The following is a 518,376-nucleotide window of genomic DNA, read 5'->3' as shown; positions in this document are numbered from 1 at the left end:
AGATCGGATGTAAAGTCAAGTTACAACAGCGTGTAAAGTTTCATGAGTTTTTGTGCATCCTAATGTCCTCAAACATGTGTTCGTACATTTTAAATAAACGCACAAAATCCAAGATAGCTGACTTCTTGTTGTCTGAAAAAATCTCAAAAAATATTTAATATGCTCTTGCAGATGTGAGAAATGAGCTACTCAAATTTCGGGAAGATCGAAGCTACTTTTTCTCAACCCTGCCTGTATTTGGGGGCGCTATGGACCCTGCTGGCGGCGCCCGAGCCAAATCATTAAAGGTCACATATTATGCTCATTTCCAGGTTCATAGATGTATTTTAATGTTGCACTAGAACATGTTTACATGCTGCAATGTTCAAAAAACCCTTTATTCTTCTCATACTGCAGCCTGAGTCTGCCTGCCTCAGAGCCTAATTCAGCCTCTGTCTGAAAACCACTGATTCACAGCCTGTCTCCTCCCACTCTGCTCTGATTGGTCAGCGTTTTCTGTCAATCAAACTTCCTCAACAACAACAGCGTCACCCTCCCCCTCCCTCCCGGAGAAGCTCTCTCTCTCTCTCTCTCTCTCTCTCTCTCTCTCGAGAGAGAGAGAGAGAGAGAGAGAGAGAGAGAGAGAGAGACGAGTGGAGAGAGAGGAGTGGAGAGATAGCAGCTAGAATAGAGCTTATAAACCACTTTAAAGTTTATAAACCAGAAACTTCACCCAGCGCACGTTACCGGAGGAATCTGATCAGAAATCGGCGACACATGATGAACATCTGCGGTCCAGATTCCAGGTTTTCCTGACGGTTTCTCTCAGGTAAATAATACTATTTATAGCTCTGTTAGTTAACTCAGTGTTTACCTCATGCATCAACTCTGTAAACCGTAAACATACACTCTGTTTTACGTCTGTCTTTACAGATCCATCTGTGAGAAATGACCGACAGAATCATCCCAGAGGAGAGCAGATAGCTGAAAGCAGATGGGAGATACAGAGCTAACCCCATTAGCTACATGCTACCGCTATGAGACGGTGTGTAAACACAGCGACCATCAGGGTGGAAAATAGAAGATGTGAAACAGTAGTCAGTTCATTATTTCTGCTAAAAGATAAATGTATGGAAGATCAGAGTAATGGTATATTATTTACAGTAGTAGCTGTCTCTGTGTTACCATGACTACAGACCACCGGAGCTTAGCTTACCATAGTTTACCAGAGCTGAAGACTTTCTCCTGTACCATGTTAACTTAACTAACTAACAGGTGGGATGATTACAAATGCTGTGAATAATTAATATTGTCATCTGTCTACTCAAATACAGTTTGACTGTGAAACAGAAATGTGTTGTGTTGCTTACAAGTCACTATTTACTACCTGTACTCTGCTACATGCATGACATCAAATATATATAATATATAAATATCATCTGTTTAAACAGTGTAATTACATAAAGCCTTTGTGAAAGAACATGTTATATTTAGATGATGGGAGTACATGAAGCCTGTTCTGCTGGTTCTTGCAGACTTTGCTCAAGTTAGGTTGAGGAGGAGAGACAGTGACGCGCTGTGGGGCGGGGTCAGCTACTGAAGGTTCTCTCTGGTTCGACCAGGAAACCCTTACATGGCTTGCATTTCTCTAATGACGTCAGAAGAGAAGGAAAAAAAGCGATTTTTTTTTCTGCACCCATTTCCGGACAAACGGAGGAGGAGAAAAAGAGAGAGGATGGTCTTTTATGATACTATGGTGGCCTGTAGACACACTGGGGACAGATATTGATGTTTAAAAGACATGGAAAAGTGCATTTTGCATAATAGGTGACCTTTAAAGAACTTTGCAATTTTCGCCAGTTCTGATTCATATTCCAATTTTCGTGAGTTTTCGTGCATCCTAGTGCCTCAAAAATGTGATCTCGCAGCGGAAAAATAATAATCCTTAGAAAAACGATAGGTTTCCTTGTGGGCGCCCTTCCTCATTTTCTGCCTTGAGGTAACAAATAAAAAAAGACAGAAATACACTTTTCACCCCTGTAACTCTCATTGTAATGAAACTGACTCAACACTTTTAAGACAACGATATCAGGGACCAATTATTTATTTATATTATAATAAACATATTTATTTCCTAAAATAAAAATCTAAATGTTTGTCTTAAAACCAAGTTGAACAAAGTCGCAGTTTACGGTGCTAGGATTAGGGTACTCGGGGGTTGAACCCTCAAGTGTCGCCGCAGCAGCGGTAGGGGTACTCCAAATCTGAATTTCAATTATAGGGCACCAAAAGGGCTAGAGCCTGCCCTGAATATTTTTAACCCAGAGATACAATATATATTATTCTGAAAAGGGCCATTCTGCATAATGAGCACTTTTACTTTTGGTACGGTGTGGTTTGAAGTATATTTTGATGCCAAATGCGGATTGTAGCAGGACAGGCAGGTAGGTGAAAAACAAGTCTTTATTTCAGAGGAATAACAGGTAAGATGAGATGGAGGCTGGCAGGAGCCTTGGCTGGGGAGTGGGGAATTGTATCCAGGCGGGAAACCCAGGAATGAGAGCTTTGATGTGGGTTTGGTCAACTGACGAGGCGGGTAAAGGCAGACAGGTATTCATGGTAACAAGGAGAGCAGGTCTTTCAAGGAAACAGGTACACAAACAAGCTGATAGACAGATAAGACTAGCAGGCAAGCTAAACTAGTAACAGAGCTGGAAATGTGACACAAACACAAACCGTGTACGGAATTGGCCTACCGGTCCAGCAGGGACTGGCTGTTGGTGCATGACTGCACATTAGTAAGCTACTTTCCTACAAGCCATCTCCACTCTCCATCTTCTCTTCCTGCATGATGGCAGACAGGTGTGATATTTGCAGATGTCAGGCAGGTGTGCAGTGAGAGGGAGACAGAGGGCAAGGGATGAAACTGAAGCAAACACACACCAAGCACACACTCACTCAAACAAAAGCACACTCACACACAAGCATCACCGGCAGGAGTCATAGAAGAGGAGTCATGACGCTTAAAGCCGTGGGCACACTGCCCGCTTCATGCCGTGGGCACACTGCCCGCATGAGGCTGGCGTGACGGCAGCGTCGCGTCGTGGCCGCGTGATGCCCACCTAGGGTGTTCACACTAGATGCGAGTTAGCTGCCTGTCCAGAGCGTGTCTGCTACCTGTCAGCTGTGTTTTTGCTGCAGCTGACAGCCCTTTCTTTCTACATAGAGTTTGCCTTTTAATGGCCATTTAACTTCATGATAAATATAATTTATATTTATTTTAGACAGAGAAAGGTTCAGAAACATGTGGTAATTAGTAAATAATAGTAATAATCCACAATTAAAACTCCTTACTGTATTCATTTATGATGCTTTCCAAGTCACTGCTTGTTTCACAGCACTGACTGCACATATTTCAGAATAAAAGCCTCGTGTTAACAAATGAAGGAATTCTGTGCAAAGAAACCCCGCTTTAGGGCTTTTATTACGAAATGAAAGCAGGAAGTGTTGATTTAAACCCCAAACTTTATCAAAAGCCTCGTGTTAACAAATGAAGGGATTCTGTCTATAGAAAAAACGCCTGAGGGCTTTTATTTTGAAATGAAAGCAGGAAGTGTTGATTTAAAAACAAGTTTAATTAACTTTACTTTTTTTTCATCTCCGTAACATATTCTACAGATAAACCTCGAAACTGTAGTAAAGTCTTGCTGGTATGAAGTTAATATACAGTCACTAGATCCCTTTCACTGTCTGTGACATATTCTACAGATGTCTAGACATGTAAACTGCAGTAAAGTCTTGCTGGTATGATGTTAATATACAGTCACTAGATCCCTTTCACTGTCTGTGACATATTCTACAGATGTCTAGACATGTAAACTGTATTATGTAGCTGATATGATGTCCATATACTGTCAATAGATCACCTTCACTGTCTGTTGCTGCTGGGACACGCAGCTGAGACGCGAGAGGCTCGCGTGTAAAATAGGCGAGCCTTCTATTCTATAAAATAGACGCGCGTCTCATGCGGGCAGTGTGTCCACTCTAACCTGTTAACATGGACGCCGAAATAAAAAACAAGCCGCCACGCGAGACTCACGCGAGCCTCATGCGGGCAGTGTGTCCACCATGTACTTTTGCTTAAGTAAGATTTTGAATTACTTGAAGAGTATTTTACACTGACTGTAGTATTGTAGCCTAGTAGGCTAGCCTATATCCAAAAAATGTTTTGCAGATTATTTTTAAATTTGTTGGAAATTTAACCCGTTACCCAAAGAGCATAGTTTTACTGTGCAAATCCACCAATTGATTTCGTAAAATTGCTAAACAGGGAATTTTTGAAAATCTTTTAAATTTTTTATGAGATAGGCTATTGTATTTTTAAAAAGCGGGCACATGTATTCCATAATTGTCTATAATTACATGTATGTTGATGTTGTTTGATGTTGTTGGTGATGAATGTGCACAGACATACAGATTGATTTGAGAGTTTCAGTGACCTGAGAGTGATTCAGTCTTGTTGACACTTTATTAGCATACCGGTACTCAGATATTTGCATTTGAAGATGTGGTTTGTGTGCTCTCAGGCATATTTTTCTCAGTTTGAGTCTGCATGCAAAGTCAGTTGATGTAGAAGCTAAATGGGATGTTTTTTTTAGAAAGTAATCCATTTTTTGAAAATCACAGCAGCAGTGAAACGTGAGTCTCTTCTGGCTCTGGATGAAGCTGAAACACTGTGTGAACCAACAAAGTAGCAGAGGTTACCAAATGTCTCAATAATAACTGAAGATTTACTTTCCAAAAATACTTATCCTCTATCATCAGTCATTATAAACCAACCAGGGTAAAACTACATTGTTGAACTTTGATACAGCTACACACACGCACACACACACACACACACACACACACAACATAATGATGAATTCAAACCGGGGCTGTCAAAGTTAACGCGATAATAACGTGATAACGCAAATTTGTTTTAACACCATTCAGTTTTTTAATGTATTAAAGCAACTTACAATTTTTAGATTGTAGCAATCTCAGTTTTAAAGTTAGATTGGAGATACTGGCATCATATGAAACTACAAAACCTAAGGAATCCATTGGCACCAACCATGTCATACTAGCTCGTCACGAAGGATGTTAAATAACGCTCAAAATTTACGCTAAATTTTGGCGAGGAAAAATGTACACAGCCATTATCAAAGGGCTCCCCTGACCTCTGACCTCAAGATATGTGAATGAAAATGGGTTCTATGGGTACCCACGAGTCTCCCCTTTACAGACATGCCCACTTCATGATAAGGGTTTATGTGAGGGTTTCTGGACAATATTTGTCATTGCTTAGTGTTAATTAATTTCTAATAATAAATATATACATACATTTTGAACAGATTACAAATGTGTGATTAATCGCGATTGATCATGATTAACTATGGGCGATTAATCGTGATTGAATATTTTAATCGATTGACGGCCCTATTTAAAACTATGCAAGTTTGCACCACTCACATGCATCACCATATTCTGGGTTGAAATTAGCTTGTTGCAAGCCTACACTCAAGGAACAAGCACAAAAACATCCACTAAGAAATCAATCTCCAGAAGAAACAATGCTGTCTCGTGCTGAGAGGACATCCGTGTGCGCTTGTGTGTTCGGGTGTGTGTGCATATATTGGGCCCAGTAAACATCCTGGTCAAACAACAAGGAGTAGGTCATGTCAACGACACATCTGTTGGTTTCATTATAAGGAACAAATATAATACATCAGCACTTTGTGAACATTATTCTTGTTTATGTAATGAGCATCACTGCAAGAGGAACAAATACACATTTCACCCTCAAGAAAACGTTTCCTCCACTCTTATGGATGCATGTTGGTGGACATGTTGTTCAAACCCACAGAACTTTATTTCTAATTTTAGTAAAGATCCAAAATTGTTGAGAAATAGGTCAGCTTGAAACATTGAAAAATGTGTGAATAACGATAAAAACGACGATGGTCCCATTTGCTGCAATGCTTAAGCGTAAAAGTATACTGTCTATGGCAGTGGTTCCCAAAGTGTTTCACGTCAAGGACCCCTAAACTGAAATTAGACCACAAACCCCCATTTGATACGATTTCGTCCCAGGGTCCCCCATCTGATAGGATTTTAGCTTTTAGATGTTTTATTACAGAAAGTGTATGAAGCCCATGACCAAAATAGTCACAAGAGAGATAACATGATAAGATAGAACTTTATCAATCCCGAAGGAAATTCTTTTGACAGAGTAATACATATAAAGTATATAAGAAGCAACAGTGCCTAATAGAATAACAATGGGAGTATGATGCATTTAGTAAAATAAGTAAACTAAAATAGAAAAGTAATATTTTGCATGATATTCTGTCATTGTGTTACTTGTGATGGAAATATACTGAAAATAATAATATTCCCCTTGTTGCTGGGGACCCTCTGGAACCCCCTTAAGGACCCCTCGGGGGACTCTGGACCCCACTTTGAAAACCACTGGTATATGGTACTTTCATAAAGTGTGGAAAAAGGTGTTTTTCTAACTTTATTTCAGGGGAAATTTAAGAGTTGTTACATTTGTTATAGAATTGACTTGTCAGCGTGCCAAAATAAACACAGTTTCAGGAGCAGAACTTGATATATTGACCCTGATAGAGGAATTCATTTCACATCACTTGAGATGCTATCTTAACAGGAGCGATCAAACAGCTCCTATAATCTCTTATTATTCTTGTACATTTGAGCACGTATGACAACATCTGCTCCAGCTGAGAGCGTCGGTAGCGCTGTGAAAGCTTCCCAGAGTGCACAGCATGATGGGAGGTGTGATTTCATAAAAGCAAACATGATTGTGTAAAAAAAACACAGTGCCCGGGGCCCTGAGAAGCACAGCGGTCCACTCATCCACCTTGCCTGATCAAAAGAGAACAAAACACACAGCTCTGTTACAGCCCGGGGCTCTTCTTCTTCTCTTCTCCTGTTTGGACGGCAGGTGTCTCGCTGCGTGCTTCGAGGTATTCGACTCTCACTGCGTGTCCACTGCTGTGCAGAAACCTTCATCCTTCACGTGTGTGTTGTGTGTGTGGGAACACTGAAGAATGTAATAGGAGTAGAAATAGGAGATGGAGGGTCAGATCAAGCTACACTTTTGTTCTTCATGAAAATTCACCCGGAGTCCATGAGCCAGATTGAATCCACAAACAAAGTGTGGAAAAGTCAGTTTCCCAAATGGCTCCCCTTGTTCTTTTCTTTGTGCAAAGTTCTGTAGATGTGACGCTGACACACCCTGAGAAATTTCCCAGCTATGTTTGTCATCTGGCACAACCTGCTGGTTTTCATAGTCTTTACTCCTTGACCTCCTGAACTCAAGTGCAGTCAGATGACATGCTATCACAGACGTCATCAGGCCCTGTGGATCTAGATTTTAGATCAAGATGGCAATAGAAAAAGATCTGTTTAACTTTCTGAAATGTTTCTATCCTGATGGGTGCGGTCTCTTCCAAGTTGACAGTAGAGGATTTATTACACCTACCCGTGTGTATTTATCCAAGTGCTCAAATGATGAATATCCTTAACCAGCCCGTTCTTATTCCCAAGGTGTCAAATACGGACACTTTGTCTGACGCTTAAGGCACCCTTTAGTGCCGGTATGAGACGCATCGGGCGTTCTACTAACTACAATGTAAACCGATCCGCGTCAATATTAAACGCTCAGGAAAAGGGAGCCGGGAGTGTGGTGACGTAGCTTTAAGAGTGAAAAGACACACATTGGGCGTGCGGGAGGGGAGGTGGATGGGTCCAACAAACACAAGGCTTTCATCCAGGAGACCGCTGTTTGTGTCCCATGCGTAACGTTACAATTAGCTGGTCGTTTGTGTCCTGTGTTCACATTTATCTCCCCCTAAAGACCCCCTGTATCCTCCTTAAAAAAAGGCAAAAATTAGTCTATGTGGGTTTCAGAGGGTTAAAAAAAAAAGACACATGCTTCAGTATTTTCACTTTAGTACTTTCTCTTCTTTAGCAATTCATGTGTGCAGATTTAAACTTTTCTTCAAGGCTTCTGCTGCTTTGAGAGTGTGGACATACAGGAATTCGAAACAGAAGCTACCTAATATACACTTTATTAACATGTGGATAGACCTACATGTTTACAGTTTCAGTATGCATTTAGGTTTTTGTTTATATTTCATGCAAATGGTCACAGAATTTTAATATTCAATTTTTATTTCCAAAGAAACACTGCAAATGTTTTCTAGTGTGCTTTATTTATTTGCTTATTTATATTCTACATTTAATTATGTCTCATCGTTACACAAGAAAACTTGAAAAAAAGGTATCATAAATTCAAATAAACAAGTATTCAAAATCACAAAGCTTTTCCATTTCTAATTGGAGCGGCCAACAACTGAGCGACGAACGTTCATCCGACTTCCCATTTCTTAGACAGAACGGGACAATTAATCAGTCGCCGCTGACGTCTTCCCCACTCTGCTGTTGGCTCTCCATCAAGCTCAACTGTGCATTTACACACACGGTATGTGCAGAGCTACGTGTTTGTCTCCCCTGAAAGAAATCCCATCTTGAATTAAAAAGCTTTGCACTTCAAGTACAGTCTGGTGTTGAACCAGCAAATAAATGAACATATGAATCCACTTCAGTCATAAACATGAATCATTCGTAGGTAGTATTCTGTTGTTCCGTTGTGCCTTCATGGAAGGTGAGAGGGCTACTCCAAACTGCCGAAGCGTAGGCGAGCTAGTGGCGTGAACGCAAACAGAAGGCGATCCAGTCTACGGTAGAAATGTACCAGAAATGTGGGCTCGAAACCAGGAAGTATTCAGTCATTGAGATATCCTCACTTTTCAGGGGGAATGAGAGTGTTGTGTTATATGCTGTACAAAATAAATTAATGTGGTGTGACTGTGACTTCAACCAAGTTCTGCATGTATTTTTACCTTATGTTCAAGAAAGAATAACATTTTATAAGACTTGTAAATTAAAAGAAAGAAAGAAAAATCTGTATTCACAAAAATATATTATTTAAATAATAGCAGTCTGTCTATATTTTTGCTTAAAGTTGTTTGATAAATCTTGTAGAAATAGGCCAAAAGGTGCAAAGCATGCAACAAAACATGACAAACTGATCACTGTCAGAGGGAGAATAACAGCGTCTGTCTGATGCCGATTTTCAGTTTTTCCTTTACCTTTTCAGTGGTACATGTGGAAGTTGTAGAAGTGACAAGTAATTCAGGTCTTTAGTCTCTATTATTTTGGACTCACCATTGCGATACGGGTCGTTCTACACACCACCATAGAGCGAGCGAGTCCTCGCTGGGTCAGTCGGAAGTTTCGTGCTCTACATTGACAGTAAGCATGCTAGCAGATGGTTCGTGCCTCCACGACAGCGTTAAAAAGAAAAGTCTGTTTTTCTCCTGGGGGCCTCAGACTATTCAGGTCAGAACTACAAGCTGTGGAGCTAAGCTAACATGAGGATGCGAGCGCAGTTATCCAGTAGCCATACAGGTACAGCAACATTGGTCCAGTGTTGAGCTCCAGGGCCCTAAGTTGTCAAAAAGGCATGCTGATGGCCTCACAGTGTTTCTAGGAGGGAAACAAAAAAGAGGAAGATTTCAGGTTTTAAGTTTGTAAGTAGCCAGATGGTAAAGAAGCAATGCTTTAGATTGAGAAATGAATCACTAACTAACAGGGAAATATGAATCTTACCTGTCTGGCTCTCCGGAGAAGGAGCATGTGTGGAGTGGCACTTGTTTTTCTGCAATGAGAGAGGATGTACTGAATTAGAGCATTGGAGCAAATACCTGTATGAACACTGGTTTGTTTGCCAGTCTATTAAAGTGACAGAAGGCAGAACGTTTTTGGCATAACAAATCCATAATAACCTTTCAGCATATTGTAATTCAAGTGTCATGAGAGATAACTAGACTTCTGCACCTCCTCATGGCTCTGTTTTAAAAAATCTAGCCTGTGACAGGAGACTTTGGCCAATCACAGGTCATTTCAGAGAGAGAGAGAGCGTTCCTATTGGCTGTTCATTCAACGGAGGCAGCTGTAAATCACTCGCGAACTCTGATCAAATGGTCAAACTAGGCAGCGCTGGTCAAATATGAATCAGTATTCTGTTACTGTAATGTCTATTTCTCTCCTCAAATGTTTTCAGAAACATCTTGTAGTTTACTGTTCAGCTGTAAAATTAGAAAGTTTGCTCTGGCTGGTGGGCGGTGCTTGATATTTCCTCAACTGATCTCAATATGGCTGCCAGGTCACAAACTTTCTCACTTTAGAACCTTTCAAGTAAGGGATAATGTACAGCAAGCCGGTCATTGTTGTGAAATAAACCCCGACATTACCTTCTGGCTTAGTCGGTGATGCAGACTCCGGTCTGACAGCCAGGGGTGTCTGAGGGACTCTGTTGCACTCATCCTCCAGCTCTTGCTCTTCACCAGCAGAAGGGTGATGAAGTCTTTGGCCTCGTCGGAGATGTCCGTGAACTCCTCCTCCTCAAAGTTCCACTGGCAGGCCAGGATGTTGTTCAGTGTCTCGTTGTCGTCGTCCCCCAGAAACGGAGACAAGCCACTGAGCCTGGACCAAGAGGAAGCAGAGGTCAGGGATGCTACTGTGTGTCGGTAAAATATTTAGAGATGAATGAGCATCCACAACTCACAGCATGTAAGTGATGACACCGAGGCTCCACATGTCAGTGGGGAATGAAACAAACTCATAGTTGATGACTTCAGGAGCTAAGAATTCAGGCGTTCCAAAGTTGACCCTCAGCTTCTCCCGGGGTTTATACCTGTCAGAGACGCACCAGCAGAAACATAAGAGATACATCTGGGGCTGAGAGAGTCCTGTTATGAAGTTAACAAAGATTTTAACTGTATATAATAGATGATAGATTTTACCTCCTGGCCAGGCCAAAGTCAATGATTTTAATCTTGTTAGTAGCTCTGCTGACACAAAGAATGTTCTCTGGCTGAAAAGGAACAAAAGAAAAGGATTACAATCACAGACAAAGAAACAAATAGGGGAGAGTGGGGCAACTTGTCACACAGGTAATTCAGATTGCTTTATTTTGTCCCTAAGATTTGCATAAAATGGCATGTAAGTCCAATAAAACATCACAACAGTGCATGTGACTCAGCAGAATTTAACAATGGATAAATAAATGTAAAGTGATGGAAGTGATGGAATTGGTTGCAGAATGTCCTTAAAAGCAGCCTTGATGCTTGGGATTTTTCCATTTACAGTTTTTCTCAAACGCTTTGGCTCATTTTTTTTAAACAGTCATGACAGGCTCTAATCTGTAAGTGCAATCGTCAAGACTGTTTGATGGGACATCACAACTCCAAGAAAACTGGTGTATAAATCAATATGACAGTAAAATGATAAAAAAAAGAGAGGGATATTGCTGGCTACTGCTCCTACGTTGAAGTAGGTTTACCTTGAGGTCCAGATGTAGGATGTACATCTTATGCATGTACTGCAGCCCTTCACAGATCTGGCGTATAAACAGCACCGTGTCCAGCTCTGTCAGGTTGTAGTTCTCATCGATGATGCGGTCAAACAGCTCCCCTCCCTCCACACTACGGCACAAAGGAGACAGGAAGACAGGGCTCTTAAAGTTGTCGTATTGACGAATGAGAACAAATACTGTGCACCCAGAGGAATGCAGGTACCCGGACTTACTATTCCATGACCAGGATGATGTCATGGCGCGACTCAAAGGCGGCGTACAGCTGGATGAGGTTGGCGTGGTTGAGCTGGTTCATCACCTGGACCTCATTCCTCACCACATCCTGAGAGAAAGACAGAAACACATACAAGTCAGTTAACACACACACACACACACACAGTGAGGTAGGGGTAAACACACAAAGTGTTAGAAAACCATAGAAGTAGATATAATATGTGTGTGTTTGTGGAGTGATTTTTAGAAGTCCATTAACAACAGAACTGTTAATGAAGTAATAAAGTTCATTATTATGTCCATTATTGTGTGAGCTACTGTTAATTTGATTTCTTGCAGCTGCTTCACCGTAAATACAGAAATGAACCTATTATGAAGTGTAGTTACCACTTAAATTAGACTTGATTCAGGGATTTTTTAGCACCTTTTTAGCAATAATTTATCAACGCATTGTTTCTAAATGTAGCACTTGGAAACAGTTCAGCATGTTTGATGAACTCGATGTACATGCATGATTCTTGCAATTTTTGGGTTGTATCCACATGGTTCAACATATATTCATATAACAGTTCGTACGATATTTTACTAAAAGGTTGTTCCTCCTTTTTTGTTTGTTTTCCTACAATTGTCCAGCAACACGTGGCAATTTCCGTTCATTACATGTACAGTACACAGTCTTTTCAAAATAAACTTCCGTCTTCGCAGGAAACAACTTCGTTTAGGCAAGAAAGCTATTTAGTTAAGTTTAGGAAAAGATCGACTTGGTTAGGATTAGGCAACATAACTACTTAGTAACTTACATGACAAATCAATCAACATTGACTTCTGGTTTCACACGGGGTACTAACAGCAGTCTCCGGGGCGAAAGTCTGGTGTTTTTTGACCCACCCATCCACCATGACCTCCTCCCTACGCGGCGTTTATATTTCTTGATTCACGATTACGTTAATTACACACAAATTGATTTCATGGTATATATACGAATTACAGTGCATCACCTTTCGTAGGCATAGTTACAATCAGTGTATGAGCCCAGCCTGCATGTTGAAGGACCTTATTGTATAAGTCACTTTGGATAGAAAGCATCAGCTAAATAAATGTAATGTAAATATTCAATATTTATGTCAGTATTTTGCACATTCCTACACAAAACTTTGCAGCTCTTTCATTTTAACAGATATATTGTACATATTTTTATAGTATTTTTTCATATTTTGAATGTACATTTTTCTATTCTATATTTATGTTTCTTGACTTTTCAGGTACTTGCTTTTATTTTTATTTATGTTTATTGTTATGCACTAAAACACTAAGGCAGATTTCTTGTATGTGAAAACCTGCTTGGCAATAAATCTGATTCACATACAGATTTTGCAGGGGATGAATTGAAAAAGAAGATGCAGCCACTGGATGTATGAAGATCTGCTGGCATCAGGTACTTGTTGTAGTTTGGGCATCTTTATTTAGGTTGTACTGTGTCACGGACTCTAACCCTTGCACACTATATCATCTGTATGGACTGTATATCACTTGCCTTCACAGTCAGTTTTGTCACAGAGGATCACTGACAGCAACATGAGCCAGCCAAGGATTTGGCTGTGTGTTTGGCCGGCTCTGATCTTTTTGAATATCTCACATGATAATGTAACCACAGAGCTACAGTATGCTCAGGCATCTGACCTCTCTCACATCCCTTTCGGATGACCCAGAACAAGAAAGACACAATAAATGAGGCTGACAAACTGCCACATGCCCACGCCCTCTGTGCTGGTGATCTATTTTTAAAATGTAATTCATTATGGTTCTTAGCAATGATATAAGTAACCATCCATTAGACCGTCTGGGAAAACAGGCATCCGATCATTACTGCACCTTCTCTTTCTGGCTCTTGGCCTTGATGATCTTGGCAGCCAACATCATACCAGACGAGTTCTCCACGCACTTGTGGACTTGTCCAAAACGTCCCCTAATGAACGAAAAGCAAATACATAGATGAGTCAAGCACATACGTGGACAGTAGGGGCAAAGTAGAAGAAGAACCATCCTAGAAATTTATAAATAATTAAAGCTGCGAGCAGCGATGAACGGGCCCTCGCCCCTGCGGAAACGTCTTGGGAACGCGTACGTTGGGGCACGTACATGTCTTCAGGCCAAGACTCTTATAAAACATGTCAAATTTGGGGAAGATGAACCGTGCCCGTGTACGGTACGGAGCGTTCACACTAAAATCAATCGAACTGGATTTTGGGGACAAGTGGACTCGGATCCGGGTCCAGTTCCCTGATGTGAAAGCAGACTTATTTACATATAAAGACTGAAAGTGTTTCTAAAAATGAGCCGCAAATTGAACCAGTCCGACTGTAAACTGATCTCACCAGGAAATGGACACAATAATTAACAATGTGTGTGCGTGTAGGTGTGTACTTAGTGTCTAGGTGTGTGTTGTTGCGTGCCATTTTTGGTATGATGTTCTTCAGAACAGAACTGGTTGAACGATATTTACCAGAAACAAAAAAGACTTTCTGTTGCAGCACGTCATTCATGATTGTCATCACACCTTCACACATTCACTCAGCTGCTAAACTTCACATTAAATGAGGTGTTTTCTGAATGTAGTTTGGTCTGATGCTTCCGTGTTGGCAGTCTGCTGAAACATCGTGGTTAATGTGAGACGAGTCCGACGGCAGCAGTGAGGGTCAGAGCATGCGAACAAACCAATAACATTAACATTCCTGTCCTGATTGGACCAGTCCGACCACATTCCAGAACAGTTAACAATAAACATTCAGACTGACGGAAACCACCTGGACTTGGACCTGGTCCAAGACCTGGTGCTGGACCTGGTCCAAGACCTGGTCCTGGACCTGAGTTTCCTTAAACATGTGATCAGTCTAACATATTAAAATATGACACATTTATGTTGGAAATGTGATGAATGGTGGTAATAATATTTTCAATTGATGATTTACATGTGATCTAATTTATTCTGGGTTTAGACTAGATTTAGTTGCCCCAAATTTCTCAGTTATGATGAGGGTCCAGTCCTGAGGACATGTACATGCAATTCATAGTTTTCAGACACGTGACACGCGCCGCTAACTGGAGGGCAAAACAATGGACCAAGATGTCGGCTCACAGTGAATTATCCGTAGCAGGGAAGCACAAGCCTGTCAACTTTCCATCTGTTCAAAGCCACGAATATTGAGATCATCTATCAACATCAGAAAAACGAAGATACGAGCACAAACTACAGGTTTTGGGGACCTGCGATCCATATACAGCACCCGCCGCAGTATTTATTTCACTAAAAACAGCGAAGTCGCTGCCAGAACTCCACTTTGGAGATGTTTACATGTATCTTGTGGAGACTCCCTCACCTTACACGGTCGCCAGGATGAAAGCCTATAAAAGTACGGACAGTTACATGTATTTTCGATCTGGATGGGTCAATAATGCTGCCGTTTGGGAGGTGAAGGACAAGAAATTCTTCATTGTCAAAGCAAAGGTGAGTTAACTAACGTTAATTTTAGCTAGCTATCTGACGTTGATTCGTGTGTGGTTAGTTTCAGGGTCACTGTAGTCAGCGTTGGTAGGACAGTAGTGACAGGCAGTATTCATTTGGTATGGTTAACACAGTGTCTAATGACATATAAGTCTATTGAAAACTTATTTTTTCGATGTCAGGTAAACCATTCCTACAGATTAAATGAGCCGCCACTGACAGCCTGGGTTGTTGTGGAGGAGGAGGGACTGGTGCGATTTGGCCACTGCACCTGTATGGCAGGTTTAGGAGAGGTGTGTTCACATGTGGGTGCCATACTCTACGCTTTGCTAGCAGCTGTTAACAAACTGAGTGGCACTGCATGAACAGATGAAGCCTGTGCCTGGAATGAGCCTAGTATGGCAGCCGTAAGGACAGTAGGGTATGCACCAGGGAGCCAGATAGCTTTCACAAAGGCCCAGAGAAAGAGATCTGCTGATGGTTGCGGTGACCTTCCCCCTGCCAAGATTCCACCTCCAACCACAGATGAATGCACAGCATTGTACAATATGCTACGTGTATCAGAAGACACTGAAAGGGAACCTGTCAAAAGCTCCATTTTGTCTGTTGTCCCTGGCTATGCAAAGAGGTACATTCCTCGGGCAGTGCAGCTGAACATCCCTGCATCCCTAAACAAGATGTACAAGCCCCAGTACAGGTCACTGTCACACCAAGAACTGCAGGCAAAGAGTGAAGAGATCTTTACAGAGTTGAGCATAACAGAAGAACAGGTCAGTCAGTAAATATGGTTGAAGACGTGCATATCAGGAATATCACAGGGACAAGTAAATAGGATAGCTCAAGTTCAGAAAACATTTTTTTCCACAGAATTCATTAAAGTTGTCTTTTTCACATTTTCCTTCAATAACATTTAATTAATCACTGTTTTGTTTTGTCACATATCACAAACATAAATCAACCTTATTCAATTTTAGTGCCGTGTCATACAAAAGGAGACAAGACTACAATCAAAATGTGCCATGTGGTTTGACCAAAAGGCAGGAAGGGTGACTGCGTCAAACATCCGAGCAGCCTGCCACACGGACCCAGACAAACCAGCTGTCTCCTTGCTGAAGAAGCTGTGCTATCCTGTGGCCTTCAAGGACTCAAACAACAACACACCACATTCTCTCAGGTATTCATATCTACTTTTCACTCAATGAAAGCTTCACACAAAAATGTAATAATCAGAATTCCCAAATATAACAAAACCATAAGAGTGACAGGGAGGGTAAGCATGGCAATGCGCACAAAAGTTTTTGAATACAGCCTTAAAACACTCTTCTTTCACAGCGTTCAGGCTTTTACAAAAACACTTCTTAAATCTACTGTACATGCAGACCACTAGCACAGCAACACGTTTCGAGTTGCACACTTTTCAGGCAGCAATCTTTGGTGCCTGAAAAGGAGTTGCCTCCTGAAAAGAGTGCAGCTCAAAACAAACTGCCATGCAAGTGGTTTGCATGTGAGTTTCAGACAAACAGGCTGTGAAAGGATGAGTGTTTTAAAGCTATATTAAAAACTTTTCTCCCCATTACTTTTGTAATTTACATCCACTTATCATCTTGCTGGTAATATACAAATGATCAAGATAAATAACACATCTGCAAATAAAGATGTTATTTGGACTTCTGAAAGTAATGTTACTGTGATATAAGTGTACATTGTTATGGTAATAATTTCTTACTGTCATTTTATATTTAAGGTGTATATCATTTTTTCTGTTTTTAGGTGGGGCATTGAACACGAGAGAAAAGTAGTTGAGGAGTACACCAAGATGATGGAAAAGTTCCACACCAATCTCACTGTCAAGAAGGCAGGGCTGGTCATCAACCCCCAGTACCCATGGTTAGGGGCATCCCCAGATGGCATACTAACATGTGACTGCCATGAGATGGGTGTGTTGGAGGTAAAGGCACCCAGCAGCCTTCAGAATAGCACTTTGATGGAGAAATGCAAACAGGACAGCATGTTTTGTCTCCAAGAGGTTGAGGGGAAGCTTTCATTGAAGAGGGACCATCAGTACTTTTGTCAGGTGCAGACTCAAATTCACCTGACACAGGCAAGCTACTGCGATTTTGCTGTCTGGGGACCAGGGAAAGAAGGCAAAGGGGAAATCCACATTGAGAGAATACTGCCTGACACTGACTTTTTTGACACCATGTGTGAAAAGGTTCACATTTTTGTACAGAAATGTGTCATTCCAGAGCTAGTAGCAAAAGTGTTTACAGCTCCTGTTCTACCAAGAGTGAGGCGACACACGTCAGCTAAAACCACAATATCACTCTATATTTCAGCTGCGTGGCAGTAATGTTAGCTGACCAGACGGAGGTCTCTCCATGAATCACTGCTGATCCTAGTGTTGGCTTTTCCTGCCTCAGCCTCCCGACCGCGGCCGGAGGGAGACACCGGTACCCGGTGAGAGACGATAACATTGACATGTTCGTAAATTTTTAAAAAACGCAGGAAGTCCAAGATCGCTGACTTCCTGTTTGCCGAAAAAATCTCAAAAATATTTAATCCGGGTATGTGGATGTGAGCAATGACATACTTGAATTTCGTGACGATTGAAGAAACTTTCTCTTAAAAACTGCCTACATTAGGGGGCGCTATCTTGCCCGCTGGCGATACCCGAGCCCAATCACTCCAGAACATTGAATTTCCCACCAGTTCTGACGCATATTCCACTTTTGGTGAGTTTTTGGGGATGGCTAAGGTCCCAAAAAGGCGATCTCCCGGCAGAAAAAGAATAATACTTAGAAAAACAATAGGTTTCCTTGCACTTCGTGCCAGGACACCGTTGGGGTCCTGGCACTTTCGTGCTCAGGCCCTAATTAAAGCTGCGAGCAGCGATGAACGGGCCCTCGCCCCTGCGGGCACGTCTGGGGAACGCGCACGTCGGGGCTCGTACATGTCTTCAGGCCAAGACTCTTATAAAACATGTAAAATTTGGGGAAGATTGGACAATGTATAGTCAATTTACAACAACTTCCTGTTTCCTGTAGGGGGCGCTATGACTATCACGCATAATACCACATATATGTCTTCAGGCCTGGACTATTATCCAGCTTGTGAAGTTTGGAGCAGATTGGACTATGTAAAGTCAATTTACAACAGCTTCCTGTGTCATGGTGAATCATTTAAATTCTCCGCCACGCCACGTCAACACCGTTTCATGAAAACTCACGATTTGAGCAAATTTTCATCACAAAGGTCTTAAGATACTACTGACCAAATTTGAATATGATCGGGATAAATCTCTAGGAGGAGTTCGTAAAAGTATGCATAAAATACATAAATTACATGAAAAACACAAAATTCAAGATGGCCGACTTCCGGGTGGGCGGAGCTAATGAAACCCAATGAGGAATATGTTAGCAATAATGAACAGGATGTGCATACCAAATTTCATGAATATAGGATCAACTTTGACCAAACTAAAGCCTTCCACGCGTTAGGGGGCGCTATAGAGCCGGCTAAACACGCTGAACCCAAAAACTGTACGTTCACGTAAAGTTCACAGGTGTCCATCTTTTTGACAACTTTCATGAGTTTTCGAGTATACCAAGGGCGTCAAAGGCATGTTCAAATGCTAAAAGACATAAGGGGGCGCTAGAGAGCCAACATGCCACGCCCAAGCAAAATTTCACCAATTACTAGTTTGGATGTGCGTGTAAAGTTTCATGAGTTTTTGTTCACCCTAAAGTCCTCAAACATGTGTTCGTAAATTTTAAAAAAACGCAGGAAGTCCACGATGGCTGACTTCCTGCTGGCCGAAAAAATCTCGCAAATATTTATTCCAGGTATGAGGATGTGAGCAATGACATACTTGAATTTCGTGACGATTGAAGAAACTTTCTCTTAAAAACTGCCTACATTCGGGGGCACTATCTCGCCCCCTGGAGACACCCGAGCCCAATCACTCCAGAACATTGAATTTCCCACCAGTTCTGACACATATTCCACTTTTGGTGAGTTTTTGGGGATGGCTAAGGTCTCAAAAAGGCGATCTCCCGGCAGAAAAAGAATAATACTTAGAAAAACAATAGGTTTCCTTGCACTTTCGTGCCAGGACACCGCTGGGGTCCTGGCACTTTCGTGCTCGGGCCCTAATTATAAAACACTTATTCTAGTGCTGAAAGGATTACACGATAATGATGATGCGCAATAATTTAAAGCTTCAGTAGGCCCAATGTTTTTGGCATCATTAGGCAAAAATTCCATAATAACCTTTCAGCATATTGTAATTCAAGTGTTCTGAGAGAAAACTAGACTTCTGCTCCTCCTCACGGCTCTGTTTTCAGGCTTTAAAAAATCTAGCCCGTGACGGGAGACTTTGGCCAATCACAGGTCATTTCAGAGAGAGCGTTCCTATTGGCTGTGCTTCTGGCTGGTGGGCGGTGCTTGGTATTTCCTCAACTGATCTCAACATGGCGGCCTAGTCACAAACGTTCTCATTTTACACCCAAACAGTACACTACATGATGTTTCTGAAAACATTTGAGGTGAGAAATAGGCATTACAGTAACAGAATATTGATTCATATTTGATCAGCGCTGCCTAGTTTGACCGTTTGGTCGGAGTTCGCGAGTGATTGACTCTCAGAGATGGCAGCTGGACGCCAGGCTCCAGTTCGGCTCTGACTGGTTGTTTTCCTCCGGTCTGTGAAATCTTGCAGATGCCATTAGGAGAACCGGAGGACACATGATTTTTTTCAGATTACCTGTCTCATGTACTACTGTCAGGATATAGTGACCGTAATAATTTTTGCTCCATTTCTACCCACTGATGCTTCGAGTAATTTCTCATGGTCATCTTCCAAATAATTTCTGGTTCCAGCACATCAAACAAAGAATTTTCTGCTATTATCTGTTTTATATAATCTTAAATTTAGATTTTAGATTGGTAGTCTGACAAAACACACAATTTTAAGATGTCATTTTTGGCTCGGGGAACTTGTGATGAGCTTCTTTTTTTTGCTATTTTTACCAAACAATAATCAATTAATAAAAAAAAAATAACTCAGATTAAAAACATCTTTTAAATAATTATTAATCATCATAATGGCTCCTTCAGTCATACAGTAATTAGGGCTTTATACTGTGTCATTATGTCAGTAATTTGAGGAATGTGCTTGCGTGCTGACGGGTAATCTCCAGTTCTAGAGGCAGGATTTAGCACCGGCCTATTACATCAGAGAGGCCCGCTATTTCACAAGAGCCCCCCCCACCCCCACCCCCCCACCACCCAAGGCTCTCAATCAAATGCCCTTTAGGGGGGCAATAAAAAGGTCTAGGAAAAAAATGATTAGGCGTCCCCACACAGGCTGAGGGACCGATGTGTTGAATTGTCTGCGTGGTTGTAACCGAGCAAAATGAAAACAAGCTCTTTAGAGGCGGGTATTCGGTGGTACTCACCCTCCCAGGACCTCGTCCCTGTTGATGGTGTAATAGGTGGCTATCGGATGGGGTTTGGGAGTCACGATGCGGTGTTCAAAAGGTGCCAACGGTGGAGGGCTCATGTCTGAAGAAACCATAAAGAAATACAGAATAAAAAGAAGAATTTGCTGTTGCTGAGAACAGAGAGTGTGAAACAGAGACAGAGGAAGAGGCCTCGGTTCCCAGAAACAAAGTGGATCAAAATAGCAGCATGCCAACGTCTCATTATCTGCTCTGCCAGCTGTGCCGACTGACATGTTAGTGACGCTCGAACGGCCATGGTGTTATGACACTGGATCTGCTTCAAAGTCTGAGGAACGATAAGTTAAATGTCACCAACTAAACAACCAAGTTGGGTCTCTCCATGGAGAGCCTGCTGCACATGAATGTGACACGAAGTGGATCCATTTCAAATAGGACCATAGCCAGGATCATCAACCCTACATGCATCTTTAATGGATCAAATTATAAAAAAGTTGATTTGTTTCTCAAGCATTCATGCACTGTAAAAACATAACGTCTCACCAATAACAAATTCCTTCACCGCTGACTCTTCCTCCTTCTCCTCCTCTTCCACCTCTGCCTTTACTTCGTCAGACTTGGAGGCCCGAGGCTCGCTGCCTTCCACCACCTCTCCGTCAGCAGCTTCACTCTCTTCCACTCGGCTCTTCTTGAGGTCGTCCTTCACCAGGTCTTCTTCTGTGACACGACGTTTGCTGCAAGTGGCCACATCGCCGACCTCCTCACAGCTAGACATGATGATGAAAGAAAATACTGAGCACTTTGAACATTTTACTTTATTCAATAAAGTATTGTAACGTGAGGGTTCGTTGTGTGTTGGTGGATCACTCTTTAGGAGAATAAACATGCAGGATGGAGACAGATAACTTTTTAAGCAGCCACTTTACTGTTCTTCCCGCTTCATCTGTTTCACAACAACAACACTTCCTTGTTCCTAACTCACAAGTCGTAGAACTAACCAATCAGAGGCCAGAAGGACCTGTACTAAGGTAAATGTCAGGAAGATACTGCAGATTCAAGATATCATTATAACTATTTCGAAGATGCTGCCGTAAATATTTGAACATGTAAATATGTAAATAATAATCTTGTAAACATAAATATGTAAATAATTAACTGTGTAAACATTGTAACTATATTTTTAGTAACTTAACTCAAATATATGAATTAACTTCTAAACCTTACAGTATTTTATGTTTTATTTTTCTTCTCCTTCCCCAAAACAATTTGCTCTTAACTGACTTGTGTGACTTGCATATACATAAAATAAATATAAGAAATGAAAATAAACACAATATTGACACACAGTTATATAAATGATAGCATCAGAATGAATCGTGATTGGCTGGAAATACCTTTCCTGTGGTAGGAGAGAGGTTGTGCAGATATCTGTGATGGCACTCGGGGCCTTTTCCGACTCTTCTGCCTCGCCTTTACTCTTTTCCGTCCCATCATCCTCCACTTTTACATCCTGTTCTTCTGCCTTTTCCTCCTCTTCCTCTGACTCCTCAAAGACACTCCCCTCCGCTTCCTCTTCTTTCTCCTTTTCTGACTGGGCAGTAGAGGTGTGTGAACCTTCCAGGATCAGCTCCGTCGACTCCTGTCTTTTTCCTCCACTTCCCCGGTCCTCCCCAATCTGACTGTCATCCTCTGCCTGTCCATTGGAAAGCTCAGCGTTCTGCCTGTTGAGCTTTTCCACCTGTTCCTGCAGCACAGGCTCGTTCAGCGAGGAAGTGTCTGACATGGCAACAAACAGAGCAAACAACCATAAGGGATTATCGCCACTCTGTGTGGACGTTTCTATTGCTATTACATAAAAAAAATCAATGTGTTTTGGAAATTGGTGACCCTGGCATGGATACAATTCACTCCTGACATAAACTAGTATATATTCTATGCAATATCTTTTACCCCAGCAGGGGCTGGATGGAAAATGCCAAATTAGGTTTGGAGGAAATTTAGAAACAGTGTCACCATTGCATACTTTGTCCACTAGAGAGCACTTTTCACACTGTAAAATGTCCCACTATTTTGGTTTCAATAAAAAAAAAAAAAACGAATCTAAGGGATATGTACCAAGATCGTTTGTTTAAAGGAACAGTGTGTAACATTTCAGGGATCTATAAGTAGAAATTTAATATAATATTCATAATGTTTTCAATAGTGCATAATCACCTGAAACTAAGAGAGCAAAGAGCCTTTAGCATTTTTGCATTACCTGAAGGCCACCGTAGTTCTCTGACATGCTTGTGAAACTGCGGTATCATGAGCCACAGAGTGCAAAGTGACACCGCCAGCTGCGGTCTGACTTCCGTTACTCCAAAAGTGTCATTATGGTAAGGATGGCCTCTGAGCAAGGCGAACGCTGTGCACAGTCTTGGAAAGGAATGAGCACAGGGGTACTCAGTTGGTTGCAATCTGCAACCACACCACTAGATGCCGCCAAATCCTAAACACTGTCCCTTTAAGTCATGTGTTTTGATTATCTGCTGATATCTCATCCGATTTTTAAACACCCACGTATTGATATTGGTTTGAAAGATCCAGTATTGGTCGGTCTATAGTCCATATCTATTCCAGCAGATTGTCAAAGAACAAAGATAGAGTGCATGTCCCTACATAAACTCAGGTGATTAGAGGTTAAGAGATATTTCCTGTTGGAGCCTACCTGACGTGTCCGTAGGTCTCCTCTTCTTCTGGGCTTTCAAGCCCTTCAGGCTCAGTTTGGCTTTTTCCTTGTCATCCTTTGCCTTGTTGCAGAAAGAAGAAACAAAGATCAAGCATTAGACAATGCATCTATAAAGTGACAGACGTGGACAAAACTTTAACCAGGTTTAACAAATCCAAACTCTGAGCTCTTGTATTCGCAACAATTCATTTTCACATCAATGGGGTCAATGGGGTCAAAAGTAATTCATGAGTCGGCGTATATGTGTTTCCATTTGCGCAATAGTCAGACAGCAAGTGTTTGTTAGTGTTGCTACGGTTGCCCCTGTAACTGAAGTATAATGTTCTGCGGGACGGATGCCTCGTCCAGGAGAAAGACCAAAGGTCACATATCAGCAGACGACATGCTGCACAACACAGGTTTTATTTACACTTATTCCCACATATACTATACAGCAAGAAAAGAACATGATATAAGAGCAGTATCAGTAAAATATATACATTTCAATGCATGACACTTTACAGGATGGCAGAACAGAAGTTCAGGTGATCCCTGCTACCGTTTTTCTGTCATCTAATATGTCTGACAGAGGCTGTCTGGTGTAATAAATCTGTTTGCTTAACAACACACCCATTCCTAAAAACAGCTTCTGAATCAGCAGAATTCAAGCATGTAAGATATCCCATCTCACACACAAACATACACAGATATCCTGCAAGGATAGGGCAGCAGAAACTATGCAACAGTGCTCGGTACATAGTTCATATTGCTCCAAGGATCAAGAATAACAAAGGCGTGGCTTCAGAACAGGCCACACTATTGCTAAATAGGGCCTGTGCAGCCGCAGTCCAACAAGCTGCTGCGCTGATAAAGACATAGTTTGGATAAGATAACCAGTCTGACTCCAGTCAATTACACCTCAGAGGCAAATGAAAATCACCACACAAAGGAAAATTACTTAACATTACATAGGCATGTACAACAGAGCTAATTATAGATGTACAAAGAGGAGCCATATCAGAACAATTAGGAATAAGTAGCAGCATTACATGCAAATTTAAAAAAACTGTTAGGAGCCATTTAAAGGACCAGTGTGTAACATTTAGGCGGATCTATTGGCAGAAATGGAATATAATATATGTTTTCTTTAGTGTGGAATCACCTGAAAATAAGAATCGTTGTGTTTTCATTTCCTTAGAATGAGCCGTTTATATCTAGGAGCGGGTCCTCTTCAAGGAGTCCGCCATGTTTCTACAGTAGCCCAGAACGGACAAACCACAGTGTTAACTTTTCCTGCTTGGCCCGGAGTCGATAACGTTACGTGCTCCAAAGTTAACCCCAGGTACACACACACTCTACGCACTGGCTCTGCTATTCTCCAAATGACTTACGCTACTCTTACTACTCTTCTAACAGCTCTAGATTTGCGTTTTCACGTCGGCCACCGTAGTTCTTCAACACGCTTGGCACACGGTAAAGGTTGCAATCTGCAACCATACCTAGATGCCGCCAGATGTTACACACTGTTACTGTATGTATTTTACCTATACTACAGGTTTTAGAGCCAGCTATTTATAATGTCGCTGCAAAGAGGTCACATCAAAGAGGATTAGCAACCTTTCGGAGAGCGCTGAATGCATCTGGCGCCATGATCACAATGCAATTAGATCCCTCACTATGTTGACATTAGTGACACAGCACAAAGTAATAGAGCCACTATGAGAGCATTGCACCGCACCTTCCACAAAGTACTCAATGTTGGAGAACAGAAAACTAGACGGAAAAACTTTTGATTTTGAGGCCACTTCTTGCAGGAAAACCTTGCTTGTAATAAATCTCTCACCTTCTTGTTAGCCTTCTTTCCCGGCTGTTTAAAGAGCAGCTCCACCAGCCTGGAGCTCTTCACCACCTCCCCAATGAAGCTGATCACCTGCTGGGTGCCCTCCACCAGCCTCTCCACCCCTTCCAGCCTGCGTCCCTGACTCTCCATCCACTCGCCGGCCTTCTCCACGACCCCACGTAGCTCTCTGCACGCCGTGTCCGCCCCAGGCCTGCGTCTGCCCCCGTGGCCCTCTTCTCGCATAGAGGCCAGATCCCGACCCATGCCCCTGACGTCCAGGGACAGGCCATCCAGCCGGGTCAAGACGGTCTGCTGCATGCTGAGCAAGCGCTCCATCTGGGAGCTCAGTGAGTCCATTCTGCTCTCCACGCAGCGCAGAGTGGCGTCATGATTGGGCGAGGAAGGTGATGATGAAGAAGAAGCTTGGGACTTGTCTGATCCATTGAGTGAGAGCTTCCTTCCACCAGGCTTCTGACCATGAAGAGGCTTTGGATCATAGACTTTGGCTAAAGAGTTGACCAGGCTGGAGTTCATGACTGATTTACAGCAGACCTGCTCACAAACAGCAAAAACGTTCTCTCACAAATCTGTTCACTTTCATGCAGGCTCGATGGAAACGGCAACAAAAACCATATTACCAGAGAGGCAGAAGAAAAGAAGTGGAGGGAGAACAGAGATCTCTCCCTCAACGCTGCACCACAGAGTTGAGTTTTAAGAATAGCACATGGCTGTCCTCCAAATTAAAGCGCAGCCCCCCAGTGGACGTCAGGGCCTGTGAGTGGCCAGCGATAAGAGCTGAGGGCTCTGGTGTGCAGTTGGGGATTGATGTGGGTTAGGGGGGAGATGCTGGAGAGGATCGCTATGTGACATTTGAGACACTTCAAAAGCCCTTCAGTCAGGGTGTCAGAATCCCAAGAATCTGGGACTGAAATATGACGCCGTAAAAAGTAAGACAAACAAATAAAATGTACAGCCAATAACAAAGAACATCAAATCTGGAACAATTAAGGACTCGTGCAAAGTTTCAGCAGATGTGGTAGTGTGAGTTTACAGTATATTGTCTAGTAAACAGATCTTATTTTCTATATGGAAGTATATGGTTTTCACATTGTTCCATAATAGGAAGTGGGTTGACAGGTGCATGCGTGTGCAAGGCCTCAAAAACGTTATTAACCACTTGAACCTCTGTTAAAGACTCGAGCATTGTGGGTATTTCTGAACCTCGTCAAATGCCACACAGTTCTCATAACGTTTTTGTTGATGTGTCAGCAGAACATTGCATAACTGCCAATAATTCCCAAGGTCATGACTTGCTCAAAAAAACAACATCAACTACAAAAAAGTTCTTCGCTTAAGATAACTCAAGTCTTGTTTTTAATGTTGGGAAAGTTCATTCGAGTAATTCAACATATAATATCCTCATACAACGGTTTGTTGTTTCTTTTCAAAATAAACTTCCGTCTTCACAGGAAACAACTTGGTAAGGTTTATGCCACAAAACTACTTTGTTAGGTTTTGGAAAAGATGGTGGTTTGGGTTAAAATAATGTCAGAAGTGGCATAACTTAAAGCTGCAGTGGGTAGAAATTGAGCAGATATGATAAAAAAAAGAAGTTATTTTAATAAAACGGTCACTATATCCTGACAGTAGTGCATGAGACAAGTAATCTGAAAAAAATCATGTGCCTCTGTGTCCAAATATGAATCAATATTCTGTTACTGTAATGCCTATTTCTCGCCTGAAATGTTTTCAGAAACCTCTTGTAGTGTACTGTTTAGCTGTGCAATGAGAAAGTTTGTGACCCGGCAGCCATGTTGAGATCTGTTGAGGAAATACCAAGCACCGCCCACCAGCGGGAGCACAGCCAATAGGAACGCTCTCTCTCTCTCTCTGAAATGACCTGTGATTGGCCAAAGTCTCCCGTTACAGGCTAGATATTCTAAAGTCTGAAAATAGAGCCATGAGGAGGTGCAGAAGTCTAGTTTTCTCTCAGAACACTTGAATTACAATATGCTGAAAGGTTATTATGGAATTTTTGCCCAATGATGCCAAAAACATTCTGCCTACTGGATATATACGAATAACAGTGTATAACTTTTCATAGGTACGTCCCTAATAATATACGAGAACAACCGGTAATTCTTCTATGGATACTTATTATAGCACATACACAAATTGAATCTGTATACTTTCTACCAAGTTCCCAAATCACCCCCTTTGTTGAATAGAAAAAGGAATGGTTACATATGAATATTAAATATTGCTGTAAAGAAAATCATGTACATGTATTTTTGTTTTTAAATACTAGTAATTATCCATTTCTTGTTAATATTGTGGCTTATTTAAAATTCTACTAATTGAATCACATCTTTTTTTGTCAATTTTTGTATTACAGAAAACACTCTGTTTCCCTACCAAATGTTGTATTCAAATACAAAAAAAAATTTTTGTGAAAAGAAAAAAGGATAGCTCACTGAATCTAAAACAGAAGGTTTTCCCTTAAGCATTTTGCAAAAGGACATATTTGAGGACATTTGAAAAAAGATTTGTTTCATCTGGTGTCTGCAAAGTTCCCGATATAGACTGACAACTCGTGCAATGTGAGGGCCAAGACAACGGGAGAAAACAGGAAACAGGTGATGCCACTGACACCTAAGAACTGTTGATACAGAGGAGAAGGGGATTGTGGGAGAGGAAACTTAATGCACATGTGTTGCTGCTGAGAATTAAATAGGACAAACTGACACAGATACACACATGGACACGGAAGTTCATGAACAGAGACAAACGATTGACACTTATTGAGACGTGTCTGACTGTACACATTGGTCTCGAACTTTTCCACGTCACAGTGCAGCGATATCTGGAGTGGGCAGGGTTACAAAGCACCAGTGCCTATATACTGGCACCCATCTGTCAGCACCGGAAAAAACTGACCTATAACCTGTCCCTCGCACTGTTCCCAGTACAGACAGCTCGTCAGCTGTCAGGTTTAACACGTATTCCTGCTGCCCATTTACCAGCTAAGGTGAGAATGAAAGAAGACACTGTACAAGTGCAAACAGAGTACATACTGTGGACATACACTGGACGGACAAAGGAGATCACTGATCAGGACGGGCTTTAACACTAATCCAGTTTGTAAACATGAATACAATGTCTTTGTTTGTCGGAGATTGACATATAGCACTGCAACTCCTATGTACTGTAGCTATCCAGGAATTTAAAGGGCCACTTCACCTAAAATTAGACAGAAACAACAGTACAGTACATGTCTTTCCAAATGCGAATGGCCCTAGAACCAGGGTTTGGTTTGTCTGTTCTGGGCTTCTGTAGAAACATGGCAGCTGGACCCGCTCTGTACATAAATATAATGGCTCATTCTAAGGTAACAAAAACACAACTATTCTTATTTTCAAGTGATTCTACACAAAAGAAAACATACTCATTAATATCATATTCCATTTCTGCCAATAGATCCCTCTAAATGCTAAACACTGTATCTTTAAAGCAGCACTGGTTGAGTTTTTGGCCACTTGAGGGTAGTGGAACAAGCAATAAACACAACATATTATCACCTTATAAAGTTGTTATGTCAAACATGTTAACCTACAGTTGCTTATTTATACATCTAGCAGACACGATGCAACATTAGCATTCATTTGGAGTCACATACGTCTAACATTCACTCTACTTTAAGCTCTGTTTTGGTATCATGTAGCTGCTAAATGCTCCGCTATGTTCACCAGCTATAGTCACTAAAAGGCACTAAAATGCTCTGTAGAGCTGATGGGAACTGCAGAGACAGGTGAAAATTGTCTCTATAAGCGTCTCCTTTCACATAGTCATTTGATCCATTGTTAATAAAAAAAATATTGACTATTGCAGCTTTAAACATTGTGTTCCTTTATCCCTGTGGTAAGGGGCTGTGGTATAAAGTCATAATGCACTCATGGGTGCCCCATATAGATAACAATAGACTCAGTGTGGAAAACACCATTCCTATTGTCATATTCTTGGCTTCAAACTCTTCCATTATTTTCTTATATTGGACTCGCCACAACCACAAGATTAGGCATCTGAAAACGTGATAGATGGCTGATAAAACTAAAGACAGATAATTGCCCGACTAAAACAATCCAGCAAAATAGATTCTACAAACGGCGATGAGAATTGATTGGTCTGGGTCTGGTGTTGAGGGCAGTGGGAGGTTTAACTGTGCCCTGTTGGACAATCACTGAAATCCCCAGTCAGTAAATGTGACATGGTAAGACGAGAGCCAGTGTGGTATAGCAGTACAGTTTAGGAATGGGAGTGACGCGGCCTCGCCAGTCTCACCACACATATAAAGTTACTCAGCAGCAAGACACAGACAATACATAACCATTATGTATTGTCTGTGTCTTGCTGCTGAGTAACTTTATATGTGTGGTGAGACACAGACAATACATAATGCTTATTCTAGTTCAACAAACTGTCTGGTAATCCAATAACATTGCAGTGCAATGGCCTGGATGATATGGATGCAACAAGCTTTAGCTCAGAGCCACAATAATAGACTGGGTGACATGCAGAACAAATGTGTGCCTCAGTCTAATGGCTGATGACGTGAGTCCGCATTTAACAATACTGTAGCTTTGCAAGCAAAAGCTGAAATGAAAGCAGAAGTGGGGAAAGTAGCTTAAAATATTTACTCAAGTAAAGTACACATTTTCAAGTACTTGGATTTTACTTGTGTACTTCCATATCTTGAGACTCCTCTACAGTTTGTACTTTTTACTGCACTTATAGGGCTTTTCCATTGGCACTTTTGGCATGAGTGTGATGACATGCCGTGCTGATTTGTGTTTCCATTACCAGTTTTAGCGCGCCAAATAGTGCCAAGCTGTGCCCGAGAGGGACCATCTCCGGTGTCGGGCCGACTCCAAGCGGGTTGCGGTGATGTCTCACAAACTTTGCAGAAAAAGATTGTGCTTCCGTTTTGTCTTTTATAGAAATGAAAGTGTGTTGGCTTCATTTTTATTTTCACTAAATATTTTCAAACTGCAAATTACAGACCAACTCGCGATGGGATCACACCAGCCGCGACGCCAAATCGGGCCAGGGGCGTAAAGTGGGGGGGTCAATGGCCTCTTCCCTACTTCCTCAACTACACACCTGCAAAATTTCATGAATGCATCTTACACAGTTGTGACGCTATCACGTTGACAAAATCTGTCCACAGACAGACAGACATATAAACACCTGTCAAACAGTAGGTGTCTGCAGGACCACATTTTGCCATGATGACTCACACACAGACTCACAAGGTTGAAAACAATATCAGCCACACACTGTTGCAGCTGGTAAATATTAAGATAACATGCAGTCGATTCAAATCTTTAATGATGTACGTTCACTCACAGAGTATAATACCAGTACCAAATTTACCAAATTTGATCTGTATACTAGGACTTAATTCTCATGAGCTGAACCTGCGTCACTAATAGGTGTGCCTTGTAATAGACTAGAAATGTTGGGCTCAGTGGCAGCTCTCTGATCTCTGGTGACATGTTCCAGGGCCCTGATCCAGCTCTGGGGTCCCTGAATCATCCAGGGTTCCCCCCCCCCATGCCACCCTCCAAATGGCATCCCTGCCCACAAAGGATTCACCATACCAACATCATGACTCAACCCACACAGCCTCACTGAGACCAAAAATAATTGCATTCAAATGACGGCAAACAAAGGGTCCTTGACAACTTGTAAAGCCCGAAATTCTCCCAGTTCATCACCACTTGAACGGCCAACAAAGTGCCAAATACTCAGCGGTGATGCACTTTAACATGTAATTGATGACTGGAGAGCAACGCACCGAGTCGAAATATATCATAATGTTTTGGTCTTTATCAGCCGGTGTATTATAATGAGTAATAACAGGTTGCTAAGCAGAAACAATATAATTTATGCAAAACTTATTTACATTTTATAGTAGCTTTTTCAATAGACCTTTTTCACGGCCGATATTTAAACTTGTCATAGTAGGAAAAACACAGGTGAACCGATGGCTTAGTTCCATTAGGTGTCCCGGTAAACCGTTGTAACAGTGAGATAGCATGCACAAAACCAGCACCCTGTGGCTAGCTCAACCTCAATGAAATGCAGTCAATTAATGTCAACAATCGCACCTGTGCTTTTCCTACTCTGACAAGCCAAAATGCCTGCTCTGCTCATACGATGTACAGTACATACTTGTGATGTCTGACCGAATATTCAAACCCAAGACACCATGTTTTTATAGCAGCACTATGAAATGGAAATGTTCAACGTGTTTTACACAATCTAGTTAAGCACATTTCCCCACAATTGACCCTGACACGTTTGGTATTTTTGGAAACCTCTGCATCATGACTAGAATTCAAATCAAGTTATATGGGTTTGAACAATGCTCGAAGTTGCAACATGCGCTGATATTGGTGGAATCACCGGGAGGTTTGGCAGGTTATTTCATATTTCTCTTTTTATGGCGTATAATTCCTCGATGCTTGAGGACGGACGTCTGGCGCGTACAGTGACAATGGAAAGAAGGCGCATTATCTCTGCAGCTCCACCTGCTGCTGTTCTATCTGACAAATATACTCGTGTCACCACTGGCTGATGACAGTCTGTACTTTCACAGTTCAGCTGCGGCGATAACATTCATCAAGCTCTCTCTCTGTCGTGCCACCTAGGACAGACACTTATAAAATTCCTTTCATGGTATAGAGGTGCTGCATGACGTCAGCAAAGTGTGTGTATATGTGTGTGGTTGTGCTGGAGAGGGAGATTATTAGGCCTGTAAAATGTATGTTACATAAGCATCACAAGTATGTGCACAGACACACCAACCAACTTCTCTTGGTTGTCGTGAGTTTGCTGCTCGCTGTCAGCGTTACGTAACATAAAGACAACTGGGCGTGGCGGGACCGGCGCTTGAAAGAAGATTCAGGATAAATGGTGACCTCTGACCTCGTGGAATGACTGTCAATCCCACCGTCCAGAGAACACACACAAACACATACACACAAAAACCAGCAGAGCTTAGTGGAGAATTCGAGCAGAGGATCTTATATCTCCATCGCTCAGTGTTACATCGTCGGCACAAACTGGTGGTGTAAACTTACAGCTTGATAAAAATTAAGTCTAAAAAAAGTCTAAAATTTGACTTTAACGAGGTAAACAAGCCCAAAAAATAATTGATATGAAAACTATTAACATGACTTCAATAATTTGGTGACTAACTCTGCCCTTTCAGCCCGACTTCCCTGGAGGAAAGGAAGAAAAAAGACATTTATGAGAAATTCAAAATTCTTACTGTCTAAAATCATCAATCAAGTTAATAAACCCTACATTACGCAGAGTGAAACTGGTCTTTAATATAAAAATGTAAACATGAATGTATTCTATATAATGGAGTTTATCATTCTGTGCTATTACTTCAAGATATTTAAGAGCGTGAAATTCAGATTAAGAATTAAAAATTTGGATAAATCAAACAAGAATGTTTATTTCTTCCTAAATGTATTACCTTAATGTAATGTCTGTAATCGTTGTTTACTCTGTTTAGAATTGTCTGAATTTGTTTATTTAAACTAAATTGCATAGGATATTTGTCAATATCTGCAACATTATTGCTGCATGATGGGCCTTATAAATGTATTGCACTGTTTGTTCTGCATACAGTAGGATAATAATATATTTGACAACAATAAGTCCAACATGATGTTCCTTGTAATGGTCCATCTAAGTGAAGCTTTTTTATGTTTTGCAAAAATGTCAGCAGCCATGTTAAATGTTTATATGATTATTAATATTGGTGTTTAAGGAGTAAATTAACTAAAACATGCAAGATCATCAGCAGGCTATATGGTGTTGTAATAACAAGAAAGGTGCATTTCTGTCTTGCTACCACAAGATGGCAGAAGAGGGCCACAGACCCAGGACTAACCTGCTGATGACTACCTGGGAATTTGGAAGCAATAGGATGGCATTTTGGTGGAGGGTCACTGCCAGCTGTTCTCTGGTTACCTTGAACCCCGACCGACTAACCCCCTACACACACACACATGCATGTATTCACACGACTTCAACTTGTCAATGTTTGCCATGTAAGATCTACTGCACATGGTGACAGATTATAAACCCCACCAGGTCCAGTCATGACCGCTGCTCTCTCCAAGTAAACAAGCCAGAAAACCTCAAGTATCACACTAATTTGAATGCTGATTTTCAACCATTTCCCATTACTGCTCACCGTTTTTACAGTTTTTCTCGATTGTTTACACACATTTTCTGAAAGCATGCCTCATACTCTCAGAACTCTACACACAAATCAAAAAACACACACACAATGGGCAAAACCCCTCAATTCTCCTGCAAAATGAAACTTTACATTCAAAACAATGTTATTTCTTCTCAAAATGGTATTTTGTTTTCAAATGACACACACAAACCATCATATGAATAGACATTTATAAGAGCCAGTTGAACACTGATGTGCTCAATGTAAAACACTATGATGAATGGAAAACACTTCTTCTCCATTCATCATAATGACTTAGGCCTTTTTTTTGTTCAGTGTTACACTTACTACAGACAGTACATACATAAGTGTGTTGTAAAATATTTTAGAATATTGTTTTTATACTCAGAATACACAAATACACGGTAACAAATATATTTTATTTTCCCCACAAAAACAATGTACACAGTGTACATCCCAACCAACACAAAGTTGCACATACAGTGGTCTACATACAAAACAACAGAAGAATTTACTGTATACAGTTACAGTAAAAAAAAAACGGGAAAAAAAACTATGCTGCATCCTCTCTTCTGTTTCGGTCTGGCCACAGCACCTCATCCACATCACAAGCAATGTTTGCCCTTTTATGCTAAAGCTCTGATTGCTAATTGTAACACTGTGTGACAGGTGTTTGCCCATGTGATGAGTCAGTGTGCATAGTAGGGCAATTGACTTTAGAATTTTGAATGACAGTGTGTTCCTTGTGAAAACGAGATTTTCTTCATGAAAATTGTGCCAAATGCAGAGAATTGTGTGTAGTGTTTTGAAAAAAGTGTGTTTTAGAACTGCAATTTGAGTGTAAAGCAGGAATTGTGCTTGTAGTTTAGCAGAATTGGTTCAGGGGGTTGGTGCATGAGTTACATGTTGTGGTCATTATGTGTCAAGTACCAGTATTTGTGTGTAAACAATTGAGAAAAACTGTAATACTTGACACCATTGTGTTTTTGACTTCCAAATTTGTTTTCTCCTTTAAATCAGGCAGCCACTGCTTGCCATTCATTTCCTTATGAAAATCGACTAGCACAGATATGTAATGTGCAATAATCCATCACAATTAACACTATGTCTGCTTATATTATCATTTAGGAGTGATGCCTCCTATCTCTTAACCCCAGCTACATCCACACATCATCTGGATTCAATTTTTTTTTTAAATGTTCTACACTCAGTTGCCAGTTTATTAGATACACTCATACACACATAATGTTTTTGAGAAGTAGGAGCCACATTGAGGGGGAAAAAATCTGAGATTTCCAGAATGAAGCCACAACTTTACGAGAAAAAAAAGTCATAATATTACGAGAATAATCATAACTTTACGGGGAAAAAAAGTCGTAATATTACCAGAATAAAGTCATAACTTTGCGAGAAAAAAAGAAAATAACTTGTAAAATTACTACTACTATACTACTATACATATATATATACTAATATTCTGACTTTATTCTCATAATATTACGACTTATTTTCTCGTAATATTATGACTTTATTCTCGAAATCTCAGATTTATTTTATTTTCCTCAATGTGGCCCTAATACTCTGTTAGCGTCGTACCATAGACCTACAACAATGATAAATTAAAATTAAAATGTAAACAAAAAAAAAAAAACAGTTATTCATTTCCACAGGGAGCCACTGGAGGGGAGCTAAAGAGCTGCATGCGGCTCCAGAGCCACAGGTTGCAGACCCCTGGTCTATGCACACTGATGTGCTTTGCTCGCTGCTTTGAACCGGTTTACCTCCAATTGGTACGTAAAAACTGGCAACTGTGTGTAACAACCATATCTAAAATCATTTGAATGCTGTTGAAAGAACCTTACCTTAGTGTAACCCTAACCAAATGTATCTACACACCTAACAGTTACCTAAACCACGCTGTTAAGTGATGGGCGTGTCCTCTGCGCACTGCACATGCGCACATCGTGTCGCTACGTCATCCTCTGACAGGTAGCTCTATCTGTCAGAACACCTGTTGCCAACAGTTAGCATTAATCAAGTTTAGCCCTCTTCAAGACAGCAGACAGTGTTTCTCTGACTGTTGGACTCTTCCTGAATGTTTACTCACCAGGGGAAAACTGCTTCACTTCACCAAGCTGAGTGTTTTTTGTAAGTTTAGTGCTGAAATGTTTATTCGACTGAATTTGGCTCAATCTGATGCTGCTAAGCTAACCTAGCATTAGCTAGCTGTAGAGCCTGTCATCACCTTGACAACAGAAACAGTTCATTATTATAGTCCCAATTTGTCTTTGTTTGTATTATTAATATAGTATTATTACATAATTGCTCTTCAGCCTGCTACTATGGCTGCTGCATCTACTTATTTGCATTGGTACAAAATTGTGATTAATTCCATGTAGTGTGCATGAGCTTATTTTTGAACATGTGCATTATAATGCACCGTTCTCTACCTGTCCACCAGACGCCCCTCTGACTTTTTCTCCTGTCCCAGTCAGCTCACTCCCACATCCAGTCACTACCAGTTGCCCTGCAATAACCCCTTTCCCTCCAGTACCTACCAATCACCTGACCTTCCCCACCCACCTGCTCACTTGTTCCCACTTTCCTCATCAGCCCTGAAGATATTTAACCGGCCCATTTCCATTAATTCTCTGCCATATTGTGAAAGTTGTGATGCTTCTGTGCCTTTATATGGTAAATTCTCGAACTCTACCAGTCTGCCTGCTTTGTCTGTATTGGGGTCCTACTGTATCTCTGTTGCCTCGCACCCACCAGCCGTCACAGAATGCATGTTTCCCCTAGTGTTGCTGGAGGTTTTTTATTGGCTCACTGTATCATAACCGGATGTCTAGTAGAGGATACCGCTGCCACTAGTGATATAATACAGTATGACTGTTGCCTATTCACAGAATTTTCCTGTAATACTAGCATCAAGGAAATGTCAGCATGAATTGGCACACATAGAACGCAAATTCACATTTTCAACATTGGGGAAATACTCCAACTCAAAAGCATTGGGTCCAGTGTCTAGGATCTGGCGGTTTCTAGCGGTGAAGTGAGGTGATTGCAACTAACTGAAGCCTCTCCCCGTGTGCCAAGCCTGTTGGAGATCCACGGTGGCCAACGACAAATCGTGAATGGCCCTCTCTGGGGCCATTTGGAGCAGAGCCTGTGTGTAGAGTGGGTGTGTATGTGGGAAATGAGTGGTAAAGCAAGAGACGTTATCGACTCTGGCCCAAGCAGGAAAAGTTAACAGAGTTTGTTTGTCCGTTCTGGACTACTGTTGAAACATGGCGGTGCAACATGGCGAACTCCACGGAGAGGACCCGCTCCCTATGTAGATATAAACAGCTCATTCTAAGGTAACGGAAACACAACAATTCTTATTATCAGGCGAGGCTATCCCAAATACCATTTTTTGGGCTTCGAAGCTTTGGTGATAAATATTCGAAGCTATTCGAAGCTTTGGGACTGTGGCACTACTGTACACACGCGCACCTTCACACATAACAAACAGCGATATCCAACTAATAAGTGATGTTTAATATGAATAATGAATAATTTTGTGGGATTATTGCTTATTTCATGGGCTATTTGGGGATTTATACATTATTATTACATACTTGTATATAAAAAACAAAAAAGGAAACATTTGAATACTGATTTGGAGGTCGATTACCATGGCAACGGTTGAAACTTTGAAGCATTCTGGTCAGCCCATTATCAGGCGATTATACACCAAAGAAAACATACTTATTAATATTATATTCCATTTCTGCCAATAGATCACACTGGTCCTTTAAATTTAACCTAATAGTTCAAACTGTGTGTGTTTGTTTCTACCCGTCAGTGTGCTGCTGACAAGTCTTTGGATTGAGGGAAGAACCTTGGAGACAGTTTAGAGCAGTCCTAACCTCGAGCACAAATAATTTCACTTGATGAACTTGACAGCTCACCTCAGAAAGTAAGACATGGTAAAGGCCAGCAAGCACTTACACTTGTGTGTACTGAGTGTGTGTGTGTGTTTTTGTTTGTGTGTGTATTAGGCCCCATCACTATGTATCAGCACTGTAATGAGTTATGCAAACGGCTGAAAGTGGACACCAGCCGAGAGGCCAGAGGAGTCCAGGCGAAAACAGCACATTCCCCCGGAGTCCTCATACCAGAGCGACACAGAGGAAGAAACATGGAGTCAGGGGAGCCGAGGATTAGAAGTCTAAATAAAATGTAGGTTCTAATTCAACTTATTAAAAAAAAAAACTCATTGCAGACCCCTTTTTCTTCAATTCACACAATGTACAGATAGTCTTTGTGTGTAACTGATCAATGTAATATACAGTTAGGGGTGTAGGAAAATATCGATACACTTGAGTATTACGATATTTTGTTGTGCGATACTGTATCGATTCTCAAAAACACTATAACATTTTTAATTAATAGTCTACATGCAAAGATTCATAGCAGAATCCTAAAATTAGATTTAAAAAATTGCAAAATATCACCTTGCTTACAGTATCACAATATATTGAATCGTAACCCCCGTACCATGATTCTTATTTTATTGCTCGATTCTTGCCAATAGACAGTCCTAGTCATAATACAGAACATGTTTTTGAAGCAGAAATGCTGTAATCTATAGGAAAACTGTCCTATACTCCGGAGTAAGATGTGTCCATTAACATTCTCATCAACATTTTAAAGCCCTGACTTTAAAGTAAAGGCTTTTCTCCCCCAATTTGGATCAAATTCTACCATAGAATAATTTGACAATTCATGCCAGTAGAGTGAGAATGTATTAGTGTTTATGTTGTGTTTTTTTTTAATACTTAAGTCTTAGTTCAGGACATCTAAAGTGGTAATTTCATCATTCACCAGTAGGTAGTGGCTAAATAAATGTTCAAATATTTACATTAACCAGAATGTGAGTTAGTCCTGAGTATAATAAAAGTAAACAGGAAATTCCAGTCTTTCTGTTTTAATAAAAAACTGGAAATTGTGATAGTTCTTCCTTACTTAATGTCCTACACCAAATGAAAGCCTCGAGCTACTGTATTTTTAAAATGTGATGTTTCTGTCAATTGTAAGATCAAAGATAAGACAAATACACACATTCACTATTAAATGACCTTCTTTGTCCTTTTAAATGTTTTAATCCATCACATGAAACTATCCCTGTCTCTGTTCCTCCCTCCCTCCTCTATTTGTTTGTGTGCTAATTTGGTCCGAGCTATGTAAGTGTGAGAATCTGGAATAGGAGAAGCCCTTGTCACATTAGTCATGCTCACGCACATTAACACAAGCTACAATTTACTCTGTATAAGCCTCACATAAAACCATTTGTTTGTGTGCTGTATGTTCCTGGTGTAAGACGTGCATAAAATTGATCTTCTTTTCTTCATTTTGATGATAAAGTTATACGTTTTAAGACAAAACATTTATCACATCAATTATCCACATAACTTTTGACACAAGTGACACAAAACTACAAATACAGAGACTGTATTGTGTGCAAAAATAAAATGTAAATTGGTCAAATCGTCTCTGTTGCATGAATACAGACAATAGAGCATATAAAGAGGAGCTCAGTCTGATGTCAATCTTATGAGCCCACAAAGATTCACAGAAACGTGAGCTTTTCTGCCTGGTTAACATTTTACGGACACTGTCACTTTGTTTTTCGCAGTATGCTGCAGGCTGGCTTTTTGTGTGTAAACCTGGAGTTGAAGAAGAAAATCCTCCCAGTTCAACTGAAGATGCTCCCGCGTGTGTTCAGGTTAGTAAATTAAACCTGGCTATAGAAATCGAGTTTCAGGTAAGGAACGTTAATTAACAATCAGCTGAGGAACAGGGTTGTTTCAGCACCTTGGACAGATCTCACTTAAACGGGATTAATCTGTTCTACACCCAGGTTTCTTCAAAAACTTGACTTTGAATCCCCTCAGATCCGTCTGATCTATTATTTATGACCATTTTATTCACATTAAAACCACTATGACATCTCAACATGTTGACACATTTGGACTAAACTGTCCAGGGTAGTAGAAATGATGAATAGAGTTATAAATCTAGCGGTAATAAGCCCACTGTCAGCGGAGACAAGAAGAATGAGACTAATAAAAATATTGAGCTGACACTGACAGGCTTTAACTGCTCAAAGCATCGCAGCTCTCACGCTTTATGAGGAGTCAATTACATCTGCCTCCTGCTAAATTATGTTGACATAATAAACTGGTTATTACTGAACACGGTATGTGTAGCCTAGAGGGCACAGGCTTGTCTGGATGGAGTGGTGGAGCAGTTAAGTGCTATTGGACAGAATTGAGATGTCACTGCTGGTGACAACAAGTGTGTGACGCATGTAAGGTGACGTTGTGTTTTCCACTGACTGTCCCGTGCTCACACACTGGCTACAGATGGATGCGTCACCTGCCAAAAACTATTGTTGTTGCATTGTTTTGTCAAAGCAACGTGTTCAGTTCACGTCAGCAGTTCAACATAACAGCAAACACGATACAGATGCCAGAGATACCTCAGGTGATTAGTTTTAGTGCCAGTATACAGTAAATTCCTGGAAAACAGCTGTAGTCCGTACACACAGACCGGATTGGTCAGTAATGCTCTACAGGGGAAGATCAGTTCTGAAATATGTTCACATCACCAGAAACACAACTCCTCTTCTCGGAGTGAAAGCAGAAACTAGGCCACCCACAGATAAAGCCGGCATCGCTGAGCTCAGATATTCCAGGGTCTTCTTTCCAAAGTCAAAGATATGATAATCGAGCCACCCACACGTAATCTGTTCCACTAGCCAGAGCTTTGCTATGAAGTATGGAGGTCTAAGTGCAGCAAAAAAAATATATTTTTGCTGTATTATGATTTATAAAGTAGTCAGATAGCGCATATATCTTCCAATGCTTCCAATCCTTTAAATCTGTTAATTTATTATCACTGTAATAGAAATGTTTTTAATTCCGCCCTTTATCTTATTTAAACTCCACAAGAACCGTCTTTGCAGAGAAAAAAATTGACAGTCTGAGCTGACAAGAACCTGTTGATACATTTGTGTCCAGGGTGCTCATGATTTAGATCTGCATCTAAATGCACGTCGTGGTACACAGACACCAGATTTTCTATTCAAATAAGTGCAGTATTTCATGAAAAAATAGTGAAAATGTGCAAAAAAAATGCCCCTAGTTGTAATGTTAAGAACTCCGTTAAATTTGGATCCAGACCAAAACCTCAACTGATCTCATCGGAAGGCGTGTAAATAGCATGACATTACATTGACATTAGCAAGGACAGTTCGCGTGTCACAAGGACGCATTTTAGGCTTTCCGCATGTCATTTGTACGCCATACAATCAAACTAACGAGGTAACGTCCGCAGCTAGGTTCAGGCAACAAAGCCACTTAGTTAGGTTTAGGAAAAACGTCATGGTTGGCCTTAGAATAAGTATGTAAACTAAGTAAAATACGTATGGAAACAATGTAACATTAGTACGGAAAACAGGTCAACTACTAGACATCACTAAAAAACACGTGACAAACATCACTAACGTAGCTTACAAATCAAAACACTGGTCTCCTGGTTAGAAGTCCTGTGTTTTTTGGACCCATCCACCTCCACTCCCACCTGCCATAGTCAGTCTTTCTTGCTTTTTTTTCAATAGCAAGAAAAGCATTCTAATTACACGCTAAATGCCTTGCGCGTTACCATGTCATTCATACGCCTTTTCGGGCGAATGGGCTGAAAACCTAGTCACTCGTTCCTTGTTCTATGGCCTAACTTTCTGCCAAACTACATTGTAATCTGTTAACAGGTTTTGCTATCTAACAGACGAACAAAACCGGAAAACACAACTTCAAATGCAACAAACAACTTTCGTCAAATCTGTCAAAGTGACGAGACGAAAAGAAGCTGTCTAGTTGGCACAACTTTGGCCATTAAAGCAGCATTAGTGCGGGTGATAATGTGAGAACATCCATTACTTCATTTCCGGTTCATGCAGGCCTGCAGTTTATCGGGCTCAGCCTTAATCCCCAACATGACAGCTGAGTACAATAAACAAAGATTTGTTGATTTCTCCATTGTGCTATTCATTCAGATTGAATGAACTTCTGGCATCAAATTCACCTGTTCATATGTAGCTCAGGTGCACAGACCCTCTCTCGCTGTGTTACCTGTATGTCTGCAGATGGTGTGGTCCTTCCCCTCTTCTTGACGGAGAATAATTTCCACAGCCGTCCCCACAGGAAGGTGGCCACCAGACACACACTCCCTAATATCCAAATATCTTTATCCCTTAGGAATTTCTCCATGATAGAAATCTTCCTCTTCCTGTCCCTGCTGTCGGCCTGCACAGGCAGTCTGTCTTATCTCCTCTCTGCCGCCTGTGGCGAAGGACTTTCAGGTGGCGTGCAACAAGTTGTTGACATGGGGCGAGACAGCGGGCGTTGATTATGAAATAGTCGGGCTCCTGTGGCTCTGCATTGAATACAGTCTCTTGCTCACTAGAGACTCGGAAGAGAACAGGGAGTCTGTGCTGTCAAGCCGCCTGCCCACCAAGCCAGCCATTCACCCGTCACACGGCTTCCTCCCTGCCTCCCGCCCCGGGACCTAAAAGGAGAGAACATGCTGTCTCTGAGACGAGAGCGGGACAGCTGGTGTTGGGTTCAGGGTGTCGTTGCTGTACGCAGAATCACATGTTGGTATGTTAGTGAGACCCCTGCGGTATCCTTTAACTTCAGACACAGCACTTCACGCATGCATGCATACTCCTCTAAGTATATCAGTCAGGCAGTCGCTTTGCCTGTTCACAAATGGACACAATTGTGTCGTGTACATGCATCATTGCAGATGCATACAATGGCAAATGTGCAAATAACAAACACCTGCATCTGTGTGGTGCTAAATGTAACCTTTCTGTGGCCACATGTGGCGCAGGGTAAAACAAGAAGTGAAGTAGTTGACTTTTGCCATGTCCACACTGTGTGAGAGAAAGGACGACTTCTAAATGTTATTGTCCATTAATTGTATTCAGTATACAGCTAAATGTTTGGGTGCGTAAAACAATTATTGACACTCTTGCGAAGATAGAGAGGGAGATACAAATAAATAGCAAAATTCTGATATTAAAAATGAAAAAATAAACACAAAAACACTCCTGTTCCTCTTATGTATATTCAGTAAACCCTAGACAGAGATGTACAGATCCACTCCATTTGTGCTGTCAGCAGAGAACTGCAGAGTTTCTTTTTTGGACTTTAAGTGCCTCTGTGTGTGCGACAGCTATCTGTCTGGATGGTGGCTGATGATTTATACTGGGTAGTGGAATGAGACCAGTCAAGGAGTCAAGCAGATCAGATCCCTCCCCATGCCCTGCTCGACTTGTCGGTTAACAGTATGAAGGACTTTTAACCTTCATGCCTTTACAAATTTCTTTAAGAGAAGATGAAATATTTTATGTGTCCTTTGAAATGATTTATGTTGATTAATAACCTCAGGAAATCATATAGAAATATGTGCACTCCTCATTTTGCTTACCTTTAAGGATATAAAAAAAAATTTCACCCAAAAAAATCTTTGATTCAATGTCTATTGGTCATTGGCATTTTGATCTAGAAAACAGCATCATTCTATGAAAACGACAAAGGTTTTTTCAGGCAGACATTTTTAGCAGGTTGTCAGAAAATTTGCTTTAGTTTTAAGATTTTCAAGATTGTGCAACAATCCAAAGTAAGCTTGATTTACTGTAACAAGCAGCAACAGGTGTAGGGCGGGTTACAGAGCATGACCCCTGGGAGGGAAATATTTCCCAGTGGGAATCTGAGGAGAACCTCTGCAAAGAGCAGGGCTGGAGTTTATTAAAGGGCGCGTCCATTATTTATTTATGTTTTTTAGGTTTTTATAGCATTCTGTAGCTTCCCAGTGGTGTTTCTTATGTATTCAAACACTACATTTTTGGTCAAAGTATGTATGTTTTAGTGTCAAAATGCTATTTACCCAAGCCCTTCTAAAAACTTCTTCCCACGTGACCTGATTTTGGTTTTCTACATGATGACACTACTACATATACAGTATATATACATATAGTCAGTGTATTAACATCACATACAGTAACTTAGGTGGTGGTTGGCATGCTCCCAGTCTGGAGAAGCAGACAGGAGTACTGGCTTCCGTAGCTAAGCGATATACTGCTGTGGACGCCACGTTAGTTCGGATCTGAAAGTCACACAATAACACAAACAAACTAACTGATCGATGCAGCGGTAAACCAGCAACTCCCGTGTTCTGTTAGGTAAAATTACTGTTTTTGTGAATGGAGTCTGGTGGCTTTGAAGACAGCCATATAACGACTTTAGTTCCCCGTCGGAAAGGGCTGTTCTATGGCAAGGTAAAGCGGTGAAAATATTCTAAATGATAATGATTTTTTAAGTGTCTAAAATACGTTTTTCTGCTTCTCCCGTCCACAGCCGCTTTACCTCGTCATCAGACAGCCCTTTCTGACGGGGAACTGAAGTCGTTATATCGCTCTCTACAAAGCCACCGTACTACATTCACAAAAGCAGTAATTTTACCTCAGAACGCGGGAGTATACATACAACCCCAATTAAAAAAATCTGAACTAACCCTCTCAGTTATTTGACTCAGCTAGTGTTAGCATTCACATTATTCCTAACCTTACTGATTAGCTTTCTTTGGTAACCTACGTCACTGCTTTTCGCTAATGGGCGTTTCTATTTTAGTGGGGGGGGGGGGGGGGGGGTATTTGAAAAAAACAGAAAAGAATGCAGATGGACCCGCCCTTTAATGAAGCTGGTGGATCTGGTGGCTGACCTGCAGGTTTGTAAAGTGTGGAACAGTTTGTAGTAGTTAAACTAAGAAGGAGGATGGAGAACAGAAAGGCGGGGAGGGAATAGAAGGACAGGTGGTGGGACAAAGGTGCAACTGAGGTCAGAGTTCAGAGAGGAAGGTGAGAGTTATTCGCTGGGCACTACTGTATGATCTTAAATTACATTTGGTGCCTCCCACGTTATTGGAACATTTCCCTCAGCGCTCCCTGGTGGTCACTTCGAAAGCACCACTGATTTATAGTTGGACAAGACAAAAAATAAATAAACCAAATCTCCAACATTATGTAAAAATGCTGACAATGCAAACACTTTTCTCCACTTACAGTCAAGGCTTACAGTAGCTACACTGAGATCAACCAGCTGCTGGACTTTCTAGAGACCATTCATAAAGGCTACAGTAGTGTACAGGCTCTCATGCTGCTTCAGGTTATTTTTAATACTTTTCTGAACTGGACACAAAAAGTTGAAATTATAATAAGACTTGTACAAAAAGCTGGTTTCCAACAATGAGTACAACAAAACGTACCACCTTGTACACTCAGTTTACTTTGCGTTTTAGAAAAAAACACATTTAACTCCATACTGTATATTAAATAACTGTGTACTGTATATTTAACACAAATATATATATTTTTTCATTTACAGATGGACATGTCCAGATTTATGTCTTTCTTAATGTCAATCACACTAAGGTGTTTGAATATAGACTTTCCTCAACTTCAACATTTATTTATATTCATAACAATTAAATAGTATATATTAATAATATTATTATTAATATTCTTAACAATTTAAGATTACCTTCATATAGATCATTTGAGCAGACCTCGCTGGCCACATAGTTGTTCTCAATTCTCATATGAGAGTGCAAGTCCTCTGTATTCATTTTTTTCAAATGAACAAAGCAAACTGGCCCAGGGCCGCCATCTAGTGGCATCTAGATCTGTGTGCATTGACCATTCATGTCAGTCTGTGGTTTACTGTGTGTATGTGTGAGTGTGTGCGTGCGTGTGTGTGTGTGTGTGTGTGTGTGTGTGTGTGTGTGTGTGTGTGTGTGTGTGTGTGTGTGTGTGCGTGTGTGTGTGTGTGTATGTGTGTGTGTGTGTGTGTGTGTGTGTGTGTGTGACAGGCTGTGAGTTGAGGAGGTTCAAACAGACAATAAAAAACATTAAAAGATCTACAGCTCCCTCTAGCGAGCTTGCTGTATTCCACCTGTCAGGGCATGTTGTGCTTGCCAACAGGTGCCGACAACCGGAATAGTGTTTTACGAGCGGTTTATTTCAGTTCCCTTCTTCCCCCTCTCTGCACAGCCTGCTGATTGTGGCTCAGGTTCAACACATTGCAGTATTGCCATCAAGGGGCACAACATTGTTAGAGAGACAGTCATCCTCATGTTATCTCACTCCCATAAATGCCAGCTGTGTGATGGACCAACAAAGTCTAGCCAGTGGTTAACTCAGTTGCTCATTAATTGATTTTTAGTTTGCAATATAAAGAGGGATTAACAAAAGATTTAGAGAACCATATTGGTGTTTTTTGTTTGAGCCTATTTCTTTTTACAAATCTCATACTTTTTAGTACTGTTGAATGTTTTTCATTGCATGCTTTGGAAAGCAGTAATGTATGCTAAAGTTTTATGAAATTGCCTAAACATGCAAAAAGTGTGGTATGTTTTTTTTGACAAATGACCATGTCAACATTTAATCAAGTAGGTCCAATTTAAATATGCCAGCAGGGTGGCAGAGTTCAACTGTGTAACCCAAAATACCTGAGTTAAGTGTATCACTTTGTAAGAATGTATTCTACTAAGTGTCCTTGAGCAAAAAACTAAAGGAGGAAGGTTAAAAGGAAGTACTGGGGAGTCACAGGAAAGGCTTCTGTTTCCAGGAATCACAGATTTATCTGATCAACCCCAGTGCTGGAGTGCGTTAGTTCTATGTGGATGATAAGAGTGAGGAGAATAGAGGCAGCGTATATTACCTGCTGGCTCCCTCCCTCCAGCTCCACGTGTTTGAGCTCCCAGAAGCAGCGCATGGTCTCCACCTTCTCCAGGTGCCGGTAGAAGGCCAGTCGGCCCAGACGAAGGCTGTTGCTGCGGTTGCGGATGGTCTTCAGCCCCTCCATCTTTTCAACGATGGGGGACATGGGGATCGGCGGCGGTACGGCAGATGATGGGAGTTTGCCATTGTTCTTGCCAGAAACAGTCTCATTGCACTGAGTCTTCTTGTCTGACCTGGAATTACAACATGCGGTTTATTAACTTCAATCATTCAAAATATATCATTACATTTACAATGAATCATTCAACACAACAGCTGTGCATTATGGATCAAAATCACAGCTGAAATAATTAGTCAAAGCAGTTAGCTAATCAAGAAAATTAATTTTGACGATGATTCTTTTACATCTTCTATGACACAAAACGTCCAAAAAAAGTTGGTTCCAGCTTCTGAAATGTGAGAATTTGATGCTTTTTCTGGTTTAAATCTTTGTAAATTTAACATTGGGCTTCTGGAAAATTGTGATGGGCTACGACTAAAAAATTGTATTTGGGTCTGTGAAGTCTTTTATCACAATTAGAACTGAAATTGAGTCGGCACTCGTTCTAGTAAAAGTGCTAAACATTACCAGTTTCTAGCCCCTTTTGATTTTCTTTGTCTTATGTGAAAGTGAACTTAATATCTTTGTGTTTTGGACTGTTGATTGGACAAAACAAAGCAATTTAAAGACTTTAAACTTTAGGAAACTGAGATGGGCATTTGTCACTATTTTCTCTCATGTTGTAGACCAAACAACTTAATAGAGAAAATAATGTGCAGAATAATCGATAATTTAAAAACGTTGATAATAAAAGTAATCTTTAGTTACAACCTTGTTCAATTAAGAAATAATCTATAGATAAACAAACCAGAAGGGAATGTCTGTTTTTAGCTCACAGTGAATCAAATACCTAAACAAATCAATGAATTGCATCACATTGATGCAAAAATCCTTTAACTCCAACACTGCCATAAATCAGTCCTACCTAATGCAAACAGTGAAATTAAAGAGATCCCTGCTTTGGTATAAACACTATAACAAAATCTCATGCCTAATCTAATTGCCCAACTCTAATCTGAACTGTTGAAACAGCAGTGCGCGCCATATGCTTTGATGCAGCCCTCCTGTGGACAGCAGTGTTTCTGATCCAAGTGGGATGACTGATGATGTGGTGGAAATAACCACTCTGACGCCTGATGCCGACAGCTGGCTTTCTGCTGCGCTCTACCTGTTGAGCCTCTGGGGGAGTCATGGAAGATCACTGGAGATATTTATACCTCCAGAGTGAAAATATCCTGCCTTTGCTTGACAATTACAAAGGTCAGAGCAGAAGGGCTGTAGTTTGAGCACAGCGCATGAGTCAGACTGTATGTAGCAGCCAGGGCTGTTCTTCAGCATCTCAGGGTAGGATTTCAACTCCAGTGCTAAAACCAAGAGAGTGGCCAAGGATGCACCTGTCACTGTTATTTATGTTGGCCTTTTTATTTACACATTCTATAATTGTTCTTTACTGTTTATTTATTATTCTATGGATAGGAAGGAATGTGTTAGTTGTTGCAGATGCACCAAATGTGCAGATACATGTTGTTAATTAAATGGTGCATGGCACAAGGTAGATGATTATTTGAATTATTGCATTCATGACAAGATATTTATAATAATAGAATTCTAGCATTAAAGTAAAAACATTGAAAAATGTCTGGATAAAGTCTGAAAATGTAGTATAAAGTTGTGGGTCAAAAAAAATTACTCACAGGGCAGATGGTAGCTTTTTAGGCGATTGTTTTTGCAGAACGTTCAACATGAATATTTGTGCAAACTCATTATCACACAATAAATGTACCCTGCAGACCACATTACACATCATAACAAAGCTCTCTCAATAATCACATTCTTCATTTGACATGTGTTGCTGATATTTATAAAGTAAGTGACCAGACTTCACTACATTATAAAGTGAATTACTCTACTTTTCTACTTCACTACATGCATGTGAGGACTGAAGTAGGCTAATTTTACAGATTAAGATTTTCCACTGAACAGAAGATACAGTGAGCCCACAAAATGCTGTTGTTCAGTAAAATGTGAACTGTATTTTTCTAAAATGTTAATTTCTCAGAGACTATGAAAAATACATCCTTGCTGTAGCATGATGCGAATGTATCCAAAATGAATTTTCTCAACCTGCTGTGTAGCATGTAATCTTACCAGCTAATCTGACTGCACAGAAACCCCCAAATGTTCCAGGCACATGTTCACAATGACTATGATATTTAAGTATATTTTTATACTTTATAGTATATTTTTTGTTTTCTAATAATACATTTGAATGTAGACGTTTTATTTGTAGTATTTTTACATGTATTACTGCTTTTACTTAGTAAAGGAGCTGAGTACTTCCTCCACCACTCACTGTGAGAGACAACAGTTGTCTCAACGCGTTCTCAAATCTCGTCACAAACTGCCGCTTCGTCACTCCCCTTGGCGTCACTTTATTTTTGGCATCAAAACCACTATAGTTACCCTTGGCGTCACTTTAGGATTAGGCAACAAAACCAATTAGTTAGGTTCAGGAAAAAAAATTCCTGGTTGGGTTTAAAACTACTATGTTTGTGAAGTGAAAATGAAACCGAACGTTGTGAACACGGGACACGAACAAACATCTGATTGTAAAGTGAAAAACACACCGGACACAAACAGTGGTATCCTGGATGAAAGCTTTGTGTTTGTTGGACCCATCCACCTCCCTTCCAACCCACCCTGTGTCTCTTTTCACTCTTGAAACTACGTGTCCACACTCCCGGCCCATTTTCTCTGAGCGTTTATTGCTGCCGCGGATGGGTTTATATTGTAATTAATGGATTTTACGTCAATATTTGACGTACTAAAGGACTGGTTGTCCACCCTGACCACCACCCAGCCGGTTTCTTGGGGTCTTTCAAGAACTCTCATGCCTGTTTTGACGGTGTCGGCTGGCTCTGGGGAGCCGAGATGCTCCTTGTCAGCTGGGTGACCCTGGGTCACTCACTTTAAAGGGCTTTATTTTGGGATCTCTGTAGTACAGGGCGAGGGTCAAGGGGCACACTATCACCAGAAATGGAAAACGCCCATCAGTGAAAAACCGTTAGGAGGCAGGAGCTGTCACACTGCTGCCAGGCAGACAGGAATTAAAGCTGAATAGATTGCTTTCCATTGTGGTCACTGACTCATTGCAGTTGTCGCTTTAACCACCCCTTACATAAGGGGTATTGTGTATGGCATGTGTTTGTGTCTGTGTTTTATGTGTGCATGCGTTCTAGTAGCAAGTGTGTCACTGTCCAAGCAATGCTGTAGTTTGTGTATGTTTACTTTGCTTGGCGGCCCTTAGTAATCCCCCTCTATAAAACTGCAGGGGGGTTCCTATCTGTCTTCTCCATCATAATCCTTCCATGTAACTGATAGGAAGACCCCGCATGTGTCTCATAACTCTTAAAGTAGCAATGAATCATGGAGACCCCCGAGGATTGTGTGGGTGTATGTTTAGATGAGTAAAGAGCCAGAGAAAGAAAGAAGGGGGGGTTGGCATCGTTCAAATGCCAAATGCGCCAAAAGATCAAAGTGATGAGAGGGGATATCACTGTGAAAACCTGCCCACGGGAATTAAATATCCCAAAATCTATTTATACTGGCTGTCAAAAGGAATTAATAAAACATATGCACGATAAGTGTTGATCACGACAGAAATGTTAATTGGAGGGGGCAGCATCAGGATGTTTTTTAAAAATCATTTCTACATGTTTAGGACTGGGTCCAAATGCTGTACATAGCATAGACTGTATAAGAAGTGTCTATAGTCATCTTCACGTCACCCATTGGTTTGTGGACTGCCGTTTTGAAGCCTTGAGTTTGGCATTTTGTCTGTCGCCATCTTGTTTTTTTGCAACCAGAAGTGACACAAGAGGGTGGAGCTAAGTATAGCCGAACACTGAATAAGACATTTTTAGGCGACTAAAAATGTTACAATTAACTTTAATTTACTGAAAACACACTGTGAAAAGGTTAAAGTTGTAAGACGAAAACAACTAAATTGAAATTATTTAGCTATGTCAAAGTTTGTGAAATACCCGTACTTCCTCGAGTAACGAGACGCAAAACAGTTTCATCTCTGTGCACCGAAGATGAGTTTGTTTTTAAACTAGCTTAGCTCAAAGACTGGAAGCAGGGGGGGGGGAACGGCTAGCCTTGCACTATGATAGCTACCTTAAAACAACTCCTATGCTTACGTATTTACACATTGTATCTTGTGTATCTAACACGTAGAAATAGAAGATGTGGTTTAACAAGCTGTTAGCTTACGCCATTGTGCTATTTATTGATTATCAACAGCATAGACTGTGTTTAAAGATGGACGACAAAACAGCTCCTCAAAAGTGAAGCTAAAACATCTCAGTTGCCCCCTGGTGGCTGGTTGCATTATAGGTTATGAACACCGCCCCCTCCATGTTAGCAGATGGGACAGGTTAATTTTTCTGATAATTTCGGTTTTAATTAGTTATTTGATGCTATAAAAAGGGGCTGAGACGTCATGATTGACAGCTGTGATTGACAGCTGCTCTGAGTAAAGTAGTCACGGAGCCGGAGGCTCAGGAATTGTACGATGTAACTTAAACTTACCATAACTGTCAAGAGTCTGTGTAATAGAACATGTGTTAATTTGATCATAAATGTAGTTATATTGTGGTTAGTTGTTGTGTCTTTCTAGCCATAGTGCTAATGTAGCAGCTAGGTGGCTCACGGTAGCGAGCTGCGACCATGCTCGGCTAGTGATTGGCTCGGGCAGGTGTGTGGGCGGGACCTCAATACCTTGGCTCCAGCCCCCCCATCACTGCTGCGCAGACTCTGGCTCCAAATGGCATCAAAATCTCAAGACAGCAGCTCAAGACCGCTTTGGCTTCACTTTTGTACAGTGGGCGGAAGTGGAGACATGTTGTCCATCTATATATACAGTTTAATGTCAACAGCTGTTCACAGTGAGAGGTTTTCTTTGTACTCTTTCCAGACTTTAAAAAAACAACCCCAGATGACCCTTGTTTGTGTTGGTAGCTATCTTTATAGCTTACAAGGTAAAACACGTAAATAAGAGAGCAATAAATACACTGAAAGGAATTTGTGAGTGACTGTTTGTATGATGGCAAACAAGCATATTTCCCAAAATATCTAAGTGTCTTTACTCTAAAAGTTTAATTTTACAAAGTAGAGTTAGTGACTAGAATATGTTGATGTAATGAAATGTGAAATAATCACAGATTTTGAGGTGGCAGGTCATCTCCACATTTGAAATGCGCTATAAATTATTTATTTTTATCTGGCACTGCTGTGCCATCGGTCCTCTCAGCCTTGATAAGGCCTGGTGTAGAATAACAAGCCAGGCTTGAATATTGCACAATGAGTCAGGCTGAGTTAGTCCTGCCCATGTCAACATTTCATGTAGCTTATTCAGAAATTAGAATCTAGAAATTGTCTCAGCTTCTGCTTTGTGTGTATCCGCTGCTAGGTAAACAGACGTTGCAGTCGCTCTCAGCTAAGATAACATTAAGTGGCGAGGGGGGACGCAGAGTCTGCTGCATGCGTGTTTGCTCGTGTTGTGTTCACGTGTATACAGTATCAATGTATACACTAATGTAAAAGTGTGTAAGTAATCCAAGGCCTAACTCTGCAGGGGTTTGTTTGTTACATGTGAGCACGGTACAGCAACAGCAACAAGACAGATTAGGGGTCTTTTTTAGGTACCAGGCCGGACAGAGGATCTAGTCACAGACAGCCTGAGTGGGAGGGGCGGCCTCGAACGGACAGTCTTCACCCCAGGGTGCTATCTCTCTCTCAGGGGCCTCTGCTGTCCTGGTTTAGCAGTCGCATGGAAACAGCCATCAAAGCCTATAAACCATAGGAATGTGGGGGAGGTGTCTCTGAATGTGTGTGTGTGTGTGTGTGTGTGTGTGTGTGTGTGTGTGTGTGTGTGTGTGTGTGTGTGTGTGTGCGTGTGCGTGTGTGTGTGTGTATGCGTGTGTGTGTGTGCAGAGAAGAGAATAGAATAGTACACAACATTATCAATCAACCAGATTTGTCTTTGGTCTCAGCTAAAATACAATAAACACATAATGTATGGAGTCAAAAGACTTCTAAAGGGGCCTCAAGATCTAGATCTCCAAATTCTCTCTGCTGAACTCTTCAACTACAGCCTTGTGCACCAGAAAAAAAGGATTGTGCAAAGTACTGCACATATTTCCCAGCCCGCACTCCTTCATCAGAGAGGATACTCAAGTGGCCACAGCCGCTTCTCAAATTAATAGGCATCATATTAAACGTGTCGACGCCGACACGATAATATCAAGTGGTCAACAGGGATTATTTTTCCCCGTCTAAACTCGACATTCCCTCCTTTCCAGCCTGCCAGCTCGCTGCAGCTTTCACCGCGGCTGTCGCCAAGTCATGATCAACGTATCACCGCCATAGCCCGATGCAAATAGTTGGACTGAGGAGGTTCTCTTCGGACGGGGCCAAAGCCAAAGAACCCAGGCGACCTTGAAATTCTGCTGTAAGTGCCATATACAATACACTCACCCATAAACAAATAAACACATACACAGATATATGATCACAGCAACTCCAAGAAAATGCACTAACTCTGCATCACACACTGTACCGTATGCACACAAATGTGCCGCTTTTGCACACATGTGCACAAATGTACAGTATGCACAGATATACGCACTCATCTGTGCCCCAACAGACACATTCGGTGCCCACAGCCCCTCCAATCTGTCACACTGACAACAACTCGCCAACCTCGGCAGAAGAGTGTAACTAGAACTTCCACTCAATGTACTTTTCCATTTCGCCAAGAACAAAGCAGAGCCCTTTTTTTAGTCCACAGCAGATTGGGTTGCATTCTGCTTTGCAACAAAATGATGTATGAACCGGCATCGAACCTAAAATAAATTAAATGATTCTCTCGCTTATTTTTTATTGGGAAAAATAGATTCTTGTTTTTGCCCAGTTTGTTGAGCTACTGCACATAAATGTACATAATGACACAACCCTGACAGTGTGATATAGGAGGTCTTTTTTTGAGAAGTTTGAAAATGATAATGCCAAGGCGCGCCTTGGTAGCCGAGTGGTAACAGTGCATGCCACATAACCGCAACGTCCCGGGTTCCATTCAGATCTCGGGACCTTTGATGCATGTTATACTTCTCTCTCCCTCCCATTTCTACGCGGTCCTCTGTTAAATAAATGTGAAAATCTACCCCCGCCTCCCTCCCAAAAAATATCTTCAAAAATGTCAGGTTGTTTTGTTTTTGTCAAATATTAGTTCAGACCAAGCCCAGAGTACATGTGTGCTAAATAGATCAGTTTGCCGGGTAACTTGACAAGTGGCACCTTACACTGTGACGGTAACTGATACCACAGGAAGGGAAGGTGATAGAATTCAAAACATGGTCATCATGCAAGTTTAAGATTGCTTTGCATTTCTGAGGAATAACACGAATAGACAGTGCAGGCAGGTCAAAAGTGTCTCTTTAACTATTCCAATTAGGGACAGTGAAAATATGCCAGAGTTGCAACAAAAGACTCACCCTTGGTAGTTGGGCACATTGGCAATCACCAAAACCTTCTTCTCCTTTCCTCCCATGTCTCTCATGGGTGTGATGGAGTCCGTCACTCCAGGTTTCCCCTCTTCCTCTGCCGGTTTGTGTTTTTATGTCCAGGTGCTAGATGCTCTCTTGCTCCCTACACACACCAGGCAGCTATCGGGAAAATTGATCCAGTGTGACTGACAGACAGACAGATGAGGAGAGACAGCTCAATGGCAAGCTCTGGCTGCTTCTGGCTCTCTGCAGTGGGAGCCACGGACGCCGAGGGATAAGCACCAGAGGGGGCGGGTGAGGAGAAGAGAGGGTGTATGAGAGGGTGGGGGGGGGGGGGTCTGCTCTGGGACGCAGGGACCACTAGCAGGGACAGAGCGGAGGAAGTGTTCCAGGGAATGTGGCTTGTTATAATGGAACGAGTGGCATGCCAGAGTGCCATGTGTCTCTGCAAGAGGAGGGATGAAAGACTGGGAGTGGGAGACAGATACAGCCTGGGGGAGACTAGGGGGGGCTGAAATAAGGAAAGATACAGAGAGGGGTTTTAAAAAAAATACTCTCCTTGTTTGTTGTACTTGAGCTGAGTTTTAAATCATCTTATGAAACTAGAAAACCTAAGGAAGCCATTGGTACCAACAATATCACACTAGCTTGTTGAGTAGGAGGCGAAATAACGCTCCAAACTTACGCTTAATTTCAGCGATGAAAAACTGTGTGCTGACAGCTGTTGTTGCCTGTTGGGCCTGATTTTGCCATGTTATGATTAGAGCATATTTTTCTATGCTAAATGCAGTACCTGTGAGGGGGGGGCATTTGAAAACAGTGGAAACAAGCTTTTAACACAACATTATTGCCAAGTTGATATGGCAATATCATGGAGTAGCTATACCTATGAAAAACAATGCACTGTAATTTGTATACAACCCACAAAATCAATTTGTATGTAATCCACACAATCGTGAACCAGGAAGTAAAAAGAGCGAGAAACGTTGCGGAGGGAGAAGGTCGGGGTGGATGGGTGGGTCAAAAAACACGGGACTTTCAATGAAACAAGATGCTCCAGGCTTTCACAGTGTTGCCTCATAATCATCTGTTGTGTTTATCACCATCATTTGTTGTTCTCCTGACCTTCCCATTAGGGAGCTCAGTTTTAGTCCTGACACTGAATCCTCCCTTACCCCTCTGTCGCCCTCCTGTCCCTCCACCTTCTCTCTCTCTGTGCTAATTGGTCACACCGGTGCCTGTTGCTGTAAGGGTTTAACAGCGCTTTACATCGGTCCAAAAGTGTCGCCCCGGGCCAAATGTGTTGTCTTCCACTTGTGCTATATTTAGCTCACACTCAATTAGATTATCTTGGATTAATAGTAATGTGTGGCAAAGGAAATGAGACAGCACAGGGTATTGTTACACTCTGTGTTATGCCCTGTGTATGTCACAAAAAATGCCAACAAGACGAGCTGCAGCTAAAGGAACACTCAAAGCTGCAGCTTCCATGAACAGCTCCATAACTCACTGAGAGATAAGATAAAGTGTGCCAGACACTGTTGTTCAGACCTAAAAAGCAACATCCTGTATAATGACGGGAACAGCCGAGAAGTCTGCATCTGTAAATAGAATAAAACAAATATAAAGCAAACAAATGATAACACAGTTAAACAAACAGCTGCTGGCTGACCTGACCACCACCACCTGCCTTCACGCCCCATAGTCTAGTTTAAACTGGGCTTTCAAGAACCAGCATGTCTGCTTTTACCACACAGCCAACATTTGTTATTCATTTATACCATGACATACCAAAAGACCATGAACTAAAAAAAATTTAAAAAAACCCTTCAAAAGGCAAATCTCCTTTCAATAAAATTACTCTATTACATTTAAAATTGAGTTTATTAATGTTGATCAAGGTAAATTACATTGACAATTATGTGGTAATATAATTTTTAGAATGAAACAGACCTATCTTTAAGCTGCTCTTATTTCATGTATTTTATCTTTTCAGTTTTGTGCAATGTAAAGAAAATTTGGGATTTTACTTATCCAAAACTTTTTTACACAATTTAAAAAATATTTGAAAAATACTTTTTCTTCAAAACAGAAAGGCATTAAAAACCAACGCTACCACGTCACGAAAAAATAACACTGTTCATAATAAGAAAAATCTCCTAAAACAAACAAATCTTGAGATCACACGTTGTACAACAGAGCCATGTAACACAGTTTCCCAGACAGGAAGTCATGAAGCAGACACACTGGCTGAAATGCGGGCGTACATTCACGTCAATTTTGAGAGCTGCGTTTATTGCGAGGTATTTTCAGCTTAATCTGCTGCGTAAACCGTCTGGTATGGTGGCGGCAGGGTTTTTAAGATGTATCATATCACGATTGCTGCGAGGGTCACTGACATTGCATCAAGTGTATAGGCCTATTTCTCTCAGCCGCTGACTGCTCACACGCGAGCTGCAAAACAAAAGAATCAGACTTTGGAGGCTGACGGCTGACACAGATTTCCAGGTGCCACACTTAATCTAACCTGGAATATCAATCAGGAGGGCAGATTCCTTTGTGATCCCTGAGAAGGTCACAGCTGTGTGGGCACAAAGAGGCCGGCATGCCAGCTGACTACGGCGGTCGGCTACGGCGGTCGGCTGCAGTGGCGTCTTCCCTCGGCCGACAGAATTGAGGGCACCAGTGTTCGTCTTGACCTGAAGCGCATTCGTGGAGGATGGAGATGGTCAATACGGTACACTCACATGACATGATCTCATGTCTAGAAATCTGTAGCACATTTATGGTTCTGCTGCCTGGTTACAGTCAAGTGATGACAGAGTGGTAAATTAATAGACAACAGTTGCTGTGTGAACATTGGTTGCTGAATCAGCATATACTGTTCAAGAAAAGTAGTCTAGGCTAACTGTAAACATGCATCTATGACTTCTTTCCTACTATTCATTCATTGTATGTAATGATGCAAAAAAACAAACTGGAAGAGCGATAGGCTTCTATCCAGTCAGATGTTGTTGTTCGCAAACTACCAAACTCTCAAGCCAATCGGATCGTTATGCGGGATATCAAAACTGCTGTTGTTTAGAATGATGGATGATTCAAGGCTTTTTAAGAATCTGTCTGGTCAATGACATCTGGAAGATAGCTAACTAGTTAACCCTTTGACACGTAAAATAAACCTCCGGGTCTAAGAAGTGAAGCCAATGCTGAAGTGCCTTAAACCTGCATTCTCTCTAATATCCAGCGACTCCTCTGGTTGCAAAAATAAGTCTGATTGTATAGAAGCCTATGAGAAAATGAGCCTACTTCTCACTTGATTTATTATCTCAGTAAACATTATAAACATGAGTTTATGGTCTCAATCGCTAGTTTCAAGTCTTCTTCATTACAGCATGATGTTCATTTAGTAAATTATGGTCCCATTTAGAGTCAAATAGACCATAAAGCAGGGGATGCTTTAGGGCGTAGATACCATGTGACTGACAGGTCGCTACCACGGCTTTGTCCGGTCTGAGAGTTGTCCGTGTTTTCGTCTTACAACTTTATCCCTTTCACAGTGAATTTTCATTTCATGAAAGTTAATTGTAACATTTTGGTCGCCTAAAAATTTCTTGTTCAGCGTTCGGTTGTACTTAGCTCCACCCTCTCGTGTCAATTCTGGTTGCCAAAAACCAAGATGGCGATCACCAAAATGCCGAACTCGAGGCAATGGGTGATGTCATGATGACTACGTCCACTTCTTATATACAGTTTATGGTTTTTAGTTATTACAAAAGTTTTTAAAGTAGTATGGTATAATGTAAATATTGTGTATTAAGTTCATATTGTTCAATTTGTCATTTTATTAGGCTGAGTGTAAGCTGCCCACAGGCCCTCTCTGTGGCCAATTACTTGAATGTGTTAATTGCTTAAAGGGGTTAAGAAATCTTATGGATTACATGTTTTTCGTTGTTACACATCGACCCATTCACCGTGGAAATGTCTAATACAAGAACAAAACACACACTCCACTCAGACTGTGTATTTCTATGCAAGGTAATTGTATTCAACCGCTTAAAGTGCATGGATAAATAATAAATATTTGATTAAAACATTTTTCATTCCATTTTTACTCATTTTAATTTTAATGTATTAATCAAAATTGATATTGAGTCCCATATGTGGCTTGAAAGGTAGAATGATTGCATCTTGCAAGTTCCAACAAACAAAAAGTAATATAATATATGAGGGTGCATATGATCAGGGCGTGATTGGATGCAGACGCTCTGTATTTTTTTCCCGCTTTTTGGACCTTTACCAATGCCTGAGGTTTTCTATATCTGAATCTGCTATTTCAATGTTTACCTGCTTTCACACTGCACAGAGTATGTGTTAAAATTAGATGTAGTTGCTCAAAACTTTACATAGAAATATACAGTATAAATACTGTATGTGAACACTCTTAACTTCCACCTTGTTCGTTTGTTCTGCATTACTGCTTGCTATAGACAACTTGATAACTTTCTAATTGCGGAGGTCAGGAGAATTGGGTTAAATCTTATGAAACCGCTACCTCACCGAATCATAAACACATGCTGCACACATGCATAAGTCTTAACTGTATTCTTAGACCAATTTGTGCTTTGCTGAATGATCCTCTGTGGATACTTCACAACCATAGCACTGACAGCTGAAGGCATAAGTTACCATCTAAGGTGTATATTCTGTAGCAGCAACATCAGATGTAATTCTGCAAATAAGAGCATGTAATTACAAACAAGTTCTTTGACAAGTGTGTAAGTGCTTAGCTAAATAGCCGGAGAAATCTGAGCAAACACAGAAAGAGCTGGTACACAGTGTTCACCTTCTGTTGATTCAAACTGAGCAGCTGAATGGCTCCAGAATCTGTATCAAGTGCATAACACCTTATTTAATTGCAGCTAAGGGGCGCATTTAATAACTCTGGAGTCGTGCATTAAGCTGAGGTCAGTATTGTGAACATGCAGCTAAGGTAGTATCTGGTGATATGCCATGAACTATTCACCATGGCACCGTGTGTTCAGCATATATTCAGTCAGATATAGACACACCCGTACACATTTTGTACATGCAGATACAGACTTGCACTCACTAACCCGCCATGCATGAACATTTTGCCTTCACTGAAGATTTAATTTAAAGCTCCACTAAGTAATATTTTATATTAATCAAATGACTCCATGTAATGTGACTAATTGATGAACCAACAGAGAATTATCACCCGACTCTGCAGCTCTACGGAGCTTATTAGATGGTAGTTTTGGTTTCACTGCACCATTTACCGTTTGGTTCAGTCTCAGCGCTCTTATCAACCCAATTTGCAGCAGGAAGTTGTATTTTTAGCAAACAAAGCTAAGTGGAGAGTGAATATTTGACTTGCATTCATCAGGTGGGCACAACAGAACTCCAAATGAATGATCATTTTGTGTTGTGTTTGCTAAATGTTAGCCATAACAACTTTATAAGGTGATAATATGTCAAGGGTGTGTGTCTATCAGCTTGTTTTGGATTTGTTTAGCCTCATGGTGGCCAAAAATAATTTAAAGGAGTAGATAATTTTGGAAAATGAAAGTACTTGCTTTCTTTAAGAAATAAAAACCCCTACCCTGGCTATGTTCAAAGTTAAAAAAATAAAGCTACCAGCACCTCTAAACCACTAAGATACACTCGTTCATTTGGTTAATCGGTATATAAACAGAAATGTGAAAAACAGTTATTATATTAAGCAAGGTTAAACACGTCCTGACTCTAGCTCCAAAATTAAACCTGCAATAATTAATTTGTTTGGCCACCTGTAGGTTGTAGAAACATCACGTTTGAAGTCGATATGCTAAACTCATTAGCAAGCAGTTACTTATTTACACATCCATCAGTTACGGAACAACATTATCATTCATTTGGAGTCACGTTTCTGACCACATGGTGGATTTATGTCCATTACTCACTTTTTGTTCAGTTCTTGGCTTAGCTCTGTTTTTGGTCTCTACCAGTGGGCAACCGACGGGTCTGTTTGGTTATACTTATCGCCACCCTCTCGTCTCACTTCTGGTTGCAAAAAACTAAGATGGTGACGGCCAAAATGCAGAACTCAAGGCTTCAAGTCTACAAACCAATGGAGGACGTCAAGGTGACTACGTCCACTTCTTATATACAGTCTGTGCATCTCTACCAACTCCTGAGGGAAATGTTTGGCTCTTTAGCTGCCAAATGCTCCACCAGCTAATTGCTAATACCCTTTGTCCACCAAAATTAGCATGTAAATGCAGGTTTTTTTAAACACAGGAAAACCTGCTAATATAGGCGATAGACTTCTTTCCCATTGCCGGTAGACGAGTGGCCTTTTCTGTTTTGTTTTTTTCTGGTGTGTCACTTTCAAGGTCACCAATGGTGTGTCGTTCAGTGCTGAGCAGATCGTGTTAAGGGTTTATTGACTTAAAACAGCTGCCTGCTGCAATGAAAGTAATGCTAGGAGAGCGATGAGAGGGAACCAAAAGCGTAAAGTTGTGGGCCGGACAGCTAAAATAAGGAGCTGAAACTGAAACTCACTAACCGACATGGGGTTCATATCGATGTTCTCATTTCACTTTCAAAAAGAAAGCAAATCGGCGCCTTTCCCAGAAAGTAGAACAACTATTTATATTTAGCTTTAAAAGGCAAAGCAAGGCCACAGTAAAAGTCCAGACCAACTCTGTCACCTCTGGCTTTTTCCAAGAACTCAGACTACCGAAGTGTGCTCAAGGTTGGAATCAAGTTATATCTGATGTCCCATAAATTCATGTTCAGTAAGGTAAGCTGTTAAACCTTGGCTTTACACCAACAGCCAACAAACAACTCATCACATCACATCTGCTCACTCTCTCGCATACAGTTTTTTCTACAACTTATACAGACTTCTGTTTTTCCGGCTCAGGCCTCCTGTGTCATGTCTGCCGCAGTTCAGCGAGCTGGTTTTAAGAGATACAAGCCATTATTGTTTTGTAATTTGTGCCCTTTAAGCCATGGTCCCCCAGAGTTTATAACTGTTAACTGCTGGTCTGGGGCATTAAAGTGTCCTTCATGAGCCTGCTGAAGGACAAAGGTAAAGTAAGTTAAACAATGTGAAACACACACACACACACACACACACACTCCCCTAAGCCCCCGCCTGCTGTCGGCACGCTGCTACGCTTTCATCTCACACTCGTAAATAAATATGAATAACAATGATGAGATTTATGAAAGGTCATATACTCTGCCAACAGGCCCTATCTCCTCTGGCCAAGTGTAACATATTGAACAAGTGTGCCACCATTGACTTCTAGGTCAGTTAAAGGCACCAGTTGTCACTCTCAAACTGAACAAAGAGGTTTGTTTTCCGATTCTGTTTTCGGATTCATTTAATGTTAATTGTGATTGGTTGAAATGCTGATTATCCATTTAAAGGGGCACCCCACTGGTTTAACATGCCAAAGTCAATTTAGTCATGGGGAGTTCTAGGCAGCTTGTAAAAACAGTCATATAATGTCTTCTGTTTCTCTTGAGGAGCGTTAGCCAGTACGAACAGTTTACTTGTCAGGGAGGATCTAATAAAAGACATCCATCGAGTCGCATCATTGGAATGAATGGGATTGTGTGTTTTTGAATGGTTACCCATAAAAGGGACTAAAGGCCGGGTTATGCTTGAAACTAACTAGTGTCGTCTGACCACGTATGAAGGCAGAAGTGTTCATAGTTGTTCCAAATGACTACATTGTGAAGGCGGGGCGAAAAGCCTGCCGTCATAGCGATGGACGAGGCGTGATAATTGTTAAAATGGGGCACCCACTGTTCACTCTGTACTTTTTGAACGCGACAGAAAAACCTAAAAGAGAGCTTGAGAGAGAAGCTCAAAATTTGCAAGATCTCCTTTTAAAGATCGGACCCATGTGAATAGACCTCAAAGTTTATATGGTGGGAAAAGAGTGACTTTATATGGGTTTTAAGCTTACGTTTTTAAGTTAAACATAAAAAAATGTGTCAAAACAATAATTACAGCATACAAGTGGTTCAATTTGTACAAATGGAACGTAAATTCTTCTAAAAACTTGAATTTAACTTGTAACGGAGACGCAAAAGTTTCAGAAGAAACCAAATCTATTTCAGCACTTTTATCTTGAAAAAACATCTAGCAAATTGTAATATGAAGTGATAGAAATCATTCTTGAGCCTGTCTGCATGTCAGACCCCATGTGAGGTCTTAACCCCACAGTTGAAGAACACTATAATGTCTAACTTCTGATGTCTGTGCAACAAGTAACTACAGTATATAACTGAGTTGCCTGAGTAGCTTCCCTGCTACTGCTGCATTAGCTGCACATGTACTTTTTCACGTGAGGTCTGACATTTCCCTCAGCTTCCTCAAGGCTAACCCTGTTTCCATGATCAGTTTCCCCTCACAAGTGACACAGCTGATGACAAACCTACATGACCAGATCGGGGCCATGTTGACAGGACAAAAAGATGCTCCTGCTAATGGAAATGCCAACGTCAATGGCAGGAACAGAACACCTACGAGAGGGAGGGACTGAGGCTGGTATGTGAGTTACCCACCGACCCAACACTCAGAGGGGTGTTACAGGGAGGACAAGCTGGGGAGGATTGTAGTGGAGGTTTATTCTCATGCAGATAAGATTCCTCATACAGTTGTTTACTATAGAGCATAAAGAAAACATTAAAGGACCAGTGTGTAGGATTTAGGGGCATTTATTATATGGAGTAATATAATAATAATATAATATGGAATTAATGGCATGGAATATAGTATTCATAAATATGTTTTCATTAGTGTATAATCACCTGAAACTAAGAATTGTTGTGTTTAGAATGAGCCCTTATTATCTAATATCTTAATATCATACACACTGCTCCTTTAAAAAAAAAAAAAAAACGCAAAAAAAAAACTACTAATATAATTTGTAATATATGAAATCGTAATTTATTAAATGGTAACTAATCTCCAAAACAGTGAATAATGAAAATCGTGTTTCCTTGACTGGAACTGCAATGGATTAATGTGTCTTTTTGACCAGAAAAAAACAATTTTATGTACACTTACCCACTATCTAATTCAAGTAAAAAAAAAAAGGATAACACACTAATTGATTAATGAGTGCAATATTTATATTGACCCACCAATATGTTTCTCTTTAATTGCCATTTTTACCTCTTCACTCAAGCTCCAAACACAGAAGACTCTGAGGACCAAACACTCACATAGACACATCATTCAAACATACTGTAGTAATAACAGCCAGGTAGGGCAAGCTTGTGATAAACATGTTTTCCAAGTTGTTCAATGCTTTCTATGGGAGTGTGGGATGATGCACTGACAGTTTTATAATATTCAGATACATAAAGCCGGAGGGACAACACAACCCTCCGACTCCCTCTAGTGGAAGACAGATGTTAAGTCGTCTCTGTTTGCATGTGCAATGATTGGTCATTCTTCATGCTGATTTTGGGCCCCTGCAGCCACCAAGGACCCCAAAATGAGTCTAAATTCAAACAACATGAACATTGCACTCATTTGTATATAAAAAAAAATTATTCCATTTTAGTATCATCCAGCATTGCATTTTCTTCTTAAGCAATTATTAGGTTTAAGCCTGCTTAGATTATAAATGTGATGTCTCAGAGTTTCTCTGTTCATTTTGTGATTAAGCTTTTTTTTTACTGTTCATGTTCCACTCTCTGTGAGAAAGAAAGTTTACTGAACAGAGCCAATCAAATTCTACTTGGGGCCCAAGTAGGCACATAAATGCACATAAAAAATATAATAATGTCGTTCTTTTTTTAGACAGTGCAGGAGGATGGGGTTGGTTATCGCTCCTCAATACTTTTTGGCATCAAGTCCTTGGTCAGATTCTTAGGCTTGTTTAGACTCCTTATTCTTTGACTAGATATGTCTTAAATTGGGCAACTTCTTTAAATTGATTTAGGCAGAATGACTTATTTAACACTGATGCATTGAGCAATATGGCATGGTTTGTTAAACGGGTAAAATGTGTTTATATTTCCTAAAGGTGCCAAGTATAATATTGGTACATAATACATGAAAGAAAAACCTCTGTATGTGTAAGGAAGAAAGAGCGGAGGAGGGCTTCTATAGTGGGACAGGCTATAAGATGGTGTAATGTAACAGGGAGGGCTGGAGTCCAAGGGTTCCCATGAATCAGAAGTGTTTATTATGTTATAGTGGTTGCCAAGTAAGCCTCTGTGACGGGTGGAGACAAGATATAATCTCTACACAATAAATCACACAGACACGCCTTTCTACAATGTTGCAACTGGTAAATGTTGGGCCAATTTTAACTACTGTATGTACTGCTAAGTAGCTTAATCTAGGCTATAATAATACTTCAGAATTTAGTTGCTGATTATATATTCTATTAATAATCTGAATCTGCAAAATAACTAGTAACTACAGCTAGATACTGTAAATAGTGGAGGAACAAGTATAATAATTCCCTCTGAAATGTAGTGCAGTAGAAGTATGAAGTGTAAATGTACCTCAAAATTGTACTTAAATGCAGTAGTTATACATGTAATGTATAAATGTCAATGTACTTACATTCCACTGCTAGATCTGAGCAGCAGAAGATGTGAAATTTTGTCAAAATATTAATCACAATTGTGTATTTATTACAGTTTTATTATCTTCTGGAGAAAAAAACAAGTTCTCATTAATTTAGTATAACAGGATATTACAGGTGCCATAAAGGACACCAAGTCCATGCCCTAATAATATTCATAATATTCCTGGGTATTTGGGGGGGGTTAATGACATAAGAGGAATTTATATTGCAATATTACACACATATAACACATATTAGATTCTGATATTAAAATAAAATACTTTTTTTTTTTTGGCATTTCCACCAGGCAGTGTAGAGAAGGCTTTGATCAAACATTTAGACTATAATGAAAGGAGATAAGATTTACAGTTACATGAATAAATTAAATGTGAAATTTTGTAATTTCTTAAATACTTTGAAAATTGTACAGAGTTTGGTCTGTGGCTATGCGGGAATGTGTGAGATGGGTGGGGTTCCTCTGGGGGATTTTGGACTCATGGCCCCCTATTTCTAAAATCCTGGTTCCGCCCCTGTCTCTCCATCCATGCACGCTGTCATCGGATAGCAGAAAATATCTCATAAATTTGATATTAAAAATGTGCAAACCTTTTCACAGCACTGTATTTGCTCATTTTGTTTCCCTTCCCCAGTATACCAGTACTATAAAGGCATGTATTGTCACCAGTCGGTGACTTATCGCCCAGTCACGCGTCCCACCCACAGTCTGCCAGTCACAACCTGTTTGTGTTCTCTATAAATGAGCAGCGGTGAACTCCTGCCTTCAACCACTGCCTCTGCACTCTGTGCTTTCTCGATTGTTTGGTGATTTTTTGGGACTTTTGCGGGTCTCCACGTTTTGCTTTCACTCCTCCACACGTGTGGTGCGTGCGAGCACAGCGTGCAGCTTCAGTCGTCGCGAGAGGAACATCAGGTAATGTAACACTAAAGCTTATAAGCCTGAAACACACACACTCACACACACACACACACATACCGCTATCATGTCAGCTAATCCTGATGTCTGACATGTTTTCTGCTGCTCTAATTGCGTATTTAATACCAGCTATAGTGTGCCATTTAAAGATGGACGTGTGCGGTGGGTTTATTTCCGGGTATTTCAACGCAGCATTACAGGCTCCAGTGAAAAGTGTGATACTAGTCAGACATGTGGGAAAATACAACATTTTATACCAGCTTTGTTTATAAATGCATTCAAAACTTTTGAAATTGTCAGAAAGGTTAAAAAAACAAAACAGTTAAATACCTTAATCATCTTTTGAATCTATGCAAACACCACCCAACCCTAACCCTATAGGCTATAAACTCACTACAAATGCTGTGAAAAGTGGTAAAAAGTGGTTAAACCATGGTGATGGGTGTAACATTACAGTGTCTTGGAGCATCCAGGTGACCATATAGGTGCACATGTGCAAATGGATAGTTAAAATGATTTAGGTTGTGGATCAAATTGGGGGGAAAAAAAGCTTTCTGTGACAATTTTACTGAGTAATGTGCATTCCTCTCAGAACAGATTTATTGAAAAACAAAACAATTTCCTTGCAACAAAAGCAATTTTGCCTTTATTTGACAATTTGACAATAAAGATAGACAGAAATCAGGGAGGGTGAGAGCAAAGGAGATGTTTCCTATTAAACTCAATCCCCATTTCTTCTTACCGTGGCGTTAAACTTGTTGATAGATAGATAGATAGATAGATAGATGGATAGATGGATAGATAGAAAGATGTACTTTATTGATCCCAAATTGGGAAATTCTTAAGGTGTGAAATGTAGAGGTCCTCTTTCCTACGATATTTAGGATACAGTTTGTTTCATATTAACACCATCAACAATGAAATTTGGTATGTTAACATTATACTCTGTCTGAAATGTATTTTACAAAATGGAATTATACTGATTTCAATGCCATTTTTCTCATTACAGGAAAACCGCACATCATCAGTCATGGCCGCCATCAGCATCTCGAACACAGCTTTTGCCTTGGAGCTGCTCCGCACTCTGAGCCAAGCGAATCCCACCGGGAACATCTTTGTCTCCCCACTGAGCATCAGCTCGGCCCTGGCTATGGTTTACCTGGGGGCTAAAGGAGAAACTGCTGCTCAGATGGCACAGGTCAGCAGCACACCGTCTCTCGATAACCTGATGTCATACAGTTTATGAAATACAGTCATCCTGGCCCGTTTCCATAAAACGTTTTATGAGTTCTGAAGTTCAGGCTGTTTGCCCAGGTGTGTGTGTGGCCACAGACTGAAAGGTGTGTCTTCAGACAGGCGAAGTCTAATGGCATCTGTACTTTGACCTCAATGTACTCCTCTGAAACAAGTAATGTATTGTTTGCTTAAAAGCAGATGTGAAAACTGGAAGCTCTACACTGAGTTACGGTTTGAGTTCATAAAACCTGTTTGCTTTTTAAAGTACAGTAAATCCTCTGAGCTTTGTTCTTTGTTCTTTGTTCTTCTTTATCTTCTTTAATGACTTCTATGTAAGTGAGATGTGTTAGCTTTTAGCCAAATGGCAATTTTTTATCTGCAGTGAGTCAGCAGGTTGATGATAAATGAACGACTGAATGAAAACACAAAACACAACAGCATGCAGAAATATGGATATGCATTTAATGACCAAAAGTATGAGGGCACATGAACATTACACCCGTATGTGACTGTTTGAAGATGTCATTCCAAAAATAATGGGTGTTAATCTGCTGCTATAACAGCCTCCGCTCTTCTGAGAAGACTTTCCACCTGATTTTGAAACCCTGCTGCGGGGATTTGATCCTATTCAGCCACAGTGAGTTTGGCCACTGATGTCTGGTGGAAAGGCCTGGCTGCCAGTTGGCATTCCAGTTCATCCCAAAGGTGTTGGATGGGGTTGAGGTCAGGGCTCTGTGCAGGCTAGTCAAGTTATCTCACAACAAACTGGGAAAAACATGTCTTTATATTCCAGGCTTTGTGTAGGGAGGCACAAACGGGGAAGAGCCTTCCACATACTGTTGACACTAGTGGGCAACCTCTGGGTCTGAAAAGTGAGGCCAATGTGGAAATGCCTTAAACTTGCATTCTTTCTAACAGCCAGCAGGGGGCGACTCCTCTGGTTGCAAAAAGACGTCTGATTCTATAAAAGTCTATGAGAAAATGACCCTACTTCTCACTTGATTTATTACCTCAGTAAACATTGTAAACATGAGTTTATGGTCTCAATCGCTAGTTTCAAGTCTTCTTCAATACAGCATGATGTTCATTTAGTAAATTATGGTCCCATTTAGAGTCAAATAGACCATAAAGCAAGGTATGCTTTAGGGCGTGGCTACCTTGTGATTGACAGGTTGCTACTATGGCGTTGTCCGGTCTGGCAGTTGTCCGTGTTTTCGTCTTACACCTTAGAACTCAGTTCATGAAAGTTGCAAGATTTTGGTTGCCTAAAAATGTCTTATTCAACGTTCGGTTGTACTTAGCTCCACTCTCTGCTGTCGCTTCTGGTTGCAAAAAAAAAACAAGATGGCAACGGCCAAAATGTCAAACTCGAGGCTTCAAAACGGCAGTCCACAAACCAATGGATGTTGTCACGGTGACTACGTCCAATTCTTATATACAGTCTATAGTTGAAACAAAGCTGGAAGAACACTAAATTATAATAATACTATAGCATTAAGCTTTCCCTTATTTGGAATTAAGGGGCCTTGCTCATACCATAAAAAATAGCCCTAGACCGAAAGTACACAAAAGTATGGGACATGCCTCTCTGAATACTTTTGGCCTTATACAGTAGTGCAATGTGTGTAGAAGGCACATAACTTTAACAACATTAAAACAGCAGACATGACTAAATATTACAATTGCAGGCAACAAAAACGCACATAGAGAATAGAGAAGAAGATCATACAGTGTAGCAGCCACGGAAAGCAACACAGGACTACACATAATGTACATAGACGCTTGTAATATTGCGCATCATATAACCTGCAAATTTAACAATAAGGTGAAGATCATTTTGAAATATTGTGTTGCCACTGTCCAATAACCAGATTCTTTTCCATTTCCAGCAGAAGTCTTTCAAGTTGTTACAGTAGCTCAAGAAAACTGTAATGTCCTGACTTTTCACTCTCTGTAACACACTTTTTTGATCCCAGAATAAAGTCTGTTGTTCCAAACCTTCACACAGGCCCTTTCATTCGGCTCTGGTGAAGGCGTCCATGCAGACTTCCAGACACTGAACGCAGACATCAACTCACCGTCTGCATCGTACATCCTGAAACTAGCCAACCGTCTATACGGAGAAAATTCCGCCAACTTCCTCCCGGTGAGTATCGCAGAAGACACAGATACTTATATTCAATCAATAACTTTATTTGACTGAATTCATGAGATGTTATCTGCTCACTGCAGAAATTCCTCGAAGCCACACAGAAGTACTACCAGGCAGACCTGAAGGCTGTTGATTTTAAAGGGGCTCCAGAGGCATGCAGAGCGGAGATCAACAGCTGGGTAGAGCAGCAGACAGAAAGTGAGTCCACTTAATTGGACACAAAATGATTCCTATATCAACTAATACAGCAATCATTTAATGGTGTACTCTGTGAATCAGTGTTCAACGGTTGCTTTGTCTCTGTATTTCCTTCCAGATAAGATTAAAGATCTCCTGAAACCAGGAACAGTCAGCGCTATGACAAGATTGGCTCTGGTTAATGCCATCTACTTCAAGGGAAACTGGTTGCACCGCTTTGATGTGGCAAACACCAAAGAGATGACCTTTAAAGTCAACCAGGTGAAGTTTAAATACACAAAACAGTTTAACTTAGCCAGATGAGATCCGATCCGATGAGATCTTGATGTTCTGTTTTAATTGTGCGTCAGAATGAGGCCAAGCCGGTCCAGATGATGTACCAGATGAAGAAGCTGCCCTACAACTACGATCCCGAGCTCGGTCTGCAGATCCTGGAACTGCCGTACGTGGATGAGGAGCTCAGCATGTTCATCCTGCTTCCTGAGGAGTCCGCAGACGGCTCTGACCCTCTGCTGAAGGTACACAACAATTTAACAAGCACCTAGAAGCTGCTGCTTACAACATCTTAATATAAATATGATCTAGAGATGCAATACAGTGTGTGTGTGTTTTGTTCCAGCTGGAGAAGGAGCTAACACGGGAGAAGCTGGACGAATGGACCAACAGGGAAAACATGGACGTCCACTCGGAAGTCCTCGTTCACCTGCCCAAGTTCAAGCTGGAGGAAGACTACGAGCTGAACGAGCCTCTGGCCAAACTGGGCATGACAGACGTGTTCTGCGGGGCGAAGGCCGATTTGTCTGGCATGAACGGCGAAGGAGGACTGTTCCTGTCCACGGTTGCCCACAAGGCCTTTGTGGAGGTGAACGAGGAGGGGACGGAGGCGGCCGCAGCCACAGCAGGCATGATAGCATTCTGCATGTTGAGGGAGGAACACTTCACGGCGGACCACCCCTTCCTCTTCTTCATCAGGCACAATAAGACCAAGTCTGTCCTCTTCCTCGGCAGGTTCTCGTCTCCTCAGTAGACAGAACCAGCTGAGGAAGATGTTGGGCCAATTGAAATAAAAAAACATGCAAAATCCTTGAAATTAAGGCTGTATTTTCTATGATGTTTTGCTAATTGAAGAGCTGTCTGCCTTTGAACTGAAATTGTAGCTGTAGATGGAGTTGGAGTGTTTTTGGTTGAATTAATGCGTTATAATACTGGAGTGAACTTAAGTGAAATATAGCAACAGACTTTGGGGTTTTAAAGTGACTACACTGTTAAGATTTTTCATAAGGACTGTTACTTCAGTTGACAGTACTTCTAATGAAGTGGGTTCACCCTGAGGTCTGTGGGTTTTCAAGAGGAACTGAACTCATATTTTAGGATTTTTAAATATAGATAAAGCATAAGAAAAATGAATGGTGATGAATGTAGTAAGTGGTTTATTATGTGTTACTGCTTTGATGATAAATTTGCAAGATGTGTTTTTGCAAATCCTTACAGTTTGTGACTCCTTTTACAATAATTTGTTAAACACTATTGCATAACGCCACGAAGCTGTGAAAAACAGTTTTGAAATGTGAAACCAAATCAATGCAGATAAAGTCAAGATAAAGTTCTTCGACAGCATTCTTACCAAAGCAAATGAAAAGTCAGCAGCATACCAAGCATAAACTGAGGAGGTTCTGTATATCCTGTTAACTCCAAGTGACCCCTGTGTGGGTGTTCCTCTTCTTCTGGTCACTAAGGGGCAGTGATGACTCAGTAATGTGTTTCTGAGACAAACTGTGACACAAAATATACAGTACCTACACTAGTAATACAAATATTGCTCCACCATCCTGATCAGAAGCAAATTAAAAACAATATAAATGTATCAATCCAGTTCTAGCAAGCAGTGTTCTGCTTTATGCATCTGCTCTAGATGTATATAGCATTCAGCATGGACAGTTCAAAAATAGATTCAAAGAATAATCGTGAAAAATATATAAGAATATATATATAAGAAAGATTTCACAAAGTTATATTAAATGGGCTGTGTTTGTGATTTTCTGTTAGAGATAGTTTTATGGATACCTAAGAAACTTTCACATCAATTGAAAAAAAAAAGTCTTGATTTAGGAATATTGTTCTTGATTCATGATAATTCCCTGATAAAAAAATAAGCTTTATACATTGTATGAGCAGATAAAAAAATGTTTAAAACATTTACAATAAATGCAAAAAACACAGAAATTATCATATTCTATGGCAGAAAAAAATAGTGCTATTACCAAACCGGAAAAGGTATTTTTATGCATAAAAGTAAAAGTTACAAATCGTGATAAAATGCTGTGGGGAAATGGTTATTAAGTCAAACTTTACACTTGATGCATTATTTATGTCTTTCCACTTTGAGAATAATTGGAACACTTCATTATGTCTATTTGAGGCATGAAAACGAACCCAGCGAACTTTATTTTGAAGGTTAAGACCGGAAGTGTGTGTCTCTCTACCGGCTCCCCTCTGTCTCTGTGTAGTCTACAGCCAGCAGGTCAGGAACAACCACGGTACACAGTTTAGCTCAGAGTTAACGCTGTTTTACTGCTCTACGCGGCGGAGAGGGACATTGTTACTCACGGTATAGTTGCCACATTCAGGTTTATCTGGGTTAACTCGCTGAGAGGAATGAATGTGACGTATTTCACCTGCTAGCATTGAGAACGAGTGTTGTTAAACTTGTCTGGCTGCTCTGCTCAACTCAACACAGCTCAGTGCAGACTGGTCTCCTCCGATGACAAGCAGGTAACAACACACGAGCTGTGCCTTTGGAAACCCGGAAAGAGCGGTAAGATAACTACGTTAGCTGTAGTAACTTAGACAGTGTTTGTTATTTGAGTGTGACTTGATGTAGTTTGCTGAACTGAGCTGCTTAATGACGTGGCATTTACCTGCAAACAGCTGTGCAGAGCTGCAACACCCACCCACCTGTAGTCACCTGTCAGGCAGCCTTCAGAGTTAACCGCTCCTTTGTTTATTGAAGCCTCACTCTCATATGCAAACACACTCATATCCTGTTTTGTTTGTATCATGCTTATGTCCCTTTAAACCTGCAGTAGGCAGAATGTTTTTGGCATCATTGGGCAAAATGGGACTGAATTAATTAGTTTGCTTGCATGAACATGTTAGTGTTTTTCACAGATGTCAGTGATCTTTTTTTTAATTTAATATATTGCCTTAGACTTGTACACCCTTTTCTTTTTTGCATGCTCTCATGTCACTGTGTCAACATTTGTCAAGCCTTGTGCCTTTTTACTAAGAACAATTTACATAAGAGTGATGGGAAAACAGCACTAAAGTCTTGGTTAGACATGCAACATTTGTTATTATGTGTATGTTGAAAAGCCATTTATAATCCTCAGACTGCAGCTGTATGTTGTGAGTACAGATAATGCTGCATGATCTGCATTACTAACTTTACAGGGACATCCACTGAATATACATTCGGTAAATGCCTTTGTAGGATGAGCATAATAACGATGCATGGGCTATAGTGTTATAATGGCAATGCAGAAAGCTACTCTATCACTTAAAAGCATATAGAATAAGCTAAAAACAAACTCTCATTTTACAGCTTAACAGTACACTACAAGATGTTTCTGAAAACATATTCATATGAATATGTTTTCATATTTGATCAGCGCTGCCTAGTTTGACTGTCTGATCGGAGTTCACGAGTGATTGACAGCTGCTCAGAGACGATAGATTCTCTAAAGCCTGAAAACAGAGCCATGAGGAGGTGCTGAAGTCTAGTTTTCTCTCAGAACACTTGAATTACAATATGCTGAAAGGTTAATATGGAATTTTTGCCCGATGATGCCAAAAACATTCTGCCTACTGCAGCAGGTTTAAGTATCTTTGTGCCTTGCTCTTTCTAGATGAACTGTCAGGCTGATCAGACTGCTCCATTGAGGGTGTTGGTGACAGGAGGGTCCGGCTTGGTGGGCAGAGCCATACAGCATGTGGTCAAAGAGGAGGGGGGAGCCAAGGAGGGGGAAGAATGGATATTCCTCTCCTCCAAAGATGTCGACCTCATGTGAGAGCATGCTTCTGTCTACTGCTAATATGCAAACACAGCATATGTTTGGGCACGAACACATAGAATTTGTCTCTGCACTTTTCTCATTTTGTGTTATTGTGGCCTCTCCTCAGGAACATGGAGGCGACACGGGCAGCGTTTGAAAAACACAGGCCAACCCACGTCATTCACCTGGCTGCTATGGTTGGGGGGCTTTTCAAGAACATGAAATACAACCTGGACTTTTGGGTATGAGGAAGTCACACTTCACACACTGCTAATAAACTATCACATATGTCTGAAAAGGTTGTTGGACATGTGTTGAAAGTAGAATTTGTTGTTATTTATGTAATTTGGTAACACTCATTTTCAGATTTGTTTTTGTTGCTACTGATGTGTCTGTCCCCTCCAGAGATGCAATGTCTACATCAATGATAACGTGCTGCAGGCAGCACATGAAGTTGGAGCGGTCAAGGTTGTTTCCTGCTTGTCCACCTGCATCTTTCCTGATAAGACCACCTACCCTATCGATGAGACCATGGTAAAAAGCCCCTGTGGTCTCCTAGCTCTGTGGTTCCCAACCTTTTTCTTTAAGGGACCCCTTTTCTATCATTGAGTAAACTGACGACCCCTGACCAAGTGCATAACAATAACGGTACAGTACAACTGATAAACTATATAATTGGCCCAAATAGTGAACGTAATTGGAAGTTTGCGTAAAACAAGCGATTAAGATGACTTTTGAGCAGATTATTTCCTGCGAATATTGCATCAGAGATGAGTCTTCCTGTTATTTTTAGGAACTTTTAATACAAATCTCTGTCTGTATTATGTATTTTATATTTATTTTTAACAATCACACATACTTAATAGGCTTCTTCTTTTCTTCTCCCTGACGCTTAGCCATTGTTCTGTTAGCTCTTTGATTGTTTTAACTGCGTGGTTCTCTAAGTTTACATCTTAAATGATAATCCAAACTTTAAGAACAAAAATGTTGTTTAATTTTGTTCCCTGAAATGAATGAAATGCTGAGACATCGGCCAACTGTATAGTTTTTTTAAAAGTTTTCTTACACCTCTTAAAATCGAGAAGGCTTCACGACCCCCCGTGATGCTTTGGCGATCCCTAGTGGGGGTCGGGACCCCCAGGTTGGGAACCAGTGTCCTAGCTGGTATGTATCAGTAAATTTGTAAATGGCAACTAACTTTACTTCTTTTGCTCAAGATCCACAACGGTCCACCTCATGAGTCCAACTTCGGCTATGCCTATGCGAAGAGAATGATTGACGTTCATAACAGGTGGGAACTCAGTCGTTGGTTTTGTGCGGTAGCGTGTTCAGTAAATTCACAATGTTGCATGAATAACAATTGTCTATAAAACTGTGTGTACGTTTCACAGGGCGTTATTCAAGCAGCATGGCCGTTGCTATACAGCTGTGATTCCCACTAATGTGTTTGGTCCACATGACAACTTCAGCATTGAGGACGGTCATGTGCTGCCAGGCCTCATACACAAAGCTTACATTGCTCAAAGTAAGTCACATAATCTAATATTTCCCTGTTGGTAAAACACCTGAACACAGGATTTTGGACAATACCAAATAACCATCAGTTCTGGGGTCTGTGTATCTTTTGGTTATTCAATTTTCCTTTCAGAAATGGGTTTTAAAAAAACAAGTGGTTATTTGACTTTCATTTTAAAATACAGAAATTTGAATTGAAATACAAGGTGAGTTTTTCTTTTTCATGGTTAAAAAGGGATGAGCGAAATTTAAAAAATGGTTTGATTTTAATTTTCTATTTTGTGTAACCAGACAACAGAAACGAAAAAATGCCAGTTTTTTCATTTTCTAAGACCAGATGTGGTCAGAAGGCCAGAGCGCCAAATATAGGATTGCCAGTGTTGCTTTAGATGCAGGCTAAAATGTCTACTATACAATATGATTTTTTTTTATTTATTTTTTTTTATTTGTTTTTTCATTTGTTTTCTGGTGATTTTATTTTTTGTTATATGAAATAGAAAATGAAATCAAGCCATTTTTTTAAAATTTCGCTATCCCCTTTTTGACCATGAAAAAGAAAAACGCCTTGGATTTCAATTTTAATTTTTTTTTTTTGTGATCAATTTTTTATTGGTATTTAAGCAAAATTATATTTTCAACTTTAATTTTTGTATTTTAAAATGAAAATCAAATAACCACTCGTTTTTTTTTTTTGTTTTTTTTATGACCGTTTCTGAAAGGAAAATCAAATGACCAAAAGCTACACAGACCCCTATCGGCACTCATACAATTATTTTGTTTTAGAAAGTTTATGAAGTTGTGTTGTTACCAAGAACTGTGACAGAAAATCAATATTAAAATAAGATTGGTAACAGCGCTGATACCAATCCCATGTACTGGACTATCAGGGTATAGTGGGGGATACATGGAACCATATAAATGATGTACTCATTTATGTGTATGATCAGAGGAGGGGAAGCCGCTGACAGTCTGGGGCTCCGGCACTCCCAGAAGACAGTTCATTTACTCTTTGGACCTGGCTCGTCTCTTCCTGTGGGTCTTGAGAGAGTATCCCGAGGTCGATCCAATCATTCTCTCCGGTGAGTCCTCATACACGGCATATTGATAGTTACTGTTGGTAGTTGTTGTTGATTTTATTTAAATATGCTGAATTATAATTTTATGGGTTATTGTTGTCTGGAGGATTAAGCTAAGACAGATAATATGTGCAAATGTCAGTTGTCACTTGTTGCCATGGTAAATATTCACTCATTCTGCAGCCTGATGGAGACACCAGTGTCAAACAGCCATTTATCTGTTTTTTTCCACACTAACTGGCAACATGATCACTGACAACACAGAGATACCATGTAATACTAACGTTGTTATACTATTGGCTCACAAGCCTTGTTAGAAGTGGGAACCTAATGTCAGATATAAACAGAACATTCATTTTGGACCCATCAAAATGTTTGTAATGATTAATTCGCAATCACAATATTTTTTTAAATAAAAGCCTTGCTCTTATTTAGCACCTTTCTAAAAGCTCTGTTGATATATTACTTTTTTTAATTATTCATCTACATAAAAGTGTTATCAATAAGACCTTTAAATTCACTGTGTTGTGTCCACTGGTTCCAGTTGGAGAGGAGGATGAAGTGTCCATCAAAGAAGCAGCAAAAGCAGTGGTGCAAGGACTGGACTTTAAAGGGGAAGTGGTGGTATCCTTTTAAGCATGTCGAGTTATTCGTTGTCATCACAGCAAATCTTTAGAGGTGTTTACCTCGGAACAGGTTGTTTTACTATATATATATAGTCCATGTTCCAGATTTGAGGCAGTTCGAGGTTTTTTCAGCAAGGTTAACTCGGTAAACCTTTCCTTTTGGATCAGACTCCAGGCAAGCAAATAATGTTTCATGTGTTTGGTGGGCTTGCTGGTGGTTTAGATAAGATTGTTTATTAGCCACTCGACCAAGGCCAGTGGAATTTGTTTTGTGTACAGTATGTCATTCTCTGCAGCACAAATACATAAATGGACAATATCAGACAATCATGGTAATGCATGTCAGTGGTATGTGAGGTGGCACGAGTTCAGAGTCCTGATGGCTGAGGGGGGAAAAATTGCTGTCTGTGAAGCGTTTATTCTTAGTGGACAGTGACCTGTAGCGCGTGGGGAAGGGGAAGGAGCTGGAAGAGGTGATGAGTAGGATGTAATGTGTCGGAGATGGTCTTCTTTGCTCACTTTCTCATTTTACAGCTAAACGGTACACTACAAGATGTTTTTGAAAACATTTGAAGCAAGAAATAGGCATTACAGTAACAGAATATTGATTCATATTTGATCAGCGCTGCCTAGTTTGACCGTTTGATCGGAGATTAGATTAGATTTAGTGACTTTTGGAGCTAGTTAGCAGCTAATGCTGCTAGCTACTTTCATTGGAAAAGAGCCGGCAACACTGGGCTTGTTTTTTCGGTTGGATAAATGTACCTTACTCTTGCTGGTTTCTCCAATGTTACCTACCCGAGCTTCATGCCTTTGTAAATAAAGTGGTTATTCAAAATATTTCTTATCAGTTCTATGTAGTTTCCTTGACCTTTGACCTCTAGTTTGATTCCAGTAAAGCAGACGGCCAGTTCAAAAAGACAGCCAGCAATGCAAAGCTGCACCGCTACCTGCCGGACTTTAAATTCACACCCTTCAAACAAGGTGAGACTGACTTAGTGTGTGTTTGTTTAGATGCCATCAGAGCAGAAATACTAAATAATAAAATACTTGATAATAACAAGTATGTTTTGATTAAATCTGCTGCCTGTCTTCACTGATTCCTCTCGCTCTCACTTTCAGCTTTAAAGGAAACCTGTGATTGGTTTGTTGCCAACTATGACACAGCCCGGAAGTGAAGACTCTGCCAAACAAGTTTGTACAAAGTCTGTCGATCCATGACTCTGTTGGAAGAGAAGGGGAATAGAGAAGGTGGTGGTGGTGAAGGCTGGAAGAAACTGAGGTGGTTCATCTGCAATGGAGGTGACTGTTACTGAATGAAGTCTGTCAGTTTGATTCTGTTACTCAAGTCAAATTCAAGTCTAGAACACCATACTGTATTATGCTGTGAATGTTGACTTGTTTAGGGTTTCAGAAAAACAATCTGTTGTCTACCTGTATGTGTACTTTTTCTCACTATTGTAGCGTTAATCATTTGAATTGTTAATAGACTGCTTCAATCTTGGAATCCGGGTGCTGGTACAATTTAATAATTTCAGTAATTGTCTAGTATAAATCTTTTTCAGCTTTTCACCACTGAATTACCTTAGGTCTTGAAGGGTTTGGGATTTTGAAGTTTAAGTGACCTTGATTGACTTTATTTAATGAACAGAAGGTTATATAGTATGTGCGGTTTAACTGCTGTTTTTTCACACAGTACTTTAGCACTGAGAAAAATAAATGTTTTATACATATAATACGTCTCAAGTGTCTTGCCTGAACCTTTAAGGGCAGAGATTTCTGCTATTTATGAATTTTGTAGGTTTTCACATTTTACAGGAAGATGAAATATAAAACGGTGATTGAATTGGGACTACTACTGCCGCTCTTTTTGAATACACAGAGACGGATTCATAGGTGAAGAAATAATTTATTAACTTAAAAATGGACAGGCAGAATTTACAGTGACATCACAGTAACAGTTAATTTTTGCAGAGAAGGCCCTCTAGCAAAATAGAAAATGCTGTTTGAATACATGTACAGACAGATTCATAGAACAGTTAAAAACATGGTAATAAAATGTATTAAAAACACATGTAGTCTTAAAAAAAAAATGTGTGGTGCTTGCTTATTTAACAACGTAAGAGGTCTGCCCCCCTTCGTGGACTCTGCAGTACTCCTGTCCTGGCACGGCTCTCTTCTTACAGGCCTTCCCTGTTTTGGTGACCCCGTTGCACAGCTGACGGCCTGATAGGGAGCTGCTGGGAGAGAAACAAGAATGTTGTGATCAGTTTATTGTTAAGAACCAGCAGAAAAAGGCCTAATCAAAACATTTAACAACATACTTGGAGTTTTCATGTTTAAAGCACTTAGATGTGATCAGAAAGTTAAAAACCCTGACCTGTTGCTGACTACTGACGGGGTAGGACTCGCACTTCGCGAGTCGTTCGTGAAATCCCGAGAGTCGTTCACTGCATCAAAAACACCTCCCAGGTTCCTCGGGGGGATGTCAGCAACCAGAGCCTATAAAATAAAACCACAAAACATGTGGTGGATCCCATTAATAGTTTGTGAGGTACTGAAAATAGATATTCTTCATATGACATTCACTCAATTTGCTCACCGCTGAAAGAGACGGCTGAGGTCTGAGCCTGGGAGTGGAGTGATTGGGTGTGCCAATAATCGGCATAAACCTGGACTCTGATATTGGCTTCCTGCGAGGGGGAGACACTGCTGATATGCCAAAGTTACCTGTTTACAAAGACATAAGAGAGAGCAAATATGAGTAACTGAATCTACGAAGGTATCTTTAAAGGAACACTTCACCCCCAAATGATCATTTGTGTATCAATTACTCGTCCCATGTTGCCTTGAATTCTTAATGAAAACTTTGTTTTTCTTGCGTGCCTCGATGGTGAACAGAGAATCCAAAACTGAGAAAATACTGTTTACGCTGAAGTTGTTTAAATAGTAAGGTTTTAGTGAGAAAGCAATGCGTTTGGGAAGTGGTGAGCATACAACTGAATAAGTGAGACTTGGGTTATACTGCACGAGTAATGTGAAAGTTTGGGGATTTTTCGTTCACCGTGGAGGCATGCGAGAAAAATAAAGGTTTCTTCACAAATTCAAGGTAACATGGAGAGTAATTGATATACAAATGGTCATTTTGGGGATGAAGTATTCCTTTAAGGGAATTATTTGTTAAATATTTTTTTTTACGGTTAAGGTACAGTATATATTTCAAACCTGATATGAAGCTGTCCTGATTCAACAGGTCATCTTGCTGCGTGAAGTCATCATTTTCATCTCTGAGGACATAAAGAATAAAACAGACTACATAAAAAAATAAAAACTACAGAGAAATAAGAGCACTAATCTCCTGCATTACTGCACAATTAAATGTGTTATGATGCCAATTGTTTAGAGGTTTTAAATCAGGATATGCATCAAACTGCACAATCAGGGGACGCATATACAATAGTTCATTTGAAAGTAGTAAGAATAAAAAAAGGGGGAGGTGTCAGAGCTGAAATAATTATAGGCAATTAAGGGATTAGTCAATCAACATAAATTAATCAGCAACTACTTTGATAAATAACAGATTTTTTTTTAAAGCAAAAATGCCATACAATCAAGTATGTTCTGCTTTTCTCTTTATATCATTGTAAATCGGATTTCTTTTCTACCGTAGGTCCGCCAAAACATTTTGAAGACGTCCCCTTGGATCCTGGGAAATTATACCGAGCATTTTTAACAATTTTCAGACATTTTATATACAAAACAATTAATCAAGAAAATAACTGTCAGGTTTAATCGATATATATAGTATATGGATATATACCCGGCAATATATATATAGTTTGTTACAGCTCTAGTCGTGTATAATGAGCTGTGCAGACTCACTTCTGCGGTGTCGAGGACGGTGGATATGAGTGGCAGGATGAAACTGGCTGCTTCAGTGGCTCCACAATGTCACATGGGGCCAGTGGCAGCGGGGCCGCCGGCTTTCCTCTGATCTGGAGGCACGCCCACAACTGACTCACAACCCAGTGACCTGCAGATATGAAAAAAAAAAACGTTCAACACTGTCACAAATACAGGAGAATATTGGAGACATTGCACAGAATTTGCCATGTAAGCAGCTTTAAGTCTGTACCCAGAGAGAGAAGGAGCAGCAGCAGGCTGAGGCCAGTGAGATCCAGCGCTGGCTGCTGGTTGACCTCGGCCACTGCGTTGAGAGGCACGGTGAGCAGCAGCATGGCTCGAGAGAAACCTGGACAGCGCAGGAACGTCAGCAGGACGGCACACATGACGAAGTAGCCTGTATGTGCAATACACGTCCACATGGCTGTCAGGCTCAGACCTGTAATCACAAGGGAAATCAAAATAAATCAATACAAATCTTAACCATATCCAAGTGGTTTTAGGACATCTCAGACTACAGAGGATATTTGGCTCATTTGATCATCCTAATGGTCGACTGTTGGATCCATTACACTTTCAGTTCTGTTGTGTTTATGTGCAACTAAACAAACACTTTCTATTTAAATACATTTTTAAGAGAGTTGTTGTTTTTTTTGCACAATTTGCAGGAAAAGATGCTTTTAGCGCCAGAGTATTCAATTATCTTGGATCAATACAGTGTTAGTTATTAGACTAAGAGGCAAAAAAAATGCTTTTATGAATAACATTTCTAATTTTTTCTTGAACTGAATCCATGGTCCTAAAATCCTGAGACTCCACTGGCATCTGCTTTTGATATGATTAGGGATGCAATTGACGCTTATTTTCATCATCAGTCAGTCTGCTGATTATGTTCTCGATATCATATATGACAAAGAAAAGCATTACATTGAGATTGAGATGCTGGAACCAGAGAATGGCATTTTTTGCTTTAAAAAAAAAACAAAAACTGGATTGATGATCAAAACAGTTAACGATTTATTTTCTGTTGATCATGATTAAAATGATTTTGTAGCAAAAAAGATGACACACGTGGACAATCTTGGTCGTTGTACTGTGTGTGTGTATGTAACGTCTCACCTGCCCAGCCGAGGTAGCTCTGGATCATGTGAAGCCTCTCCTCGATCCGGCTCTGCATGTTATCCAGGTAGTGCAGCGTGGCTCCCAGGGTGCTGTTCATGCGCTCCAGTTTGGTCATCAGGTCGGTGTAGTACTGCGAGGTCTGGTCCTGGTACTGCAGAAACTCCGACATACTGTGGTCTGAGATCAGGCACAGCGAGAATACATAAAAAAAACAAAACAATGACAGCACTCATTTGACAGACAAGTTTTAAAAAAGATGTGATGAATTTAGATTTGTGATGCTCTCTCTTTTGATTACCAATTTTCTGGTGGATGTCCTGAGCTTGGTGTCGGACATCTGCGAGGTCTTTAACGATCGCCTTGTGGCTGTCCTGCACCTCCGAGCCCTGGATCTGCAGATGTTCACTCACATTCTCTAAAAGGAAGACAGGCAGAGGGGAATAATTATCAATTTCATACATTATTTTTTTCTGCAAATCAGATTACTGCTAATCAAGCTCGCTGTTATATTAGTTGTTTGAGGTTAATGTGTTGCTAATACAACATTCTATATAAGTGCTAATTTACTGTTGGGCTAATTTATGTATTTGACTGGTTTTACTTTGACTCTTGTGGGCTCTATATGTTTGCTATGTTGTACTTTCTGTGGGGATGCTGTTCTTTAACTGGTAATACGTTGTTTCTTCCTGGCACGGGAGACAGTTCAACTAATGTGACAGCTAATCTCCATTTGTGAATCCAGTATTTCTTGTTCATGTTACTGTACAAATTCATTCATTAAGGTTTACAATACCTTTGGTCTAACTCTTGTTTAAGATTAGTAAACCCCATCATTGAATTTGTTGTCCAAAACGGTTGTAGTTTGTAAAGCAGAAGTATTAAGTCCAATAAAAGTTCCTAATTTCTTTCTGAAAATAAATGTTTTATGTTTCTGCAATGAGCGATATTGAGATACTGGCAGAATCTCTGAAAAACTTGTTGAAAGATTTTAATTGAATTTGGGGCTAATCTAACCATGGCACAATTTTTGAACATGTGCTATTTTCTCAAGAATTATTGTATTCACTAAATAAATACTTGTCACATGTATCCTATGATTGTCTACCATTATGCTTATTTTGATGCAAATGAAAATGTATAAAAAAAAGTTGTATCATTTAAAGTAAAAAGGATTGTGCTCTTTGTGTGCTTAAGACTGTAGACACAGAGATGCAAAGCACAAATACAGGCACACGTTTTGGTATGTCGACACTTCAGACAACCACAACTGAAATCACCACTGAACTTCAAAACTATTGTATACAATAGCTAATTCTGTGTAAAAAAAAAAGAAGCTAAATATTTTCAAATTGTGAAAAACATGAAAGCACTCACCCATTCTATTCGTAATGCCCTGAATGAGCTGGGCTACCAGTTGCTGTCCAGAGGCGATGAGGGCTTTTTCCTGGCCCAGTCGCTCCAGGTTGTCCCTCAGTGAACTCTCCATTTGCCCCTGGCCCTCGTATAGTTTGCCCTGTTGGGCTTGCAGAGTGCTGTGACCGTCCAGCAGCTTGTCCAAGGAGGCTGCAGTCAGTTCCTTCAGCTCCAGCTGGCCCTCCTGTTACAAAACACCATGATCAGAGCAAAAATCTACCTGTAGCATACTATGCACATGAAGATGAAAAGACAACAGAAATCTACCTTGAGGTCCTTCATTGCATCTAGCTGGCTCGTGGCCGTGGATATGAGAGCGTTGACGGTGTGCTCTGCTCGGCGACGGAAGAGCTGCTGCCGAGTCGCGTAACAAACTGAGCGCGCCCTGTTGCTCACTATGTGGTAAGCGTTCCATGTGTCTGAATCCATGTCTGCTGTGCAATCTTTTATAGTCTGAAATGTCAAAATTAAATGAAAAAACAGCTCCACAATGACACAATATCTTGATTATAAAATATAAATCATAACTTTATATTTTACCATTTCCTCTGTACATGGGTAGGTCCAGCGCCCCTCAGACTCTGCCTGGCAGTTAAACAGTACGACTCCAAGCTTCGCAAGCTGCTCCTCTGGGAGGCTTTCACAGCTCGCCTTCAGCCGGGCAACCACCTGCAACGGAGCACAGCACTTTATTCAAGTAATTTGTACCAAATGCTACTGTGAACCTGCTGTGGCGAACAAGGATTGTCAATATGTCCAATTTGAAGAAAATGCCCAAAGATGGAAAAAAGCCTTTACATCAGTGTTTCTCAACTTTTCTGGGCTGTAATTGCATTTTTAATCCCAAAACATCTCATGACAGATCTCAAGTTGTCATGTGATTTTGAGACTATCACAATTTTAGCAAAAATCCCAAACATTAGCCGGTTCCAATTTTTTAAACGTGAGGGTATTCTGCTTTTTTTAAATTTATTTATTTTTTTATAAATCATAGTAAAAAAATGTCTATACATTCTTTTTTTTGTTTTGGGACTGTTGGTTATGGAGGACAGAACCTTCCAAAATAAAAAATTAATGAATAAATAAGACATTAAAAGTACCAAAAATAATATTTTTTAAAATAAATGTTGGTCATAAATAATTAATAAAATGTGACAAATTGATATTTCTGTTTTAATTTGCTTCTGTATTTATTTACATTTGTATTAATTCCCCTATCTAACTACTCTTCCATCTAATTTCCTCTTTTATCTATTTTTTCTTAACTTTTAAATGTTTTTATTATTTATTTTAGCAGGTCCCGTTTCCATAGTTGGTCAGTCAAAACAAGCAATCTAAAAGGCATCACCTTAGGCTTTAAGAAATTCTCAAAATTAAATTTAAAAAAAAATATTTGTTATTTGCAGCTTTACATATAATCACACAAATGTCAAAATATATGTAATTCTGATAAGTCTCGATTTGACCCCGTTTGCGTAAATGACTCAAAGTGGATTCTGAGCCACAGACCGAGAAAGTCTGAATCTCCAAGTTTACCTTGTGATGGCAGCTGTCTAACGGGCTGAGCTCCAGCTGCTTCGCCTCGGCCAAAAACCTCTCATCTGCAGTGGTCATCTCAAACTGAGCATCCTTTGCAAGCAGTGCTGGGACTTCTGCTGCTGCTGCTGTTGGTGGAGGAGGCGCTGCTGCTGTTGGAGGTGCCTGCGTCCCCTTCATCCACTCAAACAGCCCGCTGACTGACGGACACTGACAGGCCAGCATGATGATCAGCAGGAAACACAGGTGGTGGATCAGGAGACGGCCCATGTCTGGCAAAGAGCACAATAAGAATGCATAATCACTTCAATCTTTATTAGCAAGATATTTGCAATATTAAATAACAGCAGCAAAAAAGTAAAATCATTCTTGTAGTCCTGTTCATGGATTCAATTGTAGCTCGGTTCAGATATCTTGTACTATTAATTCAGCTTCTTGTAGTCTAAAGCTATACATCAGATTTTCGATTAAGAAGATTTACTCAACAATTACGAGGACCTTTTATGCCTTTTTGCTTGTTCCCTTTCTTTAGTGTGTCATATACTTTTTTGTGCATGTTAGAAGGTCTGCAAAATTACAAAGCTCAAAATCCAGGCCAAAGGGAGTTACTCTCTTCCACAGAAACACTGCTCCTGAACTGCCTGAAACTCCTCGCTTGAAGTCCCGCCTTTTCTTCTGTAACGTGGTGATGTCACCAAGTAACACATTTGCATAATACATAATAGCTGAAAAGAGGTGCTGCGTTTTTTGAAATGTAAACGTGTTCTACTAGAAACCCCAAATACAAGTATGCACCTAAAAATGAGCATGTCCTCTTTAACAAAATATCTGTTGCATCTTATTACACTCTCTTGAGATAAATTCCAGGGCCTGCCATACAGGTCATTGTTCAACTCAGGGACCATTGTAGTATTTGTTGAACTTTGTTCATGTATTTGTTCTACTTAACTGTTTAAATAGGACCATTTCCCAATACAGTTATTTTCGAACTTTAAAAAAAAAAAAAAAAGATTCATTGATCCACACTCTCTACAACATATCTGACACCTACAGTGTGTAACTGATAACTTTTACTTAATTACTTTTATCACTATCTGAAATCTCAATTTCAGGAGACGGTGTGTTCTTGAAATGTTCAGATTTTAAAATGACACTAGATGGCGACAACAACAACAGAGCCAATGTATGTTTGATTGTTTGAAAATGTATATGCATCACTCTGGATCTGGTTTATAAGTATAATGTATATATGGGGTCCTGTAAACCCATGCGGAATGTACATAATTGTACGCATGATCAAATACAAACTTTGGTTCATCATATTGTTTGAATGAAGACACCACACTGAGACTTGCCCAGGCATGTCTGCTCTGCTGCTGCAGCACAAGCGCTCTAAACACAGCACCTGCAGTGTGTGTGTAAACCACTTAAACATCATTTTATTATACTAATTTCTACTTTAATGAGGAAAAGACGCGACATTTTTTTATTTAAATGGGAAACAGATATATTAAAATCTGCCTGTTTTAAGCAAAGGGAACTCATCATGCCTCCTTCAGTGTGCAAAAGAAAATGGGAAACAAGGAAATCCATTTATAACTAATAGAGTTCAGCACATTCAACACACCACAACTTGTTACAATATATATATATAATTAGCAATATATGCGAGTAAAAAAAAGTGAATTACTTTGCCATGCACTGAACGCTGGATTAAGGCCACAATTTTGAATATATATCTCAATCATGTACCTGTTGTTTAGTGTTGCAGGTCCTTGTTGGTACTTGTTGGTACTTGTCTTCCTCTGTCTCCCTCTGTCTCCCTCACACAGCTGATTTGAATGACAACTAATTGTTTTGTCCACAACCTGTCCGCCCTATAGGACCATGAGGACGAGGACACAGCCAATGGAATCACTTGCATGTTTTTAGGGACGTACATGGGGGTGTGTTTGATTTATGTCACGGCGGAAACAGAATGGTGAGAGTGCGGAATCGTGTGAAATGTGTGGCTGTGTGGCCGCCCACCTGGCGCAGCCGCAGAGACGTAGAAAACAAACCCACCGATAGTTCACACTGGAGCTCAGTACTGATGGGAATTCCGGCTCTTTTTAGTGAGCCAGATCATTTGGCTGAGCTCACCAAGAAAAGCCGGCTCTTTCGGCTCCCGAACAACTCTTCGTTTTACCACTTCTGCCTTTTATAATTCAGCCAAATTTAGCGCTGTTTTGACCTTTGATTAGCATGTGTGCACATATATCACTTAAATTATTCAATATAATTATACTAAACCTTATAATTTCCATAATAATTTTACACGCTGCTTCGTTTCCGACTGTCACTCATCTTGTCTGCTATTTGCACATCGCGCTCCTCTCTCTCTTTCTCTCCTCCTATCCCTCCTGTAGACAGTCAACACACTGTGCACCCCCGCCCCTCCCTGCTTGATGGCATGATTCTTGTCTGTCATCACCTGATTGGTCGCACGGACGTCATTAACACAACATTCAGTCAAAGTCAGTGCATGGAGTGCCCGTGGTGCGGAGAAGATCGTCCTGTTATACTGCCTTGAAATAATTAAAGAAAGAAAAAAAAAACGGCTCTCGGACGGGGCCGGCTCTTATGGTACATGTCCACAGGGGCATTTTTTATCGAGAGGGGACGTGACGCTTCCCAGCATTGGACGCTTGTTGGGCTGCCACTAGACACAGGCTGTCCCCACCTGATTGGACGAAGGCTTTCCCTCCGTGGGCTGCTGCTCCCAGCTTTCAAACCGGAAACAACATGGAGGCTCGTTTGGAAACTTTCTTCTCTTATTTCATGAAAATAGTTCACCGAATTGTGTTTCTGAAAACATTTGAGGCGAGAAATAATCCGTGCTGTTGCTGAATCTGTCATTATTTTGGATCGACAACGTTTATTTTAAAAGATTCTCGGGAGTTTCGAGAGGCGGCGAGTCGCGTTGGACGCCCATGATTTGCATAAAGTAGACGAGCCCTCAACTTCATGCAAATGAGGAACGGGAGTCGTGATGCTCCATTTCTCGTATCACGCCGCCACGCTACCAGAATGCATTGCACGGCTGCTTACATAGACAATGAATGGTGAGCGTGGAAAGCACGGAGGCTGTGGACACGTACCATTATCGTTCACTTAAAAGAGCCGGCTCTTAGATCCGGCTCGTTCGCGACCTACACATCACTAGGTCATACTGGAGCTCAGCTGGTGGTGAGAGGTGCAGCTGGTTGTACCGGGTGTTTCCAACTCACACACAGTTTAAATTAAACTACACTTTGATCTTTACTTAACGTCGGACGTCAGCAAATCTGAGAAACAAGCAGGTGAATGAATATCCTCCCACCAGCGTCGCCTGACACATGGTGTTTATGTCACTCCGTGTTACTTTATGGTTGTCCAGTCAACAAGTAACACGTGTTTTGTATTTCTAATCTAATCTAATGCTGGATTATTGTGTCGCTAGTTTAGATGCAGCTGCAGGGCTGGGTTTATGCTATCCTGGTTATTAAAATTACAGGATTTTAACATTATATCAGCACGCATTTCACGTTAAAAGCTAGCACCACTCCGCCCGGCCACCTCAGACATGCTAGCAGCTAACTAGCCACCCAGCCGTGACATTGTATTAACATTTACTAGCATTCGAGCTAGCTAGGCTAACGTTGCTAGGCTACGTTGCTAGGCTACGTTGCTAGGCTAACGTTGCCATAACAATGGAGGACTCCGGCATCAAGAAGCAGAACTGGGACGTGAAGGAGACAGAGTTGTTCCTGGACATCCTCAAGGAGCTGGACATGAAGAAGTGCCTGGACGGGAGGAAAGTGAGGAACAACAAACTGTTTAAAGTGGCCCACAGGAGGATGACAGCGGCTGGGTATCACAGGTCTGTGGACCAGCTAAAGTTCCGCTGGAAACTTCTCAAAAGTGCGTATTACAAGTGCAAGAGAGAGCCCGATGCTCCGGCTCCGACCAAGATACAGGGCTGGTGGCGCTATGAGAAGACGATGGTAGCCATCATGGAGTCCAGACACCCGCTGGTCGGAGCTGGGGTCAACTCTGACAGACATGATGAAGTGACAGAGGACTCGGACGGAGAAGCATCGATGCTGCCCTGGCCTCAGCAGCCCTGCCCGGACAGTTCAGCCCAGACCCTGGGGTTAATTGTAGGGGTGGTACCGTGGATGCGATGTAGTCTTTGTCATTAGATCATAACCGTGATTTATTTCATTTCTCCCATGTGTTGTCTAAATGCATGCATCCATCATGTGAATATGTCTCTGGGTTGTTCTCGGATATATACACTCATTTACACCTAAACTAAAACTAATGCAGTCAAATGCAAAAGTCCTGCAAGAAATCCTACCATCATGACTTTTATCATGTTTTACAGAGGTGTTGATTCACATTTATGGTCATTTTTAAAGGGACTGTTTGTAAGAATCAGAAATGCTTGTTAACAGCGACACCTGTGGCCGTTAAGTCAACGAAAGTCAGCGTCGGGCTCACGCTTGTGCTCGCTCTACATAGACATGAACGAGCATCGCTCAAAACAGTGAGGCGACGCACATCAGCTAAAACCACAATATCACTCTATATTTCAGCTGCTTGGCAGTAATGTTAGCTGACCAGACGAAGGTCTCTCCATGAATCACTGCTGATCCTAGTGTTGGCTTTTCCTGCTTGACCTCCCGACCGCGACCAGGGGGAACAGGGGAGACACTGGCACCCGATCGGAGACGATAACGTTTCTCGCTGCGGAGCCCTGTTACTTCACAAGACACGGAAACGTCTGTTGGTCTGGAGGACCTGCAGCATTTATTTCTGCACAAACGTCCATTCACTAGATATTCTCAGAGCTACTAACTCTTCTGCAGTGTGTAGTGTGCGCGCATGAACGTGAGGTGGAGCAAGCTGAGTGAAGGCAAGCAGGCAGACAGAGGAGCAGAGACTCCGGCCCTGGAGACCAAAGCTACGGTCTCCGACCGCGGCCAACACTGTTTTGCAAGACAGGCTTCACTAGATATAACTTTGTGGTTTTGGTGCTTCCGTGTAGTTTGTGTTGGAGTGTGAGTCTGAACAGCATAGCCACACGCGCATATCGACCCGGGTGATTTATACGTGTAACAAGTTACAAACAGTCCCTTTAATGTTTCTAATATTCTGTCCACCTTATTTATATCAATAAGGATAGACTAAATATTAAACGCTTACAATACAACTTTTGCTCTATCATTTTATTTCAACAGGTAGTCTTATCGACAAACACGTAGAAATTCACAACAATACACAGTATACATTCTACTTTACTTAACAATCAAAATGCTTGAATAAAATATTGTAAAATCTTCCAAAGAAATGAGAGAATTCATAATCTACAGCCTCCAAAAATGACCATAAAGTTGAATCCACACCATTTCAACAAAAACTGATATTGATCAGGTTCATGAAGGTAGGATTTATTGCAGGTCTGTGGTGTTAAACTGCATGAGTTTTACCTCGGACTTACTAAACTGGCAACTGAATGTAGTTAGTCTCAAGAAGGGGTGTGGAAGATAATTGCTTCAGCAACATATAGCCGTACACTACTCTGGTACAAAAGCCTACGTAAGTTTTCTTGACACATCTATACGGCTGTGGCATTTTCAGCGCTATCGTTTCGTCGATCGATTATTTTCTTTTAAGTGGAAAATGGTGAAAAATGAATGTGTGACCTCTTCAACAAGCAACAGTTGAAAACCCAAAGATAATCAATTTACAATCATAAAAACTGAGAAAAGCATCAAATCCTCACATTTGACGAGCTGGAACAAATGTTTGGGATTTTAGTGTAACAAATAACTGACTGTCAAAATAGTTACTGATAAATGTCCTCTCAGTTGACAGATACCGATACTGTGAAGCCTTCTCTTTGTTTACTGTAGATGCATTTCAGATATCCCAGTGCTCCCGACTCGTAGCAGTAACCTGCTTTCTGAAACATCAGGTTACAAGATCAAGAGAGAAATCTGATTTACAGACGGAGGGGAGGGGGGGGGGGGGGTTCAATGTCGATTAATCTGATGATTATTATCTCGATTTATCGTTTTGTCTATAAAATGACACAAAACAGTGAAAAATGTGGGTTGTAATTTTCGTCCTGCCGAGGTGATTTATTCAAATTGCTTTTTTCATTTGACCAACAGTCCAAAACCCAAAGATAACAGTTTACTGTCACAAAGGACGAATCAAAGCATCAACTCCTCGCGGTGAATTTGTTTTTAGCATATTTGCTTGAAAAATATCTAAAATGATTATCAGAATAGTTGCCGTATCATTTTTTCTGTCCATGAACTAATCAATTAATTGACTAATCCTTGCAGCTTTAATTTTCTTGCAGTATTATCATCTATAACAGAATCCTAATGTATGTGTGATATTGTGTGATACCATTGTCAATGTGGGAAACGTGTCATGATGGTGTTGTGCCGTAGGTTGTCCCGTCCTGTGATTCACACCCTTAGTTTTCACGTAATTGTTAAACTACGATGTTGATGTTTCCACTCAAATCTGTTTTTCTTCTTTCCTTAAGATCAAAATGGACCCTGAGATGGACTCGCAGCTGAAGATTGGTTTTATCGGTGCAGGGAACATGGCCTTCGGCATCGCAAAGGGCATCTTGTCTGGTGAGTCATGAGAGTCGTTGAAACGGAGCAAACAGAGAGATGTTCTAAATAAAGGAGTTAACAGTCTCTTGTGTGTTCCCATTAAAGGAAGTGTTCTTCCCGTAAACGTCAAAGTGAGCGCACCATCCTCCAGGAACCTGGGGCGCTTTCAGGTACTTTTATATCACCTTCTTCTTTACTTTTCTGCCAGTTTCTCAGTAGGATGGGTTGGATTGCAGGGCAATGAGCAGTCACAGTCAGGATCATGGTTACTGTTTGTAAGATCAGGTTCCTTGTGAATGGATGGTTGTCCTGCAAACCAATCCATTTTAATGCTGACCTTGTTCCGTTGCAGTGGAGTCCTGCAGGTGTTCTTCTCGAATTAGAAACTTGCATGCATGAATCAATAGAACATAATGTTAAACAAACTCATCCAATAAATTATTGGCGGGATGTCCAAGATAACACAACATTGTGCATAATATATTGGTCAATATAACCAATACATCCCTTCCATTGGCTTTCAGGAGCTCGGGATTGACGTCACCCACTCTAACATTGAGGTGGTCTCTGGGTCAGATGTGGTTTTTGTAGCAGTCAAACCTCACCTGGTTCCACTAGTTCTCAATGAGATCTCAATACACGTCACTGACCGACACATTATCGTGTCTGTTGCAGCAGGAGTAACGCTGGCAACACTGGAAGAGGTGAGAGCCCATGAGTAATGATTTTTTTCAAACTAAATGGTGGTTTTTGTGGTGATCGAAAGAGAAGTAATATTCTTTTTTTTATCTCTCCTTCAATTACAAGCTCCTCCCAGAGAATTCAGTCGCCATCCGGCTGATGCCAAATCTCCCATGTTTGGTTCAGGAAGGGGCTCTCCTGTTTGCACGGGGATCCCATGCGAAACAGGAGGATGGAGCTCTGCTTCGCTCCTTGTTGCACCGCTGTGGTTTGGTGGAGGAGGGACCTGAGGCCTGGATCGACATCCACACTGGACTGAGCGGGAGTGGAGTCGCTTTTGTGAGTGTCCCCGGATTGTATGGTTTGTTTAGAAGGAGGTGTTTGTAACTGCTTGCAGACGGTTGTATTAACACTTCCTCAAAACAAAGAAGTCAATGTTGATTGATAATAAGACTTAAACCAGAAAATAGTGAAACCTGTAATTCTACTAACCTTTTCTTATACTGTAACATGCTGTACCTTCTACAGGTATGAACTGATTTCACTACAACATGAAAATCAACTTGTGAAGACTTGAAACTTCCTCATGTTACATAATCACAATGAATCCTTGATTTGCTTTTGTTGTCATTGTAAATTATTGTTAAAGGTTCTCTATATGATATCCAGAGCATTAATATAGCAGCAAAAAACTATTAGCTATGTAAAGATATAGAGGAGTAATGTCTACCTGAGCAGAGAATGAATGAAGTTGCTTTCCCTCTGTGTGTGTTGTAATCCGAGCTTCTCCGGGCTTTGTTGACATAGCCGGGCCGGCCGCGCAGGCTTTCAGTGCATGTTCATGCATGTGAGCGTGCCCATGGAGCGGTTACAGCTGGTAACGTCATCCCAACCGATGGCGCTGTCGCAGAAACGTAGCACCCCCCCCCCGGGCTAGCTATAAAACTTGATACTAGCCAATCAAAAGGCAAGCTCTTTGCTGTGTCTATTGGTCCACACCAAATCCTCAGTGAAAACTACAAAATATCAGCTCTTTACATGTGCATATTTCTCTCCTGTATGAATGGTATTAACAATGATGGTCCCTGGGATGAATGACCTATCTGAAGTAAGTTTCAAATCTAAGGAAGGTCAGAAAAGCACAGTCAGATGTTACAACCATATATGATACTTAATGTATTGTTTACCTTGCAGTAATACAAAGTCATCAACACGTGTGAGTTTTTTAAAATTGTATGCACTTTGTGCACCTTTTGATTCTGATGCATGTGATCCCTCTCTGCAGGTGTATCTGTTTGCTGAAGCGCTGGCAGATGGAGCTGTTAAAATGGGAATGCCAAGTGCTCTGGCACACAGCATCGCATCTCAAACTGTTCTGGTCAGTTTTACCGTGTGTGTGCTTTTGTTTCACTGTTTTTAAGGGACAGTGTGTAGGATTTGGCGGTATTTAGTTGTTTGGTTGCAGATTACAACCAGTGAGTACACCTCCACTCACTCCTCCCTTTCCAAGATTGCGGTAATGTGAGCCGTCAACTGCAAAACCGTGGTAACGCCGTTCGCTTCGCTCAGAAACCATCCTTACGTTAATAACACTACTTCAGGAGCAACGGAAGTCAGACGGCGGCTGGCCGTACCACGATTTTGCACTCTGCGGCTCACATTACCACAGTTTCACAAGCATGACGGAGAACTACGGTGGCCTTCAGGTTTAGTTCCAGGTGATTCTACACTAATGATAAACATAGTTTGAATATTATTCCATTTCTGTTAATAGATCCCCTGAAATCCTACACACTGTCTCTTTAGTATTTCTAAAAAATACTGTGTTTTATGTTTGCCTGCACAATATTTGAAACCACCATCATTAATTTAGTCTCTCTTCCATCTGTTGCAGGGTGCTGGGAGATTGTTACGCGAGTCCGGGAAGCATCCAGCTCAGCTCCGCTCTGAGGTCTGCACCCCAGGTGGAACAACCATCTACGGGCTTCACACCCTGGAGCAGGGCGGTGTGAGGGCGTCCACCATGAGCGCCGTGGAATCTGCCACCGAGAGAGCCAGGGAGCTCGGCCGAAAGTCAGCAGCGGGATCCAGGAAATGACAGCTGCTTTTTGCCTTTAATAACTACTCAGCAGACTAAACTCAAGCCTTACGACAAACTGACTTTTTGGCTCAACTTCACCATGGAACACAAAGACAAAGCAGGACTTGTCACTTTTTTATTTAATTTTCTCCCTGTTATTCTCCCTTAAACAAGTGCTGTTCATACGAGTTCTTTTTCATGCCTTTGACCCGAGGGATTTGTTGTGAGCAAAAAGGAAATGTTGGCTAAATCTTAACACTGACGAGTAAATTATTTGATCATGACCTTGTGATTTCTGAGAGAATGGCTACTTTTACATGCACACCAATAATCCAGTCTCTAATGCAAGTAAGGTGTAACCTAAATTTGATTACTCCCATAGTTGTGGATATCGTAATCACAATTAGATGCACAGTACCTTTTATTTTAGTCACATTTATTAAGGGCCATGTTAGCCTGTGAGCTTGAATACAAAGGGAAACACTGGTGTCATAGAGTAATGTAAACAGACACTACTCTAGCATTATCAGTCCAAGAAGCAACTTATATAGTAATGCCTTACTAGCCATGATTGGGTTATTATGTGCATGTAACATGGTGGAGTACAGAATGGAAGTAAAATGTGTGGATGTATTTAATTATATAAAAAAATACTATTTAATAATATTTGGCCAAATGAAGCATAAAAGATACATTTTGGATAATTAAAGAATGACTGTGGTTGTGCAGCTGCTGATAGTTTCTGTCCCAGGTGTATTTAACATCTAGTAGCTGGCTTTATGTATAACACAATGTTGAGAAAAATATTCATGATCCATGATGCCAAGTGTGTACGATGGGTTTTCATAAAGTGTCCTGTGAACCAGCATCCTCTGTGCAGTGCCTCATTTTTGTACTACCGGTGTAATGGATGGATGGATGTGCAACCATTATGATAATCGATTAAGTCATTTTCAAGCAAAAAGGAAACAAAACAAATCAATATTTGCTGGCTCTAGCTTCTCAGTGGTATGGATTTTCTGCTTTTCTATGTTTTATTCATATATTTGATATTTTGGGTTTTGGATTGTTGGTCGATTGTTGGCCGCTCACATATGCATATGCGCGCTTGCATATGCTCGCGTGTGGCTATGCTGTTCAGACTCAGACTCCAACACAAACTACACAGAAACACCAAAACCGCAAAGTTATATCTAGTGAAGCCCGTCTTGCAAAACAGTGTTGGCCGCGGTCGTAGTACGTGGGGGAGACCGTAGCTTTGGTCTCCAGGGCCAGAGTCTCTGCTCCTCTGCTCCTCTGCCTGCTTGCCTTCACTCAGCTCGCTCCACCTCACGTGCATGTGCGCACACTACACACTGCAGAAGACTTCGTAGCTCTGAGAATATCTAGTGAATGTACAGTGGACGTTTGTGCAGAAATAAATGCTGCAGCTCCTCCAGATCAACAGAGGTTTCCCGTGTCTTGTGAAGTGACGGGGCTCCGCAGCCAGAAACGTTATCGTCTCCGACTGGGTGCCGGTGTTTCCATCCCACTGCGGTCGGGAGGCTGAAGCAGGAAAAGCCAACAATAGGATCAGCAGTGATTCATGGAGAGACCTTCGTCTGGTCAGCTAACATTACTGCCAAGCAGGTGAAATATAGAGTGATATTGTGCTTTTAGCTGACGTGTGTCACCTCACTGTTTCGAGCGATGCTCGTTCATGTCTATGTAGAGCGAGCAAGCTCGAGCCCGACGCTGACTTTCGTTGACTTAACGGCCACAGGTGGCGCTGTTAACAAGCATTTCAGATTTTTACAAACAGTCCCTCTAAGGAAAAAATCAGAGTACTTCTTTCTTGCCATTGGATAACCAGGTTTAAGATTTTGGAAAATAAGTAAAGTTTTACAACCACACATGACGTGTCATAAACAGTTAAGACTTGTCACACTAGGACAAAGGTTGAAATAAAGAAAGTGATCCTTTAAACTCAATTTAAATCCTATTTTTGCCTAAATTATGTAAAATAATCCACTGTAGTAATGATAATAATTATAGTTAATAATAATCCGAGTGTCAACAATACATGAGATTTAACATCAGGAAACATTAATGATTCATAACTCCCCCCCTCCCCCATCCTCTAAGGTCACACAATCACCGCTTCTTGCTTCCTCCTCTTCCTCCTCCTCCTCCTCCTCCTCCTCTTCCTCTTCCTCCTCCTCCTCCTCCTCTTCTTCACTCTCTGGCTGGAGAAACACGCGTTTTGTCCACCGGCCTGCTCTCACACCGACAAGACAACGAAACAAAGCAGTAAGTATCGTTGACGCTGACTGACAGCGGGGGTTTCAGTCAGGGGAATAACGTTGTGACTCATTTCAGAGCCGTGTTGGTGAATGAATGAATATTCAGCTGTTCACAGGCAGCAGGCAGTCTGCGTGTGTTAGCCGAGGCGAGCTCCCTGCTAGCACACTGCTAACCATGGTGCTAACGCTGCACGCCGGCTTCAGTGGCCGCTGTGCTACATTGACATCATATATAAGAGTCTTACTGACAAACTCATGCTTTAGTGTCACACATTAAAGCATTATTGATGGTTCCCAGCTAAGGACAGTGTAGCACCCGAGCTATCTACCAGATGAGAGCTAATGTTGAGGTTAGCAGGTTAGCAGGGCACACCTTCTGATGCTGACAGCTCTGTTGCTCTGTGGAGGCTTTGATCTGCCTTCATTGTTCAACATCCTGCACGACAGGCTTTTCTTCATGACATGTACACATTACTAAGCTTGAAGTTAAAGTGTTTTCAGGTTTGTAATGTCTTTTAAAGAGGACCTGTTTCCTCAATGAATCTAAGCTGTTATTTTCAGATTTGATGATTTCTTAGTGCTGTTGAGGCTGTGTTTATGGGTATTGTGTTTAAACTCTTAAATACAGTATAGTTAAGGGGTATGTTGGTATGATGGTAAGTTAAGCATTTTCCTTGCTAAGTGTCATTGAGCAAATCACTGTACTTCACTGTTCTCTACTGGTGTACTGCATCTGAGAGGTTATTTGAGGTGACTTCAACCAAATCATGACATCATGGGGATGTGAGCTGATGTGCACAATGAAACAAGTGAACATTTAAAGATCCCATATTATAAAAAAGTGAGATTTTCTTATTTTTTTTTATTATAAGGAGGCTTAAGTCTTATATAAATACTGTGAAAGTATCGAAACACTCAATCCACAGGGAAATACACACATCCCATATTCAGAAACTCTGCATTTGAAACAAGCTGTCAGGATTTCTGCCCATTCGTGATGTCACAAATATACAATATTTAGACCCTTGACACAATTTAAAACAAACAGTCTAAATGTGTCCCAGTTTATTCCTGGTTGCAGTGTATGTGAATGTCATTAGCTGACAGGAAGTACACATGGACCCAAGCTGTTGCCGAGCAACGCAATTCTGTTGCAATTCTGTCAAAATGCGCTAAAACGGAGCGTTTCAGACAGAGGGTAAATACAGGCATATTCAGGCCGACAGTATGAGGAAAATAAAGTTTTTTTTAAAACATTACAGCATGTAAACATGTTCTAGTAGAAACACAAAATAAAAGTATGAACCTGACAATGAGCATAATATGGGACCTTTAAAGGGTGAAGCTCAGGCTAGGAATATTTTTATTTATTTGTTATCATCAACCCCATTTAAAGACCAAAACTAACACTGAATTAACTCTATCTAAAAGTATTGTCTGTGTATCCAAAGCCTGATATATATCGTATCTGTGCCATAGAGCTCCATTGTTGTCCGTAAACTATTAAAAACATCAATGAGCCACATCGTTGCACTGGGCGACATGTTCCTTCAGATTAACACGGGCACTGTAGTTTATTTTGAGTCAATCTCACATACACCGTGCTGCTGCCAGAAATACTCACTAGAGCACCAAGTGATGCTTAAAATAGCCCACTGTTTGAGTGACGTTTGCTAAAAACTACATTGAGCAGCTATTATAGGAAATGTAATATTAAAATGAGAGTATGTATTTGTGAACCCTTTTTTAAGATCTCAGTATGAACAAATAGATTTAGAGCAGAGTGCCACAGATGCTGAAGAGAAGAGAGAAAGTATTAAGAGATGCAACCATCGCATTGTTGGTTTTGGTGTTTTTAAGGGATTTGTTGAGAATAAGAAAAATATGGCAATATCTCCAGCCTTACCCTTTAAATAAATGTCTATGTCATTAGAGCTGCATCTAAGGGGTGCATTCTAAAAGCTAACATTTAAGACGACACAAAAATGATCAAATGTGGCTGAACAATCCAGCACATAGGGCAGTTTTCTAAGTTGTAACATCATCACTAATGTGATTGATTGGATTGAAGGGTTTTGATGTGACTGCTCTTTTTTTGATGAAAGTGAGGAAAATGAACTGTCCCTAGTGCTTTCCATTTAAAGAGAGGGGAAAAGCTTTGGGATGCATCCAAATTGCTGCTTGAAGTTCTTGCTTAATATCAGACTCTTTTGATTTTTACAAATAATAGTGCAATAAGACTAAAGGGGGTAACCTTGTGAAATCTGTAAGACTGCAGAGTTTCATGGTATTTATTTAGAGAAATCTTTTAACACGTAGCTTCTTTCCTCTCATCTTGCATTCAGAATTTGACAAGTGAGTATCCCTGATAACATTGACATTTACATGGTTTTGAGTTTGGTTGTATCCATAGTTAGACCCTTTGTACCAGTTCCATTGTTTCACAAGGTGGTGATTGTTAAATTTCTTTTTCAATGGCTTGCGGTTAACTGGATGAAAAGAACGTGTTGAGCATTTGACTTTGAATACTAGTTTAAGCTCAACACCTTTACCCAGGAAGGTGAGTTAAGAGCTTGAATATGATTTTCTAATAGACATTAAGCAGGAAATGCCTTCCCAAAACCCAAATCCATTTCAGTGGTCTATTAGTGTTCATCAATATTAATATTTCTAACATCTACATGTTTTCATGAAACATTAAGGGAGTGCATTTCCTGTATTGCAACAGAATAATGTAACGTCATAAAAAGGGCATGGCTTGTGCAATGTGTGATTTGTTTGCAGAGCAAAACCTCAATACCTACTGAATTAATTAGTCTGTTTGCATGAACATGTTAGTGTTTTTCACAGATCCATCAATGTCAGTGATGTTTTTTTAATTTTTATTTAATGCCTCGTTAATATATTGCCTTAGACTTGTACACCCTTTTCTTTTTTTGCATGCTCTCATGTCACTGTGTCAACATTTGTCAAGCCTTGTGCCTTTTTACTAAGAACAATTTACATTAGAGTTATGGGAAAACAGCACTAAAGTCTTGGTTAGACATGCAACATTTGTTATTATGTGTATGTTGAAAAGCCATTTATAATCCTCAGACTGCAGCTGTATGTTGTGAGTACAGATAATGCTGCATGATCTGCATTACTAACTTTACAGGGACATCCACTGAATATACATTCAGTAAATGCCTTTGTAGGATGAGCATAATAACGATGCATGGGCTATAGTGTTATAATGGCAATGCAGAAAGCTACTCTATCACTTAAAAGCATATAAAATAAGCTGAAAACAAAGAAATTGCATGATGATAAATTCATTTTCACGTCTGGCTAAATATCGCTTAACACTGCAGTAGGCAGAATGTTTTTGGCATCATTGGGCAAAATTTCCATAATAACTTTTCAGCATTTTGTAATTCAAGTGTTTTGAGAGAAAACTAGACTTCTGCACCTCCTCATGGCTCTGTTCTCAGGCTTTAGGAGGCCTGAAAATGCAAAATGACATGAAATACAAGAGGCGCTTTCTTTTTTACTCCGGCGCTTCATTGACTCACTGAGTTTTGTAGCTGCATTTCAAAGCGCTATGAATCCATCCAATTTGAATGTATGTGTTGTAAATGTCTTGCCTTTTATTTTATTTTGTTTTGGCTTGGCTGAAGCTTATTGCAATCAGGTCAGGGGCGCACCAATCGTTATCAGCTGATATTTGTTCTAAATAGTTTGATTGGTGGTTTCTATGATGGCCGATCAGAAGAGCTCATCGGAAGAGCCAATCAGATGATGCATCGATTCTGAATTGAAACGTTTTCTTTACTCTTTTGTCTTTTTTTTTCTGCCTGCGCTTTAATTTGCTCTGAGAGCAACACAGCTACAGAGCTCGCTGCGGGAAGCTTCGGCGCCCATGTTAAATTAACATAGAACCTATAAACAGACATGCGTAACCAGTAAAAAATGCTCTTGGTGGTTAACAGTTAACCGTTGACATCCCTAGTAGCAGGAAAAACTGCCACTCAGCATTTAGACTCAAAAGCATGAAAGCCAGTGTTAATTTTCCGTTACTTATATTGAGTTTATAACATGCGAGCTTAGCTGGACACTCTCCAAGCTTTGGTAGGACTTATTCAGCGTGTGCTCTGCATGACTCTGGATGATACTGACTCTTGACAAATCACAAGTAGATTCCATTCACTAAACATTTTTAGTTCATCTGCATGGGTTTCTTCTAATTTCCTGCATGCTTCTTGGCTTTCTCTGGGACTGATTTGTAGACTCCGTTTTGTGCATACAGCTCTATAACAAAGAAAATGTAATGTGTATAACAAATGAATCAGTGTTTGACACTGATTCATTTGTTGCACTGAGTCTAATAGATCAGTCCCTTTGTGTCTCTAAACCTTCCTGCGTGTCTCTAACTAATCCAAAAGTCTGTACCTGTTATTCTCTTTTATTTCCGCTGCAACGGATCAAAGATGATGTCTAAGAAGATCCCCCAGTGCTCTGCACTGGATCAGTCGGAGCATGATTCGGTGGACCAGTCTGCGAAGGCAGCACTGGGGTGTAGGAACAAGGCTGAATCGGGTCAAAGAAATGGAGAGACGGCGTCATCGTCCCCAGAGAGCGGCAGCTTGAACGGAGATGGAAAGCGCAGCGGGAAAAGCCGCCGCCGCAAGAAACGTTCATCCAATCCCGAGAGTCGCCCCGAGGGGAAGGTTGAAAGTAAGACCAAGCATGAAGAGAAGCCAGACAAAAGGACCAGCCAGCCACCACCTGACCCCCCTGCTGGGCTGATTGGCCTGCAGTCTGAGTGTGCTAATGTGTGGTTTGAGCGCAGCACCTACGAGCGAGCCGAGAGCCTCTACCAGTGCTGGTTGGCGAGCTCCTCCAATGGGACCACCAAGTCAAACCGGTCACCTCCAGCCCCTGGGAAACACTCAAACTCTCCATCCACTCCATCTTCCTCGGGACTGGTGTGCCACCATGGCGACCAGGTGGCGTGCCGTCATGGTGACCAGGTGGCCTGCCACCATGTCGTCCAGGCCGTGTGGGTGAACAAGACCACCTTTGACCAAGCAGAACGCCGCTATGTTGAAGAATCCGTGCAGCCGCCAATTCCAAACTCTCTGGACCTCCCATCCCCACCAAACCGCTCCATTGCACCTAGAACACCTGATGAAGGGTACCGGTCTCTAACCCCGACACCCGCAACTCCTGTCGTCCAACAAGCAGCTGTCACACCAACCAATCGGCAGTCGATTAACGGACTGCCCCGCATCCCGGTGGAGCTGCTTAGAGACGTGTGGCTGGAGAAGCCGCTGTATGACCGCGCCGAAGCGGCCTTCTACCAGAATCTGTACGGTAACAATTCCTCCAAACGGTCCAGCTGCGCCTCCACTTCCAGAAGTAGCGACCACCCTCAAAGCCTTGTAGAAGAGGAGGAAGAAGAAGAAGATGAGGAAGTGGCGGTGGAGGAAAGACGGGTGGTCCCGCACAGTAAAGCAGAAGTCTTCCACGCTCTGCTCCCTATTCAGGAGGAAGAGGAGCCAGCTGAGGTCCCAGAAAAGGAAGAAGCGACAGGGGCCGGAGTCTGCTACTTCAATCACCCAGACAGCGAGCGGGTGTGGCTGGACAAGTGGCGGTATGATGCTGCAGAGAGCCGTTTCCATGGCTACAATAGGAGTGAAGCTGTGGTGGTGAAGAAGGGTCGGAGGCCAGAAGCACCATCAGTTGCCTCCACCGCCCCACTGGGGGACAAGTATGACCAAACCGGGAGAATGGAGTCGCTCCAGATGTTTCTGTTTTATCTTTCATTGTTTTTCTTTATGTATTCATGGGTTTCCCTTTTTATTTTGTTTTTAATACGTGAACGTTTTTTCTTTTTACATCTCGTTTTTTTCATTAATTTTGGTTCATTCATTCTTTATTCCTTGTGGTCTGTTTGAAACTGTTCTGAATGTTGTTTGTATGAACCGTTGTTGCGTTTTGCCAACTTAACTTCATTTAAAGTTTCTTTTGTATGGTTGTGTTGGGATGGTCTGTTTGTGGGAAGTGTAGATAAAAGAATACAATAAGCCTTTTTTAGTATGAAAAGTTAAATATTTCACAGCTATTAAATCATTGTGAATATTGATCACATATCAGGTGATTTTAAGTATAAATATTATTAAGTAGTAGTAATACTTAATAATTTTTTTCTTTTTCCCTGACCTCCTGTGTCCTGTTCATACATCCCTCTCTTGTCCCTCCTTGCTCTCTCCTCTGTAGCACCATGAGTTCAGTGGACTTTCTGGCCCAGGAGAAGATCTGGTTCGACAAACCTCGCTATGACGAGGCAGAGAGACGCTTCTACGAGCGCCCGAACGGCTCCTCACAACCAACACAGGTACCCACGCTGTCTCAGAGGCTCAGCTTATCTTCTGCTTTAAGTTGTCACTCCTCCCATCTGAAGTAGCAAGATCGCTCCAACCAGTTGACCATCATGTCGACATTATTCATGTTGATTCTTCAAGTTCTTTATTGTGTGAATATCTTCTATCACTTGGTATCAAGGTTATAATAGTTTCAAATTTTGAATTAGTTTTAGTTTTGACTTTTCTATTTCATTGTAGTTTTTCAGAGTTTTAGTTTTATATATTTAGTTTTAGATTGATTTTGTTAGGGCCAGCAATAATATCTCAGAAGTATGTAGCTAGCTATATATATATATATTTATATATATGGTTGCAGAACTGTGTAGGAATCGCCATAATGTTTAATATTCACACTACTTTAGTGAACAAATTCTCCTGGAATGGGAAGTCCGTTCAATTTCTGTGGTTCAATGTCATGAGAGTTGATGGAAATTCATGCTGTCTTCTTTTTTCGGTAGTGATATAGCTAAAATAATTAAACTGAAATGAATTTATATTCATTAATATTTTATTTTTATTCTTTTTTTTAACCAGTCAATATCGTTTTTAAATTTTGTTATTCTTAAAAGATATAGTTTTTATTTAGTTTCAGTACAAAATATTTGTTCACTAATTTTAGTTTTAGTTTTAGTTCACTATAATAACTCTAGTTGGTATCCGGTCAAATATACTGTGGTATTTGATTTTGTGATTTTGGTATTATTTTTTCAAAATAGCTATTATTGTTATTGCTACGCATCTATTTTTAAACACCAAATTTCTGTACATGTCCCAAAATGTTTGTAGGCGCAAAAAGATTTATGTTGAATTTGCCAGATTCGTAGTTGTTTAGACTTTAAATCTTGATGCAGTCTATCCACACTGCACATAGAAAGCCACGTGATAGTTTGATGAGGGAGAGGGCGAATGTACGAGATTTAAACAATAAAGCCACACATTGAGACACATTGCACATTGAATCTTTACAAAGTAAAAGATGAGTCAGCGTTGACTTTCATTCGTTTTCTTTCAGGATGTCGGCGCTAACACCATTCTGCAAGACATTGCTCGGGCCCGGGAGAACATCCAGAAATCTCTAGCAGGAGTGAGTACATGTTTTGTGCTGGACCTGCCTCTTATCTCACAATTCCTACAAGTACTGTACATGTAGCCTGAGCAATCAAGGTCCCACTTGACCTATATAGCGCAGTGCTTCAAAATGTCCAGGATAACAGGACGGGTGTGAAGATGAGGTTTCATGAATGGTTATTACAATCAGATTTGTGTATCTTGTGTTAATTTCTATCACATAGCCGTATGCTAGACACATTGCTGCCCAAGCGTCACACCTCTTATACACATGACTGAGTATCTGTATATTTTAGCTGTGAAAGGATTTAATTTGCCACCACTCCATGTTCACATGTCCAACTTAATTTGGACCTGAACATTACCTTTGGAAACACCTGCTTAGAAAAGAGAAAACGTCCCTGCAGCTGCATAAACGTTTTTCTGCTTGTTACTATTGTATGGCCTGAAAATCAGATCTGATGAAACGTGGTTAAAAAAAATAACTTGAATGAAAGAATCACCTTTCTAATTGAATAGTGTGCTTTGCTAAGATTTTTTTAAGTGAGTTATGTGTTGTCTCCTTAATTGCAGGAACAAAATAGTAACATTTAGGAAGATTATTGTATATTATGCTAATTATGACAATTTCACACAAATGTCTAATAGGATAAAATGATAAAGTGATGACACTTTATAAAGACATGGATGTAAACTGCAACTTGACTGGTTGGTAGAGGCATACAACCGTGAGGTGGTAATTCTAGTTATCTCTAAAATCAATCTCTATGTCCACACTCACAGACTTGGAGGCGTGTTCTTGCAAAGTCCATGAGGGTTTAGGGCTGTCCCACTGTCAAATCACATTTCAACGACATTTCGACTCCTTAATGCACACTTTCCATGAGCTCTTGCCGACTTTGCCTAAGGGAATTACCCACAATTCATAGCTTTGTGATGTTAAACACGAGGCTTCCACGGGAAGCCAGGAGGCGATGGTACATAAAAAAGACACATGAAATCAGGGTAATGAAAGTGTGTATATAACGTAGTTTATTCATCAACCTTTTTTATTTTATTTTGCTTAATGATGCTGTTTTGACAAAAACAAGTAAAATGGATTATTTGAATTACCTCTCGTCTCGTAAGACAAGAAGCTGGAAGACATTCAAATCAAGCAGTAACAAACAGTTGTACATTAGGTGTTTTGGCATCGTCAAGGCAACGTGATATATCGCTGCAAAGTGTTGTCCCATTCCTATTTATACCATTTCAAGCCTTTGCAGCCTCTCTCACTCAACCATTTACGAGGTGATGTCAGTCAAGTCCCTGTTCAGGGCTTAAGGCCTCAGGGGGGACATAGAGGGATTGGCACCTTTATGATTTTGAGCATGTAATTTGTACATGCTTATGATTTGTTTGACATATTTGAGCTTGTTCATTTTAATGATATGTAATTTCGTTGTTGCTGATAGGTCGAAATAATTTGCTTTGCATATAGGTTTAGTTAAAGTTAAGGTAGAAGCTTGGTGGTCAGCTGATGCCATACGAACCTTACTCTGCAGAGACGTGGGTGTTATCTTCCATTACCTCCCAGCTCTACAGAGTGTCTTTGGTTGCTTGTTAGCTTTCTGTTTTCCACTCCTCAGTAGCACTCATTCAGCATGTACTTCATTCAGTTCCCTCCCTTTATTCATGCTTAAAATCCCCTCCTTCCCCCAGCTGAAGACTACACTGTGTAACAGAGGGTCTGGCCAACCTTCCCTCAGCCAACAGTCCCAACTTGTAAGTGCCACCAAGCCTTGTGTGTCCCTGGAAGCACCTCTGCTGCCAATCGCGCTGTCAGTGGACCTCGCTGACATGCACGCTCGCTTTAGCTTTTGGATGATATTTTGTGTGGAGTGTTGAAGAACCCCGTCCAAGTAGCTGCTTATAACTCATATTTCTGTCAGGCTCCATCTACAGGTTGTGTATTTCCGCTGAAATGGACACTTGGCTGTGTGTTGCGTGTTCACATAATGGGGTCTGCTTAATAGCCCTGGGTGTGATGAAAGGACTAATATTCTGGTTTGGTCATCAGATGACGCTCTTACTAAACTGTGTTGATTTCTTTCTCTTTGTGTCTTTACTGTGCAGAGCAGCAGCGGTGCAGCCGATCAAGGAGAAATAATCTCTCGCATCAAGAGCCTGGAGCTGGAGAACAACAGCCTACACAGAGGTGGGTTTGTTTCTTCCATTAAATATGAATGCATTTTGTTTTCTTTAGAGTCACCATTGGTAACCTATCAAATATAGTGCTCACATGACTATTTGTGGATTCCAGCTTTTCCAGTTTTCTCTCAATGTTATGATTAACTGGCGTTTGGACCTTGTGATGGTAATTTGTTCTTATTTTGTGACATTGTGTTTACTCGACAATTGTTTCATTGAATAGGTTAGGAAAAGGAAATATTTGTTGCATAATTATTTGGAGTCCAAATCAACCAAACTTATGTTTTTACAGTTAATTAATGTTAGGACAGGCAATTTATTTTGGAAGCATTATTATGCCTCCGTGCCGGTGACGGCTGTGACCGGAGGCATTAGGTTTTCGGGTTGTCCGTCCATCGGTCCGTACCATTCTCGTTAACGCGATATATCAGGAATGCCTGGAGGGAATTTATATTATTATAACATTTTATAATTATACTATAACATTTTTAAAAACATTTTTATGGCATAATATACTACGACATTTTTTGACATACTATACTATGATTGTTTTTTTTTTGTGTTTTTTTCATGGCATACTTTACTATGGCTTTTTTTCCAGGACGTATTATATTATATTTTTTACGGCACACTATACTATGACACATGATTTTTTTTTTACGACCTTATATATTAAGACTTTTTTATGACATTTTTGTGACAGTTTTCACAGAATACTACTATGACTTTTAGCATGACTTCTCACAACACAACACTATGACTTTTTCTGATATTTTCCGACACACTAATTACTTTTTTATTTGTATTTTTATGGCAAATCATACTATGACTTTTTTATGACATTTTTGTCAGATTATACTATGACTTTTTACAAGATGTTTTTTAATGGCATACTATATTAGAAATTTTTTTATGGCACGCTATACTAAGACTTTTTTATGGTATACTATACTATTTATTTTCCCGATGTTCTATAATTAAAAAGACGCACTATATTCTGACACTTTTTGTTACATATTATACCATGACTTCAAAAATTACTTATGACATATTATGATGTACTATGACATTTTTTCAGACATTTCTATGGAATAATATATTGACATTTAATATGACATACAACATTCTATGATATTGTTTTTGACATTTTTGATCTCATAATATACTAACAAATTTTGAGATTTTCTTTTTATATTTTTATAGCACTATATAGTATGACATTTTTTTATGACACGCTATACTATGATTATATTTTAAAGAAACATTTTATGGCCTACTATACTATGACTTTTTTCATGACATACTAGGCTGCGACCTTTTTTTATTTCATACTATACTATGACTTTTTATGACGTTTTTGCGATATTATACTATGAATTTTATTTTACAACGTACTATATTGACATCTTCATGATAAAATATACTTTTTATAATTTTCTATGACACTTTAATTTTTTTTTTTACATTTTACACATCTTTTTATGACATAATAATGTCCTAGTACAAGGCTAATCAAATAATTAATGGTGTTTCATTGTCTTACCTCTGTTATCCAATGCCGTTGTCTTAGCTTGATTTTCATCTTGAATACATGATCATTTCTATATTGATTTTCCTAAGTGTTCCTTTTTATACACAACACTCTACTACCATGGTGTATTTTTTAAGTAAGACTTATGGAGTCTGCTCCTGTTTCTTAAGTGGTGGATGACTTGAGGGCTGCACTTTCCAAACTGGAATGTCGGGTGTCAGTTCTGGAGAAATCTCCTGCGGTTGTGACCCCTGCTACCACTCCTTCAGTGCCCTACACAAATGTGAGTTTATACAGACTGCTTTTATCAAATCAATCATTCTCGTTTGTTTTATTTGACCTCCAGTACATCACATCAGACCCCTGTGTAAAGCATGTGATTATTTTTACTCTGTTCAGGGTACTACTGTCCAGCAGAAGACCACCGCCCCAGCTAAAGACGAGGAGGAAGAGGATGATGATGATATTGACCTCTTTGGTAGTGATGATGATGATGATGAAGAGGCCGAGAAACTCAAAGAGCAGAGGTTAAAAGAGTACGCAGCAAAGAAAGCCAAGAAGCCCGGCCTCATCGCCAAGTCTTCCATCTTATTGGATGTCAAACCTGTAAGTCTGCGTTCTGACCGGATTTACTCTAAAGTCAATGTCTCCTAAAGCTATAGATGAAACCAAGCAAATTACATTTCAGAATCTGCTTTATTGGGCGAAAAATGTGTGCACATATAGCCAATTTGGCTCAGTTTTAATTTGCTTTTTTTTTTTTTTTAAAGCTTGATACTGACAGTGCGCCCCTTTCACCTTGTGTTGTATGACCTCTCCTGTCTTTTTTTTTTTTAGTGGGACGATGAAACTGACATGGCGAAGCTGGAGGAGTGTGTGCGTTCGGTGCAGGCTGACGGCCTGTTATGGGGGACGTCTAAACTGGTTGCTGTTGGTTATGGCATCAAGAAGCTCCAGATCGCATGTGTGGTGGAGGACGACAAGGTGGGAACAGACCTGTTGGAGGAAGAAATCACCAAGTTTGAAGACTATGTAAGTACTGTGCAATACAGTTATTTGAATGTTTCTGGAAAGGTCACACACACACACACACACACACACACACACAGACCAGTCTCTTGAAGGGAAAATAAAAACATTCAACAGTCATTGTGACCAATGTGGTTGATATTTATTGTCCAATTTGCCAAAATCAGAAGGCTTTAACATTCTTTTTGAATGATTTAACATTCAGTAACTTGACAAACAGTTTTGCAATAGCCTCTAAACACATTAAAGTGTCTCCTTTTTTGCTCTGTTTCAGATCCAGAGTGTGGACGTAGCAGCTTTCAACAAGATCTGATTCCAGTGTCTCTCTTTCTGTCTATCTTCCTGCCTTGTTTCTCTGCTGATTGTGTCAACGGTTAATAATAATAAAAACAAACTCTTGCACTTAAGCTATGGTCTCATGGTTTAGTATTCTTGTCCTAATTTTTAAAGGACCAGTTACACCAAATGACAAACGCTTACTTCTAGTTTTGGTTTAATTTGTCCTGAATTTTAGACGTCTTCTTACACCTCAATACATTGAACTTTAGAAAATTCAGCATCTCTTTACAAATAATATTCTTAATAATAGACTTTTTTCTACTCTTTTTTTCAAAATATACTGACCTTTTTTTAACATACTATACTATGACTTTTTGTAAAGATTTTGACATACTATACTAAGACTTTTTTAATGTTTTCAACATACTATACTATGACTTTTTCGGCATACTTTACTATCGCTTTGTTTTATTTTTTTGACATACTATACTATTATTTTTCTTCAACCTGCTATACTAGGACTTTTTAAAAAAAAAAATTCAACATAATATACTATGACTTTTTTCGACACACTATATGACTTTTTTTTTTAATGTTTTCTGCATACTATGACTGTTATTTTTTCTACATACTATACAATGACTTTTTTCGACATAGTTTCCTATGACTGTTTTATTTTTTCGACATACTATACTATGACATTTTTTTAGACATACTATACTATGACTTTTGGAAATACACAGTATGTATAGTTGACATACTATACTATGGCTTCTTTTTCAACATACTATACTATGACTTAATTTTTTTTTCGACATACTAAACTGACTTTTTTCGACACTATACTATGACTTTTAATAATTTTGACATACTATAATATGGCTTTTTTTTTCAACATACTATAATATGACTTTAATTCATGCATTCATAAACATTTGGGTTAATGTTAGCACTAATCCTGATTTGTAGTAAATGGAATAAAAAGTGATTTTATTTTGTTAGTATGCATGCAAAGTTTGGGACTTCAAGCATATTTTCCGTTTTTATGGTTGATACTTATAACATATTAAAACAATGTCAGGTTAAGAGCGGGAGCTGTTGCCAAAAAATTCATTAATTATTACTTAGTTTAAAGTTACTGATCCTTGTTTTGAAGTCAAGATGGAAATCTTTCTTGGACTTTACATTTAAACGGTCACCGGACGTCACTGCCGACTTCCAAAACAATATTAAACTCATGTCGCGTATTGATGTATTCACTGTGCTGCAAACTGTATGGATTTATGTCTCAGTTTATGTGATGAGTTTATGGCCCAGCTTTCATTTACTCACCTGACTGTCTGCCATCACTGTGTCATGTGGTCTGCCTGCACACAGGTGTGAGGAACGGCAAGCATGAAGGGTCTGAAAGGAGAGAGGGAAAGAGTTTGAGTTTGACTACCTCCTGCTGGTTAACTACTGGATCACAGCAACAAACAATGACATTATTACAGACCACACTATTGACAGTTGTCATAGAAGCTGTTCTGGAGGAAGATGATTACTCAACTCTGGTGATTTTTGAGACTTTAAAGGTTCTATATACAGGATTGAGCATTAAAGGTCACCTATTATGCAAAATGCACTTTTCCATGTCTTTTAAACATCAATATCTGTCCCCAGTGTGTCTACAGGCCACCATAGTATCATAAAAGACCATCCTCTCTCTTTTTCTCCTCCTCCGTTTGTCCGGAAATGGGTGCAGAAAAAAAAATCGCTTTTTTCCTAGTCTTCTGACGTCATTAGGCAGAAATGCAAGCCATATAAGGGTTTCCTGGTCGAACCAGAGAGAACCTTCAGTAGCTGACCCCGCCCCACAGCGCGTCACTGTCTCTCCTCCTCAACCTAACTTGAGCAAAGTCTGCAAGAACCAGCAGAACAGGCTTCATGTACTCCCATCATCTAAATATAACATGTTCTTTCACAAAGGCTTTATGTAATTACACTGTTTAAACAGATGATATTTATATATTATATATATTTGATGTCATGCATGTAGCAGAGTACAGGTAGTAAATAGTGACTTGTAAGCAACAAAACACATTTCTGTTTCACAGTCAAACTTTATTTGAGTTGACAGATGACAATATTAATTATTCACAGCATTTGTAATCATCTCACCTGTTAGTTAGTTATGTGACATGGTACAGGAGAAAGTCTTCAGCTCTGGTAAACTATGGTAAGCTAAGCTCCGGTGGTCTGTAGTCATGGTAACACAGAGACAGCTACTACTGTAAATAATATACCATTACTCTGATCTTCCATACATTTATCTTTTAGCAGAAATAATGAACTGACTACTGTTTCACATCTTCTATTTTCCACCCTGATGGTCGCTGTGTTTACACACCGTGTCATAGCGGTAGCATGTAGCTACATGCTAACGGGTTAGCTTTGTATCTCCCATCTGCTCTCAGCTGTCTGCTCTCCTCTGGGATGATTCTGTCGGTCATTTCTCACAGATGGATCTGTAAAGACAGACGTAAAACAGAGTGTATGTTTACGGTTTACAGAGTTGATGCATGAGGTAAACACTGAGTTAACTAACAGAGCTATAAATAGTATTATTTACCTGAGAGAAACCGTCAGGAAAACCTGGAATCTGGACCGCAGATGTTCATCATGTGTCGCCGATTTCTGATCAGATTCCTCCGGTAACGTGCGCTGGGTGAAGTTTCTGGTTTATAAACTTTAAAGTGGTTTATAAGCTCTATTCTAGCTGCTATCTCTCCACTCCTCTCTCCAGAGCTTCTCCGGGAGGGAGGGGGAGGGTGACGCTGTTGTTGTTGAGGAAGTTTGATTGACAGAAAACGCTGACCAATCAGAGCAGAGTGGGAGGAGACAGGCTGTGAATCAGTGGTTTTCAGACAGAGGCTGAATTAGGCTCTGAGGCAGGCAGACTTAGGCTGCAGTATGAGAAGAATAAAGGGTTTTTTGAACATTGCAGCATGTAAACATGTTCTAGTGCAACATTAAAATACATCTATGAACCTGGAAATGAGCATAATATGTGACCTTTAATATAGCAGCAAACAACTAGGCCTATTTGCAATGTAAAGGTATCGTGGAGCAATACCTGAGCAGAGAAGGAAGTCACACTCTGTGTTGTAACATTTAATCCGAGCTGTCTGCACTTTGTTCAGTAATGGGCCAGCCAGTGTGCGTTTTAGTGCATGTGAGTCTCTCTGTTGTACCCCCCGCTCCATGCAGCCCACTGAATATGTGGTAGTAGTGTTTCCGCTGCTTGCCCTTTAAATTGTGATGCCGTCACAAATTGTTTTTCTCGGCTCGAGGAAAGTTTTACAAATATAAAACCTCTATGGATCAAAATGTCATATTAGTCATTATTGACCCTGTTTGCAGCTTGAGGTGTCCCGTCAACAGTTTTACAGACGTCTCTTTTACAATGGTGGTCTATGGGGCAAATGCATTTTAGGCCGCAGCGGAATTTTTCGCTGCAGTACTGCAAGTAACCACTGGAAAATCGAAGAAAGGCGAATGCCTAGTTCACATTACACATCCTAGTCCTAATTTTCCGCTCCCCAACTTTCCGCTTACTGTATGTGCTGCATATGCAACACGGAGCAAAGTTGTTGTTGCACCTAGAGGAATAAATGGTAAAAAAGACATGTGGAAACTGGTGGAAAGCTATTTTGCACACATGTGCCAACAACGACGTCAGCAATATTTCTCACACATGGCATCATGTCATTTACCTCGTATTTCTTGCGTGTGTTTTCGTGACAAAATGTAGTTTAGAGACCTCATCCATGGTCCTAAACCACGGTGTCGTCTCCATGTTGAGAGCCCTGTGGAGGCAATAGATATGCTCTGAATTCTGCATTGAGCACCTTTAGTGATGGTGCTTTTAAAACAATAATTGACTTTTGAATTAGAATAAATAATGAAACACACTTACTGATTACTTAGTTAACAAATTTCAATCTGGGTCATTAGGTCGCTTTTTTTTTTTTAAAGATGTAATGAATTCAGTTGCCCACTAGATGGAACTGTTTAGCCAAATATGACTGACTAGGCTGGGAAGCAACTATAGAGGAAAGTATCCATATGGTTATAGCAAACAAATATAGACAGCCTACATCTCTCAAACTCTTTATTTACAATAAAGGATGTGTTGTATAATAAATAGAGGGCAGTGTGTAGTGAGTACTGATAGCCACACAAACAGAAAGACTGAACAGCACTTTCTCCACACAATCTCAGGAAAACAAGACTCGGTCAAAACCGAGTATATGGCTGGACCTAATGTGGTCAGTGTGTGAATTTGTGGCTAAATTGTTACACAAATAGTCAGAGGTCATGTCTATGTTTTTATATTACAGTTATTATTCCACTTATATCTTAATGTTTGATTGAAAGACAACTTATAATGAAGCAAATTACATTCAATAATAGTAAATGGTAACATTTACTAGTCAGTATATTATACATTTTATACAAGGTGAAACGGTATTAGCATGACATACAGTATGCAAGGTTGAAAGTATTTCAGTTTTTTATTAAAGCATGTGTATCAAGAGCATTCCTCATAAGTGGTGTGTAACAATATATACATATGTCTCGAAAGTTTATCAGCGAAGAGTCAGTCAGTCATTCTTTTTGCGTTTGTAGGGCTGGCCCTCTGCGGTCCAGCTGAGGAATGTGTCCTCAGACCAGCATTTCACCAGTGTGACCGTATGGAGGTTACATTTAGGACACTGTTTGATGATAAATCTACTATAAATTTGTCTCTTTTGCGATGCATATTCTTAGATACATATTTAGCCTACACATTTCAGTGAGTAATTAACTTTATATAGAGCTTTTTAAAACAGTAGTTACTAGGATTTGTTAATGGTAGGAATTCTTGTAATAATATGAGAAGGCTGTCAGCAAAAATTGGCCAGCATGGTGATACAGTTAGATGCTTTTTTCTGCTCTGAGCGTTTTTGGGCTTGGAGACACGATCTGCAAATGGCTTAAGTTATTCTATAACAGTCCACTTGCCGCGGTTTGAATTAATGGTCAATCATCTTCCTACTTTCCCTTGGGCAGGGTGCCCGTTGTACCCACTGCCATTTACAACAGCCATTGAGCCCCTTGCAGAAGCTGTAAGGACCAGTCCAGATATCACTGGAATCTCTGTTGGTGAAAAAGATCACAAAATAGCCTTATATGCTGACCATGTCTTGCTCTTTACAACTAACCCAAAGATATCTATACCAGCTGTTTTGGATGTAATAAATACATTTAGTGAATTTTCAGGGTATAAAATTATTTTTTTAAGTCTGAAGTCATTAGGCAATCCTTATCACCCCATCGCATCTAACCCATTTAAATGGTCAGCCAAAGGTGTTACTTACCTGGGGATCTCGATCAGGAGTGTTATGGACAATAACGTGATAATCAGAACAAGTCTGCATGTCTGGCAAGCAATAAGAAAGATAGAGGTTCCTCCCTGGCTCTTACAGGGTAACAATGATTTTGCTCCAGCTTGTTCAGATGGAGGATTTAACATCTGGAGACAGAGGGGGATCTTAACTCTGGGGCATTTATTTGATAAAAGGAGTTATGCTTACATTTGAACAAATCCAATAGAAATATGGTCTCTTTAGAAGTAATTTCTTCATATATTTACAAATTCATAGCTTTATTCAGGATCAAACCACTTACTTCTTTGACTGTTGGACTTCGCAGATAGAACGTTTACTCCTCAGCAGAGGCAAGAAATCAGTTTCTTCGTCAGGGGGTATAAAAAAAATAGTATAGTATGTCGAAAAAAGTCATAGTAATCTACGTCAAAAATAGTAATATAAAAGTCCTAGTATGTCGAGTATGTTCTCATTTTACAGCTAAACAGCACAATAGAAGATGTTTCTGACAACATTTGAGGTGAGAAATAGGCATTACAGTACCAGAATATTGATTCATATTTGATCAGCGCTGCCTAGTTTGAGCGGATTTTGTGAGTGATTGAGAGCTGCTTCTGTTGAAGGAACAGCCAATAGGAACGCTCTCTCTCTGAAATGAGCTGTGATTGGCCAAAGTCTTCCATCACAGGCTAGATTTTCTAAAGCCTGAAAACAAAATTTCTTTGCCCTGAGCGGGTGGCAGGCAACCAGTTTAGATGGAAGTTATAGATATTACCTGTAGAAGTGAACTTTTGCTTTAAAATGACAAATGACGATACCCTTTAGTGACAAAACAAGTTGACAGTTTGACCCAATTTTATTAGTTTCCTTTTGAAAACCTACCGTATTTCATTGCAACAACACATTTCAATCTACAGTGTACACTTACAAAGGGTTGTAAATAGGAAGGTCATCTGAAACACGACTTTGTGCATTACAGTTAAAGCAAAATGGTCCAGCGACCAAAGAAATTACCATGAAATTGGTGCTGGGTGGTGAGTGACTAACCGTCTGAAGGAAGAAAGGACTCAATCCCGACGAGTAAAATATTTACATAGACAGCATTTCGATGCTGTGTAATTCTACTGTCAGGAAGACAAAGTTTGAACACAAAGGCAACAAAAAGAAAAATCAACAGGATCTTAAAAAAGTACAGCAATGAATATTTAAAACCATGTCTCATGTTATTAACACTTTAGTCCTCGTTTTCTCGTCTTTACAAAAAATTATTTGACGGCTTTGCTTCTACAGTTAAGACAACAAATCTTTAACTTTGAGTGATCAGGCACAGACATGTCGTGGCCTATATTAAAAATATAAAAGAGAAAACATGTTTGGGATGTTTAGTCACTCATCTCCATGTCTTCCTGATGGTGGTCGTCTCCATTCAGTTTGGACTTTTTGGGGATTTGGCCCTCTGATCTCTCCATCTCCTCCTGGCCTTTGGGGGATGAGGCAGAGTCAGAGTCGCTCTTCCTCTCGTCGTCTTCCTCCTCTCCTTCCTTTTCACTGTCGTAACCTTGCTCCTCTTCATCGTAATCCCGGGTCACCTGTCAAGACAGTTTAAGTTAAGTTTTAAAAAAGAAAGTTAGAAGCTTCAGCAAAAACAAATCACATGAAATGTAGCCAGCTACTGGGATGTTCTAGTCAATACCAGTAATTTCAATAGGAGATTCAACGCTCTAAACGTACCTTAACGTCTCCTTTTTCACTGTCGGACTTGCGATCCCGATCTCGTTCCTTGTCTTTGCTCTTCTTCTTCTTACTGCTGGAGCGTTCTCTTTCATCTCTGCTCCGGTCCCTGACTTCCTTCCTCTCTCTATCCCGGTCCTTCTCGCGCTCCTTGTCCTTCTTTTTCTCTTTCTTGTGACTGAACATGACAAATGTTTCATTTTCAGTTGTTGTACTCCACATTGATATATCTATTACCACTCTATTGATTGTTGTTGACACTATTTAAAAATACATTGAATTAAAAAGTACTAAATGTAACTAAATGACTTGCATGTAAAATGTGTTTGACAACTCACCGTCTGAGCGAGGGAGACATGGACAACCTCTTCTTGGGGGACCGAGTTGCACTGCGGCTTCGCCTGTGCCTCCTGAGACACAATGTATAAATAAATATTAAGACTCCTGTCATTCTTGTTATTTGCTTTTGTGAATGTAGCATCACATCAACTGAAAGAAAGTACACGTGTTGTGATTGGCACGTGTGCCTTCAGTTTACCATAACACCAATCAACACAGTGCTCAGACCACTTACCGATTGATGCTTCGAGACCTCCTGGCACTGCTGTAGCTCTTGGGGGGCGTCTTTGACCTTTTCTTAGCCTTTTCCTCCTTCCTCCTGTCCCTGATCAAGACGAGCAAGGTCAACAACATTAACAAACAGCAGCACATTGCAGGAAACAAAAACTGGATGTACTGGCAGCTCTTGCAAGTGAATGTTTTTGCAAAGTATAAAAATGTGATAGGGTAGCACATCCCACATTTCAAAATCAAGAGGGACAAAATACTAACATTTCACTTGTTTAATTGGCTCACATCACAATAGACATCACGTTTCGGCACAGAGCCTTCTTCAGGGCGTTTTGTTTTTGCAAAGTATTGTGTATTAAACTCTGCAATAGAAATGGTCCACCATTGTGATGTCTTTCTTGGGCTATCTTCAAATGATTCATTTCCCTAAAACCTTATCAAAAGTTAGAAATTCCAGTATCGTGACACTACCGCACATAACATGATGATGCCAAAGACAGAAGCCGTAGCTTTCCACTGCCAAAAGAGTGAATACACCAGCCATTATGGTTTTTATTTTACTTTGATTTAAACAGGATAATGCTAACAAAGGGTTAAGAAAGTGGCAGGTTTAAAAAATAAAATTCATGACTACAACTACAGCTCTACAGCTCAAATTCTGCAGCAGTGGTCAACTCCTGTGGTCGGCAATAAACTTTAAAAAGGCAGCTGTTTTAGTACGGAGGACAACAGTGGAGATGCTGACCTTGATCTACTGCGACGGCTTCTGTCCCGGGAGTGGGTCCTCTTCCTCCGTGGACTCTTGGACCTCCTCCTACTCCTTGAATGGGACCTCCGCCGAGACTTGCTCTTCGATCGTCTGCCAAAATGAAGCAGCGACAGATTTTAAAACATTGCAAATTACTGCCAGAAATTGATTATACTGTTCATGAAGACACCAAAGTTCATTTTGTTCACATCTGATACGGTCCACAGTAGGGCTGCACGGTTTCGAAAAAATATTGACATTGCGATATTTGGGATATTAGAGGGAATGATCAATTTTACATCATTCTTCTCATTTTTATTGAAAAACATCAATAAAATACATGATTATGGTGGGATTTTTGCGGGGATCTGTACCACACAAAGTTTGTAGAATATAATGTGTAGGCCATGACATCTCTGCAGTATGACAATATTTAATTAAAAATTATATTTTAACACATAATTCACCTCATCTTCACACCAAATATTGCAATTTCCTCCTCATCCTGCGATTTGAAAATTGCAGTAGGCCATACTGTGATTGTGATAAAATTGTGATTAATTGTGCAGACCTAGTCCACAGACAGAATTTGTCATGCAGGTGTCTTTACCTGTGTCTTGAGCGAGATCTGGACCGCCTGCGCCGTGACCGCGAACGGGAGCGGGAATGTTTGCGCTTGTCATCTTTCTTATCTGCAAAAAAACAATGACAAAGTTAAAGATCTATCAGGTAGTAAGAGACTTATTTCTCGCAAAGTGGAACAAATATTCCACAGCAAGCACAATGTTGTTTTTATTAAAACAGGACATTAGCTTTTTCACTAATCATATTGTACTATAAAGTACTAAATAAAGCAAGTAGCCTTTTCTCTGCAAAGAGAGGAGGAAGCGGCACACTCACTTCCTGGTTCGATGGCTGCAGAGATGAGAGACTGGGCCTCTCGGACTCTCTTCATGGCCTCTTCAATCTCCTTATTGGAAGCATCATTCTTCATCCCTGGATTCAAGTTCAGTCCGGCCGCTAATGGATTCAGTCTGCAAGTGCCATCAATTATTTAGTTTTTTTCTCCAAAAAATTAATTGAGGCTCACTGTATTGCATACCCGGAATATGAGTGTGTATAGTTTCTTACTTGGGGTCCATGGACTGCATGAGCTTCAGGAAGTCTGCAGAAAGAGCCTGAAAGAAATACGAGAAGGATATTACATTATATTAGAAGGAAGTATTGTTTTAACATACTGCAACTATGAATGTGACTGATCAAGTGCTCACCTGGGGGTTCATGTTAGGGCCCGCTATTCCCATGGCAGCCATTTGTTCCAGGTTGGGACCTCCAAGACCTCCGAATGGCGTCCCTCCCATCTGAAATTACAGACGCAGACACTCTTAGAAGAGCTAAATTAACAAAACGTTTTATTAAGAATCCAGCAGATGCAACACAGCATTATGTCTTGATTATCAGCAGCATGTTCCAATAAACTGAATTATTGTGCCTATTTACATCCGTGTTACTAAATGAAAAACTGTGCTAATACACTAGTTTTGTTTGCTTATACAGGCCAGGTTTTTTTCTATCTATGGTACACGAAGCAAGCTCAACAACAATCATCACTGCCAAATCGGTAGAGAATACTGCAGAGACCCTCCTCACACCATTCATCCTTATTCACTAAAACCCACTCTTCCCAGAACACACTGACTTTTGACTTAAACCTTTTTTTTTTTGTTCATCTGTTCTTCTAAATACGTGGTACCTATTCTGCACAACCACAGTCTCCTGTGTCTTCATTGAATATTGTCAGCTGTGTAATCGTTCCTCCTTATTCTACATCTAGAATCTTAAATCTGATGAAGTCCACACAATAATGGTTATTATTTATATGTTCATAACTTGCTGGTGATATACAGTAACTGTATGCTACACATGCTCAAACACTATCAATTAGTATATTCAATAGGCTCCATTCACACTAGGGCCACCATGTATTTATTGCAATGAGGGGGATTTAATTCAAAGGACTGCAACAGTGAATGATCAACGTTCCCTCGCTGCATGTTATATTTGATTTTTTTTTTTTGCAACAGTACTAACAATTGTGCGGTATTTTTCTTTTACATCTAGTTCACATTTACCCCTTTCAACTCAGTAATTGGTCAAATGCCAATTTGTGAGATTTTCTACCTCTTGAACTTTGGGTGTTGGAAACAGTGCTGCCTGGAGGGTACAATCATATGGCGTGTTTTGGAAAATGGTCAGGAGCTACAGAAGTGTAAAAATGTTACAAATATCACATAGACTGTATATTCGCTTACAATTAGGTTTAGTTTATTAGGGTTACGTTTAAGATGAAAGAAACTCTTCGCAATAGGGAAGAGAAACCCAAAATGATCATGAACACAATGTAAGCTATTAAACCAAACTTAATGTCAAAACTCACTGTTGCCAGAGGATTGGGTGTTGGAAGAAGGCCTCCCCCAGGCATCATTCCTGCTACGGCATTGGCTGGAGCCAGCAGCGACATAGCTTTAGACTCATCAGGAATGACTCCTGGAGAAAAACAACATTTCAGTACATGCTCCGAGCAAACATCGATAAACACTCAGACAAGACTTGCAGACAAGCCACCTCAGTCTAACTACTCTGTAGTGTAAAAAAAATAAAAATAAAAAATGATAAAAAATCCACTTTTTTGTCTTGTCTGTAAATCTTGTTCCCTGATTTTTTTTTTTTTTTGTGTGAAAGTATGATTGTAGGATTAGCAGCTATGAATTTATAAGTCACAATACACACTGTGGTCAACACTGCCAAGATTTTATCACCTGTACTTGTTTTTTAAGTCATGAACCAAACGTAAGCAAGCACAGCCAGTTGTCCCGTGGGATGTGCTCTCAACTTTCATTAGATGTTTTATGTACAAGCGAGTCGTGCCGGCTGCTTCGCTATAAAGCACACAAAAACATTGAGATACAGAAAAGAAAGTTCATGATTTGGGTGGAGACAAGGGTACATTTCAACATCACTTACCATCACCGATACAAAAACAGAAAAGGTTCAGACATATTACCTTTTCTGGGCTTTTGTTGGTGGTTACTTTGTACAATCCCACCACAAAAAAGGAAAAACTTACTTGGCAACCAGATAAAGTATTGCTAACAAGCTACAGTACTGCTAGGTTTTTAGCCAACAGTATGTCACTAAAAACACTAAACAATGGCAAAGATAAACTGCACTAAACAGTTAAGGGCTACTACCAGCAAAATCTGAGATAAAATCATGACAAATGTGCCCAAAGCTGAAGAAACCAAACAGTAAAATCAAAAGGGAAAATCTTATGGAGATGATCATCCATGGTGCAATCTGAAAACAGGCTATTTTTAATCTGACATTTTTACATTTTAAAAAGGGGAGAGAGAGAGAGAGAGAGAGTGAGAGTGAGAGAGAGAGAGAGAGAGGGAGAGAGAGAGACACACACACACACACGCACGCACGCACACAACAGAAAGGACACTTGAGAAACAGGATAAGGCTGCAGAAGACAAAACTGTTGGTGGCATTTTCAGCAGGGCCTGGTATATAGGGCTGGCTGAACCAGGAAAAAGAACTGTAAAACACAACAACAAAAGAAACACCACTGTTAAACGTGAGATTCACTCAACTCTTTCAGAGTCATGTGTGGAGAGGGTCAATAAAAAGCATTTTTTTTTTACTGCAACATCAAGCAGAGGCTTAAAACTACTTTTATCTCGTGTGTGTGTGTGTGTGTGTTAGTGAAAAATTTGGAAATACAGATGCAGTGTAAAAGCATACAAGGCTTTGGCACATGAAGCAAGTAAATGCCAAAGGCAGTTTGTGTGCATATCATGATTAATAACCAAATTATAAAGCTACTCAACTTCCACAACATCTGCTCAAAGTAACTGTGTAGATGATGGCACACATACCTTCAAAATCTATTCTAGCATGCACAGCTGATTAGTTAATCTATCCTGCATGCTTTGTGCTGTTGTAGGGATGTCCCGAACATTTTACCCTGATCTGAGCCATTTAATATCAGCATTCAGCCCATACCAAGTCCTAATCCAGTATTTATATTTTCCTCTGTAATGCACCCTATACTATAAAGTATGTACTATACTATATGAGCCACACCCTAAACACCCACACAGGTAAAGCTTACACTTACTGGCTGATTAGGCCTCTCCTCAGAACTGTGTAAAGACTGTGCTTGATTGACATCTTCCTCACTCTATTGCTAGGATTTGTTGCATCTGTTAGTGCGGGGCAACTTATACCTGGACCTTATCAAACTCCCACAATAGCCCTGCAAAACTTAAGCTTAAAATAGTTCTAATCAGCCAGTAACTGAAAACACTAGTGTGTATGTGCGGGGTCTTTAATGGTTTGCTACGCGTTGCATATAATATCCATGGACAAAGGAGTGGCAGCGTGGATCTGTTGTGGCAGCAAATCAACTACATGTATGCTACGTACACGTGTCAACAACAACGTCAGCAATGTGTCTCGCGTATGGTATCACGTCATGTATTTCTTGCGTGTGTTTTCATGACAAGACGTAGTTCGAAGACCTCATTGGGGATTCCTCCCAGTGAACGATCTTGTAGCGTGTCGCTGGGTCAGTCCTGTAGTGTGACAACCACGACTAAAGACTCCCAATATAAAATATAAACAGAGGATCAGAAATGGTTCAAGCTTGAAGTCAATACCATTTAGTTAAAAAAAATGTCTTGATCTACCTCGATACAGATCCAGCAGATCTGCTCGGGGCATCCCTAGTTTGGTGCATGCCTAAAAATCGACATACATTTTTTTTTGAAAAATATTAAAATTCTTTGAACATGTGAGGAATTGAGATTGCCCTGCACCCTCCCTGCACCCTCCCTGCACCCTCCCCCCACCACCCACTCATTTTGCTTAAGAGTTGTGTGGCTATTTTTTTTTTTTTAAAGAAAAGATGCCTTGAACAGAGAGAAAAAAATAAAGAGTTAATATTTTACTGCAGAACAAGAGAGAGAAGGGGGGTTGCGAGCCTGGTGCCATTATTTTGTTCTAATCTCCTGATGGCAGCAGAGGACCACTTTCAGCCAGCAAGGAAGGGGCTCTCTGCAAATGACTTGTCCACTATGAAAACCACAACACAAATAACAGAGAGAGAAGTTTACAGCTAGATTGTCAGACATGGACACAAATGTACATTTCCCTTTTTACATACCTAGAAATGCCAAGCATTGAAAAGCTTAGCGAAATTTGCTTGGTCACAAAAAACTCACAATGGCTCAGATAGTGTTTGCAATTCTATTAAAACAACCTACACATTTTGATGTATGTTCAGAGATAGCCGTGTGGGTGCGACAAAGACAAAAAAGACACCCACCTTCAGCGAAAGGGACCACGATCAAGGCTCGGTCCACGAAGACGGTGTTCGTCAGGTGTTGGGAAACTCCCACCGACTCAGACTCAAGGAACTTTACAAAACAGACACGTGAAGTCACAGGCAAGGGAGAGTCACTGGAAGAAAATACAGATATGTTGTGCAAAGAATACAAACAAGGAGACCCAACATGCCGTCTTCAAACTGACCTCAATGAGTTTTGTGTCCCCTGGACAACTACATTTTAAAAAGGTATAATATGCAGCATTTTCCTAAAAAACAATGTAAATAAAAGAATAATCCCTCTCAGTCATCATTTATGACCCACTACAATTGTGTGGCAGTGTCTGTATCTACTGAGACCCTGCCATCTGCCTGTATTTCCTCTTTTCTTATTCATTTGCTGTGTTTGGAACGTTTCTCGGCTTCAGCAGAGAGGCCTTTCGGCCCAAGGTGGGTGTGTAACTCCAAGCTAATGATAGCATGCAGGGTGTGCACCCTGTTTTCATTCCCATGCCAACTTTGAATGCTGCGTGTTTACAAAAAGCAATTGATAATGCTACATAATATACCTTTAATAATGGATTATGGGCTGTACAATCTCACCCACCCTGACCTTTACATCCTCTGCTTAGTCCAACAATGTATCTTAGAGATATCTTTTAATAATGTGTTGTAGTTAGCACATCGCTCATCGACTGTGGCCCTGTTCAGACCTGGTATTAACATGCGTCCTGCGTGATCCGATCACAAGTGAACAGCTCAAAGTAAGTCTGTTCACACCTGGCATTAAAATGTGTCTCCACATGCGTCTCCAGTGACCACTTGTGATCTTGGATCTCACTTTCCCGCTCTATATGCAAATAAATACGTAGTAAACACATGGCTATACAGCAGACATCGTGATGTAATATTACAGGAATGTCAGTAGTAATATCCTACATACAGTATTTGCGAATTCGGGTACATTTTATTGACGTCAAAATAAAAGGTTATTATACCGGCGGTCCCCGGGGACCTCCATGCCACCAACACCGCTGCCTTTGCCAGGCAACAGCGGGGTACAGAGCTTCAGAGAGCTGGAGATGAGAGCGAGCGAGCAAGCGGGTGTCAGCTCCGTGGAAAGCACCAGAACAAAAACACCGACACATCTTCGACAGTATGATAATAATGCACTTTTGAGTGCCTAGTCTGATAGTCTGTAGATATGTACCTTATGAATAAGATATATTTTAGTAGAATACAGTTGTACCGACAGGATACAGAAGAAGAGTAGGCGGTACTTCAAGGTGGCCCAGGACACATTCACGTACACACTACTAAAAGAATGTGGCCATACATGGCCCAGACCACCTCTGAGTGTGGTCTGAGCGATCAGATCTCAAGGTGTCTTGAGTGCGTTCACACCTGTACTTAGAGCTGTTCACTTGTGATCGGATCACTCAGGACGCATGTTAATACCAGGTCTGAACAGAGCCAATCTGTTGAGAATCAGAGATCACTGTCAATCACTGACGCTTTGAACCTTTGCTGTTGTTGTTGTTACAGTCCTCGACAAGTCCTACCTGCTGAGAAGCCAGGTGTATTTCGATACAGGAAAATACAAAGCAGAGAACAATTATTTCCTACTATAGTCAATGTTAAATACTGCAGAGTATATATTGCAGTAGCTCATTAGCATCCCAGGTGAGATGTAGGGAACCCAAGGGATTGCCAACAGGAAGTCACTGACGTAACATTATAAAGTTATTTGTTTTTCCACTTCGTATAAATCAACATTTACAACATCAAGATGATGCTGCAGCTGTTACATCTAGGGCTGCAACTGTTTATTTACATCATTGATTAATCTGACAATTACTTTTCCAGTGACTCAATTGTTTTGTCTATAAAATATCAGAAAAGAAAATGCACAAATTATTCAATTTACAGTGATATAAAGTAGAGAAAGAGAAGAATAAGCTTGGACGAGCTAAGGTTTGGCATTTTTCAGGGCTGAAACAATCATTTTTTATAAATCAATTACAATGATTTAAAGGGTTATTTATAAAACTTAAATGCTGTGGCAAAGATATTTTTAGTTACTGAAATGTGAGGATTCACTGTTTTATTTGTGCGTGTTTTTTAATCATTGTAAACTTTGGGGTTTAACGTTAGACCATTTAGACTTGACCAACAATATGGGAACTTATAACGACCTTTTGTCAAACTATTTGTGACATGTGTGGGCTAGACAAGTAATCCCTAAATAATTGACAGATAACTAGACGATAAACATAATCTTTACTTTAAATCCTAGCATTTTGGCTTGATCACCGACTCAAACAGAAGTTAATTTGTTTTTCCACTTTGTATAAATCAACATTTACAACATCAAGATGATGCTGCAGCTGCTACATCTAGGGCTGCAACTGTTTATTGACATCATTGATTAATCTGACAATTACTTTTCCAGTTACTGAATTGTTTTGTCTATAAAATATCAAAGAAAAAAAAAGGCACAAATTATTCAATTTACAGTGATGTAAAGCAGAGAAAGAGAAGAATAAGCTTACTAAGGTTTAGCATTTTTCAGGGCTGAAATCAATCATTTTTATAATCAATTACAATGATTTTAAGGGTTATTTATAAAACAAAAAAAGCTGTTTTCAGTTACTCAAATATGAGGATTCACTGTTTGATTTGTGCGTTGTATTGTAAACTTAAATCCCTCACATAAACCCCCAGCAGGAGCAGTGATCGGTGTGATAGACCCTCATGGTGTGTAGTTAAGAGGAGGGACTGCTGCTGTATCCTCTAAAGGCGCGGGGCTAACGTTAGCATTAGCATTAGCACACCGTGCAGTGAGGCCTATACTCGACACTACAGGCCTCTAGAGAAGCCCAGCGGGGGATAGCAAACACAACTCATAGTTTAGACAATACTCACTCAGGTGGAAACAGTTTGAGCTCCTCTATGTTCCCCAGGAAGCCGAACAGAGTCCGCATCTGCTCGGAGGTGGTGCTCGGGGAGACGTTAGTCACCTGGATGACGTGCGTGCTGGAGCTCATGCTGCTAGAGTGATAATCGAGATAACTATCTAGCTGTATGAGAGTTTAAAAACAAAAACACGACGAGCTGGTTCACGTTTACGAGGAAAACAACAACATCAGGCGGGTGTAAAAGCTAGCATTGTTCCTGTAGACAGAAGGGGGTTATAACGTTTAGCTGCGGTGCAAATCTACCAACGGCCTGCAGCGAGCAGAGCAACAATACCACAGAGAGCAGGGAGGCTGCGTTCACGGGCACGTAAATAAGCTCGTATTTTTTAATTTTTTTCAAGAGTTTTATTTGTCATCTGCACCTAAGTACATTGGAGTTTTGAGCAGTTTACACCAAGTCAGCTTTAAGAAAAGAAAAAAGATAGAAAAGGCATAAGGTAATTACAGTACAAAAGAAGTAACACATTCAACTACAACACAATAAATTATAAAAATGTAAAACGCCCTCAGTGTAGTCAATAAATAAACTAAACTACCCTCTGCATAGGAACGATACCCCCAGAATACAAATATACAGTATATATGCTCCATGACCATGTCAAAAGAACTTGTAACTCTCAAAATATTTAAAAAAATAAATAATTAATATAGTTCAGACAATTACACAGTGGAAGGCTGCATATTGCACAGCATTACAGTCCATTCAGTTCAGGTGTACTGTGTGTCAATAATGGTATGGAGGTGAGGTGTGTGGTATTTGTGTCCCTCTTTAATGTCCTACTTATGAGTGTCACCGTAGGAAACTCGAATTGTCCCATTCAAGTGGGGCAAAATAATGTTTTTGGTAAATATCTTACCAGTGGTGGGAGAAGTAAAAGTAGTAATACCACCTGGATTTTGAGGCTGATACTGATATCAATATTTAGATAGAGTTTAGATAGATAGATAGATAGATAGATAGATAGTAACTTTATTAATCCCGAGGGAAATTCAAGTTTCCAGCATCACAGTTCCATAGTGCAAAAACATGTTTGTAAAAAAGTTAGTAGTGCAAAGTACAAACTACAAAAATTTTTACCAGATATAAAAATACAAGGAGATGAAGAAAACTGTTAAATCTGAATATAGTACAGGGTAACAGCTGTGATACACGACTATTAAAAAGGTGAATATAGTGTAGAAGAGACTTAAAAATGAGTATAGTGCAGGGTAACTCCAGTAGCTTAGTGTATGAAAGTGCACTGTGTGCATTATTATCTGTCCTGCAGACCGCACAAACTGAGTTTTTTCATTCGAATTTATTATATATTTTTTAATCTAAACGCGTGATTTAAACTGTAGAACTTTGAATGAACAATCACGAAAAATAATGTATCAATACATGAAAATAAATTTCTTTCCAAGGTAAGTCTCATTTATCCCACTCTACTTGAAGGCAGCAGGGCTCTGAATACGGCTGTGGGTGTGGCTAAAGTTGTGTCACAGTGTTTAGTTGCTAGGCTGCTAGCTGGTGATCTCTCCACACAGACTTACTGACTCGTTTTTACTCTCTAAATCACAAAGCCATGCAAACACTGTAATAATCCAAGAACGGGAATGTATGCAGAGACACATCGGATGCAGTGGTGATCTTTGAGCTCGGGTTAAACAAACAGCGTCGGAGGTTAACTAACTCAACCACCCACATAGAGGCGCCTCTTGCTAACCTAGCATCCTCGCTACCTCTTGACATGTCAACAGTCTGCCTCAGTGGTTTGTTACTGCAGCTATTTAGACTTTATGGCATTCATATGAACGTTAACGGTGTCGTTACATGTCAGTGTAACGTTATGCAAAACGTGTGGATCCAGTAACATCTCCATGATCCGGTAACACAGGACGAACAAGCTGGCAAAGATGGAGCTGCAGAGATCAACGACATGAGACAGGACATGAGACAGCCTGTCCTTCTTCTGTATATTGTCTCTGCATGGTGAGCTTTATAAGAGATCAGTGTTTATGGTGCATCATTAAGAAACACTGGTATTTTCTACCTTAGAAGTACAACATAGAGGCTAAAGTATAGAATTGGCAAGGCTTAAAAACTATGTACAGTACTACTAAAATAAAATAAAAATAAGCACAAAATGGACATATAGGGACACCCCACCCATTTACTTAATCGAGGAGAGAAAAGAAAAAAGCAGGTGCAGTACTGGGATAGTATAATAGTAGGAAAATGTTAAATTCATGTAAGAAATGAGATGGATTACATAAGATGTGTTTGTTTATAAACTGGGGAAACATTTTTCAGAAACTTGTGTTTGGTGGATTATTTCTCTGTTGTTACAATGCTAATGGTCATTGTATTTTACATCGTTGGAAAGCCTGTTTATTTACCTTCACAATGATGTCCAACTTGTAAGGATCATGCATTTGTGGGATGAGCAGCACAGCTGATTATGTGGGTAGCGCCCAAGAGAAATTTGCCAAAATGCTCTGCCAATGGTAAACAGTGTATTCTCCTGTTGGTGTTGACTCTTGTTTTGAGTTGTTTGGTGGATAGATGATTGAACTCTCTTTCAGTAACAAGGAACAAACAAGACATATTGGCTATTTTACACTTTATTCATTTAATACACCGTCAAGAGCCTCAGTCCATCCACCAAACACCTCAAAACAAGAGTCAACACCAACAGGAGAATACACTGTTTACCATTGGCAGAGCATTTTGGCACATTTTTCTTAGGCGCTACCCACATAATCAGCTGTGCTGCTCATCCCACAAATGCATGATCCTTACAAGTTGGACATCATTGTGAAGGTAAATAAACAGGCTTTCCAACGATGTAAAATACAATGACCATTAGCATTGTAACAACAGAGAGACACAAGTTTCCGAACTTTGTTTCCCCATTTTATTTTCTCTGCATGGTGAGCTTTATAAGAGATCAGTGTTTACTGTGCATCATTAAGACACACTGGTATTGTCAACCTTAGAAGTTGTAATGTAAATTCAATTAATATTCCGAGATGAGTCCTAATGAACGTTGAAATAAGGATCTCGAAGAGATGAAATGTCTTTGTTGTATTTTATTCTTGCAAGAAGAGGCACTGGTTATACAGAGTCACACAAAGTCTGCAGAAGAGTGCACTGCAGGAGATTATTACAATGTGACTATATAGAAATCTACAACAGGGACTGTGAGAAGAGGAGTTGTTTTGCACAGATAAGAAGTTGTTTTACTCAAACAGTGTTCCAGTAAAAGTCAACACTCAGTACTTTCCCACTACATGAGACGAAGAGCACAGACAGTAACTTTCCACTGTTGCATAAAGAGACATCATTACATACAATGTAATTTTCCATTACAAAGTACAACATAGAAGCTAAAGTATAGAACTGGCAAGGCTTAAAAACTATGTACAGTATTACTAAAATAAAATGAAAAAATATAATATATATAATAATAAACTTTATTTATATAGCACTTTTCTAAACAAGGTTACAAAGTGCTTTTCAGAGAGAAAAACCCCCAAAAAACAAAAACAATAAATCAGCAAAGAATAAAATACAATCAACAGAGGGATCATAAAACCAAGAAACATCTGGGGGTAAAATACAATTTAGAAAGCAGAATAAAATGGCCAGAGAGGGATGATAAAAGCCAGCATCATATTTATCACTCAAAAATGCTTTCCTATAAAAGAACGTTTTTAGAAGGGACTTAAAAGATGGTAATGAAGTAGCGAGTCTGATTTCAAAAGGCAGAGTGTTCCAAATAAGCACAAAATGAGCATATAAAGACACCCCACCCATTTACTTAATGGAGGAGAGAAAAGAAAAAAGCAGGTACAGTACTGGAATAGTATAATAGTAGGAAAATGTTAAATTCATGTAAGAAATGAGATGGATTTCAGTTTAACAAAAAGTACGAGAATTGATGAGGAAAAAGATAAGGCCATTGGGAATATCAACATTTTCCTCAGAGATATTATAAGATTACGAAGAAAAACAATATACGACTAAAGTTACAATATATTAACTTATTATGCACCAAAAAATGAACTTCCAAGGCCTCCGCCATTTCTGACAACGTCAACAAACACGTCGTAAACTTGGAGCTTTCAGAAACTTTCCACTTACGAGGGACTCTTCTTGTGAACACGGTAAACACAATCCCATATGAAGGCACCATCAGCCATTTATTTTTCCACACTAACTGACGACCCAGAGATACCACGTGATATCAACGTTGTTTTACTAGTGGCTCACAAGACTTGTAAGAAGTGGGAACCAAACGTCAGCTATCTTCCACAGAGATAAACAAAACACTAATTTTGGACCCACCAAAATTTTAAAAATGTTTATTCACAATCATCATAATCTTTTTCAGGAATGCCATACTTTTATTCAGCACCTTTCTAAAAGCTTTGTGGATGTAATATTGTTAAAAAAAATATTCGTCTACATAAAATTTTTATAAATAAGACCTAAATGTTAAGGTAACATGTCGGAAGTCAGTGCACAAAATTCAAACCTTTTATTAGTGTTTTTGATGGGCAGTGCCATCTCTGTGCATCGAGACTAAAATGAGTATTCTTTCTCTTACAGGAAAATGTTGTCAACTTACCAAAAAATAACTATGAACTGGAAAGTCACAAGATGGTGAATGTATCCCCTTGTACACCCCTATTCTCATGACACCAACCGGGAGATATGGGCATCCTAAGACTGGGAGCCAGAATCATGGGTAGGATCAGTACTTTCAGGTCCTATCAGTTTGTGCTTCTCCTGGCTGCCGCACTCGCTGTTGTAGCTTTTTACTACTTCGGCTCAGAGAGGCAGAACTTCTCCAGCACCACGAAGCGGATCAAGCACACGCAGGCCACCCACAATGCCAACAGAAACGATGCTGACCTAACCGTGGACACCAGTCTCTCACACCCAGCTGGATCTGAAGAGCAAGGAGGGGAAGATCTAGATGTAGGAGGAGGAGAGAGCGAGGGAGTTAGGTCCAGGAAAGGGGACAGTGGTAGCACTGGTGACCAACGCTACCACGCACTCATGATGTTCACCAAGGTGGACAAGAGCCGGAGCCTGCAGGACAAGTTCAGGGTGGCCATGTTGTCGATGGCTAAGCATGGAAACTTCATGGAAGGAGAGGTGTTGGTCCTTCATTTTGTGAGCGACCAAGCCAGCAAAGAACTGGGAGAGAGGATGCTGCAGGAGTTTCTCCTTGATGCAACGTTTAAGTACGAGGTAAGCAGTCTACATAATGTCTTTGCACTGTACCATGGCTCTGTTCTGTATTCATTTCAATATAAGAAGAAGAAATCTCACAATGCTTGACTTAATGATGAGTTTTATTTCCAGTAAAGTTTGCCTTTGATGTGCATTGAAATCGCTTGAGTTTGGTGTTATGCTATTGACATTGTGGATAGTTTTTGACATTATAAGAATGTATTTATTGAGCCTAAGTTAGGGCAGATAAAACAAAGTTAGCATTAAGATCTTTGTAGTAAAACAGTACCAGAGAGGCTTGTATTTTGACGGCACAACTCTGATGAACCAGTCGTAGAGTTTCTTACAGAATGCAAATGTATTAATTTTGTATTAGTTCAACATTCAACACTTCAGAGTCGGATGCAAAAGAGCATTCAAAAGTTAACTTCTGTCCAGGAGAGACATACAACACACCATTTTGACTGAGTGTATGTATATTCAACTTGATTTCCCAACAGATTTCTAACAGGAAGAAATTATAAATCCAATAATATTTTGACAACGTTGGGTGGACTGCTTATTTAAAACAGTTTTTTTTTTTTTTTCATCTTCTTTTGGCCATAAATTCTCATGAGAATTACAAAATCCTGAAGTTTTTATTTGAATTTCAGTGTGGTATTTATGTAGTGTATTTTATTTTTGAGGGATGGACACAACTTTTAATGGGTTGGATATAAATATTGACAGATTTAAAAACAATTAAATTAGCTTGTTGCTTAAAGGAGCAATATGTAGTACTGACATCTAGCATATAAAATGGGTAACAGCAGTCCAAATTCAAAACATTGAAGCCGTGGCCTGTCCGCTCCTCCGGTGTGACTGATAGCAGTTAGCACAAATCTTCGCAATTCGAGGGTTACCTTCTAGACACGACCGCGTTAGCCTCAGCAGTGGTCGGAATCACTTCACCGGCTGTGTGTCTCAAATACTGGCTGCCTTGATAACCCAGCTGCACACGGACCACAGAGAGATGTGCCGAGGCTTTTCAGGTCGGGTAGAATCTAACGTTATCTCTGTTGATCCAGTTCGTTTGCTTGCTTCCATGGCTTTGTTTCATACGCGGCAATGGGATGTCAAAATGGGCAGTGGACGGGATCTCACCATCAAAACAAAAACAGACGTTTCAGACCGGAATGGGCATTGTTGTCAGAGAAGCCAGTATTTCAATTCAGTGTGTTTCCTTAATCTTTGATGACATATCATGATCATCTTATAATTAATACAGTAAATATATATCACATATTGGTCCTTTTAATGTATACGAAACAAATGTGAATATTTCAGTGTTTGAAATCCCTATCAGGGAAGCCCATGGTTGATAAACTTGGAAGTGAAGACTTGAAACAAACTAGTTTGTACAACATCCGGCTACAACTGAAGGCAAAAGTGTTTAACCCTGTTCTGACCGGCCACACTCAAAGACGAGGTGAAAAGCGTGAAGTCGCAGACAGGGATGAGACCCGATAGTCATACAAATAAGGATAGCGGCAGACACTTTTGGACAGTCTCTTCTGGAAGGCATTCATAGGGTTGTACTTGTTACAAAAAGTGACAGAAATAGTTGTGTAAAGAATAAAAGAGCTTGTGAGAGAAGCCCTGACTCTTTTCACACCCTTCACACACCTTTGTAGACTTTATAAAAATTACAAAACTATCATACTAACCCCTTAACCCAGACAAACATTGGCTGTTGGTGCTGTTTGAAGTCGAAACACATGGGGGCAGTGTTGGTCTGCCAAACTAATCCCTCACTAATGGGGATATCCCTTCCTGTCTGTGCTCTCTCTGCCAAAACACAGGATTATGTCCTCTCTCTGTTGCATGCAACGGTCATTATTTCTCCTTTTTTGTATTCTTCACAGAGCACAAGATCATAAAACTTGTTAACAAATTACTTATCCCTGTCCATATCCTCCGCACCAGCTAGGCCTTTTCTCTCAGGAAGTTCTCATCATCTACAACATCTGGTGTTGTTACAGCTCTGTATTAGCTCAGGCTGATCTCATGCTCTGCGGGTTGGTTAGAGGTTCGCTCAGCTTGGCATCTTGGCAGTTTTGAGCCTGTGGGTCAGATTGCTTCCTGCTCATTTCACTCTCTGTATACTCCGACTGAGCTCAAAGTCTTCTACGAGCACCGCTGAAGTGTGTAATGTAAAATACTGGGCAAGATCTGACATTTGATGGTGAAGTGCTGCTACACCAGATATAAAAATCTGTTGTGTTATACCAGGGTGTTAAAGAGGACCAGACAAGTCCTCAAAAATACAGCCCCAACTGGCACGCAGGGATTATCTCCCCACCTCCTCCTTTCATGTACTACTCACCCAATACTAATAATGCTCTGTGTATAACTATTAAAGGAACAGTGTGTCACATTTATGGGGATCTATTGGCAGAAATGGAATATAATATTATTAACTATGTTTTATTTAGTGTGTAATTACCTGATAATAAGAGTTGTTGTGTTTTTGTTAGTGTAGAATGAGCCGTTTATATCCACATAGGGAGGGGGTCCTCTTCACGGAGCCAGGTGCCATGTTTCTACAGTAGCCCAGGACGGACAAACCAAACACTGGCTCTAGATAGGGCCATTCGCGTTTTCATGTTTTCGCGTCGGCCACTGTAGTTGTCCTAAACGCTTATCACACAGGAGAAGCCTCAGTTGGTTGCAATCTGCAACCTCACCTGCACCTTTAAAGTTTGCCAAGATACAAAACACATTTGTTAAACTGGTAGCACAAAGTATTGGCCGTATTAGCAAGATGTTGGGGTTTCATAGAGTAATGCAAAAATATAGAGTTGGGAGGGTCCTTAATTAACGGCATCACCGACAAATATCCAAACATTTTGACAATAAAAAATAATTTTTTTGGTTATATTTACTTAAACCATCAGCCAGAAACCTGTCAGGAAAAGCATGATTTAGAAGCAGAGTTACCGAGGAAATACAGTGTATATATTGTGAGATATTTCAAGTTTACTGACTAACCTTAGCCTATGTGTGCTCTCATCACATTGCAACTCAAGTATACATAGCAGAGCCTGGCTAACACTGGATTTGGATTTTCTTTTTACATTTTGACTGGAACTAGACTGATAAATCTGCAAGGAAAATATGTTGACTGATATTACCATATTGCAGATAAATTATTGATGTATATGTCAGCCGATAAGTAACAAGAAATTGCTGCACAGTAATGCCAAACTAGGCTTGATGTAATTTAGGAAACAGTGTCTCCATTACTTAGTTTGACCACCGGAGAGCACTGACATGTTGATGCATGTTGTTGTGATGTTGATTCATTTGTAAAATGTCACACTCAGTTTGTAGCTTGATCATAATTCTCCCAAATATCGATCAGTGGGGCTGTAATGTTGGGCCATAATAATTTGATAGTGGATCCCTTCAATTTGGTTATTAACGGACATCGCTGGTTTGACTCTGGCCGGCGACTTTTGTCGCATGGCATTTCCCACCTCTCTCTCCCCTGGTTTCCTGTCATCCCTGTACTGTCTACTCTCAAATGAAGGCACCAAATGCCCCAAAAATCCAAATAAAAAATGCATTAGCTTCCGACTTTAGCTGTCTGTACTGCTGTACTGCAGCATATCTTACTTATCAGCTACCATTCGCTGTAATGCCTATGTATGTGTGAGGTCACTATCAATATATCGGTGTCTGTCAGTCAGGCTCTAGTTAGTACATAGTGGCCCAGGGGAAACACGTTTTTATAGCTCTCTTACACAACTTTGTAACTCAAAGTTACATGCTCCATAAATTGTACCAGCAGGCTGTATACTCCCAGTGTTTTTTATCATTTTCATGATATCATTCCAGATCAGTGCTTTTAAACATCTTGGTTTGAGATAATGAATCATGAAATGCTGTTCTGACACAAGCACAGCCACAAGTGCAGCCACTGTCTCCTCTGTCTCTATTGAAGTGCACACAAACAGGCGCTCGCTCACTGAAGTCCTGCCAAAGTTACAGATGCGACGGGGACTCCCCGGGGGCTGACGGAGGCAGTGTATTATGAGCACATTGACATCCTTGTCTGCTCAACTCGAGCCTCATTCCTTTTTAATTATTTATCTAAAAAGGAGCATGACGGTAAGAACAGCGGTTATGCAAGAATTTTAGCCTCCATCCATTCTCAACACTGGTAAATTCAATGACCCACTTGACATTCGCAACAAGCAGCCTACAGAGTCACACTGCCCAGAGGCTGTGCTCATTACAGCTGACCATCATTCACACAACATACTGCAGTCGTGTGCTTCGTTCCCGTTCAGTCATTAGCACGAGAGAACACGGTGTTGTGATAGGATTCCCAGTTTAATATCCTGTTAGGAGGAGATTTGTGTAGGAGGGTACACAATATATCAATCATGTAACTGACAATAGGGAAAATCACAAAAATATTAGCTGGATCTAGTAAATACAAACAAAACAGTCAATTTGTAAAACACAAAGGATCAAGTGGCCTCTGGGTGGTCTTAAGCTTTGATTATGCTTTCTGCAAGGACGGCCACACGGACATGAGCTGAGCTGGAATCGTGACAAGGAAATGATATCTAAACTATATAAAAGGGTTTCAGGCGAACACTTGACGTACAGAACACCGGCCGTGTCTGATGGTGTCACGTCACTTTGGCCGTGCGGACACTCGCAACCCTCTCAGATACGGCAAGCATAAATCAAGCTGTAGGACCCTGAATGTGGACCCAGAACCACACATTTTAAAGAACAAAGTGTTAATATCTTCCCTTCTTTATGGAGATCCTCTGAAATGATTGTCCTCCTAACAGGTACTCTGTGTTCTGACTGTACTTTGTAAATTTGTGTCTTGTTCCTGCACCCTTGATTAGATTAAAAGATGTGTCATTTCTGTGCTCTGACCACACAATGAAGGTTATTGATTGGGAAATTAACGTCTAAATGAAAGGATGCTGTTTTAAAGTTATGTATGTATACAGCTTTTCCTGGTAATATTTCTCATTCTGTATTTAAGTGTATTACAGGCTTAAACGTCTCGATTCCCCTGTCTCATCCTCTGTTCAGTAGAAATTATGGCAAGCAAGCCTGGCATCAAAAGTCAAAAAAGGAATTTTTGCTCAGAACTGACGTCAACTTGCCAACGACTGCCAATCGTGTCCAGTCTCTCAGGTCAACTTTGTGCAGCTAGTTTTGTTTGTGAGCTAATAATATTACTTGGTCAAATACACTGAATGCCAAAAGTATCAGAAGTATAAATAACAGAACAGAAGAGTATTTATTTCATCCCTGAATAAATAATGCTGTTGGGCGCTTGTCAATATTTCCAATAATCTGTGTTCTCAGGTTAGAGGAGGGTTGTGTGGGGCGTGCCTATTGAAAAACAGTATGATCTCTTGCACATTTAAATAGTAAGCAATCGTCTGTAAGCAATTTGAACCTTTTGCATATTGTAAAATCCCTTTCCGTGTTTAAAACAATCAACAGCTGTTTCTCACAGGTTGAGAATTAATTTGTGTTCAACTCCTGGTACAAGGGTGTGTCTCTAACTTGTCCCTCACATCGCCATGGACGCACAGATGGGTGCAAGTGCGCCGCTTTGCGCCACGTGTAAGATAGGGCCCTATGTTAAAAAAATGTCAGTCTATTTTTTAAGAACTTGTTGCATTATTTATTGTGGCCATTTGGGGGAAGTAGTAAACTTGTTTTTTCTCCATGAATTGTTAATAGGAAGCCATACAAAATAGCTTATAAAATATAAAAGAATCCTCCAGAAAATACACTGTGCTATAAAAGATGGAATTAGTCTGTCCTCAACTAATTTTCTATAATCACAGTTATTGTTAGTTATCCTGTTTCACCAAGGTGACATTCATTGCAGACATAATTGTGCATAATCTTTCTCTTAATTTGACTTACTGGTCTTCCTGTGGTTTTGTCTCTTTAACTTGTTGTGATTGACAGTGGGTTTGTCATTATGAAAACACTGAGCATTTGCTTTTGGTTGAAAGTTGTATTCTGCATAGAGAAACATGGAAAACAGAGCAGCAAGAAGTTTAAATGAGACGCCACCTGTAGTGTTAATTCTTGTAGTGTTTCCAAATGCGTACTTTCATATGAAACGGCGAACATAGATTCAGATATTGGCACTGTGATACAGCTTGTATAGCTCATAAGAATCATGGAAATCTAAAAAACAGAAATGAAAATGTGTCCTTTGCAGTCCCAGTGAGTGAGAATTATTTATCGGGATTTTAGTAATATCACTTATTTCTCCCACAGCAGTGATTTATGTGCCATTACATCACATTATACTAGCAGGAGTCCAAGGCGGCACTGATTTCCACAAACGACAGAAGGCGTACCTTAATCTGCCAGGGATCATTAAATGATGTTTGCCCATCGAGGCACATGGGCCTGATTTATAATTCCACAGCCTGGCATATTGTCCAGGTTTTATCTCAGGCCTCTAATGTACCCATTTACTGATGTCAGGCTTGACCAGAAAAGGCCAGATTCTCCTCAGGAAATACTGTTTGTCCCAAACCAACACATTTATTTTTCCTCCTGCCGGAAAGCTTTAATGATAATCAGTACTTACTATATATCCTCTTTCAGTAATCTGTAAAGATATCTACTGTACATGATCAGAGCGGAGACTGCTGCTTCACAGCTGGCATGTCATTTAAAGCTCAGCACTGAGAGGCACGAAACACAAGAAGATGGCGTTTAAAGAAACAGTGTGTAGGATCTGGCGGTATCTAGCGGTGAGCAGATTACAACTTCTCACGTGTGCCAAACGTGTAGGAATGCTACGGTGGCTGAAGCGAAAACAAGAATGGCCCTCTCTAGAGCCAGTTGTTGTAAGAGCAGAGCGCTTAGAGTGAGTGTGTACGTGGGAAGTGAGTGGTGAAGCAAGAGAGAGAGAGAGAGAGTGGCGGCGACAGGAGCGAGTAACGTTATCGACTCCAACCCAAGCAGGGTAAAGTAAAGAGTTTTTGGTTTGTCCGTTCTGGGCTACTGTAGAAACATAGCGGACACCTTGGAGAGGACCCGCTCTCTATGTAGATATAAACGGCTCATTCTAAGATAACGAAAACACAATGACTCTTATTTTCAGGTGATTATACAAGAACATATACTTATTAATATTATATTCCATTTCTGCTAATAGATCCTCCTGATTGTTACACACTGGTCCTTGAATGGTATTTGGGTTCTAGACTGTCTGAATATCATATGAAGCATAATTTGCAGTCAAACCTTTTTAAATGACACAAGGCAGTGTTATATAAAACATTTGTTGTTTACACTTATATCTATTTTTCCAGACATCATGGTCCTCTCCACTAATTGTGGACAGTAAAAGCTTTATTTGAGAGGTTGCACGAAGCAAGTAGTTGTCCGTAGTGCACAGCAAGCGCCAGATTCTTCCGAGTCATTTTCCACGTTTATGGTCAAATCTGCCCACTTTTGATCATTATCTTCCTTTACTCTGTGTACAGCTTGTCATTTTTTATTGGTTTTGATTTATAGGACAAAGGAGTAGGCTACATGGGGTTAACTTCATTGTCAGATATTTCATCTAAGAGAATATTCCCATGGGCTTCAATGTTGGCGTACATCACAACTCGTGAACTCAGAGCTATCAGAAAATGTCCGTATAGGGAAATAGTCTCTTAAAGATCTTTAGTGGTTCCATATACAGTTTATCTCAGCTCTACTGCAGTTGGGAATTTGTTGTACTAACTTGATTCCACTGTGTTGATCTGCTGCCGATCTGCAGGTTTTGTTCCATGACGTGGTGGCTCTCACACAGAAGCTCTTCCCCATCGTGGAGGCCATGCAGAAGCACTTCAGCGCCGGCTCTGGGGCTTATTACAGCGATGCCATCTTCTTCCTGTCTGTTGCCATGCATCACATCATGCCTGACAGTAAGGAAAAGCACATTTTGTCACATTTGTCAGTTAAATTACTACAGATTTAGCTTTAGATTTAGAGCTATGGCTGATCTAAATCACCACTGTAGAGTACAAAGATGACCTCTAATAGGTGTGGGTTACTTGTTGTATATATATATTTTTTTATTATTTTATTTTGAGTTTTTCCAATATGCAAAATAGACATACAAGAAAAAAAGAACGGCAAAAAAAACAAAAAACAAGCCCCCACCCACCAAAAAAAAGGCCAGAATATATTACAGATATTACAATAGTGTTAATTAGTGTACATTTTGCATGCATAAAAAAGATGAGTACGCAATACCCATCGCTAATGCAACCAAATGTCAGAGTATTCAGGACCTGGGGGAAACCAAGACCAGTCACCAAGAGGGACTGACAATAAATGAAGAGAGAAACAGAGTTGACTTGTAATTTTAATCACTGAAGCATTTTGGCTATCCATGTACTGTAGATTATTTGCAGAGGTTTAGAGATATCTGTCTCCAGGATTTCTTTCTAGAAACAATGTCCCATAGATGTCAAGTACATGTACTGGATAGCATTTTGAGTGTTTTTCAACTGTTCATAATTAAAATATGTACAGACATTACTGATGTAAACAAACCTTTAACAGAAAACATATCACTTTATGCGGGAAGGAAATTGTACCAGGATTTCATTTGGGCAAATAAGAAAGATCTGCAGTGTTTCAGTTATTGAATTACTTAACTTACCTATTGGCTAATAAAGGACCTACAGTCCTACACATTACATCTGAAGCTTTGACCGAGATCTAAATGAAGTTAAACAGCTACGTTCTAAAGCACAAATAAATAACCACCAAACAATCAACAGATGATTTACTGTGGAGACAGACGCTCTTAGTTTCATTTTCCTCCTCTGCATTTCATTCATTACATCCAACATGCATTATTAAATACAATGCAGCAGTAAATATCGTCGCAGTGAGACAAAACCTTTTACGTTTATTTTTATTAACTTGTGTTTTTAAATGAACTAATTTGCCTAATCTTCACAGGTCTTTAGACTGCAGTTGAAACGCAGACAACAGTGGGCTAAAGGAACCTTTTAGTTCCTTAAAAAGTAGTTCCAGGGACTAAAAGTCTTTTGGTGGAAACCCTGCAGAAGTAAAGCATATTTTTCCTTAATATAGCTTTAAAATTATTATTCAGCTTCTCTGGCAGACCATATTTGAAATTCACTCAGATGCTCACTTTGCTATCCTGGCACTGCTGGAGCACAGCTGGAAAAGGCAGTTTGGGCCGGTATCTAACAGACACGTGGCATGCTGCAGAGGCCCTGGGGAGTGAGGAAGGACGGATTTGGTCTGTCGCTGCTGCCCACATTAGTGCCCCCTGTGTTGGTGCTGACCGATGGCAGCGATCTCCTCTGTTGTGGTTCACTTCAGTGGATGTGCAGCACGGGGCATCAGTCCACAAATGAGCCAAACCACTGGGCTTTGAATCAATAGTCACCAGAGGCACACGTATGAAACCCGACGTCTCCGTCTTGCAGACAGCAGGGCACCATCCTATTTCAGTTATTAAAACTGCAACTCGGGGTGCACAGCGGATACGATGTCAACACTTTAGATCATCACGTTCTTGTTTATTTTAAGTTTATTTAAAGTTGTGATTTAGGCATAATAATAAAAACATTTGAATAGGGCATGACATATCATTAACAGAGGGTGTAGTGATGTGTTTTTCACTCTAAAGTGAAGAGTTTTTCAGCAGTTACATTAAACTATTCTTATAAACAGGACAGTACTGGAAATCAGCGTGAGCTGGAAGCTCAATTATTTCATTTATTGGTTTTCCACCAAAGAAAGATGCTGCGTGTCCACATTTGAAGGCTTGACAACCCCTATGGTAAAATTCAGGTTTTCTTTAAGGTTTTGTTTTTTTATAGCACATCAAAGTATGCTATTTACATTACTCAGGAAAGCAGAATGTCAATTAAGGAGCAGAAGAGGAAAAATATGAATGTCTCAAGGCTAAACAGGATGATAAATAAAAGATTGTGCTTGGGGGGGGGGAAATGTTTGCGTGTGTGAGTCAGCTGTCGGCTCTGAAAAGTAATTTTTGGTGAAGCACAAAGTTGTTTTGACTGGATTTTAAACATATTGCCAGTGTGGCATCGGCGGGGTTTTGTACGACAAACGTTTGTTTTTCGAGCAGTCTGTTGTATGAGATGGAGTTGTGCGTCTGATGGTGTCTGTTAAATCCCAGCTGCCCCAACTGACAAACTGGCCAAGTATCTATAACTGAACTGGGTGCCGCTCCAATCGGGCTCTTCAGATATCCGAGCAGGAAATGGGATGGGCAGTGTCTAGCTGGAATCAATCTCGAACAGGGGACCAGGCATCTGACTTGGCATATGTAAAAAAAAAAAAATCAAACGCTAAAAGGGTTAGACACATGGGAGGGTGCCGGCTGCTGCCGAAACAGTGTCTCACGTTGTGCGCTTGAAATGCTTATTGATCAGCCACATGTGCCACCCGTCTGCTGTGTGTCCAAGTGGTCGCACATTTCTATTTAAAGAATCCTTTTATCTCTAAAGGGCATAATGTGGCCGTCTTAACAGAGAGAGCGGGGGTACTATTTTCCTGAAAGTCTTTATTCACTGAGCCTCACAGAACATCATTTGCGATTAAAGACAAACGTGATATCCATAAATAAAAATAGCAGATGCAAGTGGGAGGGCTGGAAATTTAACATCCTCTAATGTGCGAAGTGGGAGATGTTGTGATTTCAGTGAGTTTAATTTGGTTGTCAAAAGAGAAAGAAGAAGTATCGGAAATTGTCAGCACTTTAGCACCAGCTATACAGCCTGAAGAGGAAAGTGTTTGCTCAATATAAATGGGAAATAAAATGTTTGGCAGGTCTGTATTTTATTTGTATTGAACATTTGGAGTCTAGACATTTCTCGCACCAAAACAGTCTATTTTGTACTCAACAATATTTTATAGGATAAGCTAAATAGCTGTTTTACAATGTCCAATAGCTGTCAATGAATATCACAATATCTTTGCTAAGGGGTTGTATTTAAATACATATGCAACAAATGACAAATGGCTTTTAAAAGAGGATTCTATTTTCACACCATCTGTCCTTGGAGGATAGGAAATAAAGTGGACACAATGGAAACCTGTTGTAATTAATGATAAGGTTCCTAAGAAACACTGTTTTTGTTGGTGGAGAAGTGTTCCATGTTTTGTTTCCCCTCTAGAGGTCTCAACATGCTGGGACATGATGTCTCTCCTAAAACCTCCGACCTCTGTTTTCCACCTCAGGAAGAAGTGGCACTGCTGATGTGTGAATTGCTTTGCTAAAGTGAGAAAGATGGTACCTGGAAGCGAGGTACTGTAGTGTTGAAACCATTGGTTGTCACACAGGCCTCAATTTACACAGCAGATGGATGTCAAAATGCTGATTTAGGTTCTATCTTTATTTGCCTCTTGGCAGCCATCTGTTTCACCTCCAATCAGTGCCTGATGAAATTCCAAGAAGAAGCACCAAAAAAAAAGACTTGCTTTATGGATAAAACCTTTTTAATAAATTCTATTATTAACACTAAAGTCTAGGTAGATACAGTCTACCTGCTATAATCAGATCTCCCACCCTGTGTCACCAGAGCTGATAACACAGAGCTAACTAGAAGTGCACTCGGAGCTGTGCGCAGACCTCCGCCAAGGCAGGCTTCATGTACGTCGCTGCCCACTTCCCACTTGTTAGCAACCACCTTTTTTTAAGAAACATAAAGGCTTCAAAATTCACAAGTGGGGTGTTGATGTATTTTATATTGTAGAACAATTCTCTTAAGCTTGTTTTAACCACAGACATTATTTCAGGCATCTAACTAAAAACCCATTCAAAAAACCCATTGACTACCAGACGAATGAACCGGAAGTGCTAAAATGCTAATTGCGATTATTTTGACTGGTATTAAAATTGCGATATGATATGCGATATTGGAGGGAATGATAATTTAAAGAAAAAATAAGAATAATTATTCTCATTTTCATTGAAAAACATATTAAAAATGATAATGGTGTTATTTTTGTGGGGCTCTGTACCAAACAAAGATGTTTTCCTAAATCTGTAGAATATGATGTGTAGGCCAGGACAGCTCTGCAGCACGACAATATTTAATTTAAAATGGTATTTTGAAACGTATTTTGCTTGGATTTCAACACAGAGATAAGGAGAGCGACTTCATTCTCTGCTCAGGTTACATTACTCCACTATAACTTTACATTGCAAATCGTTGTTTGCTGCTATATTAATGCTCTGAATGTCGAATTTAGCACCTTAACCATTCGAGATCAATGCCTAATCTCAACCACTCCTACAGAGGTTCATGTAGATGCTGCAATTGCATCAGTTATTTCAGAATTGAGAGTATTTCTTGAATGAAAGAAAAGCAAAGAATGGCACTGCAGGCTTTTCTCAATGGAAAAGATGTTTTTTCTCAACTGGCTTTGGTAAGAGTTTGATTGACAGATGGTTCATCCAATCACCCGCCAAGTATTTTGTAATGTATTGTATTTTTTAAGTGCCTGCCCTTTTTTGCCCCCCCGCTGTACCTGATCTGGGCGCGCTTACCCAGTATGTCTTGTGGAAAGACCCGCCCCTACTCTGCAAACCTAGCTATGATGCTAACTCGAGCTTCGAACTAGACAGGCCCGAGAAGAGAGCGTCTCAACCTCCTAAGTCAAAAGGCAGCCTACCTGTTCTGAACACTAGTATGTTTTTTTTTACAAATTTTGTATGCTATTTCATCATTAAATTAACTTCTGAGAATTTTCGAGGCGAGAAATCAACTGTGTAAATTTCGAATATTGGCAGTTTTACGAAAATTGAAAATTTGCTCCAACGTTTTGGAGTTGAGAAGCTCCCACAATCTGGCACGACAGCGAGCTTACACCTGTGGGGATTATCAGCTAGCCAGTCAGACAGGCACACTAGCAGAACCCGCTGTCTCAAGAGACCGTCTCGTAGACAGGAGGCTTTTATTTCCCTGTTGATGTTTGTAAGATAGATAACAAGGAGACTTTAGCAGGATCTATGTAGACGGAGAACTAACGGGGCACCATCGTGAAACCATGATTTTGGTTTCTGAGTTTTTCCCAAAGGCAAACACCGGACAAGTGATACAGAGCAGATATGTATGCTGTTGCAAGGAAAAAACAAACAAACATGCAATTTCATTTCAGTTTGAGTTTCAATTTATGTGCTTTGATTCAGTTTGTAGTCAGCAAGTATTGCAGAATAGTACCAGCCCTAGTCACAAAACTAACACAACATCAAGTTGACAAGAGTTATGTAAATATGTAATACACAAAAGATACTCTCCCACACTCCGAATGAAAAAATAAAATGATTGGACTGTGCGTCGGACACCCACTTAGAGCTGCAGCAGAACAGTGGTATTATTCAAACTTTTCCTCATGATAGAATGAAGAGGGCCATGCATGATTTAATAAGCAAAATACCCAAAAGCTCCTTCACCACTTGAAAGCCTCTTCCCTTGTTTCTGAGAGATCACATTTCAGGTCGGGGTCATGTAATCTTTGCCACATAAAAAAACATGTTAGCTGACTGGAAACCGTGTACCAGGAGCTCTTCTTTAAAATAACAAGGATCATATTCATCTAGCTTGCTGGAGGGAATGCGCCAAGCATGTGTATGCACACCCAAATGGGAAGTGGGACTTAATTCTGCTTTGGCCAGGCACATCCCCATGTAAGCATCATCAATGGGAATAATACTAATGGTCTTGGGACATATTGTATATGACCGAAGCTGTGTAGCCAGACAGGAGGAACCACCCACCACTACAGTAGGGGGATAATAGTCTGGCTTAAACATCTCCTCTGAAACAAAATGAAGAGATGCTTGCTTCCATCATTATCTTTGAGGCTTTGGAGATACTCAACCATGTTGTCTGTGTTGGCAAAGACGTCATCATCGCCATTTAGCAGCAAGCGAGCGTGCCGACAGTTTATTTCTCTCCATTCGAGGAAGAGTATCTGCTTCAAGGTGAGGTTGTAGAATGAATCTCTGAAGTCCCATTGGAGGATGTCATTTTTTCTCACGTTGCTCCAGTTCGAGGAGTTTGTTCATTCTCTCTCTCTCTCTCCGGGCGAGCATCTGTATTTCCTACGGGGAAGGTCCTTCGAATCAATACACCATTGTGTAACCTCTCTTTAGCCCACGTTTTGCGCAGCACCTCTCGGCGGTCGTAGTTCACAGAGGGCGCTTTTAATAACCAACAGCAGAAAGACGTCCGCAGATTCACTAGCTCCACCACATTTGTCAGGAATTTCCAGCAGCATGTGCGTCATGCGCTGCCTGTTGATGGCGTCACGTTGATACTTGGTAATGATGTGGCTGGAGGATGTGTCTGAGCTGATGAGCCACTTGTCCCGGTTCCGCTTGGTAGTAATGGGCCTGATGAAAATGAGAAGCAGTATCCTGAAGTGTTCCAAGTGTGCGCTGTGACGTGCGCCATGAGTGTGACCAGTCGCAATGCAGATACGGAGCAGGGAGAAACAAATGATGATGCCACAGAATTGTTTGTATTATCTTTGTCTAACACTCCTTCGTCTGTCTCGCATAGTGAGTTGGTGAATGAGCAAAAAGCAGATTCTATACTGGGGGAGCTGTTCCAGTCTGTTCTTCCAGTGGAGGAGGTGAAAAATCGTGCTCACGGTTACTTCATTCAAAACGATGTATTAGTGAGGAAATAGGTGCCACATGATACGGACTCATCAGCCCAGACACGTCCTCCAGCCACATCATTGCCAAGTATCAACGTGACGCCATCAACAGGCAGCGCAGGGCGCACACCGATTCTAACTTCACCGTCAAACAACTCTGAATGGACAGGTCTTTCTTGGAATTTAGATTGACGATGTTTGACACTCTCTTTGGGAGCTCAACCTATTTTTAAAGTCACGGACCTTGGCGAGGTATGCGCTCTCCGAGTGCCATTCTAGTTTAATTTGTTTCCTCTTTATATTCCTAGAAGCATTTTCGAACTGGTGCCTGTGACTACGCGACATTGTTTACTTCAAACAGCAGTAGACAGTTTATTATTGCAGCAGGAAACACAACTTTTGAATACATAACAAGGGTGAAAATGAATTTCAAAGGATCCCGTCCTTTGAAAGAGGCAAGGTGTTTTCCAGCAGATGTTGGTGAAAGCAGCCAACAGTGACCCTTACAAATAGGCCATAAGTGCTCACAACAAGACTGCTATTAGGACTTAATGAGATTGACCCACTTTCCTCCTGAAAAAAATGTGATGTTAGATAACAGTGTGTCTGTTGTTTTGTTGCTGTTGAGGTTTACTTTGATCTGAGCAGAGCCTCAGGCGAGCTCTAAGCCACCTATATAACATTATTCCTGCAATAAATGTACAACTATGACGTAACTGGCCAACATTTGATTTTAACCCCCTTTATTTTTACGTATCCATTTCGTTCGTCTATGTTCTTCAATCTTACAAGACCTAGAATTCAGCAGAGATGTGCCATCATTAAGGATGTCTGAGATTTCTTAATGCTACTGGGAGGAGACGGAGAGTGAATCCAGGTGAAAGTCAGTTTAAACAACCAACTCCTTTGAAAAAAATCTGCTATTTTTCAGTGAAAATCGCCAAAAACAGAAAACAATGAGCCATAACTATATTTTTACCTACGAATAGTCAACTATGACTTCTCACATTTCTATATAAAATAGCTGACTAACTTAAAAATGTATTGATACCAAAGCTGACACCTCTAAAATATTGTTACGTAGTTGCACGAGCGATTGAAATACACATACAAATTGAATTCATGTTTGATTTATGTGTACACTGGCTGCATTGAAGTTGTTATACGTGTGTTGATCTCTGGTAAACTCAACAGTTCAACTTTAAGCTTTAGGTTAAAGAGGTTGAAAATATATAGAAGCTAAAGCCCAACATTACAGATTACAGATCACAGTGTAAAAGTGAGGAGAGAGATAGACATTTTTGTTTAAGAGTAAAATCATTTTTTGTTTAACCAGAAACAACAGCTACATTACTCTCGCCAAATACACCAGACTCCATTGACAAAAACAGTAATTTTCCGTGTCGTAAAACACACTTCATTCAAAGTCGACAGAAACAAAATAAAACTCGCCAAACCCATCTTGGTTAGTCTTTCCACTGTTTCAACAATCACCAACTCTGGTTTGATCAGAATAAACCCTTAATTCCCCGTGTTAGATGGAAAATATTCTGGCTCTACAGCTGTTTTCCCTCTCGCGATATTTTCACACCTAACGCTGAGAGGAAATGAAGGAAGAGAGAGAGATTGTGGGATAAGAAGAAGATGCAAATAAGTGAAATACACATTCCGTCTTTTTCTTTGTCACTCTCTCGTCTCCACAGGCTCATACGCAGCTTTCTATAAACAAGGAAATCTGTCTAGCCTTAAATACTAATACACTAATTGACAGCTACTGCAGTATCTGTCTCGCACAGTTTTCAAGATCATTATTTTCCATTTATGCTTCTGCTTATCATTAAATGTTTTTGTGATGGACATATGCTTTTTTCAAGCAATAGATTTTGTCACTGTGAGCATCATTGCAACTCACAGCACTTTAACCAATAAGCGTACGGGCCATTTTTAGCCTTAAACAAACTTCTTTTTTTTTGTGCCAACAAGTCAGATATCACTCTTGTTATCTGCAGACTATGAAGGCAGACAATTCATAACAGAGGTAGGATTGTCAAAGTTAAATCTGTAGTAGGCGAGTTTGGAGCAAATATGATTAAAGAAAGTTATTTTTATAAAACGGTCGCTATATCCTGACAGTAGTGCATGAAACAGGTAACCTGAAAAAATCATGTGCCTCTGTGTCCTCCGGTGCTCCTAACGGCATCTGCAGGATTTCACAGACCGGAGGAAAACAAGCAGTAAGAGCTGATCTGAGGTCTGCTGTCTATGAGAGCCGGCTGTCAATCACTCGCGAACTCTGACCAAACGGTCAAACTAGGCAGCGCTGATCAAATATGAATCAATATTATGTTACTGTAATGCCTATTTCTTGTTTCAAATGTTTTCAGAATCATCTTGTAGTGTACGGTTTAGCTGTAAAATTAGAAAGTTTGTGACGCCACCGCCATTGTGAAATCTGGTGAAGGAACGCCAAGTTCCGGTCACATGAGCTAGATTTTTAAAGCCTGAAAACAGAGCCATGAGGAGGTGCAGAAGTCTTGTTATCTCTCAGAACACTTGAATTACAATATGCTGAAAGGTTATTATGCAATTTTTGCCCAATGATGCCAAAAATATTCTGCCTACTGCAACTTTAACATGATAATGCGTTAATGCAAATTCGTTTTAACGCCACTAATTTTTTTAACTTGCGATATTTAGGTTGTAGTGAGCTCAGTTTTAAAGCTAGAGTGAAGATACTAGCATCCTATGAAACTAAAAAACCTAAGAAATCAATTGGTAGAAACCATGTCATAATAAGGCTAAATAACGCTCTAAACAGTCATGCCCACTTTATGATAATCACATGCAGTTTGGGGGCAAGTCATAGTCAAGTCAGCACACTGACACACTGACAGCTGTTGTTGCCTGTTGGGCTGCAGTTTGCCATGTTATGATTTGAGCATATTTTTTATGCTAAATGCAGTACCTGTGAGGGTTTCTGGACAATATTTGTCATTGTATCGTGTTGTTAATTGTTTCTAACAATAAATATATACATACATTTGCATAAAGCAAGCATATTTTCCCACTCCCATGTTGATAAGAGTATTAAATACTTGACAAATCTCCCTTTAAGGTGCATTTTGAACAGTTAAAAATGTCCCATTAATTTAATTTAGTTAATCGTGATTAACTATGGACAGTCATGCGATTAATCACTATTAAATATTTTAATCGATTGACAGCCCTAATTATAATTATAACTACTTTAATCACGTCAAAACAAAACATGTTAGTGATGTAGCGAATGAGCATGAGAATTGTTCAAGATGTACTTAATCTCAGACACAGGCAGCTTTGGTTGCAGTGTAAAAATAACGACCACAATGCAGACATGGTTGCCTAAGTCATTGACTAGTTACTGTTCTTATGACAAGAAAATCTATCAGTAGAAGAACTTTTATACACAACATAATTATGCATCTATGGAAGACATGCTGCCCATTCATACTGTTGAGAGTGATGGCTTTAAGGCAGTGGTGAAAACACAAAATTTATGACGTGAGAAAGTGCAGCAAGCAGCACCAGTCTCACCTCGTTATTGAAATCATAATCTGCCGTGATCAAACACTGCCATACTTTCACCTTCACAGGACTTTGTGTTGAGTCATTGATCTAACATCAAACCATTCACATCACAGTGTTGTAACAACTTCAGGCCCTCTTCCTGTTATTCTACCACTAGTTAAGCCACGTACAAACAAACAGCGTTGACCACTCGGAGATTACTCGTCCTAGCCCCTCTCTGTTGCTACAGTACATGAAGGCATTGTGATGGCAGCTTCCTTGTTTGGAGAGCACAGAAAACCGGTCGCTGCCGCACTGCTGAGTCTTCTTTTTCCATCACTTGTTTCAACAGAAACCGTCACCCAAATATCTCTGCAGTACAAACTTGTAGTCCAGCTACGATCTTCCTATAGCTACATGTATACCCTTTATTGTTTTGCATTTCGGTTGGCTTTGTTGAGGCCAAATTTGTGATTTTTTTTGCTTTCCAAAATTAGGTTGTTTTGTCTATGATGTTTGGCCACTTTTGAGCACAGTCCTCTATTGGACTCATTTCTATTTTTACCACAATAGAATAAGATTAGGATGGATAATTTGATGATTAAACTGTCGATTATCATTTTTTTCCCCCCACATTATATATAAAACTTGCATCTTCCACAATAGCTGATTGACAACGTGGTACATTTAAATTACTTTGAAACATCTGGAGTTTTAAGTTGATTAATTTCTTAACAGTCTCTAGAATCTCAGGATCCACTATTTTTTAGCTCGACAAACAAAATTATAGAAGCAAGACGTAATTGCTGTATTGTTTTCTAATCATTGTAAAGCATCATTAATGTACATTACAAAACCGAAGTAGATAAACAGTACAGCATAAAGATGAGATATGGATGAGACGTTAGCATCAAGATTAGTTGAGCAAACCGACAGCTTGTAAGCTGATAATGAAGGTGAAATTCAATTGCTCTGCCTTGTTTACACATAAACTTAACTAGTTAGTAATTACATTTATTTTCCAAGTGTAGCCTCTTTATTTTCCTTCTAATAAATATCTCTTGTTTATATATTGGATGAATGATGCAACGCATTTTCCCCTCTGTATTATAGTACACACTTTTTGCAGCCGGAATTATAAATAGCTTACAAGTCCTCCACTTGCTGGTTGCTGGATCTCAACAAGGCTTTGAAGAACTGAAACAGATCTGAAATCATGTTGAATGGAGCTCTGAAGGCCCCATGATGCAGACAACCCAAGCAGCTCATTATTTTTAAGTACTCTCATCTTTTAAGTCCTTCAGCACCAGTTGTACCAATTCTGCAGTTGTCAAACCAACCTCCTGCCAATGAATGTTTACTGCCCTCAAACTAGAGGCCGTCATCTTTGACAGTTTGTCCTAAGCTGACAAGTGTTTTCATCAGTTCAATAATCATGTTGTGCCCCTGGCACACCATTCCTGAGTATTCCCCATCCTTTCATCACCATGCCTACCAGCAAAACATAGGAAGCTGAAACAATGAACAGATGAGGGCCTGAATATCCTGGATACCATTTCATCCACAAACAACTGTGTTAATCATTTACTGTATGTTCGTCACAACTGACAAACGTGCACTTTTTAATCAAGCGTCATGCTCAACTCTCTAGACATTTCATGTAATTTACTTTGTTTAGATCAATAGTAATATTACAGAAAGCAAAAACACCACCGCAGAGCAACCATTTGATTTTGTTGAGCTTGTCAAGAGTGTAATCTGCTCCTATTACCTCTCACTGTGTATTCCTGGAAGGACCCTTAGAATTGATTAGGCAGGCAGTCTGTCACTTGATGAAAATCAACCTACGTGCACAGTTGACCCAAAAGAATTATCCCATTTCCTGGGATAATTTTAACTAGAATTACCACCTCACGGTTATATGCCTCCACCAACCAGTCAAGTTGCAGCTTACATCCATGTCTCTCCAAAATGTCCTTACTTCATTATTTTATCCTGTTAGACATTTGTGTTGAAATTGTCATAATTAGCATGTGAATTATTGAGTTATGGTCACATTGACCTTTGTCCTTTGACCACTGAAATAATCAGTTCATCCTTGAGTCCAAGTTGACGTTTGTGCCAAAGTTGAAGAAATTCCCTCCAGGCGTTCCTGAGATATGGCATTCACGAGAATGGGATGGACGTGAGGTCAAAGTGACCTTTGACCACCAAAATTGAATCAGTTCATCCTCGAGTCAAATTTAATCAATTCATCCATGTGTCCCCTTTGTCCAAGTGGACCTTTCTGCCAAATTTGAAGAAATTCCCTCAAGGCGTTTCTGAGATATTGCGATCACGAGAATGGGCCCGACGAACAACCCGAAAACATAATGCCTCTGGCCAGAGGCCGTCACCAGCGCAAAGGCATAGAAATAAACTCATTTTGTCATTTATCAAACTTGGTTAAATATAAATGATTCATTATCCACTGACATGGAGCAGACATAGGTCGCTTCTTCTTTGCCAAACAGCAATCAGTTTACACATTTAGAATAATCTTGGAGGATTCTTTCACAGTTTGCCTTACTAATGTGTTGTGCTCTTCTTTCAGGTCTGACGCGCATAGTGCAGCTTGACCTGGACCTGAAATACAGGACCAACATCAGGGACCTTTTCCAGGAATTTGACCAGTTTCCTCCGGGAGCGGTAATAGGCATCGCCAGAGAGATGCAGCCAGTCTACAGGTAGGCAGTGCGGCACAACACATCAGATATTAGTGATGTCAAATTGTCAAGGCCATACAAAAAAAACGATGTGGTAAAAATGTGTTCAACCAGAAGTCTGTAGACACAAGTTCAGTTTTGAATAAATGGATCCCTGGTCTTAGATGGAGAGAAATGAAATAGACAATGTCCCTAAAGTCCAACACTTGGCTGTTATGCATTCATTTAATCAATTTCCACTGCTCATGTCCTAGTGCAGTGGCCAAGCTTCAATGCTTTGTGAGTAGAGACTGGAATGTATCCAAAGCATGGACTATCAAAAACTGTTATGTACCGGAAATTGAATGCTTGGCCAGACCCTTAGTCATGTTTTCTTAATCTTTGGACAGATATTTCCTGATTTAATAAATAAATTAAACAGCCAGATTGAAACATAGACTGATATTTCTTGTTCTGATCTTCCCTATGAGCTGGTCCATGCCTATTATTGCTCAAAATATCATCAAACTGTTTAGCAAAGTATATTTTTCAATGCTGACATGCTATATTTATGCATGGAATTGGTGAGAGCAGTCACATTAGCAATATCCTTTTCATCTCTTTCCCACTAATGGAATAAAAGCCACTTTACTAATCTCACTCACTCTCGCTGACCCCAGATGGATTTTAGTTTCTAAGGGCCTCACTTGCACATTCACAGTTATTTTCTCTCACAGTTTTCTAAGTGAGAAAGAACATCAGAAGTCTCTCATACAGAATTCACAAGAACCTCAGCAGTGTTACCAGTCTGTCATTTCCCAACTGCAGGCAGAAATTAAAAAGATGTCATGCATCATTTAACAGAGACAAAGTGGCCTTTCTAATGATCCATGTCATGATTGTCAGTCCAGGATTTTCATGATAAATCTAATGCAATCTAAAACATTTAAAATATGTTTCAATAATGGTAAATTTTAAAATCAAAACTGGGATACCAATGGGGAAGTAAAATCCGTATATCATGCTTCAGCGTTGTCACACCTGAATCATCTTAATGCGCTTCAATTTCTGCATAATGTTCGACAGAGTATGCTGATGTGTTGCTAATGTGCTGCTTTCACAATGCAACAGCCTGGATTTTGAATGAAGCCTGAAGTTCTGCTGTCTTCTGAAAAATAAAAACATTGACGTTGTTGTCCCCCCCCATTAATTATGAGACAATTGTTTCCATCATTCAAAATCAACCAGCCACAAACTGCTGAAAACCATCCTTTTACCGCTGTGGTCTGTGATGGCAGACATTAAGTCACAGCTGCAAGATAGTGCAACACTGACAGTATGATGTGATGTTTTCATGAATACGCTATTTTAAGTCCTTCATGTCAGATAAATAATTGAGGATTTGGCAGAATGTAAGCAGATAGGCGCCCCTTGTCGGGAAATGTTTTGTTCTCATCCTGTGATTCAGAAATGTCTCCTGTCTCTTTGTTAGTCCTGTCTGGAGTAAATAAACAATCTGCTCATCGCCAGAACCGACAAACACACTGATATGATCCATATAACCTTCTCTAACTGGCTGTATTATTTGCCCTACAAGTCATTGGGAACTTGGCACCTATCAGAATCAGAATCAGAATCAGAATCAGAATCAGAATGGTGTTTATTGCCAGGTGTAAGAGGTATACACTAGGAATTTTCTTTGGCATTTTTGGTGCGAGACAAACAGTACAATATAATAACAAAAGAATGGATAAAAACAAAAGAATAGATAAAAGAATAGATAAAAACGTTAGAATAAAATAATAAAAATGTACAATTTACAAATTACTATCAAGTAAACTTTAAACCCACTCTGACTGTAGGTTACGGCACCCCATGGTGGCACTGCAGAGCTCGGGACTTAACTCCCCCCTCCTCTCATCCTCAGCCCTGCACACCAGCCCCTCAGACCATTGTTTTTATCCTGGATAAACACAGCTCATACCTTAGCAATGTGCACACTGGAGGGATGTGTGGGAAAGAGTCACAACAAGTATTGGAAGTTAGCATCAAAAGCTTAGTTGGATTGAAAGTTTGGCCTATTTTGTTGACTGGGAATTTTAGTTCCTACAGTTGAGATAAACTTGTAATTCTGTTGGCACACTCAAGTGTTTTCTTGTCAGTTGTTGAGTAAGAAGTTTTGGAAATGGGAACACACATCAACTTTTCTTACTATCTGTCCAACTTAACACCTCCTATCCGCCAGTTTTTCTTTCTCATATTGACTTTTGTTCAGAAGCGTGATTTACTGTATGGCTGGTTCAGACTACACAATATCAGCCCGATTATAGCCCGACACGGCCGTCGTAGGGTGTAAGCTCGCGACAATCGATTGTTTTATCTTGTGAGGTGTGTCATGGTAGACGACAACCAATGCCGTGTCTGGGAAGCATCACGACGTCCCGACAGAAAGTCTAGCATGTTTGATTTTTTATTATATTTTTTTTGCCTTACGCGACCTGCTCCGTCATGGCCGTGACTTTGACCAATAGGAGCACAGAGCGATCTGCTGTAACTGCAACTGTAAACAATGGCGAAGCGAAAAAGAGGAACGATGTTGGTGCTGTGAGGTGGAATTGTGAAATGGAGGAAAGATTTGTGGAGCTATGGCAACAACATCCCAGCCTTTTTTGATGTATCCTCAAGAGACTACCACAAAGAAAAACGCTGGTGTGATATAGAGGCACTTTAGCAACCCGGGAAGAGCGACAGTCGCTGATCCAAATTTATGTAGTGGCCAAATGGCGGTACTACAACTTCTGTGTCCATCACGTGATGCCATCGGGCCCAAAAAGACTTCTTCCCCATAGACTTACATTGGAAAAGAGACATCTGTAACTCGGCGGATAATTTTTTTTGAGGTGAATCAACTGCTCAGTATGAACACTTGAAAAGCCCTTATTTAAATCATCAGGTTCTAAAAGTTGTAAAATGCACTAATAGCTGAATCCAGAGTTATTTCCCTTCCTCCGGTCATGTGAATGAGACCCAGACCGGGGCTGGAGCGAGGGCTGGGAGGCGGAGTTAACAAGCCGTGACAACAGCATGACATTGCGACCGCGTAACTGAGCCATGTGACCAATGGATGCGGAAGATCGCCGGAAGATCCGGGTACTTTTCCAGTTGGAAGTCGAGCCATTTTGGCATCATGCACCACTGAGCTTTTACTGAACTTTCATAGGAATGAACGGGGCCCCACCTCCAACGCTGTATCCAGTTCTCTTAATACATCCATGGTAGGCTACTGCCATTAGCATCAAGCTTCTTTCCTGATGACATCACGTACGTCGTTAAAGACGACCAGCGATGGCATGTCATTTCTCTCTCTGTCATGTCTCTCGGCCAAATCACAAAAATAATTTATGACTCTCAATCGCCTAATCTGACAAAGTGAATAACTGACAAAAATACTGTGTAGTCTGAACCAGGCATAAGATAATGAAACCACTCAATAATGAAACCACTCAATAATAACACGCGTTGTGTGTGTGTGTCTGTGTTTTTGTGTGTGCGTGTGCGTGTGCGTGTGCGTGTGTGCGTAAACAAGGGACTCTGACTTTCAAGCTCTTTGTTCTTCAGCATTTTTCCATCCCTCTCCAAGACAGTAAAATAAACATGCCTGCTTCGTTTAGACTACTTCACTGTTTTCCATCCAGCCACAGCATCAAAACAGGACGTGTGTGTGTGTGTGTGTGTGTGTGTGTGTGTGCGCATGAGACAAGGTCAGGTGGGAGGTTTCATTTAGCAGCTGCTTGCTGGGATAAACATACAGCCAGGTGGTTTCCTCCGGGGCTTTAAAAACTGTATGTGAATGAAACAACGAATCAGAACATTGGATTTGAATTAGAAGGCATATTAAGATAATAACTCACAGCATCCTTATATTTCAGTATCTTCTGTGCATGTTAATGTGTGTAAGTTTTCCTAATACAACCTTTTATATAACCCATATTATTATAATCAATATTATATAAAATATTAACCCATTTGCGCAAAAGTCTTGAAATCTGATACAGCCATAATTTTGGAAAAATTAGGAAAAACTCTTTATTAAATGTCTTCCATTGGGTTTTTTACACTGCATGTGTGTATATATATTTGATATACAACTTATTATGAGTTCATAGATACCAAATACTTGATTGTGCTCCTTGTAGTTTCTGAGATGCATTTTCTTATCAGCTTATATTTAGTCTTTGGGCCTATGGGACTACTGTTTTGTTTATGTAGAAATGCCATATAATAAGTAGTAAAAATGTAGGTATTATTATTATTCTAGGATATATCTACCATTTCTAAAAAATAAATTAAAAAAAACATGATCAGGACACGCCTAATAATATATAACTATATTAGAGCGTCTTTTCCCCCTGAACAACATGGTTGTCATGGTGTAAACAGTTGGGAAATAAGTGTCATCAGTGGAAAGTAGTATTTGTGGGAGACAGTAAAGCTTAGTCTGCAATGATACCGCAAATGTTGGTGACTCCAGTTGGCACCAGTTGGCATCTCCAAACAGATCTGTATCTCTGCCCTGCCACTGCCCTGGCTCAATGGGTTACTAACCCTGCTAATGTTGTTCCTGTGGGCCCGGACACACTCATTTAAAAACACATGCCAACATAGCAGGAGATCGTGCCTCTTAGCATGCACAGCCTCACTGGTTGAAATTTAAGGGAGGTTAACAAAACTTTCACACACACTGTCACGACTGGATCGCTGTCTTTGTAGACCAGTATAGGTTTGTATGAACGCGTACAGTGTTCAGAGTTCAGAGTTTTGAAGCACATTCCAGGAACAGCAATTGATTTTTCATCTCTTTTGTTTTTTTTAAATTAAAAGGAAATTTAAAATGTCGACAGCAGTTGGGGATTTACGTCACTGAGACTCTCAAGGATATTGCTTTCCACCCAGTCAGTGGTGGTCTTTTTTTTTTGTTGCTCAAACTGTGCTGGATGGTCATGTCAGGTGCAATTTCCGGATACAAGTCCAAGAGTTCCATGCAAAATAAAATGTTTATTGACTGGGGGGTTGAGCAACATCAACAGTATAACATGCCTTGACTTGTTTTCCTGAAAATTACATTTGAAAAAAGTGGGGGTTATATTATTTTAGACAATTGCATTCGAAGGAAATAGATTCCTTAACAAGTAAAAATGAGTCAAAAGCATCTCCCAACATCTTTACTGCAAAAGCAAACAAAAAAACGAATCATCTGTCAAACCGGTAAAAATTAGAGGTGTAACAGAATTGAATGATGGGAATCTCAAAAAGACAGCCAAAGAAAATATTTTTTTCTGCTTCTAAGTAGGGGTGTCACGAGAACGGATACTTCGGTACCAAGTCGATGCCAAAATTCTGAAAATGTGACGCTACAGTACCACAGGTACTCAAGACTAACAGCGTCACATCATCTCGTGGACGATAGAAAATGTGTTTGGGACGCAGTAAACTAACTACCCTATTTTTTCACTCATAATGCTACATTGTGAACAACAAATCCGTGTTGAAATCGGTAGGACGAGCTCTGTGCTCTCTGGCCCTACCGACTTCAACACGGGAGGTGCCATTGATGTACATTATGATGCGTTCAGGCCATATTCAGTAAAAATGAATTGTATTAGGTGAAGGTACATTCTAACATTATCATGACGTGTTCAAATGTAATCTTGTAAAATGTAGTTTTTAGTGAGAAACTTGAATAAATCCAGTTGTTGTTTTCACAGCAATATAAAATAGATGATAGAGAGGCAATTATGACGTATTTAACTTCCTAACAAAAAACAGTAAAATGCAAATGGTAATAAAGGAGTGTATGTTGAAGTACACAGGATTTAGAGTTTTACTTTTGTTTTTTACTGTGGTATCGAATTGGTATTGAGAATTGTGGAACTACTAAATTTCTGGTATCGTGACATTCCTACTTCTAAGAGCCTTATGGGAGAGAATATGTGGCTGAGAGATGAACTAGACAAATGTGGGATGTACATAATGCTTGAATGGATGTAGTTCATGTTTCAAATTATAATCAGGGTTGTCTTTTATTCCGAGCAATAGGAGAATCTGCTGGAAATGCACTGAAGAAAACTCGGTCTGTGCTGCACCCCAAAACACACCAGTAATGTTACACTGTCAGTATATTAAGTGTTTTCTTTAGAAGATAATATTTAATATAATATTTCAATTTTCACACTTGGTATTAGCGATGCATTGTGTGCAATCCTGTCACCTGAAGTGTTTTCCTGTGTTGAGTGGAGAAGGCTCTCAGCTCCCACACTGTCTGGTGCTAATGGACAGAGCATTATGCAGGAGAATGCACCCTGCCACCGAAAAGTTCATTATTAAAAAATATTGGCCTATGTATTTTCCCTGCAGCTGCATTTGTAATGTAAAAATCCCCAAAAACCCTCTCACATAAGTGTCACAGTCAAAGCCGCTAACACACACAATGAGAGACATTAGCCAGAAGCAAGTCACTCTCTTCATGCTTCGTGTATTGAGTCTCCGTTGTGTGACACATCCCACGTATTCCCATGTTTCACTCTAAAACAGACTCAAATTCAATGTTGACTGTGAAATATTTAGTTTTGCGATGGCTACGTATCTTGTTTTACAGTCAGACGGCTGTGAGCACTCTCACTGTGACATACTTGTTTGTCTTTGTTCTGTAGTAAATATAATGTTCTTGAAAAGCTACCATCATAATCCTCAATGGACAGGAGGCGTTAAAGGCTAGAATAAACCTTGTGTTATGCTACGCAACTTGCGTTTTTTAGGTTGTAGCGGGCTAAGTTTAATAGCTTGAGTGAAGATGCTGGCATCATATGAAACTATAAAACCTAAGGAATCCATTGGTACCAACCATGTCATACTAGTTTGCAAAGGAGGCTAAATAATGCTCCAAACTTACGCTATATTTTGGCGAAGAAAAACTGGCATGACCATTTTCAAAGGGGTCCCCTTGACCTCTGACCTCAAGATATGTGAATGAAAATGGGTTCTATGGGTACCCACGAGTCTCCCCTTTACAGATATGCCCACTTTATGATAATCACATGCAGTTTGGGGCAAGTCATAGTCAAGTCAGCACACTGACACACTGACAGCTGTTGTTGCCTGTTGGGCTGCAGTTTGCCATGTTATGATTTGAGCATATTTTTATGCCAGGGTTTCTGGACAAAATTTGCCCACTCCCATGTTGATAAGAGTATTAAATACTTGACAAATCTCCCTTTAAATTACATTTTGAAAAGATAAAAAATGTGCGTTTAATTTTCAATTAATCACGATTAATTAGATACTATCCTGCGATTAATCACAATTAAATATTTTAATCGACTGACAGCCCTAATTACAGTATAAGGTATTCAATAGATGATTTGTGCTTTTGATGATTCTGTGAACTTGAATTGTAAATCTGCAGCAGCACTGTAGGCTTTCGTGTTTGAAGGGTCCTCTCACATCAATTAGATCAACCAGAGGGTTTTACGCAGCTTTCAGGAGCAGGCTGTTCCTTGTCCTAAACAACATCGAGGACACATTTGGATGGCATAGCAGCTCAGAATGTCCCCATCTCTAATGTTAACGCTTTTTCATTCTTTCACAAGTGAGACTTCACTTGAAAAGTTGACAGTGAAAATTGGAGGCAGAAGACGAGGAGGAGAGGCACTTGGACACTGATCTCAGCTAAGATGACATATCGATGACTAAATCTTTGACTGAGTCTGATTTGAGTGTACTGTCTGGTACAAAGGAACAGAAACAACTTAAGCTATTGAGACAGAACATAGCTGCATTTTGTACTCGTCCTTCAAATCTCACTACTTATCACAGGCTCCAACAAGAGAAACTGCATCAGAAGAAATGATGTGCAGTTTAACAATTGATTTTTTTTAAAGGATTCATACACTGAAGTTATCCTATGTGTTTCATATGAGCATGCAAGTTATTATGTAATGTTGGCCAAAATATTTCCAGGTTTTTTGTGTCTCAAAATGAGGACGAAAAAAAACAAACGAGGTATTTGATATGAGAGACGGAGAGTTGAGCTAGTAATTGTAAACAGGTGTCTTTGTGCATCAAGCCTGCAGTTCTGTAAATAGTTCCTGATGGAAATATTTCATGCATATTTTATAATTTAAAGAAAATGCAAGTTTATCTGATTCCCTGCTGGGTCAAAATGAAAGAAAATGAAAGTTAATTGGAATTAAATAAAGCTGGTTTTAGGTTTTACATTTAAAATTCAGGTGGAACCTTTTCATTATATCTCACTCAGGGGCTGTGGAGAAAATGTCTAGTCCGATATTAGCTCATCTCAGATATGTCAGTATAGTCAGTACAGTCTGTATATATAAGAAAGGCTGATAAGAAACAAGAAAATGCAGAACAGAAATGCCACAGATACGTTTTTAGATCATTTATAAACAGTGTCGCCATTACATAGTTTATTCTAGTTAAATTTATTGAAGAAATAGTGTGAGATTTTGGGAAATACACTTATTGACTTTCTTGCTGAGAGTTAGATGAGAAGGTTGATACCAAACATCTTATGACGCTTTAGCTGTAAAATGAGAAAGTTTGTGACCCGGCAGCCATGTTGAGATCAGTTGAGGAAATACCAAGCACCGCCCACCAGCCGGAGCAAACTTTCTCATTTTACAGCTAAACAGTACACTACAAGATGTTTCTGAAAATATGTGAAGTGAGAAATAGGCATTACAGTAACATAATATTGATTAATATTTGATCAGCGCTGCCGAGTTTGACCGTTTGATCAGTTTGATCTCCGTTAAATGAACAGCCAATAGGAACGCTCTCTCTCAATGAAATGATCTGTGATTGGCCAAAGTCTCCCATCACGGGCTAGATTTTTTAAAGCCTGAAAACAGAGCCATGAGGAGGTGCAGAAGTCTAGTTTTCTCTCAGAGCACTTGAATTACAATATACTGAAAGGTTATTATGGAATTTTTGCCCAATGATGCCAAAAACATTCTGCCTACTGCAGGTTTAATTGCTAACCACAAGAACCTGTTGCATATTCCTCTGTTAACTCCAGCTTTACTGTCCGTCATGTCTCATAACCACTACGCTGTCAGTCAGTTTTATATTATGGCCACCATGACACTTAAAACAAATGCAGTTTGTTCCACTTTATGTCAAAAAAGCAGAATGGAAAAGTCTTTGAATGTGCCCTTACTGACTTACTCACCCTGTAAATGTGTCTCAGGGCACGTAGACCCAGTGTACGTCTTAAAAAAGATAAACGCTCTACAGAGGCCTCAAGTCCCCAGCTACCAAACCAACAGATTGTAAAAAAACTGTGTGGACAAGCTACAGCTGCTGAATATAGGTCAGTAATAATATCAAAGAGTGACTCAGAGAATCTGCTGCTCCCACTAGATTTGATCAAGCTGCACGGAGAGAGAGAGAGGTACCCTCGACAATATGAATCATTACTATTCTACACAATTTTCCCCACGTGCGTTTATCTGCATCAACGGAGCAGGCAGAGCTCAGCTGATTTTATTAACGTAACTTTAATTGTGATTTGGTAATTATTTTTTTTTACAAAACTGACCGTCCTGCACCCGCTTAGTCTGTCCTCTGTCCCCATGAGTTTTAAACCAACACACTTCTCCATTAATATTTAATCTACAGTAGGTTTCCTCAGGCTTGGCCAGCGCTAAGAATAATTTCAATTCTGTAGAGAGTGTGTGCGTGTACACGTCCGTGCAATAAAGAGTACGTTCCATACTCCAAACACTTCACTTCAACAAAAAATAAAACCGTACACCCACAGCACAGAAACAAGTGGTCTCCATAGACTTGATATTAAAACCACAGCAACATGAAAGTGCCGTTGTGAGAAAATGACGGGCTGTAGACGGGACTCTATGTTTCTTCCTGCTTTTCTTATTTGTCCCACTTGGGGTTTGTCTGTACCTCCTGAGAGATAAGATAAATAACTCATACATACTCATACATCAGGGGTTGAATAGGCAAACAAACACTTTAAAGAGGGGAATATTCTCTTTTTCTGGATGCAGAAGAACTCTTCCAGCTTAGGTCAACTGAACCCTCACTTCCCTCTTCTCACAACTCTCCTTCTGACAAGTGCAGCTCCTCTCCCGTAGCTCAGTGCACTTTGAACATCTGGTCCCGCTTTAGAAACCTCTGTTTGAGGCAAACACATCCCATATATTGTAACTACAAATACAGCAGGACTGTTGCTAGAGCATATGTTAGTCAAGTTTGCCAAAAAATAGTGACCCTTTAGTACACTCTGCATTACATAATAAATGAAATGAAATGAGAAAGTGAGATAATATTAATAAATACCTCTAAAGGTCTTACTTGTGTGTACACAAGTAACGTCTGTGCATACAAATGCTTGTTGAATGAAGCTCTGTGTGTCATTTAGCTACTTAAGAGTTGGTGTGTTGGCAGAACAGGGTGCTGAGTTGGCACAAGCCGCTGGCACTCCAACATGCTCTGACACTCCTGGACCAGCTTTCTTCCTGTTTTTGGCCACAGTGCTGTTTGTTCAGCAAATGTGGACTGAAACAGACTTGACTCTCACTTTTTTTAAATGTGCTACATCCCAAACATAAATACAAGTGAGACATTTCACCGTTGGTGTACAAGTTCCAGACTGTGCAGAGGGATGAGTTCAAATTCAGAAAGATCACCAACACAAAAGGTATTTGTCTTTTATTTGGGCAGAGGTGTCACATGGTTCCTGACTTTTCTGCGACCGCATGTTGTTGTCAGTGAGCCCGAGAGAGAAAAATAACGTTGTAGACAATCAGAAGCCGCTTCTCACCAGTGTGATGCGAACATACGAAAATCTGCATGCGAATTATCCGCATTGCCGTGTTCCATTTTCGTCAATGAGGCTCACTGACTTCCCTCCTAAATAGAGCCCATGTCCACTCCACACAACAAAAACCTATTGAGACATAGAATGTGTAAGGTGCTAATGTTAAATTATTGGACCCCAATTTGATGCCAACATTAACTGTTGTGGCTAGCCCCGTTCAGTGACCAACATATAACATTAACAAGTGTATATCAACTACATTACCATCTTTATCGTATCCCAGCTGTTGGGCGATCTCAAGCCATATAACGTTATTATCCTTTATTTGGTTGTTCCAAAGGCACATTGTTCCAAAATAGTCTGAAGAATGTCCCATTGGACCAAAAAAAAAGCCCATTTGTCCTACAGTCCGTTACCCCGAAAGCAAACGCCCATTGTTCCGAAAATACACACTCTGGTCTGGACTGATATTTTTATGACATCAGTTGGAACAAAGGAACATATTTCCGCATGCACAAATCTGATGATCTGATTTGTACCATGAATGCTGTCTCATGACTGACAGCAAGCCATGCCTCTCTTTTGTGGAGCACTTTATTCTTCGACAGATCACTGTCATCGTCATGTAAACCTCTTTCTGTCTTTCTTCAGACACACCTTCTGGCAGTATCGTAAGGAGAACCCTCAGACCAGAGTAGGTGATCCTCCTCCCGAGGGCCTACCAGGCTTCAACAGCGGCGTGATGTTATTGGACCTTGGTGCTATGAGGGACTCGGCTCTCTACAACCAACTGTTGCAGCCTAGCAATGTGGCCAAACTAGCAGACCAGTATCGCTTCAGGGGCCACCTGGGGGACCAGGACTTCTTCACCATGATCGGCATGGAGCACCCTGAACTGTTTTATTCGCTGGCCTGTGGGTGGAACCGACAGCTGTGCACCTGGTGGAGGGACCACGGTTACGGAGACGTGTTTCAGATGTATTATCGCTGCGATGGACTCGTCTATATCTTCCATGGGAACTGTAACTCCCCGATACCAGATGACTGATGTAGGCACTGGACTGATGCTGGAACTGAAAAGGAGTCTATGACATCTAAAATATAGTTTAAGGAAAATATTTTTCCTGCTTTTTGGAAGGGAGGATTGTGTGGCAGTTTGCTTTCTTGACCACCGAACTGCCGGTGTAGTCACAGACTCTGCCCCCTGCTGGCCAAGGGGCTAGTGAAGGGCCCATCCATACAAAGATACGACCAAATGATGTTCATCGGTGTCAAGGAGCTGCAATAGTTGGGGCGTGTCTCTTCAGGTACAGAGATGATGAAATGATAAAATATGATATACGAAGTTAAGTATGAGTAACAGATCTATTAGTTTGAAGACTTAAGAGTAAAAATAAACTGATTTATGTTACAAAATAATCTACCTAGAACATGTTCTTGCCTGTATTTGATTGGCCAATGCAGTGCCTTGCTGAATGATGAAGAAATCATACGATTTTGTAGATGAATGGATTAGTTGATTTAATCGTCAGATCTGTAAAATTGAGTTTCAACACAAAAGCACCACTTTAAATCTTGTGTTTACCAGATATGTGCTCACAAGGTTCTTAGAAATAAGTTATTAAAATCATAAAAAATTAATAATCGACTAAAGAAATCTTAGTCGACTAAGACCAAAATGACGATTAATCGACTAAGAGGGGGCAGCCCTAGATGTCGCACTGCGTTGCGGAGAAAGTTCAACTTTTTTTTGCAGGGGCCCTGTGCATGGCACCCCGCTGCCTCCACGCTGAAATCATTCAAAGTAAATATGGGGGTTAATGTCAGTATCAATGATGCCTAATACGTCATACATTGTCAATGTCAAGGCATTTTTCTTTTCATTTGCTTATACAATAATTGATCTCAATAAATGTTTATATTTGTTTTGAGGAGAATCTAAAAGACCACTATCCATTACATATTGTTGTGTAAGCGACTGTATTTTTGTATAATGCACAAGGAATTCATATTGCTAACAAATGGTTAGATATTATCTGCAATGAATATAGGGTCAGAAAATATGTTAACCCTGCTGTAGGCAGAATGTTTTTGGCATCATTGAACAAAAAATCCATAATAACCTTTCAGCATATTGTAATTCAAGTATTCTGAGAGAAAACTAGACTTCTGCACCTCCTCATGGCTCTGTTTTCAGGCTTCAAAAAAATCTAGCCCATGACGGAAGACTCACAGGTCATTTCAGAGAGAGAGCGTTCCTATTGGCTGTTCATTCAACGGTCAAACCAGGCAGCGCTGATCAAATATGAATCAATATTCTGTTACTGTAATGCCTATTTCTTGCCGCAAATGTTTTCAGAAACATTTTGTAGTGTACTGTTTAGCTGTAAATTGAAAAAGTTTGCTCTGGCTAGTGGGCAACTTTCCTCAACTGATCTCAACATGGCAACACGGGTAACAAACTTTCTCATTTTACAGCTATTAATCAGCGCTGCCTAGTTTGACCGTTTGATCGGAGTTCGTGAGTGATTGACAGCTGCTTAGAGACGGCAGGCTCTGGTGGAGCCGACGGCAGGCTCTCGAGTGGAGGAGGGGTGGGGGGAGATAATGGTTAACAATGGTGGCTGTTGTTTTTGCCCTGCATTTGCAGTTTAGCTGAGGCCAAACACACGCGTTTCAGAAGGAGTGAAGCGGCCGTGCTGACACTGACCCACTTTTGAGTTTTCTTGCTGTGCTCACTGAACTGCCACTCGGATTCCAAGAAATGTCAACACTCAATACTCATCAGCCAGGATATTGTCTGAGGCGATGCACACTTTAACACACACGCACACACACGCATACACACAGCGAGAGTGAGGCAGCTGAATGGCCTGCACCATCAGTGGAGTCTAAGACACTTGAGAATAAACATTATCTCAAATCAATGCGCTTCCCTTGAATTCTCCTTGAAGCTGGTCAATATTTTTCTGACTCTTTCAGAACAACACTCTTTAGTCTCCAAAGCTCTAAAACACATTGAACCGTTGAACCAGAGTAAATAATGAAATATAACCTCCATTCTCAATTGCTAATTGCACTTTACAAAACACACTTTATGATCGCGGGGTTGTGTTGACTAGACGATGTTTAGATTTATTTTACTGCATTGATTATTATTTGTTTGTTTTTTGTTTTAAAGACTATTCCAGTTTTTGTAGTTTTTGATTGATTTCCTACTCTTTATGCAGCAATTTCTTTCCATTTCTTCGAGTGCATTATGAAGAATTGGTAATCCATCACAGTGAGCACTTTATTTGTATTTTTTATGTCAGTATAATTATGTTGTATTACAGTGGGGCATTTCAAAATTATTCATAGTGGTGCATTTGAGAACCCAGAAAGGATAACTGTCTGCTGAAGAACATTGCATCTGTTAACTATGTTTAAAAATTAAATCAAGAAGTAAAGATACAGACATGGACGCTGTGAAAGAGACTAATGAGTTCGATCTTTCCTTTAATTAAAAATTCAGCTGCCAACTCTCAAATCTGCTGTTATGAGCATCTTTTTATGGAGGCTGAGTGAGTTATCCTCGCTCACGACAACTGCATCAACACGGTGATAAAAAAAACAACAACCATGCAATAAATAATTCAATGTGATGGATTACCTATCTTAAATACATTTAAAGGTTTTCTTTCATAGTACAGTTTAAAGAACTGGAAAAACTGGCAAGAGAGAAAGAAAACGTATGTGGGTGTTTCTGCAACTACGGGCATTTTTAAGTCCCAGTAATGAAAATTTAGATTTATGTTAAAATTTGCAGTGCAGTGCTTGATAAATATATACACAGTGTTATTACCCATCTTGACATAACAAATAATTACTAAATAATGTGATTTAATAAAATGTATGAATCATTTTATGGGTCCAAGCACCACTTTTTCCTTCATGTCTCACAACTCCACAACTGTGGTCTCAATGTTGAGATATTTAAATGAGCTAATTCAATTATAATATGACATTATTTTAAAATTATATATAGACACCGATCAGCCATAACATTAGGACAGGATGGGCACCGCAGCACCATACGCAACAAACCGCGAAGCACTGTGTGTTCTGACACCTTTCTATCAGAACCAGCATTAACGTTTTCAGCAATTTGAGGTTCTCAGCAGGAAACCGGTGGTTTGCCTACTCCGGGTAGGGAATGAGTCCTTACCCCAAGTGAAGGAGTTTAAGTATCTCGGGGTCTTGTTCGCGAGTGAGGGGACGATGGAACGTGAGATTGGTCGGAGAATCGGAGCAGCAGTGGCGGTATTGCATTCGCTTTACCGCACCGTTGTGACGAAAAGAGAGCTGAGCCGGAAGGCAAAGCTCTCGATCTACCGTTCAATCTTCGTTCCTACTCTCACCTATGGTCATGAGGGTTGGGTCATGACCGAAAGAACGAGGTCGCGGGTGCAAGCGGCCGAAATGGGTTTCCTCAGGAGGGTGGCTGGCGTCTCCCTTAGAGATAGGGTAAGAAGCTCAGTCATCCGTGAGGGACTCGGAGTAGAGTCCTTGCTCCTTTGCGTCGAAAGGAGCCAGTTGAGGTGGTTCGGGCATCTAGCACGGATGCCTCCTGGGCGCCTCCCTTGGGAGGTGTTCCAGGCACGACCAGCTGGGAGGAGACCACGGGGAAGACCCAGGACTAGATGGAGAGATTATATCTCTACTCTGGCCTGGGAACGCCTCGGGATCCCCCAGTCAGAGCTGGTTAATGTGGCCCGGGAAAGGGAAGTTTGGGGTCCCCTGCTGGAGCTGTTGCCCCCACGACCCGATCCCGGATAAGCGGTTGAAGATGGATGGATGGATGGATTATTTTAAAATTATATATAGACACCGATCAGCCATAACATTAGGACAGGATGGGCACCGCAGCACCATACGCAACAAACCGCGAAGCACTGTGTGTTCTGACACCTTTCTATCAGAACCAGCATTAACGTTTTCAGCAATTTGAGCTACACTAGCTCTTCTAATGGATCGAACAACACGGGCCAGCCTTCGCTCCTCACGTGCATCAATGAGCCTTATTAGGTCTGACCCTGTTGCCGGTTAACCGTTTTTCCTTCCTTGGACCTTTTTTGGTAGGTCCTGACCACTGCAGACCGGGAACATCCCACAAGAGCTGCAGTTCTGGAGATGCTCTGCCCCCGTCGTCTAGCCATCACGGTTTGGCCCTTGTCAAAGTCGCTCACATCCTTATGCTTGCCCATTTTTTCTAAATCCAACACAAAGTTCAAAGTGTTAACTTGCTGTCTAATATATCCCAGCCATTGCCAGGTGCCATTGTAACGAGATAATCAATGTTATTCACTTCACCTGTCAGTGGTCTTAATGTTATGGCTGATCGGTGTATATACGACCTGTCCAGGGCGTACCCCGCATTTCACAACTTTGAAATGTTGTTCTTTTTGTGTGATCAGCTTTTTAAAATAAATTACAATAATGTCACTCTTTTTTTATGGTGTTATTGTTTTATGTAAACTAATATTGCAGACATAAGTTATGCTTTGTTCTTGTTTCAGTTATTGAACAGCTGACATGAGAGACGACCTTGCTGTGTGGGAGGGAGAGCTGGCAACACATCCTCATGAAAAAGGGTATGCTTTTAGTCACTTAAGGGTTATAATGAGGTGGTAAAAATCAATGTATGTTAATGGAGTGTCCTCGCATTTCTCATTATACAAACTCGTGACGTTGTTCTTGTGTTTCTGCTACACGATAGACGTGACCCATTTCTGTCACTCACATTTGCAGACGCAGGCAGCAAACGCTCCATAGACAGAAAAACAACATCAATCAGCCTTGACCCTTGAATGTGCTGACATTAAAATTACCCAATTTACACCTGAAGCTAAAATGAATCTTGTATCAAGATATGCTGGAATATAATTATATTTTCTTTCTCTGCAATGAAATCAGTTTGCTCTTTTGAAAAAATGTGTTGATTTACATGTACAACAGGTACTATAATGTAGACCAGGGGTTCTCAAACACGGGAGAACATTTTCCAAAGACCCCCTCATAATCGTAACACCGATTAAGCATTGTGCATACATTCGTACTCTTAGACGCCATTGGTGGCTATTTTTGGTCTGAGTTATTGTGAAATTTTGCACATGCATAAGCCAAAATGCCAAGACTTATCTGTGTTTGCATGGATATTTAGACATTTTAGCAGCAGCAGCAGCAATGTTTCAACTATTCATCCCATATTGCAAAAACAGACTGCGCCATCAACAACGTAGCGTTTTACATTTTGAAGCCCCAGTGTCTGGCCTCACATTACAGCTTCTACACTGATGAAGTTATACTAGGTTGGGCATAATAACCCTGGGCTATGTAGCCCATCATCAGTGTGCAATGATTTCTAAGAATCCCTCAGCCTGGTTTGTTCATCGACAAACACTTTAAGCACATTTACCTTCAGGGCGAGCAGCAGAAACAGCAGGCTGGTATAGATTTGATACAGCGGCAGCATTGATGTCTTATCCAAGAACCACAAACAGCTCAATGTAGAGCTCAGTGAGACTCGGAGTGTTGACAGTGGAGTGAAGATAAATGCTCTGCAGAATCTATTGCTGCTGTAACAGCTGGTCATAGATGACTCACTAAGTCAGCGCTGCATTCAAAGCCAACAGAAACACCTACAGACATGTACACAGAGAAAACAGCATATGAACTAGTGCAGGCGATTACACTTGTGCGTATGGCAACAAGTCAAAGACGCTGTTTAAACAGGTGACCCACTGACCTGGTTTTAGTCTGCGAACCACTTCAGTTTGTTGCTTTTAACATAGTGGAACTCTTTACTTTTATACTTTGGCACTGCTAGCAGACAGCACCATGGATGTCTAAAGAGAACTGGACACAGTGTTGGAGAGGGGCTCCCATTCATTCCTATGAAAGTTGGTCAGTGGCGCATGAAGCCAAAATGGCTCAACTGCCGAGTGATAAAATTACCCGGATCATCCAGCGATCTTCCACTCTATTGGGCGCAGTAGTGTTTCCTTTGACGCTGCCTCTCAGCCCTCGGTCCAGCTTCGGTCACGAGCTCAGTCACATGAACGACAGCACGAAAATAACTCTGTATTCGGCTAGTCATTTTACAACTTTTAGGACCTAATGATTTAAATAAGGGTTTTTTCAGTGTTCATACTGGGAAGTTGATATACCTCAGAAAAATGATCCGTTGATTTACAGATTCAGACTCATTTTCAAAGCAAAAGGTAGAACAGTATTATTTAACAAAGAATACAATGCAACCAACTTCTCTTCAGGTCGAATGAACAGTTGTTTAACCACCTGCTTCTGTTCTCATTTTCAATATAAACTGATAACGCTGTCCCGACCCACGGCGGCGCCGCGGAAGCGTAGCACCCACCCTCTGGTTCGCACCCAGGTTAACACTGTTAGCTCTGTCAGCACTGTTGCCGTTGTTTGCACTGTTCGTGCTCGATCATAGATATGCTCTAAATTTGGAATTTTAGCACCTTTAAGGTCCCTTAATTCTTTAATTTGACTTGTGTGGTGATGGGGGCCATTTAGAAGAGCTCTGGCACATTGCCATCATCGCTGTACTACTGTATCATACACATTTTTAGGGCTGGTTTAACCTCAAGATTTGAGTCTCTCCAAGTCCATCTTGAAGGCTCTTCTTCTGACACCCACACATCCAGTAAGTATGTCAAACTATGGTGTAAGATTTGTTTTGCCTCTGGTACCATCAGACAGAGCAGCAGACTAATGCATTACAAAAACAGCAATCCAGCTCATGACATATGTTTTTGATTAAAAAAAAAAGATAAGTACAATGCTATCTTAAATATCTGAAATTGATGGCTTATGTTGAAAAATGCTTTGGCGTAACCAAGTTTACAGCGCATACCTTATAACTGCAACGTCCTCGGTTTGATTCTGGCCTTGGGACCTTTGTTGCATGTCATATCTCTCTCTCTCTCTCTCTCTCTCTCCCTCTCTCTCTCTCTCTCTCTCTCTCTCTCTCTCTCTCTCTCTCTCTCTCTCTCTGCTCTCTCTCTCTCTCTCTCTCTCTCTCTCTTTCTCTCTCTCTCTCTCTCTCTCTCTCTCTCTCTCTCTCTCTCTCTCTCTCTCTCTCTCTCTCTCTCTCTCTCCCCAATTTCTACACTGTCATCTGTCAAATAAAGGCAAAAAAAATAATCTTTAAAAAGAGAATGAAAGATGCTTTGGCAGAAAGAGTAAACTAATCGAAATTCCACAGACATTGCCGACAGTCAGCCCAATTTAAACATTCAGACCATATCAAATCAAACATGTATTGCCTTCCCCGGTTCTGACTGAAACACATTGACCTGACATGAGGTCTACATGATCTGTGTGATAATGTATATACATATGTGCCTGTGGTTTATAAATGAATTTGTACCTCTATGTGTGTATGCAGCTGACACAGTACTCCACTGGATAAAATGTAGGCCAGTGTCTTCCTGAGTGCTCTCTCTCTCTCTCTCTCCGTCTCTCTCTATGTCTCTCACCCGCTCCCACCACCACTCACTCCCCCACATAAAGAGCGGTCTGTCCAATAAAAGGCTGAACAATGAGCGGCCTTCATCCATCTGTATACATCTCTCACTTCTCTTTTTTGAGTGCTATGCCCTCTGCTTTCCTCTGTCATACCATATCCAGAAATACATTTGGAATTGAAAATAAGTAAAGAAATATTCTTGGCTGCTTCTTTGCCCAGGGTTAGATTAAAAGATTAATATTCATATCCATTTTAACCTAGCTTTTCTCAAAGACTGGAAGAAAGGGGAAACAGCTAGCCTAGCTGAAAGGTACCTCCCAATAACTACAAAGCTGTCTTATGCACATGATGAAAATAGAAAATTAAACGAACAATTAGTTAGCAACAAAGCTACTGTAGGTCTTTTTAATTACTTTTAGGCAGTAGAGACATGGAAAATGCGGTATTGGCCGATACTGAGTACCGATCCGATACCAGTATGATAAAAAAAAAATAGTTATTATTATTATTATTATAATAACAGCTGTTTACTGCTGACCCTGTATGGATGTGATATGATGTACTTTTGTAGCTTCTAACAGAATCTCCTGCTTCCCTGTTTGTACTTTCAAATATCTGCTTTATTTAACTGTTTCGCATTGAGCTGCATAGTCGTGTTAAGTTGCTGCTGATGAAAACCAACATTTCCTGATTTTGCTGCTTCATGATAAAAGCTTTTAAATAACAATATAACAGGGGACTTTCATTGTGAAGAATATAGGAAATGAAATGTGTTTATCACCGTTTTACAGCCGCTCCTTTGACCACTAGTCACAGCCGTGGTTACACACCTTCAAAGCAGGTAGCTCTGTTGTAATGGAGACGTAAATCCCTGCCGTGCTAAGCTGACGCGAAGAGTCACGTATGGAAAAACCCTACAAGACACAGGAACTTGGTTTGTATCCTGAGGAGTTGTAGTATTTATTTACCGACGACAGCCTAAACTGTACACACACTGCACTGCTACGCTCACAGCTAGTTACAGCTGACTTCATACTCACCGTCACACTGTCCTTAGAGTTATTCCTTAAAGGAGTTCGCTACTTGTATAATACATTTTAGTTTAAAAAACATCTTAAAAATACATGATGCCACGATGCTTTGGCCTGGCGGGGAGTCATCTCAGGCCTGGTGGAAACCCTGGTATCGGATCGGTGCATAGACCCTGCGTACTCAGCGATACCCGAACCCCGAATTTGGGCAATATCGGACACATTTCCGATACTGGTATCTGTATCGGAACAGCTCTATTTGCAACAGTTCAGAAGTCCTGTTGTCTGCAGTTTACAACAACAGCACAACATGACAGTTCTGAGTGCAATACACCATACATATGAATGTTGATTTATAAAAAAGTATATTAAAATGATGTAAAAACTCCTTTAAGCTTGCAAAATTATTTTGGATTCCCAGCATCCATGAATTCCTTTATATCAGCACAATAATAGCTAACCTATAAGCACATACATCACAGTGATGTTTTTTTATTAATTTCAGGTGCTGTATTCAGCCTGATTCCCCAGAGCTGATTACCATTTCTCACAACAACATTGTCATTTGCCAATGCCTACTGTATGACTCACCTTGACAAGGTGAATATGCAAACAAGTGTTTCAATCACTGCCACAAACTCTGCTGAACTCTTATAATTTCCTGACAACTCAATAGTCTGCTAACAATGGCCAATCTCAAGGTGAGCATCAGCAATGAGAAACAATGAATGCTGCTGCTCATACTGTACATAAAAAAAACATACACGTGCCTGTGGATCCTGTGGCCTCGAGGATCCAGAAAGTAAAACTTTCTGTTTCTAAAAAGTGAGGGAAAGAAGTTCTGACTTAACTAGCCTAACCACAAGACATAAACACCTATGAACCCTGCAAAGGGTTAGTATTTCATACTGAAAAGATTGATTTTTGGTTCACTAAAGGCGCTAAATTCCAAATTCAAAGCAATTAGCGATTAGCTAGACAGTGGAGCACAACAGACTCACATGCACCCGCGGCCGGACCGGCTACGTAAAGCACAGAGAAGCTCGGATTACAACACACGCAGAGGGAGAGAGACTTTATTCACTGCTCAGGTAGACATTACTCCTCTATATCTTTACATAGCAAATAGTTGTTTGCTGCTATATTAATGCTATGCATTTCAAATATTGCACCTTTAAACAGAATAAAACCTTCACAGAACAGTACAGATAAAGGACAATTTATTTTATGCAAATGTGCATTTGCCACTTTCATTAGAGTAGATCTTCTTCTCTCTCTATCTTTTTCATCATGCTTCTATCTTGCACCCAAACTTGTACATATGCATAACAAGACACAAATTAAAATGCACTCACACACACCACCACCATCTGTGGTCCTCAGAGATTGCTCTGTTTTCCACAGCTGTAACTTATGAACAAGAGGGAAGATTATGATGACAGCAGAGAGTCCTTTCGTGAATCACCAACAGATGAAACATCAGCCAAAAGGACGTGGCTCGAAATTGGGCCACTGAGAGCAACATCATTTTTCTGTGGCTCATTAGTTTAAGTAAACTGCAGGTCTGGATCCTGTGTGATTTTAAAATAGATCTTATACACACTGATTTGATGCTTTTATCCAAGCTGACATTCACTGACGACAACAACCGAATAACCTGAAATCTGTAGATGAACAATATTACTAACAACTACTTAACTAGAGACCGTCTTGTGATGAGATCACATGGGCCAGGGGCGTAAAGTGGGGAGGGGGAATAGGGATTTTGTTTCCCCCCAGTTTCCAGTCTTTATGCTAAAGCTGAGGACACACCAAACCGACATCAGAGAACTAGCACCGACGAAGGCCACATGTTGTGTCGCCTCACGTCGCCTTTGTCTCGGCCGACAAGTTGCACCCGAACACACCGCAAAGACTATAGCCGACGGCCAGTTAGCATGTACGTTCTGTGCCTGTGTGAGATGAAATAATCCTCCTCACCAACAGGCCGCGCTAGTCTGTATTCGTCATTCAAAAAGGGAAACCGGAAGACCGAGGACGGCGGATATACAAGCCGACCATTTTCACACCACCTTGGCAAGAAAACAATATGTGCATTTCCCAAAATGTCCAACTATTCCTTCAAGAGACGCAAGTGTACAAGCAAATCCTGATAACCAAATAAATATTAAATAAAGAGCAGTCTATAAGTGAAGTTAAGCAGTTGAAAGCTGGCAAAAGCTCTATAGTAGAAATTACGATAATAAGAAGTTAATTGTTAATTTATTATATTGTTTTAGTTTTTTTAATACATTCTTATCTTATATTTCTGTGATTTTCCAGTTTGGGGTGCTTTATTACTCCCATTTGTGATTTATATACATTACATATAGTTTATATATCATATTGGTTTGTTAATCATCTGTAAAGCACTTTGAACAGCACAAAGAGCTCCTAACTAAGGAAATGGAGAACGAAATAGTCTTTAAGCACTTAATGCCAATCTCTCTTCTACATCATGCACTTACAGGGGTGCAAGTACACAGTGTATACACGTACGGTAACAACCTGTACTGTCACGCCAGTAAAAGTACATTATGTAACATGGAGGCTTTCACAGACTATAGTTGAAAGTGTAAATGAGGTTTCCGTATATTGAACACAGTCACTGTGAAATAATGTGTTACCAAAGAGCCTTAAAGGGATTATGTACATACAGTATATTTAAACAGGAAGTACAACGACCCTTGAGACATGTAAGCCCATTTCAATCATATGTGTTCAGGTCTTAATCATGTCAATGACACCAGATAAACTATGTGAGATCAGGATGGTGCAGAAGATGGATTCGGGAGGCGTGTCACAAACCACAGGGAACACGACGACTCACAATGTGCAGACAGTGAGATATATGAACAGACTGTCTCAAGAGCCAAACCTAGACATATTACCGCCATTTATTCACAAGATATGGAATCACAATGCCTTCTGGGAGGATGCAAACTGTGAAAACTGGCCGGGAGGCTGACCCACATAATATGTCTCTATCTAGCAGAAATTAGGTCTCTGTGTCGCCCTACTTCAAAGTCCACGGGGAGAAAAGTCCATGTTAACGTCTAATCTTGTATTCAGCTGCAGAATCCTATTTAAAATGTGAGGCGGCGAACTATTCTTAAGATGGGGTGAGTGTGATTGAACGTGTTCCAAGTGCAGAGGAGTTCAATCATGTTATGTGTCTTATGTGTAATATATAAGTAATTTCTTGTAATGATGATATGATGTGAAATAAGTTAAGACATTAGTTGATTGCACGATTTTGTTGTAAGGTGATGTCTTTATTAAAGTTTATCTGCTTTACTCTCATTGTTTGTTCTCAACATTTTAGACCCAAAAAAAAGAGTAACCTATTCCACTAAATGCACTTTTTGTGTAAACTCAAGCTCTTCAAACTTGTGTCTTGACACCCGAATCAGTAATTCATGAGCACAAATAACAGTAGCAATTTTGTCATTATGGCAACGCTACACATAAAAATGGACGCTGCTCTGACCATCCTGCTATGTTGATTTCGACAACCTTGTTTTAAGAAAAAAAAATTGTATTCACGATGTCATGGCGAAGAACTATACTACCAACAATCAAGTGCAACAGCTACGTCTCCGATTGGTGGAGCTCGCTGCTACCATAGAAATGTTTTGCGCACCCGTGAAAGGCTTGTGAAGGTACGCGCTCGTACGTGCTGCTCCATGGTCTGCTCCCGGATTTCAAAACAGACCAACAAGTCGGCTCGTTTGGAAACTTTCTCTTATATTACGAAAAAAGCTCAAAATGTGTTTCTGAAAACATTTGAGGAGAGAAATAAGCCATGCAGTTACTGAATCTGTCTTCATTTTAGATCAACAATGGTCAGTTTAAAGTTTTTTTAGGGAGTTTCCAGAGGCGGCGAGTCATTTGCAATGGTTTATGGGATGAGTAGTTCCTTCATTCTTAAAATAATTATGTACACAGTCTTGTACCTTTGCCTTTTATTTTTGCTCCGAATCAAATGTTTTATGGTCTCGTCACATATCGTAGTTGGTTGGCTTAGTTCCATGCTTAAAACTCTTTATATAAGGATTTTCTGAACCGTCAATGGAATGAATGAATGGGAAATTCATTTCTGGAACCGGAACTGTTCAAACACTGGAGACACATTAATGCCAGGTGTAAATGTAATCGAGATACAATCTGGATATGAGACGCATTTTAATGCCAGGTGTAAAGGGGGTCTTAGTATCTGTAAGAATCCATATTATTTGATAGATAAATGCTGCTTTAATGATGTTCCTGCTTTAACATCAAACGTTGATTTTTGATGCTGATTTAAACGCATCTATTGGCTGGAGAGTGTTTGATTTAAATATGTTTATGATGTTACACCAGAAACATACGTGGTTATGAACTACTGAGACATCTATTCTCAGCGGAATGTCTAACACCCAATTTCCACCAAAATACCAACAACTTGCTTTGCTCTGCCACATCTGAATGAACCTCTACCTGTGCAACAAAATACCACACAGACAGGCAAAGCCAATTTCTAGGTCAGGAAAATGCCAACCTGTAAGAACTCTGCCCCTTAATGTTCATGAATCATTGTTGCTGCTCAGATTCTCCATAAGCTTCCCCAAACCTTACTGTATATCCATTTGCTACTGTATACAGGAAGAGGTCAGTCCCTTGACGCAAGTGTCTCCGATTGAATTACCTAGTTTATTCTTGGCTTGCCAGTTTTGGCTGCCAGGTTCACACATGCCACTGTGTGTTAATGCATTTCAAAGTACACAGTGGAAGTCATGGAGAATATCAATGGACTGCTTGGGTGCAGAGTGTAAATGTTGGACTGAGATGTGTGGATGTACTTTGACATTTTAGCTTTTAAAAACAACGTTGTGTAATCTTTGATGTCCCTTTAATGTGTTTTACAGGATAACAGATCGTATAATTTGACGTAAATGGTAATAAATCATTCAACACAAAAGGAACCAATGTGTCTCTCTGAGGTTTTGCAGTGATTCATAAGCCGTTGTGCATCAGAGTGCACCATATAAAACACGTCACTGTGACACTTGTGATTTGTGATCATTAAAATTAAAATGTTTGATTTCTTTTCAAAAGCCTTAAAACTTGACCACCACCTAATGACTGCACGTCCTGCAGGCAGTCTGTGTGTCCACGACTCTGTCCTCAACTCTTGGCCCAGATGGCCAGCGTCCACTTTGCCAAAGCAGTGGTGGTGACTCACTGGCTTTTATGACACAGAAGTCAAAACCTTCTGAGCACATGTTCTCAGACTGACATCACTGACAGGGAGGCATCTTAATCGCACACGACGTCAGCAGTGTTAGTGATGGGTTGACAGGGTGGCTTGTGATGATGCTGACTGACTCTGCACTTTCACCAGACGATTAAACAAGCCATAAAAAACTGTTTTGTTTCCATCAAAAAAAATTCTGTACACAGATACACAACACAAGGAGAACCAGTTTAACAAACTGCAAACAAGAATTTTCTGCATAAATACCAGTGTTTGGCACACATAGACTTTACTTGGACGGGCAACCCAGATATATTAACAGCCAAAGAATATTTAGCTACCCATTTTGTATTTTTAATTCAAATTTTGTTATCCGTCCGAGAGAACGACGCCATCCGCGTTTGATTAACTAGTTGACAACCTTTTCGTTCTGCATTCAGCATGTTGAATCGGCGGCGGAGCTCATTGGTGAGAGAAATCACTGTGCCATTGATGATATATCAATGGCATGCTATATCCATTCAGTATTTATTTGTTTGCAATATTTGTATCGTCTACAACTTACAGAACACTTGACTTGTATACAGACATTTATTTTCTTTCTCATTATATTGTTGGTCATTGGCGCTCTTTATATATATTTATATAGTATTTATATATACACTTGTGTACATGACAGTTCTGTCTATTTCTTGCCTTTATTTGTCCAGCTCTGTTGTCCTTGTCCCTAGCCTTTATTGTTTCTATTTCTGTGCAAGTACATTTAGAGAGCTGCACAAAACTGGAGTCAAATTCCTTGTATGTACTGTATGCACTTTGCTAATAAAGCTGATTCTGATTCTGATAATTGATTAGTTGACCTACTTCTTCTACCTTTGTAGAAGTACTTTCAGTAAAGCCTGAGGTCATAGAGGATGTAATCCAGCATAAAATTAATCTCCCTTTGGGTTTACTGGAGATTGATCAAGTAAAATAATCAATTGAGATTACAGCTGTCAAACTGGGCAATCTTCTCCCCCGTAAAGTCAATATCTTTGATTAGAAATACACTACAGGGACTAAAAGCAGGAGTTAAGTGGACTTGTTTGGTCTTGAATAATCTTGACTGACATGTCCTTTAAACTCTAGGAGGGCATCAACGTGTGAATGACCTATATGTTAAATGCCAGTGATATGACACTGACATAACGGTGATTATGTTATCTCTATGATGTTAGTTTCGCTCCTCAATGCTTTAATGTGTCAGTTACCTGACTAGACATAAATGTTGACCACATTTTGTGGTATTTCTTGGTAATATGACATCTGATGCTTAATGGGGACACACGGACCGCTTCTGGCGAGACAGGCAGTTTGTAAGAAGAGATGGCCAACAGGTGTGTGTGTGTGTGAGAGTGAATTTAATACTAAAGGACCGCTGTGCTCACGCAACGTCTTTAGGCTGCTTGTATTGATGTGACTACCCATCTCTCTCGCTCATAACATATATATAATGGTGCCTTTACATGCATGCCTACGCAGTCTGGCACACATAAGCCTCACAAACACACAGTCATTTCACATACGCACATATACCCACATAGCATTTATCTTATATAAGCTGGCTGATAGAAATAGCCCAGAGTGAGAGAGGAAAACCAGAGGAAGAGGTTGTGATAATGAGGCCCTGCTATATCGGCCCATTCTGTAGCCGGTGTGTCAGAACACAAACAGCAGACCACAGAAGTAGGTCAGTGTGCTACAGTACACGCAACAGGCTAGCAGTAGAGAAGCTCCAGTGGTGATTAATAGCTACTCAGGCCATGCCGCTGCATATATTACAAGAGTGCCACACAACAGGATGGATGCAGTTACTGCGTTCACAGTTGGGAGACCTTCTGTGGAAGATTCATCAGAGATCAGCTACTTAATCAATTCAGAAAATGTATTTTCTTCCACATTAGGAATTCTCCACCATGGCCTGCAGGATGGCGTGAACAGATGGAGCCTGTCAGTCAACCAGAGGCTTTGAGTTCAAACGTCATGACAGAGAGCAGCTGCACTCATGAAGGCACTGAACTCCCATCCGTTCATGCAGTGCTGTTCTGTAGTTGACCCGAGACCTCTCACTTCCATGTGGAGAAGGGCAAGCAAAAAGACCACCATGAATCATATAAATAAATATCGAGGGTCTAATATCCAATAAATCCATAAACAAGTGACTAAAACAAAGGACTGTTCGATATCACTGGCCATTTCAATTCACATTTAGGTTTTTTTCCAAGAGATTGCAATGTCCAAGTTTGGTTTAGTTGACATAAGGGGGACATTAATTCACACACATCTACAAATGTCAGTGATGACACATTACGGTCTAAGACTTTTGATTGTAGTACCTGAGGGGAGTAACGGTGCGTGAGTACAGGAGACATGGTGACATCATATTATCAACAAACCATCTTGATAAATACCAAAATTATCATTTGCTCTGTTGATCCAACATATTGATCCAGAGCAGTGGACAACCTCGGGTCTGAAAAGTGAAGCCAATGCTGAAGTGCCTTAAACTGCATTCTATCTAATAGCCAGTAGGGGGCGACTCCTCTGGTTGCAAAAGGAAGTCAGATTGTATAGAAGTCTATGAGAAAATGCTAACATCAGCATTCCAACATACAAATGCATTAGCAAGATACACTAACATCCTAAATGTAAGCATGTAACGTATGCATGGTAACATGCATATGTTACTTCAGCATATTCATCTACAGCTGTTGTTAGCATGATAAAGTGGGAATTATATTATAGCATTACATTTCAGGTCAAAGAACAGCTGAGCCAAGCACATCTGAGACCGATAGTGGAGCCAAGTCAGACAATGTAGAGCTGAGTCTGACATGTCCAAAAATGGCCGTTGTACATTTGATGATTCCCTTTTTCTCATTTTTGTCCACCCAGAAACTTCATTTTCTGGAATGTAATAAGCATCACATCCTCTCGGGGCCGCTAGCATTACATTATAAAGTTTATTCTTGTTTAGACACAGTGACTATCAATCAATCCATAAATCAATTAGTAATTCCTGGACTCGATGCTTGGTATAAACACTCAGCATTGCCATAGCAACAAGCACACTGCAACTTCTCAACAAGCCCAGTTTCTATTGTCATTATAGAGCATCATTATAAGCCACCACCTAATGACTGCATGCCCTGCAGGCAGTCTGTGTGTCCACGACTCTGTCCTCAACTCTTGGCCCAGATGGCCAGCGTCCACACCCTGTGCCTTTGCCAAAGCAGTGGTGGTGACTCACTGGCTTTTAAGACACAGAAGTCAAAACCTTCTGAGCACATGTTCTCAGACTGACATCACTGACAGGGAGGCATCTTAATCGCACACGACGTCAGCAGTGTTAGTGATGGGTTGACAGGGTGGCTCGTGATGATGCTGACTGACTCTGCACTTTCACCAGACGATTAAACGAGCCATAAAAAAATGCATATTGAGAAATACATTTTGTCAACGAAACCCTTCATTACTAGAAGTTTCTATACTGTTTTGTTTCCATCAAAAACAAGGAGAACCAGTTTAACAAACTGCAAACAAGAATTTGCTGCATAAATACCAGTGTTTTGCACACATAGACTTTACTTGAATATTTAGAGACCCATTTTGTATTTTTAATTAAAATTGTGTTATCCGTCCGAGAGAACGACGCCATCCGCGTTTGATTAACTAGTTGACAACCTTTTTCATCTGCATTCAGCATTCAGCATGTTGAAACGGCGGGGGAGCTTGTTGATGAGAGAAATCACTCTGATTGGCTGTTCAGCTTAAGCAAATCAGTGCACAAGAAAAGAAACAGAAGTGAGGAAAGCAAGCCAACGAGTAAAGTCAAGAGGGCACACATAGAAATTTATTTCATGTACGTATCATGACAACGGCTTGTATATCTGCAGTCCTCGGTCTTCCAGTTTCCCTTTTTGAATGACAAATACAGACTACCGCTACCTGCTGGTGTGGAGAGTTATTTCATGTCATAGCGCAGAACGTACGTGCGAACTGGCCGTCGGCTGTAGTCTTTGCTGCGTTTTCAAATGCAAATTGTCGGCCAAAACAAAGGTGACGTGAGGCGACGCATTAATCGGCCTTCATCGCCGCTAGTTCTTCGATGTCGGCTTGGTGTGTCTGGGCCTTTAGTCTATCTACATACTTAACACAACGCTGTCAATCATGGAGACCCAACTCTTCAAATAAGTTATTAGCAAGCATGCAAGGATCATAGCTAGTAAGGATAGCTAACGCTAGAATACACCTGGATTGTCGAGGTTAGCACGCTGTACATAGCTGCAACATATTCATACTCATGTATGAAGAAAGTCAAGTCAAAGTGTTTATTGTCATGAGTTAAAACAAGTTTCCCTGTACAATGAAATGCCTTATGCTCTGAGAGCCTTTATTTATCTAAATTCCCATTCATGAACCATCTTCAGTCGTCCACTGAAGGGAACAGCAGTAGTCGGTAGCAGAAGAATGAAGAATTTCTCATTAACCCTGCTTCAACTTTTCATACAGGCGGTAATTACCTACCTAGAGCAAAAAGTTAGGCCCATAGTAAATTCTCATCACAGCTGAGCTCTGAGGTCAGGGCCATGCACGTGTCTTCAAAGAACAGTACTGGAAATTGTTTTGACACTTGCTGTAAGATGTCAACACATTTAATCATTTTTTCACTTTTTGTACTCAATGGGAAGCCAATGCACCAAGGCTGCAGGGCACTGGACCACGACAGTATACGTATGTTAAAATATTACGGTTTGTAAATGAATATGTTAAGCAGAGTGCTTGCATGCATGCATGCAAGCACAGTGCAAGTATAGTCTTAAGAGGATTTGCTGAGCTTGAGAAGCACTTATGAAAATATCCTACTTCCATGGACCACGGCACACACAATTAATGTGGCAGGGATGCAAAATGTAAAAGATTAGCAGTATTTGGGCAATTTGGTATTTTAAAGCTGAATAGTATATTTTTTGGCCACTTGTGGACTAATGCATCACTAGTTGCAGAACATATTATAGTGTTGTTGTATCGAATTTGTTGGCAAACAATTACGGAGCAACATTAGCATTCATTTGGAGTCACGTTCCTGGCCCCCTGGCCAATGTACAGTCCAATATTCACTCTCCCTCCAGCTGTTTTAATCTTCACTAACTCCTAAGGGAAATATCCAACTCTTTAGCTGCTAAATACTCCACCATGTTCCCCAGGTAGTCACTATCTGTCTGTCTGCTGTTAGTCAGGGACGGGTAGTGTACAATGGGTTTATCAGAGCTTTCTTTTGCTAAAAAACAGCTGCCTGCTGAGGATGGAAATGAGGTTTATGAGAGTGGAGTTTGCAGACCATAAAATCAAAACAAGCTGAAAGATGCTAAAGCGAAGGACACTATACTACAGAGTTATTATTCTCTGTGAGTTCATCAGTATCAGTGTCTCCTTCCACATAACATGTAGCGTTCGCTATTGCTTTCTCTCTCTCTTATGTGACTGGCCCTGTATAACATTACTGATGACTAAGTGCTTGTGTTGTATCCAGTGATCTTAATAATATGCTACTACTGATCAGCAAAGGAAAACTCACTGGCATACAAATGAAAATCTTGCTTTCTCTTGGATTTGCATCACTCAGACAGATACGAGGCATTTAGGTCTGACACATAAAACGGGGGTAGGCAGTATATTTTTGGTGTCATTGGACAAAAATTCCACAAGAACTTTTCAATATATTGTAATTCAAGTGGTCTGAGAGATAACTAGACCTCTGCACCTCTACTCCTCTTGGCTCTGTTTTCTTTTTCTTCTAGGTTTTAGAAAATCTAGCCCCATGACGGGACACTTTGGCCAATCACAGATCATTTCAGAGAGAGGACGTTCCCATTGGCTGTTCTACAAATGCAGTTGCGTGTGCACGTCCCTTCAGATGGTGAAAGACTGATTCAACGGCGGAACATCCTGCAGGAAAAGTTGCTATTCCACCGTTGGCAACAAAACTACCTACACTACAAAGCAAACCAAAAAAAGGCAAGACGGACTTATCAAAAAAGAGTCTGACAAAATAAGCGTTTCGGAGATGGAGAGAAAATGTTGCTAATAGTTAGCTAATAGCCTTCTGCTCACAGTAGGCGTTGTGCCGCAGCGGTGAGCAGAAGGCTATCAGTTAACTATTAGCAACATTTTCTCTCCATCTCTGAACTTCTTTGCCGATATTGCAACTCGCTAGAGCCCAAAATCACAGTATGTAATCTCAAAGGGGCTTTACGGGCCCCAAATGTATTTTATTATTATAAGTCTGCAAAGAAAACAGGACGGTAATTCTCACAGAATTGCCGCTATATAACGGCATCAGGATCACAATCACAATCGGGATGATGTTTGAAATCATGGATGTATAAAGAGAACTGGATACAACGCTGGAGGCGGGGCCCTGTTCATTTCTATGAAAGTTGCTCAGTGGTGCATGAAGCAAAAATGGCTCGACTGCGGAGTGGAAAAGTACCACTCCATTGGGCCCATGGAGCAGGCGCAGTAGCGTCCACTCAGTCACATGGCTTGGTCACAGGGTCACAGCCGTCACGCTGTCGTCACGGCTTGCTAACTCCACCTCCCAGCCCTCGCTCCAGCCTCGGTCTGGGTCTCATTCACATGAAAGGAGGAAGGGAAATAACTCTGGATTTGGCTATTAGTGAGTTTTACAACTTTTAGGACCTAATGATTTAAATAAGGACTATTCAAGTGTTCATACTAAGAATTTGATTCACCTCAAAAAAAATTATCCACTGAGTTACAGAAGTCTCTTTCCCAATGTAAGTCTGTTTTTGGGGCCCAATGGCATCACGTGACGACACAGAAGTTGTAGTACCGCTGTTTGGCCACTACAAAAATTGGCATCAACGACCGACGCTCTTCCTGGGGGCTTGTTTGAAATGAATGACTAGTACTCATACTGGTTACTGTATGAAGTGTGTGCACATAACCCTGCTTGTCTGGTGGGAGGGGCAGACAGGGGAGAGAGGAGAGCTGCAGGATGAGGGCTGCATTTTCAAATTCAGGCGTTTTTTTTGTGCCTTTTCCACAAAACTGCCTACCCTGGGGTAATAAAATATGCTGAAAGGTTATAGTGGATTTTTTGCCAAATAATGTCAAATATAACTGCCTCCCTCAGCTTTAAATGTCTGACAGATAGAAGTCAAACTAGAAATAATTGCCTTTCGCATCTAATCAAGACAATGTGGGAGTTTCATAATCTGACATTCTCCCTCTAAAGTTTTAAACCCTCAAATATGCAATAAATCTTTCAATGTCATTAAATGTGTGTTGTATAAATAGAGTACACAAAAAGTGTGAATAAACAGCCCATCACACCCTTTACACAAATATCTTCATGTTTTTATGCACACATACAAAACAAACATACAGCTGAATGTTGTAACGCGTGCTCTCATGTGGCAGAGGGTTTTCATCAATTGATCTATGCTGCCTCTGATGTGGAAGGTAACACTGGGGTTCCACAGCAATGTAGGTCACGTTACTCATGAGTTTGTTGTTATCTCAAAAGAGCATTTTTCATTTTTAAAACACTTGCCCTTTATGAGGAAAGGACATTTACGAATATCAGAGATGGAACAGAAAGGCCATAAATGACATGAAAGCTGTGAATGACGCAGAGAGAAAAGGAGGATGAAACTAAGAGGAGGGGGATGTATGCAGGTGAGCAGCTGGCTGATTAAAATCTCTCGTGGTCAGGCTGAGGATGAGCAGATACAAACAGAAACATGTCACACACGTCCAAGTGAACACAGCCAGATGTAAAAACTACAGAATAAATTAATTTCTCCTAGCAGGCGGATGGGCGTTTTGTTGACGCGGCGGGTGAAGTGTCGGGCTTCTGCGAGTTTGACCCACATTCAGTGTGTCCAGGTGCTCCTACTGTTCCAATCTCACTCCTAGCTCCTCTCTTTGTGTTTATTTCTTTTATCAGTGTGCTGTGTGAAAAGAGGGATGACTAATGAAAATGATTCCTTTCCCTCAGGTGAAGGTGTTTCGGAAAGCAGCGAGGTGCCGGGCAAAATACTGACACTGCTTTAAATATTCAGCAATTTCATCAATGGAACGCTCTGCTCGGGGAATATTTTGTTCCAAGTCAGAAGAAAAGCTTTGATTAAATTAAACTCAGCAGCGACGGTGGAGCAATGGATCGTTTGTTCAGTTTTGTTCAATTTAAATTCAGCCTTTCTTTCTGCCAGCTTCAATACGAATGAGCAAATTGCAAAGCCCCACATGAACAAGGCTACCTGTTTGAACTCCGGTGCACCCGAAGGGGCTTTATTGTAACTTGCTTTGACACAGGTGACCTTGGTGCATATGAGGAATTCAGACCACATGCTGTTCACATTCTGAGGCAACAGTGTCCTTGTGTGTCTACTGAAAAGCTGCTCAAGTATGCCTCCTGAGCTTTTAGTGTTCTGCTGGCATGTGTGTGTATTGTATTAGTGTGCGCCTCATATCCTTATATGAATGTGACCTGACATGCACGTGGTGTCACACATTTTTATGGGATCTCACGCGAAACACAGACTTGCTTTATACCTGCTGTCACGTTCCAGCTGTCCGTCCATCAACAACTGTTGCTTTCCTCGACATTTATTTAACATTTACCACTAATGTGTGTATCATAATGACTCATGCTGATGGTAATGTAAAATAATACCTAAGGCGAACTGTAGCTGACCAACTGCTGAGCACTGCAGTTACAGTTTTGTTATTTATCAGCTTTGCAAAACAGCACTGTTTGTCTCTGTTAAGACATGCTGTTATGTTACTCTGGTAAATTTAGTCTCTGGACAGCAGAATAGTTGATTCAATCATTTTTACACTGTGCTCTATTTATCTTTATTGTGCTTCTGCCCCCTTGTTGTGATTAGATTACACACTAAACTTGCTTGCTATCGCATCACATACAAGTTCTTCTACAGAAAGTGAAATACAAATGGGGAACAACAAAAAAATATATGAATAAATAATCCTTAATAAGGATGCACCGATACCCGATATGATTCAAACAGCTGGATGGGGTATCGGTGACAATGGGGCTGATCCATTAAATTAAATTCTATGTTGATATACTATATACATTATATACCCAAATTGGACCAATTTGTTGCTACATTAAAAAGTTTACATTTGAATTGTAATTCTTCTTCATTTTGAAGATTTGTTTTACCATGTTGCTGGTGTACGATTTATTATTTTAATAATTGCACTTAGTAAATTTATATCTCTGTATTTATTTGTTACATTTTGTTTTACGAAGTTAGGAAAGCAATATTGAAGTCAAGCCTGATGTTGCGTTACACATAAAAGAATGATCCCAGTCACGTCCACACAGTGAGGCACACATCTTATGAATTAAACACTGCTATCGTATTGGTACTCGGTATCAGCCGATACCCAAAGCCCAGGTATCGCTATTGATATCGGGACTGAAAAAGTTGGATCATTGCATCCCTAATTCTTAAACTCTAATAAAGACCTGGTCACACCAGAATTTGGCACAATGAAATTCATCTGCACATCTCTCTGGTGACATAGGGGCTACTCGGAGGGCTAGTAGGTGAAGTACTTTAGCTAAGTAGCAAACTGCTAACAGGTTAGTCAGCCAGGAACATGCTAAAGCTACTCAGAAAGAAGCTTGGAGAGCAATTGTGATTGTGTTTTCTTGTCTTCTATTTCCATCTGGAATTTTCATTTCAAGTCATTGAAGAGGGGAAAAAAGCTCTATTAGCTAACAAGCTCTCTAACTGTTAGTTTGTCAACAGTCAGTCAGCAAGCTTGTTAGCTTGGCTGCTAACAGGACAATGAGTTCACACAGTTTATTCAGTGCTGACAAAGCCAACAGTGTTTACCTGGGGGAGAACCGGAGAGTGGGTGCTACGCTTCCACAACGGCGCCGTTGGTTGAGATGGCGTTATGAGCTGTAATCGCTGTATGAGAGCAGTGCAGAGCGGCGACCATGAACTATCCAGTGGGGAACGCTCACATGCACAAAGAGGCACGCACGGGTAGCCCGGCGATGTCAACAAAGCATGAAGAGGCTCGGATTACAACACACACAGATGGAGCGCGACTTAATTCTCTGCTCAGGTAGACATTACTCCTCTATATCTTTATATAGACAATAGTTGTTGGCTGCTATATTAATGCTCTGGATATCGTATAGAGCACCTTTAACATTTTACAGTTGGTATATGGTGTTTGGGTGAATCTGTTCATATCAATTCTGTGTATTCTGTAACATTCAGGGTTAATAACTACATGTCTTCATAATGAAGACAGTACCAGCTGTCGGTGGCAGTGAATTAAAAGGTGCGTGGGCGGTGATACTGAAAATATTTTATCGCTCATTCTGTCTTTCTTTGTGTCTCATGCTCCCTTTATGCCTCACTGTCTCCGTGGCTTGTGCTCATATTTAGGCTCGACAAACCAATCATCCATCTGCACACTTTCTCTGTCTATGAGTTTGAATTTGCTCATTTTTGTTAAGTAAGCTTTATGCATGTATGTGTGTTTTTAGGGTGACAAATAAGTTATGTTTTGGGTTTGACATTATCTCAACACACAAATAACCAGTCTCTGTCATTTAAGTCTGCAAGATCTGATATTTTGGTTAGTAAAGTAGACATAGTGATTGGTCACCAGTCTATCACGGCTAACACACAAATAGACAGACATATTCATACTGACACCTATGGGCAATTAAGAGTGACCAATTCATCTGCTGTCTTTGGACTGGAGGAGGAAACCAGAACACCCATGCAGAACATGCAAACTCACATCTAGGCAGGTGGATTTTAAGTCAGGCAACAGTGCAACCCACTGATCCACAATGCTACCCCTCTCACCTCTTTGTACCGAGTTGTTGCATGAAACTTACTTAATAACAGGAACAGATAGTGTATAGCCAAGGGATATCTGCTAATGATCTGACTTTATCAAAGTCCTTGCTGCGTCAAAACATTAAAACCACATCTCACAGGGATAGCAGTACAACCACCCCCATGGCAGTGCCACTTCCTCCGTCTGCCCCAGAGAGGCTGCCAGTTCAGGCCTGGCACGACACCCCAGCCAGCAGCCTGGACCTCCCACTCATCTCTGCTGAGACTTCTGCTGGAGAGACACTGGACACAGAAACTCGGATTTACTATGACTGGTACATATACACACATGTAGAGTGCCAGTGATAGCCGATAGCCGATCCAATCGCAGATAGAGGATCCAATAGACGATCGATGATCCGATAGACGACCCAATAGTAGGGATGTAGCAATCCGATACCTGGGCTTTGGGCTGCTGTCATTAACCTGTATTTTTGTTCATTCATTTCTATGAAGACATCTCAAACATCTTTGTCCAGCACACCCTGTGCATGACTGCAAGTATGCACCTGCCCTCAAATGCACACACAAAGTACACAGCTGCTCCCCAAACCAACAAATGTACCAATGCACACTCCCACATGAATGCAACACACACACTCACACACACACACATTGTCATCCACCACCATGTTTCCTACACACTGAGGCTGGCTGCAGTTAATGGGGTGATGGTATTTGGCTCTTCTTGGAATTGCAAATGGGTGCTGCTGTGCTTCCAGTTAATTGAGTGACGTAACTTTGGTCACGGCTCATTATTTATGGCTATCACTGCAGGGGAAGTTTGATTTATCAATGCCAGTTTGTTTGCAGCTGCTCTCATTCCGCCTCATGCCAGCTCAGTGGTTCGGGCCACGGGCCTTTGTATCTGAAGGGCGGCAGAACATCGTGTTTGTTGTTGTATGTTTTGTCATTTGTCATATGCACTTAGCCTGCCCACAAAGTTCTCTGCTCATCGTGGTCTGGCAAGAAGGCTGAGTGGCCATTTGCTTTGGCCATACATCATTTAAAGGCTGTACTCTGAAAAATGAAAATCATTCCTCTAAAACAAGACAAAAGATTAATCCTCCCTAAAGATGATTGAACAAACATCCCAGTCTCTGAGCTATCACTTTTCTTGCTTTAGATTTTACACCTAGAAATTCATAGAGGCTCTCATATTTCAGATTTTTCCTAAAATATAAATCAGTTTCAGAACGATTAGATGTTGAGGCTGCAAAAAGGAAGTGCTGTTGCAGGGCATTTTATATGCAGCTCGATTAAATGGTTATTCATGAGGTTTGTGAGACAGACAGAGAGAGAAAAAATAAAATGTAGACATGGTTAAAGTGAAAACCATTTAGCTGAAGAAACTGATATCAGTAAAACAAGTCCAACAAGAAGTCATATATCCTCATCACTGTATCTGTAAACTAAGGTCATTTACAACAGACAGACAGACAGATGTCCCATGCACTGACAATATTTCCACATGATGGATTTGAGCCAGACAGATGTACAGCACATAGACATACAGTGTGCTCTGCTGTACATAGTGTTCTGTTCACACGGTGCAGATAATAGGCTACACAGATCCTGTGGGCTGCCTACAGGAGGCACTGCTGTTCTCTGAGGGGAGCGCTGTTACTGCTCATGAAATGGGACACTCCATCAACATGCACACAGCCCAGCTCTTCCAAACAGTAACATGCAGAGCACCATGTAATTGGTGTTTGTTTTATCTGTTGCTTAGTGCTGACAAAGAGGACTACAGCATGTGTTTATTATGTAGACGGGACCCCCCCGACAGCCAGCTTTGCAGGTACAAGCGCAGCACAAAAGTGGTTGAAAGAGATTTTTCATTGTTTTTCATGGCCTGCCACTCCTTCACTACCGTTCGCAATTGCTTCAGATTGATTTTTCACTGTTAGAACAACGAACTCTTCTTATTTTATGTCAGAGATTCACCCTTTGTGCCTTATAACAATGCAATAGTTTTCTGATATAAAAAGATCTTGTGTAAAAATGTCTGTAACTACACTTCAGTCTAAAATAAAAGTGGCAATGATTTTTTTTTTCTTCGCATAGATGGGTTTCAGAGTGACGTCACTGAGAGATAGAAAACAAACCAGAATGACGGAAAATATATATGAAGAGCAAGTTGTTTTTTTACCATAAACTGCACAAATCACAACATAAGTCATGAATCTAAAATGCTCAATATTTCAAGAGAGAAACCTACCTACAACAGTTATGAGTGCATATTTAGCTATGTGCATCTAAAGAACTGGTCAGAGCCCTAGATTGTAATAAGGTGGTAGATAGTTTTTCACTGTCACTGGTGAGACATAATATATATAATAATATATAATTATTATTATAATGATTATAATAATCATAATAATAATAATAATAATAATAATAATAATAAAAAGCATAAACGGACACAGTACATCCTTGATACCAACAATAACCACAGCCATAATTAAATTAAATACAAAGCCGTTTTTCTTTGAATATACACAGCAAGGTGCTCTGCATTGGACACAACACACTAGTCCTCACCTTGAAAACATTTCAGTATGGGGTCCCAGAGCTTATCGAACAAACCTCCTCTATCTTCATTATAAAATCTCAGTTTCTCTATACCCACGAGTCTCCCCTTTACAGACATGCCCACTTTATGACAATCACATGCAGTTTGGGGGCAAGTCATAGTCAAGTCAGCACACTGACACACTGTTTTGTGTTGTTAATTGATTTCCAAAAATAAATATATACCGACATTTGCATAAAGCAAGCATATTTGTCCACTCCCATGTAGTATTAAATACTTGACAAATCTCCCTTTAAGGTACATTTTGAACAGATAAAAAAAGTGTGATTTTTGTGTGTGATTAATCGCCATTAAACATGGACAACCATGCGATTAATCGCAATTCAATATTTTAATGGATTGACAGCCCTAGTTTTAATGTAAGGTAGCTCTCTGCTACCTTACATTCATGAATAAATTGACTACAGCACTTTAGAGTCTGTATACAGTGATCTGTATTTCATACCACATCAGCCCAATAACAGGCTAAATGCATGAATTTGATTTGGTTATCGATTGCCATAAAATATATCCCAGTATTCTTTCTTTTTTATTTCTCAATTGTACTCTGTCTCTTTCCAGCGCGCTTGGTGGATCCTGTTGGGTCTCTAAACTATGGTGTACGGTCATCGACCTGCTCTATATACTGTATAAAGCGTCTTGAGATAACTTCTGTTGTGATTTGACGCTATACAAAAATAAATTGAATTGAATTGAATTGAATTTTCCCTTTCTGCCTCTCTTTTAACAAACATTCCCTACTCTCCTCCGTCATCTAATTATCCGTTTACCTTTGTTTGGCCGTCTGTTCTTTCCTGCTCTGACGCTCTGCTCTATAATGTCATTTCCCTCCTTCTAACACACTGACATACATTTCTGAATTGCTGACCTACATTCACAACTCTGGGCTTCCATCACTCACTATAGCAACCTTCCTCTCTCCTCCTTTTCTTTATCTCTCTTTGTCTCCCTCGCTCATCCTGTTTCCCTTTCACACACTGTTGCTGATATTCAGGCATCCTTTTATTTTCATCTGTAGCTGCCTCATTATTTGTTTTGAGTGTTCTTTGCTATATTTTTTATTTTCCTTTCCTGCCTTTCCTTGCTCACTGCCTGCCACTGTGGCAGGCAAGTTTTTTTTTTGTCTGTCACTTTTGAAATCTACGTGCAAAATGAAGGAATAACATTTTAGATCTGATGTCAATGTTCGATATATTTTACGTAAAAACGTTATATACATGGTAAAGTCCAGTGTTCGAATTACACCCTAGCTTCCGGGGGAGCCCTATGTTGTACACACTACTGTACTGTACTTTGCTATAGTCATCTATAGTGGTTATTTGCATAAAAACACACAAATCAAATGATTATGATTATTTAAATATTTGCTTTGGTTAAAAAATGATTGGCAAGCTGTTAGAAAGTTAAACAGGTCATAATTCCCTCTCTAATATCTATTTTATATTACTGTGAAAACATCTCCTTCAAACAACTGGATTTATTCAAGTTTCTCACCAAAACGTAATGTTACGAGATCATATTTGAACACATCATGATAACGTTGTAATTTACCTTTGCCCAATAATCCTTTTTTTCTGAGCAGAGCTTGAACGCCTCATAATTGTAACTCAATGGCACCTCTGTTAACGTTAGTAGCTTTGTTATTTAGTCAAGCAGGACTGTGCTGTCCACCAGCTTCTAACAGGTAACATTACTAACTCTCCTCCTTTTGTTTGTGGTTCACAGTGTAGCATTATCAGGGAAAATAGGGTGCGCCTCTCAGGTTTAGTAGGAGAAGCGCCATGCTTTTGAGCATTTTTTTTTTCTCAGCCAAACAAACTGAAACATGATACAGCGTGCGTATGCATCATTGTGCATGCGTAACTGTTGGAAAGCATCAATACAGAGAAATCGATAGTCACAGAGGCATGAGATGTCAAGGAATCAGACAACTAGGAACCAACGGGAACCGATTCTCTATTCCCATCCTTGCGTTTTCCATGCCTGCCAAGGTGGCGGGTGGCCGGATGATTTTATCCGCCACTGCCAACAATTTACCCGCATTTGGCGGGTGGCGGATCCTGACCCTGGTACTACATGACTAAAGCGATTTTCTAGTGGTGGAAGAAGAACTCAAGTCCTTTACTTAAATTGCAGTATTAGTCCCACAATGGGACAATTATCATATTGGCCCAAATACACAATTTTTTCCCCTGAAAAACAAGCAGCATAACTTGCTCTTTAATGGTGTTAAATGATAAAAATGACGAGAAAATAAAATGTATCAGCAGATTCAATATGAGAAGCGGGGGCAAGCATCCCTTGCGCTCACTATTGCCATTAATTAAGGATTTTAAGGCAAAATAAGTTTTAACATCCATTAGTGGTGCGGCTTGAAAGGACAGAAATGTCCATCATAACATTACACATAACACTCTCTCTGCCAAATGACGCATGACCATAGAGGGTCCTCCCAATCTCCGTAAATGTCCTGTCATGTCAAAGAACAATATTGTGAAAATCACCAATAGATGAAGCCAGCAATGTCCAGTATTCCATGTCTGAAAAAGAGCTTAAAAAGTGCAATATTTTCTGTCTCGGTATAACTTAACTAACCTAACTCTCACACTGTCTATGACTGGAGCTATCCCTTCACAGTGGTGGATCTGGATTTGTCTCCTGTGTATCCAGACCTTCAGCAACTGGTGTGCAGCGGAAATAGCGTTTCAAAAATAGCATTCATCATCACAGCATGGTGGCTTCACGCTGTCACCTCGCTCCTTCTGAATCTGCAGGAGAGACAATTAATCATATGTTGACGAAGATGGAGATTCCCTGGTATGTATATTGACATACCTCTTTCAGTCTGTTTTGTAATGGCACCAGAGTAAAAGTTTTTCTGTAAGAAATACAAATTTGCATGAATTTTCAGTTGTTCAATGTAAACACATTTCCTCAGACACTTTTAAGAAGTTGGTTTCTGTATTTACATAAGGCCCCAACACAACAAGCATTTATAATGGAGACTCTGGTTTAAATACAAGGGATATAAATGTCTCCCTACCTTCTCTTCAGTGCATGCTGAGTGCACCAGCCTCTCTATAAAAAGTGTTATTGCACACAAAAAAAGAACTGTAGGTAAGTAAAACATTTCCTCGATGGAGTTTTTTCTTTCTCTATAATCTTCCACTCATGCATCATTGTGATATTAAATCACAGGACTGGCAGTCGGCTGTGAACGTGATGCTGCTTAATAAACAAAGAAAATGGACGTGCATCATCACATGTGCTCCACACATGCACTGAACGTGATGAGATACGAGGGGAAAAGATATTTTTGCCACCAGCCCATATTTTTTCAGTTTATTATGATGGTGAAAGAAGTCTTCTGCCTTATGTCTTTCCTTACTCTTTTCTGTACCTATATGCTTCCTTCCTTCAGTGAGTCTGTCTTTTTACCTCCTGCAACCTGTTGCTCTCTTTTCCATAAATCTCTTCATCTCTGTCTTTGTACCTCTTTTTCCTTTCCCTTTGGTTTTCACTTTCATTTTCTTTCTCATCTCTCTATTTCCTTGTCTGGTGTTTTTTTGCTTCCTTCCCATCTCTATATCCTTTTTCCCTGTCTTTGTTTGCTTCCCTTTATCACTGACTCTGGGGACACTGAATGGCTGCTGACTGATGCCTCTCTGTGCAGCAGGTGATCAATCAGCCCTCAACACCGGGGTGCCACAGCAGGCGGCCACGGCACGTGTTTGTAATGCATGCGCTCACAGATGCACAAACTCTGTCTCTGCTGAACTATCAGTGTGTCCTTTACACTGGGCTTTTTGCTGCTTTGCAGCTGGTTGCTGGTTTATTGAGTATTTATCGTATTCATGCAGGGCTTTTTGATTCCGCATTTTCAACTAATCCCTTTCAGAATATGCCATTTTTTTTTTTTTAAATGATGTCAATTTTTCTAAAATTAAAGGTCTTATAGATAATATTTTTATTTAGTAGGGATAGACCGATCCAACTTTTTTAGACCTGATACTGATAGCGATACCTGGGCTTTGGGTATCAGCTGATACCGAGTACCGATCCGATAGCAGTGTTTAATTAATAAGCTGTATGCCTCAATGTGTGGAAGTGACCGGGATCATTCTGTATGTGTAAGACAACATCTTACACATTAAACATTGCTTTCCTAACTTTGTCAAACAAAATGTAACAAATAAATACATAGATATAAATTAACTGAATTGTTATTTATTATTAAAATAATACATTATACACCAACAATTTGGCAAAAACATCTTAAAAATTAACAGGAATTACAATTCATGTGTCAACCTTTTTAATGCTGCAACAAATTGGTTAAATTAAAAATTCCAGTATATAATATATAGTATATAGTATACAAACATTAAATTGGATTGAATAGATCGGCCCCATTGTCACCAATATCCAATCCAGCTATTTAAGTCAGTATCGGCCCGATATCCAATCTGGTATTGGTGCATCCTCATTTATGCAGGTGAATATTTAAAAACAAAGGTATGGCTTTTCCTGAAAAAAATATATTGTGATTGTGAATAAATCATTTAAAAAACTTTGGCGGGTCCAAAATGAATGTTTTGTTTATCTCTGTGGAAGATGTCTGACGTTTGATTCCCACTTCTAACAAGACTTGTGAGCCAATAGTAAAACGACGGTGGTACCACGTGGTATCTCTGGGTCGTCAGTTAGTGTGGAAAAACGGATAAATGCCAATGAGAATGACAGTAAGTGTCTGGCATATACTTGTTGTGAAGTAACAGTTGAAGGAAAATGCGTTACCAATGTAACAGATTCTGATTTTGACTCTATAACCAAAGCCACTAAAGAAGAGCTGTTGAGAGTAATTAATGATTCAGATACTGTTTAATTATTATCATTATTATAATATATTATTATTAACTATTAACTATAATACTGCAATGGTGAAAAAAGAATTTCACTAGCATGAGACACCAATTTTATTCTAAATATGCATCTTCAGCACATCGAGCTGCACACATAAAATCAATTGTGGTACTTTTATGTAAATGTGAAAAAATATTTTTCCCTCTTCTTCAATTTCATATACAATGAAGCCTTGTTTATAAAACCTTGGCAACAGTTTCTGTGCAGCCAGCTGGCCACAGTACTAAAACCTCACATGGGTGATTTTTTTGAGAGCTGTTTTATAAGTTTTATTTCACACAGGCTTCGTGCTCCATAAACCAGCCCACTCTCTCCTGTTAAACGGCACACTGAAAATTGCATGTACCATTTCAGCCAATCACGGAAAACCCGCCAACAATGCATTTTTGTTTGCTGTTTTCTGTCATTATTCTGTTACGGATGCTCTGCCTTCTTCCTCATTAGCCCTTTGGCAGCAGTTCTGCAGTCTGATTGGCCGTTCTTTGCTGCTTGTACTTTTAAATGGGAAATCCACCATTCACAGTGATACTAGCCTATAGTGATATTTACATGTTTACACGGGCCTCAGTTATGTCTTTTCTACATGACCTCCGACAGACTGTGTGACCAATACCAGTATCAGAAATGCTTCAGGTACTGCCTAAAAATTGGGACCGGGTATCAACAAGTACGCATTCTATGCATCAATCCAATACCATAATTTATGAACCCCAAAAAATCAACTTGTTTAACCGGAAATCAATTAAAACAGTAGCCTTCACTGTGCTGTAGCCCTGGATGTATCATGGCTGCCACAAGCAATTACTGTTTTAGAGCAGCGAAGAAGAACTGATTGCAGGTAGTTTATCACCGATGTGAGGATAGCAGACAACAACAGTGTGGTGCTAGTGGAGAGTGTAACGGTAGTCAGAGCGAGGAAAATGTCAACCATTTGGCAATATTTCATAGTGGAAAATCCAACAAGTAAAACGGCGATATGTACAGTAATTAAAGTAATAAGTAAATTAGCACACAGGCTGTCCACTGAGGAGACAGCTAAGAGAATTGTTATTTATTCCCCGCTTCATTTATTTATGTTCTTTGTAACTGACAAACTGAATAATAAAAGAAAGTTCTAGTGTATTCATTCTCTGTATGTATTTGTTCATGTTTTACAAAGAGTTTAACCTGAGCCAGGCCATACAACAAGGATAGTAATCATATCACATCCATACATGGTCAGTAGTCAGGTGGTAGTATTCTGAAAAGCATAGTTCTTACACTGACAGAAGAAACAAAAGCAAGAAGAAATGTGAACATGAAAATAAATAATTGCCTCCCAGGCTTATGGATGTGATGAGTTGCAGGGACATACAGATGTCAACAGATGTTCTGCTATTTGTAGGCTCAGACAGTTCAGATCCAGTATCAACTTCTGAAGTATTACTAATGTTACAGTATATACTCTTGAATATACAGTATGATAGTGTTAACGCTAATAAACTAAACTGGGACAGCGTAGAGCTTTCAGTACAGTTTTTCTTTCTATTCTCTGTCTCTGAGGTGAACAAGAGAAAATAAAGCTTGGCAGTCACTCTGAAATTTGTTGGTATATGCTGTTGAATTTTGCACCACTTTATCACCTGCTCTTGTCCCCTGAGGTGATCTGTTCTCATAGCTGTGAGACAATATTCAGTGTTTCTGCTGTCTGGATGACAGGGCTAAAAATACGCTGGTGCAAACAGGCTGAACTCAAGACTGAAACAGCTGACAAAGTCTTCTGTCCACCATCCTTCACTCAGTTATGACCAGCTTCACGTATACCATGTACAGGAATCTGTCTCGGGTGCTGTGAAATAAGTTTCATAGCACCTGGATGATGATGAAAGATTGTTATGGAATTTCTGCCCAATGATGCCAAAAAAATTCTGCCTACTATTTACGTATTTTTATTCATCTACGCACAATCAATTATGTGTTGTATTATCTTCATGCCCGATATACATTCTTCCTGGAAAACTTACAATTTGGTTATAATCCTGTGAAAGAGCTGCAAAAAGCAATTCTTATTTACAAGTTTTTTGTTTGAGATTTTGCAGGTTTCGAAAATAATGTTAATCATCATGTATCAGTGAGACTTGAAGAGCCACCTCAACTAAGTATCAGCCTTTGATTCATACATTTTCTGTAACACAGGAAGGGAGAGGAGTGCCGTGTTAAAAAAAAATAGCTATTTTCGCTCAGACTGTGACCTGCATCTTGTCAGAAGAAAAAGACAAGAAGACGAGGAAATAGAACAAAGTGGAGAGAGAGAAAGACAGAGAGAGAGAGAGAGAGAGAGAGAGAGAGAGAGAGAGAGAGAGACTGGGAGAAGATACAGTGATCTCAGTTTAAGTGCAGAGTTGTGGAATCCAGAATATCTGCAGGAGTTTTGCCAAAGATTTAATATCAGAAAGAAATACTGAAGGATATACAGTATGATAGTGTTAACGCTGATAAACTAAACTGCTACAGGGTAGAGCTTTAAGTAAAGTTTTTCTTTCTATATATTCTCTATCTCTGAGGTCAACAAGAGAAAATAAAGCAAGCAAAAAAAAAACAAGTGGCCTTGGTCATCTAACCATAGAAAAATGGAGAGAGGTCTTCAGGAATTTGTTTCAATTGGGCAAGTTTTAATTGTTCTTTCATGTCAGCTAGTACTGTCTATGTTTCATGTTTTTCGGAAACAAAGAAAAGCATTCGCATATCATGGGAATATCTGCCGACAGCAAAAACAGCTGATCAGTCAAATGATGAATTAAATGTTCGCTACGTCGGAATTTATTCGGCAAAGGCGTTTCCATAATCCAATTAGCGCAACTGTTTTTTGACAAAGGCAAAAAAACACCTCTAGCGAGCGTACAAATGAGGGAGTTTTATCGAATTTTGCCGATTCCATACAGCTTTTCTAATGCGACACTTGAAAATACAAATTTTACCTGCTAGCAGAGAAAAATAAATGATTGGATCTGACCTGGAAGTGTCATCCTGTCCTCCTGTCCTCCTGTCTGTGTCTGTCTGAAGCTTGTTAGCCCAAATTTGAGAACAGATTCTACACTGAGCACATCACACCATATCAGGACTGTGTGCTCTGTTCTGCACACAAGAATCTTTCCCTGCACTCTTAAATCTTGAGTTTTTGAGTCTGATAAGATCTTGAAAGTCATGTTGACTCCTCCATAAACATATTTGTGTACATCTAGTGAGTGCGTACTGATGACCTATACATCCATGAAGTCCAGACCTCAACGCTGCAGCTCATTACAGCTATTAGAGGCCACTGCTGTCAACTTAAATCCCACTCTGCAATCTGTCTCATCACCTCAACTTGTCCATTAACCCCCATCTCCCTCTTTTTTCTCATGCCGTTTCTCTGTGTACTTTGACAAAAGAAGGATGGACGGTGCACTGGCTGACTGCCTGCTCCACCTGCCACATCAAATAGTCCCCTGCATTCTTACAGTAATATTATTCTTGCATTTTACGTGAGTTCAACAGTTGCATAACTATTTTTCATAACAGCTTCGGCCTTTTGTGCACATTCCTATTCAGCAGGGTTGCCAGGGGGGAGACGTGTTGGGGAGCACCACAGGCATCAAATACAAAATGATAAATAAATAATAACAGCTATTGTCAGATTGTCAGTGCCTGCTTGATTCCTCAAAGTCCTATTTTCTTTTATATTGTTCCCTATTTTTAGAGATGCTTCTCATTGAAAGTGCTGATTATTTGTGCTTTGTTAAATTGATGCGTGACTCAGAAAGCTGTGCAACCCCTAGGAGGATAAGAAGGAATGACTGGTTAAGAACAGTTAAAGGGACTGTATGTACGTTTTTACACGTATAAACGTTTTTAATTGTTTTGTATTGCCAATGTGTGAACAGGTTGTAAACTAACCTAAAAAATTAGACCTTCTGCGACTTTCTGGGTTTCCTCTATCAGCCTGTAGACTGCTTTTAATGTGAAGAATGTGGGAAGTTTTTTTCTGGGAAAATCCAACGGATGTGATGTCATGCATGTTCATGAGTGCCTTTACTCTCCACAGCTCAGCTTCAGGGCTATCAGTGTGCAATGACAGCTGACGTTCGGTTAGAAATGGAGTCCGCTAATGCCAACAAACGACCAGCCCCCACCACAACTGAGATTCCAACACAAACTCCACGGAAGCACAATACAAATACAGAGTTATATCTAGTGAAGTTATATCCTGCAAAACAGGAATGTGACCGACGTCAGGGGGAAAACAGGATGGAGGAAACCTTCGTTTGGTTTTGGGTTTCAAACCGGACGCCGGGCAAAATTCCTATTGGACAGGTTAACCTACATTACTGCCAAGCATGTGAAATATATAGTGATATTGTCGTTTTAGCTGGCGAATGTTGCTGATGTTAATCAATGTGATGCCTGTCAATCACGTTCAGTCTCGTGTGTGTCGCCTCACTGTTTTGACTGATTGCTCGCTCACGTCTCTGTATTGCGAGCACAAGCTTGAGCAACAGGACGATGACTGTCGTCGGCTCAACGACCACAGGTGTCACTGTTAACAAGCAATTTTTGATTCTTACATCTAGCCCCTTTAAGAAAGAAAGAAAAGAGGACAAAAAAGTTATGAATAAAATGACATAAGGGTTATTTAACACACATTGTAACTTGTTTTGTACCTCTCTGTATTATCATCACAAAGCAGGCAAATCACAGGATTGTGTGATAGTACTTATGTGATATTCAAAGCTACTTCTAAAATCACGCAATCCATTTGTGTTAATAACGCGTTGACGCAAATTAATTTTAACGCCACTAATTTCTTTTTTACGCAATCAATATTTAAGAGGTTGTAGCGGGATCAGTTTTAAAGCTGGAATGAAGATACTGAAATCCAACCTAAAGAATCCATTGGTACCAACCATGTCATACTCAATGCATGGCCATTTTCAAAGGGGTCCTTTGACCTCTGACCTCAAGATATGTGAATGAAAATGGGTTCTATGGGTACCCAGGAGTCTCCTCTTTACAGACATGCCCACTTTGTGATCACATGCAGTTTTGGGGCAAGTCATAGTCAAGTCAGCACACTGACACACTGACAGCTGTTGTTGCCTGTTGGGCTGCAGTTTGCCATGTTATGATTTGAGCATATTGTTTTATGCTAAATGCAGTACCTGTGAGGGTTTCTGGACAATATCTGTCATTGTTTTGTGTTAATTGATTTCCAATAATAAATATAAACATATATTTGCATGAAACAATTATATTTGTCGACTCCCATGTTGATAAGAGTATTAAATATTATATATTGATTAATCGACTGATCACTTTAGGTGTGTTGCATGCTTGTGAGCGACACTATAGATTTTTTTCAGTTTGTCATTAAAAAGTGAGTAAAATGTAGCAACCCCACTCTGACAGCAACTACTGTATTCCCCTCATACCTGTTTCTACCTGTCAATCATATTTAATGACATATGAGATTCAGTTACAGTCTTGACTAATAATGCTCATACTCCTACATATTTCAGAGAAGATAAGACATAAGGCACAATAACATGCAGCATGAAGTCACTGGAATAAACTTCAATTTGATTTTCCCCCATGGGTCCATGTATTGATGATGCAAGATTATGGTCATCAACACTGTCCAATGAGACAGTCGCTGGTCAGTCCATATGACCTAATATTTATACTAGGGCTGTCAATTGATTAAAACGGTTAATCGCAATTAACCGCAAATTAATCGCACATTTTTTATCTGTTCAAAATGTACCTTAAAAGGAGATTTGTCAAGTACTTTATACTTTTATCAACATGGGAGTTTGCAAATATGCTTGATTTATGCAAATGTGTGTATATATTTATTATTGGAAATCAATTAACAACACAAAACAATGACAAATTGTCCAGAAACCCTCACAGGTACTGCATTTAGCATAAAAAAATATGCTGAAATTATAACATGACAAACTCAAGCCCAACAGGCAACAACAGCTGTCAGTGTGTCAGTGTGCTGACTTGACTATGACTTGCCCCAAACTGCATGTGATTATCATAAAGTGGGCATGTCTGTAAAGGGGAGACTCGTGGGTACCCATAGAACCCATTTTCATTCACATATCTGAAGGTCAGAGGTCAAGGGACCACTTTATTAAATGGTCATGATGTTTTTTTTATACCTACTATGGTTCTTCATAAAAAGCCGGTCTAGACACGAATCGGACCAGAACTAAAAAGAAACCATTTCTTTGGTCCAGATCAAATGAAACAAACTACAGGTGTGAAAGAGACCTAAATCTTCTGAAAAACATATTCGAGGGTGCCAGAAAAGAGACTTCAGACAATGTGGAACCTCGCATTCGGGAGGAAAACAGTGGGCCAGCTCATATAAATACTGGAGGGAACATTGGATATTCATCCAATTTCTAAGCATGGATGTTCATTATTGACCTTTGGGAAAATTATATGTAAGAAAAGTTTACTAACTTTCAGAGCTGACTTTTCAACTGCACCTCACAGTTTCAGCGAATGCAGCTAGCGGTTGAAAGCTGTAGAGTGGCTCTTTGATCTTGGATTACTGTTAGCTTGGAGAGGACTTATGACCCAAGTCCCATGAGGTGTCCTGTGGGGGGCACTGTGGGAGCATACTGTATGGTGCCAGTCCCTATCTGGCACAGGTTCACATTGCGCTGCACTTTTGTGAGCTCCATAATCCAAAATTGTCTATCAGAGCTCATGTCGGATTTCCAGCCAATATGTTGTGCCAAAGTTGTGTCCTGAGGGATGCGTGATACTTTACACCCTGTGCCTGGGTGTGATCTCATTATGGTCTCATTGGCTGGCTGTTAATATACAGTGATGCCAGGGTGAATATCAGGTCACAGGACTGAGTCAGAGAGGTTTCCTAAAGCCTCTCACTGTGGATGTTAATTGGTGCTCCAGTCAGCCAGGGGCAGCTCTCCGGCTGCACTGTAATTGGGCAAAGTGGCGAGTTGGCCAGACTGGTCACTCTTCTCCCTCTTTTCCTCTGTCTGTCTTTGTCATAATTAACTTGCACTCAGTCAATACTTCACACGGATAATTTGACATGAAAGCAACGGAGACAGAGGAGAGAAGAGAGTGTCAGAGAGAAAGAGACGGAGAAATGGAGAGGGACCTTCAACTCAGCAGGAAGGAAATATGACTGCAGTTTCCAAGGTGATAATGAAGTGCCAATTATGGTATGTCACTGTTCTCCATGTTGCATTAATAAGTAGCCCTTTTTATCTCAGCGGCTCTCATTCTCTGCATCTAGTATTAATTTACTCTGATCTGAACATCTTACAGTATAACGCATGCTGTAATTTATGAGAAGAAATGACGGAGAGTTTCTCAAAGAATGAGAAAAACATTGTCAGTGTAAGGACAGTAAGTCCAAACCTTGAATGTTCACTTGAACAAAAGGTATGTTTGTCTCAATGTGAATGCCGGCTGTGCACGTGTTCACGTGTTCATGTGGATTTTGTGCTTATTCAGTGACAGCTGTGGCTAATTCTGAAGAAAGACTAAACATATTGGACATGTATTGCTGACAAATACAAAAATAGTGTAATTAAATCACCTCACTCCTCTACCCTTCTGACAAGCAGACAAGATATAGGTTATTATACTGCTACTGCTCTTTTTTTAAAGGCTACGAAAGTCAGTTAAAAACTAACCAACTGGCTATCTAGGAAGTATATTCTTCAAAATGTCTTTTTTCAAAATTTAAAAAATAGGAACAACAGGTTAACTGTGGTAAATATTTGAAAGAAGACTCAAATAATCATTCCTGAGGAAAGACAGACATGACTCTATACCAGATGAATTTATTGTAGACATTTCTCAGAATAAAGATTAGGCTACAATAAACAGCTGCCTCAAGACAGTTTAGACTTGACAGACAGCTGATAATACTATACAGGAGACAGATATGTCTTCAGTCCCCGTTGGCTAGAGAAGCGTCAGGATGCCACTCATTGTGAACTTAACTTCAATCCACATGCTGTCACCGGTCACTGAGACTCAAAGGGGAGCGGTGGATGGATCGGTGTTGTGTACAGATCCTGCAACAGGACAAACTAGAACGGTATAGAGGAGAGAGACAGGAGCAAGCACAAATCAGCAACTACACTTTAGAAACAAGCCCAAAAAGCGCAACCCGCGACTACCCATATTTGTAAGCGACTTTTTAGGAAACAAGCCCAAAGTCACTTATAATAAAGCGGACTTGGCAACTCTGCTCAAAGGCTCAAACCAGTGCCCTGCATTACAAAGTGGTGGATATGAGAAAGGTTCAATTTTGTCCTCCTACATCGGGGAATGGAAACTAATGCTACTTGTGTTAACTGACCAACACAGGGACCGTGATCAGCCTGAGGGCGGACACAGGAACACAACGCCAATCAGTCTTGTCAGCTCATGCGGTCATTATTTCAATAAGACATATTACAAAGTAAATATACTGCAAAGCCAGGAGCTAATATGCAAGTTAAAAAACAGCATTAAATGAAATTAAACTATTTTGTTGCACCAGTAAACTGGGAACATCAGAGAATACCTGCCCAATCAAAGCTCAGTGTGTGAATTACATACTCCCAAAAGACAGCCTGCCACTTTTCAACTTGCTTGTGTGAACGAGGCACTACATTAATAGACAGACTGGCTGGAGGAAAGAGTAAGTGGGCGTTCAGGCCAAAATCAAACCTGCGTTAAAGGGAAAATTTGCAGATTTTCAACCTTATCTCCATCTGAGTTAGGGATTTAGTGTGAAAAACAGCTGCAGTTCTTTTGCATATTCTTCATGTTGTTCTTGGTCAATATAGCGCACACTGATTTGAGAGACTGGGCTCTCTGAATAAAATAGTTGATAAATAGTTGGATCTTGCATTTTATGCCTCTCTTTTTTGAGTATTTACTAATAATAAATAATGTTATGAGCAAAATCTATACTACTGTTTGTATTTTAGATCATTTTAGATCACACAAACACACACACACACACACACACACACACACACACACACACACACACACTGACTCTACTAGGTGCATGCACACAAACACACTATCTAGTTGCTAGGACAACCTCTTTCTCCCCACATGCCCTCTGCGCACTTTAATTTTGATTAATCAAATCAGGTTAGAGTATTGCATTTGCCCATGGCTGACTGGGGTCTGGATGGTGAGAGTGAGGTTACTGTAGGTAGATCGAGGACAGAGAAATCAATATGGCAAAAACATTTTGGTGTGAAAGTCAGGTCAACTCAGACACCAATGAAAGAAAATGTAAATGCGTGTGAATGTCAACATTTGAATAAGTCAATACTAGGGATGTTAACAATTAACCGTTTAACCATTAACCGACATTAAGAATTTTAACCGATTAACGCTATCGGTTAAACAGTTAACATAAACATTAAAGATTAAATAAAAAGCTGAGTAAGCTCAGGGGAGCGGCTTGTCACTTAAAGGAGAATAGCTGGTCCACCTTAACAGTCCACCTTAAGAGAGTCCGAGCCAGTGTTGTTGCTAACGTCGGGGATAACCGCCTTCACTGTGATCAGCAGGCGGCTGGCAAGACACGGAAGCAGTAGCATTTATTCACCGACAAATAAACTGCACACACACTGCTGCAGCCATGTTCACAGCTATAATACCACCGATAACCCCACACTCACCGCCGCCACACACACACACACACACACACAGTCTGTCGGAAACTCGCTAACGTAACGCCAGGTTGACAAGAGTACACCGCCTCCACACACTCATGCTCTGTCTCTCCACCAGACACTCCGTACAGTTACACAATGCTCACTGAGTACCCAGGCAGACAAACAGCTGACAACCTTGCAGCTAAATGAAGTGGTGGAGACTTACTGGGACAATACAAGCAGCGTCCAAACATTATGGATTGCAGGTAGCAACCTTCACTTATATACTGAGCTTTTTGTTCGTCAGTGGGTGAAGGTGTCAAGAGGCGGAGAAAAGCAATTGTTGTGCTTAAACTGGAAAATGAAGCATGACTTTGTATACTCCTCTAGTGCCATGTGCGTCTTTATGAACCATTATCTGATACAGCACAATGGAGGATGCTCTGACCACCTGTGTGTTGAATTTGTTTTGAAATACTGAAAAAGTTTCTCAAGGCCAGAGTCTCTGCCATCAGCAAATATTTGTCTGGTGTCTTTTATTTAATGCTTAGCTGTGTGTGTGTGTGTGTGTGTGTGTGTGTGTGTGTATACAGTATATATATATATATATATATCTATAATATATCTATAGATATATATATTAGCGTTGTGACGATTCACTCAGCTCACGATACAATACGATACACGATATTGGGTTCACGATCTCGATACCATACGATATTATAACCCGCTGTTAGCCGCCGAGCCAACGCGCCAACGCTTTGTTAGCCGTCGAGTCAACGCGCCAACGCTCCGTTAGCCGTCGAGTCAACGCGATGATAGGCGCCGAGCCAACGCGCCGTTAGCCGCCGAGCTAACGCGCGGTGCTTGTGTAAACAGCAGCGGTGGATGAGAGACAGCGGACAGAGCAGATTGAAACGTTGCTTTTCTCCATGTTTAACCGTTTCATCGTGTTCATGCATGTTGAACAAGTGTAATAACTTATCTTTGCTTTATACTTGCAAAGTTTTATTGCACTTAGCAACGAGCGTAGCGTGAACTCGTCTCTCCACCGCGGCCTCTCTGATCAGCTGTTCACTGACAGCGCTGTATGTGTGTTGATGTGTGTGGTGCTCCGACACAGAAGCTGTGGCCGTGCGTTACGATTGATTGGTTCAATTTCGGCGAGGGCAGACCAGATTTTACTGCGCATGAGTTGTACCCCGAGAGGCTGCAGCTTCAGCCCCGGAGCACCATATGTACGTAGCACCTATCATGCCCTGATATCGTAATCCAGTTTTTCATCTCGACGATGCATATCGTCACGTTTTTATATTGCGATATTTCGAGGCACGATATTTCGTCAAACCCCTAATATATACACCAGACAAATATTTGCTGATGGCAGAGATTCTGGCCTTGAGAAACTTTTTCAGTATTTCAAAACAAATTCAAGACACATGTAGTCAGAGCATCCTCCGTTGTGCTGTATCAGATAATGGTTCATAAAGACGCACATGGCACTAGAGGAGTATACAAAGTCACGCTTCATTTTCCAGTTTAAGCACAACAATTGCTTTTCTCCGCCTCTCTTTTCCCTTGACACCTTCACCCACTGACGAACAAAAAGCTCAGTATATAAGTGAAGGTTGCTACCTTAAATTCATAATCTTTGTAGATGTCTGTGTTTCTAAACCAGACTGAAATGTTCCAACAGATTAAACTCTTGAACTCGAAAAACATTGAAAAGCAAAAGTGTTCTTGGACCTTGAAAAAGATTCAATTCAATTTCAATTTATTTTTTTATAGCGTCAAATCATAACAGAAGTTATCTCGAGACGCTTTATATATAGAGCAGGTCTTAGACCGTACACCACAGCATAAGATGCTGTCGACACTTCTCGTGAGCTTGAAGCGTGTTTACTGTATGCCCGACATTTATGAGAACTGACGTGAGTTATGCTGCACTGGGTGACTGCAGGTGAGTGATCACAAAGACATTTACGCTCCAAATTTATTTCCAAATTGAGGCAGAAGTGTTCGCTGCACCACTGCACGCATGTCACTGATTTGCAGTCGCATGCATGTAATCGGTCATTCAGTCACCCAGGATGACGTCATCAGTGAATACGTGACCCACATTAATGCAAGTGTCTTGGCTGATACAATTATTTGTGGATGTAACTAGGGCTGAACGATATTCGAGAATTTGCTGCTCTTTTGCTGTTGGACTAAACAAACAATTTGAAGACATCACCATGAGGTCAGGGAACTTTTTCACTATTTTCTTACATTTTATAGACAAAAGAAATGTATCAATCAAATGAGAAAACAATTGACGGATTAATCGATAATTCAAATAATCATTAGTTGCAGCCCAAGATGTAACTTTGGATTGTGAATGAGAACACATAACCTCAGATAGCCCTGATTAGCGCCAGCACTGAGAGCCATGGCTTCTGACAGTCTGTCTTGTTAACTCCTGCTGGATGCTGTTGATCAAAAATGAGTGCTGCTATTTAATGATGAAGGCCCTCATCCTTCTCAAGAGGATGTGTGGCTGCAGCATGTTCAGTGGGGAGGGCGGGAGACTCACCAGAGGCTCCACGATATGATATTATCTCTTAAGTCACGATGCGATCTTATTGCAATTTTGCGATACATTGTGATATATTGTGATTTATTACCTATTTCAACTGCAAATCATGCAGTTTGTCAACATCTGTTTTATCTAATAAGGTACAGTTTTCACTCTGTTCATCTCAGAGTTTGCATTCACATATCTTGAGGTCAGAGGTCAAGGGACCCCTTTGAAAATGGCCATGCCAGATTTTCCTCGCCAAAATTTAGTGCAACTTTGGAGCGTTATTTAGCATGACATGGTTCATGTTTCCAAGGATACCAGTATCTTCACTCTAGCTTTAAGCTACAACCTCTGAAAGACAGAATGGCGGCCGGTTAAGAGGTTAGTAATTTACATAATAAAAGATCGATACTTGACGCCCGGGTATTGATACAATGATGCCACGCAAAAATATTGCGATACTATACTGTATTGATTTCCCCCCCCACCCCTTATGTTCAACAAACAACAAACCGGCATTAACTGCTGAGATAATCAAAACGTTAGTTTAAGATTTGCATTAAAACTATTAACTTTATCATCAGCTTTTATGAAACATGTATGCAAACTGTAATGGAGCAGGTGGATTTACATTAAACTGTGGTAGACAAACTGTGAGCTCCTCCAAACACTTAATTACAGCAGTGATCATTGCTCTGCTTACGATGACGGTTGTTGACGACAGGTATTATAACTGCCATTTTTCATAATGCAGGGACACATTTACAAAATGTGAAAACAGGGTAATAGGTATAAATCTACTAATCTTCTACTCTATTGTGGTTTCCTTGTTGACCCAAGTGCATTCAATGGGAGAAGCTTTTGAGTAAAGAAAGCTGTGTTATTGAAAAATATCCTTTTTTCTTTTTTTTTTTTTTTTACCAGGCAACTGATTCTTAGCTATAGTCTGACCCACCGGATGTATACTATGGGTATAAGCCTCTCATTGGGCACCAATTTCCGTCAGCATTCTCCTCGCCTTCCGCTTATCTATCTATTTTGCAAGGCCACTGTACACAATAAGTGCATGACTTCCAAATCACAATCACACACATGCACACTATTTATCTTGCAGGACATGGATTTACCCAAGCATGATTTCATTAAATGTCATCTTTTTCAAAGTTTACAGCGACACTGTTTGATAGATTTAATTCACAAAGCCTGGTATAACTTTGAACCTTTCTATTGATGAAGCTCGCCAGAGAGGCCAGAGACATCAAACCCTCAGTGTCAGAATCTCAAGCGCTCTCTGCCTTTGCTGTAGGGCTATGATTGATGTACAGGCCCCCGTGCACACACTGCATTTTGAGTCTGTTCCTTGGGGGTTGGAAGGCATTTGCATGGAGGATCACCTTGAGATCAATAGGCTTCAAAAACAACATAAGCTCATGGCTCCACTGGGCCTCCGACTGGCCTTTTTCTCTTGACTAATCAATCGCTATTGGCAAGAGAATAATTGATAAATCCTTTTAAAAGCAGCACAAAGTGCGTCATCACAATAGCAGCGTGTCATTCTTAACTGAATTTAACATAGACATTTCTACATTTCCATTTGGTGCTTTTGACAATATAAGATTACAATATTATTATACCTACAGTATATACAGTATCCTGTGTGGACTCTATTTTTTCCGTCTTTTACATGTTTTTCTGTCCAGCACCTAATACTTATCACCTGGATGTGCATGCTTTTGTAAATACTTTTTAGTGTTCTATACCGTGACATCCTTCAAGAATGAAAACACGTTGCCTAAAGTGTCAATTTCTGCTCAAACAACTTTGAATTCAGAATAAGGTTTAATTGCGTCTCTCGCCCCGATGAATAAATTACAGTTGAGAAAATTAGACTCTAAGGGTTACTGATGATATGCATGTAGGATGAAAAGCTTGGTTCCTTACCTGACCGTACATAAAGGTTATCAAGCACCTCTGATTAGAAGTGATCTGAGGCTCTGAACTGTAATCAGACCTGTAACAGCAGGATTGTGGTTGGTTCACTTGGATAGATTCACAGAAAGGCAACACAACTGTAAAGACATTTAAAGGTTGGAGATGTTCTCTGTAGTCTCTAACTGAGAAATACTGTTGGGCTCGTCGTCACAGTTTGTTGCGTGTGATCGACAATGCCAACAAAGTCTTGTTTTGGCCGACAAGTTGCAACCGAACACACCTCAAAGACTACAGCCGACGGCCAGTTAGCACGGACGTTCTGCGCCTGCTTGAGAGGAAATAACTCTTCACACCAGCAGGTCGCGGTAGTCTGTATTCCTCGTTCAAAAATGGAAACCGGAAGACCGAGGACTGCGGATATACAAGCCGTTGTTATGATACGTACATGAAACAAAACAGCGTTTGTCGACCGTTTTCACACCACTCTCACTCACCACTTAGCTTCATTCCATGTCGCTGTGAAAGTATCCGTGTATTGGAATGATCAGATGAGATGAAAGTAAGAAAAGCCTTCTGTGTTTTTCCTCTTGATTTTACTTGTTAGCTTGCTTTCCTCACGTCCGTTTCTCTTCTTGTGCATGGATTCGTTTAAGCTGAACCGCCAATCAGAGTGATTTCTCTCAATGTAGAATATGTCAAACCTCACTCACTTGAAAGCAGGACGAAGCCAAGAAAGTACAGTTAAAGTAAATGAAGAATCAACAAAAAGGTTGATGAAAAGTACATATGTATAGAGCGAAGGACTACTTTCCCCATCTTTTTAATTTCAGTAATTTACACTGTATGCCCTCGTCTGCTTGCTCTTTTGGCTTTCAATCAAATTATCCCTTTAAACCTGAATATGGCCGCACTACATGCTGATTGCCATTGTTCCTCCGTCTCTCAGCCTTACCCCTAAGCCAGGTGGGAGAACACTTACATAACACGATTCTCACGTGTTTTATTTATCTTTTTTTTTTAAGTTTGATCGAATTTAAATCCAATTTTCTTGATGTTTTGGATCAAATATACATCATTAAGTTTTCAGAAACAAACTGTAACAACTGCTTAATGTGATAACATCAAGCTAAAGGCTTCTCTAAAGCAACAGCAACAGTATGGAGTTAACGTCTTCCAGGGAAACTGTTGGAAGCCATTCATTTCTAGTTAGTCATTAGTTAGTCAGAATCCCTCCAACAGCGTGACATTTTAATCTCCCTTTGCAAAGTCAATGGCAATCTATTGCACAGAAATCGATAGCTAAAGACTGCCGCCCACTGAGTGCATTTCTGCAAAACACAACCGGTAAGTCAGCCGTTTAACCTTGAGGAATGAAGCTGACAAGATATAATTATTTATTGTGCAGTAAATGCCAAACCTGAGATAAATACTGTAAAAGAGCAAATAAATACTTGACTTGTTTTTTCAACAGTTCGTCTATCCGTGCCCAGGTCCACTTGAAAAGGTGGTAGAGTTTACAAAGTACAGTTCATGTGTACTTGGTTTGCATCAGGTGTGATAACTAACTGTACCATGGAACATGGAAGTGGACTGCTATTTAACGCGAGTAACAACAGACGAGTAGAGTTGTTAAACGCCACCCGTCTCTTCCAGAATCTGCATATGCACCCACCATGCGCCGATCTCATCCTCTGAACATGGGTGATGTATGAAGGCAGGCGAGAGGGTCGTTCTTGACATTGTCTCCGAAATATAAACAATAGTAGGCAAAATGCGAAGGTCCACTCCATTGTATGGACTTGGGATCTTGCAATTAGCATGCTTTTTACACTGTAGCGACAACATAAACAAATGAGTACTCAGGTACCGAACAACACTACTAATGTGAAAGCCAGAGAAAGTAGAAAGTACTTTTACTCAAGTACTGTACTTAAGTACAATTTTGACATACTTGTACTTTACCTGAGTAATTTCATTTTATGCTAGTTTATAGTTCTACTCCACTACATTTCAGAGGGAAATATTGTACTTTTACTTCACTATATTTATTTGACAGATACGGTTACGGTTACAAAAAACAGACTGTATGACCGTATGATCAGTTTATAATACAGTTTATTATACACCTTGTTAAAGATTAAACCAGTGGCTGGTCTAGTTTAGCCCTAGTGCCATGTCTCAGATGTCTATGAGTTGTTGATGGGACTTTTCCCCTCTAATTTTTTCAGATAGTCGTATTTAAATAAATGTTTTGAATCCCAAAGAGATTAAATTCTCTTCACCAAAAACCATTAATCATCTCATGACCCCTCAGATTTATTTTGTGATTTATATTGGAGGGGCCCGACCCCTAGGTTGGGAACCAGTGAACTAAACTACTGATATAATATAACATAATATAAAATAATATAATATAATATAATACAATGTAATATATAGGGATGCTAATTTAGAATTTTTTTTTAACCGATAATTGACCCTCGTTAACCGATTATTAACCGTTAACCGACAAGATGAGAGCGTTTCACGCAGCGGTGCTATTTTTAGTGCCTAACAAGCCGCCCAGCTGCAACGAAAAGCCAATGCCCAAACAGGTTAAATCGATCATTTATCACCAGCTGCAGTGTACGCGCAAAACAGACAACTGAGTCCACAGTTCACCCGACCGAGAGAGTTACTGTAGCAGCCATGGCGCTGCGTGGATTGTCCCAGTAAGTGACCACCACATCAATTAGCTGCGACGTTGTCAGCTGTTTGTCTGCCTGGCGTAGCACGGCGTAACTTTAGCGAGTGCAGGTCGAGAGACAGAGCGTGTGTGTTTGTGTGGTGGCGGTGTACTCTTGTCTGCCCGGCATTATGTTAGCGAGTTTCCGACAGACCATGTGTGTGTGGCGACGGTGAGTGTGGGTTTGGCGGTTGTGGTAATGGTATTTTTACTTAAGTATAAGATCTGAGCACTTCTTCCACCACTGGAGAAAGCTTTGCCGCGTGTGAGTGGAAGAGGGTTGGGGGGTCAATTGTACTCAGGCACGTTACGAAGCAATCATACCTAATATGAAAATGCCCTAAGGGTTACACGCCAAATTTAACCTGTTTTTTTTTTGTTGTTGTTTTTTTTTTACAGGTATTATTTGCTTGTTATCTGGTACGGCTGTTCTCCGGCTGTTGTTGTTTTGGCCCATTTGTTCTCATTTATTGCATGTGAGCACACCAGTGTTTAATCAGAAGGCATTAGTCTAAAACCCCAGCGTCAATAAGTGATGGAAGGGGAGCCAGATTGCATTAGAGCGCCGGGATCAATAGTCTCTGGAATACAGCAGAACCCCAGAGGAGGCGAGGCAGCCCCGACTCTCACCACAAATAATGAGAAAGTGACTTACAGGTTTTATGAGTTTTCATCATTTTTTTATGAGTTCTGAGTGACCTCATTCTGAGTGATAGGGACTTAGATCCTGACCCTCTATTTCATTAAGTTGGTTGTGCCTAATAGGACTGCCGTGTATGATGTAGGGAAAGGAGGCGGCTTTGCTCTCCATGGCTCATATATTGAGCCATGCCTCCTCTATCTCTTTTTTCTCTCTCTCTCTCTCTCTCTCTCTCTCTCTCTCTCTCTCTCATCAGATGCACTGGTCCTTCTACAGGTTTACACCCAGCTGACCCTAATTGCTACCTTGACATGATAGTATCAAATGAAGCTCCTAAAGGCCTTTTGGCAATAGACAAAGAACAAACTGACTAATACCCCGAGAGGTGTTTGGCTTAGTACAGGACACATGAAACCCCCAACCGTCCTTACCGTTATGTAAGTGAACTTGTTAAGTTGGTTAAGTTCATGCAAATACATTATGCATGCTCTACAAAGTCCTGAACACAGCCTCATAACAGAGGACTGGCTTTACATAACAGACTCTAATTCTGTCCAAAACTTGTAATGGAGCTGTTTATTTGTGAGCTCCTTGTCTATTCTGTTGATGTTTCATTCATCCGTTTTGTTTTTCTATCCAGTCACACATACTGTAACAAGCATGGTGTTTGTTACAGACCAAGGATTCAATTCCTGTGATAAGGCAACGTGTCCCCCCTGAGTGTCTTTGAGCAAAACATGAAATAGTTGCTACAGGTTTGTTGTTATTTGAGGCTCCTGCATTCAGTCAACTTTGCTTAAATTCTCACATAACACCCAGAGATCAGATAATAAACAGGCCTCAAATAATAGCAGCAAGACAAAAGAATCAATTGTTTAAGAAAATGTCCCAAAACAACATGGTTACGTTTAAGTGACAAAACCATCTAGCGAGCATAGTAACTATTCCTGTCCATCTGGACCACAAGGTCAACAAAATAACTTTAAAATCTTGTTCGCTTCACATTTTCTACAGACAGTTAACACTGGCTTCTTTTAATCACATTGTTGTTTTCATAGCAATGAAAGTGTAGGTCCTAACCAAACTTTAACCGTAGCGGTTTCAAATCAGAAAATGGACACCAAATGGACAGAATTTATTTTGTTTCTTTGTAACGGTTTTGGAAGAAACAGACAAATGATCATAGGGGCTTATATGTGTCATTCTGGATGGCCATTACAAATTATGTAGGACTTCTTACCCTGTAAGAAGTTGTAAAACGCACTTATAGCAGAATTCAGAGTTATTTCCCTTCCTCCGTTCATGTGAATGAGACCCAGACCGTGACGACAGTGTGACCGAGCAGACGCTACCGCGCATGTCCGATGGGCCCAATGGATGCGGAAGATCGCCAGAAGATCTGGGTACTTTTCCAGGCGGAAGTCAAGCCATTTTGGCTTCATGCGCCACTGAGCAACTTTCATAGGAATGAATGGGGGCCCCGCCTCCAACGCAGCTTCTAAACTAAACTCTACTTGACTGGACACCAATTGATTCAGTTCAACTCAATCTCAAGTCAAAAATACACAAAGCAAGCACTAAGTCATGGAGACAATAAATAACTGGCTCTGCTGCTTTCCATGTCTTTCATCTCCACCATGTGCAGAAGTTGAAGCTTGCATGTAGCTCGCCCTGTTCCTCTCCATGTCGAGACAAGGAGAAGCTAACTCTGGCACCAGCCAGCCTCCTAAATGAGACCATTGTATCCCCTCCATCAATGCTGTCTCACAACATCTTCATGTTACACAGCCGTATCATGAACTTTGATCTGGGAAATTACATCTACAACCCCATAAGGACCTGGCTAACCCTCGCACAGAGCAGGCTTTGTGCTCATGTTACTCAAGCCTCCATCTCTGTAACGGCTCAGAGAGACAGGTTTAGGATTATAGCAAGCTAATGGCTGTGTGTGTGTGTGTGTGTGTGTGTGTGTGTGTGTGTGTGTGTGTGTGTGTGTGTGTGTCCTGCAATATGAATTAAGGATGTCACAAGAACTGATACTTCGGTAGCTAACGTTAATGGGGGTTGCATTGAGTTTCATTATGATGATATGATTATTCGTTCAAGCTCTATTCAGTCAGTCAAAATTAGTATTAGACGAAGTTAAATTATAACGTTATCATGATCTGTTCAAATGTAATCTTGTAAAATTTTGTTTTGGACGAGAAACTTGAATAAATCCAGTTGTTTGAAGGATGTTTTCACAGCAATATAAAATAGATATTAGACAGGGAATTAGACAGGTTTAACTTCCTAACATTAGCTCAAAGTGCTTATTGTTTTATTTTTATTTTTGTGCTATGGAATTGGGTATCGAGAATCATGGAATTTCACTGGTATTGGTATCGGCTACTAAATTTCTGGTATGGTTCTGGTATTATGAATTGTAGGGCTGTGTATTGGCAAGAATCTGGCGATACAATACATATCATGATATGGTGGTTGCGATTCAATATATCAATATATACTGTAAGCAGGCCCATATATTGCGATTTCTTTAAATTTTAGGAATTTTAGGAAAACCGTCATAGTATAAAGAACACACCACCATATGCATAAATCATATTGCATTTATCTCAGTCCCTGTAACATCCAACATCATAGCACTACTTTGAGGGGGCACATACACTGAGAGGGATCATCTCTTTGCAAATGAAATAAACTATTGACTCAACTTACAAGGAAATGGGATTCATCATTATAAGAACACAGGAACAATTCTGCAGTTTAAGTACATGTCGTGAATCTGGCATAGATTTTTTGTAGACCTTTCTTAAGAACAAATTTAAGAAAAAACTTATGAAGATATTAGTGAACAAGGCCCACTGTCTTTAGAGAGACACAAAAAAGAGAGAGCAACAAGTGCTGGAAGGTGTTGAACCTGGTTTTGCTGTCCTTTAACAGAAAGGAAAACTGCCTTTTGAACAGAAGCACAGTGAAATACTGACAGCAGAGGACAGGCTGTCACAGCTTTATACAATATATTTTGTACTTGACACACTATCTACCATAGATGGAGATGAATATTTCATAGCAGCTAGTCACTGACACTTAGCATTCAGCTCCTTGCTCAGGTGCAAGGTGTGAGCGGTCTTTTGTCTCAATAGCACCAGTGGACCATGAAAGATGACCTGCTGCACTTGTGCTACCTGCTGATAGAAACGTTATCACGTCATGCAGTGAAATATGCTCATCAGCTTAACGGTCAGTTCACATTGAGACCCGACTGCATATGGCAGAGAAATGGGTGTAAAAGACGCACAAAAATATTTAATTTATGTTTATACTGTACATTACAAATACTGTCAAAATGGTAAGCACCAAGCTGGCTGTCTTTGTAGGGGTAAATCTAATTCTAATTTCCTTCCTAGTAGTGAAATGTGAATGTTAACAGGCCCTCTTTTAAACCTCCAGGGTAGGAATTGTTCTCAAACTCACAATTCAATAAATTGAGATGCTTTGATAGGAAAGTGGGATGATAAAGTTACATAACTCAAGAGATAAAAAAAAGTGAGGCAGAGTCTGGTTGGATTTAAAAAGAGGCAGCAACAATGAAGGCACTATTATTTCTCTGGTGGTAAAATACAAGTATTAGTGGAACTTCAAGGAGACAGATAGATTTCAGAATATACCGCGAAATGAGTTGCTTATATTGCATTAAATTCAACACCACGACAACTGTTGTGTTAGTGTCTCTAAAACATCCTCAGCAAAATTCCAAAGACAACAAGTCTGACTAAAGAAAAGATCCGGTCTATGAGCTTAAACAGGTTTGATTTTAAGCAAATGAAAGTATTCCTGATTGCATTTTCAGATGACTTTGTTAAAATATTTTAACAATAGATGGTGGTAGATTTGTATTCTGGCTGATCCCGGCTTCCAGCCATGATTCCTCTGGATATATGGGTCACAGTATGTACATTTACTGTAGTTATTTTTCATTCAAGCCATGTGACAACTGATGCAAATAGTTTTGGAGAGGCTGGCACCTCCCGTTGTTGGGGTCACCCACCCTGCCATTTACTGGCAGAGGAAACTTGGCTTCAACACCCTGCCTAACAGCAGGGTGAGATCCTGATAACCAGGACAGAAGTGTGTGTGTGTGTGTCTCTCTTTCTGTGTCTCTGTATTTGTTGAAAAGTAGCACTCAGGGATGCATACAGGGAAAAAACATTTGAAATGCATGAATGATGAATATTGATTATAGTTCTTTTGCCCGGCTCAGGTCTGGTCATCTTTAGACTGCGTTGGGGGCTGAGATGTATCACCATTTCTTTGAGCTTTTTTTATCGTGACACATCTCTAACAGTCGTTATCGCTGACTGCTGAAAGCCTGCGTGTTGCAAAGCAAGTTGCGATATGACAACTGGCACCCGTGAGCTGTTTATCAATCTTAGCTGCAGCGTAATCGCGTATTCAACAGGGTTTTAATAATAAGAATATAATAAGTCCATTTTGAGGTTTATTGCTTAATTATTTTGTTATGATACTTTTAAAAACATCATATGAAAATTAGGGCTGGTACGATACGCCTGGATACTATCACGATACTTTGGTGCCGATTCGATATGTATTGCGATTTTTAAGTATTGCGATTCTACAAGACTACAAGTATTGCTAGCTCACCAGTCAGCTCCATTCTCTTTAAACATCCATGGTCAGCTCCATCGGGGCAGTTTGAATGCATTTTACATAAATGTCTGTATATGGGTGCTCTACAGTTGTAGCGTCGGCTGATTTGACCACAGAGATTAGTGGCGGCTGGCTTGACCGCAGGTTACCGCAATACGACAACGTTAGCTGGCTATGACAGCATGTAGCTTTAGCCATGATGTCTAGCTCTGCTTTTCCTGGCAATGTGTGAAACCCAAAGTGTTTCCATACTTTACTGTACAGTATGTGTAGTGTTTACCACGTTGGATTTAAAATGTGTGGGTCAGGTCGTATCCACGTAGACCCTCCGCTGTTTTCTACGTTTTGGCTCACTGCGGTTTGTTTTGGTTGACGGGTACGGGACAGATATGACGTTACTCAGACTACAACAATAAAAGTGGTAACTTCCTTCTATATTTCCGCAAAGACTCAAATGAAGCAAATATATTGATTCTGGCTTTAAAAAAATTTATTTAAAATCGTAAAAATCTTAAAAATAGGTGGATAGGTGAATCGATTTTTTTCCCACCCCTAATGAAAATGTAGTGATTATAAACGTTGATTTAGCCTGTCTTTAAAGCCTTCCAGGGGAGCTACTCTCCCTACCTCTAATTTTAGCCTTAAGTCCTGACCATAAACTGACCTCAACCTTTACTCTTATCCTAAAATAAACCTGTGATTCTAGTCGATGCATGTCCTGAATTGCAAACTAGGAGCCCTGTGGACTAGCCAAAATGAGCTCTCTTGGTAAAAATGTCCCCACTCCAAAGGTCTAAACCTCCAGCTGGTTTTCACAAGGACAGCAAAGCAAGCACACAGACACACACAAATACGGCAGCCATTGAGCACTCAGCGTGGTACAAGCCCATTCCTAATAGGGTCATTCATAATGAAAGGGGCATTAGATGTGCCCGGCTTTCACTCAGTAGATAAAGTATGCAACAACAGCCAGCTAAATTCAATTGGGATTACATAACTCCCAAAATCAACAAGGGTAGTGCCCCCAAGATGTTTTGTTTTTTTGGCCTGTGATCTAACAAGCAAGTTGCCAAAAACCCTTACAAGACATTTTGTCTGGTGGGAGAGTCTTCTCCGGCCCAGCTGCTCTTGTCTGGTAACTCTATCAGAGTTAATACACAGCAGGCCTAATCTCTGAAGGCCCCAGGTTCTGAGGAGCCGTAATCCTCGGACAGCTCATATCACACAGGAGCAGATGCAGCAGGTCCAGGGTCAGCGCTCGGCCCGGGCACCCCCGTCTCATTCATCCTCTCTGTTGACTCTCAGAGCCAAAAATAAAAACGGTCTCTTCTACCAAGAGGAAACTGAGCCTCTTCAAGGCCTTGCTGAAATCCTGTGTTCTTCTAAAAAGAAGTATTACATTGTGTGCATGACATACTATGGTGTATGCACATTACATAAATCATGCAGGTCAATCAGTTGCATCAAAAAGTGCAAAAAGATAGGTGATTCTTGTTCGGTTTGTCACTAGGTTAAATTTTACCAAATCAAAGCCCTAATGACATTTGTTTCCGTTCAAATGAAAAAAAGCCCTCCAGCGGCCATAGTAATTATGACTCATGTGACGTTAAAGAGCCACAAAGTCTTCAGAGGGAGCAGCTCTTGGTGGATGGGTCAACTAATGGTTCTAAATGGTTTTTAGGGGTGTAAGAAAATATCCAAAATATAGAATATCGCGATATTATGTGTTGTGATATTGTATCGATTCTCAAAAACACTGCATCGATTTTTAATTAATAGTTTACATACAAAGATGAACTCAGTCAATACTTTCATTTCATTTGCAAAGAGATGTTCCCTCTCAGTGTATGTGCCCTCCCAAAGTAGTGCTATGATGTTGGATGTTACAGGGACTGTGATAAATGCAAATCCCACTGTTCTGATTGCATAAAAAAGTTCAAAAGGTGCATGGAACAACAACATGTTTTGTCGTTTAATGTGTGGGACTAACTTGTTGGTTAATTCTAAATTAAATTCCCAAATGAGTAAAACTCATAAAAAAATATTCCAAAACAGACTAATTAAGCACCCACTTTTTTTTCTTTTTTTTTTCTTGCTTTTCACTTGACATTTTTAAACCTGTGGACACAATATGTATGCACAATTAAGGAAACTGAGCAAATAAAAAGATAAAAATGTGTGAATATTGTGTGAACACAGTTTTTACAGCAGTTAATGCACACAATACAGTTAACTGTTCCCTCAACAAATATATTTCAACCTCCACAGTCAGTCCCAAGCTCTGTAAGGAGATGATTCATGACTTTAATAAACGTAAATATTCTTTATTTCCCAGAGTAATGATTGGTTGATTGTTCACAATATAAAAAAGCCTCACCAAAGACCACCTGTTTGTGTCACTCAAGGACATTATCATATTTCTCTTTTTACTTCAGTAGCAATTACAGAGCACAGACTACCAGTGTGGTGTGGTGAATTAAAACCCAGACAGAATAATAGATGCTTCCTGCATTGACTGAAGCTTGTGGGTTTATTGCCAAGGTGATGGAGGCGGTGGAGAAGTCGGCTCATTGGTACACCTTCCTCCCCATCTCCTCCTTCCTTTGTACAGCCCTCCTTCCCCTTGCTAATAATGTTGCAGGTTGTTAATCTACATTTTATGATGGATGTATAAGTCACTGTAGCAAGGACAGGTGTATCAGTAGACAGGAGGGAAGCTCATGAATGAACCTGTAGGTGTGTTGAGAGATGATAATGTGAACACCCTGTGTGTTTATTTGAAGGGGAGAGAGACTATGTGTGAGTCTGTGTGAAAACTACTTGTGAGTTTATTTTATGTGACAGTGCAGTGTGTGTGTTTGTGTGTGTGTGTGTGCATGTGTGAGTAGCCTGGAACAGTTATTGCCCCCTTCAAATATTTATGATAGGTTGTTCTCTCATATTTATAGTCTAGAGGCTGAAAGCACAGCAGCCATTTCTCATCAACCCAGTTAACTCTGCCAAGGTGAGAGGAGGGCTTAAAGAGAAAAACAGAAAAAAGGCGAGAGGGAAAAAAAAACTTAACAGGTTAAGAGAATCCAGACAGACTGGAAATAAATACTTTACATTTTTGACTGCCAAAACATCTAAAATAGCTAAATATGTGAAAATAAATATGTAAAACAGAAGAGCTTTTGGAGGATTTCTAAGAAAGTAAACCACTTCTGATCACTCATCTCTTTGCAGTACTGCTCTGGCGCCGGATCTACTCAACAACAAATCTATCAACATGGAAAATCCCCTTAAAGCTGAAGTAGGCGAGATTGGAACAAATATGATTAAAAAAAGTTATTTTTATAAAACGGTCGCTATATCCTGACAGTAGAACATGAAACAGGTAACCTGAAAAAAACCCTGTGCCTCTGTGTCCTCTGGTGTCCTCCGGTGTCCTACGCTGCTCCTAATGGCATCTGCAAGATTTCACATACCGGAGGAAAACAACCAGTCAGAGCTGATCTGAGGTCCGCTGTCCAGCTGCCGTCTATGAGAACCGGCTGTCAATCACTTGCGAACTCCGACCAAACGGTCAAACTAGGCAGCGCTGATCAAATATGAATCAATATGATGTTACGTTAATGCGTATTTCTCGCCTCAAATGTTTTCAGAATCATCTTCTAGTGTACTGTTTAGCTGTAAAATAAGAAAGTTTGTGACGCCGCCGCCATTGTGAAATCTGGTGAAGGAACGCCAAGTTCCGGTCACATGACCAGAGCACAGCCAATAGGAACGCGCTCTCAATTAAATGACCTGTGATTGGTCAAAGTCTCCCGTCACGGGCTAGATTTTCTAAAGCCTGAAAACAGAGCCATGGGGAGGTGCAGAAGTCTAGTTTTCTTTCAGAACACTTGAATTACAATATGCTGAAAGGTTATTATGGAATTTTTGCCCAATGATGCCAAAAATATATACTGCCTTCTGCCACTGTAAGCAACCTTACATTCCATAGTTTCAAATGCCTCACGTTTCAACACTTTCTCAAGAACCAATGGCTGACGACCAACACTGTTCCACATGAGCATATTAGTCCAGTCAGATGGTTCTGCAGCACACAATTTACATCCAATGTCAACGTTCAGTGCCAGTGTGAGATTTAATGTGTCCTTTATGTAGCAGGGCAAAAACTAATGTGTAGAACTGGTGGAGGTGAACGGTCGTACAACGCTTCTGATTTACATTCCAGAGACTTTTATGTCTGTAACTTTAACAAGCTGCCGAGCCTTAACCATACCTTAAACACATCCTAAATATATTTCAATCAGGAGAGACTCGTATGAATTGAATGATGATTTATTACAAAGTGCACGAATTATGAATAGTAACAGTCTTTGGCGATTTAGACCCAATGTGACATAATAAGGGGGAAGTGATGCCGTAGTTGGATTTAGGATTATTCCCCCTGGGTCTAGACACTGGTGATGGTGGTAGTGAAGATTGATGCAGATCCGATGAATGAAGTGGAGCAGGATTGCTCTGATTGGATGAATCTGGAGGTGATGGGGTGGTGGAGGGTCGCATCAGTTTGTGCTGCTACTGACACTGAAACAGCATAGAGGAGAACGGTTTTTAAACTTTTGACAGCAACAATGTGATTGGTTTAGGGAGATATGGCAAGCTCTGATTGGTCACTGAAAGAGAGACGCCCATAATCAGCTGACATAGTAATAGCCCATGAGAGAGTGACCCAGAATGAATGAGAATGAATGAGATTGCACCCCTAGTCTTCCTGACTGAATTTACGCATTAGCTTCATTTCTTGGCTAGGACCAAGAACTTCCTCAAAGCTTGTCATCAACCTTGAAGTTGCCAGGCAACCAGCATAGGATGTTTAGCTATACTTATAGTTATCATACACAGAGACACTGCAGAAATGAATACTTAAAAACATGTTTGTAGTGGATGTTCGTAAAATGCTTTCATTCATCAAAATCCAAGGTTTGCATAATCGTCCAATATCTAAGTTTTGCCTGTAAATATGGTTGAATAGGTATATTAAAATACATTAACACAAGGTAGATCAGCAAATATTTGCAACATTTGAATCAGCTATATTTTTGTTAGGGAAAAAAGAGGCATTGTGCCCAGGACTACAATCTGCATTTGGCAATCAGCAGTGTGATTCTCAGGAATGCTTGGCTGTGGTGTTAGTTACATCATAAAACAAGGAACCCACTGTGGAGGTTTTAACACTCTGATGGACGGGTGCTCGCCATGAGCAATATGCAGCAAGAGGTACAGATGAATCAATCAACACCACATCTGCACTCTAATCTGCACAGGCCCCCTGCACTGGGAAAAGCCCCCATTAGCACTCTTCCCACTGGACACAAGAGTCGTGTAAACACATACACACACACACACTAATGCACACACATAGGCTGCCTTCACATGCACTTAAGTAATAAGTAATATGATCATTTGCTGCTTTTGGCAGTGGCCTAAATCTCTGAAACACCATCTGAATGAGAGACCCGGCCTGGGTCACTTTATCAGGTTGAAGGATTAGGACAACCCAGATAAGAAGATTTCTGATGGAGAAACCTGATTATTCTGAAATGTATAGCTTAATCAGGATTCTTAAAGTACCTTCTTGTACTGAAGCCAAACTCCGACTGTAAGAGAGCAAAATTGCATTGATTATCCTGTTATTAACTGAAGCTTTAACGATTAAATAGATAAAACATTGATTTCAACAGATGCAAAATAAATATCTCTTTTCATAATAAAAATATACAACTGATTACACTTAAAGGAACGGTGTGTAACATTTCAAGGGATCTATTAGCAGAAATGGAATACAATATTGTTTTCATTAGTGTATAATCACCTGAAACTAAGAATCATTGTGTTTCCGTTAGCTTAGAATGAGCCTTTCCTCATGAATGAATGAGCCATCGTAGTTCTCCGACAAGCTTGTGAAACTGCGGTAATGTAACCCATTGAGTGCAAAACCGTGGTACCGCCAGCCGCCGTCTGACTTGCGTTGCTCCTAAAGTAGTGTTATTATGGTAAGGATGGCCTCTGAGCGAGGCGAATGGCATTACCACGGTTTTGCACTCAAGGTTCAAGGTTCTTTATTTGTTATTTGTCAAGGTCTCGGTGGTAGTCAGTGTTACCGGTGTTACACGGTGGTCCAGCATACACCGACGACATTACTTGCCCACCGCCCCCACCGTCGTTTTGCTTTTTTTTATAGAAATAAAACCCATTTAGTTCATTTTGGCGTAACATCGCCATGTTATATAGTCGCACACAAAACATAGTTGGACAACGGACGCTACAAACTGAAAGTGAAAGTGTCTTCTCTGTACGGAGTCTCAGCTCAGAGTTGAAGGAGTCAGATTTCACACACAAGGGACGAGAGAGAGTTGACAATGATGGAGGATTTGGTGTCAAAGTGAACAGCAAAAGCGCCGATTTGGCAATATTTCGGATTTAAAACCAATGCTAATAGGGAACCTTAACGTTAATGAGGTAAATCGCCTTGTGGAGGACGGAACGGTCACAGCCGGTGTGCATGCCGGGTAGAAACCTTCGGCACCGCAGTGAAGGCTCAACCAGAGAGGCCAGACACACAGACATCCAACGTTAAAGTTCAAAGTAAGCGCTCTACAGATATTGAGCGTCATTTTTTCTTGTAAAATGTACGGTGTAATCCGTAACACCGGTGTTGTCACGAGTTTATGAACCGAATCTCCACACTGTGACATCCCTACTCAACAGCTCACATTACCGTAGTCTTGGAAAGGGAGGAGTGAGCGGAGGGGTACTCAGTTGGTTGCAATCTGCGACCTCACCACTAGATGCCACCAAATCCTACACACTGTACCTTTAAATATGACAATACTGGTTTAAAAAAGGTTATAGGAGGGAAAACATACAGTATTACTGAAGTGCATGTAATCTGGGGTTTTAGAGTAATCAGACTATTGCACTGGATGTAAAATATATTATCCAATTCTAGTTCCTTGTACATGGAAATGTAATCTGGTATTGCCTTGGATGCACATTTATTTGATAATGTGGCTGAATTGCAACACATTTTTCCAGTTAACTTTTTTGCATTTGTACCTAGACAGCTGCTGCACAGCTTTGCTAAAATAACATGCAAGTTATTTCCGAATTAAAAACGAGAACAAGAACAAACATCAGCTGGATCTATCCCCCTGACTCTGTCTGTTGGCTCATACTAAAATTGAATCCTCAGTGGACACAGGGAATATCAGTCCACTGATGAAGAAAATCATTTTTTTGTTTATTGTGTTTGAGTTCATTGAGTGTAAAGGTCTGTTTTAATGCCTTAATGCTCCTGTAAACTCCTGAGAACCGCGTGATATTGTTTCTCCTTTCAGATATCCAGGCAGAAGTTCTGAATCTTCCAAGAACCGCCAACCTGCTGAATCCACTCAAGCAATCAGAGCTTCATTTCTGGAAACAAATACTCCCTGATAATTCTTTCAGAAACAGCAGTTGGTACCTTGTGGCTTGTGATCACGTAACCAATTCAGGTCGCTGCCTCACATCAGCTTAACACTGTTAAGCACGAGAGAGCTGGTTTTCATTATTGACTATTGCATTGTTCTGGGCAGGGGGGAGCAACCTTTACTATCAAAAGAGCCATTTTAGGCAAAAAACAAAAAACAAATCTGTCTGGAGCCGCAAAACATTTGATCATTGTGATGAAGGTAACACAGTTTAGAGTCTAAGTATATAGTATATCAGTCTAATGCAGTGAGGGCCAAAGTGCAAATGTACTACAGAGTATTAGGGCCACATTGAGGCACAAAAATTGGATATTTCCAGAATAAAGTCATAACTTTATGAGAAAAAAAGTCGTAATATTACGAGAATAAAGTCATAACTTTACGAGAAAAAAAGTCGTAATATTACGAGAATAAAGTCATAACTTTATGACAAAAAAAGTTGTAATATTACGAGAATAAAGTCCTAACTTTACGAGAAAAAAAGTCGGAATATTACGAGAATAAAGTCATAACTTTACGGGAAAACAAGTTGTAATATTACGAGAATAAAGTCACAACTTTTACGAGAAAAAAAGTCGTAATATAACGAGAATAAAGTCATAACTTTACGAGAAAAAACAAAGTAACACGTAAAATTATTACTTCACAATATTATGAATTTACTCTCATAATATTAAATTTTTTTTTCTCTTAAACCTAGGACTTTATTCTCGTAATATGTCTTTATTCTCGAAATCTCTGTGGCCCTAATACTCCGTCGTACCATAGGCCTACAACAATGATAAATAAAAATGAAAATGTAAACAAAAAAAACAGTTATTCATTTCCATTTTTAAAAATCCACAGGGAGCCACTGGAGAGGAACTAAAGAGCCCCATGTGGCTCCGGAGCTGCAGGTTGCTGACCCCTGGTCCAGGGGAACAGACACAAGCACAAACTAAGGTGGGACTGCATCCATCTTCACTAGCGCTTGCTGAGACCTGAGGGAGGTAGAGCTGTACCTCTCTGTGATGAACCATGAAGATAAATGGAGGGATGGGCCGGGGGGGCCTATACAAAGGCTCCAGACGGCCCCTCTGGATGTTGTTTATATGGGTCAGAAATATTTCTGCCCAGCCATGTACCAGATTTAGCAGATTCCTGCTATTGTTTGCACCAGCACATGGGACGAGAGGCCATCAAATGAGGGTTGTTAGAAAGCGAGGCCCTCTGTGAGGCTTCAGCAAAGTCCTTTGAAAGTCAGAGAAGAGCCCCTCTGTAGGAGGAAATGATGTTGCACTCTATTGTTCAAGGACATGGGGGGTTTACCGCTCCGCAGTAATTGGTTGGACATATTTCTGTAAACTTTCTGCAGGGACCACATTAACACAGGATGACTACCATGTCTAATTATTGTCTCAGCAGCCCATTGTTGGCAAGCTAATGAGTCTGTGTGAACACAAAGCTCAATTATACAGTATACACAATAATAACTGGGGGGGAGTTTGGGTCAGGGTAACAGTTGGCAAGGAAAGGCAACCTCCAGCTTGTCGTAATGAGTTTGCTCAAATCAGTAACGATAACATTTCAGTAGAAACAGGGCTCTAAATTATCAATAGAAATGAGGCCCTAAAAGCAACACTTTCTCACGGATAATTGGAAAGGTCACATAAAACAGCCCTGAAAAACATGCCCGAGAATCTGCTTGACTTTTTATGCAATAATGAGGCACTTGTGGAGCAACACACAAACACATACACAACAAACCCATGCAAAATTCAGCCCTGGCAGTGACCTTTCCTAGTGTTTTTCTCCAACTTCACCCAACAGCCATTTATGTGTAACGTGACATGACTGTGTTCATGATAAAAATGCAAGTGGTGATTAAATTTGGTACACGTTCAAAAATTTGCAGCAAGAATAGCACTGCCTGTACTTATTCATTCCTTCCTGCCATACGTAACGATCCGTCTTCAGAAAGAAAATCATAACATCATCAGGATTTTTGGTTGCAGTTATCCCAAGAAAGTACAACATTTCAGAAGACCTTGATAAAGAATTACTGCATGATAAGGTTGGATTAGTCATACTAAAAAACTCCACTGTTATTATATAAAACCATGTTCTATTTTATCTTTCGGCTAACATGACAGCGATGTCACCACTCCCTTGTCTTTTAATAAAAAATGACTCCCAATGGAGACATTTCAAGGATTTTCCCTCCTGGCAGTCCAGTCCACCATTGTCCGTCAACTCAAAACATCTGGGTTGTAAAAATACTCTTTTTGTGTCAAGGTATTCTTGTTTGGAGTACAAGCTCTGTTCAAGCATGATTATTTGGAGTCACAGCCAAAGCCAACTTACCACTGATACTAGTAAGATTTGCCAAGAATTGAACAATGTATGTTTGTTCCCCTGTGATCTCTCAGTTCCAGCTAATGATAATTGTGGTTTTATAAAAATTTTACATCTTTTTAGCTTCTTACACCATGTAATTACTATTTGTTTCCGGTCTTTGTGCTAAGCTAAGTTTCACTTTTGAAAGTTATTTTATGCCAAAACACAATGTTTTTCCCTAAATTGAACTGTTTTAGTTGCCTAAACCTAAAGAAGTTGTTTTGTTTTTTTCAAAACGTAACGTTTCATTCAGTTTCACAACGTGTTAGAATGCGTTGCTTTTCAGTTTCACTTTTACAACAGTTTAGTAGGCCCTAATGACCCACATCTATGGTGCTTATAGTGACTGATAACAACCATTTAATCGCCCGATAACCAGGGATGCACCGATACCGATACTGGATCACATATCGGGCCGATACTGACTCATATAGCTGGATCAGATTTCGGTGACAATGGGGCCAATCTATTAAATTCAATACTATGGTTATATACTATATACATTATAGACTGGAATTTTAATTGCTGTTTAAGTTTTGACCAATTTGTTGCTGCATTAATCCACTTGAATTGTAATTCCTGTTAATTTTTAAGATTTTTTTTATCAATTTTAATTTGCTGGTGTACGTTTTATTATCTTAATAATACATAACAATTCAGTAAATGTATATTTATGTATTTATTTGTCACATTTTGTTTTACAAAGTTAAGAAAGCAATGTTTAAGTCAAGCCTGATGTTTCCTAACACATAAAAGAATGATCACTTCCACACAGCGAGGTATACGGCTTATTAATTAAACACTTGTACTGTATAGTGTCGGTATCGTTATCGGCCGAAACCCAAAGCCCAGGTATGGCTATCAGTATCGGGTCTGAAAAAGTTGGATCGGTGCATCCCTACTGATAACAGTCGACTCGGGTGCATTCCTAAAAATTCGATGAGGTGCCCCCCCGGTATTCAACATGAAGGAAACTCTTTCATACTTTTCTCAGGTACTTTAACATAAGTTCATAATGGCTACAAGGTCAGAATGATGGTTGAGGGCATCATGACCTATAATCACTAAAACCTGCTCACCCCGATACTTTCTTCAGTAACCAATCATGTTATGTGTGTTTTTATTGAGGCATTTGCCAGGTCAAATCAATATAAGGCCGACTTGTTCTTAGTACTGCGACATCTTTGATGTGGCATCAAATGGATGATCTTGTTTTGTTTATTCACAGCCTGCATCCTCAGCCAGCCCTCTCTTTGCTCCCGGGCACACTCGTCCTACAAAACAAGCTTAGCATCCAACGGGAGGTAGAGGTGAGCTAACTATGTCACAAGTTGCAGGGCTAAATTTAAATGCATCTGACTGGAGGGGTTGATGCTTCCTGGCCGCACCCTGCACGCAATGTCCCTGTGACTCAGATCTCATATATACTGCATGATGTGGCAATGAAGGAAAAAGCCATTAACTCCTAGAGCAGGTTGCCAAAACAAAGCAGTTAAGCTGGAATAAGTCACATCAGAGCGCTGCATTGTGTTCAAAGAGAATAGAGGCTGTTACCTACGTATGCCTGTGGTCAGATGATCGCTGCATCTCCTTAGCGGAGGTCAAAGAAAGTCAACAAAATCAATCAGTACAGAACACGGTCAGACAATAACATCACCTACAGTGACCTAGAAGTTATAAATTACACTTCCTGTGCCAAAGACAGAAATAGTGCCATTTCCTTTATTTACTTTGACTCACCAAGACAGTCTAAAGCCAATGAAATATTAATAGTAGTGATGATGGTGATGCATGGGTCCACCTGCAGGTCGGATGAAGTCGGGTAAGCTTTCTAGAAAATATCACGGGTTGCCTGCAATAGTCCACCTTCCCTTCCCCGCTCTCTGTCACTATCTCTCTCTCTCTCTCAAACACACGTGCCACGGCGCTCAATCCTCGGTCTGCACAAACATGTATTTATGTTGACAAAACTGACGAGCGACGTACATGACACCTGCCTTGGCGGAGGTCTGCGCTCTCCGAGTGCACTTCTAGTTATAATTACACACATATAATAGTTACCATCTACTTTGGGCACGTCTTTCAACTACACTCAAAGCAAACAGGTTGGCTCCATTGCAGTCCCAGTGGTAGCCACCCAGTTTCCACTGCTGGAGGCCTCACTTGTTGCTGCCAGTGTTCACAACACTCTGCTAGTTGATGTGATGCAGCAGAAAGATCATGCTAACAAAGTGGAGGGAAACAAACAACCCAACTGAAATATACGCTCAGCTGCCAGTTTATTAGGTACACAGAGCTAAAACTAATACAGTCTAATACTACAGTCCTGCAATAAATCCAACCAATATGAAGGTTATGATGTTCAATGTTTTCGAGAGATGTTGATTCAACTGTATGGTCATTTTGGAGGCTGCAGTTTATGATGCTGTTGGATTGTATTACAATATACTGACAGGTGTTTCAATTATTTTTTAAGGTTAAAGCTTCTAAGATGTTGATATCTGATACCGTAATTAATCACAAGCATGTGCGTGATGCAGCGCGTAGTCTTCATGTGACACTAAAGTATGAATTTACATATTACAAAACACAGAATTAGACTTTCCCACACTTTTTAGGTACGCAGCTGTAGCCTCGGAGGATGTTTTACCGTACTGACAGTGAACAACTTGACTGCTGATTTACATCTAACTCTCCTGTGAATATCTGTAATCATAAAGCATTCCTAAAAACACACACAGAAACAGTCATTGATAATTATAGTTTAGAAAAACGAAATCAGCCATAAGGTTGCTGGACTAATCTGAAAATTTTGCACAAAATGACAAAATCCATCCTTTCTTAGCGATGTACGTTACTGTGGTTGAGGGGATACTTGCACACAATGCAATGTGAAAGTTATCTTACTACTCAGACAGACAAGCTGCCTGTTTCTGTCTCGCTACCAGTCGTAGGCCTCTCTCTTCACACGTACACCCACACTTTCAGTCTGCACGCGCTCACAATCCTCAAACCACACACGTGGCTTCGGCATCATAAATCTGACACGGCTTTCGCGTTCAAGATTGTGTGAGTGAAATATGTGGGTACAACCAAACTTCTCCTCAGCCGTCATCATTAAAAAGCCACTTGAGGTTAAACAAGGGCATGGTGGGTTATGTACAGTAATTCAGCATGCAAGGATCACAACATTTCAATGCAGTGCATGTCGGTTAATATCCACTTCATCCACACCACATCCAGAAAAAGCATGATACATCTTTTGTCGAAAACAAGAAGATGTACGTTTTAGTCGACATGCAGACCCTACTGTAGTTTGGTAATCTTATTTAAAGCTTTGTAACAGAGGCTGATGGGGCTTAATACCTGCTGTGAGATAGTCTGGACAAATTGCTGTTGGTTTCACAAGGATTCATTATTTCACACTGAAATGTTTGGAACAAAAACTTTGTTTCACAAATTCTTAGTTGGGCATAACTCAAGAGACACAAAGTTTGTTGGTTGATCTCCCAGAGAAAAAAGAGAGCGGCAGATGTGATGCTATCTCAATTCTTGCCTCTCTCATCAGATACCTGAGAGGCTTTTTAACAAATTCCACAATAGTCTTATTGCTGCCAAATTCAATCTTCAGTTAATCTGATCATGAGTACTTAGCTGTAAATTACCGATGGATAAAGGCACCTGCTAAAAGCACCTGTCGAATGCTGTTAAAGTAAACGAAAAGTAATTAATTTAATTACATTTTCACAAATTGTCTGTGCAAAAACCACAGCACATAATTTACCTCTGTTAGTCTACCGCTGAGTAGCAATTAGTGTACTTGTAGATTTCTGTATTTTTTTAGAGTTATACATTTTTACTATTACTGTAAAAAAAACGTTGTCAGTTGTCTGTGAGCATTATAAAATAGACAATTATGGACCCATTTACAGTGAACAGTCAGCAGAAAAGAAAGTCAAGATAATCTCAAATTAACTTGTGCAGTGATTTGTCATTGTAGAAAAAGAACAGGTGTTACTAATACGATTAACGATGGTTTTGTTCTATTTAAGCGTCCCTCTAAACCATAAAAGTGTGACATTGAACCAGCATGCACAATACCAGGACCCTGAAACTGAAGCAGCTAAATGGAATTCAGCCATCCTTAATTTCATTATTTCCGAAAAAAAATCTATTCACCTATGTATTGCGATTTAAAAAAAAAAATTGATTTTTTAATGCCAGAATTAATATATTTGCTTCATTTGAGTCGATGCAGAGGTAAAAGGAAGTTACTGCTTTTATTGTTGTAGTCAGAGTAACGTGACGTCCTATCCGTTCTGTATCTGTCAATCAAATAAAAACGCAGCCGGATGCAGTGAGCTGAAACGACAGAGGGTCTGCGTGGATACGACCTGCACTCTCACATTTTAAATGTGTAATGGCTCACACATTACCAGGAAAAGCAGAGCTAGACATCACAGCTAAAGCTGGATGCTAACTCTGTAATGGACATCTAACGTTATCGTATTGCGGTAACGTGCGGTCAAGCAAGCCACCACTCGCATCTCCGTTGTCAAATCAACCAACGTTACAACTGTAGAGCACCCATATACTGACATTTGTGTTAAATGCATTCAAACGGCCCCGATGGAGCTGACCATGGATGTATAAAAAGAACGGAGCTAACTGGTGAGCTAGCGACGGACTTGGCAAAATTAGCGGAAATATACATGTGTGACTACGTCCAGTTTTCAAAATAAGGTGTTAACAAAAGAAACTGTATACAAAACACATCTATGGAAATAAGATTGATTGGATTATATTCACCAGATGTATAAAACATTACATGTCCCTTGTAAATTAAAAGAAAATACCACATATTTGTGAGGGAAATTTATTAAAAAATAATGCCTGACAAGGTCTGATATATGTGACTTCAGGACATCTCTGACTACATACATGCTGAAAATCAAACATTTTTATTATTTTCCAAAGTAAAAGTCCCTAGAAGTGTATGATTCAACTTTTTCCCATGGTTTAGTGTTAAAAACGTTACCAAAAATAAACGCAATAAATCATAATTTTGAATCGGCACCCAAGTATCGTGATAGTATCGAATCAGGAGAAAGGTGTATCGTCCCAGACCTATTTTTCACACTTGTGCTTTTCCTACTGTGACATGTCAAAATGTCTTGGGTAAAAAAGGCCTATGATCTTTCCCTGTATTGCGTCCTACACTAGTATCCTATTCTAACATGGAAACATAAAGTGCATTGAAGGATGCTGCTCTTAAAATGCTGTCTCATTGTGAGCTCCAGCCTCAAATGATCCATTAATTAATAACTCACTGGTGACCAACAGTAGAGGAATGCAGTTGTGCTGGGACGCTCCCAACTGTCAATATGATTCAGCATCATACTACTAAAGAGCATGATTCTCCGTCAAAACTTCTCTCATTGAGGAATTTTAAAAATGTGTCTTATCTTCCACAGAGAAACACTCCAAGATTTGGTTTAACAGCTAAATCAAATTATGTTAATTTACAATATAAATGTGACACTACCCAAATTAAATTACATTTTCCAGGGATAGTGTATCAATTCAAACTTTGCTCACTCACTCAAGATGGATTAAGTTTATAATTCATCAATAAGTACAGTTGAACTAAAAACGGGAAATGTGAGACGGCTTACAAGCTAAATAATATTTTTGGATGACCTGCCATGTCATATACAGTTATAATAGGACTGAATGTTTTTATCTTTTTATCTTTAACTATAAAACGGTCACAGAAAAAAAAAGAAAAATTGTACAATCATTGTCTACACTCCCACACAATCAGCTGCTATTGTCTTCACCATCCACAACCTCCACAAATCTGACCTGAACCTTTTATAAACATGAGACACGTGGCTCATTAATCAAAATTTAAGTTCGCAGGGATGAAGATGAGGCAGACGACGTAATGGTGTCTGCAGTCAAAGGCCACACGAGGAACTCAATTCATCATTAGTTCGAAAGACCTTGTGGATCCGTTCAGGGGCTCATTATCTCAGCTAGTGTTGCTGGATGTTGCTGTCGTCAAACTGGCAGTGTTATTGATAGTGCAACACTGGAAATGGAGCAGATACTGAATTCATCTGAAGATGCAGCCACAAGCAAAAGTCCCACTATTAATTGTGTGTTTTCTAAACTGCTTCTGCACCTTGGAGCTATCCTATGAATGCTTAGTGGTAAAAAATCTAATCATGCTGTTAACTGGGGCAAGATGCATGAGAATAATAGTCCTTACAAACCAGATGGCTTCAATGTACTGTAGATCCAAATAGATTTATTTTTGCAGTTTGTTTTTATTCTAATAATGTTTTTTGGAGGAATGCATGAGGCAGATTAATACACTGTGTTCCCAGTCTAAATGTTACATCCCCAGAAGGATGTTTACACTGAGCTGTGCTAATAAATGGAGGTTTAGTCCACATCTGAAGTCAGTTCCTAGAAGTTGGATACTGTGAAATTTCAACTGAGTGTGCCATGTTGTGATGGTATGTCTACTGTGGTGAAGAGTGTGTCCCCGGGGCCAATAGATCGGCTCCCAGATGATGTCACCTTTTACTCTGGCAGCGCTTTATCAGTGAGGTCAGACCAGAATATTATGCATGCTATTTTCCATGCCAGCTGTCTTTTTCTCACAGAGACTTTGCAAACACAGTCGTCAGTGGCCTTACTGCAAAAGACTACTCACTACTCTGATGCGTACTGAAGCTAACCATACCCACCATCTCCTCTACATTTTGTAGCTGAATCAAGTATTGGTCCCAAAAGGTGTCTACAATTTAACCCAGAAAGAAATGTCCACTGGGGTTTTTCATTTATATCTTTTTTAATTCTTAGTTTTAGGTTTGTCAAACAGAGTGATATAGGCTGATCTTTTTTTCTTGTGGGTTTTTCATATTGGTTCAATAATGGATCTTCCTAATCTGACTTTATACGATGTTTGAAATGATTGATTCATTGTGCATAATCTTAAAGTGCTCTGGTTAGAGGGCTATATTTGACCTCAGTATTCAGAAAATGTTACACAAAACTTGTGTTTATTTTCAGATGTATATGAAGGTTTGTTTACTGAAACATCATTGGAACACTGTTGGACATATGGTCACTTACTTTTACACACAATCCTCATTTTCATATGTATATAGTTTTATATTTTATTTATTTATGTCATCACTTTTTATCTTAGAACTTATTGTTATTTTTCTATCTTAATAATGTTATTCTATCGTATTATTGTCATTTTATGTTATCTAATGCGACTATTGCTTTTATTGCTCAGCTGACCCTGTTTTAACCTACATATGACAAACAAAACTGAAACTGAACTGAAACATCAGCGTGTGAAACATGTTAGCTTTAGAAATAAAAACTGAGGCCAGAGCTAGGGCTGCACAATTAATCGAACATCAGTCACGATCATGATTTTGGCTTCCCACAATTAAATGAACATGATCGACTGCGATATTGACGTTAAAATGCGTGCTCTGCTCATAGAAAACTCTGCTGCATAAATCAAGCGCTTCCTATACTAATAGCTAGAGATGCACCATCAGTCAGCAGCTGATCAAGGAGGATGTTATGGTGCTTGTTATGGTGCATTCAAGCTCTACTCAGTAAATATGAGTATTAGGCATTGGTAAATTATAATGCTATCATGATGTGTTCAAATGTAATCTTGTAAAATGTAGTTTTTGGTGAGAAACTTGAATAAATCCAGTTGTTTGAAGGAGATGTTTTCACAGCAATATAAAATAAATATTAGAGAGAGAAATATGACCTGTTTAATTTACTAACACTGGCTCTAAGTAGCTTTTAATATATAATTAGAACAACTAATGCCAAGATTTTTTTTTTAATCAAAGCAATATCAATACAATAATTTGTTTCCTAATCATATGAATTGTGTGTTTTTATGCAAATAACCACTATAGATGACAGTAACAAAGTAAAAGGATAACATTTAGAGTTTTTGACGGTTGGAATTTAACACAACATGGAAGTGTAAGCAGCGCTCTGTTTTTTTTTAAATGTGAAATTTGCATACAAATATTTTGTACCTAAAAATAATAATCGTGATCTCAATATTGATTAAAATAATCATGATAATCATAGTAATCATTTTGGCCATAATCATGCAGCCCTAGCCAAAGATGAAAGATTTGTTTTTTTGGAGTGCAACGTACATCCTGGAAAAACAAATAAAACACTACTTTAAAAGCTCTAACTAACTTGAACTCTCTTTCACTTATTTCAATCCTGCCGACTTGGCACCTTTAAGAGAACTTCACTCAACTTCTCTACCACTTCAGGAGTTATCTGCATCTTATGGCAGAACGCCAAATAGCACTTTTATCATTTAGAGTTAAATTTCCTTGCGGCTCAAATGCACGTGAACTACTGGTGTGTGAAATCATCTTCACTCAAAATGACCTTGCAGGCTTCTTGGTGGGCCAAATTGAAACTGCTAGATCCCCTGTATCAGGGCTCCTCTCGCAATCCACTTGACTTATTTCCACCTTAATAAGGCTCGTCCTGCGGTTGTAGCTCTCGTACGAGGGCGGACAGGTAGCCTGGCTCTGACTGATAGAACTTCTCACTCCCTGCAGGGCCATTTCACTTTCATGTTATTATCTCTCTCAAGGGGCCAAGAGATTTTAGAAGTCATAAGAGTTTCAAGAAGTCAAGTGCTATTAATAAGCACATACTCGATCAAGCAGCTGCACGTGTCTGCACATGAGCATATCCACACAAGAAGTCTTGTAAAAGTTATAACCTTTGAAAATAAGTGTTTTGTTACGTATTTCAAGAATCAGTTTGTCTTTGTTCAGTGTTATTTTCATTATCGATTAATCTGGAAATTATTTTCTCAATTATTCAATTAATGCTTGATCTATAAAATGTAATACATATATTGTAATTAATTTCCATGATGCTGCTCAGAGTAATCACAGTGACTGACTCGGAGCTGAATGGCTCCGTTAACGAGGTTCCATTGTTATATTGGTGAGTTCAAGATCTGCTCTGTAAAAACGAGTAATAGGTGATTATAACTTTATTATGATGCGTCCAAATGTAATCTTGTAAAATGTAGTTTTTGGAGATAACCTTGAATAACTACAGTTGTTTGAAGGAGATGTTTTCACAGCAATATAACATAGATATTAGAGAGAGAAATATAACCTATTTAACTTCCTAACATTATCTCTAAACAGCTTGTGATATACAGTATACTGTAATTAGAACTAGTAATGCCAAGTTGTTTTTTTTAATCAAAGCGAATATTTAAATAAAAATACAATCATTTATTTTCTAATCATTTGAATTGTGTGTTTTTTTAATGTAAATAACCACTGTAGATGAGAATAACAAAGTAGAAGGATAACATTTAGAGTTTTTGATGGTTGGGATGAAGCACAACATGGATTTGAAAGCAGCGCTCTATTTTTTTTAAATGTGAAATTGCAATAAAATGATTTTGTCCCTACAATCTATGAATAATCGTGATAAATAATTGTGATCTCAACATTGATCAAAATAATTGTGATTATTATAATTGTGCACAGCGCAGCTGAACTTTTGTCGGCCACCCTGTTCCTATATTTATTCCTTTTGGTCGCTTCGAAAGCGCCACAATGGACGAGGAACAGCTGGTTCATGAAGTTAAAATGAGGAGTTATCTTTAGGGATGCAATCGGAAAATCATCATTAATGCTTTCTAGTCGCCGTTAGCAGCCGGTGGGCATCACAGTCCTGATTGGCTAAAAAACTTAGCTAACTTCTAAAATTAGGCTCTTTTCATTAAAAATGGGTATTGAGCGAAGGTAAATTCTAACGTTATCATGATGTGTTCAAAAGTAATCTTGTAAAATGTATTTTTTGGTCGAGAAACTTGAATAAATACGGTTTGAATGAGATGTTTTCACAGCAGTATAAAATAGATAATCTGAACATCTTATAATACATAATTAAAACTACTGATGCCAAGATTTTTTTTAATCAAAGCAAATATTGACATAAAAAATACAATCATTTACCTCCTAATCATCTGAATTGTTTGTTATTATCCGAAAAAGATAGACGCTATGAGACTGTGAGAGAACAAAGAACTAAATAATTACCTGTTTTCATTCTGTAAATGTCACAGTTAAGGAAGGCCGTGTTAAATTGGGTTAAATTGCCTTTTCTGTATTGCTTTTACATACGTTTACATTTGGGCCACCAAAACTGGACTTCGGTGCCCGTGCTTAAAAGAATTAGCGTCTATCCCTGAAGGGTATTATCTAATATCATAGAAGACCAAGAAGACCAGCATATATTTACATTTAAGATGCTGGAGCCAATTGCTTTTTGGCACTTTTGCAGATTATCAAAATTGCTGTTGATTGATTGATTTCTGCCAATTCACTAATCTATTAATCGACTAATGGTTTCAGCTCTTCAGAGTAAATTTGTTTCCTCTTTGCTTCTTAATGAGCTTAAAAGACTTACTATATTTACAGAAGGGTGTTTGCCCAATTAAAACACACTATAACTGCCTGGGTTTATACAGGAAAACATAAAAGATAGTGGTGGGCACATGCTATGATCGACTGCTCGACTGATTTATGAGCAGCCAAATGAGCAGGATGAAACACACCATGTGGATTATGTCTTTTCCATAAATACTTTTTTTTATGCACACATTATAGATAGTAGAGCAGCAAAAGCATCCGGGCTGCAGATTATTTATATCCGTCTGACCCCAGCCTGATGCTTACAGCGCAGAGCGGCGAGCGGATGATGCTGAGGCTGCTGTCTGTCTGTCTAATCTGCTTCCAGCCTATTTTCTTCACAGCTGTCTCATTTACTCCCACCATATCACGATTGCCATTAGCAGACTACCTGCCACGTGAAAATGCCATCAGCTGCATTGAACGCAACCACACTGTGGCAACGTGCAGCCTCTAAAGGTCTGCTAATACCCTTTCCTGCAGTGATGGAGCGCCATGTCACCATATCCTGTAGGAGGGAGATGGCAGGGTAAAGATTTAATGTCCTACGTCGGGCACTTTATTAGAGGAATGGATCGAGAAAGTGTGCTAAAGTCATCGATGAAGAACATCACATGACACAAGTGAAACAGAAGGATGTTTCACTGTGGGGAAAACTATTCATATCTTGTAACACAGAGTAATTAGAGAATGAAGAACAGTGTTTGCATGGCCCCATTATGCCTTGTGTTCATTAGTGTGATAGTGTATGGCAACAGAGGTTAAGATGATGAATATATTCTACAATGTGTACAATGTCTATATATATTTGTGCATACAGTATGTGTGTGTGAGCATGCAGGGTGACAGTTTGTCCTATTTCATAACTACGGACAAGTCCTTGAACAAGAGCGAGGTCTAAATCTGCCAAAGGCCAAACATTGAGAGGATGGATGTCCCACAGTTAGGAAAACGGCTCTGGCCTCTTCAGTTAAGGTTGTTTTTCTTTTCTTTTCTTTTTTTTATGTGCAAGGTGACCTTGTCTGTTCTGAAATCCTGCAGGAGCTGATCACTGCCACCGGCATCCAGATCGCACCATCCGGTCAATGTGAGCCTATTGAGAGCCGCTGTATTGATCCAGAAAGGAAGCCTTCTTCAATGCAGCTTTCTCCCTCTGTGCAGTAAATTTGAGTTAAAGCTGATGGGTTCCTTTTGTGGATGTCATAAAGTGGACCATCTAAATAAATGAAGCCTATTGTCTGAAAGGTACGAGACAATGCAACAGATTTTAACTGAATCACTCCTGCTTCATGTTTTGTTGAACAACGATTCATGACTTTAAGTAGTTTCTTGCTTTTGTTATCTCATCAGTGCAGTAAAGTATGTCCATTGATCAAAACATGGATTAATGACTTTTTTTTGTTCTTTAACATATAATGAAAGTGTTTTTTTCTTTACTGCATAATATGCTCATTTGTCTCTCTTTTCCTTAGCACCTTGGTGTTTAATAATACAATATAGATATGATATGATGAGAGAATGTTTGAATTAGGGCTTTCAAAGTTAATGCCCTAATAACCATTTAACACAAATTCATTTTAACGCTACTAATTTCTTTAATGCATTGATGCAACTTGCGGTTTTTAGGTTGTATCAGGCTCAGTTTAAAGCTACAGTGAAGATACTGGTATCATATGAAATTAGAAAACCTAAGGAATGATTATTTTGGCGAGGAAAAACTGGCCTAGCCATTTTCAAAAGGGTCCCCTAACCTCTGACCTCAATATATGTGAATAAACATGGGTTCTATGGATACTAACGAGTCTCCCCTTTACAGACATGCCCATTTTATGATAATCACATGCAGTTTGGGCAAGTCATAGTCAAGTCAGTACACTGACACACTGACAGCTGTTGTTGCCTGTTGGGCTTCAGTTTACCATGTCATGATTTGAGCATATTTTTATGCTAAATGCAGTACCTGTGAGGGTTTCTGGACAATATCTGTCATTGTTTTGTGTTATTAATTGATTTCCAATAATAAATATATACATACATTTGCATAAAGCAAGCATATTTACCCACTACCATGTTGATAAGAGTAATAAAATCTTGACAAATCTCCCTTTATGGTACATTTTGAACAGATACAAATGTGTGATTAATTTGCTATTGACTATGGACAATCATGCATTTAATCGTGATTAAATATTTTAATCGAGAGCCCTATAGCGGCAGAAATAACATATTTTGCTTTTAATCAAACAATTCTATTGTCAATAATGTAAAAAAAATCGAGAAAAATGCCCATTACAGTTTCCAATAGCCCAAGGTATGTGACGAGGAAAATATCAAATCCTTATAATTTGAGAAGCAGCAAATGGTGAGAATCTTGCATGAAACATGACACAAATGATTAATCGATCATCATCTGTTCATCATTCTGTTGATAGACTATGATTAAGTGACTAATCATAGTATAGAGACATTACTATAGGTCAGAGCAATGGAGCTTACTACCATATCTGCAGGCCTGTTAGATTTCAAATATATGGCTCTTCCACACCGACCTTTATAACCTGACAAGGAATTATCACTCCCTGGAATCAATGTGACACACTACTTTGCTCGTGGTGGTTGCAGGAGGAAATGATCATCACCAGAAGAGTCCTATTCGGAAATACTTCGAGGGTTTTAAATCCCAAAGGCTATTTCAGTCAGCCAGCTCACGCAAAAAAATAATACAGAATCTGCCCAGGGTTGATATTTGGCATCAAGATATCTCGCTCATCATTTCCCGCTCAGCACAGCAGAGATTGGGGAAGTGACGATAATAAAATCCCCCATACGAAGCTACATTAGATACAGAGCCTGACGCCAGCTGTTATGTGGAATCTACAATGTGAGCCGACGGCACCATCTGCCCCGAGGCCAATCCTAAAGAAAGCACCTCTCACATCTGCAGGGGATATTCTATCTGGTGAATTGAGAAGGATAAAATAAACCCAGCTATCCAAGACATGTCAGCTACGCAGCAGGTAATTACTAACTTATATTAAAATCACAAAATAAAATCACAACTTCAAACAATCTGTTTCATCATATATGTGGCAATAAGCAACAGAAGACCATCAGTATGTATTAAGTTATAAACATGAAGTTGGCAATGAGTGAAGCAGCAGTGTAAAACAAACAGCAGCCCAGCCCAGTTTAGATGCAATTATGACACTGCAAATAGTAAAACATACCACGTAAAGTTGTTTCTTTTGAGTTCCAATGTTTGTCAAATGCTTAGCTGAAGAATGTGTGGAGAAAATGTGAAAAAGACTATCTTAGTCAACAAGTGCATGTTGAGTTTCTTGCGAAGTCAGTAATACTAATCCATAAAGCCAATATACAATATTACCTTCTACTAGAGACCAGAAATGGCCCTGAAACGGCCCTGAAACACCAACACCAAAGACAACAACCTTGATGGAATAGAGAGGTGAAGCCCCTCCCCTTCAGGTGTCCCCCATGGCACCTTATTTCAGAAAGAAAATATGTACGGTAGCCTACAGCGAGAGACAAAACATTTGTCTCGTTTGAATTGTGCAATGAATTATGAACATGATTATTTGTATCTCACTGTTAACTACTGGACATATTTCTTTTCCCAAAATAAACAGTGCGTTTCTTTATCCATACTACCATACTATTTAGTATGCCAGAAAAATATTTAGTATGTTCCAATATGCAAATGCAGAATGCCAAAAATACCAGGCTGTCCCACACATAGACTGTATATATCAAGTGGACGTAGTCACCGTGACATCACCCATTGGTTTGTGGACTGATGTTTTGAAGCCACGAGTTCGGCATTTTGGCCAACGCCATCTTGGTTTTGGGCTGTCGCTCTGTTGTTGCAACCAGAAGTGACATGAGAGGGTGGAGCTAAGTACAACCAAACGCTGAATAAGACATTTCCAGCTGACCAAAAAGGTAATATTTAACTTTCATGAACAGAAAACACACTGTGAAAGTAGTAACCCTAACCCTAACCCCCAGACCTGTCAATCACAAGGTAGCCGTCATCTATTTTTCTCTAAATGGGACTATAATTTACTAAATGAACATCATGCTGTATTGAAGAAGACTTGAAATTTGAAACTTGAGACCCTAAACTCATGTTTACAATGTTTACTGAGGTAATAAATCAAGTGAGAAGTAGGGTCATTTTCTCATAGACTTCTTTACAATCAGAGTCACGTCTTGCTGGCTGTTAGAAGGAAAGCAAGTTTGAGGCACTTCCGCGTTGGCTTCACTTCTCAGACCCGGAGGTGGTTTGCAAGCCAGCATGCTTATCATCGCTATTCTGACCCACAATCCTCTGTGCAGCAGATATATGAGCAAGAGAGTCAAAGTTCAAGGTGCGATGTCATGACAAAGCAGTATGTCCCAATTTTTATGCCTACTGCAAGCAACAGTACGTACTGTACTTTGTAAGGGCAGCATGTACTAAAAGTAACAGTAAAAGTATACGATTTGAAACGTAGCCAAGGTCCCATGGTGGAAAGGGGACGACTTCAGCTCTCTATAAAATAATCAATTCAGCCAATAACAATCATAAACTCACACATACAAATTCTAATTTCACGACAACATAAATTAACATAATGAAGGAATAATCAGGCACCTGCCAGACAACATCAAGAGCTCAGCTATTACAAGAAAGCTATTAATACCAAAGCAAATATTCTGAAGCTACTTCAGCTAGGTTACAGTAGCTAGAGGAGACGGATGACAGATGAAGGGGCTAACTGACAGCTAGCTTAGCTTAGCAGCAGTTAGTACAAAGTAAAGACACTAAACTGTTTTGAAGCAACATTATCTGACTTTCGGACGGTCATGTTCATGAAAAAGAACCGCAGTGAGTGTTAATTACTGTACAGTTTTACAGTAGAGCTAAAAAACAAGTGCATCTAACTCTAACTGTCCACTCAAATACACCGCCTCATTAATGAAGGTGCGTTTGATTTCCATACCAGCAGAGCAGGCTGCGTCATGTGCGTCATGTGCGTCATGTGCGCGTGTACCTGCCAGAATAACGTCAGAGACTTCATTTATACTGCAAGAGATGATGATTTTAAAGTATTTTGACCTGGATCAATAATATAAATCTATTCAGACTACGCTCTTATGAGTTGTTTTGTATAACATTATATTTTTAATCTATAACCGGACAACACAGATGATTTACTTTAAACCAGTGATTCTCAAAGTGGGGTCCGTGGCGCTCTGCCACGGGGTCCGTGAAAAGTTTTTAGATTAATTTATATTATCATGATATACTTTTCTTTTTTCTTTTTTTTACAAAAGGCTTCGTAGTTCAACTAATAATATTTTATTTTTTAAATGTACAATATAATTTACGGAAGCCTGAAAGGCAAACGAGGATTTTTTTTTTTTTCTGTTTATCAATTTTCTAAGTTTGATCTAAATCATTTTCTCTCCTGTGTTTTTGACTTAAGAGCAGGTGGGGAAAAAAATGTTGACAGGAGAATCTTTTTAAGTTCCTTTTTTCTGTCTGTGAAACAGGTAGGGAAAACAAGTTTTAGGCTGATTTTTCTGAGTTACTTTTTTTCTTGTCTGAAAAACAAATTAAAAAAACAAACATTTTTAGGCAGAAGTTACTTTTTTGCCTCTGTGTGGATTTTTTTTTTAGGTCATCACAACATTAACCACGTGTCAAGGCTGATATGAAACATATTTATGAAAAAAAATGTTAGTTCAGAAACAACATATTCAATGTATACCATGGTTTGCAAAAACGTACAATACCAACGACTTTGTTGGTATAATAATATAACAAATATATAACTCTTAGAATCAATAAGACATGTCTAATATATTTCTATTACATTTCTCTTGTATTGTTCTTTCATATAACTAAGACTATAGAAGTGTTAAAAATAGGCCCCGTCAAATTATTCCAAGGGACATTGGGGGTCCCTGGTATATTCTTTATCTTGAAAGGGGAGAACCTCTGCTTTAAACTACATTACACAACCACATGTGTCGACACAGGTAACCCAAGTAAGTAAAGGAGTAACTGTAGAAAATTATACGAGAACGATTTTTTCAATTTAGATTATTAGTGCAGGTCAAAGAGCTTTTCTTGCCTCACCCTGCAGACAGAGAACACCGAGGATGTAGGTGTGACGTGATGCTCAACTCACGTGTGATGTTCATTCTCTGAATGGTGAATGTAGGCCACAGGAGGGAGGGATGGAGGATGGGAACGGTGGGTAAATAGATGGTACGAGGTCGAGGAAGTGGTACTACAAGTACACTTCGATCAGTTTCTATTGTTACTGTCGTCACAAACACAGACGTTCAAATTAGAGAAAGTAATGACATTTTCTCTGTTCCTCTTTCTATTCCATTTGATGTTATGGTGTGTTATTGGTGCACACAAGAAGTAGTCATTAAAGAGGAGATGACAACCCTGAAGGGATTTTCGGTAATGATAAACAAGTGCCACCCACCACAAATGGCAGGCGTAGGTGCATGCATGGTCAACGGGGTAGCAACATTCAAATTAACATTCAAATTTGATCAAAATGTAAATATACATTCTAACCCCCATTATGAGTTCATCTGTAAATTTATATTACAATCATAATACAAAATATACAAATGGACACCAGTGTTTTAAACTTGACAGTGTGTAACATTTAGAGGGATCTATTGGCAGAAATGGAATATAATATTAATAAGAATCGTGTTTTATTTACCTTAAAATGTGCCGTTTGAGAGCGGGTCCTCTTCACGTAGCCAACCGCCATGTTTCTACAGTAGCCCAGAATGGACAAACCACTGTTAACTTTTCCTTTCTGGGCCTGGAGTCGATAACGTTACTCGCTCTGGAGTTACCGGAGTAACAAAATGACTTTTCCATACAGTATACTGCATAACCAAAATACGTTTTGAGGGAAACATATTTTCTCCCAGATTACGGTTGCAGTTTTAAACAGTTTTAAACAGCTTAACCTAACACTTAGTTAGGCTCAGGCAACAAAACTACTTGGTTAGGTTTAGTAAAAAAAACATCATGATTTGGCTTATAATGATGTAACTTTCGTTCACGGTCGCTCGTTGTACTACGTCACTTGCTGTCCATAGACTTACAAAGGTATTTGTGATACGTAAAAGACAAAATAATCTGCGCCAAAATACGTTTCCTTCCAAACATAATTGAGAATGCAGTTTAGTTTAGTTCTTTTTTAGGAGACAGAGCTGCACAAACACACACAGTTTACACACTGATTCTGCTTTTCTCCAAATTATCTACGTTACTCTTACAACAGCTCTAGATAAGGCCATTCGCATTTTCACGTCGACCGCCGTAGCTCTCCTACACGCTCGGCACACGGGAGAGGTTGCAATCTGCAACCTCACCGCTAGATGTCACCAGATGTTACACACTGCACCTTTAATTCTAGCTCACCCTAGTCAGTCCAGTCGGTATTTTAAGTGAAAGAATACATCACCCTTCAAGTTTTGTCAGAATTGAACGCATGTCATGTGGTAGTAAAACATGTTTCCTTAAAGTTTAACCAGTAGATTTTATTTTCAAGGATAATCAGATTTGTATAGGGGGTACACCATAAATCTGGACAGATGCTTTAAAAAGCAAATCGTTACCAAATACATCCATTCTCAACACTGACCTACATTTGCTCTGACTCTTATGACATTCATCAACCTGATTGAAAAATGATGAAATGTCTGGGCCAAAAATATATGTCACTGTTATTATTTATCTTCCTTAATCACCTGTACATCTGTGATGGCAGAGACGCCCACTTGACAACCCTGCTATCCTGTTCTTTGCCGACCCGCGGTAACAACAGGACTATTTGTAATAGTAAAAGGTCTTTCTACACAGAAAAGATTACTACTTGTACACCAAACTCTGCTATTATTTCCAGGTATTTTCAGATCATTGTATTGAGGCTGGGGATGCTGACCTGTAAACCCACGATGATTCAATTGGTCCTCTGTGTGACATTAATTCAATAATATCTAATGTGGGGGCAACGTTTGTTGCCTTCAGCACTCACACCAAGGCCAAACTATCGTCAGAAAATGAGCAGTGTTGTTCGGGCAGCCTGACTTTTATTCAGACGTAGTAGCTGACCCAAGGACGACCTTGACGTCTGTGTTCTGGTTCAAACTGGGGATATGCGGCCACTTCAACAGTCTTATAATGTTTAATCATGTTTAATAGGGACATAGACATAAGACCTAAGTATTTGCTGCTTCAGTCATGAACAGTTGCTTTACTGCTACTGCTACTTCTAAATGTTATTCCCAGTGTTGCCTGGGCAAGTGAAGCAATAATACATTTGTTTTCTCTGACAGCAGCACTTGAATCCAGCTGATTGATTAGTGCGATTTATTTATGTCTACTGTGCAGATGACACTTGATCATAAAAACCGGAGCCCAAAGAATGTGTTATTCTTCTTCATCCATAGAAAAAAAACACCAGACACAGAGGCCACATGTATAGTAGACATTACATGGAGATAGCAGCTTTAAAAAGTTCTGACTCATTTATTGATATTTTATTGTATTAAAAGGTGTTTTATATTATTTTTTATTATATTTTCATTTAGGATTCACATACATTTTTGAAGAGTTTGACTTTTAGAGGCAAACTTTTCTCTTTCTTCTAAAAACAAATGTTGAAGGAGAAGTAGAAGCTCACTTTACAGATTTATAATAATATAATAATTATTATTACTACTTTAAATAGAGATGCGACAATTAATTAATTAGTTGTCACTATTAAATTTATCACCAACTATTTTGATAATCGATTAATCGGTTTGAGTACATTTTAAAGAAAAAAAAAAGTTTAAAAATTCTATGACTCCAGCTTTTTATATGTAAATATTTTCTGGTTTCTTTACTCCTCTATGACCGTAAAGTAAATATCTTTGAGTTGTGGACAAAACAAGACAATTGAGAATGTCATCTTGGGCTTTGGGAAACACTGATCGATTTTTCCCCATTTTCTGACATTTTCTAGACCAAACAACTAATCGATCAATTAAGAAGATAAACAACGTATTAATCGACAATGAAAATAATCCTTAGTTTCAGCAGTAATTATACATAGCATAGGAACAAACCTGTAGGTTCGAACCATTTACTGTCAAAAAAAAAACTAATGATGACCATTATTATATGTAATACACAAAATAATGATATGGTGTTTTCATTTGTCTTTTGAATTGTTTTGGTTACAAAAAAAGCTGCTGTTAAATACAGCAGATATTAGCAATCTGTTAAAGCTGTGTGCCAAAATTTAAACTCAAAAGTCCACTTTTCAGAGTTTTCAACCACTTCGTCATCAGCAAGTGGGGAAAAGGCTGCAAAAAGCTGTTTCATAATTGAAGAGTGGAAGATGCAGTAGTGTCTGAAAACAAACTGTTGAGTTTTTCTTTCATGCCAGGAGTCATTTTAAAGCAGGTAACTCTGTCGCTTGCCAATTTTTGTTTTTATAGACCTTTTCATTGCCATTCTGTTGCTAGGGCAACAGCTTTGGACCAAGTTTACTTCCTGTGAGCTACTGCATTAACAAACATTGCAACAGTAACGCAAAGGGGCCCTTTTAGAAAGTTTGTTGGCAAGTTTGAAAAGGTCTATAAGAAAAAATATTTAAAAATTCTTTTTAAAATGCAATTTAAATGCATTAAAGGCATTAAATTCTCATGGAAAACTCTACCGGCTTAATCTTTAGAAAGTTGTTGAGTTGAGGGTTTTCCTTTTTTCAAGTATTTTTTTGGGGGGGGGGCGGGTATAGAATGAAGAACTGCAGCATTTGGCAGCTGCCTAGAAAAAAAAAGTGTTAACATCTGATTTTGTAGTGTCTCAAAGGACAATTTATATGATATGGTATTTTTAAGGATTCACAGCATTGGATGTTAAGATGGGAAAAAATAGATTTTATGAGTCATCGTCCATGTGCGGAAATTCCACTAAGCGCTGCTGACCCTCTGCAGATGTTTCCTCTCTCTGTTGTTGTTGTTCTCCCTCAGCACCCTGGGGTCGCTCCACTCTATGCTAGTGGCAAGCTAACATATTAGTTATCTTTATAAACAGTATCCCTTAAAAGGAACACAGGTGGTTCTGACTAAGACTGTATTATTTCCCAAATCTGTATTCCACAACATGGCTGGTTACAGGAAGTTACTGTCCCAGCACTGGCTGGTGGTTTCCTAAGATTTAAGAGGCACTTTTACTGTTTTACCATGCAGGAAATGATATTTTAGAAACAGAAATGAGGCAGGCGGCTTACCTGCCAAAGCAAATAAATCAGCTTTGGGCTGGTTACGATCCTGCTCCTGCTGGGTGTAAAGCAGTGGATGGTAGAATCTACTGTAATAGAGCTATTGTGAGACAGGAAACAAACAAAATCAATATTTACAGAACATATAATGTATTGGTTGTTGTCTGCCTTGCATCTGAAGGTCACTTTTGCACCACGGTTTTGCACTCTGCAGCTCACGTTACCGCAGTTTCATAAGCGTGTCGCATGTCGTGTAGTCTACTTTACCTGAAAGCAAAGTAAAAACATGAAAGTGTCTCTCCAGAGCAAGTGTTTGGTTTATCTGTTCTGGGCTACTGTAGAAACATGGCGGAGCAACATGGCAGACTCCGTGAAGAGGACCTGCTCCCTATGTATATATGAACGGCTCGTTCTAAGATAACAAAAACACAACGATTCTTAGTTTCAGGTGATTATACACTAATGAAAATAGTTATGAATATTATATTCCATTCTGTAATAGATGCCCTGAAATGCAACACACTGTTCCTTTAAAAGCCTTTTCAGTGCTGATATTCTTTGTCAATGATGTTAAATGAAACTCATTATTGTGAGAAATGGTTTTAGTCAATTTCCAAATCTGAAGTGTGCAGAAAATACCTGATATGAGCCTCCTTCCTTGTCACCATCCTCCCTCCCCAGGGCAGATCTAGAGGCACCTGTCACATGATGTGTGTGCCTGTGCGCACATGCACAGTACATGAATGTGTGCTTGCATGGGCGTTTGTGTGTGTGTGTGTGTGTGTGTGTGTGTGTGTGTGTGTGTGTGTGTGTGTGGCCGTGTAGAGAGCATGTTGCCCTTTTCCTGCTTTACTTTTCTCTCGTTCTTAAGTATCACGTGTATGGAGCACGCAGAGGGAGGGTGGTCTTGTGACAAACTGGGCTATGGTAACAAGGCTTAGAATTTAAACCCACCAACCCACACCTGTCTCTCTGGAGGTAAATATACACCAGCTTCAGATATTTATAGGACTCATGAATGATTTTCTCCTGCAGCACTCGGTGCACGGGAGCTCGTATGTCTGAAGCTATGGGTACCCCGGCTGCGTTTGACTAACGAGGTGCTCTGATTTCCCTCCAGGAGAGAATTGGGGACACACTAAGTGATTCCACCACTGTTGAATGTCTGCAATTTATAAGTGGGGCCTTAGAAAATCACATTTTCTTGCTCAGATTTCCTCATCTGAATGTGCAAATGTCAATTAGCAAGAACAGAAAGCAGCTTTTTCTGACAGATTATTCTTCATCTTCAAGGATTGTTTTGCAGCATAATCCAAATGGTCTGGTATCAAGTGATAGCACTGTGGGTTCAGAAGTCCAAAATGTACATTTTAACAAACACATAGCAAAAGAAAATGCAAATGCACAATACATTTGGTGCACATCTTTAGATGGTTTGGTATTTTTGGCCTTGGTGTGTGCGTTAGTTGATTTTGCTGTCTTCTAGGAGGTGCTGTCCATGGGCACAGCAGGGTTTCCTCGGACACGTTTTTTGGACGCAGCAGGAAGCGAACAAATCAATAGAAAACTCATCACAAGATATTCTAGGCTGTCCAACACGTGTACCAACACTTTTCTTCCAAACTGAGAAATTCCTGGAAAAGCTCTAAAAGAAACTATAACAAGAATCAGGCCTCACTGATGCTCCCTAAGAATTATGTCCTTGTAACATATAATATATTCTACTGGGCAGTGCTGGCTCTTACTATGAGATGAGATTAGATACAGGATGGAAAAGCATAGCATTTGTGCCAGCAATACTGTTTTCTATTGAAAATCTTCTGGCTCTCTAATAGTTTGTGTTTTGTGCCATAGCAGATACAAACCAGATGCTCAAACAGGCTACAGGGCTCAAGTGTTATTTATTTATTTTTACAGATTTGGGTTAGGGGTGACAATTTTGTAAAAGGAACAGTGTGAAACATTTAGAGGGATCTATTGGCATTAATGGAATATAATATTAAAAAGTACGTTTTCTTGAGTGCATGATCACCTGAAAACAAGAATCGTTGTGTGTTTATATCTACATAGGGAGCGGGTCCTCTTCACAGAGCTGGCCACCGTGTTTCTACAGTAGCTCAGAACAGACAAACCAAACACTGGCTCCAGAGAGGGCCATTCGTTTTTTCACGCAGGCCACCGTAGTTCTTCTACACACTTGGCGCACGGGAGGCGTTTCAGTTGGTTGCAATCTGCAACCTCACCACTAGATGCAGCCAGATCCTACACACTGCACTTTTAATGTTACTAATGTTTAAACAAAAGAGAGTGGTAGAGAAACTACATCCTTTTTGGAAGATTGATTTATTTTAAATTGTGTGAAATGCACTCAAGCTGAAAATCTGAAGATGAGGTGAGACACCTGTCAATGAAACAAACACACCCCCAAACATACCTCTCTTTAAGCCTTAATATTTTCTCGATGAACAAATACATTCAAATACATTTTAGGTGGATGTCCAATCAGTGTTGACGGTAAATGTAGTCAACTGAAGCAATAAATTCTTCAGTGTGTGCTATATTGATCGAGAAAGTTGAGATCTCCTGCTCCGGAGCCGTGCCGGTAGTGCCTACATGTACCAGGATGCATTGCACGTGAGCTTCTGATACCCAGAGTGTCCCCACCGGCCATATCCTCTTGCACGGTTAATGCAGCCTCGGCCTCGGCCTCGGCCTCTCGCTGCTGCATTTCTTCAGCTGTATACTCGTCCACAACATCCTCTGCACGTATATTTTGAGACGCCATTTTCCTTGGAAACGTAGCTAGTTTGCAATACAAGCAAAGAGAACAAGGAAGTTCAGTTTTTGAGCGGCATCTAGAGCACGGCGCCCCCTGGCTGCCCAGAGACGGAGACTATAAATCCAGGCTGAAACAGCCTGTAGTTCTTCTTTGCCTCAAACTACATCACTGTCAAATCAAATGACGGCACTGGATGCAGAAAGAACAACACATTTTGCAGCTGCGAACTCAGCTTTCTCGGTCAATATAGCACGCACTGAGGAATTTATTGCTTCAATGGATCACATTTACCATCAACACTGCTTAAACATCCACATAAAAGTTGGCGATTTTTCCATTTAGATATTTACGTTGTGTGGGAAAACAAAAATTACTGAAATATTTCAAAAGAGAAGTTACTGTAATGTCATCGGAGTATCGGAGGAACTACCGTTTAAGGCACTTCCCCACTGGCCTCAGTTTTTAGCCCTGACGATAGCCGCTATGTTTGCATTAAACAGAAAAAAACTGGGTAGTTCAAGGCTAGTCAAGTTGCCTTATCTTTAAATTATGTTGTAAAATGTGGTAGTGAAAATTGTTAAATGAATGTTACATTTTTGATCTACTACGGATCGAGCACGGTAGGAAACAGTTGATAAAAGTCCAATAATGTATACAAAGGTGTACAAAGTGTGTGCACAAATTAAAAATGTCTTTGTTGTTTTGCTGCTCTTATCTCTGTGCACATACATGTGGATTGAAACATACTGTACTTGAGTGTTCATGTGAAGCAATATTACACGTGACTGTGGTATTTAGCAGAACATGGCCTCAGGCCACATGGTTGCAGCTCCAGATGAAGACACATTGTGCTACTCTCCTTGCTCTCCCAGAGGACAGTTGTGGCAGTTTGCTTTAGAAACATGTTCAGGCAGCCACACTTCCACTCACCCTAACCTGCACCCCGGGGGGCGGAAGTAGCGGAAAGTTTAGAGAAGTGGTTTGTTTACAATTTAAGTTCCAGTTAAACAACTGTGAAACCTGGAAAATGTATGATTTATACCCTTTTGTCACCACATCTCTTTACAACTGTTTTAATATTCATTCTGCTCAGCAAAGATACAAAGAAACCATGAAAACAGAGCATAGAATAATGTGCAAAAAGTACACAGAAATACCATGGTATCGTTCTGGCATTGTGCATGCTGGCTCACTATTGGTGCCTTCAAATGAAACTCGTGAGCTCGTGTTTACAACATGGCAAGTTGTGTACATGATATGCTTGGCGTTCAAGTGAGAACACCGCTGCTAAGCAACAGAAATATTAACGTTACTGTCGGCGTCTAGAAGCCACAGAGGTTAACAATTTAGCAAGCTAGCAAGCGGGTAACATAATGCAGGAAATGCGAAGGCATAATGACAGAAGAAAAAGATGAGGCCGTTGGGAATATAAAAATTTTCCTCAGAAATATCACGAAATTTATTATGCACCGAAAAATTAACTTCCTCCGCCATTTCTGACAACGTCAACAAACACGTCACAAGTCGTGAACTCAGAGCTCTCAGAAACTTTCCACTTACAAGGTCGTGAATACCACAAGAGGGGGGCGTTCATATGGACTCTTCTCATGAACACTGTAAACATGAAGAGAACAGATACATCGTCATCATTAGTAAACCTTTGCTTTTCCTACTATGACAATTCAAATGTCTGCTGTGAAAAAGGCCTATTGTCTGTCTAAAGGCCCAGACACACCAACCTCACATCAAAGAACTAGCGATGATGAAGGTCGACTGTTGCATGGCCTCACGTCGTCTGAGTCTTGGCCGACAAGTTGCACTTGAACACACCGCAAAGTCTATAGCCGACAGCCAGTTAGTACGTACATTCTGCGTCTGCATGAGAGGAAATAACTCTCCACACCAGCAGGCGGCGGTAGTCCGTATTCATCATTCTAAAAGGAAAACCGGAAGGCCGAGGACGGCGGATATAGAAGCCATTTTCACACCACTCCCACTCACCACTTAACTTCATTCCAGATGGCTATGTCGTTGTGAAAATATCCGTGTATTGGAACGATCGGATGAGATGAAGATGAAAAATTAGAAGAGCCTTCTGTGTTTTCCCTCTTGACTTTACTCGTTGGCTTGATTTCTTCACTTCTGTTTCTCTTCTTGTGCCGATTCGTTTAAGCTGAACAGCCAAACAGAGTGATTTCTCTCACTGAGGGGCTCCACCATCGATTCAACATGCTGAATCGGCCCAAAAAACTCCAAAATGGGCAGACTAGAGCCGATGGTGCGGGACACTCCGAAAAAACTTCGCCGACAGACGCTCACTGACGGCCCCAAACTGTCTGACGGCCGACCGACGGCTTGGTGTGTTGGGGCCTTAAAGGCTTGGTTGATTAATGCTCTCCTCTTCATCTACAATGTCCGCTCCAGCCTATGAGCAAGGCATTTCATCCACAGCTAGTGGAGCTGCTTGGTAGATAGAAGGAAGACAAAGTGTTTGTGCTGAGGTAGTTTTAATAGCTTAATGAAAATGAAATGAAATGAAAGTCAGTTCTATTTTAGGAGTCTGGTTTGACATGTATTGATACTGAGTTATTGATATTGACGTGTTTTCAGCAAAGACTGTTTACTTGTGGTTATAATGAGATCAGTGTGATGAGGTCATATGTAATGTGGTAGTGGAAGGTTTAAAGATCAATAAAATCCTGGAAAGACAATAGGTCCTAGTGATCCAACAACAGTTTGAGACATCTGCCGTTGAACCATGACGTCGCTGGTTTGGATCCAAGATCCAGGTTGGCTCCTTTACAACAAAGTGGTTTGATTTACAACAAGACAAAGAGACGATTCTCAATCTTTGTGTTTTGCCGAGTTGTGCACAGTTAGACTTCTGGCAAGCCATAACATTTCCTACAGAGTCTTGGCTATTTTTTCTCTCTTTGTATGTTCCCATTGTTTATCTCTGAGTTTGATTTCATACAGCTGTGTGTTTGGATTTGAGGCCACCAAACTGCTGAACTCAGAGCAGAGAGGTGACCACGCTCATAAAATAGCTGGACACACATAAACACCACCAGGGGACTTAAAGTGCTCAACAGATGTTTTGATGGGAGATCCTGATCTGAGCATAGTTTGTAACACACAGATGCAGATTGTGACCTTTCCTTCTGTACTGGAAGAGAAAATAAAGCTTTGTTGCATCAAAGTAAACTGTAACTGTTTGATCTTTGTGTTAAAGCATCAGTAGGCAACCATCTTTTGGTATCATTGGGAAAAAATTCCATCATAACCTTTCTGCATATTGTAATTCAAGTGTTCTGAGAGAAAACTAGACTTCTACACCTTATCATGGCTCTGTTTTCAGGCTTTAAAAAATCTGTTACAGGAGACGTTGACCAATCACAGGTCATTTCAGAGAGAGAGCGTTCCTATTGGCTGTGCTCCGGCTGGTGGGCGGTGCTTGGTATTTCCTCAAGAGATCTCAACATGGCTGCCGGGTCACAAACTTTCTTATTTTACAGCTAAACTGTACACTACAAGATGTTTCTGAAAACATTTGAGGTGAGAAATAGGCATTACAGTAACAGAATATTGATTCATATTTGATCAGCGCTGACTAGTTTGACCGTTTGGTCAGAGTTCGCGAGCGATTGACTCATGGCTCTCATGGACGGCAGCTGGATGGCAGACTCCAGATCAGCTCTGACTGGTTGTTTTCCTTCCTATGAAATCTTGCAGATGCCGTTAGGAGCACCGGAGGACACATGATTTTTTTTCAGATTACCTGTCTCATGTACATGTAACAATTTAATGCCATGGTTGGCCACATGGGGCACAAATACCAACCACTATACTCTATCAACATACATCTTATAATAAGGAATTTAACTTATCCTTTTTTAATATTTGGCTCCTACAATAACTTTTATAAATAACATATTTGCTCTATTTCTACCCACTGCAGCTTTAAGAAGGACTTGAATCACAGGGGTTTAAGCTAATTCGAAAACCTGAAAACACAAATAAGGAGTAGTTTCATAGTTATTTTCTTTCTCTAGTTCACCCCAACTCTTCTCTTTTCAACATGCCTTAAAAGACTCATTAAATTGGGTCTATAAGTAGTTTTTGCCATAGTCAGATGAGTCCTTTCTTACATCTCAGCTGTCCAACAAACCCATACACTCACCTTTTTTTTGTCTATAAATTTCACAAATCCTCTCCTGTCCTTGTCCTTATTAACTTGTCTCTCATGTTGGTTTTGCTCAGACATTGTGAAAGTCCATGAATTAACTTGCAAATCAAGCAAAGCATAAATTAGGGATAATTTAACCTGATCCGTTAGTCATAAATCGCCTCCTTAAACTTTCTGTTATTTTGTTGGTTTCCTAAGCTGGTTTAATATCTTGAATCAGTTATTTGATTCTCATCTTTATGTATTTTTGTCCAGGTGTCATACAGTCTATGCCTATATCTTTTTGGTATCTGTTTTCATCATATATCCTTTATATTGTATCACTACATTATACAGTATATTGTATCTATCTACACGCTGTAAACTACAAGCACTGCAAAAAAAGCCCTCTGAATAGTTCAGGAGTGCATGTAAATTTTGAAACTTGTATGTCTCTCGGCAAAGCAGAAGCATTCATTCTTTATCTGATCCTACAAATAAATATTGTATTAACCTAGTTCCTCCAAAAAGCAGTTGTACCACCTTTTTGTTCCTGACCTGTTGGCGTTCCACGGGTGAAGTGTGAAGCGAGTTGATTTCAGCAGATTGCATCAGACACAGCCGGTGTGTGAGTTTTGTATGCGCCGTGTGTTGTGTGTGTGGATGGCAGGTACAGCCCCGGTGGGCCCTCCAGGTCTGTTGCTGGAGACTATACAGTATAACAGCATGAGACAGTCTGCTAAACAGACGGGGAATGTTTCAGATTTAATTTGAATCATCAGATTTTAGTGAAATAAATGACTTTACCACACGGGGTGATTTGTCCTACTACCCCACTTCCTTTGTTTGTCTCCATTATAAGGAATCCCATGCACTCCTTACTCCTCACTCTTTCATTTTGTCTCAATAAGAAGTGGGAAAAATCATATTTTTCTGCATCCAGAACAATCATTTCACATGGGTGACCAGATGTCAATTTGGGACAGTGCCGAATTACGAGCACTAGTCCCGAATCCCGAATCCTGTGCTGTTTGTCCCCAAAATTAGACTAAACCTGAGTTTTCATGAGTTATAGCCTAATAAAACATTAGATACTGATTGTTGTGAAACATTATTTCAGATGGGCACTGTTATGTCTGTAGCCTATACATGAATCATGGCTGATATTGTTTTTTTTAGCCGTATGCAGTATAGTGCTGTGAATTGATAAACAACTATGTATAGCGTTGATGCATAGCTATGACATTTTTGAATTAGAACATTTACGGAGGGAAATTCAATAAAAATGGCAGCATGCTAGGACAAAGCCCCAGAACCAAAACATGGTGCTTGAGTCTACACTGTCCCATTCATTTGCTGTTCTATCTGTTTTATGTTTCTGGCAGTGGTAATAGGGGCTGGTGTTGAATTAACAGAAGAACTGTATAGTCGCCATGAGCAATGATTGTCGCAAGGGCTCAAAATACAAAGACAAGAGCACCACTTACACAAAATGAAAGTTAAGATACAAATACAGCTTAGTACCAAAGATAATTTGACCCAAAGACCCATATCTTTTACACATAACAGAATATAAACAAAGATAATAATTGTATTGACACTAGTGCATTTCATTGGTTGTCGTAAGGTTAGATTAGTGCCCTTAGTTGTGTATGTAGGTGTAAACATCTGCTTGTGTCCAGTTGTTTTGTAACATAACATGTGGCAATAAACAGTGTGAGAGGAGGTTTACCAGATTACTGTTGCTGAGGCTACACTGTTAAACTGTCCTTTATCACCTGCCGTGATTGACTCTCACAATTTACTCATGTTGTATTTTTAGCCACAGACGTTCCTGTGATGATACTATGTGACAGTTGTTTTCTTCTCAACACATACAGCACACTAACTCTTTAATCTGTCCTGGAGTTGATGTCTCCGTCCCTTGGGCAACATAACAGAGGAACATCTGCGGACTGTTCATCAAGTCAGTGATCTTTGGCTGTAGATGGACCTCCGTAAAGATATGGGTGATAAAACTCGCCTGGACGTAGATTAACAAAGCCTTGCTACTGTAGTTGCCTGCTCCACACCTACCTGGAATATGAGCTTCTCACTGAACGGCTCAGTGGACAGAGCAGCACAGCAGACATTAGTGTGAGTATCCTTTATAATGTGACGGCCTGGAAAACTCAGGGTCGCAGTAAACAAACTCAACTGTTATGTGTTTTCAAAGGCTGATGAACACAATGCTGCATGCAGCTCCTTCACTTTGAGCAGCAAACACTCATAGAGGACAGCAGCTGTAGTCAGCTCGGTTCAGTTACAATGGAACAGTGACCCACTTTTACATTAAAACATCCAAAGAAACTTCACAACCTCCTCCTGCACTATAATCCACTCCTCCACTGTCCATGCACGTGGTCAGTGTGTTCCAACTATTAATAAATATGCTGTTTATATTTCGGTCCTTCACACAACCCTCTTGAGGTTGCAAGAAAACGTGCATGTTGGCTCAGTACAATGTCTGTATTTTTATTTTTTTCTGCACTTTGTTGTATACTTGTCTCAATGCTAAATGGATTCAAGAAGGACTTTTTGGTCGTTAAAATTTAACAATAATAATAAAAATAATAACCCATAATGGGTTAAATAGTAAATAGTTAGATCTTGGGTATTTATTATTATTATTATTAGTAATCATTTTATTATCTATTTTCTTTTTTTATTATTATTTTATTTATTTGCAATTAATGTTTTCTTTTATATTATGCATTTTTTGTTAATAATTTCCAATGCATTTCTTTAAAACCAATAAAATTCTATCACAAAAAAGTGAGATCGATCAAATGTAAAGATTTAATTTGAATGTAGTGTTTCACATCTACAGTAATTATTATTGTATCAGTTTATTTATTTATTATTAAATTTCCCCACAGTGGGACTAATAAAGGATTATCTTATCTTAACTTATCTTATCTTGTCTTATCTTATCTTATCTTATCTTATCTAATCTAATATGATATATATATTTATTATATACTAATTCACATATATTTATTTTACTTTGTTACCATAAGGAGTTTTATGTAGACTTAATAAAAGTTAATAAAGAATTATTTAGTTGATTTTCTATTTCTATTGTTCTCCAGGCCTTGTGTTTGTGACTATACCCAAGTATGACCACCCAAGCGTGCTCATTACAAACACACACTGGCATCACACTCGGATAGACACACATAACTAATCAATTATTGAAAGGTCTTCACTTCCACAGAGAGATGACACCATCTCCTGCAATTCTCATTATATGGCTCATCTTCACCTGCAAGTGACACCCGTTCTCAGTGAGGCCTGAGGATGAACAGCAGCAAAGCACCATTAAATCCCTCCTCCAATAATTACTGTCTTCTTTAAAAGCCCAATGAAAGACATCTGAGAGGTCTGTGTGGTTTTTATCCGGTGTTACATAATCATAGTTAACAGATCTAGCACTAACTGTAGCACTGTTAACAACTTGTTTTCCTAATTTATGTATCTAATTTGGACAAAAGAGGGATGTTGTTGCTAGGAAACCACGTGGACTATCTCAAAAAGTAAAGAAAGTAAGGATGTGGTGTAAATTTCGTACATTGTTGGAGAAAAGAAGATAGATTTCATTTCAGTACTCAAAATATTGATCAATAATAAATTTAGCTGGAAGCAGGAGTTCAGAGACCCACGAAAATCCCGTCAGAGTCCAGTGCACAGAGGCACAGAGGGCTGGTCTGACTGATTGGACTGTGATTGGAGAAACCATTGTGAAAATATGGGTCACTTCCTGTTTGTGTCTTTGCTGTCAACTTTGTCAAGTTGACAGTTTGGAATTGTTCATTATTCACTCATTGTTGCAAGAAAGCCATTCAACTGTTTGTGACTCAATATGTCACAATTCATCACTCAGTCGGATGAACTAAATTATCATAAATGCTTTGTACACTGATTTAGAGAGCACGGTTTTAAAGGAACAGTGTGTAACATTTTGGAGGGTCTATTAACAGAAATGGAATATAATATTCATAACTATGTTTTCATTAGTGTATAATCACCTGAAAATAAGAATTGTTGTTTTTTTGTTAGCTTAGAATGAGCCCTTCATATCTACACAGGGAGCGGCTCCTCTTCACGAGGTCCGCCATGTTGCTCCACCATGTTTCTACAATAGCCCAGAACAAACAAACCAAACACTGAATCTAGCGAGAACCTTTTGTGTTTTTTACGTTACCTTAAGGTCACCGTAGTTCTCCGACACGCTTGTGAAACTGCAGTAATGTGAGTCGCCCAGTGCAAAACCGTGATACCGCCACCTCGCGTTGCTCCTAAAAGTAGTGTTATTATGGTAAGGATGGCCTCTGGGCGAGGTGAACGGCGTTACCACGGTTTTGCACTCGACGACTCACGTTACCACAGTCTTGGAAAGGGAGGAGTGAGCGGATGGGTACTCAGCTGGTTGCAATCTGCAACCACAGCACTATCTGCAGCTAAATACTGATACCTTTAATTAAAGATTGTTACTGACTGTGTGTGAACCTGTGATCCATAGATTATAAGCCTTTCAGTGTTTTGAGAAAAAAATTTAACAAATACACCATGAACTGTGCGAACATGGAGGGATTTAAAATTTTTTACATCAAGTTCTCAGCCGCCCAAATTAAGTCAACTTCAATCCTCATAATCCTGTTTGTTTGTTTTGCCCAGCTTTGTTCTTGTTTTTAGCTGTATGTCTATTTCTGTGTGTGTACATTGAGAGCATTTTTCTCTTGTATGTGTACACATACTTGGCCAACAAAGTTGATTCCGATACTGTATTGGGGTATAATTTTTAAAAAATTCTATTTATAATGTGCATGTGCTCAGTGAGGACCAATTTACATCCTTTACCTTGAGTGTGAGGAAATTATGGTTGGTCCTCATTTCTCCAAAGGGCTGTTTGAGGGTTAATTTTATGTTTATGGCCCTCAAAAGTATATAAGGTAGAGGTCTTAAAGTGTCAGGATGAACTGATGATCCCACATAGTTCAGTTCAGGTCCTTCAGGCACTGGTACACTCCCTTTATATACAGTCTGTGAGATGAACTGCATCCTCTCTGCTGATAAAAACCATAAGTAAAACCGACACTTACCAGGTACCAGTCATGTAACTTTAAAAGATCTTTATTCCATCCGTTGTTGATAATAAAATACCTGCTATGACATCTCTAAGTGTCCTATTGTGCAAACTGCAGCAAAGTTTCAACAATAAGCAGAGCAGCAGCAATGTTTCTGTCCTGTGTCATCCCATATCCTGACAGGTGTCTGTGTTTACACAGTGAAACTGCCCATCATGTGGGAGCGAGAGCAGGATAGTGACATTTCAGGATGCTACTGAAGTCAGAACCAACTGTTCTCGCCAGTTTAGTAGTTACAAGAACTGCAGGCGTCATCTTCTTTGATGGGTTTCCCAAAAGTAGTGCCTGAGTCATGGCATTTTTTTCAAAAGAAAGAGAAAGGCTTGTCTGGCTCTGGACTAAAAACATGACGTGGCACGCAAGAATCATGACTGCTTCCAACAATCAGATTTTAAGGGTGAGGTGAAAACAATGTTATTATGTTGCAGAGCATTTAATAACATTTCAGCTGTCATGTGCAAATACCTATTCATGTGTGTTATCTCAAATATAAATATATATCTGGTGGTTTAGAGCTGAAGTAGGCGAGACTGGAGCAAATATGATTAAAAAAAGTTATTTCTATGAAACGTTCTCTATATCCTGACAGTAATGCATGAGACAGGTAATCTGAAAGAAATCATGTTCCTCTGTGTCCTTCGGTGTTCCTAATGGCATCTACAATATTTCACAGATCTGAGGAAAACCACCAGGACTGTGGACGGGGACGGCAGAAAAACTTATTTTAGCCACCTAAAAGAAAGGCTCACCTAAAACAAAATCTTGCACTGTATTGCATTGTTCCGGTGCTCCTGTACGTGCCGACCGCCATCTACTGTCAGTAATACACCTACTATGGATATTACCTCATACGACCCCATTTTAAAACACTCAAATTATCCCTTTAAATGTGTTGGAAACAAGTTGGATAATCCCAAGGGCAGCGTAAAAACGGATGTGTTATGTTGAAATTCTGTTCCTGTATTTGTCAAACTGGTGTAACTGTGCATCCTAGAATAGACACAGCCCGGACGACATTACACATGAATTTCCCTTGAAAATTATAGTGTCTTCCAGTAGAAAGCAAGCAGGGACTTGCAAGATGTCACAATCAATTTGGGAAATGACTGGGACAATCACCAGGCTTCTGCAAAGTGAGTATCAGTCATGTGTTTCTGTGTAACTGTGACTGGAGCCACCCTCTCAAAAACCTGTAGTAATGAAATGTGCTGTGAGGCATGTTAACCGTACAGCTTCCACTGTCATTGTGCTGACAGTTTGCTGCGTGTTTGCTCAGCAGCAAACACGCAGCACCCTGCGAGTCCGCTGGCACCGAATCAAGCCGGTCACACTGATTATGGACTCCAAAAGTTTTCTTACAGTCAGCAGAACGTTCTGCATGGTAGCCAGCAGGAGGTGAGTGCAGAAAACTGACACATTTTATTCAGCGCTGCCGGAAATTCTCATTTATATAACACTCACAGCAGCAGCCAGATCATAGTATTAGTATCATTCACTATGCAGACTGCCACCAGAAGCAGTGTGTCGTGGTTGTCTATATTTTCATAGATGATATACAAAAACAGCTAAAAATGCATCAAGCCACACTGTTGCACTCAGTGACTCTCTCATGTTCCTTCGTTACGATGATGGGCACCGTAATGAATCCAGGCGGCAACCTCTGGGTCTGAAAAGTGAAGCCAATGTGGAAGTTTCTTAAACTTGCATTCTTTCTAATAGCCAGCAGGGGGCGACTCCTCTGATTACAAAAAGAAGTCTGATTGTATTGAAGTCTATGAGAAAATGAGCCTACTTCTCACTTGATTTATTACCTCAGTAAACATTGTAAACATGAGTTTATGGTCTCAATCGCCAGTTTCAAGTCTTCTTCAATACAGCATGATGTTCATTTAGTAAATTATGTTCCCATTTAGAGTCAAATAAACCATAAAGTAGGGTAGGCTTTAGGGTGTGGCTACCTTGTGATTGACAGGTTGCTACAACGGCGTTGTCCGGTCTGGGAGTTGTCTGTGTTTTCGTCTTAGAACTTTAACTCTTTCACAGTGTGTTTTCAGTTCATGAAAGTTAATTATAACATTTTGGTCCCCTAAAAATGTCTTATTCACCGTTTGGTTGTACTTAGCTCCACCCTCTCGTGTCACCTCGAGGCTTCAAAACAACAGTCCACAAACCAATAGCTGACGTCACAGTGACTACAGCCGCTTCTTATATACAGTCTATGAATTAATCCCACATACACTGTTCTACTGCTGTAAATAGTAGATGCTATAGTGCACCAGTGCTCCTGCTTGAGTAATGTTTGCTAAAAACTACATTTCCTAGGAGGATTAAAAGGGGCCCGGGGGCTCATTCTTTCCCCAAGGGTCACCTAAGCAGTTTAATCCAGTCATGTTAACAAGAACAACAAGATGTATAGGTGATGGCAACACTGACAGGTATCTGGTGATAGTATCAATTCCAGTCATCTGTATTCACTAAATTCAGTACAGTAGTAGGCATGCATGAGCACAGCAATATCACTTTCACAACACGCCAGCATCTTTCTGTATTTATACAGTGCTGTATGTAAATATATGGACCATAGACTGTATATAAGAAGCGGACATAATTTCACAAGTTCGCCATCTTGTTTTTTTGCCAGGAATGACACGAGAGGATGGAGCTTAGTACAACCAAATGCTGAATAAGACATTTTTAGAAGACCAAAATGTTATAATTAACTTTCATCAACTGAAAACACACTGTGAAAGGGTTCAAATCGTAAAACGAAAACACAGACAACTGCCAGACCGGACAACGCCGTGGTAGCAACCTGTCAATCACGAGGTAGCCACACCCTAAAGCATCCCCTGCTTTATGGTCTATTTGACTCTAAATGGGACCATAATTTACTAAATGAACATCATGCTGTATTGAAGAAGACTTGAAACTAGCGATTGAGACCATAAACTCATGTTTACAATGTTTACTGAGGTAATTAATCATTTTCTCAGAGACTTCTATACAATCAGACTTCTTTTTGCAACCAGAGGAGTCGCCCCCTGCTGGCTATTAGAAAGAATGCAGGTCTAAGGCACTTCTGCATTGGCTTCACTTTTCAGACCCGGAGGTAGCCCACTGATCTGGATATATTGTCTACTGTATTAATGTGTGTTTCTTCTGTGTTCAACACCTCAAAGGGTTTCCCAAAACGATTCCAGGTGCAAAGAATTGTTTTGCGATTTTGATTGGATTGGATTAGACAGAAGAAGAAATGGTACATGTAAATTAGCATTAGCAGGTAGCAACCACTGTCACTGAACAGACGAGAAACAGCGCGCTGATAACAGTATCAGCTGCATTCTTAAAATGTGTTTGTAAAGTGGAATAGAAATGATCTCTTTCCCATGCAGGTGTCAGTCGTCACGTTTCAAAGCATCAGAAAACATCCAGACTGATCCTGAAAATGTGAAGAAACATCAACCATCTTCGTGCACTCTTCAGGTTCAGATCAGGTCCTGAGGGGCTTGACTGCTTCTAACATCTTTAAAGGTTTATTCCTGGTGTTGCGGTTTACACTAAGAGAAGTCAGGACCCCTGTGATTAACTTTGCCTCTTAGTCCTCTACTTAAACCTGGCTGCTGGTAAAAATACCATGTACAAAACTCCACACACGCTACCTAGAGACACACGCTACCGACCACACACACAGAATAAGTGCCTGGAATAAGAGTAGGTTCTGGTAAACTTGTTGGTTACGCGGCCATTAATGACAGCAGCAGAGAGAGGTCTGAATGACGCAGACATTATGTAATCTGCCAGTGGCAAGGGCTGATCAGGCTGATTGGAAGGTTGCCAGTTTGGTGAGGAAGAAACAGTCCTCTCCCAGGAACACACTCGCTGAGGTGACCTTGTGACCCTTTGTGACTGTGAGTGTTAAACACTAGCAAAAGGAAAATAATGCAAGTTGGCTCAAATTTGACATAAAATAGGAGAATACAAGTTACAAGAGGTTAAATTGACCTCATCCTTTCCATGTTAGTTCAACAAAAAAGATGCTGAGTCGGCTGTACTGCCAACAGCATCACAATGACCCAACATCCCGTAACATCAATGGCCCTTTGTGTTGAATTGGATCAAAAAGGAGCGATCCATTACTGTCTCATTTTAAACAAAGCCTCGGGGTTCACGACCGGGTTGTTGTCTTCAGAGGGCGTGCTGATTTAAACACCTCTAGAGGAGTTTTTTCCGGCGCCGCTGAGGACTCAAGCCAGAGCCGGGAGTAGATGGGAGCCAGGATCCTCTGCTTTCTTTCGTCTTGCTCTGGGCTGCATCCTGAGGCCACGAATGGCGGCGGCTAGAAATAGCCCAGACGTGCAGGCCAAGTCTGAGCAGAGCGCTGTTGGTGTCGTCTCCTCCGTCTCCTCCTCCTTCCTCGGCCGTGGCCGCTAATCAGCAGAGACAGAGGAGGATGCAGGACAGGAGCCAGACACAGATCAGGCTTCTCTGGGTGGGGCAGGCGACAGGAGTGTGCATGTGTGGAAGTATGTGGGTGTGCAGCAATGCTTACTTACCTACGCATGTATGTGAGTAACTTTGAACATGTGGGAACATGTCAAGAGGAGACACAGGAGTGGCACAATTTAACTTCTCATCTTGCACACACCTTAACCCAATGGTGCAAAGTAACATTTAAACACTGTAATTACGCACAATTTTGACTTGTACTTGTACTTTTAATGAGTATTTCCATTTTTCGGAGGGAAATATTGTGCTTTTTACTCCAATATACTGTATTTATTATTATTTTACTTGCGGATTAAGATTTTACATTAAAAACATGTAATAATCTTATAAAATGCAATATATGTTTAAGGCGAGACATCCCAGGTAAAAACATAGTTTTACATGCACTGATCAATTTAGAGATTTGGGCTGTTTTGCTTCCATAACATGTCGTCTTTCAGACAAGTGGAAAGAAAACATCCAAAATGCACATTTAGGTGTTTATTTTACTACTTTGTCTGTTTGTGTCTGTAGATTTCTCCTAAATTCCCCCAAAGTTCCCATTAGATAATGCCTCATTTGCATATTTAAACATACAAAAAATAATAGCCTTAATGTAAGTAATCAACAGGGGATGTTTCATGATGATATCTATTAGTTATTTTATTTTACCCTATTCACCTGTAGTGGCTCCACTTAAATATGAATGACCTATGACCTATGGACCCACAGATTAGGAACCACTGCAATAACCTCCTTATATAAAGTAGATAAAACAATTTCCACCTCGACCAGCAACATAAGTAAAATGCTGCGTACACATTGATACATCAGTATAATATTAATAATAATAATAATATACTGTATGTAATCATATGTCAGCCATTTTGCCGTATAGTGAGTACTTTTACTTTTGATACTTCAAGTACAATTAGCTGATAATAGTTCTGAATACTTCTTCCACCACCGCTGTAATTATTGCAGAATTAATTAAATCATCTCAGCACATTGCAGCCGGAATGTACTGACTCGTTCACTCAGCGTCATAACAAACCACAAACATTACTCAACACTTACACATTGTACTTTCCCTCTGATGATCATGAAATTAGAGTACAATTAGACTTGAATGTAATTCCCCACCCATGTAAACACACATGACCATTAGAAAAACAATAGGCCCTTTTCACAGCATGGGAAAACACTAATGTGTAATTAATAACATTCATTATTATGGCCCTGTTCCATTTATGTTGGTCAGGGCCCTGATATGTATACGTGTACGCTGACTCACTGGAATGGCTGTGACACACAAAATAGAACAGCACCATGGTCATCATATAATAAATGTCAAAGTGGCTGCTGTGAAAAGGGCCTGTCACACTGATTTATTCAAGTTAATTTCACTTCCTCTTTTAACACTTGCAGTCAATCGATAAATTATTGAAAATGTTTTAAAAAGCTTATAAAACTTTAAAGTTGTTTAAACTTTTAACACGTCATCTGTCCACAGTCAATTACAGCGCAGAGCTCGACAGCCGAACCTTGTAGTCTGACCTTTTTTCTCCGACCTCCTTTCTCCTCCTAATAATGAAATCTGAAGGTACTGAACATGTGCTCTTCAGCTTTAATTTAAAAGACAAACTATTTTTAGACATTTCCTTTCAACAGACGACTGCACGGTGTATTTTTTACTTGTAGTTTTGCCCAAAGGGAAATACCCTAGCATTATCAGATTGCCATTCTGTGACAGTTCAATCAACACTTCCCGAGATCATCACATGCTTTTGTCTTAGTTCTCTAGTTTCAGGAGAGATTTGTTCATGTTAACACATTTCTATGAAGTAGACCTTGTGATGCAAACAGTTTGACACTTTTATGACTTGCAATTTCCAAACACACATCTCCTTTTGAATCCTTGTTGTAAATGTAAGTATTCATTTGTGATTCTTCTCACTTTTCAAACTCCTGCATTTGACCAGTGAATCATTTTAAAGGATTTCATTACAGACATGAAGCCTAATAACAGATTTGATAACAGAAACATTTTTATGAGATTGCACAAGACTCTTGGGATCCAAGAAAGACCATAACAAGAGTAGGATTTATGCAATTGTTTGTACTTTGTGTTGATAAAAGGATTTAAATATGCATACATTATATGCTAAATATAATGTGCTAATATACATATGTGCTAATTTAACTGATGAGAATCTTAAAGGAACCCTGTTGAGTTTTTGGCCTGTAGTAGTGCTATTGAGCAGTTTTTTATGAGTGAGTCGCCATGCACGTGAACGCAATATAGATTCCCGCCACTGCTCACTATTCCACTGATTTACAGGTGGTGGTAATGCGCCACAAAATGCAGCAATGTGCCAGCAAAGAGAGGGAAGGAGAAGCAAGCTTGTACACATGAATGTAAAGAATGCAGGATTTAAAATACTTAAATATCTTTGCAAATGTTTTATTAGGAAGGAAATCCATGTATTCAACACATTTGTTAAACCTTAAACCTGCAGTAGGAAGATTATTTTTGGCATCATTGGGCAAAAATTCCATATTAACCTTTCAGCATATAGTAATTCAAGTGTTCTGAGAGAAAACTAGACTTCTGCACCTCCTCATGGCTCTGTTTTCAGGCTTTAAAAATCGAGCCCGTGACGGGAGACTTTGGCCAATCACAGGTCATCTCAGAGAGAGAGCGTGTTCCTATTGGCTATTCATTCAACAGAGGCAGCTGTCAATCACTGAACTCCGATCAAACGGTCAAACTAGGCAGCGCTGATCAAATATAAATCAATATTCTGTTACCGTAATGCCTATTTATCACCTCAAATGTTTTCAAAAACATTTTGTAGTGTAGTGCTTAGCTGTAAAATGAGAAAGTTTGCTTAACAATGCCAACATTTTTTATGGCGACTGGGTTGCTGTGGATCAGTCTCGGGCTTTCTCACTTTGTTCATTTCATATCTCAGACAACGCTCTAAAGTTGATGGATTGTGGCATTTCAGCATTGTATTACTAATTACTAGGAGCCTTCAGAGGGTGCGCTGCATCATCTGCACATTTGTTTGTCTGCATGTCAGATATGATAACAGAGCTGGAGTGTATTATTCCATAGCAGCACTCTTTGTAACTCACTGTGGATAAGACTGTCAGCTAAGTGATTAAAAGTAAACAGGGTGAGGCCAGTGTTTGGAGCTCCTCCACTGCTTCCTCACTGGCTGCTCTCCAGGATTCCCGACTCTGTTTTTGCATTTGTTCCAATATTTTCAGAGGTGTTCCTAGTTACAATCCTGAAAAGCAGTTAATTATCTCTCTGGAGCCATTGTCTTATCTTGTTGACTGTACCAAGTCCACGCAGCACAATGTGCGAGTGGAAGTTCGCGTTTTAAATTTCCGAAGAGTATGGCGCCTCCTCCGGCTGACGCTGCTGTCCTGAGTGTGTGTGTGTGAGGTCAGTTGATCCTGTTGGAGGGGAAGGAGGTCGATTCATACACACACACACACACACACACACAGTCCGATGGGGCTTCGTTATCCACACTGTAAGGGCAGCGAGTGTGTGAGAGATGAGGAATGAAGTGAGACAAAGAGTGACGAAGAAAGAGAGAGGTGGTAGACGACAGGGCAGAGGAAGTGAAAAACACACACACACGCACGCACTCAAAACACACACACACACACACACACTCAAAACCTCTGTCCTGTTTCCTGTTTACAGCGATGTGATGGCTATTTTTGTCCACTAGATGCATGAAGTGAGGCCTTCAACTTTAACAATAGAACACGGTCTAAAGTTAAGAGAGCTCCCATTTAGACTGACAACACACCGAGACGGCCAAACACGACAATCATTTCTTATGCATTTTCTAAAGTGAATTAAATAATGATATTATTATTGTCAAGTCATTGCAATTCAGTCATCTCCAACACTGTTTGGTTTTGAATACTTTGTTTTATGATTCCAAAAAACACATTCTCATCCCAACTCATCACATACCGCCCCTTGGCGTCACTTTATTGTTGTAAACATGAACAGCTGATTGCAACGTGATACACAGGACATGACCAGCGGTCTCCTGGATGAAAGCCTTGTTTGTTGTTGGGGCCCATCCACCTCCCCTCCTGCCCGCCTGGTGTGTGTCTTTTTGCTCTCCCTAATACGTCACCACACTCTCGGCACACTTTCCTGGAGCGTTTACTGTTGCCGCAGATGGGTTTACATATTTTTATTTATTTATTTATTTATACATTTTTTTCATCTGGTTTTATTTGGTTTTGTTTTATTAATATTTTATTAATATTTATTTAAATTTTATTTGTTATAACAAAAAAATAAAAAACAACAACAACAACAACTAGAATGGCACTCGGAGGGGGCATACCTCCACTAAGGCGCGTGACTTTAAAAACAGATCACAGCTCACAGCTGGCGGTACCGTGAGGTGGTCGGCTTATTATTAACACGGTGTGTTTCCGGCCTTTGGCCTTGACAACTTAATTTAACGTAAAGTCTTGTCTGCCATTCAACAAATAAGGAGATAAAGTTTGCAATAATACATTTATATTTACTTCTGTTTAAAAGAATAGTTTGACATTTTTTGGAAATACTCTTATTTGCTTTCTTGCCAAGAGTTTGATGAGTAGATGAGCACTCTTATGTCTGTATGGTAAATATGACGCTCTTGCCAGCAGGTAGCTTAGCTTAGCATAAAGACTGGAAGCGGGGGGAAACTGCTAGCCTGGCTCTGTCCGAAGGTCTCTAACGACAACCCCGTCACAATGTCTGCCTCACTATTGCTGCTCAGTCTGCCTCTCCGTCCCTCTCTTCAGCCACATTTCCACTACTCCCCAGGCCCCTTCGTTACCATTTTCCATCCATCCACCAGATATCCTTGGACTTTCCCTCCTCCCCTCATCACCTGACTAACCCACACATCTACACACCTGCTCTCACTTCCCTCATCTGCTCTGCTGTTGCCTGGCCTTCCTCCCCTGCATCTCATTCCCTCGTCAGCCCTTTCTCTATACACCAGCTCACTTCCTCTGTGTGGTTTTCTGTTACCCGCCTGCTTAATTTGGGCTCTTGCCACCTGTAAGGTGTATTTTTACCAATAAATCGCTGAAGCAATCCTGTTGCCTCCTCAACTGTCTGCATTTGGGTCTAATCCCTGTTCCTGTATCCACCCCACCGTGACAACCCCCTCCAGTAAAACCACTTTTTTTTTTTTTTTGTACAAACAGACAAACCGTGTTAATTAGTGAGCTTTAGATGAGCCAAGCTAGCTGTTAATTTCCTCCTGCTTTCAGTCTTTGTGCTCACCTAAACTACCTGTCTTCTGGCAGTAGCTTCATATTTATCATACAGACATGAAAGTGAATAATCCCAAAATATTGAACTATTCCTTCAAACAGATCTGTTAGTTTTTAAGATTTTAGCAGTTCCTTCATGGACATTAGTCTACAGATCAGCAACTAATTACTGCATAATATCAACTCAACAATGTTTACCGTCCTTCTTCTAAAAACTCAAATACATGTGCAGGTACTGACTGTCTTAACACATGGTGCTATTTCCCCTAAAATTAGTACCAAAACACAGTTCTTCCCTGAAATCTCTTAGAATTATTTCTGGAAAATTACAGCATGTATAAAATTAAACATCTTCCAATTTTGTCTTATGTGATGCTAATTCTCTACTGCAACAACTGAGGAAAGTTGTAAAGAGTGGAAAGCCTTCATGCCGGGATCGGCTGAGGTTCATTGTTTTTTTGCGACAGACGTTGAAAACAGAAGAAAAGAAAACGTCCTCTACCTATATTTGGAGGTGGGTCAGAGGTGACGTGGGAGGTTGAAGAGCGCAGGTCACTGAATCAAGGAAAACATTTCAGTAGAGCGGTCTGTTCTGGCCTCTCTGCCATCCGCCATGACGCCTGTTTATCCATCCCACTTCCTGTGTGTGTGTGTGTTCTGGACAGCTTACAGTATGTGTGTCTGTGCATGTCTGACCTTTTTTTTTTTTTTATCAAAATCTTCCCTCCCCCTTCTGCATCTGTTCTGTCTGTTTCAGTCAAACACACACACACACACACACACACACACACACACACACACACACACGCTCACACATCCAGCACACATTCCTGATAAATCGCAGCTTTGTGAACGTGTTAGTTCAGACCCAGGAGGCTGCAGTGTTCGAACATTTCTGTTGTGTAGAGAGAATAACTGAGAGGACAAACAACCACAACCACACACACACACACACACACACACACACACACACTCAGACACAGTTGTACTTTTAAAGACACCTCATATAGACAAGAAAGAAAACCTCCTGCAGTTACTGAATGTGTAGAATACAAAACCAGGTGCAGCACAGTGCAGACATACAGACATTAGTAGTGTTATTTAACCATCTACCTGATTCTACACCAACCTGGTCTCACTGGAAGGCGTATATATAAATTGCGTGTAATGAGGATGCATTTTAGGGCTCTTCGTGTGTCATTTGTACGCCACGCAACAAAACTACGGTAATGTCCGCAGTTAGGTTTAGGCAACAAAGCCACTTAGTTAGGTTTAGAAAAACATCAGGGTTGGGCTTAAAATAAGTACAGAAAATATATACGGAAATAACGTAACAGAAGTACGGAAAACACGTCACAAACTTAACCTACGAGACAAAACACCGGTCTCAAACACCGGTCTCCTGGTTAAAAGTCCTGTGTTTGTTGGACCCATCCACGTCCTCTCCCGACCGCCGTAAGCGGTCTTTCTCGCTTTTTATTCTACGTCACTAGCTCTGACCGTAGCATATGAACGCGGATGCGGTTACATTGCCGTCAGTGAAGACTACATGGCGTGCAAATGACACGCCAAAAGCAAGAATGGCGTTCTTATTGCACACAAAAATGCCTTGCACATTATTGTGGCATTTATACGCTTTCTCATGCGAACTTCTTTACATATATATCTATATTTATTACACGGCTTTGTTGAATACTCAATTCTGATTGGTCAATCACAGCTTTCTACGGTCTGTTATTTCATTATAGCGGACCGTTGCTATGGGCGCAGTTCTGACGTCGGACTCTGGCGGTCGGGGTCCACCCCTCCACTCCAATCATTTTTTGTATTATTCACTATTCTATATACAGTAGATTCATGCAGATGGACACACATACAGTACCTAATATAAACATTTCTTGCTTGTAATCGTTTTGTTTTTTTTACTCTTCTTTGTTACATATTTGTTAAACATATTTTTACTCCGATGATTCTGAATCGGACATAGTACACAGTCTGTTGGAGGCTGTCACCCAATCAGAAATCATATCCATGATGTTTGTAAAATGTGCACAACTCCAACCTAAATTTCTTCTGAGTGACGTATCTTCCAGCTCCATCCAGCTTTTCTCACACACATGGAAAAGTCTGCATCTTTGATATCTCGTAGTAAAAGCTCAAGTTACAGTAATTGTTTGAATTTTGGAAAGTCTGAGGGACTTTTTTTTATCCAGATATTATGCAATATGGAACGTGAAAGTGTAATACCCATTTTCAGGCCAACAAACATGTGGGATACTGGCTTCATTGTCTTTCTTCCAACCTCGGGTGCTCAGTGTTGTTGTGAAAGGGGGATTACACATTTCTATAAACTAACTACAGGATTTATAGAACCTTCTACTGTAGAAGCTCTCTCAACCATAAATCTTAATCTTTTAACTCTCAAAGACAAATAAAAATATGCAGGTTGTACTAAATAATGTTGCCAAATAAAGATGAATCGTTCTATGAACTTGCGCTCTGCTTCACCCTGTTTGCCATGTTAACATTGCAGCAACCTCTTGGGGCGGCTGTTGCGTTGGAGGGTTTCCTATTGACCACAGGCTTCTAGAAGTGTCCTTGAGCAAGACGTTGAACCTCAAATTGTTTCCGATGGTTAATGGCTTTCATGTTAGCTTTGCCACTGTAGGCCTGAACAACACGTTCTCATCCCAACTCCTCACGTACCGCCGCTTTGTCACGCCCCTTGGCATCACGCCCCTTGGCGTCACGCCCCTTGGCGTCACTTTAGGTTTCGGCATCAAAACCACTTAGTTAGGTTTAGGGGAAAAAAACATGGTTGGGCTTAAAGTTACTACGTTTTAAAGTGGAAAGGAAACTGGATGTTGTGAACATGGGACACGAACGAACAGCTGATTGTAACGTGAAGATAAAATGTAAAACACAGGAAAGGAACAGCGACCTCCTGGATGAAAGCCTGGTGTTTGTTGCACTTGCCCTATGTGTGTCTTTTCGCTCTCTAAACTACGTCATCACAGCACTGTTTTTGAGTGTTTTTGTTGCCGCGGATGGGTTTACATTGTAGTTAATGGAAAGCCCGGTGCGTCTCTTACAGGCGCTAAATTCACACCAGGCTCGCCACAATAATGAAGGTTTTCTGCGTGTGAAGACATTCTTTGTAAAGTAGGTCAACCTGACACAGGAGACACAGGATCTATTCACTGATTGGCTGCGGGTCCTCTATGGCCACACTTCGCCGCTAATGGTACATGTCCACAGCCTCCGGCCTTTCCACGCTTCCCATTCATTGTCTATGTAAGCAGCTGTGGAATGCATTCTGGTGCAGAATGCATTTCAATAAAGTTGAGGTCTAGGCTGCTTTATGCAAATCACGGGCGTCCAACGTGACTCGCCGCCTCTTGAAACTGAAAAGCGTTGTCGATCCAAAATAAAGACAGATTCAGCAACTGCATGGCTTATTTCTCACATAAAACGTTTCCGGAAACACATTTCAAAACGCATTTTCGTAATATAAGTGACCACAGATTATGGATGAGTCAATGTGTGTTCGTTAGCCCATATCAAACACTGGCGTTTTTCAGTGAAAGTGGAGACACTTCAGAGAAAACATCAGGAGGAATCACCCTCACACCCACACAATCTTTATTAAACTCCTCCACCCCCACCCCCTCTCTCTTTTCCCACATAGCAGCCAAAAAAAGGCAGAAGCTCAGTGACCGGCTGCTTCAGATACCTTGTGTTGGGTGTCTATTTTTAACCACAGACATGTGTGTTGGGTAGAGCGCTGAGCTCTGGCTTTTGCACACAAATGCTGTAAACCCATGTTTCCCATCCAGCCGCAGAGATAAAGAGAGCGTCTGTTATTGGGGCGGACAGGCAGAACAACAATGAGCCCCGCTGAAGACACTCGGCGCTCACGCACACGCAAAACAAACACCCACATTCTTTCTCTCTCTCTCTCTGTTAACATGTGTGTGTACACGCGTGTGCAGCATTTTCTCTCCCACACACACACACACAAACATAAACAAATGAACACACTTAGCGACGTGCTTCGGTTATTTATATGTTATATATAAGCTGCTGATATCAAGTATTTTTAAATTTGACCACGCAGAAAAATTACTTTGATGATGAATTTTCCAGAGTGCTATTTTTGTCTGGGTGGAAAATCATCTAAATTTAACTTTAAGACAACCTGTTTTAATAATGAATGTTACTGGGTTGGTTCAGCAACACACGCCAACAGTTTAGGATTCCATTATAAAGTACAGACGGGCACATAAGCATGAATAATACATGCGTACATGACACACAGAAAGCATACTCCCACTTGCACACACGCACATGTACTCCGTGTCTTTGTCACTTCTTTCAGTGTTCATTAAAGGTGTGATAAGTGACACCAAGCCAGCGACGGCAGCCAACACCTTCGTTCTCAGGGGACGCCCTCATAACTGAGCTGAATCTCCCATCGAGTTGTTTATGTTGGTGTGTTGCATGCAGCTGTTTTTAATTGTCTTATTGCAACACATGACATAAGAAGGCTTTTCTACATCTCTGACTGTCATTCATCTGGTGGAGACAACAGAATGGGAGGAATTTGGCGAGCGACTATAGCTGTGCGTAACGATGAAGGACATCCCTTGACAACGTAATCAAAGTCACGCCGTGTCTGAGTTTCAGTAGGTTAAATCTCAAGGGAGTCGCCCTGATGGCTTGTGATCTAATGTGTCAACCCGCTACAGATGTTCTCATTTGGAAAAGTCACAACAGCGTATAGCACCACCGTGGTGGAGTTAATAGCTACAGTACAATCTGTTTCCCTTGTTTGATGCACAAAAGCCCTTTTCAGCTAAATGCCAGTGTTGCTAATGGAGACATTCATGCACATCTTCAAATGTCACTTTTAACCTCACGTGCTAGTGCATATTTATTTTTTTTTCCAATTTGCTCGTTATTTATAATTATCAGCCACATCACTTGAAATATAGAGGGAAAAGAAACGACAATAATGACTTCCGACGGAATCCTCTTAGCTCTGCAATGTACAGATTATATAGGCGGAAAATTACATAAACCCATTTCATTCATTGGTTTGGTTTAAAGCTTCGTGTCCACCATCTTTTTAACAAAGACAATGACTGCTAAACTGCAGCGTGCAAACGCATTAGACAGGCTCACGTGTTCCATGTTGAGAGAGTCTCACTTTAACTTTAACTGAAGGGGCACTTCACTTTTCTCCTGGTCTGCTCCACAGGAAGGTCAGAGGTCACATCACAGGTACAGAACAGGGATACATCAAACAGGGATTTGTCAGAAGATTGCAAAACTAAATACAATTTGATATGCTCTCAAACAACTGCAAGTAAATGCAGTATACTCTCAGGTAAGGACAAACATTTTGTGGATTTAAACTGAAAATAAATGGACCAGAAACACGTGCCAGTGATAACCAGTTGCAGACAGTATCGTGGTTACATGGAACCGACACAAGTGCAGACAGGAGCCAACTTCTAATCAAGAAATATTTTATGTTTGTCACTTTATACTCCTAGTGTTTCTGTGCAGATGTTGAACTTTCTAGTGAAAGGTGAGATCACAGTGAGGTTTGTGGATTACCCAAAGAAACCAGTTTCTCGAGGGACAAGCTTTCTGTTGTGTGTTTCAAAGGTTATTCTTCAATGTCTGGAGCACAACAAATGAAATTCTAGTCACCCGCATTGTACTGTGGTGGTGGCAGGAAACTCAGCAGCAGATATTTCAAAACCTCGGCAGATAAAACTGATGGCTAGATACCCCTATGAGTGAGCATCATAAAACACACAAACAAGTATCTTATTGGTTGGAGGTACTCAGAGCTTGTTGGGTCACACATCTCCATGTTAACGAAGCCAATCAGATCATCACAGAGACAGTGACACATTTCACACCAGGTTTTTTATTCTTCACATGTTGAAATCAAGCCCAGTTGCATCACACTTGGCTATAGCTGCTGCACTTTCAAGTTTGGCAATGATGAATTCGTACTGTATGTACTACACAAGCCTTCAGCCATCTCCCTGCTGCAGAGGGTGAAAACATGCAGGAAGTTGCAGCTTAAAGTAAATTAAGAAACCTGACAGTTTCACAAATATATTGCACTTCTTTGGCCAAACCCCAGCAATCTGTATGGATATTTTTTTCACTGTACAATATGAACAATATGTAGAAATACTTTTTTTTCTGTGGCTCCAGTGCTTCATCGTCTCTGCACATTTTGAATGGTTAACATTTACAACCTGTCAGCATTATTTTCATGAACCTTGGGAATAAATGCTTGCACCCATCCGTCATTCAACAACAGTGCAACATAATGAGTGTTCAGTGTTTCTTCCTTACAGTAAACTGTATACTCACTTCATATCTGTAGGGATTTCTGTAACTAAACAGAGAGATGCCGCTGTCTGATGTGATATATCTGATATGTCTCCGACTGTTGCTCTTCATCCCCTCCAGTCTCAACCTCTCTCTCCTCCCTCTCTTTGAACTCCTCTCTCATTTTTCTCTTCTTTCATCTCTCTTTCTCTCAAGCCATTGGAGGAATGCCAAAGTCTTCTGAGAGGCCGGATATGAGCGGCGTTGCATTCCTGTCTGCTCTACAGGTTAGACTGGCAAGTGGAGCCACGTGATTCTTCTTCAGGTGACAGATGGGAACAAAACGCAGAGGAACTCCACCTCTGGACTTCACAACCTCCAACCCCAGCCTCTCCTCAGTACTGGAGGTGTTTCACTTTCTCAGGCTTTCGTATGCACCCTGTGCATATCTGGTCATAGCACAGTTAAGCCATCTGTGCTTTTTTTTTTTGCCAGAAAATCAGTTTTAAACATTGAAGAGAAAAATGGTGTGAGACATGTCCTGTCATGCCTGAAAGGACGGGTCTATTATTATTATTTTTTTTAGGTTTTTGTATCATTCTGTAGCTTCTCAGTGGTGTTCCTTATGTATTCAAATCCAAACATTCAAATTTTGGTCAGAGTATGGATGTTTTAGCGTCAAAATGCTATTTTCCCAAGCCGTTCTAAAAACTTTTTTAATATATATACATCTTTTTTTCCGAATGGAGTCTGGTCTGGTGGCTTTGAAGACAGCGATGTAACTGCTTCAGTTCCCTCCTCAAAGAAGGGCTTTCTGATAGCAAGGAAAAGCGGTGAAAATATTCTAAATGTAGCGTATACTTAAACTGATATTATTTTTTTAGGAGGCTAAAACACATCATTCTGTTCCCTTTCACAGCCGCTTTATCTCGCCGTCAGACAGCCCTTTCCGACGGGGAACTGAAGCCGTTATTTCGCTCTCTTCGAAGTCACCAGACTCCATTCACAAAAACAGTAATTTTACCTCGCAGAACACAGGAGTATACATACAACCCCACTTAAAAAAATTCAGAGACAACCCTTTCAGTTATTTCCAAATTTAACACAGCTAACTTTGACTCAGTACTAGCGTCACATTATTCATAACCAAATCAACAATGTTTCCCTAACCTTAACCAAGTGCTTTGAGTTGCCTAAACATCACCATAAAAACATTAAGCATGCCTTAGTTGCCCCGAGGTAACATTTGAACATTTGCAATACGTTGACACATTTTGCAAAACCCTTCAGCATGGATATTTTGCGTTGGCAGTTAACATTTTGCACATAATGTTCTATATAAACTTTTCCTTATTACACAAAAACAAAAACATTATCTGGGTGGAGTTAAATTTCCTCTGAACGTATAGTATTTACTGCTAAATATTAGTTGCATATGAACACAATTTTTAGGAGACAAGGTTGATACACATTACAAATTGACGTGTTTAAAGTAATAGTTTGGTTTTAGGGGACTTCTGCTTTTGAATTTGTAGGAAACAAAAACCCAAATTGGAGCAGTAGAGTTCTGTGTTTTTACAGTTTCTGTTTTACAGGGGTAATGCAGGTTGTTTATACATTTTGTCTGCGCTAGACTCTTTTGACAAAGCAAACTCCTAAACACACACATGCACACACAGTCACACAAAACTTTGTCCCTTTCACCCTTGGGTTGTGAAGTATGCACACACACACACACACACAGCGCTCGAACACAATCCCATTTAATCACAAGAATCCTGACTGGGTGCATTCCTGTCGCACAGAGTTAGTACGATTTGCTTATTAGAGCAAACAATGGTATCTGTCAATTTCATTTTCATAAGCTGAAAGATTACAGAGCGATGTGCTTATCCTCTGTATCCAGTCCAGTGCACTGCAGTTCCTCTGCTTTCCCACGTCTGACAGGCACCACGTTGTATGCGGGTTCAGCAAACTGATTGTCAGGTGGATTCAAACCTTGCTGAGCAGAGCTGGACATGTTTTATACTGTAAGCCTACAACAGAAACGGTTTTATGCATATTATATAGTGTAAAACCACAGAGGAGGGTTCTTGTTATTGTTTCAAGGTACTTTGCTGATTCTGACGGCATCTCTCAGCTGGCCCTGTGTCACCCTGGTGCCAGTAGTCACACCAAAGGGCACACTCTCATGTATTATGGCTATAGTATTACAGAGAAGACCTACTGACTGCCATTGTGATAAGCTGCTGCACCTGAAAGTCTGCATTGCTGTGTCATTGACTATATGCTGACTCAGAATATAACCAACCCAATGACTACACCTGAGAAATGATTACAGTAATCGCACACAAATGTGCACAAACTGTAATGACATAAGCAGCTGTACATGCACTATTATGTGCTTATAAATACGGACACTGGTATGCTCAAGATATCGTAGTGCACGCAAATGTTCGGTCAATTTCACTCAACTCAATTCAACTTTATTTATATAACACCTTTCAAACAATCATGCAGCCCAATGTGCTTCACAGAGCAAGATTAAAACAGCACAGACAAAAAGCAAAACAAACAAACAAAAAATTGACAACAATAAATAGAATTTTGCAAGACTAAAAATGACGACAATAGACAATAAAATGTAAAAATAAATAAAAGTCACTAGATTAAATAGACACAACCCTTAAGAGCATTAAAACCCTTAAGAAACATACATAACACGCATGTACAAAAGCACACACATCAGTCAGTAACACATCCATTGTTTGCACGTAGAAGTATATTCATGAATATGAATGAATGTAAGCTGGAGAGGGCTGGATTACTGATTCTTTGTTTTTGTGAAAATCCTGCACATGCACCTGCATTGTATGTGATTGCTTTTGTGTGAGTACAAAAGTATGTGCATGCATGTGCAAGAAAATACTTTTGTGAGCTTGTTTGTGCAGCGTGTCAGAGTCTTTATGTGTGTGTGTGTACGTGTGTGCGTGTTGCAGGTGGAGGAAAGAGGGGGCAGCCTGCAGCAGGGGACCGGAGAATTAAATGAAGGAAACGGGAAGGAAATGACGAAGGCTTGCTCTCCGAAACCGCAAAACTGCCACTCTCCCCTTTGTCGTCCTGTATGGAAACTTGGACACATAGCCTGCACACACACATACACACCTACACACAGCCTGTTGTTGTTGTGACTGTGATGAAAACTCTGGTACACAGGATCTGAGACACAGGATGGTAAACAATGAACTTGGAGAATAGAGAGAGAGAATGAGGCATGGGTTCGAGGGTAAGTGAAAGACAAATAAGGAAAGAAAGTGTGAAAGAATGTGGCAGACAAAGACAGGTGAAAAATATTTTTTAAAAAGACAAACCTGACTTGACTGCACAGGAAAGGTTAAACGGCAACTGTTTGATACTTATATAACACAATCTTACTTTGCATTCACAAGAGTTATACTACTTTCTAAGCAGAAACCTCATAACAGCCGATAATAATTTTTCCTTTCATTCAGCACCCATTTTGTCAAAGTCAGCGTCCCATTTTTCAAACGGCTGTCGTCTCTTTTTTTACATTAAGCTCTTGAAGGAGACATTTGTGAGTGGGAGCAGGTAAATCATGCACAAATAAAGTGATTATTGCACATTTGTCGGCTGAGCGGTGGCCGAATAAAGCTTTTACGCGCATTAACTTGAGAGGGAGACAGCATAGGAAGCCAGCACTTCCACACTGATCACTGATAACCCTGCAGGGGCAGCGGCGGGCTGGAGTGGTGACACAAACATCGCTGTCGCAGCCAAAACACCAACGGGCCTGGATCAAACAGGACTGGGAGATGTTTCCTATAATGCCACATCAGCAGCATTAGCAGCTATAAAATGTGAATCACAGAAAAGTTACATTGACTTAAGGATATTTCTCTTTGACCTCAACATTCAGGAGCTCGGGGACAAACATGATTCATCTGCAAAAACAACAAAAGGACCGCCACAGGAAGGTCAAAGGTCACTGCAAGAATGTCACTGGCATGTTCGTTATCACATATTTTCCCAACAATGCGCATAACTCAGTATGTGTGAGCACACACACACACACACACACACACACACACACACACACACACACACACACACACACACGTACACACACACTCTCTCTTGATGTTGTGAGGAAATCTGTGTCTCATCTTTCAGCTCAACAATGTTGTTTTGATTTAGTTTATCTGTTCTGTCAAACAATTGCCTCCAGAATGAGTTTTCATCACTCCTGAAAAACAATGCCCCCCCCCCCTTTGGGTTTACAAGGATTTCACATGTGATACAGAGATGACATCTTGTTTTAGTTTGGGTGTGTGTGCGTCCATTCCTGTGGTTTTCATGTTTCTGTGTTTGTGCACTTGCTTGTCCAGTATGCTCCATGTTTGCTTTCACTTGTCCTTGAGCCAGACTGTGTGTGTGTGTGTGTGTGTATGTATGTTTTAGGACACAATTATGCTTTTATCATCTGGGCGTGACACCAATCAGATACAGAACATTTCATTCTGTGATGTAATTTTGGGCCACGTGGATAATTTAACCAAATAATAACCCAAGGCAGATAAACAAGAGGCAGCTGAAGGCGTTTTGAAAGAGACCGCAGATAAAAACTGACACACTATGAAAGAAATTCCCAATGCAACATAAATCTCCTAATCAGTCGTGTTTTTATGAGGAGACATCTGCTCTCTGCTATACTACAGTAGTTAATACAACACACCCGTTTCATGAAAACTTGCTGGTCTAAGCACACAGTGTAAGGTAGCTCTTTCACAGGAAAAAATCCCCTGCTGAACAGGAAGTGATGTGTTTCATGTTCTTGGCAGAAGCAACGGGGGATAAAATGAAGGAAAACTTTGCAGTTGGCATGACATGCAATAACAACCCTGACTGAACTCAAACGTCAGTAAAGAAGATAATCTATAAAAGTCTATGTTTAGCAGCACTAAACACAAATCAAAGATCACACTCATGTACTGTCACTTTAAGGCTTCAGGTAAACCAAACTAGGCATAGCAACAGCCGAGGGCACTGTGCATTTCCTAGACGGTGTGTGTGGCTCGCGAGACCTGATGCTAATTCCATGGAGACAGCGTTGTAGGGGGGTTGAGATTACAGTCTGGCAGTGGAAGTCCAGCAAGGTTGCTCTGTTGTTTCCTGCAGCTCATGGCCTGTGTCTTAAGAGGCTTTAAGAGGCTTGGGAGAGATGAACTGCCATCTGGCTAAATCCCGAACAGGCAGCCACACATGGTTGGGTACGCCGCTGAAGTGGTGTGATTTAGCACAGGGTTGCTGGTGAATGAAAACATGGCTTCTGTTACCTGAGAAAAGATTGTGAAGGAATGATAGAAAATGATTTAAAGAATGTGAAAAGTTACCTTTTTATCAAAAAAAAAAAAAAATCTGAAATATGTCTAATATGCAAATTAATTATCTCTGTGTTTTTTTTTGTAATAGCTCCTTGTTGTTAGATTTGCATGTACACATTGCAAATTGTGTGTGAAGGGTGGAGCTGCAGAGTTCCAGGCTCGGGTCCACCTCCTCCAAGGGATCCTTTCCTTTCATTAGTTTGAATAAACCACACAAACTGTACAATACAACCTAAACATTTCAATATAACTGTAACTTATAAAGTTAGCTGACGTAACGATAAGCAGCAAATAACTTACCTTACTGTACGAGTTTTCTAACGTTAGCTATCTGCCAAACATAACTAATGTTATGCTGCAATCCTTTGCAAGTCGGAAGTCTGTAATTCCGAGTCGGTATTCCCAACTTCCAAACTAAATGTGTCCCATAGTGCATCTGCTCGGGAAAACATGGACGCCTGCAACAAACTGATGTTTGTGTGGTAAGTGTCTGAGCTTCACAATACAAAGGACCTACAACAATTACCACAGCGCCATTAGAGAAAAGAAACGCATATAAAGTAAACATCTTTAAATTCACTAGCAAGGACCACGACGGCAACGAGGTACGATTTAACAATTTCATTGAAGGAAAACACAGATGATGCTTGTGGTTTGTCCACTTAGTAAGATGCGGTTTGGGGAGCTTCGATTAAGGATCCGCTGGAGCGCCTGGACACGACGGATACCCTCGGGACCCTACGATGAGGAGACCAAGAGATTAGGAGAGAAGAATGGGGTGGGAGGGAGGGAGAGGTGCAGAATGCGACAGTGCAACAAGAGGAGCCGGTTAGGCAGGTATTTATAGGAAATACGGAAAGTGGCGGAAGTTGAGGCGTGGTCTGCTGGTAGCTTGAAGAAAAGAGACGGGAGGAGTATCGCATGCTCGCAAAGACTTCTTTCAAGCACAAATCAACTGAATGGAAATGGAAATAGCAGTTACAACGTTGTTAGAGCACTTTTCACAACACAAACACTGCATAAAACACTACACTGTGTGCACCGCCATGTTGCTGTGACGCCAGCTGGGTTTATGTCGGCGAACTTTCTGACCTGGAATTTCGACCTGAATCACCATTCCATTGTATTTTTTCCGTGTCGAAGGTTGTTTTTCTTTGAGTACAATGGATCACAGCATAAATGTTAGCTGAAATGCTGACAAGCTTTTTGCATTTTTTTCCCTGTCATTGTTATGCTGATGACATTACATTATGTACGTAACTCATAAGGTTATTTGCTGGTTAACGTTACGTTACCTAACTTTATAAGTTACATCAGTTATACAGTTATATCTAAATATTAAGGTTGTATTGTTTACTTTGGTGTTATTGGTGGGGGTAGTTTGGCATGGACGTGGTACAATCAATAGATATATTAAATATACGCACAGTAGGCTACTTCATTTATTAACCATAAACCAATACACTGTGCAATATAATACAGTGGCATGTGAATGTTATTCATGATAAGGAAGTGCGATAAACACATGATTTCCCTCAATGGGTCCTGGCAATGGTGATGGGTTCCAGGGCTGGAGGTGGGCCCCAGTCTGGAGGTCTGCAGCAGGACGCTAGTATTTTTGACTATACTGTAGAAAATATTGGCTTCTTTTACCCAAAAAATCATTGCATATAAACTTAATCCAAGCAGAAATTACATTTGTCACCACAATGTAATTGGTAAAACAAAATGAAGGCTATATAACTGTAAATAGAGACAGGCTTGTCCTTCTTTCGCAAGACGTTTCTGTTGCTGTTATGTTTTGTAAATTGGATTTTTAAAAAAGTCCAATTAGTCTGTATTGAGTATGAATGAATATTAAGCAAGAGCAGTCCACTCGAGATGTTACCATGTTACATCATTTGTTTTATGTACCCCAGCAGTGATTTGTCTTTGCAGCGTGGTTGTGGGTGTTGACAGTTTCACACACCACATCAGTGTCTGACAGTACAGTACGAACCTGCAGGGAGAGAACATGCTGGCACACAGCCTTCACCATACCAGTCTGCTCAGATCTGTCAAAGTAAATCAAACATGCTTCACGAACAGTTTACTTTGTCTTCTGTTGAAAATTACAGCTCTTCCCTGTTTCAAATATGTATACATCTTTTTAAGCTACCGCAACACTGTCAGTCAGTCATGCAGACTATGAGCTAATCACTCCTTTAGTGACTCAAGGAGATATAATATAAATACTTGAGTCTTTATAACCAACATCAGAGACTACGCTACAGTGAAGTAGAGTTTAAACACCGACAGCAAGCTTTTACACTTCTGTGGTTTTCATTTTAGTGTGGAGGAGTGGTTCTTAGAGCAACAAGCGATAAACATTGTCGGGGATTTGCGCAAACAAAAGACTCTGTTTGGTTTCCCTTCCAGAGAAACACATGGTTTTGACTGTCTGCCTGCAGCGGAGACACACGGATACACAGTACTGAATGCTGCTTTGCTTGTTTCATGCAGTTTGTTCAGTTCTGAGAGCTCCTGATCAAGGTGAAGAGGTCAAACCTGGGTATCAATAACCTCTGTCATATGAGTGTGTGATGTCAGACAAGCATTTGGAAAGCAGCCTGAGCAAGGCATGCAGCCCCCAGTAGGGATGCTTTGTTGGTAAAGCACTACACCTAAAATGCATGTTATATATTGTATCCTACATAATCCAAAAACTTTGCCTACTCTCATTGAAATATATGAAGTGGACAAAATAGTAGAGATACGTTTCAACAGCAGCGCAACCTGCAGCCTCCAAAATGACCATTAAGTTGAATCAAAAACAGTTTAAAGCTTCTCTATATGATATCCAGAGCATTAATATAGCAGCAAACAACTATTTGCTATGTAAAGATATAGAGGACTAATGTCTACCTGAGCAGAGAATTAAGTCACTCTCCCACTATTTACTTTAGCTTGGCGTACCTAATAAACCAGCAACTGAGTGAAATGATATAGTGGTTGTAGATATTTATCATAATTGACAACTTCTACCTGACACAGTAAATGGTCCTGAAGTGGTAAACTCCATTATTTTGGTATTTCATTAAAAAAACAACTCTGAATTGTTTTAAAATTATATTTATGCCAAGTTTGAAAGACATACAGACTAGCTGCCAGTCCGAGCTTTTGAGCAGCCATTTGTGTACATAATAAAGGATATTAAATTCCCCCAATTTTCTATACTTAGTGTATCCACTTTACTTCTGAGTCACTCTGGGTCATTACAGAGCTGTATGGGGTCAGCCTTTAACACTGTTTTTTTGTGTATAGAGTTATTTTGTCACATGAAAACCTTATATAAGTATATATATAAAACTCTGTTTGTTTCAAGAGGTGGAAGATTGCATCATTTACTCAAGGCTAAAAAACAATCTCATAAAAACAGTGTTAACGCTAGAAACAAATACATTTTTTTCAGCTCTTGACATGTTGACGCTCTGAGTTTTCACCTAACGTGGACTATTATACCTTATACTGTGTTATGTAAACACAAAAGTATGTTTTTATGAAGAGTAGCAGCAGTAAAATAGCAGGTCATTTCTTTTATGACACCATTATCTTGTCATCCAATCCGCTAGACCAAAGTACTAACATGGGTAAACTGGTAAACTGTTCTTCAAGGCAAAGCAAGGCAAGGCAAGGCAGCTTTATTTGTAAAGCACATTTCAGCAACAGGGCAATTCAAAGTGCTTTACATAAACATTCAAGAACATTGCGACAAAGTGCAAAAGAACATTAAGACATAATTAAAACAGTTATAAAAACATAAAAACATTAAAGATAAGAAAATAAAAACAAGCTAAAAATGAAAGCTAGGATAGAAGCTATAATAGAATATAACACGTAAATGTAAAAGCTCTAGTGCAGTATAATATCATTATTCAAGTGCAAAGTTGACTGCACCCAGCCGACCAGGCCGTCGTCTACATTGATCAGCATTGAGCTCAGCTGTCAGTAGGACACCTAATCATGGATGGCGACTGATGACATGCTGGTAAAATGCTATGAATCGAACGCAGACTTGCACAGCTGACACTTGCACAGCTGACACATGCACAGCTGACACATGCACAGGTGACACATGCACAGCATTGATGTAACCGCAGTGGTTAGGACGTATCTATCAGTGACAAGGTCTGTCCGTCACAGGTCAGGCGACTCGATGGAAAATTGAGATTTGATTAGTCTGATCAATGCCTCTGAGAGCTAGGAGTCTTTCAGTAAATGTGTTCAACACTAGAGGTCCTTCACTGATGTATAAAGTATTGACATTTAAGAATGATCCAAGTCTCAAAACACCAAACACCCTCAGCACAAAGTACAGCATTCACAGCTTGGATAATAAAGGTCATGTGTTGAGATAAGAGACAGTCATAAAACCACAGCTGGCTGCAAAGCACATAAATATAGATACAGTTTTAGTTAAACCTGTACAGTTTTTGGTTAAGGTTTTCTCAGATTGGGGATATATTTTTGCTCCTCTGTTGCCCCAATTCTTCCTGTCAGCAGATAAAAGCACCTTCAAAAACGTGTGCACACACACAGAACCATGTGCATCCTACGGGACATGCCTGAGAACTGAGGTGTTGGACATCGCATCTGTTTCCTGTCTGTATTTGAAACGGGAGAATTACACATGTGAATTTCACCATCATATGTGGACAGATCTGAAAAGTAGGCCACGGTATCTATTGAGTAAAGTTGCTTTTCACTTTGCTCTTGCCACTGAACAATAGAAGCAAAGGAAAGTGAGTGTTTTGGGGGCATGCTGTATCTCAAGTCTCCCCCTACACAAAACACGCTGATGGGTATATCTCGTTATAAAACGCAACACAAAAAAGCCTCACAAATCCCATTTTGGATTCTGCTATCCGCTCAGACAGCGCGTCTGTCCGAGGGTCACCCCGTGATTTTCTCTCTCCCCTCTGTTATTATTCCATTTCCTCCCCGTGAACGGAAAGACCGAAATAACCCTGCCGAAATCTATGGCTCTCTGGGGGCAAAGCTTTTGTGTCGGAGCAAGTGGAAAACAAGAGCAGCGGTGGCTGAATGGGATACCGCGAGATCTAGAGTTTCAAGGCCTCATGGGGCTCGGTCCATAGACACGGACACGGCTCATTACATGAGCAGACTGTATGGAGACCATCCGAGAAGTGTCTTGTGAGACACTCAGCATGTATGATTCACGGGGGGAAATTGTAGGCTGGATTCTCTGAATGATGGCTGAGTGCACAATGATGAAATATTCTGTAAGTACCTGCAACTGTGTATGTGGGGAACTGAGGAAGGAGAGGTTATGATCCAAACTAATGCAGAGTCCCATTAAACCTTTTCTCCCCTGCATCTCTTATGATTCTTGCTTCTTGTCTGATTTTTAGCCACGCTACCTCTGTGGTTCTAAGGATGTTGCTTGGTCCATCAACATCTACTGAATGGATTGGCACAACATTTTGCACAGAGATTCAAGGTCCCCAGAAGATGAATCCTGTTGGTGATCACCTTACATTTCCTCTAGCGCCGCCGTGACGTTGACATTTGTGGTTTTCTGTGAAATATCTCGACAACACATTCTCACTCCAAACTCCTCAAATTCCGCTGTTTGGTCAGTGCTCCTCGGCATTGGAGTTGGTAACCCTCTTGCGTTACTTTTGGACGGAGCAGGGACAGCGTGTCAATATATGGTTGTTACATGCATATAGAGTCCTTTAAAAATAAACTTCAGTGCGGTTAGGACATCGTGGTTGACGTTAACTTCACTGACGTATGACTCAAGTGACTACTGAGTTACTAATGGCTCACGTGACTCAAGGGACTAACACTATGTCACCAGTTACTTTTAGTTTCACACGGGACTCGAACAGCATTCTCGTGGTTGAAAGTCTTGTGTTTTTTTGACCCCTTCCGCCCGCCATGAGCCGACTCTGACACTCTTAATACTACGTCACATGCTCTAACCGCCGAGGGGGGGTTTACATTCGCTTTAGTTGAAAGCCCAGTTTGTCTCTTACAGTTGCTAAAGGGCGCCTCCATGCGTCAATATCCAATGCCGAGGGGCACTTACCAAATGGCGGTATTTAAGTAGTTGGGAGAGGGAACAGGTTGGTCGCGACGACTATTGGATGGATTGCCAGTGAATTTGGTTCAGACATTCATGTCCTCTTTTTTAATAAATTGTAATAACTTTGCTGATCTCCTGACTTTTCATTTAGTGACATCATCAGGTCCAATACTTTTATTTATGACCAAATTCTGCAAATAAAATGAATGAAATCCCCATCAGCCTCAGCTGTTCAGTGCTAAATAGCAAATGCTAGCATACCAACACACTAAACCAACTTTGTTTACTCTTGTTCCTCACTAGGGACATTTTTAAGGACACTTTTTAATTTTTAATTTGTTGGTTATTTTGGCTGTGTTAATGCACACGGCATACATTTTGGGGTATGGTTGTGAGGTTTTTTTTCTTTGAATTTTGGAAATTCAACAACTTTCAATCAGGTTTTCAATCTGGAGCGCTGGCTTCAATATTATACTTTTCATGTTTTCCACCAGATTGAGCCATTTTCCTGATTTTCCTGTGGCGCAAATACATGTTATTTTCCTGGTTTCCTACACACACAAAAAACTCAATGCTGTTGCTAATCATTGACATATCCCAGAATGTTGAAATTTAAAAAAAAAAAAAAAAAAGCATTTAGTATACAGAAAACATTTTTTGTGTTTCTTTCAGAAAAAACAACAGTGGCATTACATAAACAAACTGGTATTTTAAGGGATACAATTCTGAAACTGAACAAATATTTGGTAGTTATGACATCAGGACTGATGTTGGTTAAAAAATTGAAGTGAAAGTGGAAAAAAATTATTAACATGCATTTTTATAGCAGTTTTAGGAAGGGGACATTTTTGTCCTCTCAGGACATCAGAGCAACTTTTTAAAGGGATGCATAAGAGTTAACATGGATGCTCATGTTAGCATTTAGCTGGAAGTACAGCCTCACAGAGCGTCTAGCTTGGCTGTATAGACTCCTCGTCTACAAATCTATTTTTTCCTCCGAGCTGCTAACCCAGCTAGGCAGCCGTCGGTGCATAAAATGACTGACATCTATCTGAATGTTTTACACACAGTCGCTTTTAATGGTTGCACTTTCTCAATAATTCATTAAAGCGTGTCTGTCTTCGCCCATTGATGCATCTGTTCTCCGCTTCAGCTGGAGCGGCACCTTAGAGGATGCTGCACATGAAATGAAGACAGTTGAGCATGAAAATGACTTGTACCACACACACATAATGGACTTGCATGCATAGACACACACACATATATAGAGCTCCCTGAGGACAGCTGTCAGATACGAACTAATGAGAGCTGAGGCTGGCATCATAATGGATATTTTTCTCGCTGTCTGTCTGTCTCTGTCCTTCTCACATTCACAGCATCCTGGTAAAATCGTAAGTGGACTCTGACACTGACATTGTCTGGTACTGTCTGTCTTCCTTTGAAGTATAGGGTCAAAGTAACTCATCCCCTCCAAAAAAAAGGCCAACAAAGTTCAGCACAACTTTGCCGATAAGGTCTGCTGCACCTCTAATTCTAAGTTGTGTGTAAAATAACCCCGTTATGAATGTGTCTGTAGTTGAGGAGCATGTTAATTACACACCTTCATGCTACAAATAGTAGTGTCACTTCCAGCTCCTCCTCACCTGAGACACTGTCAAGCATCTCATTATGATCTGAGGGCATGCTGGGACATGTTTCCACTGGTCCTAGAGATTTGTTTTTTCATGTTTCCACCGTGTAGCGAAGGTCACCGTCCCTCTATGCTCTGATTCAACCCCTCTGACGTCTTAGTGATGCTACTGTAATCAGATCCGGCCACACTAACTAACTAACGGCTCTCCTCATGCATTATAGACAAACAGATTTTATGACGTGGTTAAAAATGAAGCTGTGTGACTGCCTGGCACTGGTGGTGATGATGGTCTGGTACAGCGATGGCCCGCGGCTGCGTTCCACTAGCAGATAATTAGGAAACTCTGCTCTCCTGCTTCTGTGTCAGACCAGACAGCGATCGTCATTTATTCTCTGTTTGACGAGTGCTATTGTACTCAGAGCAATTCTCTCGTGATTTATCTTGATGAAAGGTTTTCATGTGTTCACAGGGCATCACTGCAGAGAGCAGTAAGTGGCAAATACCCAGAGAATACTTCATGTTCATTGAACCGTGCTGTATGCTTATATACGGTAGAAAGTACATTTACTCGAGCACTATACAGTTTTAAGGCACTTTAAGGTGCTTTACTTGAGTATTTTGATTGTATGGAACTTTCTCCTAACCTGACCCGCCAGATGCTTTGTTACACAGAACCAGCCGTCATTGGAAACTGTTTGGAAAAGGATAGGCACTTTCAAAAATTTCTTGGCAGGTGATTGGATGAACCATCTGTCAATCAAACTCATGCCAAAGCCAGTCGGGAGAAGAGCGAAAACATATTTTTCCATCGAGAAAAGCCTTCAGTGCCGTTCTTTGCTCTTCTTTCAAAGAAGAAATACTCTCCAGTTCTGATATAACTGCTATTGCAGCATCTACGCTAACCTCTACAGGAGCCACCATTGTTGTTTAGAACCAACAGCTGCCTCTCTGTGTTGTCTGACACACACACACACACACACACACACCTAATGCTACAAAAGCAACAAAATGACCAGTGTGGCCTTCTACATTGTCGCCGCTGAAGTGTTGCTTCACCGCGTCATTGGAGCGCTGAAAAAAGCACAGCTCAGTGACAAGTGTCAGGCAGATTAAGATTTGGTATATAAAACAAATGATCATTTGAAAATATGATGCCTTTTTACAATTAAACATCTCAACAGTTTATAAAATAGTTAAAGTAGTTTCCACATTGACACATCAGTATTAATAGTTACATAATAGTATATACAGTATAGAGTCATATGACATTCTGAAAGGGGCCATCTTGCATGATGAGAATTTTTAGTTTTGATACTTTAAGTTTTCTGTTATTAGTTTCATGCTTTTACTGATGTAACATCTTGAATGCAGGAGTGCTACTTGGAAAGTAGCAATGCTACTTTTACTTGAGTAAAGAATCTGAATTCTTCGTCCACCACTTGTTAGTAAATAGCTAACAGCAGTAGGGCTGTACAGATTTGTCCATTAATCAGTGAGTTGATTGACAGAAAATTGATCTGCAACTATTTTGACAGTCGATTAATTGTTCAGGACCATTTCAAAGCAAAAATGCCAAACATTTCTAGGTTCTCAGTATTGAAGATTTGCCGCCTTTCTTTGTGATAGAAGATCTTTGGGTTTTGGACTGTTGTTCTCAGGCTTTAGGGAATAATGATGGGCATTTTTCACAATTTTTCATTATTTTGCAGACTTTATAGAGCAGTGGTTCCCAAGGTGGGTTCCCAGGATGCCCAGGGGGGGCCCCGGCAAAAAGTGGAATAACTTATTTTCACAATAAGTCCATCTATAAGTAACACAATAACAGAATCTACTGTATGAGTATTTTGGCCATGGGTTTCATACACTTTCTGTGATAAAACATCTAAAAGCAAAAATCCTGTCAGATGAGGGACCCTGGAACAAAATCATAGTCTAATTTGTGTCAGTTTAAGGGACGTGAAAAAGTTTGGGAACCACTGTTATAGACAATTTATCCTCAAAATACTCAATAAGAAAATAATAATTTGTTGCAGTTTTGTTGTTTTTATTGTTTTTAATATAAAGATTATAAGTTAATTCACATGGTTCATATGTTTTATTACCTATAAACTCTTAAAAGATACACAATATCTTCTTTCATAATGCATAAAAAAAAATGTCTTCTGTCCATTCCCAGATAGCAAATTTTATAACAGCATGAAAGATGGGCAAGTATTAGAAACAACACACTTGGCTTCTGTGATAGCCAGACAATTTTCTTCTTGCATATGCAGCCTCTTTCCCTGTGACTCACAGTACACACTCATGGCAGTAGGTTAAGCAAACACCAGAGTATTTGTTTGAGGTAAAAGCGAATGTGACATATATTAAGAAATCTCTCTTATCAGCCAGGAACTCCGCTCCTCTCTCCCTTGGCAGCTTGAAACGTGCTCTACAACCACTTGTCGTCAACAAACACTTTGAATCGTTTAATTGCGTGAGTGGGCTGGCTGCACCTGTGGCTCACATCCAGGTAATCCTGGAAGATTGCGAGACCGCGATTGCTTTTGCAGAGGTGTGACTCGAGACAGGCTGCACGAAAAAGTAGATCAAGGAGAAATGTTGAACTGTAAATGCATGGAGCAGCTGTAAAAAGCAGGAGTAGTAGACGAATGACCTTTTGCTCTGTCTACCTATATGTTTATGCGGCTTTCCACTAATTGCATTGAGCTGGGCATATGCTGATGATGTCATGCTATATCTTCGCAGTATAAGGTCAAACTTCTGTTAGGCTGCAGGTGGTGTAGACAGGGCATCACACCACAAGAGGAAGAGTGTGGGTTTCTGCGCTCTGTTGCTATTTCAACTCACATGCAGGATTTGACAAGCCACGAATACAGCAACGATTTAGTGTGTGTGTGTGTGTGTGTGTGTGTGTCGTGAAAGCACATCAATTCATAATGAGCTGCTGTGAAGCTTTTTATAGGACTCGCCAACCGCTGGCTGAAACACATTAACCTTCTGTCTCTGGATCTCATTCTAAATCCGTGGTGGGGGTGTTTTTGTTTTCAGTGAATGCCTCAGCGTGGCCAATGGGATTGTGTCAGCTGGTGAAACACTGTCTGTGCAGATAACAATCCCCATATCCACCTCCTCCTCTGGTTTTCTCCCTGCCCATGTCTTATTCAGCCCCGTCAGAGCTGGTGGTGTTAGTGAGAATGTGGCCTGGCTCTGGGGGGGGTGGGAGTATCCCTGCATGCTCGGGTGCGGCCCTGGTGGACGTAACTCTAATGTCTTACGTACATCAATACAACAATATCTGTGGGTTCCAGTTGATACTGTCTGAATGACTGGCAGGAACTGGCAGGCGTGGGCCATGTGTGAAAAGGAAGTGACTGTGATAGGTCTTCCACTTTTAGAGCAGCGAGAGAAGTGGTGTCGATGCTAATAAGTCACATCCCTCGCTGACCACATGACCACATGATCACATGGCTGGCGCGAGAGGTGTGTCTTTGTCACTGTAGGTATCAGATATTAAGCTGGCATTTAATAGAAGGAAGTAACCTAATCTTTTAGGGCTGCAACTAACGAATATTTTCATGGTCGATTACTTTCTTGATTAAGCGATGAGTTGTTTGGTCTATAAAATGTCAGAAAAAGGTGAAAAATGTCGATCAGTGTTTCCCAAAGCCCAAGATGACGTCCTCAAATGTCTTATTTTGTCCACAACTCAAAGAGTTTACTTTTTAAGTTGGATACTGAGTGCTCCAAGACATGTAGTGTCGCATATCTATGATAAAATAAACTCACAGAAATATATGCCTATGAAAGCTTGGGATAGGGACGTAGCAGAAATGGGACAAGCCTTAGACTGGGATGCAATTTGGGTTAATGTTACCGGTGCTTCAAAAAACCCAAATCATCAGTATAAACATTTGAAATTTTGTCATAGAGCATATTTAACACTGAGAATTAGACATCAAATGGGACTGGTACCTGACCCATATTGCCCATTTTGCTCTCAAGGAACAGTTGGCTCTTTTCTACATGTTGTATGTGCAGGAGTTTCCGATTTTTGGGGGATTGGTACCCTTGCAGAACTAACGGGAGTACAACTACCAATGGACCATGCTGCACATCTTCTAAATGATGATTCCTGCATTTCCGTTATGGAAAAAACACGCAAAGTCTGGCTGGCAGGCTTGACTGCAGCTAAGAAGATTGTGGTCCAGCATTGGAAACCTGTATTTGTTGGTGTTACAATAAAGGTTGCAATAAATAATAAGTGATTAAAAAAAATATATTCAGTTTACTGTCATAGAGGAGTAAATAAAAAACTATTAATATTTTATCTTAAAAAATGACTTAATCCGATTAATTATCAAAATAGTTGTTGATTAATGTAATAGTTGACAACTAATCGATTCATATCTGCAGCTCTATAATCTTTTATCAGTGTCCCTTCCATATATATACTGATATTTTAGTGACACTACTCATGCAGTAAGTAGGGCAATATGTGAATGAAATGTACCCGCTGCTTCTGAATGTATGATTCTGTACATACGACATTACAGTATGGATTTACAGCACTTGTTTTTGCCCGAAGGAGGAGAGACGTAACAGCAAATAAAAAAACAAGCCAGTATGTTGTTAAAAGACCTCCGGTTGCTTCAGCCTCGCTGTCATTAAAGGACCCATGTGATGCTCTAACTGCTTGGTCTTGTGGTGACGTCCTTTTGTTTGGCCTGGCTTCCCTGGGGCCAGTCACAATGAATGGGCCTTCAGTACCTTAATTGAATAACTTCTGCAGCCTGTTCCCTGAAAGCAATTTGGCACAAAAGGACACAGATCCAGCCAAGACTATTAAGTAAAATATATGTGTTCAACAACACAGATACTGCAGCCATAACACCTGTAGTCTATCTCTTTCTGTCTCCCAGCTCTGCATCTCTGACCTCAATTTGAGCCTCTCAAGGTAAATCCCCACCCACATATTAAAGAGCACCAGAGGAAAACACGTCCTACTTGTTTTCCAACACAAATCTGCACATACGACTTTATATAATTTTAAATTTTTTATTGATAATTCTATGAGGTTCACATAACAAACCACATTCTCTTTAAAAAATAACATATTTATACTTTAAAACATCTTACTTTACAGTTTAATACATAAAGGTGTTTTTTTTCCTTTTGCACAGCAAAGATATGACATTTATGTTTCAGACAACATACCGACAAAAACAAACATTATGTACATGTAGTCAACATAATACTTGAATGAGTTCCACAACAGTGCAAAATAATGTAAATGAAGAGACAGGCTGTTGACAGGAGAAATAAGGATGCCTGTTTAGACCCACTGAAAGAACCACTTAAAGGAAAAGAACAAAAACATTTTTTGGGATTGTGATGAGCATCTTTCAACAGAAAAATGCCATTTAAGTAAAGTAAACAGCTTGAGGATGCAACAAATCCTCTTAAATAAAAAGAAATGGAATTAGTGCCGTGCGTCCTAAAGGCGCACTGGGATGTTGTTGGTTTCAACCTGTCCATGCACTTGTTTCTCCATTGTTTACACAATCTTAAAAAATATCACTCAGTAGCCTAATTGTGTGTCCATGTGCAGTTAATTGTCCCAGAACCGTCTGTCTTTTTTCTGCATCCACAGAGAGGGAGGAGAGAGAGAGGTTGAGACTGGAGGGGATGAAGAGCAACAGTCAGAGACATATCAGATATATCACATCAGACAGCAGCATCTCTCTGTTTAGTTACAGAGATCCCTACAGATATGAAGTATACAGTATACAGTTTACTGTAAGGCAGAAACACTGAACACTCATTATGTTGCACTGTTGTTGAGTGACGGATGGGTGCAAGCATTTATTCCCAAGGTTCATGAAAATAATGCTGACAGAAAAATGCCTTTTTCAAGGGAGAGAAAAAAAAAAGTAAAGTTAACAAGCTTGAGGATGCAACAAATAAATAAAAGAGATGGAATTAGTGCCGTGGGATGCTGTTGGTTCAACCTGTCCATGCACTTGTTTCTCCATTGTTTACACAAATAATATCACTCAGTAGCCTAATTGTGTGTCCATGTGTGGTAATTGTCCAAGAAACCTTCTGTCTTTTTTTTTGGATCCTCTCAGATAGTCGTGGAGGCTCCAGATTACAACACGGAGGGAATGTTTTTCTTGTGCCTCAACAAAACAGAGGCGCCTAAGAAATACCCTAAAATAACTCAGGCAATTTCCTGCAGCACCTTTACCTCCTGAAAGGCGTGAGTAGGCGCAGGAGGCTCCTGGTTGCTGCTCTCTATGGAGGACTCGCTGCCAGTGCTCTCTCCAGACAGCAGCCTGGTGACTCTCAGGTCAGCTTTCAGCGTCTGCACGTCGTTCCCTATGCTCATCTCTCCCAAATCGTTAATAATCTGACTCAACTCCTGTTTCCCATTGCCCAGGACACACTCATCATCCTCCGTGTCCAGGATGTCCTCACACTCAAAGTGCATCGTCGCTTTCTCCTCCTCCTCCTCTCCCACAGAGTCCTCCGTGATGGAGCCCAGCTTGGGCGCGCTCCGGCTGCGCTCCACCGGGGGTTTGTAGTAACATTGTCCGTTCAGCAGCTTCCTAATGGGGACTAACGGGATGGTCTGCTCGCCTATGAGCTGCTGCTGTTGGTGCCTTGCATCATCCCTCCTTTTCAGTCTTTTAAACTCCGCCAGAGCCGTAGCAGAGGTCTGGTAGAGCAGCAGCGCCATGGCCTTCGCCTTCTCCGGCTTGGACACCAGAACCGCGTGGCAGCGCAGCATCACGGCCTTGTGCTTCATCTCGTGCCGGTACACCCAGGCGAAGATCTTGGGCAACCTCGGGTCCGCCACGCAGTAGGTTATCCGGTGCAGCAGGTACAGGTGTCCCGGCCTCCTCGCCTTGTCGTCAACATGCACCATGCGGATGCCCTGCGAGCTGACGGTGAGACGCATCTTGGTGCCGTTTTTGCCCTGCTCGCTCTTGGTCCAGATCTTGCTCACAGCCACGTCCGTGCAGCCGTCTCCTTTGGACTGGATGGTGGTGGCGTTGCCCAGGTAGAGGACGGTGTAGGTGGGGTCCTCGCTGGTGATCTTCACCTTTTTCCTCTTGGACTTGAACATGCTGCCCACCCGGTTCAGGGCGCTCTCCGGGCAGGACTTGGCGAAGGAGCTGAGAGCCGAGTAGTTGAGGCTCACAGCATAGCCCTTCTGCTTGTTGTTCGACTTATTACTGCTGTCTTCCTCGATCAGATCGAACTTGTTCTTCTTCCAAGGCAGCATTTTATTTTATTATTGCTGTTTTCCAAGTCAACAGCAACAAAGTATTTACTGAGAAAAAGATAACTTTGTATTAAAGCTATCTAAATCCTAGAGGTGTTTTATTTCCCCTGTCAGGTCATTGATGAGCTACTCTAAAGACTTCGTATACTTCGTGTGTTCGTCCTCTAAAGTGCTCTGGTCCATTGTGTGATGTGTCCTGTAGCTCTGGATACAGTCTGATGCTGCTGGTGGAGCTCTGAGCGTTATATGCAGGGAGAAACCATTTGAGTGAGACTGTGGGGGGGTGGGCTGAACCAAATGAGAATATAGGACTGTTTGGTTTGTATTGATCGTGCTCATTGATACGAAACTATCACAGTTGCCCTCTGTTGTATACAGTTAATATTAATCATTAAAAACATGTGTTTTTGCATGCATTATATTTACATTTAGCAGCACAATATTACAGCATTCCTTTATACAAGTGGTAATAAATATCTATCGGCTATTACTAGAGAAAATATGACACATATAACTATATTACTATATTAAAATCCCTCTAAATTTCTATAGGACTATTATAGTAATTGTACAAGAGGTAAAAGCATAAGGAGTTTAGTAAAAAAAAAAAAAAATAAAGAAGAGAGAATCACCACTGGGTGCAAAGTAACTTCTATGTATTATTATTGTCATTTTTATGTCTCATATATTTAACCAGATGAATCCAATTTACATTAAGAATCTCCTTTTCAGGGGCGACCTGGCCAAGACAGGCAGCAGCAGCACAAAAAAACAGTCACAGACAGAAAACACAAAGGGAGACAAACAAAAGAAAAGGGTAAACATTTCCATAAGAAATCTGCTCCTATTGCATAATTAGGCTACCGTATTCCCATGCCACCAAAATCAAGATTTTCTTGAAAATGTGTAAACATTGTCTCTCACATTTTTTTCAAGTTAGGCTTCAGATAAGTAGCTAATTTCCCTTCAATACTGTATATCTACTAAAATGTAACTTGGAATTTGAAGTGTGTTCTCTCCTTCTAAAATGAAACTAACACAATCACCATCAACAATATAACAATAAAAACATAGGCTGTATTGAATAGACTATAATAAAGTAGCCAAATATTTGCTATGTCAGTCAGCTCATCATTTTAGTTTATGTAGACGTAATAAAATCATTCTGCTGTTTAATGCTGCCATCTTTTGGTTCACATCAGAAGTGCGTTTGTTAATCTTGTGTCTGTTCGATGGAAGATGATTTACTTGTTACTTTGTGCAATACTAACTTTTTATTTGCTGCTGTTAAAGTCACATGCATTGAAATTCATGGATTTGGTCAAATTTAAAACCGCAATAATTATGTTCAAAGCAAGACATAATTCACTTCCGGGCAATATTCAAAAAATGTTTTGTGACAGGAAGGGGGGTTATCATTTAAGAGTAAAATTGGATTTTAAAAAGCATTGTGTTCGTACAACAAAGAAGAGTATATGTATTTCAGTCTGTGGGGTGCATTTGTGGAATGGGTTAGGTGATGGGTTGAAGCTGAGCACAAATATAAATCACTTTAAAAAGCTATACAAAAAATATATTTTTGGGAGGTATATGGTTGAGGAAGAGTTGTGATAAGGGTTGCGTTAAAGGTTGGTTTATATCTACTTTTTAACTCTGGATGGATATGTGGGTTGTAAATATAAACTTGGGATGCTGTTCATATATTTAATTTGGGATGTAAATAAATCTGGGATAGTTTATATATTATATTATATTATATTATATTATATTATATTATATTATATTATATTATATTATATTATATTATATTATATTATATTATCATTCTATGATATAAGAGTTATTAGAGGAGAAGTGAGAAAGGGGTAGGGAAATATAAATTGTACTTCTCCCTACTCCTTTTCGGACACCACTACTGTTGTTTTGTTTGTTATTATTTTGTATCTGTTTTTATTTATTTTTATGTTCGAAATAAAGTCTTTCATTCATTCATTCATTTGTGAATTTATATGTATTTTTATTGTTAAACTGATTGAGGTTGGACATGAGGAACGAATATTGGTAGCGTTCTGTTTCCTTCAGGGCACCTTTGATAGCTGGACAATCAAGTGGACTGTACCACTGTACCACAGCTACGTCACTGTAGATGCTTGAAAAATCAGATATTATTACGAGTTTTTAGTGGTTAATTATGTATGTGTAGTAAGGTAATTCGTAATTAATAAAATATATAAATCAATATCTTCGAGTAGTTGAGGTGGATTCGTCCGGAAATGAGGCTTGATTGGTTTCTCCCATTTCCGGTTCTTTCGACAACAACGTAGTGCACATGGGGCAGAGTAGCTGGAGTCGGACAGCGTTTTAACACCCTGCAGATATATTACATTACAGGTTTTGTGTAGTAGTAAAGTAAGTAGTGAGTGTAAAGTATATTATATAATATATTATTATATTATATATATTATATTAGAGGAGCGACAGCATCATCAGTGAGTATGAGTAAGAAGAAATCAGGCACTCTGGGCAGAGCTCTGATCAGAGAGAGACTGCAGGCAGGCCGAGGAAACAAGAGGGGCGACACATGGGTATGTCAACTAGCTTATATTAAACATGTTTAATCAAATCATAGAGGAGAGTTATCCCGCTGGTCATGATGTATTGTGGAGTTCATATTCAGTGTCGGTCCTGTTTGAACTGCCACTCAATACGTGGGTAGTAGTTCTGAAAAGCATGGTTTGTTGCTTTGCGCCAAACTCCCTCAAGAAAATGACATTTTTATCTTTGCTTTGCACAACATCAACCTGAAGTACCTACAATAGTACCTGTTCGTAATAAACAAGCTCCTGTGGTAAATTCGGCATGGCGATAAATTATAAAGGAGCATTGTTTTTTGCTATACAATCTTAAGATCATTAGAACTGGTTCATATGCCCTAACGCAGTGGTTCTCTAAGTGGGGTCCTCTAGGGGTTTCAAGGGGGTCCCCAGTAAAACAGGGAATAATTTATTTTCACTATAAGTCCATCCATAAGTAACACAATGACAAAAATGTCTTACTATTGTGGTCATTGGTTTAATACAGGATCCTTGGCGTGAAAACATTTGAGAACCACTGCCTTAATGTTACTAATATTACCCGCTGTATGTTTTCATGCAAGACCATTATTGGCAAACGAAACTACCACGAGTGTTTCGGCAGAACACTATAGAGTTAAATGATGTCCTCATGCCAGTCATTTTGTAGTACTCACTTTAATTCTAGACTAATGTGTGGTTTGTTATTAATGGAGGCCTTATTTATTATTACTTTTCACATTTGCAGCGCCACACCAGTGAGCTGAATGATGGCTATGACTGGGGACGGCTGAACCTGCAGTCAGTGACAGAACAGAGTTCCATGGATGACTTTCTGGCCACTGCTGAAATGGCAGGAACAGAGTTTGTTGCAGGTACGTAATACCACACTTAAGTCATGTGTAGTTCTTGGGTTGTATGTTGTACCGGGATGTTGTGGCTAAAGATTGTCAATGGCAAGGGGTACTCATAGCCCCAATACGTGCCATTCTCTGACACGGCTGTTGTATGTAAACATCATATCAAACTGAATGCAAAACAAAGTCACTCTGGATGCTTTTTTGGGTTGTACCTGTTGATACTGTGTTTTTATGCAGCTGCAATGTGGCTATCCACACTGTTTCCTAGGTATAAAATGGACTTATTGCTCATGTCCCTAATAGTCTTATCATTTAGCACATGGACTGGTAGGTCACAGTGTGCCTCACCCTCACTGCTTGGAGGATCTTAGAGGATAGATATATTGTGCTATAATACACTTATCCACTGCTCTTCTGTTTATGTTTATTTATTTGTTTCACATATACAAAAAAAACATTAAAACACAATTCATGAAAGGAATGTAAAATATGTGTGAGGGTGTTGTAGAAACCTATGATGGCTTATATAAAAACCACACCCACCCTGTCCTTTGATTCCACTGCTGTCTCTCACTGTTCCTTGCTGTGTTTTCTTAGAGAAACTCAACATCAAGTTTGTGCCAGCGGAAGCCAGAGCAGGCTTAATAACAGCTGAGGAGCGAACCAGGCTGAAGAAGCTGCATGAAGACAACAAGCATTTCCTCAGAATTCCTCGACGGTAAGAAGAACAGATCTAGTTAATTTTATGAAATCCCTCTACTGTATGTTTTTTGCACTTTTAATTTTTGTGACATCTCTTTCCCAATTTGAAGCCCCCACTGGGACGAAGGCACCAGTACAGAAGCGCTTCAGCTAGCAGAGAAAGACAGCTTCTTGGAGTGGAGACGAGTGCTTGCACAGTGTGTAATATTTTGTAAACTCAGTCACCTTTGCTCTTACAAAGATTGTGTTCTTATAAGCAGTAGTGTAGTTGTTGCATGTTTGTTGTCAAAAATGTTGTGTACAAAATTACAGCATTTGTAATATGTGGTTGCATCAGTGTCTGCAATCTAACTGCAAGTGTTTCCTCTAAAGGCTGGAAGAGGAACAGAAGTTAATTCTCACCCCGTTTGAGAGGAACCTGGAGTTCTGGAGACAACTGTGGAGAGTGATCGAGAGGAGGTAAAAAAAAACACACAAAAAAGCTTTATGCAGCTGTCAGCTTATACCTATCTTTAATGAGGAATGTGTTCTCCTTATGTAATACTTAAGACAAAATGTTTTCGTGTTTTCCTGTAGTGACGTCGTCGTTGTAATCGTCGATGCCAGAAATCCTTTGCTGTTCAGATGTCCTGACCTGGTGCGTACATTTGGCAGAGTTGCTTTAGTGGAAAAGTGACGGTGCGTGCACTGTTGAAGGAGTATGTCACTAATCTGTGACAACACTTTCCAATGACAGTTATCCCTGCATTAGGATACACATACCGATTCTAAATGCTGTTTCTGTCATTTTATATAGAGTGGTGCAGGGATAACGTATTTTTGCAGGCCAACCAGGAAGTTAGCATCAGGGAAACCAATGTGATAAAAGTACATTTTGTGCTTAGATTTAAAGAAGCCATTGACTATTAGTTGACTAATCTGTCATTTTGGTCTTAGCCGACTAAGACTTCTTTAGTCAATTAGTTGGTTTTTATGCTTTCTTTCATTATGAATGATTTATTTCTAAGAAACTTGTGAGCACATCTCTGGTAAACACGAGATTTAAAGTGGTGCTTTTGTGTGATTCTTTGTGGAGAAACTCAGTTTCACAGATCTGTCGATTAAATCAACTAATCGATTAGTCATCAAAATTGTATGAGTGTTAGTCGACTAAGAATTTCATTGGTCGAGGACAGCTCTTACAGAAATACAGTCCAAATGTGAACCAAACATTTGTCACTTCTCTGTTGTATGCCGCCAGGAGTTGTACGTAAAGGAAGTGTCGGAGCATAAGGAGAACATGGTGTTGGTGAATAAGGCCGACCTGCTGACCAGGGAGCAGAGGCGAGTCTGGGCCAAATATTTCCAGAAAGAGGGGCTGAGGGCAGTTTTCTGGTCCGCCCTGGCTGAGAACGAGAGACTTGACGCAGAGGAAAAGGTGAGTTTGAGAAGTTGAACATAACCTGTGAATTTGAATGTATGTGCTAACTCATTTATTTACATTTCTTGGGAACAACTAAAGGTGTGGATCTACATTTCCTCATCACTGGGACCTGAATGTTATCAGTTTGTAATGTCAGATTGTTTTGGAGTAATGCTTGTGAACGGGAGTAGATCTCTTTAGCATATTTACACCAGTATCAAAATGCAAAACGTCTCTTCTCGTAGGGCATGGAAGTGGAGGATCCAGAGTGTGTAGAGAGTGACCCAGAAGAGGAAGGACAGCCAGACAATGAAGCCATGATACAAGACGGGGCGGCTGGAGAGGAGGAGGACGAAAAGGAGGACGAAGAGGGACAAGAGAGTGGCACAGACGAAGAGCAGCAGGTAAAGATAAGTGTAGAGGAGGAGGACTGGCACAGCTGCTCAGAAGATGAAGAAGAGAAAGGGACTGATGGCTCATCCAGTAAATCCTCCTTCCACAACTCCAGCCGTCTGCTGCATAAGGAAGAGCTGCTTGAGGTGTTTAAGGCTGCTCACAGCGGGCCCAGGTGTAAAGAAGGAGAACTCACAGTGGGACTGGTGAGTGAAAAGTTAACCCTATACAATCAACTAGAAAATGCATGTTGTGAAGTCACCTTATGAGTCTTCTGATTGACTGTATGAATTCAACAGGTCGGGTATCCTAATGTGGGAAAGAGTTCCACCATCAACACTATTTTTAGGAACAAGAAGGTGTCTGTCTCAGCCACTCCTGGACACACGAAGCACTTTCAGGTACAGGACTGCTCTTTAAACCTCTCAATATGAATTCATTGTATCAACAGAAAGCCTATAGTTTGATTGACTGTGTTGCTTTTTCTTGACATGTATCCCAGACTCTGTATGTGGAGCCAGGCCTCTGCCTCTGTGACTGCCCAGGTCTGGTCATGCCCTCCTTTGTTTCTACCAAAGCTGAGATGATCTGCTCTGGGATCCTGCCCATTGACCATATGAGAGATCACGTACCTGCAGTCTCACATATATCCTTTCTATGCTGTTGGCACCTGCAGAATCCTGCAGCTGATATTTTTTTTGGGAAAGAAGTGTTGATGAACATTAAAGGTGCTATGTGTAGAGTTTATAACCGGCATTTAGAGGAAGTGAAAATAGAATTTGTGTACTTTGTGCATTCAAAGATAGAAGTTGTTCGTCTACTTTCCTGTAACTTCTATGATATTAGATATTATTAAAGAAAATGTGTATATGTATCTTTTTTACGACCATTGCCTCGCTCAGGGGCCATCCTTACCATAATAACGAGCGTTACCACGGTTTTTCACTTTTACAAGTTTTTTTGTCGTAAATGTATGACTTTGAGTTTGAGGTTTTTTTCCTCGTAAAATTGCCACTTTAAATGTTTTTTTCCTCGTAAACGACTACAATTTTACATCTGGAACTAAGACTATATCTACAATCTTAACCTTGAAAATACCATAACGACTTCAAATAACCAAAATGTATTTCTCAATGATATATTGATAAATGGTATTCCTAGAATCTCGAATATGAACATCATGAGAACTTTTTGGATCTCGGTTAAGTCCTTAACAGATTCGTCACATATGTCAGGTGATCCCTCGGCATGTGGCAGAAGGCACCTACGGCATCAACATCATCCGACCACGAGAAGACGAAGACCCCGACAGGATTCCCACCTCTGAGGAGCTGCTGATGGCGTATGGATGTGAGACTACCGGATATATTTATTGTGTTTTTATAGAGAATCAATTAACAATAAGCCCAAAAAAGGTACTTGTCAGCATGTGGCTCTGTATAGAGAGGAGCTATGAGAGTGATTCATCTACCTTTTATATCAAATAATAACATGCTTCTCATAGACTTATGTAGTATTAGCCCACTTCATGTTTTTTTTTTTCTTCAACCAAGTTGCTCTTGAATGTGTTCTTGTTATCTGCTCTGTTTTTAAAGCATTGTGTAAACTCTTTGATAAGAGCAGCATAACGTTTGTAATTGTGTTTCCCTCTATTTCAGACATGAGAGGCTTCATGACGGCGCATGGCCAGCCGGATCAGTCCAGGTCAGCCCGCTACATCCTGAAGGATTTTGTCTCGGTAAGTGCCAGACCTGAGTCAGAACTGAAAAATGACAGTCGCTAGAACATTTTGTTGTTGATTTTGCCTACCTATGTATAATAGGTAAGGTTGAATAGGGCATAAGGGAACCATCCATTGAATACCAAATGTGTAGACAGTCTCTTTAACGTCAGCATGCTGGTTGTTAATTCCTCTAGAGCGTCACCTATAATAATTGTGAATTCATTGCTTTATGTTTAAAAGGACAGCAGGGACCTTTGGCCATATAGCTGCATATTGGAGGAGCTGTTCTATGAAATAGTTTTGTATCATTGACTAAATACGTGCATCCTGAATAGAACATCCTCTCTCTGACACACTCTTCCTAACAATGTTGACTCTTCACAGGGAAAGCTTCTGTACTGCCATCCGCCTCCACATATTGATGCTCAAGACTTCCAGCCGCAGCACAACAAGTTCCTGAATGGAGACTCGGACGGCTGTGACCTCTCCTACACAACAACAAACAAACCCAGGAAAATCAAGAGAATTGAAAATGTGGTTGACAAGAACTTCTTCCATCAGGTACGATAGGTCGACTGTCTTCTTATTCGTAAGAAAAATGCCTTAAAAGGATAGTTTGGGTGTTTTGATGTGGGCTTGTATGAGGTACTTATCCATAGTCAATGTATTATCTACAGTAGATGACGGTCAGCACGCCCCCAGCTTGGAGAAACAGACAGGAGAAATGGCACCGGAGCAAAGCAATACAGGACTGTGGATGAGGCCGGCAGCAAAACATATTCTAGCCACCTAAAAGAAAGGCCCACCATAAAAAATCAACATCAGTTTAGTTGTATGCTATATTTAGAATATTTTCACTGCTTGACCTTGCCGTCAGACAGCCCTTTATGATGGGGAACTGAAGCCGTTGTATCTATCTATGCTTTTCGTCAAAGCAACCAGACTCCATTGGGAAAAAAAACAAAAATGTAATTTTACCTGCAGAACACAATGGTTGCTGGTCTACCGCCGTCTCGATCCGTTAGTTTGTTTGAGCTATTGTGTAACTCCAGTGAACTAACCAAAGTCACACAATAACAGAAACAAACTAACCGATCGAGGCAGCGGTAGACCAGCAACTCCTGTGTTCTGCAAGGTAAAATTACTGTTTTTTTCAATGTGTGGCTTTGGCGAGAGTTCTTATATTGCTTCAGTTCCCCGTTGCAAACATAGACTGTTTAGCTGTCTGACGGCAAGGTAAACCAGTGAAAATATTATAGATATAGCGTACACTTAAACTGATGTTTACTTTTTTAGGTGGGCTTTTCTTTTACGTGGCTAAAATACGTTTTGTTGCCATTCCTGTACACAGCACTACATTGCTTTTTTACTTCCGTCCGGTAACTCCTGTCTGCTTCTCCAAGCTGAGGTTGTGTCGATCGACTATGGATAAGTACCTCATGCAACCCCACCTAAAAACACTGAACTATCCCTTTAATAGCAGTTATTAGTTGTCATAAAATAAAAAACATATGAAAGTAAATGCTTGAGTATTGATGGGATGTCTCTCTTCAGGCGAATGTGCGGGCGCTCTCCAAGGGGGTTCAGTCTGTTATGGGCTACAAGCCAGGCAACGGACCTGTCGGCCCGAAACAACCTGGAACAGAGACGGTGGTGGGAAAACCCTGGAAAAAACACGGCAACGCGAACAAGAAGGAGAAAATACGCCGTATTACCAAGCATCTGGACGCTTGAAGATGATCCGAAATCAAAGCTCTTTAAATTACAGATCATTTCAGCGGGAATGGAAAAACCCTCAACTATAGTTCACACGTGATTCCAAAGGAATTAATGCCTAGCAGCATCTGTAGGTAGATGTGGGCCCTTTAATCTTGTGTGTGCACTTTGAAAGGATATATGATCGTGTCATGTACCGCTCTGGTTAGAAGATTATATTAGTGCAATGCATTCCATCAACTGGATCACCAGTTGTACACCAGATCTCACCATGGTGTTCGGAAACGGACACAACATCCAACGGGTTTGAATTTTGAAGACATTGAACAGGACTTTTTCATTTTGTATTTGAAAGGCGTTTCAAAAGACACATCACAAAGTCTACATTACCCAGATAAATCACTGTGTGTTTGATAATGCTTTTATCCAGATATACAGTTTTGATTAATGTTACTAAGATGGATTATGAAAATAAATTGAATACTTTCATGTTAGTGCATAACTTCTTTACTCCATTATCACAAAGCTATCATTGGTTATTGCTGCCCAGTGCAACGGTGGAAAGGAAAATAATCAAGAATATTTGCAAATGTTTAAAAAATGTAGGGCATATGCATTCATATAGAGGTGCATCTCTTTAAAAGCTTTATTTTCTGCAGTTTATAAGTATAAAAATGTACATTAATCAATATTTTAATGTCAACATTAAACATAAAATGACTTAATGTGAAAAGTGTCACCTGCAATGTTTAGAATGAAGCTACATTCACCAAAACTCAGGAAATCTGAAGATGTGCTGAAGATTGTTGAGAAATATAAGAGTTGTGGTGGCAACCCTAAAACATCTAGATTGTATCTTAATGTTGTTGATTTTTGTTTATAGCTTTCTGTTCAGGGGGAATTTAGCACTCAGACTATTGAAGTTGACAGTGTTGATTTATTATCAGCGATACAAACAATTCCTTGATTCCTCACAGCTTCAAGGCAACAAGAGAAGCCATGACATTTCAATCTACAGCATACTGTGTGTTCCAGTACTCATGCTACCATACCATTTAGTAAGCCAGAACAAATATTTAGTATGTCCCAATACATAGTATTTCAAATGCAGTATGCCGAAAAATAGCAGGATGTCCTACTACAGCCAGCATGCTTTCCTGGCTACTCAGACCCACAATCCTCTGCTCTGTGGTTATGAGCAAGATGGTCAAGATGCAAAAAGCTATGAAGAAGCAGTATGTCCCAGTTGTATGCATACTACATGCAACAGTACGTTTTACGTACTTTAGTACATACTGCAGCTGCAGAAAAGAACTAGGGTCACTTAATGTTAATTAGTCAAGTCCACAATAAATGAGGAGGTCTATAGAGCCCAACTCCCAGGATCAACTGGACTAGTTCTTCTTTAAAAACCTGTGAATAAAGGGTTGCTCCTCCATGCCATGGGTGTAAAAAGTAGAATAGAAACTTCCCTCCATCATCAGGACCACCTCTAGGCCTCATCCTCGGGAGCATTCAGTGTAATGGGATACCTGGGATCCTGAACATTGGATGCAAACGTCTGTCAAAGTCAACTTTTGCACAGATTTAGCTCCAACTAATTGATAAAAAACAACGTTTGCTTTAACTTATTTTCTTTTAAGAATAAATGAACTATTTCAAATGACCCTTCAAAAGTGAGGCTTCAATAGCTAATTTCCCCACAACATCCAGTATTCAGTAGGGCTGTGTATTGGCAAGAATCTGGCAATGTGATACGTATCACGATACAGGGGTTACGGTTCAATATATTGCGATATATTGTATTTTTTAAATCTAATTGTAGGAAAACTCTCATAGTATAAAGAAAATCCGCCATATGTATACAATCTGAGTAAAAAAACAAAACGTTTTATGCAGTCAGAACAGTGGGATCTGCATTTGCATTTATCACAGTTCCTGTAACATCCCTCATCACAGCAATACTTTGAGAGGGCACATACACTGATGGTGCATATCTTTGCAACTGAAATAAGTATTGACTGAGTAAATCGTTCATTGTAAACTATTAAATCAAAATCAATATAGTGTTTTTGAGAATCGATACAGTATCACAAAACATAATATTGCGATATTCGATATTTCCTCACACCCCTAGTAGGTTATCCAGTAAAGTGCATCACAGGTGAGCTCCTCCCTAAAATCCGCAGACTGGCTCCATTGTGCGTCTGACTGCTGCATGGTTGTGCAGGTGCTGCATGGATTCATTTCTTTCTAGCACCACGAAATGTAAACACATTTGCAATTAATAATGGGGGGACATGCATTGACCCTAGAGGGTCAGACAAGAGGAGATCCTGACACTTTTCTCTCCAGTTTGGTTGCATTTTGCGTCGATTCGGTGACTTTCTGTTTCTCTCCGGATGCAGACAAACGTTGCGTCCCCGTCGGTCTCTGCTCTCTGTCTGAGCTGCTTCTACTGCTCTCATGCTTTCTGTAAGTAGCTCAGCATTTTGTTCCAGTAATGAGTTGAAAAGGTTCCAGCATTAATCCCCATGTTAACTCTTTAAAGGCTCGTGTATCAGAGGTGTGGAGGAGATAATCCTGGAGGAACCATCCTGCTCCTCTACAGCCTCCTCGGTGCTCTGTGCAGCACGACTGGAGCCATCCTGTCCAGACAGCTGCACATCCAGGTAACATCCTGTTCATCTGGCTACTTTTTAAAAAACATTTTACATGCAGTAATAACTTCTTTCTGCTCTCTCCTCTGTAGGTTTTGATGGGTGCTTTTGCAGCTGCTGTGGATGCTGTCAGTTTGATTTCTTGCTGCTTCCATGTGCTCCTGTGCTGGAACTCAAAGACAGGTAATGTTCAGAGAAATTATGGAAGCCCTGAAAGGCAAGAGGGATTTTTTTTTTTTCTGGTTTAGAAAAATCACACTAAATTTATTTTGCTACCTGTTTCACAGACAAAAAACTTAGAAAGATTATCCTTGCAAAATAAATGTTTTTAAGTCATAAACACAGGAGAGAAAATAATTCAGATTTAGAAAATGGATCACAAGAAAAAAAAAGAAAATTCTTGCTTGCCTTTCAGGGCTTCCGTAAGAAATGCCATATCTCAATAATAATATTAATGCAAATACTGTTAAAACAAAGTAGAGAAAGGTAGCACAGGTGTTTTTATTATTAGCACCCAACTGGCCAAGCCCTTTAGGCAAAACAGTGAGGAGACTTATCAGAGACGCTCTACAGATAACAGAACACATGAATAGAGGATGTGTTACAACTGTGTCCAGCTGCAACAACCACCGTGTGTGTGTGTGTGTGTGTGTGTGTGTGTGTGTGTGTGTTCTCCCTCAGAAAGGAGGCAGAGGATGATGAGGGGTCGGAGGAGGCAGCACCTCCTTGCAGTGTGTGTACTGATGGTGGTTGCAGGAGGTTTTCTAAAGTCCAGGGTGACCCAGCGCCCAGCAGACAGGCTTCTCAGTAGGAGGAAACTGCTGCATGCCACCCTCCAAGTAAGCACACACACCACCACTGTGGCTAGTTGGAGTCCTTATATGACTTTAGTGTAGTTCCCTGGACAAATACATTTACATTTCATGTGTAGTGACAGATGGAATGTTTTTTTTTTTTTACATCTACACCAGTGGTTCCCAACCTTTTTACTTCAGGAAACGACCCCCGTTAGTGACATATTTTATGAATATTTCATATTATATTCAGTGCAAAACAATAACAGTACAGAACAATTACAATTAACTCAAATAGTGAACGCAATAACTGCAGGATGTTTGCGAAAAAGAAGCGATTTGGATTAAATGTGAGCAGATCATTTGATTTCCTGTGAATATATTGCATTACAGATGAGTTGTGCCTGTTATGTCTTTCTTTTACAATTCTCAATTTTACAATTTTTATTTTTAACAATCATTCATACTTAATAGGCTTCCTTTCAGACAAATTCGTGAACGTCGTGACATCCAGGTTGGGAACCAGTAATTTGCACTTTACTCACACTTATGTGGCGCTCTGTAGTTTTAAATACTTTATTTCACGGCATCTACAATTTCTGTAGTGTGGATGGATGTTCATGTTCTTCAACAACCCTATTTAGACTATATATCCTTACCTCGTATTGTATCTGACATTATAACAACTTTAAACGGTTCTTCTAACAGGACAACACTGAAATCCTTGGTTACACACTGGGCTTGCTGTCCTTTGTCATCGCCTGTACCTCCAGGTTCCCTGCACTCTGCAGAGTAGTAAGTGACAAACAATACATTTAGTGTCGGATCCACTTCTTATTGCTTTCACAAAATTGTTCCCAGTGTTAAATCGCTTTTAAATGAATTTCATTTATTATTTCTCTATAGTACAGAGGCCAGATGTTGACCTGGGCCTACATGTTCTCTGGACTGCTGTGCTCTCTGGCTGGTGTCCTCTATGCTGCTGCCATTCTCCTCTACGACACTCAGCTTGGCTTTCTTTTAAGAGTCATGCCGTGGCTGCTGTCAGCAATATGCTGTGTCACCCTGGACCTTCTTGTATCCTTATATAGCAAAGAGTGACCGCATCTTACTCACTCTGTCAGGCTCACGGCTTCACACCAGAATAACACTCCTGCCAAAGCCTTTAACGGGTGTTTTGAAGTGGGCTTGTATGAGGTACTCATCCATAGTCAGTGTATTACCTACAGTAGATGAAAGTCAGCACACCCCCAGTTTGGAGAAGCAGACAGGAGTCAAAGTAATGTGCTGCTGTGTACGGGGCCAGCAGCAGACTTAAAAGAGAGGCCCTCCAAAAAAAATCAATATCAGTTTAATTGGACAGTATATTTATAATGTTTTCGCCGGTTTACCTTGAAGCCAGAGAACTATATAGTCAATGTTTCCGATGGGGAACTGAAGCCGTTATCTATGCTCTCGCCAAAATAACCAGACTCCATTTAAAAAAACAGTAATTTAGTTAGTTTTTTGTTATTGTGTGACTTTGGTTAGCTCGGATTCACCAAAGTCACACAATAGCACAAACAAACTAACGGATCGAGGCAGCGGTAGACCAGCAACCCCCGTGTTCTGCAAGGTAAAATTACATTTTTTTTTCAATAGGTGGTGAGAGCATAGATGGATACAACAGTTTCAGTTCCCTGTCAGAAAGGGCTGTCTCATGGCAAGGTAAAGCGACGAAAATATTCTAAATGTAGCCTACACTTAAACTGATATTGACTTTTTTTAGTTGGGCCTTTCTTTTAGGCGGCTAAAATATCTTTTGCTGTCGTCCACAGTAGTACATTGCTTTGGTTCCGTGCGGTAACTCCTGTCTGCTTCTCCAAACTTGGAGTGTCATCTACTGGGGATAATTCACTGACTATGGATAAGTACCCCCTACAAACCTCACTTCAAAACACCCAAACAATCCCTTTAACCAGGGCATCGACCACAGAACTGCAGGTGGTTCCTGGTAGTATTGATCACACAATATTGATTCAGCTTTCCCAAGTTCTGAACTCTCTCTGGTAACTTTTTCAGCAACAGCATTAGACACCATGACTGAACAGAGAGCGAAAGAGTAGCACAAACAGAAACCCAAAAGTCATCAATACAAGACAAGAACTTCACAATACTGCCCACAATGTTTGATCTCTGGGAAATAACACACAGTACAATTATATATAAATAGAATTGCTTGAATGCATGTGAATTTTGATGATTTTTCAACCAGGTGTGATTTGTTGACCTTTAATCCAATGTCGTCAGATTCTTGTCATCCATCGGTGGAAGAGAGGAACCACACAGTTGTTTGCCAGTTTTCCTCCAGACACAGAGAGCCTTTTAGGTGAGGATAACGATGTCATGAAGAGACAAAGAAAACAGGTTCATTCATCAGTACGGACAAAAGTAAGTTTTCATACTTCATGTTTTAGGTCTTATTTGTTTTACTAAACCATAAGGATCGAACAGGAATCTTGATCTCAACAAACTTCCTGAGTAAATAAAGTACTAACTAACTAATTGTTTTATATTTTACATTGACAATATTGGAATTATACTTACTGTGCCACTGACTCATTAAATGATCTTGATGTGTCTGCTTAAATGTGCATAAAGTAAACAGAAGACTGCAAGATTTGAGTTGTTTGTTTAAAACGAATGCTAATGATGCCTTTGCTGTCTTGGTTTGAGCATGACTCTATTTCTTCAAAGACAAAAAATGTCCAGAAGATGACTGAGATGGGCCGTTACATGGACATCAGTGTTCAACCTGCTGGAAAAGTGAGCGAAGAATCTGTGGTGGAACACGCTGCGCACTTGCTGCATATTTTCTTCACCTCAATCAATCGGTGGTCATCCTTTCAGTAGAATTTATATGTTTTTGTGTTTTGCAGATATGCCTCAAGGAGGTGACGTTGTCCAAGAAGGAGGTGGAGGAGTGGCCTCTCAACAGAACGGTGCGAGTAATCCGAGTCGACAGTTACTGCTCCTCAGATACATCCTGTGATTCTTCACCAGTCAGCTCCGATCTGGAGGTGGGTTGGAGCCCTGTTGGTGAGCAGTATGATGTTTTCTTTCAAACCTGCCAACCAATCAGATTACTTACACTGATGTAGCAGCAACTATACAATACACAGGTGTCTTCTTAACCCCTCTGATTTAATGTAGCCAGTAATAACCTGGAAGTAATATTTCACCTTTATTTGAATTCAATCAGCAGTGCAGCAGTATTCACTCATCAAATATCTACTTAAGTTTTTTGGTTGTGTCTAGAAGGTAACACAGACAGCTCAGACATTGTGCTTTTTTTAACGTTTCAATTCAAAACTTCGATGCTTCGACGGCAAAAGCTCTGTTCCCAACCATGCTTTGGCCACACTTTTTGCAATAAATGCAATGCATATTGTTGGCTGTTTCAGGTTTACTGGGGACCGGGGAGACAGGTGGTGGAGCAGTTACCTCCGCCAATGATGTCTGGGCCAGGCCTTTCAGGGCCGAGGACAAAAAAACGATCAATAGTTTTCTTCATTTTGAATTACCGATATGATTTATGGTTGTGATATTGCTCCAGGAGGAATAGAGGGTGCGGTTTCACACATACACACATGCCTTTTTTCTTTTTCAGGTGCAGGTGGGGGGGAAAAATAACGTTACACACACATATAATATTAATGATAATAATAATAATACATTTTATTTATATAGCGCTTTTCAAGAAACTCAAAGACACTTTACACAGCTAGAATGATCATAAATAAGAACATCATTACATATAAAGGTGCCGTGCAGGTGCATGGGTGCAACCAATGAAAATGTTTAGTCACTCTCGACAGATTTTTGGTTGCATCTCTGGAGCCCTGTAAAACATGGCATATTCATTTTTATGTAACATATCTGCCGTCATATCAGAGGAAATGTTAATTTATGTCCGATGCCGATGTTTCATTTTCAAGCCTTTATCTGACAATACCGATGATGTGCCGATATCATCGTGCATCCCTAATCCTATCCTGAACCGTTCAAGGTCAATGCCTAACCTTAATCATCGTGGCAAAGTTTCCCAAATTGTGGGTTACCTTCTAGACACAACCCAGTTTTTCCCATTTTTCATTTCCTGTTGTCTTGAAATTGTGTAATATATTTATTCTGCAATCGTTGCCATATTTTCAGGAATAGCTTTGCATTTTTATAGTTACTGAACAAGTTTCAAACAGTGATCTCAGACTCAAGCCCGTTATTAAATACAGCTATGAAGTGTACTTCCCACAGTGTGCCACTAGGTGGCGACAGTGGTTGACATAATGTGCGTTGCACATGGTGCTGTGAAGTGGAAGTATGAATGGGTGTGAACAGGGTGTTCGAAGGCTGTTAACTTCTGTTCTTAATCTGTTTTAATTTATTGACCTTTAATATGAGCTTGTGTAACAGGTTTTCTCGGCTCAGCACAGAAGTTCATGCAGAGGTGAAAGTCAAGACAAGGGTTGAAACACCACTATCTGTTCTTTTATCCATCTACATCAGGGTTGACAAACTCCCTTTAGCTCTTGGGCCACATAACAGCCAAATTTGATATCAAATTGGCCGGAGCACTAAACCATTGCATAATAATCTAACCTATAAATAACACCTCCAAATGTTTCGCTTTCTTTTAGTCTAAAGAAGTACATTCTGAAAACGTTCACAATTAATGAGCAATCCATTTACATAACAGATGTAAACCGCATGAGATGTCTCGCTGATCTCTTAGCTACCACTCAAAACAGACTGCTGTTTCCTCAGACCTGCCAATAATTCATTTATTTTCTCCGTTTTCTGTTGTTCTAGTCTGATAGTGGCGCTGAATATTATATTCCTTGAGCACCTAAAGGTGAACACACAAAGCACACTGGCTTCCCATTTACCTCTGTAAAGAAATAGGAACTGGGCCATTTTTCTTGGAAACTCAACACTCTGGGACTTTTCATTTTTTTGACAAAGACATTTTCCACCAGCAGCTCCTGCATTAACAGTAACCTACGCTTGACAGCAATATGTAAGCAGACAGTAAGCACGTGGGATCTAAAAGTGTCTCCAGCACAGGCCCTGCTACTCTTATTAGGACAGTGGGAACAAATAGGAATAGCAGTACATTTTATTGAAAAAAATGGAATTAATTACTTCTCTGCAAAATTTCACACTTTGCAAAGTCATCCAGTGGGCCCGGATTGTACCCTTTGGCGGGGCCGGTTCTGGCCCTCGGGCCATATGTTTGATACCCCTGATCTACATCAAGTATCTCTGCATATCCATGCCTCCTGTAGGTATTGGCTGTCCCTGTTAGATTAGATTAAATGCTTCACATATTAGAAATTATCATAAAGAGCAAATGAAAATCCAGAGCTCAGAGGAAGTCATAAGAAGAAGTAACCACAGGTCAGGATGTGCTTTTCACATGTGACTCTGAGGGAAGTAAATCAGGCAGTCGTCAGAGGTTCTTGTAAGAAGACAACAGTCATCATCTTGTAGGATTGATGAGTCAAACTCTACAGAGAGACCCGCCTGTGTGTGTGCATGCGGATTTGTGGGTAAAAGTGTATGGAGAGAGAGTTTGTATTTTAAGTAGTGATTTGAAGTGACACGTGGCTTCATTCTGCCGTGTACAACTGTGCCCAGAATTAAATATCGGCTACACAGCAACAAAAACAAAAACAGTCTTGTTTTTTATAAACTCTCCTCTCTTTGAAAAGGCATAGTTTGAGTTTGCAGGGAGAGTGAAATTACAAGCTGTTCCTTTTCAGGCATTCACAGCCACAAGTGAACCTCCCTGCTGTAGAAAGCCAGGCTATGGAGGATGTCATTTAATCAGAGACAAAGGCAAATGGTGCGAGCACAAACAATTGCAGCTCGATACCGTTCACCAAACAGGAAAAAGCAAATGACGTGAATGCCCTTATTGTAAGTAGTGTGTTAGAAGTGAGAGGGCTTTAAAATGTACTGTGTGTACATGTTATATGTGATAAAGCTCAAAAGTAATTTCATCTCTCATTGGTTGGTGGAGGATTGTTTGCCCCAAACACTACAGGATCTTCCAAATATTCTGTGTTTTGGGGGCAGCTCAGATTAGTCAGCGAGTCTTTAAAACAAAATCTGTAAAGTCCTGATAGCTGCTAATGTTTTCTAATCATTTCTGAACAAATTGTTAGTCTGACGTCTTTCTGATCAAAGACAACAGCAGGTAAATTCATAGATCAGTCCCTACCTCTCTTTCCCACTTTCCTAGTTAGAGTTAACAGAAGCTGTTTCAAGCCTGCTCATTGAAAACTGTCACTTTTTATTTGTTTACAACATTTTTCCACTACATTTTAAAGGGGACATATTATGAAAAACTCACTTGTTATGGAGGACAGGACCTCCCAAAATAAAAAATAAATGAATAAATGACTCGATAAATAAATAAATGACTTGATAAATAGATAAATGTCATTAAATCTAGCAAAAATTATATTAAGAATAAAATGAGTCATTAATTAACTGATAAAATGAGACATAAATTGATATTTCTGTTTTAAGTTGCTAATTTATTTATCTTTGAATCAATTCCCATATTTATTAATTTACTCTTCTGTTTAATTGTCCCTTTGATTTATTTATTTATGTATTTATTTTATTAATCTTTAAATAATTTATTTAGAGTGAGAGTAAATAAATACGGGGATTAATACAAAGATAAATAAATAAATAAGTAAGCAAATTAAAACAGAAATATCAATTTCTCACATTTTATCAATTAATCAATGGCTACATTTATTTTAATATTTTTGCTACATTTAATGACTTATTTATTTATTTATCGAGTCATTTATTTATTTATTCATTTATTTTTTATTTTGGCAGGTTCTGTCCTCCATTAAACATGTGATTCAACAAGCCAGTCAGATGTGGCTCCCCTTCTTATGTCCCATGCAGGCTCATTAGAATCTATCGGCTTGAGAACTATCTTTGCAAAGGTGCGCCATGTTTTTCTCGAAAGCCAATCAGAGCAGACTGAGTTTTTTCAGGAGGGGGTCTTAAAGAGACAGGCTCTAAAACTGAGCGTTTCAGACAGAGGGTAAATACAAGTATATTCAGACAGTATGGGTAGTAAAAATGATGTGTTTTTTGATCATTAAAGCATGTCAACATGTTCTAGTAGAAAACCCAAAATACAAGTATGGACCTGAAAATGAGCATGATATGTCCCCTTTGAACGCAGAGGTTACCCAACTGTAAAATGTTTCAGAGTGAGCTGAGGACAGAAAAGAAAAGATCATAGTGCAAGTGGGCTATTTTTAGATTTAAATAAAACATGAATTTAAATTGTGCCTGCTTTTCATGATATCACCATAATTGCTGATCATGATAAAACCACACAACATTTTGGAGCGTGCTGCCTGCAGTCAGAATTCACCGCCGCCAGCAGCTTGAATTGTCTATTGTGCTGTGTGTTTCTTGCACATTTCTGCTTGAGTGCCGGTTCTCCACTGAGGTGGAGGTGAGGGGCGGGGGGGACAGGGGGGACGGGGACTGAGGGGTACCATGAGGGGTGGAATTGTTTGAGATTTGCCTAGTGGCCCAATTGTTCTCCTGTAAAGGATCTTTGATTAAAGACCAGCACTGGGTTGGGCCTGTCTGCTTAGGAAGTAGTGCAGAATGGTTGCCTTGTCTATAGGGGGCCAGTGTTACCCTCTGCTATTTTGGGAGATGTTTATGGTCACTTGTGTGATGCCTGCTGCCCTAGACTTAACTCTGTGTGTGTGCAAGACTAAGCCTTTTGCATTCTTGACATTTAGCTGAGTCTCTTACACAACATGAGAGAAAGAAATAATTTCAGAATCTCTAACATTACAAATAACCCGTGTTAAATGGGATAAGGATCAGGGACTCCGAAAGAGTAATAACAAATATTCCTGTGCTCTTGAAATGATTAGGCAAAACGAAGAAGTGCTAGATGAAAGGTACGGATACAGTTGAGATGGTGTGAGCAATACTATAGACACATAATAACTGAATAGCTACAGGGATGGTTAATAAGCTACTAAGGAATGACCACTCTTTTATAAGGATCATAAAATATGACACCATAATCCTTTGGCTGTAATTCTCTATAATAATATCTCGACCTGTCCATATTTTCCAGTGGGATTTTGAAGCGGCAAATGCCCAGTGGAGTGAACCATCAGCAAAACAACAGAATGAGTTTCCACCTCAAGAGTGGCCAACAAACCCCGAACCCTTTAACATCTGAACCTGTGCCGTGTCGGGATTCCCACAGGGAGAGAGCGCCTCTTCTGCAAGCTTGGCAAAACGACAAACAAATGTCAACCTCAATTAGTAATATGATACACATCTGATGCATTCATTTGAGGGGGAAATAAAAAAGTGTAAACACTGACCTGTTATCTGTGTTGTTTAACTTTACAGTTTAGCTAATGTGTGCGTATCTTTCTCATCACCTCAACAGGCGAGTGTGGGTAAAATGATGGTGAAATTTGTAGGTCTTTGCTTGGTAATGCTGGATGTTGCATTCTAGTTGCATTGAGCAGCTTTGTCTTTAAAGTAATAATCTAAAAACAGTTTTTAAAGGACTAGTTTGTAACATTAGGGGGGTCTATTGGCAGAAATGGAATACAATATTGATAAGTATGTTTTCTTTAGTGTATAATCACCTGAAAATGAGAATTGTTGTGTTTTCGTTACTTCAGAATGAGCCGTTTATATCTACCTAGGGAGCAGGTCCTCTTCACGGAGTCCGCCATGTTTCTACAGTAGTCCAGAATGACTCGGGCTGGAATTACTCGCTCCCGTCGCCTCCGCTCTCCCTCTCTTGCTTCAACACTCACTTCTCGCATACACACACACACACACACACTCTACGCACTGGCTCTGCACCAAATGACCTACAGTACTCTCACAAGAACTGGCTCTAGAGAGGGCCATTCGCAATTTCGCGTGGGCCACCGTAGCAATCTTACACGCTAAGCACGCGGGAGAGGCTTCAGTTGGTTGCAGTCTCAACCTCACCGCCAGATCCTACACACTGTTCCTTTAAATAAACGTCTGTGAAGTCACTATCTATCCCCGAATGAGGTAACACAATGGTGAATATGTACTACTGATAAAAAGCCATTGCATTTGGAGTATTATGAACTCTGTGTCTGTGGCAACATTCCCGACAAAAAATCACAAGCGCCACCAAAGAGAATGAAACGGAGACCTTCGAGATTGTTACTTTAAAAGGGACGTGATGTGAAAAAAACAGTTTTTCAGTGCTTGTGCACATACATTTGGGTGTCTGGAGTGCTTACCAACCCCACAAACTGTGAAATAAGACAACCCAGTCAGTTTTTTGTGGGATGCCAAGATCAGAAGACTTGAGCCAATCAGAGCAGACTGAGCTTTTTCGGGAGGGGGATTTAAAGAGACAGTGTTTCAGACAGATGGTGAATACAGGTATATTCAGACAGACAGTATGAGAAAAATTTCATATGAAAGCATCATGTAAACATGTTCTAGTAGAAGCCCAAAATCCAAGTACGAACCTGAAAATGAGCATGACATGTCTCCTTTAACTTATGGCCATTTGTCAGTGCACAGAGGCAACTACATCTATTGTCTAAACTCTGACTGCATTCATCAAGACCTCTGAGAACTGAGATCTGTTACGACAGTTTACAGAAAAGACCTCCCCTAATAAAACAATATTGCGACCCTGCTGCCTTGCAGGGTTGTTGGGTCATATCCTGTATTTTGCTAGTCGACCTGGGTTATCAGGGCTGGACTGGGAAAAGGCCCGGTGGAGCAGATAAGCACCAGACTAGACGGCCAGGGCTCCTCCGTCCTCTCCATCATCCCTCAGACCACTCTGTCCATCGGCCTGCTCCGGGGCTTTGGACGATGATGCTGGGGGGCATTTTTAACTGAAGGGACTTCCTAAAACCTGATAACAGAACAATACAAAGATTAGGGCAAAGTTATGGGGCACATTTTACTCCTCCCTGTTACATTTCCTCAAGTGACATGTCCGTCCGAGACAAATGACTGGGAAACAACTAATGAACAAAGCAATTGCTGATATCAGCAGTAGAAATTAATGTAACTTGACACCTTGTTTGGCGTGTAAACATGACACGATAGGTCGGGCCGTGAGACAATTCAATAATACTGTTTATTGAATATCCCCATTGTCATGAAATATGATCTTATCATGTTATTGTATCAGTTAATGATTAATGACTAAATTAATGATTTTGAGCAGGGGGTTTTGTTTGGCACATATGATGAATTAGATGTATTGTACACTGGAAACAAATGAACTGCTTTCAACATCTGTTTTTATCATTTGTGTGGTTTTATATAGATTTGTCATGCCATGAAATCCCTATAAATAATGTGATAATGTTTTCAACCATATTGTCCAGCCCTACTGATAGTGGAAGTACTTTTGACATCTTTAATTCAGTCAGTGCTTCATAAATATTTATTTCTGTAACTGTTTTGTCTTTAATACGTTTGGGATGTGATTAATCAAACCACAATGAAAAGCCACGCAGTGCTTCCTGCTGCTTAGGCCAATCTAATGTTGCTGATGGATAGGAATGTATCCCATGTGTATAGCTTAGTAAAGAGGCCTGAAATCTGAGATGCTGAATAAGGTCAATCATTACACACATAGTGGCTGTTTAACTGGAGCTCACATTGCAAACAGTTCTCTTCGACTTAACTGGGGGCATTATTTTGTAATAGATTAATCTATTTGGTTGATGTAACCATCTTGGAAATAGACCTAGACACAAGTTTTTCATCTGTATTTCCTAACAGATACATTAAACTAAAGGAAAAAAATGATGTGTTTGTACTCCGTAAAAACCGTCTGATGTCACGATGAGTGCTGAGCTAGCATTGGGCCTCATCTCTGTGCCTTTTGAGACTGCATGGCCAAAGGAAAACAAACTGTGTGTCCCATATAAAAAGGTGGAATTCTGTTTGCAGAAGTGATGAAGAGCACGGATTAGCACTTCTGAAGCAGTAGTGGGGGAACGAGCCTTTCTGTTTTTCTTGGCCCGTGCGTCAGTGATCGCTCCACTGCAGTGGACATGGAAGACACTGGATGATTTGAGCCTGCGGGACATTTTGTTCACCTTGCAGGGGGGTGGGAGAAGGGAGAGGGGAAACTGTTCAGGAGTAACACAAAACCCTGAAAAGTTGCAGTGAATGAGCAAGGAATAAGAGACTGAATTCTGATTAATGAATACCTAGTTGTTACTGAATAACTCAGAACAAAGGATCATATACTAGTGAGTTGAGAGCTTTGTAAAAGGGGGACTCACTGATTTGACACATACAGATCTGTTTTTCTTGTAGAAACAGTCTGGGGAAAGAGTATAATGTATAATGTCTTCTGTAGCTCTGGAAGAACTTTCTAAAGTGTAAAGAAATGACCCCAGACTTGGGCACAAGACTTTGAATTTATATATATACAGACGTAGGCAAAGTTGTTGGTAACGTTCCGTTAAAGAGAGAAAAACCCACAATGGTCACTGAAATAACTTGAAACTGACAAAAGTAATAATAAATAAAAATTCACTGAAAATTAACTAATGAAAATCAGATATTGTTTTTGAATTATGGTTCAGCAGAATCATTTAAAAAAACAAACTAATGAAACTGGCCTAGACAAAAATGATGGTAACATTAATTTAATATTTTGTTGCACAACCTTTTGAGGCACTCACTGCAATCAAGTGATTTCTGTAACTCTCAATGAGACTTCTGCACCTGTTGACAGGTATGTTGGCCCACTCCTCGTGAGCAAACTGCTCCAGCTGTCTCAGGTTTGAAGGGTGCCTTCTCCAGACTGCATGTTTCAGCTCCTTCCACAGATGTTCAATAGGATTTAGATCCGGGCTCATAGAAGGCCACTTCAGAATAGTCCAATGTTTTGTTCTTAGCCATTCTTGGGTGTTTTTAGCTGTGTTTTGGGTCATTATCCTGTTTGAGGACCCATGACCTGCAACTGAGACCAAGCTTTCTGACACTGGGCAGCACATTTCGCTCCAGAATGCCTTGATGGTCTTGAGATTTCATTGCACCCTGCACAGATTCAAGACAGCCTGTGCCAGATGCAACAAAGCAGCCCCATAACATAACCGAGCCTCCTCCATGTTTCACATTAGGTACAGTGTTCTTTTCTTTGGATGCTTCATTTTTGCGTCTGTGAACATAGAGCTGATGTGACTTGCCAAAAAGCTCCAGTTTTGTCTCATCTGTCCAAAGGACATTCTCCCAGAAGCTTTGTGGCTTGTCAATATGCATTTTGGAAAATTCCAGTCTCGCTTTTTTATGATTTGGTGTCCTCCTGGGTCATCTTCCATTAAGTCCACTTTGGCTCAAACAGTGACGGATGGTGCGATCTGACACTGATGTACCTTGACCTTGGAGTTCACCTCTAATCTCTTTGGAAGTTGTTCTGGGCTCTTTGGTTACCATTCGTATTATCCGTCTCTTCAATATGTCATCAATTTTCCCCTTGCGGCCACGTCCGGGGAGGTTGGCTACAGTCCCATGGACCTTAAACTTCTGAATAATATGTGCAGCTGTAGTCACAGGAACATCAAGCTGCTTGGAGATGGTCTTATAGCCTTTACCTTTAACATGAAGGTCTATAATGTTCTTTCTGATCTCCTGAGACAACTCTCTCCTTAGCTTTCTGTGGTCCATGTTCAGTGTGGTACACACCATGATGCCAAACAGCACAGTGACTACTTTTCACCCTTTAAATAGGCAGACTGACTGATTACAAGTTTGAAGATACCTGTGATGCTAATTACAGGACACACCTTAGTTTAACATGTCCCTATGGTCACATTATTTTACATCTTTTCTAGGGGTACCATCATTTTTGTCCTGGCCAGTTTCATTAGTTTGTTTTTTAAAATGATTCTGTTGAACCACAATTCAAAAACAATATCTGATTTTCATTAGTTCATTTTCAGTAAATTTTTATTTATTATTACTTTTGTCAGTTTCAAGTTATTTCAGTGACCATTGTGGGTTTTTCTCTCTTTAACGGAACGTTACCAACAACTTTGCCTACATCTGTATATACTCCCACTCCCATGTTGAAAAGAGTATTAAAAATCAAATCTCCCTTTAAGGACCATTTTGAACATTTTAAATATATATATGTATATAGCTGATTTGCTCATTGCTTTAATAATATCCAGCCTATATATATATATATATATATATATATATATATATAGTGGAAACTTGAATTTCCCTCGGGATCAATAAAGTTACTATCTATCTATTAGTCCACTCCCATGTTGAAAAGAGTATTAAAAATCAAATCTCCCTTTAGGGTACATTTTGAACATTTTAAATATATATATATACATGAATGTTATTACATAAGTGATTACAGAAAATCTGATTGTGATTTGCTGTAATCAGTGCTGTAATAATCTCCACCCTACTCTATAGTGGTGATGGGCGCGCTCGCTCTCCACCTTGCGTCGTCTCCTCTCGTCACTTCCTGCCGTCAGACAGCCAGTTCAGTCCAGTTCACTACTGCTGTAGTACTCAGTCTATCCCACTGAGCTGTCAACACACACAGAAACCTCTCTCTCTCTCTCTCCACTCTGCCTCCTCTCTGTTCGGACCACATTCTTCTACCAAACTAGGTCCATCTTTCTTTTCAACGACGTGTTCCTCCAGATAACAGCTGCTCTCGTCTCAGCATGCCTCGGAGGTGATCTTCAGCGTGTCCAGGTGGTTCTGGTGAGTGTGTGTTATACTCTCATCGCTGTCAGCAGCACCCATGTGTCAGCTGCTACCTAGCTGGGATGAAGCTAGCTGCTAGCTGATGCCCGTCCGGGAAAACTGCTTTCATGGTTGTGTTTTAACACGCTGTTTCCCTGCAGTAGTTTCTGAAACCGAAAAGTATCTCGCCAGAGGAAGACACATGGACTGTTGTTAAACAGCTAGGCACTAAGTAGCAGGCTAACAATGGAGCTGAGCTAACGTTAGCCACGCTAGCCTAACATCCAGCGACGTCTCTGGTGGTGTCTGTATGTAGCCACGATTCAGTGTCAGTAAAGAGGAGTGTACCTCTAGTGGATGTCTGTCAGGGATGTGGGTAACATTAGGTAGTGAAAGAGAAACATGTTACTATGTAGACTCATGACACTCACACATTTCACAGCTGTGATTAGTAGATTGTTTCTTGGCTCCTTAATTGGCTTAAGACTGAGTTTTCTTCTTCCGTTGGGGGTGGTTGCTTCCAGTTATTGGAGTTACTTTGAATTCAATGTAGTGGTGTCATGTCCTTTCTGTTTCCTATTAAACACAGTCTGTCATTCTGGTAAGTCAAGGGTGTACTGTACACAAGTCAAGCTACTCATCTTATTGGAGTCCCCAATAGCCTGGGAAATCTTTATTATGTTATCTGTATACACCCATTACATTAAAACAGCTGTCAGAACAGTGAATGAGGACATGTCATTATAAAATACCTTATACAAAACAAATGCATTGGTTGAATGTTTTTTCCATATTAAATTACAGTTGATGTTATTAGCATGAATTAACAAAATAGAAACAATCTATTATCCCGACACATTATCCCGAGAAAACTGTATTGTGTTCAACAACCAAAACCCAAAGTGTGTTGATGGCTAGGGCTGATACTGACTTAAATAGCTGGATCGGGTATCGGTGACAATGGGGCCGATCTATTCAATTCAATTCTATGTTTAAACACTATGTACATTATATGCTGGAGTTTTAATTCCTGTTTAAGTCTTGACCAATTTGTTGCTGCATTAGAAAGGTTTACACTTGAATTGTAATTCATGTAAATAGTTCCTGTTAATTTTGAAGCTTTTTTTTTTTAATCAAGTGTACGATTTATTATTTTGATAATAAATAACAATTCATTACATCTTTATCTATGCATTTTTTTGTTACATTTAGTTTTACAAAGTTAGGAAAGCAAAGTTTAAGTCGAGTTTAATTTTGTAACAAATTAACTGTGGATATATCAATTAGCACAAACTTTTATTTATATTTACAAATTGTCTGGATTTAGTAGGATATGTATTTAAAACAAACTAATTGATGAGTCAATATTTAGGAGAGCCACCTTCTGGCTTCAGGCTTGTGTATAGGTGTTAGTTTTGCACATCTGGCCTCGTATACTTTCAGTTTCAAATTGCATGGTGACCATTAGTGAACAGTCATTTTTAAGTCCTGCCACAAATTATGAATTTGATTGAGGTCTGGACTTTGACATTCGTACAACATTTTATTTTCTGATATCCCACAAGCCTTTTAACGGTAGCCGTGAGTTATTTACAACTGTGGCTTTCTCTGCGACCGGTGAAGCACCATTGTTGTATGCACAATGTCTCTGATCCTTCACAGTAGCTCCTTCAGCGGCGCCCCAGGCCTCTATGTGGACTCCCTCACTAGTGGCCTTCTTACACTGACGCTGAATTTTTGAGGGTCTGATAGCTGTGCCATATTCCTTTTTGCCTTTCCATTTTGTTATCATTGGCCTTACTTACCGCCATGCACATTCAGTTTCTTTTTATATTCTTCTGTTAATTGTGGCTTTACAATTACCTTGTCACAGACTTGTTTGAAATATTGCTTTGTCTACATGATGTAGATTTGACCAGATAATTAACTTATCGGCAATCAGGCCTCCCAGACGCAGCCATATTTAATCAAAAATCACTTGTCACACCTTAATTACACACCGATGATGTCCATTCAACTTTATGCAACTTCCATCAAACAGCTGGGATGATTTAATTGGGTTAAGTGTGATGAATTAAGGGAATTAAGGCTTAATACTTGTGTGTTGTTAATTTAGATCCATTTGTGGAGATACATTTTTAGATGGTAAAGAAGTGGCTGTGCTCGCATGCCTTGTGGCTGCATGCTGTCAGTGTGGATATCATTTTTAGACTGCTGGCTGTTATTTATTTGTGCTGTGGCATGGCTGGCATACCCGCCGGACCACAAAAGGTTTCAGTAAACAAAGGATCAGAGGGAGATTGGGCTTTATATAGCCAACACCGATCAATTAGAAAATGTCCTGATCAAGTTCAAGTTTATTTGTGAAGCACAATTTCCAAACGCACAGTGCAGCTCAGGACACATTTAATCATTGTAATCATTGTTTATTCACTTTTCTGTTTATACATTAACAGAGACAGGCTCATGCTGCCACAGTGATGCTGAGGAGGTAATTAGTTTGTGCGCTTTTATTGAGAATGTGACCTTTGAGATGAGAGGAGTGATGTTTTGTTGTGTAGTCTGTTCTGTTGTTCCTACAGTCCATATAAAGAAAAGCTTCACACTCACACACACACTCAAACCCCTGTGCAACCTTTGACCACACAAGTTATGATTCATAGGTGATGCGCATGTTTTTCTATATTAATTTAACCCGTATGTTACCAAATATTTGTATGAGCTGGAGCCACTGCCTGAATAGAATATATCTGCGATGAATTCAATATCTCTGATGAATTCTTGGTCTATTCATAAATTATAGGGGGAAAAAGAGACCCATTTTTTTAACGTGATTTAGCAACATTTGTGATAAACTCAAGCCAAGTATGCACAGCAGTCAGAGAGATGCCCAACTAGTCTTCACATTTCGCAATTTGTGTATAAGCACTGACCATCCATTACATTTCAATTTTGTCTTTCAATTAATTGACTAATCATTGCAGCTCGAATATTTAGTTTGAGTGGCTCCGTCTTAATTAAGGCCGGGTACACACTATACAAGAATCAAGACGATTTTGGGCCTGATTCCCCCCTCCTGTTAGTCGTCAGCAAATTTTGTTTGTTTTTAAGATTATCTTTCCAGATATTTACGATCGGATATCCTGTTGTGTGTGTGGGGAACCCTGAGGACAGCTGATGACGCAGTCACGTGGGAAAGAACGATAGCCAATTGAAAAGGAAGCTGACGGAAGGCCGCTGTTGATGCATGACCTAATGCAAAACGCGAAGCATAAAGTAGTAGTAAAATGGGTCTCCTTGACTTCATCCATCCATTTGTTATGAATTTTCAGTGCAAAGTAGTGCAAAAACTTTCATCGCTAATTCTTCCTGCCCGTTGTCCTTCATGTTTGTTTACACAAAAGTCCCGTTTGATCCCGAGAGATTTTGCGAGATTTCCGTTTTTTTCTTAGTCGGGACTCTTGTTGTTCATGAATGGAATCTGTTAGTTTGTGGTGTGCCGTTTTGGCCAAATCGTTGCTCAACACACACTATAGGAACAAAACTGGTAAATTTAACTTGACATGTTAGATTTGAAAAATCTTTTAATGTGGGTCAGCCTTAAATCAGAATAGAAGTACAATTAAGTCTACCAATAGGAGATTAGCCAAACTGTACAAGGTTGCATAGACATACTGTATTTATGCTTTGGTTTTGTTTTAGGTCTAGTTTAGAAATTAAGGGGCAAGCTTAACTAGCGTAGCTTATGTTACACATCTGGATTCCTGGAATCAAGGAGTTGAACTTGCCCCTTTCACCTTTCTTCCCCTCTGTGAGAGATCCTGAGGTCTTGTCCAAGCTGAAAATTTGGAAGCGGTTTAGTCTCAGTTTAAGAACCGAGGCGCCAATATATTCCACTGACCTTTTGAGCCAGTGCCTCAAGGCTTTTCACAGTTGAGCTTTAAGACAGCACCCTGTGATGGAAGGCCTGCCAGTATTGATTCAGAGTGCAGATGAGAAATAATCCTGACATGGTAAAAGTCCTGTCAGCAGCCCAGCGCTGTTTGGTGTGGGACCCCACAGCAGCGTGATAGAGAAACAGATCTTTCTAGTACCGGTCTAGCGGTTTGCCTCCAACAAGACCAGGATAAACCAGCGGCCTGCATCAGTGGAAGTGAGATGAAACACTTCAAGTGAAAATAGAAACAACTGTGAAATTTAACACAGTAATGTGCAATTAGATGAAAACATCGGGCATTGCAGATGGACCGGGTTCATCGCTGATCGAAATTGCCTTGCAGATTTGAATCATAGTGTAAATCGGGACTATCCAGAAACTCAGGTAGTTCTTTATTTTTTGAATTGAATTGAGGATTTTTTTTACTGAGGGCTTATAAGGCTTTGCATAGCTAGGCCCCTAAAAAGTGAGCTTTTAATCCCTTACAAATCTGCTTGCCGTCCTCAGACAACAACGTCTTCACTGCATCCCTCGGACGCTGGCTGTCGGTTGTCAGGTGCTGTTGGGACAGTATAGAGGACCTCAGGACCATCATTCGTAGTTTTTGTGGTGCGTCCCGCATTCATGGCCCTAGCTCACACTTATCAGCAGCTGTTCAGATGATTTGTGACAGAAATTTCAGGACAGAGTTAGATAAATCCCTCCTTAAAATGCCACTCCTGATGATGATCATAAAGCAGCTCAAGAGATTGGATGATATTAAAGCAGCCATTTTTACACCCCTTTCACACACCTGGTAAAACTGGTAAATCAAAAAGAAATGACAACAACACAGTTGCAGTTGAAACCACTAATCCATCTGGCATTATGACAGCCACACACTTGTTGCATCCTGAGTCCCACAGTGGTTCATTTTGTGGTTGCAAACTGTATGAGATGCTGTGTAGAAAAAGCAACTGCTGAAAATATGACTCTTATGCTCTGTGGACATGTGAAACTCTCATTCATTAAAAAAACACTTAAAAGCACACTTTGCTTTGAAAATAACTTGGAAGACAATTGCTATGCTATTAGCATACTTGCCAACCCTCCCGATTTTCCAGAGAGACTACCGTTTTTGATTGCCCTCTCCTGGTTTCTCATACGTATGATTTTAGTAAACTTCAGCTGATTAACGTCTTATCTCGGTTTGTCCTAATAAAGAGCTGACATTTACAACTTCATTTTGCTCATGAAATAAGGAAACTTTGAATTATTCAATAATCTTTTACATCCATATAGAAATATTATTTTTCGCCAGGCGTCATTATGAACCAATAAGCCCCTAAAAACATGTTCTAATCTCTGGCAGTGTTATCAGCAGGTTTTCATAGACTGTCAAGCAATGCCACCGTTAATCCAAGAGCATGTGGTCTGACTTAAAATTCAGCACACTTTTGATCTGTAGGATTATTGTTTTTTTCCCCAGCTCTTTCCCTCCATTTTTTTCACAGGAGTGGAGCTCACATACAGACTCCTTGTGGATCTCTTTTTGTCCTTGTCCACTCCCCGATCTCATCCATGTTAACTCCCCTTTCCCTTCGGCATCGATCATAGTAGCCAGCAACTCTTCTCACTTGGTTGCGCTCTAAAGTGTGCGTATGCCATCTCAAAACGTACAGAACCTGAGGCTGGTGCTCTGGATTGTTTGTAAAAGGTGTGGATGTGTACCTCATTTATAGGTGAGTTTGCCTAGGGGGATTCATGGTTTGTTAAGCTTGAGCTGTGTTTGAGAAGTAAGAAACTGAACTGGAAGTGGTTGTGTGCTTGTTGCGTTGCTACATCCGCTCTGTACTGTATGCATGAATGTAAAATAAAATTTTATTTACACGCATGTTTTCCCCTTTGACAAGTTGTTAAGAGATTAATTATGTTATCAGTGGTGGTGAGGTCAGCAGAGGAAGGGCAGATAGTCATAGATTTTTTCGTAAGGCCAGTGGTCACAGCGATAAACAGCTTGATTGGCCCATGACGGGTAACAAAGCTGGGCTATAATACCCCATGAGTAGGAGGGGAAGTGATAAAGAAAGCGCATTGAGTGCAGAGCACGATGGCAACAAAACACTTTGCTCCAAATGCTTCCATGAATTATGGACTTGTGTCATTAGGTCATGGCTCATTGTTCACCTTTTCCTTTCTGTCTGTGTGCTGAAGAACAGGACAGAAAGGGAAAGGAAAATATTAGCTATCCTGGAGCTGTTTATTTGTATAGTTTTGCGTTGCTCCTGTTTCGGGTTCTTGTACAATATATGTAAAGTGTCTGCTACAAATGGCTCAACCTCATTCTAAAGTGAACTTTGTACAGCCTAATATTTAGCAAATGATGATATTGAGACACTTTGTTTATCCTCATACCATGCAAGCACGGGACTTATAGCTTGAAGCACGACTGTAAACTTATGCTACTGTAGACATACGGTGATGCATGACAATGAGCTTTTTTAAGACTAAATTAAACTGACTAAAGACATAATGTCACATTTTGAATCATCAGTTGGTGACTAAATGATTTGTCATATGTCATTTTTTTTCAAGGAAAATTTCAAAATATTTACTGTATCCAGCTTCTCAAATGCAGGAAATTGCTTTTCTTTGTCTCATCCTATTACATGAAGTATATTTTGGACATTGGACTGTTGGTCGGACAAAACAAGCAATTTAAAAACGACTACAGCTGCAACAATTAATCGATTAGTTGTCGACTAAATTAATCGGCAAGTATTTTGATAATCGATTTGAGTAATTTATTAAGAAGAAAAAAAGTCAACATTTTCTGACTCCAGCTTCTTGAATGTAAATATTTTCTAATTTCTTTATTCCTCTATGACAGTAAACTGAATATCTTTGCGTTGTGGACAACACAAGACATTTGAGGACCTCATCTTGAGCTTTGGGGAACACTGATCGACATTTTTTACTATTTTCTGACATTTTATAGACCAAACAACTAATCAATTAATCGACAATGACAATAATCAACATTGAAAATAATCGTTAGTTGCAGCCCTAAAAACAGCGCCTTGGGTTTTCGAGGTATTGTGATGGGCATTTTTCAGAATGTTTAACCTTTTTATAGACCAAATGATTTATTGATTGAGAAAAATAATCAGCAGATTAAACGCCAAAGAAAATGTTTACTTGTAGCCCTAGTCCCACAGATGGTCAAACATTGGCAAAGGTCCATTAGCTTAATGAATGTATTGCTGATAGTAGATTGAAAGTAGTTGATGAATTGGAGTCAGACAGCTCACAGTACAGTCAAATAACTTAATAATTAATTGTGTGTTCGAGCTAATCACCTCATAATACATGTGTTATTGGCCTGTGTAAATGCTCTGTAAACCAGATCTGCTTTTGGACTTGAATAGCTGTTCATGTTTCCACCTCTGTTGTGGTTTGATAAACATATACTCAGTGGATGTTTTTCTGGCTCTTACCATTTCTTTCCAGGAACACTGATGATTGTCATGTTTAATCTTGTAGTTTGAAAAAAAAATCAACAGCTGCCTCGCGTGTGTGTGTTTTTTTTTCCCAAGCCCGCGTTGCTTATTAATACAATAGCAGACTAATCAAATGAGAGACAACAATGTGGCTTTAGGCAGGGCTGGAGGAGTCTATAAATATCTCTGAAGTCATGCTGACTCTTAGAGGCCCTATAAGGGTCCTCTATACTCCAGTCAAAACACTAGTTTCCCCTGTCATCCTCATATTTATTATATTAGGGCATTGGGACGGGACAGGAAGCCTCGTGAGTGGATAGTAGTCAGGAGGAATCACCTGACACTTCTTCCATATACTGCAACCATTTCAGCATGAGGTCATGATCATTGGTTCAAGGCATTGCTTCATCATGTTGCCACCTACAGTACCCAGGTTCTTTAGCCACCACGGGAAATAGTTACTGGGGATGAAGCATAAAATGAACACAGGGTCTGTCTGAGCAGGACATGATTAGCAACACCAGAAGTCCACAGGAGCTGGTGGGAACTGGAAGATGTACAAAATCGGAATTTGAGTTGATGGGAAAACCTCCAATGTGGTCTAGTAGTCTGTCCTAAAATCTGCATTAGTGTGGTGGACATGGTCTCGGTATTGGTACTCCTCTGGGGGGTATTTCATGATGCTGACGGTTTATTGTTGGACTTGTTTACTTCAAATTTAACTTCAGGCAGTTCACTCTTCCTTTCTGTACTTTTTAAATATTTCAAAAAGTTGTTACCAGTAGGAGCAACCAAATCAAATGATGGTCAGTTGTTGATCCATAGTTATCAGAGGGTCCTATCCAGTACTTGTTAAGTGCATACGTGATGAGTATATGCTCTTCAGAAATGTACACCAGTGAATACCTTGGCACATGCGTTTACATTACCTAGTAATTCTTCAGCCGCAGCTCAATACACATTAACCATTATTGTTTTTCCCCTTGGGATGATACGTTACTGTTTTGTGAAAGTCTCTCTCCTCAGCTTATCATAGTTCATTTAGTGGAAAGACCTGACATTTTGGAAAGCTGTGTTCGTAATGTGCATTGTGTTTGCGTTCTTTGTTTGTTTCCCCTCCCAGGGTTCCAGGTTGGTGTGGTGAGAGAGCGAGCTAACTGCGGGGAGGAGGACCGCCTGGGGCATCGTGTCCCTGGCTCTCAAGGTAGGAGCACACCAACCAACCAGAAACCTGTTATCTGTTTGATTCTGCTTGCTGAGGAGATACGGGAATGCTCCTCTCTGACTGAATTACACATATTATGAAATGAAATGTACATGTGCAACAGCTTCAATGCGACTAGGGGTGTCATGATTTTGATTCTAAATCAAAAATCGATCGAAATTAGTTTTTCATTTCAACCTTCGAAGTCAAGAGCAGGATCAACGATTCTCCCAGTATTTGTTTATCTCTCGACCTCCGCCTACTTGCGTGCAACCGAAGGAAAAATATCCCCAATACTTTAAAGACCTGCCGCTCAAAGACGACACAGCTTATCTTACCTGCCTGCAGCTGCACTTTGAGACACCGTGGCCATTGCCGGAGTCGAAGATAACGAAGAAACAACAGAACTGGAAAATCCTCCTGCTTCCCTGAAGTCACCGATGGGGCGACATTTTGCCTTCCCCGTGAGTTATGTAAACAACGAACGCATCATTGACAGAAAAACTACAGTTTGTAGGCTTCAGAAGATTTAGAAACTGCAACAACCAAAGAAAACAGCACTCATTGAACTTTTTGCCGGTTTCAGCCGCGGTCGCGCTATCTCCACTTAAAATCGATTTTGTGTCTACATCGATTTGGGGGCTTCATGGTGCATTCAGGTTCAGTTCCCTCCTGCCATCTAGTGGATCTTCTTTTTGTTGTTTGTTCCCAATTGACTGGTGAAATAAGTTATTGTTATTACATATTAAATCAATTATTTAAATTTGATCATATGGCCTTAGTGTGGTTTATTCCCCAAAAAATATCACACTTGATATCATGTAGCCTCCTTTTTTTTGAAAAAGAAGAATTTGAAAGTGTAAATGACAGTTGTCAGGACATAAAACCAATGATCTGTTGATCTTTACGAATCAAGACTCCATAGTCTAACAATGACATGTTTAAATCGAAAATCAAATCAAATCGTGACACCCCAACCTAACAGTTAGTTTATTTATGGGACGAGGGTTTACTCTGAATTATTTTGTTGTCAGTTTGTTCTTTTATTCTTTCTCTTTTTTTTGTATTTCTGTAAATGAATAATACACATTTGTTTTGGGACAGTTCCCTATTCCTGCTCTTGCACAAGTTCACCTAAATTAAAGTATAACTTAACTTGTCTCCAGCCTGAGTTAACATGTAACATATTGGCAGCCAAGCCTTAAACAGGGTTTAACATTTTCAGCCACAAAGTTTCTCTGGCCTCTTGTCTGTTTGGAACCTGTAATTATGGGACCCTGTATGATTTCTGAGGTTACAACCCTCTGTTATCTCAACAGGTGATTCCAACATAACAGATTATGTAATATTATTTGGTGTTTGTAACCACATAAGTTTAATACTTTTAAATCCTTTTTGGGTGCCATTTATCTGTGAGTCACCGTGCCAGGACAGCGTGAGTGCGTGCATGATGCATTGGTGTCGGCATTTCCAGTCATAGCAGCGGTTGGGGAGGGATTGTTCTTGTTGCACTGCACCCACTGCCTAGCGCCGGCCAGGGGGCTGCTATTGTAAAATACTAGGAAGGGCTTGGTCCTAAGCAAAATATCCCGCTGTATGCCAGAGAAAAAGTCCACCCGGGTGCAGCTTGCAGATAAGATCGGAGTGTGGGGGGCAGTGATACAGGATCAGAGTGTGTTGTGGTGGGGGCAGTAGCAGGGTGGCCCTATGGGCACCGTGCCCTGACACATCACGCCAGCGCTCCTCAGAGACAGATGGGGTGGTTCCCTCTCCCTGTTTCTGTCACTTCATGTGGTTTTTGTGGTTTTTTTCCTGTTCGTGCATGTACTGCTTTCATACGAAAGACACCGTCACTGCACAGAGGAAGGCCATTGTTTTTCTCTCCTAAACAGTTGCTTTGAGGAAACTGGTGGTCACTGCCTTGATTTTCTGTCCAGTTTAATTAAGGTCAACTTTGACCCCATATACACTGACGTGTAAAAGGCATAACTTTTTCTATCAGACAGTTTGGATGTAACTAGCAAAAACGAATAGAGAATAGAGAGAATATGCAAGAGGATGTGATGCTTTCTTTACATATTCCATGTTTTTATTCTGATGAATCACAACAGCTGGTAGTTGAATGAAGTTGAATGAATGATCTGAAAGCTTTGCACATTATTTTGTGTCACTAGTAAATTTATTTTGACTATTTTAGATAAGACTTTATACAGAATTTTACAGCAATGTTTAAAAGAGCAAAGTCACTATATAAACTCAATATCGCCCTGGAAAAAATCGAAATAAGATAAATAGTATTCCTGACAATAAACACTGAATTAAGTTTGAAAGGAATGAAGTAGGGATGCACTGATACCGGATGGGATACTGACTCGTATAGCTGGATCGGATATCGGTGACAATGGGGCCGATCTATTAAATTCAGTTCTATGTTTATATACTATATACATTATATGCTGGCATTTTAATTCCTGTTTAAGTTTTGACCAATTTGTTGCTGCATTAAAAAGGTTTACACCTGACTTGTAATTCCTGTTAATTTAATCTGTCAAAAATATATTTTTGCCAAGTTGTAGGTGTACGATTTATTATTTTAATAATAAATTACAATTCAATTACAATCTATGTATTTATTTGTTACGCTTTGTTTTACAAAGTTAAGAAAGCGATGTTTAAGTCAAGCCTGATGTTGCCTTATAAATAACAGAATGATCACAGTCAAAAGTCAAAGCCCAAGTATCACTATCCGTATCGGGACTGAAAAAGTTGGACCGGTGCATTCCTAGAATGAAGAACATTCAAACCGGTCTATCACTGATCCTCTGTTATCCTCCCTCTGCTTATGTGGAGTCACTGCCTGGCAGGTACTGCTGGTTTGGGAGTGGAGTTGACTTTTCCATCCATTATCTTAACCTCTTATCCTATTATTGTACTATTCAGGGTTGCGGCATTCCCAGCTGACATTGGGCGAAAGCTGTACACCCTGGACAGGTCGCCAGACTATCACAGGGCTGACACATAGAGACAGACAACCATTCACACTCACACCCACGGACAATTTTAGTGTCACCAATTAACCTAACCTGCATGTCGAACCGGAGAACCTCGAGAAGTCCCACGCCAACACGGGGAGAACATGCAAACTCTACACAGAAGGGCCCCAAGCCCGAAACCCTCTTGCTGTGAGGCAAGAAGAATTTGCTCAATTTTAAGAAACGTTCAGCTAATTAGGCTAAACAGTTAGGCAACATGCAGTTGGCTTTAGTTTTGGCTTGTTCCTAACAATTTGCTATTAGCCTAACAAATATGTTATGGCTAAAACATAACGGTGGAACAGGACGGGAGACTGCTGACATAACAGTTGAAAATATCACTTTCCTGCAAGTTTATGCTTGTTTAACGGTTGTTTTGATAAGCACTCTTATTAGATTTTAATTACAGAGGTTTTATTGCACTTACAGTAAAGACGCGTGTGCGTGTGCGTGTGCGTGTGTGTGTGGAGGAGCTGAGCTTTGCCCTCAAGCCGTGGGCACACTGCCCGCATGAGGCTCGCCTGACGGCAGCGTTGGTCGTGGCCGCGTGATGCACACCTAAAGCCGTGGGCACACTGCCCGCATGAGGCTCGCCTGACGGCAGCGTCGCGGCTGCGTGATGCACACCTAGGGTGTTCACACTAGACGCGAGTTAGCTGCCCGTCGGAAGCGTGTCTGCTACCTGTCAGCTGTGTTTTTGCTGCTGCTGACAGCCCTTTCTTTCTACATAGAGTTTGCCTTTTAATGGCCATTTAACTTCATGATAAATATAATTTATATTTATTTTAGACAGAGAAAGGTTCAGAAATGTGTGGTAATTAGTAAATAATAGTAATAATCCACAATTAAAACTCCGTACTGTATTCATTTATGATGCTTTCCAAGTCACTGCTTGTTCCACATCACTGTCCGGCACATATTTCAGAATAAAAGCCTTGTGTTAACAAATAAAGGAATTCTGTGCAAAGAAAACCCGCTTTAGGGCTTTTATTTCTAAATGAAAGCAGGAAGTGTTGATTTAAACCCCAAACGTTATCAATTTTTTGAGCCCCCAAAGTGACTGCGTGTTTCCACAGCACTGACTGCTCATATTTCAGAATAAAAGCCTCGTGTTAACAAATGAAGGGATTCTGTCTATAGAAAAAATGCCTGAGGGCTTTTATTTTGAAATGAAAGCAGGAAGTGTTGATTTAAAAACAAGTTTAATTAACTTTACTTTTTTTTCATCTCTGTAACATATTCTACAGATAAACCTCGAAACTGTAGTAAAGTCTTGCTGGTATGAAGTTAATATACAGTCACTAGATCCCTTTCACTGTCTGTGACATATTCTACAGATGTCAGACGCGCGTCTCATGCGGGCAGTGTGTCCACCACTTCAGTCGAACGCAGCAGAGGAGAGACAGACAGAGAGGAGAGGCTGCATGTGCCACCATAAATTACACCGAAAACATATTTTCTGCTATCGTTATTCTATATTTTGCACTTCCTGGTTTCTTAAAGTACTGATAAAATAGCCAACCTTAGAATGACCCTGAATTGGAGCCGGTTCTAACTTATTTAGAAACGGCTCCCAACAGGCCATTTTCACAGCAGACATTTTGACTTATCACAGTAGGAAAAGCACAGGTGTTAGTAATAACACTAACAATGTCCCAGTGAGAGTGACAGTGAGCCAGCATGCATGAGACCAGGACCCTGAGATTAAAGCAGCTAAATGGAATTCAGCCGTCATTAATTTCATTATTTACACCTGTTTTCCTACGGTGACGAGTCAAATGTCTTCCGTGAAAAAGGCCTATTCAGAACCGGGTTCCTGGGGGCATCGTTAGTCAGAACTCTGGGTCATTCGCAGTGGTGCGCCCAAATAGTGTTTCACATTTGCTCACTCTAATTTTCACTGGCGTATGCGACCAAAATGCTTGCACTGTAGAGCCCTGGATAGGATGTCTCTAGTTCCCACAGTGAAATCCACAGTGTACCCGAGTGACTGATTACCAAATCCCGACCTTGAAGCCAGTAGCCCAATTAACCTCTCTTTCATACTACTTGCACAGTTTGACTCCACATACATCCAGCGTCAGTGTTTCTCTCTGTAACTCAATACAATGCATGAACAACAAAATGATAAACTAGCCTGCTGGAGCTGCTTTTAGCGACAGATTATCCGCAGCCCAACTGGTATTTTCAAGGGCCTTCTCATCTTTTGACCTAAATGCCCCTCTCTGTCAATATCAATGCAGAATTCACACACACACACACACACACACACACACACACACACACACACACACACACAAAGTGACCGTGTGCCCTCCTTGGCAGCTGGCTGGTCTTCTGGGGCAACTGAGAGGAGGAAATGGGGTCGAGCCTGATATGATTACTCAGTTGGTCTGTGTGTGGGTGTGTTGACACACGTAAGAGATGGGTATTCTGAGGTTGAGCAGCTGTCTTGGAAGTGCTGTGCATTTGGGCGTGTCCCGTGTGCTCCAATGAACTACTGACCTCCGTTAGCTTTTCCTGCACTTTGTATCCTCAGACGATAATATCTTTCTTCGTCATAGCTCTCTCCCCACAGACAGTTGAAGAGTTCACAGTGGGTTAAATAAGTTTAACCAGAGTTCATGAAAACATTTTGATCCCTGCTCACCCTAAGTCCATGTGCTGCTGAACATTTCTTGTCTATGGTAGAAATTGTCTGTTTGTTATTCACATAAAGACAGGCAAAACTGAAAAAGATTGATATCTCATGCCTTGAGAGCGATTGGTTAGGTGCATCATTCACCTCCAGCTTCTGATTATAGTTATACCTACTGACTAATATCCACTGCACAGACTGTTGAAAGTAGGGGTGGAGGAAATTGATTCATATAAGAATCAAGATTCTTATCTTCCGAGATTCTGAATCTATTCACAACTTCCAAAAATTGATTTATAAAAACTTTTTTTTTCTGCAAACGAACCTAGATATTGCTACTGATGGACAGTAATCCTGCACACCAAGTCAAAGTTGTGTCAAGCATTATTGTGTGATTTGTTGAAAAATCAAACAAAATACCAGTTTTACAGTGTTATTTTGCGTATAACATATATTTTAAATTGGCAAGTTTCTAAGAAAAAAAAAGGCAGCTAGTCTAAGCCTACTAATTTCATTTATGTAACGGGCAGCATTTTTATTTTTTTGTATAACTTGAATTTGTTATTTTTGAACTCACCGAGAATTTAGAAATACTAAAAACTTTTAGTTTAATTTTGCAGGTTCAGCATGAATAAATGTTACCTTTTGCCTTTGTGTGTTTACATCATTTTCCCCCCGCGACAACGTAATTGGGGGTATATAGCGTTCCGCGTGTCCTTCAGTCTGCCCTTCCTTCCCTCTGTCCATGTCACACTTTCGTTTCCGGAGCAGAACTCGGAAACTATTTAACTTAGGAACTTCAAATTTGGTATGATGGTTGACAGTGTGGTCTAGTTGTGCCTTTTGGGGATTAGAAGTCCAGGGTGCCCAAAATTTCTAACATTTTTGGGCACCCTGGACTTGAGCAAAGTGAGCTAATAACAAGCTACATTGTGCTCAATAGACTAATTCCATTACTTCCAAAAGGGCAAAACCTTTGGTTTGGGGTCAAGCAGTGCGCGGGGGTATGTGAGCCATGCTCACTTTTGCTTTGTTACAATCAGTTGATACAAGGTTTTCAAATATAAAAACTCCATAATCTTAACAGAGTCTGGAGGAGATGAAAGCATGGATGACCTTTTCTAAGTCTGCAGATGAAAGGATGATCTTGGTAATCGGTCTTAGTTTGGCAAAGCAGGACTGCACCACGTTAGTCACTTGAGATCACTTTGAACATTGTTAAAAAAGGCACCCAGACTAGAAGAAAGATTGAGTCATTTAGCTGCAGGAAAATGTTTGGACATCCAATTTTTAATCTCAGCGAGGCAGGACATAATACAGGACACATCGGTGGTACCAGGCTTTAAAGGGACATACAGTTGGGCGTCATCCGCATAGTAGTGTAAATCAATGTCATGTCAACGCATGATTTGCCGCAGAGTAAATGTTAACTGACTGCAGTGTAATGGTCTCCGATCCTTTCAGCTCATAAACCTCAATTATGAAGTTATGTGTAGTGTTTGCATAGTTTTGCAACCACAGAAATGTAGAGTTAACTGCATAAAATAAAACCAGTGAGGATCTGGGTTTTTCCCTTGCATCATTATATAACGGAGGAAGATATAAAAAATATGACAAATGTGTTGACAAAACACACAGCATTTTCCACACAGTACTCCTTTGCATCGTATCGCTAGAAAGCATCTTGTGACCCTCTGATGTCGAGCCACTGAAATGTTTTTCCACGCTGTTCACTCTGACATTTGTGTGTTTGCAGTGACTAAGGGAGGGGCTTGGCAAACTGTTCTGCAGCATGGAGAAGGAAGACCTGAAGGTCCTCAACAAAGGGGAAGAGGAGGAGATGGTACGGCTCTTTGTCATTTTACATCAGTGCCAATGTGAGACTTAATGCTTCCCGACTTATCAGTATGCACACCCTTTTCTCCCTCCACCCTTTAGGAGCTGCAGGGCTTCCGTCTGTGTCGTTGGCGGCTGGCCCTGGTGGGCCTCGGGGTGCTGTGTACAGGGGGCTTCCTCCTCCTGCTGCTCTACTGGATGCCAGAGTGGTGTGTCAAATCCACCTGCACCCGTGCCACAGCCCGTAATGCCGAAGTGGTATTGCTGCGCTCCACGGTAGGTAGCAAGTAGAGCTGCAATAATTAATCGATTAGTCGACAGACAGCAACTACTAGGATAATTGTTTAATCGTTTCAGTCCTTTTTAAAGCAAATATTCACTGGTTTCAGCTTCTCAAATTTGAGGATTTGCTGCTTTTCTTTGTCATATATAACAGTAAATTGAATATCTTTAGGTTTTGGACTGTTGGTCGCACTAAACAAGCTAATTGAAGACATTACTGTTGGCTTGAAGAAATTGTAAATGGCACTTTTTTCACAATCTTTAAAGTTTTTATAGACTAAAAAAATAATCGACAGATTAATCAATAATGAAAATGTGTTATTTGCAGCTTATAGCGAGCTAAGCTCTGAGGTTTTACATTTACATTTAAACTGCTGTATTTAGATTTTTTTATTTTAGCCCAGAAAGGTAGTTGGATGGTAAATTAGCAAACACAGGTGACGAATTAAGGAAATTTACCATCCTCTGTGGCTAATATAAAAGATGTTAAACTGTTGTCCGATGTAGGAGCATACTGGATAGTGATTTTTTTAAATTGCACTTATTTTATATAACTTAATTTGCAGGCGTGTTTGGTAATCTAAAGTACAATATCAAGACATCTAACAAGCATAATTACATTTTTATGTTACTTTTATACTCAGTTTGTGGTTTAATAAAAACACTCCCATGGTTCTTCTTCTTCTTTTTTTAATTCTTCAAACCAGTTAACCAACCACAAAAAAGTCTAAATGCTGTCAGGAACAGCTTGACATATAGGTACATGCAGAAGATATAAATATCAAGCTCATGAGCATTTAAAGCTGTGAGTGAATACAACTGTAGCAGCACAGTAAATACATTGAGCCTGACTGATTGCCACAGATAGTCACACCAGCAGGAATGCACAGATAATTTGCCATGTGTCCAACAGTTTTGTCCATGTTTGTCTACATTCATCTCTCTCTGTGTTGGCTTCATGCTTGTGTACATGTGTTTGCATTCTTCCATATCTGCCAAGCACCGAATGCAGTTCAATATTTTACGGTTGATACATACAGTACCATATGCCATATAGCTATCTGGCCACCTCATGTTTTTTAGACAGGTACTAAATACAGCCGAATAAGTGTTTAGGTTAGTTAGTAATGGAGGGAGGTTATGGGGTTAATGAGTGAAGGTCCTTAAAAGTCCAGTACTACAACTTTGTGTGTTGTTTGTTGGACTAGGATGAGTTCCGGCGCTGGTTCCTGGCCAGGGTGCGAGTGATGCTGGCCCCGGGGAGCAACCCCTTCCACAGCCTGGAGACCCAGACCACCTCCCCCTCCTCCCCTTCCTCCCCCTCCTCCCCCTCCTGTCCCTTCTCCTCATCCCCTCTGGCCAACGGACACACCCCCGACCCCTCCGATGGCAGCTCCGCACAGGAGCTCATCAGAAGATATGCCGACTACCAGCCCACACAGGTAGGCACCCGTCACGACAATATACTGTATTTACACACACACACACTGAACGCACCAGCCGGCTGCCAGGTTTTCAGTGGTTTGTTTGCAAAGTTGATAGAACGGTTGGCATGTTTTAATCATGTGTAATTATACTCCATATTTATGTTATCATAGTGATACCACAAATCATTAAACGGATGTTACATAAAACTGAATTGTAAGTAAACTGAAATTTACTGTGTTTCTTGCCTTTAAGTATGTGGACAACAATACAGTAATGCTGATATGTGTCCCTTCCCTCTGCCTCTCCCCTGTTGTATTTCCCTCAGATTCGCTATTTTACCTTACATAGCACAAAGTATTATTGGAACGACGGGCTGCAGAACTTTGAATTTTTAACGTAAGCATTCTTTGATTATCTACAGAAATTTTCTGGGCTATTTTTATACCAGTTTGCAGGCACTTTTACTGCCGAAAACTCCTTCCTTACAGTAAGCTAAATTGGTTAAGGGTTTTATCTGGCAGTGTGTGTACAGTAATACACAGCAGTAATGATAACTAAATCTATACAGCCCTATTTAACTCATAAAGAGCTGTAAAGTCAAATGAGAAAAATAAGCCTTTGCATTTACAACTGTGGTAAATGTTAGACATACGTTGCTACTTATGTGTAATTAGTGTAATAAGTGTTGACTTTGTCCCCTGCTTTGACCAATATTTCACCTCCAGCGGCCTGGATGATCTGCAGGTCAGCTGCTCCACCCTCCACTCGGAGCACAGTGCAGGCCTGACCAGGAACCAGCAGGAGTACAGGTAACATCTCACCTGTCTGAAGGACTTTAGACAGCCAGACAGGAGGAGCATACTCAGGCCTGTTGGCCACAGTAACTGCAGTCTATAAGCTCTCTGCCTCAACAAGAGTAATTCAATCGTCTTTGACTTTGTCATGCTACATGTCAGCGGGGATTCCTTAGAAGTGGCCAGGGGGGAAGTCAGTGCAGACATGTTAAAATGACAATTTATACTGTACAGAGCCCAAATAATTTAAAGGGTAACTTTGGTAGTTTTCAACCTGGACCCTATTTTCCCATGTTTTTGTGTCTAACTGACTAATTGGAACAACAATTTCTGAAAATGGTCCACTATTGAGGGAGAGCGCTGTAGACGGGAGCTGCTCACGGGCTGCATTGTGGTGCTATTGGGGCAAGCTGGCAATGTCATTTACTCCACTAAAAGTGCTTGTTTTTGCCATGACGGGCTCAGATTGTTATTATTATTAGTGTCTGACATTATGGAAAGAGTCTCGCTCAAGGAGAAGCCTCGTTCTGAAATCTGGCGAGGTGACGTGTCGCTGGAAGACAACAGTGGAATAGTGGAATACATCCATGGTGGAAACGCGAGTGCCAGCCAGGCAGAGTTTGTTGTGTTGGAGTACAGAAAGCGTAGCTTAGTGTTATCTAAAAGATTTTCAATGTTATGGCTGAATATTTAGAGGATTTCTGCAATGTGGATGAGGTCTTTTAGTTCAATGGCCGCCCGTATTTATTTAAGCCAGAGTATATTCAGATTTCACAATGAGGGACTTGGACACAATAACAAACAGACCGGATTTAGCGAACGGTAAGGAAAATGTTTTTATCTCTGTAGGGTCCTTTCCATAATGTTGTCAGACACTTATCATAATAATCTGAGCCTGTCAGTGGCAAAACAAGTACTTTTAGTGAGCTAATTTGCTCTCGCAGCTCGTTTCGCGGCTGCCAGTTACAGCGCTCTCCCTCAATACTGGACCAATTTCAGAAATTGTTGTCCCTATCCAGGTTGAAAAATACCCTTTTAAATGAGAGGAAAGAACTAATCAGTGAAATCATCTGTTAATATTGTTTAGAATGAAAACCTGCATACCCGTAACCTTTTAATTGTACATTGTTGTGTATCTCTGCTATATACTGTGTGTTTAGATATGAAGGTCTGGTTCACAACATTTGGCTCATAAATGTCTCTTTCACCTCGTCAGGAGACTGTTCTTCGGAGTGAATGAAATTGCAGTGAAAGTGCCTTCTGTTTTCAAGCTGCTTATCAAAGAGGTAGGGCCCAGTTTGCATTAACACAGGCAGCACTTTCTTTAACTCAGTTTGAATTGTCCTTGAATGAAAGACATCTTGTCAACTTGTGTGCTCATCTATAATACATACTTGTAAATTGATCTTTTCAGTTCCTTCAAAAGCAAAACATGTCAACCCACTTACTAATCTATATAACTAATCTAACTTTGACTCTTTCCCAACTAGTAGTTATAGAGCCCTTTCCTGTTATGTGCGAACTTGTTCAGGAAAATATTTGGGAGATCTACTTACTGTATTTCTACAAGAGGAGTGTATGTACAGTATGTATGAGGTACATTGGTAAATACTACACTAGTGCTTCTTGCAGACTAACACAATGATGTGGGTCACAACTCACAACTCGGGTAGCGTTACCCAACGGGTAGGGATGTCACAATACCAGAAATGTAGTAGTCGATACCAATACCAGTGAAATTCCACTATTATCGATACCAATTTGATACCATGGTAAAAAGCAAAAGCATCCACTCCTTTATTACCGTTTGCATACTGTTTAGGAAGTTAAACAGGTCATTTCAATTCACTCTGCCTCATTAGCACTTTTTATTGAACACTTCGTTTGTGGTATCTCATTCCCTCACACCTCAAACACTCACTGCTAAAGCATGTGAACTTGATCATTTGTATGAAGCAGATTTTTCCCCTCATTGTCCTGGTAATATGTTGGTTATGTCCTCAAGTACAGTAGACATCTGTTTTTAAATTAATTATCGAGGTGTCTTCATACTCTCACCTCTGCATTTGCCACACTAATACCTCTCCCCTGTCTCCTCCTGTAGGTCCTCAACCCTTTCTACATCTTCCAGCTCTTCAGTGTGATCCTGTGGAGTGCCGATGAGTATTACTATTATGCTGTGGCCATTCTCTTCATGTCGATCATATCCATAGCTACCTCTCTGTACACCATCAAAAAGGTGAGCTCCACAAAATGCTGAGACTCTTTCTCAATCCAGAGCCTGGTTTATTTGACCTCATAATTATGTGATGACCTGGTTAAATTGAATTGGAAGATATCCATGTGCTGCTACATGTTCACACACAGGCTTGGAGTTCAGCAGTTATTCCCTTATATTTCACATTCTCTGACTTGTGACTTATGTTTCATATAGTTGTAATTTAGAGAACATGTTTTTGCAGATTTTGTGCTATTTTTGTTATTATTATTTTTTCGCCCCGCCAGTAACAGGGCTTAAGCTGTCTGTTTGTTCATCTATGGGTTTGTCTGTCCCAACACTTTGATCCAGAGCAAGATACTTCGGCAGCTACAGGCCAGATGCGTCCCCTGACTACAAAGTCAAACTCGGACTAGAGCTGCAACGATTAATCAATTATTTGCCAACTATTTTGATAATCGATGAATCGGTTGGAGTAATTTTTAAGAAAAAAAAGTCTAAATTCTCTGATTGCAGCTTCTTGAATGTGAATATTTTCTTTTTTTTTAATCCCTCTATGACCGTAAACTGAATATCTTTGAGTTGTGGACAAAACAAGACATTTGAGGACGTCATCTTGGGCTTTGGGAAACACTGATTGACGTTTTTCACAATTTTCTGACATTTTTTTAGACCAAACAACTAATCGATTAACTAAGAAAATAATCAACAGATTACATCAATGTAAATAATCGTTAGTCGCAGCCCTAACTCTGACGGAAACAACCTCGCAGTCACACACGGTGGTGGTCATGGGAATGGGAAAGTTTCTCATCTTTTTTTTCTTTGTTCTTTTTTTCCAGCAATACGTCATGCTTCACGACATGGTGGCAGCTCACTGTATTGTCCGAGTGTCTGTATGCCGAGCCAACAATGGTTTGTCAATTTTATTTGTTGTCTTATTTTTTTTGTTTTTGCAGATATCCTCTGTAGAGTACACAGCATGTATTATTCTATTCAGTCTCCTGCTTTTCTGAAGAGGGCTTTCCAAACCAAACCTGACAGTAGACATTTTTCTGCTTCTCTGCTTGGCCGGACTCAATTACACAGTCACACTGCTTTGGCTGTCCTCCAGATGGCTGCTAGGGTGGGACAATGCAGACATAGAGAGAGAGAGAGAGTATGTGTGTTTGATAGCGGGCATAGCATATGTATACATTTAAAAGCACTCTTAATAGTTCTGCACATGCTTTTGTATGTCTGATGGGTGATAGTGTGTGCAGAGATGATGCGTGAGCATTGACAGTCATCAGGTGTCAGCTGTAGCCAATTAAAATGATTTCCATGTGTTGGCCAAAAGACAAATGAAACTCCTGCTTAGAATCAGTTAGAAACATTGCTGTGGTTGTTTGTGCACCGCTTATACTTTTGTTTATGCATCCATTTACTGCACTGGCCCCTGCTTGTGATACCTCAGCTTTTTTTCCTGCTGCCGAGAGAGGCGTGAATAATGAGAGATGGGCTGAACAAGACTCGGGCTCTGACACACAAAATATCTCCTTTCTCACCCTCACACCCTCCATCTGCTACTGCTACGGCTCATTTACACACTTTTCACCTTTCTCCACACTCATCATTTTCTATCTTCTATTTTGTCACCCACACTGCTCCACCTGTCTGTATTTAATGCACACATGTACCTTCTCCACTCCTCCATTGCACCCCCCCCTCCTCCTTCCTGGCAGAAATCGAAGAGATTTTGTCTACTGATCTGGTGCCCGGCGATGTGATTGTCATCCCCAGCAATGGGACCATCATGCCATGTGACGCCGTGCTGGTCAGCGGCACCTGCATCGTCAATGAAAGCATGCTCACAGGTTAGAAGCAAAGTCTGAAAATTTAAGTAACTAGAGAGAGAGAGAGAGACTGTTGGAATATTTGTACATAAACTTAACAACCAACCACAGGAGACTGAAGACGGCAAAATGCTTTTCCTGTAAATCTCCCAGCAGCCAGTTTTAATATCAGTCTACCCCCCCCATCAGGTGAGAGCGTTCCTGTGACAAAGACCAACCTCCCAAACCCCTTGCCTGGGGAGAGGGAAGGGGAGGCTGACGATGCCTACAACACAGAGGAGCACAAGAGACACACACTCTTCTGTGGCACCAACGTCATCCAGACCCGCTTCTACACAGGCGACCTGGTCAAGGCTGTGGTGGTCCGCACAGGTAGGTGTGTGTGTCTGGGGATATGCATTTAGAGATGATAAAAAGGACCTGTTATGCTTATTTTCAGGTGCATTCTTTTATTTTGGGTTTCTACTAGAACACGTTTGCGTATTTTAATGTCAACCAAACCAAACTCTTCAGACTCCGCTCCAGCTCCGCTCTAACTAGCTTTGTTTGAGGGCATGTATTATGGGCAGATATTTTGCAAATGTGTTACATGGTGACATCGCCACGTCACAGAAGAAAAGGCGGTACTTCGAGCATGGCGTTTCAGGTAGTTCAGGAGCAGTGTTTCTGTGGGGGAGAGTAACTCTCTTTGGCCTGGAATTTGGCCTTTGTAACGTTGCAGAACCAGCTACAGAAATCACAGGTTCTACTGCTGCTCATTACAAGAGCAATTTCAGAGGTCAGAAATATCCCTTTCATTCAGGAAGAAGCCATATTATTAACGTGCTCTGCAGTTTAATCCTTGTTCATTACAGTTCATTGACCTGAGCCCATGTCTGAAAGGAGTTTAAGATCAATTATCGAAAAACCCTTTCAACCCAAACATCTCCTAACTTCTTTACCCAGGTTTCAGCACAGCCAAAGGCCAGCTGGTGCGCTCCATCCTTTACCCGAAACCCACCGACTTCAAGCTGTACCGTGATGCCTACCTCTTCCTGTTGTGTCTGGTGGCTGTGGCTGGAATTGGCTTTGTCTACTCCATCGTCCTCAGCATCATGAACAAGGTAATAATGGAGGTGACGAGCAGATTAAAGGAAAAATGAGAGCGCACAAACTGCAAGAAAATCAAATCTTATACTGTCCCATGAACAATCACTGGCTCTGTCTTTCTGTTGAGTTACGATCATAAAAAATACACAATCGTATTCGTGAGCGGCACAGTTTTATTTGTTGATAATTGACCATATCACTACAACAGTACGCAAAATATTTTCCTACAACAAACAGCGTGGCAATGCTTTTCTGAATCAGTATGTGATGCAGAACATGAACTGTTTGAGACTTTAGTTTTCCCTTCTCTGTAACGCTTCTTGTGTGATTGTAGGGTTGTTGTAAGATAAGCATCAGACTTGGCGGATCAGTCATTTTGAGTCCTTGCTTTGGATTTGTTGTTAACATGAACAATCCTAGGAGAAACATGCCCCAGCAAGACTTTGCTGTACCACACTGTTCACTTCAAAAGTGGTTCTTGACAGCTTATGCTGGGAAATGTCACATATTTGACTCTCAAACCAGGATTTTAACAGCCCCTTCAACAAATGAGTGAGCCTGAACTGAGAATCCTTACCAAGTTTAAGGAGTGCTGATTTTTTATCAAACATGCAAAAGTATCCTGACTTTCTCCTTTCTGCCTGCCCCAGGTGCCAGCCAAAACCATCATCATCGAGTCCCTGGACATTATCACCATCACTGTGCCACCGGCGCTGCCAGCCGCCATGACAGCTGGCATTGTGTACGCCCAGCGACGCCTCAAACACCTTGGCATTTTCTGCATCAGCCCACAGAGGATTAATATCTGCGGTCAACTCAACCTCGTCTGCTTTGACAAGGCGAGTACTAGTGGTTGTGTTATTGCTGTTTTTGCTCTTCAAGTAGTCAGCTGTAGGAATGTCACTATACCAGAAATTTAGTAGTCGATACTTAACATACACTCCTTTATTACCGTTTGCTTACTGGTTTTTGAAAAAACAAATCTGTGTTGAAATGGGCAGGGCCAGAGCTAGTTAACGTTAGCTGTTAGCAGCCGGTAAGCAGCACAGTCCTGCACGGAGCTAACGGCTAGCATTAAATAGCTCTCGTCCTGCCGATTTCAAAACAGATTTGTTGTTCACAATGTAGCATTATCAGGGACAAAAATAGGGTGTGTCCCCTGGACATGTTGATAGTGAGTTTATTGCATCCCAAACACATTCTCTATAGTCCCTGGGACATCGTTGGTCTCGAACTCAGACGGTACCTACGGTACCTCTGGTACTGAAGAAAAAATGAGTACCGTCACGTTTTCAGAATCTTGAGGTCGACTTGGTACTGAAGTATGGTTCTTGTGACATCCCTAGTCAGCTCTAACCTTGCATATCACTAAAGAAGAGATGTCTATTTTCTGGAGGCCAACAAGAAAGTACATGCCTGAAAACAAAACAAATAATATAGAAATATACCACACAGTGATCTGAACAATAGAAGGACTAGAACATTTTGAGTAACTGAGAAATTGGATTTGATATTTATGTTATCTATTATAATTATCTATTTGATTCCATTCAATCAAACTTTATTTCTAAGATTTTACTTTCTTCCTACTTACAGACTGGAACTCTGACAGAAGATGGATTAGACCTATGGGGAGTCCAGAGGGTTGAGAATGGCAGGTGAGCTTGTCTGTACTTTAATTTATTAAACATAGTGGAACTGTTTCAATACATATTGGCTGCATCCCAAAGAAATCTCAAGTCATTGTGTTTGTTTAGCCATTGCTGAGCTTGTATTGCGTTGCTGATTACCTGGTGGAAATGTACTGGTATTTATCAGATTCCTGTAAAAGCTGAAATCTCACTGATGATGAACTTGGATGATTGGGTTGTGGCTGTGTATCAAACAACTCAAGTGAAATGATTTAGATATCAGAAGAGATCTTCAACCAACCAGTCACTTATGAAATGTGTTATTATGTACAGTAATATGATTATTCGTCACATAGTGCAGGAATATTGAGTAATGATTATTTATTTACCCAAATTTAGAATAGTAGTTATTGATAGTGTGTTTATGATGTTTAGAAAAACTATATGCATCTTTCTGTAGCATGAATCAGTGGTATAAATATACATACATACATACAGTAATTATGCACCATTACTATACCAAGTCCTTGAAATCCATTGCTTTTCCTTCTCATCATGAAATATACTTCTCACATCATAAAGTTTTTCTTACTCCACCATTTATATGTCTGCGCATAACATCTTTCCTCATCCGCCTCCTGTTTCTTCTGCCTCTCCAGTTTCCAGCTGTCAGAGGAAAATGCATACAAGGAAAATCTTGTCAAGTCCCAGTTTGTGGCTTGTATGGCCACCTGCCACTCTCTCACCAAAATAGAGGGCCAGCTGTCTGGAGATCCGCTGGACCTCAAAATGTTTGAGGCTACAGGCTGGGTGAGTTGTTCTGTGACTATCCAAAAGCATAATGTTGGTCAAGACAGCAGCACAGTGGGAATGTGATTAGTCAGACTGCCCTTAAAACGATGTATGGAGACAAATGGTCACTTGGAATCCATTGTATGTGTTTGGTCACCAGTGTGTGACAGAAAGAGAGAGAGAGAGGGAATCTAAAAGATATTATGTCAAATGTCTTTACACATTCTTGATATCTTACTGTTTTTACATCAACGTTTTTGTGAACCTTATTTTCTCTAAACCTTTGTGTGCCCAGATCCTGGAGGAGGCCACTGAGGAGGAAACGGCTCTCCACAACCGTATCATGCCCACTGTGGTTCGACCCCCAAAACAGCTGCTGCCCCCAGAGCCTGCCGTCTTACCAGAGCAGGACATGGTATGAACAGCAATATATACAGATCTATCAATCTAATGATATTAATAAAATATTAGAGCTGGAGTGTGGTTTTGATCATTCAACTTATTATTTGTTCTGACTTTTTTTTTTTATATAGTTTTTAGTATATTGGCTATATATAAAAGCAACATATTCTTGTGCCTCAACGCAACATAAATAGACACTATCGCAAACATATGTGAATGATTGATTTATTTGTTTTGACATTGTGTTTCTCACAGACTCATCCCACTCTGCTCTTTTTTTTATTCTAGGAACTGTATGAGCTCCCGGTAAGTTGCCTGCTTCCTTCCCACCACCCCCACCCGATATCAGATTTCTAATGCACTATTATCGTGGCCAAAAGAATTCACAATAACAACATTATTGCGATAGCTATAGAAAATTAAAATAATAATAATGCTTTCAGTCAAATTCATCTTTAACTTTGTCTCTTGTGCGTTTTGTCTCTTTTTTTGGCAAATTAATTAAACTCAAAATACGAGTGTAGTGCGGTGGAGAGAGAGTGTGTAACCATTACTGTACAAAAGCGGCATTGTAAGAGTCAATGGTTTATTTACACGATATTATCATATGTGTAATACGGTTATCGTCAATACAGGCATATCGTGAAACCCCTACGCCAAATGAATAGTTTAGATTTTAACGAGCAGTAAAATTGAGCATAAATAGTGGCCTTCTACTTACTAATGTTGCCAGTTAATGTAAAAGTCAGTTAAGATTTTAAGGTTTCAGTCTTTGTTGATACATGAGCGTCAAGTTTTCAGAATTATGTGCATCGTTCTATTTTGTGTGTGTATACAATGGAGAAAAACTGTAATACGGGATTTTTTCCCAGGAATGTCGGCACAGACACCCAGTATATAATAGTGCAAATATGTAAATATTGCAGTACTTTAATCAGTGAGCCTTAGGCTCAATCACCATTGTGGTACTTCATTCGACAATCGATGACTTAACAGACAGTTATCTAAATGAGAATTTTCGAGATTGCCACTTGACACACACAACTTGTGTCGTAAATTTGCTTATTATTCAGTATAAAAAAAAAAACATGAAGATCTAATCTGTAATAGGTATCATGATTTTGTCAACCAACATTTATGTTACCCAATATCCTAGTAATAGTAATTTTGTAAGTAGTTATTAGCATTATCCGTGATAGACATTTAATATTTAGTTTTCATCATCTCCTTGTCATAAAGGTAAAGACTGTTATTTGTTTTTGTGTGTGTCTGTGTGGGTGTGGATGTGCAGTCGACGTATGAGATCGGTATCGTCCGCCAGTTTCCCTTTTCCTCAGCGCTCCAGAGGATGTGTGTGGTGGCTCGTCTGCTGGGGGAGAAACGTATGGATGCCTATATGAAGGGGGCGCCAGAGGTGGTGGCCAGTCTCTGCAAGAGAGAGACAGGTGAGGCGTCTAGTTACTGTAGCTGCTATGGTGGTGAACAGTATTATTATTAGGGATGCACGATACATTTGGTGGCCGATATACTATTGCAGATAAGTAAGAAAAATAATTTGTTATTGTTATAATGGAATTTCAGCCGATAATTATGTCCGGCTGCAGACTAGGGAACCACTGAAAGCCCGTCTCGTCTTTACTTGCTGTCTGTCTCTCTCTAATTTTACTCATTTCTTCAATGTCTCTCTGTCTTTGCAGTGCCAGAAGACTTTGGAGAGGTTTTGGAGGGCTACACCAAGCAGGGTTTCAGGGTCATAGCTTTGGCTCATCGTCGACTTGAATCCAGACTCACCTGGCACAAAGTCCAGAACATCAGCAGGTAGCGTTCTGTATATTATTGACATTGTTGCCATTGACCTTCATTTCAAACCTATCCAGAGAACTTCAAGCTAAGGATTGCTACTGCTTTTTTTTAACATGCTACTTCACACTGTCATGCCTGCATTCCTCTAATGTATGACATAAGTACTAATGTGCACGTTTTATTTTCCTTTGAACTAGGGATCACATAGAGGCAAACATGGAGTTCCTGGGTCTGATCATCATGCAGAACAAGCTGAAGGCAGAAACCCCAGCGGTGCTGCAGGACCTTCACCAAGCTAGCATCCGCACAGTCATGGTTACTGGTAAGACCACACACACACACTTACACAGGTTCTAACTAAACCACCTGTGGCATCAATATGATGTGCAAATGAAAACATACAGTGCACATAACACACAATCACACATAACACAATCCTTTCATGTCTCTCTGTCTGTAGTTGCTCATTAAAACTCTTGCACTGATGTAACACAGGCAGCATAATGAGTTTGGTAATCTGTGTATTGGCAATCCCTGTGGTATTTACTCAGCTCTACCTGTAATCTCAACTAATAACGTTTCTAGGCTGCTCAGTGTAACTGGCACAGATGAACTCCAATATCCACCAGATGATTTAAATTTGTTCTTCCTTGCTTAGCTTTGTCCTTATCACCTGTCTTCTGAGGATTGCTTCAGAGGCCTTAAAAGAAAAGACTGAAAACGTCTCCATCGAAGCTGAATCATGATGTCATGATGTACACATACAGTATTAGGCACCATTTTAGAAACTGGGTTCCTCCTCTTGAGGCCCAGACACACCAAACCGACCTCAAAGAACTAGCTGCGACTGTTGCGTCGCCTCCCGTCACCTGTGTCTCGGCCAAAAAGTTGCACTAGAACACACCACAAAGACTACAGTAACTCTCCACACCAGCAGGTGGTGGTAGTCTGTATTCATCATGCAAAAAGGGAAACCGAAGGACCTAGGATGGAAGATATACAAACCGTTATGATACGTGCATGAAACAAAGCGGCGTTTGCTGACGATATTCACACCACTCTCACTCACCACTTGGCTTCATTCCAGATGGATATGTCGTTGTGAAAATATCCGTGTATTGGAACAATCAGATGAGATGAAGATGAAACATGAGAAGAGCCTTCTGTGTTTTTCCTCTCGACCTTACTCGTTGGCTTGCTTTCCTCAGTTCCGTTTCTTGTCTTGTGCACTGATTCGCTTAAGCTGAGTAATTTCTCTCACCAACGGGCTCCGCCGCCGATTCAACTTGCTGAATCGGCCGAAAAACCTCCGACACGGGCCGACTAGAGTCAACGGTGTGGAAACTAGGGCCTCAGACGTTCACCGATGGCCGACCGTCGGCCTAGTGTGTCAGGGCTTTTACTCCAAATGTCCCCAAACTTACTTTATGTATAGGGTTCCAGGACAATAGGTTCCTGTTCCCATTCACCACCCTACCATCAGTCACAGAATGTACTAAACCCACACTGTATAAATATTAATATGGGTTGTCGAGGAATCAATCCGATAAAATCGTAATAATGCATGTGTATTTGTGAGAAAGATAGAGAATGAAGGAAGAACAGAGTACCATAAAACAAAGAACGAATTGTGTCTCAGCTAGACACTGTATTAACAGTATCTGTCCATCTATAATACAAGCTGATCATCATAAAAGAAGTAATGCATTTTCAGTGGAGAAAAAATGCATAATACGACACGCTATGTATTCACATTCCAGGTGACAACATGCTGACAGCCATCTCTGTGGCCCGGGACTGTGGAATGATCCCTCCCCAAGACACAGTCATCATAGCTGATGCCCTCCCTCCCCATGAAGGACAAGCCGCCAAGATCACCTGGAGATACGCCGACAAGCCGAGCAGGACATCTCGCCTGGAGGTGAGGCGATGGGGCTGAGGCTAACACTCACACAAAACACACACACACACAGAGAAAGAGCAAGCGATGAAAAATCTTGCACAATCACACACACACCCACAATGAGAGACTGCACGCGGGCATACACACTCGTGTCTCAACTGTCTCTGAAACCAAAAAAGTGAAATTGTTTAGGTCAGTTGGCTGCTCTTAATGACGAGGTGTCCCACATCACCTCCCATTTCCTCTTACTGTCGATCAAATAAGAGCCAAGCAAAATGTAACATACTTGTAAGTAGCTTAATATAGTATATAAACTTGAGGTTATCTTGTTTACTAAAAAAATATGCAAGCGTTGTCTTTAAAGGTGTGCTGTCTCATCAGTGGCATCTTTACCAAACTAGTTTTAAATCACATCAATCATGAAGTTATGCCAGTGATTTACTGATAAGATGAGTACACAAAAAGGTTTTTTAATACTTGGATGAGAGAAGAAAATTTGAAACGACCTGGTTTAATCTGCGAAGAAATGCTTCGCTGGCTTCCAAATAAATACATTTGTTTACATAATGCAATCCAATACAACAGCTGAATAATAAAATATGACCTTTGCAAAACATAAAATGTATTAATTGTTATCGACACAGTCTGAGAAGTCCCTTATAATGTTTTAGCTCTAATCCATGCTTTCATTACTCCAACAGCAAGTGTACATCGGTCTGGAGGATGTGTGTCACGTAGATGAGCCCAAAACACAAGAGCTGTACCACTTTGCTATGAACGGAAAATCGTTTGCCGTCATCTCCGAGCATTTCCCTGACATGCTTCAAAAGGTATGAGGTCTCTTAAAAGAGACCAAACTTTTCTGTAACTGGAGTAGAAATGTTAAAGTTGCTCCTAATGTTCTTTGGGTGCAGTCATCTCCATGACACCTGATGTTTCTGTTGTTTTGATCACGTGTTCTGTCGTACAGCTGGTGCTGCATGGGACAGTGTTTGCAAGAATGGCCCCGGACCAGAAGACCCAACTCATTGAGGCGCTGCAGGGCGTAGAGTGAGTATTACTGACGAACACATGATGTAGCTATGAAAACTTTGACAGGTCGTCTGAAGTGTATTGAAGTATTACATCCACGATATATGCTTCTTGCCACTGAGAGAGTCTTAAATAATCAGCAGCAGTAGAACCAGCCTGCAGTCAGAACTGTAAAATAATAAATATATATATTATGGTAACATTAAGCACAGAGTGACTGCTCTTCTTTATTTGCTCACAGTTACTTTGTGGGGATGTGCGGAGACGGAGCAAATGATTGTGGGGTATGTACAGCCACTTTAAAAGTAACCATGAATGTGACAATAACAGGTTGACATGGACATTGATTGATTGCAGTCTGTACATACTTTATATTTCTCACTTTCCTCACCCAGGCTCTGAAGAGGGCTCATGGTGGCATCTCTCTGTCAGAGCTCGAGGCCTCGGTAGCTTCTCCCTTCACCTCCAAGACCCCCAACATCTCCTGTGTCCCCAGCCTCATCAGGTTTGTCTTTCCTTCTTCTTATTTGTGTACCGCACTATAAATAAATACAAAAGTGATGAATAAAACCTAAATGGAGCATCTTACCTCCAAAGCACCAGGATGCACAACGTTGTTGTCATTATGTGCTATTTATTAGTGGCGGTAATGAAGCATAAACTATTGCTCGAACTAGTGGTTCATTTTCTAACTCATTTTGTGAAGTTTTGGGTACAATTCTCACACTTTAACACAAGAAACCACCCCATGCAAATTCATCTATCTTGTGTTTTTAAAATAACACAGAAAGATAGTATATATACACCGTATATATATATAGATATACATATATCTATATATATATATCTATATATCAATATCTATATATATATAGATATATATATCAATACATATCAATATATATCAATATCTATATATCTATATATCTATATATATATATATATATATATATAGACATATATATATATATATATATGTCTATATATATATATATATATATATATATATATAGACATATATAGACATATATATATATATATGTACGGTGTATATAAACAGTGTATATATACTATACTATATATATATATATATATAGATATACTATATATATCTATATATATATATATATATCTATATATATATATAGATATATATAGATATATCTATATATATATATACTATCTGTGTTATTTTGTAAACATAAGATAGATGAATTTGCATGGGGTGGTTTCTTGTGTTAAATATATATATATCTCTTTCAGGACCTTGACTTTGCTCGGAGGCCATCCTTACATAAGAACACTACTTTAAGTGCAACAAAATTCAGATGGTGGCTAAATTTGTGACTTTAATCTCAGAATATTCGAATTTTTTTCCAGAAAATTGTGATTTATTTTTTTTTCTCGTTAATTTACCTCAAATGGGTTTAATTTTTACACTTTAATAACACAAGAAAACCACCCCATGCTTTTTAAATTCACCTATCTTAGACAAATTTAATTGAAAAAGGCTTTTTATGTCAATTTGTGTTTTTATAGCTACATGACATGTTACTTGTTGCTTTCACAGGGAGGGGCGTGCTGCTCTCATCACCTCCTTCTGTGTGTTCAAGTTCATGGCCCTCTACAGCATCATCCAGTACATCAGTGTCACCCTCCTCTACTCTGTATGTAATGCTGCTTCCACAATCAGCTGTAGCTAATGAGAAATCCAGTCTCTGATCTGTGCTGTTTTTGTTTCTTAGATCCTCAGTAACCTTGGAGACTTTCAGTTCCTCTTCATCGATATTGCCATCATCCTCCTTATTGTCTTCACCAGTAAGTATAAGAAACAGTGATGTTTTTTTTAAGTTCTTTTTTTGGGCATTTTAGCCTTTATTGACAGGACAGTGGATAGAGTCTTGGAAAGGGGGGGGGAGAGAGAGAGAGTGGACGACATGCGGAAAGGGCCACAGGCTGGATTCGAACCCGGGCCGCCGCAGCTAGGACTCAGCTTTGTTATATGGGCGCCCGCTCTACCAACTGAGCTATCAGGGCGCCTTTTTATCTTTATTTCCCTGCCTCTTCTCACCCACACAATGTCTGCTTTCTGACCATCATCATCATTTCCCTCTGCTCCTCTTCAGTGAGTCTGAACCCAGCGTGGAAAGAACTGGTGTCCCGTCGTCCCCCATCAGGTCTGATCTCAGGGCCTCTGCTGTTCTCTGTGCTGACCCAGATCCTCATCTGCTTGGGCTTCCAGACCATCACATTCCTTTGGGTCCGACAGCAGCCCTGGTACTCAACGTGGACACCAAGTTCAGAGTGAGCAAATTTCGAATGATAATCGACTAATTCCCAGTGATTTTCAAATCGTTTTTTGCTTGGAATGCACATCTCTAATTTTGACCTCAGACTGAAAATGTTATTTGATTGCTCTTGAACCGAACTCTCCTCTCACCCAGTGCCTGCAACCATTCAGCCCATATTAACGTCTCCGACCACAACGACACAGAATGGGACGACCACAACATCAAGAACTACGAGAACACCAGCCTCTTCTATGTCTCCTCCTTCCAGTATCTCGTTGTTGCCATCGTTTTCTCAAAGGGCAAACCTTTCAGGCAGCCGAGCTTCAAGAATTGTAAGAAACTTGCTTCTTAATAAATCTGTCCTAAAATAGTTAAAATGTTACTTTTAGATGTTATAAATTTGTTTGTGTGTTCTCTCTCCAGGGCCTTTTGTGCTGTCTGCCTTGAGTTTGTATTTTTTCCTGGTCTTCATCATGTTCTATCCTGTCAAAGGCATTGACGAATTTCTAGAGGTAAGAAGATGCCAAGTACAAGACACATACCACTTTACTCAGCTCTGGTGTTGACTAGCTTGTTTTATCACGCCGAGCTCTATACTCTTTTAATATTTTGATATGATATAATGTCCGAGTCTGCAGTTTCATTAAGATGTGCCGAACTGAAGTGTTACAGACACATAAAGCCTAAAACCAGGCTGTCTTGTTAATAACCTCTGATGGTCATCATTGGAGTATCTCTTTCTCTCTCCGTACAGATTGTTTGCGTCCCGTTTGAATGGAGGGTAAAACTCTTCCTCATCATCTTAGTCAATGCTGCTGTGTCTGTTGTGGTGGAGGTAAGGCACACACTTCAAACACATGGCAACAGTAGATGTTTTTCTCATGTACAGTCTTTTGTTTTTTCATGCAGTGTGCTCATCTTTGTCTCATTTAGCTGGACAGCAGGATCAATCTTGTGTTGTGAGAAGAGTGTATGTTGTAAAGTGAAAAAAGAGACAAACTATGGTATCTGTAATAGTTAACACTTGACGTTTTTTTGGTGAAATGTTTACATTTGTTAGGCTTTTGAAAATCATCTAAACAGCATATGTTTGTCCGTGTAGTTTTGGATAGACGGATGCTCTGTAAGAAAATAATTGACTGCTTTAATGCTGGCTTGTCACACTCAGTGGAGCAGTATCACTACGCCTCTGCCTTCCTTTTAGATGACTGCCCTTGCATACATGCACTGCTTAGAAGACACCCTAGATGATGCTATTTCCTAAACTTCCAGTGCAAATTCCTTTCACCGTTTTAAATGAATTAAAAAATCAACTAAAAGGATTTTACACATAATCAAAAATGTTCAGTGTTTTGAGACAATAGTATCAATACACTCTCTTCTTACTAATTTGTTTGATTTCATTTTAACCTCACATCTGATGATTAACAACACACAACTTGATGGAAGAAAAAAATTGCCACACATGATTACTTAAAGCTTTGATACATTGTGGCTCTGCAAAACAATTGATGACCACTGTGCAAAATACAATGCAGAAGCTATGATAAATTACATTAGCCTCTCTGTAATTCTTTCCCCTGCCCCACTGCGCTATTCCATAGACCTTCATCCTTGACATCGTCTTATGGAAGCTTGTGTTCAGCCGAGACAAACAGGGCAGCTTTGGCATCACTCCTGCCGCTCCGACACCACAGGTTGGGAAAAACTGACATTTCTTCTTTCGCCCTTTAATTTTCACTCGTTTGGTGTTCCCTCTCTCTGTCCCCACTTCCTTCTCTAATGTTACGGAGCGCACCTTTTTCTATTGTAACTTCTAACCAAGACATGCATGTGCGAGACGTCAGCCTCATTCTGACCTGTCCTCTACGTCTCGTGACGGGCCTTCTGTTCGGGGCTTGATAAGTTGCAGTTTTACATCTCCAAACCATTCTGTTCTCTGGCTCCGTTTTGAGATAAGCTTCATAACTGCTCTTACAGACAAGTATTTTTCTTTACTTTACTTTCTTGCTGAAGCTGAAAGCTATCTTCAAATTTAGAGCTACTTGTATTCACTGTTAAATACATTTAAATTGAGATAAGTAGGTACATGACTGGGAAGTAATTGGTTTATTTTGAAGCTTGATCATCTCCTTTAGAAACCACCATAGAACCGCCTTGCTTTAGTAAGGTAAGCTCTATTTGCTGCGCTCTTAGTTTCCCTATTAGAGCAATTCCTAGATAACTGTCAGTCAACACTGTCAGTTGTTCCTATCAAGTACAGTATATTTAAAATCAAAGCAAGGTTAAAGGAATAGTTCAGGTGTTTTGAAGTCTGGTTGTATGAAGTACTTATCCATAGTCAGTGTATTACCTACAGAAGATGACGGTCGGGACGCCCACAGTTTGGAGAAGCAGACAGGAGTTACCGTACGGAAGCAAAGCAATGTACTGCTGTGGACGGGGGCTGGCGGCAAAATGTATTTTAGCCACCTAAAAGACAGGCCCAACTAAAAAGGTCAATATCAGTTCAAGTGTTTGCTTATTTAGAATATTTTCGCCGGTGTACCTTGACGGGAGACAGCTATACAGTACATTTCCGACAGGAAACTGAAGCCGTTATCTATGCTCTCGCCAAAGCCACCAGACTCCATTGAGAAAAAAACAGTAATTTTACCTCGCAGAAGACGGGAGTTGCGGCCGGTCAGTTTGTTTGTGTTATTGTGTGACTTCGGTTAGTTTTGATTCACCAAAGTCACACAATAACACAAACTAACCGATCGAGGCAGCGGTAGACCAGCAACCCCCGTGTTCTGCGAGGTAAAATTCATGTTTTTTTCAATGGAGAGCATAGATGGATACAACGACTTCAGTTCCCCGTTGGAAAGGGCTGTCTGATGGCAAGGTAAAACGGTGAAAAGATTTTAATTATAGCGTACACGTCAACTGATATTGATTTTTTTAGGTGGACCTTTCTTTTAGGTGGCCAAAAATCTGTTTTGCTGCCAGCCCCGTCCACAGCTGTACATGGCTACGCTTCCTTACAATAACTCCTGTCTGCTTCTCCAAACTAGGGTCTTGCCGACCGTCACCTACTGTAGGTAATACACTGACTATGGATCAGTACCTCATACAACCCCACTTCAAAACACCCAAACTATAACCTTTAAGGAGAAATTTTAACTAATTTATTTTTTTAATCTGTAAAGATCTGCTGTGGAATCCTTTTGTTTGTTTGATCTTTGACTCCATGAGCTTGTTTTTAGGGAGTGGGCTCAGTCTTTAAGCTGTCTACTGCCCACTCCTTCAAAATATTATCATGCTGACTTTTGTTTTGAATGACTTGCATGCATGAACACTTTTTATATTTTGCATGCAACAGTTATATCAGCATGTCAGTAAAAGGGTTTTAGAAAACCTGAACAAAATACGACACCAGTTCATGGAACCTTTCATCCCTCCCTTTCCTCCTTTTCTCTGGTATTTTTATTTTATTTATTTGTTTATTTTTGGGGTTGTGGTATTTTCAGGGGATCATTGATCTTCGAGCGTACAAGTGTCTGTACCGGCTCTGCTGCCCAGGCAAGATGACACCCAAGGCTCGCTACATGCATCTGGCCCAGGAGCTCAGTGTGGACCCCGACTGGCCTCCAAAGCCAACCACCACCACTGAAGCCAAGTCCCGCCCAGAAAATGGCTCCACCTATCAAATCATGATCAACTCCTAGCACCCCCCCACAGCCACTCACAGTACCTAATCTGTCCCTTTCATACAGGGGAGGTGTATGCATACGACGCGTGTTCAGTGAACGCACCTTCAACCTAGTCAAAGAAAATTGTCCCAGGATAATTGCTTGTCGTTACGGTTCACAGAGACTTGCGTCTAATACTGTAGTTTCCAGAGACGTTGCTGCAAAAACCTTAAGATTACACATGAGTACCAAATAACGTTTCATTTCTCTGTGCTCTTGCTCTCTCTGGCTCAACCACTCGCGCTCTCAGGTCTCTCTTGCTTGTCTTTAAATGTCATACAACATCAGGAACATTTAATGTAATTCCCGTTCCTTATTGCAATGTCTGTTCACCAAAGCTGAGCAGCATTCAACCCAGGCTGGGCTGATAAGTCAGGTCGAATATGTACATTGACCCCTCACTTTGTCTGCGTGAAATGGGTGTAAAAGAGAGTCCCACTCAACTTCAGAGCTGTGCTGTCAGGAATGTCATGCAACAGCGTCTTCAGATTCCATCAGCAACCACAGTACTAGATGTCAATTTAACTCGTAAAATAGCCTAATATCATGTCTGAGCCTTTCAGAATGATCACTGAAAAAATAGACTAAGGAGAAGTACAGTATTGGATGCAACCAATGCTAGTGTAGAAGAAGGGTTGTAGTTTGGCCCTCTAAAGTACGACCCACTCTTAAATGGTGAGTAAGAAAAGATAGAGTCTGGAAGAGTTTAGGCAGAGGGTGGAAGAAAGGGTTCAACTCTGTATGATCTGATCATACGGTTTTTAAAAGCAACAGCAAGTCCACTTTATATTTGTCTTCTGAGCAGCCATCACCTCACTTTTAGGACATTCAGCAACTTGTTTCATAGGTTTAACCTGCTGTAGGTGGTGTGGGCTCTGATTGCTACTATGTAGTGGTCTTATACAGCTAATGTACATATATAGAGAGTCATTTTAATGAGCTAGCATCAGCACCTGGCAAGCACTCATTAGAGAGCATAGAATCATAACCAAAAAGCTTTCAAGCTTACCATGGACCCCCAGGGATGACTGAAATTACTCATTTGAGACCAGTATTTAAATAGTCTTTCAAGCACACTGTGAGTTGTCAAAGATTAGGAATCTTGGAGCAGATTCAGTCAACTTCAATAGCACACCTCAGGCAGAAGTTCCTAATCACATTCGCAAGTAAACACAAAAATAAGCTGATTGGCTGTCGAGAGCCAACGATAGAAGTCTGGACAAGTATAGAAAATTAGATGGGACATTTCTAGATTTTAAAGATTCGGAAACTTCACAATAAGTCTGAAAATATTCCCGTTTTGTCAGAGCTGACAGGACACGTAATCAAGTTTTTGTAAATCCCCGGCCACTTTTAATTTAAACCCTCGGAAATTGAGAAAATTACTTGTTGAAGTTATAGTTTTAGGGAAAGTGTGTTTTTCAAATTGCAGGCCTTAATCACAAAATACATTACATTATACATCAGATTGATGATTGACACTACAAAGTGATGGACCTCAGAAAGTAATCCGAGGTTGCATTTCCTTCATAATTTGGCCAAAAGTTTCATCCAAAACATCACGGCTTGTAAAAAGTAAAGGACTTAAAGGAGAACAGTGAGGGAGACAGATGTGCTCATCCTCTCTCAACCACAGGCTGGGACCTGTGGCAGGATCTCCATTGTGTTTGTCAGAGTTTACCTTTACGGTTTTTGATAAAGATATTATGTAGAAAAATAAAAAACTGAAGAAAAAAAACAACAAACGAAAAGACAAGTTTCATCTCAGCTTTTTAGGCATGCTAGTGGATCCATTGGTCTGTCCGTCCACCAACCATTCAACACTTCATAACAGGATACCTCTGAAACTAATGACTGAATTCTCATCAACCTCAGCTATAGTTTGATATTAATCCTAACATAGCATGCTACCATACCACCAGCATGGCAAGTGTTAGCATACCACGCTAACAAGTCTGACAGGGAACAACATGGCCTTTTCCTCTGGCGCTCCCCTTGTGGTAAAGATCTAACAGCAAACGTGTCTCTACTTTTCGTGCATTTAAAGATGTTTTTTAGTGTCTAATGAACTTTACACTCTCGCCAGCGTGGCTATAAACTTTTTAATCTCATGTTTCTGCATCTATGAGCCACGTCCTGTCAGCATCAGACAGGCGACTGAAAACATACCAACACTTGCATGAGGCCATCTCCCTATCCTCATGTTCTGAGGACTTGATGGTTGCAATACTAGAAATATTACTACAAATACAGCATTACTGTAGAATTAAGGAACATTTATATTAAAATCTCTATTTTAAAAAAAAAAAAAAATCTGCACAAGAAACGGCATGAAACTGGCTGGTTATGGTGGACAGTTAATCGCATGCATGAGAACATACAAATCAAAGCATCCTACATTTACAAACTCGTGTCAGATTGGCTCCAGAAAGCTAGCAGTACATTTCTTTTCTTTAAAAACAAAATTTCTTCCTATGGAAGACTGATTAAAAGCGTGATAGTAAATTAAGGCAAGGCGTTGTGCATCTCATCAGCTCGCTGCACATTCAAAACATCCATGCAACAACACATGCTGCATATGATGAATGCTGATTACCATATATACTAAGTATTCATGTATTAAACATAGGCTACCTGCATAGAGAGTTAAGGGCTATGTTTTATGTTCACTGCTCTTTCTTTGACATCGAAAGTGACGCTCCCAAAAAATTTATTCTTTAAGTATCAAACACTCACTCACTCTTTAAAGGTGGCTGTAAAGGTGGCTGTAAAAAAAGTGTTGCTTCTTCCTCAATAACAGCCTGACTGTGTAAATTCAGTTTGTTAAAGAGATAGTTTGGGTATTTTTGAAGTGGGGTGAAAAAAAACTGTAATTTTACCTCACAGAACACGGAGGTTGCTGGTCTACCATTGCCTCGAACGGTTAGTTGTTTTGTGCTATTATCTGACTTTGGTGAATCCGAACTAACCAAAGAACCCCACTTCAAAACACCCGGACTATCCCTTTCAGTTAGATTACAATAATGGCATACTGAGCTAACAGATGGTGAGCAGAGAAGCTGCAGGAATGGATTGAGGAATTTTTATTTGCATTTTGCTACTTTTTCCAGCCATGAAAATTGGTACTATTGGAAATCATTCTAATTAATTGAATTGAATTTGACCACAGCCGCTGGAAGGAGAAGAAAACAAACGTTTTACAGCCACCAGAGATGGTGTTTGATCCTCAAAAGGCAAGTTAAGGATGGACTGTCACTTTCAAGCAAAGATGCCAACACATGCAGCTGGTTCTCAATATCAGCATAACTGTATACTCTGCCTAGCAGCCTGCCTTTCATGAATTGTACGGTTTAATATTAATGATTTCAAATAGTGTGTCCCAAAATATTTTCAGAGTGCTAATAAGTGGTTACAGGACACCATGTTAGAAGAATGTCGAACTAAATGTAATGTTACTCTTCCTCCCTGACAAAATTAAGCACATTTCTTCCTCAAACATCTGGTAACAGCGCTGTCTTATGTGACACATGACATCATATTTAGCTTGTCCATCGATTATTAATGATTTTATTCATATGGAAACAAAATCACAACAGATTTCCTCAATATCAGTAATAACGAGTCTGAAGTTGCGTAGTTCCTAAAAGCCATCGTCTATCGAGATGCTTGTAATATTACATATGAAACTTTGGATCCATACGGTTTCTATGACGAGCTCAAATGTGATATGTGACATTCTTTATTTGATGAGCAAAAGTATTTTGTTATAGTATTTTGTGGGTAAATTGTCAGCGTGAGAAGAAGGATAGATATATATATATATATAGTGCTGTAGATGAATCTGGTGAGAAATGCATAACGTGGCTCAAATGGACTTTCTTGTGCCAATTTGCAGAAAGATTCTGATATGTTGTCAAACACACAGGCCACATGGGTTTCTACAGTTCTGAATACTTTTTCTTTTCATATTCAGGTTTTGTTTTTCTTTAAATACCTACTGAGGCTAAAACTGAATGTTGCGTAAAGAACAAAATGTAATGCAATACTACGGTTATTGATTCTTTTTCCAAAGACTTTTCATCACATCTGTATTGGTTATTTGAAAAAAAAAAAAAAAAAAAAGAATTAATATTAGCCTGTGTTCAGTTTTGTCAAACCTGATTTGTCTCAGCAGAAGTGGACTTTAAAAAGTGATAATAATATTAGAGGTTGGATTCTATCTGTGTGTATATAAGATGTACATTTCTAGTGTGTGCTTAAAAGTCAAAAGATTTAGTTATAAAACAAAATGTATGGTTTTTGGATTATCAAAGGGCTGGTGTATCTTTTTCTACTATTTTGGTACTGTGTTACAATCAGTTGTCTGTCTGTCTACTTTTGATTTGTACTGTCTGTTGGATTTATTTGTACTTTCACTTTTGTTATGGAGTTGCATTAGCTTGGATCTTCCGTATTTGGGCATGAATCCTGGGCATTTATTTCACAATTTTAATCAGTTATTGTGACATATGATTGGGGCACTTGGATCAATATTTGTTCTGTCTGGGGTAAAACACAATGCAGCACATCTACGCAAGAGTTTGGAGAACCAAGTGGAAACATTTGTCTCTGCAGGTTCCTGAAGCATCGACTTCTCAGCTTTTCTTGTTTATCTTTTGTCTCAATGCTTTGTATAATACCAAGGACCCGACACAAGAAGGGAAATCAACTGCTTTATATTTGTCGCCTCCTCTCAGCGAATTCAGAACTCGAGCAACATCTGACAATCTTGTTACTTTTCTGTTCGATCATCCAGTGTACATATTTTACTTACTTTGTCTAGAACTTTTTAAAGATCATTTCAAAATGTAATTGGCAAAGAGAATGTGCGTTGCTGCTTGATATCAGCGGTCTATTGTAGAAGTGACTATGATGATTCAGTCTCAGCTGTGTCATAACTGTGCACCTTGATACAGAAAATTCATCAATTTAATGACGTGCAAAGTGTAAAAACTACTATTGCTCGTCTTCTACGCTACAGTTTTGCCTTTTATCCTGACACAGCTATGTCACAGCAATGGCTTTCATGCTGAAACCTCTATGCTCTTATACAGGTACAACATATACCGACTGTTGACAGTTAGCATTCTTATTCACTTCATGTATTTTAAACAAACCATCGAACGGCATTTAGATTGAGTCAGCCACTGAGTATATGAAGCCTCATGTGGATGTGGTTTCCTCAGGGAAATGTGTCTATTTGTAATGAATAAAGAAAATAATAAAAGTTGATACCCAAACTGAATGAAAATATAATGTTGGTAAAACTTTTTATTACAGTTCAACGTATGTCGGCTCTTTCACTACAGGTTTATCTGGTGTGCTTTTTATTTGCAGCTCCCGCACCTCAGCAAGAGGCTCATCTGGGGTATATGTGTTGTTTTTATTGGCAGAGATGTACATTTTGGACATTTTTTGTACTTTATAATTTATTTTTTATTTATTTTCATTTTCTTTCTTCCTGAGGATTGTATTTCAGATTTATCTTGATTTCATTCTTTTCAATAAATGTTCTCAAAATGGTCTACTGCACGTCTACGAGTGATTTGTGTCCATTTTGCATGAATGGGATCCCTAAAGCTACGGCAAGTATTTTGCTCTATGTAGAGAATGGTTAGCGGGCCTCAAGTTGCCAATGTGTTGCAGCAATTCAAGAAAGTATAGTGTTTATAGTTTACCTGTTAACAAAATTGAACAAAGTGCAGTATCTGGTTAATGTGTGGTAGTTACAAGATATTTACTGACTTTACAAGTTGACTGGGACCTAAACCTAAACAACTGAGCAGCACAAATGGATCGTGGGATACTGAGGGCTGCAAAGGTTACGCAGGGTGTGTCCTCCAAATTCAGGCGATTTAGCAGAGCCTTTGAAATATGACGGGCCTTTCTTGATGCAATCATTCTAGAAATGTAGACGTTTGGAGGATCTAGCCCCTGAACAGGTACATACAGCTTAAGTCTTTTGCAGTACCTCCTCACTGGTGTTGTCACTTACCCTTAAATTAAGAATTTCAATATTTTATTTCCATGGCCTAGGAAAGTTCAATCAATATTTATGAACATAAGCTCCTCTCTCTCAAAGCCAGAAACCAGAGAAGTAAGTCTCTTGTGATGTCATAGGGTATAAAGTGTGGAGCTGCTCCATAGACAATGAATGGGAGATTTTGTGGACCCACAGAATGTTTGTTTTCTTTTTTACACCCAAATGAGCTTTATTCTATTGTAGTGTTTTCAGATGTGAAACTGAAAATGTTCCCATATACTCAGAACATTCCCCTCAGTGTCATCTAGAACATCTTTACCAATTCAGTTTCTATGGAGCGGTTCGACACTACTTGATCTTTACTAATATTGTTTTGGACTGAAAGAGAGACTAGAGAGGAAGTTTGATATCCATGAATCTTAAATTTATGAGACATGCAAAATCTTGCCTATGCAACAAGTATTTACATGGACAGCCTCTAGCTAAAGTCACACGTCTAACTGCAGACATTTCTTGACATATTTTCATTATGTAAATGACAGCTGTCTGTCAGTCCTCAATTTAATCTCAATGCACTTTGTCCTTAACTAGTCTAAACTGCACCTGTTTATTCAAATGCCATCTTTATCAATCATGTTATCAGTATTGCCCAGGTAAATGTCCCAACTAACAGGCAGCTCTCATTTTCACTTTACATGAACATAGCAAGCACTATCTAGTGGCTCAGTGTAATTATTTTATTATCATGTGACATTAGAAATGATCCCACTGGCCCAGTAAGTTATTTAACAAATGCATCCTTAAGGGTCATCACAAATTGTAAAGCTCTGACTCACCACTGTGAGTTGTACTCTCGGGTGGGATGGCCTGCACTGGCAACCCGTAGGCTCTCCCATTGGTAAATCTTTATATATAAGGTGATTCTGGGTCTGCTTCCACAATACTTAAGTGTTTTTATTATGCAAACAAATTGTGGACAGTATTCACTGCGTTCACAGTTCCTCTTTGTGCTCTCTGTCCCAAAAGCTCGGATAAAAATTGGGGAAAGGACTTTTGCATATTCTGCACCCTCAGCCTGGAATTTGCTCCAAAATTACCTAAAAATCAAGGACCTAGCATCATTAAATATTTTTAAATCTAAAATGAAGGCTTTAGAAGCAGACTCTATGGCATGCCAATGTTTTTAGCCCCCTTGTTGTACAGCTGACTCCCAGAAAAGTTCCTTTTTGCCCCCCCCCCCATTTGTCTTCAGATAGTTCTCTTTTAATGCAAATTTTAGTGCTTTTAGTGTTTGTGAATTGTTTTCTTATCTCTATTTGTGTCTGTGTCTGCAACTTTGTGTTCTTGCTGCTGACCGTTTTGGCAAGGTCTCCCTTGGAAAAGAGGTTCTTAATCTCAATGGGACTAACCTGGTTAAATAAAGGTTAAATAAAAATAATAAATAAAATAAAATAACAAAGCCCCTGTATCCTCCTAGTGCAGGGGACGGCAACCTTTACTATCAAAAGAGCCATTTTAGGCAAAAAATAAATAAAAATCTCTGGAGCTGCAAAACATTTGCGGTGAGGTAGGGGCCACATTGAGGGAAAAAAAATCGGAGATTTCGAGAATAAAGTCACAATTTTAAGGGAAAAAAAGTCATAACTTTACAAGAAAAAAGTCGTAATATTACCAGAATAAAGTCTTAACTTTACGAGAAAGAAAGTCGTAATATAATGAGAATAAAGTCATGACTTTACGAGAAAAAAGTCATAACTTTACGAGAAAAAAGTCATAACTTTACGAGAAAAAAAGAAAATAACTTGTAAAATTACTACTACTATACTACTATACATATATACTAATATTATGACTTTATTCTCATAATATTACAACTTTTTTCTCTTAAACTTCTGACTTTATTCTCATAATATTATGACTTTTTTTCCCGTAAAGTTATGACTTTATTCTCTAAATCTCAGATATATTTATTTTCCTCAATGTGGCCCTAATGCTGCGTCGTACCGTCGTACCATAGACCTACAACAATGATAAATAAAAATGAAAATGTAAACAAAAAAACTGTTATTCATTTCTACTAATTTAACAAAATCCACAGGAGCTGAAGAGCCGCATGTTGCTGACCCCTGACCTAGTGTACATATAGGAACTCATTTCACTGACGCGTTTTCTGTCAGTGCTGATTTGAAAGTAGGACCGTTCACCGGAAGTGGACTGTCAGTGCTGTGTCCTTTAGCCATCAAGCTACTCTAACTAGCATAACAGGCAGATGATGTGTACCATATGGAGAGATGACTTGACCTGTGCTTAAAGAGAGATTCAAGAAGACATCAGTGTTGATAACAGCGACCATGCTGCGCGTCGGGAGTAAAGCTGCCTGGTGAGTTCACATTAATGATGAAGACAACAGCAGCTGGCTGTGTTAGCTTTGGCAGAAGGAAAGCACACATAGCTAACAGCTAGCTGGTCATTCTGACAGCTGAGGACAGCAATAGCGGCTATATTGCTAACTAGATGCTAATTTGCTAACTAACGTCTCTCCATCAACTGTAACTGACATTTATCAGTTAGGTTGCTAAGCGAACTGTGCCGTTGCCGTGGATATAGACGTTCCTTTAACGGTAGCCAGGTAACGTAGCCAGGTAACTGTAGTTAGGGAACGTAGCTATAGCTAGCTAACCCGGGTGTGTTGTGATAATGTGATTTTATCCGACACTCTGAAACTAAACCACTTACAGACTAGCGTGATTTGAGTTGACATACCTTTTTATTCCCCATTACTGTTTACTTAGCTAGCCTTATAGTAAAAGGTAAGAGGTAACGTTGTTTGTTATCGTTACCTTATAATGTAACGGTACTTTAATCTTCTCTTGCTCTGCGTGATGCAGCGTTTTGTGATAGTATGACTGACTTATACACTAGCATCATTAACCTAACTATGCACTTTATTACACTTAGCAGATGCTCTCTGTAGAGTATCTCGTACTCCAAAGGCCTTCACCTGATGATGGAGTCACAGTCTGGAAATAAAGACATTTTCGTGTGACTTAAATTATCTTAATCCTTTTACTGTTACAGCTATTGTTACAACAACATCATCAACAACAACAACAACAACAACAACAAGTACTACTGACTACCTGCATCTCTACACAACAATCACAGATATCCGTCTGAGAATAACTAATAATAATTCATGTTGACTCTGAATTGTGGGATTATTTCTTATTTCATGGGCTATTTTGGGATTCATACATTATATTTAGCATTTGAATACTGATTTGGAGGTCGATTACCATGGCAGTGGTCGAAGCTTAGAAGCAATCGGGTCAGCCCTAGTACTACAAGCTATAGATTCCAAAGTGTCACATTTTTATCTTGTAGAATATTATTCTCTTTGATTTTATGTTACTCTTTGACTAGTACCAGTACCAGCATCATCAGGATAGAATTAGGGATGACCAGAAGCTTCCACTGAAATGATATATTCAGGGGTTATGGTGTTTTTAAGCACATGAGGAAGATGAGCTTGTGTAATTTAATGTCCAATTTGTCTGTCTTCTCAGCATGGCCTGCAGGAACCTGGTCTCCACCAACATGGGGGTGAGATTTCGGGTACCGCTGCAGAAGGTGCACCCTCTGTCCCGTGCTATCCACCATCGCTACTCGGGAAACACCAACCCCCAACGACCACCTCATCGCACGGCAGCCCGCTATTTTACCTCCATGTCACGTTTGCCCATGCGGCCTCCCAAGCCTCCCCCAGGGTCAGGGGGCCGTGGCCACCAGCAGCAGCGCAACTTCTGGATAGCTCGCCTCGCTGTCCGTCTGCTGAAGCTCCGATACATTTTGCTGGGGTCGGCAGTGGGAGGAGGGTACACCGCTAAAAAGGTCAGTATTGAGTGTCTCTAACTTAAGGTTTCTGGACTATTCTCTACATTTCTAGCCCATGAACTAGTGTTTAGTTCTTAGTTATTGCATCATCACAGAGTAAGAGAGTTGTAAACCTTCCCCTGGGTGCTTTAAAGAGCAGTCCCTTGACTTTTCTAGCTGTCATGGCACACTGGTGCTTATTGAAAAACTTTACTTCTTGTGAAGATAACATAACTTGTCATTTTATCTCCAGACCTATGACGAGTGGAAGGACATGCTACCTGATTTTAGTGAATACAACTGGGTCATTCCTGATTTTGTCTGGGAACTGAGTGAACAAATAGATTTTGGTAAGTGATTTCATTTTAATGTCATGATTCAAATGAATGTGCTTATACCTGGCCTGGTCTTTCTTGTAAAGGATCCCGGATTTCAGTAAGTCAAACAGGGGCAATTAGGTTATACTTGAAACATGGCTGCACAATTAAGCATCATGAGATGAGACTTTCTGTCTTCTCCACTTGACCTATTATCTCTTGTATCCACAGATAAACTGGCCAAAGCTCTACCAGAGATGGAGGAAATAGCAAAACTACTACCTGACCTTGACAAGATAGGCGAGAACTTCACTTTCCTCAAAAGCCTCCTGTCCTCTGGTGAGTGAACAAAACCTCAACTATGTCTTCATAACGTTACTGCATCAGAGTGTCTAGTCCAGTGTCCAGGTTTCAAATGAGGATAACAGTAATTGTACACAAGCCAACCTACAGTATATTTCACATCTTCATTGGCCCCTGCTTTTATATAATATATCTAACAGTTCAGTTGGGTGCCCTCTACAATATACCATGCTTAAAGTATGGTATTTGCATTCTGCAGTTTCTCCTACCTCAATGTGACCTTAGCAGAACGAGATAACACAGACTTAGAGTAAAGAAAAAATATGAGGAAGTTTGTCTGCTTCGTGCCCTATATTGCAGCCCTCCTGTCTAAAGTTGTGCTTGCTAAAATTATTCTAAAAGAGCCCTTCTTTACTCCAAATAACCTATAACCATTGTGTTTTGGATCAGTGGCTTTGTAGGCAATGCTAAAACACATGTCTTGTACAAGTAATTTATTCAGATAGGACCAGGTGCACATTGCAATCTTACCTTGTGTCATTGAATTCCTCTAATAACCTGTGCGGTCTTCAGTTCAGGTGTTTTGAATTCAACACTTTGAGTCCAAAATGATTTATTCCATCAATTCACAAGGAAAAGGAAGTGATAATGTTTTATGTCATAATGCAACATTGACAAAGAATTTTTATTCTGTCCATAAAATAACTAGTCAGTAAAGGAAATGCCTTTAAATCGAGTAAGCTCTCGATTGGGATCAAGCCCAGTTTGGCGTGTGCTCTTTTAACAGTTTCTCATTAAGTGGCTGCTTCGCTCGAAGCTCCAGCACAGCAGCGGCTTTGTTTTAATACACTTCATCATTTAGCTGTGTCCCTGCTTTGATCACCATCCCTCTGCTTCTGTCTTTTATGATTTTTTTTTTATCTTGTGTTGTTCTTCCTTTCTCCCCCTCCCCAACCCTCCTGTCCCCCTCCACATTTTTCACAGGTGTGAGTTTGGGTAGTGAAGTCAAAGGAGCTTCTGGTCTGCATCTGTTGTTAGGTGTGTAAACCCTGCTCTCAGTAGCGCTGCCCACTCCCCTCTTTTCTCTCTGCCGCTGTCTGACCATCACCTTGCCACAATATTGGTATGGTGGTGGGGTTACTGCTCGCCATGGTTTCGGCTCTAAAGGCGGTAGCAGTGCATCTTCCCAGGACGTTGGCTTCCAGGTTGCAGACCAGTGCTGCTGACAACAATGGCAGTGTTCATGGTTAACACAGGTTCTGTATTCAGTGAAATCTATGACCCGTCACTAGGATGGTGACAAAGTTTCAGAATCAGTAAAAGCTTCATTCTTTAAGTTTCTCTCCTTCTTTCTGAATTAGTTTAAAATCCCTAGAGAACTTGAATGGTTATTATTCCCTAGGTGATATATATATATATATATAAGCACAAGCACAAGCACAAGTGCAGTAAAAGAAAAGCGTTAAATAGTGGCAATAACCTGCCATGAATCTTTGAAGTTTTTCCTTCCTGGTCTGAAAAACCTTTAGTATGTCCCCTCCTTCCCTTTTGACTTTCTTTAACCTGACTGTCCTTGGCTGTACTTTGTTCTACCTGTGTGGTTTTTCGCCTCCTTTGACTTCCACCCTCTCTCTCCCCTGGCCTGTATGGGCTACTTTCCTTAATCGCATTCACTAATCTTTGGGGTGATCTCAGTCTGCTTTTAGTTATTTCCTCTTCAATGTTTGGAAAATGCACACAAAATACATTTTACATAGAACATCCTTCGAAGTTGCGAATGTACACTAAATATTTGCTTTGGAAATTATGCCAAATAGTGGTAAAATAATAGAGGCATAATGATGATAATAATTATCTAAGCCTAAAATGGATTAAGGTCATGTACAGTGGCATACGGGACCACGCCTCTGCGGTGAGTCATAAAATCCTTATAGGCGTGTTCCTGGCTCTTTTCAACTTCACACCCTTTCATATACTTATGTTTTCCATGACAGTTTCAAGTTTTTATATTTATATATTTAGTGTACTCAGATGCTACCTTTTATACTATGCACATCAGATTACATTGTGGTGCCTTTTGTAAACACCTACATCATTTACTGTATATGGCTAAGCAGACTTTGCTTTGTGGATGGCAATAACAGCATGCTAGTTCACAAACTTCACATAGTAAAAATGTAAATTAGGCACTTTAGACAAAGAAAATCTTTGTTCTTTATTGGGGTTTTTTCAGCGTTCAGTGATACAGTAACTGCTTTTCTAGCCACGATGCCCCACCCAAGTCCACCAATTAAAGTTTCGGTAAACGGTGTCCAATCGTGTATCTAAATGGAACCATCTATAACTAGTTTTCTGAACCTTTATTTCATATTTTTAAAATTGCTCGAAGAACTCCAGGCGCACTAAATGTTTTGAAGATCCTTACTTACTCTTACTGGAACTAATTACATAATAACTAGCGATGTATTCTTTAAACAATCTTGTTTTTTTCTGCTGTAGCCTGCACTATTAAAACATTACTACAGTTTATAAAAAACAACACAAACAATACAGAAAAGTCACTGCAAATTAAGTCAATTTGATAAATAATTCAATAATCACAAAAAGTCATGATCCTGATTGGACTGCTTTATTCCTACTGCTTGAAAAAGTTGAGTTTGGCAGTTTTCATTTTTTGGTCAATTGAGATCAATGCAAAATTATTATTATTTTGGCTTGTAAAGTACTATGCGCATGTTATATATGTATATATATCAGTGCAAGATTTTCCAAACATTTGAAATGTAATGGTCTTTATTTCTCTAATCATTCGCATGCTTTAAATGATGGCTATCTGGCATATTTTCACTATTATGGTCACATTATGGTCTCCCCTAAGCTTGTTTATGTTCAGCTCTCAATAGTCAAAGATGCATTTTCACAAGTAACCCTGTTCTGTGTCGTTGTGTCTCCACTGGTAGAAACCTCAGGCGATCCTCCACTAAAAGCCACAGATTCTTCTGCTTCAGCCGCACAAGATGGCGGCGACAAGCAATACAAAAAGGCAAGTTTGTAAAACCTGCTGACACTTCTCAGCTTTGTCCTCTGACCACTTCACTCAGCTCCTCTCTGCAGCTTGGCTACCTCTCACTTCAGTGGCAAGAACTGTAGCGGATTGAATCAAAATCTACTCAAAGAAACGTATACATGAGTTTGTATTGTTCAAGGCATAAAACCATAGCATTTAAGGGCCCTGAGCCACCAAGGAGACATCAAAGACCTCGCACATCGCCTCTTGTCGTCTCACATAAGTTGTTAAAAGTTGCTGTTAAACAAGGTCCTACTGTAATTGTATGAACGTATGCACACTCAAAACACTTTAAATAAAACTGCCCCCTAAATGGCAAATATTTTGTAATACGGGCAAATGTAATCGTTTTGAGTGCATTTTGATTCAATCAGTTCATCTGAATATGAACTGTGAGTTTCACATGCTGGCAGGCTACAGTATATTCAAGATAAGCTTTTGAGGCCATGCGGCAATGTTATGGTAAGAAATGTTTTACCCATTTTATGACAGTAACAGTATGATTTGAAAATGTGTAAGGTTTTACTATTACCATATACGTACATCATTCTGTATGGAGTCATAGGAATGCCATAAAAAATAAATGTGGAAATATCAAGACAATTAATAGAATATTAAATAATGATTATAAGCATATTCATTTATTTTCACATTTATTTGTTCATTAATTTCTGTATATATTTTTATATATGTTTTTATATATATATTGCACATAAATTACTCTTTATTTAAAATAGAGTACATGTGTGCAGGAATTGACTAGAAAAGATGATTGAAAAGAATAGGGAAAAGTAAAGAGATAAAAATAAACAAATTACATAATTAGTTAATCTTCATTGACAGACTCAAAGTCAATTAGCAAAACATGTAACACAAACAACAATACATACATTAAAATAGAAACATTGCCATATAAGTATAAATATTTTTTTGTAAATATACAGAAAAACTAGAGTAATATATATGCAAAAATTAAATAAACATATATATATATAATATATGAAATATTTACATAAATATATTCACTTTTGTGTTTAAATGAACACATAAAAGTGAAAATAAATGAAAATACTTATGATTATTCTTTTATTTATTCCTCTTTATATTTACACATTTGTTTGCTTATTCTTTTACAGATTTATTCATTTTTATGGCACTCCTATAACTCCAAAATTCTGTAGAGTATAAGCTTAGAAGTTAAGCACACTGATATTTATCATTGCTTCAGAAGTGCCTTTCTCATGCTTCTAAACTCTTCCAAATATTTATTAATATTTCTAGCTATATATTATACAGCAGTTCTCTGGCAGAACACTTTATATGCACATTTGTTTTCATTGCTGTTGTCCTCTCTGTTTCTTGCTCATTTTATGTTTTGTTCTTTCCCGCAAAGTGACCCGTTCCAGTGTCCCTCTCTTCTATTTTTTTTGTTTTTATGTGTGTTTTTATCACTGTACAGAGTTTAAACAATGAAAACAAGATGTGAAAGTTTGACAACAAATATAAAGAGCTTCATTTAAAAAAACAAAAAAACAAATAGAAGTTGGCTTTCCTCTCCTATCTCCTGCTTTTACTCTGCAATCATGGTCTCCAACATGAGCACATAAAACACAACACAACTCTTACAAGTTGATGCTTTGCTTCAAATTATATTTAAGAAATGTGACACATTCACAGAACAGAAAGAAGCAACAAAAAAACAGCACAAAGTTAAATGATGATATCATGTTGGGGACCCCTGAACTAAAGCAGATTCCACCAGCTGTAATCTATGCTTTGTGCTTCGCCCCTTATAGAGCTACTGTATATCCCTGTGCTGGCTTCGCTTATTTTAACCATCATCATCTTCAGCATCATCAGACTGATGATGTTCAGAACCGCCTCACATCATTGTGTTGCAGCACATTAAAACATATTTTACCTTCACAGTAGAACCTGAATTTCCACTCTCTTACTGTATTTTACACTACTAACTTTGAGTATAAAAAAATTGTTACAGTGTTGTCTGGTGGACATGCAGTCATCGATCCACAGTGGTGCATGATGGCGGAGAAAGAGAATAGGTTGTTGCCACTTGCTGAGAGGTGCTGGTTGTGGTATTAGTCACCTCGTCTGCCTTCAGTCTGGCAAAGTTTGACATCTCCCGTTTGTGTTTGAGAGAGACCGACTTTTTTGTGTAGCACTGATGATGGTGGCAAGATTAACAAAGACCCTGATTCTGTTAAACTTGAGCCTCGGCTGAATCATCATTCTCCGGCCTGCACAGCACTGAGGCCAGTGACTGAGAAACAGGCCAGGTTTCCTCTGTTGTGATTGGATGCAGCTTTAGCCCGTATGGCTGAGCCCATTGGCTGGTTGATGTCTTTGTTGCTGCTCCTACCTGTCTCTCATTATGACATACCCCAGCAGGGTCTGCTTGGCGAGCTCATTCTTATTCAGCAGCAGATCCAGCGGCACGAGGAGGAGGTCCGGCGGGCCGCGGCAGCCAATAGTGCGCCTCCCCCACTGCCAGAGCCTGCTCCCAGTCCGCCTCCGAACCCCAGCCCCCCTCAAGAGAAACGCAAGGTGAAGGTCCCACCCCACTTAGATCCGCCCTATCCCACCAAAGTCTCCTAAAAGATCACAGCTGCAGAGAAGAAACAGTAATAGAGAGTGTATATATACTGTATATATTTTAGGACAATTTAGTTTCTACCAGCCGCCTTGTCAAATAATAGTCATTTAAGACCAGGCTGAAGTGTTTCACTGCCTTCTTTGCTAAAAAAGTCTGTTGCATATTTGACCACTGCGACGGCGTATTTGGGCCATTGTAGGTTAAAAAAAATTATAATTACGGAGCCGGGGGAGGAGGGTAATATTCTAAGAAAAAACTTTTCGTGATTAAAGTCAGAAATTTACAAGAAAAAAACTTGGATATTCTCTGATATTAATGTGGTAAATTTATAAGAAAAAACTCACAAATTTGCAAGATTTTAAAGTCATAAATTAAATTTTACACCCCTCCCCCGGATGTGTAATTATTTGAACCTACAATGACCCTAATACACCGTCGTAGACTGGTTGGCTGTGCACTTCAACATCACGTCAGCACCACTGGAGGTCAGCAAAAACAAGATTTTCAACTGATTTTAAGTTGCTCTTTAGCTAACTTAGTTTGTCAGAATAGAGCTGGCAATTTGAACATTTAAATAAAACTCTTTCATAAAAGAATTGAAGATCCAAATTGTAGAAGCGGTGCTTTTCTGTTACTCGCTAATGCACAGGGCATGGTAGACACAACAACATGAACAGCTGCAAAATAGTTCTTCAACACAATAATATATTCCAGTGCTGTGGCCATGCAATAAATGCAATCTTTGATATGCTGACCAAATAGACGGCAACATGATAAGATAGAATGCAACTCAGTAAAACCATAAATTAAACAACTCATCCCTGACTAAACATATCTATTGCATTGCCATTGCATTGGATATTTTACAGCCCTCTGCTTCAAAGGGATAGGTTGGGTGTTTTGAAGTGGGGTTGTATGAGGTACTTATCCATATTTGGTATATTACTCACAATAGATGACGGTCGGCACGCCCCCAGTTTCGAGAAACAGACTGGAGCACAAGCACCGGAGCAAAGAAATACAGTTCTGTGGACGGCAGAAAAACTTATTTTAGCCACCTAAAAGAAAGGCTGATGGAAAAAAATGAATATCTGTTTCAGTGTACGCTATATTAATTATATTTTCCGACGGTGAACTGAAAGTGAAATGTATCTATACTGTTTTTGTCATCTGAGCCTGCTGTCTTTGGAGAGATCATAGATAAGTTCCACTCTCAGTTCAGTTCCCTGTTTGAAAGGAGAAGGAAAGGGCTGTCTGACTGCAAGATAAAGCGGTGAAATTATTCTCAATATAGCGCACACTTAAACTGATCAATATTTTTAGGTGAACCTTTCTTTTAGATGGCTAAAATAAGTTTTTCTGCAGTCCATGTCCAAAGTCCTGTATTGCTGTGCTCCAATGCCGGTTCTTCTGTCAGTTTCCCCAAACTGGGGGCGCGCCAACCATCATCTACTGTAAGTAATACACCTACGATTGATAAGTACCTCATATAACCCCACTTCAAAACACCCATACTATCCCTTTAAGACAACCTTTTTAAGCTCATTTTATAATATTTGTAGAGCAGACAAATTGGCCTGTCAGTAGTTTAATCTGTCGCCTGCAATAACCCAGCAGTAGCCTCCATGTTACAGTATCACCCCCATAGTCTGTCAGGCTAAGCTTCGGTTGTGGAGAAGGCATGCATGGACCTTCATAGCCTGGTTCCAGCAGCACAGTGACATAGTTCAGTCTCATTCTCTCATGCAAATGGATGGATAATCATCATCATCAGCAGAGCTCCATTAATGTACGGAAACACTGCATGGAGTGGAGTGGCAACCAGCTGCATGGTGTGAGCTGCACTGTTTGAAGCTACCATGAATGGTCCCAGCTATATAATAATTTGAGAGTTGTTGTCAACAGCAAGGTAGAAAGCCTTAAGCGCATGAGTAGTTCTTTAATGCCTAAATAAGTGTCTTAATTATTGAAATTAAAAACATTTTCATACACTGTTGACGCATATCGCTAGAAGGTAACTTACAGCACACTTCTTGTTGTTTAGTGTAGAAATAGTTTTTGATAAAATAGTTTGGTGTGTCTTGTTAAATTCCCTTTCTTCTGCTGCCAATCCCATTTGTTCACGTATGCTGTGTCTCCTGCTTTCTGTCCTGTCTCTCATCCTGACAAACATGTTCCGAATATAGAAAATCTATAATCAATTGAGGTTTGCCCAATCATGAAAAATCAAGCTGTAATGACTAAATGATTTTTGCGATCAGCTGTGTTTTTCAGGGCTCACTCTGTGATTTGTGCCCGTTTTATGAATTACAGCTTGTTGATTGAAGCTGAGTAACACCAGAATGAGTAGTGTCTGCCTGAAATCTGATTTTTGTTCCTCTCTTTACACATTAACTTGACTCTCAACTCTGGTTCTCTCTGTAATACAGTGTGCACGTAATGAACCTTCGTGGTGCTGGTGGGATTTTCGTGCTTGTGAAGTTGCACAGTGGGAGTAACGGGAAGCCCTTATTCTCAAAACAGAGGAAGCGTTAACCCAGTTTGTTGCTGTTCTTTTTCTATTTTTCTACTTCCACCTCTAGTCATCAGACAAAGAAAAGATAGACCAGCTTCAAGAGGAACTGCTCCGTACGCAGGTACAGTAGATTGTGTGTTGCTTTTGATCAAATCTATCTCTTAGTGGATCAGAGGAATGTGTATCATGCATCTCATCCAAATCTGATTTAAAAACTTTTATTTTCCTAAATTTTTAAAATACTGTATACCTTATTTTGCAGATTTATAAAACTGCCCAAAAAGTACAAATATATCAAATAGGTTAAAGTCTTTGTTAGCCAAAAATGTGGTAGGAGATGATATACAGTACCTCCACCAGGTTTGGGTAAAAACGTTCTTTTAGATGTAAAGTGTTACTGATGCTGGTTGTTGATTGGATTCTACCGTTTAACCCACAGCTAAAATATCAGCGCATGCTGGAGCGAGTGGAGAAGGAGAATAAAGAGTTAAGGAAAGTGGTGCTGCAAAAAGATGATAAGGGGATTCACCAAAGGAAAGTGAAGGTGGGTTGCACATTTAAACATGCTGATACACGCTTACATGTAATTGTAAAAGTTTTCCCCATGAGGCTTACTTTATCAAATATGATCATTCTACAGATACAGGAATATTTTCTTACATTTTGTAATATTGCTGTTTGTCCCCTGTTATATTAGTTTAGTTATTGCTTTATTCCTTTAACTATTCCTTGCTGATTTCATTACTATTGTGTCCTTTCATGTAGAAATCCCTCATTGACTTGTATTCTGAAGTCCTGGACATCTTGTCAGACTATGATGCCAACTACAACACCCAGGACCACCTACCCAGGGTAAGAAGCGGTCAAATGTAGCCCTGCTGTTCATGGGAAATGGATTTCTATCAAAAAGGAGCCAGATGTTTGAAAGATTTCTTTTTTGACCTGTTTTTTTTGTTTTGTTTCTGATACAAATGGGGCAAGAAACATGCTAAAATCAAAAATGTTGTTTCGTCTTTTTTTTTTTTTGTGGTAGAATTGGTATCTTGATTTAAGTAAATCCTCTCAACTCCAAATTTGTAAACATGTATGTTCTATTTCCTTGTTCCTGATCACTTAATAGCCCCCTGTTTCTTTTTCCACTTTGTCCTTACGCCATTGGGTTTGCCTGTCCTCCTATTCTCCTATTCTCCTGTTCTGTCCTCTGTCCGTCTCTCTGTATTGTGTCCAACCCCTCACCCATTTCCTCCTCTTCTGTTTCAGGTGGTTGTGGTCGGGGATCAGAGTGCTGGGAAGACTAGTGTGCTGGAGATGATAGCCCAGGCCAGGATCTTCCCCAGGGGCTCAGGAGAGATGATGACCCGCTCTCCTGTCAAGGTATGTGGGACCACACTGGCTGATGTTTGTTTAATATTTTCTTTTAAAAGGACAGACAAAAGATGTACCCATTTATTCACACTACACACATTGTCAGAATTTGATGTCATGAAATGAAAGCATTGACAGCCATTGTGAGCCAGAATCGACAGTTAAGGAATGAAGGTATTTTGTGAGAGGAAAATATGTAGGAACCCAGTTCTGATGGATTTCTGTCATTTTAACTTCTTTCTGCAGGTAACACTAAGCGAAGGCCCCCACCACGTGGCCATGTTCAAGGACAGTGGCCGAGAGTTTGACCTCACCAAGGAAGACGATGTAAGTCACAAAGTCACACGCTCCATCCACCTAAAATTAATTTAAGCGCTACCTTTATGTTTACCGGTTAACATCATGATATCTGGCGTCTTTTTGTCTGCGCTGCAGCTGGCTGCTCTCAGGCGCGAGATTGAGCTGAGGATGAGGAAGAGTGTGAAGGAGGGACAGACCGTCAGCTGTGAGGTTGGACATACAGTCGTGCTTCCATTCAGATTACTAACACAGCAGCTACTTGCTGATTTACTTCTCTAATGTTTCATAGAATAATCATGTTTATTTTTTGCCTGTCAGACAATATCCTTGAGTGTCAAAGGCCCCGGCATCCAGAGGATGGTGCTTGTTGACTTACCAGGAGTCATCAGCGTGAGTATACATTCTTCAATTTAAAAAGAATGGGAATGTTTTTCTTGTACTTGTTTGAGCTTTGTAATATCAAAGGCAATTGACCACACTTGTCTTCACAAATATAGTAATACAATTATAGTCTTTAAAAGTGTTTTAAATGTGTGTTTCTCTCAGACTGTGACTGCAGGCATGGCAGCAGATACTAAGGAAACCATCTTCAAAATCAGCAAAGCCTACATGCAGAACCCCAATGCAATCATCCTCTGTATTCAGGGTGAGCCATGAGTATACTAGTCACAGTTGCAAAAATCTTATATAAAGGCAGCATTTCTCTTAGTGAGCAGGGAGACGATCTATCAGAGGACTTAAAGACCTCTCCACTTATGTCCCATTGCTGTTTTCTTAAGCAAAACACCAAGTCTGTCATGGTTTTTATACTGCTTATCATCATATCTCCTGTACCCTCCTTGTCTCCCTCCAGATGGCAGTGTGGATGCAGAGAGGAGCATTGTCACAGACTTGGTTAGCCAGATGGACCCCCACGGGAAGAGAACCATCTTTGTCCTGACCAAGGTGGACTTGGCTGAGAAGAACCTGGCCAGCCCTAGCAGAGTAAGATGTCTTAACTGTCCCAAAAATCAAATACAATAAAAAAAAAATTATACTTTATATGTGAAGTATTATACTGACTATTAATGCCTTGTTAGTCAACATGTTCTTAACTCATCATTTGAGTCAATTCTTAAGTGATAAAATCAATCATTATCATCCTTAGATGAAAGGCATTAAGATCGCAGAGATAGTGAGCTAAAGCAGAATTTGATTAACAAAAACGGCTGCATTTGCAGATTTCAAAACCGTTGTAAACCGGTGTATAAAGTGTCAGCCACTGTGAGTGAAGCTATATGCAGCTGCTCCACAAGAGGGAGCTCAGCACTTTTATTCTAACTTAATGGCTCCTCAATGAGCCAGTGTATGGGAAACTTGTTCTACAGAGTGGACTGGCGGGAGAATTTAAGTCCTTTGTTTTACATACAGATTTACTTTTTGCTGGACTGGCAAAGCTAATGTTAAATAAACTCCAGCTTATTCAGAATTCAAAAACCAAAAAGGTTTGAACACATCACTCCTATTTTAACTTTTCTTCTTTTCTAACTCCTTCCTATTGTAAGTCGTTGACATGCTCACTTGCAAACACACGGGACAGATCCCTTAAATCAAGTAAAGATCTCCTCACTATACCTAGAATAAATTCTAAATCAGCTCATTTGTGCCTTCAGTCATTACGGTCCTACTCTCTGTAATTCTCTACCACTTGAACTAAGGTCTGCTACAACAGTGTGTTCTTTTAAAAGCAGACAAAAAACATATCTTATTTCGCAAGCTTTTAGTTAGGTTTAAAGTGTTTGGTTAATGGGTAAAACTTTTATTTTAGAATCAGTATTATTATTATTTAGGGCTGCAACTAACGATTGTTTTCATTGTCGTTTAATCTGTTGATTATTTTCTTGATTAATCGATTAGTTGTTTGGACTATAAAATGTCAGAAAATGGTGAAAATTGTTGATCAGTGTTTCCCAAAGCCCAAGATGACATCCTCAAATGTCTTCTTTTTTTTTCTTAAAAAATTACTCTAACCGATTAATGTAACGTAATAGCTTATAGCTTCTTATCTTGTACGTTTTTGTTATGTATGATTTTTTAATTTTTTTAATTTTTTTAAATTTTTTAATTTTTTAAATTTTTTTTATTTTGAAGCACTTTGACTCCACTCCTGTCGTATGAAATGTGCTATATAAATAAAATTACATGACATTTTCTCTTTCAGATCCAGCAAATAGTGGAAGGAAAGCTGTTTCCCATGAAGGCCCTGGGCTACTTTGCAGTGGTGACAGGAAAAGGTAATCGCTACTACTGAGTAATCCATCAGGCTGTATTTAATTTCACATTATTTCATGAGGACTTTCAGGTCATGATCATGTCTGAATTACACTAACGTGGTTTTATGACACCAATTGCGGTAAACCCTGGGACTAGTTGGAGGTTCTCTGTGGATAAGTTTTTGCCCTGTGTAACCTGAATTATGTAGCACTCATACTGTGATTACATACATTTAGATATTGTTATTCTATATGAAATCTAACATTAACTGAATTGTCATTTACTTTGTTCTGCTGTCTTCTTGTGTGCAGGGAGCAGTGGTGAAAGCATAGACTCCATTAAAGACTACGAGGAAGACTTCTTCCAGAACTCCAGATTACTAAGGTAAGTTGCCTGTGATTGACTACCAAACATTAATGCATCATCAAATTAATTAATTTAAAGCTGATAATGAATCTATGCATGCAACTAGGGACGGCATGCTGAAGGCCCACCAGGTGACCACAAAGAACTTGAGTCTGGCTGTCTCTGACTGCTTCTGGAAGATGGTGAGGGAGTCTGTTGAGCAGCAGGCGGATGTCTTCAAAGGTATGACTAACCTTTATCCCAGGAGGGGGTTGACTGATTTATATGCCTTGTTATTTGTGCCGTTGAGTGAATGTTTATATCCCATACCTTTTATAGCCCAAGGCATGTTTTAATAGTGTGAATGAACATGGTAGGATTTGATCCATTAACTGTACAGGGAACAGGTGCTATTACTCCTCTGCTACTCTCCCACCTCCCTGTATTGGCCTTACCCAGCCCACCCTGCCACACTTTTCTACTCCCTCAGTCCTGCCTTCCAACTGCAATTAGTCTAGACAATCTCAAGCCCATTGCTAACAGCACAGGAGATTTATGGCCGTGAGACTGCAGTTCCCATAGGCCCATTGTGTAGCCTATCGATCCATATCCCATCAAATCGCACACAGCCGGCCTCCATCCTCCATGCTTGGCGCCACCGTGGCCCCACAAACCAGCAATTAGCCTAATCTCCACTGTGGATAGGGAGGTGTGGAAAGGGACAGCGGGCTTGGTGTGTGTGTGTGTGTGTATATGTGTGTGTGTGTGTGTCTCTCTCTGTCTCTGTGTGCATATATGAGAACTAAAACTCTGACTTTTGATAAAGAGTGTGTGATTGGCCCCATCCCCTCGCCTCCCAAAGGACCAGTTAAGAGAGTGAGTGTGCAAAGTCCTCACCCACGTTTATTAAAGGATAGGCACCATTTGCAGTCTGAAAGCTGCCTTTATATCATACCAAGTTAAAACAAAGCAGGCCCTGTCCCTGTATGGTCATTGCCTGTTGACAATGGAGAATTACTGTTTGATGGAACGTAACGTCAAAGGTGAAAAAGCAATAGAAACATGCAGGAGATAAGTTTGGTCCAGGCATGAGAATGAGCAAATATGACTCATATCAAGGTCAATTTATTTAGACATTTTAAGGGACAAAGTTAAGTTTCTATATGATGAAACCATTAATATATAAGTATAATTTGACTTATGTAAAGTTAGAGATTGTTTATTCTTATGTTGAAAAGGTTTGTTTAAATCAAATATTCATTTTCACTGTCCCTCCTCACCACAGCATCTCGCTTCAACTTGGAGACGGAGTGGAAGAACAACTACCCTCGTCTGAGAGAGCTGGACAGGGTGAGAAACACAAACAGCAAGGGCACCTAAATGACACATTTACATTACTCTTTAAAGCTTGGGTAGGTAACATTGGAGAAAACAGCAAGAGTAAGCTACATTTGAAAAGTTATCCAACCGAAAAACCCAGCCCAGCGTTGCCAACTCTTTCCAATGAAAGGAGCTAGAAGCACTAGCTCTAAAAGTCCCTAAATCTAGGGCTTATTATAGTCCTGCGACAGATACACGATTTTTTTCTTTGTTTTGTCAGAGCATTGATTGCTGTCGGAATGTAAAGAGAATTTCAACAAATACAACAAATTAAAATCTAAAATACATTACCCACCCTAGCTTTAATAGAGGCTTGACAAAAAACAAAGTATGGAGAAAAAAAAGTATTATCTCATTAGTGGCCCTGTTTGAGAAAAATAAAGTTTTCCAAAGACAGTGCAGTAACGATACAGATGTTAATTATTATTTTTTTTTGCAGAATGAACTCTTCGAAAAGGCCAAAAATGAAATCTTGGACGAAGTCATTAGTTTGAGTCAAGTAACCCCACAACACTGGTAAGTAAATTATATTTTTTATTTTTCTGCTACAGCCGTGGCCGGAGGCATTATGTTTGTGAGTTGTCCAAATGTCCGTCCGTCCTTACGTACGTACGTCCCATTTTCGTGAACGTGATATGTCAGGAATGCCTGGAGGAACTTGGAATTTGATGGTCAAAGGTCACTGTGACCTCACAAAACACATTTTTGGCCATAAGCTACAATTTCACACAAATGTCTAATAAGATAAAATGATAAAGTGAAGATATTTTTTTTATGGGTTTTTTTGTTTTGATTTTTGGAGTGAAGATAAGATCCAGTTCTCCAACTGCACAGTGCTTCCTCCTGTAGTTGGGTCAGATGTCAGTTCTAGCATTGTAAATACAAGTGCAGTGGCGTGCCCATTCGTAGCACGTGCCCGTTCGGAACAGGCCGAATGCTTGGCTCCAAGGAGCGGTCGAGAACCGCTCGGTGCTCGTTGACTCCAGGGAAGTGAATAAGAGTTTGGTTGTAACGTTAGTATATCCAGCAGCAAAACTGAAATGCACTCAATGAGCCCAAGTCTGCCCGCTGCAGACGACACGCTCGTCTCAGTCTGCTGAGCCCTGAAGCCCCGCTGCTGCACAAAGCGCTGTTTGCTTGTTTATTCAATGTTTGTTAATATTGAACATGTTGCGTGTCCAAATTGCACCAAATTTGACAAAGCACTCCATGGGATCCCCAGCAATACACCCACCAAGTGTGAAGTAAATCAGAAGAGTGGTTCTCGAGATATGCGAAAGACATACAGAAAGACAGCGATTCCTCGCTTTATAGTTGGATAGATAATCATTTTAATATTGTTAGTATTTGTGTTTTGTCCATTCTATTGGTCTTAATGAGATGCCACCTTATGAGGACTAAGCTGTGAAAAGTTGTGTTTGCCTAAAGGCAATTAGATCATGTATTTGCACCGCTCCAACGCTCAACCACACATAGTTGAATGCTATTTTTAGAGCAAACTGCAGGTCTCTCGCTGGGTGCATTTATCTGTGCATGAATGTATAGTTATACCTCACCCCCGATGAGGAAAACCTTGCTAAATGAGATGTATGCATGGTGTTGTGGCCGTCCCCAGTGTGCGTGCCATCAGTTCTCCCAGATCAATACTCTGATGAATGGCCCACGGACGGGAACAGGGGTGGCCCTGTTAGCCAGCCAGCAGCCAGCCAGCACTATTGAAGATAGCGCTTATTGACAGTGAGGAGTGCTCGTCTGAACAAAAGGGGAGCCTAATGAAATATGAGCGTGCGTTTATGATAAATGAGAGAGGCACAACACTGGTCTGGTCTCGGGGGGGACTTGGGTAGGGTTTTGTTCCATTGTCACGCTGCCCTGGAGAGATAGAGCGAGAGTGTGGAGGCTGTTGGCTGCTAACAGGGTCAGACTGGAGCTGTATTGGAATCTACAGTCAAGTGTAGCCATGAACGATCCCTCTTCACTCATTGTTTTCTTACCCCACCGGGTCACTTAACTGAACTGAGCTGGACACCTGGAAGCAACTTTGTTACAAACACTCTTCCTCTAGATCTATCTGAAATCGAAATCTGAAAATAATGATCAGAATCTAAAAAGTTACATGCACCTACAGTATGGTCGAAGCAACTTCAGCATGTTACTAGAAGTCATGACACGGAGAACCAAAATCACCACAGCTAGAGGTGCCAATCAACAGATATCTTCCCCCCCTTCCAGTTACTCAACGCTATAATGACTCATCTTTCACTCTCCCAGGGAGGCCATCTTGCAGAAGAAGATGTGGGAACGTGTTTCCACCCATGTGATTGAGAACATCTACCTGCCTGCTGCCCAAACAATGGACTCGGGTACTTTTAACACCACCGTAGACATCAAGCTCAAGCAGTGGACCGACAAGCAGCTTCCACACAAAGCGCTGGAGGTAACGCACACTGTCTTTATACAGCTGGTCATTATGTAATTCCTTTGTTTAAAGGGGGATGTTGACTATTACATGAAATCAAATCAAACGTTGGTTAAATCAGATCTTATAAGTTGATCTTCTGCAGATATGAGGACATTTCTAAATATAAATTGGTTTATGAGTTTGTTCCTGTCGTTGTTGTATTTCTTTCAGAAATAAATTATGATGTTGCCAAAACTTATTACCAGAGGTGTGGACTGGAGTCGCACAAATTTGATAATTTTAGACTTGACTTGACAAAATCAAAAAATGACTTGCAACTCGACTTGGACTTTAACACCAATGACTCGTAACTTCACTGGGACTTAAGTCTTTTGACTTGAAAATACTTGATACCCTCCCCCAAGCCCAAAAATGAAAAAGTATGTTAATTAAAAAGTGTGTGCATGAAGACGATCAACTGCCCGGTACCGGAGGTAACCTCGACAGCGTCAGAGATGTTGGGTTATTTACTATTTAAGAGGTCCCTTATTGATTTTTTTGGGAAGAAGATTTACTTGTGGGGAAATAACTGAACTGAGCAAACTGAATTTCTATTTTTTGTTGTTTATTGTTGAATCCCCAAAAAGTGTCGTTTTTGTTGAACTCTGGACTCTTTATTTTGGTGAATTTTATTTGGACTTGCAATTGATTATCTTACACTTAATTAAGTCCCCATATCCACTTTGTTTGAACCAATCCGTCAGCATCCTATCAATCTGAGGAGAAAACTGAAGAACTAACTTTACGTTACTGAGCACCAGTAATGTAAAGTTAGTTACACTGTTGTTAAAATGACATTGCATTTGGTGAAGAGTGCATTATGACTTGATTAGGACTCAAAACTCAAAGTTTAGGACTTTGGACTTTTCAGTCTTGACTTGAGTGCAAAGACTTGAGACTTACTTGTGATTCGCAAAACAATGACTTGGTCCCACCTCTGGTTATTACTGAATGATTTGTCATTTTACTGATTCAAATTCTATAATTTAGCTTTGTAATGTACTCACTGTTCTGTACTACATGTATTTGGTTCAACTACTGTGCCACAGACTGCAGAAATGTGAAAAATATTCAATCAGGCAATGGCCTTGTGGTAATACAAGCCTCCTCTTTCCCCACGTTACTTGGCCTCCCATTAGGTTGCCTGGGAGACGCTGCAGGAAGAGTTCGCCCGCTTCATGGCTGAATACAAAGGCAAAGACCAGGACGACATTTTTGACAAGTTGAAGGAGGCCGTGAAGGACGAGAGCATCAAGAGGCACAAGTGGAATGAGAGGGCCATGGACAGCCTGGTAAACACACAGTAAATCCTCTCACCCTGTTGTGCAAGGAGACAGGGAGCATGCACATAGTTGATTTAACACTTCCTGAAGCTGACACAATTTCATGATCATGTGCACTGAATGTAAAGAAACTGGTCTTGCTAACATTGATGCAAATACCCATTGAAACCAACAAGTGGAACATCTGGTACAGGACTTAATATGCATTGCAGTTACTTTGCAGCTCAGCTAAGTTTTTCTCCTTTGTGTGTGTGTGTGTTTCAGAGGGTGATCCAGCACAACGCCCTAGAAGACCGCTCCATCACAGACAAGCCCCAGTGGGACGCAGCCATCATGTTCATGGAGGAAACCCTCCAATCACGCCTCAAAGACAGTATGTTGGCCATGATGGCCTCATACACACCTCATACAGTGTCACTTACCCAGTGCTGGACACCAGTCCCAGTCTTAACCATGCGATAACTTACCTGTCGAGATCATACACTGTATATAAAGATGGACAACATGAAAGCTCCTCAAAAGTGAAGCCAAAATATCTTGATCGCCCCCTGGTAGCTGGCTGCAGTAGAGTATACAACGTAAATCTCGCCCCCTCCATGTCAGCGGATGGGATATAGGCCAAACTATAAAGTCAAAGTACACCTCAAATAAATTTTTCCCCAAAGATGGTTTCAGTCGTTTTAGGTAGTTCATTTCACACTGATGTATGATCAAGTATTCATTTTTTCTGATAAGTTTGGTTTTAATTAGTTATTTGATGCTATAAAAAGAGGGTGAGATGTCATGATTGACATCTTTGATTGACAGCTGCTCTGAGTTAAGTAGTTGCTTGATTGGCTTGGGCGGGTGTGTGGGTGGGACCTCGATAACACAGCTTCAGCCCCCCAATCACTACTGCGCAGACTCTGTCTCCAAATGACGTCAAAATTTCAAGATGGCAGGTCTCATATCCGGGATATTTTGGCTTCACTTTTGTACAGTGGGAGAAAGTGGAGACACATCCTCCATCTATATATACAGTCTATGGTCGAAATGTTTCAAAGCCCTATGTAGATGTATAGATCGGTTGACTAAGTTTGGCTCTAACCCAGTTGCACAGTTACAGTTGTAACAAAGATTGCACATCAGCGAGTAGAATGGTTGGAAGCGGAGGCCATGTTCGGTACCTTCTCCACCTGCCTAGCCCTTTTTGAAAACAATATTTCTTCCCCATTAGGATTCAAGGTTAGTGTGCAAACATAGTCAGGTTAGATCCATTTAAATTACAGAACAAATTCTTAAATTTGCTCTGACACATTTGCCACACTTTGGGGGTAAATCGTTAGACAAGTCACAGACACACATACATTAGGAAGAGTGGTCATGCTTCAGTGCCATCTTGTCTAGTCTGCTCCAGTCTTCCACAGTTTGAGCTCTGTTTCTGTGGCGCCACGAATGCTCATGACTTTTTTCTTCTCTCTTGTAGCTGAGTCAGTAATCAGAGATATGGTGGGTCCAGGCTGGAGGCAGAGGTGGATGAACTGGATGAATCGCACACCAGATCAGGTCAGAGTTCGGGGGGTCTCTGCAAATTCCTGGGTATAACTGTGCTGTTTTTTTAGAGGGACCACACAGATTTTAAAGTGGAAGGATCATAAGGGCGGCACTCATTAAATTGGTATAATACCAGTTGCCCCATTTGTGCCGATCCGATGTACAGTACTTAAATGTACAGAACTTGGTAGAAGCACACAATCCATGAAATAATCAACTACATCTCAACACCCACCATGAGGACAGTGCTCACTTCCTTTTCTTTGACCTTGTAGCACATTCGTAATGAAACAAAAAATGAGCTGGAGCGCTTGCTGAAGCTACACGACGAGCACACAGCCTACCTGGCCAATGACGAGGTCACCACAGTCAGGAAGAATCTGGAGGGACGAGGGGTTGAAGTCGACCCTGTGCTGGTGAGATCAAAACATCTGTGTCTCTGAGCTTTGCTAATTTAAAACACCAGTTTGCTGTTTTTTAGCTGTAGCATGCACACTATGTCTACTATCCATTAACTGCTGAATTACTGATCTCCTTGCGTGGTCAGATCAAGGACACGTGGCATCAGCTGTATCGCCGACACTTCTTGCAGAAGGCGCTGTCTCACTGTAACCTCTGCAAGAGAGGTTTCTACTACTACCAGAGACACTTTGTTGACTCTGAGGTAAGGAGAGAGGATGAGTAATCCTGAGTTGTCTTTCTCTTCCACCTCATTCTCAGCTATATTTAAGGTCACTGTGTGAAAAGCTAAACTGTGTGCCTGCATGTTTGTGTCCAGCTGGAGTGCAATGATGTGGTACTGTTCTGGAGGATCCAGAGGATGCTGGTCATCACCGGCAACACTCTCCGACAGCAGCTCACCAACACTGAGGGTAAGGATCGGGGATACAAAATATAGTATTCAGAATTTAAAGAAATAAAGGGTGAATATGGATTATTTTGGAAATCCCATTTAGATTATATATCAAACACTCAGCCACAGTTTATTTTTACCAAATTCTATTTGTCAGCATTGCTTTGCCTCTCAAGTTTGGATAGATTGTGTAATTCTCATGTAGTTGGGTTTGAGTTTATCTTGTGAGATGTATGATTTTGCTTTTTTTGAAGGAGTACATTGTTGCGACAGTATCACTTTTGGTCATTTAGGACAAAGATTCAACACTGAGTTCAATGGACGTAGCATTTTTTTTCTTTTTTCAAAAGTGATGATCACCATGAGCAACCAGATGAAACCATAAAGTGTGGTTCAAAGTGGTCCAAATATGGTTGGCTGGGGCAGCTGGGCAACCGTTAAGCTGCATTCACATGGAATCAGGCAGATGACAGACGGGCAACACCTTCTGGACGGCACGGGAAAAACAAACAAACGGCGAAACGAAACACACATGACGATATTTTGCTATGGTGATGGAATAAAAATATGTTAAATAAAATCATTCCGTATCAACTATATTATGTAATTATTCTAATAATGCATGTTGCTCTAAAATGCAGCTTTCTCTTTATACTCTATTGCAAACTTACACAACTTTCTCTGGTGCAAGGGAGCTACGTAAGATCCAGTTATAAATTCTGTCACCGTCAACCGTTACTGTTGCCGGTTTTCTCTGCCGGCCTCACCTAATATTACCATCCTGCTCTCACCCACTAACATGATATCGTCTACCGTCTGCCTGATTCCATGTGAATGCAGCATTACTGCTGGCCTGAGCTTTGTGATATAATTTACCCAAGATCCATAACCACTCACTGATAACCGATAATTCAATAATGAAATTGTTCTTACTACCAGTGTTCTCAAAAACACCTATAGTAAGAATAGACAATTCCTTTCACAACCTTTTAATGATGGTAAAAATGTGTTGATCATGTAATTCAACAATGGAGAGAAAAAACGGATGCATTGTTGTTTGATTGAATATTGATTGTTGTACTTTGTGTGTGTTTGTTTCCTCCATTCATCTTCTCAGTGCGCCGATTGGAGAAAAATGTGAAGGAGGTGCTGGATGACTTTGGGGAAGACATGGAGAAGAAGACCCACCTCATCACTGGCCGCCGAGTCCAGCTGGCCGAGGATCTCAGTAAGTCACACGACAGACTTACAGCAGAAACATATTAATAAGTTAAAGAAAAACACAGGCGTACACTTGAAGTCCATGAGTAAGGAGGCAGTTTGTCACTGTCAGCTTGTCCCATTGGTCGCTGTAGGGATCTGAATTACCCAAACTACTAGACCCCAGTGCAGCGCATGCATTTGCTTCCATACCTCAACTTGTGGTTCCTTGAAATCTTGAAGTTGTCAGTAGGTGGCAGTAGTGCTAAAGGAAATGGTATTGATCAGTCTGATATAGCAGTATTCATTCAGCTGACTGATACAGTGCAGTCAAGTTAAAATAACTTGGATGTCAACTGGAAATTTGCCTTTTAAGCTTCTTTTTAAGGCAGATTCATGGTAAAAAATGTTCATATAATAAGCAGTAATGCTGCCACATTGTAAACAGGATTGTGTGCGCTGGTATGCACTTGTCTCGTGAGATGTTGCATTGGTGTAAACATTTGAAACAAAGTTTATTGTTTTACATTTAGGCCTAAACCTACAAAGTTCATCCCCATATGCGCAAGAATGGCGGTCCCCAAGAGACTAAACACTACACATATACTTGACTGTTCATGATGTAATCCCTCATACATGCAAATATGTTTTTACTATATATTTGAAGTTTTTAATTAGTGTGTGAGTGTGTGTGTATCTGATAGGTAGCAGCAGTGTGCTGGCTGTCTGCCAGCCAGTTGTAGCCACCAGCCCAGCTCTCTGTTAACACAACCCTGCTGATTAAACGCAGCACAGTTTGCAGAGTGCCCACATGCCTAAAAGACAAGCCCAGACTTGCTCTCTTTCTCTGTGTCCATCAGACTCTTTTTCTGACACACATACACATGTTGACTATTACTTCTTCAGCGACAATGCATGCATTATAATCCCACCCTCTTTGATTTTGCCAACATGCATCTCTCTGAACGTGGTAAAATGTTTACAGTCACTTTGAATTGGGAAAACTCCATCTAAAATGCTCTATAAGCCTCAGGTGTTTCTGCATACTTGTGAAAAATCTGGTTCCAAAATCAGATATCCACCACTTAGAATGATTGACAACCACTTTCAAAAAGAGCCTGCTGGCCACCTTTATCGGTTGCATCTAAAGTTATGTTAGATATAAATTACAGTGTTAAAGGGATAGTTCTAATTTTTTAAAGTGGGGTTGTATGAGGCACTTATTCAAAGTCAGTGTATTACCTACAGTAGATGACTGTCGGCACGCGCCCCAGTTTGGAGAAACATACCGGAGTACTGCTGTGGACGGGGCCGTCAGCAAAACGTCTTTTAGCCACCTAAAAGAAAGGCCCACCTAAAAAAATCAATATCAGTTTAAGTGTACGCTATATTTAGAATATTTTCAGCGGTTTACCTTGCCGTGAAGCAGCTATACAGTCTATGTTTCCGACAGGAAACTGAAGCAGGGTTATCTATGCTCTCGCAACCAGACTGCATTGAAATAAACATAGTAATTCTTCCTCGCAGAACACAGAAGTTGCTGGTCTACTGCTGCCTCGATCGGTTAGTTTGTTTGTGTTTTTGTGTGACTTTGGTTAGTTTGGATTCACCACAGTCGCACAATAACACAAACAAACTAACTGATCGAGGCAGCGGTAGACCAACAACCCCCGTGTTCTGCGAGGTAAAATTCCAGTTTTTTTTCAATGGAGTCTGGTGGATTTGGCGAGAGCATAGATGGATACAACGGCTTCAGTTTCCTGTCGAAAACAGCTGTCTCACGACAAATTATAGTGGTTAAAATATTCTAAATATAGTGTACACTTAAACTGATATTGATTTTTTTAGGTGGCTAAATATGTTTTGCTGCCGGCCCCGTCCACAGCAGTAAATTGCTTTGCTTCCGTGCGGTAACACTCGTCTGCTTCTCCAAACTAAAGGCGTGCCGACTGTCATCTACTGTAGGTTATACACTGACTATGGATAATTACCTCATAAAACCCCACTTCAAAACACCCAAACTATCCCTTTCAGGCACTAAATAGAAAAGTGGAATCATTTGGGGGTATTTTTTCAGACTTCTTAGGAAAATATTGTTGCACAGTTGTTTAAAGCAAATGAATCATAATTTGGAAAATCCTCATGTTTTCAAAGGTCATGAACCAGACCCAGGCACACAATATTGAAAATGCCTGGCGTGCTCATTTGTTGTGTGTTTGGGTGGGATGAGGCTTCTATGAGTCAGACCACTAGTATGGCTCTGGTCTCAGTTTGTGCCTGGCGTTAATGGTAACCAGAGACGAATGGAGAAGATTTCTTTGTTTTTGGCACCACCAACTACCCCCTCTAGTTGTTGACTATTAGTCATGATTTGGACTGTGCCACCAGTGACATGACCAGACCTGTACGTATTGTCTGGTGTTTCCATGGTTATGTAAATCTATTTATCTCCAGGGGGGTGTTTGAGGCACACTGCTGGTTATCACCCCCTGACTGCAGTTGTTGGGAGTGTGATACATGAGAATTTCTTGCCTAATGTTTCCCCTGCTGGTACAGGATTCATTCAAGTCATAAACCCTCTGAGGAGAAGCTGTTAAAGCAGATGACCAATCTTCTCCTTTCCTCCGACCATGATCTGTGATCTGAAACTTGTGTTTCTTGCCTATGTGTGAATATGCGTTTACTTAATAGATTCAGAATCAGTAAATGATTGGTTAAAAAGCATTTACTGAATGTAGTGTTTGTACAATGACACTGTGCACATGTACTATTTCTGCACTGTTGGTAAGTTTTGAAAGACTTTTCTTGGGGGTGGGCCCTACATAGCCGCTAATTTTTACCTGTCTGCTTGCTGAAGGCTCCTATTAACAGCCAGTACAATGAGGGTTGAGTCGTCTCCTGCTTTGGTCTTATTCAGCAAAACTCTGCTTGCTAAGCAAAGTCTGTATTCACAAAGCAGCACGTGAGGCTTGCTGCCATTTCTGAACTCTCTCTATAACACACACACACACTTAATCATAGTTCCTGTCACCACAAAGGCACACACAGGCAAGCATAACTTACACACACCTACCTCAAAGTACAAGTTGCACACACCACTATTCTCTCATTTACACCAACAAATGATTAAAACCCCTGCAATGCTTGCATGTCTAAATTGTAGGGATTAAAGAACACAATAATGTCTTGGCTACACTAATTCGAGGTCATCAACAATACCTTTCATAAATGTGTCATTTTTTTTAAATATCCTTTGACTCGAAAAAAACATTAGCATTAACAAGTCAGTCAGTTTCAACGGCATCTATGAGACTTTTTTCAGGAAACAAGACAGATTTTCGTCCCCTCACCAATGCAATTTTCTTTGTTTTATAGAGTTTCATAAACTGGTGCAGTGCCCATTCGTGGCGTGACCGTTCGGAACAGGCTGATTGCTTGGCTCCTGGTAGCCTCCCGGTATTGCTGCTTGCAGCATTGTCGGGGGCTCGTGGCCATTTGGAGCACGTGGCCGTTCGTAGTGGGCAGAAGGAAGTGCTGCTTGCTGCGTATTTGAGAACGCTTGTTGACTCCTGAGAAGTGAAGAAGAGTTCGGTTGTAACATTAGTATATACAGCAGTAAAAGTGAACTGCAGCAGTCAATGAGCCGGCGTCTCCCCGCTGCGGACGACACTGCTGGACAGTCTGCAGAGCCCTGAAGCCCCGCTGCTGAACAGAGCGCCGTTTGCTTGTGTATTCAAAGTTTAATAATATTGAACATGTCGGGTGTCCAAATTGCACCGAATTCGACAAAGCACTCCATGGGGTCCCCAGCAATACACTCGCCAAGTGTAGAAGTTGATCTTATGAGTGGTTCTCGAGATCTGCAAAGGACATACGGTAAGACGGACAGAGATTCTTCGCTTTATAGTGACATGAGTGTCTTGAAAGCAGACAGAACAATTCAGATCTGTGCTGTCATGTTAAACAAAAATCACACTTGATTTAGAAAACTCAACAATCAATCTGTATATATTGGAATTTGCTACAGTAATCTTGTCTTATTTACTTATTTTTTTATGATTTGAATGACTGAATGACTTCAGTCAAGACTGACAGTTTTTTTGCACTAACGTTGTTATTTTCAGGGCTTCTCATTGGCTGTTCTCAATCAGTAATAGGCACTTAATTTTGATCTAAAATCAAATTTCACATGACATTTTAAGGACTTAAAAAGTGTTTGAATTAGAGTTTTTGCAGCTTGCAGATACCCTGACCTTATGACTCGTACATCAGCCATATTTCTGATTCTGACTATGTAGTGATGGTATTCAGTTGGCGGTGCTTTGCCCTCTGGCCCTGAGAAATCTCATCCTGCTGCCTACTTCCTGCTGCCAGATATTCTTGGCTTCTATATACAGAATATAATTGAATGTTTGCCTCAGTCAACACCCATCAAACATTAACCCCGTAAGAGAGCTCTACATTTATTTAAACTCTTACACGCGCACACAGTCTCTATTGTTTCCCGTCTTCATATGGACTTCCTGGCTACTGATAGCAGGGGACTCATGTCGTAAAGGCCCATAAATGAATGACGCAAGACTTTTAATGGTTGGTCTATATCTGTGTGTGTTTGGTTTGGTTGACTCAATTATCGCCTTGAGAAAACACACACACACCCCTTCATTGACTTTTTCCCCTCCGTTACTACCAGTGAAAACACGCATGTATCCAAATCCCATCGGAACAGGATACACACCGTATTGTGCATTCAAGTAGACAAACATGCACACACACACACACACACACACACACATTTCACCAAGCATACCTACAGTATACAGTACATACAGGCACAGTCAAACTACATAGAGAGACACATAGAAAAGAGATGTAAAAACACACACATTCCCTCTGCAGTGGAGTCAGGTTTTCACACTTGCATACACGCAGTCCTCTCTCCATTACACGCTGTCAGGAATGCCCAGACCTGCCTGGCCTTGCAAAAATCCTACAAAGCAAGTTGATCCCAAACTTTCCCAAAAGGCATTACATTCCCACTTCCCACCACCGAAGACTCCACTCAGTGATAGATGTGGGAATGCGGTTGGAATCTGTTATGGGATCTAGAGAGTAGAAACACACCTGTGCATGCTGCACACCACACCCTCTCACAGGCTCATGGGGTCCAGCATGGGAACATATAAAGTTTGCTCTACAGTAAATCTGATTCTTTTCAGTCATTTTCACTTTCACACCTGCTAAGTAGTAGTTAGTGTACTGTTTAGCTGTAAAATGAGAAAGTTTGTGACCCGGGATCCATGTTGAGATCAAGTTGAGGAAATGGGAACTCTCTGAAATGACCTGTGATTGGCCAAAGATGTTTTTAAAGCCTGAAAACAGAGCCATGAGGAGGTGCAGAAGTTTAGTTTCCTCTCAGAACTCTTGAATTACAATATGCTGAAAGGTTATTATGGAATTGTTGCCTGCTGAAGCTTTAAGAAAAGATGTAACAAAATGTAGCAGTGCTCAACCTAACACCTCTCCGGGAGCCCTGGTGCTCTAGGGGTTTAAGGCGCTGACCATGAACCACAACGTTCCTGGTTCACATTGGGCTGGGGACATTTGATGCTTGTTATTCCACATGTCTCTCTCCCCTCTTTCCGTCCGTCTCTGCTGTCCACCCTCCGTTAGATGCATGAAAATGCCCCGAAAAGTACTAAAATAAATGTAATTTTGTTGTAACTCATACCTACAATATATTCTGCAAATATGCCTCTCAGCATGCTTATATCCGTAAGCCCTAATTTTATGGTGATGGCAGATTTTTCTTTTCCTTCTACCGAGAAAAATGTGCGTTTCAGAGTTTTAGCTTTGTCAATCTGTCTGGTTGAGTTAGTGGGTGAGAGGAGGATCTGGGTCATTAGCTGTCTGACACTTTGCACAGGCCTCTCTGTGTAATGCAGCATAGACCCGCGTGTGTGGGCGTGGGTATGTGGGTCCATCAGTCTAGACTGAACTGCATTGGCTGATGGGCTGACTCGGTGACACGCCTCAAAGCACAAAGTGAGCGAAGCTTCTGAGGGGCAAAAGTCTTTTGAACAGAAAAAGTTCAGACCAAAAAGTTGCGTCTGCAGAATCTTTTTTCACTTGTGGTGCTCTTAAAATGTCTTTAAAAGTCTTGTTGCAGGAGAAAAATGTGCATCATATCTGTGTGCGTTCTTTATTATCAGGAATCAAAATCCACCCAATTTATAGGACAAATGCATCACCCAGTCATTGTGTTTTACTGAAACACATTTCAGCTGTTGGCAGGCATGGAACCTCTGGATTTTCAGTCGAGGAGTATTTTAACCAACCGGTTAAAACTGTAATTTTAGTGTATTTACGCAAATCGGGGTTTAAGTAGGGGTGGAGGAAAAAATTGTTACGGCATAGTATTGGATATTTTGCTTGGCAATATTGTATCGATACATGTCGTCAAGACGTCAAGTATCAATCTTTTATTATATAAACTATTAACCTCTTAACAATCTGACGCTATTCTGTCTTTCAGAGGTTGTAGAGGGCTCAATCTTAAAGCTAGAGTGAAGAGAACTGGTATCATATGAAACTAGAAAAACCTAAGTGATCGATTGGTACCAACCATGTCAAAGTTAGCTTGTCGGGAAAAACACTAATAACGCTCCAAAGTTACACTACATTTTGGCAAGGGAAAAACTTGCAGGGCCATTTTATTAGGTGTCCCTTGACCTCGCACCGCAAGATATGTGGAAAAAAACCTCTGAGATGAACAGAGTGAAAACTGTATCTTATTAGATAAAACAAATGACGAACTGCATAATTTGCAGTTAATAAGTTGCAATATATCTTATCGCAATACTCAGCATATCGCAATATGTTAAAAATCGCAATAAGATCGTATCGTGACTTAAGTATCGTGACTTAAGTATCTTGACTTAAGTATCGTGACTTAAGTATCTTGACTTAAGTATCGTGACTTAAGTATCTTGACTTAAGTATCTTGACTTAAGTATCGTGACTTAAGCATCTTGACTTAAGTATCGTGACTTAAGCATCTTGACTTAAGCATCTTGACTTAAGTATCGTGACTTAAGTATCGTGACTTAAGTATCTTGACTTAAGTATCGTGACTTAAGTATCTTGACTTAAGTATCTTGACTTAAGTATCTTGACTTAAGTATCGTGACTTAAGTATCGTGACTTAAGTATCTTGACTTAAGTATCGTGACTTAAGTATCTTGACTTAAGTATCGTGACTTAAGTATCGTGTGGCCTCTGGTGATTCCCAGCCCTAGGTTTAAGAAACTTGATATAAGCCACACATGTTGTTTCAAGCCATGCAGTGCTATAGGAAATGTGATTTTGTATACGTTCCTGAAGCAGCCTTACTCGATGCATTATGAAATCATCATTCCTCAGAGCTGTTGCACCCCCCCTCATTCTTCAACCCTTTAAAAGACAGCAGGTCAGATTGCCTCAGGCCCAAACTATGGCCTGACCCCACAGGTCAGCCAGCTAATACCACGGGCTACTTGATCCAGCTAGCTTTCTTTTCCACCTCTCCTCCTCTCTGGATCTCTCGTCACTTTTTTTGCTGCCTCTGTCAAATGCTGTCCAACCGACACTGTCCCTCTCTCCCTTTACTCTCCCTTGACAGAGGGGGAGAGAAAAAAAAGAGTTGAGACCCCACCTTCACCTCTCAACCTCTGCTATAGGAAAAGGAGGGAAGACAGGAGGGAAAAGAGGGACAGATAGGAGGCGGGAGAAAGGATAAACACACTTAACAAAGGCAGAAATGTGCTCCCGGGGGCAGTTTGTTGTTAAGCTGTATTTGCCCCTACTCGCAGGCAGGCTCAGCATCGCTCAGGTTACAAATACAGGTCAGGTGTGTGCCTCGGTGAGTGAGAGCGTGAGAGCGTGAAAGCACCGTTAATGAGTGGTACAATGTACACTGCAAAGAGGTGTGTGTGTGTGTGTTTGTCAGCGTGTGCCAGACCAGCTGTATGGCACAGTGCCGTCTCTGGAGCACAGCCCAGGCCTAATGTTCAAGCAAAGGCCTCTTAGGAGTCCACTGGGATGTCGCTTGGCTGCTTCATTGCCCCTCATAGAAATTGTGTTAAGTGTGTGTGTGTGTGTGTATGTGTTGGGTGTGCTGGAAAACGCGCCGTGCATGGTGCCTGATTTGAGAAAGTGCACTATACGAGAGTGTTTCCAGAATTACGACTCTATAATGTAGTGTTGGATGTCATATTTGATATTGTGAGCTTCCAGATACTTAACAGTCGTGAACATAAATCAAGACTGCACCATTTTGCTGATGTCTTATGGGACATTTATAACATATAGACCCCCTTTTCAACGGAGCTGTTGGTGGGATCCAAGCCTTATGATATTTTTAAACCATTTTTCTATTCCTACGGTATTATTTTTTGAATTTACTCCTTATTACCTTGATTTCTTGTCTTTATTTCCCTGTCTACCAGTGACCTATAGCCTTTCACTTTGCTTACAGTTCTGGCAAATTGCTGTGTAAATAGTTCTTTTCTTTTCCTCCGCTCCACCGCTTCCTCCCGTCACATGAATTGGCCGCCCATGAAGGGGGAAGAAGCGTTTCCCGGCTGTCACTCCCCTCGTGGTGACTTTTTATCCATCATTGTCAGCTTGATGAAGAGCTTGTGTACAGTCAGGGCACTAACACGAGCACCTGCATGCACACACACAGACAGTCACACGCTCACACACGCACTATGGCTCTTATTGACACACTATTACATCAGCTCTTTTCTTTATTGTGAAGTTGACGTCATTTGTTGAGTTTAAAACCTTAGTCATGGGAAAGAGGTTATGTGAGAGACCATGACGGAGTATATACATTATATATGGGTGTGTGTGTGTGTCCACTTACGCTTGTACTGATATGGATGTGTTGTACTTATTCTTATGAGATCATGTTTTTTTTAGGCCGTGCAAATGAGGACAATTTTGCAAAGTGTTGCCAATTTGTCCGTTTCTCAGTTTTTCAAGGGTCATACCATACTTGCCAACCTTGAGACCTTAAAAAAAGGAAGGCTTTCAAAACCAAAGCAGTGGGGTCCCTAGAAATAAATTGAGTTTCAGAGACTTTGTTTCCTGCATTCTGATGACTTTAAAAGAGTGAAAATAATAACAAAATAATAAGTATACTGCAACAACAACTTTTGATTTTACCTTTCACTCCCAGGAAAGAAATGAATAATTCACCCCTCTGGTGTGAACTTGGCATGAGAATCTCTGTCATAAACTAATCATCCGTTTTTATTTATTTTTGCTCCTGCTTCAGTGTTTCTTTGTCTCAATGCTCTCCAGTTCTCTCTCCTTCTCTCACTCACTGAAGGCCCTTTCATTCATAATGCAACAACGGCACCACTGCGCTCTGAAATCCATTATTTCCAATGGCTTGCGCATCGCCACGACAGATTTACGCTGGATTTACGCTGTGTTGCGAGCAATTCTGCCAGGAAACGACAGTTGGTGTAGCTCCATTGTCGTCCGGGTGGAAACAGTAGGGGTTATACACACTGTTCAGTTCCAGAAACGGGCTAAGATAACGAAAAGGAAAAAAAGTGTGAAAGTTTGCCATTGATCGGGAGAAATAAGGGAGAACTGTGACCTCGGGAGGAAACCGGAAGAGGGCAATGAAAAACGGTAGTCTCCCGGGAGAATTGGGAGGGTTGGCAAGTACAGTATGTCTGTTACTTTAGTGTTTAGGATCAAATAAAACCTTGGCAGATTAGTATGTTTTTTTTCTGATTATTCCGTTAGGAACTCTTGCACTAGCCAGAAGCCATTGTATTAATATTCTCGTGATGATGAATCTGGTAACAGTGGAGATTGCTGTCATTACTGGGATCTATATGTTTAAGATCGATAGATCTCGATCTTGAAAGTTAATGAGTCTTGCAATGCATCAAAGAAGAGTTGAACAGAATTTGAAACATGAATAGTGTCATCCATTCGAAGATGTTTGACAGTTGGTATTTTCAGAGTGAGGGTTGAGGATATGTGGTGAGTGAGTAAACGAGTTTACAGTTTTATTTTTATTAGTATGGAAACATCCTGGACAGTACGTTACCTCCATTAAAGCATTCTACAGTGTTGAATGGTGCCGCACTTTGCTAGTCGCTGGCACATTTTTGGACCACCACACAACCTTTTACAATAACTTCACTATCCTCACTTTGTTCATTGGCGCAGATGAATGGGACAATGTGCAGAAAATTATGGATTTCAGCTTTTGTTTTGAGGCTATTTGAGGGTTAAGGAATTAAAGGTGTCAACAGAAGGTGCCCTCAAGAACCGTGATGATGTGTGAAGTGTTTGCGTGTTTGCACATGCAGTCACTTTCTCCTTTTCCTTTCTCCTGTGTGGAAGCAGAGTACAATAAAGCTCTGGTTGTCTGGGCTTGCTCACCGGAATGCCCTCTCAGCCTCACGCTCACTTCGCTTCCTTTCATCTCCTCCCCCTCCTTCCTCCAGAGTGATTAGTGAGGGCTCAAAGAGATGTGCTCCTCTGTAAGGGATGACGTATCGTCCTAAGGTGTTGTGTGCACATGTGCCTGCGTGATCAGTGTTAACCCTAAGAGACCCACCATAGACCTGTTTTTGTTTTTTTAGGGATGGATTGGGGATCATTAGGGGGGATAGCAGGTCAGCAGTAGATGTCGCATAGAAGTGGTGTACATCATCTGAAAGCTGGGAACCTGAAGATTAATTTGAGATGCAGCTCATCACTGTGTGTCAAGTTGTTCTAGTCATAAATCAGAGGGGCTTAGAACATTATGATAGAAGTATATGATAGTCATTTCCATGCTCTATTACGTCTCATAAGTTCTCGTAGTCATTTTGGGTTGATACCATTTGTTACACAGATTTGGTGCTAAATTTAACCATTTTTACCACTTGAGAATTGATAAAAAATTATCAATAATCCCTCCCAAATCCCACATTAAGACACCAAGACCTTGAGGAACACTAGAAAAAGCCATGCTGTGATTTGGTATCAAAAACTTTTGACATTTGGAGATTTCTGCAAGAATTGCATTTTTCGGCGATTGGATGGCGAGCACTTCTGTTCTGGAAACTGCTCAGAAACCTCCTTATTGTCAATCTAGCTAGGAAAGCCATCCATCATCTGAATGCTCTAGGTCTGTAATTTGTGGTTGTAAAGTTTCATGAGGCTGTGATTATCCTAGAGGTCACCACAGGTCATTTTATACAGTGAAGTCAAATTTTAAAAAATGGCCCCACTATATGCAATGGCTACTATGGGGACTAACATCATCACACATGAATATTATTGGGCTCATTGGATCCACAAGAGTCTCAGCTTCATACCCATCATATCCACTTTATGCAATTCCAAGACTGTTTAGGGACCCCAGAATGCAGAAATATTCAAATACACCATTTTACAGTAGGGGAAAATAACACATTTATACTGCATGCAAAAAACGACATAGTTTTTGATTGTGATTATCATAAAGTGGGCATGTCTGTAAAGGGGAGACTCGTGGGTACCCATAGAACCCATTTTCTTTCACATATCTTGGAGTCAGAGGTCAAGGCCCTTTCTGACAAGCATGGCATGGTTGGTACCAATGGATTTCAATTTCATATGATACCAATACCTTCACTCTATAGCTGCTCCAGCCTCTGAAAGACAGTAAAGTAGGTTGGTAGTGTTTGTGTCAGACTGAGACAGCTGTTTGGCTGTATTGACATACAAACTGAGAGTGAATACAGAAATGTGTCTTTTTAACGTTGCTGCCAGATGTTAGTACCTGATCATGTTTGTGTGACTGAAGGTTGACACGCACATATCAGTAAATTTTGAAAAGTTAAGTTTTCACCATCTGCACTACTAACACAATCCTTCATAATCACTGTCCACTGTGGACAATGTGTTTGGAAAAGTCTCCTTTTCAAGGGTCGAAAATGCCACGTTGTTATGGATGGAAAGCCAAAACAGAAAAAAAAAAGAGTCTGTTTCAGATGTATCCACATCATTGTAGACATTTTGCATTTTGGAACGTGGGGGTGGTTTTGTGCAGTGAGATAGATAGTGGGAGTCTGCTCTTTGGCACGTTGGGGGCTACTGCCCTGACATGCACTCTTACTTCAATATGACTTTTTATGAATTTGAATTACTTCCTCTGTTGTTTTGTTTCTCCGTCTACACTTCTATCTGTAGTTGCCACTCTCCACATCGCTCCCTCTAACACACTGTCTTGCTTCTATCTCTCTCATTGCTGTCTTTTTGTCTTGTGCTTTCCTTCTTTTTTTCCCACCTTTCTTGCTCTTTCTGTAACACTCAATCCCACTCTTCTTCCTGCCACAATCTTTTTTTTGTCCCTGAATGAAATAGTTACACAACAGTGTCGCTCTGTAAACTAAGGAGGCTTAGTACTGATACAATATGAGTTTGCTTTTTTCGCACGGAGGAGGTAACCTCAGGCTGCAGAGCTGCTGCCAAATGATCCATTTTCTCCCCGGGAGCATCGAGTACACAAACAGTAGATCCACAGATGTCATAACACTGGCACAGTTAAAGCTGCCCCTCCTGTTTGTTTCTAATCTCATCCTGTTAATGTGGTGTGAAAGTGACTTCCGAAGTGAGCTGACTTTTACTATCACCCTAAAGGCATCCTAAAACATCTGTAAAGGTCTTGAATATTTTTTCCCACAACTTATGACAGCTTTCTTTGTACTGTGTCTCCGACTAAATTAATGAAAAGAACAAGGTTAAAACGGTATGAAAGACATTTTTGTCATCATATCTGGTTTAATACAGTAGGGCTTCTTTGCATATCATAACTGATTTCCTGCTGCCCTTGTTTTGATACTGCTGCTGATACTTTTCCATTTTCTGTCTGTCATACTCTGCTATCAACTGTCAATATTTTTTTAAAACTGCTGTAAAACACAGGAGTGTCTGTTTGTCTTCCTCTTCCTAATTCACCTCACTCCATCAAGGCTTCAACCAGCCACCTGCCCCCAATGACCAAAGTCGTGACCTGCGTCTCTTTCCACTTTCCCATCATCCATCTCTTCCCCCTTATTCCCTCCCCGTCTCTCTCTGTCTCACTTCCTCTCTTCACTCCTGTGCATCCATCCTTCCTCTCATGTCAACAACCAGGAACGTCTTTCTAAGACAGTTTGCACAGACATATTGTACGCAGCTATCAGCATCTAATTGACAGGTTCTTGACAACACAGCTGTTGATTGGTGGTGTTGAAACGGGCCTAGATGAAGCATTAAAGTATCTTTGTATGGTAGTTTAATTTGAAAAAAACATAGAACAGTACTAAAAATGAGGGTGGACTAAGGAAACAAGGAAGAAGAGCTGCGTTTTTTTAGATGACAACCAATCAAGAGGTGATAATGGAAGTGGTGATAAAGAAGTAAAACTATGAAGGAGAATGTGAAGCCATCTTTCATTCTCCTCGGGGAGAAGAGAGAGAGCAAGTGTGGGAAAATAGGAAAGAGAAGGAAGTGTGTGTGCTCCTGTTCACATGTTTCCAGCACAGTATAGCCACCAGGGACCCATTCCCACTGATCCCCCTGTCACTCAAACACATGCAAAGATGTGACAGCAGATGCTGGTTAAGATGAGGTAATAGGAAAACCATATACTTCCTCTCTGTGATAGGTGAGGGGGGAAAAAGCAAACTTTAAGTTGGAATTTTCTCATGTCATGACCAAAGGAGATTGGTCTAACCCTCTTCTAGATTTATTGTTGTCTAGTTAACAGACATACATTTTGGATTTTGTTCTATGGCTGTTGTTCAGATATGACAAACTTTGTTACCAATTAGACTCATCCAAAGAAGTGGAGAACACTATAAAATGTGTTTCCTATATGCTGTTGTGAAGGTAAAGCAGAGTAGAGCTGCAATGATTAATCGATTTGGTGTCAACTATTAAATTAATCGCCAACTATTTTGATAATCAATTAATCGGTTTGAGTAATTTTTTAAGAAAATAAAAGTCAAAACTCTCTGATTCCAACTTCTTAAATGTGAATATTTTCTGGTTTCTTTACTACTCTATGACAGTAAACTGAATACCTTTGAGTTATGGACAAAACAAGACATTTGAGGACGTCATCTTGGGCTGATCGTCATTTTTCCCCATTTTCTGACATTTTCTAGACCAAACCAGTCGATTAATCAGGAAAATAATCGACAGATTAATCAACAATGAGAATAATCGTTAGTTGCAGCCCTAAAGCAGAGCCTCACTGTGGATTGCTTACAGCAAAATCACACTTAACAAGCACCTATCACAATATATTGCCTGTTAATGTACTGTATGTGTGGGTAGGCTTTTTTTGGAGTGTGAATTTTATTTATGCTGGCGCTTTCTGAGGCACCAGCACTACTTTGTCTCGGCCTTTGCGAGTAAAACACCTGCAGTCCAGTGACTCCAGCCTATGGGCCTGAACAGGCCTTTGCTAAAGACTCAAAGGAATTCCAGGTGCGTTTGCTGTCTCTTGGTGTTACGTGGACATGACGGTGTGTGAGGTCCAGAGCAGCTGAAAGCATGTATTTACCTGAGGGCAGCAGGGGGAAGAGGAGACCCGGTCTGTCTTATCTCTCTCTCTGTCATCGTGTTTGATCGGCTGGTCTGGGGTCAGTGCCGTGTCAAGAAGGGACTGAGAGAAGGTGATTAAAAAGGGATCCTTTACATTTAAGCCCAGGTATCAACAGGGCTGGATGTATGCATGCCTTTTTTCAAACTTGTGTGTTTGCTCTGTGTGCTCACTGACTCGGAGTTCAGCATTATTTAACTTGGTCAACACACCTGTGGCCGATTCAGCAGAGGGGGGAGTTTCTCTGAGGGATTCTGACAGGATCTCAGGTTAAACCAGACTTGTCAGCCTCACATCCCCAGGCCCGGGTGGCTACTCAAGATTGATTGCCACTTAGCCTCAGTACGGGGCTCCATTTGACTGTAAAATGTGAGTCTTGGAAAACCTCAGACCCCTGACTTTCTGTGATTTACGTCGTGAGTCATAAGTAGACTTACTGTCTCAGACCAGGGCCAGTTGCATAAAAAATAGATCTAGTCTTTTCCTTAAATATAAATTTAAATTTGATTTGCTCCAGACACTTAAATGTACCTATTGCATAAAACTTCTCTATGACTGACTTAGATAGCCTGTCGCACAATGCATTAAGGGTGAAATAAGACACTTAACAGAAGAGGATAAAATGGCAGATGCAACAGCGACAGCACATCAGGTATGGGAGAAAAAAAATACAACCGTTAAAGATGTTCAGAAACAATTCAAGAATATGGTACTACAATTAAAACAAATTATGGATAAACAGTTGAAATAGTTGGCTAACTGACGTTCTAACAGATTGGCTTAGCCAGGGGGAGAGGTGCTTAACTTCTCTACCTCAAATTAAGTCAGTCTTAATATTTATTCAACACACAGATTTAATCAGACTGGTCTAGTTCAAGACCAAGAAGACTAGTCTTAAACTAAGTTTATGCAACTGGCCCCTGTTTATTTTTAAGAATGAGTATGTAAAGTGATTGTGACTGTTTGGTTGCTATATATGGATGATAAGTTTTAGTTAGTCTGTGTTCATCATCATGTTCAATTACTGTTGTAGCTCTTCCCTCAGTTAAACCCCTCAGGCCTAGAGCTAAACCCACCATCTTCCAAATGTTGTCACCACTATCCTCATCTTTATAACCCCCTGTACTAAAATCTTCTGGCCCAACACAGCCCAACGACGTCATCCCCTGGCTCTTCCAAAGGATTATTCTCTGCATTTTGCTGTTTTTGTTTAGTCTGCCCTCTGGCTGACCTCAAGCTTTGACCTGTTCAGACCGACGTATGTCTCTCCCCAGGTTGGGCTGCTCCCTCCCAGGCATCTGTTTTCCAGATAAGAGCCGCTAGTGCGAGGGCTGATTCATCGCTCTGTCACTGACATGGCGTTTGGGCCGTCGACATCCCCGCTCTCCCTGCGTCCATGTCTCCCATGGACCCAGTTTTTTATAGCATGACAATCCAGATTTAGTGACAAATCAAGCAGCATGCTGAGGGAAAAAAGGCTTTTCTGTTTGTTACATTAAGAGATCGGCTTTCAAAGGAGGAAACGGCCGAGCGTTAAAATGTCCAGTGTCCCTCCACCTACACTGTGACCCTGGCAGTCATGAGATATAAAACGTTTCTTCATGAATGATGACAGGTTAGGACAGGAACCAAACTCGCCGCCCCGCTCTCTCTAGTGACCACGCTGTGAATTGCCGGTGGGAAACTTTAAAAGCGGCGTGCTAAAGTAGCCTCAACCTTGGCACCAAACTTCATCCGCTGAAATCTTTCTGTTGCCACTTTCTTCATACCAGCCACCCTTTCTTTACAGGAGAGTGGCCATCTCCCATAGTAAGAGGATTAGATCTCACAGTAAGTTGCAGCAGGCCTCCCTGTCCTCTCCCTCTCATCTTTTTCTCTCCTCTGTTCTCCCTCTCCTCTGTGTTGGCTACTTGTCCAGCAGGGCCACGCAGTTTCACAGTCTAATTACAGGTCAATTAAAGGCTTTGTGGCTCAGCCCTCCTTCTGCCAGCGCTCCGGCCGTAGCAGGCTTAGGGGACTCGACAGAGTGAGAGTGAATGAGATATCATTTCATGTGGAGATCAGCCGAGAGAAGGCCTTGAAAGAAGGAATTTGTGGGGGGGAAAGGCTCCCCTCTCTTTCTCTCAATGGACGAGAGTCCCTCCATCCTCGCCAACCCGCACAGCACCCAGCATCTTAAAGAAGGGGCCTCTGGGATAGAGGCCAGAGGATTATGGGAATATTCATGACCAGATAAAGGGGTGAGCGGTTGAATGACTGTGTTTTGGGGCTCATCTCTTAGGTAAACAGGAGCCTAAATGGAGTTTTAGATCGCTACTCCCACTGCTCAGTGAGGAACAGGCAATGGTGACTCTGTCCACTGTGTTTTTTTGTTGCATTTCCACAGGACGGAGAATAGAAAGCCTTGTTGTGGCCTTTTCTTCCTCTAGCTGCTGTCTTTTGGTGGCAAACAGATGGTGTGGGGGAAATAAATATCTGTTTCTCACAGTTTTTATCCACAGAATATTGGCTTTTCTGAAAGACGCCATTCACATTGGCCAGTGGCCTCCTGGGCTCCTGAAAGCTGCCGAGGGCTCATTTTAAAGTCATTAAGCATCCCGCTGTAAGGGAATGGCTGATGGGTGTTGCTGTTTTCGTCTAGGTCTAGGTCTTCTCTCCACAGTGTCATGGTGGAACTCTTAATTGCACAGGTAGCCAGGCGCAGGTAAAACTCAAGATAAAATGTTTATTAGGATAGGTGGCTGCTCATTTTCTCAGCATTGTGACACACACAGGGGACGCAGGAGGTTTTGTGGTCCACGTTTTGTGCTTGATAGAACCTGGAAGTTGCTGCACATCTTCTCTGAAACTGATTACACTTACAATAATATTTACCTAACTCTTGACTGTCATGTTGTTTATCCAAAATGTAATTATACTACTGTTATTTTCTGTTCTGTTGGTCTTCTTGTGGGTTCTATAAAAAAACGTAAGAGAAGTCTTAAGAAGAGCTTTGGTGTTTGAAACGATAGTTTTCCCTTTTTTCCCTGCGGAAGTTTTTTCGTGGAGTTTTTTCAATTTGAATTGATGTGGCTACTGAGACTTCAAACAGCCCTGCATTCAAAAATATATTCAAATGAATGAGGAGCCGTGTCTTTTCATGCAGTACTTAAGTCAACCTGAAAGTGGCCCGAGAATAAAGAGTGTCATATTTTGTGAAAAGCCGTCTGAGGCAAATGAGTGACTTTTGATTTTGGGGTGTATAAAAAAAAACGTGTTTTTACTTCACAAGAGCTGCCCAGTACAACAACACTTCCACTGAAGCACTGGATCAATGATGGGTTTCATTTGCTCCAGCAGCATAGACTTTATATAAGAAGTGGACGTAGTCACCATGACGTCACATATTGTTTTGTGGACTGCCGTTTTGAAGCCTTGAGTTCGGCATTTTGGCCGTTGCCATTTTCGGCTTTTGCAACCAAAAGTGACACGAGAGGGTGGAGCTAAGCACAACCGAACGCTGAATAAGATATTTTTAGGTGACCAAAAAGATAATAATTAACTTTCATTAACTGAAAACACACTGTGAAAGGGTTAAAGTACAAACTCCCAGACCGCACAACGCCGTGGTAGCAACCTGTCAATCACAAGGTAGCAACGCCCTAAAACATCTCCTGCTTTATTGCCTATTTGACTCTAAATGGGACCATCATTTACGAAATGAACATCATGCTGTATTGAAGAAGATTTGAAACTAGAGATTGAGACCATAAACTCATGTTTACAATGTTCACTGAGGTAATAAATCAAGTGAGGAGTAGGCTCATTTTCTCATAGACTTCTATACAATCAGACTTCTTTTTGTAACCAGAGGAGTCGCCCCCTGCTGGCTGTTAAAAAGAATATAACTTTAAGGCACTTCCGCATTGGCTTCACTTTTCGGACCCCGGAGTTGCCCTCTGGTCAGCAGCAGCAGGTGTCGAAGAAAACCAGATTGATTTCCAGCCTCCCATTGTAAACTTTCCCAGCCATTCTGGGGATTGAAACATGTCTTTCCTTATCACATGCCCTCTAATTTAAGCGCTGCTGCCCCCAGTGATTTAGCTTGGTGTTTCTGCCCGTCATTTGGCAGGATCCCTAATGTTTGACCACGTTAAGCGGTCTGCATGTTGAAGCGCTGCGGCTCCATAGAGCACCTTATCATCAGCCACATCTAAACCCACTTAGAAGCTTTGAAGCCTTAGCCAGGGGATTTCCCACGTTTTGATGATCTGACAGTCAGTACCCTCCTTTCCCCACACCAACCAAAACTCCACCCCCCCAGTACCTCACATCTCTTTTTCTTCAGGTCGGACAGATGTTGGTAATCCTGCTCTGATTGGCTCGGATTGAGCCGTGTTGTTCTGTGGTCAGGGCACGCCGCCCACGCGGCTGAACTCTGTCAGTTGCCTTTGAGCCGTGCCCCGCGGTGGGCTGCGTGTCGGAATGGCGTACTGCGGGGTTATGTTTCATTCAACCCCACACCTGCTGCAGTGACTTGTCAGCGTGCCCCTCGACAGGCCCCCTTAATGCCTCCATTAGGTGTTGTAATCTCCACCTAACGCCCTGCCATTTTGCCTGAGTGTGTTAACAGAGTATCAAAGGCCGGGGATTTTTTTTTTTTGCCACCTGCCAGCGGTGAGTGTGTAGGAAGGTGAAAAGAGGTGGAGGTGGCATGACTGTACAGCTCTAGCTGGTTTTCAAGACATTAGTGTGGTTTTGTCTGTGTGTCTTTCAGGGCAAAGCTTTTGTGGCTGTCAAGTCTGCCTACCTGTGTGTGGATGTGTGTGGATGTGTGTGTGTGTGTTATCCAGCACTTCTGCTAGTGTTTCAGGACGTGTGTGGGGGTTTGCCTGCATCGCTCCTAACTACCGTGTGCTTTTCATCCGTCAGGAAAAGGATACCTCAGCAGCCGTGCTCCCATCAAAAGGGGGCTGCACACAAGCCCCTGAGTACGATATTTAGTTTCACTCCAAAGCACGCACACAGTTATCACCTTTGTGCCGACCTGAAATGGACACTTAGGACACTGTTGCTCCGAGGTCCAAACCACAATGATTTATCTCCCTGCAAACGGGCACGTCTTTTTAAAGCTGTGTTTTCACTGGGTCTCCTCGTAGGGAAATAATCGACAATAGGTCGCCTATGGATCTCGTGCGGCTGATTGATCAAGATAGAGCAGCGCTAGTTTGTTTTTCAGAGCCGCTGTTTGAGTTTGTGCTTGGGGGAGATCCAGACAGATTAGCGAGGGTGACAGGGAAGCCGGAGAGCCAGCCAGGCCTGGAGGTGCAGCTGGCATCGCGAGCCACGGCTTCCTTTTCTCTGTATTGGCCCACAGACTTCCTTCAGCCACTGTTTAATCAGCGATTAAGACCGCTTTAGATGGCTCGCTCATCTCGTGTGACAGTACACGTCGGGGTGGAAGGATCGCTCGTCTTATGCAGTCTTCGGACAATAGGGAGTGTAATCATGAAAAGAAGAGACTGATTGTTTCTCCAGTAGATTCCCCTCTCTTTCATGTGAAATGTTGTTGTTATGGTATCTCCTTCTGTCCATTAGCAATGTGCCTGTGAGGTACATGCCATGAGAAAGGGGAGGGTGAGAGCTTTGATGTGGTCTGTGCTAACTGGGAAAGGGTACACAAGCCATCATCATCAGATGTGTGACGGAGGTCTGCCTGGAGGTTTGGCTGTCACTGTCAGAGGGGACCATCTGGTGTTTTGGTGAAAAATGTGAGGGAATTTCTACCTGCAGAAGTAAACGGTCGGGATGGGAATATTGTTTCATATTTTCTCTGTTTAAAGAGCAGATTTTATAACCTGCTACCCATCCTGACGTTGCTTCATTTACTACTCATTAGGTTTTAGTGAGTTGCTTTAACAGAAAAGCAGCAAAAACACAACTTCATTCAGATTCTCACTGTTTGAAGGAAAAAAGGTTTGATGCTTAAAACAATCATTGGAAATGTTTAGGGCTTCAACTACCAATTATAGCCATTATCAATGAATTTGCCGATTATATTCCTGATGATTCAATTAATCTTTTGATCCGTATAATGTTAATTTGTAGTAAAAAAAAAAAAAAAAAATGTTTCACTGAGTCCAGTTTCAGCTGTCTTTCATTGTCAGACCAACAGTCCAAAACCCAAAGATATTCAACATACTAGGGCTGTTACCACCAATTATTTTCGTAGTTGATGTATCTGAGCATTATTTTCTCACTTCAACGGTTAATCGTTTAGTCTATTAAACATCAGACAATAGTCAAAAAAAATCCCATTGCAGTTTCCCAGAGTTCAAACTGAGATCTTCAAATATCTTATTTTGTCTGACCAACAGTCCAAAACCAAAAGATATTTGGTTTACAATTATTTTAAACAAAAAGAAGCTGCAAATCCTCACATTTGAGGAGCTCAAACAAGCGAACGTTTGGCTTTTCTATTGGAAAAAAAAGACTAAAACGCATAATCAATTACTACAGTAGTTGCTCATTAATTTTCTGTTGATCAAATAATGGAATTGTTTCAGCTCTACAGTTTACTACAGTAGAAGACAAAGAAAAGCAGCAAATCATGTTTATGAAGCTGAACTAGTGAATTCATAGCATCTTTTTTATTGAAAAGGGACTTAGGCATTTTACAGATTATCTAAATTGTTACCAATTTTCTGTTGATCGACCAATCATTTGACATGTTTCCGTTCTAGAAGTGTTTTTGTTTTGAGGTTTGACTAACCAACCTACTTTGTGTGCTTTTCTGCAGAGAAAGTTCGTGAGATCCAGGAGAAACTTGAAGCCTTCATAGAAGCTCTTCACAAAGAAAAATGAGAGAACCAGGTATTTGTCTCTGTACTGTATAGTAGCACTTACAGTTACCTGAAATGAACAATCGTTAAATTATAGTAAATCTAACTCAGTACTGGTAACCGTGTACTGTATGTAAATTTGATCTGTTGTCCCTTCTGCTCTTTCCTTTACAGAACTATTGAAAGTAAGTTTATGGATCACAACAGAGAAATGCACTGAACAAAGACAACTCAGTCTGTAAATGACCGTCATTACATCCTGACCCTGCCCACACCACTCACCTGATTTTAATACCTACGGCTTGGCTCCCTGCCCCACCTCTGACGCTGATGGAAAGATGGACCTGAGCTGAAGGAAATTGTTTTCAAGCTTGCTCTTTGGTTTTCTTTTTTCTCTCTCTTGCGAACTGTCCTGAATCAAGAGAGGGGCCAAACAGTCGGACACAGTGTTGTCACTCATCTGACATCTCATTTTCAATAAATGAGGATTGTGTACATGTTAATCTCCCCAGTTTTTTTTCCCCACTGATGGAGTCTGTGTACATGTGATTAGGGGAGTGTTCATCTTCACTGATCTCTGTACAAAGAAAAAACACGTTCTTGATGGGTGAAACAGCCTTGAATTTCATACCTTTATCTCACCTGGTGCTCCTAAAATACGCCATGATACCCACCTGGTACACGGGAAATAGCCTCTAATTAGCATTATCAGCTCTTTTTAGTTGCACTTAGGATCCAAAGCACTTAAGTCATCCCTCCAAGCTGCAGCTACACTCTACATTTCTGCTCCATGTACCCCTAAATGAGGCGGTGTTTAGTTCCGGCAGATGTCCACACATTAAATCTATAAGAAGAGAAAGTAGCTGCCTGGTTCAATATTCAGCTTCCCTCCCATCAACGCTGTAACACCACAACAAGTATACGGCCAGCTCTGAGGGTGTTGGAAACAGTAAGATGTATAGATTTATTTCTTATTATTTTGATCTAATGGGGTTTATTTGACCATACTATGTTTATATGTCTGCCAAATACATGTAATGTCCTCGTCATGTCACCTTTTGTTTCTGTCTTCGTCTCTGTGTTTGTGATGTTTGCACTTCCATCATTAACACAGATAATAATACAACTTCCCCCAAAAAGCAAAATAATTGGAATAGGACCTCCTCTTAATAGATTGAAACTGTAGTCAAACATAAATTCAGGATGCTTCTACATCATTAACACTTTATTAAACTAAGTGCTGTGGTTTTTTTAACTGATTATGTGGTGATGTATTTCAACATATTACATACATTTCTAAGGTTTAAGACATCATTACTCAATAGCCACATTGCATCATCAGTTAAAGATGTCATAATAACCATTTGAAAATGCATTATCTGGCATTTGTTAGAGTCCACATCTCCACTTTGGACATGAGCTTTAGTCTTTCCTGCTCTAGTATCCAGTCCATCTTGATCAGCTGGTCCAGTTACACAGGGTGAAGGTGGGTTGTTCTGATGTGTTTCCAATCTGCACCAGGTTTGGTGTCCTTTTGTTTATTTGGCAGCACAGTTATCTCTATGTACATATACACAGCACAGGTGCACTTGTACTTTTCCTCTCTCGTCTGTGTTTGAATGGTCATTATCATCTCATGTCTCTTGCTGCTTCAGGGATGAGATCAAACTCCCAAAAAAAAACAAGGAAAATAGTTATCTGAACAGGAATTATCCTCAAAGTTAAGAAGAAAAACGACGAATATCTAACATGCCGGTGGGTCATTTTAAACTGTGTATGCTTTTGTCAGCTCACTGATTGCTCTACAAGTCACTGTCCAGGGCGGGATGTTTCCACGCTGCTCCCAATCTTGTGCTTCTTCTTCATTCTCATCTTTGACCCCTTCTCTCATATCCACCTCCATCATTTGGACTATTCTATCTCTCACATAGACATCCACTCACTCTTCCTAGCTTGAAAAACTGTCTGATGTTTGACCGAAAAAGGGGTGAGAGACTGTGTTAATATATAGTATATATAATAAGCCGTGCATTCTGTACAGGTAAAGCTAATGGAGAGTCATGGAGCTACTATTATGTACAGCACGTGTATGCAGAGTGAGCAACTTGTGTAACAGCAAATCCGTGAGTTGGTTAGAAAAATGTTTTATGTTGTAGAAAGTAATGTTTGCATGGTGTACCCCATCAGATGTGCTTTATTTATTACATTTGTGTTTAAAAGGAAAAAAAGTTAAAATAAAATTGACAAATAAAAATGACCCTTTTTCATGACGTGTCATCTTGTCCAGTCGGTGTTGAACCTATTTTTCACATTTGTAGTTGCCTGCTGTTGAGTGCATTGTCATCCAGCTTCATATTAGCAGTTGCTTTGAACAATGTCCATTCACCTGAACCTCTAGCCAGCGAGAAACTCAAATAACATGAAGAAAGTTGACATAACTATCTAATCTAATTTCAAAGTCCGTTTAGTAGCTCTTGTGGAGCTTCCGACCATATATGATCTTCATCAGCAGATGAAGTTTGCCCAGTTGTCATGGAAATGTTTTAAAATGTGAGCATGTTAAACTTTATTACAATCATCATACATACAGTACATCAACTTTGACCTCTGCATTTAACCCATCCTAAGCATTGAGTTGGTGTGAAGCGCCCAGGGAACAACTGGAGGTCACCTCGACATGCGGACAGTAGGAGCCGGGGATCGAACCGCCAACCTTTTGGTTAAAGGCTTCTAGTCCGTGTCAGCTTAAAACTTGAGGATCAAAGATCATTCTTGAAAACATGCACTTGAAATCCTTAAAAGGCTCAGAAAAAAATGGAAAATCTATTTCCATGCCAACTGGGCAAACTCCTAAATCTGGTTGTGTGTAGAAGGTAACCCATAGATATGAAACTGTTTTATATCTATGGTAACCCCGAGTTGGTAAACTCTCGCAAAATGTTAAAGTTATGCCTTGACTTCGAATAGTTAAGGGCTGGAAATCTAGCGATAGTCTTTTTTTTGCAAGTTTTCGCAATTTGCTTTAATGCAATTTGCTTTAATGCTTCAATTCTCGCGTGATCACGAGACATCGCGAGAATACAGCTGCAAGGTAAGCAAACTCTCATCTACTGATGGAGATGTTGTATGATAGAAATGACCAAAACAACAACTAAATGCATGTTGTGGTAATATTGTTTTTCCAACTGCTGATTCCAAGGAGAAGAATGAACATTGAAACTCATAGTAAAACCAGACTGTGAGTCCACAGACATGCTGGCAGCTCTGAGAGGCTGAACTCGTACAGTGCTTTGAGCTAAATGCTAACATGTGCAGAATGACAACATTATTCCCTGTCAGCCATCAGCATGTTTAGCAGGTAATGTTTAGCATGTCCATCTTGTGTTAACATGCTAACATTGGCTAATTAGCACTAAACAACACAGCTGAGGCTGATGGGAATGACATTGCAGGTGTTTGGTCATAAACCAAAGTGTTCCACACATTTTAAAATGTGGACCTCATGATGCTGCTAAAGCAGCGGTCTGCAACCTGCGGCTCCCGAGACACATGTGGCTCTTTAGCCGCTCTCCAGTGGCGGCCTGTGGATTTATAAACATGGAAATGAATAACTGTTTTTTGTTTACATTTTCATTTTTGTTTATCATTTTTGTAGGTCTATGGTACGACGGTATGAAGGAGTATTAGGGCCACATTGAGGGAAAAAAAAAAAATCTGAGATTTCGAGAATAAAGTCATAATATTATAAAGTATTAATTTTACGTGTTATTTTCTTTTTTTCTCGTAAAGTTATTACTTTATTCTCGTAATATTACAACTTTATTCTGGAAATCTCAGATTTTTTCCCTCAATGTGACCCTAATACTGCGTAGTACATTTTTCTTTGGCCCGCACTGCATTAGACTTATATACTATATACTTGGACTATAAACGGTGTTACCTTCATCACAATGCTCAAATGTTTTGCAGCTCCAGACAGATTTCTTTTTTTTCTTTGCCTAAAATGTCTCTTTTGACAGTAAAGGTTGCTGACCCCTGTGCTAGAGGAATGTTAAAAGGTAGGGTTGGTAGTGTTGTTCAAATAATTTTTTTTGTTATATTTGTTGAAATTCTCATTACATCCCGACAACAATCAATAAATCAAATACTCTGACCAAAAAAAGTCTATCTGTTGCAGGACCGTAATAAGCCCGTCCAATCATTTTGGCCCGAATGAAATGACTCAACAACTTGCCTGCGTGCACTCTGCCCGTGCACTCATAGTGCGTCACCAGAGTCTTCCACAAGCTGCTAGCTTGACAGCTGTGAGTACTAACAATAGCCAAGCTCGTTGTTTACGTTCATTATATGCTAATAATAATTTTGGTGGAGTGGCTTTGGAGGGAGGCCTGAAGGGACGGACGGTCAGTGCTGCCGTCTTGGCAACTCTCTCACTAGATTTAGCAACGTTTGGAGCTAGTGCTGCCAGCTGTTTCATTGGAAAAGAGTTTGTAACACTGTACTGTACTGTTCGGTCGGATCATTTTTAAAATCTAGTTCTCTTGCTAGTTTCTTAAGATTACCGACCTGGCCTTTAAAGTGTTAGTAAGGTGCTTTGTATTTCCTCAACTGATCTCAACATGACTGCCGGGTCACAAACAGCTAAACAGTACACTACAAGATGTAGTGTAGAAATAGGCATTACAGTAACAGAATATTGATTCATATTTGATCAGCGATGCCTAGTTTGACCGTTTGATCGGAGTTGGCGAGTGATTGACAGCTGCTCAGAGACGGCAGACTCCAGATCGGCTCTGATTGGTTGTTTTCCTCCGGTCTGTGAAATCTTGCAGATGTCATTAGGAGCACCGGAGGACACAGAGGCACATGATTTTTTTTCAGATTACCTGTCTCATGCACTACTGTCAGGATATAGTTTGTTAGTTTGTTTAATCATATTGGCTAAATTTCTATCCACTGCATCTTTAAGTGATCACCAAATCTTGCACAAGTCATCCTCTGGGGACGATCAATGTTTGCGCAAAATGTCACAATCTCGGAACCCCTCGGCTATCGGTCTGACGACGGATACACCTCTGGGGGCAACGGGCAATATTTCTGTGGCCGGTTTACAAGCTAATTCTAAACCAATAGACAGCTAAATCATTATCAGTGGGTTCCCAGATTGCATTTCAGCCAAAGCTTTCCGCCTCTTTTGCTCTCCACACAGACTTTTTGCCTGCGTTCAACCAAAGCCTGCTCGAACGTGATTGGTCAATACTACTCGGACTACAAACGGAAACCAGAACCGCTTCAGATGCCAAAATCTTTACCCTTTGCTTACATGTGAGTGCAGAATCTGTTTATAGCAATTCAAACTTTCCCGGCAGTCCATCCAATAAATGTTTAGTTCAATAGAGTTAAAGGCAGTCACCTTTGATGCATCGTTTCACTCTCATCCTTGAAGAGTTGTGTTGCATGTACGTGTGTTTCCATCACACAGTCTGCTGTTGTCCTACAGCTGGTTGCATGTGGACGCAGTGACCTGTGTGCTGATGTGATGGGGCCTCTGCTCCAGGTCTAAGCAAACCCTCTGAGTATTTAACTCTGCAGGCTGTTATCTCAACCCTGAGTAGGCAGGCTGGAGACACGTTGCAGCCTGAGGCAGCAGCTAGGGAGAGGCAGGCAGGCAGCTGAGGGCCTGACTGATTAATAAGTCGGAGTCCAGAGGTCCTCCACTCCTGGGCATCCTCTCTTCTTTCACAAGAGCCTGGTTGTTACTTCATCTCCACATCGCTCAAAGGGCAGCACAGTGGGGAGGGGCGGATGCAGAGGGGGCAGGCCTCATCCTCCCTGCCGTCACCTGAGGCTTTACACATGGAGATAACTGCCTCACGTCAACTTTCTATTTTCTGTGTGGCTATTATATTCCCCTGTTTTCTCAAAAACAAGGGAAAAGGAGTGAAAAAAAGCCTAATGACTTTGTAGCAGCCGTGAAAAGAAAGGGGGAAAAGTCAACCTCCAGCAGAAGGCCTTTGTGCTATCAGATAGCCACGTTCTGGGAGGAGGGAGGCTGGCCGGGACACACTATACACCATTAGCATCTGCAAAGGCCGTCACGTTGACTAATAGCCAGTGCCACAACGGCACAGTGGTTCAGTTTGTGTTTTCCCTCAATCCCCATTATGTTGGTGACACAAAAGCAGCCGGGCCAGACTTTTCAAATGTGCCACAGCAGCGGACGTGCACAAAGCTTCATTTCTAGTCTTTCTTAAGAAAAAGAAAGGGCCGATCTTGTTGCTTCGTTTTTTTTTTAATCCCCCACCTCATCACACAGACACATTCGGGGTCTTTTGGCAGGGGGTGTGGCGGGTCGGTATATGATGAAAACGTTGAATAAGTCTTAGAAAAGGGCAATAAATTGTGGGGATGGGCGTTTTTTGGCAGTAGCAGCAGTGTTAGCATTTGTTTGCCTTCTTGTTGGCGACACTGGCTTTGTTCTCGTCTTTCTGTCCCCTCTGTTATAGGGTTGTTTGTTGAGGTTGTGGGAGAGGCAGAGATTCTGGCAAGCAGATTAACGTACGTGGACGTAAACTGACGTCGACAAATTGTCTGGTTGGCACTGCACGGCTGCTTGAAAGCATCCTCAGGTGGACATTTACCAAAAGTATACTGGTTTAAGTAGTCCACTTTAGAGATTGTTCAATAAATCATAAATACAACAAGGTCACTTGTTGCTCACTAGAGGTTCAAAGAATATGTACATAAATTTGATCAACTGTCAATTAAACGAGTTACGCTGCTTTCAAGTTTGGTTACATCAGAGATGATGCAACGTTGAGCACCACTTCACCAAAGTCCACAGCAACCTTTCATGTGACTTTCCGGTTGGTAGCAGTCTACGAACAGAGACGGTAAACGACAGTCTCTGTTTACTGAACTGACGAAGAAGGCCAACGCAGCAACAGGGGCTCCGTTTAGTGGCGCACATCCTTACGAAACACAAAATGCCCTTCACCTATGAGATTGTAATAGAGTCGATGACTGAGGTGGCTGAAACGTTATTAAAGGACCATAAAAGGAACATAGAAATTATGTCCGCTATTGGCGATGTGCAACTTGGTGCTATTAATAGCTCTCGGACACTTTCATTTTGTCAAATTAGCTCTCAAGGAAAAAAGGTTGGAGACCCCGTGTGAAATCTTAAGCACTGAACCTTTAATGAAAATTACTTAAACCAATATTCATGTTTCGGGAGCTTTAAAGACTTTTGTTCTGCTTTCCTTTCTAATTATTATTTTGCATGAATGCGCAGTAAACTATTACCTATGTTGTTATTCCATACTGTTGGTGTGTAACGACAATTGAAACTCCATGATGCACATTTGTTATTATTTTGGACAGCAAAAGAAAGGGCACTTAATCCCAGAATGGCCCAGTTTAGGGCGGCAAATAACTAATTTTAATCAGTGATTATTTTCTCGATTAATCAATTCGTTGTTTGATCTATAAAATGTCAGAAAATAGTGAAAATTGTTGATTAGTGTTTTCCAAAGCCAAGTTGACGCCCTGAAATGTCTTGTTTTGTCCACAACTCGAAGATATTCAGTTTACTGTCATAGAGAAGTAAAGAGACCAGAAAATATTCACATTTAAGAAGCTGGAATCAGAGAAATTAGATTTTTTTTTTCTTCCTTAAAAATACGGATGAATCGATGATCAAAATATTTGGCGATTAATTTAATAGTTGACAACTAATCGATTAATCAGTGAGAGTACATGAGAGACTCTGTCTGACACTGTCTGATGTTTGAGGAGACACTAAAACACATAGAAAAGACAGTGATTTGGCCTACGAGAGTCACTTATCAGCACTTCAGTCAACAAGTGCAGATAAATACAGTGGATGTAAATCTAACACTTTGCGCCCCGGGAGACAAACCGCCACTGTTGAGTCACCGCTGATGAATCTTATCAGCGGCTTGTTGGAGCAACAGGCTTCCTTCTCCGTTTCAGCCAACAAAACCTCCTACTGTCCCCGGGGCCCGCTGCTTTCTGCCCTGCAGAGAATAGCGGCACAATTGGCCTTTGTGTTCATTATGTTAGAGGCATCTTCCCATTGCGCTGTGGGGTCCATTCCAATGCTGAATTAGGCCCATGGGGATTTTAGCCAAGTCACGGAGGTCAGTGACCCTTCTTGTCACACCCCCAACACACACACACACATACAGAGAGCCCTGTTCTTATTCTGTGTGAGCTATAAATTATGGCAGCACTCAGCGCTTCAATTTTAGGAACTGAAGGAGGCTCGACCGTGTGAATCCTGTGGTGGTCCTGTATCTATATGTTAGTGTGTGTGTGTGTGTTTCCACAGGGGTGGCCGGGCAGAGGGCCACTGCATGTTCTCACCATTCAAGTCTGACGTCCACCCTGAAAGAATCCATAAAATGACCTCATCGTCGTCTCACGGCACGGGACGTCATAAATGAATCAGCCCATTGTGGTTGGAAACAGCCTCCATTAATAAATCCCTGATGGTGGATCTAGATTTTCCGATTAATCCCACAAGATGCAGGGTGTCCGCTCACAAACAGGGTCGCCGCCCGCCACACAACAGAGAAAAACAAACACAAGAGCTGGACTGACATCACGCCACTGCTTAAAATATCACATTAAAGGTGCTCTATATGATATCCAGAGCATTAATACAGCAGCAAACAACTATTTGTTATGTAAAGATATAAAGGAGTAATGTCTACCTAAGCAGAGAATGAAGTCACTTTCCCTCAGTGTGTGTTGCAATCTGAGCTTCTCTGTGATTTTTTGACATCGCCGGGCCGGCCTTAAGTGCTTTTAGAACATGTTCATGCATGTGTGCGTGCCCCACTGGCTAGCTCATGGCCGCCACTCTACACTGCTCTCATACGGCGGTTACAGCTGATAACATGTTGAGAGCTGTGTGGAGGCAATAGAAATGCTCCCAATCTTGCATTTAGCACCTGCGGGAGTGTGTCGACAGTTTAAAGAACGAAAAGACACACATGGCGGGCAGGAGGGTAATTGGATGGGTCCAACAAACACAAGGCTTTCATCCAGGAGTCCGCTGTTCATGTCCCGTGTGTCATGTTTCACTTTCACGTTACAATCAGCTGTTCGTTCGTGTCCCATCTTCTCAACTTTTAGTTTCATTTTCACTTTACAAACATTGTGATTTTAAGCCCAACTATGATGTTTTTTCCTAAACCTAACTGAGTGGTTTTGTTCCCTAAACCTAACCAAGTGTTTTTGTTTAAATTCACAACATTAAGCACGTGTTTACTGCGACTGTAAAGTGTCGCCGAGGGGCCTGACAAAGCCTCAGTATTTGACGAGTTGGGATGAGAACATGTTGGTTATTGTTGCCGCTCACACCAGATTAGCTAAATTAGCATGCAGAACTAAGCACAAAATGAAAGCAAAGCCAAATAGCTGATTATAATTTGGTTAAACACTTCTATGTCGTCAAAAATACTGCCACCGAAATGTGTCGGTGCTAAAAGAATTGAGCCTGCAGTGTGAACGCTACCACAAAGACTGTGAGGAATTCAGTTTAACCGGCCTCCCCAAAATGACGGGTAAAGTGTGACTTGAGTGATAAAATGCCGAAACAGTGGGTGAAGAAGTGAAAGGGATGTGTGTGTTTGTGTGTGTTACAACAGAGGGGTGGGAACTTTCCTCTGCAGAATGGAGTTATGCAAAGTTGCCATGGAAAAACTGATCGTCGCACAAACTGTTTCTTAATCGAGTGGAGGTCTTAGTGAGTGGGAGGGACTCTGAGTTTTTAGCACAAGAAGCGGCTCTGGGTTTGCATGGACTTAGTGGGATTATGTGAGCATTCATGGCAACCAGCGAGGACAGCAGGTGAGGTCTGGGCTCAGCTGCCTTAGCCTTTAGGTAAACACAGAGGAGGGTTGCCAGATCCCGGCTGCGTTGCCAGGCTGAAATTGTATTTGTCCACACTACTTACGTCAGCCAGGCTCATCTTCCTTCTCCTGCAGAGTGCCGCTGACGGGGGGCTGCACTTGTTGCCGGATGGGGGACGCTGAGGACCGGCTTTCATCGTCTAAGTGCCACAGTGAGGCCGGACCAAAAACGGTCTGGCGACATTACTTGACTGGCCATCAATAGTAACTTAGCAGGCGCTAAAACCAAAAGCAAACACACAGTGAGGCTGAATGTTTGAGGCGAGGCTGTGTGGCGTTAGAAGCATCCAGAGCAGAAATGACAACAGGTCTGGTAAAGTGATCAAGTTGTGAGCTTTTGTCTCTTTTCAGGAAGTCCTGATCTGATTTCCACCGAGCTTATACTTTTAATTAGATTTGCATTTTCTAACATGCCTGTTTTACATGTGTTTTTGGACTTAAACAGTGAAACAGGCTTATCTAAATGAATGGTTCACTGTTTTCCCAGAATACTTGGATTTCAACCTGCCTGACACCACGTCAGATTAAGACGAGGGCATCGCCACGATACATATCCAGTGTTGTCAGGAATTCTTGCTCATTTGCTTCACACACAAAAACTTTTTTCTTTCACATGACCTTTGGTCAAATTAGAGTTGAAAATAAGATGAGAAGAGATTTAGGAAGATGTTGAACTGAATGACGAACAGCTCTGAGAAGTTCGAGAACACAATGCACGTAGAGGTAGATTGTCCTGCTTTTCTGATGTAGAGATGGGAAGTTAAGGTGACCAGATCCCAACAAACCAAATGTGGGACAAAGAATATGTTTGTGTGGGACAATGTGGGACACGTTACCAATGTTGAGAGGTAGTCTAAAACGTTGATATAATGTCCATCTAACTTAAAAAATTAAGTTTCATATTGTATTCCCCCAACCCCCTTGTATAAAATTGAAAAATACAAAACAGAAATTTCGCAAAAAACTCTGAGAATCACCTTCCACCGGCTTCAGTTGTAGTTTCCCAGTCTTTGTTGTAGCTGCGTTTTCTTTTCTTTGTGGTAGTTTCCGTCATATTCTGCCTAAATTTGCATAAAGTACTGTAGGTTGTCCCCGTTGGGCATAGCGTAGCATAGACGGTGACAAGTTAACCTGCACTTGACCTACGTGTGCGCAGTTTGATTGACATCGAACACAGCCCTGTGATGACAGCCTTCGCTGCTTACTTCACAGACGTTGGATAAAAGCCAGATTTTAGAAAAGCGTCTGTCCTGCAGTGGTTTGACTTTTGAAAACTAGAGCCAATGAAAATGTGGGACATCGTCTCAATGTGTAGGACGCAGGACAAGGGATAAAAATGCTGTGCAGTCCCACATAAAGTGGGACACCTGGTTACCCTATGGGAAATGAATGCATAAATGAATGTTGCGACTAAAATGTTTCTCTGTCTCAGTCACAGTTCGACTAACATTGGTCGCGCACTTATGTCAGCTTATTTTTAAAATGTGAGCTTGTAAGCTTTTTTTTTGTTCATGCGTACATATTTTAAAACTGAACTAACTTTAAAAGTGAAATCCATCTCCGTGGCGTCCTATCATGTCATCTTTATGCCCCTCCCCCAATGGAGCCTCTCTGTTTGTTCACCTGCCGGTCAGTCGTGCCCGGCCTGAAAGGCCACCGCTTCGCCCCGCTGACCTCCTGACCCCCAGCAGCCTCCACACGCCTCCTCTCTGGACCAGCAAATATTGAACCAGTCAGTCAGGGTTTCTCTGCTGCCCACTGAGTGTTTGACTGTTGCTGGAGAACAGCTTTACCACCACTGGACAACAGCAACAGCAACAGCAAGTCAGGGCATGCCCCAGTGTGTGTGTACGTGTGTGTGCACACACACACACATGTCTGGGGACTTAAGTGTGGGCTGCACAAACTAGAATTAACTACAAACCTGGATTAAATTAAATTTATTTGATTCTATTATATAAAAATTTTAAACTTAGCATTGGGAGTAAACATTAACTTATATTATATTTATATATAATATAATGTTATCATTTAAACAGTGATCACTGGTTCACCTAAGTATGTGACAGTTTCTAACTCTTCAATTTTAAATCAAAGTTTTAAATTGAATTTAAAATCAAATCATGATATTGCGTTTTAAGACCAGTTTAACAAAACTATGTTTAACCCTTATTTTAGATTAATTCCTTTTAGTACAACCTACTTACCTAGTGTGTAGACGTGCACACACAGTGTACAATAAATGATTAGCTGTGTCCCAAATCCATTTTCGCCTATATACTAATTCAAGCAGGTTTTCAGCAAGTTTTCAGGCAGGCTGTTCTCACACACCGTTCGTAGCTATATCTAGAAAAGGTAATGCACTGTAATTCATATGTATATCCCACGAAATCATTTTATATTTAATCCATGTAATTGTGAACCAGGAAATATAAAGAGCGACAGATGCCGTGTAGGGAGGATTGGTGGGTCAAAAAACACACCAGACTTTCACCCAGGAGACCGGTGTTCGTACTTCGTGTGAAACCAGAAGTCAACGCTGATTTATTAGTCACGTAACTTCCGTTCTTAAGATACGCCACTTCCGGTGTTATTTTAATCCAAACCACAATCTTTTCCTAAACCTAACTAAATAGTTGTGTTGCCTAAACCTAACCTAGTTGTTTCTTATGAAGACGGCAGTTTATTTTGAAAGGACTGTATGCATGTAACGAGGCGGAAATTGGCATGTGTTGCTCAACATTCGTCAAGTGTTGCTGGACATTCGGAGGAAAACGCACGTAAAATGAGAAATAACTTTTGGTAGAATATCATACGAACCATTGTATGAGGATACGTGTTGTTTAAAAAGTCTGCATACATACTAAATCCACTTGATTAGTCACCGTGCTGCTGACGTGTGCTGTTAGTTGTCCCACAATTCAATGCCCAAAGGAAATAGAAGAGCTACTCAAAGCTGCAAAACTTAAAATAAATGTGAATGGTTGTGAGGCTGCTCCAGAAAGATTACTGAAAACAATCAAACAACAACAAAAAACTTTTATTTTGTTTTTGTCAGGTTCATTTTGAAGTGGCATTCTAAAATTGCAGTTTGATTGGCGTTCGTCAGCACGTGTATCACATCTTTTTGTGTTTGGTCAGCACAAAACGATAAAGTACATAGACTTTTTCTGTTTACCATCTGAAAATCATCTGTGATTAGTATACAGCACATATTGAATACTATTACTAGGGTATGTAGTACTGAACTGGGACAGTCATTGTCTCCATTATCAGTTTAATATCTTCAATTTCCATCATGTGCATCAAAGCTGTGCATGTATGTGTGTTTGTGAGATAATTTTTTTATTTTATTATTGCGTCATGCATTAATAATCTGCCAGCCCAAACGGGCTGACAAGACACCATTATTTAGAAAATAGTAGTAGTAATAGTAAAAATTACAAATAATACTAAACAAATAAACCATACTGACGTTTTTTTCCAAGCTTGAGAAACAAAAGTAGCCGACTTATAAGCATTCAAATTAAATAGCCATTCCATTTCGTCATCATCCGAGCACCACAACATTTCGGGATTTTGAACAGACATTTAATTTATAATATAAGTTCGTAACTTCTCCTAACTCGCATACTTCGTACAACTTATTGTCCTGGATGTTTTTAAATCTACCAACTTTAGGGCCAGAGGAAGGCTTCCTGTTCTTAACTGTGCAACTAAAGACCTTTGACTCCTTCATCAGTTTGCTAGAACATAAGATTCAGTGCCACAATTGTGCTTGATTTAAATATATGTTCGTAATTTTGGTTTTAACAATATATCTTTCCACCAATTTTCTTCAAATCTAGTGTTTGAGTGCCTTTGTCTTTGTGTGTTAATGAGTTTCCTTTAGATTGTTTCTCAGAGCTATTGCCGTGTGTGTGTCCTTCCTCTGCATTGTGTTAGTGTGTGTGTGTGTCAGATCCTGGGTGCTCAGGAATGTTTGCTCTGCCAACACTCAGTGACTGTAGTCGTCGTCGTCTCTCCAGCCTCGAGTGAAACAGACACTCTGCAGCCTTTTATCAGACGGACACGGCCCGTCCCTTTAAGAGGAGGAAGGTAAATAATGGCTGGACTTTAATAGGTGGATAATGTGGTCGCAGGGCACAAGACTGACTCTCCCTGAGCAAACAGGACCATGGCAGCCTACACACACACAAACACACACACGCACGGGCCAATAGCTCTCTCAAACAGAAGATAGAAAGAAGAAATGTATAGCCTACGTTTAGCTTTCAGTGCTCTTTGAGGATTTAAGGATCTTAAACACGTGTTCAGTCTTTCAAGAACCACGCATAGTTTAAATGAATCACCTTGTTCTGTACTTTCATGTTGTTTTATTCTTCTTCTTCTTCAGATTTCTGTCCGCATTTTAGCAATGTTTTACCGGGAATTCAGTACAAAGTGTGTTACCTTTATTTACTTCACAACGGCTTCTTATTCTTTTCTATCTGTTCTTCAGTTTCCTCTTGTTTGTGTGTTTCGCCTTCAAGTTTTTTTAGGTTTTTTTTAGATTTCATTTATATGAGATTAGTTAAGATAACTATCAATCCCCAGAGTGGAAATTAGTTTGTTCGCACATTCACAGTGACAAATAACAAAGGAGACACAAGTCAGACAACATATGAAAGACATAGTGCCACAGCAGTAGCCACACTACCAAAGAGACTAACACAAATTGCACGAGGACATCCATGTTTGGCTCAGTAGGCTGGCAACTAAATTAAAATGTATGCAGTGCAATTGATCAATTTCAAAAAGGCCGACCATAAGGGATGCAACTGAAAACCAGCAAAGCAGGAAATAAATATGAAATGAAACCTTAAAAATGAACATTTGTAAAAACATTATGTTGAAAATACATGTCTCAGAAAACAATCGTCACATGTCATAATATAGTATATTTCCATATCTTTTGGTTCATCCTCCTCCTTCATTCTCTTGTAGAGCATGTATGTATTGCATCAGATGTTCACCTGTAGGCCTTCTCTGTGATCATCATCATCATCCTCTCATATCACATCCATAAAGATACAGCAGGTTTATGTTTGCATACATTTAAACACACACGTTCCCTGAAGCCTCCAGAGGCCAATTAAGATAGTCTACGTACCTTGGGGGCATGTGCACCCCCCATCTCCCCCCTGAGTCACCACCATCACCTCCTCTCACACCCCCCATAGACCCTTTGACCCCTGACACACGACCTCTGTGCTGAATGAGTACACACAGGGGCGTCAGAGCGAGACCCCCGGCCATTCCTGCTCTACCACATATACACATATAGTAGCATACACATCCACAAACCCTCTGGCTGTGCACACTGAACAGTAAAAAAAAAAGCTATGGACCACTAGCCATGCACAAGGCGTCTCACTACACACACACACACACACAGCTGGGAGGTGAGGGGTTAGTTGTGGGTCGCAGGTTAATACAGTCCAAATGGGCAGGACAGCTGCAGGATGCAGGGGGAGCTGTAGAGACGAAGAGCAGCTCTGTTTGCATAAAAGTGTCATTATTTTATGGTGGGACCATGGTGTAAAATAAAGTTTTTACACTGAACATTTCTATTAGCCACACAATTTTTTTGTCTGAAATCTATGTAGAACGCTTTAGAATTGTAACACTAGGGCTGTGTATTGGCGAAAATCTGGCGATACGATAAGTATCATGATACATGATACATTTTTAAAAATCTAATTTTAGGAAAACTGTCATAGTATAAAGAACACACCGCAATATGCATAAAACCTGAGTAAAAAAAATAGGATACTTGTTTATGCAATCAGAATAGTAGGATCTGCGTTTGCATTTATCACAGAGGACGCATATCTGTGCAAATCTGTGGAGCTGTTCAACTCCAAAAAGGCAGATAATCACAGGTTCCCGTTAATTTATGATGGACATTTGTGTTGTGATATTTAAACAAACTATCCGTCAACAAGGAAATAAAAGCCACTTGTCTACAAGACCGGTCTCTAGAGAGCTCCAGACAGCTCATAGCGGTCTGTGAGAGTGACGGGCAGGCTGGCAAGGTAGCGACCCCGGCAGGCGCTAGCTATCTGTCCCGACAGTTTGTGGAGCTTCTAAACTCCGACAAAAGTGGAACAAATGTTCGATTCGCCATCTAATATTATAAAACTGCCAATATTCAAAATCTACACAGTTGATGTGTGTGAATCTAGTGATGAAAAAGCTACGAAAAATGTAAAAAAAAAACGCAACGTTTTTGCTGTTGTTGTTGTAACCGTAGCCTGTACCATTCCGAATTGCATTGTGGGATACAGTAGGCGAGGTAGACTGGTCCGATGCATACTGGAGAATTTTTCCAAATCAGTACGACATCCGGGTATTTTTAGCACACTGTAGATTTAGCTTTTGTTCTACATGCAACATTTTAGCCAAATCAGTACGTACTACTAGGATAGTATGCGGTTTCAGATACAGCCTTGGTCCTAGTCTACCTGCACACCTGCCATCAATCAGCTCGTCACCTCTCCCGGCTCTCTGCTCTGCACACACCTGTCAGCAATCTACTCATCAACTCCACACTATTTCAGCCCTGGCTCTCCTCCCCGTCCTCGCCACATCATTTTCTCAGCTACAGCGGTAGCTCATGCCTCAGGCCTCAGTAGTTTCTGTGTTTTCTATGAGTATGTTCCCCGTGTTGTTCTTGGAGCCTGTGATTCCCTGTGTTTTGTCCCAGGATCTTTTGCCTCTCTGCCACTCACCAGTCTGTCTTCCAACATCGCCCCTCAGCCTCAGCCAGATATCACCTTCTCTCCACACAACCTCCGTTCCTGTGGTTTTACAATAAATCCTCTACAACTTCACCAACCTCTTGTCAGTGTCCTGGGTTCACCGTACTATCTGATCATAATATCATCCCTGTTATTAGACTTTCTTCTTGTCTTTATCTGTCTCTATAATATGTCACTGATAAAAACAAAAAAAACATATTCTCTCATTTACCCTTTACAGTATTTAGCCATGCAGACAATTTTGTTTTTATATGCCTACCCACCCTAATACAATGAAGGTGAATGTAATGTAGTTTGTGACACTCACATCATTGAAACAATCCAACGTTTCTTTACAGAATCAGTGTCTCAGTTAATACCACCCCCGCTGTCAACAGTTTTCATTGGAGCTACTTTATTCCAACACGTTCTCATCCCAACTCGTCACATACTGACTCTTTGTCAGACCCCTCAGCGTCACTTTTCGATCGCAGTAAACAGGTGGTTAACGTGAATTAAACAAAAACATTTGCTTAGGTTTAGGCAACAAAACAACTCAGTTAGTTTAAGAAAAAACAACATGGTTGGGCTTAAAACTACCACATTTGTACAGTGAAAATGTGACTTGACAACAGACAACAGTTGATAGTGTGTTCTGTGGATCATTGTAATTTATGTGAACCAACCCTTAATGTTTTGTAGTATGTTCAACTTTGTTTGTTTTGAGCCACCTATACTATATAATTAAGGTGTCATTTATTTGTAAATGCACCTCACAATGAAATATTATTCCTCGTTTGTTTCATCCTCTGTGTTGCATATTACCTTTGTACCAAATCCAACACATTGCTTCCAATTTTTAGAAGGGACAAACTGTGAATAGTTGCGATGTGGTGGTCAGTGTATGAGGACATCAAAGGGATCAGCTCAGTGGTGGCAACACTGGGAGGAGGATAAGACCAGAACCAGCCAACAAAACTAAGCCCCACCTGAAAGGCAGGCAGGCCCAGTAATACGGGATCATCCCTGGTGTAATTCCTCCCTCCTGGCCCCCAACAAAGAGACCTGGGACAAGAGCTGCACATCTGGGGGAGGGCAGGGGGGGTTTCAGGGAAGGTCCGGTGGTCCGACAGTCACTGACCAGGTCGTCATGCCAACAACATACATGCACACACACACACACGTCCGCACACAAACACATGCCTGCAACAGTCCGCAGCCCTCTTGCCCTCTTTCATCCCTTCCATATTCTAATCAGCCGCCTTGGGACTCGCATTGTGTGTGGACGTGTCCAAACATGGCGGGAGATCAGAGGTCAGCTTGGCCGCTGACCTTGGCCCCTAGTGGCCCCTTTGGAGGCCCAGTAAGGGGGGGTGTTGTTGGATGTGGGTGGTGTCAGGACGTGGCTCTGTCCCTCCGTGGCAGGTCCGGTTCCTAATCGGCTCAGAGGCCAGTTGAAGGCCGTAGAGCAGTCGGTATTGTCCAGCGGCGTCTGAAAGGTCCGGCGCTGAAAGGATGGGGCAGGACAGGGTCAGACTGGCCGCAGCGCTCTGCTGCCTTTCAAACGCCATCGATACCCTCCATCACTCTGGCCAGCTCCGCATGGCGAGCACCCAGCCATGGACAACTTCTGATGTGATCTCCAGAAGATGACGTGGCGGCTGGATAGGAGCATCAGCTAATCATTAAGAACTCAAAATACATAAGACCAATTTGATTTTGAACACCGTTACCAATCTCCACATTCTGTGGATTTAAAGGTGCCTTCCTTCACCCTGGAAGTGCTTCCTTCTTTCCTTCCCTTCATTTGTGACCCAAAAAACAATTTGATGCTGCCATTTTGCCAGCTGTCCCAATAATGTCCAAAATGAATCAAACATCTTCAAAAATGTCCTTTAGGAAGCTTTAACTGAGGAAAAACAAGAGTGGCTTAACAGTTTTTTAAAGTACTATTTGATATTTCATATTCAGATACTGTACAAGTAAAGAAAATCAGAGACTGTCAGTAACCCCATGATTGGCTATTGGACTGATGTTTGTCATTTCATTTGTAATTTTAAGTGTATTTTTATGCCAAAGAGAACTTCTGTGTTTCCCTCTCTCATTCACTTTCCTTCTTTTTGTCCTCTGAGTTCTTGTATTTCCTTGCAGTGGTTTAAATCAAGGAAAAGGTTGTGATTAGAGAGCAACTGAGACAGCAGGCTATGATGCAGTGGGCACTTTAGGTGTAATGCATCCAGCAACTGAAGAAGAAAATACGTTAAACTTTTGCCTTAACAAAGGGACCTCATCTTCATCGGTAAAGACAGCTAAGAGTTAAAAGCTAATTTTGGTGGTACAGATTTGGTATTAATTTGCCAATATACAACATAACATTGTCTTTCATAGTTCAAAAGAACCCAAATCCTTTTAAAAATGTCCTTTGAGAAATAAGCTCATTTCTACCCTTAAAGAAATTCGCTTTACATTTCCCCAAAAAGGATTTCAGGTGTATTGCAGGAGTTCAACATGCTCTCCTGGTTAGCCGTCTCTCATCCCACCACACACACACACACACACACACACACACACACACACACACACACATACACGCACACACTCCATGCAGCTTCCACTTGTTGACTCAGTACTCAATTAGTGGCTGATAAAAAGATGTTGCCAGACTCCTTCCCAAGCTGCTAATGTCCTCAGGCGGCCCTTAGAGACTGACCCACACACGTTAATTCTATTACAGCCGTCTGCCAGGCTCGTTTCATCAAGCATCTCTCGCTAACCTACAAGCACTAATCACATTTTCAGCCGAACTAATACTGATCAATGAGGTGGGCAGGGAGATGAAGTGGTGTGGGAGCTGAAGTAACGCAAGCCTCTCTTTAAGACACATTAGTAAGGATAATCATGTTACTGAGGAGCGCTAAACTCTCTGGTGACAAGCTGGGGGTATTTACATTTTGTGATGTTTTGGGCTCCGTATGGGACAAAGGAGCTGATTGAGGGGTATGGGAATGTGGATTTGAATTTTCATTGATAAACTTGATGGATATTGTGTTTTAAAGGAACAATGTGTAACATTTAGGGGGATCTATTGGCAGAAATGGAATATAATATTAATGTTTTCTTTAGTGTATAATCACCTGAAAATAAGAATTGTGTTTCTGTTACCTTAGAATGATCCATTTATATCTATATAAGGAATGTGACGGTGAGGAAATTTTCCCACCGGATAATAAACTTGTGGCAACACCGGTGTTACCGATTACACCGGACATTTTACAAGAAAAGATTATATTCAATATGTGTAGCGCGCACATCGCTTACGTCGGGTGGCTGGCTGTGTGTCTGGCCTCTCCGGTAGAGCTTTTTCTGCGGGGCCGCAGGGATCTGCGCCCACCGGCTGTGACCGCTACGATCTCCTCAGTGCGATTGCCTCATTAACATTATGGTTCCCTTATAGCATTGGGTTTAAATCTGAAATATTGTCAAATAAGCGCGTTTGCTTTTCGCTTTGACACCAAATCCTCTGCCTTCTCTCGGTCTGTCAACTCTCTCTTATCACGTTTGGGAAATGTGACACCTGCCGCTCTGAGCTGAGACTCCGTATGAGGAAGATGCATTCACTTTCAGTTTGTAGCGTCCGTCATCTGACTATCTTTTGATAACATGCTGCTGATACGCCAAAATGAACTAAATGGGTTTTATTTCTGTAAATGACGTAATGTTATCGGTGTGTGCCCGACCACCGTGTAACACCGGTAACACCGACTACCGCGACAAGCCCACTACATAGGAAGCGGGTCCTCTTCACGGAGCCGGCCACCATGTTCTACAGTTGCCCAGAAAGGACAAAGCACTGTGTTATCTTTTCCAGCTTGGGTCGGAGTCGATAACGTTACTCGCTCCAGAGTTAACCCCCGCCGTCGATACACTCAGCCGGCAGGAAACACGACACGGGAAACCTCTGTTCTTGGTCTTGAGGAGCTGCAGCATTTATTTCTGCACAAACTGCAACTTCCAGTGTACATTCACTTGATATTCTCAAAGCTAAACTAACTCTTTCTTCTGCTCCACTAGCTCACTTGTTCGCTCACACCCATTCACTGCTGCTCTCTCTCTCTTGCTTCACCACTCACGCACACTCTACGCACTGACTCTTCTGCTCTCCAAGTGACCTACACTACTCTTACAACAGCTCCAAAAAAGGTCAGTTTTCACGTCGGCCAAGTAGTATAAAACCGTATTTCCCCTTTAATAAATCACCCTCCCTCTCTACTACTGTTCCAAGGTTGTCAAGTCTTTAGAATAAGACGGGAGACACTGCAGTGAGTCCATCTGCACCTAAGTGGGTGTGTTTTTAATGAAGTGGACGACAAGTCCTCTTCGAACCTACACTCACAGGACGTGCGACATCCCAGATTCCTCAGCTCTTGTCGCCTCACAGGCTAATAGGACCTGCCAATGGAGTCGTCTCTTTCTCCTCTCACAGCCAAGAGAAAGGCGAGCAATTAAATCCAATTGCCTGCAGTGCGGCCATGCTGGGACCCGGCCCCAGGAGGCCACGGCGGTCCGGACGTTTAATCATCATGTGACCTAGTTGCTGGTTCTGATGAATGGGCCTGGGGAGAGAAAGCGTTGGCCGGTCATTAATCTACAGTCAGATGGGGACAAGAACACACGGTCGCCGCCAAGTTAATTGGCCACTTATTTTAGCACGAGCGGGAGGCTAAGCGAGATGGAGATGGATGTTTCTCCGTTGATCCATAATTCGGTCCTCCGGGGTACTAATACGAGCAAAACAAACAGAATAGGAAGAGGAGGTGAGGAGGATGATGGAAGTAGAGTGAGGGAGAGGGGGCATGTCTCTGAGGAGGTCTGAGGGCTTTCCACACTTGCACGGGTCATGAAAATACAGTCCAGGGTGGCTTAAAGAGGCCAGATTGACTTGAACTCCAGAGGAAAATTGGCTTCCTGTTTAAATTTGACAGTCCTTTCCTCTCTTTGGCTCTATTTAACTGTCATTTATATGAAATAATTCTTATGTAGGATGGAAAAAGCGTGAGACTCCCTAAAACCTCACTATGTCATGAGGAAAAAATGCTGATTCACTAGAATGTGCTCAGGCTTGTTATCTGCCTTATCTCCTCCACTCCCGTGTGTCCTTTCTGCCTGGCTATCCAATCAGGTCGTAGCGAGGGGTCAGCCGTCCTCCAGGTGGCTGCCCGTCTGATGGATGATGGGAACAGGAGGGGCTGACCCAGTCGTGATAAGGAGCCTATCTTGACAGGGGCTTCCTCTCCGAGCCTGAGCCTCAGTCACACTGTCGACAGAAAGAGATGGATGTGCGGTTCGGTGGACGGATGGATGGATGAGGGGGAGACAGACGTGGGGGATGTCTTATGGAACAAGGCACAACCTGTCCTTGTGTGTTATCAGTTCACCTCCTGACCTCTGCACTTTTTCCTCTCAATTCAGCATGAAATCCAGAGGTGATTGAGGCAGGCTGAGGCCATTTGTAGTCTGGATGTGTATTTTGTTGCGTACTCCAGGGATAGTAATGTGGGTCTGTCGGTTGGTCAGTGCACCACTTTGGTCCAGACTGAAATATCTCAACAACTTTTGGACGGATTGCCATGAAATTTTGCACAAACATTCATGGTTCCCAGGGGATTAATTCGTATGACTCTGAGGATCCCCTGACTTTTCATCTAGTGCCACCAGCAGGTTGACATTTGAATGTAATGTCCTGACAACTGTTGGATGGATTTTCATGAAATTTAGTCCCCCAATAGTAGATAAATACCACCCTCAAGATGAATTTCAATCAATTGTTGATTAGCAGATGCACCTGTATGTTGACATTGTCACCATGCAACACGGTATCACGCCAAAGCGTGTAATGGATCCTCCTGTCTCCAAAGGATAGCCTGTCAGTTAACAAAGGTGCAATAACAGTAGGGTGGGCAACAAACCACTGAGTTAGGTTTAGGAAAAACGTCATGGTTGGCCTTAAAATAAGTACGTAACCTAAGTAAAATACGTACGGAAACAACATAACATAAGTACGGAAAACATGTCACAAACATCACTAAAAAACATGTCACAAACATCCCTAATGTAACTTACAGAACACCGGTCTCCAGGTTGAAAAGTGTGTTTGTTCCATCTACCTCTTTTTCCATTTTTATTCTACGTTACTAACTCTGAAAGTGGCATATTCACACCAATGTTTTTACATTGCAGTCAGTGCAGACTACATGGTGTACAAATGACACGCCAAAACAAGAACGTCGTTCTTATTGCACGCTTTTGCCTTGCGCATTATTGTGTCATTCATGAGCATGCTAGTACAGTATGCTGATGTTAGCATTTTGCCCAAAGCACTGTTGTGCCTAATTACAGCCTCGCAGAGCTGCTAGCTTGGCTACAGACTCTTGTTTATTAGTTCCTGCAAAAGATTGTTGTTTGGTTTGTAGGTGACGTTTTAGAGCTGGCACCTTCCACCAATATTTCACATCTAAATAGAGGCAGAATATCACTGTATAGGAGGTACAGACACCAATTTCTCCACTGGCAAAGACAAATACAGAGATTCTCTGTATTTTGTGGGTATTTTATGCATCAGAGGTTTTCCAGTTCAGAAAGTGACCCAAAGTGAGACACATCTGTTTGCTTCCTCTCATTATACTTTGGTAAGACTGCTGTTAGTGGAGATATTGGTGTCTGTACCTCTTACACAATGTTTTTCTGCCTCTATGATGGTCTTTTTTTCTCCTTCAATTTATTTTATGTAAGAATTGGGACCATGATATGTTATATTTCAACTGTAAAATCCTCTCAGTACATATCATGGTCACAATTCTTACATTAAGTAAATTGATGGGAAAAAAAGACCATCATAGAGGCAGAAAATCACTGTATAAGAGGCGCAGACACCAGTTTCTCCACTGACAGAAGTCTACGGAAGTGTAATGATATGAAGCAAACAGTTGTGTCATTCTTTGGGTCACTTTCTGAACTGGAAAACCTCTCACTTTGATGCATAAGATACCCACACAGCATGCAATATTGTCCTCAGAAATCTCTATACACACTCTCATAAACAGTGTGCTGAGAGCCCAAGGCGAGGGCTGTGATCTGAGACAACAAACAGGTAGAGGGGCCAAGCAACCAGTCTCATCCATCACCCTGAGAGATCACATCAGATCAGAGACCTGACCATACATGCTGACTCACTGGAGGTCCTCAGGGGGATCTGTGTGAATGTGTATCTGCTTTTTCTACATGTAAATGTTTGCACCATGCATTTCCTTTCAGAGTGTGCGTGTGATATGGTTGCATGTGTAATCTTAAGGGGAATCACCATCTGGATTTTCTTAGTGTTAGTGCTGCCTGGGTTGTGTTGCTCTTCACCATCACGCCTTGGTGAATAGGCAGAATTGGACTGAATACCAGGAGTCTGATCAATATGATAAATTGGGGCGTCGCTGCACCGTGCAACCTAATTCCAGCTAATTGGGACTTTTCACACATATATCCAGAGCAGAATGCCCTCCCTAATGAGCGCGGCTGCTTTCACTCTCTGATCTGTGGCCAGCAGCGGGAGCCTGGCCCGGCTGACCTGCCCGGTCCCCGGTGGTCAGCGCTGAGCCGGACGCAGCTCCTGGTTCAGCTCCAGTGAATAGCTGCTCATCCCCTGTTCTCTGCAGGAGACCTCGGCCTTCTGAGGTCCAGGACTGACCCCCCACGGGAGGGAAGCGGGCCAGGGTCAGGACCCAGAGTAAACAACCCTGGACAAGCCTCTGCACCAGCGCGGTGCACTCCGACCGCCAGCCTCTACTGCCCTGACCCCGCTCGGGCCTGGCTTGGCCCCCTGCGGTGAGTCACGGGGTCAGTCTCCTGGAGGGTCATTGTAGCGGGCGCAGACTGACGATAAAAGGGCTCGTGGTCAAGCCAAGGAGCCATGAAAGCGAGGGGATAGCAGCACCCCTGCCGCTGCAGTCTAATTTGGCAGGATGCTGGTACGTCTAGCGACAGACGCCGGACCAACAATGGCTCGGCACTGGTAAACAATAATGTTTGTGCAAGGTCTCTTTCTTGGGGCCAATCTAGTGCTCACACAGCCCATCTGGCATCAATAAGATGTCCTGAGACACCATTCAGCACATCAGTCTTCATTTTACCCAGCTTTTCAGCAAAGGTCCTCTCTGGATGCTCAATACCCAGTGTTGGCTAACACTTATAAAGTGACAGATGCTATACATCTAAAGTTTTGGAGGTGAAGTGAGCGTATGTGAAATCTATCTGTTATTAGATTTCATGCATGGAAGTGTGAAAAGACAAAGATGATGAGACAAGAGTCTTGATTTAGAAGTGACATTTATTGGCTTTAAGGTAAAAGAAACGAGGACAAAGGAGTAAAACATGATAAGGATAACAGCAAATATATTGACACAGAAATGAAGGAATTAAAAAAGCTCAACATCTGTGTTTTGCTCTCACAGTGCTTGTCTTATGGAGAATTTGGCTGGTGATTTGGCCTTTCTTACTCATCATAAGGAGGAATTCATTTACAAACAGCGTTGCCATTACAGTACATAGTTGTTCCACTAGAGAGGACTGACAAGTTTATTTTTCAACTTTAAAATGTCCCACTCAGTACATAGCATGATCACAATTCTTACATAAAATAAGTTGAAGGGAAAAAAGACGGCTGATGTGTCGTTATCGGATCTTTTAAACTCCCAAATATTTTTTTTTTCAGAAAGTTCAATACAGTTGTTACATAAACTATACATGTTCTAAAAAATGTATTACAAAAATTGCAGTAAATATATATATATTTCACAATATAAAAAACTAAATAAATTATACAACAAATAAAATGTAGGGGAAAGGAAAAGAACAAGAAGAAAAGCAATTGTAATAAATTTTAAATGTCTAAAAATAGTTTTTGCCAACTTATAATTTTTTAGTTTTAAGTTTTCAATGGTAGTCAAATATGTTTTAAAATCAGTATCTTTAAAAGTATAAAAGGATGATAGTCTTTAAAGCCATATCATTTTATGGATATAATATTTTGCTAAGATATTAATCCAATAAATGATGTACATTTCATCTTCCAAAAAGCTGGGATCTTTGTTAGTATCATATCTTTTTCATTTTCCCCTTAACAATTACAAAAAGTGAATCTATTGTTTACAGATGCAAAGAACTTGCAAAAGTTCTCAAATATTAATATTGATATTGGCCTCAAAAATCCAGTATTGGTTGGACTTCTTCTCCAGTCCTTGATGTACATGGTAGTTGTGCTTGGTGTGTTTGGTGATGATAAGAAACCGTTAAGTTGCTACCTGGGTCCAGCAATGTAGAGCAACACAACAACTTTATTTATGTCCTCAGTTCACAGTTTTCCCCCAATACACTGAGAAAGTCCCAAAAACCTCTTCATTCAAACTTGATTCAGGCCCATATGACTCATGTCTTTATACGGAGGCGTGTGGGAGGAAGTTTGGAACAAGATGGCCAGTGAGTATTTTGTTCCCAGTACTGGGGCTGGGCCGGCTGGGCCGGGGTGAATAGTCAGGAGGCTAATGAATAAGAGCAAGAGACAGAGAGAGAGCGTGAGAATGGAGGAAGTGAGCACAGCTAGTGGCAGATAGAAGCCAGGACTCTCTCCCTCTCTCTAGCTGTGTCTCTGACCCAAACTGGGACAGGAAGTAGGATTGTTTGTGACCAGCACGTGTGATCCACAGCCCAGCATGCTCTGCTCTCTGGAGGGAGGTCAGGCAGGAAGTGGCCAGACGTGGGCTGTGACCTCTGGGTAATGAGCGAGAATCCTCAGGGGGGGAACTGCTGCCTGCCGCCTCGTTTTCCGCACGCGCGCATGCACACGCGCACACACACTCCATGTGGAGACGGTAGACTCACAGCAGAAACTCTGCAGTATCAGTAGATTCAGTTTGAATCCCGATTACACTATTATATTACACAGGAGGATGTCGGTTATTGAGCCACGCTGTGCAAACTGACATACAGTGAGGGCAGCAGCAGGACCATAAACTACACAGTGTGAATGGACAATGGACAAGAATGTTTTGATGCTTTCAGCTGCTGTGCGAGGCTGCAGTTGCATTCACGGAGAGTTGTGGTGCAGCACCAAACCATATTTAATATGTTATGGGTGAATAATATTACATCATTTTTAAGCTTGCTCACGAGCTGCCAATCATGTGGCGGTCATTGAACACATAAATACAACCGACCACAGAGACGCATGCAACCGTTCTCTAAGCATTGTGTTTGAGTTTTAAAGGAGTTTGTAGATAGTTCACAATGGACAGAAAACATTTTTCCTCATAAGATTTTGATGTGAGTTATTTTCTTATCAAGGGTCTGTTTAGGGATTCTTGTTTTTATTACTGTAGCCAAATTGTGACGTCTTTAAAGTATATTACTCTGACTAAAGCTGCCTTCACATGATAAGAAATGTGCTCTTTGCTCACTGTGAGGTAGGGTGCAGAGCCTCACCGAGGCAAAGCACAGCGCAGGTACTGTATAATATATCATCAGAAAGTGTGCAAAGAACACCATTCACTGTTTCTAGGCAACAACAACAGTTGCAGCTTCGAAAGGTCAGCAGCAACCAAGGTCAAAGTTGAAATAATTCAAATTTTGAGCGCAGCGCTCATTTGCAATTTTGATGGTAGTGCCTTCGCTAGTTGGGTGGCATCGCTCTCCCCAAAAACAGTGGCACAACCAACGCAAAGAGATTTTACCGCTGATCATGTGTGGGCACAGGGTCAAAAGAATACATCTGGCTGGACCAAATCAATAAACAATTAATATTTTATTAATTTTGTTGTTGTTTTTTAAGCGTTAGTGCAGGCCATAACAGAGATTTCTTGAATGTTGACTGTGGCTGTACCCAAAGCAGGTGTTACACACACTGTAGATACCAACATTCATAAAACCTCTGCAGCAGTCTTTCTAGTGAGCTTTCTACTCAAAGTCAAAGGCTGAGAGATGCAGCGCTGCAAACTGAAAGTGCTGCTTCTATCTCAGTCCTGAAGAAAACATAAGGACAACACTCCCCTATGTGTGTGTGTGTGTGTGTGTGCGTGTGTCTGTGTGTGTGTGTGTGTGTGTGTGTGTGTGTGTGTGTTCCTTTCAGTTTGTGCAGTTGAAAACTGGCAAATTGCTCTCTTTGGATGCCTCCCTTGCCCTTTCTCTGGCATACTGCTTGTTAAGCTCTGCCATTGTTCGCACAGTGTGTTCGTCTGTGAGTGTGTGTGTGTGTGTGAGTGTGTGTCTGCATTTCAGTGTGTATTTGCATGTCAGCATGTTAATGTGTGTGCTTCATATGTCATTGTGAGCATGTCAGTGAGTGTCCAGTCTGGGTGTCAGACAGTGGGCTAATCAGGACTAATTCATGGGGTCCGTCCTGTTGGGATGGTGGTGGTGGTGGTGGTGGTGTTGGGGGGTAAGTTGTCAGCGGGGCAGCCAGCCAGGTTCCCAGGACACCCTCTGCAGACCACTTGAGACGAGGAGAAAGAGAAGAGAGGGAGCGAGGGAGGGAGGGAGGAGGAGAGAGGGAAGAAGGGAGAGACGTTCCCAAAACAAAACACAAAAACCTGAGGCCACAAGTCAGTCAGGGAGGCATTCAGATCCCACGCAGGTAGCCGGGCCAGAGAGAAGCTAAATTGTCCTTTGTGACACAAGAGCCATTCAGCGGGAACAGGATGCTGTCTGCGGGATGTCCCAGACCCCTCGGCGCTGCATTGTAGTGTGTGCGTGTGTTTCTGTGCGTGTGCACGCATGTCTGGCCCAGTGTTGACTTTCAGGAAAGATCGACGAGGGAGGACTTGGCTCTCTTCTCTGTCAAGCGTCTGACAGTGAATGAACGCCTCATAGACAAACTCAATTAGCCAGCGTGGAAATTTGAAGGAGGTGTCCCGTGTGACAATGGGACTCCTATTTTGACATATGGCTGTGGTGAATGTATGGCAAACATATCTCTTTGTTGGTTTGAGACAGTGGCAGACAAGTTAGAGGCGGTCTGAGACTGAGAGACAGACAGAGTGATAGTAACAGTGACAGCCAAAGAGACAGATGGGTAATATATGCAACAGTTTCAACTCAGAGTCATGAACTGGGCAGGTTTTCTGTATATGATGTCATCAAACAATAAAGGGTCCGTTCGCCTAAATTACAATATCAATATATACCCATGTAGATAGTGGCGGACTCAGGCTTTCTGTAGGGCAGGGGCGAAAGAATAAAAGGGCACCAGCTGCATGTGGTGGGGCACCAGCGTGCAGAAACCTTTCTAGCATGTATGGCAGCCTATATGGCACTGCATCATGTTTCTTCTCCATTTTAAAGGCACCCATTAGTGCATAGCATCTCCTTTTCTCCACTGGAAGGGCACCCTATAGGGCTCTTTATCGTGTATCCTGTTTTATCAACCATAGGGGCATCCAAGAGGGCACGTCATCACGTTTTCTCCACTGGAGAGGCACCCTAGAGGGCACTTTATCATGTTTAATGTAGCATAGAGGTATCCAAGAGGGCACTTATGCTGCGTTTCTTTCTAACATGGGGGCACCAAGGGGGGCAGTCACCTCCCCAGCCCCCTCCTGAGTCCACCAGTACATGCAGATAGTTTTGGTTAACAGTAATATGACAATATTTTGAGATTTCTGCCATTGTAGAAGAGAATTTAATATTTGGTGCTCAAATCAATTAAAAAAAATAAGAAAACTCAACAGTAATATTTCTTTACAGACAAAATGTTCTGGCTCCTTGTGATAATCCACAGACCAAATACCAAAGGGAGTCTATGTCTTGTTTTGTCCACAACTCAAAGATATTCGGTTTAGTGTCATAGAGGAGTAAAGAAACCAGATGATATTCACATTTAAGAAGCTGGAATCAGAGAAATTTAAATTTTCTACTTATCGATTAATCATTGAAGCTCTAATATAAATGTACATTTACATTGTGGTATTGTAGATTTCACTCAAGTAAGGGATTCTAGTACGTCTTCCCCCACTGTATGACACTTAAACTCTCGCTAAAAGAAATTTAAAGTTGGTTAGCAGCTTCAGCACAGGTTTCCCAGAGTCTCAGAGAGTCCTGAAGTTGAAATAAAATATCCTTCAGCACATCAGTGGTGGGAAACACAGACTAGATTTTTGGTCAAATTCAGTTCAGTATAATGTAAAACTCATGAACTGTCGTAATGAAAGATTATGTAAAGTGTACTAAACCTCTTTATTGAGACAGGAAGGTTAGATTTCTATAGAGAGTAAGTCTTTCCAGCTAAGGTTATCATGCATAATAAGATATATATAGATTAGTATGTAACTATATACACACATATGGTACATGTGCACTATCTGTGTCTCTATCTTGATATTTTCCCATTCAGTTGCACCCATGCATGTGTTCACTGAATGCTTGAACATGTTGCTCCATGTACACATGTTCCCATGCACACATGATAATATACAGTATGTGTATGCGTGGTTACAGCCGGTGATTTCCCGAGGTCATGTTTAACCCTCCGCTGCAGTCAGCTCTGTTTCTCATCTGTTTCTCTGTGACTCCCCTGAAAGCCCTGATGAATAGCGCTGGCAGTTAGCGGTGGCACAGTCTGAGTTATACATAAGACCTTCCTCTCATCCCCAGGCTACACCTTCATAAAACATATTTCACCCCGCACCACCCTTTATATTACAAACACAGAGTTTCCTGGTTCATATTTTAAAGTTTCAGGTGCTGAAAGCGGCTACATGGTGGGAGACGAGCCAGCATGTCCCGCACCAAAGAATGAATTTATGTCGGCTAAAATCAGTACAAGGGGAAACTGATGAAGGGGGAGGCGGTTGTGTGTGCTTGTGTGTTCATCCCCATGACAACAAGGATGAAAACACGCACTTCCTTGCACAGTGAGCCCGTATAAGGGGGCCGCTGGACCGAGGCCCGCTCAACAATACCTTTAATGTCATAGCTCAGTGACTGGTCTTTGTGAGCGGGGCGGCGCGCTGCGACCCGCACAAAAACTCAAAGGCAAAATGGATTAGAATATGAGAGAAAAGATGACTGAATCAAACCCAGTGGATTGGAGGAGATTAGCTGAAGGGATTATGGGAGAAATGACACACTAATTACTTTCTGTTGGGGCAGGGGATGAGTTTTTTATTTGAGGGAGGTGTGCACTTTGCATTTTGTGTATAATTATTTCTTCTCTTTGTTTGAATTTCAATGTACTGTATTAGAGACTGTACAGAAATACCTTTTTAAAAACCTACCAAACAAACTATTACGGATTGAGGAATATATACGAAACAAAATGGGCTTGAATGTTTAGTCGATTAAATGATTAGTCAGCTGACAGCCAACTATTTTAATAATAGTTTATTTTTCAAGAAAAAATGCCAAACCCCCCCCCTACATCCAGCTTGTCATCTGTGATTATTTGCTGCTTTTCTTAGTTTTATATCATTGTAAAATTAATATCTTTTGATTTTAGACTGAAACATCAGCATGAAGATGTCACATTGGGCTTTAGACTAACGCTGGCACTGACAAACACTAACAGGAATATTTTTTGACATTTAAAGAGCAAACAACTAATTGATTCATTGAGAAAATAATCAGATTATTAATCAATTATCATAATCCTTAGTTGCAGAAAAATATCTGCTTAAAAGGTTTTTTAAAAAATCAGGATCATTTTTTTTATTCTCATTGAGAATTTAGCATTGAGCTGTTAAGACTTTGCACAAAGTGTATTTTGAATAATATCCACCGCTTGAAAAGTAACACCCACTCTTACAAAATGATAATTAGCAGAAAACTTAAATAAATATATAAATAAAGTTTGTCATTTATTTAAAGACCCATAAAACATTTTTTATAAATGGCACTGGCTGCTTTGAACCAAGTGATACTTCAGTTTTGGAATCGGCATCTTTGTTTAACCATTTAAAACCCAGAAGCCTCTTAAAACCAAGTCAAACATGGCAAAGCTTTGAATGTGCAGCTGATACTAACTCCTGATCTGTATCTCCTGGAGCACTCCGGTCCTTCCTGTTGTGTTTGTGAGGAATCCAAACTCAAGTCAAACACTTTAGAAGAGAGACAACAGCGAGCCACTCAGACCTGCAGTCTGACTTTGTGACTTCCACTCCTGTTGAGCGAATGCTTCTTCTCTCTTGCTGTTAATTATTTGACCAAACTGGAGTCGAGGAGCTTAGAGGACGTCTTGTCTGGAGTTTGCTCTGCTCTCCAGGTCTCCAATTAGCCTAAAAAGACCCCAGGAAGGATAGCTGAGACAAAAGGAGCGGGATGCCAAAAGAAAAACAAAACACAACAATCAACAAGACCTCCTGGCGTCCTTGTGGGGGGAGGACACACACACACACACACACACACACACACACACACACACCTACACACACACACACCTCCTCCCATCCCTCACAAACGCTGTGGTGTTTTCAGAGCTCAGTCGGTCACTGTGGAAACCTGGAGACACTTTCGTTCATTTCATTCGTTCACTTCCCTTCCTCCCTCCTTGCGTTTTTCCTCTCATTGCACACACACACACACACACACACACACACTGACATCCCCCCCACCCCCCCGGTCCCCACCTCCTCCCGCCCCTCCATTCACGCCCTCCCTTCTTCCAGGGCTAAAACAAAGCACCGGGCTGAAAGGGCTCTGAGGTAGGTAAATGTATTCAGTGACACCGGCCGGATGATTCCCTTCTGCGCCAGCCCTGTAACATTTGTTTCAGGCCTTGTCTGAGGGCAGGGACGGCGTGTTGGGCCTTTTGTCCCACGTGCCCTCTGCACAGCCCCGCAGTTAATGGTGGCCTTGTCCTAGGCTGCTGGACCAGAAACCTGCAAGCCCCACGGGACGGGCAGACACGGTGACACGGGAAGTGGGAGAAACATGGGAAGCTGAGGAGGGATGAGGGGGTTGTTGTTGGTGTTAGTAGGAGTTACCCAGCTGGGAAGCCCACCTCGGAGGTTTCCACGAGTTTATCTCTGGTCTCCAACATGCTCTAAAAAGCAGAGAGGGAGGCGCAAAAGGTTAAAACACTCATGCACGTGAATGTTACATTTACAAATGCACACAATCTGTTTTTCCAGCATCCACTTCATCCACTCTCCTCTCTGTTCTTTTCCTCTCCTCTCCTCTCCTCTCCTCTCCTCTCCTCTCCTCTCCTCTCCTCTCCTCTCCTCTCCTCTCCTCTCTTGGCTGACACAATACCCCCCAAGCCTTCCCTCTTTTTTCTCTCCCCGCTGTGAGTGACAGGCCGTCCAGCCGAGGGGCCAGGTGCTCGTGGAGAGGGTGAACTTGATCACTGGGGGGGTTGGAGGCAGACATCCTGCTGCTATCTGTCTGAAGAGGGGCCCCAGCATTTAGCAGTGAGGGTCCTAGAGCATCTTCACTCCTGTTTTGTGTGTCTCTCTCACTGGGAGAAGAGTGGGCATTGGGGCTGAGAACTATACCACACTTGACTCTGGTAATCTGCTGAGCAGCAGAAGAGCCGGAGCCTCCGTTGATCTAGAGGAGAGCATGAATGTGGTGCTTTTTTATCAAACCTGTATTCAGTGACACCGGTAGGGAACTCCATAGGGTTGTGCCTTTCATTGAGAGCAGTTTGTGCAAAGGAAGTCGTACAGTGTCTAAGTCTAACATTTATAATAACCTTGTTCTTTCATTTTTTCGAATGATATTGTACCAACTCTCTGTGGCTCTTGCTGAAAAACTTTTTTATCTTTATGTAAAAAGAAGTTTTATGCACTTTTATTTCTCTTAACTGTGTCTTTCTTTTTTTTTAAACTGTATTATGTAAAGCACCTTGAGATGCCACTGTGTATGAAATGTGCTATATAAATAAACTTTTATATTATACTTATTATACTTCCATATGACTTTAATTGGGTCTTGAATTCTGTGACCTCTTATCACTTGGAAAACTCTTGGGATAACTATTGATTTGAGTGACTAAGAATAACTTTCACATTTCTACGTGCAACAACAGACCAAAGTCGATTCCTGAACTGAGCTGGGATAAAACCAGTTGCTTGTCTGAAAATGTCTCCCATCATTCTTGTTGAATTTTCGTTTCTATGAATTCACTCCTGCATTGAAATGTCCGTCTGCCGGGAATCCCAGGATTCCCACCAGAGTATTTGTGTATGTGTGTGTATTCATAAGACCCAAAACTCAACTCCACATCGCTCCCTCTCTCTCTCTCTCTCAGCGTTGGGCAACAAAATCAGCTCTTGTATTGGGGGCCACCACTACAAACTGTGTATGAGGGGATTAGGGGCTCCTTGACCGCTCCTTCAAACACACACCCAGCATGGCCGCCTCGATTATGACCATTAGATACCCGGAAAATGAGACGGAGATGAAAGGAGGGAATACCGAGGGCTTTTCCCAGGGACGAATTTGACCACACGTCCAGCAAAAATGAATCTGTAATCCAAAACCCTACAAAGGCCAGAGTGGAAGCGGTCCTAGAGTGTTGTGCTAGCGTGCTGAGAGAGGCTTTATGTTTCTATTGCCTTCATTGAGCCTCGGAGTGCCATAATAATGATTAGAGACTTTAAAGGCTAGATTAAAGTGAGGACAAGGGCAGCTTAGTCTGTGAAGTAATTTAGGGCAGTTGAGCAGGTTTCTTAATGGGAAAATTCCTCTGAACAACAGTGAAAAGGACACAGGACAGGGGTGTCCTCAGATCAAGCTGGCACTTTGATATATAACCATGAAATTTACTCACACATGCACACACACGCCTCACCAGACACACATGCACACTGTGTCTGTCAGGGAGCAGCTCATCTGTGGGCCGTGCGCTCAGTGGAGCTGCAGGCGGTGCAAGGTGATCCCGTATTATCCGGGCGGCCTTTACTCGGCAGGTGAAAGTGCTGTGGGGCAGAGGGGCTTAATGCAGCCGCTGTCTCATTCAGCAGCCGAGGAGGTGCAGGGCGCGGGGAGCAGCTGAGAGGCCGAGAGGCTGAGAAGCCTCGCCGCATCACAAATGACGGACGCCGAAGAGGCCAAGGTGTGTCAACGCTGCAGGCCTGCAGCTCCCTGAAGGATACGATGACGGAGTCACAAGAAGGAAACAATGTTGTCATTGAAAGTTTTGTTACAGCACTGGTTCTATCTTTTTACAGTATGTCAAGTTTAAATGTTCCCCCAGTTATTTTGCAATGCAGAAAGTATTGCAAGTTTTTCTACCTTTCTGTTCACTTAGTTAACTTTGTCCTTTTTTACAGGAACAGTGTGTAACATTTCAGGGGATCTATTAGTAGAAATTGAACATGATACATTTTCATTAGTGTGTAATCACCTGAATCTAAGAATCGTTGTGTTTTCGTTAGCTTAGAATGAAACCTTCATATCTACATAGGGAGCGTGTCCTCTTCACGGAGTCCGCCATGTTTCTACAGTAGCCCAGAACAGACAAAACAAACACTGGCTCTAGAGGAGAGCCTTTCACGTTTTTACGTTACCTGAAGACCTCTGACACGCTCGTGAAACTGCAGTACGTGTAACGAGTGTAAAACCGTGGTACCGCCAGCCGCCAGGATGGTCTCTGAGCGAGGCGAATGGCGTTACCACGGATTTGCACTCGGTGGCTCACGTTACTGGAAAGGGAGGAGTGAGATTGGTACTCAGTTGGTTGCAATTTGCAACCACACTAGATGCAGCCAAATGCTACACACTGTATCTTTAATAGTCAACCAATGTAGCTGATTGTTCTGTTTTACTTGTGACAACACTGACTTCATAGGTAAAGTGAACTTGAACTTGAGTTTTTTATGATTGAATCAGTATTATTATTAAACCTGTTATCAGGTTTTCAAATGTTAACGGTCCTCTTTTTACAGCCAGACTCTTAAGTTCAGTTTTACAATTTCTTTAATTACAGTTTTCGACACAATTTGGTAGCAAAGTGACAGTATTACTATCTATGTGCATTACAATATGCCTCTCAAATCTCATTCACACTTACCCTTACACACAAGCTACCATGCAAAGCACTGGCCTGCATTGATTTGTCAATATGAAAATGTGGTGTTGTGTCTCGCTCAAGGACACATGGACATGTGGAGCCAGAGGTTGAACCACCAACCCTACGATTAGTGGACAACCCACTCTACCAGACACACTCACAGAGAGAGTTGAGTTCCATTGTGTGATCACAAGCTTTGGGCAGTGACCGAAATGAATGATACTGTGGATAAAAACAAATCATGTCATGTCTACCGCCCCCTTAGAGATGTTACAGGCGGACTGACTTAGAGGAGACCCAGATTACATCACCCATCTCCCTATAATCAACGCTCTGTGTTGAGGATGGATGATATCTCTCTCACTTGGCAGAAGTTTTTAAAAGAACTTAAATGAAACACTCCTCTGATTGTGCAACAGCAGTAACTAAATGATGTGTTCCCATGCCAAAAGTGGTTAAGATAAAAATGTATTTAAATAAAAATGTATAATAAAAACAGCACATTCATGAAAAAGTTGCTCAATCAGTAATAAAAGTACTTCTAATAAGTTACATCCCACACTAGTGCGGAACGTCTACATATATATTCAGCATCAGAAAATGAGGTGGATGTTCAGATAATGCAGGGACACCTATGAACATCTTTTTCTTAACCTTCTAGTTACATCAGTATCAGCACTGAACAATAAACTCACACTGAAATACGCCTGGAATGAAAAGCATATTTCACAATGCAATAAAAAAAGAAACTCCTGATGTAAACCGTAAAACTATAACAACCCCGTACACTCAGCACAAATCAAATGCACATTTAACTTGTAGATTTTACCGCCAAATCTATCCCGTCCCACCCACAGCCCAGGATTCCCCTCGAATATCCCCTAATTCCCAACTGGAGCTGATAACAAAGCCGTACGGGATGCCAACAAAGCCCCAGGAGATCCTGAAATATCCCACTACCAGCTCCCTCTCCCCTTAAGGCAGAATAACTCCCTCTCCTGCCAGAATTCCTTGTCTGTTCATCTCAGGCCAGACGATATGTGTTGCAGAGAATGTGAGACTCTGTGCGGATGGGCCCTCAGGGACGTGTGCTCATCACATGCTATAGGTTTGGGATAAAAGCAGACAGGGGAAGGTAACTCAAGCATGGAAAGGAGAGAAGGGACGAGCCATCCAGGGAGTGAGTGTTAGAGCTGGCTTCAGTTCCCTCTGCACGTGGCTCCCAACCCTCCAGGCTCAGGTGTGTTTTTCCTCTCCGCCAGGAATGTTTACTGAGTGCATCAGAGCTGCTTTCACCACGATCTGGGGTCAATTCACTGCCAATTCAGTTAATTCTGGGAGTGGATTTTGGTCAAAGTAAAAGAAAAAGGGAAATATTTTGCCAAGGAAAACATTAGGGCTGCCCCTTCTTAGTCAAGATTTCTTTAGTAGATTAGTCATTTTATATGCTTTTTTAATGCTGAATGACGTATTTCCGAGAAACCTTTGAGCTGATCTCTGGTAAACACGACATTTAAAGTGGTGCTTTTGTGGAGAAACTCAGTTTTACAGATCTGTCAATTAAATCAACAAATCAATTAGTCGACAAAATCCTATGAGTGTTAGTCGACTAAGAATTTCTTTGGTTGAGGACAGTCCTAGAAAATATCAAAATCTGTGAATGTGTTAAATCCCTCCATCTTTTATTTATTATCAGCATTTTTAGAAACAATTCATTCACCAATTAATCCTAAATTAATCACCTCAGCACCCTCAGCATTTGGGGTTTTCCCCCAACTTGAATCTAAATACTTTAAAGAGTCTATTAAAACCTTATTATTATTTTAATGACAAAGTCTCGTGCTAATGTTTGTAATTCTTCAACACACTGCACTATTCAGAATATTTCAGTGTAACATTAGAATATTTCCCCCCATAAATCCTCTCTTTTACATCAAGATATATACTACTGGTTTCTGTTTATTTTCTTTGAAAACTTTTTTTTGGGGTTTAATGTGGTTTCAGATTGAACTGAATGGGTCTTTCTAAATGAGAGCAACACTCATTTAATATACAACAAACACTATATCAGCATTTTTGTGTGAACTGCAGTTTATTTTTGCAAATTGAATTTGATAAATCAAAAGTGAATTCATATTCACCTTTACATACATTATCATTTTTTTGTCTCATGGATGTTGTATTTTCATTATGTTGTTACTCTGTACACACGACATCTATTGCACGTCTGTCTGTCCTGGGAGAGGGATCCCTCCTCTGGTGCTCTTCCTGAGATTTCTTTAATTTTTTTCTCCCTGTTAATAAAGTTTTTTTGGGGGGGGGGGGGAGTTTTTCCTTATCTGATGATTGTCCTACTGTAAAGTACAGAGGGTGTCATATCCTGTACAGATTGTAAAGCCCCCTGAGGCAAATTTGTGATTTGTGATATTGGGCTATGCAAATAAAATTGACTTGACTTACATGTATTAAAAGAAGAATGTGTCATGACAGTGTTTCACCCAATGTTATCAGTATTTACTGCTGTATAAGCGTCTCAAACATGGCATAGGATGAAAATTCCCAGATTCAACAAGTGTTGATTTTGTTTTTACATCACATAGTAGCATAAACACTAAATTAAAGCAACACCAGTTAATATATGTGGAGAACTGTGAAATGTTAACAGATTCGCATTAAAATGATTTAGTTATATAGAGTAAGACTGTAATATACAGTATAAAAGTGATCCTGCCTATAGATCCTGTATAATAGAGAGTACCGTTCTTACCTCCACCACTAGAGGGAGGTGTTGGCTCTGAATGCCTCAGTGAAACTCTGCATGAGGAGCAGGGAGGCAGGAGGCAGGAGGAGCACTGCACGGATCAATGGACGTTTCCTCTCAAACAGAGCAGTGTGGAGCTGTCAGCAGGTTACAACAGCACACAGTAACAGTATGCATGAATGTAAAGAGTAAAACATTAAACAAACATTCATAAAACACGGTCGGTACACACGTTAGTTCAACAGCAATTACTCTAATCACTCACCTGGTGAACCCGGAAGGTGAAGAATCAATTAGCAAACTTTGTTGTTCAAATAAAATCATTTTGTAGCTTGTGAGCTGCTATCTTAGGCTGTGCTCTTGTTATGTGACAGACAGTCAAACAAACTTTAGTTTTTCCAGTAAACAGTAGCCAAACTGCTCTCACCTTTTTTTGTTTTAATATGTTTGCTAAGTCTAAACCCTGTTAGCTATTTGCACTGTTGCTTTGACGGTACAAATATTATGTCCCTTTTGCTCTTCTGTTTCTACCCTGAAACTATCATACAGTGCGAGTGCACCCTCAAAGCTAAATTATGCACCTTTTTGCTGTCAATTCACAGATGTGGACGGTCATCAAAGTGAAGGAGGCATCTACAGCGAGCTGCACTCTTCAGAAGTCCTGTGTTTGCTCCAGGGATTACATTACCACACCAGAGGCCGTCCAGACACACACACACACACACACTACTAGTCTACACATCACCACCCAAGGTAAAGGCTCCTCTGCTGATGGGGTGCAGTGGACAGTTCAGGACAGGTCCAGGGACTTCATGGTGTGCCCCTCTTTTCTGTGGGGTGTGTGTTGACTCAGATGGGACGAGCAAACAGAACTGGGGTGAACCCATGTGGGCGCTCCTTTCTCATGGAGCCCTGGCCCAGTGGATTAGGCTAATGCTGGCCCGAGAGGGGGGGGGGTGGGTTGCGGTGCAGGCCTTCCCTGACAGGAGGTGATGGATTAGGGCTTTGTCAGGGCCCATGTCGGCCTGAGGGACCCAGTGATGAAGGAAGGAGGGGAGATCAGGGCCCAGGGGCAGCCCAATCCCAGGATCAGCAACATGTTGACAAGGGATTATCCCGTTTGGTGTGTTGCTTCGTCTCATAGACGGCCGTGGAGATAGATAGCAAGTGTAAAAGCACTGGATGTGAGGTGTCCAGAGACCTTAAACTGATGGCGTGTGAGGAGGTGGGACTGATGATGTGATTGCACAGGTGGTTGTTATTACAGGTGAAATGATACTTGGACATGATCCCATGATATGTGTGCTATAAAATGCATGATTCTTAAATTCTCAAACATCAAGACAGAAATAAAAAGCAGGTTTCCTTTCAACCCCCTTTCTCCCCTGTGAGATATGAAAATCAGCTGCTATAGTGAGTGGCAGGAATAAAAAACCTCCATCATTTTGGTTTCGCTGGCGCAGGTTTGAGAGCCGCTGATTTAACAACAGTCGTAAATCCCCCCCACGCATGAGCAGAGATTGAGTTACAGTAAGCGCTGGCGATGGCACCCCTCCCTGGAAACAGCGGCGGCGGTGGCATGATATCTCCGCCACATTTGCCTCCTTTTTGTCGAAAATGTGAAAACCAGATTGTGTCTTTTTATGGGCTCCCTTTGAAATCCGGCACACTTGACCCTCCCTCGGCTGTGATTTTACTGCATGCTCTGGTTTATTTCTGGAAACCTCCTACGCTCCTCAGCTTGTTTAAGACGCCTGCCTAAGTGTGCCTTTTGTTTACTTTGCCAGTTGGGACAAACAGTAAAGTTAGGTGATTAAAGCATTTGCATGAGGTCTTGTGCACCCCAAGAGAAACCACAAGGAACATTTGGAGGGAGGCTTGTCAGTCCACATTTGTTGTTTCTGAAGTGTAGTGGGGTCTGGAGGAGAATAAATTGGCAATATCAACCACTGGCACTGTCTCCACATCTGGGCTTTGTCTGAAGTTATTATACGTGAAAATTTAGTTTTGCTTGGTGATGTTATGGTAAACGATACGGATTGAAATGATTTGCTGCGAGAGCTTTCTATCATCTCAATTAGGAACAGGAAATACTTTGAGGAGGTCTTATATTTGTCATTTAACTCGCCACTTATCAGAAGATGGATGTGCCCTGAGGTTACACTTTGTTCATCTGAAACAGAAATGATTAGTTTAACATATTCATATGATGAGGAGGGGAGGAAGTGAGAGGTGATTGTGAGAGATAGTGACTGACATGTGGCAAGGAGGCACCGATCCGTCTCTTGACGAACTTGTCGCCTCACCACGCTCCGTGTGTCAGGGCCTGGCACTCTCCCGATGTCAGGCGTGGGTGGCCTCCTTGACAAGCGTTTGAATGTGTGTGTCACGTCCGTCTGGGCTGAAACCGCTCCTGAACACACACCCACGTAATGACACTGACACGGTGCCATCAGGCCCGCCACCAAGCCCAGAGAGTCCCTGGCAAACGCAACCTTTATCTCCCTCCTCCTTTACGGAGTTCTCGCAACCTCTCAGCCTTTCTGTTGCTTGCTCTTCCTCTCCGCGTCTATCACTCATTGGTTGAGCACAACCGCAGCCATTAACTAGCAATTTGGGCCTGAATGATTATATTTAATGTAATTACGACCATGAAAAACAGAAAGAGGGACTTGGGAGCGGGCCCGGCTGGCTCTTGGACTCGGTTCATCTGAAAAATGAACCCTGTGCTGTAAATTGTAAGTACCTCTGTGGATGTCAGTGCCAGCCAGTCCTACACAGGCGTCACTCATAGACCCCACTCTGTAATTGCCTGCTAGCTGGAGCTGCTGTGTAATTTTTGACGTGGCTCGATGGCGTTGGTGGTGGCGGCACTGACAGAATAAGGGACTGGAGATTTAATGCCCAGTCTCAACTTTCTCCCAACCTTCTGACGCTCTCTTTCTGCTTCATCGGTGAACCTTTTTATTCCTGGCTTCAATTATTTTCTAGGAATCTGCGGGGCTAAACTCAGGCTGCCCGGGTCGCTGGGAGAAGGACATAATCTGGCATGAATTAAACTCTTACTGTCAGTTGTGGAGCTGGATCCAGGCCTGGCAGGTACTCGACACACAAGCTGTTGTTTCTGCTGCAAAAAGCACTACTAGGATCCCATTAATTCAGCGGGAAATGTGGATGTCATTCATATTCACTGAGGAAGGCCGTGTGTCTCCACATAACAGATGTCGGTCCATTTGCTGACATGCTACATATTCATTCCTGTGCATTCCTGCAGGTGTGTTTGTAGGCGGTGGTCTCCTTGTGATGCACCCACTCAGCATAAAGAGTGGGAGGAGGAGGAGTGAGGCTGAGTCTTTAGTGACAATAGCCCCCCGCTAGATGCTCTCCGTGGGTGTTGGACGGGGGGCATTTAAAGGCCATTCAGCCTCTAGCAAGCCCCCCCCACTCCCACATTCTGGGGATGACTACCTGCCCAGGAGCTCTCTTTCTCTCTTTCTGCCCATCTGTCCCCTCCAGAGGCTGCCCTCCTCTTCCCTCCTTCACCACAGTGCTCCTGGAGAGGCTGCAGGCTCCCACACACACACACACACACACACAAACCAATGGGTGATTGCTGACTCAGCTCCGCATCAAGCTGACAGTGCAAACGGAGCGACGCAGGGGGTGAAGAGTGTGTGAGCGTAATGTCTGTGCGTAGGAGGGCGTAGGCTGCTGTTGCATTTGTTGGAGAATGAGTCGGTGTGTGTGTGGGAGTTACTAGGTGGGAGATTGAGCATTCATGAGTGTTGATGGATGGATGGATGTGTGTGTGTGTGGACGGACACATGTGTAGGAGGTAGAGGGTGTGTGTGGGTTTGTATGTAGGAGGTATTCAGGGGGTGGCTGTGGGTGTTTTGCTGTGCAGGTGGGCGGGGGGCAGGACACTAGTGGCACTATTAATGTTTTACTTCTTCGACAGTGGTGGAATGTAACTAAATACATTTACTCAAGTACTGTATTTAAGTACAATTTGGAGGTACTTGTATGTTACTTGAGTATTTCCATTTTATGCTACTTTATACTTCTACTCCACTACATAGAATAAAGTAATTATTGTGCTTTTTACTCCACTACACTACATTTATTTGACAGCTTTAGTTACTTTGCAGGTTTTGATTATTAATACATAAATCAGCTAATAAATGATGATATATTTAGGGCTGTCAAAGTTAACGCGATAACGCGTTAAGGCAAATTCGTTTTAACGCCACTAATTTCTTTAACGTATTAATGCAATCTATCTTTTGGTTGTAGCGGGCTAGAGACATCAAATTAAACTATAAAACCTAAAGAATCCATTGTAACCATGGAAGGAGGTTAAATAACGCTCCAAACTAAGGAAATACTGTCATGGCCATTTTCAAAGGGGTCCCTTGACCTCTGACCTCAAGATATGTGAATGAAAATGTGTTCTATGGGTACCCACGAGTCTCCCCTTTACAGACATGCCCACTTTATGATAATCACATGCAGTTTGGGGCAAGTCATAGTCAAGTCAGCACACTGACACACTGACAGCTGTTGTTGCCTGTTGGGCTGCAGTTTGCCATGTTATGATTTGAGCATATTTTTAATGCTAAATGCAGTACCTAATTGATTTCCAAAAATAAATATATACATACATTTGCATAAAGCAAGCATATTTGCCCACTCCCATGTTGATAACAGTATTAAATACTTGAGAAATCTCCCTTTAAGGTACATTTTGAACAGATAAAGAAATGTGCGATTCATTTGCCATTAATCACGATTAATCATGGACAATCATGCGATTAATCGTGATTAAATATTTTAATCGATTCACAGCCCTAGAAGATATATTATTATGGATTAAGCTACCCAGCAGTATATACTGTATGTAGTAAAGAATAGCTCCTCATTTACCAGCTGCAACGTTGAAGTTATGAACGCATTAATGCATCAATAATTATTATCCAGTAATATAATATATATGATTCTGAAACGGACCATTCTGCATATTGAGTACTTTAACTTTTGGGACTGTAATTTACTTAAGTAACATTTTGAATGCGGGACTTTTACTTGTAACCGAGTATTTCTACACTGTAGTATTGTTAATTTTACTTTCATAAAAGAACAGAATACTTCTTCCACCACTACTCTTCAACTTTATTACAGATTTTTTTGATTTTCTTTAAAAGCCAAAAAGCTGTTACAACTCAGGGTCCACTTCACTTGCTTGTTCTGGACCTTTTAAACGTATTTTGTAGTCCACATCAGCAGATTGATTTCCAATCAGTTGACATGGAAATGTAGAGGCTCAAACTTTCTATAATATTATATAATATACCCCTGTCTTGGGGTCATGGCAAAATGTATGTATGTATGCAAAACCTGCAAGTCAAGGTCAGTTTAATACCTGATAGCTACATTTCTATATTTTGTATTTATGCCAAGTTTTTCATGTAATTGGAATATATATTTAGCTTTGGGATATTTATGCCTAAAATGATGCTTTCATGAAAATTTGATTCCAATATGTGGGTGTGCTTTCTCGACAGCATGCCCTCGTTTCTTGCAGCAAAGCAGCAGTTTAGCCTTATTCCCACAAGCGAGGCCGTAGGAACGGGCACAGTGTGACCTTCATCCCAGCATGCTCAGCCCATTAGTCCAATTTACTCAGCTGTCAAACTCCAAATTCACACTCTCATCCATTCTGAGAGCAGGAGGTTAAAAGAAGAAAGGCGTTCTGCATTCCTTTCACCCTCTTGGTTTTAAACCTCACAGTCTTTGCACAGAAACTTGCTGAATAAACCTTCCTCTCTGTCCAGCAGTGAGAAACCAAACCTCCTCCCCCTCCCCCTCTCCCTCGGTGGGAGGATGACTGTAGATGAGTTAGCTAAACACTTTCTGGCAAGCAGGCACGCCGCCGGCTGCACACACGAGGCCTGCAGGCGTGGGAAAGACCTGACTCTGATAATAAGCAGCATTTGGCCCTCCTAACCTCTGCAGGCTTTGGCTCGGGCTCGTTGTCTCTTTTCTCCCTCACTTGTTTTCTCTCTCGTTCTCTCTGTGAGTGGAAGAGGCGCAGGAGAGGAGGTCAGCCAGGGAGAGGCCCACAGCTGCGGCTGCGAGGTCCCGGTGTGTTTATTTGGGCAAGCCCAACCAAAATAAGCTCCAGCCAGGCATTGCTCCTGAGGACTGGGGCCACCACCGCTGCGGCGCTTTTCATCCTAACAATGGGGAAAGTGCTCTGACCGAGCGAGGAGGGAGCCGCACGGCACAGTTTACCGTGCAACAGCTGCCTCATCTGTGGGGGAGGAAGTGCGCCGCAGATGTGGACAGGATAGATGGTTCATGTTCCCACACCTACTCCTGTTGTACAGTTGTTCACCCGTGCTCAGCGGTCAGTGAATGAGTTCCTTTGTTTAACATGAGAAAGTTTGCCTGCCTAGTGGAAACACCACAGGGTGGAGAGCCACAATAACTACAGTGTTTGATATTTACATGAAATATGTTACATAGGGTACATAGGGTAATGTGAATACATACAGTAGAATCAATTAAAATATTTCACATGATTGGCCATAGTTAATCGCAAATTAATCACACATTTTTTACTTGTTCAAAATGTACCTTAAAGGGAGATTTGTCTTAATTTGTCTTCAGTATTCACAGTAATACGCAAATATGCTTGCTCTATGCAAATGTATATATATATATATTACTGGAAATCAATTAACAACAGAAAACAATGACAAATATTGTCCAGAAACCCTCACAGGTACTGCATTTAGAATAAAAAAATAAGGTGCTCAGATTATAACATGGCAAACTCAAACACAATTTCATTCACATATCTTGAGGTCAGAGGTCAAGGGACATGTTTGAAAATGGCCATGCCAGTTGCCAAAAATATAGCGCAAGTTTGGAGCGTTATTTAGCCTCCTTCCTTACTTTCCTAGTTTCATATGATGCCATGTGTCTTCACTCTAGCTGTATTATCGCATTAACTTTGACAGCCCTAGTTGAAATAATGCAGAATCTAATTTTATCTATCTATAATTTTGAAGACAGCTACATGTGTTGTAAATCTTTAGTTTGGAAAGTTGTTAATATTGGTTGGAGTAATTTTTTCTCTGATTCCAGTTTCTTAAATGTGAATATTTTCTGGTTTCTTTACTCCTCTATGACAGTAAACTGAATATCTTTGAGTTGTGGACAAAACAAGACATTTGAGGACATCATCTTGGCCTTTGGGAAACACTGATCGACTTTTTTCACCATTTTTTGACATTTTATATACAAAACAACTAATCGATTATTAATCGAGAAAATAGTCGACAGATTAATCGACAGTTGAAAATAATCGTAAGTTGTATCCGTAGTGAACGCCAATGGCAATGGTTGATTCATTGATAATGAATAATGTAAAATAAATGAACAGCCCTGTTTTTATTGGGAATCAACAGACTTTTGTCTGTGATCAGAGAATAAAGAGCTCCAAGATAAACAGTCTAATTATAGGTGTTACTCCTCAGCCGGTGTAATATAAGCCAAATTTGGAAGAGCCATAAAATGCATAAGGTCGCAACAATGCCTTTGATTTGCTGTCCTGCCCTGCTATCACTCAGGTGATCTATATTGGGGGACAACAGCTCTTTTATATGCAGAATAACAACATCCCCGTCCTGCTTTACTCATCACACCGCCCTGCGCTGACCCACCCGTTAAAAGGGTCGTCCAGCCTGATGCAAAGGTGCACAGGTGTGCCCCGGGCCTCCCTGGGCCAGATGACTGACAGTTGCCCGCCCACTGCCCCCTCTAGCCGCCAATCAATCCTTTCTGCTCCTGCCGCCTCCTCCCTGCTACAGCTCCGCTCATCTGTTACGGGCTGTAAAGTTGACGGATGATTAGCTGTCTTGCTTATCTTGTTTGCCCCGCCCATCCCACCCACACCGTCCATGCTGTGGAAGTCACCATCTAGTTGTTAATAGTTTGCCCCCGTGTCACACCATTGCCCATGCCCAAGGCCTTACCTTACCTTAACATACCTCCTCCTTTTGACCTCTCCACTACCTCTACAGGACTCAACATTTCAAACTCCTCAGGTCAGTCAGTCAGCACCCTTGGTAAAAGCCCTGACTGTGTTTTCCTGGTGAACCCCCCCCCTCAGTGGGGGAACTGCGTGGGGCCGCAAAGAGGGACACGCGTCAGCTGAGCCGACAGACAAAGCAGGTGCTGTGGCCGGGGCTCGAGGAGGGGCAGCTGTCCTTCAGACCTGCTGCACCCAAACACTGACTACATCCCATATGGCCACTAGATCAGGGCCTGACTGACTGACAGCCAGGCTGGTGATGGTTGGAGTCAACAATACTGACCTTAAATTGACCATAACGTCACTGACAGAACTGCAAAATGATCATTCTGGTGTTTTTTTTAGCTGGTGCTCTTATCTGTCATGTCAATGCTAATTTAAAGGAACAATAGGTATGATTTGTATTGTCTTGTACAGTCTTGGAATTGCATAAATTGGGTATCACTGTAAAACTGAGACTCTTGTGGATTCAATGAGCCCAACTGTATTCATGTGTGACGATGTTAGTAGCCATTTTATTGTAGTGAGACCATTTTTCGAAACCTGACGTCACTGTATAAAATGGCCTCTGGTGACCTCTAGGATAATCATAGCCTCATGAAACTTTACAGCCGCAAACTAGAGACCTAGAGCATTCAGAGGATGGGTGGCTTTCCTAGGTACATTGACAATAGGGGGGTTTCTGAGCTGTTTCCAGAACAGTGGAGTGCTTGCCATCCAATCGTCGAAAAATAAAATTCTTGCAGAAATCTCCAAAAGTTTTTGATACCAAGTCACAGTATGGCTTTTTCTATGGTGTTCCTCAAGGTCTTGGTGTCTCAATGTGGTATTTTGGAGGGATTTTTGATCATTTTTATCAATTTTTGAGTGGTAAAAACAGGGTTATATTTAGCATCAAATCTCTAAAACAAATGGTATCAACCCAAAATTTGCTTATATAATTAATTAATTAATGTTTATTTCTGATTAAGACTAGAACAACTTGAGCTGCATCTCAAATTAATCTTCAGGTTCCCAGCTTTCAGATGATGTACACCACTTCTATGTGACATCTACTGTTGACCTGCTATCTCCCCCTAAAAAAGACAAAAACAAGTCTAGGCAGGTCTCTTAGGGTTGTGACTGTAAGAAGCAACAGATGCCAACATACAGTATCTGCAACATCTGCCAGCTCTCATCTGCCCCCAGTTTGTGCTACCTGCAGGATGCTAGTGGCCAACCACCACTCCCAGAGGGCCCCGATTCTTAACCATTACCCCCCACCTCCTCTGTAATTAAAATGCAAAAATGCAATCTGCCCTATGAGATTCCTTTACATAATTTGCTGTCCTCCCCCTCCCCTAACCCCAGCTCCCCTAAAGCATCACTTTGCGGTCTGACAGCAAGTGGGTGACTTCTGACAGGTCGCATTGATCTCCTAGCTGGGAAAGAAGTCGGCTTAACAATGGAGAACATGTGTCCGTTTTAGGACAAGCCTTAACTTGTCTGACCCCCTCATTCGGGATGCGCCCACAGAAAAGCCATCCCTCGGTTAGAGAAAACTATTTCATCTGCTCAGACAGGAATTTGGTCTCTTGTGAATTTTCTTGGTCTGACTCGTTTGAAGTAATGGAGACATGATTGTATTTTGTTTTTCTTCAAAATAATGAATAGAAACATTCGTCTTTGATTCAGCAATCTGCAATGTTGTATGCATACTCTCCGCTTGGCGGGTCGCGTTGGTAGGTTAAGTTCGGGGCTTTTTTGGGGTTCCTTTAAAGCGGCAGCGGGGAGAAATGTGTTGTCTGTGTGTGATTAGGTAGTTCTGTTCCATTGCCGTTTCTTCCATGTGAACATTAAATAAGAGCCAGCCCACTTCTGAAATGTCTTTGATAGATGATATGAATAGCTAAATTCCTTTATACAGCTTTGAAATGGCTCATTCTGGTCGCATTAATAACAGGGATCATAATGGGGACATGGTTTAGTTTACATTTGGCTGTGGCGTTCACTTCTTTCATAAGAATTGTTGCTGTATTACACATTACATTGATTGTTGGAAAAACCACATAGTGATGTGCACTTAGAGCGGGGCTGTGCGTGCCTGAAACACATTGGCTTCAGCAGCACAGGGTGGAATTGGCCCTATCTGTCCCATGCCTGCATGTGTGTGTGTGTGTGAGAATATGTTGGTTCCCATTGACAAAACTGAACCGGAGGATCTGGCAGGTAGAACATATGCTGCAGCAGCTTGAAGTGTTTTTGTTACTCATGGACGCCTACAGTATCTGTCTTGTTTCATAGAACCGTTGAATCCAACAGACAGGGTGAACTAATGGGAAAATTTAAAGAATGAGCTGCCTACATAGTTTGGCAGTAAACATAAAAATTGAGCCGTCCTGACCAGCTTATCCGGCAGCAGGGTAAGCAAGGTAGCCCAGACGTCCTCCACAGCCACATCCGCCAGCTCCTCCTGGGGGATCACATGACCTTCCTAGGCCAGAATATACATTACATGTGCATACATACATTATGATCGCATGCCTGAACCACGTCAACTAACTCCTTTTGACAAGAACGTGCAGTGACACTACTACTAGTTACTCCTTGAAGTCTGAGTTCGTCACCCTGTCTCTTATACCCTTTTTCCACCAAAATTAGCTTGTATATGCGTTTTTTTAAGCACGGGAACACTTGCTAAAATAGGTGATAGACGACTTTCCTACTGCAAATATGCCGTGCCGTTGCACTGGCCTTTCTGTTTTTGTTTTTTTTCCAGTTGTGTCAGGTTTGACGTCACGGACGCGCCAACCGGCACCCGAAGCAGGGTTTGTAAACAGCGAAAATGTTACTGTTGTTACTTATTGTTTTATATCTGTTACTTATTCTATAATCTCTTTTTCAAAATCTCAATCCTGAGTTGGTGATTGTTGGAACAGTGGATAGACTAACAAAGACGGTTTTGATGAAAAAAAATAAAAAATGTTGTCTGACTGGAGTCTGGTGGCTTTGAGGAGAGCATTTTAATTGTATGTTTTGTTCTTTAATAAATTTATAAAAATTGTCCAAATCTCTGTTGATTTTATTTATTATATATTCACTTCAACAAGCGTCACATAGCATCGCGCTGGAAAAGGGGCAAAAAACATCGAGTGTCATGTTTCTATTACTGCCGATCGGAGCTGGAGCAGATAACAACCTGTGACTACTGCAGAGTTATTTGTCCTGGGAATGAATGCTGATTGAAACCAAGCCAGATGTTAGTGGGTGTTTTTTTTGTCCAGTGGGAAAGAGGCTTTAAGGGTGACCCCAGCCACCTTGCGAAGGACAATCTCATTGTTTCAGTCAGTATTCAAAGCTCACCATTATAGATGAGGGTAAATTAAATCACTCCTAAAAATAAAAAAAAATCTGTTGTTAAACCTGCAGTCCAGTACAACATTTACATTGCTACCGACACTAAATCCATAAAAATGACAATTTCAGATGACATGGTCAGTTTTACTGCCTATGATGTGTCTACACTGCAGGGTGAAAAACTGTCCAACTGTCATGTCTTCACCACCGTGGGAAAGGGAAAGCAGAATTTGCAGAGCCTGAGTAAACACCTCTGGATATTCAGGCTGAACAGCTGGCTACACGTACTGCCCTGTTTCAGTTTCTGAATGGAGCATTTTACCATTGATTGCTTCTCAGCTTTGACGCGACACGTGCGCATGCTCATGACAGCAGGGTTAAACGGGTCACACCTACTCATCAGTGTTGACGTCTGTGAAGTACTTGCTAAAATAGTCACTCATTGCTGCAAGATGAAAGGTGATGAAGTCATCCAAGACGTTCACCGCCAGACTGTTTGTTTCCAGAAACTACAAAAAAATGTGTCACCTATTCAGGACAACAGCCTTATTCTCCAACGCGTGGTTTCTCATATCTAACCTTTGGATGACTTATATCGGATATATCACAATATTTGCCGTGTGCATGCTTGGTGCAACTTATAATAGGCATGTGGCTAATAAAAAACACAGCATAAACCAGTAAGTACCGGTAATAGTAAGTCTTTGAAGTACACGTCTCAAAGTTAGAGGAATGTGACCAGAAAGTCACTATTGAAAAACTGAGCATTGAAAAGAAACCTAATTATATCAAAGAGTAGAAAGTATCACATCCCCTCATTGTTTATGCTTTCATTGTTTTTCCCTGCAGTCCCTGGAAGAAGACTGTATGTTGGAGGAAGAAGACAAGAGACTGATAGAAGAGGAAGATGAAATTGATCAGTTCAACGATGACACCTTTGGAGCTGGAGCCATCGGTGAGTCATGCTTACAATATATATTTGAGATGTATTCGCATTAAATCACTGTATTTCAGTGCATGCACTATTAGTGCTCCTACGCTCATTCATAATTACACAATCCTAATAGAGTTCAGTTAAAGAAGGTGGTCTAACAGAAGTCACCCTTATGAAAATAGATCTTAAACAGATTCTATTTTCAGTCTCAAAAAATTTCAGTCAACATCAATAGACCAGATACTACTAATAATAATCGCCATACAGCAATACAACATGTAGTGTTTTGAGTACGTAGGGGTTTGTTGTTGGGTTTTTTTCTCTGCTCACTATTAGTCCTCCACCCACCAGCATACCTAACATCTGAATGCAACATGTTCACACCTGTTCCTTGGGGATTGTCATGGGGTATTTTAGAAAATGCCGCAAATTAATAACACATTTTGAATCAAAAAATAAGTGCACACGATCCATAATGTCACCAATTGATGGAATGACACAAACTGTAGCAGCTGGGATTTTCCCCTTCAAATTTCAAGTTCAAATTGTGTTTACTTTACTCCCTCATACACTTACTGTGCGTTCCTATACCCATACTACCATACTATTTAGTATGCCAGCAAAAGATTTAGTAAGTCCCAATACATACAATACATAGTATGTCAAATGCAGTATGCCAAAAATACCAGGATGTCCTGCTGCATCCGGTTTGCAGTATGCAAGCCAGCGTACTTTTCTGGCGATTCTGTCCCACAATCTTCTTCTTCTTCTATATGAGCAAGTAGTATGTCCTAATTGTATGCATACTGCATGGAACAGTACGTACTTTATAAGGGCAGCTGCATTATGTAAAAGTATGTATCTTGTCCCTGCCCCCCCAATTTCTTCTTTTGTTTTCCCAAAACATTATTTATTATACAAGTTAATCGTTTATGTACCTCTTTTGATTCTGTTGACGTGAATTCAATTTATTTGAGTAAAACAGCATATTTAAATGAGTTGTGTCCCCCAGGGGCCACTTTGACGAGGGTGTTATGACCTGTTCCAAAGGCCATTGCAAATAAAGGGAGACTCAGGGGTGTAGTGGAGGGTATACGCAGGTATATGGGGTATACCCACCTTTTTTTCCGGCGGTTTACAGTATACCCACCTATCAGCCAAAAAGCCATTGGAATATATATATGAGGGTATTATACCCACTTCCTCCTCGGTAACCTACCCATCAGTACACCCACCTCATCAACGACCACTACACCGCTGGGGAGACTTCCTAACGTGCATGTGAGTTTAGTGTGAGTGGGCTGGAATGTTAATTGCAATCCAAATCTTTATAGATGGGTCACTTGACCTGGAGACATAAAGTTGATTTCAGGTTGATTAAAGGAAATATCCTCAGCAGTGAGTGAGGCGAGGACAAAAACAGCCAGAGTCGGGTATAATAGTAATCTGTTATAACTATTAATGCATTGACTTTCCATTAGGGTAATAAAGCTATGAGGTAAAACAATTAGCAGATAATGCTGTCATAGCCCTTTTAACGTAATAAATCTCCTGTCAATGTAATAAACCTAACATGCAGTGATTGTCGTATATGTTTTTTCCTCTTTATAAGCAGCAGAATTATAAGCATATTTGATTTTATTGCATTAGCAAGATGGTTTATTTGCAGTCAATTTCCAGACTCTTTCATATACTGTATCATCACGCCCTTCCAGTGTGTGTTGTGATATTTGTTAGAATACAACTTACATTAATTAATTACATGTTTAAATCATTAATATGTCATGTGCATATGCATGCGTGCCCATGCCTGCTCTTCATACTTGCAGATCTGTAAACTGGCATTTGTTAACTTGTAAATCAATAGTTCACACAGCACATATTATTTCACATTAATAGCAGATATTCAACTCAAGTTCTGTCGTAGCTGCAGTTATTTAGTAATCCCAATGACGCTAAAGGGAATTAAGTTCCATCTTAACTTAGTAATAATGTCATATGTGTCATTGGCAGCCTTGAGTTTTGTTTTGTTTTGAACTTCTATGATCTCTGGATCTCAGATCTATTTTGACACTGCTCTTTTTGTGGAAATATGCAAAAAAACAATATTTTGAGTCATCTCGTCTTTTAAGAGACCGCAGTTAATTGACGACATCCCTCCTTGCGTCACTCACGACACCACAAGCTGAAGTGTGGTGAGTGTGAGTGTGTGTGAAAATGACAGCAAGTGTTCCAGTGAGGAGTAGGAGGGTGGCGAGAGTGCCTTTCATACTCATGTGAAATGAATTTGTGTCCTGATTAATGCATCGCAGCTCGGCCAATACGCCAAGCAGCATGTGTTGAGAAGCTCAAGCTAACTACAGAAACGATGATATAGCTCTGAAAATGTATGTCTGTTTCTGTGTCTCAAACGATATGCCCTTTTCAGTTTTGAGATGTGATTCTCCCGTTTTGTTTTAGCTGATGTTGTTTAGAGATAGATTTAGTTATTATTTCGATTTTAAGGGTCAATCATTTTGTGTCCAAATTAGCTGTTTCATGTGTATTACTTTACCACTTCCACTCCCCTCTCCCTACTATAGACCCATTTTTGTCTTTTTTAGATGAGACATGGGGTCTTCAGGGGGAGATAGCTGCTCAACAGTAGATGTCACATAGAAGTGGTGTACATCATTTGAAAGCTGGGAACCTGAAGATTAATTTGAGATGTAGCTCAGCACTGTGTGTCAAGATGTTCTAGTCATAAATCAGAAATATACTTTGGTTAAGTTAATGCCTATTCAAATGTTGAAAGTTTAAAGTGTATAAGGGTTTAGAACATTATGATGGACATATATTAAGGCCATCCACATGCTCCATTATGTCTCATAAGTTGTTGTAGCAATTTTTGGGTTGATACCATTTGTTACAGAGATTTGCTGCAAAACTTAACCATTTTTTACCACTCGAGGATTCATAAAAATGATCAAAAATCCCTCCAAAATACCACATTAACACACCAAGGCCTTGAGGAACACCATAGAAAAATCCATGCTGTAATTTAGTATCAAATGACGTGGTTGGTACCAATGGATCTATTTAGTTTCACATGATACCAGTATCTACTCTCTAGCTTTAAAAACCGAGCCTTCTACAGCCTCTGAAGGATACTAATGTCGGCGAGGACGGTTGAGTAATGCACTCTTGTGAAGAAAAGGTGAACACCTTATTAGTTTATCTGCATGTATGTGGATGTCAATCTTATATTATGTAGTTTAACTACATGTTTTTAAACTTACATATGTACATTTTGCAGCTCAGTATTTATTTCAGTGGAGTGAAATAGGTTTCTTGCCTAGATTTATTTTGTTTAAGGGAACATGAATTCATCTTTATTTTCAAGTGAATCCTGAAACATCATTCTTGACCTCTTCAGGGCATCAGGGGCCTCCGTTACATCTGTGACCTCTGATAACAAGGACACATTAACCAGTCATTGTCCAATGTTCGGGGGTCATAATAGTCAAAAATCAATACCTTGTTTTTTGTCTCAATGAGACAGCCACTATCTCCACAAGCAGACGCTTCTAATTAGTCTGGGACTGAGTGGATCATTGGGTCTCAGGAGTGGGAAACATGTTTATAGATGTTTTATGGCCCAGATGAGAATCAATGTATCCCTGCGTACTAATGAATTACTTGTTTGTGCCATTACTTTGTTGGATGCTTGTAGATCCTGTCTGTTGTCTGACAAATGTCCAACACAGAAGTCTAATATTTCAAGCTCACCTGTGAGATATCACTTTGGCATTTGAGGCGCTCATATTTACAAAAGTTTTTTTTTTCTTGGAAAAATCATCTTGGTTCTCAAGGATATTATAGCACAGTGCTTCTTCCCGTGATCCCCCTAGATGTGGACAGATGGCGAGCATCATGCTGCTACTTCCTGCAGTTGCTCAGGGGTGACGAGCTGGCACTCAGCGACATTCTCCAGCTCCTCTCTACCATGGATAAACACGGAGCTGCTCGCTTTCCCTACACAGTAACGTTCACCTGAACTCTCACCTGCTCCGGTTTGTTACCGTCAGGGCTTTGATGTAGGCCGTGTCGGGTCTGCCCCTCCACATCTCCGGCGTGACCCGGAGGGAGCACGCTGAATGGCTTGCCCTGTCTGCGATTCCACTGTGGGGGGAAAAAAACACACACACTCATTACAACAGGCTCTCTTGTTGTTGCTCTGCGTGAAGGCATTCCCACCTGTGACCGGAGCTGTGAGACGGGCGGAGGGATGTGTGAAATATCAGTCTGAGAGGGTCGGAAGCTGGGCAGCAGCAGCAGCTCAGGGAGACAGAGGGAGTGGGCCAGCTGTAGATCTAATATCACCTATGGGCCTGCCGGCTGGGAAGGCTTGCCTAATATGATACACATGTGCTACATCCTGTCTGAGCTGCTGCCTGGCTTTGTGGCGCTGAGTAGAGGGAGGAAGGAGTGTGAGTGTGTGTGTCCATTATGTGCATGTGTGAGGAGGACAGCTGGACAGCACTCTTGCCATGTATTGATCTTCCAGACCTGAGTGTTTACGGTGTCATATTGTTAGCTTTCAGATTACTTTGACAGTTGTGATGAAAGCTTAGCTGCTGTTGTATGAAGACAAAAGTGACACTTTGTGGAGCTTTCTCAGTGGACAACTCTGGGGTCAGTGAGGAAGTGCCTTAAACCTGCATTCTCTCTAACAGCCAGCAGGGTGCGACTCCTCTGGTTGCAAAAAGAAGTCTGATTGTAAAGTCTATGAGGAAATGAGCCTACTTCTCACTTGATTTATTACCTCAGTAAACATTGTAAACATGAGTTTATGGTCTCAATCGCTAGTTTCAAGTCTTCTTCAATACAGCATGATGTTCATTTAGTAAATTATGGTCCCATTTAGATTAAAATAGATAGATATATAGATAGATAAAGATAAAGCGGGGTATGTTTTAGGGCGTGGCTACTTTGAGATTGACAGGTCGCTACCACAGCGTTGTCCGGTCTGGGAGATGTCCGTGTTGTCGTCTTACAACTTTAACCCTTTCACGGTGTGTTTTCAGTTCATGAAAGTGAATTATAACCTTTTTGGCCGCCTAAAAATGTCTTATTCAGCATTCGGTTGTACTTAGCTCCTCCCTCTGGTGTCACTTCTGGTTGCAAAAAAAAACAAGATGACGACAGCTAAAATGCTGAACTCGAGGCTTCAAAACGGCAGTCCACAAACCAATGAGTGACGTCACGGTGACTGTGTCCACTTCTTATATACAGTCTATGAGCTTTCTTCTGCAATTGTGGGATGTAGGGAAACAAAGAATAAGTAGGAATATATGCTTTAATGACTGTTTTAGCTTTAAGGACAGGAGTTGTGTATTTGCGTGGTAACCAACCCATCAGCAAACAGACTCTGTGTACAAGTCGTGTGTGTGTTGGAATGTGTGAGCGAAGCGAGGCCTCGCCATTAACATCCACTTTATCTCTAATTACCTCTCCAGTGGTTACTGATTGACCCTGTTACACCTGCGCGGATATGCCAGAGCTTTTAGCAGCCTCGTCCAGGGAGAACAGCTCTTTTGATTTAAATCCACCATTAGTCTCCAACTTAACCGCCGGGTAAAAAGAGGTTATACTGCAACCCTGGCTTGACATAGGTGAGCTGAGATTATTCCAGAAGTGGAGCGATGTTGAGAGCACGTTAGTGTACCTTAGAGTCTTACTTGATAATACCAGTCTTGACTACCTGGGATTCAATCCACATCCCTCCCCCAGCGAACCAAAATAGCCATGCTTTGATGGCTTAAAATTAATTACCAATTTACAGAGTCCATAACTCTATCTTCAACTCCTGCTTAAGCTGTATGCTGATATCTGGTGCCAATTTAGGTCAATCATCAACCAATTTTAGAGTTAATTGGGAAATGGTGCCTGGCCAATTAGGAAAATGCGGTGCACGAGAGAGAGAGAGAGAGAGAGAGAGAGAGGGGCCAGCTTGGATGATTAAAACCTGAAATAAAATCCTCATAATAAGGAACTTTCACATTCAGCGCTCTTAATTAGTGAGTTCTCCTTTGTCTGAAGTCTTCTAGTTTATACTGTGTCTATACTTAAATTATTAAAAGGATCATGATTCTTTGCTTGGGTAGTGAACTGCACCATTGTGCTCGGGAGACTGATTAACGGAGGCTCAGCGAGGGCTTTTGGGAGCCACATGCCTGGCTTGTGCACAGCGCTGGTCTCCCAGGGAGAGGTTAAGGAGCCTACCTCCCTGGGAGTTGCAGACTTGCTCTCTGCCACCATGTCATCCATCCTGGAGCCTAATCGAGTTATCATATCAACAAATCTCCCATCAGGGGCCTCACAGCTGACACTCTCAGAAAGACACCCACAGGGGGGCAACAAATTTCGAGCAGCAGGGCGTTGCTAAGAGAGGCCGAGGCACCTGTAAAGGTCTTCTCTCCTGCCCACGGAGAGGGCACTCCCGCTGGGCATCACACTGCTCTCTGGCCCCTGGTCAGCGACGGAGCACAAGAGCAGGCAAGCGGGAGCCATAGTTAATGCTGTTCACAATAGATTGAAGACACAATAGAAGCACTATATCACCAAGACTGTCAATGAATTTAAAAGCAACCCACAAACAATTAGCTGAAAGGGCAGCGAGGTTTCATGGCCATAGGACTCGGCTCTGCAGGCCAGCGGAGACAAACTGTCCACCCACGTGCAAATGGCAGCTGGTGATTCTGCCCAGAGAATACGTTCACAGACTTCTGTGGATTACCGCCTGACCTTTAAGTGTGTCCCCAAAAAATAAACCACATGCTGGGCCCTTCCTCCAGTCACGGGATGGTTTATGACTCCTTGAATGTGGGAGATGTCGCCCAATAGTTTGTCTTTGTGGCCATATAGAGTTACGTAGTTTGTTCGTTCAATGGTTTACATTGTTGGCAATATGAACCAGCCAGCTGTTTCCCTTGATGTTTTATGACGTCAATGCCAAATGTTTACTTTGTGTGATGATTCAAAGCAAGTCTATCTGTTTGTGCTGATAATTTCTAACTTTTTGAATATTGGTTTTCTTAACAAACTCCTCCATTATGCTCTCTTTGAGGCTAAAGTGAGTCATCAGCAAATCCTGGATAGCATAATGTCTCTCTTGATTTGATTTTTTGTGAGATCATTTAAAAAAAAGAGCTTTGTTTGCGTCGTCTATGTAGCCCTAAAATCATCCAACATGAAAAACAAATGCCATCTTTGATTTGGGCAAGTGGGTATGAAGTCCATCTGTTCACAATACCCTAACAAGAACAAAACGCCCTTCAGGGCAATCAGAGCTCGCTTGCCTTCCATGACCAGATAACTTGTGAGGCTCTAAACTTCCTTCTGAAGTGTCCCAGTTTGATGGAATTACTTAAAGAGGTTGGCAAGCGATAAACAGCTCGCGACAGATCAAGCTCGTCTTTTACTTTTGGCAACAGATAGTTTGAAACCACATTTCTAAAGATGTGAGCTAGCCCAGGTTTTGTTCATTAGCAGAAGGTTTCAGGGGAAACATATGCAAGGGGAAAAATAAAAGATGACTCAATGGCATCCGGTTTGTGAAATTAAATGTATAAAAAAGTCCTAAAGAGCTGGCAGCTCAAGTCAAGAAGTTCACGTCAAGTGCTCGTGGTGGGGGATAAGCAAAGCATGAACATATTGTGCCTTTAGAGAAATGTTAAGAAAAACCCCGGCCAGATTTAAGTGTAACCTCTTAGTATTCTCTCTATCCAGGCGCATCTATAAATCATTCGTCTGACCACCACTGCTCCCCACCGCTGACCAGCTCGACCCATTGGCCAGGAGCCAGGCCTGTGTCCGGACAAGGCCCTGACCCGTTAACCTTGGCCAGAGCCCCTGGGCCAATGGGGCGAGGCTGTCAGAGCGGCGACCCCGGCAGCCAGGGCTACCTGCTGCTCTGGCATAATGCAATTGGACACAGCCATCAGAATGATGGAGCACAGGGAATTCTCCACGCTGACCACTCCAATGGCTGCTGACCACTGCGGCCAACGCTGGCTTCAGCCCCGCCAGAATGTAAGAAAACGGCCCTTTTGATATTATGTCACAGATGCCTTTTTTGTGTTTTTTGCCTCCCATCTATATTGTGTTTTAGGTGCCTGTAATTTGGGTCCCTTTTCAAGGGGGCAGGGTAAAGAAGGTGCTGTTTTAAAGGGACTTTGTTTTCAAGCCAGCTTTCTGCTTTTCAAAGTAGTGAGAATAGTCTTAATTGAAAAGCCACTCTTAGAGGTTTCAGTAAAGTTCAAGTTATACCTAAACAAGTTTAAGTTTCTGAATATTTTTAATTAGAACTGTGTTTTAATACATGAGCCATTCATTACTCCATTTACGTAAACCTTTCGCGTTTGCTCCAGGTCTTACCAATTCATTTACATTGTCATGTTATATATATATAAGGTAGGCCCAAACTCGGGCTCCTGCCGACATTTCCTCCCTCTGTCTCCACCTCTGTTTTGTTAATGGCAGGAGGTTCACACTGGTAGTATAATTACTAACATTAGACCAAACTAAGAAAGACTCTGCAGGATGCTAACCCCATGAAGCCGTAACTGCTGTTCGACCGTCAAGGGAAAAGGTGGGATAGTGATTCCCTGCCTGCCTGTGTAAACTGAAGGCATGCCAGTGTATTCATACAGGTGCCCCCCCGCCGCCGCCCAACAAACACACACCTGAGGGACCCCCTCCAAATCAACACAATTAGCATCCTCCATGCCCTGCAGAGTTAAACTCTCAGGGCAAACAAATGCACCCGACTGACAGGCAGTTTAGGCAAATGACTTGTTTGGGGAGCGGGCTGAGTCTCTTTGGGCTTACAGAAAGACTGAGTGAATTTCAGCTGGGAGCGTTTGCATTACAGAACAGCGTGAGAAAAGAGAAGCACCTGAATACAGCTCACCTGAATTGACAGGGGATATCTTGTTGAGAGTGGGATTTAGAGTTCCCTACATCATAGGTTTATACACCCCAGTTGGGATGTTAGAAGATGTATGAAGAGAGGCATAATGTGATGGAAATAATAATGCAACAGAAAGGAAATGTCACAAGTTTCAGTGAACTGACTGAAAGCAGCTGCAATAGAATGAGGTGTGTTTTGTGATATGATGTGGTCGTCCCGTAAAGGGATAGATCGATAATAATTGCTATGACTATACATTTAAGTGACCATCATCCATCACATGCATCATTTTTTAAGACTGTTAATCGATTAAAATGTATTCGCGATTAATCCCATGATTGTTCATAGTTAATTCCGATTAATCGCATAGTAATCGCACATTTTTTATCTGCTCAAAATGTACCTTAAAGTAAGATTTGTCAAGTATTTTACAACATGGGAGTGGGCAAATATGTTTTCTTTATGCAATTGTATTTATATAGTATTATTTATTATTAGAAATCAATTAACAACACAAAACAATGACTAATATTGCCTAGAAACCCTCACAGGTGCATTTATCATACAAAATATGCTCAAATCATAACATGGCAAACTCAGCACAGCTGTCAGTGTGTCAGTGTGCTGACTTGACTATGACTTGCCCCAAACTGCATGTAATTATCATAAAGTGGGCATATCTGTAAAGAGGAAACTTGTGGGTACCTATAGAATCCATTTTCATTCACATATCTTGAGGTCAAAGATCAAGGGACCCCTTTGAAAATGGCCATGACAGTTTTTCCTCGCCAAAATTTAGCATAGGTTTGGAATGTTATTTAACCTCCTTCCCGACAGACTAGTATGACATGGTTGGTACCGATGGATTCTTTAGGTTTTCTAGTTTCACATGATGCCAGTATGTTCAAGCTTTAAAACTGAGCCCGCTACAACCTAAAAATTGCAAGTTGCGTTAAAGTGTTGAAGAAAGTAGTGGCATTAAAACAAATTTCCTTGAGTCAAAGTGGTGATATTGGCCTGTATAAATAAAATTGACTTGATTTAAGACCAATTAATAACTTAAACTCATTATGATGCTGTGATAAGCCCTGAGTCACATACTAATATTTTTGTCATTATTTGTTTCAGGCATCTACAAATGGCTCCTATTCAGTGGGTGGGCTTTAGCACGTACAGAAATAGTGAGAACCAAACGTTAAGATGATTATTAAAAAGTACTGGAAGTTCCGGTTGGTATATTTCTGAGATTCAAAATTCTTTTGTCACTATCTGAAGTTTTCCAGTGTAGTAAACCTTAACAGCTGAGTATGTAACCAGGTCAAAAGACAGCTTTTGAAAATACTTGACAAAGGTCCAATTCGGGTGAAGGTTATATCCCCCAGATCTAACAAAAATTTGCAGGTCACCCTGGATATCTTCGGTCCTTAAGCACATCAGAACATGCACAGCAGTTGGGATTTATGTTGGTGATTCTAAGATTAGGAAGACGTTTTCTCAAGCTTGTGGGACAATGAGGTCTTTGATATCAGAAATCCAATTTCATTTTCAATTAAACATGAATGCTTCATCAACTTTTTCTTGCTAATTTCATAAGACAACGGCCATTCGCTTTGTTGTTCCATGCTGAAATCTGCTTTAAGATACAAAGAGTCTTAATTTTATTATTTAATTTTTTAACTTTTTCCTTTTCTTATTTTCTATTTTATGAATAAAGTAATTAGAATAGAATAAAATTAGACATCTTTATTGTCCACAAAACTAAGTAAGTAATAAGTGGGCCAAACCGTTGGGATGAAAGTGCTAAAATATTAACAATCAATACATATCTTAAATAAACATCATAAAGCAGAAGTCATTACTATCGAATAAAATATTTTGTTTTCGGTAAGATGACAGAGGATGGAATAAAAGATCTCTTTTAAGATGTTTCTCGTTGCTGTGGGTATAAATAAATGAATGAGATTCCTCCAGCAGAAAAAAACGTGGTATCCAATAAAGTCCAAAGTTTGACCACACTATGAAATTAGCCATTGTGTTATCTTTCAAAACCCCAGGATTGTCTTCAAAGCATATTCAATATGGGCCAGTAGATCCCATTACTCATCTCCGGGGAAGTTTAGTTTGGGGTCCTGACACTTTGAAAGGGGCCGGAGGCTCGGTACAATGTCCTCTATGTCTTCTGCGATGACCAGGGTCTCCAAGCTGCACAGAGAGAGGAAAAGAGAGAGAGGTGGGCGTAATATTATGTCCTAATAGGCAAAGCTGGACAGACAAACTGATAGCATCTGCCTGCTTTGTCAACGGAGGAGAATTTAAGGGAAGAACTGAGCACCAAACGTTCAGCAGGACCAGATGAGGACAGAGATGGATGGTTGAGAGGCCACAGGCTTCTTCTGGCCAACGGGTCCGGCTTCTTATCTTTGACCCTCACTGTCCAATCGATTGGTTGTGGAGCATTAGTCATCAACTAAACCCAGGTCACAGCTTTCTGGCCCACGGGCAAAGCATTGTCAGCCTTCACACATGTGCCACTGTATGGAGATGGATGAACGTCAAGCAAATATGTTGCCAATGGCAGAGCTACATCAGTGTATCAGATGAGTTAGAAAGGTCATCATGATCTGAAACTGAATTATTGTGCAACTACTGAGGGATGTTTATGTCGCGACTCCAATTGATTTTTTGCCTGCGAAAGTTTCAATCGATATCAGAAATTTTAGTTTTTCTTTCTTTTGGGGACATCTTTGGTTATAAGAAGTTGTTTGGAGTTTGATATTCAGTAGAGGCATTGGCTAAATATAATATTCACTGAGAGCTCACTGTGGCTTTACATTTTTTTATTTGTTACAAACCAACTGCTTTTGTTGCTTGTGTGAATGCAAACATTTTTAAATGAGGGTTTTTCCATCAACGAGGGACTTTCCCATGAGGTGTGTCAAAGCTTTTATAAACTGCATTGGTTGAATCACTATCATATTGATCAGAAAAAAGTTTTTGAAGATCTAAACAAAAAGAAAGGTTTTCCCATTTGGTCATAAGTCCCTTTCAAATCTGTAAATGCTCTGCCAACATTTACATTTTGGCAGGTTTGAAAAATGATTACTTTTCTGTAAAAAACACTCTGGTAATTTGCCAAATTAGGACCAAGCAACATTTACACAGCTCAAGTATAAATAAAAGCAGTCACTTTGCAGTAGTCAGTAAAGGTACCCACAGGATTAAAATGTTATGTGTGACGTTTTTGCATACTGTAGGCAGTAGCAAGGAAATCATTCACAAGAGACAAGGAGGTGACGCATTAAAATATAATTATGTTATAAAACGGCTGATTTGACTTAAAAAAAATATTTTGCAACCTTTATAAAAGTCCGGTTTTCTCCCTCCTTTTTGACAGTCTCTCGCTGTATATTTTATCCAACTTTCTGTATTCCCTTGTCTCACAAGCTTATTAGAAATAACTGTGGCTCTCTACATAATATCCCTGTTAACTAAATGTATGCTGCAAGAGAAATCTGTGTGTAAAAGCCAGATAGACATTTTTAACAAATAGGCTAGATGAAGTCCAATATGTATAAAACATTACTGCTCACCAAGTAAAAGCTTGTTGGAGATGCTGCAAGTAAGATGCAATGTTTAACCTCACACTCAGGTCTGTGCATTATTCAGGTAGATGAATCTAGAGGAAAATAATCTTAAACCGGCTAGTATTTAAGATGTCTGATGGGGGGTTGGGGGAGTAACGTGGCTTTACATGGCTTGAGGGGCTGCAGACAGAAACTTTGGTGCCCTGCGGGGTAGCTATTAGGGCACAAGACGAGGGGAACCAAGAGGATGTCTGCACTCCGGGGATCTAATCCGGTACCATGGGCTCTGCTTTGGTAAAAAAAAAACAGTTCTGCAGTTCCTGAGCTCCCTCGGGTTCTGGCAGGTGCTTTAGTCCACCGACAATTAGCCATCCCCAGGGTCTGGCTACTTTTGTGGCTGAATTAAGCCCATAGGAGCATTAACTCTGGTCACATTAGCTCAAATGGAAAAGTCAGCAGGGGCACCTTTTTCGGCTTGGTTAACTTTATTGTTTCATTTTCTTGTTAGGACGTTAATAATCCTGACTTAGTCCCAAGGATCTTTTCATACAATGTCAACACAAAAAAAGAAGATTGAAAAACTCTGCATGTGCTGACAAACTGCTTAACTGGCATAGTCAGTCAGTAGCGAATTCTGATGCTATAGTGATGTGAGGGGCCACTGTGTTTGACTCTATCCTTCCACACAGTTTACTTTTTCTCATCATTGGCCTCTTCTGTTCTCAGTTCTTTGGTCTGCGAGCATCTGCTCTGAGCTCTTCTTAGTGAAGTCTTTACCGCCTCACCTTTTAATCTTGGGTTTGGAATCAGCCCTCTTCTTATCGGGATGCTTTGAGCTGCTGCATGAGAGTGAAATTAATTATGTGCTAAGCAGAGTGGAATTAATGGCTCGCAATGAAACCTGTGGCCACGGCTGGCTTAGCCCTTCGCCGATCCCCCTGATCCTGCTTGTTACAGGAGCTTGGCCATTGTAGATGGTGAGATGATTGTGTGGTTTCGGCCTCTTGTCTCTGTCTCTTTTGTCTTTCGGGGAGAGCGCTGGGACCTCTCCTTTTGTCTGCCTCCATGTTCCTTTCAGGCAGTATCACAGCTGGCCCCTTTAATTCACTCAGGACATGGGATGACCCTACCCCCCAGGAGGCTACTGTAAACACACACCCACCCACACACCTAAAAGGACTGCTTTCTACGTATTAAACATTTTGACATTCGGAAAAGGAGATCCACAACTACTTGAATATTGACAGGATACTTTGTAGGTCTTGTCTCATGATCACATGCAAAGCTAAACCTTTTAAATGCTTATCATCTCCCTAACAACTGCTGCTGTGTATTGGGCAAGCACCAAAACATGTTGGCTTTCATGTTTATTATATTTTCCTTGCCAGAGCTGGAAGAAGTACTCACGTCTTGTACTTCAGTAACAACAATAAAGCACAAAAGTATTTGCATCAAAATATACTTGAAGTATATTATGCAGAATAATCTATATTATATTATTGTATTATAATTATTGATGCATTAACATGTTCATCACTTTAATGTTGCAGCTGGTAGAGATGGAGCTAATTTGAAATATTTTTGGGATATTTTACATTTGTTTTGGTCTGATAATTTATTAATATTTTTCTGATATTTTACTAATCATTTTTCGGATATTTTACTAATATTTTTGGGATATTTTACTAATATGTTATTACAATACAATTTATTAGTTCATTATATTTTGTATCAATCTGCAAAGTAACTAAAGTTATCAAGTACTAGTGGAGTAAAAAGTACAATATTTCCCTCTGAGTTGTGGAGTAGAAGTAGAAAATAGCAGAAAATGGAAATACTCAAGTAAAATAAAAATACCTCAAAATTGTACTTAAGTACAGTACTTGAGTAAATGTACTTAGTTACTTTCCACCACTGTTCCTTGTACAACCATTATCCAGTTGGCAACCAAAATTTCAACAAAAATGTGTCAGTCGGTTTTACATCAGGTTGTCCCTGGGAATCCCCAGCATGGGTTGTCTAGCCATCTGCCCACTCTTAAGGTGCCGACTCATTGAGCTTCGCAAATAGAACCACTATATGGTCAAACAATTACCTAAACAGCTTGGTAATGGGTTTATGGTGTCTAGAATGACGGCCCGCAAAATAAAACTACAGGATCCCCACAAAAACCTTACATGGCTGTAAATATGTATTAACCAGAAAATGGGCCTTGTGTGGCATCATTTAGAGGAGACAAAGAGCGTCCCTCGGACAAAGAGGCAAGATGCAGTAAGAAAGAGGGGATTCTACATAGCTAATGAGTTGCTCCATAGAGATGTAAAGAGGTGGGTCTTTAGGAAGAGTGGTCGCCCCGCTGGTCGGGCCTGATAGACTGTAAAGTGTGGAGGTCCGGCCACTGTGCCCACTGTCCATTGTGGCCATGCTAATTCACCCCAGTTATGTCACGGAGGTCTTTTATTGTGGCGTGAGGTGGTCATTATTGGAAGTAAAGTCTCCGATAAACCAGAGAGGAGAAAGAGGCTTTGTTGAGTGTTTCGTTCTTCAGGAATCTCAAAGAGAAGCACCCTCGTCCAGCTACAAATAAAAATAAAACTTCTAACGTGAGCAGCCAATTTACCTCAGGGTCCTTCAGCGTCAAGGGCCGCGTCAGACAGTGCCTACTCTACCGCATGAGAAGTGGTCAGCCATTAAGAGGAATTGACAGGGAAGCCCTTGTGTCAAATGAACATCATATAAGGAGACTGACATGAAAACGCACAGACGAGCCTTGTCCTTTTGTAAGTTTCACAAGGTGTTTGAGTTTAGACTAAAATGACTTCTTGGAAATAATGGAGAAAAAAAATTCCACGTGATGCAATTTCTCCACTAGGAAACGCAATGAAAACGCAAGACTAGAGCAACAACTATATACACCAGAAAAATCCTTAAACCATTTGTATCTAAAAAACACCATGTAAAGCATTGTCAGAAATAGCGGCGCTGGTCGGGCTGTATAGCAAACTTTAGGCCGATCCCTTCATTATCACATCTAAATGGCTGAATTAGGGGAATATCAGTGTTTTTGTGTTTGGGAAGATGGGGACTTGGAGATTATACCGCCGATTGAAATGTAAAACAGCCATTGCAATTACCCATAACCTCGGCGCGAACCTTGCCTGAAACAATGCAACTAGTTTCAAAGGCTGAGAGGCAGGCGCATCCCTGAGAGGCACGGCTAGATAACAAGAAGGCATCATTAAAGGTAAAGGAAGGGAAAAAGGAGATTTTTTTTATCTTTCCTTGCAGTGATATGGTCAACAGAGGAGCCCCCTCAGCCAAACACCGTTTTAAATCTTCTTTGAGTGGGTAGTGAAATCATTTAAGATAAAATGTGAGATCAGGTCAGTTTCGTTTCTGTGTTTGTGATTTATTCATTACAATATCAAAGTGTGAAATAAAACTTGTTTGGTAAATAGACCACTGGGATTCAATACGCTGAGGCTGCAAAGTGTCAAAAATGAAAGAACTTAATTCAAAGTGTAATTATCAGGCCAATTATGTGAGGAAAATGAATCAAACTACTCTTATTGTGGACATGTCCCAATTGGTAGAGGTGTCTGGTTTTGGTTTGTGCTGTTTCCAACCCTTTGTCGCTGGATTGGTGGTATCAGTTGTGTGTGGATTACTCCTCCCTGACCTGTCATGTTCTGCCGTTTCAGAGAGCTGTGAAAGGTCTGTTCAGCCTCGGACAGAGCTGGATTTAGCCGATATTTGCATGTTAATGTCCACAATACAATCCAGTACAGAGAACAGATATGGGATCAGAGCAACTGCTACCTTTTTAAAAGGGTCCCTTTTTTCAGGGAGGTCTTTTGACTGTTGGAATTAGCAAAGTGCGCTGTTTCAGTATGTGTGTGTGTGTGTGTGTGTTGGAGGGGTGGGAGGCTGAAACACACACTACTACACACACTTACAACACACCTAATCTCACCCTTCTTGATTCCCCCAGATGGATAGGTTTCTCTCTCTGTTTTGATGTTCGCTGCTGTCCCCCTAATTCCAGCATTTAATCACTCTGTGTGTCAGCACAGAGACCTCAGCTTGCCCTCAACCCACTTGAGAACGACCCCTATCCCTCTTCAGATCTGCTCTGCCTGCAGCCCCAGTGTGAGGGGCAGATGTGGGACATGAGCCAATCTGCTCCCCGAGGTGTTTGCCATCTCCATCCTCTCTGTCAACACTCTGCTTTCTCTGTCACTCTCACAATAAGAGGCAGCGCTCTTTGTGCTAAAATGAGTTTAGATGGACACGGCAAACTCCGTCCAACATGGATTTGAGGGTGGTGGATGTCAAAGGGGGTCGTTTGATGTTTGATCGACTGTTGCCGTTTGTGCTTTAAAGGCCTGACTGTTTGGGCCTTGAGCCGATGTGGCCTAACAAGTATTCTTTAGATTGGTGTTTGCATAGATTTGCATACTGGCCTGAAGCCTTAATGAAGAAGTGGGTTTTGGTGTATTTACGTTTTGGAGTGAATTGTTCAGCCTGTTGACCAATAGATGACAAATGCTGAGCAGCTTATAGAGAGTAGAGGTTGTATAGAGTCCAGGTCGTTTTTTCCCCATGATATATAGTCTTGTTGTGAACAGCCACGTCAACTGAACTCAGGGCCGGATTATGTTCGATCAGCACTAGTGTTTATTGTTGCTTCAAACGGCCACACTCGAAAGCGGAGTGGATAGTCGACCCAACATCAAAAGAAAATTCAGTGATAGTAGATCTAACATGCGCATTGAAATAGGGATCTCACGAGAACCGATACTTCAGTACCAAGTCAATACCAAAATTATGAAATGGGAATGGTACACGTTTTTCTACAATACGACAGGTACCGTTGGTACCGTCAGGGTTCAAGACTTACGGCTAACCGGACGCCATCTCTAACGCTCTCGTCCTGCCGATTTCAACACGGAAGGTGCCAGTGATTTACATTATTATGCGTTCAGGCTCTATTCAGTAAAAATTGATTGGACAAACATGAACGCTAACGTTATCATGATGTGTTCAAATGTAATCTTGTAAAATGTTTTTTTAAGTGGGAAACTTGAAAAAATCCAGTTGTTTGAAGGAGATGTTTAGAGAGGGAATTATGACCTGTTTAACGTCCTAACAAAAACAGTATGCAAACGGTAATAAAAGGAGTGGATGTTCAAGTACATGGGATTTATTGTTTTTTACCATAGTATCGAATTGGTATCGAGAATCATGAAATTTCACTGGCAAAGGTATTGATTACTAAATTTCTGGTATCGTAACATCCTTACATTGAAGGGATATTGATGAACGCTATTTTGTTTTAAAATATGAGTAAATACAGGTTATGTTTGCATGAATATCCATGAATGGAGAAAGTCAGTCCAGATTGTTTTTCTCATAATCATAATTTTTACATTTGAAATCTTACTTTGAGGATTACATTTGAATCATAGAAATAAGTTGCTTTGTAAATATGACCAAAATTAAGCCAAAGAACAGAAAACATGGAGAGCAGCTCAGTTTGTCTTTAGTGGTAGTAGTGTTTCCTCCACTGGTCACGTTGGCTCTCCATTTGATCCAGTGCATCTCAGCTGACTTTGCATTTAAGTGTAAATTGTCACCTGACTTTTGTGCAGAAAGAAGGTTAAATGTCGTGTTGTTTTGACATCATCTTATTAGCTCATTTTCAGCATGAGATGTAAATTTGGGTGAGGTGCGAACAGCCACCCATCTTCCCTTGCTGGGCAGCACAAGGGCCCCATTGAGGTGATCAATGCCTCAGCAGAGAAGATGGGTGCTACTGTTTAGAAAAGGAAGCTGTGACTCAAACCACTGCCTCTAGCCTAAAGGTGTGAAACAAATTAACACCTCTTAAACTCAGTGACACGGTACCTTATGAAATGTATATGGAAACTCCACAATGTAGCAGCAGGAGCATTCATTTGAATCATTCTCCATTCAGCCACCTCACACGGCGAGATGGTGTATCAGAGCTGACCCACGTTTAATGGTAACGTGATGGGCTGAGGTTTGTGTGCGATAACATCTGTGATAATGAGCGTTGAGTTGATGAGCTGAGTCCTGTGACCAGTGTGGTTACTTTATGGTCGTCTCCGGGCCTTGCTCCAGTTTGAGGTTTAGTTCAGCGGTGTCTAAAGGCTATAAGTTCTGGTCATGCGGCCGGATGCTGAGATGACGGTGAAGTAGTAATATCACTGCAGGGCCTTCTCACACAAGAAGTAACTGAAATATTATCGTATCAGCTATTAAGAGGAATATCATAACGCACAGTCATGCCAATAGTTATTTTGCAGAGTCCAGATGTGGGGGACATGGCTGGTGTCATGGCTGATTTCATACAAAGGTCTCAGTCAGTTCTCTTTAATTTTCTATACAATCCAAACAGCAGGGGAAAAAGACATAAAAGTCACAAAGTCACAGTCGCTGGGGATGAACGTAGAAAGATAATTTAAAAGTTTAAACTAATACTATATCTTTTTGACGGACAAAAGCAGCTTGATTTGATAGGAGCAGTGGATGTGTGTTGAAAAACCTCATAATATTGCCATATTTGTGACATTTTTGAATAAGGATTCCTGGTGCAAAGGTGGTTAAATAGGTGGTGTGATAGCAAGAGTGCGCTAGAGCATGTAAGTAAAGCCCCTGTTCACACGTGCACTGCAACTCTGAACTAGCATTACCTGGAGCTGTATGTGAGAACGTAAATGTCTGAATCAGTTGAACCGGACGTTAAACAGACTTTACCCCCCCAGCTCCCCAGTACAAAGTCTGTATAATGTCCAATTTAGCCCATGTCTGAATAGAGCCGGTCATTGTCCGGAGAATTCACAGCGAACGAGCGGGCGTGTTGATGACGTTTCTATCATGCTGCTGGTGCAAAACCGGAAGAAATCAAACATCCGACTGTGAAAAAGAGGGTCCTTTATACAAAGACGCCAACGGAAATGTGTAACTGGAGAGACGACGAGATTCAGGAACTTCTGTCGTCAGAGAGATTCAAGGAATGGTAAGAGACTCAGTTGTTTATGACCAAATTACGAACCGGGTGTGTGACCGCGGCATTTTTGCGTCACGTCCTGCCTCCTGCACGTTCTACTCAGGCGCCACCCTTTGCCGAAACCTCGCCTATTTCCAGTAAGGCTGCATTCACACAAGATTAGGCGTTGCGTCGATTCGCTGCAGGATTATGCCGCGGTGTCGGAGAGTCACGTTAATGGCCCATTAACTGCAACGATTAGCGTCTTCGATCGCCGGTTACGGGATTGGCCATCACAGCGTGATGTCGGCTTCTGTTTCTCCAAAAGTTGATTCTGTTTTTACTTTTCTGCCGTAATCCGCTGCGTTTTATTTTCGGTTTATTCCCTGCGGTATCCACAGAACAGACGCACTACCCCCTTTTAAAACGGGACGACTTGCGTTTTCGCCGGATCCGTTGTGAATGCAGCCTAAGTGAGAATTCATCTGACACGGACAATCTCCTGTTGTGTGCCACATGCGTGAAAGGTCAACTCCGGACAATGTCCGGTTTAAGATTAGTACAGACTGGAGCATTGCTGAATGAAATACAAATCGAGTATTAAGGAAATCCATTTTTCTGGTTCACTGTCTTGCCTCATGCTTGGTCAGGATGTTGCACTGCCTCTTTGCAGCTCTGCCATTTCCACATCTTTAATTATACTGTTTAGCGGCACGCTCCTGTGGCAGGCAGAGGCGTACCACGTGTTGGTAAGGGAGCCAGAGGGAGTTGTGGGTAAATCGAGGCAATGAGGTGCACCTGCACCAATTAAACCTAAATACGGGTCTGCCCCCACACACAATAATATATGCTGCGTTTGAGACATGTTAAGATAGAAATTCCATCCAAGATTTATCTGCATCTGAGATGGTGTTTTATGAGATCACACAAACACATTTCAGCATTGCTGAAGTGTTGTAGTTCAATCTATAATCAATCTAATAATTTAAATGTAAAGTTGCACATAATTTTTTCTTTATTTGATTTGATGAGAGCACTTTCTTGTGTCCTCTCTCTTCACCAGCAGCTGAGAAATCAGAATTTACTGGAGCTGCTATTCATCGTGGTTATGGTTGGTCATAAAGCAGATGATAAGTACACCTTTAAAGTGTGTCCCATCCATACTATTGATGTAATGGTTGTTTAATGTCCGTGTCCACTCCTAGTTTAGTGTGTAAGTGGCTGCTGATTGCCAAACGCAGGGCCAGGTCTCCTCCCAATGGACGTGTCTAGAGGCTGGCGTAACACGAGGCCACGACCTGGCTGCTTATACACCATCCATACCTCCCTCTGCTCCCCTGCTACTCCCTCCCCGTCATCCATTTCTTTGTTCTGTCGTTATTTTATGAAGTAGTGGGATGATGGTCATTTCTGGTGAGAGGTGGCTGGATCAGAAGGGGAGCGGAGTGTGCCGTCCATCAGACGGCTCGGCCCTCGCTGTCTCCTAATGATGATATCACTGGAGCCAGACAGGCAGCACACACACACTCACACACACACACACACACACATCTCGTGTCGCCTCGCCTCAGGCTGCTTGTCTACCAGGCTACACAGGTGACTCACAGTGGCCCTGATGGAGTGTGTCACCGTGGAGTCTGGTGTCTGCATGCGTCTGGGTGTGTGTGGCGTCAGCGTAAAGCCGAATGCATTGGTGAAACGGAGCGTGATTTACCCAGTCACCCCCTGGAGTGCGCCTCTCTTATGAACTCATCTGTGACTCAACTAATAGCTAAACCTGCCACAGATTTAGGCGTGGCCTCGCCGCCCCGCGACCCCACTGCAGGTTTATTGAAGCACGATAGCGTCTGCCTCACTCAGCTGGCATCTAGAGAGGACCTCGTGAACTCATAGTTTTTTGTTGCCTGTAGGAGGCCTCGCTCAGTGAAATCATGCCGTGTGTGAGCATCCTTTGATGGCAATTAAAGCCAACAGGCATAAAGATCACTAATAGTCTGGAGCCCTTAGCACAGGACATTACTAATGAGTGATCAGTCTGTTTTACAGCCATCTGGTGACAAGGCGTTCATGTGACTGGAGCTCTCCGTGAGCGACATGTTTTAAGCGATGGAATGGCAGTGACGTTAGATTTAATTGCGACACACAGAAGCATATTTTTCTTTATGGCTTGATATTAACGCTGTGTGTGTGTGTGAATTAAATGGTCGGTTAGACTTGTGAGGGGTCAAAGTTCTGTCTTATCGTCGAGTGTGGGTGAACCTGCCCGTCTGCTGTTGGATGATGTTTATAGTCCTTATCAGGCTCCACAGCAGCCAAGCACACACACACGCACACACACTCACACACACTCTAAACATACAAGCCGCTGCCCTCTTGATTGCTTTAGTGGCAGAAACTTAGAAACTACACCCCGCATACACACTTCAAATGCATGCACACACAAGCCGCTGCCCTCTTGATTGCTTTAGTGGCAGAAACTAAGAAACTACACCCCGCATACACACTTCAAATGCATGCACACACAAGCCGCTGCCCTCTTGATTGCTTTACTGGCAGAAACTGTGCGCAAACCAAACAAACGTGTGCGCACACACACACACACACGCACAGTTCCTCTGGCCGCTCAGTCTTTTCCCACACTGATAGAGATCTGGAGCATGCCATAAAGCACAGTCTTGGATCACAGGGCACAACAGAGGCCCTCCTCTCCCCTCTCGGCCCACTTAGATCACTCGCAGCTCGCAGCGCTGATAAGATGTCTGCGGTGCCTCCCTTATACCCCTCTCCTCCAGCACCTCCTCCCCTCTCTGCTTCTCCTCAGTGCCGCCTTCTCCGCCACGCCACCCTTCTTAAATTATTAGATATTTCCACTTGCAACGTCTATCATAGCTGTCAGCTCAGCTTTAACTGCACAATAACTATTCCAATGAATACTATGAATCGCAGCTAAATCGGTCTGCTGCCTTGACATTATAGTGGTAACTTCAAACCATATAAAACAGTGCATCACCAGCTATAACTCTCCTGTTTCCTTGACCTCATCTTCACATAACCAGCATGACCTCAGCTCCAAGGAAAAAAAAAAAGTTTCTGCCCACACAGACCTCACCTGCCTCCCCCAAGTAGATTTTTAAGTTGAAATATCTCAGCTATTTCTATGATGTCATGATTTAATGTCCAATTAATGGATAGCAGCGGAAACTGAGATTGTTTAAACACTGTTCTTCAGATTATTTACTGGTGTTTGAGCATGTCCAGCCCTTTGCTGGTTATAAATCTTCTGCCCTCTCGCGACCCTCGCGGCACTATAAAGCCGCACTTCCTCTGGCGGTACGGCTAAGTGAGCTTTAATGGAGCCTGCAGTGCAAGTTTTACCCTTTAAAGATGATTATGTTTTAGTGTTTGTTTAGTAGGCAGGAGACTGTCTAAAAAGGGTCATGTAAATATAGATATTTTATGTTATTCACACCTTCCTTAATTCATTAGCTCAGTGCGGTTGAAGCTTGTGGACAATGATGAAACAAGCTGCTATACTGACAGAGTGCACGTGGTTTCTGTTCTTCTGTGATCGATCCTCCCAGCTTGCCCAATATAGTTCTGAGAAGTAAAGTGTGTAATACTCCTACAGACATATTTCTACTGTTGTTTCTTAGCAGAAATGATAAAGTCTTATTTCCTCAGCCTCCTGTAGATGTGTAACCACACCAGCAGTTTGGATCTTTAAAGCAGCAGTGGGTAGAAATGGATCAAATATTATTAAAAGGTTATTTTTATGAAATGGTCACTATATCCTGACAGTAGTGCATAGAGACAGGTAATCTGAAAATAATCATGTGCCTCTGTGTCCTCCTGTCCTCCTAATGGCTTCTGCAAGATTTCACAGACCGGAGGAAAACAACCAATCAGAGCTGATCTGGACTCTGCCATCCAGCTTCCGTCTATGAGGGCCACAAGTCAATCACTCGCAAACTCTGATCAAACGGTCAAACTAGGCAGCGCTGATCAAATATGAATCAATATTCTGTTACTGTAATGACTATTTCTTGCCTCAAATGTTTTCAGAAACATCTTGTAGTGTACTGTTTAGCTGTAAAATGAGGAAGTTTGTGACCTGGCATCCATGTTGAGAACAGTTGAGGAAATATCATGCACCGCCCACCAGCTGGAGCACAGCCAATAGGAACGCTCAATTGGACTGCTCTCTCTCTCTGAAATGACCTGTGATTGGCCAAAGTCTTTTTTTAAAGCCTGAAAACAGAGCCATGAGGAGGAGCAGAGGTATAGTTTTCTCTCAGAACACTTGATATGCTGAAAGGTTATGACATATTTCTCCAATGATGCCAAAAACATTCTGCCTACTGCAGATTTAATGGGAAAACATGAGTAACCGTGACCCCTACAAGCAGTGTCCATTTTCTTGATTTTCAAAACCACAAACATGTCCCACACAGAGATTGACTAACAGGCATTTTGCTTCATTGCCAGTAAGGCCAGCAGTGGTTGGTATGAGTAGAAGTTGTCATCTCATTCAGCAGTATGTTGGGTGTGTAGAGTCTTATCACTGAGTACATAGAGTCAGTGCGTACTGTTCAGTACGGGAGTGGAGGGAGTAGAAGGAAAACGACTGCGATTATTCACTGGTCATTAAACCTCTAACAATGCAACGCTGCCTCACAACTATAAAAATAAAATACTGGTTTGCAGTGCATTTCTGTCTGCACATACAATTATTTCTCCCAACAGTGCAACCTAAAGTCAGTTTATATCACTAATCGATCCATCAGAGATAACAGATGAACTGCATTGATAGTCTCTTCAAGTAATATATCATGACACATTCATAAAAATGTCAATTTTGCTGCTTTTTATGGCTTACTGATAGTGATTCAGCCCGTACTGCTCCTCTCAAGAAAGCTTTTACATTTGCTGTCCTGAGCACCTGGTGAAGCTCTTTCCCTAGTCAAATCTCCAGGAAGGGACCAGGAGGGATGTGCTTTATGTCTTTACTACAGCAGCAACTGCAGTATGTTTGGCATTCATAGAGGAAATTAATTGTCAAATGGGGAGTTGACAATAAAACATGAAAATAGTGCGGTTTCATTGATATTTAACACTCCATTACTGATGTGGGCACGGCATGCATACTGCAACCTCACCACAGATTATCTCTGAACACATTAAAGGGATAGTTAGGGTGGTTTGAAGTGGTGTTGCATGAGTTACTTATCTATAGTCAGTGTATTACATTCAGTAGAAGACACCCCCAGTTTGGAGAAGCAGACAGAGGTTACCGCATGCAAGCAAAGCAATACAGTGCTGTGGACGGGGCCGTCAGCAAAACATATTTTAGCCACCTAAAAGAAAGTCTCACCTGCGTATGCTATATTTAGAATATTTTCACCGCTTTATCTTGCCGTCAGACAGCCCTTTCCGACGGGGAACTGAACTGAAAGTGAAGCTTATCTATGCTCTCTCCAAAGCCAGCAGACTCCGTCGACAAAAACAGCATAGATACGTTTCAGTTCAGTTCCCTGTTGGAGAATATTTTAAATATAGCGAACACTTAAACAGATATAGATCTTTGACTGGACCGCAGAGGGCCAGCCCTACAAACGCAAAAGTCTGTCAGTGACTGACTGACTGAGTGATGAAGTTACACGATTGGTCAACCGAGTGTTGGAGTTTCCTCATTGGTTGTTGCTCTTTCAAAATGAAAAGCGGGGAACAGTCCATTATGCAAATGAGCCAGTCCAGCGCATCAGGCTCACGAAACTTGGACCAAGCTGTCAAACTAGGCGATCTAGTTCTAAAATAAAACAAGATTCAGCAGTGGCATAGCCTATTTGTCGCTAAAAAAAAATCAGAAGTAGATTTTGGTGGATTGGTTAGACGAAATAAGGTGCTTTACACGATAGGGTACATCACCGCTTGAACGGCCAGTTGAGTGGAGCAGTGTGTCTTTTAGTATCCTCTTTGGACCTGGTGGACATGCACCGCTGGATTTAACATTATAGACTTGACCACAGACTATTTATATAACAATTTATCCACAAATTCACAGACCATACGCGCCCAAGGCATATACTCGGTCTTGTTTTTATATGAGCCTTTCTTTTAGGTGGCTAAAATGTGTTTTTTCTGCTGTCCCCGTCCACAGCACTGTATTGCTTTGCTCCCGTGCTGGTACTCCTGTCTGCTTCACCAAGCTGGGGGCGCGACAACCGTCATCTACTGTAGGTAATATACTGACTATGGATAAGTACCTCATACAACCCCTTCAATACACCCACACTATCCCTTTAACTTCAAAAAAACACAAAGAGACCCATAACTCTGTCCATCTCTATAACCTTGTCTCGCTGTAATGCAAACGTGTAGCTTGAACAAAGAAACAAGAGTAATGGGATGAGACAGCGTGTGTGGGAAAAGACTGCAGAGACGGGCGATCACAGTTAGGAATGAGTGGGTGAAGAAAAGGGTCAAATAAAAAGCAAATGACCACCCCGAGTTGATTGTGATGGAAGTGTATATGTGTGTGTGTGTGTGTGTGTGTGTGTGTGTCCATGATGATGGGGAATCCCAGCGCCAGCCACAGAGCCAGATATGGGAGTGTGGGAATGAGACTGAGGGCTGGCAGGCTAACAAGGTCTAACACAGGAGGGGGAGGCCCAAACCAATATGGCACAGAGACTGCTTATTCAACCAGCAGAGAGAGCCAGGGCTGTGTGTGTGTGTGTGTGTGTGTGTGTGTGTGTGTGTGTGTGTGTGTGTGTGTGTGTGTGTGTGTGTGTGTGTGTGTGTGTGTGTGTGTGTGTGTGTGTGTGTGTGTGTGTGTTGTGTGTGTGTGTGTGGGTGTGTGTGTGTGAAACCCTTGGCCACTTATCCTCCCCGCTGGCTCAGTTAAATTGCACCCATCCTTGGACTTGCAGTGGTATAACGTACACACATTATTCTTCCTCCTGTCTCTCTCTCTTTCTCTCCCAGGGATATTTGTATTTTATTTCTGTGGGGGTATTTGGCGCGGTCTGTGCGTTGATGTGGAGAAGGGAGATTTGGACGAACTGTGGATCTGCTCTTGGCGCCTGGCTCGCACTCAGGATAGCTGTATGTGTGTGTGTGTGTGTGTGTGTGTGTGTATGTGTGTGTGTGTGTGAGTGAGTGGGTGAGTGCTCAGTGATGGTGATTGTGCAGACATAGTGAGGAAAAGGCCTCCATTAACAGGCCTGAATACGTTTACCAATATTTCATCCACTTGATGGTGTGTTTCATTTATTGTGTTCTGGAAAACAGGCTTTAGAGAGTGGGCACATCGTTTGCAGCTTAACAGAAATACAGCTGTCTTTTTGTTCCCGAATAGTTGTGGTGTTACTAATAGGCGGAGCACAAAAAGGCACAAAGAGGAAATATTACGGATATTATAACTGGCTTGTTAGCTGCTGAAAAGGTGTAGCGACCATGTTGGGGTCACCTCAGGCAAGTGGGGACGTGTCCCACATGACTGATATGTAGATCTTAGGGGCCAAAGTGGGAGCTGACCAGAGGTCAACTTTATTTTTGCGACACTCTAGATGTCACTGACAGGAAACAGCAGATCTGCTCGTCTTCCTCCAGCTGGAAGACGGATCAGGAGGGCTGAAGACTGCTTATGTCATCAGTACAGTGTGTCTGAGAGAGAGAGAGCGAGCGTGTGTCTCAGCAGACGTGTTTTATGACATGTGGGTGGGCCGGGTGAAGCACGGCAGGTGTGAGGAGGAGTGTATTTTTAGGCCCTGTTGCGGAGGAGCTCAGGATGATTGACAGACACATCGCTCTGTGAAATCTGCTGACCAGAGAAAGAGACAAAAACACAGACAAACCAAAACAAGGAAAAACAGACTGTGTGTCGATGTAGTGAACAAGTACTGATAAATCTGGATTTCCAGGAAAGGCAGACGGTGTTCACACTGCACGCAATATCAGCTTAAAATACAACTTTCACTTCCTCACCTCATGCACCAAAAACAAGAATAACTGAGAGGAAATATCTTTACAAAGAGAATCTAAATAGATTCAAAAGTAAAACCATGACATGCAAATGACCAGACCTCATAGTGAGAGACCAGAACGTGGCAGATATTTGGTATTTTGGTTATTATACATTGCATCTATCTTACATGCGTAAGAACATTTTTCCATAATAGCCTTCATATCATCTTGAATACATTATATTAACCATTATTTATCAAGGTACAACCACTGAAGATTAAAAGTGTAGGAAATGTAACCAAGAGCAGCAACAAAGTAGGGCTGCATGATATGAGGAAAATATCGTTGAATACCGTATAATACCGATAACGGTATTACTTGCAATAAATAAACAGACATTAAAGTGTGTACTTTCAGTATACTGCTAAAATACATTAAATTGCTTGTTGAATTCAAACAATGACATTCTTTTATTGAACAAATTGTACATTGAACTGAACACAAAATGCACCAATAAAAAAAGAAAGAATGATAGTTGCATTTTAAAGTGCCGTTTTCTACTGACTCTTTCAAATAACTCATAAAATCCCTGAGCATCTTAACTTGGGTATTGAGGAGCTGCAGTGTTTATTCATGGACAAGCTGAAACCTACACTGTAAATATACTACAACGTAACAACTTGACTACTAATTTCTTCTCTGCTCCGATCACCAACACCTGTCTGCTCTGATCACATCCACTGTCACTCTCTCTCTCTCTCTCTCTCTCTCTCTTGCTCAACCACACACTTGCTACGCACACAGTACGCACTGAGCTGTTCCCCAAAGGAGCTACACTACTCTTATAACAACATTCTCAACCCAGTCGTATGTTTTTCTCTAAAAAACGCAATACGCAATTAATGTTCTTTGGCATTTCAATTCGTATGTTGTTTTAGGGTTGACCGCCATTTCATCTATGAAGTAAACAAGCCTGCCTGTTTTTGTGCAAGTAGAGCGCACCACATGAAGACAGACACAGCCAGATCAGAGTGAAGTCTCAGTGTGGAGCAGACGCAGTGAAGCCGGGTTTATACTCGCCGTAGTGTCCCCGGCACGAGAGTGCGTGAGCCAAGAATGACATCATCACGTATTGTGAGTAAAGCGGGAAGGCTCCGTAAGCTGTTGCAGCGCTTGGTCGTGCATTTCAGATTTTTTGTAACTAAGCGCGCGGGGCTTTTCAGATATGACTGCCACAGTAAGATAAGAGCCAATAACTCAAATTAAGGAATAAAATAATGAAACAGAAAGACGGTTGATTCGTTTTTAAAAGCTTTAGAAGCAGGAGATCTTCATATGAGTAAATATTTTGCCAGACAAATCAGATTGCTTACAGGATATTAAACCTTTCAACCTTTGTTTCATTATAATACATTTAATACCTGACTCCTTTCTTTACAGGGATTTTATAATGACAATAAAGTATGTCCATGAATATTAGATATGAGTTTACAGTGAATTACAATTCCTCCCCGGCATTGAGGAGTTTGGTCGATGGCGTTTTGCCACGAACAATGCGTTAAGCATGAACGCCTTTGTGCATGCTCGTAGTGCGCTCGCCATTTGTGGAGGCCTGCGCCACGGTGCCTCACGCGAATATAAGCAAAGCTTAACGTCGCTCGTCTGCACACTTTTCCGAGCGCTGGCCCGATTGGGCAGTATCGCAATCTTTCGCAAGCAAGTGGACATCACGATGACGATGAAAATTGTGCAGCCCCACAACAAAGAGTTACAGACAGAGGACCACACAAAACAATACTAAAGATACAACAGATATAAAGTCTAAATACAGATCAGAAAGGGGAGGGAGGGTCGCAGTAGAATATTTTACTGACAGTATGCAGACCAGCATCTGAAGAAAAGCCTGAAGAAAAGGAATAAGAATGAAGAAGTCATGTCTTCACAGAAGAGTGACCAGACAGGCTGTAAGCTAAGTGTGCAGACACAACATCGGAGTTTTTGGGTCTAATGTGCAAATGTTGTGTTTGCAAAGTGAACTGTCTACTAAGAGGGCCGGCGGACGTGTGCACTTGATGCAGGGGAGATTTATGATTTTATGCTGAACAATTTGTTATTTGTAGCACATTATCTGGCTTGTTGGCAAGCATCAGAGAAACTGAGAGTGTATCCGCGGCTCCGGATCCTCAAAGCAATGAAAGCAGAGAGAGAAGATGTCAGTGTTTGTGTTTGAGAGGAAGAGGCAGAGAGGGGGAGACGGGATACAGAGATAAACATACAGAGAAAGAGCAGCCTCCCTCCTTCTCGGGGCGTCTTGGCTGTTCCTGACGACGAGTTGAGGAGGTTGCCCGTGTGAGTGTGTGTGTGTGTGTTGCGGAGGGCTTGGTGTTGGCATAGAAACTGTCTGCAGGAAGCGGCAGTTCCAGGCGGAGCTCCGCTGGCAGACTCTCTCCGCTCACTTCCTGTGTGCTGTGAGGCAGGCAGGCACGCGCACACACACTCGCATGCACACACACTCGCACAGGGTTGGAGCGGGGCAGGGCGCTCGCCTGGAGAACGGTCCAACGAAACGAGAGAGCGAGGGAGGGTGGGAGGGGAGAGAGGAGGGAGTTCAGCAGAGAGCAGCACTTTCCCACAGTCTGGGGATTTGACACATGGCTCTCACACATTCCTCAGCCCTGCGGCCGACCGAGCATCGGCACTCAGAGAGAGGAGGGAGGGAGAGAGAGAGGGAGAGGGAGAAAGAGAAAGAGAGAGAGAGAGAGAGGGGAAGGTTCCACCCATGGCGCTCGCAAACAATATGGACTTATAGAAGACAGGGAGTGGGTGTCTGTGTTCGCATATGCCCTGCGTGTGTGTGAGTCTTAACATGTGTTTGCCTCATGCACCAGCGTTTAACCCTTTCTTAGCCACACTTGGCTTGTCAGACAGAATCAGTCAGTGACACACAGGTAGAGAGACGAGCCACCAAGCTGAGGACAGGCGTCTGTTTTACCGACCTACACCTGGCCAGCGCACAAACATTAATGACACACTGACACACTGACACAAAGCCCCTGAATCATAACACATTAACACATGTTTATTTCCTCTAATTCCTTAGTCTCATTGTCATCATTAAAGATGGTTTAAACATAATGTAAAACATCAATACATTTCTGTCAAAGTAACTGTATAGCCATTGTATAATTGCCATGAATAGTTTAGAACACACAGCTACTTGTACCACAATTAAGAAGCAAATGTCCACTTCAGATAGAGTTTTTGAGGGTTACCTGCTATTTTGTTCAGTCTAATGCACATAATTCATCGGTCCGTCCGGTGGACCCCCTTATTCTGGAAAAAAAACATGTACGGTAGTCAACGGAGAAAGACAAATATATTTTTGACCCCATTTGAATTGCGCCATGAATCACACATGTTCTGTAGACATGATGTTTGTCAATTTAAATAATGATAATTTTACAAGTCAAGAAAGTCTGTTTGTCGTTGCATCATTTAGTTTTGTGTGAAAACACTCAGTGATTTACATCTCTTGTCTAGCACAATATATGTCACCAACACTAGCTAGCTAGCTAACTTTACTATGTTCCACGTACAGATGAAACGTTACCTTACCTGATGTGTTTTATCCAGCGATTCCTAGTCTTTTTATCAGCCAGGAAGCGAAAGAACGAGCCAGACCGTTACTGGTGTGAGTACATCCCAGTATAAAACACACAGGCATCGTAGCTTCAGCGAGAGAGACGTCACTACGCAACTTTTGGGTGTGTAGTCTTTCTAAAGACATAATTACGTCTGATACTTCAACAGTCTTTCAACAAACTGTGTCTTTCTTGACTCAAACATCATAGGTGTGATTCCTGGTGCAATTCAAACGGGATTCAAAAAATATTTGTCTCTCTGAATTAACTACCATTCATATTTTTTCCGAAACAAGGTCCCATGGTGCTCCACCGGAAGGAGCGGGACTTTGCCTCTCTATATTGTCTAAATTTTACAAATTTGTTTGCCCCCTGTTTCTTTCTTCATCACATATACAGTCATGCCACCGTGGCACCAACACCATCTCGTCCCTTAATTCTTCGCTGTGGCAATCCATTTAGTTCAGTTGATTATGAGCAAGACGGGACTAATCTCCATGAAATGTATAATAACAATCCAGAACGGAAAAAAAATTAGGAATGTGGTCTTGTGGTTCCCTGTCTGTCACTTTCCCTCTCCCTTCTGTCCTACCTTGTCTAGTTCATTCTTTGATGTTGTGGCCATGGGTCCGTCCTGTCGCCCCCCTCCTCCTCCCATCCAGACCCCCAGTGCTTCCTTAAATAAATGTTCTGCTCGGCGGGATTTTAAAAGGAAGCCAAGGTCGCCCTCCTTGACAATTACAACGCAGCCTGGGAAGAGTTGCTCTGCAAAGCTGCCCCGGCTGGCCCCCGCCAACAGACACGCGGACCACCCGTACACGCTCATGATTGAGTGTGCGTGTTAGTGTGTGTGTGCAAGCGCTGGAGTTAAAGACGTGACAAGTAGGAAAAGAAATGGTTGCAAGAGAAACCTGGGGTGGAGGGAGGTGGCATGAGGAGACGACGGGAAGATGAAAGTAGACAGGCCAAATCATTTCTTACTCGAGTGCCCATCCGCTATGGAGGATCCCAAATTGCCAATTAGGATGTCCCCTCTCCTTTCCCCCCCCCTTCCTCTTCTTCCAGCTTTCAAGCGTGAGGTCAAAATTAGAACATCTGAGTCTCTAAATGGCTGTGTTTCTCATTTACGAGAGAATCCAAACACAGCGGGGAGGAAAACGGCTGCGGTCCAGGCGGTGAATGGCAGGTGGGCGTTTGATGCTGGGAAAGCGACAACAAAGCGTTCCCGGAGGGAATCAATAGGGGGACGGACGAGCACTGCTATTCCGCACGACACGCCTGTGACACCTTGACACCGCAACTTCCTGCTAATTAAGAGCCGGCAGTCTCTTCCCTGTCAGCACATCCTCAGCCTGTCTGTGTGTGTGTGTCCGAGGCTAGAGAGGTCAGCTGGACTGATGAGCCGGGTCAGTGGAGATAGGAAGGGATGGGTGGGAATGAACATTTGAGTTTAGGTGTGTGTGTGTGTGTGTGTGTGTGTGTGTGTGTGTGTGTGTGTGTGTGAGAGAGAGAAAACTTGTTTCTGTGTGACGCTGTGGTCTAGGTGTGGTTTAGTAGTTGAGTGCCTCTCATCTTTTGCCAGTTTTTGTGTGTGTTTTTGTCAATGGAGGCATCAGGAGCACAGCTGCCGAACAGCTTAGCGTGCTAATAAAAGAGAATGAATGATATGATGGCGGTGGGCTCTGTTCCATCGTCATTCAGAGGAGCTGCAAGCTGGTTTCAGATCACCTGCACGTTTGCATGTCAGGTATCAAATCATTTTTAATGAGGGCATCACTTTCTGCTGTGACAGACATCAGGTTGCGTCTGACCATCTGTTACGGCATTGTAAACGTTAACCTAAAGTGTATTTCTGTAAATCTACACACCGTGTGTGTACCTATGTTAATCCCCTGTTTGACAGTCAAACATCTGTCCTGACATGACGTGAAGCGTGTGCGTGTTTTTCAATTGCTTTTGAGAGTAATTAACTTTATATGCTACGGGGCAATTTCCACGGCAGACATTAAAGATAAAAACAGAACTGTTAATCTCATCTTTTGTTTGTCACATTAAGTCATTTCATTTCGTGTGCGTGTGAGAGTTAATGTGTGCACAGGAGTGTGTCAGTTAGAGAAAGTGAGTGTTCATGTGTGTATTGATGGGGCCCCACCCAAACGGCGAGTCGGGGCATCACGGTGGCCCCATTGTACCCGAGTGGCGACTGTTTCCCACTGATGTCTGATGTTTTTAGAGGCAGCCGAAGTGCTCTTTTGTTTCCAGATGACTTGCAGGCAAAAAAAAAAGTCTGCCCATGAGCAGATAGCAATGGCGCTGCGAAGGCGAACGCATAACACACACACACACACACATATATGAGTCTTTAGTTTCAGGGACGCGGATGAGGAGGGCTTTGATGTTTCCTCAAGATGTTTTGTTCGGCGTGGCGGACGCCATGCACCACAAAACAGTTCTCCCCCCTGTGTGTGAAGGCAGGGGATTAGCAGTTCCTGGAGTCCTTCTAATGAAGCCTGTTTGATGTGAGGGCCCAATTACCGTACGGGGGCCTAGAGAAAGGGCGGGGTGTGTGTTCGTGTCGGGGGGGTGAGGGTCCATCTACTGCGACAGCTCAGATGACCCCGCCATCCACCCCTCGACTCTCCATTGCCCCATTCCCTTACTTAGCCTCTTTAGCCGGTTTTGTGCTAAAATCTTGACACCTCAAATTCAAAGAATATGATTTGTATCTTCATCTTAACTCTTAAGATGTGTAGTATACAGATTGAATCATAACAAATGTGGAAAGACAAAGGCAGTCCATTTTAAAGTCCATTTAATACATGATGAAGCTGGTGAAGCAGCACATAATCTTGATCTTCTCAGATGGAGGTTGCTTTACCATTTAACAGTTTGTAAAGTTTCATCGTTGATACTGAACACACATTTGTGACTTTAAGGACGCTTTCACAAGCCAACATTTGGTGCGGTTTGTTTGGGCAGTTGTGAACGCAGTAATAGTACTCTGGTGCAAACCAAAACAACCGGACCGAGACTGCTTGCGAGAGGTGGTCTCGGACGTTTCCAAGCGAACCAAAACACAAGGAATTACGGGCTGCCTGCACGGGCATTTGTGGAGATGGACACAGGTAAACGACAGGTTAACATAAATGACATGAACTTCTGCAGTAGTCAGATGTTTGCTTGACATCTGGGATGAAGAGAACATGCAAAATATGCTAAATAAAGTTAAAAAAAATACAGACGTTCGTAAGGCTAGTCGACATAAACTGGGGTAGAAGTGATTCAAAGTAGATCAGTGCTGAGTCAAAGTGAAAACACTTCGACAGAACTATATCAAAGTCTGCGATTCCCTGCATAGAAGTGGCAGCTCTCAAGACAAAAAAGATAAATTTGCTCCTTCGTACACGCCTCTCTGCAACTTAATTTTTTTATTTGGTGCGCTTTAATTTGTGCACTGTGAAACTGAACCAGACTAAATAGAAAACAAACCAAAAGTATCAATTTCACTCTGATTCGGACTAGCAAAATGTGACTATGTCTTGTGAAAGCACCCTAACAGGAAACAAAGTGTAAAGTGATGTTTTTTTGTGACGATATAGGTTTGGACTACATCTGTGGTTGTTTGCATTATAGTGTTTATTACCAGCCAGAGGCCATAGTTTATGCACTCATTGTCCTGATACATCACAGGCTGATTGAGTTCCTTTTCATGTCACTTAGCAGGTGTTCGGAGGTCTTCACAGGTGCATGCAATAATTTTCAAAATAGAAAGACCCGATCAAATGATGACTCACACAGCACAATCAGAACAGATCTGAACACCCTGTTTAGACCCCATCCAAAATGCGGTTGATCCAAATAGACCCTAAGAGAGAACACCAACACAAGCAGCAGCATGATGCGCTATCAATTAACAAGCCGTCGCAGTCAAAAAGAGAGGCAATATAACAATAATGCCCTAAGAACAAATAAATAATATCTTCATAAGCTCCAAACGCTATTTGAAGTCTTATTTTCACCCCCTGCACCCCCTGAGGAGGCTGTTTTTGATGCAGTGCCAATGCTGGTAGGGTGTAGTTCGCCACAGGCAAAGGAGCGTATTAGAATGAAAGAGACGGAGGGCAAAAACAAACTGCTGAAATGTTGCCCCATCATTCAGGTCCATATCTGAACAAGAGCAAATATTTGGCTTGTGGGAAGGGAAGAGGTTGGATATGTTAGCACCGGGAGTCTGGCGGATGTGCCGCGTGTGCAAGCTGATTACGCTGGTTTGAACACATGAGTGAATGTGTGTATGTCGGACTGTGTTTATAGGGACAACTGTGAAGTTTGTATAAGAGGAGTGTGTGGCAGCATGTTAGTACAGACTCGCATGTGAACATAAGGTTGCATGTGTGAGGATGTACAGTTTATTTTCCCATAAATAATGGATTCCTTTCACGTACGACCATTTTGACAGGAGTTTTAAGAATAGCCTCACTCCACTTTGTTGAGTCTTTGCTTAAAGACTATATTTAGTGTGACAAGGAAAAATGCCAGAACATTCTGATTGATCTTAAGACTTCTGAAATCTGGTGTGGACATACTTTCAGTAAGTACTGTGACAGCACAACTTTGAAATTTTTAGATCACATTAAAAATCTCACTTTTATTAATAGTCAAAGTCAGAATTAGATTTATTTACCAAATACGTGTGCACATATAGGGAATTTGACTCTGTTTTTTTGCATTTCTCTCAATGTACTTACATAGAAATAGAAATAACAGATAGGGACAAGGACAACAAAGGTAAAGAATAGACAGGACTGATGTACACAGGTAGTGAAAAAATAGCTGTTGCAAAAATATTATATAAATATAATATAGCACCAATGACCAACAATATAATAAGAAATAAGAAACATTTATATACAAGTCAAGTGTTTTTTAAGTTGTACACAATACAAATAGAGCAAAGAAATAAATACTGAATGGATATACATGGACTGAATGATTATGTACCATTTGTACATGTATACATGTCTATGTACAGCGTGTAGGATTTGTATTGATAGTGACAGATGATATGTATATATTAGAAAAATGTGCATTAAAGGTTGTACTGTAAAATTCTAATCTATAAAAGCAGGAGTGGATATTTAGTGTTAGAGGGTTAAATGTTTTCCATATGGCATTTTTTACACTGTATACATGTGCATATCTTTGATATTGACCTTGTTATGAGTTCATAGATACCAAATACTTGTGCTCCTTAAAGTTTCTGAGATACAGCCATTTTGTTTTATAATACTTTATTAAATCTTTGGGCACATGGCACTACTGTTTTTTCCTAAAATAATGGAGGATATTCACAGTAGTCATGTGCTCAAAGACTAGATATAGTATGATAAGAAAAACGGTTTGACCGATTTTGAAAATTTCTTCAGATGCAGTTGCAGGCACAAATGTGTAAACAGCTCTGGTTAACACAGACGGCACAACAAGGACCTCTTCACTAGAAGTTCACCAGAAAAACAACCACTCCCTCCTGTGAGTGTAGTTTAATACTGAGCATATTTACTTTGATAGACAAACAAGATGTTACTGCATGTTGTATTAAGCTTAATCAATGTCATTATTTCATGTAGAACTATTATCCTTTTGTCTGACTACTGAGTCTTGTACTCTAAATTGGCCTTGCACTGAGAAATAGCTTCTCTCTGTGATTATTGGTTATTATTGTTGTCAAAAATATCGAAGTACAAATCAATTTTGAATATTTGAAACTGTTTCCATCCTCATTTTCCGTAGTATCGATACACGAGTACCAGCTGCGCTTCCTGCTCTCTCTTCTCTCCGACAGCGAGTTAACACACACACAAAGCTATTTATCTTTTAATAAAAATCTAAAATTTGATGCCGTCAATGTTGTATCAATTTTTCCCTTTGGTATTGAAAATGGTATCAAATATCGATATTTTTCAAGGTATTGTATCAAAGTTAGAAATTCCTGTATCGTGACAAAATTATTGGTTATTATAAGTCAATACCATTTCTGTCTGAAAGGAAAGTATGGTACCGAGGAAATCTCAGACCTCATCTGAGCTTCATTATAGTCACTCAAATGTAAGCCAACATTTTACTGCCCAGAAAACGTGTCACCAAACTCTGTGCTCTTGTGCACCTAATCAGTTTCACATGAAGTAAAATCTGTCAGCTCGCACATTTTGTTGATTTACTTTAAAGGACAGATCAAGACAGAACATGTGGTAAACAAGGGACTATCCCGTCAGTCAGAGCTTACTCATCGTCTGGGAACCAGGTTCTCCCACTCAGCTCCAGTCTGTCCTCTTTTCACCGCTATGACATCATCATGATGACTGACTTCATCAGCTCCCTCTGAATGTTGGATGAGCTGATGGCATAAAAACAAGTCACACCTCAAATGTTAAATCTGCGGATCGCTCTGTGTGAATGAGTGACTGAAACACAAGTCCAAATAGCAACATGTTTATCATTACTGCTATTACCACTACTACTAGTGGCGGAAACAACTGAGGACGTTTACTCAGGTACTGAACTTAAGTAGGGTGTTGAGGTACTTGAAATTTTATTATTTCCATTTTCTTTTCTTTCTTATTTTTTTGTAGTTAGAATGCTTACTTAATTTTTTGCATATTAAACAGAGAGAATATAATATACAACACATAAACACACAGGGGGTTGGGTGTGAAATCTTGTATACTTGTCAGACATTTCAGAGTTATATATTTATGAATAATTGGGGTGGGGGAAAAATCAATACAGCATAGTATCACGATATTTTGCGTGACAATATTGTATCGATACACAGACGTCAAGTATCAACCTTTTATAATATAAAAGGAGGAGTGACAATACTGGTATATGGAACTTAAAAACCTAAGGAATCGATTGGCACAACCCTGTCAGGTTAGTTTGTCGGGAAGAATGTTAAATAGTGCTCCAAAGTTACGCAAAATTTTGGCGAGGAAAAACTGTCAAGGCCATTTTCAAAGGGCTCCCTTGACCTCTGACCTGAAGATACATGAAGGAGAACTCTGAGATGAACAGAGTGAAAACTGTGTCTTATCAGATACTTCTACTCTACCACAACAGAGAGAAATGTTGTACTTTATATTCCACTACATGTATCTGACAGCTATAGTTACTGCTTTTCAGATGATAAGCTTATAAAATACAATGTATTGGTATAGATTATACCACATTTTGGATTGTGATCCCTCACAAAAAAAGCAGTGTATAGTTTGGGACCTTTGTAACATTTTAGATGTCTTGGTCACATCATAGTCACATGTTGTGTCTGAAAGCGTATGGAAAACGCCAGCCGTGCTGCTTTGAGATTTCCAGCATTGTAAATCCCTCACAGTAGCTTTACTGCTCGATTTGGCTGTGTCTTTCAACCGGATGTTGTGACGTTCTTGGACGTAAAGGGTGAAGCAAGTTAAATAGTCCATGGGACAGATCATAAAGCTCTGGGTAGCCCTGCACTAAAATGATTAACTTCTCCTCCATTCACATGCAGTGCGTGTTGCTGCTTTCCAAAAGTTGAACTAAAACTGAATTGAAAAATAGGCGCTTGATACCGCGGCGGCGTCGCTCCCGCTTTTGAGAGCTCCTTCCACGTGTCTACATTGCGCGTCTACATTGACAACAATGGATTTGAGGGCTTAAAAAACGCTGTATTTCCACCAAAGAGACATTTCAACTGAAAAAATAGTTCAAGGTTCAAACACATAAAATTGTCCAATATTTTACAAAAAAAAAGCAAAGATCAAAGAAAGCAAAAGAAACTCGCAAAAATGTTTTAGCCATTGGACTACACTAACACTATATAAAACAGTTAAAACTAGCTCGACCAGCTGCAACAGTACAACACTGCTGATGCATTGATGCATCAGTATTAACAATCTAAGCGGTAGAGCAGTAGTTAATGAGTGGGAGAGGTTATATGTGTCCTGAAGAGCAATGAGATATTGTTAACACATATAGATGCTATCTATGTGAAGCATGTTACACACTACTAACCATCAGTTCATGTAGTGGGTGGCCCTAGAGGGGGCAAAGATGGCTGAAAGGAGCCGTCTGTGGGGTGAGTGATTTCATAAACAAAGACAAGAGAGGAAGTAGATGACATACATTCTGTGGCATGGCTGTACTGGGTCAGTGAGGGGTTGTGGTCAAAGAGGATGTGTGTATGTGTGTGTGTGTGTGTGTGTGTGTGTGTGTGTGTGTGTGTGTGTGTGTGTGTATGGGGGGTGGGGGGTGATGCTGCATGCCAACAGGGTCGTGTTTGCATCTCCAGAGAGGCCCAGAGAGGCAAGATCTTATCTGGCGCGTGCCTCAGCCGCTGTTTCCCACAATCTGCATGCTCCACTGCCAGGAGGGGGGTGAGAGGGGAGACTTATGATTGTGTGTGCGTGTGCGTGTGCGTGTGTGTGTGGGTGTGTGGGTGTGTGTGTCATCAGGGGTCCCATCCTGTCAACTTTACGCCGTTTTGACTGCCATGACATAATGTGCCTCAATACAGTGACCCCCCCTCCTCACACACACCCTCTTTCCGCTCTTTTTTTTCTTCTTCTTCAAAGGGTCTGCACATCAACAAGGGCCTCCTTTTCTGTGAATGTCGCATATTTGGCTTTTCATCAGTGCCCCCATTCCTCTTTTTTTTTTCTAAAGACCCCCACCCCTCCCTGTCTTTTCCCTCGCCTATGTTTTTCACTTTGATTGGGGCTTTGCTAAGGATTAAGATCCCCCCCCCAACCCAGTCCCCCACCATTACCACCATAGCATGCTTTTCTTATGCTGTTTGCTATGAATGAGAAGTGGTGAACCATTACAGGACATATTGCAGAGATTAAATGATGACTTTGGCAGCCTTGTTGAATGGATCATCTCTTGTGACAGCTAAACACATACATTTGCACACACTCACTTACCACTCTTTCATACAGGTGCCTTTTACTGTACAATATATACTGAAGCATCAGTATTTCCATTTCCATTAGAGCTGCAACGATTAATTGATTAGTTGTCCACTATTAAATTATTTGCCAACTATTTTGATAATCAACTTGAGTCATTTTTGAAAGAAAAAAAAAGGTAAAAATTCTCTGATTCCAGCTTCTTAAATGTGAATATTTTCTGGTTTCTTTACTCCTCGATGACCGTAAACTGAATATCTTTCAGTTGTGTGGACAAAACAAGACATTTGAGGACGTCATCTTGGGCTTTGGGAAACACTGATCGACATTTTTCACCATTTTCTGACATTTTATAGACCAAACAACTAATTGATTAATCCAGAAAATAACTGATTTATCAACAATGAAAATAATCGTTAGTTGCAGCCCTAATTTTCATCCTATTGTTTATATATGATTCAAAATTCTTTGTTTATTATGATGTATCCTATTTAAAACTGCAAGGGGGCCCATTTCACTAAACTGCAGATACATTCACGAGTCCTGCAGGGCTCGCACATGCTCACGCATGGGTCGCAAGTATGGCATTTGTGCTAATTAGTGAAACGTGTCAAAATGAGCACGAGAGGAAATTATCTCGCGTTGCAAAATCACAGCTTGTATGTTGCAAATTTGGTTACCACTTGTGTTGGCAGCCACAAATGTTAAACCATTGAAACCAAGTGTAGCGACTACTATCAATCAGAAAGCCGCTAAGAGGCTAAAGTAGGCTCTTTGCTGTGACTCGTTCCAAGAAAGAGAGATACGGAGATACGTTTTATGGTGTTTATTAAATGGAAAGAATTACAAACAATAATTGTACTGGATTAACTAAAGCAGATGAAGTGAAGTGATGTGATGTGAAGATCAACAGAAAATGTTCGAGCCTAACTCAGATTCATTGTCTGAATCCCGCCGTCCAAGTGCACAGGTAAATAAAGTGAAAATCACACCCCTGTGCCCATAACCGCAAATGATAAAAAAAAAAACGAACGTGTGCAGCCTAAACAAATAATAATAAACAATACAGGCTAAATGCACAGTTTGGCTCATACACCAATTCTCAAAAGGTTCACCAACCTTTATGGACAGGACGACAAGTTTAGATTTGCTAAACCATCATTATTCACAGATGTGCAGCCTGTTAAGTCGACCACATTGCATTCAAATCAGCAGCTGTCTGTCCATGTTCGTCCACGTATTCCTGGCCGATTTAAGTGTTTGTGTGGGTGCACACGTGGGTTTTGGACGAGCTTCCAGAGGTTAGCTAAAGAAAGCCTGCCAGATTTCAGGGAGTCACACCAGGTCGAACCCAGAGCCCCCTTACATCCACCGCCACCGCTTCAAGGTTAGGAATCTGATGTGTGTGTGTGTCTGTGTGTGTGTGTGTTTGCAGCCGCCCCCACAGCTGGGAAAAGATCGATGCAGCCTCCACCAGCAGGCTCCCGGCCCCCGGCTGCTACTGTCTGAGAATGAGAGGCGGCAGGGTGTGTGTGTGTGTGTTTGTGTTAGGGAGGCAGGACAGATAGAAGGAGGGAGGGAATGAGTGAGTAGCAGAGGGAGGGATGAGGGAACAAAACAAGAGGTGAGGAGGAAGGGAGGGTGGGTGGGGAAAGGAGACGAAATATGCCCAAGCTGGCTGACTCACTCCCTCCTTACCTCCCTCCCTTACTCACAAACACACACATATGTTCTCTCCCCTGAGTACACACACAAGCATGCACAGACACACACACACTCATGAACACACTCCTCCTTTCTCTGCCAAGCGCTCCTGTGCCACTGCTCATCTGCGTGGGGGGCCCTGCAGGCAGTCTGGGCCCTTACGTGCCCTCTCTTTACACACACATAGATGTACACACACACACACACACACACACACATACACACAGAGGAGTTGATGTGTAAGACACGCTCTGATCCTGCATGCTGATGATGAAAGACAGGCAGCCGGGCTCCTGTCTTAGTGCCAGAGGGCAAGGCCTGATAGGAACCTGCTGATTCTTGATCCTCCCCCTCTTCCTCCTCCGTCTTCATCACTATTGGAATAATTTCACTACAGTTTTTATTGTGCTCGCTATTTTCCTTTCTCATCTTAAACAGCATCTACCCAGGTTCCTCTGTTTTCCATTTAACTGGATTTTTGGTAGACACCAGCGATCCGCAGGTCTAAAGTTGACAATCTGAGTAGTTTTCATGGAAATAAGCAGGAAACAGTTGTTTGCTCGTGCAGAGCAGTAGTCCGGTGAACATTCTCTGTATATGTGTGGTTTTGTATTAATGCCCTAGCTCTGCGTGGTGGAGTGCGATGCTTCATGTTTTTATGTGCATTATAGCCCCCAGCCTCACACCTGGCCTGGCAGGAGCTCTGGTCCCACCCCTCCTCCTCCTCTGCTTCCTCCATTAAACCCACCACCTCCAGTTCCACCTCCCCTACACCCAAAAGAGGGAGGGACAGCACAAGACTCCCTCTGCGCTCTCCCATCACTTAAACGGTGCTCTCAGGTCTGAATGAAACCTGTTGCCCACATTCAAGCGCATCAGTTTCGAGAGAGGATGTACCACATGTGGGTGTATGGTGCAGATGGCCCGGGCGATGAAGGCATAAATTAGCCTGTGCAAGGAAGGGAGATTCCCCATTGTTCTGATGGATTGCACACACACATATGCATGCACAAGCCCTCTGAGTCTGGCTCAAGCAGGAAGATCACACACTCTCTGTCACAGCCTCTCAGATCAGGCTGCCCAGAGCTTCCTGTAATCCCTCCTCTGTAACATTAATTATAAACTGGTGCTTTGTGCCCCGCGGACCAACCGTGACTTTCCCAGGACAATTAAAGTTACTCAGTAGAAGAAGGGGGATTGGGTAGAAAAGGAGGGAAAAGGGGATCAGGGAGTGAGTCGGGGGATTTGACTAGAATTGCGTCTGAGGGCGCTGAAATAAGGCAATGGGCGAGATGAGAGTGGGAGTCTGGGGCTGGGCGTACAGGATGTCTAACTTCAGTCGGAGCAAGGATAAGTCATAGGCACTGGAGCTTTTATATTGTTCTGTAAGTGAGGTTTTTAGCATAAGCTTCGGCCCCAGAGTCGAGGGTTGAGCAGGGAAGGGTCTGGGTGGGCAGATGCCTGGCTGGGGCGGTTGCGGATTAGCTGCCATCTCGGGGGAGTAATTGGCCGATGTGTGGGAAACATGACCCTGTTTTACTTCTCCACCCCAGTAATTCATGAATGTAATAAAATGTATGAAGTATCCATTTTTGTTTACCACTTCTCATCTTTTTTTGGCCTTGTGACCTGCAGTTACATTTTTAGCTACCACGCCATGATGGCTGCACATTACAGCACTGTCCCTGGGGGCTTGCAATAATTGCCCTAATGTCTGTCCCACTGGTCACTGACCTTTAACAGGCCACCGAATCACTAAATCCTGTTTGACTGTTTTTTTTACTTCCTGCTAAGCACGATTTGCCCTGCTGAGGACACCTGCCTTCAACAAGTGTGTGGGGGGGGAGAAGCAGAAAATACAGTATGCGGCCAAAGAGAGAAAAGGCTGTTTTTCTGGCTGACCAAACCGTGTCCCTGCCCTGCCCTTTGCCTTCTGCAAAGCCCTGAGTCGACTTCACTTCTACATCTTACTGTGCCAAAGGCAAACCCTTTCAAGTGGCTTCTGATCTGTTTGCAACAAGGGGGTTGATTTCTAGATAAGTGGATGCAGGATAGTTATCAGGCCGGCCAGTGAAGTGGTTCATTTGACAGATGTTGTTATCCCAAATAGATCTGATAGGCTGCTGTTTAATCCTGTTAAGGCACCTTGCTTCGGGACATGCGTCCAGATTCCTCAGTGACGCCCTTTCTCTGAACCCTTGACCCCTCTCGCTGTGGCTAGTGAGTTAAACTACTTTGAGCCATGATGATATGTGGACCTGTCACCTCCTCCCACATGTTCCATTCATATATGCAACTGTTCTGAATTAGTGATTCATATTCAATGGAGGCATTCTGTACCAGTGGTGGAAAAAATAAAAAGGGCACCAGCGCGCAGAAGGTTTTCTAGCTTATAGGGTAGCCTATTTGGCACTGCATCATGTTTTCTCCAATGGAAGGACACCCTAGAGGGCACTTTATCATGTTTTCTCTACCATAGGGGCATTCAAAACGGTGCTTTTGCTGTGGTTTGTTCGAACATGGGGCATATGTTCCCAATGGCTAAAAACAGCTCATATGACTAACTGAAAGAATCTTCATTATTTCAACAAAGTGTTTTAGTATAGGGCGTTCACCAGGGTGTTTTACTTGAGTCTGTTGCCCAGTTGTTTATTCACATTTGGTCTTTTGTTACTTGAGCACCTAATTGTCTGGTGAAGTAGCAACAGCGCGTTCCTCCTAACATTCAGTACCAATGCAGGAAAAACTGACACTCCTATTGTTGGACAGTCGGCACAAAGAAAGGATAAGGTGGTAATGGGCATATAAAGCATTATCTTTTGACAACAGCAGCCCGTGTTTGTATTATACCTTATATTTGCAGTTATGGTTGACATTATTAGAGCTGCAAAGATTAATCAATTAGTTGTCAACTATTAAATTAATCGCCAACTATTTTGATAATCGATAAATCAGTTTGAGTAATTGTTTAAAGAAAAAAAAAGGTAAAAATGATCTGATTCAGCTTCTTAAATGTGAATATTTTCTGGTTTCTTTACTCCTCTATGACAGTAAACTGAATATCTTTGAGTTGTGGACAAAAGAAGGCATTTGAGGACGTCATTTTGGGCTTTGGGAAACACTGATCAACATTTTTCTCCATTTTCTGACATTTTCAAGACCAAACAACTAATTGAGTAATCGAAAAAAATAATCAACAGATTAATCGACAATGAAAATAATCGTTAGTTGCAGCCTTAATTATTTCACCACAATCACAATCTTGATCTAACTTGTTTTTAGTTGCCTAACTTTACCCGTACCTCAACCCTACTTTCGTTGCTATGAAAAATAAATGTGGTACAATGACCTACCATGAACATGTCGGGTTAGTTGGCCTTTAAATTAGAAAGACCTGCTTCAGAACTGAGAGGTTACAGGTTCAGTCCTGAGATGTTCTGGACATTGAAATGACCTTAAATCACTTGTCCATGTGGAAAATCAACATTATAAAATGGAAAGCAAAAATGTGAACGACCAAACAATGAAGTCAGAGGACAATGCAGTAGGTTGAGGAGAGACCAGGAACACACGCTCCTCCTGCGATCCACGCTCAGTGAGCCACAGGCAGTATAGCACAACAACAAATGAGAATATCTTCTTACTTGGCTAAAGAGAGCAAGGACAGGTATCGCCTCTGTCCACGGAAATATTTTAGAATTGTAAACAAGGCCTTGGCATAATATTACCGCTTTCTTGGCTGCTTTTGTTTACATACCCTAGATACTTTGCAGGAGGGAGAGTACGGTGTTTTGTGTTTTTCTTCTTTACATCCAGAGAAAAGGCTTGTGGTCATTGGTGTTCTTGATTTCTTTTCTTTTTTTTTGACCCTTCGGGAGTAAAGCAGCGCATCTGCTCAGTAACAGCTGAGTGTTTATGTTTGCCTTCAAGAACTCTGTGATGCTCTCCATAGGATAATAGTTAAAGGAACAATGCAACACTCTCCTCACCTCCATCTCACGTGAACCAGTAAACCTGCAGAGAGTTAAGGCCCAGACACACAAAACCGACATCAATGAATTAGCGGCAATGCAGGCTGACTGTTGCAGCGCCTCACGTCGCCTGTGTCTTGGCCAAAAAGTTGCAATCGAACACACCGCAAAGACCACAGCCAGCGGCCAACTACCATGTACGCTCTGCGCCCGTGTGAGATGAAATAACTCTCCATATCAGGAGGTCGCGGTAGTCTGTATTTGTCATTCAAAAAGGGAAACCGGAAGACCGAGGACGGCGGTTATACAAGCCGTTGTTATGATTCGTACATGAAATAACGCGACGTCTGGCTACCATTTTCACACCACTCTCACTCACCACTTAGCTTCATTCCAGATGGCCATGTCGTTGTGAAAATATCCGTGTATTGGAATGATCAGATGAGATGAAAATGAAAAATGAGAATATGCCCTCTTGACTTTACTCGTTGGCTTGCTTTCCTCACGCCCGTTTCTCGTGCACTGATTTCTTTAAGCTGAACAGTGAATCAGAGGGATTTCTCACCGACGAGCTCTGCTGCCGATTCAACATGCTGAATCGGCGGAAAAAACTCTGACACAGGGCAGATTAGTGCCAACGGTGCGGGAGACACCGCAAAAACTAGACTGACTGATGCTCCCTGACGGCCGACCGTCGGTCTGGTTTGTCAGGGCCTTTAAGGTCACATTGCAATCTCTATCTTGCTGTGTTTGGTTGTCCTGCAAAGTTTGATTGAGTTTGAGTGGAGTTTCAACAGAGAAGTTAATGATAATCCAACATAATGCTATCAGCCTCTCAAAAAGTTAGACATGTTGACGCAGTCGGTTTATTTTGGCTCAGTAGGTGAAGCTTCTAGTTGGAATGAAAATAATTTGTTATCCAATATGGATTAAGTTGAGTAGAAAAGTGGATGGCGTGAATAGAAGTGGTTCGCACAGTGTGGCTCTGCTGAATGGATAAAGATTATGTACACTAGATATCATTCTCTCCATTGTTAGTCTGCGCTGTGAAGAAAGTAGCACCTCTAATGGCCCTTGAGGAGCTGTGGCGAGCAGAACCAGCCCTTTTTAAATCACTGAAATTAACACTGCAGCAGCCAACACTTGACTCCGGCCCAACCACTTACATGTCAATGGCCTTTCCCATAATCCTATGCCCAGTGGTGACTGCGTGCAGGCTTGAGTGGGTGGAGAAGAGAAACTGATTGCTGAAACCAGTGTGAGGCTGAGAGTTGTAGCCAACAGGCCTGTGATCTTTGAGCGAGCGGCGGCAGTTAGCTCATCTCCTCCTCGTTGAAAGCTGAAGCTCTGTGATGAGGAACAATGGAGCCTGAGATGGGTGTGGCGGTAGGGGAGGTGAGGGGGCAGATAGGGTGTTAAAGAGGGAGAGACTTTGGCGGGGATGGGGGGGCAGCAAGGTGAAACCTGGAATGTGGCGGTGATGAGGTCATACCTGTGTGTGTGTGTGTGTGTGTGTGTGTCTGAGAGAAGAGGATTCGGTTCACAGCCCCTTGAGGCCCCATCAGTAGTGATGTCATGGGAAACTATTACAAAGCCCCTGTTTGTAAACTCTCTCCGTTTCCTTGTCAAAATCTTAGCTCCACATGAAAGCCTCCATTTGGAACTCCTGAATAAAAACACAACATGTCTGAGGACAATCTACTGTAACCGGAGTAAAGAATACTGAGTGCAAAAGTACTCCAATATGGACACAAGATGTAAATCATTACTCTTCCTTTGATGTCTCTTCCTCTCAGTCTGTGTCTCCCTCTCGTCTTCATTACTTATCATTTCTCTCGACCATAAACATTGAGAGCTGATCCCCGCTGCTATCCTGCGGGAGCACGGGGGCCCCTTTCTGCGCGGCGCGGCGGTGAAAACAGATCAACTTGGAGGAGCTGGGAACTTGAAAGGAGGGAGCTAACTACAGGGGATAAACACATTCCTCTGCAACCCGGCCTGCCACTGTTGCTGCCGCCGCTGGCCGGTGGCAGCGCAGGGGAGCTCGCAGCGAGAAGCATTGTTGCCACAAAGCGAGGTGGAGGGGGGGGGGCAGCTGAATTTCCCTGAGCTCCCTCAGATCTCACAGGCAGCAAGCAGCACTTGACCTTTCCAGCACTAAAGGAATATGACAGCCGTGAAGCCGACAGAGAGAATAGGGAGAGAGGCAAAGAAGGTGGGGGGGGAGCGAGAAGCAAGAGACAAAAGCCACACAAAGTGCAGGCTGCCACCAAAACAGTTAGTTTGCAATCAACGTCAGTCATCCCTCTTGTCGGGACAGTTTGATTTCCACTTTTCAAATGAGGCGTTTATTTTTGGCCTGATAACAGGGCTGGCTAAATTGAAATTGGCAGCTCGACAATCTACAGATAATAGTCATCTACGCAGGAGATTATGTGAACAGCCCTTTCTTTCACTTTACTGGAGCCCCCACCCTCTCTCTCCTGTCGAAGACGAGAAAAGAGGAAATGAGGGAGGGAGAAAGAGAGAAAAAGGGCTAATCTTAGTCACAATCAGATGAGGCTGAGAAGGCAAAAAGGGGCCTAAAAATGAAGGGGAGGAGAGAGAAAAGGGGGCGCAGGGAGGAAAAAATAGAGTAATGTCCCGGTGATCAGGAGGAGGGCTGGAGGGGCGGTGGGGTGTGGGGGTGTACAGGAGAGGTGAGGATAGAGAGAGAAAAGGAGGGAAGGAGGGAATTTCTTTAATGTTTCTGGCAGCGAACCAGCTGAGGTCTCAAGGTTATCCTGGCTTTGCAAACTCCCACGGGAAAGGTGGAGTGCTGAGGGCCGAAGGGGGGGAGACGAGGGCTCGAGGTGGAAAAGAGGAGGGAGAGATGGCTGCCCTTTTTCTCCAGGAGGGAGGCTAATGCTCTGGGGGAGAGTAATCCTCGGGGCCCTCTTGTCTGATAAGGTTGGCCTTGGCCCAGGTAGGAGGAGGAAAAGGGGCTATGGGGCCTCCCAGGGCATCCTCGCAGACAGCTCTGCCCTCTGCCAGGTTTGCACAGGAGCAAGAACTTGAATTATTACTCAAGCCATTAGTTATAATCACATTTGAGTGATAACAATGTAATACCCCATTGATTCCCATAGTGAAGCCCATTCTTCCCTACAGGGAGGTCAGAGGCCAGGGGCAGCTATTGTACAGAACAGCTGGATCCAGTAGGACTTCAGGGTCTTGCTCCAGGACACTTTAGTAGAACAGGGCCTTGCAGACACCGGGCATGAACCCGACGAACCCCAATGATATGCTGCTGTGTTGATTTATTTCTTTATGTATTTGTTGTAACATCAGGCTTCTTCCCCCATATCCCATGTCAAGGCTTTCATACAGTTAGACGTCTTCCCACACGCACATTTAACTCCTTCTAAAAACCAGTCGCTATCTTCAGTGCAACTCGGTTTCACGGAGAGGCAACAAAAACACTTACTTAGGTTCAACTAAGGTTTAACTTAGATTTTTTATATCATGGTTGGGCTTAAAAAAAGTACGTAAAATAAGTAAAATAAGTACAGAAACAATGTAACATCTGTATAGAAAACACATCACAAAGATCGCTAAAAAAACATGCCAGTTTTTCCTCGACAAAATTTAGCTTAACTTTGGAGCGTTATTTAGCCTCCTTTGCTACATGTAAGTGTGTCATGACATTGGTACCAATGGATTCCTTGGGTTTTCTAGTTTCATTTGATGCCAGTATCTTCACTCTAGCTTTAAAACTTAGCCCGCTACAACCTCCGAAATAAAGAATAGCGGCCAAGATTTTTAAGAGTTTAATTAAAAATCGATACAGCGGTTTGGAGAGTCGATACAGTATCGCAAAGCATATTATCAAGATACTTGTGTGTATTGATATTTTTCAATACCCCTAGCGTTTGGCATGTACATGGCATACAGATGACGTGCCAAAAGCAAGAAAGGCGTTCTTATAGCACGCTAAATGCCTTGCGCATTATCGTGTCATTCATACGTCTTTTCGTACGAACGGGCTGCTTCAGTGAGATCATCGTACAGATTTAAAATGAAATACGGTTGATACAGCAGCTGTGACTAGAAGACCATCCGCTCTAATTTCCTCAAACACCGCCATTGGAATATAAAACAACTGTTAGGGAAGCCAAAACTGTTTCATCATTCTTACCTTCACCTCTCCGTTCCCCGCCACAGTATTTAAACTCATCACCTTTATGCAAATGTGAGTGAACCCTGAATTTGACACGTTTTATCCTGGGTATGATGATGGGGGGGGGGGATCATGGGAAAGATCTGCTTCGATACTCTGCATGTGTTTGTTTACACTAAACTAGGCCTATTAGAGATAATGATTCACAGCATTGAGCTGTCAGTTTAAGGAGCAGCGTGTGTGTATTATGTGTGTGTGTGTGTGTGCGTGCCTGCTCTTCAAAGGCCGGTCTTCTTATCTACAGTCAACAAACAGCCTCCTCAGGAGGAAATGAGGAGGCTTCATGCACCTGTAATTCAAATGTCCCAGTGCTCGCTGAGAGTAAACAAGCGACACTCGCAGATTCTCCCCCCACTCAGCTTTATGTGGACCTAATGGTTAATGGATAGAAAAAGAAAGGGGCAGACCTGTTCAACGGCTCAAAGAACAAATTCCTGTTTTTTTGTTAGTGTAAATCTGAAAACTGGCGTTGAGAGAAAATGTCTTGCGTAGAGACTCATCATTGTCCCAAAGATAAGTCTTATTTAGCCAGTGATTCTGCTCCGAGCAGCTAATTGTAGATACATAATAATCCATCATATCTAACTGTAGGACCAGAACCTGTAGATACCTTATCAAACTAACATGTAAATACGGCGGTGCAAATTGGGAACATCTGACCCAAATCTGACGCCACGTTATCTTTTATCTTCCTTGTAGTTCGACAGTTTGAGCTCTGCATACAAATATCTCCACAGTCAGAACATCCAGTAAATGGTGGTTGCACCGCATTTGCATGAGTGGCCCTCACCCCCACCCGCACCACCACCACCACCACCAGCAGCAGCAAAAGCAGCCGTATTCCCAGTTTGCTCCAGCCTCAGGCAAGCTAACCGGAGACCCAGGCCAACTCGCTGGTCCTCTCCCCAACCGCTTCCTCTGCACCGCTGCTGGGTTTGACTCACCGTGACCTCTGACCTTCGACGCTACACCGCCTCCCCCACACATGCAAATATCGCCGATCTGCTCCAGGAGGCACCAGAGAGAAGGAGCGGGTCGGATGGAAGAGAGAGGAGGAGTGACGCGGATGGATGGAAGCTAGCGGGGCGGTGTTGGTGGTGGTGGTGAGGGGGGATGAGCAAGAGGGAGACGGAGCAAAGGAGAGAGAGACCCCTAAAGGAAGTGCGAGCGTCTTGGTCTCTGAAGTGGAGGGAGGCAGTGGCAGCCGCCTGGGGAGGCTCCGGTCTACAGCCCAGCACTGAGGCCTTAAAACATTTCTTTCTCTGTTTTAGCCAGCCAAAACGGACCCAAGCGCCTCTGTCTGCGAGGCTTACAGTGACCCGTGCTGATCTTTCTGTATGTGTGTGTGTGCGTGTGTGTGAGAAAAAGAATGCGTGAGTACATTCACTGTACTTATTGTTTTCCTTGCTCCCAGGCTGCTCCAGGCACCTCAGAGTGTGTGTGTGTGTGTGTGTGTGTGTGTGTGTGTGTGTGAGTGAGGGGAGGTAAGCGATGTGTGCGGCTGTATCTGGAGAGCCTCCAAACCCCCTCATCTCCTCTCCTCTCTCTCCTCCTTCTGTTCTCTCTGCTTGGAGGATCTGTCAGTTCTCCTTCTCTCTCTTTGTCCCCGCTTTGATCCTGCTCTCCAAGCCTTGGCTGGCCTCGCTAACAGCAGCTGAGCACAGGTCCTACTCCACTCCCACTAATAACACACATTCATGCCACGCTGGGATGATGCGTGTGCACAGACCCACACACTCGCACGCATACACAAACACTCTCATTCGCTGCTCCACTCACTCCCCCTCTCCTCTCTCTCTCACACACTCCAAAATCGGTAACGACTGGCTCTGCTATCATTCAGCGCTTTCTGTAAGTTGTCAGAGCTTATCGCTTTCACACAACCCTCTGTTTGCTGTAACCCCGCGCTCACACTGTGAGCAACTTGGGTGATGGGTCACTCTATTCTGACTGATTGTGGGTGGTGCTAGTGGATTCTTGTAGATACAGTAAATAGTTTTTCACAGGCAGATGTATTTGATAAATCTTTATCAGGATGTCACATCGTTTGGAAGCTTTAAAGGCTTAATGATTTGTTATTTTTAAGGGTGCTTTCACAAGCCAGAGGCTGTATCCGAAACCGCATACTATACTAGTAGTACGTACTGATTTGGCCAAAATGTAGCATGTAGTATGCAGTATACGAACAAAAGCAAAATCTAAGTATGCCAAATATACCCGGATGTCATACTGATTTGGAAAAAATCTCCAGTATGCATCGGACCTCGCCTACTTTATCCCACAATGCAAAGCGCTGGAACGGGATAGGCTACGGTTACAACAGCAGCAGCCAAAAACAGCACGTTTTTTACATTTTTCGTAGCTATTTCATCACTAGATTCACTTCTGAACATTTTTGAGGCGAGAAATCAACTGTGTAGATTTTGAATATTGACAGTTTTACAATATTAGATGGTGAATCGAACATTTGCTCCAACTTTTTCAGAGTTTAGAAGCTCCACAAACTGCCGGGACAGCTAGCTAGCGCCTGCCGGGGTCGCTACCTCACCAGCCGGGCAGTCATGCTGACAGACCGCTATGAGCTGGCTGGAGCTCTCTAGAGACCGGTCTGTAGACGAAGGGCTTTTATTTCCTTGTTAACGGATAGTTTGTTTAAATATCACAACATGTATGTACATTATAAATTATAAACGGGAACCCGTATTTATCTGCCTTTTTGGTGTTGAAAAGCTCCACAATCGCCTGCAGGCGTAGCTCGCTCGCCAGCCAGCCAGTGACGCTCACAGAGTGGCGACAGAGCAGCAGAGTGGCAAGGGAAGAGGAGAGGGAAGAGGAGAGAGAAAGAGCAGCCTCTAACGGGGCAGAGAGATACTTGTTAAGACAACATGACCCTTTTTAACATTACTTGAATATTTGTAAGGCTA

The 518,376-nt window shown here is 40.9% G+C and overlaps 13 protein-coding genes, 3 long non-coding RNA genes and 1 pseudogene across 38 annotated transcripts; 12 read left to right on the top strand and 5 right to left on the bottom strand.

The window, feature by feature from the left end:
- Positions 1-8,242: 8,242 nt before the first annotated feature.
- Positions 8,243-54,386, bottom strand: mylk4b (myosin light chain kinase family, member 4b). 3 transcript variants are annotated; one of them, XM_074636247.1, is made up of 14 exons: positions 54,000-54,386; positions 46,324-46,576; positions 23,370-23,451; positions 22,057-22,438; positions 21,206-21,429; positions 20,660-20,765; positions 13,574-13,667; positions 11,701-11,810; positions 11,456-11,597; positions 10,917-10,987; positions 10,679-10,807; positions 10,365-10,596; positions 9,721-9,769; positions 8,243-9,597 (listed from the first exon to the last, which is right to left on the bottom strand). In XM_074636247.1, exons 1-14 carry the CDS (start codon positions 54,062-54,064, stop codon positions 9,587-9,589), a joined length of 1,950 nt encoding a protein of 649 aa, XP_074492348.1. In that variant the 5' UTR covers positions 54,065-54,386; the 3' UTR covers positions 8,243-9,586. The 3 variants fall into 3 exon arrangements, with proteins under 3 accessions (XP_074492348.1, XP_074492349.1, XP_074492347.1); XM_074636248.1 differs by lacking the exons at positions 46,324-46,576; positions 54,000-54,386 and adding an exon at positions 41,671-42,053; XM_074636246.1 differs by lacking the exons at positions 46,324-46,576; positions 54,000-54,386 and adding an exon at positions 25,213-25,910.
- An 11,105-nt stretch (positions 54,387-65,491) lies between these two features.
- On the top strand, positions 65,492-70,623 carry serpinb1 (serpin peptidase inhibitor, clade B (ovalbumin), member 1). Its single transcript, XM_074636255.1, has 8 exons — positions 65,492-65,552; positions 66,565-66,753; positions 68,800-68,937; positions 69,024-69,141; positions 69,260-69,402; positions 69,492-69,659; positions 69,761-70,461; positions 70,493-70,623. The coding sequence occupies exons 2-7, from the start codon at positions 66,586-66,588 to the stop codon at positions 70,166-70,168; spliced, it is 1,143 nt and encodes a 380-aa protein (XP_074492356.1). The 5' UTR covers positions 65,492-65,552; positions 66,565-66,585; the 3' UTR covers positions 70,169-70,461; positions 70,493-70,623.
- Positions 70,624-71,627: 1,004 nt separating this feature from the next.
- On the top strand, positions 71,628-78,503 carry LOC141768187 (GDP-L-fucose synthase-like). 2 transcript variants are annotated; one of them, XR_012594007.1, is made up of 11 exons: positions 71,628-71,956; positions 73,047-73,204; positions 73,321-73,435; positions 73,599-73,727; positions 74,411-74,484; positions 74,585-74,718; positions 75,656-75,787; positions 76,329-76,408; positions 77,295-77,394; positions 77,533-77,661; positions 77,693-78,503. XR_012594007.1 is itself a non-coding variant. In XM_074636265.1 (10 exons), exons 2-10 carry the CDS (start codon positions 73,047-73,049, stop codon positions 77,586-77,588), a joined length of 978 nt encoding a protein of 325 aa, XP_074492366.1. In that variant the 5' UTR covers positions 71,628-71,956; the 3' UTR covers positions 77,589-78,503. The 2 variants fall into 2 exon arrangements, 1 of the variants encoding a protein (XP_074492366.1); XM_074636265.1 differs by having other exon boundaries at positions 77,533-78,503.
- Positions 78,300-479,548, bottom strand: bmb (brambleberry). 2 transcript variants are annotated; one of them, XM_074636249.1, is made up of 13 exons: positions 479,536-479,548; positions 84,385-84,659; positions 83,389-83,517; positions 83,116-83,301; positions 82,810-83,032; positions 81,734-81,850; positions 81,433-81,612; positions 80,546-80,752; positions 80,293-80,443; positions 79,636-79,697; positions 79,013-79,140; positions 78,791-78,912; positions 78,300-78,650 (listed from the first exon to the last, which is right to left on the bottom strand). In XM_074636249.1, the coding sequence occupies exons 2-13, from the start codon at positions 84,652-84,654 to the stop codon at positions 78,518-78,520; spliced, it is 1,908 nt and encodes a 635-aa protein (XP_074492350.1). In that variant the 5' UTR covers positions 84,655-84,659; positions 479,536-479,548; the 3' UTR covers positions 78,300-78,517. The 2 variants fall into 2 exon arrangements, with proteins under 2 accessions (XP_074492350.1, XP_074492351.1); XM_074636250.1 differs by having other exon boundaries at positions 78,300-78,647.
- Positions 87,566-94,675, top strand: pycr3 (pyrroline-5-carboxylate reductase 3). Of its 7 annotated transcripts, none has more exons than XM_074636260.1 (8): positions 87,596-87,725; positions 90,585-90,647; positions 90,971-91,064; positions 91,152-91,216; positions 91,571-91,750; positions 91,854-92,066; positions 93,013-93,105; positions 93,622-94,675. In XM_074636260.1, the coding sequence occupies exons 3-8, from the start codon at positions 90,977-90,979 to the stop codon at positions 93,823-93,825; spliced, it is 843 nt and encodes a 280-aa protein (XP_074492361.1). In that variant the 5' UTR covers positions 87,596-87,725; positions 90,585-90,647; positions 90,971-90,976; the 3' UTR covers positions 93,826-94,675. The 7 variants fall into 7 exon arrangements, with proteins under 7 accessions (XP_074492359.1, XP_074492361.1, XP_074492364.1 ...); XM_074636263.1 differs by lacking the exon at positions 87,596-87,725 and adding an exon at positions 87,752-88,223; XM_074636262.1 differs by lacking the exon at positions 87,596-87,725 and adding an exon at positions 88,197-88,285.
- eef1db (eukaryotic translation elongation factor 1 delta b (guanine nucleotide exchange protein)) lies at positions 95,941-108,721 on the top strand. Of its 3 annotated transcripts, XM_074636268.1 has the most exons (11): positions 100,045-100,964; positions 101,007-101,299; positions 101,339-101,841; positions 102,351-102,468; positions 103,509-103,580; positions 105,266-105,328; positions 105,680-105,761; positions 107,456-107,568; positions 107,685-107,891; positions 108,123-108,317; positions 108,589-108,721. In XM_074636268.1, exons 1-11 carry the CDS (start codon positions 100,559-100,561, stop codon positions 108,625-108,627), a joined length of 2,091 nt encoding a protein of 696 aa, XP_074492369.1. In that variant the 5' UTR covers positions 100,045-100,558; the 3' UTR covers positions 108,628-108,721. The 3 variants fall into 3 exon arrangements, with proteins under 3 accessions (XP_074492367.1, XP_074492368.1, XP_074492369.1); XM_074636266.1 differs by lacking the exons at positions 100,045-100,964; positions 101,007-101,299; positions 101,339-101,841 and adding an exon at positions 95,941-96,096; XM_074636267.1 differs by lacking the exons at positions 100,045-100,964; positions 101,007-101,299; positions 101,339-101,841; positions 105,266-105,328 and adding an exon at positions 95,942-96,096.
- LOC141768183 (uncharacterized) lies at positions 114,842-125,713 on the bottom strand. 3 transcript variants are annotated; one of them, XM_074636252.1, is made up of 12 exons: positions 125,371-125,713; positions 122,446-122,579; positions 119,491-119,600; positions 118,325-118,414; positions 118,185-118,231; positions 117,954-118,087; positions 117,664-117,745; positions 117,051-117,164; positions 116,310-116,399; positions 116,074-116,145; positions 115,736-115,913; positions 114,842-115,593 (listed from the first exon to the last, which is right to left on the bottom strand). In XM_074636252.1, exons 1-12 carry the CDS (start codon positions 125,490-125,492, stop codon positions 115,387-115,389), a joined length of 1,380 nt encoding a protein of 459 aa, XP_074492353.1. In that variant the 5' UTR covers positions 125,493-125,713; the 3' UTR covers positions 114,842-115,386. The 3 variants fall into 3 exon arrangements, with proteins under 3 accessions (XP_074492353.1, XP_074492355.1, XP_074492354.1); XM_074636254.1 differs by lacking the exon at positions 125,371-125,713 and adding an exon at positions 119,873-119,992 and having other exon boundaries at positions 122,446-122,585; XM_074636253.1 differs by lacking the exons at positions 122,446-122,579; positions 125,371-125,713 and adding an exon at positions 119,873-120,755.
- LOC141768191 (uncharacterized) lies at positions 122,072-125,082 on the top strand. Its single transcript, XR_012594008.1, has 3 exons — positions 122,072-123,161; positions 123,932-124,352; positions 124,941-125,082. It is a non-coding gene; the product is annotated as an uncharacterized LOC141768191 (long non-coding RNA).
- On the top strand, positions 126,890-167,948 carry xxylt1 (xyloside xylosyltransferase 1). 2 transcript variants are annotated; one of them, XM_074636232.1, is made up of 5 exons: positions 126,890-127,395; positions 130,018-130,665; positions 138,470-138,617; positions 151,511-151,643; positions 163,111-167,948. In XM_074636232.1, the coding sequence occupies exons 2-5, from the start codon at positions 130,123-130,125 to the stop codon at positions 163,505-163,507; spliced, it is 1,221 nt and encodes a 406-aa protein (XP_074492333.1). In that variant the 5' UTR covers positions 126,890-127,395; positions 130,018-130,122; the 3' UTR covers positions 163,508-167,948. The 2 variants fall into 2 exon arrangements, with proteins under 2 accessions (XP_074492333.1, XP_074492334.1); XM_074636233.1 differs by lacking the exon at positions 126,890-127,395 and adding an exon at positions 127,453-127,609.
- LOC141768400 (N-acetyllactosaminide beta-1,3-N-acetylglucosaminyltransferase 3 pseudogene) lies at positions 144,212-150,135 on the bottom strand (annotated as a pseudogene).
- On the bottom strand, positions 295,201-297,686 carry fam43a (family with sequence similarity 43 member A). The gene has a single exon (XM_074636223.1). The coding sequence runs from the start codon at positions 297,442-297,444 to the stop codon at positions 296,377-296,379; it is 1,068 nt and encodes a 355-aa protein (XP_074492324.1). The 5' UTR covers positions 297,445-297,686; the 3' UTR covers positions 295,201-296,376.
- On the top strand, positions 299,765-307,588 carry lsg1 (large 60S subunit nuclear export GTPase 1). Its single transcript, XM_074636228.1, has 14 exons — positions 299,765-300,029; positions 300,766-300,892; positions 301,475-301,595; positions 301,690-301,776; positions 301,952-302,038; positions 302,156-302,216; positions 302,820-302,996; positions 303,227-303,580; positions 303,674-303,775; positions 303,877-304,011; positions 304,592-304,724; positions 305,033-305,112; positions 305,482-305,658; positions 306,652-307,588. The coding sequence occupies exons 1-14, from the start codon at positions 299,940-299,942 to the stop codon at positions 306,829-306,831; spliced, it is 1,911 nt and encodes a 636-aa protein (XP_074492329.1). The 5' UTR covers positions 299,765-299,939; the 3' UTR covers positions 306,832-307,588.
- tmem44 (transmembrane protein 44) lies at positions 308,978-318,757 on the top strand. 2 transcript variants are annotated; one of them, XM_074636231.1, is made up of 11 exons: positions 308,979-309,288; positions 309,365-309,485; positions 309,566-309,656; positions 310,155-310,312; positions 310,976-311,062; positions 311,174-311,344; positions 312,557-312,697; positions 313,004-313,072; positions 313,186-313,326; positions 318,447-318,580; positions 318,637-318,757. In XM_074636231.1, the coding sequence occupies exons 1-10, from the start codon at positions 309,104-309,106 to the stop codon at positions 318,552-318,554; spliced, it is 1,272 nt and encodes a 423-aa protein (XP_074492332.1). In that variant the 5' UTR covers positions 308,979-309,103; the 3' UTR covers positions 318,555-318,580; positions 318,637-318,757. The 2 variants fall into 2 exon arrangements, with proteins under 2 accessions (XP_074492330.1, XP_074492332.1); XM_074636229.1 differs by having other exon boundaries at positions 308,978-309,288; positions 312,983-313,072; positions 318,447-318,643.
- On the top strand, positions 323,869-366,991 carry atp13a3 (ATPase 13A3). Of its 4 annotated transcripts, none has more exons than XM_074636225.1 (34): positions 323,869-324,088; positions 332,610-332,690; positions 340,117-340,203; positions 340,299-340,472; positions 341,687-341,920; positions 342,232-342,302; positions 342,632-342,715; positions 343,917-343,986; positions 344,805-344,939; positions 345,761-345,833; positions 346,643-346,774; positions 346,943-347,125; positions 347,699-347,856; positions 348,493-348,681; positions 349,439-349,500; positions 350,133-350,283; positions 350,561-350,680; positions 350,956-350,973; positions 351,959-352,112; positions 352,365-352,485; positions 352,668-352,792; positions 354,231-354,391; positions 355,075-355,203; positions 355,344-355,423; positions 355,647-355,689; positions 355,801-355,910; positions 356,976-357,072; positions 357,151-357,223; positions 357,532-357,709; positions 357,850-358,028; positions 358,120-358,208; positions 358,451-358,531; positions 359,301-359,393; positions 366,804-366,991. In XM_074636225.1, exons 3-34 carry the CDS (start codon positions 340,153-340,155, stop codon positions 366,954-366,956), a joined length of 3,771 nt encoding a protein of 1,256 aa, XP_074492326.1. In that variant the 5' UTR covers positions 323,869-324,088; positions 332,610-332,690; positions 340,117-340,152; the 3' UTR covers positions 366,957-366,991. The 4 variants fall into 4 exon arrangements, with proteins under 4 accessions (XP_074492326.1, XP_074492325.1, XP_074492328.1 ...); XM_074636224.1 differs by lacking the exon at positions 366,804-366,991 and adding an exon at positions 361,206-363,741; XM_074636227.1 differs by lacking the exon at positions 359,301-359,393.
- Positions 369,642-416,821, top strand: opa1 (OPA1 mitochondrial dynamin like GTPase). 4 transcript variants are annotated; one of them, XM_074636217.1, is made up of 31 exons: positions 369,642-369,829; positions 371,016-371,340; positions 371,576-371,672; positions 371,871-371,978; positions 372,927-372,980; positions 374,903-374,985; positions 377,419-377,574; positions 380,206-380,259; positions 380,578-380,682; positions 380,904-380,990; positions 381,399-381,512; positions 381,750-381,830; positions 381,939-382,013; positions 382,122-382,193; positions 382,350-382,449; positions 382,657-382,787; positions 384,004-384,076; positions 384,368-384,440; positions 384,529-384,644; positions 385,687-385,751; positions 386,221-386,297; positions 388,053-388,218; positions 389,382-389,534; positions 389,790-389,898; positions 390,991-391,070; positions 391,334-391,474; positions 391,606-391,722; positions 391,837-391,930; positions 393,029-393,139; positions 414,522-414,595; positions 414,739-416,821. In XM_074636217.1, the coding sequence occupies exons 1-30, from the start codon at positions 369,801-369,803 to the stop codon at positions 414,584-414,586; spliced, it is 3,111 nt and encodes a 1,036-aa protein (XP_074492318.1). In that variant the 5' UTR covers positions 369,642-369,800; the 3' UTR covers positions 414,587-414,595; positions 414,739-416,821. The 4 variants fall into 4 exon arrangements, with proteins under 4 accessions (XP_074492318.1, XP_074492319.1, XP_074492320.1 ...); XM_074636218.1 differs by lacking the exon at positions 372,927-372,980; XM_074636219.1 differs by lacking the exon at positions 377,419-377,574.
- Positions 418,343-423,416, top strand: LOC141768174 (uncharacterized). Its single transcript, XR_012594006.1, has 3 exons — positions 418,343-418,868; positions 419,774-419,889; positions 422,918-423,416. It is a non-coding gene; the product is annotated as an uncharacterized LOC141768174 (long non-coding RNA).
- Positions 453,135-491,249, top strand: LOC141768192 (uncharacterized). Its single transcript, XR_012594009.1, has 3 exons — positions 453,135-453,240; positions 465,377-465,482; positions 491,168-491,249. It is a non-coding gene; the product is annotated as an uncharacterized LOC141768192 (long non-coding RNA).
- Positions 491,250-518,376: the final 27,127 nt, after the last annotated feature.

Source organism: Sebastes fasciatus, chromosome 5 (assembly GCF_043250625.1).
Source record: "Sebastes fasciatus isolate fSebFas1 chromosome 5, fSebFas1.pri, whole genome shotgun sequence".
NCBI lineage: Eukaryota > Metazoa > Chordata > Actinopteri > Perciformes > Sebastidae > Sebastes > Sebastes fasciatus.
Note: the sequence above shows the minus strand (reverse complement) of the source record. Positions and strands in the feature narration are given on the sequence as shown.

Excerpts from the sequence above, each read along its gene's own strand:
- LOC141768183 (XM_074636252.1), bottom strand. The coding sequence starts at position 125,492 with ATGAGCTCCAGCACGCACGTCATCCAGGTGACTAACGTCTCCCCGAGC. Across the intron at positions 118,088-118,184 it reads ATGCAGTCCATGGACCCCAA|ACTGAATCCATTAGCGGCCG; the intron begins GTAAGAAACTAT and ends TGGCACTTGCAG. Across the intron at positions 115,594-115,735 it reads GTGAAAAAGGAGACGTTAAG|GTGACCCGGGATTACGATGA; the intron begins GTACGTTTAGAG and ends CTGTCTTGACAG.
- bmb (XM_074636249.1), bottom strand. The coding sequence starts at position 84,654 with ATGGGCCGTCTCCTGATCCACCACCTGTGTTTCCTGCTGATCATCATG. Across the intron at positions 81,613-81,733 it reads GGACATCCACCAGAAAATTG|ACCACAGTATGTCGGAGTTT; the intron begins GTAATCAAAAGA and ends GCCTGATCTCAG. Across the intron at positions 78,651-78,790 it reads CCGTCAGTAGTCAGCAACAG|CAGCTCCCTATCAGGCCGTC; the intron begins GTCAGGGTTTTT and ends TTTCTCTCCCAG.
- eef1db (XM_074636268.1), top strand. The coding sequence starts at position 100,559 with ATGATGTCTAAGAAGATCCCCCAGTGCTCTGCACTGGATCAGTCGGAG. Across the intron at positions 100,965-101,006 it reads CTACCAGTGCTGGTTGGCGA|CCCCTGGGAAACACTCAAAC; the intron begins GCTCCTCCAATG and ends GGTCACCTCCAG. Across the intron at positions 105,329-105,679 it reads TCAGCCAACAGTCCCAACTT|AGCAGCAGCGGTGCAGCCGA; the intron begins GTAAGTGCCACC and ends TTTACTGTGCAG.
- serpinb1 (XM_074636255.1), top strand. The coding sequence starts at position 66,586 with ATGGCCGCCATCAGCATCTCGAACACAGCTTTTGCCTTGGAGCTGCTC. Across the intron at positions 69,142-69,259 it reads GGTAGAGCAGCAGACAGAAA|ATAAGATTAAAGATCTCCTG; the intron begins GTGAGTCCACTT and ends ATTTCCTTCCAG. Across the intron at positions 69,660-69,760 it reads GCTCTGACCCTCTGCTGAAG|CTGGAGAAGGAGCTAACACG; the intron begins GTACACAACAAT and ends GTTTTGTTCCAG.
- tmem44 (XM_074636229.1), top strand. The coding sequence starts at position 309,104 with ATGGGGGGACATGCATTGACCCTAGAGGGTCAGACAAGAGGAGATCCT. Across the intron at positions 309,657-310,154 it reads GTGCTGGAACTCAAAGACAG|AAAGGAGGCAGAGGATGATG; the intron begins GTAATGTTCAGA and ends GTTCTCCCTCAG. Across the intron at positions 310,313-310,975 it reads TGCTGCATGCCACCCTCCAA|GACAACACTGAAATCCTTGG; the intron begins GTAAGCACACAC and ends TTCTTCTAACAG.
- lsg1 (XM_074636228.1), top strand. The coding sequence starts at position 299,940 with ATGAGTAAGAAGAAATCAGGCACTCTGGGCAGAGCTCTGATCAGAGAG. Across the intron at positions 302,039-302,155 it reads TGGAGAGTGATCGAGAGGAG|TGACGTCGTCGTTGTAATCG; the intron begins GTAAAAAAAAAC and ends GTTTTCCTGTAG. Across the intron at positions 302,217-302,819 it reads TGTTCAGATGTCCTGACCTG|GAGTTGTACGTAAAGGAAGT; the intron begins GTGCGTACATTT and ends GTATGCCGCCAG.
- mylk4b (XM_074636246.1), bottom strand. The coding sequence starts at position 25,743 with ATGAACTCCAGCCTGGTCAACTCTTTAGCCAAAGTCTATGATCCAAAG. Across the intron at positions 21,430-22,056 it reads TCTCTCCTACCACAGGAAAG|CTGTGAGGAGGTCGGCGATG; the intron begins GTATTTCCAGCC and ends CATCATGTCTAG. Across the intron at positions 11,598-11,700 it reads ATCATCCTGGTCATGGAATA|TGTGGAGGGAGGGGAGCTGT; the intron begins GTAAGTCCGGGT and ends TTTGTGCCGTAG.
- atp13a3 (XM_074636224.1), top strand. The coding sequence starts at position 340,153 with ATGGAGAAGGAAGACCTGAAGGTCCTCAACAAAGGGGAAGAGGAGGAG. Across the intron at positions 342,716-343,916 it reads AGGAACCAGCAGGAGTACAG|GAGACTGTTCTTCGGAGTGA; the intron begins GTAACATCTCAC and ends TCACCTCGTCAG. Across the intron at positions 357,710-357,849 it reads ACGTGGACACCAAGTTCAGA|TGCCTGCAACCATTCAGCCC; the intron begins GTGAGCAAATTT and ends CCTCTCACCCAG.
- xxylt1 (XM_074636232.1), top strand. The coding sequence starts at position 130,123 with ATGGGCATCCTAAGACTGGGAGCCAGAATCATGGGTAGGATCAGTACT. Across the intron at positions 130,666-138,469 it reads ATGCAACGTTTAAGTACGAG|GTTTTGTTCCATGACGTGGT; the intron begins GTAAGCAGTCTA and ends GCCGATCTGCAG. Across the intron at positions 151,644-163,110 it reads GAGATGCAGCCAGTCTACAG|ACACACCTTCTGGCAGTATC; the intron begins GTAGGCAGTGCG and ends GTCTTTCTTCAG.
- LOC141768187 (XM_074636265.1), top strand. The coding sequence starts at position 73,047 with ATGAACTGTCAGGCTGATCAGACTGCTCCATTGAGGGTGTTGGTGACA. Across the intron at positions 73,436-73,598 it reads AATACAACCTGGACTTTTGG|AGATGCAATGTCTACATCAA; the intron begins GTATGAGGAAGT and ends TGTCCCCTCCAG. Across the intron at positions 77,395-77,532 it reads ATTCACACCCTTCAAACAAG|CTTTAAAGGAAACCTGTGAT; the intron begins GTGAGACTGACT and ends TCTCACTTTCAG.
- pycr3 (XM_074636256.1), top strand. The coding sequence starts at position 88,116 with ATGGAGGACTCCGGCATCAAGAAGCAGAACTGGGACGTGAAGGAGACA. Across the intron at positions 91,065-91,151 it reads CGCAAAGGGCATCTTGTCTG|GAAGTGTTCTTCCCGTAAAC; the intron begins GTGAGTCATGAG and ends TTCCCATTAAAG. Across the intron at positions 92,067-93,012 it reads GCGGGAGTGGAGTCGCTTTT|GTGTATCTGTTTGCTGAAGC; the intron begins GTGAGTGTCCCC and ends CCCTCTCTGCAG.
- opa1 (XM_074636217.1), top strand. The coding sequence starts at position 369,801 with ATGCTGCGCGTCGGGAGTAAAGCTGCCTG. Across the intron at positions 369,830-371,015 it reads GTCGGGAGTAAAGCTGCCTG|CATGGCCTGCAGGAACCTGG; the intron begins GTGAGTTCACAT and ends CTGTCTTCTCAG. Across the intron at positions 382,450-382,656 it reads AATCATCCTCTGTATTCAGG|ATGGCAGTGTGGATGCAGAG; the intron begins GTGAGCCATGAG and ends GTCTCCCTCCAG.
- fam43a (XM_074636223.1), bottom strand. The coding sequence starts at position 297,444 with ATGCTGCCTTGGAAGAAGAACAAGTTCGATCTGATCGAGGAAGACAGC.